This window comes from Scyliorhinus torazame, chromosome 5 (assembly GCF_047496885.1).
Source record: "Scyliorhinus torazame isolate Kashiwa2021f chromosome 5, sScyTor2.1, whole genome shotgun sequence".
Classification (NCBI taxonomy): Eukaryota; Metazoa; Chordata; class Chondrichthyes; order Carcharhiniformes; family Scyliorhinidae; genus Scyliorhinus; species Scyliorhinus torazame.
Genome location: NC_092711.1, coordinates 212,665,727 through 213,242,442, shown reverse-complemented (window position 1 = coordinate 213,242,442; position 576,716 = coordinate 212,665,727). Strand labels below are relative to the sequence as shown.

General features: G+C 49.1%; 2 protein-coding genes and 1 pseudogene across 2 annotated transcripts; all 3 read right to left on the bottom strand.

Annotated features, from left to right (window-relative positions):
- Positions 1–121,692: 121,692 nt before the first annotated feature.
- On the bottom strand, positions 121,693–179,369 carry LOC140420931 (sodium- and chloride-dependent neutral and basic amino acid transporter B(0+)-like). Its single transcript, XM_072505093.1, has 14 exons — positions 179,173–179,369; positions 178,792–178,945; positions 172,534–172,665; positions 168,765–168,932; positions 162,285–162,423; positions 151,783–151,915; positions 147,292–147,432; positions 144,882–145,110; positions 144,113–144,238; positions 139,477–139,595; positions 132,523–132,622; positions 128,142–128,251; positions 126,219–126,389; positions 121,693–122,826 (listed from the first exon to the last, which is right to left on the bottom strand). The coding sequence occupies exons 1-14, from the start codon at positions 179,233–179,235 to the stop codon at positions 122,698–122,700; spliced, it is 1,914 nt and encodes a 637-aa protein (XP_072361194.1). The 5' UTR covers positions 179,236–179,369; the 3' UTR covers positions 121,693–122,697.
- A 10,738-nt stretch (positions 179,370–190,107) lies between these two features.
- LOC140422838 (U2 spliceosomal RNA) lies at positions 190,108–190,310 on the bottom strand (annotated as a pseudogene).
- Positions 190,311–322,412: 132,102 nt separating this feature from the next.
- Positions 322,413–565,077, bottom strand: LOC140420930 (sodium- and chloride-dependent neutral and basic amino acid transporter B(0+)-like). Its single transcript, XM_072505092.1, has 14 exons — positions 564,983–565,077; positions 546,873–547,014; positions 534,903–535,034; positions 516,182–516,349; positions 474,614–474,752; positions 415,132–415,264; positions 409,626–409,766; positions 407,525–407,753; positions 401,885–402,010; positions 391,520–391,638; positions 365,632–365,731; positions 355,636–355,745; positions 354,415–354,585; positions 322,413–324,572 (listed from the first exon to the last, which is right to left on the bottom strand). The coding sequence occupies exons 1-14, from the start codon at positions 565,016–565,018 to the stop codon at positions 324,429–324,431; spliced, it is 1,890 nt and encodes a 629-aa protein (XP_072361193.1). The 5' UTR covers positions 565,019–565,077; the 3' UTR covers positions 322,413–324,428.
- Positions 565,078–576,716: the final 11,639 nt, after the last annotated feature.

The window sequence follows — 576,716 nt, the reverse complement described above, 5'->3', positions numbered from 1 at the left end:
AGGTCTTTAAAAGTTCACGTATTGACAATCACGGAAACTGAAAGAGAATGTACAAGCAATCTGCAGGGTATGATACAGGATGTCAGTATCACATGCGCAAGATACGCCAAAGACATCAGTGACAAAGATCTTGTGGCACAGAATTGCAACACCATGAATCTATGTGCTGTCATCCAAAACCTTAGCGAGTCATCACTGGAGTTATATAAACATATTAAAGGCACAAGATCAAATATCTCTTTCACTGCCACGAAATGATCAAAATAAAATCCCTAAACAAACAAAGCAAACCGACTCTGGACAGCGAAGGATTGGTACGGGATTGGGCGCACGAAGGCGGCGGTGGAGGGGGGGGGCAGAGAGAGGAAGGGGGGGCAGAGAGGGGGGCAGAGAGGGTGGGGGGGCAGAGGGGGTGGGGGGGGCAGAGAGGGTGGGTGGGCAGAGGGGGTGGGGGGAGGGGGGGTAGAGGGGGTGGGGGGGCAGAGAGGGTGGGGGGGCAGAGAGGGTGGGGGGGCAGAGAGGGTGGGTGGGCAGAGTGGGTGGGGGGGGCAGAGGGGGTGGGGGAGGCAGAGAGGGTGGGGGAGGCAGAGAGGGTGGGGGAGGCAGAGAGGGTGGGGGGGGCAGAGAGGGTAGGGAGGGTAGAGAGGGTGGGGGGGGCAGAGAGGGTAGGGAGGGTAGAGAGGGTGGGGGGGCAGAGAGGGTAGGGAGGGTAGAGACGGTAGGGGGGCAGAGATGGTGGGGGGGCAGAAAGGGTGGGGGGAAAGAGGGTGGATGGGCAGAGAGGGTGGGGGGAAGAGAGGGTAGGGGGCAGAGAGGGTGGGGGGCAGAGAGGGTGGGGAGGCAGAGGGGGTGGGGAGGCAGAGGGGTTGGGGGGGTCAGAGTAGGTGGGGGGTCAGAGGGGGTGGGGGGTCAGAGTGGGTGGGGGATCAGAGTAGGTGGGGGGTCGGTGGGGGGTCAGAGGGGGTGGGGGGTCAGAGGGGGTGGGGGGTCAGAGGGGGTGGGGGGCAGAGGTGGTGGGGGGGGCAGAGTGGGTGGGGGGTCAGAGGGGGTGGGGGGTCAGAGGGGGTGGGGGGTCAGAGGGGGTGGGGTGTCAGAGGGGGTGGGGTGTCAGAGGGGGTGGGGTGTCAGAGGGGGTGGGGGGCAGAAGGGGTGGGGCAGAGGGGGTAGAGGGAGTGGTGGGTGTGAGATGGTGGGGGGTGGTGTGAGGGGTGGGGTGGGGAGGGGGGTGGTGTGAGGGGGGAAGGACTGTGTGAGGGGGGAGGTGGGGAGAGGGGTGTGTGAGGGGGGGAGAGGGGTGTGTGAGGGGGGGAGAGTGCTGTGTGAGGGGGGAGACGGGTCTGTGAGGGGGAGAGGGGTGTGTGAGGGGGTGTGACGGGGAGAGGGAGGTGTGAAGGGGGAGAGGGTGTGAGGGGGAGGGGGGTGTGAGGGGGGGTGTGAGGGGAGGTGTGAAGGGGGAGAGGGTGTGAGGGGGAGGGGAGGTGTGAAGGGGGAGAGGGTGTGAGGGGGAGGGGGGTGTGAGGGGAGGGGGGTGTGAGGGGAGGGGGGTGTGAGGGGAGGGGGGTGTTAGGGGAGGGGATGGGGGTGGTGTGAGGGGACGGAAGGGGGGTGGTGTGAGGGGAGGGGAGGGGGGTGGTGAGGGGAGGGGGTGTGAGGGGAGGGGGGTGTGAGGGGAGGGGGGTGTTAGGGGAGGGGATGGGGGTGGTGTGAGGGGACGGAAGGGGGGTGGTGTGAGGGGAGGGGAGGGGGGGTGGTGTGGGGAGGGGAGGGGGTGTGAGGGGGCGTGGTGTAAGGGGAGGGGGGTGGTGAGAGGGGAGGAGGGTGGTGAGAGGGGAGGGGGGTGTGAGGAGAGGGGGTGTGTGAGGGGAGGGGGCGGTGTGAGGGGAGGGGGGCGGTGTGAGGGGAGGGGGCGGTGTGAGGGGAGGGGGCGGTGTGAGGGGAGGGGGCGGTGTGAGGGGAGGGGGCGGTGTGAGGGGAGGGGGTGGTGTGAGGGGAGGGGGGTGTGAGGGGAGGGGGGTGTGAGGGGGGTGAGGGGGGGGTGAGGCGGGGTGAGGGGGAGAGGGGAGTGTGAGGGGGGTGGGGGGGTTGATGGGCCATTAACACACACAGCACCCCTCCCCCAACCCTCCCACCCACGCGCCCTAACTAATGTTCGATGTTATCCAGTTCTTGAAAGTGCATAATGAATAATGCCCATGACTTGTAGAACCCCTCCATCCTTCCCCTCCGTTCAAACTTAACCTTCTCAAGAGTCAAGAATTCCAAGAATCAAGAGGTCCCCCTGCCATGCCAGGGCACTGGGTGGAGAGGCTGCTCTCCAACCTAGCAGGATCCGCCTTCAAGCGATCAATGAAGCGAAGGCTACAACATCTGTCTCCGCACCCATTCCCAACCCTTGCTGGTCCGACACCCCGAATATGGCCTCCCGGGGGCCTGGGTCCAGTTTCACGTGCACCACTTTAGAAATTACCCTGAAAATCTCCTTCCAGTAATCCTCTAGCTTTGGACAGGACCAAAACATATGAACGTGATTAGCGGGGACCCCCCCGCAACGTTCACACTCACCTTCTACTCCTTCAAAGAATCGGCTCATCCTCGCCCTCGTGAGGTGTGCTCTGTATACCAATTTCAGCTGTATCAGCCCCAACCTCGCGCATGAGGTGGAGGCATTCACTCTCCGGAGCACCCCACACCAGAACCCTCCTCCATATCCTCTCCCAACATTTCCTCCCATTTTGCTTTGATCCCTTCCAGTGGTGCCTTCTCCTCTTCCAAGATAGCTCCGTAAACCGCTGACACTACCCCATTCTCCAGTCCCCCTGTTGTCAGCACCTCCTCCAGCAATGTGGAGGCCGGATCGGTGGAAGCTCTGTATCTCCTTGCTGGCAAAATCACAAACCTGCATGTATCTAAGAACAAAGAACAAAGAACAAAGAAATGTACAGCACAGGAACAGGCCCTTCGGCCCTCCAAGCCCGTGCCGACCATACTGCCCGACTAAACTACAATCTTCTACACTTCCTGGGTCCGTATCCTTCTATTCCCATCCTATTCATATATTTGTCAAGATGCCCCTTAAATGTCCCTATCGTCCCTGCCTCCACTACCTCCTCCGGTAGTGAGTTCCAGGCATCCACTACCCTCTGCGTAATATTTCCCCCTGCTCCAGCCCATAATCCACTCCCAGCTTCTTCAATCCTGCAAACCGACCCCTAAGAAACAAATCTTTTAGTGTCTTAATCCCCTTCATTGTTTTGAATTTTAATCCGAACAGTTGAGGATAAATTTAGAGTACCCAATTATTTTTTCCAATTAAGGGGCAATTTAGTGTGGCCAATCCACCTAACTTGCACATCTTTGGGTTGTGGGGGTGAAACCCCCGCAGACACGGGGAGAATGTGCAAACTCCACACGGACAGTGACCCAGGGCCGGGATTCGAACCCAGTTCCTCAGCACCGTAGGCAGCAATGCTAACCACTGTGCCACCTTTCTTCCCCAGTTGAGGATATTTGGGCTTTGGGGAAAAGAGCAACTAGGAAGATACCACATTTTAGAGCTCTTAGTTTTGAAACTATGCCCCCACCTCCCCATCCCAAGAATTTAGGAACAATTATTTTGCAGAAACAGTGGATTACACGTAAAATGACTTGAGATTTTAAAATGATGGTTAGAGTTAAATTGAATGGGTATTTGAAATAGATCTGAATTATCGATCTCGGGGCCAGGCTTTTAAGTCTATAGGTAGAGAGTGAGCTTGGATGCCAGGTGCTATAACCCTGCATGGGGCTCATGCAGCTGGAGATGATTGTTCCATGCAGGGTTATAACACCAGGTATCATTTATTTTCACAGGCTTAGTGCCCTCGAGGACTGTTGAGATATATCAGGAGAAAATTTGACCTTGGCAACTTGCCAGCAACCTGGAGGGGCAGAACTGCTGGCCATTGTGGAATCCATCCCATTTTCACCTGATAGGTCTCATTGGGATGAAAATCCGGTGAGAGTTCCAACAGTCAGATAATCCACTCTGTAATATCAGTCCAGCAGTTTAGGTGAAAAGATGGTTACCAAGGCATATTTTACGAAGGCATAGAATATAAGAGCAGGAAGGCGATGATGGAGCTGCATTAAACGCTTGTTAGGCCACAGCTAGAGTACTGTGTGCAGTTCTGGTCGCCACACTGTACGAAGGATGTCATTGTGCTAGAAAGAGTGCAGAGAAGATATAATAATAATAATTGATTATTGTCACAAGTAGACTTCAATGAAGTTACTGTGAAAAGCCACTAGTCGCCACATTCCGGCGTCTGTTCGGGGAGGCCGGTACGGGAATTGGACCCGCGCTGCTGGCATTGTTCTGCATCACAAGCCAGCTGTTTAGCCCACTGTGCTAAACCAGCCCTTAATATCACCAGGACATTGCCTGGGCTGGAGCGTTTCAGGTACGAAGAGAGGCTGCTTAGGCTGGGGCTGTTCTCCTTAATGGAGAGAAGGCTGAGGGTGGACCTGATTGAGGAGTGCAAAATTATGAGGGACATAGATAGGAAGAAACTTTTCCCCTCAGTAGTGGGATCAATAACTAGGGGGCATAGATTTAAGGTAAAGGGCAGGAGATTTAGAGGGGATTTGAAGAAAACATTTTTCACCCAGCGGATAGTGGGAATCTTGAAGTCACAGCCTGAAAGGGTGGTAGAGGTGGAAACCCTCACAACATTTAAAAAGCATTTCTTGAAACACCATAGCATGCAAGGCTACAGACCAAGTGCTGGAACATGGGATTAGAATAGATAGATGTTGGTGGCCGGCGCAGGCATAATGGGTTCAAGGCCTCTTTCTGTGCTGTGAAACTCTATGACTAAACCTGTGAGCATTTGATTCAGTTACAAGGGGAAGTTTCAGCAAGGGTCTCGGTCACAGGGTACAAGGAGACACTTTGATTCCTACATTGGCTGTAGAGTGTTGTGGAACATCCCGAGGTTATAAAAGACACCCTATAAATGTAAGTCTTCCATTATTAATGTTGTATTTAGCAGGTCTAATTGGGATAAAGTGTTATGGTCAGAGGTAATGGTGAGAATCTTCTCAAACGTGCTCTTGTTTTTTATGTGCTAAAATCTCGCTTTTAACCAGATTTAACAGTGATGGAAAAATAAAGGTGTATGAATAGAAATTTCCACTAGACGGAGCTAATAATACACGCAGGGAAATTCAGTGTTCAAAGAGTGGCAGCAGTTCAACGCAGGCAGGAGTTTATCAATTAAATTATTTGTTGCTGGTGTGGCCAACCAAACACCTTCACCCTAAACCAGTACTTTGCAAACGTTTTCCTAGTGTGGCCCTGTTTACATTGGCAGACGGCGTGTGACCCCCCCCCCCCCGAGTGAACATTTGGGTGGTGGGGAAGCAGGAGGCTTCAGGCTTCAGATAGACGGTTTACACAATCATTATGCAGAGCTCTTGACGCAGTTAAATATTTGCATTAACCTCAACTGAAATTTGAGATAGCGTTAAATGCACATTGTAAATTGGACTCGTGCATAAGGAACCCTTTCTTATTCTCTTCAAAGGGCAGCACGGCGACGCAATGGTTAGCACCGCTGCCTCATGGAGCCGAGGTCCCAGGTTCGATTAGCCCCGTGTGGAGTTTGCATATTCTCCCCGTGTCTGCGTGGGTTTCGCTCCCACAACCCAAAAGATGTGCAGGGTAGGTGGATCGGCCACGCTAAAATTGACCCTTAATTGGAAAAAATGAATTAGGTACTCTAAATTTATAACAAACATAATAATTCTCCTCATAACTACTACATTGCTTAGCAACTTGTAATTCTGAAGATCTATTTCTTCGGGTACAGGACACGTGATACACATGTCTGCAAATTACACGCAGAACCAGATTTGATGTTTGTCACATGACAGAGTTTTGGTTGTACACGGCAGAAAATGGCGGTGCGATATACAGCCATAGAGGTTCTTCTTCCTCCACAAAAATATTATGGCTCACAAAACTTTTAGTAAGCACAAACATATATTTTATAATCGCACAGTGATTAGCACTGTTGCTCCACAGCGCCAGGGTCCCAGGTTCGATTCCCGGCTTGGGTCACACTGTCTGTGCGAAGTCTGCACGTTCTCCCCATGTCTGCGTGGGTTTCCTCCGGGTGCTCCGGTTTCCTCCCACAAGTCCCTTTCAGACGTGCTGTTAGGTGAATTGGACATTCTGAATTCCCCCTCTGTGTACCCGAACAGGCACCGGAATGTGGTGACTCGGGGCTTTTCACAGTAATTTCATTGCAGTGTTAATGTAAGCCTGCTTGGGACAATAATAAAGATTATTATTATTGTGCATTCAAACTTAGATTGATTTGCACAAGTTTTGGCTTTTGCAAAGACAAACAAGTTTGTTGGAGCTATCTTAATACTCAGGATGTGGGTTAGTTTTAGTTTGCAATGGTTAATGAGTTGGGGGAGTTGATGGAAAGGCAGGGTATCCATGTGGTAATATCAGGTATTGCAGTACCCGAGAGGCTGAAGACCATTGGTTAAACCTAGGAGTTTAGCATTGGCTGTTTTGTATGTAGCTCCGTCCTGACAAGTGGGGTGTAAGAACCGGTGACGTCCCAGCAGCCCTCATTCTGTACCGAAGCTGCTGGGGAACAGTTCTAGTCTATTAAAGCCTTCAGTTATGTTACTACCTCATTTTAATAGTAATTGATCGTGCATCAATTTAATAGACTACTACTTAAGCTGAAAGGATGGATCTCCGAATCAAGCCGGAGTGTCTGCAACTCAGCCCCCACGCGGAGAACTCAGCGGCGATTTGCAAGCACTGGCTGGCGTGCTTTAAAGGCTACCTCGAGACGGCCAGAGGCACACCCTCAGGGGAGCAGAAAGTGCATCTCCTGCACTCAAGGGTAAGCCCTGGGATGTACACCCTCATCGAGGAGGCGGAGGACTTCGATGCAGCGATCGAACTGTTAAAAGGACATTATATCCGCCCTGTAAATCAGGTCTACGCATGTCACCTGCTTGCAACAAGAAGGCAAAGCCCCGGGGAATCGTTGGAGGAGTTCTACCGCGTGCTACTGGTGCTGGGCAGAAACTGTGGCTGCCCGCAAGTTTTGGGGAGCGAGCACACGGAACTCCTAATCCAGGATGCCTTTGTAGCATGTATGAGCTCCTCAGAGATCCGCCAGCGGCTCTTAGAAAAAGACACCCTGGGACTTAGAGAGGCACGGGCCCTGGCAGGGTCCATGGACGTTGCCTCCAGAAAAGCGCAATCCTATGTCCACGACCGCGCGGCGGCCCTCTGGGCAGCGTGGCATCCCGCAGCGGCATCTCCACAGACTTTCCCCGTGTCCCCGCAGGCCTGTGCTGTAAGAAGGCCCGCTAACTCCGTCAGGCCCCACTGTTTCTTCTGCGGGCAGGCGAAGCACCCCCGCCAGCGCTGCCCAGCCCGCAACTCCACCTGCAAAGGGTGTGGCAAGAAGGGCCATTTTGTGGTGGTCTGCCAGGCACGAGCGGTGTCTCCAGCTGCGACTCCGGGCCGCCGCAGCAATCTTCTCTTCGGGCCCCAGGCGGCCAGCATTCACCGCCACCCCCCTATCCTAGGGCCACGCACGGCCCACGGACGCGGCCATCTTGTTCCTCGGACACCATGCTGGACGGATGGGCGCTGCCATTTTGTTCATCCCCGACCACCATGTGCGACCCATGGGAGACGCCATCTTGGATGGGGCACCAGGGCCCCAGCACGGCCGACTGCACGCTGCCAGATCAAAACCCGCAACTATTTAATCTGGCCTCGGTGACTCTGGACCAAAATCGACCTCGGACACTCTCAACAGCAATGACGAAGGTCTTCATCAACAGCCACGAGATATCCTGCCTGATCGACTCTGGGAGCATGGAGAGCTTTATACATCCTGACACGGTAAGGCGCTGTTCACTTGTTACCCACCCTGTAAACCAAAGAATCTCCCTGGCCTCCGGGTCACACTCAGTGGAGATAAAGGGGTTCTGCCGAGCAAACCTCACGGTCTAAGGCAGGAAATTCAACAATTTCCGCCTTTATGTCCTGCCGCACCTCTGCGCGGCTACACTCCTGGGGTTGGATTTCCAATGTAACTTGCAAAGCCTGACCTTCAAATTCAGCGGCCCTATACCCCCCCTTACTGTCTGCGGCCTCGCGACCCTAAAGGCCGACCCGCCTTCCCTGTTTGCGAACCTCACCCCGGGGTGGGGGAGTGAGGGGGGGAGGGGTGGGGGAGTGAGGGGGAGGGGTGGGGGGGAGTGAGGGGGAGGGGTGGGGGGGAATGAGGGGTGGGGGGGAGTGAGGGGAAGGGGTGGGGGGAGAGATGGGGGGGAGTGAAGGGGGAGGGATGGGGGAGTGAGGGGGAGGGGTGGGGGAGTGAGGGGGGAGGGGTGAGGGGGAGGGGTGGGGGAGTGAGGGGAGGGGTGAGGGGGAGGGGTGGGGGAGGAGGGAAATTCTTTGGTTTACAGGGTGGGTAACAAGTGAACAGCGCCTTTCCGTGTCAGGATGTATAAAGCTCTCCATGCTCCCAGAGTCGATCAGGCAGGATATCTCGTGGCTGTTGATGATGACAGCTTTGGCTTGGGTTTTCCTGTAAACAATACGGTCACAATGACGTGGCAAGTAAATGAGAGTCAAAAATCTGATTGTAAAATAATCGTGACGGGAAATGTGCTTCATGTTGATTTCAAGTACTCAATATACAGTTTAATTTGGCCTTTACATTTTTCTGTGCAACAAATAATTTGCTTAAATAACAACTGCTACTTTCAACTTCAGTGGAATTATAGAACAGGCGATACCTGATCAGCTGCTTGTTATACACCTCATCCCATTTCCCTTCAATGTAAAACAACATCAGACCTGGTGACCATCCAATTTTGACCATTTTACATTCCTGCCAAAGTTGAATCTTCCACTCATTGTCTGAAAGTGGGTTACATGTATGCTGTGCCCTCTCTCCCTCTGCATTACTCTTTCCATCTCGGTATCTCTCTCTTCCATCTCTACTGCAATCTCTCGCTTAATTTATTATCTCTTTTTAAATCACTCTATCTTTCTTTGCTGATCTCTGTATCGATGTATCTTACGTCTAGCTTGCACTCATCACACTCCTCTTGACACACTTCCAAGAAATAGGAAGAAAGTTGGTCATTTCGCAGATTTAAAGTGATTGGTAGAAGGATTGGAGGGTGTGGTGGTATGTATTAGGGGTAGTACGGTACCTGTGAAGCCGAGAGGCTATTGGCTGACAGGTCCCGGGTCCTGGTTGGATCTGCCGCCTGCTGGCTCCGCCCAGAAAGGCGGAGTATAAGAGCACCGGGTTCTCCCAGCAGCCGCATTCTGTAACTGAGCTGCTGGGGAACAAGTCTTGCTTAATAAAGCCTCGATTGACTTCATCACTTCTCGACTTGAGTGAGTAATTGTTGCGCTGCAAAGGGGATATTAGGACAATCATTTTCACCCAGAGGGTGGTGGGGGTTTGGAATTCATTGCTCTGATTGGTGGTTGAGGCAGAAGCACTCAACTCATTTAAAAGGTACCTAGATTTACACCTGAAATGCTGTAATCTGCAAGGCAGCAAACCGGGTACTGGGAAGTGGGATTAGAATGAGCGGCTAGATTTTTTTTTTTCAGATGCCACTGAATGGCTTCTTTCTATGCCATAACCTTTCTATGGTCCTATTTCCTGCTGTTTCTATGCTGACTGGAGTGACCTTACCTGCCCAATAACCGAAACTGTGGATTTATGAGCAGCGTTTTGTCAGCACTGAATAACCTTTCCCCCCTTGGGAGCCATGGTATTTAAGGGGCAGGCCGGATTTGACATGCCACAGTCTTTTTTTTTCTCAGTAGTCAGTTTAAGAGTGGGATTGACAACAATTTTGTAATACATTGCAGGCCATCTATTCATCTGCGAACCTGCAGAGTGGTTGGAAAATAAAGTACAGGGTACAATCAAAACAGGGGCACAAACATAGAGAACACATTGCTTCATAGCAAAAACTTGACACTTAATTCCTCCAACTAAATTGAAAGCAAATTTACATTTTGGTAAATTGGTGACAAAGTACGCACAGATTTAATCAGTCAAGGTCCTCTTGAACTTTAAGTAATTAAATATATTTTTTTACATAAGAGCCTATTGTTTTCTGGGCAGAACATATCACAGGATGATGCCACTTATAAATGAGGTGTGTTGGACTTCCGGTTGCGGCTATGCCTGGGTAGGTCGCACGTCCGGCTGCTCCCGCCGGGAACGGACTTTTGGGCTCTTCAGAGGGGCCACAACGGCAATTGTTCGATGGCTCCCAGTGTGGGAAGGTGACAGCAAGGTTCCCCCGACATTATATGGATTGGACCAGGAGTGGAGCGGTCAAAAAAGTGATCCTGGTGCAGCGGAAAGTGCGAGGGAGGAAAAGCAAGATGGCGGCGGGTTGGAGACCAAGCAGCGTGGGCGCAGTGGTCGCAGGAGCAGCAAGAATTCTTTAAACGCTGCTTTGCGGAGCTGAAGACAGAAATGCTGGCGCCAATGAAGGCGGCGATTGAGAAGCTTGTGGAGACCCAGAAGGCCCAAGGCGCGGCGATCCAGGAGGTGCGGCAAAAAGCCTCGGAGAATGAGGACGAGATCTTGGGCCTGGCGGTGAAGGTGGAGGCGCACGAGGCGCTGCACAAGAGGTGGCAGGAAAAATTTGAGGACCTGGAGAATAGGTCGAAGAGGAAGAATCTTCAGATTCTGAGTCTCCCTGAAGGAGTGGAGGGGCCCGATGCCGGGGCATATATGAGCATGATGCTCAATTCGCTGATGGGCGCGGGAGCTTTCCCGAGGCCCCTGGAGCTGGATGGGGCTCATCGGGTCCTGGCAAGGAGACCCAAAGCCAACGAGCTGCCAAGGGCTGTAGTGGTGAGGTTCCACCGCTTTATGGACAGAGAGTGTGTCCTGAGATGGGCCAAAAAAGAACGGAGCAGCAGGTGGGAGAACACGGAGATCTGTATTTACCAGACTGGAGTGTGGAGGTGGCTAAGAAGAGAGCTGGTTTTAACCGGGCTAAGGCGGTTCTCCATCGGAAGGGGGTGAAGTTCGGGATGTTGCAGCCAGCGCGATTGTGGGTCACGTTCCAGGATCGGCACCACTATTTTGAAACGCCTGATGAGGCATGGAACTTTATCCAGGCTGAAAAGTTGGACTCAATCTGAGGGTTTGTCGTGGGGGAATGTTTACTGTGTTTACTGCGTTTGGGGAATGTTCTTTTTGTTTTGGTGCTGGGTGGGGATGGGTGAATGAATTTGATGTGGGGGCTGTGGGAGAGTGTGGGCGTCGGTGTTGGAGGGGCAGGGCCCCGCGGAGGAAGAGGGGGGGTGGAGGCCCGGGGATGGGGAGTTGGGGTAAGGCCGCAAAAAGGGGCTGCGCCAGAGGGGGCGGGGCCGGCTCAGACGGAAAGCGCGGGCTTTTTCCCGCGCTTGGGAAGGATGGGGGCAGGGCCGGGGGGGAAGGGCAGTGCTGGAGAGGAGCGCACACTGACTGCCAAGGGGTGGGGGGATTCTCACACTGGGGAGGCGATAGAATGGCGGGAGAGGCCGGGGTCAGCAGGAGTCAGCTGACATGAGTGTCATGAGGGCGCAAAATGGCTAGATGAGGATCTAGCGGGGAGGAGGGGGGGAGGGGTGGAGGAGGGGGAAGGGGGGAACTGGGTTGCTGCTGCATTGGCCAAAGGGGAGCTGGAAGTAGGAGAGGTGGGCGGGGTGGGGGTCCGCTGCCTGGGGGACTGGAGAGTGCGGGAGGCGTGGGCACGTGGCTGGCCTAGAAAAGGAGATGGCTAGTCGGCAGGTGGTTAGGAGGGGGGGGAGGGGGGGAGTAGTCCCCCAATCTGGCTGATAACTTGGAATGTGAGGGGCCTGAACGGGCCGGTCAAGAGAGCCCGGGTGTTCGCGCACTTAAAGGGACTGAAGGCAGACATGGTTATGCTCCAGGAGACACATCTGAAGGTGGCAGATCAGGTTAGGCTGAGAAAGGGATGGGTAGGGCAGGTTTTTCATTCATGGCTGGATGCGAAGAACAGAGGGGTTGCAATACTGGTGGAGAAGCGGGTGTCGTTCGAGGATAATGGAGATTGATATGTAATGGTGAGTGGTAGGTTGCAGGGGGTGCGGGTGGTACTGGTGAACGTATCTGCCCCGAATTGGGATGATGCCGGATTTATGAAACGCATGTTGGGTCGGATTCCGGATCTGGAGGCAGGAAGCTTGATAATGTGGGGGTGGGGGGACTTTAACACGGTGATGGACCCAGCACTGGACCGTTCTAGGTCCAGGATGGGTAAGAGGCTGGCTGCGGCCAGGGTGCTCAGGGGGTTTATGGACCAGATGGGGGGAGTGGATCCATGGAGGTTTGCCAGGCCAGGGAATTTTCCTTTTCCCACGACATTAGAGTCTACTCCCGGATAGACTTTTTCATTTTGAGTAGGGCGCTAATCCTGAAAGTGGAGGGAACGGAATATTCGGCCATAGCCATCTCGGACCACGTCCTGCATTGGGTGGAGCTGGAGTTGGGGGAGGAGAGGGACCAGTGCCCTTGATGTAGGACTGTTGGCGGATGAGGGGGTGTGCGGGCGGGTGCGGGGGTGTATTGAAAGATACTTGGAGGCCAATGACAACGGGGAGGTGCAGGTGGGGGTAGTCTGGGAGGCGTTGAAGGCGGTGGTCAGGGAGAGCTAATCTCCATTAGGGCCCACAGGGAGAAGAGAGAGAGGAGGGCGAGGAAGAGGTTGGTGGGGGAGATTTTAAGGGTGGACAGGAATTCTGCAGAGGCCCCCGAGGAAGGGCTACTTAGGGAGCGACGGAACTTCCAGACTGAATTTGACCTGACGAACACGGGGAATGCGGAGGCACAGTGGAGGAAAGCGCAAGGGGCGGTTTATGAGTATGGGAAGAAGGCGAGTCGGATGCTGGCACATCAGCTTCTTAAGAGGGAGGCAGCGAGGGAGATTGGTGGTGTTAAGGATAGAGGGGGGAATACGGTGTGGAGTGCGGTGAGAATAAACAAGGTATTTAGGGACTTCTATGGGGATAATTTTTCATAGTTTTCATAGAATTTACAGTGCAGAAGGAGGCCATTCGGCCCATTGAGTCTGCACAGGCTATTGGAAAGAGCACCCTACCCAAGGTCAACACCTCCATCCTATCCCCATAACCCAGTAACCCAACCCAACACTAAGGGCAATTTTGGACACTAAGGGCAATTTATCATGGCCAATCCACCTAACCTGCACACCTTTGGACTGTGGGAGGAAACTGGAGCACCCGGAGGAAATCCACGCACACACGGGGAGGATGTGCAGACTCCGCACAGACAGTGACCCAAGCCGGAATCGAACCTGGGACCCTGGAGCTGTGAAGCAATTGTGCTATCCACAATGCTACCGTGCTGGGGATCTGTACAGGTCTGAGCCCTCAGCGGGGGAGGAGGGGATACGATGATTCCTAGATCAACTGATGTTCCCAAGGGTGGAGGAGGAGCAGGTGGCTGGTTTGGGGGCGCCGATTGGGCTGGAGGAGCTGGTTAAAGGATTGGGGAACATGCAGGCGGGGAAGGCCCCAGGGCCGGATGAGTTCCCGGTTGAATTTTCTAGGAAATACGTGGACCTGCTGGGCCCGTTGCTAGTGAGGACTTTTAATAAGGCGAGGGAGGAGGGGACCTTGCACCTGACAATGTCCAGGCTGCTGATTTCTTTGATCTTGAAGCGGGACAAGGATCCATTGCAATGTGGGTCGTATAGACCGATCTCGCTCCTCAATGTTGACGCTAAGTTGCTGGCGAAGGTGCTGGCTACGAGAATTGAGGATTGTGTCCCGGGGTTGATTCATGAGGACCAGACGGGATTTGTGAAGGGTAGGCAGCTAAATACAAATGTGCGGAGGCTCCTCAATACGATTATGATGCCCTCGGTGGAGCGGGAAGCGGAGGTAGTGGCAGCTATGGACACGGAGAAAGCCTTTGATCGGGTGGTGTGGGAGTATCTTTGGGAAGTGTTGCGGAGGTTTGGGTTCGGGGAGGGGTTCATCAGTTGGGTCAGACTGCTATATAGAGCCCCGGTGGCGAGTGTGGCTACGAACCGGCGGAGGTCGGAGTACTTTCGGCTGTACTGGGGGACGAGACAGGGGTGCCCCTTATCCCCCTTGTTGTTTGCACTGGCAATTGAGCCACTGGCCATGGCACTGAGGGAGTCCAGGAAATGGAGGGGATTGGTTCGGGGGGGGAGAGGAACACCGGGTGTCGTTGTATGCCGATGACCTGTGTTGTATGTTGCAGATCCAGTGGAGGGGATGGCGAATGTCGTGCGGATCCTTAGGGAGTTTGGGGACTTTTCGGGGTTTAAAGTCAACGTAGGGAAGAATGAACTCTTTGTGGTGCACTCAGGGGACCAGGGAAGGGGGATAGACTAGTTACCGCTGAAGAAGGCGGAAAGGAGCTTTCGGTACCTGGGGATCCAAGTAGCTAGGAGTTGGGGGGGCTCTGCACAAGCTTAATTTGATGCGGTTGGTGGAGCAGATGGAGGAGGATTTTAAAAGATGGGATATGCTGCCACTCTCAATAGCGGGTAGGGTTCAGTCGGTAAAAATGACGGTCCTTCCGAGGTTTCTCTTTGTGTTCCAGTGCCTTCCCATTTTGATCCCCAAGGCTCTTTTCAAACGGGTAAGCAGGAGCATCATGGGATTTGTGTGGGCGAATAAGACCCGGAGGGTGAAGAGAGTGTTTCTGGAGCGTAGCAGGGACAGGGGGGGGCTGGCACTGCTGAATTTGTGTGGCTATTATTGGGCAGCCAATGTGGCGATGATCCGTAAGTGGATAATGGAGGGAGAGGGGGCGGCGTGGAAGAGGTTAGAGATGGCGTCCTGTGTGGGCAAGAGCCTGAGGGCGCTGGTGACGGCACCGCTGCCGCTCTCGCCGACAAGGTACACCACGAGTCCGGTGGTGGTGGCGACGCTGAAGATCTGGGGGCAGTGGAGGCGACACAGGGGCGAGGTAGGGGCCTCGGTTTGGTCCCCGATTCGGGAGAACCATCGGTTTGTTATGGGAAGGATGGATGGGGGGTTTCAGAGCTGGCATCGGGCAGGGATTAGAAGAATGGGGGACCTGTTCATTGATGGGACGTTTGCGAGCCTCGGGGCGCTGGACGAGAAGTTTGGGCTACCCCCGGGAAACACTTTCAGGTACATGCAAGTGAGGCCGTTTGTGAGGCGGCAGGTGAGGGAATTCCCGCTCCTTCCAGCACGTGGGATTCAGGACAGGGTGATTTCGGGTGTATGGGTTGGAGAAGGCAAGGTTTTGGCGATTTATCAGGAGCTGCAGGAAGAGGAGGTGGCCTCGGTGGAGGAGTTAAAGGGCAAGTGGGAAGAGGAGCTTGGGGAGGAGGTAGATGAGGGTCTGTGGGATGATGCCCTGAGTAGGGTTAATTCTTCCTCCTCTTGCGCCAGGCTCAGCCTAATACAGTTCAAGGTTACTCACAGAGCGCATATGACAGGGGCGAGGTTGAGTAGGTTCTTTGGAGAAGAGGACAGATGTGGGAGGTGCTCGGGGAGCCCGGCAAATCACGTCCATATGTTCTGGTCGTGCCCGGCACTGGATGGGCTTTGGAGGGGTTTTGCAAGGACTATGTCCAAGGTGGTGAATGCCCGGGTCAAGCCGAGCTGGGGATTAGCATTATTTGGGGTATCGGACGAGCCGGGAGTGCAGGAGGCGAAAGAGGCCGGTATTCTGGCCTTTGCGTCCCTGGTAGCCCGGCGGAGGATTTTGCTGTTATGGAAAGATGCGAAGCCCCCTAGTGTGGAAGCTTGGATCAATGACATGGCAGGGCTCATCAAGCTGGAGAGGGTGACGTTTGCCTTGCGAGGGTCTGTGCAAGGGTTCCTCAGGCGGTGGCAACTGTTCCTAGACTATCTCGCGGAGCGTTAGGAGGAGGTCAGCAGCAGCAGCCCAGGGGCGGAGGAGAGGGGAGAGGGGGTGGAGGGGGAGGGAGGGGGGGGTTCTCTTGGGTTGGTGTTTGGGTTAAGGTGTTTTTTTCCCCCTTATTTGTGCTTTTTACTGTTATATGTGCGGTTACTGTATATGGGGGCAACCCAATGTATAATTTCTACTTGTTGTGTTCTTGTTGCTTTCTTTTTGTTGGGTGGGGGGGTGCTTTGTTGAAAATTTGTTGAAAAACTTGAAAAAATATATTTTTAAAAAAATAAATAAATGCGGTGTGTTCCTTATCCATAGGACCCATTCGCGCCAAAATCATGAGTGTGTTATGTTCAGCCAAGTGACTTTCTTTGCACACAGAAACTTTTTTTTGAGGAAGCAATTAGTTTCTTCTTTTTTAATTGTTCCAATAAAGGAAATATAAATGCATGCACTGAATGGAAATCTATCAGATCTCTGTTGTCCTCAGGTAATTGATGGAGAATTATAGCTTTAGGGTAATAGGTAGCAGATTTGAATAATAGGATGCTTAAAAGGAGATTTTTGTTACAAACATTATTGTTTTGAAAGATTTTTGAACATATGTCTTTTTCTACTTCCTCTTGAGCCAGAGTTTCATAAGTTGTGGGTTGCAAGATGAGATGTAAGGGTCCCAGGCTCCGAGGCAGTAATAGCTGCCATGGAGTTCAGATTGATTTCTGATCGCTGTGATTCCCCTTTCAAATCCTAACTTTTAGTTGTTGTTGGTGGGCATGGTCTAATGGACTGCTCTCCGAGACCCCATTGCTGCTGCAAAATAAATTGTGATCTCTTCTGACCATTCTCCTGGGTAGGTCTCCCCACAGGTTGCAGTAAAGATAGGGTTGTGGAGGTGTCCACGCTATTGGGCTGTGACTTTCACCTTTCCATCAGTTCCATGCCTGTCCGTAACAGACGGTGGACCCTTTCAGATCTCAGAATATCCCAAAGTGCTTGAGGTTCTGTCGAAGGGCAGCCACTGCAGACAGATCCCATTTCCACCAAGTTCCCGACTTGAGACTCAGTTCATGGGGCATTCTGATCACAAAGCGCTCCTTGCTGGCATTTCAAGAGAAATAGAAGTCCTCTGCGACGATCTGGAATACTGGGGACATTTCTAGACAGATCCAGCTGTTAAGAACCGCGCATTAGATGCTGATCATTCCCTCGGATTAGGCACAGAAGTCTGTCAGTGTAATTTGGATGCAGTGCTGGATATTATTCGACATACCTCAGTCTTAAGCATGAAGCATTACGAGGGAGAATTTCCATGGGGTACCCCACCATAATGAAACTTTAAACAGTTTGTGCCTTTCTCTGGGGGTTCCATCACAGCTATGTTGTGCCACACAAAAGCTTGCTGCATAAACTAAAGATGCATGGCATTGAGGGTAAAGTGATAGCATGGGTAGAGTATTGGTTAACTAACAGAAAGCAGAGAGTGGGGATAAATGGGTGTTTCTCTGGTTGGCAACCTGTGACTAGTGGGGTCCCTCAAGGATCAGTGTTGGGCCCGCAGTTGTTCACAATTTACATAGATGATTTGGAGTTGGGGACCAAGTGCAATGTGTCAAGGTTTGCAGACAACACTAAGATGAGTGGTAAAGCAAAACGTGCAGAGGATACCGGAAGTCTGCAGAAGGATTTGGATAGGTTAGGTGAATGGGCTAGGGTCTGGCAGATGGAATTCAATGTTGCCAAGTGTGAGGCTATCCATTTTGGGAGGAATAACAGCAGAATGGATTATTATTTAAACGGTAAGATGTTAAAACATGCTGCTGTGCAGAGGGACCTGGGTGTGTTGGTGCACGAGTCGCAAAGAGTTGGTGTGCAGGTGCAACAGGTGATTAAGAAGGCTAATCGAGTTTTGTCTTTCGTTGCTAGAGGGATGGAGTTCAAGACTAGGGAGGTTATGCTGCAATTGTATAGGGTGTTGGTGGGGCCACATCTGGAGTATTGTGTTCAGTTTTGGTCTCCTTACCTGAGAAAGGACAGATGGGCACTGGAGGGAGTGCAGAGGAGATTCACTAGGTTGACCCCAGAGTTGAGGGGATTAGATTATAACGAGAGGTTGAGTAGACTGGGACTGTACTCATTGGAGTTTAGAAGGATGCGGAGGGATCTTATTGAAACATATAAAATTATGAAGGGAATAGATAGGATAGATGCGGGCAGGTTGTTTCCACTGGTCGGGGAAAGCAGAACTAGGGGGCATAGCCTCAAAATAAGGGGAAGTAGATTTAAGACCGAGTTTAGGAGGAACTTCTTCACCCAAAGGGTTGTGAATCTCTGGAATTCCTTGCCCAGTGAAGCAGATGAGGCTCCTTCTTTAAACGTTTTTAAGAAAAAGATAGATACCTTTCTAAAGAATAAAGGGATTCGGGGATATGGTGTACGGGCCGGAGAGTGGAGCTGAGTCCACAAAGATCAGCCATGATCTCATTAAATGGCAGAGCAGGCTCAAGGGGCCAGATGGCCTACTCCTGTTCCTAGTTCTTATGTTCTTATGTTCTTATGAATCCCATGTGGAAATTCCAGGCGAACGTCCAGTCCAGGTACAACAATATCCGGGAGCAATCCCAGCCAGATCAGGTCACTGTGATATAGAGGCAGCCAGCTGCATTGTGCAACACTCATATAACATACAGTGTAGAAGGAGGCCATTCGGCCCATCGAGTCTGCACCGACCCACTTAAGCCCTCACTTCCACCCTATCCTCGTAACCCAATAATCCTTCCTAACCTTTTGGTCACTAAGGGCAATTTATCATGGCCAATCCACCCTAACCTGCACATCTTTGGACTGTGGGAGGAAACCGCAGCACCTGGACTACGCAGACACGGGGAAATGTGCAGTCTCCGCACAGACAGTGACCCAGCGGGAAATCGAACCTGGGACCCTGGTGCTGTGAAGCCACAGTCCTAGCCACTTGTGCTACCGTGCTGCCCGAAAAGAATATAGATATCTCGAACCATTGATGATGGGGATTTGTTAACATAGTCCTGGAGTTCACAAACCAAAAGAAAAACTAATAAAGCTTCCTGTTTATTGCAGGGTATTATTAAAAGGATCAAAAACATCTCATGGTTAGAAGTGGGCGTCTGTTCTGTATAAACAGTTGGAAAAATGAATTCTTTAGAATTTTTTCCAATTAAGGGGCAATTTAGCAGGGCCAATCCACCTACCTTGAACATCTTTTGGGTTGTGGGGGTGAGACCCGGGTCCTTGGCGCCGTGAGGAGTTGGAAAAATTCATGAAGCAGGCACGCACATCTCGGTGAAATAGCTGGAGGGTGTTTATTTTTAGAGATTATTGGAATACACTTGATTGTACAGAGCAGTAATTTTCAAGTCATTTTAAGAGGAATCCAGACAAATACCCACACAGGTTGGGTTTTCACAGGGTCAGCAATCATTTTACATCCCTAATCTAACTCACTGCCTGAAAGTGTAGTATAAGGGCGGCACGTGGCGCAGTGGTTAGCACTAGGACTACGGCGCTGAGGACCCGGGTTCGAATCCGGGCCCTGGGTCACTGTCCGTGTTTGGACATTCTCCCTGTGTCTGCGTGGGTTTCACCCCCACAACCCAAAGATGTGTAGGGCAGGTGGATTAGCCACGTTGAATTTCCCCTTAATTGGAAAAAAAATAATTGGGTACTCTAAATAAAAATAAAAAGAAAGTGCAATACAGACAGGAACCGTCACAACATTTAAGAAGCATTTAGATGAGCACTTGAAATGCCGTAGTACACAAGGCATAGTATACCGTCTAAGTGCAGGAAAATGGGATTAGGATAGGTGCTTGATGGCCGGCACAGACATGATGGGTTGAAGGGCCTCTTTTGAAATGAAATGAATGAAAATGAAAATCGATTATTGTCACAAGTAGGCTTCAAATGAAGTTACTGTGAAAAGCCCCTAGTCGCCACATGCCAGTGCCTGTTCGGGGAGGCTGGTACCGGAATTGAACCGTGCTGCTGGCCTGCCTTGGTCTGCTTTAAAAGCCAGCTCTTTAGCCCTGTGCTAAACCAGCCCATGTGCTGTAAAACTGAATGACTCTATTATTACCCTTCGGGACAGTGGTTAGTGCTGCTGCCTCACAGCACCAGGTACCCGGGTTCGAATCCAGCCTTGGGTGACTGTCTGTGTGGAGCTCACATGTTCTGCCCATGCGTAGGTTTCCTCCGGGTGTTCTGATTTCCTCCCACAGACCATCGATTAGGTGGATTGGCCTTGCTAAAATTTGCTCCTTAAGTGTCCAAAGATGTGAAGGTTAGGTGAATTGGCCATGTTATATTGCCCCTTAGTGTTCAAAAATGTGCAGGTTAGGTAGGGTTACAGGGATAGTGTGGGGCGAATGGGCCTGGGTGGGGTGCTTTTTCAGAGGGTCGGTGCAGACCGGATGGGCCGAATGGCCTCCTTCTGCACTGTAGGTGCTCTATGAATTCTTTTTTTCAACAAACATTTTATTAAGGCATTTATGGTTTTATAACAACAAAAGATACAAAGACAAATGTAAACATAATTCAGTACGTAACAACCCCCTAACCAACAACACACACAATTCCCAAGTCCCTCCATCTCCTCTCGCTGATCCCGCTCAAACTAAACTATGCTAACTCCCCCTACCTCCCTCATTCCATAACACTCCCCCCCCCCCCTTTATTGTACCTGCTAACAGTTTAGTTTTCCCCGAAGAAGTCGATGAACGGCTGCCACCTCCGGACGAACCCTAACGTTGATCCTCTCAGGACGAACATAATTTTCTCAGAAGCCCGGACATGTCGCTAACCCATACTCCCGATTTCGGGGGCTCCGAGTCCCTCCATGCTAATAAGATCCGTCTCCGGGCTACCAAGGAGACAAAGGCCGAAAAGCCAGCCTCTCTTGCCCCCTGGACTCCCGGGTCTTCCGGGTGCTGTATGGATTCTGAGGAGTCAACCGAGTGGCTGCTGAATCTGGAGCGATATCTAGGCCAGATTGGATAAGGCTGTACGTTTCCTTCCGCGAATTAATGAAATGGATTATGAGAGTTTCTAATCCGTACTAGCTTTATCATTTGAGATTTGATTTAATACTCTGAATTTAAAATTTCCGGCTGCTGTGGTGGGGATTTGAACTCAGTCACCTGAGAATTAGTCGAGGCTTCTGGATTGCTAGCCCAGTAACATAACCATGCTGCCACCATGCTGTACTTCGGACAGGTTGTATCAATTATCGAAAGAAAAATATTGCGTTTGGAACAATACAGTACAATAACAGAACAACATTCAAGCAATGGGAATATTTTTAAAAATCAGCTGTTCTCTGGGACTCTCAAGAATCTTCTCTCATGGTCTTTCTAGAGAAACGTGGTTGAATACAAATCCGTCAGTTGCCACATGTATGGCTATGGTAACCCATGACATGCAGCTTAATAGTGATATTGCCCATTGTTTATATTGGTCGGCTCTTCAATATGTCTTGTGATTGGGCCCTGCAGCATAATAACCTATTTTTCCCCATCTGAATAAACTGTTTTCATTTGTATCCAACTGTGTCCGATGCTTCATTCATCAACAGAGGCTTCAGGTTCTGGCCTTGATAGCTGCTACTGCATCGCAACAACAAAATACTTCTGTGTCTTAATATATATGTTTTAAAAATCCAAGGCATTTCAGATAAAGGGGCAATTGGAAAAGGGAGATTTGGAGGAGTGACAGGACTGCTTTGGCAGAGACAAGGTGAAATCAGGGAGACAGTTCCAGAGAGGCAGACCGAAAGCTCTGCTACCAAAGAGGGGTGAAGTTGGTGGAGGGAGGATAAATACAACGCCAGCAAGGCGAGAATGAAGAGTTAAGGATGGGATTTAGTGTTGGACAAGACTGTAGAGTTAGAGTGGGGGAGAGTATGGAGGAGTTTGTAGAGGAAGGCCAAAATTTTCGATTCAACACACTCGGGGGGAAGGGGAGGGGGGGGGGGGGGAATGAAGAGACAATGTAGGCCATTGAGGATAGGCTGATTGGCAATTGGGATTTAATTGGTTGGGAGGAGGGGGAGCAGGATACAGGTGGCATAATGTTTATGGGAAGAGGTACGTGGTAGCCATAAGTTGTCTCCTGGTAATTATACTTATTGAAAATTGCATTGAGCATTTTGTCCACTGATGGCTACCATGTACCCATATAGCTCTACCAGCAGAGGGAGTGAGGAAGGAGAATTAAGGAACCCATGGCTAGAATTTTACGCTCCCTGGGTTCTGAGGTGAGAGGGTGACGTGCTGGTGGTGGAGCATAAAATTAAATGAATGGGATTCCCTCTGGGATCCTTCCCTCCCCAACTTGGTTACAGTTTTAGGCTTGTGGCCACTTAAGGGTCTTTTCCCGCAAAAGCCTTCCCTACCCACCCACCTCACAACCTCTGCCACTTGCCTTTCCTCCTGTTCCTGACATTTGGCACCAGCCAGCTAGCTGTAGTGCTTCTTCTGGCCACAGCAGGACTGTTCTGTGAATGATTGGAGAGCTGCTGGCCAATCTGATTGGTTCTTCTCAAGAACTTCACAGTAGTCAATGACAAACGATTGCTTATAAAACATACAAGATTAGCAATCGCTCAATCTGGATGTCAAACGTACAGCACAACCTGGAGGTTCCCTTACGAACCACTCACCGTCCTGACATAATAATAATAATTGTAAATATATCGACTTGTAAATATATCACCACTCCTTCAATGTCACTGGGTCAAAATCCTGGAATGCCTTCCCTTACAGCATTGTGGGTGTACCGACACCACATCAGCGGTTCAAGAAGTGTAGCCATCTGACATGGCCATTTCCAACTAAGCACAGAGCAACTAGCAAAGACTGATGGGTAAAATGGACAAGCCAAGAGTCAGGCAGGTTCTGAGCCTGAAATGCATATTCATCAGCAAGGTCCAGACGGTATTGAAACCCCGTCCCATTAGCGTGTTAATCAGGCCGATATCCCCTAACACAAAGGACTGGTACTCCAGCTACCGGGACAGTCCCAGACATTTCGGCGCCACTCCCTGTCCAAGGGAAACACAAACAATGGGGTCGATGACCGCTTGAGACACGCCCAGTCATCCAGATCCCCGCCCACTTATTGGCTAAAGAATCGAATGGAGTGATCAGGGATCACCCAATTAGTAAGGTCCAAATTGAAGGACCGCCGAAAAGAGCGTGAAAACCCCCAAGTATAAAGGAAGAGTTCGCCATATGCTCGCTCTCTTTTGGCCTTGGTACCCCGGTCACGGCCATTGCCAACTGCAGCAACATCAGAACCAAGTTCGAGTTCAATGTCCTCTACCAGAAGGACGAGCCCAGCCGAGCAGCAGTTACCACTTCGAACCCAAGAGATCCTGAACAGCGGCTACTGTATCCTGACCTAAACCGGGTGCCTGAAGTTAAGTACAGGTTGTCTTAATAAAAGGTGTAGTTAACTAGTAGTGTTTATGTTGCATGATTGATTGTCTGTAAATAAAGTACCCTTGACCTTGAACTAACTAACTGGTGTTTGGCTCTTTGATCGATAGCCGGTTGAAACTTGTGGTGGTATCGTTCGATACCTGGCGACTCTAAGCATTCGGACATAGACAATAGAGAAAGAAGGCAAATTCACTGATTGCCCTAATTGGGACAGAGCCAGAGTAAAGAGCATAGTGAAGAAGAATCGGCAACAGAAGGCAGCTCACCGCCACCTTCTCAAGGCCAATCAGGGATGGGCAGTAAATGCTGGGCTAGTCAGTGATGCTTACATCCCATGAATGAATAGAAGAAAATCCCAGGCTTTAAGTCATGATGCTTGCTGGCAATAAAATGTCTAAAACATGGTCCACAGTTCACTCTAGCAGCTCTAAATATGCACTCATGACTCATAGTGCAACATCAGTTGTATTCAACTACAATCTTTAACCGCATGTACCTCATTCCATTTCCATTAAGCGAGGAGACCAACCTTTGTTCAATGAGGAGTAGAGGAGCGATGCCAGGAACAGCACCAAACATTCAGAAAAATTTGTTCAACCTGGTGAAGTTACAACACAGGAATATATGCAGGCTAAACAGCGGAATCAGCATGCGATAGATAGAGCAAGGCAATCCCACAACCAATGAATCAGATCAAAGCTCTGCAGTCCTGCCACATCCAGTTGTAAGTAGTGTGGGCAATTAAACAACTAACAAGAGGAGGTGGCTCCACAAATATCCCCACCCTCAATCATGGGACAGCCAAGCATGCCAGTGCACAAAACCAGGCTGAAGTATTTGAAATGAAATGAAAGTGAAAATGAAATGAAAATCGCTTATTGTCACAAGTAGGCTTCAAATGAAGTTACTGTGAAAAGCCCCTAGTCGCCACATTCCGGCACCTGTTCGGGGAGGCTGGTGCGGGAATTGAACCGTGCTGCTGGCCTGCCTTGGTCTGCTTTAAAAGCCAGCTATTTAGCCCTGAATTATCTTCAGCGAGAAGTGCTGGGCGGATGGTTCATCTCGGCCTCCTCCTGAGGTCTCCATTGTCACAGATGCAAGTGTTCAGCTAATTAAATTTGCACCATGTGGGATTGTTGAAGATAATGGCTACAACAAAGGTGATGGCTGTGACAACATCCTGGCTTTAGTATTGAAGACTTGTGCTCCAGAACTAGCCATGTCCCCGGCTAAATTGTTTCAGTACAGCTACAAAACTAATAGCTACCCGATAATGGGGAAGGTTGTTCGGTACGCTCTCTTAAAAAAGCAGGACAAATCAATTCCAGCCAGTTTATTCTCAATCATCAGCATAGTGATGGAAAGTGTCATTGACAATCCTATCAACCGACATTTAAACAGCAATAACCTTGTTCATTGATGCTCCATTTTGATTCTGTTAGGGCCATCCAGTCCCCCAACTCATTGCAGCCTTAGGCCAGAAATTAACAAAATAAACTGAATTTCAGAGGAAAGATGAGAGTGACTACCTTTGGCATCAAAACAGCACTTGACTGAGTATCAAGGAGCCCTAGCAAAATTGGAATCAATGGGAATCAGAGGGAAAATGCTCCAGTGGTTGGAGTCATACCTAGCACAAAGGAAGATGGTTGTAGTTGTTGGAGGCCAATCATTTCAGCCTATGGGCATCACTGTAGGATTTCCTCAGGGTAGTCTCCTAGGATCTTCAGCAGCTTTGTCAATTGCCTTCCCACCATCATAAGGTCAGAAGGTGGGGATGTTCACTGATGATTGCACAATGTTCATAACTCCTTGAACATTGAAGCAGTCCAATGCATATGCAGCAAGACCTGGACTTGGGCTGACAAGTGGCAAGCAGCATTGGTGCCACACAAGTGCCAGGCAATGACCACTTTCCCTTGACATTTAAAGACATTACCATCGCTGAATCCCCACTTTCAACTTCCCGGGGATTACCATTTAACAGAAACTGAACGAGACTAGCCATAGAAATACTGTGGCTACCAGAGCAGGTCAGAGGCTAGGAATTTTGCAGAGAGCTACTCCTCTTCTGACTCCCCAAAGCCTGCCCACCATCTACAAGGCACAAGGTGGGTAGTGTCTTGAGACGGATAGAAAACTGGGGCCAAGTTCAAGGCCTGCCCAAAAGCACGCGAAGCCCCTTTGGGTATAAGAAGGATCCCCCAAGAGAGAATCATTCTCTTGGCTCCGGCTCTCACCGAGGAGAGACCTGCCCAACAGCTGCACCAGAACAAGTAAGTCCAAGGTCAATGCAGGCTACCAGACAGACGACCTTAGCTGTTATCCTGTACCAGTTCCACCCCAGCAGCCTCAGAACCGAACGGCCATTGTTCCTCTGACTGAGTGGGCACCCGAAGCTAAGTATAGGCTTTAGCAGTAGTGATAGTATAGTCTGTAGTATTTGTGCATGAGTATATTTAACTGTGTGTGTAAATAAATCAGCATTTGACTTTGAACTAACTAACTGGTGTATTAAGTCTTTGATCAGTATTCGGTTTGAACCTTGTGGCGGTATTGAAAGATACCTGGCAACTCTAGAGCAAAACGTAATTAGAATTAAGGAAGGCGACCATATTGGCCGCCATATCCAGAGCCAAATAAAGAGAAACACAATTAGCAACACTGGTTAGCAGATAAAAGGTTGGAATAAATGGGTCTTTTACCGATTGGCAGGCAGTGACTAGTGGGGCACCACTAGGACCCCAACTTTTCATGTCATAAATTAATGATTTGGACAAGGGAACTAAATGTATTATCTCCAAATTTTTCAGATGATACAAAGTTGGGTGGGAAGGTGAGCTGTGAGGAGGATGCAGAGATACGTCAGCGGGATTTGGACAGGCTGAGTGAGTGGGCATATGCAGCATAATGTGGATAAATGCGGCTATCTGCTTTGGTAGCAAAAATAGGAAGTCAGATTATTATTTGAATGGGTGTAAATTGAGAGAGGTGGGTACTCAGAGAGACCTTGGTGTCCTCGTGCATCAGTCGCTGAAAGTAAGCATGCAGGTACAGCAGGCAGTAAAGAAGGCAAATGCTCTGTTGGCCTTCATAGTGAGAGGATTTGAGTATAGGAATAGGGATGTTTACTGCAATTGTACAGGGCATTGGTGAGACCATACCTGGAGCACTGTGTGCAGTACTTATCTGAGGAAGGATGATCTTTCTATGGAGGGAGCACAGCAAAGATTTACCAGGCTGATTCCTGGGATGCCGGGACTGTTATATATGAGGAGGGACTGTCACAGAGCGGAGATTAAGTTGGTTAGTGTTATATTCATTGGAAGAGGGCGAGGGGATCTCATAGAAACTTAGAAAATTATAACAAGATTAGCGAGGGTTTCCGATGTTCCCAATGGTGGGCGGGTCCAGAATTAGGGTCACAGTTTGAAGATAAGGGGTATATATTTTAGGACTGAGGTGAGGAGAGATTTCTTCACCCAGGGAGTGGTGAATCTGTGGATTCACTACCACAGAAAGTAGTTGAGGCCAAAACATTGTGTAATTTCAAGGAGTTAGATAGTGCACTTGGGGCTAAAGGGATCAAGGGGTATGGGGGGGAAGGCGGGATCAGGGTTTTGAACTTGAGGATCAGCCATGACCATAATGAATGGTGGAGCAGGCTCGAAGGGCTGAATGGCCTCCTCCTGCATATATTTCTTCTGTATGTTTCGATGTTTGGGGCTGGTTTAGCACAGTGGGCTAAACAGCTGGCTTGCAATGCAGAACAAGGCAGCAGCGGGGGTTCAATTCCCGTACCGGCCTCTCCGAACAGGCGGCGGAATGTGGCGAGTAGGGGCTCTTCACACTAACTTCATTGAAGCCAACTTGTGACAATAAGTGATTATTATTATGTTAGTCAGAAACGTGTTCAAATACTGCACTTCTCCAACAAGCCTCAGAATGCACAACATGATCTAGGTCAAAGCAGCCCATTTTATCAGCACCCCATGCAACCACCGTAAACACCAACTGCCCTGCCACCACCCCACAGTGGCGACAGTGTTCCACCCCAAGAGGCAGTAACTCACCACGGCACCTTGATAGCATCTTCCAAACCTGTGTCCTCCACCACTATGAAGAACAAGGGCAGCAGTCACATGGGAACACCACCTCCTGCACACTACACCCCTTCTCCACCATCCCAAGTGATGACTTGGAATTATTTTTTAAAAAATTAATTTTTTTTCTTTTCTTTTTTTTATTTAAACGCATCTTATTCAAACTTGCATCAAAGTAGGTTACAGCAAATAAACACCCCAGGAAACAATCTTCCCAACAATCGAATATACAGTTGGTACAGATTTTTCTCCTTTTTCACCCCCCCACCCCCCTGCGATGAACAGCTCCTCAAACACGGTCACAAACATCCCCCACCTTTCCTCAAACTCCCCTGCTGAGCCCCTTAACTCATACTTTATCTTCTCTAACTGCAGGAAGTCAGACAGGTCACCCAACCAAGCTGCTACCCCCGGTGGCGATGCCGACCGCCACTCCAGCAAAATTTGCCGCCGTGCAATCAGAGAGGCGAAGGTCAAGACATCGGCCTTCCTCCCCTCCATGAGCTCTGGCTTCTCTGAAAACCCAAATATCTCCACCAAAGGGTCCGGGTTCACTCCCTCCTCCACTACCCTGGCTAAGACCGCAAACACTCCCGCCCAGAATCTTCCCAATTTTTCACAACCCCAAAACATGTGCACATGATTCGCTGGCCCCTGCCCACACCTCACACTCATCTGCTACCCCCTGAAAGAACCCACTCATTCTCGCTCGAGTCATATTCTCCCTGTTCACCATCTTAAACTGTATCAGCCTCATCCTTGCACAAGAGGAGGTCCCGTTTACAGCAGTGCCTCACTCCATACTCCCCAATTGATCTCCATTCCCAACTCTGCTTCCCATTTCTCCTTGACCTTCACCACCCGCTCGCCTCCTTGCTCCCCCAGCCACTTATATATATCCCCAATTCTTCCCTCCCCTTCCACATCCGGAAGCAGCAGTCGCTCCAGCAGGGTGTATCCCTGCAATCCAGACCTTTTGTGCAAAGTCCCTAACCTGTAGATATTTGAACTCACTACCCCTCGGCAGCTCTACCTTCTCCCTTAGCTCCTCCAGACTGGCGAACCGTTCCTCCAAATACAAATCCCTCACCTTGACCAGCCCCACTTCCCTCCACCTCCTGTACATGACTTGGAATTATAGCACCATTCTTTGTCACTGGGTTAAAGTCCCCGAACTCCCTCCCTCAAGCATTGCATGCGCACTTGCACCACATCAACGACTGAGGTTTAAGAAGGTGGATCACCTTCACCTTCTCGAGGGCAAGTAGGGATGGACAATAAATGCTGGCCTCGCCAACGACGCTCACATCTCAAAAATGAATTTTAAGAAATTGTATGGTGAGCGGTTAAATTTGGCGAAGGAACACAAAGTAGAGCACAATGGTGAGTCCTGTTTCTCAGAGTGGAGGGAGGGGTTATCTGAAAAGGTAGAATATGCAGGGTTACGGGGAGACAGCAGAGGAATGACACAAGGGGGAAATTTTCTGACCCCACTCGGTGAAGGTACAAACCCCATTCTGGCCGGAAATTCTTGTGAAAGGGCCAAAACGGGATTTGCGATGGGGAGATTTTGGAATGAGATCTTCCCCGCCCATTCGTCGGTGAGGTAACTAGGATCATGCCCAGTGAGAGTGTGAACCTAATTGATGCACGATCAATGACTACTAAAGCGAGGTTGTAGTCCAACTGAAGGCTTTATTAAGCTAGATGTTTCCCCCAGCAGCTCCGGTACAGAAAAAAGGCTGCAGGGGCGGCATGGGCTCTTATACCCCGCCTTGCAGGGCGGAGCTACCATACAGCTTGACCAATGGGAAACATACAATATCTACCAATGGTGTTCCAGCATTACTAGGTACCGTAATACCTGTACACAGACTACCACACTAATTACCATTAATTTAAATATATTTGAGTAAAATCGGTTTACTGCCAAATCTGTTAAAAAGGAATATAGAATCCCCGGTTTTATTCATAAGGGCACAGAGTCTAAAAGCAAAGTAGTTATGCTGAACTTTCAGAAAACACTGATTAGGCTCCAGTTGGTGCATTCTGTTCAATTCTGGGCACCACATTTGAAAAATGCTTGTCAAAGTCTTCGGGAAGATGCAGAAGATATTGATAAACAGGGAAGAAAGACTGATGTTAAGTGGAATGACTGGAGAAACTGGAGTTTTTCTGTTTGGAGCGGGCGGCACGGTGACACAGTGGTTAGACTGTTGACTCACAGCGTCAGTGACCCGGGTTTGACTCCGGCCTTGGGTGACTGCCTGTGTGGAGTTTGCAAACTCTCCCCCGTGTCTTCGTAGGTTTCCTCCCACAGTCCAGAGATATGCAGGTTAGATGGATTGGCCATGCTAAATTGCCCCTTTGCATCCAATGATGTGCAGGTTAGGTGGGGTTGCAGTGGAAAGGGTCGAGGTAGGGTACTCTTTCATAGGGTTGGTGCAGACTCGATGGGCTAAATGGCTTCCTTCTCCACTGTTGGGATTCTATGATTCTGTGAGGGAAGACATAGCAGAGAATTGATAGACGCGAGAGTAAATAAGGACAAACTGTGTGGCTGGGTTGGTAACTGCAGAGCCTGTACGTTCGCTGTGTGTGTGTGGGTTTCCTCCGGGTGCTCCAGTTTCCTCCCACAAGTCCCGAAAGACGTGCTGTTAGGTAGTTTGGACATTCTGAATTCCCTCTCTGTGTTCCCAAACAGGCGCCGGAATGTGGCGACTAGGGGCTATTCACAGTAACCTCGTTGCAGCGTTAATGTAAGCCCACTTGTGACAATAAAGATTATTATCACTATGAGTGCAAACGTTCGCGATACAGTGCGGAGGGATTGCTGCATCATCAGGGATGCCACTTTTTGGATGAAACTTCAAAATAAGGCCTTGTCCTCTCTCTCTCAGGCCCAGAGAAATGATCTAATGGCAAGCATTTTTTTTCTCCCAAACAAGCAACAGGTTATCGCCAAGGTCCTGGCCAATATCTACCCCTGAACCAGCATTACTTAAAAAAACCCCAAATCGGGTCAGAGATCAAAAGAGTTGTTTGTGGGGTCGTGCTGTGTAAGACTGGCTGACCTGATTAAAGTCATTACAACAGTTTCAAAGTATTTCATTGCCTGTGAAACACTTCTGGCATATAAAGGGCCGGTATGTAAACGAAACTTTCTTGCTATCTTTGTTCACTGATCCTTGACTAACTTGTTTACAGGGGTGGTACAGGGGCAGACAGGGGTGGTAACCCAGACACATTCTTGATCCAGTTTAATTAACAAGACAATTAAACTGTCAGTCTCTCCGCTGGTTTCGCAATACCCTGGATGATATCAGTCAGACCTTCTTACATTCCCATCTAGATGCTGCAGATTGAGGTTGTCACTGGGAGGCATTTCTGTTTTGCAAATGCCTCCATTATTTTCAAATATCTTACTCATTGGAGGGTAATGCAATTTCACTTAAAAGGGAATGGCTGTTTAGTATTAGTTCGCAGCAACGGAAATAACCGGATGAAACAAACACTTGTCAGTCAGTCTTCAACCAAAGCTTGTGGCCAGCACCTGAAGATGACCTGACCTCAATGACATTTTAGTGACATTAATTATTGTGCAGCTTCACCACTTGTGACGTTGCGTGTCTGAAGCCCAGTTTAACACGGGCCCCTGGCTTTAGCTACTTGCCCCAGCGATACAGGCTTGACCGGTCCACTTTGTTCAGTGTGGAGATGGATCTCACTTTTAATATAAGTAATGAGTTGGTTAAATCTCCATACTGCTCGCCAAGTGTCTTCGAGCAAAACTCAACGATCGAAAACCATCGTTCTCCAGAATTCTTGCCTGGCCGAGTTATGCTGTTAACTGGCATGGGTCTGTTAGTTTTTTTCCTCTTCCTGATTCGAAGGCAGGTGAAGACGGTGGAGGTAAGTGGGGTTTCCGGGGGAGGCGTGGAACTGCTCACACGTTCTATGATAAGACAGGAGATCAAGCTATCAAACCCCTTACAGTGCCAAATGATACTAACTAGGGCAGTAAGGGGCATCAACAGAAGTAGGTCCCAAGTCAATGCCTTGAGGAGGGGGAGGGGGGAGCAGTTTGCAAACCACTTATGTCCCCACATTAGATACTTCGAAGTCCTTCCAAATTATTTTGCCCTTTCTAGATGAAGGATTCGACACTACAATATACTCTTCCTTTTCGGGACTGGAGGCTGATTTGCTGTATATTTCCAACATTTCATTTTAGGTTTGTTGGGCCTACAGATTTTTTTTCTTCTCTCTAAGTTAGCAAAACTAGTCTTGTGTTGACCCAACATATTTTAAAACGGACTGAAGTTCCTTCCTCCTGACGAGTAATGTGATACCATGTTTATTTGTGGGGGATGATAAGGTCAAGCGTTGGATGGCTGCCTAATTAGCTCGTGATTTTTATAAGGCGTGATGTTGGGATGACCTAACATTTCACCTACTGTGCTGAAGACAACCGAAACCCATGACCAAGCCCCTGCCTGTTTTACCACAAAGTGTCTTCCCACAAAGGTACCTCCCTGTTTTTTTTGGGGGGGAGGGGGAGAGCTAGACAGCAACCTAAACTTTCTGCTTTGATCATTGTCTCCTTTTGTGTTCCCGACCTCTTCCTGTCTGAGTCAGAGAGGACACTGCCCTGTGTGTCGAAATCTCAGTGCTTGTGGGGATGCTAGCCTTTCTTTGTGAATTGCAGTATAATGATGTGAGTCCACCAGAGCAGGAATACCATACAAGAGTTAGTAAAAAGCAAAATAAATGTGGGAATACTATTCAAAATAGAGTGAACTGCACTCATTTGATGAAGTGAAGGGTCTGAGCCAGGAAACATACTATCTGATCTTTATGAAGGAACAAACAACACTGCCAAACAACCAATGGTGTTTATAATGTTTGACAGTCATTTTAGTTAAAGTATTTTAAGCCAGTTAATTTGGTTTTTTTTTGGACGGCGAATTTAGGTCTATGCTAATACTTCTAAGACTTATTTTTAAGTCTCATAGCGCAGACATAGTGCCCTAGAATTTCTAACCCTCTATTTAGTTGGTAGAAAGTTTAGTCACGTTTTACTGTCTGTTGCTTACTATCCTTTGCTTCACTCGCCCTGTTAATGTTGCACTGGAATTTGGCACAATTCCTCCCAAATGAATGGGGAATAAAGTTTTTTTTGTTAAGTTTTCATTTAGCTATAGACCGATGTTACGGCACGTTATTTTCATGCTAAACTGCCGCATCATTTTTAAGTGTCATCATTGGGCTGTGGAAACAAGTGCCATTGTTTGACCATATAATTGTTACAAGTATTACTTATATTGAGCTCTCTCAAATGTATAGTCGACTTCTCACCCTGCTAACATTAGATGTCAAATTTGAATATCTAAACAAATAATTGTAATTGCTCTGTGATGTCACGTTTGCATTGTGATGTTATGGTTACATAGCTACCAGTGAACCGATGGCCAATAAAGATGTTTCCTCATCGTCCTTGCAGTCGCCCAAAAAACAGGGAACAGCAGTTACTGTACATATGCTTATTGTGATAGAACAATAGAACATTACAGCGCAGTACAGGCCCTTCGGCCCTCGATGTTGTGCTTAACTGTGAAACTAATCTAAAGCCCATCTACACTATTCCATTATCATCCATATGTTTATCCAATGACCATTTAAATGCCCTTAATGTTGGCAAGTCCACTACTGTTGCAGCAGGGCATTCCATGCCCTTACTACTCTCTGAGTAAGAACCTACCTCTGACATCTGTCCTATATCTATCGCTCCTCAATTTATGTCCCCTCATGCTAACCATCATCATCCGAGGAAAAAGGCTCACACTGCCCACACTATCTAATCCTCTGATCATCTTGTATGCCTCTATTAAGTCACCTCTTAATCTTCTCTAACAAAAACAGCCTCCAGTCCCTCAGCCTTTCCTCACAAGATCTTCTCTCCATACCAGGCAACATCCTGGTAAATCTCCTCTGCACCCTTTCCAATGCTTCCACATCCTTCGCCATGCGGCGACCAGAACTGCATGCAATGCTCCAAATGCGGCCGCACCAGAGTTTTGTACAGCTGCAACATGACCTCATTGCTCCGAAACTCAATCCCTCTACCAATAAAAGCTAACACACCGCACGCCTTCTTAACAACCTTATCAACCTTAAGGGTAGCACGGTAGCATAGCGGTTAGCGCAATTGCTTCACAGCTCCAGGGTCCCAGGTTCGATTCCCGGCTGGGTCACTGTCTGTGCGGAGTCTGCACGTTCTCCCCGTGTGTGCGTGGGTTTCCTCCGGGTGCTCCGGTTTCCTCCCACAGTCCAAAGATGTGCAGGTTAGGTGGATTGGCCATGCTAAATTGCCCTTGGTGTCCAAAATTGCCCTTAGTGTTGGTTGAATGGGGTTACTGGGTTATGGGGATAGGGTGGTGTGGGCTTGGGTAGGGTGCTCTTTCCAAGAGCCGGTGCAGACTCGATGGGCCGAATGGCCTCCTTCTGCACTGTAAATTCTATGAAACCTGGGTGGCAACTTTTCGGGATCTATGTACATGGACACCGAAATCTCGCTGCTCATCCACACTACCAAGAATCTTACCATTAGCCCAGTACTCTTCCGTATTCCTGTTACTCCTTCCAAAATTAATCTCCTCACTTTTCTGCATTAAACTCCATTTGCCACTTCTCAGCCCAGCTCTGCAGCTTATCTACGATCCTCTGTAACCTGCAACATCCTTCCGCATTGTCCACAGCTCCACCGACTTTAGTGTCATCTACAAATTTACTCACCCATCCTTCTACGCCCTCCTCCAGGTCATTTATAAAAATAACAAACAGCAGTGGCCCCAAAACAGATCCTTGTGGTACACCACTAGTAACTGAACTCCAGTCTGAACATTTCCCATCAACCACCACCCTCTGTCTTCCTACAGGTAGCCAATTTCTGATCCATGCCTCCATATTTTCTGCAATAGCCTACCGTGGGGAACCTTATCAAATGTTTTACTGCAATCCATATACCGCATCAACTGCTTCACCCTCGTCCACCTGTTTGGTCACCTTCTCAAAGAACTCAATAAGATTTGTGAGGCACGACCTACCCTTCACAAAACCATGTTGCCTATTCCTAATCAAATTATTCCTTTCTAGATGTTTATAAATCACATCACTTATAATCCTTTCCAAGACTTTGCCCACAACAGAAGTAAATTTCATTGGTCTATAGTTACCGGGGTTATCTCTGCTCCCCTTCTTGAACATTTGCTGACCTCCAGATTTCTGGCACTATTCCTGTGGACAATGATGACAGAAAGATCAAAACCAAAGGCTCTGTAATCTCCACCCTATCTTCCCAAAGAATCCTAGGATAAATCCCACCCGACCCAGCGACTTATCTATTTTCACACTTTCCAGAATTGCAAACACCTCCTTATGAACCTCAATCCCGTCTAGTCTAGTAGCCTGTGATGATATGTATAATAAGTTTGTACATAATGTTGTGCACAGCCTCCGACCACTAGGTGGTATTGCAAACCCATCACGTCCCCATGTGACCTGGGAGTTGGTCATGCTGGGGGATAGACGTATTTGCAGTAGTTCCACGAGAGTTGTTTAGTGTTAGTTGTTTGTTTGTTAATTTAGCCTAGTTATCTTACCACACAGTTTGTTCTAAAATAATTTATTTTAAACTACATGTTCTGTAGTTTATCATTAATTTCGGCCAAGCTACAGAACATGACATGGTACCAGGTTTGATAATTTAACCAGAACTTAAAGATTCTGTACAAGAAAATTCAAACCATTGACGATAAGAAAGGAAACAAATCTTTGCGACTAACCTTGCAAACTACTGGCATCTTGTGCTCAACGCGCGGTAAAACTTCGAAGACTGGAATGGAAGGTATCAAGGCACATCAACAGCTTTGGGTTACTGCTAATATAGACGAAAATTGTAGGGTATTTAAGCAGCAGTTTAAACTGTTTGTTGCAGCCCTTGGTCTGCAGGCACAGCCCGATGAGAGGCGAATCGCATTGTTGCTCACTAGCAGGTCCCCAATTGAGACCTTCAATACTTCTCCATTTGAAGACGAGGCTGATGGCAAAAAACTTCGAAGAAGTGCTTAAAAGATTCGATCAGCATTGGTCCCCTAAAAAAAACCGAATCTTTTGAGTGCTGTAAATGCCGTATGAGCACCCAGAATGCGCAGTCGTGCATCTTTGGCATACTCCAGTCATCTAAGATACGAGACCAGATAGTTTTTGGAATCTACAATAATAAAATGCGCGAGTGGCTACTGTGAGAAACCGATCTGAAACTTGAAAGTGCCGTTCAAATATGTCATGCCAGTGAGCTTGCTGCAAAGTAGCTCGACACGTTGAATCTCCGTAGTTTTGGCATAACGGCAGAAGAGGTGGCAGACGCCATTAGTGTGGTGACGCAGCTGAATAAGAAACGAGCTCCCAGTGCGGGTGGCCATTTTGAGCGGCTGACCCGATCCTCCATGATATGCCAGCGATGCGGCACTCAAGATTTGCATGAAGTTGTCCAGCTTTTGGACTAATCTCTTCCAAATATGGCAAAGCAAACCACTTTGCCTGGCAATGTTACTCCCGTTGGACACTGGATCGACCAAGACTTGCTCACTTGGTGGAGGAGACAGACAGAGAAGTCCTTTCTGTTGATACGATTTTCAGTGAAAGCACATCAACTGGAAACTGAAAAAATAATCCCCATTTTGAAGAAATTGGATCCAGAGAAGCATGATGATTTATCCTATGCCCATGGAATTGTTCTTGCAATGGATTCACAAGTACTCGAGGCCAGTTCATCAAAAATAGGTGGATACATCTTCATGCAGTTCTCCAGCAAAAGACAAAGCATGTATCGTTATATCAGATGAGGATGAACTGTGAAGGATTTAGGTTATTTCGGACCTGATAATACTTGATTAATAACCTATGCTCTAGGTTAACCCGCCAACAGATGGAAACCTGTTTTCCTGCTAAGACTCAAAATAGATCTCACGAAGGGAGAATGCTTTTCCGTGTCTCAGACAGTTAAACAGGATCTCAGTTACTTTTTATGGGGAAAGTTCAGATGCGTCACTCATAACTAAATCTTTACCTCTATCGTCGTGGGTCCTAGCCATTTAAGGCTTCCTAAATGAGTGTCAAGGACCTTTAGCTGAAGTGGTTTTATTCCACATTGAATTAAAATGCTGTTTGTATTAATGCCTGATTTTAAACCAAATTCTGCGGCGAACATGATATTCATCACAGAACCACTAAGTGAGGCTAAACCACAAAGTGACAAAGAAATGCCTAATGTTGAGGACATTGATTTAGCTCAGATACCGGAATGCGAGGGTTAACAGATTATTCCTGAAGTCGCACACTTGCCTGCAACTTCGAACGCGTCCAAAAGTATGCTGACATTGGCTGCATCACCAGTTGATGGGTGTACAGTATAGCGTTTGAGCGCAAGCATCATGGATCAACCAAAACTCCTCAATCCAGCAAAATATCCAGAAACAACTAATCCCATGGCTGTGACCAGTAGCCAGAAAGATGCTCTGGGTGTCCAGGCAGATGTGAGTGTGGCCGTACCAATGTCACAGATGATGGTACTAAAGCCAGGAAGAAAAGGAGAAGAAAAAAGCGTCATTTCAAAAAGCTGAAGGAGTTGGTGACTCAAAGACCAGAAAGAAAACTGTTTTTTTCGGAAAAAGGAACAAGAACACGTATTCGGTCAATGCTCAGGAGACCAACGAGAAGATGGCGTTAACCTGACAGACCGACGTGTTTACAGAGTCATATGAATATATTTATGCATTTGTTGAAATGTAAAAAGTCACTTCATGCTTGCAAATAATTTTCTTTTTACAAAGGAAAGGAGATGTGATGATATGCATAATGTAAGTTTGTACATAATGTTATGCACAACCTCGGACCACTGGATGGCATTGCAAACCCATCACGTCACCTGTGATCTGGGGGTTGGGAGTTGGTCGTGCTGGGGGATAGGCGTATTTGCAGTAGCCCCACGAGAGTTGATTAATGTTGTTGTCCGTTAATTAACTTATCCTAGTTATCTTACCACGCAGTTTGTTTTTATAATAAACATGTTCTGTAATTTATCATTAACTTCGGCCAGTCTACAGAACATAACCCAAATCGCACCTTTTGCCACATTGCTGGGGCTGTGCCTTCTGCTGAGTAGGCCCTATGCATATCCCTCCGCCTTCCTCTCTTTTAAAACCATTCCTGGCTAGTAATCCCGAGGCCCAGGCCAATCCTCTGGGGATGGGGGATCAAATCCCACTGCACCAGCTAGTGCCATTTGAGTTCAATTAATTAAATCTGGAATTAAAAGCTAGTCTCCGTAATGGTAACCATGAAACTATCATCGACCGTTGTTATCTGGTTCACGTCCTTACCTGGTCTGGCCTACTTGTGATATCAGATCCACAGAAATGTGAACTTTTAACTGGCATCTGAAATGGTCTAGCAAGCCGCTAAGCTCAAAGGCAATTGGGGGATAGAGAACAAATGCTGGCCTTGCCACTGACACTCCCACCCCATGAAATAATGAAAAATCAAAATTCTTTGGCCAACATTTTGACCATGCCTCCTAATCCCTCCTCCTTGGGGTCTGTGAACCACCTTAGGATGTTTTCTATATCAATAATGCTACATAATTTTCTAAAAATGTGTTCATGGGATGTGGGCGTTGCTGGGGGATGTTGACCTCACTGGCTGGGACAACATTTATTGCCCATCCCTGAGGGCATTTAAGAGTCAACCACATTGCTGTGGATCCGGAGTCCCATGTAGGCCAGACCAGGTAAGGATGGCAGATTTCCTTCCCAAAAGGATATTAGTGAACCAGATGGGTTTTTATGACAATCGACAATAGTTTCATGGTCACCTTTTAATTCCAGATTTTTATTGAATTCAAATTTCACCATCTGCCATGGCAGGATTCAAACCTGTTGCTAATAGGGGATTTGCAATCGTGGTTAAGTGCGCACTTCACACAACCCAAGTAGACACCCCTGGGCGGCCAATAGCATGTGGGAGTCATTGCCTAGCATCTCAAAATGGCCGTGATGCCTGGACACTGCCTGAACACCCAGGGGGGTGGGACACAGCTCCAGGGACATGAGATTAGGTGAGTCGAACAGAGATAGCGGGTTGAGGGGGCGGGGGGAGGGGGAGGGGGGTGATAACCTGCAGAGAGCTGAGTGCAGGTGCTCCTCAATCTATGCCATAGTCTGACCCGTGCCTGTCTGCTGAGTGCTCACTTACACCCATCACCTGCAGTTTGTGTGCCCAGGGAGGGTGGGGGAGACGCCTGGAGAGATGGGCCAAAGGTTTGGTGGTCTGCTCGTATCATGGAAGAAATTACATAGGCGAAACATTGATTTGTGGTTCAAGGTTTTTAAGGTGTAATAGGTGTCCAACAATGCCCCACTCTTCCGAAGGACATTCTGCCGAGGCCCTCAGTCATGGCCGTCACCGACTGCGCGATGCCTTGGACACCTTCACTCATTCTGACGCCGTGCACCAGGCTCTCCACTGCGGTCGCCACCCTAGCAGTGTTGGCCTCGGTGCAACACATTTTTGGCGACATCTCCTGAACGCGTAGCCTGCGAAACACCTCCAATCGGCTATGGACCTGCTGGAGTGTCACTGACATCTCCCTCTGAATGTCCCGGCCACTCCCCAACGTTGAATGTCCCGGCCACTCCCTAACGTCTCCATCAGCTCGGACTTCATATTCCAAGGGCTCAGCATCTGGCCAGGACCCAGCTGGGTCCTGGGATCCAGCGGACCTCTGACTGCTGTCTCGCCTGGGGGTTCCTGCCACCACCTGATGTGCAGCAGCGTGGCGCTCATCCAGTTTGTCCGCCAGATGCCTGTCCACTTATGTTGCCTATTGGGGTGTGTGTATCTGCACTGGTGGAGGGTAGGGATGGCAGTTGTGACGTGTCGATTGTGGCGTCCTTGGAGCTCTCCTCTGAGGTAGGCTGGAGGACCTGTGGGAGAATGATGTGTGGTCAGTGGGAGCGATGGGTCAGTTTGTAAGGCAATAACCACTTGCGTGTGACAGGTCGTCCAGGTGCATCCTCACCTTTGCAGCATGCGCCAACCTCTGCATTAGTGACCGCTCTGACCTCGGCCACCCTCGTCCTCTCCAGGGCCAAATCCTCGAAGGTCATGAGGATTCTTATGTCTGGCGCAGCTCCTCCAGTCTGGACCCTCTCCTGGCGATTGTGGGAGAGCTTCTTCTGCGGAGACACAGAGGGCATCGTTAGCCGCACGCATGGTCCACTGGTTGGGGGGGGGGGTTGAAGGGAGGAGGTGAAGGAATGGTTGGAAGCCGCATGGAGGTTTGGGGGGGTTTGGATGCTCACGTGGGGGCAAGGAGTAGCATTGGTGTCAACTCACCTGCGCTGCCCGGTGTAGGTCATCGACCTTCTTATGACACTGGAGGTCAGTCCTTCTGGTCATGCTTCCTGAGCTGATGGCCGCTGCCACTTCAGCTCAGGTGGCACTGGCTGCTCTGTGGCTCACCCTCTGGGACCCTCGGGGGAACAGGACATCACTGCTGGCCTTCACATCTAGGACCTCCCCAGGTCCCTGTCTCCAAATCTTAGAGCCGGTGTTCTCCGCACCATGGATGCGAGTTGAGTGGGGTTGGCTGTGCAAGAGCTGTTTTAAGTGCTGAACGTCCTTGTTAGCTGGGGGGGGGGCGAGGAGCGGCGAGCGCAGTCTCAGCAAATCGGCTGGCAAGCCTTCGTCTGTGGCGTGAAGCCCGTGGGATCTCTAAGTGGAGCAATTGATATTGAATAGCGTTCCTGGCCTCGCCGGGCCAAATGCCAGGACGCTCATGGCAGTTCCGGCTCGCTGCTATACTTGGGAATCTTCCTGGAGAATCACACCCAGAGGTGATTATCTGAGTTTATTTAAGCTCGGAATCATTCCTTGCCTCTGGGTATGTCACAAGGTGATTGCATCTTTCACCAAAACTGGGAACAGCATTCTAGATGCAGTCAATGATGCAAATCAATGATCTGTATTGTGTCCAAATTGGTTCTATTAATAGGATCCAATATCCTGTTGTCTTACGCTGCGGTCTCCTACATTTACGATGTTTCTTCACCAATGCCCAGATTTTTAAATCTTTCTTGCCCTCTTTCAGTATTGTCCCTTGAAAGTAATGCATGCGTTCTGTGGTCAATCATTACATATATTACAAGTAATATCATTTGACAGTGTTTGATCCACTCACCTAGTACATCTAAACCTTATTGCATTTGACTGCACTCCTTTGCTGTTTAACTCCGGACAGATTTTGAATTTATTTTGCTATTCTCCCAATACAGCAGTCAAGGATTAATAAAGGCCACTATGAGCGGGGGGTCTAGGACTGATCCCTGGGGGCACCATTTCTGGCATTTCTCCAAACTTAGCCAAATCTATTCAGGACCAGGGGTAGAGAAACAGGAGAGGATCTCTTGTTTCGGGGGCCCATATTCTGATCCCCAAACCCATTTTAATGCTCCTGCCCAATTATTCTCTCGCTCAATCATTCACGTTTCCGCCCTCCCCCTTTCAAGATTCACCAATCAATTTTCTTTTAAGCGGTTCATGCTTAATCAACCCCTGTGTTTCAGATGTACTCAATGGGGTTTCCCATTGTGGGGCAGCCCCTCGCCGTCGGGAAACCCCAGGGCTGTCGGCAAAATGGAGCATCCCGCCGGTGGATAATCCAGCCCATTTTGTTCTTTTCCACAGATGTTGCTGGAACAACTGGACGTAATTAGTCTCAAAGCCTGGTGTTTCAGTTGGAGTAAAAATATGCAAATGGTCAAAATTCTAGCGAACATTCAATTCATCTAAATGACCTCTAATTGCTGTGGAGAATGCTAGTGGTAGCTGTGCACTCTGATACCATTGCTGAGGACAAGAATATTGAACACCAAAGCCTGAGATAGTATGAATGGTTGCTTTAAGTTCAGGACCTCCAATCTTACTGTTCGGAAATGTGTTTTTAAAAAGGCTCAGCCAAGAATTGAATTAATTTCACATTAGTTATCAGTTTCATTCCAAGACAATTAATCAAATCTATTTTTGTGTTATTGATTATATTGCCCTCCCTAATTGCCCTTGAACTGAGTGGTTTGCTAGGCCATTTCAGAGGACATTTAAGAGTCAATCACATTACAGTTGATCTGGAGTCATCTGTCGGCCAGGCCAGGTGAGGATAGCAAATTTCCTTCATTAGTGAACCCAGATGGTTTTTGTTTACAACAATTGACAATGATTTCATGGTCGTCATCGTTTTAATTCTAGAATTAATTTATTTGAAATGAATTTTCACCACCTGCCAATGTGGCATTTGAATCTAAATCCCCAGGGCATTAGCCGGTGACAATACCACTGCTCCACCACTTCCCCATAATCATTAGCCATCTTCATACAGCAGCAACATGGAGTACATGGATAAGCAGCTTCTAGCAAATATAGACCTGAAACTCAATAACAACCTCCTGGGTCTCATTGTTCCCCATGGAACTTGCTTTAATCTCAACAAGGTTTTGATGTTTGTAAACTGCTGTGACATTACACTGATTGTTATCAAAGTCCACACCTCGAAAGGAGGTCACTGCACAAAGAACAAAGAACAGTACAGCACAGGAACAGGCTCTTCCACCCTCCAAGCCTGCGCCGATCTGTTCAAACTAAAACCTTTGCATTTCCGGGGTCCGTATCCCTCTATTCCCATCCTATTCATGTATTTGTCAAGATGCCTCTTAAACATCGCTATTGTACCTGCCTCCCTGACATCAAATTCCAGGCACTCACCATCCTTTGTGTAATAAAAAAACTTGCCTTGCACATCTCCTCACAACTTTATGACCCTTAAACTTATGACCCCTAGTAATTGGCTTTTCCACCCTGGGGGAAAAAACTTCTTGCTATCCACTGCCTTATTTTTATTTCGTTCCAGCAATTAATTTTCATACCTGTCCCCATGAACGCCATTTTCCGTTTTTAGAAATAATTCTTCCACAGTAAGATACTGCATACAGTAAGCTAATTTTCAATCCTCCCTCCTTCTGATTATAGTGGGAATAACCTTTGCTTTTCCTTCTGACATCTTCAATCATGCACCTTCCTGATACGCTTTTTCCTGTTGATTCCCTTATTTCCACTTTCTTTATTTTTGCTGTTATTATTTTGATGCATGGATGCTTGTTGGACATATATCTTTAAGTCAAGCAGATGACGTGAGGATCTCAAAAGTTAGGACAGAACACACGCCTAGCTTTGAACAGCAGAACTCCGACTTTGTGGCACCTGAGAGAAATCGGAGGGACTCTGTTCGAATGGTTTGCTGGTGGCCAATGAATTGGCCAAAAGTCCACATTCTGCCCGGTAACAGGCAGTGATTGGATTGACCCGAGTGGAATGGCTTTTCAAGAGAACAAGGGAAAGGACAATCAGGTCCCGGACACTCTGAGGAAAGGAGCTCTCTATCTCTCGTTCTTGTTTTCTACACAAAAGCTGTTTTATTTCTGAAACTGCAGAGACCTAACTGAATCAATTACACAGTGGAAACAGAAAACCTTGAAATGAAAGCCTAGATTGAAAAGGTGCGAGAAACAACCACCTGAAACAAAGACTCTTAACTTTTCACTGTCATTATTTTTACGCCTCTCTTCGCCCCTCTGTGCTTGTCTGTCTTGTGTATATAGAGCATGGGATGGGTTTAAGTGGGCCGGGGGGGGGGGGGTTAGGAATTAGATAATAGTTAATCTGTTGTATTTGTTGCATATTTAATTATAGTTACTGTTATTAACAATATTAATTGTGTTTAAATTTACAAACCTGGTGACTACTAGTTATTGGACAGCTAAGGGCTACTCACTTCAGGTGTTTTACTGAGAACGATTTATTAATTTCAATTATGTTGCAACTCCGGGTCAAGTGGAGCTGGAATTTACCGTGCACAGGAGCAGGAGATGGTGCCACCCAGGCCAAAGCCACACGGGTGGTGCCTGCAGTGGAGGCCTTGGCGGCGAAGGTTTTGGCCATGGGTCAGGATTTCCAAGGCCTGGGCCAAATTGTGCATGTGGTGGCCGAGGCCCAGAACAAGGCTGCCCTAACACAGGCAGCCATGTACCTGGACCACCTGGATATTGCAGCAGCGGTCCAGAGTGTGGCCCAGTCACAGCGGGCCATGATTGAGGGCATTGGCGGCATTGCCCGGCTCTAACTGACATGACGCAGACCAAGAGGGAGGTGGTGTCATCACTGGCTGGTGTGGCACAGTCCCAGAGGGATATGGTCCACATGTTGTGTTCCATGGCTGCGAGCACAGAAACCCTGGTCGGGGTGGGGCTCCAGGACTGGCAGCGCCAGGTTGCAGGGAAGTCTGAGGGGGTAGCTCCGCTGGCATCCCCATCTTGTGGAGTAGCTCAGGGGCCATCAGGCACCCCAAGGGAGGAGGCGGTGATGGGGCCTGTGCCGGTGACTCCTGCAGGGGTGATGCCAGAACAGCACAGCGCCTTGGACTCTGCAGAACAGGGTTGCACCACGCCATCTGGGCCACCCAAGCACCAGCGGGCTCATCCAGGCCCGGTCGCCCCAGAAGACGGCCGCCAAAGGGGACCTAGGTCACAGGGTGGAAATCGCAGCAGGCAGCCTCCTGATGTACCACCTGGGGATCCGCCTAGGCGTAGCGTTACGGCCTGTAAGGCCAGAAAGATAGACACCAGCTAAGTTGGCACAGCTGCAGGGCACAGTATAGGGCAGCACGGTAGCATTGTGGATAGCACAATTGCTTCACAGCTCCAGGGTCCCACGTTCGATTCCCGGCTTGGGTCACTGTCTGTGCGGAGTCTGCACATCCTCCCCGTGTGTGCGTGGGTTTCCTCCGGGTGCTCAGGTCTCCTCCCACAGTCCAAAGATGTGCAGGTTAGGTGGATTGGCCATGCTAAAATTGCCCTTAATGCTGGGTGGAGTTACTGGGTTATGGGGATAGGGTGGAGGTGTGGACCTTGGGTAGGGTGCTCTTTCCAAGAGCCGGTGCAGACTCGATGGGCCGAATGGTCTTCTGCACTGTAAATTCTATGATAATTCTATAGCGATAGGGACTAGGGCACAAAGCTGTATATATTTGTTCACATTAAACATCTATGCACAATGTTACAACCTGCCTCGGTGTTTTCTCAAAAGGCTGTGGGGGATGCGATGTCTAGCTGGCTGCAGAGGGGGCAGGGGTTGGGTGGAGACATTGGGGGTGGGCTTTTGGGCCAGGTGCCCTAGTTCAGCCAGCGCTCCCAGCAACGTGTCCTACCCCCACCCCCCTCTCTTCCGCCACCCCAAGGCTTCGCTGAAACCGTGATGGAATGGCCATCTTGCATGCAGAGGTCACCCAGGTGGACGGTGGAAAGTGTTACCGTAGGCAGGAGTGGGATGTTGTCAAATGATCTGGAACATCGGAGCTCACCCCGGAGCGGGTTGTCACCATCCGTCATCCTATGGTCCAGATCGGCTTTGCTGGCAAACCAGGTCCTGCATCCCGTGGTGAGGCAAGTAGGAATCCAGGATGGGGTTGCACATGGAGGGTATTCACGGGAGGGGTGGCCGGTCTAGGGGGTGGAGGGGAGGGGGGGGGGGGGGGTTATGGGATATCCATGCCGTTGGCCAAATCTCCTAGTCGGTGAACATGGAGGCGATTAGAGTGTCCAGTGTGCGTTGGTCCAGGCGCACAGGTTGTGCGTCCTCCCGGGCCCCATGCCCTGCTCTCCCCAGCATCTCCTCATTGGACGAGGCCTGCCGTTCATCTCCCTCCAGCATGTTGCCCCTCTGCTGTGCGATATTGTGGAGGACGCAGCAGGTGGCCACAATATGGGAGACTCTCCTAACGCTACACTGGATGCTGAAGCACCGCTCGGTCACGCCACTGGTCACTGCATGGGCATCATTGTAGCGGGTCTCCAGCCAAGGATGCAGTGAACAACACCTGTCACCCAGGAGCCAACCCCTCAGCTGGGAGTTCCACCTCGAAGAGGTCAGGAGCCATCGAGTGTGCCAGAATGAAGGCGTTGTGCATACTGCCCGGGTATTGGCCGCAGACGTGCATGATGCGCAGCTCATGGGCACAAACCAGCCGCGCGTCCATAGGGTGGAACCCATTTCGATTTGTGAAGACCAGCCTGACATGGGCCGGGCGACATGAATCCCGTTGATCACTCCGTGGACCTGGGCATCTTGGCAATGACAGCGAACCCCGCTGCACGGGCATCCTGGTTAGCTCGGTCCACATTGAATTTGATGTATTGTGGCGACTGAGCATATAGGGCCTCCGTGACAGCACTGAGCTCAGAGATTCTGGACAGGTCCACGCTCGGCGCCTGGAAGGACCCATTGACGTAAATGTTCTGGAGCGGGTGTCTTTCCCCCATTCCCTCACGATGCCTGGTGTGCCATGATCTGGCAGCTATGTTGCACTGCCCCACTGCTCAGCTGGAGTCTTTGGCATGCCCGGTCCGGCAAGTCCTCGAATGTCAGGTGCTGCACCTACATGCAAGGTGTCATGTGGTGCCTCCCTTGCACCTACCCCCTCCTCGTCTTGTTGGGTGGCTGGCGCTCTATCCTCACTATCTGCCTCGAGTTTCTCTGGGACCGGCTCTGCCGCTGTAGGATCCTCCCAGAGCAGCTCCATCTCGTACAGCCTGTTTATCCCCCAGGACTGCAGCAACTAGGCTGAAGACCACTATTGCTGGTTGAATTCCGAAGTCCATTATCTGCGGGGGGGGTGAAAGTCAGACATGTTAACCTAGTGCACACCACCCCCGTGCCCAACCAGGTCTATCGGGCTACATGGTGGCCCCAGTCTGCACTGCAGCCCCTGTCCCGCATTTCCTCTTTCTTCCCCTTCACCCTGGCCATTCCCCTAGCATCCAGCCCATTGCACCCTTTGCCCCGTCGGTGCCTGGTACCATGGGGTCATCTGGCCCTGGCGCCCATCCCTGCTACCAGGTGTACTGGTGACTGGCACTACCCATGCCAACAGTACGCTCTGTGGTCCCCGTCCGGCACCCTTCTGCAGGGGCTACTTTGGTCGCTGCCCTAGGGTGTGCTGGCCGCTGCCCCACCGGCAGGTGGTGGCCGGATTTGCAGGGGGGTGGATTTGGTGGGTTGCGGGCTGGGATGAGGTTGGTGGTGGAGCGGGGGCATTCATACGGCCGCTGGCACGGCGCACAACCAGGGGCCATGGTGGGTGGTCAGTGGGATGCGCAACACGTTGGCTGCCTTGCAGGCCGCGGCCTGGACGACCTGGTCCCATGAAGGGGGTTCTGAACCCATACCCTGGTCTACCCCCCCCCCTCCCTCCCCGGACCGGTAGCCCACGGTCGCGCCTCTGCATGTCCCCTCTCCACCCCCCTCTCCCCCTCCCTCACCAGCCACGGGGCCCATTCCTCAATTTCTAAAAACAGTGAACCATGTCATCGGGAATTCCCCCGGTGGAGGTGGAGCAGCGCCCCAGAGAATACCAGATTGGGTCTGCTAATGATGTGCAAACGGCAATTACTGTACCTGCAGAGTAGAACGCATTGACAGTGCTGTCAAGGCACCGGAGCATGGCAAATCTGGTGTGTGGCAGGCAAGTTTGGCCTCACTGCCGATTCCCCCCCCCCCCCCCCCCCCCCCCAAAATTTGGATTTCTGATTTTGGCGTCGGCCCACGGAGAATCCTGTCCATCAGGTTTGTTGCAAGAACAGGAAGACTCTGGAAGCTGCTCGGATTTTTCTTCAAGTGGTCGACTTGCCTTTAGTTCACTTCAAAGGGCTTCAAAAAGACAAGCGAGTCGAATTGGCTGGTGAATCAAAAATGGTGGCAGCTAAGGCTAGTAAGGCAGAGATATATATAGTACATTGGTTGAAAGCTTGGGTCTGCGAGAAACACAGGAGAGCCCACAAAGTAGTGTGGCATCAAAGACATGTTCTGGGGCGGGGGGGGGGGGGGGGAATTGAGCTGCAGTGAATTTGGTTGCAGTTCGAGCATGAGAGGGAATTACAAAGAAGAGAAAGAAATGGAAATTGCAGCAAATAGGAAAAACTTTTCAAATGGAAATTTAAAAAATGAGGAGGTTGGCATTTGGAGAGAGAAGAAAAAGTAAAAGAGAGAGAATTCCAGCTTAAGGGGCTGGATATTAAAAGGAAGTTGCCAGGAGCTAGAGGGCAGCTTAATCCTCTAACAGAGCCCAGTGGCCTTGTGTTTAAATTTATACAGGCCCTCCCAAAGTTTGAAGAGAGGGGAGTAGAAATCTTTTTTTTGGTTAATCATCATCACCGTCATCGACTGTGACAATGATATTGTGTTCAACATGTAGCGAGGCAAAGGGCAATTGAGAAAATAGTATTGCTAACTTTCTCCTTGGTTCAATCGCTCTGTTTTATTACTTTTGCTCTCGAGTCGCCAGGTATCTTTATGATACCGCCACGAGGTTCAAGTCTGAGTAATGATCAATAATCCAATACACCGATTTGTAAGATTCAAATCAAAGCACATTTATTATGCACAGTAATCGCTACTCATGCACAAATTCTATGTCTAAGCTACTTCTACAACTAACAGGCCTATACTTAACTTCGGACTGGTCAGGGGAACAAATGGCCTTTCATTCGGGTTCTGAGTCTGCGGGATTCGAAGTTGGTATGGATTGGTAGCTAGGAGCGCCTAACTCATAGCAAGCGTTGAATTAAGACTTACTTCATTCGGTGGTCACTGCACCGGTCACGGTCAATGTTGGTTCGTGTTGCTGGGTGACCCGGGCAGGACGAAGAGGTGAAGAGAGCGATTTGAACTTGGGGCCTAACTCTTATAGTCCCCAGGGGCTTCCCGCCTTTCGGGGCGGACCCTGTACCTGGTCCCAAGTGATTGGACTTTGTCCCAATTGCTTGGTTCGATTTCTCCAATACTGGAGCGGTTCCCTGATCGATGGGCGGTCTTGAGGTGCTCGTTCACCTCCTTTGTGTTGGCTCCTGCTGGCGCCGGGGAGTCTGGCTTTGCTTTGTGTGTCCCAAATGTTACTTATTGTTCCCGGGGATTGCTCATCAGTATGTAGATGGCTGCTACATTGTTATGGTGATGGTCGCTGGTATCGATGTTGTCTGGCCTTTTGCAGAGTTTTAATACACAGCAAACCTGCACCTGCCGGTTTCTGTCTTGTTGGCTGACTCTCCCATCAGCCTTTGCCGTTCGCCATTTTTAATCGGGAGTTGGCCAATTTAGGTGGCTACAATAGCAGCCCAGATGGAGTGGCCAAAGTGAATTGAAGGGGCATGCAAAGGAAGTTTATGCTTCCTGTCCGAGGAGTCATCAATGAATTATGGTGAGGTAAAAAATGCTATTCTGGGTGCATATGAATTAGTTCTCGAGGCATATAGGCAGGAAGTTTTGGAATTTAACGAGACAGCCGGGACAGATGTATGCTAAATTTGAAAGGGTTAAGCAGAACAATTTTAATGGATGGGTACGAATATTGGGAGTTAAAACTACTCATGAGGCTGAGAGAGATCATTCTTCCAGAAGAATTTGAGAATTCCATACCTTCTCTGATGGGAACCCATGTTGAAGACCAGAGGGTGAAGAACTCTAGACAAGCAGCAATAATGGCTGACGAGTATAGAACAAGAACAAAGAAATGTACAGCACAGGAACAGGCCCTTCGGCCCTCCAAGCCCGTGCCGACCATGCTGCCCGACTAAACTACAATCTTCTACACTTCCTGGGTCCGTATCCCTCTATTCCCATCCTATTCATGTATTTGTCAAGATGCCCCTTAAATGTCACTATCGTCCCTGCTTCCACCACCTCCTCCGGTAGCGAGTTCCAGGCACCCACTACCCTCTGCGTAAAAAACCTGCCTCGTACATCTACTCTAAACCTTGCCCCTCTCACCTTAAACCTATGCCCCCTAGTAATTGACCCCTCTACCCCGGGGAAAAGCCTCTGACTATCCACTCTGTCTATGCCCCTCAATTTTGTAGACCTCTATCAGGTTGCCCCTCAACCTCCTTCGTTCCAGTGAGAACAAACGGAGTTTATTCAACCGTTCCTCATAGCTAATGCCCTCCATACCAGGTAACATTCTGGTAAATCTCTTCTGCACCCTCTCTAAAGCCTCCAAATCCTTCTGGTAGTGTGGCGACCAGAATTGAACACTATACTCCAAGTGTGGCCTAACTAAGGTTCTATACAGCTGCAACATGACTTGCCAATTCTTATACTCAATGCCCCGGCCAATGAAGGCAAGCATGCCGTATGCCTTCTTGACTACCTTCTCCACCGGTGTTGCCCCTTTCAGTGACCTGTGGACCTGTACTCCTAGATCTCTTTGACTTTCAATACTCTTGAGGGTTCTACCATTCACTGTATATTCCCTACCTGCATTAGACCTTCCAAAATGCATTACCTCACATTTGTCCGGACTAAACTCCATCTGCCATCTCTCCGCCCAAGTCTCCAAACAATCTAAATCCTGCTGTATCCTCTGACAGTCCTCATCGTTATCCGCAATTCCACCAACCTTTGTGTCATCTGCAAACTTACTAATCAGACCAGTTACATTTTCCTCCAAATCATTTGTATATACTACAAACAGCAAAGGTCCCAGCACTGATCCCTGTGGAACACCACTGGTCACAGCCCTCCAATTAGAAAAGCATCCTTCCATTGCTACTCTCTTGACCTTGTCAAAGGCCTTATTGAAGTCCATATAGACAACATCCACTGCCCTACCTGCATCAATCATCTTAGTGACCTCCTCGAAAAACTCTATCAAGTTAGTGAGACACGACCTCCCCTTCAGAAAACCATGCTGCCTCTCACTAATACGTCCATTTGCTTCCAAATGGGAGTAGATCCTGTCTCGAAGAATTCTCTCCAGTAATTTCCCGACCACTGAAGTAAGGCTCACCGGCCTGTAGTTCCCTGTAGTATGAGTTGATTCATATATTTAAACCTTTGTTCCATCAACCCATAATTTGGAAAAGCATAGGAAGTGGGAGAGTGAAAGGAAAGCAGGTAGCCAAGGTAAGGAATGGATATCCGGGAACGCTCCGCGATCACCTTGGACCAGGAAGGGTGAAGTTGAGGGTGAAGTTGAGGCTTGAAAGCCTAGGTGTTACCATTGTAATAAGATGGGACACATTCTTTCAGCATGTTGCAAGTTGCAAGGAAAGCACATGGGACTTGTTGGAGTTCATAAGGAGGATTCTGAAAAGGAAACAAAAGTGAATAATATTACAGGGCAAACTAGCTCTAACTGAACTTTGGCGACCTGAGTTCAACACTGCTGTGGGAGTAGGTATGATGAACTAGGTCGATGAGATATATGCAGCATTTTTGTCTAAGGGAAAGATCACCCCATTTTTCTCAACTTTAGGAGCCAAACCCATAACTATTTTAAGGGACACGGGCGAGGATTCACCGATATCGCGGCCAAGTGTTGACGCTGTGGTCAAAACCGGCGCGAGCGACGCCGGCGCCTCCAGGCCCAGTAATTCTCCTGTTCTTCGGGGGCTAGAATGGCGGCGGAGTGCTGTGTGCTGCTCCAGCGGCGAAAGCCGGCCCTACACGGCCGGCGCGGTTCCGCGCTTGCGGGTGGTTGCCGTCTCCGCACCGGCGTGGCGCAACATGTCGCCGACCGAACAGCGGGCCCGTGGGAAGGAGGTAGACCCTCTTCAGATCGCAGCCGCCCACCGATTGGAAGGCCCCGATCGTGGGCCCGAACCACGTGGAGCCCCCCCCGAGTCAGATTCCCCCTGCTCCCCCACCAGAATCGGCCACGTGCCGGGGTTCTCTCGTTCCCCCGGTGATTCTCCGACCCGGAGCGGGCTTGGAGAATCCCGGCCACGTGCTCTCTTATACTGGAGAAGGATTTGGTTTGCCCTCCCGAGAGTTCAATGAAAGCTAAGATATCAGGAGATAAGTGGAGATCAGATTATACGAAGTACAATTGGAGTGTGATTTATTGTCCGGTCCAGTAGTTGTTGGAATGGTTAAAGAGTACCAGTGGACGGAGTAGACTTACTTTTGGGGATGGATGTGGCAGGAGTGAAGGTTGTCGCTTCACCCATGATTCCAGAGAGTCCGACGGAAGTACTGTGTGGGAATTGGGAACGCTCATTGGTCATTAAATGACTCTAAAGAGAGAAATGTTGAAAGACATTAATCATACATCAAATGACTGCGGTTGCCACCCTTGGCGCAATGCAGTGTCCATGACATCTCCTGCACCCGTAGCCTCTCGGACTCCTCCAATCGGCTATGGACCTGCTGGAGTGTCGTTGACGTCTCCCTCTGAATGTCCCGGCCGCAGCCTAACATCTCCATCAGCTCCGGTACCAGAGGCTCACCATCAGGCTGGGACACCTGGGTTTCCGCAGACCTCTGACTGCTGTCTCGCTTGGGGGTTTCTGCCTCCACCTGATGTGGTCACCAGATTGTGCCCCAGAAGCCTGATCACTAACGTTTCCCACCGAGCTGTGTTTATCTGCGCTGGTGGAGGGTGGGGATGACTGCAGTGACACGTTGATCGTGGCATCCTCGGAGCTCTGCTCTGAGGTGGTCTCATGGGAGGCAGGGGAGAGGGCCACCCTGAGAATGAGCCAGCACCGTTGGCTGGAGGACCTGTGGGAGAATGGACATGTGGTCAGTGGGAAAGATGGGTCAGTCTGTATGGCAGTAGCAACTCACGTGTAACAGGTTCGCCGGGAGGGGCCCGGTGGATCCCCACCTCTGCAGTGTCTACTAATCTCAGCATTGGTGGCTGCTCTGTCCTCGTCCACCTCTGTCACCTCCGTGGCCCGTTCCTCGAAGGTGGTGAGGATTCGTATGTCTGGCACACCTCCGCCAGTCTGGGCCCTCTCCTGGCGATTGTGGGAGAGCTTCTGCGGAAACGCACAGAAAGCATTCGTTGGCCGCACGCATGGTTCACAGTGATGGCTTGTGGGGGGAGGATTGAAAGAAGAAGGGGGGAGATGAAGGGAGGTTTGATGGGGTGGGGGTGCAAATGTTTTCAACGTTAATCGGCCCACTTAACGAGGCCTCACAGGCATCTCGTCACAAATGTATGCTTGGCCAGCCGATTCGTCGGGACCACGATCGCCAGCCGGCGTCGCTAACAAGGTCGAGCAGCACTTGCACAGTTGCACAGCAGCCAGCCCCACTCAGCTTGTAGCCGTGGCCCCAAAATTAATGGATGCGGACCTGGGAAGGCTCCTCGATGCAGTGGAAGCCAGGAGGGATGCCCTGTTCCCCCGAGAGTCCAGAAGGGTGAACCAGAGGGCGACCAATGCCTCCTGGGATGAGGTGCCAGTGGCCATCAGCTCGGGAAGTCTGACTAGGAGGATGCCTGTTGGGCCTCAAGTGGGCCGATTATAATGTTAAATACTTTTGCCAGGCCACGCGCTGAAAGCTTGCCGCAGTTCCCATTCAATAGCACATGTAAGAGTTCTAAGTGTGGGCTAGACCTGTGAGAAACTCCCCAAGGATCAAAAAAATGAGCCGTGTGGGTGAATCAAGGTCTGGAACTCACCCAAAAAGCCGCAGGAAACATCCTGCTAAACTTGCCCAAAATGAGATGTTTTGGGAGAAATGCGCCCATACATTCTGCAGAGTTGTAAACCAGTAGCCTTTTTTGGAAAACATGTAACTTAAATCAATTTTCTTGGTAGATCTCTCCCAGGATTATTTGCCTTGAAATTCAATCCTATCCACTTGTAGAGCTGCTTTGTTTTCCTTCGCTTCTGGCACCTCTTTCTGCACTAAAGCGTCTAAAATGTCATGCTTTTTCCTGTTAGTGCAACGACTTGCATTAATGCTTTGTTTCTTGTACTTTATGGGGTGTGATTGAATCAGGATATTTAAAAGAATGATGGGGGGATTTGAAAGCGGAGATACAGAGAACCTATTTCCTGTGGTAGTAAATGCAGAACAAGGTGCATAACCTTTGACATTGGAGCCAGGAAACACATATTTTCAGACAAATGATGGTGGGAATTTGAACTCTGCAAAATCTGTGTCCGAATACAAGATAGTGCTGTTGTGTGTCACTGGCATCTGTTTAATCTTTTGCCCCATGCTTCTGAGTAGTGTCATCTAGTGGTAATGTGGGATGGAGCTCTGCTGTGAGGTACTCGCGTGTGCTGAGAGGGAGAAACCGAAGTGAGGCACTCAAATTAGGAATGGTGGGAATATGGAGGACCCTAGTTGCAAGGTAAAAATGTTTGGCTGGATTTCAGAGGATGGAAGGGTATGAGATGGGGTTGTGGTCAGCCAATGCGTCGTGGAATTTATTTCTTAAGGAGGGAAGTGAAACTGGATGGGCAAGGTGCGGACAAAAGAAAATAGTTGGCAATGGTAAAAAGTGATGTTAATGTTGAGCTGCAATAGGAGGGGGAGGATCAAGACTTGAGGATGGTTATGTGGCAGGCTTAATGGATGAGAAGTGGTAAAGTTGGAATCATCAGGATTTTTCTTTCTATTGTGGACTCTTTTGAGGGTGAGATTTTTCACAAGTTGAAGTGTCATTCATTCCAGTTTGCTTAGTTGTTTTATCTTCATTTTGTCACCTTTCAGATAAGAGTGGCTAATGCTTTATGAACTTAAAGTGCAGACCCAGACAGTTTCATGGTTGAAGGTCACAGTAGTGCATCTTGTAGGTGGTATATGTGGCGGAGGAAGTGAATTTTCTGGGTGGCGGATATGGGGTGCCAACCAAATGAACTGCTTTGTCCTGGAATGTGTTGAGCTTTTTGAGTGTTGTGGATCTACATTCACCCAGGCAAGTGGAGAGTATTCCATCACGCTCCTGACTTATAGATGCTGGATAAGCTTTGGGAAGTCTGGAGGTGAGTTAATCATCACAGAATTCTCAGCATCTGACAAGATCTTGTAACCATAGTATTTATATGGTTGGTCCAGTTCAGTTTCTGGTCAATGGTATAACCCTCAGGATGTTTTGAAGGATTCAGTGATGGCAATGTCATTTCATGTCAAAGAGAGATGGTTAGATATCCCTTGTTGTTGATGATCATTGCTGAGCACTTGAGTGATGGGATTGCCACTTATTAACTCTAGCCCGAATGTTGTCTAGCTGTGCATGTAGACATGGACTGTTGCAGTATCAGAGGAGTTGTGAATGGTACTGGACATTGAACAATCACCAGCAAACATAAGGTCACTTCTGACCTTGCGCTGGAGGGGGGAGGTCACTGATGAAGCAACTGAAGATGGTTGAGTGTAGTAGGATACCACCCTGACAATCTCCTGCGACAGATGATTCACCTACAACAACCACAAGCCTCTTCCTTTCTACTAGATATGAGTCCAATCAGTTCTGCTTGGTATACTTTTTGCTACACTCAGTTAAATGTTGCCTTGATGTTAAGGGCAGTTACATACACCCCCCAAATCTGGAATTCACCCCTTTGTCCATGTTTGGACTAAGGTTATAATAAGGCCAGGAGCTGATTAGTCACGGCAGAATCCAAACTTGGCATCAGTGAGCTATTACCACTTGATAGCACTGTCGATGACAACTACCATCACTTTGATTGGGAGTAGGCGGATAGTTTGGATTTGACATGCTTTCAGTGTACAGAACATACATGGGCAATTTTCTACATTGCTGGATAGATGCCAATGTACTGGAACAGATTGTCTAGGGGCTTGCATGCATGGCCAGTTTTGAGGTTCAAGACCTGCTCTCAATCTACTCCAATTAGCAAGGTGATAGGGCCTTACAACATGATGGAGAGTAACCTTATTATGAACATGGGATTTTATCTTAACAAGGGTATGTATGTGGTGGTCATGCTTACCAATACAGACATGGACAGATGTGTTTGCGACAGGTAGGTGAGGATGAGGTCAAGTAAATTTTATTCCTCTTGTTCATTTGCTCACCATGTGCCTTTGACCCAGTCCAGCAACTATGTCCTTCAGAACTCCGCCACTCTGGTGGGAGACTTGTGTATCCATGCGCAAAGTACATTTCTGTGCCCTAGCCACTGCCTGTGCATCTTCCATGTGATGTTCAATATGGAAAAGTACTGAATCATCGGGCGGGGTGGGGGGGTACTTTGCAGGTTTGACATGGCTGGATGTGCTGTTGTTGATTCTGGTGCCAAGATCAACGACAGGTGGCCTGTCTGGTTTCATTTCTTTGTATCTTCATATAACTGAGTGGCTTGCTAGAATGCATTTAAGAGTCAACCCCATCGCTGAATGTCTGGCGTAATGTGGGCCAGAATAGGTCAGGGGGAGGCAGATTTCCTTCTCCAAGTGAATCAGATGGGTTTTTCGTGCAGTGACATTATGCCACCACCTTCCCGCTGGTAAGGTTGGTAACATTAGCAGAAGAACCAAAGGAAAATTGGCATTTTATTTTCTCATCCAGGTGCTATGATATGAAATGCATTGTCTGGAGGGGGTGGTGGAAGCAGATTCAGCCATTACTTTCAAGTGGGAAGATGTGCTCCCTTTGGTATCTTGCCCTTGTTTCTCTAAGGTGACAGAGGCTGCTGGTCAAACAAAAAGTGGCAAGTTTTTGTAGCGTGACGTGTGCAGTCTGTAACATAGTGTGCCACTGGTGGGGGAAATTAATGGTAGGTGGGTTGGTAATCAGGCTACTTTGCCCTTGATGGTGTTGGCAGAAGGCCACCAACTGAATCACCAAATGACTGGTCAGACTCATTGAGTGAGCTGGGCATGTATAAGTTCTAACAACAATCTAAATATAACTTGATGTGTGACTATTGCACCCTTACTTGTGAAAATATGGAACACATTCCACCCTCATCAGCTAAGGAATCTGAGTTTAATAAGTCAAACAAAGGAGGCACTCACTAAGTTCAATGACATATTGGTGACTGAGCAGAAAGTAAATGAGGTTAGAATGGATCCTAAATATAGACCTGAACATCCAGACATACTGAATGAATTGAATCATATGTTAGTTAATCTTTGTGGAATGGGTGGATGCATACCATACAGGGTGGAACTTTCAACTTTGGCAGGGGCCTCAGTATGGATGGTATTGGATCAGCTGTCTATTATACCACCTGCCCAGTCTTCTTTGTATCGTCATGAATGCAAAGAAAAATGAGGCAGGATACATTACAGTCCCCAAGCCCTCGATTTACATCCACACTGAAATTGAACACTTCACCTACATCTTTTTGTTCCCCTTATCATAGAATCATAAAATCGCGACAGTACAAAAGGAGGCCATTCAGTCCACCGAGTCTGCACTGGACCTCCAAAAGAGCACTCCACCTAGGCCCACGCCGCCACCCTATCCCCCTAATGCCAGCTAACCTTTTTGACTTTTAATGGACAATTTAGCATGGACAATCGTAGGCAACTTAGCATGGACAATCCACCTAACCTGCACATCTTTGGACGGGGAGGAAACCGGAGCACCCGGAGGAAGCCCACATGGACACTGTCCTCAGTCACCCAAGGTCAAAACTGAACCCGGGTCCCTGGAGGTGAGGCAGTAGTGCTAGCCACTGTGCTGTCCACGTTAGTTTGCATATATTTGAAACTGCAAAAACGAATGATTCTCAGTGCTCTGATCTACACATTTTCTACTGGGGAGGCTATTGAGTGTCAAGAGGAAGTGTCTAGACCTTCTTGTTGGAGATGATTATTGCGTAGCATAAATGTTGCTTGCCATTTATCAACCTGAGCCTGAATATTGTCCAGGTCTTTCTGCATATGTTCTATACCAGGATGCCAAGTGGTAAATGATAGATCTGGACCCCAATCTGTGCATAGTTTTATATGCTGGCTAGACAATACAAACATGCATCCATACACTATTACCTCAACCTCCACAGTCTGTTCCTAATCATGAAAGATAAGTGAATCCCCATGTAGTGTCTATCATCAGCATACAGACTTGAATTGCTGCATTGACTGAGGAGTTATGAATAGCAATAAACACTACAAACATCAGTAAGTACCCCACTTGTAGGGGAGGCCATTAATGAAGACACTGGAAGATGGAGGCACTCTCACAAGAGTATCATGGGGCTGTGATAGTTAGTGTACACAACAACAATGATCTTCCTTTGTACTATTTGATGGTCTAATTCTCAAAGCTATATAGAAAGTACTGACAAATGCACAGTCCTAGAGGGAGCTCATTGACTGCAATCACACATCAGGGTTCACACTACCCATTCATCTAAATGTTTATTTAGATAAGCACATTCATTTTTAAAAGTTTTTTTGGAATGTGAGCATTTATTGCCCATTCCTAATTGCCTTTGCGAAGGTGTTGAGCACTTTCATGAATTGCTGCAGTCCATCTAATTTAGGTGCGCCCACAATGCTATTAGGAAGGGAATTCCAGGATTTTGATCATGAAGGAACAGCAAAATAGTTTCAAGTCAGGATGTTGTGTGACTTGGAGAGGAGTTCGAAGGGAGTGGTGTTCCCCTGCGTGTCTGTAGCCCTTGTTTTTCTAGGTGGTAGAAGCCAGGGGCTCAGAAGGTGCTGTTGAGGGAGCCTTGATGAATTGCAGTAGTGCATCCTGTTATGTTGCATGCTGCTGCCACTGTGCATTGGTGGTGGAGGAGTGAATGTTTAATGTGGTAGATGGAGTGCTGAGCTAATGGTTTTCTTTTGGATGGATGGAATGGATTGGATGGATGAATGAATGAAATGAATCGACTAATTCCCCCCCCCCCCCAATCACCCTCGGAAGGCAAATCTCCAACCTCAATGGCAGCACCTTTGCCAATATCTTGGCATCCACATTCAGCAGACATATGGGCCTGTATGACCCACACTTCACCGGATCCTTGTCCTTCTTAATCAACAATGAGATTGAGGCCTGCCCCATCCTTTGTGGCAAGACCCCCCTGCACATCACGCTCTCGGAACATTTGCACCATCACGGCGCCAGCCGATCCTTAAACCTTTTACAGAATTCGACCGGGAACCCATCTGGCCCCTCCGCCTTCCTTGCCTGCATCCTCCCGATTGCCTCCTCCCTCCTCCACCCTCCATTGACTCCTTCAGCCCTGCCCTCTTCACCTCACCCTACCTTGGGCACTCCAACCTACCCGCCTCATCTCCCGCTCATCCTCTTGTGGCTCCGGCAAGTCCCGATCAATTTGTTAATTTGTTCCGGAGCCACCACCAGCTCCGCCATTTTGTCCCGAACCCGAACTATCTCCCTCGCCGCGGCCTCCCTGTGGAGCTGGCCTGCCAACATACACTCTGCCTTCTCCCCATACGCATAGACAGCCCCCCTTCGCCCTTCTCAACTGATGCACCGCTTTCACCGTGGACAATAGGTCGACCCTCACCATGTACTTTCTCTTTGCTAGGTGGCCCGGATCAGCATCTCACGCGTACTTCCCATTCACCTCCAAAATCTCCCCTCCCAACCGTTGCCGTTTCTCCCTCCCTTCCTCATCTTGGCCTTAAGTAAGATTCCCACCCGCCCCCCCCCACCACCACCACCACCACCACCACCTCACCACTGCTGTCGGAGCCTCCCAAACCACCAACAGCGAGACCTTCCCCCTGCAATTGAATCCCACGTACGCCTCGACCACGATCCCTATCTTGTCACAGAAGCTCCGGTCCACCAATATCCCGATATCCATCCTCCACCCCTGCTTCTGGGCTGCCCCCTTCTCCAGCACCGCATCCATGAGATCACAATTGCAGAATACTCTTTCCTTTTAACTCTGGCCAACAGTGCCTTCCCCACCACAAAAAAGGTCAATCCTGGAGAACAACCTGTGCACCTGGGGAGAAAAATGAATACTCCCGATCTCCACGGATCAACTGTCCCCCATCTCCCTCATGAGCTTGGCCAATAACTCTTTTCCCCCCCTCCCTCCTGTAAGGGGGTCAGCATGCACGGCTGGGACCTGTCCACTCGGTTCCTGCACTGTGTTCGCACCCCCCTCCCCCTTCCTTCCACTATCAACTCATGGGTATCCAGATTCGGAATGGCAGCCAGCATTCTCTTCACAAGCCCCGCACCATCGCCACACATACGCTAACCTCAAAATGTATCCTTAACCAACATTTAAAAAAAAAACTTATTTTGGGATGTGATCATTACTCAAGTTCAGTGGGTGGGATTCCCCGAAATGGAGCCGAGTGTCCGCGCTGTCGTGAACGGCACGAAACGGGCACTACCGATTCTGGCCCCCCACAGGGGGCCAGCACGGCGCTGGAGCGGTTCACGCCGCTCCAGCCTCCCTTCCCGGCACCAACTGGGCGCCGCGCCAACACGCGCATGCGCAGTGGTGCCTCGCCACGCCAACCCGTGCGGGGGACCTCCTCAACGCGCCAGCCCTGACGCAACATGGCGTGGTGGTTCAGGGGCCGGCCGGGTAACAATATAGAGCCGGGGCTGGAGAGGCCGGCCCGCCGATCAGTGGGCCCGATCGCGGGCTAGACCCCATCGGAGGCCCCTTTCCCCCCCCCCCCCCCCCCACAGCCACGCAGAGTTCCCGCCGGCTGCGAACAGGTGTGGCCGGCCCCGGCGGGACTCTGCCGTTTCCGTGCGGGCGCTCGGCCCATCAAGGCCGGAGAATCGGCGGCCCGGACGCGGACAGCGCCGCGCCAAATGCAACGGCGCAAATGGCGGCGATTCTCCGCTCCTTGGAGAACCGCGTGCCGCCGTTGGCGTGGCGTGGTTGGGGCTATTCTCTGGCCCAGCGCGGGGTTCATTTCTTGTCCATTGTAAAGTTGATGGCAAATTGCCTTCTTGAACCACTGCGGTTTGGGAACATCAACAGTGATATTAAGGAGGGCAGTGATATCACAGATGTCAGTCTTCAACCAATACGATTCACTCCAAACAAAACAAGAAAGGGCTAAAGGCACTGGATACTACAAAGGCTATTGCCCCGACAATAACCCGGAAATAGACTTGTGCTCCAGAACTTGCCGCACCCTTAGTCAAGCTGTTCCAGTACAGCTACAGCACTGGCATCTACCTGACAATGTGGAAAATTGTCCAGGGTGTGGCCCTTACACAAGAAACAGGACAAATCCAACCCAGCCACTTACCATTCTATCAGTCTACTCTCCATCGATGGAAGGAGTCATCAACAGTGCTATCAAGTGGCACTTACCTGCTCACAGACGCACAGTTTGGGTTCCGCCAGAGTCACTCCGCTCCTGGCCTTGTATCAAACATAGACAAAAGAGCTGAATGCCAAAGGTGTGATGAGAGTGATTGCCCTGGACATCAAGGCAGCATTTCACCGAGTATGGCATCTTGGAGCCCTAGCTAAACTGGAGTCAATGGGAATAGGGGGAAAACTCTCTGTTGGTTGGAGTCATACTTGACACAAAGTAAGATTGTTGTGGTGATTGGAGGTCAATCATCTCAACTCCAGGACATTCACTGCAGGTTACATTTGTACCACACAAGTGCCAGGTAATGACCATCTCCTACAAGAGTGGCTAGAACTGCTGCCCGTTGATATTCAATGGCGTTATCATCACTGAATCCTCCATAATCAACATCCTGGAGGTTACCATTGATCAGAAACTGAACTGGACTATCCATGTTAATACTGTGGCTACCAGGGCAGATCAAAGGTTAGGAGCAACTTGTCTCCTGACCCCTCCCTCCCCCACCACCACCATCCCAAAGCCTGTCCACCATCTACAAGGCTCAGGAGTGTAATGGAATACTCTCCACTTGCCTGGATGAGTGCAGCTCCAATGACATTCAAGAAGCTCAACACAATCCAGGACAAAGCAGCCCACTTGATTGCTCCCCCTTCCACAAACATTCAAACCCTCCACCACTGATGAACAGTGGCAGCCGTGTGTACCATCTACAAGGTGCACTGCAGTAATTCACCAAGCTTCCTTAGACAACACCTTCCAAACCCACTACCATCTAAAAGGACAAGAGCTTCAGATACCTGGAAGTTCCCCTCCAAGTCACTCACCGCTCTGACTTGGAAATATATCGCTGCTCCTTCACTGTCGCAGGGGCAACATCCTGGAACTCCCTCCCTAAAAGCACAGTGGGTGAACCTACACCTCGAGGACTGCTGTGGTTCAAGAAGGCAGCTCATTACCACCTTCTGAAGGGCAACGAGGGATGGACAATAAATGCTGGCTTAACCCAGTTCCCCAGAATGTGATAGTGTGATTTTTCTCCTATAATTGTGGTATCTCTTCAAATATCACTTGCAGGTAACTTTTTTCCCCCAACACTTGTGTGTTCCCCAAATCTGTCCAAAATCCACACCTGAAGCGATCCCAGTGAACTGACATTGACTGCAAACAACAGTTTCACTTTTTTCTGTCTAAAACTCACCTCTACCTATTAGTCTGGAAATATTTCTGTTGGGAAATTCTGGGTCTCGGTTCTTAGACTGATATTGTCTGAGCTTCAGTACTGCACACAATGCATTTTGATTACTTCTAACATTGTGTTTTTTAACCTCTGATTAGATTCTCTCCCAGGCATGTGACATTAATTTGCATTGCCCACAATTGCCATCTTTTGTGACCTCCCTTTGTGAATTAGTGTTGAATTTGATGGGGCAGTTTTTCCATGTCAGAAAGTGGGTTGACAATCGAAATGAAGGCACTGGAGAGATGTAAAATGCACTGCTGTCATCAATTTACAACCATCGCAAAAAGTCAAGATCTACCCCATTGCCGATCTTGTCCTCGTAGCTGGGTCATATTCATAGATCCCAGAAATTAAAGTGTGTGAACCTTCTGCATCAGCTTCCTTACATGGCTTCTAGTTTTTTGAAACTGATAAACGTTAGAGGACAGCATTCTCTGAAGGGTACTTCTTTTCTTTTTAATTTCCAGTACCCAATTCTTTTTTTCCAATTGAGGGGCAATTTGGCGTGGGCAATTCACCTGCACATCTTTGGGTTTATGGGGGTGAGACCCACCCAGACTCGCGGAGAAATTCTACACGGACAGTGTCCCAGGGTCGGGATTGAACCCGGGTTCATAGCGCCGTGAGGCAACAGTGCTGACCACTGACCACTGTGCTGCCCCATGAAGGGTACTTTGAAGTGTATCTGACACCATGGAACATGGGCCAGTGATATAGGACACAATTATGGATATGATTAAATGGATGGTCAAAGCATACTTTTCTAATGTTGTTAGACTTTTTATTGTAAAAGTTTAAAAAAAAAATAGCACAGTAAACATACCCTACTGAATGAAGACTATATTGACTTTTTAATGTCGAAACATGTATATATTGCACGTATTACAACTTTGTAATGAATATTTTGCATTTATTCCATTTATAGTAAAAACAAATGTGTAGTTGAGTTCCAATTCCGATAAGTCAGCTGACAGCTTAATCACGGAAAGAAAATGATCATGTTGAGAACTGCCGATCTTTCACTGGGTGGGGACCCTGCCATTCTTCTTTGGACTGACATTCAACTGATTTATATACATAATTTGCACAGTGTCTTTGTGGGGGTGGGGGTAACTAGGATGTAAAGCAAACGTGGCTTGCCACGTAGAAAGTAAAGACCCAAAGCATCAGAATAATGTTGATCATCTGTGACATTCTTCTTGAAGAAAATGTATTTCAGTGTTACAATTGTATGTGTTTCTGTTGACAGAATCAACATTCCATTCTCTTTACATCCAGTAACCTTATGAATTTTGAGCCAATTCTTAACTACGTAATGGAATTAAATCTGCTAGCGTGTATTTGGTGGAAGGTGCCAATTAATACTCCTTAGCTTGTGTTTTTGGCTTGGGTTCAGAAAATGAGCTTACTGTAAATCTTGTTTAACTGGAAAGGTGGGAGAGCAGGCACATGCAGTTCTTCCCAGTATCTCATCCTGTTGCAAAGTACATCACTTAACCCTTCTAGAATCGGAGCAAATGCTCAGTTTGTGTTCCAACATATAGAGCAACTGAGATTTAAAAAGCATGTTCTTGCAGAATGCTGTGCACTGCAATCTGTCATGTCATGTTTTGTGTGTTGGTTCCATTTGTAAGTTCTATTCTTGTGGAAAAAAGTGATGTGGGCTTTCTTTTTTTAGATATTCTGCCAAGCCTGTTTCATTAGATGGGGCCTGGATTATATGAGTTTTACTGTCCGCTTCATAGCAACCTCATTATGTGCTATGGAATTTGTTTTTCTAGTTTGCTGAACATGTTGTTCCAGCACAACAAGGCAAATCAGACACTAAATGTAATCTCTAGTAATGATTTGCAAATAAGTATTGCTCAGTCCTCGCACGCAAAAGCATATGCGTCCCTGTGTGCACCTCCCCACCCCCGCGACTGATTTTCTGCTCCCTCTCTGTATTTCCAAGTCTACTCTAGTAGCTGCTCCAGTCATCAGTTGAGCCTCATTTTTTTCTTCAGGTGACTCCGTGCCTTTCGCCACTTGCTCAACATGGAAGGATGTTAGAAGCACTAATTCCCAAGGGGCCCACAGGACTGTTCCCACCGATTCCATGTTCTTTGACAGATGCGGTGGTAAAGTGGATGGATGGAGGAGGAAGTCTGCTGGGGATGCAGGCCATGCCCTATGTCATGGTAGCACAGTGGTTAGCACTGTTGCTTCACAGTTCCAGGGACCGGGGTTTGATTCCCGGCTTGGGTCACTGTCCGTTCCGGAGTCTGCACGTTCTCCCTGTGTCTGCGTGGGTTTCCTCCGGGTGCTCTGCTTTCCGTGCTGTTCGGTGAATTGGACATTCCTTTCTTTTTAAATTTAAGAGTACCCAATTATTTTTTTCCAATTAAGGGGCAATTTAGCGTGGCCAATCCACCTAACCTGCACATCTTTGGGTTGTGGGGGTGAAACCCATGCAGACATGGGGAGAAGGTGCAAACTCCACATGGACAGTGACCCAGGACCGGGATTCGAACCCAGGTTTTCAGCACCGAAGTCCCAGTGCTAACCACTGTGCCACATGCCGCCCTGTGAATTGGACATTCTGAATTCTCCCTTTGTGTACCCGAGCAGGCACCAGAGTGTGGAAAATCGGGGATTTTCACAGTAACCACATTGCATTGCGAATGTAAGACTACTTGTGACACTAATAAAGATTATTATTATGCATGCTCATGAAGATAGATCCACACCATCTAGGGTTAAGCTTCCCGTTTGATCGGCACCTCATCTACACCGTAAACTATTCAAACCCTCTATTGACACAGCAGTGTGTACCATCTATCTTTATTTTTTAGAACATTTTTTATTGATGCATTTATAGTTTTAACATTTTTAACATTCTAAACAGAGCTCCAACACAAGCAAAAGCCCCACAATAACACCCCCGTCTCCCCCCAGCCCCTAAACCCTAACTACCCATACATTAGATTCCCTGCCCTTAGTCGTCACTTCCATGCCTCCCCCCCCCCCCCTCCCCCAAACCCCGCTGAGGTCAATTTTTCTTGAAGAAGTCGATGAATGGCTGCCACCTTCGAGTGAACCCCTGTAGTGAACTCCTTAAGGCGAACTTAATTTTCTCTAGCCTAAGAAACTCTGCCATGTCACTGACCCAAACCCCTGACTTTGTAGTCTCCGAGTTCCTCCATCCCAGCAAAAGCCACCAGGAAGGCAAAGGCCAAAACGTCAACCCCCCACGGGCTCCCGGATCTTCCGACACTCCCAAGTGTTGCCACCTCTGGACTTGGAGTCACCATCCCTTCCAGGGCCTCTGACATGACCTCTGAAAATCCTTGCCAAAATCCTCTCCGCCTTAGACACGCCCAAAACATATGTACATGGTTCGCAGGACTTCTCCCACACCACTTATACCCTGTCCTCCACCTCCTCAAAAAATCTACTCATCCGGGCCACAGTCATATGAACCCTGTGGACTACCTTGAACTGGATCAGGCTGAGCCTGGCACACGATGAGGATGCATAGACTCTCCTCAGGGCCTTCTCCCATAACCCGACTTCCAACTCCCCTCACATCTTCCCCCCCCCCCCCCCGAGCGAATCGGTGATTGTCACAGATCGGTGACTACACCGACGACCTTCAGTCTCATGTGCTGCCTCCATTGCCACACACTCTCGGGGCTGCCACTACCACTGGGCTTGTGGAATACCGAGCTGGCGAGAATGGCAGAGGTGCCGTTAACAAAAGCCTTCAGACTCGTGTCCTTGCAAGATGCCGCCAGCACTCGCTCCCACATCGACCCCTCCCCCGCTAACCATTTCCTAACCATCGACATATTAGCCGCCCAGTCGTAATTAATAAAGTTTGGAAGGGACAAACCCACCCCTCCCCACGCTCCCGCTCAAGAAGGACCTTCTTCACGCTCGGGGCTCTCCCGGCGCTCCGAATGTTCTGCCTCCGCGAACGCTTCTCCAGGTTCTCCATCAGTCGCTTCTGCTGATCACACATCAGCCCAATCTCTGCTGCCAGCGAGGTGGACTGGTCCTCCTACTCCCCCCGCCTGCTCCTCCAGCCTCTGGATCGCCTGTCCCTGGGCCTCCAGTCTCGTCTCCACATGGTCAACCACCGCCGTGATCGAGTCCACCGCCTGGGCCAGGTCCTCCGCACTTTCCTTCCGCAGTTGGGTGAACTTCTCATTCAGGAAGCTCACTGGTCCGTCAACCACTGAGCCGACCAGGCCGGACCCTGCCCGTCTGCCATCTCCGCGTGCGCTGTCTGCTTCTTGCTTGCCTCAACCAACTGGTTCGCTTTTTTACAGGCACTTCTGGGCCGTAGCTCCATAAACTAGGGGTCACTCTCTTCTGCTCTCACTCCTGCACCTTTCTGCGACATACCGGCATAAAGACCAGAGAAAGACCACCATGAGTGGGAGCTGCCAAATATGCGACCACTCACTCCATGGCTCGCACCAGACGTCTCCAGTGTGTACCATCTACGAGATGTAGTGTAACAAGTTAGCAAGTCACCTTCAACAGCACTTTCCAAATCTGTGACCTCTGCCATGCAGAAGGACAAGAGCAGCGAACGCATGGGAACTCAACGAGCACAGGTTTTACTCGTAAACCAGGCACAATCCTGACTTGGAACTATATCGCCCGTTGTTCACTATCGTTGAGTTAAAATCCTAATCTTACTGTGTGTATTTTCACCACATGAACTGCAGTGATTCAAGCAGGTGGCTCGCCACCACTTTCCTGAGGACAATTCGGGGTGGCCTTGCCAGCGCTGCCCACATCAAATGAATAGATTTTTTAAAAGATGGAAACAGCCTCAGTGGGCAGTCATGAAGAAACATGTTACATTACCCAGCCTGCATGAAATATTCCATCATCACAGGCACAGCATTGAATGCGGGAAAAGTCGATAAGTACAAATGGTGACACTAGGAGTATCTATTGCTGGGTCTTCTTGCATTGTTCGTTCGCAGCTAAGATTCAGGAAAATAGCTTAATCACCCTCCTGACTTGTGCCTTTTGTAGACCGTGAACAGGCTTTGAGGCAGGTGAGGGACATGATGCAGAATTACACAATAATAAGAACACTAAGAACTGTGAGCAAGATGTTAGGCCATTTGGCCCCTCAAGCCTACTCTGCCACTTCATACAACCATGGCTCATTTGTCTGGGGCCTCGACTCTGTCTCCTTAACTCTTGACTCCCTTGTGGATTTAAATATAGATCTAACTCCATCTTGAATGCATTCAATGACCCAGCCTCCACTGCTTTCTGTAGAAGGTATTTCCACAGACTAATGACGCTCTGGAGAGAAAAAGATTGTCCTCATCTATTTTAAATGGGAGATCCCTAATTTCAAACTCTGCCTCAGATTCCCCCACAAGGGGAAGGATCCTCTCAGCACCACCCTATTAATACCCCTCAGGATCTTCTACGTTTCAATAAGATCAGCTCTTATTCTTCTAAATTCCAGTGGGTATCGGCCCAACTTTTCCTTATAAGATAACCCATTCATCCCAGGAATCAGTGAAGTCAATCTGTCCAACTACTTCTCATGCAATTATGTCCTTTCCTGAGTAAGGAGTCAAACACTGTACACAGCACTCCAGATGCAGGCTAACTAAGCCCTGTACAGCCGTAGCAACATTGTTTCTGACTTTTATATCCTATTCTCTTGCAATTGGTTAGCACAGTGGTTAGCACTGCGGCTTCACAGCGCCAGGGTCTCGGGTTCGATTCCCGGCTGGGCCACTGTCTGTGCGGAGTCTACACATTCTCCCCGTGTCTGCGGTGTCCTCCGGGTGCTCCGGTTTCCTCCCACTAGTCCCGAAAGACGTGCTGTTAGGTAATTTGGACATTCTGAACTCTCCCTCCGTGTACCCGAACAGGTGGCGACTGGGGGCTTTTCACAGTAACTTCATTGCAATGTAAGCCTACTTGTGACAATAAAGATTATTATTATTAAATTATTAATAAATGTTAACTCCTGCGGCGAAGTCTTGTGACTGAGACTTGCCTGCCTGATCACTTGCATACTAACTTCTTACATTCCATATACCCGCTAAACTGTAGAGGTATGTAGTCTCTCTCCATTCAAATAATGTCCTGCCTTTCCATTGCTTTCCCAGTTTCTGACCGACTCTCCTTGTTTATATGGCTGTTCAAGTTCAGTTTCTGGCCAGTTGGTATCCTCCAGGATACTCACGATGGGGGGGATTCACTACAGGATATTGACCATGGGGGATTCCGTGATAATGCTTTGAATGTCAAAGGGACTTGGTTAGATTCTCTGCGCGGGATTGTCTGTACCCCCAGCCCCCTCCTCCACGGCATGTTTCTCGGCACGATGGCGTCCCACCATTGTCGGGCAGCGGGATCTTCTGGTTCTGCTGCTATCAATGGGGTTTCCATTATATGCCTCTCCTGCAGCCGGGGAGCCTGCAACAGGGGCTTGACTGAAGATCCCACTGGTGAGAATGGCTGAAAGATTTTGGCCTTTTTTGAAGGTGGTTCTTGCCCAGCAGTTGTATGGAATGGCCACTTAATGGCTCAAGCTTGAACGTTGTCTAGGTCTTACCGTATGCTGTCACAGACTACCTCAGTATCTGAGGATTTCTGATTGGTGCTGAACACAGCAATTATCAGAGTATTCTGACCTGATGCTCCACATTGCAGGAGGAGGCTATTCGGTCTATCAAGTCTGCACCGACCCTCTGAAATAGCAACCCCCCCCCCCTATCTCTGTCATCCCACCTAATCTGCACATCTTTGGACTGTGGAAGGTAACTAGAGCACCCAGAGGAAACCCACGCAGAACTGGGAGAAAGTTGTTACGACACCCTGGGCAAGTGTACAGTCCGTTCCAACCCCACTCGTGTTAGAGTCACAACACAAGTTAATTAACCAGTAATTATTACAAAATTTCCCAAAGTCTTTGGCCCTTGGCTGCCCAATAGTTACAGTGACCAGGCTTGTAAGTTTAAATACGGTTACTGTTTATTTATACCAAGAACTATCATGAAATATGCAGAGTATATACAACTGAATAACAACAAGCTAATACCTACTACCCACTTTAAATGTCCCAACCTCTATCCACTGTGGACGACTGAGCACCTGCCCTGCTCTTTAGCGTTGCTGCCAAATGTAGAGGGTGAGCTAAACCGATTAGCAAGCCTAGTTATTATCCGGCCTGTACAATTTGCTGATTGGGCAGCACCTGTAGCCCCGGTACTGAAACCAGACAAAACCATCCGCTATGTGATTATAAGTTGACAGTAAACAAGGCCTCTCATCTGGGCAGATGCCCAATGCCACGAATAGAAGACATCTATGCAAAGTTAGCTGGGGGGGTCACTCTTTTTCTAAGCACATTATGAGTCATGCGTATCTCCAGTGGAGCTGGATGCTGATTCCAGGTGATATGTGACCATTAATACCCACAGGAGCCTCTATGAATATACAAGGTTGCCATTTGGAGTATCATTGGCATGCGCAATTTTCCAGTAAGTCATGGAGAACATCCTCAAAGGGCTACTGCGAGTGATGGTCTTCTTGGATGACGTCCTGTCACCGGAGTAATCAGGAGGAAGTTCTCCACGACGGGTATCCACCTTGAGAGGAAAGTGTTTTCTATGCTGAGGAGGTCACATATTTGGGGTATCATGTTGGATGGCCTACGCCCAGCAAAGGAGAACTAGAGAGCAATCAAACGAGCCCACACACCAGAAAAGGCAATGGAGTTGCGGTTGTTCCTGAGAGTTGTCAACTATTACGACGGCATGGTAGCACTGTTGCTTCACAGCGCCAGAGTCCCAGGTTCGATTTGCGGCTTGGGTCACTGTCTGTGCGGAGTCTGCACGTTCTCCCCGTGTCTATGTGGGTTTCCTGCGGGTGCTCCGGTTTCCTCCCACAAGTCCCGAAAGACGTACTGTTAGGTAATTTGGACATTCTGAATTCTCCCTCCGTATATCCGAACAGGGGCCTGAATATTGCGACTAGGGAATTTTCACAGTAACTTCATTGCAGTGTTAATGTAAGCCTACTTGTGACAATAAAGATTATTTTTAAAAAAAAAATTATAAAGTGCAGCATGATAACCAGCACTTTATCTCCAAAATAAAAACACACTCAAAATTTTCTTCTTTAGATGTCTCATACATTAATGTGATCTAACTGGAAAAGGTGGGAGCTGCAAATGAGGAGCCACATGACCTAATAGGAGAGGTAGTGGTGAGGTGGTATTGTCACTGACTGAACTGGTAATCCGGAGACCCAGAGACTCTGGGGACCGGGGTTTGAATCCCACCAAGCAGATGCTGGAATTTGAGTTCAATAAACTGCAATTAAAGTCTGACCATGAAAAAGCTCATCCGGTTCACTCGTGTTCTAATGTGACTCCAGACCCACATCAATGTAGTTGACTCTTAAACACCTCTGAAGTAGCATTCAACTCCTGGGCAAATTGGAATGAGTAATAAATGTTGTCCAAGCCAGTGACGCCCACATCCTACGAATTCATTAAAAAAAAACATTGTGATGCCTTCTTGCCTTTTGATAAATGCGATCCAAATGCTGGTTGTTCAGTCTGGCCTCTTGCATAAAATGTTCTCTGTGTGTTGGGGGAGGTGCTGGGGAGGTGATGGGTTGGTAGTGATTCAACCAGAAGCATGTTCTGAGTCTGTGCCAGGTGCACTGTCGTCAATGGGACCAGTACCAAAAAAATAACTGAATCTTCATTGTGATTAATTTAATGGAAATGCTTTTTGAACAGCAGACAAGTTATGCCACTCAGTGACGGTGATATGGCTGTTGTATTGGGGGGGGAGAGATGGGTCCTTCTTTTGGCCTTTTTCTGACATGTGAACGCATCGTCCTCCAAATATTATAATCATGAGTAAGAAAGAGTCTTTGCCAAAAAGTATTACTGCTCAACATTCTCCGGTATTTTACACTGCAGCATTCTGCAGACACATTATTGTTAGACATAGTGGAACTCAGCTATTTGTTACTGCCTGTTTGAAAAATCTTTTCCTTTCCCTTTATGCCCCCAGTGACCAGGTGGCTCAGTATTAAGGTAAGGGATGAAAGTTTAGAGAGGATGCGAAGAAAAAGTTTACCCATAGGGAGGGTGGTGGGAGTTTGGAACTCAACGGGCCTTTTCTGTGCTGTATGACTCTTGATGTATGATTCTATGACTCTATGGTAGAACTCCAGATCAATTGCATCAATTCGTGGAATAATGTGCTTAGATATGCTGATACCAGTGAGTCACTGCAGCTATTATTGTGAGAGAGCAGTGTATCAATATCTTCATTAATGTTCTGATTGTATTTCGTACAGGAAACCTATCAGGTGCAAGGATCTGGAACAATTCCCAAGAAATCCGAGTCACAGAGTGAATATTTGGTTTCTGTACATTCATCTTACAGTGGGGACAACATAGAATCTATGAAAAAGAAGATTGCCATTCAGGATGAAATGTTAAAGAAACTAATCACTCTGGAGATTAAACTCACCGAGTTAGAGAAGATTTTGATCTCCAAATATGGGAATAAAACACCTGTTTCATGTTAAACATTCTATCCATTTGATGCTACAAATGCCACATAATTGTAGTTGTGCTAACCTGTACTGAAGGGGAATAAAGTAGCGACAAAGCAAGAATCCAATCAGCAAAGTACTTTGTTATGTAATGATTTTACTGTGTTCACAATTAAATGAGACTAATTGCATTACACTTAAAGAAAAGGGCGCAATCCTAAGACCACGCTGCGCTGGGAAAGCAGCTTGCTGAGGTGCAGCCTGGCCGTCGAAAGCTGGGAGAGACCCCGCGATCTACCCAGCATGGAATTTCTCACAGGATTCGATGCAATCTCACGAGACGTTGCAATGTGAATTTCCCCCCACAATGGGCGGGATCACTTTTTAGCAAATCAGCATATTAGAACGAGGATGCCAGCCTCGCTCTATAATGTGCAGATTCCCGAGTTACCTGAGGCTTTGGGATTCAATCCCTTTGCCTTAGATACTGCGGGAGAGCGCAGTTTGGTACTGGTCCCCACAAATGGAGAGCGAGTGCAACGAGGCCTGAGAATCGCGGCACTATCTTTTAGAACAACGAAGAGGGTGGTAACCGCGGAAGCATGGTCAGCTCCTTCCTCACAAAACTCCTAATCTGCAGGTACTGGAACCCATTTCCCCTCCCCGGAAGCTGAACCATTTCTTCCAGTTCCCCCAACTCTACCCTCCACAAACAAGTCCCTGAATCTCTCTACCAACTCCCATTCCCAAACCTTGTATGTAATCCAGCCCTGCTGGAATAAATCTACGATATCTACATAACGGAGCGTACAGCGACATGCCCTCCAACTTAAAATGTTGTACATCTTAAAATGATTCCAACCTCTTAACGAGGCAATCCACCGGACCCGTAGAGTATATGGCCGGCAAGAATGGAAGTGGAGCCATCTCCAGTGCCCTCTTGACCCGATGCATGAAGCCTTCTCCATCTGCCCCCAAACCGACCCTTCCTCCACAACCCTATTCTGAAGCTTCTCAACTTTCGCCGGCCAATAATAGTTAATCAAATTCGGCAACGCCAACCCCTTCTGCCCCCCGACCACCTGTCCCTCTGCAAAAAGGCTCTCCGAATCTGAGGCACCTTACCTGCCCATACAAATTACCCTATTTACCCTCTGGAAAAAAAGATTTGGGCAGAAAAATCGGGAGATTCTGGAAAATAAATCACAATTTTGACAGGATTGTCATTTTCACGGTTTGAACCTGCCCTGCCAGTGCTAGCGGGAGACTGTCCCACCTCTTTAAATCCTCTTTTACCCCTCTACCAAATTGGCTGCATTCAACTTTTGCAATAGATCCCGGCTATGTGCCACCGGTATTCGCAGACCGAAAACTCAACCTGACCAACCATAACAGCAATTTCTCCAGGCCGCGAGCTTGCATCTGGGAACTCACCGGGAACACTTTTTTCCCCCTATTTCTAGTTTGTACTTTGAAAAAAAAAAACCAAACTTTATCAACATCTCCATAATCCTGCTCATACTAGAGATCAGGGCCGTCACATATATCAACAGGCCGTCTGCGGGTAGGGACACTGTGTTCCATACCCGCCCCCCACCCCTCTCTATTATCCGCCACTCTGCCGATGCGCTAAGCATCATCGTGAATGCTCAATCGCCAGCGCGAAAGATAGGGAAGGCGGACATCCCTGGCTTGTATCACTGTAAACGAAAATACCACAAATTCCTTGTGTGAGTGCTTGGGGGCCCTGTCCAACAATCAAATCCAGTCAATGAACCCCGGTTCAAACCCAAACCACCCCAATACCTCTAAGATACTCCCACTCAAACCTGCCAAAACCATGGAAATTATTGCCTCCCATGTCGTGACTCGTCGGTGGCGTCATCTCCACATTCAATAACCTTATATTGGTCGACTATTGTTGCCCATTCACAAACCCCGTCTGGTCCTCCGCTATCACCCCTGTTGCACAACCCTCCCAAGGGTGTTGCCACCACCTTAGCCAACAACTTTGCATCTGCATTTGACAATGATATCAGTCGATAAGAACCACACTTGTCTGGATCTTTATCCTTTTTCAAAATGAGCAAAATGGAAGCTTGTACCATTGTGGGTGGAAGCTCTCCCCTGGCTAACGAATCGTTGAACATTTCCATTGGATGAGGCCCCCACTCCATTGCAAACTTTTAATAAAATTTCGCTGGGAATCCATCTGGACCCGGAGCCTTCCCATACTACATTGAACCAATGCACCTCATCACCTCCTCCAACCCAAGTGGGGCCTCCAGCCCCCACACATTCCCTCCTCCACTACCGGGAAACCAAAACCATCCAAGAACTGTTTCATGTCTGAATTCTCTCCCCCTCCCCCATTGGCTCCAACCAGTATACCTCCTGGTAAAAGGCCTCAAACACCCCATTCACCTTTCCTGGGTCAGAAATCCCCCTTCCCCTAGGGTCCTTTATTTGCCCAATCTCCCTCGAAGCCACCTGCCACCTCGGCTGGTGTGCCAGCAACTTGCTGGCCTTCTCCCCAAGATTATAAAATGCTCCCCCCCCCCCCCCCCCCCCACCCCTTCCCTGATGCACCTTCCCCGTTGACAACAGTTCCAACTTCATCTGGAGCTTTTCCTCTCAGTTGGCATAATACTGCCGGTCCTCCATCAAAATTGCCTCCACTAACCTCTGTCTTTCCATCCTCTCCACTTTCTCGCTATGTGCCTTAATCAAGATTAGCTCGCCCCTAAATGCCCCCTTCAACGCCTCCCAAAGCATAGAGGGAGAGACCTCCATGTTCTTATTGAACTTGACACACGTGCCTATAGTTGCCCAATCCTCTCAAATGCTCCCCTATCTGCCAACAATGCCACATCTAACCTCCACGGCGGTTACTGGGTGCCTCCTTTCTCCATGCAAAGATCCACAAAGTGCGGCGCTTGATTGCATATTCCGATCCTACCACCCCTGGAAGTAGTGCCTTATCCATAACAAAAGAGTCGATACGGGAGTACACTTGGGTGTATATGCGAAACAAAAATTCCTTTGCCTTCGGGCACCCAAACCTTCGCGGATCCACACCCCCATCCGCTCCATGAACCTGAGCAACTCTTTCGCCATCCTCGACACCTTCAGGGATTTGGGGCTCAATCGGTCCAGCCTCGGGTCATGCACACAATTAAAATCCCCTCCCAAAATCAACCCATTCATATCCAAATCCGGAAGCCTCGCCCAGACCTTCTTGATAAATTCCACATCATCCCATTTAGGAGCATCCATTCACTAACATTACAGGAACCACATCCAACCTTCCACTCACCACAAAGTATCTTCTCCCCCGGATCCTCCATTATGTCACTCATCGAAAAAGCCTCCCTCTTATTCATAAGCACTGTGGCCCCCCTCGTCTTCCTATCCAAACCCGAATGGAACACTTGTCCTGCCTACCCTTTCCTCAACCTCGTTTGACCCTTGACCCTCCGATGAGTCTCCTGCAGAAAGACTACATCTGCCTTCAAACTTTTTAAATGGGCAAACACCCGAGACCTTTTAATGGGCTCATTCAGTTCCCTCACATTCCATGAGACCAATTGAAATGGACACACTGGGCCTCACTGAGGCACGGGCCCTGGCAGGGTCCATGGACGTTGCGTACAAAAACGCACTGGCTTTTGCTCCCGGACGCGCGGCGCCCCCCTGGGCTGCGTGGCACCCCGTTGCGGCGGCCCCCCCAGACTTTCCCGCTAACCCCGCAGACCTGTGCCGCTAGACGGCCCGTTTTCACCGCCGGCCAACGCTGCTTCTTCTGCGGCCAAGCGAATCATCCCCGCGTGCGCTGCCCGGCCCGCACCGCCACCTGCAAAGGGTGCGGCAAGAAAGGCCACTATGTCGTGGTCTGCCAGGGCCGTGCCGCGGCAGCGGTCTCCAGCGACTATTGGCAGCCTTTGTTCCAGGTCCCGGTCGTCCAAGGCCCACTGCCGCCCTTCTAACCCCAGGCAACGTGCGACCCACGGGCGCGGCCATTTTGCCCCCCAGCCACCACGCTGGATGGGTGGGTGGCGCCATTTTGTCCCTCGCCGACGCCATCTTCTGCATCCCCGGGAGCACGGAAAGCTTTGTCCACCCCGACACGGTAAGGCGCTGTTCTCTTGTCACCCATCCCGTAAACCAACGGATCTCCCTGGCCTCCGGGTCACATGTAGTGGAGATAAAGGGGTTCTGCCTAGCGAACCTCACTGTCCAAGGCAAGGAATTCCCCAATTTCCGCTTGTACATTCTGCCGCACCTCTGCGCAGCCACCCTTCTTGGGCTGGATTTCCTCCAAAGCCTGACCTTTAAATTTGGTGGCCCTATACCCCCCTTACTGTCTGCGGCCTTGCGACCCTTAAGGTAGACCCGCCTTTCCTGTTTGCGAACCTCACCCCGGATTGCAAACCCGTCGCCACCAGGTCCGAGGTCCAACGACTGCTGAAGGAAGGGGTCATCAAAGCAAGCAACAGCCCATGGAGGGCTCAAGTAGTGGTGGTAAAGACCGGGGAGAAACATAGGATGGTCATCGACTATAGCCAGACCATCAACCGGTTTACGCAACTGGACGCGTACCCTCTCCCCCGTATAGCCGACCTGGTAAACAGGATTGCGCAGTATAAAGTTTTCTCCACGGTGGATCTCAAGTCTGCCTACCACCAGCTGCCCCTCCGTCATGGGGACCACCAGTACACTGCCTTCGAAGCAGATGGGCCGTTCTATCACTTTTTAAGGGTTCCCTTCGGTGTCACGAACGGGGTCTCGGTCTCCCAGCGTGAGATGGACCGAATGGTTGACCGGTACGGCTTACGCGCAGCGTTCCCGTATCTTGATAACGTCACCATCTGCGGCCATGACCAGCAGGACCGCGACACCAAACTCCGAAAATTTCTCCAGACTGCGAAAATCCTTAATCTGACAGACAATAAGGATAAATGCGTGTTTAGCACCGACCGTCTCGCCATCCTAGGCTACGTAGTACGAAATGGAGTCATTGGCCCCGACCCTGAACGCATGCGCCCCCTCATGGAGTTCACCCTCCCTCGCTGCCCCAAGGCCCTAAAGCGCTGCCTCGGCTTCTTTAGCTATTATGCACAGTGGGTCCCTAATTACGCAGACAATGCTTGACCCCTGATCCAGTCCACAACCTTCCCACTGTCGACGGAGGCCCGCCAGGCCTTCTGCCGCATCAAAGCGGACATCGCATTGGCCACGATGAACGCCATTGACGAGTCTCTCCCCTTCCAGGTCGAGAACGACGCGTCCGACGTAGCTGTGGCGGCCACCCTCAACCAAGCGGGCAGGCCCGTGGCTTTCTTCTCCCGCACCCTCCATGCTTCCGAAATTCGCCACTCCTCGGTCGAAAAGGAGGCCCAGGCCATAGTAGAAGCTGTGCGACACTGGAGGCATTACCTGGCCGGCAGGAGATTCACTCTCCTCACGGACCAACGGTCGGTGGCCTTAATGTTCGATAATGCACAGCGGGGTAAGATTAAGAACGACAAGGTCTTGCGGTGGAGGGTAGAACTCTCCACCTACAATTACGAGATCTTGTACCGTCCCGGGAAGCTGAATGAGCCTCCTGATGCCCTGTCCTGCGGCACTCGCGCCACTGCGCAAGTGGACCGCCTCCGAGCCCTCCACGAGGACCTCTGCCACCCGGGGGTCACTCGTTTTTTCCATTTCGTTAAGACCCGCAACCTGTCCTACTCCATCGAGGAGGTCAGGACAGTCACCAGGGACTGCCAAATCTGCGCGGAGTGCAAACCGCACTTCTACCAGTCAGAGCGAGCACATCTGATAAAGGCCTCCCGTCCCTTTGAATGCCTCAGCATGGATTTCAAGGGCCCCCTCCCCTCCACCGACCGCAACACATATTTCCTGAACGTGATTGATGAACACTCCCGGTTCCCATTCGCCATCCCCTGCCCGGACATGACCACGACCACCGTCATCAAGGCCCTCCAGGGTATTATTACACTTCGGTTTCCCCGCCTACATACACAGTGATAGGGGGTCCTCCTTTATGAGCGACGAACCGCGTCAATTCCTGCTCAGCAAAGGCATCGCCTCCAACAGGACGACCAGCTACAACTCCCGGGGAAACGGGCAGGTAGAAAGGGAGAACGGAACGGTCTGGAAGACCGTCCTGCTGGCCCTTCGGTCCAGGAATCCCCCAGTCTCCCGCTGGCAAGAAGTCCTCCCAGTGGCCCTTCACTCCATTCGGTCGCTGCTCTGTTATACCACAAACCAGACACCTCACGAACGTCTCCTTGTTTTCCCCAGGAAGTCCTCCGGGACCTCGCTCCCAACCTGGCTAGCGACACCCGGACCCGTCCTGATGCGGAAACATGTGAGGGAGCACAAGTCGGACCCGTTGGTCGAGAGGGTCCACCTGCTGCACGCCAACCCCCAGTACGCCTACGTGGCGTTCCCCGACGGCTGCCAGGACACGGTCTCCCTTCGGGACCTGGCGCCCGCCGGAGCCCCATGCGCACCCGCACCATTGCCCCCACTCTCACCCTCCCCGCAGCACCTGACCGGAGGGTCAGTACTGCTGCCGCCCCTACCCAGCGCCCACTACAGGCGCCCCTCCCATGCCCACTTTTCGCCCCAACAGCGCCGCCTAGGGGTGACGAAGTTGCCAGGGAGGAAGACACCATGTTCCCGGAGCCACAACCGCCGGGGCCCCCACCAGGATCATCGCCGAAGCCCAGACTCTCCAGAAGGACGACCAGGCCACCCGATCGTCTGATTGCTGCAGCATTAAAACAATAAAAACTTTCTCTGTTACCCTCAACATCACGGTACCTCCATACCTGGTCCTACCATGCAAAAGGCGACAGCAACACTGGCCATCACCCCACTGGGTTCTTTTTTAACGGGGGGGGGGAATGTGGTAATACCAGGTATTGCAGTACCTGAGAGGTGGATGCCCATTGGCTAGACCTAGGAGTCTACCATTGGCTAACGTACATAGCTCCGCCCTGAGAGGCGGGGTATAAGAACCAATGCCATCCCAGCAGCCTTCACTTTCTGTATCGAAGCTGCTGGGTACAGTTGTAGCTGATTAAAGCCGATTAGTTATGACTCATCTTGTCTCGAGAGTAATTGATTGTGCATCATGTACATAATTGCACTATTTGTATATAGTTTCACATCACCCCCGCCGGACTCATTTTTAACAGGGGGTGAATGTGTTGAATCACTGTATTATAGGATGTAAGGTAGGACCTGCACTACAGGTTTGCCGGTAGACCCGGCCGGCTGGCTCCGCCCTCTAAGATCTGTATAAATATGCGTGACCTCCAGTGCCCTGCCATTTCGCCAGCTGCAGCAGGAGGCCACGCATCTGACTGCAATAAAGCCACAGTTGTACCCAATCTGTGTCTTTGTGCAATTGATTGCGCATCATGTGGGGAGAGTGTTTTACGCAGTGGGTGCCTGGAATCTGTTGCCAGTGCAGGTGGTGGAGGCAGGCAGGTTAGCAACATTTAAGATATATCTTGATAGACACATGAACAGACGGGGAATGGAGGGATATAGATCATTTGGGCAATAAGCAGTAGGTTTAAATAAGGAATCTGGGCCGAAGGGCCTGTTCCTGTTGGGTAATATTCTTTGTTCTTTGTTCTAACAATGATTTAACAGTCATCACCTATAATTCCGTATTTTTTACTGCATTCAAATTCACCACCTGCCATGGTGGGCTTTGCTCCTGGGTCCCAAGAACATGACCCTCGGTCTCTAGATTACTACATTAAAATACAGTGAGCTGGCATTTCTGCTGTTGTCTTCTGACTAGTCCCCAGCCGAGGCTCCCCCATTTTGTTAAATTGCAGATGGGATACCCTCAAATTATTGTGCCTTCGGTGAGGCGGGATGAACAGGCTCCCTTTCTTTATCCAAATCCCTCGGTCGGATGCAACAAGATTAATTTAAGAAAGTTCCCTTACCATGTGGATTTCTTTTCCCAAGGTTTGAGGTGCCATTGTTCTGCTGTTTAGCTGGGAAGCTGTCCAGCTTGCTTTGTGGCTATGGCTTTGCTGACATGGCTTGCTTCAAGCATCGAGAGAGAGACTTTTTTTTTAACCTGCCGAAGCAGGGGTGACTGTTGTTGTCTTTTCCTGCTTTTGTGTCACACACACACTGACACACCCAGCAAGCACTAGTCCACAGGTCAGGTTTTGCAGCTGGCCTTTTATCCCAGGTCCTTGTGTATTCCTGGGAGAAGGGCTTCGGAAATCTGAAGCACAAAGAGACTTAGGAGAAAACTGAACTAGGACTCCTAAGGTTAACATGCAAGTTCAGTTAACAGGACAAGTGCAATGTTACCATTCATTTCGAGAGGGCTAGAATACAAGAGCAGGTGTGTTCTGCTGAGGCTGTATAAGGGTCTGGTCAGATCTCATTTGGAACATTGTGAACAGTTTGGGTCCGGTATCTGAGGAAAAGTGTGCTGGCCTAGGAGGGGGTCCAGAGGAAGTTCACGAGAATGATTCCGGGAATGAAGGGCTTGTCATATGAGAAGCGGTTGAGGACTCTGGGTCTGTACTTGATGGAGTTCAGAAGGATGAAGGTGGATCTCATTGAAACTTGCGTAATACTGAGATGCCTGGATAGAGTGGACATGGAGAAGATGTTTCCACTAGTATCAAAATCTAGAACCCGAGGGCACAGCCTCAGACTAAAGGGACGATGCTTCAAAACTCAGATGAGGAGGCATTTCTTCAGTTAGAAGGTGGTGAATCTGTGGAACTCATTGCCCCAGAAGGCTGTGGAGACCAAGTCACTTGAGTGTCTTTAAGACAGAGATAGATAGGTTTTTGATTAATAAGGGGATCAGAGGTTATGGGGAAAAGGCAAGAGAATGGGGATGAGAAACATATTCGCCATGATCGAATGGCAGAGCACTCAATGGACTGAATGGCTTAATTCTGCTCCTATATCTTACGGTCTTATGAGAAACCCATAGAACCGGTTTGGGGCATATCTTGCAGGATATAATTCTGTTGTGACAATCAGCTTCTATTATCTCCACACGAAATGACAGTTCAGAACTAACAGCAGAGATTGGCCAGGATGTAGTTTTTCGGAGGCTTGATATTTCAAATCTTTCCATTTGAGCAGAGAAGGCGAAGAGGAAGCATTGACACAGTTTCTCGCTCCACAGCTGCTGTGCCAGCCAGTGAGTATTTCCAGCATTGTCCTTTTTATTTTGGATTTATTCAAATTAGAAAGAAAGGTTTCATAGAATTTACAGTGCAGAAGGAGGCCATTCGGCCCATCGAGTCTGCACCGGCTCTTAGAAAGAGCAGCCTACCCAAGGTCAACACCTCCACCCTATCCCCATAACCCAGTAACCCCACCCAACACTAAGGGCAATTTTGGACACTAAGGGCAATTTAGCTTGGCCAATCCACCTAACCTGCACATCTTTGGACTGTGGGAGGAAACCGGAGCACCCGGAGGAAACCCACGCACACACGGGGAGGATGTGCAGACTCCGCACAGACAGTGACCCAAGCCGGAATCGAACCTGGGACCCTGGAGCTGTGAAGCAATTGTGCTATCCACAATGCTACCGTGGTGACAGGGGACAGGAAACTCCTTAAAGCTGACCCTGCTGCGTCAATCATAACTTCAGTGCAAGTATGGTGGAAACTCCAGCGATGGAGCAGGTTTAACTGAGAAGACTCCTGGTTGGGGTGAATGGGGAAGGGATTTAACCATCAATTAAAGAGGCAATAATTAGGGATTATCAATTTAAGATTGAGTGGGGAGAACGATTCAATAACATTAGCTTTAGAAGTCATTGCTCTTTCAACTGTTTATGTTACGTTCATGCCTCAAATGAAGAAAATGGGAAGGGACGGGTAGCTTCCCCTGATGGACTGGGATAAGGAAATGGTGGTGAGAATCTTGTGCAGTCCCTCAGCGGAGTTAATCTGCGGTTACTGATTAGTCTGATCCTGGATCCGCAGACTCTGCCACAGGTTTGGCAGGTAGTGCTTGATGAGGTGGGTGGGACGTTCTGGATTCTGTATTCTCCTTCTGCTGTTTATGCTTGGCCTCCGCATGCTCCACGTTACGATGCTGGAGGTGATTGGTGCCTTTGTGGATGGGTTTTCTCCAGTTTGTGTGAGGAGGGAGATAGAGAACCTAGTGGAGTGATGCAACGACAACAATCTCTCCCTCAAGCCCAGCAAAACTAAAGAGCCGGTCATTGACTTCAGGAAGCAAAGTACTGTACACACCCCTGTCAGCATCAACAGGGCCAAGGTGGAGATCGTTGACAGCTTCAAGTTCCTAGGGTGCACATCACCAAAAATCTGTCCTGGTCCACCCATGTCGACGCTACCACCAAGAAAGCACAGCAGCGCCTATACTTCCTCAGGAAACTAAGGAAATTCGGTATGTCCACATTAACTCTTACCAACTTTTACAGATGAACCATAGAAAGTCTCCTAACTAGCTGCATCACAGTCCGGTATGGCAACTGCTCGGCCCAAGACTGCGAGAAACTACAGAGAATCGTAAACACGGCCCAGTTCATTACGCAAATCTGCCTTCCATCCATTGACTCCATCTACACCTCCCGCTGCCTGGCGAAAGTGGGCAGAATAATCAAAGAACCCTCCCACCCGGCTTACTCACTCTTTCAACTTCTTCCATCGGGCAGGAGATACAAAATCCTGAGAACACGCACAAACAGACTCAAAAACAGCTTCTTCCCCGCTGTTACCAGACTCCTAAACGACCCTTTTATGGACTGACCTGATTAATACTATATTCCTGCATGCTTCACCCGATACCGGTGTTTATGTATTTACATTGTGTACCTTGTGTTGCCCTATTATGTATTTTCTTTTCATTTTCTTCTCATGTACTTAATGATCTGTTTAAGCTGCTCGCAGAAAAATACTTTTCACTGTACCTCGGTACACGTGACAATAAACAAACAAATCCAAATCCTAAGGCAAGCGATTCCCAAGTGTCGGTGGGGATGTTGCATTTATTTAGGGAGGCTTTCAGAGTGGCCTTGGAGCATTTCTTCTGACCTCCCGGTAATCGCTTGCCATCACGAAGCTCTTGAGCCTCTTGATGGGCAGAAGCCACACAGAGACTCCATGAGGAGCTTTTCACCCACTGGGAGGAGGCAGTTGAATACGATTCTCACAATGATCTTGCCCGTAGCAGAGAGTAGGAAAATCCCTTTGTAATTTCTGCAGTCGAACCTGTCTCCTTTCTTGAAGCTGGTCAAAATTAAGCGTCTGTGAGATCATCTGCAATGCCCTCTTCCTTCCAGCCAAGGGTGATGAGGTTGTGGATTCTTGTCAAGAGTGCCTCTCCGCTGCATTTTAGTACTCCTGCAGGGATTTCATGTGCTCCGGAGGCCTTGTTGTTCTTCAACTGTTGATTGGCTTTTTGACCTCACAGCAAGCTAAGGTTGCTTTGAAATAGTGGCGGGTAGCGTGTTGCAAGATGGTGTCAAGAACATTTGTGTCGAAGGCTGTGTCTTGGTTGAGGAAGTCCTCAAAGTGCACTTTCAGCGGGCATTGACTGCCTCTCTGTCTTTGATGGGTGCCTCTCTGATTTGGCACTCAGTGGGGTGGGTCCCTGGGTATTCGGACCGTACATGGTCTTGATTGTGCTGATGACGCCGCGCACATCATGATTGTCAACGAGTTGCTGATTCCCCTGCGCTCTTTCCATTCACCATCTGTTCTTTAGGTTGTAAGTTCTTTATTGCACCTCAGCCTTCAGTTGCCCATAGGCATGTTTCCTCTCACTCGAGTTTTGGTGGAGCTGCCAGTTTAGAAACACCTTGCGGTCAAGAAGATCCTGTATCTCCTGATCATTCTCGGCGAACCAGTCTTGGTGTTTCCTGGTCGAGAGCCTGAGCGGCTCCTCGCACGTACTGACTATGATGGCTTTTAAGGCGGACTAGGCGCTGTGGACATTTTGCGGATCTGGATCGTTGGTTGTGGCCAGGTTAGCTGTGAAGCGCCGACTGAGTAGCTCTTCTCAGAGTCTTTGAGCCCAGCGACATTGCGTCTCCTGCAGCAGAGTTTCTTCTGCCTGTGTCAGTTTGGGCCCAGGGTGATGGAGATGGTAGAGCGGATTAGTCAGTGGTCAGCCCAGAAGTCCTCGGTTCCGGTTGTGGCGTGGGTGATGCGGACGTATTTGCGGTCCCTTGACCGGACTGGGATGAGGAAATGGCTACCTGTCTCAGACCAAACTCAGGGAGTACCTTACATTGATCCAGTAAAATGGGAATCCGAGCACCTCAGTCCAGGGAATGGTCAGGGTGCTGAAACCAGCTCCTCTGAAGACCAGAGGCTAGGCAATGGGTGAGGATATCGTGATGGAAGCAAATGCCAACTAGTGCCAGCTGTGATGGGTTATCAGAAACCTGCCTGCTGCCTGAATATAACCAGAACAACACCTGGGCCTACCTGTCCTGGAGGGGCAGGGGGAATTCGAAAGTCAATCTTGATACCCTTTTAGCTGAGAAATGTGGAGGTGTGAATGACAGGTGGGAATTGGGCTCAGACTAGAAAATTCCTCAAATAAACGATTCGGGAGATGGTTTTGTGAATCATCTGCATGAAGTAAAAACATCAAATGAGAAAGCACACATCTGGTAACTGAATTTGTAAGTTGCGTTGTCTAACTTTAAGAAGCCAAGAGTGCAAACCCAGCTCCCAACCTGAACAATCCTAACCACTAACCTGAAACACTAACCAACATCCTAAATAATGATCACCAACCCTAAATCCACCAGTATCAATAGCGTGATGCAGGACCCTGTTGTGTCAATAGTCATTGCGATGTCATCAGTAATTCAGGCTGGTCTTGTTGGCCACTCTACCTGAGTGGGAATGAAAACGATCCAAAAGAAAACCTCATTAAAGATGTGAAGGGGTTTGTGGCTGCGTTACAGATCACAATTGCAGCAAGTCGATCAAGACAGCAAAATTCCTGACCAGAAAGGTAAGTGGCTCAGATTAATTTTGATTTTGTGTGTTTCCGTTTGCACTCATCTTTCTCACACTCACAACTTGCCAAGGCTCCTTCAACACCACATCCTAAATCCGCATCCTCCTGCCCCAGGAAGTCAAGGGCTGCGGATGCATGTGAGCAACACCACCTACAGGTTCCCCTCCAAGCCACGCACCATCCTGACCCAGAACTATATTGTCATTCCTTCACTGTACCTGGATCTAAATCTGGAACTCGCTCCCTGTGACTGTACCTGAACCCTTGAACTGCAACAGTTCAAGAAGGCGGTTTCACAATGAAAATTAGAGATAGGCAACAAATGCTGGCTGAGCTAGCGACACGTAAATCACATCAAAGAATGAAACAAAATTCATCACATATTCTGTGGCAACATACAGAAATATTTAATCTAACGAAAGATGGAATTCTACAGACGGCAGCTTCTAGGCTTTGAATGATCAAGATGAAGAGCCATAGATACAAGATTAATCGAAAGAGATTTATAACAGTGATTAGGGGAAACCCCACACCGCTGTGAGACTGGAATTCACTTCAGGGCCAATCAGGGTTGGGGAACAAAGTTTCTGGGTGACAACTGATCCTCATGCCTTTATCCAGGTAAAATTTCAGTCTAATTATTTCTCTGAATTTTGATTCATGATTTATGGAAATAGGTTGCAGGTATCAAGGAGTAGCCGTGAATGCAATCTAAAGGCAGTAAATCATAAACCAGTTTATCTTCATGTATTTTTTCACTTAATATCTTTTGCTGACTGTGACTCAAGTCAAGTGCCAAGTTATTAGATTATCGCACAATAAAAAATTAGTTTCATCATAGAATTTACAGTGCAGAAGGAGGCCATTCGGCTCATCGAGTCTGCACTGGCTCCTGGAAAGAGCACCCTACCCAAGGTCAACACCTCCACCCTATCCCCATAACCCAGTAACCCCACCCAACACTAAGGGCAATTTTGGACACTAAGGGCAATTTAGCATGGCCAATCCACCTAACCTGCACATCTTTGGACTGTGGGAGGAAACCGGAGCACCCGGAGGAAACCCACGCACACACGGGAAGGATGTGCAGACTCCGCACAGACAGTGACCCAAGCTGGAATCGAACCTGGGACCCTGGAGCTGTGAAGCAATTGTGCTATCCACAATGCTACCGTGCTGCCCTTAATAGCTTTGGTCCGGTCCATGCAGAAGTAAACCGAGCTGAAAATGTGAGTCCTTCTCACTTCCCTAAAACTTAGAAGCCAATTCCATCCACCAAAATTGTCCAAACAGCAATTGGACCCTTAGTGACACTGAACTGTGTTTACTTTTAACAATTGGCTAATTTGGACTCAAAAGGATAGATCATTTTAAGCACAGTGGCCGGTAATAATAATAATCTTTATTGTCACAAATTGGTTTACATTAACACTGCAATGAAGTTACTGTGAAAAGCCCCTAGTCGCCACATTCTGGAACCTGTTCTGGTACACAGACTGAGAATTCAGAATGTCCAAATTACCGAACACCTCCACTTTCGGGACTTGTGGGAGGAAACCGGAGTAGCCGGAGGAAACACATACAGACACGGGGAGAACGTGCAGACTCCGCACGGACAGTGACCCAAGCCGGGAATTGAACCTGGGACCCTGGAGCTGTGAAGCAACAGTGATACAAACACCCGTTCGGAGGGGTGGGGGATGTCATAAAATGGGAACGGACCATGATTGGCTGATTGTCGTTCCAGAAACCGTGGAGGGCAAACTTTTAACATCGAAGTAGCGGGACAACAGTCAAGTTTTGCGGGGCCATTTGGATATTTTCAGGGGCGTATAGGGTCCATGTGGTTTTGGAACCCCACCTGTAAAACAAGACAACACCAAAACTGAGGAAGCAAAGAAGCAGAGGATAAATGCTGGGTCTCGAACAAAGCTATTGGTGTAGGATGGCGGGGGGGGGGGGGGGGGGGGGGTGGGGGGGGGCAACATGCGGTGGCAGAAAGCGGGTTGCACAAAAAGCACTGGCAGATGTTGGCAGAGGATGGAATGAGTGTGGATGGTGGGAAGTTGTAATGAGTTTGGGAATCTGTGGCAAGGGTCATATAAGGGCATTGACACCTGCTCCAATGAGAAATCTCAGGGCACGTTTGGAGGGCGAGGTAGCCAACCTGATAAAAGGCCTAGCATTCAGAGAGAGACAACCTGCAATAGGTGTATTCTACCATGCCTCATGTCCCGCATTGTGGAGGTGGGGGCAGCACAGAGGTAGGGAAATGCAGGCATCAGCTAGAGCACATCACCAAGGTCAAGACTGGCAAAAGGGTCAGCCTCTAGGGTGGACATGGCACATAAAGATGCGGAGGGACATGGCAACAGTCATGTGGTGTGCTTTTCCCCAGGAGAGAGAATACTGCCAGAGGCTGAACCTTTTCCGAATATACAAACCGCAGTGTCAACAAGAACTGGGACTTTCCAAAGAGACCATTGCTGATCTCTGCACCATGCAGCTGGGTGGACCAGGAGACCTGTGGGGCTGGTGGTCACCCAAGGTCTTGAAGATACTCATGGCTTTCAGCTCTACACCTCAGACTCTTTCCAGATGACAAATATGTGGGATCTCTCAGTCTGCAGACCATTGGTGCATCAAGAAGGTGACCAATGACATGTCAAGAGGACCAGTAACTATGTGCAATACCACCCCAACCCAGTCAGATGGAGACATGCGTCAGGTTTGTGGCCATTGCTGAATTCCGCTGGGTGCAGGGTACCATGAATTACATGCAGGTTATTCTCAAGACTCCCCAGTTCAACCAGTGACCTTGATCAACAGGAAAGTCTTCCATGCCATCAATACTCAATTGGTCTGCGACATGGGAAGTGGGTCCTTCAGGTGTATGCACATTTCCCAGGAATAACGCACAGCACCTGTATACAGAGGCATTTCCTGGTGCTACAACCTTGCCGTTACCCAAATTTCTTCCTCTGCCTTCATGGATGGGCTACCATAAAGTGATGGCAACTTACACCTGTGAGGAACACGCATACAGATGAAGAGAGGAAAGGTATAGCATCTGCCATGCGTCAACTGGATAGAGGAGTGACCTTTGGCATTTGTCCATTTGAAGGTGCAACTCAGGTGCCTTGATCGATGGTGAGCCCGTCAGTGTGTCCCCACAAGGATCTCACATACTGTGGTCGTCTGCAGTCCATTGCACAACCTGATACTGCAGATGTGGAGGTACGTTTTAACACTAAGGAGATTGTTGATTATGATGGCTCTTCTGAGGGTGTGGGCTGTCATAATATCCACTCATGTATATAATGAGATGCAGACAGGCAGTGATTGACATACAGGATAACCAATGAACACACACAACACAGAACAACCAATCACCAGACAGGACACCACCACTATAAAATCCACAGGGCATTAAGACTCTCCCTCTCTTCCATGATCCGGGATCAGATCGTTTTCGGGGTCCAGTCCGACTCCCTGTGGGAGCAGCTCCTCAAAATCAAACAGTTGACCCTCTCCGTTGCCATCAAAACGTGTGTTGTCCATGAGCATGCCAGAAATCGTTACTCCCGCATCAGGGCGGCGGAAACTGCAAATCTGGCCTCCCACGAGGCAGAAAGAGTGCAGGCCATCGCAAAAATGCAAGGCCTGAGCATCGATGGGGAGTGGCCATTTCGCGCACTTTTCCCGGGTCCCTACGCATGCGCGCCACGACCGGGTGGACGATGAGGCCGAAGACCCTAATGCGTATGTGCGAACATCGGCTGACCGCACTGCGCATGCGCGATGGCGCACAGAAAGCGCTGATGTCAGCGTCATGATGTGTCCAAATTGTGGCTCCGCCCATTTAAAGCAGCAATGTCCAGCCAATGGAAGGCGATGTCCACAGTGTGGAACGCCTGGGCATTATGTGGCCTTTTGCAGGTCCGCTCCACCGAGCAACAGCCAGCGATCCCAGCTGCAGCGCAGACGTGTCCGCTGCAGACAACAAGGCATGCAGGATTCTGATCCCGACAGCCCAATGGACCCGATGCTGACTGCCTCGAGTCTCCATATCGGGTGGTCATCATCACCACACGCGATCTGGTCTCCACCGTGCCTGCAAACGGCCTTTCAATCCTGCGTGTGGATCCTGGCGATGAGTGGTGTGCTGTCATCACGGTCAACCAGTCTCGCATACGATTTAAATTGGACACTGGTGCGTCTGCGAACCTCATATCACAGTCGGACCTCGACAGCATCCGAGACCAACCTAGCATTCTTCCACCAGCCTGCCAGCTCCTTGACTACAATGGTAATGCCATAGCTGCCAGTGGACCGTGTCAGCTAGGTGTATCTCACAAGGCAATCAAGGCGACGTTAAGATTTGACAAGGCATCCCTGCTCGGTGCTCGCGCATGCAAACTCCTAAATCTGGTCCAGCGAGTCCATGCCATGTCCTCGACACCGGCGACTGCCTCGCCTAATGCGAATCTTCAGGCTGAGTTAGACAACATCCTCATGCAATACCACAGTGTGTTTGATGGGATGGGCACGCTCCCGTATTGCTACAAGATATTGCTCAAGCCGAATGCCACCGCAGTCATCCTGCACCATGCCGGGCGCCGTCTCCCCTCAAGGATCGTCTGAAAATGCAGCTACGAGAGCTCCAAGACCAGGGCATCATCTCAAAGGTCACGAAACATAATGCGAGAGCACTACCCGATCCTGAAGCATGAAGAATTAACCTGTGAGATGGCTCATGCCAAATTCTTTACCAAGCTGGATGCCTCCCGTGGTTTCTGGCAGATACAGCTGGACGAGTTCAGTCAGAAGCTGTGCACGTTTAACACTCCGTTCGGCAGGTATTGCTACAACCGCATGCCTTTCGGTATCATTTCAGCTTCCGAAGTATTTCATCGCATAATGGAGCAAATGATGGAGGGCATCAAGGGGGTGCGAGTCTATGTGGACGACATGATCATCTGGTCCACGACGCCCGAGGATCACATCGCTCCCCTCAAACAGGCCTTCCAGAGGATTCCTGAAAATGGCCTCCAGCTCAACAGGGCCAAATGCTCATTTGGTCGGTCCGCTATCAAGTTTCTGGGTGAACACATTTCACAGCAGGGTGTGCAACCTGACGCTGACAAGGTGCTGGCAATCAATGCCATGAAGACCCCAGAGAACAAAAGGCGGTCCTCCGTTTCCTCAGGGTGGTAGATTTTCTCAGAAAATTCATTCCCAACATGGCATCCAATACCACGGCCTCCGGCATCTCGTTTAAAAAGTCGACAGTGTTCCAGTGGCTTCCCGCACATCAAGCGGAGTGGCTTGAGCTGAAGGCGAAGCTCACCACAGCCACAGTACTGGCGTTCTTTGACCCAACCAAGAATACCAAGCCAGGACAGCATTGGGGCGGTGGTCCTCCAGCGAGACGACTCCTCGTCCTGGGCTCCAGTGGCATATGCATCCAGGGCCATGACTCCGACCGAACAACGGTATGCCCAGATCGAAAAGGAGTGCTTGGGTCTCCTGACAGGAATAGTCAAGTTTAATGACTACGTATACGGTCTGCCGAAGTTCACGGTGGAAACAGACCACAGGCCTTTAGTCCACATAATCCAGAAGGATTTAAATGACATGACACCTCGGCTGCAGCAAATTCTTCTTCGTCTCCGCCGATATGACTTCGAACTCATCTACACACCGGGTAAGGAGCTGATCGTGGCGGATGCCCTATCCCGATCCATCACCACGCCGTGTGAACAGGGTGACTTCATTCACCACATTGAGGCACAGGTGCAGTTGTGTGCCAGTAATCTCCCAGCCACTGATGAACGAGTTGTTCAGATACGCGAAGAAACTGCCAAAGATCCTCTACTGCAGCGTGTGATGCAACACCTCGCCCATGGCTGGCAAAAAGGGCAGTGCCCCCAGTTCTTCAATGTTAAGGATGAGTTAACGGTTGTTGAGGGGATCCTTCTTAAACTAGATAGAATCGTCATTCCCCAAAGCATGCAAACCATGGTGCTCAGACAGATCCTTGAGGATCACCTTGGGGTCGGGAAATGTTGACGCAGAGCTCGGCAGGCAGTTTACTGGCCTGGCATCAGCCAGGACATTGCCAACACGGTCCTCAACTGCACAACATGCCAGAAATTTAAACCGGCTCAGCCCAAGGAAACACTGCAACAGCACGAGATCGTGACTTCGCCGTGGTCCAAGGTGGGGATAAACCTCTTTCACGCAAATGAACGTGCTCTTGGTCGACGACTTCCCCAGCTACCCGGAAGTGGTGAAACTGTCGGACCTCATGTCTAAGTCAATCATCAAAGCCTGCAAAGAGACGTTTGCCAGGCACGGGATACCACTCACAGTAATGTGTGACAACGGTCCATGTTTCTACAGCCAAGCGTGGTTCCTCCCACTTCAGGCATATCACATCCAGCCCCCATTACCCGCAATCAAACGGGAAGGCTGAAAAAGGGGTCCATATTGTCAAGTGGTTGCTGTGCAAGGCTGCAGACTCAGCCTCGGATTTCAACCTGGCGCTGTTGGCATACAGGGCAACCCCTCTGTCAACTGGTTTGTCTCCGGCACAGCTGCTCATGAACCGCAACCTGAGGACGACTGTCCCAGCCATCCATGTTCCAGACCTTGACCGCCTCACGGTGCTGCAGAAAGTGCAGCGATCCAGGGACCAGCAGAAGATCACGTATGATGCTCATGCCACGGATCTGCCTGCGCTGGCTCCAGAAGATGTTGTTCGCGTCCAGTTGCCTGAGGAAGGCTGGTCACCCCAGCTATTGTCGTCAGGCAGGCTGCCCCCAGGTCTTTGATTGTTCAAATGGCTGATGGCTCCATTCTACGGCACAACAGGAGGGCGCTGCGCAAAGTTCCCTGCCCACCACCTGACCACACTTCTCCGCATGTCATCATGCCGCCTCAGGACATCTCGCCCCACGTGGCCACCGAAATGGCAGCAATCCCGCCTGTCCAGGTGCCGGCGTCCCCCCCCTCCACCTCTGAGGCGATCGACAAGAATTTGTCGCCCGCCACAAAGACTGAATCTATAGAAATAAATCTTGTAAATTTTGTTCAGTTTGCTCTGTATCTGCATGATAGACACCTTCCCATGTACATGTTCATTCATTCACCACTTGTACATAGTCATGCATGTATATACCGCCACGTTCCTAAATTTATTTTAAAAAGGGGAGATGTCATAATATCCACTCATGTATATAATGAGATGCAGACAGGCAGTGATTGACACACAGGATAACCAATGAACACGCATGACACAGAACGACCAATCATCAGACAGGACACCACCACTACAAAGCCCTCAGGGCCTTAAGACTCTCCTGCTCTCACAGGACACAGCTACTGAGATAGTTAGAGTGCACAAGCCAGTGAGCACCATCTCCATGTGGTAGAGAGCTAGTCTGGTCAAGCCAGTAGGAGGTTATCAGTTGGATTAATAGAGTGTCAACCCACAGCAGATTGTGTATAGCAGCAATCAGCAAGTTCAATAAAACAGTGTTGGACCATCTCCTGTGTCGGAAGCCTGTTTCTAGTTTCACCGCCTCCAGTTGCAGTCAACGTTGAACCAACTCAACTAACACATCATGGGCTGCCCAGTAAATGCAAAGTGAGGGATCCTTTGGACCACAGGGAAGACAAAATATGATACACGCAAAGGAGGTACATTTCCTGCGAGTACCTTTCTGCTACTGAGTAGCTCGCTGTTGCTGCATATCTCCAATTCAGAATAGTTAGTCCACATTTGCAGCCACAGTCTTACTTGCTTCACATTGGACTATCACTGCCTAGGCCCCCTGCTACGCCCCAGGAACCTCTGGAATGTAACCTAACCCATGGCACACAACTGGCCCAGCGTTCACTATCAAACACTCAGGAAGCACAAAGAACGTGATGACAACTTAATGAGTGAGCCTTTTCCTCTCGTGCAGTATTCTAACTAATAGCTACCTCTCTCAAAAATTATAATCTGCCCTTCAATGAGCTGATAATTAGTTATTTTGCTTGCCAAATCATAGACCTTTAAGACATTGCTGTGGGTCTGGAGTCACGCAGGCCCAGACCAGGTGAAGACAGCAGATTTCCTTCCATAAGGGGGCGTGAGTGAACTAAATTGGTATTTACACCAATTGATCATCAACACCATTACTTTCCATTATATGTCTCTCAATTCCAAATTTTTAACTATTTGAATTTAAATTCCACCAGTTTCTGTGGTGTAATTTGAACCTATGTCTCCAGCACATTAGCCTGAGCCTCTGCATTACTAGTCCAGTGGCATTGCCACGATGCCAATGCCTCCCCTTATTTAGAAGGTGCAATTCAATTGTGTGGAGCAAAGAAGCTTGTATTATTTCCCTTTGAAAAGCATGGTGACCGGAGCATTTTTGCACAAGTGGTTTGGACCTGGAAGACACCACCTGAGAGTGTGATGGAGGCTGATAGAATAGAGACTTTCAAAGGGAAATTGGATAAGCTCTCTTGAGGAGAAAAAATCTGCAGGAAGAACATGGGAATATGACTAACATGGACATGATTGCCATTTGGCCTCCTTTGTGTTATAATGCTTTGCAGTGTCCTGGGGATGCATTGCCCTCTCGGAATTGGTGTTAGGCCCATTACTATTCAGAAATCTTATTAATGACCTGGAAATATGATGATGGGAGCATGAACAGTAAATTAACAGGTGATACTGAAATTTGTGCAAGGTTTAAGACAGTAGAAGAGTACAATCTTCTTCAAAATGGTGAGAGGCACAGAAGGAATGGACCAAACAATGCAAAATGGGACTAAAAGAAAAAATGCTGGAAAATTTCAGCAGGTCTGGCAGCATCTGTAGGGAGAGAAAAGAGCTAACATTTCGAGTCCAGTCCTGCTGAAATTTTTCAGCTTTTTCTCTTTTGCTTTTAGATTCCAGCATCCGCAGTAATTTGCTTTTATCTAATGGAAAATTAGATTTAATCTTGCGAAATACAATGGCATGCATGGTGGCCTACCACCACTTTCTGTCATGCAGTTAGGGTTGGGCAATACATGCTGACCTTTCCAGCACTTAGATCCCAAGAGCGATTGGAAAAAAAAAATTGGCACTATCGTTGGTCCTAACAGAACGTCTTTCAAACCTGTCTGTCAGGTTTTACGCCAATGAAACAAATCAATCTGATTGGGAGAGTGATAGCATTTTTAGTTTGTTCATTTGATAACTGCTGACAGCTGTGATGTTTTGTCTATCAATTGACCTAATCAAGGACAGATAGTGCTTCTTAAAGTGACATTGATGTTCAAGATTAGCATTTTCCCTGAGCTGAGCAAGTTACTTAAGTGGACCATATTGGATTGGATTTGTTTGTCACGTGTACTAAGGTACAGTGAAGTCTTTTTCTGTGAGCAGCTCAACAGATCATCAAGTACATGAAAAGAAAAGGAAAAAAGAAAATACATAACGATTGGAAGTTAGCGATTGTATAAAGTGGATCTGTTAGGGAGAGCTCGCAGAGAGACGCCATGCTCCGGCGCCATCTTTGGGCTGAGTTGGACTGAGGCTGCATATACTTCCATCTATAAATTCCCATACAGAATTGTTAAACATATCGACTCAGAATTTGTTGCGGTGAGGTCTCATTATTTAGACTATTCTCTTCACCTTAAAAGTTTAAAATCTTTTGCTCTCTAAATTTCTGGAACTGTGAGCTTTAAATTACATATCAAGGAGACTGGTATTAGTATTAGTCTGGGACTAATACATAAAAAAAATATAGATGTTTATTAAAAATGTTCATATTAAACAAAACCACCTCAAATGACCAACCATAAATACACTATAGAATAGAGAAAGAAGAAAACAAAAACACATATTAACTACAAGACAAAAACTAAACTAAACTAAACCCTAAAAAAGGAATAAATGGTTACCATCTTAGGTAAGACCCCTCCACTGACTCCCTGATGATGTATTTGGCCTTATCCAAATGTAGAAACGACATGAGGTCACCCAATCAAGCTGAGGCACTAGGCGAAGTAGGAGACCTCCACCCATTCAAAATTTGCCTTTGGGGTACCAACAACATCGGCCTTCACCCCAGACTGAAGGGCCGGTGAATCCAACACCCCAAATATGGCCACCAGCAGACATGGATCCAAATCTACATGGAGCATCTCCGACATGTTTTAAAGTCAGAGGCCCAAAATCTTATCAACTTGGGACAAGACCAGAACATATGTGTATGATTAGCCGGCAAGAACAGCGATCACACTTATCCTCAACCCTGAATTGAATCAAACTCGGCCAAGTACATGAAGATCTGGAGTTGACCCTATGAAGGGCCTCATTCCACACCTCACCATTAAGAATGGGACCCAATTCACCCTCCCATTTCGTCCCCACCACTTTCAGCGGAGCAGGATCTGTTGAAAGGATATCGTTATATATGTCTGAAATAGATACCCCTTCCAGCCTAGCCAGAGACACAATCTTCTCCAACAGGGAAAAGGTTGGCGCCAAAGTAAAGGAGGGGAAAATTGTGAATCTGAAAATACCTGAAAAGGTTGGAACCTGGCAGTTGGAATTTCTCAGCCAACTCAGTAACTTCATTGAATGTTAATGTCAGCCTACTTGTGACAATATAGATTATTATTATATAACTCATTAAAACCAGCAAACCTCCCCTCCATGAACAGGTCCTCAAATCTCTCCAGACTCTTACCCTTCACGACTTAAACATCGTCCAAACCAGCTGGTAGGAAAAGGTGCAGATTGGGGCCAGCGCAAAACAGGAACCGAAGCTTCAAATGTTGCCTGAGCTGCTTTCACACCCTTCGGGTGGAAACCACCACTTCATTCAAGGAACATATCACCGAGGAAAAAGGCAATGGCGCAATAACTATTGCATGAAGGCTAGAAGCAGTGCAGGAGCTCACTTCAATTTCTCCCTATAAGAACCAGGGATAGCTGTTGCTAAACCAGAGCAATAGCTTCTGAATATTGGCTGCCCAATAGTAAAACAATAAATTGGGTAGGGCCAGGCCCCCAATTGTCTGTCTCTTTGGAATAAAACCCCATGGATCTTGGAGCCTTACCCGCCCAAATAAAAGAGGACATTAATTTGTTGACTTTAACAAGAAAAGACTTGGGGAGGAAAATAGGAAGACGTTGAAAGAGAAATAAAAATCTCAGGAACACATTCATTTTAATAGTTTTTAACCCTAACCACTAAGGATGGGGGGAAATTAAACAACCTCAGCAAGTATGTTTTGATACTGTCCACCTGATTAGTATAATTTAATTTATGAAGTGAGTCCCAGTTGTGGGGATAATGAAAGCCAGTCTTGGAAGGCAAAAGGTAACGCCCCCAGTTGGGATCACCTCCCAGCGGGGTTGACTGGAAAATGTTCACTCTTGCGCAGGTTCAACTTGTACCTCAAGAAGAAACCAAAAATATGAAGCAGTTTCATTATCTCATCCCTGGAGGGGACTTGGCCCATAATATATAGAAGTAGGTCATTATAGAAGGGATACCTGATGCTTCATTCCTCCCTAGTTTCTCCGCCTCCACTTAACAGCTAGAGCAAGCACCTCTAATACCAAAGCAAGCAGGAGCGGAGACCGTGTACATCCCTGTCTCGTGCCCCTATTCAACAAAAGTAATCATAGAATCCTTAAAGTGCAGAAGGAAGCCATTCGGCCCATCAAGTCTGCACCGACCCTCCGAAAGAACACAGCTAGGCCCAATCCCGCACTCTAGCCCCGTCACTCCACTTAACCTTTGGACACTAGGGGGCAATTTAGCATGGCCAATCCACCTAACTTGCGCATATTTTGCCTGCGGGAGGAAACCAGAGCACCCGGAGGAAACCCACGCAGACAAGGGGAGAAAGTGCAAACTCCACACAGGCCGGAATTGAACCCGTACCCTGGCTCTGTGAGGCAGCAGTGCTAACCACTGTGCCACTGTGCGATCAATTCCAGCCCCTCCCCTTAACCCGGAGTCACAACATAATTAAATTGACCCATGACTTTTTCAAAAATACCCAAAGTCATTGGCACTTGGCTGCCCAATAACTAATGGTGCTAGGTTTGTAAAGTTATGCACAATTAAGTTCATTAATAACAATAACTATAATTAAATATGCAGAAAATACAACAGGTTAACTATTACCTAATTCTTCAACCCCCCCCAACTCCATAGAATCATAGAATTTACAGTGCAGAAGGAGGCCATTTGGCCCATCGAGTCTGCACCGGCCTTGGAAAGAGAACCCTACTTAAGCTCACGCCTCCACCCTATCCCCGTAACCCAGTAACCCCACTTAACCTTTTTGGACACGAAGGGCAATTAAGCATGGCCAATCCACCTAACCTGCACATCCATGGACTGTGGGAGGAAACTGGAGCACCCGGAGGAAACCCACGCAGACATGGGGAGAACATGCAGACTCCACACAGACAGTGACCCAAGCTGGGAATCAAACCTGGGACCCTGGAGCTGTGAAGCAACTGTGCTAACCAATGTGCTGCCGTGGTTTAACTCGCCCCACTCTCTACACACACATACAAGACAACCAAACATAGAGGGGAGAAGAGGGGGTAAAATAATAAGCAAAAATAAAAGATAGAGTCTTTATTTCAGATGTTTGCTTCTCGTTTACTTTTCTTCAAAATAGGCTTTCAGGCCGAGATTGCTACTTTCCAGTCTGTAATGGTTTTCACTGTAGATTCATTCAGCTCTCTGCGGTTTCAGAAATAAAGCAGAAAACACGGGGGAGAGAGAGAGAAGATCCTTCCCCTTGAGTGCTCAGGGACCCAACTCTACTTTCTGAGGTCTCTGGAAATCATCCCACTCAGGCAGGACTCAATCTATCTGTTACCGGGCAGAATACGGCCTTTTGGCCAATTCATTGGCCACCAGCCAACCAATCGTACCAAGTCCCACCTCATCTCTCGGGTGCCACTAAGTCTGATTTTTGTTGCTCTAAAACTAGCACCATATACTATGTTGCAACTTTCCTCATTCTTTCTGCTGCTTGACTTAAAGATACATGCCCATTAAGCATCCATGGATCAAAAATGATGACCGCAAAAAAATAAAGGGGAAATAAGGGAATCAACAGGAAGGACCCTTACAACATTCGTAAGAACATTGCCGAATCTAGGAAATAGGTTTGTGGCCAAAATCAAACTTTCCGAGAATCTCAAACAGACTTTCCCACTCCACTCTATCAAATGCCTTCTTGGCACCCAGGCAAACAATCACCTCCGGGCACCAAGGAGAGGGAGAGGACAACATTTAACAGGCGGCGTATATTGGTCAACAATTGTTGACCCTTCACGAAACCCGTCTGATCCTCTGAGATTACATTTGGGAGGGGGAACTCCAGCCAAAGCACTAACACCTTGGTAAGTAACTTAACATCTGCGTTCAACAGCAAGATAGGTTGGTACGACCTGCACTTTGTTGGGTCTTTGTCCTTCTTAAGAATCAATAAGATAGAGGCCTGTGTGAGTGTGGAGAGCAATGAACCCCGAGATAAGGAATCATTAAACATGTCCAGAATTAAAGGCACCAGCTGCTCCGAGAACTTCTTCTAGAATTCAATCAGAAGCCACCCGGACTAGGGACTTTATGAGTCTGCATCAAACTGATGCATTTTAAAAGTTCATCACAGTTTAATGGGAATTCCAACTCGGCGTTCCTCTCCACCTCCACGGTTGGATGGATAAAAGTCAGGCATGGCCAGTCCAACCGCCGGAGGTTCTGATCTATAAAGATCACGGTAAACTCTACTTCGTATTGCGCCTCGCCGAGTCTGATACAATTTAAAGTATTACATAGGGCACACGTGATTGGAACGCGCATGAGTGAGTTCTTCCCCGAAGTAGAGGATAGGTGTGAACGGTGTCCAGGATGGCCGGCAAACCACTCACACATGTCCTGGTGCTGCCCAAAATTGGTTGTGTTCTGGGCTCTGGTTCTTTCAGACCATGTCGGAGAACATAGAACATAGAAAATACAGCACAGAACAGGCCCTTCGGCCCACGATGTTGTGCCGAACCTTTGTCCTAGATTAATCATAGATTATCATTGAATTTACAGTGCAGAAGGAGGCCATTCGGCCCTTTGAGTCTGCACCGGCTCCTGGAAAGAGCACCCTACCCAAACTCAACACCTCCACCCAACACCAAGGGCAAGAACGTGGTGGTTAGGCTGGAGCCATGTCTACTGGTGGCGATCTTTGGGGTTTCGGACATGCTGGAGCTTCTGAAGGGGAGGAGGGCTGACATCTTGGCCTTCACCTCTCAGATTGCCTGGCGACGAGTCCTGCTTGGATGGAGGTCGGTGGTGCCACCTAGTGCCTCGGCAGGGTCGGGGGACCTTGCAGGATTTTTGAGACTGGAAAAAATTCAATAGTCCTTGAAGGAGCGGAGGAAGGGTTTAATTCCAGGTGGAATTCCGTTCATTGCAATCTTCAAAGATCTGTTTGTGGCCATCAACCAAGGCAGGAGGCGAGGGGGCGAGGGATGGTGGTGGATGGAGGGGGGGATTGATCGGGGGGGGGGGGGTGGGGGGGGGTGACTACAGGGTCTTGGGGTTTTGAATTTACTCTAGTTAGTTTGTAGAAACAAAAATTACATTTGAATGTTTATATGTGTTTGTGTAAATTATTGAAGTGTTTGCAATAAACATATTTTTAAACAAAGATCACGATAGAATGATTCAAAAGCCACAATAACCCGAGGAGGGGTAAAAACAAGGTTACTGCCGAATTGCATTTTTATGTGATCTCCCGGGAGGCTGCCTGCTGTTTAAGCTGGTGAGCCAGAATCACAGAAAAGTACAGTGCAGAAAAGGCCCTTCGGCCCATCGAGCCTGCACCACTACGTGAAAGGCACCTGATCTGCCAATCCTAATCCCATTTGCCAGCACTTGGCCCATAGCCTTGAATGTTAAAATGTGCCAAGTGTTCATCCAGGTACTTTTTAAAGGATGTGAGACAACCCTCCCAGGCAGTGCGTTCCAGACCGTCATCACCCTCTGGGTAAAAAAAGTTTTTCCTCAAATCCCCTCTGAACCACCCGCCCCTTCACCTTGAACTTGTGACCCCTTGTAACCGACCCTTCAACTAAGGGGAACAGCTGTTCCCTATCCACCATGTCCATGCCCCTCATAATATTGTACACCTCGATCAGGTTGCCCCTCAGTCTTCTCTGCTCCAGCGAAAACAACCCAAACCTATCCAACCTCTCTTCATAACTAAAATGTCCCATCCCAGGCAACATCCTGGTGAAACGCCTCTGCACCTACTCCCCATATTCGTAAAATATGCCCTTTAAATGTCATATCTGGCTCACCGCCTTGCCAGTCGACAATAGTTCCAAATGTGTTTGCAGATTTTTACTACTTGCCAGCAACTCTGGGGCAAGTGAGCATTGGTGGTCCACCTCAAGAATGAAGTCCACCAGCCTCTGCTGTTCTACCCTCGCTGTCCTAACCAAATTCACTTTATAGGAGAAAATGTCCCCCCTAAGGACCACCTTAAAGGCCTCCCCCATCATGGAATGTGAGATTGGCTCAGTTTTATGAAATTTATATATGGCAGTGGGCATGCACTCACAAATTCTCTTATCGGCTAATAGTGTTGTGTCTAACCTCCATGGCGGACATTGGGTGAGGCCAGATTCTAGCACCAAATCAACAAAATGCGACGCATGGCCCAAGATAAAATCACTGAGTGTTCAGCCACCATCACTGGAGGGAGGAGAGACCACAAAAAAAATCAATCTGCGAATATACCTGATGAACATGCGAAAAAAATGAAAAATCTTTTATCGCCTGGGTGCAAGAAGCGCCAAGGATTTACCCTCCCCACCATGTGCTCCATGAAAGACAACAAAACCCTGGCCACCCCCGATGGAGTACGAGATTTGGGCTGGGAATGATCCAATCAATGTTCCAATACACAGTTCTGGTCCCCACCCAAAATGAGCTGATGTGAGTCTGAATCGGGGAGGAAGGCCAGTGGGACATTAATAAAATTTGTATCGAGACTTCCAGTGGTGGCCATGAGCTGATCGGACACATACAAGTGGCTCCTGCTTGGAGGCTTTGGTTTTGACCCTTTCTACCTGGTTAATGGGCGTTTTGTTTGTACCAAGTGCAAAATAATTGGAGGGAATTGGTTTCTCCTCCAAAGTGGACTGTCGGTGGGTTACAACACCCAGCAAGAGTCAACTAAGGCCTTGGCTCAAGAGGTGGAGGATCCACATGCCGCAGTAACTGAGAGCATGGCAGAGTCATCGCCTACCCCATTGTCTGTGGAGCAGTTGATGGGATTTATCAAGGGGGCGTTTAGGCACCATCAGCAAGAGATGCAAGAGGTATGGTTCCAAGGCGATTCAGGCAGCAGTAGCCCCTCTTCTCGTGACTTTGGAACAGGTTGAATTTGCACATGAGTTTGCACATTCTCCCCGTGTCTGCTTTCCAACTTCTTTCCCTGGATTTTCTGGGGCATTTCTGTAATACTCATTACATTAACGCTGTGTTTTTTTAAGCAAAACTAAAAAGGGACAAAAGTACAGAACTTTAGCGGGAACCACTCGTGTTTGTCTTCCCCTACATTACGCCACCTGATGTCTGTCTGGGACTAATACAGACAACAAGATGAATGGTTAACCACTGGGATTCAAGCATTGCTTCTTGTATGATCAAAAGAAGGTAACACATGTACATATGAATAAGAAGGAGGAGTCGATGCCTCGTGCCTGTTCTACCATTCAAGAAGATCATGGCTGATCTGATTGTTAACCTCAACCCCATGTTCCTGCCTATCCCCAATAACCTTTCACCCTCGTGTTAATCAAGAATCTATCTGGCTCTGCCTTAAAAATATTCAAAGCCTGCTCCCACTACCCTTTGCGGAAGAGAGTTCAGAGACTCACGACCCTCCGAGAGAAAATATTCCTTCTCATCTCTGTCTTAAACGAGTGACCCTGGGCGGGTTTCTCCGTCCCGCTGCACCAGATGTCTGGTGTAGCACGCCGTTGGGATTCTCCATTTCATCGGCTAATCAGGGGAGTTTCCCATTGTGGGGCAGCCCCAGGCAGTCAGGAATCCCCCGGGGTGACGGCAAAACAGAATCCCGATGGCCGAGAATTCAGCTCCCTTTATTTTTCAACAGTCACCCTTAGTTCTTCATTCTCTGACAAGAGAATGCATCCTCTCCACATCCCCCCTGTCAATACCCCTCCGGATCTTAAAGGTTTTGATCAAGTTGCCTCTTACTCTTCTAACTCTTGTGGATACAAACATGACCTCTCCAATCTTTCCTCATAAGAGAACCTGCCCATCTCTGAACTGCTTCTAAAGTATTTACATCTTTCCTTAAATAAGGAGACCAGGACTATGTAGATGTGGTCTCACCAATGCCCTGGACAATAGAGCCTCCCTACTTTTGTATTCAATTCCCTTCACAATAAACAAGAACATTCTATTAGCTTTTCTGTTACTTCCTGTGCCTGCATATGAACCTTTTGTGATTCATGCATTAGGGCCCCCAGATCCCACTGCATCTCAGAGCTCTGCAATCTCTCATCATTTAGATAATAAGCTCTTTTACCCTTCCTACCAAAAGATCCCACCAACTGTCCTGGCTTGAGACAATTCACACCTCTTTAACCTGTGATTATCCCTCTCTCCAGTCACATCTGGACCTGTAAAGACTTAATTACCGGCATTCAAAGTATCATCTTGCATCATTGAATTTGTCTATATATGTGGTTGTGGAACTCACCTCTTCATTCACCTGAGGAAGGAGCTGCGCTCTGAAAGCTAGTGATTCGAAACAAACCTGTTGGACTTTAACCTGGCGTTGTAAGACTTCTTACTCTGCCCACCCCAGTCCAATGCCGGCATCTCCATATCTTCCTCCCGAAATAAACCATTTCACATTATACTCCGATTGCCAGGTTTATGCCCACTCACTTAACCTATCTGTATCCCTTTGTAGCCTCCTCACGCCCCTTCACAATTTACATTCTTACCTAGCTTTGTGTCATCTACAAAAAATACCTTCAGTCCCTTCATCCAAGTCATTTATATATATTGGCCAGAATTCTCAGTTTGGGAGACTAAGAGTTGCCGCCAGGGCTGAACTGCGTGCACTTCGCATTCCCGTTGGGCCACTCTTCGGAAAGCGAATCAGGACATGCAAATGAGCCAGCAATCTGCCCACGTGAATTTAGAACAATTCCCATTCTTCCTGGTGTCCGATTCGCTGGGGCCTGAATTGGTGCTGAAGAGCGTAACAAGCTGGAGCTGCTTATAAGCACTCCACTCCTCACACGCCCACATTCCAGCCTGGAAGATTGCTCCAAGAAGACCTGTGCCAAGATTTGTGGAGAGTAAGCTGGAGAGAATGGTGGACACAGTGGAGGAGAGGAGGGACACACTCTTCCCCAGGGTGGGCAGGAGACTCACACCTGGCGTCGCCAACAGGGCCTTGGAGGATGTGGCAGAGGAAGTCAGTGCTGCCAGCCTCAGCAGGAGGACTGGGACCCATGCTGAAAAAAGATGAATGCCCTCCTTAGGGCAACTTGGGTGAGTCGCCAACTCTGTGCCCCTGTACCTCAATACTCACATCACCCCCTTCTCCCCTAGAAATCAACCAAATCCACCTGCCTGCATCTCCCTTACAACATACTCTCCACCAGACCTCAACACCTGTATTGTCCTCTTTGGCCAGGTGCCTTGCACACATATGCCATTAGCTACACATCCCCCATAAAACTCGTCTCCATGTGTCACACCATGTCCTTTATGTGTCCCCATAATGGGCAGCATGGTAGCACAAGTGGTTAGCACTGTGGCTTCACTGTAGGTTTCCTCCGGGTGCTCCGGTTTCCTCCCACAGTGCAAAGGTGTGCAGGTTAGGTGGATTGACCATGCTAAGTTGCCCTTAGTGTCCAAAAAGGTTAGGAGGGGTTATTGGGTTACGGGTATAGGGTGGAAGTGCGGGATTAAGTGGGTCGGTACAGACTTGATGGGCCGAATGGCCTTCCTCTGCACTCATGTTCTATGTTCTATATAATCTAAGGGAGTGGCAGAAAACTGGTGGGGGCATCCCAGACCTGCGAATGCAGACACCCATAGGGCAGAGGGCGATGGAGCTCGAGGAGGGCGAGGCGGATGAGAGGGCAGTCTCGGAAGCAGAAGTCGGCACGAGGCAACCAACTGAGCTCCAAATGCAAAATGATGTCCCTGTAGCAAGTGAGTCACCTCTCTCCCACAGACCACTCCTTCTCAAGATCTCACCATGTCTCTAGTCTTTCGTATTGTAGGATCACCATCAGACGAGACCGGGATGCCTGGGGTCGCTGCCTCCAAGCCATATCCCCAGCATACTTCAGAGCAACAGTCCAGGGAAGACACTGACCTCTTAGAGGCATGGTGCAATGACAACAATCTCTTCCTCAATGTCAACAAAACAAAGGAGTTGGTCATCAACTTCAGGGAGTGAAGTGTCGTCCACAAACCTGTCTTATCAATGGTGCTGAGGTGGAGATGGTTGATAACTTCAAATTCCTAAATGCGCACATCAGCAACAATCTGTCCGCGATGACCAAGAAAGCACAACAGCGCCTATACTTCCTCAAAAAATTAAGGAAATTCAGCATGTCCATAACAACTCTTAACAAATTCTATAGATATACCATAGAAAGCATCCTATCTGGCTGCATCACAGCCTGAAATGGCACTGCTCGTCCCAAGATTAGCAGTGGCACAGTGATTAGCACTGTTGCTTCACAGCTCCAGGGTCCCCGGTTCGATTCCTGGCTTGGGTCACTGTCTGTGCGGAACCTCCACATTCTCCCTAGTGTCTGCGTGGGTTTGCTCCGGGTGCTCTGGTTTCCTCCCACAGTCCAAAGATGTGCAGGTTAGGTGGATTCTCCATGCTAAATTGCCCTTAGTGTCTAAAAATGTTAGGAGGGGGTTACTGGGTTGCAGGGATAGGGTGGAGGTGTGGACTTACGAAGGGTGCTCTTTCAACGGGCCAGTGCAGACTTGATGGGCCGAATGGCCTCCTTCTGCACCGTAAATTCTAAGTTAAGACCGTAAACAACTACAGTGAGTCATGAACACAGCGCAGTCCATCACGTGAACCTGCCTCCCACTCATTGACTCTGCCTACACCTCCTGCTGCCTTGGGAAAGCGGGCAGCATAATGAAAGACCCCTCCCTGTTGGGCTATTCTCTCTTCCAACCTCTTCCATTGGGCAGAAGATACAAAAGTTTGAAAACATGCACTAACAGATTCAAGAACAGCTTCTTCCCTGCTGTTACCAGCCTCCTGAGTTACCCTCTTAGGGTCTGAACTGATCTTATGGACCGAACTGATCTTTCTACACATCTTCACTACAGTTGTAGCACTATAAACCGTATACTGCACCCGCCATCTATATTTATGTATTTTCATTATGTATCCTCATATCGTATGTTTTATGTTTCCATGTATGGAGCGATCTGCCTGGACGCAGAACAATACTTTTCACTATACCTCCGTACTCGTGACAATAAATCTAAATCTAAATCTTGTCACTGCTGTCATCTGCACCCTCCACCGTCGCAGAGACTATCACCTCGGTGGGGCATTTTAGTGAAGAGACTGCGCCCATCAGGTGGAGGTACGGACTCCCGAGGGAGCGGGCAATCAGAAGGCTACCCTATCCCAGGAAACAGCTGTAGTTTGGACAGGCCTCATGATGGGATCATGCCTTCCAGGTGGTACAGATGCCGACACAGAGCCAGGATTTGTAGGAGGGAGTGTCAATGACTTTCCAGCGCCTACAAGTGCAGAGCAGGAGATGGTGCTGACAATGTGTGGTACCCAGGCCAACACTAACTGGGTGGCGCCCACGGTGGAAAGCCATAAAGTCAAGGTTTGAGTCAGTCTGTATGGTCGATGCTGAGGCACAGGACAGGGGTGCCCAGTCACAGGCAGAGCCGGGCCCACATGGACATTGTTGCGGTACTCCAGAGCTTGGCCCAGGCACAAAGGGCCATGGCTGAGGGCATTGTGAGCATTGTCTGGGTGCTGACCGACCTTGTCCAGTCACAGAGGGACATGTCACAGTCTCAGAGGGATACTGCACTGTGTCAGAGGGGCATGGCTGAGGCAGTGAGGGACATGCCTCACTTGCTGAGGGACGTGTCCCAGTCTCAGTGCTCCACGTTTGAGGGCATCACAACCATTGCCCAGACGAGAGTGTGCCTCCAGGACCGGCAGCGTCAGGTGATGGTGGAGCCTCTGCAGCTCATTCTGGCCTCAACTCCGTTACAAACAGTAGCCTGGGGGCCATTGAGCACCCGAGCTAAGGGGAATTGAAGGGGTCCATGCTGGTGCCTTCCACAGGGAACACCTCAGCACTTCTGAATCCTCCCCACCTGACACTGATGCATCTGATGGATAGTGGGTAGAACAGGGTGGCACATTGTCACCTGTGACACCTGAAGGTCAGCCGGCCCATGCAGGTACAGGCCCTCCAGTAGACGGCTGTCCAATACATCTCAGGTCAGAGGGCAAGAGACACAACAGGCTGCCTGTGTCTGATGTGCTCTCTTGGTAACACCTAGAAGGAGCGTTAGAGCACATAAAATTAAAAGATAGCCACCTCTTAAGTTTGACAGGCATAGCACATAGGTAATAATAATGATCTTTATTAGTGCCACAAGTAAGCTTACATTAACACTGAAATGAAGGGCAGCACGGTAGCATAGTGGTTAGCACAATTGCTTCACAGCTCCAGGGTCCCAGGTTCGGTTCCCGGCTGGGGCACTGTCTGTGCGGAGTCTGCACGTTCTCCCCGTGTCTGTGTGGGTTTCCTCCGGGTGCTCCGGTTTCCTCCCACAGTCCAAAGATGTGTGGGCTAGGTGGATTGACCATGCTAAATTGTCCTTAGTGTCCAAAAAATGTTAAGTGGGGGTTATTGGGTTACGGGCACTGGGTAGATACGTGGGCTTCAGTAGGGTGCTCTTTGTAAGGGCCGGTGCAGACTCGATGGACCAAACGGCCTCCTTCTGCACTGTAAATTCTATGACTCTATGACTCTATAAGTTACTGTGAAAATCCTCTAGTTCAGAATGCCCAAATTACCTAACTAGCACATCTTTCGGGACTTGTGGGAGAAAAGTGGAGCACCCGGAGGAAACCCATGCAGACACGGGGGGATGATGTGGGACTCTGCGGGGAGGGGTTTTGAGGTGGGGGTGTTGGAGGATGGCATGGGGCAGAGCCCTCAGGACACTTGGACATGTCAGCTGAGGTCTCCTTCAGTGAGAGATGGCAGGGAATGGGGCCAAAGGTATGAGGCAGCCATGCATGACAGCTTAACCAGTAAGTGTCCCGTCACCGCTCACCATCTCCAAATTCTACCCCCCTCCCCCCAAAAGATATAGAGGCCCATGAGGTGGATTGGCCAGCACACATTAAGGGATTTCCCGGGCGGACAGTGGAAGGTGATCCTAAAGGCAGTAGTAAGACTTTGCCAAATGATGAGTATCAGAGCTCATCTCACAGCCAGTCGTAATCATCCTCCGTCCCATGGACAAGGCCCTCTGATAATGTCAACTCAGGGTCAACACCTGCACAGGCCTCATGATGAGATCATACCTTCCAGGTGGTACAGATGCCGACACAGAGCCAGGATTTCCAGGAGGGGGTGTCAATTACTTTCCTACAAGTCAACAACTTGGTGATGCTGGTAGGACCCTCAGAGGGGGGAAGGAGAGCTGGGATGGTTCGATAGAGTGAAGTGTTGTGGGACACGGAAGATGGAGTGAAGGGAGGAGGGACAGAGAAGGTGCAGTGAAGGGAGGGGGAGAGGGAAGGACTTAGGGACAGGGAAGGTGTGAGCGGCTATAGGGAATGGGTACCATTTGGAAAGGGGGGCATGCATGGTGGGAGAGGGTGGTGGAGCTGCTGGTGGGTAGGCCTCTTAGTCGGTAAGTCGGGAGTTGATGAGGTTATGCCGTGTGCAGCGGTTCTGGAGCACAAGTTGGGGAGCCTGCACTGCCAGTCAGGGCTCCTGGCCCGGTTCTTCCTGGATATCCTTCTCATCAGATGAGGCCTGGCTCTCTTCCTGCTCCTCCTCCAGCATGTCTCCCCTCTGCTGCATGATGTTGTGCAGGAAGCAGCAGGCCAGCGCGATGTTTGAGATCCTCCCGGGGCTACTTTGGAGAGCCCCACCGGAGCGGCCCAGGCACCGGAAGCGCATCTTGAGCATGCCTATGTATCGCTTAGAGACGCTCCTGGTTGCTGCCTGGATGTTGTTATAATGGGTCCTTGTACAGGCATCATTAGCCATGACCTCAACAGGGAACCCTTGTTGGCCAAGCACCAACCCCTCACTTGAGGGAGCGCCTCGAAGGTGCCGGGAACTTCTGAGTGCCCCAAGATGTAAGCATTGTGCATGCTGCCTAGGTATTGGGCACAGACATGGTCACACACCAACTGCACATTCAGGGAGTGGAACCTCTTCCTATTGATGAAGGGCACATCCTGATGAGCCGATGCTCGTAGGGGGACATGTCTACCATTGATCACCCCCTAGATCTAGAACATGCCAGTGATGGTGGCAAATCCTGTTGCCTGGACATCCAGACCGAAGGTTATATAGTCCAGTATCCGGGCTCACAGGACATCCATGACTGCATGGATGTACCTTTGTGCGCATGTCAGCGCTATTCCAGACAGATCTTCACTTGGCCCTGGAAAGGCCCAGAGGCATAAAGGTTCAGGGCCACCGTCACTTAAACGGCCACTGGGAGCAGGTGTCCTTCTCCAATTACCCAGCGGGCCAGGTGTGCCACCATCTGGCATGGGCGGCGCACGGTCTTACTGGTTGAGCAGGCATTTTAAGTTGGAGAAGATGTTGATGCTGATGCCAGTGTGGGAACCACAGGTTCAAGCTGGGAAAGATGGATGTGATGTCTGGGAAATGGTGCGAAATGGGACTGGAGCAGGTTGGGACTAGTTCTCGGAAGGGAGGTTTTCGGGACTGGATGAACTGCGGGAGTAGTTTGAGCTGCCGAGGGGCAGTGAGTTTAGGTATATGAAGGTGCAGGATTTCGCGTGGAAAGAGTGGCGGGCATTCCTAAGCTGCCGGCGTACACACTTGAAGCAACTGCTGCACCCGGATGAATTGGGTGAGGGCAGGATTGGAGATATACACGGGTGGTTGGGGAGCAGGGCTTAAGTGGTGAGGATCAAGAGTAAGTGAGGGGAGGAGTTGGGGAAGGAAATAGATTGGGAACTGTGGTGTGAGGCAATGTGACGGGTGAACGCAACCCCCATTGCATGAGGATGAGCTTGATTCGGTTCAAGTCATAGGGTACACATGACTCGGACGAGGATGAGTGGGTTATTTCAAGGGATGGCTGATGAGTGTGAGAAGTGTGGGCGGGGGCCGGCAAATCATGCTCATTGTTCCGGGGTTGCGAGAAGCTGGAGATGTACTGGGAGGCAGTGTTTGGGATGCTATCTAAGGTAGTGTGGGTGGACGTCAAGTCGGATCCAATAGTGGCGATTTGGGGGTATTGGAAGTTGTCAGAGCTTCTGGAGGGGAAGGGGGCCGAAGTTGTGGCCTTCGCCTCTCTAATTGCCCAGCGAAGGATTCCGTTAAATTCAAGGTCAGATACGCCGCTGGGGAGGTGGCAGCCTGGCTGGGGGACTTGCACAACTCTCCGGTTGGAGAAGATTAAGTTCGAGTTGAGGGGGGTCAGTGGAGGGCTTCGAGTTGTGGTGGGGGTTGTTCATGACACTATTTGAGGAGTTGTTCATCGTGGTGGGGGGGGGGGGGGGGGAGGTTCGAGGAGGGGAGGGTAGAAAAGGAGAAAAATTATGCAAACCGTGCGCTCTGTTTTTATGGACCGTGTAGGCTATTTTTTGCTGTTGTTACATGTCTTTGGAATCAAGTACCTTGTAAAAAAATGTAATAGTTCTTTGAAGACTACCATTGCCTATGCGCAGTCATGCCTTTAAATTCATTTTCCAAAATCCACCTCAGCCAATTTATACCTCATGCCTTCATAATATTCTTTATTTAACTCTCACGCCTTGGCTTCGGATTGAACTTCCTCACTTCTCTTTCCCGCAGCATCTCACTGCCACCCGCGGGTTTATTGGCGGCGTGGGGTGGCTTCAATGGGGTAGCCCATTGACAAGCAACAGGAGTAGAGAATTCTGCAGCCCTTGAACGGCGCACTGCCAAGAAATACACGCTGGAGCACCAGCCCATAAATTCAATCACATTGTAGTCACCATCATAAAGGTAACTTTACAACTAGATTAGCTCATTTTCATTACATAATGCGGGACCTAGAATAACCTGTCCTCTGGTTAGCTCCTCAACATGCTACTGTAGAAACCCATCCCTACCACACTCCAGAAACTCATCTTCCTCAGCATTAGTTTACCTTGTTTAACGGTCTATGGGCAGATTGATGTCACCCCTGTTTACAGTATTGCCCACGCTACATACTTCTCCCAACTCCTGATTAATATTATGCACCACATTAGCATTGCTATTTAGTGACCTATAAACAACTCCAACTAATGTCTGCTACCCTTTGTTCTTTCTTCGCTCCATCCAAACTTAGAAACTAGGAGCAGGAGTAGGGCATTCGGCCCTTTGAACCTGTTCCGCCATTTAATTTGGTCATGGCTGATTCTCAATGCTATATTCCTGCTTTCTCCCCATACCTCTTGATGCCATTACAATCTAAAGAATCTCTTTCTTGATCACATTCAGTCATTTGGCCTCCACAGATTCTTATGATCCACCCCAGCAACACTAGCAAATCTCCCTGCAAGTGGATCAGTGCCTGTCCTGTTGGGGTGTGAACCATCTATCTTGTACATGTTTTAGATGCCCCAGAACAGGTCCTATTGCGTCAGAAATCTGATGCCCTCCCTCCCACATCATTTCTTCAGCTATGTGTTTAATCGACTGCCAACAAACTGGATTGTAACTGACAGCAAAATTATTTAATGCATGCCAAAGTATTTATCAGTACAATGGCTAGGGATAACTAGGGGTTTAACTTGTTTTGCATCAAACAATGAGCTCATTGTTTGCCCTTAATTTTCAACATTCTCCAAGTTCCAGAAACATGGATTAAATAATCAATCAAAAACAAACAACCAACAGGAAATAATTCTTCATCCAGTCATGTACACATAATACAGGTCACCTACTAATTCTTTGAGTGTTTTAATTGAGGTTTCCAACGTGGGGCGGCACGGTGGCACAGTGGTTAGCACTGCTGCCTCATAGCACCAGAGACCCGAGTTCAATTCTGGCCTTGGGTGACCATGTGGAGTTTGCACATTCTCCCCGTGTCTGTGTGGGTTTTCTCCGGGTGCTTCAATTTCCTCCCACAGTCCAAAGATGTGCAGGTCAGGTGGATTGGCCATGCTAAAATTACCCCTGAGTGTCCAAAATGTTAGGTGGGGTTATGGGGATATGGCGGGGGCCTGTGCTCTATCAATGGGTCGGTGCAGACACGGTGGGCTGAATGGCCTCCTTCTGCACTGCTGGGTTTCAATGCTAGGATTCTATGATTCAATTTCTGAGGCGCCTTTTAAAAATGCAACAGGATGAATTCACACAATCGGGCCCCTTGTGCTCCGGTTAGCTTCATCCTATGAATTGAAATGCTATGCAGCCTGAAGTCATAGATGTGTAAAAATCTGCATTCTGATGGTTTAATTGTTGTCTGCATTTCAATGGAAACAATATGCCAACACTCTTGGGCTCCGAGGAACATAGAAATTACAGTGAGAAGTCTTACAACACCAGGTTAAAGTCCAACAGGTTTGTTTCGATGTCACTAGCTTTCGGAGCGCTGCTCCTTCCTCAGGTGACTGAAGAGGTAGGTTCCAGAAACATATATACAGACAGATTCAAAGATGCAAGACAATGCTTAGAAAGCGAGCATTAGCAGGTGATTAAATCTTTCCAGATCCAGAGATGGGGTAACCCCAGGTTAAAGAGGTGTGAATTACATCAGGCCAGGACAGTTGGTAGGATTTCGCAGGCCAGATGGTGGGGGATGAATGTAATGCGACATGAATCCCAGGTTCCGGTTGAGGCCGCTCTCGTGTGCGGAACTTGGCTATGTGTTTCTGCTCGGCTATTCTGCGTTGTCGCGCGTCCTGAAGGCCGCTTTGGAGAACTCTTACCCGGAGATCAGAGGCTGAATGCCCTTGACTGCTGAAGTGTTCCCCGACTGGAAGGGAACATTCCTGCCTGGTGATTGTCGCGTGATGTCCGTTCATTCGTTGTCGCAGCGTCTGCATGGTCTCGCCAATGTACCATGCTTCGGGACATCCTTTCCTGCAGCGTATGAGGTAGACAACGTTGGCCGAGTTGCACGAGTATGTACCGCGTACCTGGTGGGTGGTGTTCTCACGTGTAATGGTGGTATCCATGTCGATGACCTGGCACGTCTTGCAGAGATTGCCATGGCAGGGTTGTGTGGTGTCGTGGTCACTGTTCTGAAGACTGGTTAGTTTGCTGCAAACAATGGTTTGTTTGAGGTTGCGCGGTTGTTTGAAGGCAAGTAGTGGGGGTGTGGGGATTACCTTGGCAAGATATTCATCTTCATCGATGACGCGTTGAAGGCTGTGAAGACGATGTCGTAGTTTCTTCGCTCCGGGGAAGTACTGGACGACAAAGGGTATTCTGTCGGTTGTGTCCCATGTTTGTCTTCTGAGCAGGTCGGAGCGGTTTTTTGCTGTGGCGTGTTGGAACTGTCGATCGATGAGTCGAGCGCCATATCCCGTTCGTACGAGGGCATCTTTCAACGTCTGTAGATGTCTATTACGCTCTTCCTCGTCTGAGCAGATCCTGTGTATACGGAGAGCTTGTCAGTTGCATTCTTGGACACACTCGTCTCCATCAAGGACGGTCACCTCAGCACTTCGCTTTACTGCAAACCCACGGATAATCTCACGATGCTCCACTTCTCCAGCTTCCACCCTAAACACATTAAAGAAGCCATCCCCTATGGACCAGAGACATCGCACACACACAATCAACTAATACATCAGTTAGATAGGACACGACCAATGGACATTCACAATACACACAGAGGTGACACGACCACAGGAGGGCATTACACCAACCCATATATAAAGGACACCACACACATGATCTGCCTCTTTCCAGTGGAGACAGTCAGTGAGTAGAGACACAGGGTTGATTCAATATTACACCCACCATGTGGATTGTAGCAGACTGGTTAGTCAGTCTGGGTAGCTATAGTAGGATTAGCAGTAGTGTTGAACCCGAGTAATAGAAGTGTAAATAGTTAAATAAACGTGTTGAAGGATATTGTTTCTCCTATAGTCCCTGGGATAGTTCCTGTGACAGCCTTCGCAGACTTTTCCGATGCTGAGGTTCCTTTTGTTTATTTTTACGTGTTTGGTTTTTCCTCACTCGCTATTGATCTACACCCGCATCCTGCTCACTCGCTTTTCCTGTCTGAGCTAACCCGGTGCTGGTCCTCTTGATGGCAGGCCTGATTCCCCAAGAGGGATCTGCCTGCATCGCGGCTCTTTATTTAATAATAATAATAATAATAATCTTTATTAGTGTCACAAGTAGGCTTAAATTAACACAGCAATGAAGTTGCTGTGAAAAGCCCTAGTCGCCACACTCCGGCGCCTGTTCGGGTACACGGAGGGAGAATTCAGAATATTAAATTCACCTAACAGCACATCTTTCGGGACTTGTGGAAGGAAACAGGAGCAGCCGGAGGAAGCCCACGCAGCCTCGGGGAGAACGTGCAGCCTCCACACAGACAGTGACCCAAGCCAGGAATCGAACCCGCGTCCCTGGCATTGCAAAACAACAATGTTAACCACTTTGAGCACTATCCTGTCACTGTGTCTTCAGAGCTTTTCTGTGCAGTGGCCATGTTGTGATTTCAACCACCTTGACACTTTTTTTGACTCGATTGAGGTATGAGCAAAATGTTGTGTTGCTCCATGGCATGCAGCATGATCACTGTGTCGTCCCACACTTGCTGTCAGGCTGAGCACCAAGTTATTTGAAAAGAACCACTGCTGCACACTACGTCATGTGCATTGTGTTTTGTTATGCTCTTGATATAGCATAAGCTGCTTCCTTGATGTGCACTCTGACAAAGGAAGGTTCAGACTTGGAGATAGCTTTAACACATTTATTAAACTGTTAACAATTCTCCTACTTGGATTCAACGCTACTGTTAATCCTGCTATAGTTACTCAGACTGATGAACCAGTCTGCTACAATCCATGTGGTGCGCGTGATGTTCAATCAAACCTGTGTCTGTACTCACTGAATGTCTCCACTGGAAAGAGACTGAGCATGTGTGATGTGTCCTTTTATATGGGTTGGTGTAATGCCCTCCTGTGGCAGTGTCACCTCTGTGTGTATCTTGAATGCCCATTGGTCGTGTCCTATCTGACTGACCTATTGGTTGACTGTCTGTGTGTCATGTCTCTGGTGCTCCCTCTAGTGTCTAGCTAGGTGTAGTGTATGTACATTAACCCTTTGTGTACTTACAGTGATGCACATCACCACACATTGTTAATGATTTAAAGACACCAATCAGTTGTATGGGATTGTGCAACACTCTGTGGATTTAATTGTTAAGAACAGACACATGTGAACATGTATAGTGTAGGTTAGTGTAGGTTAGATGGCTTTTGTTTCGGTGCAACATTGTGGGCCGAAGGGCCTGTACTGCGCTGTATCGTTCTATGTTCTATGTTCTATGTATTCTTGGATAGAAAGCTCGAGGGCATCAGGAGCAGAGATGTGTGCCCTGTGTTCTACTCCAGTCTGAAATGTAACTCAGGCTGGGCCACAGGACACACCTCCCTTAAAGTGATGCCATGTTAATGTCCTTTACAGGCATGATATGGAGATGCCGGCGTTGGACTGGGGTGAGCACAGTAAGAAGTCTTACAACACCAGGTTAAAGTCCACCAGGTTTGTTTCGAATCACTAGCTCTGAATGCTAGTGATTCGAAACAAACCTGTTGGACTTTAACCTGGTGTTGTAAGGCTTCTTACTTTAAAGGCATAGCAGCACAACAACCACCCTAGATCTCTGCAGTCCATCAGTTCTGATATCTTGTGCATTCCTGATTTTAGTTGCTCCACAATTGGTGGCCATGTTTACAGCTGCCTAGACCCTATAGCTCTGGAATTCCATACCATTAATTCTACCCACCATCTATACCTCCAATTGACATGTGTTTTTGGTCCACAGCTTAGTAATCATGGATACCTGTTTATTATGAGCAAAATTTACAAAGAGGGTATTTTGCAGGGCCTGTACAAAAAAAGTGTGTTGACACCCAAATGATGACACAGGTATATTACACATTACAGTAAAGTTGTGCTCTATATTTAAGGGGATCTTCTCTGGCCCAATATCTACCCAATTGGAAATGGACATTGTAGCTGCAAATCCATTTTATGAATATTGACCCTTGATTCAAGTCAGATGCAATATGTTTAATTCTATTTATGAAATGTAACTGATAAAACATTCTACCATATGGAGTTAATGTCAGTTCTGAGAATGTTAATCCCTGCATTGTTGCAACATTGTTTTTCTCTGGCTCAACGGACTTTGCCATTATGTAAACGTGGCTGCCTCTCAAATTTGAATGAGCTCTTTTTGGATATTCAGTGGGAGGTTTGAAGCGTTTAGAAGTAATTTTACCTTAAAATAATATTTGAACTTGTGAAAATATTAATGTAATCCCTATCCTAACAAAATTGGAGCCGGGTTGGGTGGTCATGGTTGGGTGAAGCCATTTCTTAATGCTTGCTGAGGTACTTAAAATGTCTCCTTAACCCCAGCAGCACTCCCTAAGTGAAGTTCTTTGCAGTCCTTAATCATTCAAAACTCTTCACAAGGATGACTGAGCAACTTTTGTGTTTGTTAACCTGTCCCTTAATGTGTTTGCAGTCTTACAAAGAGCATGTAGGTCAGAGTTGCTGTTGAGTAATGACCCAGGACTGACTTATTTACAGTTTCAGCATTCCCTGCCAATTGAGTTGGAAAAGTTATGAGAAGGTACTGGGTAACCACGTCGATCAGACATTGTTCATACTTGGCAAACCCCCAGTTTCTTCCTATTGAATTGCAGATCGACCTACAGAGAAATATTCAAAATAGCACCAGTACCTGATGCAATGCTGGGCAGGTTCATGGGGTTGAATAATTGATTTATACTTTTTTAGCAGGAATTTAATGTTCTGACAAAAAGGATGGTTCCGGTTTTAATTCCAGGCTGATTTGGGGCATTTGGAATCTTGCCTGCTGTTCCAGGAATTAGGCCTCACCTATTTTCACTCCTGGGCAGGTTGGGGTCTGAGTTTAAACCTAAACTATCTGGCAAGAAACAAATGGGATTTTACCATCCAGCTGTTACACCCCACAATATTTTACATTAAGTCTCTGCTGTAGGAAATAGGCAGGGAATCTAATTTGAGCATTATCCCATCAGTGGGTTAGGTTAAAATTACTCCACCCTCACAAAAATCTGTCAACCAGCTTCCTAATAGTAATGATCTTTATTATTGTCACAAGTAGGCTTACATTAACACTGCAATGAAGGTACTGTGAAAAGACCCTCGTTGCCACATTCCGGCGCCTGTTCGGGCACACAGAGGGAGAATTCAGAATGTCCAATTCACCTAACAATTAACGCAACCTGTGTTCTGGATGAAAGTTTCTCAGCAACAGGTGACTGTGTGATCTGGAGACCAGCCAAGACACAAGATGGGGGTTAGGTTTGGGTTCAAGGGTTGTTTTGTAGGGATTTTGGAAGCAGAAAGGCTATTGTTGGGGCCAGAGGAGCAGTTCAGGCCCCAGAAAGGAGATAAAAACAACTGACCATTGAGAACACCTGTTCTCCCTGATGGATCCTGGAGGTTTCCCAATAAGCTGTGATCTAAAATTGCAGTCAGCTCTTAATGTTCATCAGACTGGATATGTACATGTAGAGGAAAGACTCATGTGGCTTTGAGCTGGTGTCCTTGCCATATCCAGGAAAGCAGGGATCTGAGGATAAAGTAACCTGGGAATTTAAATGTTCACCCATCTGGTTTCTGTTTCAAAATAAAGAAGGGAGGACAGGTGTCAGAAATATTTGAGACCAATTTTGGTCTTTTTGGGTCTTGGCTTTGATGTTGGCGTCAAATGGATGTCACAATCCTGTACTATGTGTGAAATAGTCACCGGCAGTGACCTTCCTTGAATTAACCAATTCATCACCAGAGGACAGGCTCGGACGGCCTCTGAGAAACTGGAGGGACAATGGGAGACCTTCCACCTTGGAAAAAGCAACAAGCTGCAGCCCGACTTGATCCGCGATGCAGCTAGTAAGGATCCTGCGAGGTGTCGTGATCTGTTCACAATGGGCGGGATCTATATTTGCATATTCAAGTGAGTGTTAGCCTTACTTGAATATGTCTATGCCAGATCTACCCAGCGACGGGGACCAAATCCCCTGACTTTGGAGACCCCAGCCAGGGGCCATTTAGCACTCGTTTCCACAGACGTGGACCAGGCATACTGGTACTTGGGAGGGCTCTCCCAGGGTCTCCCGGGTGATAGGGCTCCAGGCAAGCAGGTCCCTGGTACTGTTCCACCAGGGCCAAGGTGGCATCATGCCAGGGATCGGGCCTGGTGGTGCCCTGTCTTTATGAGGTAGTATGCAGGGGGCTCGAGGATCCCCTTATTTGGGCATTGGAGGGGGGGTGGAGGGCGGAGGGCACCGTGAGTGGTCCAGAGATCAATGGCACCCCGATGTCTCATCTGCACTGGCCAGCAGAGCTCGTTAATGTAGGACATGGGACTAAGTGCAACCTCAGCTGGCCGTTCCTTGCCGAGGCCCCGAAATGAAGCTAAGTCCCACTTAATAGCAGGGTCGTTCACGGCACTGCCAGCGCCGGGAAACACACTGCTAAACGCGCTCGACATGAGGCTGTTTCCTTTCCATTAAATCCCCTCCCTTACACTTCCATACTAAGAAAAAAACTATGAAAAAGGCTGACTTGAATTTATTTATTTTGAAATTTGATTACATAAAATACAATGCAGAATAAACCTTTTTGTCCAACAGATCTATGCCAGTGTTTATGCTTTACTTGAACTTAATTCTCAGAGTATATCTTGGGAATCACTATGAACAATATTGTTACGAATACTCATCTCGATTGAAGTTTATAGCTCAATTGGTGTCCATGTGGCCCATCTTGTCAGTACTGGCTCTATGCTAAAGAAATCTAAAGTAACCTCATTCTAAATTCCAATCTTTGTGCCACTTTTTCAGTTGAATTGTTACCATGGTTTCAACATATTGCCACACAGCAAGCACCACTACATTGTTTTACAGTGATCGAAGACATCAAATTATGTTTTGATTATAGGGGATTTTGTTTGCCCCATTGGGATGACAGTCCATCACGCTTTCTTCTGCAAGGAATTCTTGGATATTTACTGGTTCTAGGAATTATTTGAAGTGCATTATAGTGACTGAAAAAAAGTTACATTGTGTCATCATTCGTTAGGAACCTTTTCACAAGTAAAAATTGCATTATTTGGTGTTCAAAAAGATATAACAATAACTGCTTTCTACCAGGATCCAGTCTTGGAAGAAGCAGAGCACTATGTACAAACATGAAATAATTTACTTCATTCGGATACAAAAAAACCTTCGATTCATATGGGAATGCACTTACTCGAATCAGCCTGACAGGGTGCCAACTTGACCTGATCAATTGGAAAGTGGAAAGCCACCAGGTTGTGAAACATGTGGCCCATCCAATCGTGTCAGTTTCCTACCAAGCAGAGCAGGTTAAGGTCACCCACATAATACAATGAACAAAGAAAATTACAGCACAGGAACAGGCCCTTCGGTCCTCCCAGCCTGCGCCGATCCAGATCATTTATCTAAACCTGTCTTCTATTTTCCAAAGATCTACTTCCCTCTGTTCCCTGCCCATTCATATATCTGTCTAGATGCATCTTAAATAGTGCTATCGTGCCCGCCTCTACCACCTCCGCTGGCAAAGCGTTCCAGGCACCCACCACCCTCTGCGTAAAAAAGTTTCCACGTACATCTCCCTTAAACTTTCCCCCTCTCACCTTGAAATCGTGACCCCTTATAATTGACACCCCCACTCTTGGAAAAAGTTTGTTGCTATCCACCCTGTCCATAGCTCTCATAATTTTGTAGACTTCGATCAACCTCCGTCTTTCCTACAAAAACAATCCTAATCTACTCAACCTTTCTTCATAGCTAGCACCCTCCATACCAGGCAACATCCTGGTGAACCTCCTCTGCACCCTCTCTAAAGCATCCACATCCTTCTGGTAATGTGGCGACCAGAACTGCATGCAGTATTCCAAATGTGGCCTAACCAAAGTCCTATACAACTGTAACATGACCTGCTGACTCTTGTACTCAATATCCCGTCCGATGAAGGCAAGCATGCTGTATGCCTTCTTGACCACTCTATCGACCTGCGTTGCCACCTTCAGGGTACAATGGACCTGAACTCCCAGATCTCTCTGTACATCAATTTTCCCCAGGACTCTTCCATTGACTGTATAGTCTGCTCTTGAATTGGATCTTCCAAAATGCATCACCTCGCATTTGCCTGGATTGAACTCCACCTGCCATTTCTCTGCCCAACTCTCCAATCTATCTATATTTTGCTGTATTCTCTGACAGTCCTCCTCGCTATCTGCAACTCCACCAACCTTAGTATCATCTGCAAACTTGCTAATCAGACCACCTATACCTTCGTCCAGATCATTTATGTATATCACAAACAATAGTGGTCCGAGCACGGATCCCTGTGAAACACCACTAGTCACCTTTCTCCATTTTGAGATACTCCCTTCCACCACTACTCTCTGTCTCCTGTTGCCCAGCCAGTTCTTTATACATCTAGCTAGTACACCCTGCACCCCATACGACTTCACTTTTTCCATCAACCTGCCATGATGGTGATATGATCTGTATTCATCAGTCCATGGACTGAATAGTTCCAAGCTGTACTGCAGTAACTCCCACACTTGCTGCCCCATCATTTATCAACACACTGTCCAGTACTTGGAGAATTAATTTGGAAGGAAGCAATACTGGGTCTTCAAAGAGCCTTTGTGTAATTTATGTCAAAAGGAATCTTGTGGGATCAACAGACAATGAAATGAGCTATCAGGGTGAGACCCCAACTCTGTAATGCCCCCCCACTGGAGTTGACCAAAATACAGAAAAATAACGAGATGAGACTAGCAGTTGAATGCTTTTCATATTGAGAATGGAAAAGATCATTTAGAAAATGATGTGCCATCAATTATAACAAAGACGAGTTGTGGAACGAAACTGTGGCTTTAATAAGCTAAACGAGAACCCGCTGGCAACTGATCCCAAACTGGGGCAGGGCCAGAGGTCGGCCACCTTTATACAGAGCCTGAGGGGAGGAGCCACAGGTGCAGCCAGCAGAGACAACAAACAATATTTGCAATACAGTAACAGTGGTTTACCACAATATATATAATACAGTAAGTGATTTCCCACAATATATATAATACAGTAACAGTATTTACCACAGAAAAGCAACCTCATTAGACAATATCAGAATTTAACAACACAGTCACAGTCAATTTGCAAAAAGAGGAAAAACATAAAATGTGTCAGTTGTGTTTCTGTTCCTTTCACATGTCCTGAACTTGCTTGCACAAATAGCATTTATACACCGGTATGTCGGCGTCTGTCGCTCCAAGACCGGAAAGATTTAGTTCCTTCACTAATTTACTGCTGCTCTGCAGGATTGGGTCACTTTGTCCCTCACTGAGTCACTGCTGCTCCCAGGACTAGGAGGATGTCCCCAACCTGTTGACTTTGTTGCACCCTCAGTGAATTGGACAGTGTATTGTGATATTGGAGGAATGTCCTTACTAGATTGCAAGCAAAATCAGAAATGAAGATTATTGTTCAGCTAAGGGTGGCACAGTATTAGCACTGCTGCCTCACAGCACCAGGGACCCGGGTTCAATTCCATCCTTGGCCCACTGTGTGAACCCATGTTCCCCCTGGGTTTGCGTGGTTTCCTCCGGGTGCTCCGGTTTTCTCCAACAGTCCAAAGATGTGCGGGTTAGGTGGATTGACCATGATAGGGGCTGGTTTAGCACAGGGCTAAATCGCTGGCTTTGAAAGCAGACCAAGGCAGGCCAACAGCACGGTTCAATTCCCGTACCAGCCTCCCCGAACAGGCGCCGGAATGTGGCGACTAGGGGCTTTTCACAGTAACTTCATTTGAAGCCTACTTGTGACAATTTTCTTTTCATTTCATTTCATAAGTTGTCCAGGGATGTGCAGGTTAGGTTATGGGATCATGGGGATAGGGCAAGGTGAATGGGGGAGTGGACATGGGTAGAGTGCTCATTCGAAGGGTCAGTGTAGACATAATGAGCCGAATAGCCTCCTTCTGCACTGTAGGGATTCTATGATTCTGAGTAGACGGTCAATTAAGCAGCTCCATAAAAAAGTGACCTCAGCATCTTAATGAATTAATTTATCTCCATTGCATGAATTTTTTTACATTTGGAGTGGTGGATCTTGTGCTTTCACCCCCAAAGAATTATCAGTGTTAAATAAGAGCTTTTGAGATGTATGTGATACTTAAAATATTAATATTTGACAGAAACATAGGGCGCGATACAGGAGACTTAAAACTAAGTCCGCTGTCAGGCACTTTTGGCAGTTGTTTCATGGTGGCTGCAGTATCGGGAAAAGCCCTGTTATTCAACATTTTTTTGGCCTCGGAGAGTTTCTCCTCGCCAAGGCAACACTTAGAGTGACTTCCTACTGACAAGCCGATCTCCCCAGCAGGAATGGCTGTTCGCAGACCGGCACACCATTTTGATCGGCAGCCTCAATCTTTCTCCCCCACTTTTATCGACCCCTCCCTCAGCCCCTCCCCCCCCCCAACTTTGGCGAGGCCCCTGGGAACTCCCACTCCTCCCCCATCATCCACCTCCTCCGAAATGGCGAGGCACCCCTCCCCACGGGCCGGACCCTTGACAGTGGCAATCTGGCACACGGGCACTCTGGCATTGTGAGTTTGGCCCCCTGGCAATGCATTTGGCAGTCCGGCAGTGCCACTCAGTCAGTTCCAGGTTGGCACTGCCAGGTTGCCTGGATAGTACTTCCATGGTGCCAGGCTGGCAGTGCCAGGTGCAAGGGTAGAACCCTGCCCTTTCCCCAACCACTCATGAGTGTCCAATAGCCTGAGAGTCCCCCCTCCACAGATGCCGTTACACCTGGTCCATGTTTGTGTGGACCAGTACTAACAGCACCCTGGCGTGTTCTCCCGGGCACAGTGTTGAGTCCTGGGCACTGTATGAATCTGGCGTCCGGGTATTTAAATGAGACTAATGGCTCATTTAAATATTCAGATCTGGATCTCGCCTAGTGAGGGAGAGATCCAAATCGTACCAGGACGTGCGATCGGACCGGCTCCCGGAGCCCGGTATGGGGATCTCGCACAATTTACCTGTTGCACCGGACTCCGCGCTGATTTGTGCCCATAACCATGAGTATGGGCGGCACAGTGGTTAGCACACACAGAATGACTCTGAGGTAGTATCAGGCAGTCTTTTTAAATTTCACCAATTCCCCTGAAGTGTTTTTTTATTGGCAAATGTTTTTAAGAGTAAAGCTGAAAAGAAATAATTTTATGAATATATAATCCCTGTATAGAACCTTGCTGATTGGGAATGTGCAATAGGAATTCAGCTAAGTGGCTCCATCTGATTCACCATTGGAACACACGATACAATTACTGTTAAATGCTCCGCCTTGGCAAAGCAGAGCAATTATGCATTTTTAAAATTATCCCGTGCCTTGAAAGATTTGCTGAGAGAAAAATTTCCAGTTATTTTAAAACAACACATTTTCGTTTAAAATTCTTTCACTTTGAAGTTAATGTTTAGAAATTGAACTGGAATTGTCCCCTAATGTTTTGCCACTTCAGGGATACCAGCTTGTGCAAAATCTTGATTTGTCTTGTCGTATCTTCCCCCTCTGTGTTGTTTCAGGTATGGGCCCCAGTCTGGGGTTGGCCTGGAGGCTGCAACAATTTTCTGTGAAAAGAAAATTTACATTATTAACAACTTTTTTATTTTTAGCAATCACTATGCTGAGCTAGAAAAATAACTTTTATCCTAATCAGACTGATAACAGATCTACAGTTAAATTATGAGGGAAGGTTGCATAAACTGGGCGTGCATTTTCCTCAGCTAAAGAAGTGATCTAATTTATGTGCTTAAGGTGAATAAAAGATAGGGGGCGGGATTCTCTGATCCTGAGGCTAAGTGTTGACGCCGTCGTAAACACCGTCGCATTTCTCGATGGTGTCAACATGGCCTCAGGAGCAGCGATCTGACCCCTACAGGGGGCCAGCACGCCACTGGAGTGACCCACGCCTCTCCAGCTGCCGATCCCCGGCGTCAGATGGGCGCCGCGGGTCTGCGCATGCATAGTGGCTCCCTTCTCCGCGCTGGATCCGACGCAACATGGCGTTGGGATATAGGGGCCGGCGTGGAACAAAAAAGACCCCCAGCCCAAGAGGCCGGCCCGCTGATCGTTGGGCTCCGATCGCGGGACAGGCCACAGCCGAGGCCCCCCCAGGGTCGGACCACCCTCACTTCCCACCAGGCCGCCCCCGATGGATCCACGCCGAGGTCCCGCCGGGTTAGAGCAGGTGTGAATGGCGCCGGTGGGACTCGGCTTTTTTTGCGTGGCCGCTGGGCCCATCCCGGGCGGAGAATCACCGGGGGGGGGGCCGCATAGAGCGGCCCCCAAGCGATGCCGTGCCAACTGCACCAGCGGCAACGGCATCGATTCTCCGGCGCCGGGGCGACATGACGCAATTCGCGCCCGTCCCGGCGATTCTCTGACCGGCCCCCGGGATGAGAGAATCCCGCCCATGGTATGGTAGACAGAGAACAACTATATCTTCTGGTAAGGAAGTCCTGAACAAGTAGGCTTATCTAAAAAGAATAGAGCAAGGCCATTCAGGGGCGATATCAAGGAGTAGCTTTTCACACTAAAGGTAGTTGAAATCAGTAACTTTCTCATCCAAAACTCTGTTCAAGCTGTGTCAGTTGAAAAGTTCCAAAGTAAGATGATCAATATTTGTTAAGTAAGGGTGTTGAACCAAGGTGGGTAAATGGAGTTGAAATGCAAGGCTGCCATGATTTAATTGAATTGTAGAACAGACTTGAGGGGCTGAATGGCCTGTGTCTGTTTTTTATGTTCTTGTATCACTACAAAGACTGCAATTTATTCCAGTACATTAATACAAGGCCTGTTGCTTTTCTCGATACACTCACTCCCCTTCACCCATTTATCACACCAACTTCCATTTATATTGTAGATTTGAGAGAAAAGGTTTCAAAACATTCCACAGAAGATGCATAGAAAATGGGTGTTGGGCCTGGAAGGGAGAAATTTGCTGATCAAAAGCTTGGTCTGTTGAGTTTTTCTTAAATATAGATGTTTCGGGAGTGATTGCCACAGAGCAGTATCCAAATGGCTAAATGCTGTGCTGACGATGGGGGGCAAACAATGAGAAAAATGCTCAGAATTGAGTCAGGAATGGAGAGATCAAAATCCATCTAGTTCGCCTTCAAGGGCAAAGTTAGGTGATGTTATAGAAGTGGAAAGAGGCAGTCACTTTGATGTAAGGCAAGCAGTCGTGCAGTTTAGAGGAAGTGGAGGAATGAAATGATGTGGGTGTTGGTAGGGATGGCCAAAATCCACATTAATTTGGAAACAGTAAGAAGTCTTACAACACCAGGTTAAAGTCCAACAGGTTTGTTTGGAGTCACGAGCGTTCGGAGCGCAGCTAGTGATACCAAAACTTTTTACTGTGTCCACCCCAGTCCAACGCCGGCATCTCCACATCATGGCTATCATTAATTTAGAAAGCAATGCTGTTTGTTTTCAGTGATGTTGTGCGAGTGGGCGCGTAAATTAGATATGGTGGTGAGTGGGGAATAATGGTGTCGGACTGGGAAGAGAAATCACTGCAAGTGTCCTGGTTGTGACTAATCATGTAAAGGAGGGAACCGAGAGAGTGCAGTTCCACCTAGCTGCATGAAAGCACACAGGCTCTGCAGCACAATGTCATGGTCAAGCTTTCAAAGGCTACCTGCATGCAGATTGAGAAGGACTCTTCCTTTAGAATAGTGTGGATTGTCTCAGTTTATGTGGTGGAATTTATCACAGCTGTCTAAATGTGGGGCAGAGCTTTTAGAACAGGTTGTTGGATATGGATTAGCCTGAAGCCTCCTCAGTGAGAGAAAATTTTTTACTGAAAATATTTATTTTTCCAGTAGCTAGAGAGCATAATGCAGGGAAAAGCCTCAGAGAAAAGCTGCAGAAGTATGTGCGCTAGCGAATGCCCTCTTCACTTGTTTACCTATGTCACAATCAACCAGGGTGCCATTTTGATTTTGCTAAGAGCTATAAATATTGAATTAAAATTAAAAAATATGTAAAATTAATTTCCAAATATATGACTATAAAATAGGGACTGAACCATATTTGTTTGCTGTGCCTAATTATTTCCTGTCTTTGTAACCTTTTATCATCTGAAGACAGCTCTTGATTTTGACGCCCCAGATACAACGCTGTGGGCGATGACCTAACACATTTAAATGCTTTCAGAATTTACTGAATCTGAACTATGTTTAATGAACTGAAAGATTTGGTGGCAACATGCTGCATCCATGCAACTAATAGCCATGGGTCAGTGGTAGTACTATCCCTTCTGAACTTGAAGGTCAGGAGTTCAAGTCTCAGTCTACAGACTTAAGTATTTCTTGCATTTCTTGCATATAGCTTGCATTTCAGTACAGTTCCAAAGGATTATGGCATTGTCAAAACTGCTGCCTGTTTGATGGGACAGAACACTGAGCGCCCGTGTCGCCACGTACATGGGTGTAAAAGATCTCAAGGAATCACCCTTCTGGTGTACTGACCAATGTCACTAAAAAATTGATTATTGGTTCATTTATTCCATTGCTGTTTGTGGGACCTTGCTGTATGTAAATTGGCTACCAGATTTCTCTCCATTGCATTCTTCAATGTGACTTCATTAGCTGCAGGAAATGCTTTGGAACATTTTGAAGTTCTGAGAGGCACTATAAAAATGAAAAAGTGCCCCAGTCAACTCGCTTAGGACTGATAGGATGTAATAATGTTATTTCTGATAGGTACAAAGATAAAAACAGGTAGATTTTCTAGTAACTATTGCTTGTGCGCATACAACACCATTGTCCAAAATTAGTGCCCAATTTTAAATTCCGTTAACCAAAAGCACAAGGATGGGTGGTCGTGTGTATGTGAATGAATGAGTGAGAGAATGTTAGAAAATGCTCTTCTGAAGCTGTAACTAAAGCACACTTTTTCTCAGGCTGATTTTCATGTATGCCACACTGACGTCAGCACATCAAAAGTGTTTTCTTACCTGCCACAAGTTCGAACCCTTAGCCAGGACAATTTTCTTGATGGCTATAATAGGGATCCACATAATACAGAAGATTATCATACACCAGCCAAGTGCTGTTGCCCAGCCAGGATACTGAATAGATCCATATGTTGGAGGAGTGAATGTCACTAAGGACCAGATTAAGATCGCCTAAGTGAAAAGATTGCATAAAATGAGATCAGAAACAGAATGAGAAGCTATCTGCAGCTTGATTATTTTCAGTTTAAATCACTGTTTAAAAGATTGAAGGCCAGGATTCTCCATACCCCACTGGATGATCGGGTAACCTGATCGGGCAGAGACCCCTGCGTCGGTGCAAAAACGGGATTGGTGCTGGGCAGCAGGTCCATCCGCAATCGTCGTTCCCACGCCGCTGGCGGTAGCGAGTTTGCCGACCCGTGTGCCGGCAGGAACATGCAAAATGCAACGTTTATAAGCAAGCATGTTATGATTGACAGCTGTTGACCACTTCAACAATGCTAAGTGCTCCCTGCGATTGGAAAAGAGGATGTGAAACCACTTCTAATTCTGAAGTGGTCATCAGCTGTCAATCATAAGAAGAATGTTGATAAACATTTAGATGGAATAATGGCAGGTACTTCAGATGCAATCAAATGCTGCTTCCTCATAGCACCAGGGACCCAGGCTCAATCCTGACCTTGGGATTGCTGCGTCTGTTTCCTGTAGGTGCTCTGGTTTCCTTCCAAAATCCAAAGATGTGCAGGTTAGGTGGATTGGCCATGCTAAATTGCCCCTTAGTGTCCAATGGTTGGATGGGGTTACGGGGAGTGGGCCTCCCTAGGGTGCTTTTTTGGCAGATCAGTGCAGACTCAATGGGCCAAATGGCCTCCTTCTGCACTGTAGAGATTCTATGAATCTATGAAGAGAAAGGTAATTAAACAAACCTGCTGGCACCTGTGTGTAAACTATTAAGCTACAATCAATTTCTGTGAAATTGAATGAAGTCATTTCAAAGAATATTAGGGGCTTTCAAGCCTTTTGAAGTGTTGTGGGCTTTCTAGGGAGGCTCTGACACTTCAGAAAAGCAGCAGTTTTAAAATCATTGAGCTGAGTGAGTAGGTGTGAAAGAAAGGGAAATTCTTCTTGGCTTGAATCGTCAATGAACTCTCTGATCTGCTCTGTACCTGTCAGGCAGGCAGTTCAGAGTGAGAAAGCCCCTTCAGAGTTTAAACAGATGAGACCAGGGTGAAGAATATGAGCAGGAGGCTGCCTGAGTCTACCGTGCCAATAGTGTTCTTCAGGTTGTGCAGAGCTGGAAGGGGCAGACCTGACACTGGACCCCCATCCCAGGGGAGGGTCCCAGGGTCAACACCTTAAGTACACCTGAGCCCTCCCATCAACCAGGCCTCTTGGGGACCCTCCTCTGCAGCCTGACAGTGGCAGAGGGCACATGATCAATGGGCTAAACACTTTGATCCCCCTCGGAGTCCATCATGCCAGGCTAGGGTGTCACTGCCAGGGAATTAGAACCATATTGCCAGGGAATTAGAGCCAATGCTAGGGGGCAGTGATGGCCTTGAGAGGAGGGATGGTTGTAGGGGCGGGTGGCTCTTGGGGGGGGTGGGGGGGGGGGAAGGGGGGAGGGGCTGAAGGGGTCTGGTGGGGAAGGACCGGGTCAGCCTCATGTGTGTGGGGGTGATGGGCACCCTGCTTCCTACTGATGGATGTTGGGATCAGGGTGCCCGTTCAAGATGACGGCCCGAGACCTGGAGGGGAAAGGGAAACCAGCGTGCATTGCCGCCACGCACAAATTTGCATGCATTGGTATATGAATAGTACCTGGGTCGTGCTCTTGGAGCCAGCAGGGACTAGTGCCGATTCTCGGCTGGCAGGAGCACTTTAATTCAAGAACAGAGAATATCACCTGTAATATCACCTTACCAGCAGCAAAACTGGAGAGATGAAAGCCCAACACGCCCTCCACCACAACCAGAAGAGCCAATGCTTTTCCCCAATCATCATCTCAATGTCCTTGATGAATCTGTTTACCCCTGTGAACAACAAGAAAGCAGAGACACAATCACTTGGTTTGTGCAGACTTCAGAACAGCTTGTTTACTGTAGAACAAACGGGTTTATGATTCAAGAGTAAAAATAGGCCATTCAGCCCCTCGAGCCTGCTCTGACATTCACTAAGGTTATGGTTGATCTGACTGTGGCCACCAATGTCCTTTGGCTCTCTTGTTCGTCAAGAATTTGTCCACCTCTGTCTTAAAAAATAATCTATTTCCCAGCCACCATTGCTCCCTGAGGAAGAAAGTTCCAAAGACTAATGACCCTCAAAGAAAATAAATACGCCTCATCCCACCCAGTCTTGCGTGCAAAACTCCTTTGGCGGGATCCTCCATTTGAGAGACTGGTGGCTGGCACTACCCATACCAGCGGTATGCGCTGCAGCAGCCATCTGGCGACTTTCTGTAAGGGCGACTGCGGGTGTTCCCCTTCGGTGGGCTGCGGCATCCGGTTGTGGATAGGGAGTGGGGTTGGTGGGGTGGAGGGTGGGTTTGGGTTCATCCATCCGGCTGGTCACTCGGGCCACGGTGGGCATTCAGTGGGGTGTGCAACCCCTGTAAGAGGGAGATCCTCCTCCCCCAGGGATCCCTGAAATTAGCTCCCCCAGGATCTCCTGTAATAGGTGGATCCCGCCATAGGAACCCCCTGCTTGAAGAAACTCCCTCCATAGACAATACACAGGCCATGCCCCACCCCTGAAAAGGGATGCCTGCCTGGAAGCTAGAGAGCAATCCAGACAGGGGCATTATAGCTGTAATATGTACCTTGCAGCTCCACATGTCCATTCCTCACAGGAATCCTGCCCTGTGAACTGGGTGCCCTTTGGCAGCCGTCCTCTGGAGCGACCTGGCCTGGATGGGCCACACAGCTGTACCTGCCTCTGGACTCCACAGATCCACTATCTGCAGGTCATTCATAGCTTTCAAGAAGTGCTCTGTGATTGACAGCTCATAAAAAACATCTGCAGCTTTGATCCATTCATATCCTTTCACGCTTCAGTGGCCTAAGTGGTGAAATCTCAATGCTTATCAACATTGACCACATCAAAGAGAGGTAAGTGCAGTGAAATCACAAGCTTGAGTGATTGGAATGCACTTAGTGCAGGACAGCACGCCATGCCACAGGTAGCCATGTACCCGGGCCACATGGACATAGCTATAATCACTCCAAAATGTGGCCCAGTCACAACGGGCCACAGCTGTGAATGTCATGAGCATTGGCCTGGAGCTGGCTGACCTGAACCAGTCACAGAGGGACCTGGCACGGTCACTGAGTGATGTGGCACCGTCCCAGAGGGGTGTGGCACAGTCCCTGTGTCCGAGGCCATGAGCATTGAGACCCTGGTCGAGACAAGAGCGGACCTTCAGGATTGGCAGTGCCAGGTGACAGCAGAGCCCCTGTCCCAAGGAATAGCTCTGGGTCCATTGGGCACCTTGAAGCAGGAGGAAGTGATGGAGACCGTGCTGGTGGCTACCGCAGGGAAGGTGCCGGAGCACTGCAGTACCTCGGAGTTCACCCCAGCTGTCCCTGGTACATCTGATGCGTAACGGACAGAGCAGGGTGGTACCACACCACCTGTGACACCTGGACGAGTGCCGTGCCCATCCAGGCTAGGTCACTCCAGAGGATGGCTGCCAAAGGGTACCCAGGTCACAGGGCAGGATACGTAGCTGGCCACCTCCACATCTGATGCATCACCTGAGGACCCTCCTAGACGGAGCATTAGGACATGTCAGATTAGAAAGATAGACAGCAGTTAAGTTGGCAAGGTTTCATTCATAGTTTCATAGAACTTACAGTGCAGAAGGAGGCCATTCGGCCCATCGAGTCTGCACCTGCCACCCTACCCAAGCCCACATCTCCACCCTATCCCCATAGCCCAGTAACCCCACCCAACACGAAGGGCAATTTTGGACACTATGGGCAATTTAGCATGGCCAACGACCTAACCTGCGCATCTTTGGACTGTGGGAGGGAACCGGAGCACCCGGAGGAAACCCACGCACACACGGAGAGAACGTGCAGACTCCGCACAGACAGTGACCCAAGCCGGGAATCGAACCTGGGACCCTGGAGCTGTGAAGCAATTGTGCTAACCACTATGCTACCGTGCTGCCCAGTAGCAGTACATAGGACAGCATTAGAGGCTACGGGACAGTTATTGTACATAGCACTGTCACAAATAAACATCTATTCACTGACGTTCTGAACTGCCTCGGTCACCTATTTGAAGGGTGTGAGGGATAGGCTGGGCGCAGAGGGTGTGCTGGGGGGAGAGCGTCTGGGCGGCCAGTGATGTGGGGTGCGGGAAAAGGCCAGTGCCCCCCGCGACAGTCAGGAGTTCCTCGCCCTTGGAGATGACAGGGCCAGAGTGCCATGTGGTAGGCCTACCCGGTGAGTGACCCATCATCGCTCAGCAGCCCTAGGACCACCCCCTCCTCATTCCCGACCTTGGAATCAACCCCCACCCCACCTCCCCTGAAGGTCTGTGGGCTTGTGTGATGGACTGGCTAGCACACATGCTTCATGTTCTGCCAATCCTAACCTTCCTCCGCACTCTCCTCTTCAAACAAGGCCTGGCGTTCATTGTCTTATTCCTCCAGCAGGTTCCCCCCTCTATTGTGCGATGGTGTGGAGGACAGAGCAGGCCAACACGATGTGAGAGACCCTCCTAGGGCTATAATGGAGGGTCCCACCAAAGTGATGCAGGCTATTGAACCACACCTTCAGGAATCCAGGCAACTGAACCACAACTTCAGGACACCGATACACTACACGAAGACTTGCTGCAAGGGTGTCATTGTAACAGTTCTCCGTGTTGGTCTGGGGCTTCCGGAGAGGCGTCATTAGCTACGCCTGCAGCGGATAACCCCTGTCGCCCAAGAGCCAACCCCTCACTTGAGAGGACACCGACGAGTGTACCAGGACGAATGCATCATGCACACTGCCTGGGTATTGGGCACAGACGTGCTTGATGTGCAGCCGGTGGTCACACACCATGTTCATGGAGTGGATGTCCTTCCGGTTATTGAACCGGTGCTCGTAGAGGTTCATGAGTCCCACCGATCATCCCCCTGGACATGGGGCATGCCTACAATGGCCGCAAACCCAGGCAGCCTGGTGGGCTCGGTCCACATTAGAGTTTACATATAGGGCATCCGTGACAGCGCGGGTGTATGCGATATCCCAGCCAGGTCCCCACTCGGTGCCTGGAAGGACCCAGTGCCGTAGAGGATCAGGGTGACCGTCACCTTGATGGCCATGGGGAGTGGGTGTCCCCCCCTATAGCTCTGCAGTTCCAGGTGTGCCATAATCCGGCAGAAATGTCGCACGGTCTCCCTGCTCAGCCATAGTTGGCGGTGACATGCTCGGTCTGGCAGGCCCTGCAATGGTAGGCGCTGCAGAAAGACATGAGGCCTGATGCGATGCCTGCTGCCCAACTCCTCTGCGGCCTGTTGGACGGCTGGCTTTCTATCCTCACCGGTTGGCCCCTGCTTCTCCTGGGCAGACTCTTGTATTGTAGGGCCCTCCCGGAGCAACTTCTCAGTGCATCCGCAAGGGCCTCCGTGGCCAGGCAAATGCCAACCATTCCTGGCTGTACTACGAAATCCATTGTCTGCAATGGGTAAAGGGCAGATTAGAGCATGGTGATTACTCCCGTGGCCATTCAGATCCAATGGGCTACACGGTGGGCCTCGTCTGCACTGCAGCCCCTGCATGTCCGTTCATATTTCAAACCTGAGATGGGTCCCTGTTATCAGAATGGAGCAGGGTGTACAACCAAAATGAACGCCCTCTTCTGTGCTGAAGAATAGAAAATGGATTCCACAAACATCAGGAGCAAACTGAAGCAGTAACTGAGATGTTGTTCCACTTACTTGACGGTTGGGAGAAATTGGTAACAGGCCGTGTTACGCAAATTAGATTTGAACAACGTTCCAAACAGCCAAAAAACGGATACAGCAAAATTTACCCCAACAACCAGCAAAATTTACCCCAACAACAACCAATTGTCAACTAGGGAAAGAGAACTTTTCGATTGAAGGATGCAGAAGACACTCCCTACCTCAACATGTCATTTGAATCTAAATGGGAAGGACTTGACAGGTAATGCGAGTAACTTAATTGTCAGTGAACATCGAAGATGAAATCTATATCATTGTGCCCTATTAATTTGTCTTGTTTCTTTTTAAAAGATATGAACCCAATGAAGTTTTTAAAAACTAATTTTGTTTCCCTCCTGTACTTACCATAGACCCAGCTTAGGGCTATAAGTTCCGCGACAGCAGCTACAAGAATTCCCCAGCCGGCTGTGAAATGGTCAATTAAATTGATCCAGTAAATCCCAGCCTGAAAAGAAGTGAAATATTAGAAAGTAGCCTGAAAGAGTAAACTACAAAACTCTTCAAAATAAGATTTCTCTGGACAAAGGAAACCTACACTTTTCTCAACCCATAACCAGCCAGCCCAATAATATTTTGCTTTTGAGACATTGGGGTAGAATTTCCACTTGCATAAGGGGGAGGGATCGGAGACAGGCAGACGTGCAAATTCCTACTACTGTCTGGCGCATTGATCCTGGGCCATTTTCATTCAGGCAGGATTGGGACGTGGTGACAGCTCACTGCCTGCGAGGAGAAAGTAACCTGTCAGACCAATTAAAGGGCCTAATAAGGCATCTCTCTAGAACTTTCTATTTGTCGCATGGGTCACCCATTGAGACTGAAACTTGACCAAAAATTGGAGGTGGTCCTGCCAGCAGAATGCTGTGAGGATGGCAGCACACCATTCTGCTATAAGACAACACAACCCCACTCGCTCACCACTGCCATACGGTCTCAGCCGCAGCTGTTGGCTGTCCAGTTGCCTCTCCAGAATGACAGCCTGGCTGCGATGGTATCTTTGAATTTAAAAATGTATAAAACGTATTCAGAGGGCACACCCATGTTGCGGGGCACTCTCTATTATCTACATTGGTCACACTTATCTGAACATGGGGCCACCAAACTTCCATTGCTATTGGACATTGACCAGCCGCAGGAACCTGCCTGCCAACCTAATTGGATGATGAGCACACACTTGACCACTAATTAACCTGCTGATTAAAAATTGCTTCGGGTGTCAGGTGCCAAAGCAATGCAAAGGCCCGAATAAAAACACAGCCAGTTCTGTCAGACACAGTGCTTTCCATGTCTCCTTTACTAGTATTGTCACAAGTAGGCTTACATTAACAATGAAGTTACTGTGAAATCCCCCAGTCGCCAAACTCCGGCACTTGTTCAGGTACACAGACGGAGAATTCAGAATATCCAATTCACCTAACAGCACGTCATTCAGGACTTGTGGGAGAAAACCGGAGCACCCGGAGGAACCCCACGCAGACATGGGGAGAACATGCAGACGCCGCACAGACAGTGACCTAAGCCGGGAATTGAACCTGGGACCCTGGGCGCTGTGAAGCAACTGTGTTTTTTTTTCTTTTTAAAAATAAATTTAGCATACCCAATTCATTTTTTTTTCCAATTAAGGGGCAATTTAGGGTGGCCAATCCACCTACCCTGCACATCTTTTGGGGTGTGGGGGCGGATCCTACGCAAACACGGGGTGAATGTGCAAACTGCCCAGCAACAGCGTTAACCACTGTGCTCCCGTGATGCCACAGTTGCAAACAAGTTTGACCAAACGAGATTGCCTATCTCTTCAGATATATAATGCAAAATTAACCTTTTGATTTGTCTGCTTCAGTTATCTCCACCCATGTCTGTCACCAAGTGAAATTATTTGCATCAACTCCCAGACAAGGTCCTTCTGGACAAACGTTGGAATAAAAGTATGCAGAAATTATCAAAAATGTCAGTTATGGTTTGTGATAGACACAAATGTAATGGCTCAACGAATCTGTCCAGGGTTTTGAAATCGAATGCTAATAATTTACTTTGAGCTGTACCTTATGAAATTGGTCGCTAATAATTTACTTTGTGCTGTACTTTGTGGGCGGCACGGGTGCTCCGGTTTCCTCCCACAAGCCCCGAAAGACGTGCTGCTTGGTAATTTGGACATTCTGAATTCTCCCTCTATGTACCCGAACAGGTGCCGGAATGTGGCGACTAGGGGCTTTTCACAGTAACTTCATGGCCCCTCAAACCCACCATGCCAACATAAGCACCCTCTTCTCCCATCAAGGCCTCTCTTCCCCCTACACCAACCCATGCCCTTCATGCCACTATTACGATCCCAGACCAGACCCCAACAATGGCTAGGATATTGGACTAATACCCCAATATTTTATTTTGTGAGACTGTGCGGAAAGAACTTTGCTCCAGGAGTGAATGCATTAAGAAAGAAGGATTTGGCATATTAAAACAAAACTTTATTATCAACACAATATTAAACTCTTTAACATCACACCAGAAAATAGCTTACAATTACTCCTTAAACAATATTACTCAATACAGTAAATACAATACCCTTAATTACTATCTCTACTCCCAATTAAACAACAAAAAAGGAAAAACATACCGCTCTCAATCCTGCCTACATTCCAATGGTACAGAGCAAAAAATACTTGCTTTCCAGAACAGATTTGGCTCCTGTCAGAACCATTGCAGACTCTGGCTGGATGTCTTCAAAAAGCTGTTTCAACTGGTTTATTTCAGCTTCCCCCTTGTCCTCAGACAAGTCTTTATTGCTTTAAATACTATTACTCTTTTTTTTATAACTATCCTACTGTGAGACCAAAAGACCTTACTTATGGTCAAAAGGGTGAGCAAAATCAGAACACAAGTAAAAATGCTTTCTCAAAATGTCTGAATACGTTAGCCCCAGCCAGCAATGACATCATCTCTCCAAGCTGAAAACAAGTTAACTCCCCAGGGACTCCCCCTAGTCAAACAACATTGCATTAGCCCAGGCAATTTTTACTCTGCTGAGTTTTACCTCTGGCCGGACTCTGAAGAGCTTTCTGGTCTTGTAAAATAAGATTATTTTTAAAAAATGACTACTGGAGTCAAACACACTCTAACTCTAAAGCTTTCAACCCTCAAATTGCCAAATGTCTAGAATCCAATATATCAAAAATTCTGCATTCATCACACGACCCATCCATGACCCTCATACCCGCGATGTTCCCACATTCCTAAGTCCCATTATAGCCCCCATGCCAACTTAATGCCCACTCATGCCAAAAAAAGTGCCCCCCACATTGGCCTTCCCCCTTCCATGCCAGTTCACCTGGCATCTACCATGGCCAAACCTCAGGAACCATGCTGGCGTAAAATATAATTGTGTCTGTGACAAAATCACTATTTAAAAAAATTAATACATTCAAATTCCTTTAACTAATCTCTTTTGAAATCAAACTATTATTCAGCCACTCAGAGCTGTCAATCACACTGCTCACTTAACTGGCACCCCGTGATGATGTTAGGTGATAAAATAAGTCATGCAGCAAATCATATGATGATTACCCTCAGATTTCTGCCAACAGGATGAAATATCATACACTGATTATTTTTTAAGCCAACTTGTTTTTTCTTTTAATTTAAAATCCAGCAGAGTTAAATCCATTGACAGCTTTGAAATTTCCAATGAGGTCTGACAGCTCCAATGAGTTCATGCACTTTTTACTCACAACCTCTTAACAATTCCAAATGGTGCATTACATTTCCCAAAGGGATCCCAGGATCATGCCCAAAAGGGTGCTATCCAAATGAGTCCATCAGGTTCAAACCAGCTCTTACTGGCCCAGTCTGCACAGGTTCGATTTCATACTCCTGACCTACCAAAACTCCATTTATGTGGAGGCATCTGATCATTTAAACAGCCAGCTGCCTCCATAAACAGCATGCTTAAGACCTTAAGACATCGGAGCAGAATTAGGCCGCTGGGCCCATCGAGTCTGCTCCGCCATTCAATCATGGCTGATATTGTTCTCTTCCCCATTCTCCTGCCTTCTCCCCATAACCCCTGATCCCCTTATTAATCAAGAACCTATCTATCTCTGTCTTAAAGTCACTCAGTGATTTGGCCTCCACAGCCTTCTGCGGTAAAGAGTGCCACAGATTCACCACCCTCTGTCTGAAGAAATCCCTCCTTATCTCTGTTTTAAAGGATCGTCCTTTAGTGTGAGATGGTGTCCACTGGTTCTAGTTTTTCCTACAAGTGGAAACATCCTCTCCATGTCCACTCTATCCAGGCCTCGCAGTATCCTGTAAGTTTCAATACGATCCCCCTTCATCCTTCTAAACTCCAACGAGTACTGACCCAGAGTCCTCAACCATTCCTCAAACAACAAGCTGTTCATTCCAGGGATCATTCTTGTGAACCTCCTCTGGACCCTTTCCAAGGCCAGCACATTTTCCTTAGATACGGGGCCCAAACCTGCTCACAATACTTCAAATGGGGTCTGACCAGAACCTGAAACGGCCTCAGAAGTACATCCCTGCTCTGGTATTCTAGCCCTCTTGATATGAATGCAAACATTGCATTTGCCTTCCTAACTGCCGACTGAACCTTGGGAGAATCATGAACAAGGACTCACAAGTCCCTTTGTCCTTCTGATTCCTAAGCATTTCCCCATTTAGAAAATAGTCTATGCCTAAATTCTTCCTTCCAAAGTGCATAACCTCACACTTTTCCAAATTGTATTTCATCTGCCACTTCATTGCCCACTCTCGTAGCCTTTTCAAATCCTTCTGCAGCCCCATTACTTTCTCAATACTTCCTGTCCTTCTACAGACCTTTGTATCATCTGCAAACTTAGCAACAGTGCCTTTAGTTCCTTCTCCCAGATCGTTAATGTATATTGTGAAAAGTTGTGATCCCAGCACCGACCCCTGAGGCACACCACTAGTCACCGGCTGCCATCCTGAAAAAGGCGTCTTTATCCCCACTCTCTGCCTTCTGCCAGTCAGCCAATACTCTATCCATGCCAGGATCTTACCCTTAATACCAGGGGCTCTTAACTTATTTAACAATCTCTTATGCTGCACCTTGTCAAAGGCCTTCTGGAAATCTAAATAAATCACGTCCACTGGTTCTCCTTTGTCTAACGTCCTTGTTACCTCCTCAAAGAACTCTGACAGGTTTGTCAAACATGAGCTCTCTTTGACAAAGCAGTGCTGACTCAGTCCTATTTTATCATACACTTCCAAGTACTCCGCAATCTCATCTTTAATAATGGGCTCTTAAATTTTACCAATGACTGAAGTCGGGCTAACCAGCCTATAATTTCCCGTGTTCTGCGTCACTCCCTTCTAATATAACAGTGGTGTTACATTAGCCACTTTCCAGTCCTCTGGGACCCTTCCTGCCTCCAGTGATTCCTGAAAGATCCACCAATGCCTCCATAACCTCCTCAGCTATCTCTTTTAGACCCTGGGGTGTAGTCCATCTGGTCCAGGTGGCTTATCCACCTTCAGACCTTTCAATTTCCCCAGAACCTTCTCCTTAGTGATAGCCACTGCTCTCACCTCTGCCCCCTGATTCTCCTGCAGCTCTGGCATCCCACTGGTGTCTTCCACCCCGAAGACGACTGATGCAAAGTAACTATTCAGTTTGTCTGCCATTTCTTTGTTTCCTATTATTACTTCTCCAGCCACATTTTCCAGTGGTCCAATGTCTATTTTTGCCTCTCTCTTACCTTTTATATATATTGAAAAAAACTCTTCCTGTCTTCTTTTATATTACTAGCTAGCCTGCATTCATATTTCATCTTCTCTCCCCTTATTGCTATTTTAGGTGCCCTCTGCTCGCTTTAGAAGGCTTCCCAATCCTCTGGCTTACCACTAATCCTCGCTATTTTGTATGCTTTTTCTTTTGCTTTTATGCTGTCCTTGACTTCCCTCGTCAACCATGGATGCCTTGTCCTGCCCTTAGCATGTTTCCTCCTCCTTGGGATGAATTTCTGTTGTGCGTCCTAAATAACCTCCAAAAATCCCTGACATTGCTGTTCCACTATCTTCCCTGCTAAGCTCCATTTCCAATCAACTCTGGCCAGCTCCTCCCTCATGTCTTTGTAGTTCCCCTTATTTAATTGTAATACTGTTACATCTCATTCCAGCTTCTCTCTCAAACTGCAGGGTAAATTCTATCATATTGTGGTCACTGCTCCCTAAGGGTTCCTTCACCTTAAGATCCCCAATCATGTCTGCCTCATTACACATCACCAAATCCAGAATTGTTTGTTCCCCAGTGGGCTCTACCACAAACTGCTCCAAAAACCATCTCTCAAACATTCCACAAATTCCTTTTCTTGGGATCCACTATCAACTGATTTTCCCTATCCACCTGCATATTGAAGTCCCCCATGATTATGGCGATATTGCCTTTTTTACATGCTTTCTCTAACTCCTGATTTATTTTCTGCCCCACATCCTGACTACTGCTAGGGGGCCTGTACATCACTCCCATCGGGGTCTTTTCCGCTTTGCGATTCCTCAACGCTACCCACAGAGATTCTATGCCTTCTGATCCTATATTGCTCCTTGCTATCGATTTAACTTCCTTACTAACAATGCAACCCCCTTTGCCCAACTGCCTGTCCTTTCGATAGGACATATATCCTTGTATATTTAGATCCCAGCCCTGATCCCCTTGCAGCCACGTCTCTGCGATGCCCACAACATCGTACCAGCCAATTTCAATGTGCGCAACAAGCTCATTTACCTTGTTCCGTATACTGCGTGCATTAAGGTACAATACCCTCAGTCCTGCATTGACCTTCTCACACTTGTCACCTTTTTTGCTCTGCCTGAGGGTGATGTTGTTCTCTTACTTTTTTTCTCTATTTCCCCTTCAGTTATGGCACCTTCTAAGCTAACGCTCTGGTTCCACCCCCCTGCCATACTAGTTTATATCCTCCTGAACCCCAGCCAGACTCCATTCCTGGCTGTGTAGAGGTAGGAAGTGCCGTGATCATGGACAGGATTTCAAGACTAATCTGCCATTTTTGCCAGGATAAGGAGGCTCTCCGTCATGGTGAAAACCTGGGCCTATGTAAGTTTGATTCACCGGGTGATTTCAAAGGCAACTTTCCGGACTTTGGATTGAGTAACAGCAGAGAGGAAGGGTCAGTCAGTCCCACACCATCCCTGCACAATACTAAATCGCTGGAAAAAACAGGACCAATACACAAGATCCTTCCTAATCACAGAATAAGCAGCACTATATGTGGAAACAATACACACTATTAAAAGGCGACATACCTGTGTTACACATACGAGGCCCAATAAAAAAAACAACAAGCAAGCACCAGATGTCACAAAAATACGCTTTGATCGTAGATAATTAGGGAACTTGTCCAGCAACGTAGTTACAATTGTTTCTGATGAAAAAAATGTGAAATAAGTTCAGTGATCAAATAATAATTCATACAGCCCAGTAAAACCCACCAATAGAGAACAGGAGTTGATGAGGAAATTGTCCCCTGACTATAAGTCCATTTTCTGAAGAAATGAAGAGATTGAATCAGGTTGCCAGCCCGAAGAGGCAGAATATCAGCACAAGACATGTGTGTGCTTAAGTTGCCGTTGCACCAGAAGCACAGTGAGAGTCGGATGCAACACAAATGTCGCTATCGCAAGTGAGTTACCCCTCTCACACAGAGCAGCCCTTCCCAAGATCTCACCCCATGTCTTTTGTCTTTCAGTATCACCATCAGACAAGGCTGGGCTGTCTGGGGTCACTGCCTCCATCCCAGGCCCTCAAAACACCCTACTACTCCGGGAAAGACACCGCCATCTCACCACCTCTTTTACCTGCGCCATCCATTATCGCAGAGACTATCACCTCAGTAGCTAATGGTAGTGATCAGGCTCCTGGGTCACCCTCTGGTGAGCATCACACACATACTGCAGCACATCAGGTGGAGGCTGGGATCCCCGAGGGAGCAGATGGTCGGAAGAGTTCGGAGGGAACAGTTGTTGCCTAGAATAATGTTACACTTCTGGAAAAGATGATCCTATCACTAGTGCAGATGCAGAATTAGAATCCAAAGCAGAGGGTGTCAATAACTTTCCAATGCTTGCAGGTTCAGCTGGAGGAGCCCAGGGTGGCACCCACCTGGGGTAATACGTCAGAGCCATGTGTCAGGACGTCCAAGGCTTTGGGCATACTGCGTGATCCCTGGCTGAGGAGCAGGTCAAGATGGCCCAGTCACAGGCGGACATGTCCCAGGCGCAGATGGACATTGCTGCAGTGCTCCAGAGCTTGGTCCATTCACAAAGGGCATTGAGAGCATTGGATTGGCCCTGACTGGTCGTAGCCAGTCACAGAGGGACTTGTCACAGGCCCAGAAAGACCTGACACAGTCCCGAGGGACATGACCCAATCTCAGTGCTCCACGGCTGAGGGCATCGAGACCACGGTTCAGACAAGGCAGGGCAAGATGATGGTGGCGCATCCGGCCTCCCCTCGTCCCACATTGGGTAGTGCTGGAAAACTTCAGCGCTGCCGAATCCCCTTACTAGATACAGGTTCATCTCATGGACAGCGGGAAGAACAGGCTGACATGTCGTCAACTGTGACACCCCAAAGTCGGCAGGACCCATCAAGGCCCATACCCTCCAGAGAACGCCTGCCAAGGGCATCACAGAGCAGAGGGCAAGACAAGCAGCAGGCTACCCCCATGTCTGATGTGCCGTCTGGGGTAACACCTAGAAGAAACGGTAGGCCACGAAAGAGTAGAAAGATAGATAACACTTAAGTTGGCACGGTGTAGTATAGAATAGATAGTAAGGGGGAAGGGCACACATATTGTGAATGGTCACCATTATACACTTTTGCCTCATCAGCCCGATCTGCCTCCAACCACTGCTTCACCAGTTTGAAGGATGGGCTCGGGCCTGGTGTTGTGCAGCGGCCTCTGGACCAGCATGGTTACACCTTCACTGAGAAGTGGCAGGCCATGAGGGCAGCAGTGTGAGCCCGCCTTATAGGACTGCTTCGCCAGTGAGTGAACTCTCACCATTCACCATCTCCTGCTACGCCCCCAGTGAGAAGGAATTGCCAGCACACATCATGCCGGACAGTGGTATGATATCTTAGAGACAGGAGTCAAACTTTGTCAGACAATGAGGAGCAGCAGAGCTCATCTCACAGAGTCGTCATCATCCTCCATCCCATGGACAAGACCCGCTGATACTGCCAACTCAGGGTAATGTTGTTATAACCCTCAGAGGCAGAGCTGTGGTCGTGGGATGGATTGGAAGGCTAGGGGGAAGGTGGAGTGAAGGACTAAGGGGGAAGAAAGGGATGGATTGATGGAGGGAAAGGGACAGGATGGATGGAGGGAGGGAGAGGGACAGGTTGGATGGACAAAGGGAGAGGGAAGGAATGGATGGACTGAGGGGCGGCACAGTGGTTAGCACTGTGGCTTCACAGCACCAGGGACCCGGGTTGGATTCCTGGCTTGGGTCACTGTCTGTCTGGAGTCTAACACGGTATCCCCATGTCTGATTGGGTTTCCTCCGGGTGCTCCGGTTTCCTCCCACACGTCCCGAAAGACGTGCTTGTTAGATGAATTGGACATTCTGAATTCTCCCTCTTTGTACCCAAACAGGCGCCGGAATGTGGCGACTAGGGGATTTTCACAGTAACTTAATTGTAGTGTTAATGTAAGCCTACTTGTGACAATAAAGGTGATTAAAGTTATTAAGATTAAGGGAAGGGTTGGGAATCTCAGGGGAGATTCAGATTTCCAGCCCCTGAATGAGATGCAAATAGTTACATATCGCCAATTTGCAAGGTGGCGCATGAGCGGGGCATGTAGCCCACTGCTGCCACCAGCAACAAACCAGAGCATCAGAACAGGTTTGGCGCTGATCCCATTTTTCGGCCAGTGCTCTATTCTCTGTCAGATCGGGAAACCCGCTCCCAGTGCCCGGCAATGGAGAATCCAACCCTTCATACCTGTACCAAAAATTGCGAACAGAGATGATGAAAGAGTATGATGAATGATACTTGAGTTGGCACAGTGTAAGGGAGACCAAAATAAAATTTTAAAAATGCATAATCAAAAACACTGATCCTGGAGTTGGGAAACGTACAAAGAACAAATTCGATAGTGAATGCTACAAAAAGAGCGCATGAAGCATAGTGGGGGGGGTGAGCAGATGTTAGGCTTATCAAAGGGGTTGATTTATTTTGTGCTGTTACCAGGGGGGGAGGGGGTAAATGTTCTGCTGACAAGGGAGGGACTTTTGCTGAGGGACAGAGAGGAGGTCGGGGGCGGAGGCAGCTTGGGGGCGGGCCGGAGGAGGCGTGGGGCGCGGGCTGGCGACTGGCCCAAGAGAGGGGATGGCTGATTGGCAAAGGGGATGAGAGCAATGAGCCCCCCAATTAGACTGATCACCTGGAATGTAAGAGGGTGAAATGGGCCAGTCAAGAGGGCACGCGTGTTCGCGCATTTGAGAGGACTGAAGGCGGACGTGGTAATGCTGCAGGAGACGCACCTTAGAGTAGCTGATCAGATTAGATTAAGGAAAGTTTGGGTCAGACAAGTTTTTCACTCGGGACTGGACTCGAAGACTAGAGGGGTCGCGATCCTGATCAACAAGCGAGTGGTGTTTGAGGCGGGAAGAATAGTTTCGGATGTGGGAGGCCGGTACATTATGGTCAGTGGGAAATTGGAGGGGGTGCAGGTTGTACGAGTAAATGTGTGTGCGCCAAATTGCGATGATGTGGAGTTTACAAAGAGGATGCTGGGGAAGATACGGCAGGGTGCCAGAAATGGCAAAGGAACTAAAAGGGTTCATGGAGCATATTGGTGGGGGGGGGGGGGGGGGTGGACCCATGGGGATTTGGGCAGCTGAGAGTGAAGGAGTTCTCCTTCTACTCACATGTGCATAAAGTGTACTCCTGGATTGATTTCTTTATTCTGGGCAGGGCTCTACTGACGGGGGTGGTGGACACGGGGTACTCGGCGATCACAATCTCAGACCATGCCCCGCACTGGGTTGACCTACAGGTTAGTAAAGACAGTAACCAGCGCCCGCACTGGAGGTTAGACATGGGTAGAGTAGAGTTGAGTAGCGTTGAGTAGAGTCAACGTGGCCACAACATGCACCAGGCTCAGCCTGATACAGTTTAAGGTCATTCACCTGGCTCACATGACAGTGGCCTGGATGAGCAGGTTCTTTGGGGTAGCAAGGTGTGTGGGGGGGTCAGCGAGCCATGTACACATATTCTGGACATGTCCGAAGCTTAGGGGATTTTGTCAGGGGTTTGCAGATGTCATGTCCACAGTGTTAAAAACAAGGGTGGCACCGAGTCTGGAGGTGGTGATTTTCGGGGTGTTGGAAGATCCGGGTATCCAGGAGGAGAAAGAGGCAGACATTTTGGCCTTTGCTTCCCTGGTAGCCAGGAGACGGATACTATTAGCTTGGAGGGACTCAAAGCCCTCAAAGTCGGAGACCTGGCTATCCAACATGGCTAGCTTTCTCTGTTTGGAGAAAATCAAGTTCGCCTTGAGAGGGTCACTGTTAGGGTTCGCCCGGAGGTGGCAACCGTTCGTCGACTTCTTTGCGGAAAATTAATCGTCAGCAGAAGGGGGTGGGGGTGGGGGGTGGGGGGGGTGTAGTTTAGCTTAGAGTATGGGGTTAATAAAGGTGGGACCTGTAAGGGAGGAAGCAGGCATTTGCACTATGTTTATAGACTCATGTACATTGTTTATTTATTTAACATCAATAAAATGTTAAAATAATGAGGTTCCAAGTCTAGAATTTGTGCAGGATCCTCCCATTCTGCCCAGTGGGAAATGTCCTGCTGGAGCCCACCAACCACCACACTTAGTCTCAAAATTGGAGAATTTGCCGTGTGAATTAAAAGTAATGTCATTCTTACCTATAATTGCAAACTGACTGTCGAGTCCCAGCGTGACCAGCATGAAGAAAAATAAAATGGACCATAAAGGTGCCACTGGCAACTGTGCAAGGGCCTCTGGGTAGGCAATGAAAGCCAAACCGAAACCTACAATGGATTGAAATGGTGCAATTAATGACGCTTAATAGAAAGATACTGTAAACTTATGTCATTTATTTAAAACCTATTAAGTACTTTAGAATCCAGACTGTCAGAAAAGTATCTAATTTGTGTGTTCAGCCTCAGAACTTTCCATCAGGGTCAATGATGTCAGTGATGCAGATTGGAGAAAACTCCAGTATTTATCACAGTTACCTGCAGAGTTATCCCTCTATTCTATCCCACCAATGTGCCTCAATGCCACCCTCAGAAGAGCTTGCAGCAGCGGGATATTTTCTCATTGCTCAGCTGTCCTGGAGTCCCTCCAATTAATGTGACAAATTCAATGCTGGTTTTGTTCTTTATGATGTTTTTCCACAAGGACAAGGACGGAGAATAGATAAACTTTTTCCAAGTAGGACTCTCGCCGTTAACAGTGAGGGAATGTCAGTCCCACCATTGTGAAGTACAAGCAGTTTGACAGTTTGCGCTGTGGTTATTTGTTTAAACTAGCACATTTATGTTCAAATATCTCCAGTTCAAAACCACCGGATGCAGATTGTGTCAACAGAGTGGAATGGCTGAGATTGTTGAGCAAGAAAAGTTTTATACTTCTGGAAACATTTTAACAGAAGTTTGACTTTGCTGTTACCTGACTTTGCAACCTCTGGAACAAGCTTGTTTTGTATATGGGCCATGTGTCCAAGGATGGAGAAGATGGCAAATCCAGCAAACACACTCGTAGCACAGTTAACAACACAGACAATGATGGCATCTGTATAACAGTTATTGTGGAACTTGTTGTAGGATGACAGGGCTGTTAAACCTCCCCAAGCGACTGACAGTGAAAAAAAAATCTGTGTTGCAGCATCTTTCCAGACCTGGGAAATAGAAGGTAGCATTAATCCGTTGTAAGAACTTTAACATGAGTTTGCTAAATTGGGACAGATAAAACTGCAATAAGCATGAGAAAGATATGGGAATCAGCACAAGAGCTCAATGCAATGGTGAGCTGACTGAATGAAACTCCCTTTAGCCAATGGAGTCTTCCTTAATTAGTCAGACATTCATTCCGTCTCCCTATCTACTGAGGAGCTCAAATGCTTTGTGCTGCTAAGTTTTGAAGCAACTTATGGTTTGATTTAATTAAGGTCAACTTTGGTGAAAGCAGCATAAATTTAAGGTGCATCAGAAGTCCATCAGAGTTTTATTAATGTTAACAATCAAATCTCAATGCCAATAAATTAGAAACATAATAGAATAGAAAATTGGTTACATGAATAGGCCATTTGGTTCTTAGAGCCTGCTCCATCATTCCATATGCTCATGGCTGATCCTCTGAGCATCATTCTCCTGTGCTCTCCTCATACCTCGTGACACCTTTAGAGCCCAGAAGTCTATCTGTTGCCTTCTTAAATTTAGTGACTTGGCATCCATAGCCTTCTGTGGTTCATCACCCTCTGATTGAAGAGGTTTCTTCTCATCTCAGTTCTAAATGCCTTATCCTATTTTCTGAGACTGTGACTGCTTGTTCTAGATCCCTCAGCCACAGGAAACAACATCCCTGCATCGAGTTTGTCCAGCCCCGTCAGCGTTTTAAATCTTTCAACTGGATCCCCTCTCAGTGAATACAGGCCCAACCTACTCAATCTTTCCCTGTATGACAATCTTGCCATCTCAGGAATCAGTCTGGTGATCGTTCGCTGTACTCCCGCTATGGCAAATGGATCTTTTCTTTGATAAGCAATCCAAAACTGTACTCAATACTCTATATCTGGTTGAATCAAGGCCTTGTACAGCTGCAAAAAGACATCCTTGCTCTTGTACTCAAGTCCTCTTGTAATGAAAACCAACATGCCATTCGCCTGCTTGCCGTACCTACATGCTTGTTTTCAGTGACTGGTAGGAGGATCGTATGTATGTCAACATTTCCTGACCTATCCGCTTTCACAAAGAGTCATCCAGACTCGAAACATTAGCTCCCTTCTAACTCCACACACCTGCTGAGATTGTCCAGTATTTTCTGTTTTTGTTTCCCAAGCCATCGCTATTTAAATAAAACTCTGCCATTCTGCTTTGGTTATGTGGGACTTTCACAAAAGCTTTTTGACAATCCAAATACATCACATCCACTAGTTCACCCTTTCTATTCCACTATGTCCTCAAAAAACTTCAGTCAGTTTGTCAAACATGACTTCCCTTTTATAAATCCATGTTGATTTTGCCTAATCCGACTGATATTTTCCAAGTGCCCTGTTATCACACATTTTTATGGGCAGCACTGTAGCACAGTGCTTAGCAATGTTGCTTCACAGAGCCCGGGACTCAGGTTCGATTCTTGGCTTGGGTCACTGTCTGTGCGGAGTCTGCATGTTCTCCCCGTGTCTGCGTGTGTTTCCTCCGGGTGCTCCGGTTTCCTCCCACAAGTCCCGAAAGACGTGCTTGTTAGATGAATTGGATATTCTGAATTCTCCCTCAGTGTACCCGACCGGGCGCTGGAGTGTGGCAACTAGGGGATTTTCACAGTAACTTCTTTGCAGTGTTACTGTAAACCTACTTGTGCCACTAATAAAAGATTAGATTTATTATAATCGCATGCCAAAATATTTATTGCGGACTTAATTGTTACTCTGTGACAATATTTACATATTTAGCCAACAATTTTATCAGTGGATTGTTTACCAGCTGCTAAAAAGAAATGGGTGACATTGTATGGTGTTATATTCTGCCCAGTCCCTATTATCTCCCATTTCAGCCCATCACTATTTCATCCAATTTCAGTCCATTTCTGCTTTCTTATTCCATTCTATCTGCAAACATCTAAATGTTAAATAGCATAAATTAAAATAATTAACTTTTATTGCTAGGTTTCAGTTGTAACTTCCTTCTCCCTCCATCTACTGCAATGACTGAAATTAGTTTCCCCTCAGGTTAACAATGCAAAACAACACAGCTTTTACCTTGAATTTGCCATAAACGAGAAATATAAATAAAAGTGAAACGTGAAACAAATTGACTGAAGGATACAGTTGGAATTCTATGGATTATCCTGGTGTTTTTACCTCAGAATCTCTCAATTTAGTGATGTTTGACTGGCTTCCAATGTAATATTCAATTCCTTTATAAGCTCCCTCCAGAGTAGCACCTCGGATTAGAAGTATGATGAGAACCAAATAAGGGAATGTCGCAGTGAAATAAACCACCTGAAATGGAGAGTAAATTGTTAGATTTTCCTGCATTACTGATACAACATTAACTGAATCCAACTGAATGACAAACTAATAAAGCAGAGAATCAACCATAAATAATTGGAGGAATAATAACTGTTCTGAAGGCACAGTTAACATTGAATTAGATACTTAAGTTGAATTTAAATAGCATGATATTTGGCTGGATCTTGCTGTAAAAATGACGGGCGGGTTTCTCTGTCCCGCCAGCCACGTTTTCCGGTGCGACGCACCCCCGCCGGCTGCGGGATCCTCCATTCCGGCAGCTGGCCAATACGGTTTCCCAATGTGGCTTCCCACGCCATCGGGAAACCCGCGGACGAGGGTGCGCTACCGGCAAAGCGGAGGATCCTGCCGACGGAGAATCCCGCAGTATATGTTAATGACAGACACTGTTATATGTGTGCAAATCAAACAGAAAATTCCAGGATAAATATAGAAACGTAATAACTGGGAGCATGAGAAGGTCATTCAGCCCTTCGAGCCTGCTCTGCCATCCAATGCGGTCATGGCTCATCCTATATCTCAATGTCATATTCCCATGTTCTACCCATAGCCCTTGATGCCACTAAAATCTAAAACATTGTCTGTCTCTTTATTGAATATATTCAGTGACTTGACCTCCACAGCCTTCTGTGCTAGTGAATTCTAAGAGTTCACTACCCTTCGAGTGATGAAATGTTTGTTAATCTCAATCCTAAATGGTCTACCCCGTATACTGAGACTGTGACCCTTGATTCTAGACTCCACAAACAGGGAAAACTTCCTCCCTGCATCCAGCCTGCCCAGCCTTGTTAGAATTTTATATGTTTCAATGAGATCTCTCATCCTTCTAAATGCAAGTGAGTCCAGGCCCCGTCGAACGAACCTCTCCTCTTAGGACAGTTCCCCCCCAACTCCATTAGCAACCTAGTCAACCCCCGCTACACTCCCTCTATTGCAAGTATATCTTTTCTTAGGTGGGGAGATCAAAACTGCATGCAGTACTCTAGGTGTGGTCTCACCAAGGCCCTGCATAATTGCAGTAAGATAACCCTCCTTCTGAACAAATCCTCTTGCAATGAAGGCCAACATATAATCTGCCTTCTTAATTGCTTGTCGCACCTCCTTCTCCACTTTCATTGACTGGTGTACAATCGACTGGTTCGGGCAGCACGGTAGCACAAGTGGATAGCACTGTGGCTGCACAGCACCAGGGTCCCAGGTTCGATACCCCGCTGGGTCACTGTCTGTGCGGAGTTTGCACGTTCTTCCCATCACTGCGTGGGTTTCCTCCAGGCGCTCTGGTTTCCTCCACAGTCCAAAGATGTGCAGGTTAGGTGGATTGGGCATGATAAATTGCCCTTAGTGACCAAAAAATGTTTGGAGGCGTTATTGGGTTACGGGGATAGGGTGGGAGTGAGGGCTTAAATGGGTCGGTGCAGACTCGATGGGTCGAATGGCCTCCTTCTGTACTGTATGTTCTAATACATAGATCCCTATGTATATCCACACTTCTCATTATATCACCATTTAATTAACACTCTTCCCTGGGGTGGGGCTCCTTTGGCTGATCTTCCCATTTGCAGCCTTTAAAACCAGAGCCACTCAGTATGTAAAAGCTAAAGCTTTCCCATCATAAAGTCAAAATATGCTCATCTGTACCTCAATGCCATTTAAACAGTCACTCATTATCTCATAAATACATGTTGCTCATAATAAAGTGAAAGTGTTTTTATCTGTGTGTTTAAGTATGTGTTCAATTCTTCTGCTGTTTCTTTGTTCCCCATTATAATTTCCCAGGCTTCTGACTGTAAGGACATTTGTCTTTACTAATCTTTTTCTCTTCAAATATTTACAGGAGCCTTACAGTCAGTTTCTATGTTCCCTACAATTTTACTCTCATACTCTATTTTCCCTCTCTTGATCAAATTGTTGGATCCCAGGTTGGATTGGTTGTGTCCCAAGTCTCCGAGGGCGTCGGCGATGGCTGGGGTTTAAGGAGCAGGTGGGCAGGGTGGATCCGCACTACAAAATAGAATTCAATCCGAGGATAAGATAGGGGAGGATAAAGTTTCAAACATATATGGGGTGTTACATAGATATATAGATGATAGGAGGAGGCCTTTTGGCCCTTCGAACCTGCTCCGACATTCAACACGATCATGGCTGATCATCCAACTCAATAGCCTAATCCTGCTTTCTCTCCATAGCCTTTGATCCCATTCTCCCCAAGTACTCAACGCAGCCGCCTCTTGAATATGGTCAAAGTTTTAGTACCAACTACTTCCTGTGGTAATGAATTCCACAGGCTCACCATTCTTTGTGTGAAGAAGTGTCTCCTTATCTCTGTCTGAAATGGTTTACCCTGAATCCTCAGGCTGTGACCCCTGGTTCTGGACACACCCATCATTGGTAACATCTTCCCTGCATCTACCCTGTCTAGTCCTGTGAGAATTTTATAAGTCTGTATAAGATCCCCCCTCATTCTTCTGAACTCCAGTCTAAAGTGGTTATGGTAGGGTTAGGGTTAGTGTTAGGGTTAGTCACATGGCGGTCTCTAGGATGAGTCGGTTCTTTCCCAGAGTAGAGGGTAGATGTGGCAGGTGTGCAGGAGGGTGCCAGTGAACCATATCCACATGTTCTGGGCATGTCCGAAGGTGAAGGGGTTTTGGAAAACTTTCACAGAAACAATGTCAAAGATTCTAGTGGTAAAGGTGGCTCCAAGCCTGTGGGTGGCAATATTTGGAGTTTTGGAGGATCTGGGAGGGCAGGTGGGAAGAGAGCCTGATGTGTTGGCCCTTGCCTCCCTGATATCCCGGAGGCGGATATTGCTTGAGTGACGGGACGCGGAGCCATCTAAAGCGGGGTTTGGGTGAGCGACCTGGCGGAGTTTCTGCACCTAGAGAAAATCGTCAGGGGTCACTCACCCCTCCTCCCCCTCCAGTCAGCCATCAGGTCCATAGTGCAATATTCCCACCACAATTCCTGGGTCCAGGCCAACCTTAGATGGCCAACAGCCCCACCCCTCGGGTGAGACAAAGAAAAGCCCCTGGTCACTGTTAGTACGACCCTCCCCCCATCCTTCCAGGCCCACAGACCGTCTGCCGCCATTTCCTGCCCTGTCCCTCATCACACAAGTAAACAGCAAGGCCTATTGCGCCCTGCCCAACTTGGCCCATCAGACCACAGCTTCTCCCCCCACTCCATTCCCGTTTGCTAGCCACCCATCCCTCCCTCGCTAGCAAAGTGGTCCCTACCCATGGTTCCCCTCCAATGTCCCCACAAGCAACAGCTATCACTTCCCTTCTCCCACCACTGTGTCCAAGTCCCCGCCAAATCAAAACTCCTCCCTCCCCTCCAAATATGCTGTAACAGTCCCCTTTTTATTATCGCTCCCCACTCCCGCAACAGAGCAGAAATACCACAACAGAACACACAGCAGCATTCGTACTAATAATAAACACCCCTCCTTCATACACAGATTCCCACGTAATCCTCCCCCACAGTCCCAACTTCTTCTCCCTGATGAAGGTCTCTGCCTCCTCCGGTCTGTCGAAGAACTGAGCGAGTCTCCGCTAGCGGGAGCACTTAATCTGCAGAATGGAGAATCCAACCACTATGTGGGTGGATTGTGATGAGAATCACGCCGGGGCAGCTGGCGGAATTCCCACCGGTTTCCGGCCCGAAATTAGGGAAAATCGCCCACTTTATCTTATAATTAAGCACCTTTGTAACAATGTGACAATTTGTTAATCCAGTGCCAGTGAACCTCTCTGACCCAATTTAAACTATGGAGTCTTTCCCTTGGTAATAAATTGTTCTCAGAAATTAGAAAATGTAATTTCTTTATTTGTCTTAGTTTCTTACTTTTCCTTTCTTCTTTTTGTCTCAATACAGTCTTTCTTTCCCTCTCTTTATTTGTTTCTTTATCTGATTTGATTGTAATTGACTGTAATCCAGTCTCCATTTTAGTTAACCCCTAGATGCTTTCTCAATCCTTAAATCTTATTGGTTCCAGAGACGCACTGCCGACCCCAAAATTTGCAAAGATGTCCCATTGCCTTTGGAATGCTGTTACCAGCTCACATTTCCCACAAGTTATGGCACAAAATTGCGTTCAAGGCTTAGGGTGCATTAAAATATTGAATCAGCTGTTGTTCCGTCACTCAGGAGAAAAATCTTCACATTCCATTCAGGCCTCCAGGGCTCATGAATTATGGATCTCCCCACTCCCAGTCACTGTTAACATCGCCAATGTGATAAACCTGGCAATTTGGGTTTAACTATTACAGAGATTATTATTTTGTCATTAGGTTTGACTCCAATCATCGCCAATTATGTTACCTTTCCTGAAGATTTGATTCCTTTAGATAACGCAATGCCAACTATTATCCAGGCCAGAAGCAGGCTGAGAGCCAAATACCAGACAACGTCCCCAGTCTCACCGATTGAGTTTGTACGCCGCAAAGCCACGTGACTAAATAAAATTTTAAAAAACATCTCATGTCAGGATACTGTTCATTGCACAAAGTTCGGGTTTTTGACAATTATACATGATCTGAAAGATTATGGGCCCAATTTAACCACTGCGTTGTGGCCGGTGCAGAAGTGGGCCACCGGTTAAACAGTGGGAAAAGCCAAAATCGGGATTTGTGCCGGGTGCAAATTAGTTTGCCATCTGTCATGAGAATGTCACTTTAAGAAATGTTTGGCTGCTCATGTGGGTGGAGCTGAGCTCTAGCTCTGTTTTTTAGTTTCACTTTGAGAAAAGCTTGGGTGTGTCTGTGTCTTTTTGGTTTCGTTTTCAGTGTGGGAGCTGAAGCCAGACAAAGCAGGTGTACTGCTGTTCTCTCTGCCATAAAAAGACTATCTCTTGATCATTTAGTGAATTCAGAATTATAAATGTTCTCAGTATTGAATGTAAACCTGATGTGCTTTTGTTAAAAGGGGTTTCTTTTGTCTTCTGGATGTTGTTTGGGAAGTTATTAAGGATTACTTAGTGTTATATACTTTGGGGTTATATTTGAATTGATGGTTGCTAAGATGTTCATTGTATGTTCTGAAAAGGTTAACTTGAGTTCATGGAATAAATATGGTTTTGCTTTCAAAAATACTTTTCCATTTCCACACCTGTAGAGTGGGCCGTGTGCTCCCCATATCACAATCTATTAAAAGTTGTGGGTCAGGTGAACTCCATGATACACTTTGGGGTTCTCTACACCCTGGCCCATAACACATCTAAATGGCCTTCTCCCGATGGCGAGTTCTGGAGCTCGCCCAAATATAGCGAGCATATCATTAATCCCAATTTGCATTAATTTCCATCTCATTAGTGGGATAGAAGTCGAATGTAACGGCCTCCCAGGATTTAACCTGCTCTGCAGCGAAAATCACACAGGCGTTGTTTAGTATACCTTTTGAAACATGTGAAGCTGGAGCAATGGCTGCTGAGGGGAACTGAGGAGGTGAGGAGCTATTTCCATTTTTTTCGGGCATGCAGCCCAAGGGCACTGGAATTGCTGCCCCAATACTCGAGGGGGCTGTGGGGAATCCCTCGGGGGGTTTAGGCTTGGTTGTGGAACTGAAGCTTTCCAGGTCGGGGATCGCTCCTGGGGGAGAGGGTGGGGACTTTCGTCTGTGAGGCCTTCAAGCCATCTTTAAATATTATGGATACCCATAACATGGGCAACTACAGCTGCTGCCTGTCTGTCTACCAAACACTTCCAGGACAGAGCCTGTTCTTGGTTATATGCTGAAGGTCACTTCAACTCACTTGGTCTGTGAGCAGCCTCTAGCTTCACAGCTGAAGGCTATTGCTAATAAGGAATTGGCCTTGTTAGTTGTGAGAGCACTTCCCGGCTGCAGGTTCTGTTTGCTGCTTGCTCCTACTGGTGGCTGCAGATTCCTGGAGTTTGCTGTAGCCGAGAGTTAGTTTGCTTGCTGCTGATTCCCTTCCTTCACTGCGATTGCTGCTTAGGGGAGAGGAAAGGAAAAGGGAAAGAGAGGGGCAAGTCTACAGGTGAGGCCCTGGGACTGGGCTTAGCCTGGGACTGGATTTGAGAACTGTCTGATTGTGCCTGCTGACTGCAACGCTAAGGGAGGAGGCAGAAGCTGGGACTGCAAATTACAATCTACAGAGGCATAGGGCCTGCAGACTGGAGGCTTCCCTGCCTACAGAAAGAGAATGAGGCAGGAGGGCTGGGACTCCAGCAACACCACGAGAAGAATTTATTTCTCAGGGCCCTTCCTGGGCTGAAGACCCTGCCTGGAGTGTACATGACCTTGGGTGAGAACAAGACTTGGAGGACTGGGCTGTGTTTGCTGGGCCCCTCCCAGGCTGAAGAGTTCGGGTCCCTATCCTCTCACCCTCCAACTGCACAGGCGTTTCTGTTCCACTGGCACCAGCCCACTCATGGTGCCCTATCCTCCTGTGCCCCTTCCTCCTCCTGCTCCCTTTACATTCCTCTCTCCCTCTTCCCATTCCACAGCTCCTCCATTCACCTTTCCCGTGGGGGAGCACTTAGAACATAGAACATAGAACATTACAGCGCAGTACAGGCCCTTCGGCCCTCGATGTTGCGCCGACCTGTGAAACCACTCTAAAGCCCATCTGCACTATTCCCTTATCATCCATATGTCTATCCAATGACCATTTGAATGACCTTAGTGTTGGCGAGTCCACTACTGTTGCAGGCAGGGCATTCCACGCCCTTACTACTCTCTGAGTAAAGAACCTACCTCTGACATCTGTCTTATATCTATCTCCCCTCAATTTAAAGATATGTCCCCTCGTGCTAGACATCACCATCCGAGGAAGAAGGCTCTCACTGTCCACCCTATCCAATCCTCTGATCATCTTGTATGCCTCAATTAAATCACCTTTGGGTTATGTGCAGCGATTGCCCTGATGACATCGCCATCTAAGCCGGCAGGGGGCTCTCCAAGACCACCTATGCGGGGTGGCAGCTTCCAAGCCCACCACCGCTCTTGTGGCCCATCACCCTTCTGGCTGTTCACCAGACAGCTAGGAGTCAAGTGTTATACCCACCCATCGATATCCAGTGAGCCGTGTGTATGTGCAAGGTTGAGCTCGTCGGCTCCTCGGCCATTGTGGCCGTCTCCCGGATGTTATGGGAGGGCTGTGTTTTTCCACTGGACTTACTCTTGTCCGGGCACCTTTACTCCCTTGGTGTGAAGCTATTCCTACACCTCCTCCTGAAGAGGCTGCCGGGACTGACTCCAAGCAGGCCGGGCATCAGGGTGGCCCTTTCGGCTTACGCTGATGATGTGCTCCTCTTGTTCACAGACTCCTTGGACCTGCAGAGCATGCGAGAGTGCCAGGATGTCTACTCTGCCGTGTCCTCTGCCAGGATCAACTGGGCCAAGTGTTCTGGACTCCTGGTACCCGGTCCGTGGCAGATGGAGTCCCTCCCGAGGGCTGACCAGGATCGGGGATGTGCTGGGTGGCAGAGGAATGGGCTGGATAACACCCCACGAGTTGGCTCATCACGCAGGGGCGAGTGTCCGGCACGCGGCCGATGCCATCCGAGACCTCAAAATGGTCCTGCTCGGACCCGGCGGCTCTCGCAGTCTTGAGGCGGCACAGGTGAGCGGACCCCTGCTCGGGCGGAAGTCTACATTGGCCCTGAACCCTCCCTTGGGAACCTGGTGCCCCACAATCCTAGCCGCCTGGCGGAAATACCCTCTGTGCCTATTCGCACTGCGCGGAGGGGTTTCCTGTACGGGCTGCTGCTTCACACCCCTCAGCTTCTTGCCCTCGGCCGTCGCCTGGAGGTGGTGGGGGTCCCCACTGGGGGGGTCCCTCTAATGAGGTGTCCTCCTCAATCTTGGGGACCTGGGATGGAGGGTGATGCATGCAGCAGTCCCATGCAATCACCTTTTGCACCGGTTCACGGGCTTCCCTGGTGCCCTCCCGTTTTGCGTCTCATGGAGTCGCCGTGTGTACGTTGACTGATTTAGGCTGTGCCTCATCTTCAGTATTTTAAGTAATCTTTCTTTGAAATTTTCCTTGCACTTCTACCCCACGCTCCTCACATACAAGCACTCGGTGCAGAGAGGGACGGGCAAGGGAGAGGGCCTCCCCATGAACCTGCTCCTGGGCCTGGCACAACTCGCCATTAACAGATCCAGTCAGCGGGCGACCGAGGAGGTCGTCCGGCCGGACTGTGTGCCCTTCCTCTGCAGCTATCTTTGCGCCGGGTGTCCCTGGAGAGGGAGCTTGCGGCATCCATGGGCACCATCGCAGCTTTCACGCTCAGTGGGCACCAGGATTGCTTTCTCAACCCTCTTGACCACATTGTGATTTGATGTGTGTAAGTGTCCGCTGATCTTTGCTCTGTTTGGGCAGTGCCCCTATCAGGATTTAATTTGTCCCTGAATTTATTTGCTTTAGTTTAATTGTTTGACCTTGAAAGACTGCAGGTGATGTTTGCTGCTGCTAGGGTTGCTGACCCGCAGAAATTCACCGCATGCAAATGTGCCAGCGCGCAACCAAAGTGCATCCTGCCCATTTCCCGGCCCCACTGGCGTCTGATTCGCTGTAGTGGGGATTCACGTTCAAAGCCTGATAATCTGGAGCAGTGTTTAAAGAACCACACAGCGCAGACTGCCATTCCAGCCAAGAAAATAGCAGCGAGAAGATCAGCACCAAGGTTACCGGAGTCGGTCGGAGATTGACTGAATGCTGGACACCTTTGAGGAGAGGAGGGACATCCTCTTCCCCAGGGTGGGGCAGAGACTCAAGCATGTCATATGGAACAAGGCCTGGGATGAGGTGGCACAGGTTCTGAGGGCTGTCAGCCTCGTTAAGAGGACCACCACGCAATGCAGTAAGAAGATGAACGACCTCCTTAAAGCAGTTCGGGTGAGTAACCACCTCTATGTCCATGACATCCCTCCTGTCCTTCATTCCTCACATCTGCCCCAATCCCATAGAGACCAACAACACCCCACCTACCTGCATCTTCCTTACAACCCAGTCTCCACGAAACCCGAACACATGTATTGTCTTCTTTGGCCAGGAACCTCGCAGACATATGTCACCAGCTACAAAACCCACATAAAACATGCGTCCCGGTGTCTCACTATGTCCTTTCTGTGTCCTCAAGGATAAAGTGAACCATAAACACCAGGAGCACCAGACGACAGGAGGGGGGCACCCCAGATATTCGGATCCAAACCCACTCTGAGGAAAAAGCCCTGAAACTTGCTGGGAGGCCGAGGAGAGGGAAGTGGCTGCAATGGAGTACGGCATGCGCCAAACAAGTGAGAGTCCAATGCAACGCAGATGACCCTAAAGCAAATGAGTCAGCCATCTCCAACAGACTAGTCCTTCCCAAAATCTCACCCCATGGGCGTCATTCTCCGACCCCCCCACCGGGTCGGAGAATGGCCGTTGGCCGCCGTGAATCCCGCCCCCGCCGAAGTCTCCGGTACCGGAGATTGGGCGGGGGCGGGAATCGGGCCACGCTGGTTGGCGGGACCCCCCGCTCAATTCTCCGGCACGGATGGGCCGAAGTCCCGCCCAGAAATTGCCTATCCCGCTGGCGTAAATCAAAGCTGGTATTTACCGGTGGGACCAGGCGGCGTGGGCGGGCTCCGGGGTCCTGGGGGGGGCGCGGGACGATCTGACCCCGGGGGGTGCCCCCACGATGGCCTGGCCCGCGATCGGGGCCCACCGATCCGCGGGCGGGCCTGTGCCTTGGGGGCACTCTTTCCCTTCCGCCTCCGTCACGGCCTCCACCATGGCGGAGGCGGAAGAGACTCTCCCCACTGTGCATGCGCGGGAAACTGTCGGCGGCCGCTGACGCTCCCGCGCATGCGCCGCATTTCCGCGCCAGCTGGCGGGGCAACAAACGCCATTTCCGCCAGCTGGCGGGGCGGAAATCCCTCCGGCGCCGGCCTAGCCCCTCAATGTCGGGGCTCGGCCCCCAAAGGTGCGGAGCATTCCGCACCTTTGGGACGGCGCGATGCCCGTCTGATTGGCGCCAGTCGGCGGACATCGCGCCGTTGGGGGAGAATTTCGCCCCATGTCTTTTGTTTCACAGGATCATCTTCAGATGAGGCCAGGCCATCTGGGATTGCTGGGCCCCATCCACACCCTGGAGCACTACTCCGAGTAGATAGCAAGGGGGAAGGGCACGTATATTGTGAATCCTCATCATTATACACTTTTGCACCCCCAGTCTGATCTGCCTCGAAGCTCTGTCTCGCGGGTGTGAAGGATGGGCTGGGGCTAGGTGGGCCCACATGGTTACACCTTCACCGAAATGTGGCAAGCCGTGGGGGCAGCAGTGCGAGCCTGCCTTGTATGACAGCATCCCCAGTGAGTGAGCCCTAACCATTCACCATCTCCTGCTACCCCTCCAACATATTTGGGCCCTTGAGAAGGAATTGCCAGCACAAATGCAGGGATCATCATGCCGGACAGTGGTATGTTATCTTAGAGCCAAGAGTCAGACTTTGTCAAACAATGAGGAGTAGCAGAGCTCATCTCACAGCGAGCGGTCATTATCCTCCTCTGTCCCATGAACAAGACCCACTGATACTGCCAACTCAGGGCGAACACCCTATGGTGATGCTGGTATGACCCGCGGAGGGGGAAGTGAAGCTGTGGCAGTGGGACGCAGTGGAAGGCTAGGGGGAAGGTGGAGTGAAGGACTAAGAGAGAGGGAAGGGGTGGATGTACTTGGCAAGAAGGAAGTGGTGGATGGACTGATGGAGAGGGAAGGGGTGGATGGACTGATGGAGAAGGAAGGGTGGATGGACTGATGGAGAGGGAAGGGGTGGATGGTCTAAGGGAGAGGGAAAGGGTGGATGGACTAAGGGGAGAGGGAAGGGGTGGATGGTCTAAGGGAGAGGGAAAGGGTGGATGGACTAAGGGGAGAGGGAAGGGGTGGATGGTCTAAGGGAGAGGGAAAGGGTTCATGGACTAAGGGGAGAGGGAAGGGGTGGATGGTCTAAGGGAGAGGAAAAGGGTGGATGGACTAAGGGGAGAGGGAAGGGGTGGATGGTCTAAGGGAGAGGGAAAGGATAGATGGACTAAGCGGAGAGGGAAGGGGTGGATGGTCTAAGGGAGAGGGAAAGGGTGGATGGACTAAGGGGAGAGGGAAGGGGTGGATGGTCTCAGGGAGAGGGAAAGGGTGGATGGACTAAGGGGAGAGGGAAGGGGTGGATGGTCTCAGGGAGAGGGAAAGGGTGGGTGGACTAAGGGGAGAGTGAAGGGGTGGATGGTCTGAGGGAGAGGGAAAGGATGGATGGACTAAGCGGAGAGGGAAGGGGTGGATGGTCTAAGGGAGAGGAAAAGGGTGGATGGACTAAGGGGAGAGGGAAGGGGTGGATGTTCTCAGGGAGAGGGACAGGGTGGATGGACTAAGCGGAGAGGGAAGGGGTGGATGGTCTCAGGGAGAGGGAAGGGGTGGATGGTCTCAGGGAGAGGGAAGGGGTGGATGGTCTCAGGGAGAGGGAAGGGGTGGATGGACTAAGGGGAGAGGGAAGGGGTGGATGGACTAAGGGGAGAGGGAAGGGGTGGATGGTCTCAGGGAGAGGGAAAGGGTGGATGGACTAAGCGGAGAGGGAAGGGGTGGATGGTCTCAGGGAGAGGGAAGGGGTGGATGGACTAAGGGGAGAGGGAAGGGGTGGATGGTCTCAGGGAGAGGGAAAGGGTGGATGGACTAAGGGGAGAGGGAAGGGGTGGATGGACTAAGGGGAGAGGGAAGGGGTGGATGGTCTCAGGGAGAGGGAAGGGGTGGATGGTCTAAGGGAGAGGGAAAGGGTTCATGGACTAAGGGGAGAGGGAAGGGGTGGATGGTCTCAGGGAGAGGGAAAGGGTGGATGGACTAAGCGGAGAGGGAAGGGGTGGATGGTCTCAGGGAGAGGAAAAGGGTGGATGGACTAAGGGGAGAGGGAAGGGGTGGATGGACTAAGGGGAGAGGGAAGGGGTGGATGGTCTAAGGGGAGAGTGAAGGGGTGGATGGTCTGAGGGAGAGGGAAAGGATGGATGGACTAAGCGGAGAGGGAAAGGGTGGATGGACTAAGGGAGAGGGAAGGGGTGGATGGTCTGAGGGAGAGGGAAAGGATGGATGGACTAAGGGGAGAGGGAAAGGGTGGATGGACTAAGGGAGAGGGAAGGGGTGGATGGTCTCAGGGAGAGGGAAGGGGTGGATGGTCTCAGGGAGAGGGAAAGGGTGGATGGACTAAGCGGAGAGGGAAGGGGTGGATGGTCTCAGGGAGAGGGAAGGGGTGGATGGTCTCAGGGAGAGGGAAGGGGTGGATGGACTAAGGGGAGAGGGAAAGGGTGGATGGTCTCAGGGAGAGGGAAAGGGTGGATGGACTAAGGGGAGAGGGAAGGGGTGGATGGTCTAAGGGAGAGGGAAAGGGTGGATGGACTAAGGGGAGAGGGAAGGGGTGGATGGACTAAGGGGAGAGGGAAGGGGTGGATGGTCTAAGGGAGAGGGAAAGGATGGATGGTCTAAGGGAGAGGGAAAGGGTTCATGGACTAAGGGGAGAGGGAAGGGGTGGATGGACTAAGGGGAGAGGGAAGGGGTGGATGGTCTCAGGGAGAGGGAAGGGGTGGATGGTCTAAGGGAGAGGGAAAGGGTGGATGGACTAAGGGGAGAGGGAAGGGGTGGATGGACTAAGGGGAGAGGGAAGGGGTGGATGGTCTCAGGGAGAGGGAAGGGGTGGATGGTCTAAGGGAGAGGGAAAGGGTTCATGGACTAAGGGGAGAGGGAAGGGGTGGATGGACTAAGGGGAGAGGGAAGGGGTGGATGGTCTAAGGGAGAGGGAAGGGGTGGATGGTCTGAGGGAGAGGGAAAGGATGGATGGACTAAGCGGAGAGGGAAAGGGTGGATGGACTAAGGGAGAGGGAAGGGGTGGATGGTCTCAGGGAGAGGGAAAGGGTGGATGGACTAAGGGGAGAGGGAAGGGGTGGATGGACTAAGGGGAGAGGGAAGGGGTGGATGGTCTCAGGGAGAGGGAAAGGGTGGATGGACTAAGGGGAGAGGGAAGGGGTGGATGGACTAAGGGGAGAGGGAAGGGGTGGATGGTCTCAGGGAGAGGGAAAGGGTGGATGGACTAAGGGGAGAGGGAAGGGGTGGATGGTCTCAGGGAGAGGGAAAGGGTGGATGGACTAAGGGGAGAGGGAAGGGGTGGATGGTCTCAGGGAGAGGGAAAGGGTGGATGGACTAAGGGGAGAGGGAAGGGGTGGATGGTCTCAGGGAGAGGGAAAGGGTGGATGGACTAAGGGGAGAGGGAAGGGGTGGATGGTCTAAGGGAGAGGGAAAGGGTGGATGGTCTAAGGGAGAGGGAAGGGGTGGATGGTCTAAGGGAGAGGGAAGGGTTTGGAGTCTCTGGGGAAAGTGGATTTTGTGTGGGTTGAAGCAGGGTTGAAGAAGGGGGAAAGGAGGTGGGACAGGGTGTCAGAGCTGCCACTGGGCTGGCCTCATTGGCAAATTGAGAGAGAATGAGGTTCCATGTGCGGCGGTCTACCTATACATTGGGTAGTCTGCCGTGCCAGAGCAGTGGGACGCAGTGAAAGGCTAGGGGGAAGGTGACGTGAAGGACTAAGGGAGAGGGAAGGGGTGCTAGAGCCTTTCTGGAAAGCATCATCATCCACTTTGTCAGCTGAAGCTTGTCATTCTTCCTCCTCGTTCAGCATGTCACCCCGCTGCTGCGCAATGTTATGACATACGTGGCAGGCCATCAAGATGCTCGAGACCCTCTGGGGGCTATATTGGAACACCCCACCAGAGCGAACCAGGAATTGGAAGCGCACCGCACGATGTTATCCCGGTTGCTGTGTGAGCGTCGGCATAACGGTTCTCCGCCCGATCCGGGACCTCTGCACAAGCATAATTAGCCATGAGTTCGGAGGGGAAGCCTTGCAACCCTAATCCCCTGCTCTCCTCATCCCCTGTTTCCTCTGCTACGTCACTGCGCCTCTGAAGGGTGCACTTAGTAGTGCCTCTGGTGGACCGGCGATTGAGATTGGCCACGCCCATCCCCTTCATGATATTGCTGGGTATGAGGGTTTCCAGATTACCAGAAGACCTCAGAGCATTTGCAAGTACTGTCTCAACAGCTAGGATCTTGTAAGTTGCAGCTAGGGGGTGGTTTAAATAGTTTTATGCAGCAATTAAGGTCTCAGCCTGATCCCGAGAGGGACGCCCCGAGTCCATGCACCTGCCACCAAGTCGTTCCCTGAGGTCCAGGCACACACCGCCTCCCAGCAAGCTGGAAAAGTTTGTTTATCTCGTTGCTCCTCCTCAGTGTCCATGGCGCTTGGGCCCTGCTTGTAAATACTTGCACCAATTCACGCCCACGTGACTCCCGGCTGAGAGGGCTGGAGGATCACAGGTGGAGGGGATTCGGACTTCCAGCCCACTAATCATATTGAAATGCATGCAAAACATGGTTTGCATGGTGCCGCCGGCGTGGAGCGTGTAGCTTGCAGCTGCTGGGGTCCAGAGCATCAGGACGCTGCAGGAACCTTCCGGTCTGAAGAACAACACATTTGCTCTTATATATCTTTGGTTCCAATATGGACTATGACCTCTGGTTATTTCCATTCTAGTCACAGAATATCCTGCATCTGGTCAGTGATATGCTTTCTCCTGTCACTATGGAGGCAATATGCCATTTGGGAATCACAGTTAGTGATATGCCTGTCTCTGCCCCAAAACTATCAAATTCCCTGTGACTGCTGCATTTTTACTCTTTCTTTTCACTCATTAAATGACACATTCATTCAATTAACATTCCCAAGAGGAAGCTGCGAGTAAAGCTCTTCATACTATAAGTGTAGCTAACTGCAGCAATTTACTTACTCCCAGTATTGCTCACTTGGGCCCAGGTGAGGAAAAGTGATTTCCGATCCATTTGGACAAGTTTCATTGTTTACATGCAGCCATGTTGTATTCACAATTTCAAAGTATCCATTATCCAGAGTGAGATTGCAGAGTGGATCTAGAAAATGGGGAATTTGAAACACAGAAAGATTTGCATTTATATAATGGCTGGTATCCCAGAGTGCTCTCCAATTAAGTACCTTTGGAGTTTGGTCACTGTTGTGATGTAGGACACGACTGCCAATTTGTGCACTGGAAGATTCCAGAAGCAGGTTCCAGCAATATGATAATCAGTTTTATTAGTGATGTTGTTTCGTGAAAATACTGGTCAAGGGAGCAGGAAATAGTGTTTTTCTTTGAAATAGTGTCATGGAGTCTTTAATAACAACCTGAAGGATCTCATTTTCGTGTTTTACCTAAAAGTAAATGCTCCTTTTACAATCCAGCTGTTATAACCTGCCTGCTTACCATTGGCTGGGGACTAATGACAATCCCACAATCCTGTGGGAGTATGAGCTTCCTCAATGAGGGGGGGGGGGCAGAGAAATCATTAGCAGACTCCCTGTATAAATAAAGCTGACCAGTTTGGAACCAGTAGGAAGGAGTGAGCAGCAAGCGAAGTTGCTGCTGCTGTATATATATATATATATATATATATATATATATGTGTTATTGTAAATAAATGTTATTTCTTTGTATCCTTAAACTCGTGCTGGATTCTTCGTGGCCCTCACAAAACCAGCACTCCCTCTGCACTGCGCTGAAGTGTCCGCCTTAATTATGAGCTCATGACTTTACAGTGAGACTGGAATCAAGACCGTAAAACTGAGCATGTTGCCACAGGTAGCAGTATTTAGAGGTACCTTGTAATCGGCTGTCTTTTATCATCATACAATCAAGTCTGAGATCAGCTTTGACTGAGAAAATCAAATCTATTTTATTCCATGGGATTTTTGGTCGCATTGTGATACTGTTTGCAGTTCAGCTTACACTGATTATTATTTTGCTGTGACTGATTCTATAACCTTTTAAACCAGGATTTTGATTCTAATTAAACTTTATGAAACCGTCAGCTTTGTCATAATAAACAGAAAACAGGTAAAATTCAGAAGTAATTTGTAAATTAATTTTGTCAGCCAACTGATTTGTGAAGCCATCAGCTTTGTTTTAATAAACAAAAAGCAGATAAAATTCAGAAGTATTTTGTCAAGATAATTTTTGGCAGGCAAACTATACTTTTATTCTTTCACGGGATGTGGGTGTTGCTGGCTAGGCAAGCATTTACCTCCCATCCCTAATTATCGTTGAGAAGTTGGCGGTGAGCTTTCCTTCTTGAACCGACACAATCCATATTGAGTAGGTACACCCACAGTGCTGTTAGGGAGGGCATTCCAACATTTTGACCTAGAAACAGTGAAGGAATGGTGATATATTTCCAAATCAGAATGGTGAGTGGCTTGGAGGCAAACTTGCAGGAGGTGGTATTCCCATGCATCTGCTCCCCTTGTCCTTCTAGGTATAGAGGTGACAGGTTTGGAAGGCGTTATCAAGGAGCCTTGTTAACTCACTGCAGTTTTGTACATGGTGCACACTGCTGTCATAGTGCACCAACCAATTGTGGAGGGGGTGAGTGTTGAAATTGCTGGATAGGGTGTCATTCAAGCAGACTGTTTTATCCTGGATGATGTTGACCTGATGTTATTGGAGCTGTGACCAACCTGGTAAATGGGGAGTATTTCATTCTACTCCTGATTTGTGCCTTGTGGATAGTGGACAGGCTTTGGGAAGTCAGGAGGTGAATTATTTGTTGCAGAATTTCTAGCCTCTGATCTGCTCTTGTAGCCACAATATTTATATGACTGCTCCAGTTTAGATTTGGGTCAAATTAAACCCCAGGATGTTGATAGTGGGTGATTCAGCGATATAATGCCATTGAATGCCATGGGAAGATGGTTGGATTATCTCTTATTGGAGATGGTCATTGCCTGGCACTTGTGTGGCATGAATGTTACTTGCTACTTATCAATCCAAGCCTGATTATTGTCAAAGGTCTTGTTGCATATGTAGCCACAGTATTTATCTGACAGATCCCATTCAGTTTCTGGTCAACAGTAACTCCCAGTATGTTGATAATGGGCGGATTGTTGTTTTAGACCATTGCACGTGAATACAACACTAAGTAATTCTTAATGACTTCCCAAACAACATCCAGAAGACAAAAGAACCACCTTTTAACAAAAGCACATCAGGTTTATATTCACTACTGAAAACATTTATAATTCTGAATTCACCAAATGATCAAGAGATAGTCTTTTCATGGCAGAGAGATCAACAGTACACCTGCTTTCTCTGGCTCCCACACTGAAAAATGAAACAAAAAAACCTCACCCTGCAGCCAACAACCTAAAATGAAAGTAAAAAAGCTGACAGACAGCCCAGCTCCACCAACACTCTGACATCACTGATAAACACCCATTTCTTAAAGGTACATTTCCCAAACACCCATTTCTCAAAGGTACTCTCACATGACACCACTAACATTTGCCACTGAGGTGTGTATCAAGCACCCAACTGTAAGACTATGGTCAATGCCCCTGCAATTCCATTCTCAATTCCTTCAATACGTATAGATGCATCACATCTGGTCCTGGTGCATTGTCAACTTTCAGTACTGATAGTCTATTCAACACTTGCTCCTTATCAATTTTGAACACTTCTAGGGACAGTATTTCCTTGTCTGTTACCATGTCTTGGGTAGCATTTACCTCCTTGGTAAAGAGGGATGCAAAGTATTTGGTTAATTCCTCAGCCATGCCACCTGCCTCCATGAATAAATTCCCTTTTAGGTCCCTAATCGGCTCTACTCATCCTGTTTATCTGCCTCTAAGAGACTTTGGGATTCCCCGTTATGTTGGTTTCCAGTCTTTTCTCATAGTGCCCTTTCGATTCTCTAATTTGCTTTTTCTCCTTCTCCCCACACTTTTTCTTCCTTATGTTATTTTCCATCTCCTTTTCATCCAGGGGCCTCCGGATCTGTTTGCCCTACTTTTCCCTTTTAAGGGAATATACCTTGACTGTGTTCAGATCATTTCTGCTTTGAAGTTAGCCCATTGTTTTTCCTGCCAACCTTTTTGTTCCAGTTTATCCAGCTGAGCTCCGTCTTGCCCTGTTCAAGTCAGCTGTCCCGCAGTTAATTATTTTTACTCTGAATTCCCTATTTTCTTTTTCTATCATCATTTTAAACCTTACAGTACAATGATCGCTGTCTCCTAAAAGGTCCCCCCAAATATTCTTCTGTGTGCAATTCATGAAACACACTTGTGGTTAGGTTGAAGTGGTGTGAGGAACGAATAGTTTAATGTAGAGTACAGAAAGAAATGAAATAGGTTTCTCTGCACTCAGTAGCTTAACCAATTAGTTTCTTAAAAGTATAAGTGGTTGTTCTGTTCTACATTGTAATTCTGTATACCAGGAGTCAACTGGGCATACTTGGTGCCCCAGTGTTAATGACAGAGAATATGACTGATGATGCACTTTCAACATTAGCAAACCATTTCAACATGGCAGCACTTGCTTGAATGGTCTTCAGAAGCAGACAACAGCCAATATGCTAATCCTGCAGAACTGGGGTCACACTTCACAGTCCCAGTCAGCATGGTAAGGTCAGATATCAGCCATAGTCCCATTCTGCACATTAAAAGTCAGATATCACCCCAAGTCTATCCGTTCAATGCTATTGTACTCGAAAAAGGGCAATCCACAATTCCAAAATTACGCAATTTTCAGATAGTAATTATAGAAGATTATCTACATGGTGTGAGTCACAGGGAGTGCTAAGGGGACTATAAATAGAGCACTATTCATCTATGTATCAGGTTGGATGAATTTCTATTTATTTCAACATTTTTGTGAGGCAGGAAGAAGGAGGAGAGATAATGTTTAGAGAGGGGAGTGAGGTGGAGATGCCTTGGCTGAGAAAGCTGTTGGAGATGATTATCTGGGTGAAATTGGGAGATATTAAAATCCAATTGTTGAGTTTTCAAAAATTAATTTGTGGGATGTGGGCATCGCTAGCTAGGCCAATATTCATTGCCCTTCCCTAGTTGCCCTTTAGAAGGTGGTGGTGAGCGGTCTTCTTGAATAACTACAGTCCCTAATGTGTAGGTACAGCCACAGTGCTGTTAGGGAGGTGAAGCGAGCTGATGAGCGATGAAAACCTTGTTGAAAGGTTGCCTACTGGGTACCTAGTCAATTTTGAATAATGCAATAGTTCGTTGACTTGGCATTTTGCCAACTCGTGGGAGAACCCTGTTTTGCGACCAACCAAAGTGGAGAAAATTCATTACGGAAGAAACCAAACGCATGGAGAGAAATTGTTGGGAACATGTACAGGTGAATTAGAGCTGGTGGAGGGAACACTCCAAACAACCCACCTACCCAACCCTTCAAGCACCACCTGCCTTGCATGTGGCAAAGTTTACAGATTTTGCATTGGACTTAGCAACCATCTCAAAACCCCATTGAACTAGAGTGGAGCCAATCACCCTCCACCCTGAGGGACTGCTAAGAAGAATATAAGAACAAAGAACAAACAAAGAACAAAGAAAAGTACAGCACAGGAACAGGCCCTTCGGCCCTCCAAGCCCGTGCTGATCATGCTGCCTGTCTAAATTAAAATCTTCTCCACTTCCTGGGTCCGTATCCCTCTATTCCCATCCTATTAATGTGTTTGTCGAGATGCCCCTTAAATGTCACTATCGTCCCTGCTTCCACCACCTCCTCCGGCAGCAAGTTCCAGGCACCCACTACCCTCTGTGTAAAAAAATGTCCCTCGCACATCTCCTCTAAACCTTGCCCCTTGCACTTTAAACCTATGCCCCCTAGTAATTGACCCCTCTATCCTGGGGAAAAGCCTCTGACTATCCACTCTGTCTATGCCCCTCATAATTTTGTAGGCCTCTATCATGTCGCCCCACAACCTCTGTCGTTCCAGTGAGAACAAACCAAGTTTATTCAACCGCTCCTCATAGCTAATGCCCTCCATACCAGGCAACATCCTGGTAAATCTCTTCTTCACCCTCTCTAAAGCCTCCACATCCTTCTGGTAGTGCGGCAACCAGAATTGAACACTATACTCCAAGTGCGACCTAACTAAGGTTCTATACAGATGCAACATGACTTACCAATTCCTATACTTAATGCCCCGGCCAATAAAGGCAAGCATGCCGTATGCCTTCTTGACTTCCTTCTCCACCTGTGTTGCCCCTTTCAGCGACCTGTGGGCCTGTACACCTAGAGCTCTCTGACTTTCAATACTCTTGAGTGTTCTACCATTTACTGTATATTCCCTACCTGCATTAGACCTTCCAAAATACATTACCTCACATTTGTCCGGATTAAACTCCATCTGCCATCTCTCTGCCCAAGTCTCCAAACGATCTAAATCCTGCTGTATCCTCTGACAGTCCTCATCGCTATCTGCAATTCCACCAATCTTTATGTCGTCTGCAAACTTACTAATCAGACCAGTTACATTTTCCTCCAAATCATTTATATAGGCTAGGAACAGCAAAAGTCCCAGCACTGATCCCTGCGGAACTATAAAAACGCTTCCCTCTCAGTTGCCCACTGTGTCCCACACAACAGACCAATCTGCTGACCACGATTTTTAATACATTGTTGTGCACAAGATAAGCAGTAACCACTCAGAATCGAGCTTCTAAACCAAACCCCTGTCTCCCGGCTCGCACTAATAGTAAGCCCATCCATCCCCCAAAATCAGCACAAGAAGAATACAACTTACGCTAACAATCTTGGGTCTGCTCCCACCTTCTGAGTGTAAATGATATTGTCTTTCATACAGACGCACACCAACTCCTCATATTTTTGCAAGTGTCTATCCTTAACTTGAGATTTCGGCAAATGTTCAGTAATACATGTGTAAAATTAGTAGAAAACTCTATCTGGCAGTAGTTTGAGTAGTACAAATGTGAAGCTTCCATAAGATCTTATTCAGCCTCTGAAAGTGATAAATGTCATATTAAATCAAAAATATTGCTATTTTATGTTATGAAATGACAACAAAACAAGTAACAGTCATTCTAATAGGTTCATATGTATATTTTCCAAGAACATATTCAGCAATAGCTGAATTGGTACAAGCTGTTTCCTGGAAATTCACAGTGACAGTGAGATTTTCAAATTGATTTGTCCACTTTCATATCTCAGCAAATATTTATCGAGACAAGCAGGCTTTACATAGTCCAAAAGTCAGATTTAAAAGGTTACTGTCAGTTACAACACTATTTCTATCCTCTGCAGCTTGAGATGCCTGCTATACAGTTACAATGAAGATAGCTATTGAAACTTATTGTCCATTTCTCTCTCTCATTCAGACCAAAAGAATGAAGAATGTACAGTCGGTCTCCATACTTTACCCGATAGATGCTCAGACAGTACCTTTGGGACTCCTGCTGCATGTATCATCTGCGCCCCACCAGCTGAAGCAGTCTGCCCACGGCAGGGGGGATTGGAAAGAGGCGAACAGGTAGTACAGGCTGTAGCCGATGATGCAGTTGTAGTAAATGGTCACAAGTGTTGACACAAGGACCATAGTGATACCCACACCTTTAAATGGATTGAGAAAGCAATGTAAATTAGAAGGTATTCATTTGAATTAATTGTATGGTTTCATGTATGGAGCTGGTCATAGAATCCCTACAGTGCAGAAGGAGGCCATTCGGCCCGCCGGGTTCTGCATTGACCCACTGAAAGAACACCCTATCTCGACCCATTCTCCCACCCTATTCCTGGAGCACCATCTCAGCTGCACATCTTTTGACACTAAGGGGCAATTTAGCATGGCCAATCCACCTAACCTGCATATCTTTGGACTGTGGGAGGAAAGCAGCACACCCGGAGGAAACGCACGCAGACACGGGGAGAACGTGCAGATTCCGCACAGACAGTGACCCAAGGCCGGTATCGAGCCTGGCTCCCTTGTGCTGTGAGGCAGCAGTGCTAACCACTGCAACACCGTGCCGTCCCTGTTCCAGAGTTTTTAATTCAAATTTCACCATCTGCCATGGTGGGATTCAAGCATGTGTCGCCAACGTTTACCCTGGGTCTCCAGATTGCTAGTCCAGTGACACTACCACAGCGTCACTGCCTCCCGGGAAAGAGTGTGGAGGAGACAGGGGAGGGGTTTAACAAGCCAGCTTGCATTGGAAAAGTGTAGCAAGGCATTATCTGTTCATTCCATGACAATTAAGGAATAGGGAACAGCTTTTGAAGTGAAGAGCTGGAACCGTAAGTGTTTTTTTAGTCCAGAGTGATCTGATGATAAATGGCTAAACTTTCTGCCTGTCATAAACATTCAAGAAGTCTTACAACACCAGGTTAAAGTCCAACAGGTTTGTTTCGAATCACTAGCTTTCGGAGCACGGCTCCTTCCTCAGATTCACCTGAGGAAGGAACTGTGCTCCAAAAGCTAGTTGAACTTTAACCTGCTGTTGTAAGACTGTGCTCACCCCAGTCCACATCATGATAAACATTCAAGATTGCATTCTTTGGACTGAAGGGAACAGAAATTGGGACTCTCCTGGGAAATTAACCAGTGTGGGAGAGAGAGAGAGAGAGAGTAATAGTTTCAATAGGGTCAATAGGGTCAAGAGAATTAAAAGGGGACATATTGTTGATTACAGATATGTCATGGTGAATGGAGAACCAATGGCCATATAGTTGGAAATTTGGAAGTGCAGTTAGTCAATTGGAAGATAATTCTTTACAGTAGGAAGTAGGTTTGGAAGGAGGAAGGCAGATGTCAGCAGAGAGGGACACAAGGAAGAGTAATGAGTTGGCCTTATCTATGATGGGCACAATGATAGTGGAGTGACCACCTGAGATAACGGACACAATTTACTGCCTGCCTCGTGCCTGGAAGGGAGTGCGACGATGCCCAGAGAAGCCTCCCATGGGCTTCCAGGCAGCCAGTATGCCTCGTAAGATCTACCCAGAACTCGGCAGGCGTCTTGATCAGGATTCCCCCTTGAATATTTGGCACTGCAACCCTTACAATGCCAAAGTGCCCACGTGACAATACAAAGCCGACAGGAGTACTGCCAGGGTGGTACTGTCAAGGGTCAGGGCCTGAGGGAGGGCCTCTCCCGGACATCGGGTGGTCAGGGACAGGGCAGGGTGGCCCCCTGGCCCTCCCCCTGGAACATTGGCAAGTTGGCACTGCAATGTTGGCACTGCCAAAGTGCCCAGGTTGCAATACAAAGCCGACAGGAGTACTGCCAGGGTGGCACTGTCAAAGATCAGAGCCTGGAGGGGGCCATTCCCATGAAATGATGGTGGAGGGGGATATGATGGGTAGGGGGTTGCAGGGTGGGTTTGAAGGTGCCTCTGGGAGGTTGGGGGTTAACAGGTGGAGGCCCTGGAAAGGGGGGGGGTTCCAAAAGAAGGCATGGGAAGGCCTGAAAAGAGGGGACCCTCAGCGATCCCATAGCAGGGTGTCATCACTTGGGGGGGCTGTGAAGTAATGCCCATATGTGAGTTGGGGGTGATATTGCCCATGGGTGTGGAGTGTAGGGGACCCACAAGCTCACTTAGAAATCAGGGCACCCTTTCAAAATGCTGGCCTGATCTCTGAGAAGCCAGTCTGACTAGCAAGTTCAGGTCTCCAGTGATGGAAATAATTCGAAGCGTAGGCTTGACTGGGGAGGAACTCCCCAGGGTGCGAAAAAGTGACTAAGGACGCGATTTTATGAAAAAGTGTGGTAGTGAGCTGGAATTGTCACGAACATCCCAACTCTCAGCCCAGCGAGGCTGCCACTGCTATAAAATGTTAATTGGTCTACTTAACAAGACCCCATGGGCATCACGCCACAAATCATGGTCCTGCCAACTGATTCATGGTTCATGGTACTCGCCAGCTCCCTGCTAACAATAAAGAGCAGCAGTTAAACCGCTCCTGTACAGGCAACCCCACTCAGCTGGCAGCCATGCCACCGAGACGCCCAGCCCCACGATTTGGCGATGCAAACCTTGGCAAACTGCAGGAAGCGGTCGTGACCAGATGGGATGCCCTGTTACCCCGAGGGTCTTGGAGGGTCAGCTAGAGTGCAGGCAGTGCCGCCTGGGAGGAAGTGGCTGTGGCCATCAGCTCAGAGAGCGTGACCAGCAGGACCGGCACCGTAAGAAGGTCAACGACCTCCGCCAGGCCGCATGATTGATTTGGCACCAGGACCCCTCCTCCTCCTCAAGAGAATGCGGCTGCCACAGCCCCTACCCACTCTCCATCAGCATAGAGACAAACACCTCGGTGGGCAATGGTAGTGGTCAACCCACCTATCCTGCACATCTAATTGCCACCGAAATGAGTGGCATTTTTAAGAGACAACCACATTGCTGTGGATCTGGAGTCACATGTCGGCCAGACCAGGTAAGGACGGCAGATTTCCTTCGTTAAAGGACATTAGTGAACGAGATGGGTTTTTACGACAATCGACAATGGTTTCATGGTCATCCTTAGACTTTTAATTCCAGATTTTCTATTGAATTCAAATTCACCATCTGCCATGGCGGGGTTCGAACCTGGGTCCCCAGAGCATTACCTGGGTTTCTGGATTATCAGTCCAGTGACAATATTATCATGCCACCGCCTTCCCCTAATGGAGGAGGAGGGGCCTCTGATGCATACAGATGACTAAACAGGAGGCAACCTCAACCCGCCTGGTCAGGATGCCATTAGGTTTCACTGAGCTGGCAACCTGGACACATGGCACTGCCCAGCCTTGCTGTGCGAAAAATCCCAATGGACATTAGGAAAAGTCCCATAAGTGCCCATTAATTGGAGCGAGCAAGCCACCGAATGCCCCACCTACTGCAAGTTAAATACCCGTGGGGGTGGGTAGGCAATGGACACACTGCCCTGCCATGGTGCTAAATATTAGATTCCCCATATCTCCCAAACCACTCCTAGGCAAAATTAAAATCCTGGCTGGATGACAGATAGTTTTACAGGTATTGCGTCTAAAATCTGACTATATTTGAAATATGGAAAGCATTTGTTTTGCTTTGTCTACATCATTTCACTGTGTCTGCCATTAAAAGGTTCTTCAGTAAGGCTCACTTAAATCTCCATGTAATGAGTAAAATATAACAAAAGTACAAATGTGAATTAAATGACTATTATTTAAACTTGTGTTGCTAAAAATGCATTAACCTTGGAAGATTGGCACGGCTTTCCACACTGCAACAGGTCCCAGGCTGGCAAACTGCCCGAAAGAACATTCCAGGAAAAACAGGGGCATCCCAGCAAGTGCCAACATGATTACGTAGGGAATAAGAAATGCACCTGGAAAATATAGTAAAGTTTAAAAACAGTGTATGGATGATCAGGTTCATTGATACAGTTTGAGACTGAACATTAAACAACTAAATGGACTTTTCCATTTTAACACAGGAACTAATTATTGTCATTGACAGAAAATACTTTCTGCAGACTGTATTCGGTATCTGAATATAAAACAACTACAATGAACATTCAAGCTCTTATCATATTGCTATACACCCCAGATTTTCAACTTGAGAGCAAGTGGCACCAAGCTGACACAGTGAATGCTTTATTTCAGAACAAGAAGGTGATTAACATGGGATTTATTGCAGAATCATTCCTGGCGATGAAAATACAATCTGTGCTCCTTGAGAAACTTCTTGCCATAATTTTCCACCATGACACCAAGAATTTGAAGTGGAGATCCTGGCGTTGGACTGGGGTGGGTACAGTAAGAAGTCTTATAATACGATACAAAAGTTCAAGTCCAACAGGTTTGTTTGAAATCACTAGCTTGCGAAGCGCCATCACTTGATGATGGAGCTGTGGTGATATGCATCACTGTATATACACAAGGGGTTAATGTAAATACACTACAACCAAGTAAACACTAGAGGGAGCACCGGAGATGCCATGACATGCAGACATACAGCTAATGAACACTTAGAATAGGACCAATGAGCAGTCAAGACACCCAGAGATGACACTACCACAAGGGGGCATTACAGAACCCATATATAAGGACAGGGCACACATGCTCGTGCTCTTTCCACTGGCGAGAGTAGGACAGGGGCAGATCAGAAGCATTACACCCACCACGTGGCTTGGAGCAGACTGGTTAGTTAGACTGAGGTACTATAGCAAGATTAGCAGGAGAGTCAAACTCATAGAGAACTGTGCTAATGGTTCAATAAATCACATTGAACTTACTTCAAAGTCTGGAGTATCTTTTGGTTAAAGCTGCATCGAGTTGCAGCCTGTGTTATCCCAGAGTACATAACACAACAGGAGCTAGGCTCCGAAAACTGGTAATTCCAAACAAACCTGTTGGACTTTACCCTGGTGTTCGAAGACTTCTTATTGTGCCAAGAATTTGAAAGCATTTATGAGATTATTATTACAATAACAAAATTAACCAGTCACGCAAGTTCGAGAGTGGGATTCTCTGTTCTGGGATGTGCGGAATGCATTCCCTGATGAGTCAGAGAATTGAGGCCGACCCAATCGTGATGCTCCGACCCAATCGTGATGCTTCGATGGAATGAGGTACTTTGCCTCGTGCCATTGGGGGGATGTAAATGAATGACAATGGGACCAGCGGAGGCCAGATCCCGGAGGGAGACCGTGTCTTGTCGGCCGTCGGGGTATGCCACATAGGCGTACTGAGGGTTAGCATGGAGGAGATGTACCCTCTCGACCAGTGGGTCCGACTGTTGGGCCCGTACGTGTTTTACAAACCCAGGCAGGTTAATAGGACGGGTCCGGGGTCGGCTAGCCATGTTGGGAGCGAGGTCCCCGAGGCGGACTTCCTAGGAAAGGAAAGGAGACGTTCATGTGGTGTTTCGTTGGTAGTAGTGCACAGTAGTGATCGGATGGAGTGATGTGTATCGGGGAGGACCTCCTGCCATCAGGACACTGGGAGATTCTTGGACCGTAGGGCCAGTAGGACGGCCTTCCAGACCGTCCCGTTCTCCCTCTCTACCTGCCCGTTTCACCGGGGGTTGTAACTGGTCGCCCTGCTGGAGGCAATGCCCTTGCCGAGCAGGAATTGACGCAGCTCGTCACTCATGAAGGATGAGCCCCTATCGCTATGGATGGAGGCGGGGAAACCGAACAGGGTAAAGATGCTGTGGAGGGCTTTAATGATGGTGGCAGCTGTCATGTCGGGACAGGGGATGATGAAAGGGAACCGGGAGTACTCATCAATCACGTTTATGAAATACGCCACCGTGCTGCACCTTCCTTGCATATCTTTAGCAAATTCAAGAAGTTGGACGCAGAACCTTGATCTGAATGAATGTAGGCAAACAGCTTGCTTTCTTTAAGTAGTGATATAGTTAAAAACACCCTGTAATGTAATTCCAAAGGGCGGGTCTTGGTTCTAATGTTGGAGGAGTTTATCAGCAATGCTGGCCTCAATCTTCCGTCCACGCTGCGCCGGGAAGGCATCTCACTGCGGCGCAACGTGGACGGTGAAAGCCGGGAGACACCGCTCCCGGGATCCACCCGGCTCGCAACGCCTCGCGAGATTCAACGCAATCTCGCGTGACGTTGCAAGGAGAATCCCGCCCGCAATGGGCAGATTCACGTTTTAACATATCTGCATATTAGAGCGAGGTAGGTAGCGCTACTCTAATGTGCAGATTTCCAAGGTACCTGAGACTTTGGGATTCAATCCCTTTGCCCCGGGGACCGCGGGCGAGTGCCGGTTGGTGCTGGTATTCACAAACAGTAACCAGATGGAACAGCACTCGTGGGGGTCTCCAAGGGGATTGGAGGCCCCCAGCTGCATGCCCTTTGGCAAGGGTGGTGACCTGGCACTGCTGGTGCCACCTGGGTACCCTGGCAGTGTCAACTTTGCACCTTGGCAGTGCCAGCCTGACACACTAGCAGTGCCAACTGGGTGCCATCCTGCACTGCCATGGTGCCAGGTTGGCATTTCTTGTGCATGTGTGATTGGGTCGGGATTGCCCACTGTGGGTTTTGGGGGGTGCGAGGGGGGCCTCCCATGTTGCGTTCAGGCTGGGAGGACGTCCGCTTTTTTTTTGCGGGCCTCGGAAATCGGGACGCCATTTCAAACTTTGTTCCTTTTTGGGAAGATCGCGCCCTATTTCTTGTTACAAATAATATGGAGACATGAACTAAAACCAATTAGAATGATCTGGTGAATAAAAGAAATGGTAGAAAGTACTGCGCGCCATCTCCGAAGTGATTAAGTTGTCCTGGAGATAGTGCATGGACTCACCAACCTCTGCCAAGCTGACAGAAGTTGATACCTCCTCTAATTTCCAAGAAAATTGAGTTCATGAATGAAGTTAGACAGGGAATTGCCCCCTTGTAAAATTCACTAGCTAACTGAATCTAATTAATGGGCGCCCGGAGCTCAGTGCAGCCGAGAGAAGCCGGGAGATCCCGCTCCTGGCACCTACGTGCCTTGCAATGCCTCGTGGGATCGAAGGCTCGATTCTCCGGAAACATTTCTTAGTTTGTTTGTGGCAGGTTTTTCAGGGAGGAGCCGACGAGATCCCCACCGCTATTCAATGACACTTCGTCATTTTTGGGGGGCCCTGAGGAGATTCTCACTTGTTTAGCCCACACTAAAGATGCGATCTTCCCAAAAGGGAACAACATTCCCGAGCGAACGCCTTCACCCACGTGTTTTCCAGCACCCGCAGTGCCGAGAGACACATGGCTATTCAACACAACTCGTTTTGAATAGGGGCCTAAACGAGGAACACGCGGCCGAGGCTGCACATATCCCTGTTGTTTACAAATGGCACCCTGATTTGCTAGGCCCACAAGAAAATCCCTGACCTCCCCCCATCCCAAATGCAATAAAGGAGGGTCCCCCGCTCCCCCAGGTGGCACTGCTAGGGTGGAAGACTGGCAGTGCCAGGGTACCAGGGTGGCACTGCCCAGGTGGCACCAGCAGTACCAGGGCACCATCCTACCCAAAGGGCATGCAGCTGGGACCTCCGATCTCCGCGGAGACCCCCGCGAGTGCCGTTCCATCTGCTCCCCATTTGTGGGGACCAGCACCAAACAGCGCTCGCCCGCGGTCCCTTAAGGGAAGAGATTGAATCCCGAAGTCTCAGATACCTCGGGAATCTGCAGATTAGAGTAAGGGTTACTCCCTCACAGTAATATGCAGATTTGCAAAAAACTGATCCCACTCATTGTGGGCGGGATTCCCCTTGCAACGTCTCACGAAATTGCACTGAACTTTGCGAGGCGTTGCGAGCTGGGTAGATCCCAGGAACAGAGTCTCCCGGCTTTCACCGGCCACCACGGCGAGCTACTTTTCTGTCACAGCGTGGCTGGAAGATCAGGCTGTTAGGATTATTTTTAGCACTGGGTAGCTGAAGTCAGAGATCAGGGGCGAAATTCTTCGGAAACGGCGTGATTTCCGCCGACTGGCGCCCAAAATGGCGCAAATCATACGGGCATCGCGCCGCCCCAAAGGTGCGGAAAGCTCCGCATCTTTGGGGGCCGAGCCCCAACCTTGAGGGGCCTAGGTCGGCGCCGGACGAATTTCCGCCCCGCCAGCTGGCGGAAAAGGCCTCTGGTGCCCCACCAGCTGGCGCGGAAATGACATCTCCGGGCGGCGCATGGGCGGGAGCGTCAGCAGCCGCTGACGGCATTCCCACGCATGCGCAGTGAAGGGAGTCTCTTCCGCCTCCGCCATGGTGGAGACCGTGGCGGAGGCGGAAGGGAAAGAGTGCCCCCACGGCATAGGCCCGCCCGCGGATCGGTGGGCCCCGATCGTGGGCCAGGCACCGTGGGGGCACCCCCCCGGGGCCAGATCGCCCCACGCCCCCCCAGGACCCCGGAGCCCGCCCGCGCCGCCTTGTCCCGCCGGTAAGGTAGGTGGTTTAATTTACAGCGGCGGGACATGCATTTTAGCGGCGGGACTTTGGCCCATCCGGGCCGGAGAATCGAGCGGGGAAGCCCGCCAACCGGTGCGCTGCGATTCCCGCCCCCGCCGAATATCCAGTGCCGGAGACTTCGGCAACCGGTGGGGACGGGATTCACGCCAGCCCCCGGCGATTCTCCGACCCTGCGGAGGGGGGGGGGGGGTCGGAGAATCTCACCCCAGGTCCCCATTTTGAAAGGCTGCCCCAATCTCTAACTGAGCTTGTGAGTCCCCCACAGCCCCCCCCATGGGAAATGTCAGCCCCCCCCCCCCCCCCCCGCCGCACACATTGGCACTACCCCACATCCTGCTATGGGGTTCCTGGGGGCACCCCTCTTCAGCCCCCCCCCAGGTCCCCCTACAGCACACCCTCCCTTCCACGTTCCCCACCCATCACCACCCCCCCCCAAACTCCCGGAGACCCCTACTTGCACACCGCCACCCTTCAAATCCCCTCCACCCTCCTTTCATGGGTTGGCCCCCCTGGGCCTCTCACCCTCAGCTGTGCCACCCTGGCACCTGGGCACCCTTGCACTGGCACACTGGCACCCAAAAAAAGCACCAGCTAGCTTGGCAGTGCCACCCGGCACCTTGGCAGTGCCAAGGTGCCAGCTGGTCAGTGCCAAGGTGCGTGCATTCCAGGGGGAGTGCTAGAGGGCCACCCTGCACCTACCCTGACCACCTAGGGGTCTCTGATTGCCCGGGAGGCCCCCCGGATGCCGTTCCGCCTGGTCCACGTTTATAACCGGATTAGACTCGCACCATTTGGTCCCGCCCGCAAGGAAGGGATTCGGACTCTGACGCCTAGCCAGATCTGAGTAAATCCCGCGAGGTGTGAAGACTGTCCAGAGTCATGCGAAAGGGCTCTCCCGGAATTCACTGGATGCACCGCGCTCAAGGGAGTGTGCAACGCGGATGTCGGACAGCGCCCTAATGTGATCTCGCGAGACATTGCGATATGAATCCTGCCCGTTGTGGCCGGGATCACTTTTTAGCAAATCTGCATATTAGAGCGAGTGCTGGTGCCATGGTGTCTAGATGGCACTGTCAGCTGGCAGGGTCAATTTCAGGGTGCCAAGTTTTGTAAAAGTTATTCCGAAGTAATCATCAATTCTAGCAGGGCTCATTGATTTGGGGTTTAAATACCATCTATTTGACATATCAAACTTTTGACTATAAACACTTTAATTTCTTAAAGTGTTTGTGACCTATCAATCGTTTTTGGAAATTTAAATCTCACTCTTCACATTCTCTGGCTTTCGGTATAACACAGGAAGGGACCGATGGGTTACTTTCTTTATTCATTTTCTCTTTACTTCATGAGGATGCTTCTTAAACCCTCACCAGAATTCAAGGTTGCAATTCCTTATACCAACATTGTTGAAACCTATATTATTTATCGAGTACAATAAAGGGTTTCCTGGTTCATTGAATTTAATGTCTTTCATAATTCAGTGAATTGTTCCCCTTAATTTCTGTCTTTTTCTCCCCTGCACTTTGAATTCACTAAGTACCTCCTCCATTTTTGTAAGCCAGGTAAGGGAATCTCCAGACGTTGCCAAGACCCACAGCATAGCCGATCATTGAGAGCAAGTAGTCAGCCTTTGAGGACCAGTTGCCTCGCTCCACATTCTCGTCACTTTCATCCACATGTTCCTCTGTGACTGCCTGGGAGCAAGAGAGAAATTGACTGACTCAGAAATGAGACTTTCTCAGACTAGAACTCAAACATAAAAGTGTTTACCCACTACAGAAACATTCTCCATTCAGCAGTCATTGGTTTGCAGTTTGAATCACCCTGAACACCACAGAGAGACCAATGTGATTCACAACAACCAAAATCTGCAAATCGTCAAAACGTCTCAGGATTTTATGTAAGTTTACTATTTACTCACTGTGTCCTCTGGAAGGTGATTATTCTTTGAGAATCCAGGTAACTCTATCTCTTTCTTGTCCATTTTTGGACAATTGGTGAATGATTCTTCTGTTTATTGCGGGTCAAGAAGGAAAACCTAGGAGTGTTGTTGTCCGACGATCTTCTAGCTTTATATTGCTCAAGATTGTTATGAATGAATCAACTCCACAACAGGTAATGACTCTTGCAGCCAAATCCCAGTTCCTTACGTGCAATTTAAAAGGGGAGTATCTCTATTTACTCAGCTCATGATGACATCAAGTTCCCAGGGTATTTCTATTATTAATAGATTAATCTGCCAGCTCAACATTTTTAATTGTAGGGTATATGTATTAGTTCCAGAAAGACAGTAGTTATTCTGCATCTACAAGTTTTGCAAAGCTAACATTTTGAAGGGAAAGTACCTGCTGCAATTACAGCGCAGCTAAAGCAGAACTGTGTTTGCTTTAAAAAAGGGCAGTAGAAACTTAAAGGAAATCCACTGCTGCCTTGTACACTTTTAGTTTTAAACCCCAGTTGTGCTCCAGTTATTTTGAATCTCCTGACTTCACTTTCGAGTGATCTCACATCTACCACAGGGTGATACCATTTCAGTTGTACTTGTGGGATTTATGTTGTGTCGCAGGATGAGTACTGTTAACTCCAAAGAGCTTGGAGCCAATTGTCCTTAAAATTATGTCAGTCACATTGGTGAACAGAAGATTTTTAAATTAATTTGAGGTACCTCAAATTAATTCATTTATGGCAAGACAAAATAGAAAACAGTTCACCAAATGCTTCAGATGTTTCATCGCAAATATCATCAACCGTAATTGTTAACGGATTTGTATTTTGTGTTTAATATAAAGATTTAATAGGGATTAACAGAGATCCAGAAAAGTGGCCTTTTGTAGCCATCTGGGATGGTCACTTCCTGATTACAGAATGGACACTTTGCAAAGATTGCAGGGAAAATGGACAGTACTGAGAAAGCAAGCAGGTGTAGGGTTTGGCTGTTGATTGGAGCCATAGCTCCCAGACAAGACCGATACTGCAAACCATTTCCATACTAATGAGCCATCACCGGGAACAAAAAAAGGCAACATTTAAATAAACAATACCAAGACAGACACCCCGGCGCCAGAGGAGACCAGAACAAAGCAGGCCAACGGCCACCTAGGACATGCACAGCAATCAGGGCACCCACCCCTTTATTGGAGGAAATCTATGAGAACGATTGGGAAATGGCCCAATTAATTGGGGCCAAGTTCAAGGCCCGCCCAAAAGCGCGCAAAGCCCCTTTTGGGTATAAGAAGAATCTCCCAAGAGAGAATCGCTCTCTTACGGCCCCGGCTCTCACCAAGAAGAGATCTGCCCAACAGCAACATCAGAACAAGTAAGTCCAAGGTCAACGCACGCTACAAGACTGATGCTCTTAGCTGTTATTCTGTACCAACTCGACCCCAGCAGCCTCAGAACTGAACAATGGCCATTGTTCCTCTGACAGAGTGGGCGCCCGAAGCTAAGTATAGGCTTTAGCAGTAGTGATAGTTTAGTTTGTAGAGTTTTATGCATGAGTATATTTGACTGTGTGTGTAAATAAATGAGCATTGATATTGAACTAACTGACTGGTGTATCGAGTCTTTGATCAGTATTCAGTTTTGAACCTTGTGGCGGTATCAAAAGATACCTGGCGACTCTAGAGCAAACGTAATTAGAATTAAGGAAGGCGACCATATTGGCCGCCATCTTCAGAGCCAAATTAAGAGAAACACAATTAGCAACACTTTGAAGTTGCTTTTTAACTGCTCAAATGATACTTTCAAAGTGAATCCCGTCTCCAAAATCTTTATAATGAGTGAAATGATTGAAGAAACAAGCTGTATCATTTTAATCATTAACAAAGAATGTTATATATATTGGATTAGTATCATATTACTTGATAATTCTGTGTCTTTAGTAGTTTTATAATTCTGGTGATTTGTGCCGATTTGTCCCTTTAAGGGCAACACAGCCGAGTAAGGGTCACCTGGATTGGGGGACCAATCTGGGTGAAGAGTGGGTAATCACCACAGGCGGTTGTGTCCTCTCTTAGGCATGTAGTGGACTGGGTTCAGCCGTGTGGAAGTTGTCCGACTGTACAATTCTTCTTTTAAGAAATACCTTTTGAAGTCTGTGGAAATGCATCAATACAATAATGTACCAGTCCGACATTAGTGTTTGAACAGAAACTCGCAAAAGCAATATATCCAGTGAAGCAGGAGTTTCCCTCGATCTTTTCCAGAATATATTTTCTCATTCTATGACAGCATTTTATGGGTGATAAAGGTGGGATCCTGCTTCTCTCCTCAATAAGGCCACAGAAATTGTTATGTATGCGTGTGAAGTGTTTAGTAAAAGAAGATGATTATCATCTGGAGTGGTATGAAGCACAGTACGAATTCCATGAATTATTCCTGAATCTGATTAAAATGCTAATAGTTAAAACAAGACCACAATTTCAAGGGTAGGAAATAGGCATTCCCAGTTGGCCTGAACTTTCACGGGAGAACAGCAACAAGGCCATGGAAGGATTTGAAAACAGGAATGAAGATTTCAAAATCAAGACATTGCTTGACTGGGAGTAAAATTAGCACCGGGGTGAACGAGACTTTACAGAATTCATAGAATTCATAGAATTTACAGTGCAGAAGGAGGCCATTCGGCCCATCGAGTCTGCACCGGCTCTTGGAAAGAGCACCCTGACCAAGGTCAACACCTCCACCCTATCCCCATAACCCAGTAACCCCACCCAACACTAAGGGCAATTTTGGACGCTAAGGGCAATTTATCATGGCCAATCCACCTAACCCGCACATCTTTGGACTGTGGGAGGAAACCGGAGCACCCGGAGGAAACCCACGCACACACGGGGAGGATGTGCAGACTCTGCACAGACAGTGACCCAAGCCGGAATCGAACCTGGGACCCTGGAGCTGTGAAGCAATTGTGCTATCCACAATGCTACCGTGCTACCGTTTAAAGAAGTTTAAAGATGGGCAGCAGAGTGCTCAATTACCTCAAGTTTAAGTAAATAGAATGTGGGAGACCAGCCAGTATTGGAATCGTCAAGCCTAAAGGTAATGGAGGAGTGAATGAGGATTTCAGCAACAGGTGAACTGAGACAGGAGCAAAGTTGGGTGATGTTATGGAGGTGAAAATAGCTGATCTTAGCGATGACATGATTGAGGTTGGATTTTCATCTTGGGGTAAATTTGACACCAAGGTTGTGAACAGACTGGTTTCAGTACAGTCTGTTGCCAGAGAATTTCTGCACATTATAATGATCCTGGAGTTATTTGTCAGGTTTACTCAGATATAATTGCCCTCCAGTAATCACTTCCAGTCTGGTTTCACCCACTGGTTAAATTATATGACTCAGGACTTCCAGGGCAGAACTTAGTGAGATGGGAAAACATTCAGATACAGAGGTCAGCACCCAAATCATATTCCGTTTCTGAAAATTATTGAATTGAAGATCATGCGAGTCACAGATCACAGACTTTCACATTTGTATTCTTATATCCGCCTCATGGCTCCGGGGACCCGTGTTCGATCCCGGCCCCGAGTCACTGTCCGTGTGGAGTCTGCACATTCTCCCCGTGTCCGTGTGGGTCTCATCCCACAACCAAAAAAGATGTGCAGGGTAGGTGAATTGGCATGCTAAATTGCCCCATAATTGGAAAAAGGTAATTGGGTATTCTAACTTTATTTAAAAACAAATGAATTCTTATATCCACTCCAGTTGTTTCAGTCTCATAGGAACAGGACTAGGCCATTCAGCCCCTCGAGCCTGTTCCACCATTCAATGAGATCAAGTCTGATCTGTGACCTAGCTCCATATACAAAGAAAAGTACAGCACAGGAACAGGCCCTTCGGCCCTCCAAGCCTGCACCGACCATGCTGCCCATCTAAACTAAAACCTTTTACACTTACGGGATCCATATCCCTCTATTCCCATCCTATTCATCTATTTATCAAGATGCCCCTTAAATGTCACCATCGTACCAGCTTCCACCATCTTCTCCGGCAGCGAGTTCCAGGCACTCCCTACCCTCTGTGTAAAAAACCTGCCTCGTACATCTACTCTAAACTTTGCCCCTCGCACCTTAAACCTATGTCCCCTCGTAATTGATCTTTCCACCCAGCGAAAAAGCTTCTCACTATCCACTCTGTCCATGCCCCTCATAATTTTGTAGACTTCTATCAGATCACCCCTCAACCTCCGTCATTCCAGTGAGAACAAACCGAGTTTATCCAACCTCTCCTCATAGCTAATGTCCTCCATACCAGGCAACATCCTCGTAAACCTCTTTGGTACCCTCTCCAAAACCTCCTTCTGGTAGTGTGACGACCAGAATTGAAAACTATGGGCGCGATTCTCTGGCCTCATTACGCTCTCCCTCAAGCGTAACAAGGCCAGTGAATAGTGGAAGAGGTCAAAAACGATATCCGCGCCAGGCGGCAAACAGAAATCGGGGTCTCGCCACAGCGTGGTGAGAAACCAATTATCACCACTTAATCCCCATTTCCATACAATTAATGAGAGTGACCCCATAACCAACGTCTTCCTGTCAGTCAGCGGCCTCCCCAGCACGTGATCATGCGGGTGCCGATTAGAACTCCTTTTGAAAAATGTGAACCTGGCGGAAGGGCTTCTGCGGGAAGCTGAGGCGGTGAGTAGCCATCTTTGCTCACAGGCAAGCGGCTGTGTATCTGCTGGAGTGATTTTGACATCTCCCTCTGGATGCCCAGGTTGGTCCCTATCGTCTCCATCAGCTCCGGGTAACTCTGAACCACAGGCTCAGCATCAGGCTGGGACCCAGCTGGGTCCCAGCAGACCTCTGCCTGCTGTCTCGCCTGGGGGTTCCTGCCTCCACCAGATGTACATCAGCAGCAGTGTTGTGTTCACCAGATTGTGCCCTCTAAGCCTGACCACTAACATGTCCCACCGAGGAGCGCGTATCTGTGCTGGTGGAGGGTGGGGATGACAGCTGTGCCGCGACTACAGTTGCATCCTCGGAGTCAGGAGAGGGGCCGCCCAGAGGCCGGCGTCGTTGGCTGGAGGACCTGTGGGGAAATGGATATGTAGTTAATGGGAGGGGTGGATATTCCAAGTGTGGCATAACTAAGGTTCTATACAGCTGCAACGTGACTTGCCAATTTTTATACTCAATGCCCCGGTCGATGAAGGCAAGCATGCCATATGCCTTCTTGATTACATTCTCCACCTGCGTTGTCACTTTCAGTGACCTGTGGACCCGAACATACAGATTCCTCTGCCTGTCAATTGTCTTAAGGGTTCTGCCATTTACTGAATATTTCCCACCTGTATTAGACCTTCCAAAATGCATTTGTCTGGATTAAACTCCATCTGCCATCTCTCCGCCCAAGTCTTCAACTGATCTACATCCTATTGTATCCTGACAGTCCTCATCGCTATCCGCAATTCCACCAACCTTAGTGTCATCCACAAATTTACTACTCAGACCAGTTACATTTCCTCCAAATCATTATATATATTACAAACAGCAAAGGTCCCAGCACATTACCACTTGTCAGAGCCCTCCACTCAGTAAAGCATCCTTCCACTGCTACCCTCTGTCTTCTATGACCGAGCTAGTTCTGTAGCCAGCTTTCCAGCTTACCTCTGATCCCATGTGAATTCACCTTCTGCCATGAGAGACCTTGTCAAAGGCCTTACTGAAGTCCATATCGAAAACATCTGTTGTGTTTGGTCCCTTGTACTTTATGAAGAACTCACCAAAAACTTTGATCTGTACACCTTGTGCTGACCAACTGCATGTATTTCTTATTACCCTCTATCTCTTGTTTTACCGATGGTCGGATGCGCCTCTCTTTATATACAGGTCCCAGTCACATGATCTTAGTCTTGAGACCGCATGGTGTGTCTGTACCGCCACCTGCGGGTTGGAGGTCTCACACCATCCAACTATGATATGGAACATAGGCACATCACCACATCACCCTTCCTCACAAAACATTAATATAAAATTGTTTTTACAGGCAACATTACATATTACATTTTATGCATATATGGCATATCACTGATACAGTGAGCAAGTAAAAAAGTGTCCATTTGCATCCTGTGCAGAAATCAATGTTTCAAATTGGTGTCTACGTCTGGCAGAGTCTGGCTCACTTGCCGGCTTCTTACTTGTCTTCTGCTTTGCCCTGTGTTGTTGGAAGGCCTGTGTCCAAGACCGCCACATCTACATCAGCAATCGCTTTCGCTTTTGTTTTCTGGCATGTTGTTGCTTGTTACCTGCAAGTGCTTTCAATACTGGTTGGCTGGCGGGATGTGGTATTTCTCCCAACCTTTTCTTCTTTTTTTTTTGGATGCGGTGAAATACTCTTGGTTGTCTTCTTTGTAGCAACCGGTTTAGGTGTCTCCTCCTCTCTGGTCGGTGTGAGAACGCCCATTTCTGTGGCCTCACCAGCATGCTGGATCACCACGGTTTCTAGTGCCAGGACGGGGGATGAAATCATGTTTGGCGGTCTCACCTCATCTCAGCTTGCTGGAGCATCAGTAGTTTGCTCGTCATCACTGGAGATGACTATGGCTTCTGGTTTTGCTGATCCAAGCCCTGGGTCTTCTCGATCAAACTCGTGGTCCGTGGAGCTGCATAATGATATGGTCATTAGGTGGCCTTCTGGGTTACTCCCGGGGTCGCCAATTACCTCAACGTTCGTACTGCCATCTTCATAGTCCTCATCGATGTCTTCCCAGTCAGCGTCAGTGCCCTCAAGGATCTCCACTGGTTCAGCATTGGAGTCATTAGACCCTCCCACCAGCAGAGTCTCAGTCATTGCCTTCAGCATTGATGTCTTCCCATGCACCGTCAGGGTCATTGATGATCTGGGAATAGATTACCGGAATTGTTTCAAAGTATGAGAAGGAGTCATCACGTACCTCTTGTGTCAACTTTTCTAATTTTGGGATGATGTCCCCTGCTTCCAGCTTTGACTGTGGCTCGTCCGCAGAATCAGCAGCTACGATTAAAGCATCTATGATTGAGTGCACCACCCTGAACTCCCACTCTTCTCAGTGTCCAGCGCGGTCCGGGTGTCCCCCGTGACCACCTCGTCATTTCGTCCAGACACCTGGAGTAGCACTTCTCAAAATCTTTCATTGAGCTCGTCTTCGCTCATGTGAAAAAAAATCTGCAAGCAGTTCATACTTGTCTTCATTCGTCTCGCCTTCCGCACCATTACTTTCGGTATCTTCTGCGAGACCTTCAAACATATTCGTAGTAGTCATCATCTTCAGACATATATTCGTAGCAGTCATCAGCGGATTCAGCATCATCTGCAGTGATTTCACTTGTAAAATATGACCGTAGACACGGAATTTCTTGTTCATGCAGCAGGCTGCCAAGTTCAAAGTCAGCCATGAGTTTGGCTGCCGAACTTGGGCTTAACAGGCCATGCCGGGGAATTTCAGGATTGAAGAACGATTCATATGGTGCAGTTTTCGTAAATGTTCTGCAAGCGCATCGACCTCAGTGCATTGGCTCTGTTTGAATTGTTTTCACCGTTACGTTTTTGCCCTCCTTTCAGTCAATCTTACAGCCTGTGCACCCTGAGATTCCTAGTTCATCAGAACCCGATTGGGATCAAGTTAGTGGGACACGACCGCCCCTTCACAAAACTATGCTGCCTCTCACTAATGCGTCCAAATGGGAGTAAACCTTGTCTCAAAGAAACCTCTCCAATGATTTCCCTACCACTGACATAAAGCTCACCGGCTATGTTCAGTAACATCTCCCTGACTGCTCTTCTTCTAAGTCTTACTGGCCCTATTCTCTAGTTCCCCTCAGTTATTTCACCTTTTGACATATTGATCCAGTTCCCACCCCGCCTTCCACACTAGTTTAAACCTCCCGTGTGACACGAGCAAACCTCGTGGCCAGGATATTTATGCCCCTCCAGTTTAGATGCAACTTGTCCTTTTTCTTGTACAGATTTCACCTGCCCCAGAAGAGACCCCAATGGCCCAGATATCGGAAACCCTCCTTTCTACACCAGCTGTTTAGCCACGTGATTAGCTGTACTATTTTCATATTTCTAGCCTCACTGGCACGTGGCACAGGGAGTAATCCCGAGATTACAATCCTAGGTCCTGTTTTTTAACTTTGCACCTAACTCCCACTGCAAGAACTTGTCACTCTTCCTGCTTATGTCGTGAGTACCAGTATGTATCAGGATCTCTGTCTGTTCACCATGCCCCTTCAGAATGCTACATTCAGAGACATCCTGGATGCTGGCATCAGGGTGGCAACGCACTGTCCTGGAGTATCTTTCAGATCCACATAAGTGCCTAACTGTGCACCTGACAATAGAGTCCCTTCTAACTATAGCTCGTCTGCACTTTGTCCCTTGCTGCTTAACAACTGAGCCAGTTGTGGTGCCACTGTTCTGGCTGCTGTTGTTTTCTCCTGGTAGGCCATTCCCCACAACAGTATCCAAAATGGTGTACTTGTTAGAGAGAGAGACAGCCACAGGGGGTTTCTGCACTGACTGCCTGCCCCTTCTAGCGGTCACCCATCGATTCTCCTGAACCTTGGGTGTAGCCACGTCTCTAAAACTCCTGCCAATGACATTTCCGCCTCCTGCATGCTCCTGAGTGCATCCAACTGCTGCTCTACTCAATCCATGCAATCTGTGAGGAGCTGCAATTGGGTGAACTTCCTCCAAATGTAGTTGTCCGGATTGCTGGAAGTTTCATGGAACTCCCACATCTGACGAGTGAAGCATTTTACCACTCTCACTGTCATTTCTAGAATTAAGTAATAAATTAATTTAAAAATAAATACTTATTCAATTAAAATAAGTTAGTGAACTACATGTTTCCAGTGCTAGATTTTTACTATAAATATAAAATGCTAAATACAGTAATCTCTTGCCTTTGGTTTAGATACCGCCTTACTATTATGATTAAGTAATTTATTAATTCATTAATTAGTTTAACAATGTTTTATTTTCAAATTGAGTGCAGATTCTCTACCAGCCAATCAGGTCATAGCTTTCCTGTGATGTTACTTTTTCAGTTTTTTTTACCTGGGGTCAGTCACTCTATTTATCCCCGGCTGGAATTCTGCCCTCCGACTCTGCTCCCAGTCACCTGCACTCTTTGAAAACTCCCCGCTCCCCACACACTCTTTGAGTAAATGTAGGAAATGAAAGGAGCACCTTGCTCCCTCCTCACCGAACTCCCTCAGTCACCTGGTTTCGGCCCATATCCTTTAATATCTTTGCTTCACAAACGTCCATCTTCCTCAGATTTGAAATTATCAACTGGCCTGGCTTTAATTGCTGTTCCTGGGAGAGAGTTCCAAACATCTACTACCTTTGACTGAAGAGGTTCTTCCTAACACCTCTCCTGAATGGTCTAGCCCAAATCCTTAGGCAAGAGTTTTAGAATCTCCACCCAGTGGAAATCATAGAATTTACAGTGTAGAAGGAGGCCATTCGGCCCATCAAATCTGCACCGGCCCTTGGAAAGAGCACCCCACATCTCCACCTCATCCCCATTACACAGTAACCCCACCTAACCTTTTTGGACACTAAGGGGCAATTTAGCATGGCAAATCCAACTAACCTGCACATCTTTGGACTGTGGGAGGAAACCAGAGCACCTGGAGGAAACCCACGCAAATCGGGGAGAACATGCAGACTCCGCACAGACAGTTACCCCAAGCTGGGAATCGAACCTGGGACCCTGGAGCTGTGAAGCAATAGTGCTAACCACTGTGCTACCGTGCTGCCCCTGTCTTGAAGCTAGGAGCAATAAATTACAAAAAGTCAATGTCATCAAAGAACCATTAATAGAATTATCTTGCTCAGCAATGCTTTTACATACTTAATTTTGTTGCCAACCCAATTGATGTTATAACTGGACAGGAAGATCCCAGAATGGTTTGCATTTGAAATCCAGTCCATGCTTTATAAATGACTCCTTAAAACAAAGCTTCCATTCCACCTTTAACAGTGAATCCAGTCCAGGGCCTACCACCCCTTTTGGATTTATTTATCTTGACTATTGTGCAAACTTCTCATAATTGCTTTAACTCGCAATTCCCAGACTGTACTAGAAAGACAAAATGTTTCATCTACCTCAGATGTCTGATGTCACATTTTAAATCTAGTTACTGCAATTGTCTGTCTAACCCAGAACACTGCCTACTCTTCCTTGAATTCCTCTGAACAATACTTTGGTCTCCGTTCTCTTAACTATACATGTCTTAAATATTCTTTTTGCCCCAATCCCCAGGTTATCTGGATTGTATCTTGTTGCTTCGGATGCTTGCATATTTGCAACTCCCTTGTTGTGTCCTGCTTCTCCTGGCAGAGATGAGAAAGGTTCATTCCTCATTGTTCTAACTCCAACTGTCCACAAATACAGCCAAAACTAAAACTTAAAAACGTCTCTACTTTATAAAGCCCCAGTTGCTAAGCAACACCCACATGCTTGCCTTTTATTTATTCTTCACACTTTAGCACTCTCTAAGCATGACAGAAACACAGTTGGAACTTAACCAGCCCCATTTATACAAACACCTTTGTCCAGCATGGATCTAACTAAAAGTTTTACCCTTCCAGGCACAGAAACATTAAATTAAACCCACTTAAAACTATTCCTTATTTTTAATGTTTACCAAAATAAATATAAATCCCTTGAAGCTACCTTTGTTTTCCTAACAATTTACACAATGTATTTAAATCGAATCGCATGTTTACCCCAATGAATGCAGAGTTGGACGTACCTTGAACGACTGGAAATGCTTTGATGATGGCAGGGGCCACATTAAAAGCATTAAGTCCTTTCTGCAGAGAAGAAGATGTGTCCAAGAGCTGTCAATCATGGCGAGATATTTGTTTTGATACTTTTTCTGAGTTACAAAGCCAGGGATCAGAGTGTGGACAGGGGTGAACCCCTAATCCAGCTCCTTGCCTGCTCCAAAAACCAATTCAAATTGAATCCAATTTGTGGTCCCACAAGAGAGACATACCAGATCTGAGCCAAAAGGCCAAGCAGATACTACACTTGATCTTAGCCAAAGGGCCGAGAAGCGATCATGGCGAGATATTTAAACACATTGTGGTTAGTTTCACAGCTGGGTACTTGAGATCCATTCAAGTGTGAAGGGAAATTAAATTAAACAATCCAGACAGCTGGCTTTGTGCAAGTTGTCATTCACAGCCTAGTAAAACCAATTTCACAGTGATGTAACTGAAAGTCTTGCAGTGAGGGTGATGTAGGAGTGGGGGTGAGGATGGTGTGGTGGGTGGGAGGGTGGGCTGAGGGTGGTGTGGAGTGAGGGTGGTGTGGGGGTGAGGATGGTGTGGTGGGTGGGAGGGTGGGCTGAGGGTGGTGTGGAGTGAGGGTGGTGTGGGGTGAGGATGGTGTGGGGGTGAGGGTGGGGTGGAGGTAAGGGGGGGTATTTCGACACACGGTCAGGGGGAACCGCTACTCAGCGTGGTCTGACTGCCTCGCCCGTGGCCGAGGCCGCACTCCACCCCGGTTTTTCGGCGGGGGCGGGAATCGCGTTGCGCCGGTCGGGGGCCATTGGCAGCCCCCCCCAGCCCCCCCCCCCCAGCGATTCTCTGCCCTGCGATGGGCCGAGTGGCTGCCCGTTTTCAGCCAGTCCCGCCGGCGCATATTACACCAGGTGTGTACCGGCGGGACCTGGCTCTAATGAGTCCTCGGGGGGGGGGGGCGGGGGCACGGGGGGATCTGGCCCTTGGGGGGGGCCATGGTGGCCTAGTCCGCGATCGAGGCCCACCGACCTGCGGGCGGGTCTGTGCCGTGAGGGCACTCTTTCCCTCTGTGCCAGCCGCTGTAACGGCCCGCCATGGCCGGTGCGGAGAAGAACCTCCCTGAACCCCCCGGGATGATGCCATACATGCTGGCGCTCCTGCTCATGCGCCAACTCGCGCCGGCCGGCACCGGCCTAGCTCCTGAAGGTGCGGAGGATTCTGCACATTCTGGGCGGCCCGACGGCAGGGTGGTTCACTCCACTTCTCAGCGCCGGTACGTTCCCGTCCCGCCGGATAGCGGAGAAACCCGCCCCAGGTTAAAGTCCAGCAGGTTTATTTGGGATCACTAGCTTTCGGAGCATAGCTCCTTCATCAGGTGAATGTCTCGACTCATAGTAAGACTTCTGACTGTACCTGACAACAGTCAGTGATTAGTTCCTGGGTAATGCTTTCAGAGAGAACTGGACAGAAGCATTTAGACCTTGGAAGTGAAAGGAATGCTCTCTCTGTCTGTCTGCCTGTCTGTCTCTCACTCCCCCCTCTTGCTGGTGAAAGAACTGCTGTATTGTTCTAAAAGCAGAGAGTGCCTGGCACAATCTTTGCTGTGAACCTGAAATGATGTGGAGTCTGCAGAGAATGGAGTCAACCTTGCCAGAGAAAACCATCTCAAGCCTAGAAGGAAGAAGTATCAAAACGAAACTGAACTTCAGAAAGCACAAACTGGAAATCATTCCAGTGAATCAAAAGATCCTTATCCTTTTATTTTTATTGCTATTTTCTTTCTCTTTCCATCACCCTTTCCCCTCTGTGTTGTTTGGCTCTATGTGTGGTACGTAAAGGGAGTGCAGGTAGTTAGGAAGGGGGTTGGGAAAGGGGCATTAGATAGTTAATTACATTTTCTGTCTGTTTACTTATAATACTGTACACATAAAAGGTTAATGTTATGTTACTTGGAGTAATATATGTTACTCATTTGCTGATGCTAAGATGCTCTTAAACTTGATGTTGATAACCACTCGTCGTCGTCCAATGAAAGCAAATAATTTATTGAGTAACTAAATAGTTAACTTGTTAGTTCGATTCTTTAATACTTTTACTAGCTATTAAAATAATTAAGATAGAATAAGAATAAACTATGATTAACTATACTTGCACTCTGAGATAACTCACTACACCTCTGGTCCCTAGTCACAATACAAGGGGGGAAAACAGATTGAATCTGTTTTTATACCCCTTAGTGGTGATGCCCTCTAGAGATTATTCAACTGTAATGACTATACATTAACCCCTTATGTATATACAGATACACAGATCACTACAGTTACTTGTGTTCAGGTATCAAACCTGGTGACTAGTTTATCGAGTTCAACCAAGGACCTCGGGAATTTTAAATAAAATCTTATTTCACCTGTGTTGTGACTCTGGGTCAAGTAAGGCTGGAATTGACTGCGCAGAAACCCTGGGTGTCGTGACGGCAGGGATGGGCACAGAAGGAAGTGAGATTGGAAAACCATTCTTGTCTCTTTCAACTGATATTGGAGTCCATTATAATCGAGAATGACAAAGTTCATTGACAGAAATCTTTGGATCCTCACTGTCTTCAGGTGATGTGCCGGAGGACTGGAGAATAGCCAATGTTGTTCCTTTGTTTAAGAAGGGTAGCAGGGATAATCCAGGGAATTACAGGCCGGATGAGCCTTACGTCAGTGGTAGGGAATTTACTGGAGAGAATTCTTCGCGACAGGATCTACTCCCATTTGGAAGCAAATGGACGTATTAGCGAGAGGCAGCACGGTTTTGTGAAGGGGAGGTCGTGTCTCACTAACTTGACAGAGTTTTTCGAAGAGATCACAAAGATGATTAATGCAGGTAGGGCAGTGGATGTTGTCTATATGGACTTCAGTAAGGCCTTTGACAAGCTCCCTCATGGCAGACTGGTACAAAAGGTGAAGTCACACGGGATCAGGGGTGAGCTGGCAAGATGGATACAGAACTGGCTAGGTCATAGAAGGCAAAGAGTAGCAATGGAAGGGGGCTTTTCTGATTGGAGGGCTGTGACTAGTGGTGTTCCGCAGGGATTAGTGCTGGGACCTTTGCTGTTCATAGTATGTATAAATGAGTTGGAGGATAATGTAACTGGTCTGATTAGTAAGTTTGCAGACGACACAAAGGTTGGTGGAATTGCGGATAGCGATGAGGACTGTCAGAGGATACAGCAGAATTTAGATCGTTTGGAGTCTTGGGCGGAGAGATGGCAGTTGGAGTTTAATCCGGACAAATGTGAGGTAATGCATTTTTGGAAGGTCTAATGCAGGTAGGGAATATAAGTGAATGGTAGAACCCTCAAGAGTATTGACAGTCAGAGAGATCTAGGTGTACAGGTCCACTGGTCACTGAAAGGGGCAACACAGGTGGAGAAGGTAGTCAAGAAGGCATGCGGCATTCTTGCCTTCATTGGCCGGGGCATTGAGTATAAGAATTGGCAAGTCATGTTGCAGCTGTATAGAACCTTAGTAAGGCCATACTTGGAGTACAGTGTTCAATTCTGGTTGCCACACTACCAGAAGAATGTGGAGGCTTTAGAGAGGGTGCAGAAGAGATTTACCAGGATGTTGCCTGGTATGAAGGACATTAGCTATGAGGAGCGGTTGAATAAACTCGGTTTGTTCTCACTGGAACGACGGAGGTTGAGGGGCGACCTGATAGAAGTCTACAAAATTATGAGGGGCATAGACAGAGTGGATAGTCAGAGGCTTTTTCCCAGGGCACAGGGGTCAATTACTAGGGGGCATAGGTTTAAGGTGCGAGGGGCAAGGTTTTGAGGAGATGTATGAGGCAAGTTCTTTACACAGAGGGTAGTGGGTGCTTGGAACTCGCTACCGGAGGAGGTGGTGGAAGCAGGGACGATAGTGACATTTAAGGGGCATCTTGACAAATACATGAATAGGATGGGAATTGAGGGATACGGACCCAGGAAATGTAGAAGATTTTAGTTTAGACGGGCAGCATGGTCGGCATAGGCTTGGAGGGCCGAAGGGCCTGTTCCTGTGCTGTACTTTTCTTTGTTCTCTGTTCTTAATTTGCTTCTCCTGCCTTTAGTTACCTGTTTGTTGACCTCCCTCCCAGACTGGTTTTATACTCTTTGTGCCATTGAACAATAACATGGTAGAATTTGGCATTCAAATTGAAAGTGAGAAAACTGGGTCAGAAATAACTCTGCTGTACTTAACTAAGGGTAATTATAAGGAATGAGAGCAGAGTTGGCTGGAATGGACTGGGAAAGCGGTTCAGCAGGAAAGACAGTGAATCTGCAAGGCAGACATTTCTGAAAATATTTCATGACTCACAACAAAAATATTTCCCAATCAGGAAGAAGGATGCTAGGAAGGGGATACATAAACCATGATTAACCAAGAAAGTGAAGAATAGTATTAAACGCAAAGAAAAAATATACAATGTGGCAATGGTGGTGATAAGCCAAAGGATTGGAAAAGTTTTAAAAACTAACCAAAGACTACCAAAAATACAATGCAGAGAAGATAAGCGAGAAGGTAAACTAGCAAGTAATATAAAAAACGGACAGCAAGAGTTTCTTTCGATATGTAAAAAGGAAGAGAGAGACCCAAGTAGACATAGGCCCCTTAGAGAATGAGACTGGGGAAATAATAATGGGGAACCAGGAAATAGCAAAGGTGTTGAACAAATACTTTGCATCATTCTCCCCGGTGAAGCTCACTAACAACATTTGAAATATAAATAATCAAGGAGCGGGCCGGGGGGTGGGAAAGGGGTGGGGGGGAGAGGAAGGAATCAAATAAATACAATCATCAAGGAAAAAGTACTAGGGAAATTAATGGGTCTAAAGGCCGATACGTCCCCTGAACCTGAATGGGTTGCATCCCTTCCCAGGATATTAAATGAATTAGCTACAAAGATAGTGGATGCACTGTTAGTAATCTTCCAAAAATCCTTAAATTCTGGAAAAATCACAAAGGATTGGAAAACTGCCAATAACAATAATAACCTTTATTGTCCCAAGTAGGCTTACATTAACACTGCAATTAAGTTACTGTGAAAAGCCCCTAGTCGCTACATCCCGGCATCTGTTCGGGTACACAGAGGGAGAATTCAGAATTTCCAATTCACATAACAGCACGTCTTTCGGGACTTGTGGGAGGAAACCAGAGCACCCGGAGGAAACCCACACAGACACGGGGAGAACGTGCAGACTCCGCACAGACAGTGACCCAAGCTAGGAATTGAACCTGGGACCCTGGAGCTGTTAAGCAACAGTGCTAACCACTGTGCTACCGTGCCAACAATGTAACCAGGCACGGTGGCACAGTGGTTAGCACTGCTGTCTCCAGGTTCAATTCCGGTTTCGGGTGACTGTGTGTGTGGAGTTTGCACATTCTCCCCGTGTCTGCCTCCGGGTACTCCGGTTTCCTCCCACAGTCCAAAGATGTGCAGATTAGGTGGATTGGCCATGATAAATTGCCCCTGAGTGTCCAAAGGTTAGGTGGAGTTTCTGGGTTACGGGGATAAGGTGGAGGCATGGGCTTAAGTAGGGTGCTCGTTCCAAGGGCTGGTGCAGACCCGATGGGCCGAATGGCCTCTTCTGCACTGTAAATTCTATGATTTATTCAAAATAGGTGGGGGAGGGAAGACAAAAAACAAGTAAACTACAGGGCAGTTAGCTTAATTTCTGTCATTGTAAATTTATGAACTTGGGCAGGTAGAATAAAGGAGCTGAATATTATTTAAATGGAGAAAGATTGCAGAAAACTGCAGCACAGAGGGATTTGGATGTCACAAAAAACTAGCATGCAAGTTTTGCTTGTAATTGGGAAGGCAAATGGAATGTTGGCCTTTATTTCAAAGATGTGGAGATGCCGGCGTTGGACTGGGGTGAGCACAGTAAGAAGTCTTACAACACCAGGTTAAAGTCCAACAGGTTTGTTTCGATGTCACTAGCTTTCGGAGAGCTGCTCCTTCCTCAGGTGAACCCACAGCTCACCTGAGTAAGGAGCAGCGCTCTGAAAGCAAGTGACATTGAAACAAACCTGTTGGACTTTAACCTGGTGTTGTAAGACTTTTTACTTTATTTCAAAGGGAATAGAATATAAAAATAGGGGAGTCCTGAAATAGCTGTACATGGCACTAATTAAACCGCACCTAGAATACTTGAACAGTTTTGTTCCGTTTATCTAAGGACATATATACTGGCATTGGAGACAGTCCAGAGAAGGTTTACCTGGTTGATCCCAGGTTTTCTTATGAGGAGAGGTTGAGTAGATTGGGCCTGTTACTCACTGGAGGTTAGAAGAATGACAGATGACCTTATTGAAACATGCAGGATCCTTTGGGGTTTGACAGGGGAGATGCTGAGAGGATTTTTCCTCTGTGGAAGAGTCTTGGACCACAGAGCATAATCTCAGAGTAAGTGTTTGCCTATTTAAGACAAAGATGAGGAGAAACTTCCCTCACAGCGTAGTGAATCTATGAAATTCTTCACCAGAGAACTGTAACTGGGTTGTTAAGTCTGTTCAAGGCTGAGATAGATAGATTTTTAATCAGTAAGGGAGTCCAGGGTTATGGGGAAAAGGCGGGAAAGTGGAGTTGAGGATTATATCAGATCAGCCATGATTATTGAATGGCAGAGCAGACTTGATGAGCGCAGTGGCCTACTTGTTCCTCCTCCGTCTTGTAATGGAATGAAAGAATGATGCATGACTAAAAGAGGCTATTTGGCCCATAGTGTCTTTTCCAGGTCTTCGAAAATAATCCCAGTTTCCTGCTCTATTTGCAAGCCCTGTGAATGTTTTCCTTTCAAATATTTATTCGTCGCCGATTTGAATGTTACTGCTGAACATGTTTCCATCACCCTTTCAGAAACTGCATTCCAGATCATAACTCACTGCATGAAATTAATTCCTCATATTGTCTGTTTCTTTTACCAATTGTTTCAAATTTATCTTTCCTGTTTACTGACCGTTCTGCCATTGGGAACTGTTTCTTTTTATTTACTCCATCAAACCCTTACTATTTTTAAGATTGTGATAAAATCTCCTCTAAATTTTCTCTGTTCGAAGGAGAGCGGCCCAGCTTCCTCCAGCCTCTCCACCAAACTCAAATCTCTCACCCTGATATCATTATACTACTCTTCCAAACCTCCTTCAAAGCCTGAACGTCTTCCTTAAGTGTGGTGTCCAGTATTGCTGTTCTACACTATGGCCTGAATTCTTCAGGTGAAAAATGATATGAAATGAGTGTTGATTCGCAGCAGGTGGGACTTCCATCTGCACTTGGAAGAAAGTGCCACCTTGGAGAGCAATCAACTAGTGAGAGTGATCGACATCACATCCAACGCATGCAGGCACAGCACTGCAGTGGCCAGAATAGGCACAGAAGTGATGTACCTGAGACTAAGTGCAGGGAGCCGGTAAACGACATGGGTCAAGGGGAGGGAAGGGAATGTCCAGGCGGGGAGGGAGGAGGCTAAAAGTGGGCGCTGGTGGGTAATTGAGTGATAGGTCGAAGGGTGGGGGCGGAGGTTAGGAGGTGTCAGGTCCATGAAGTGAGGGCACCTCCAGCCAGAAGGCGGCTTCTGATGGAGGTGCCCTCCCCTTCCCGTCTGAGATTGAGGCTAACAAAATGTTCTATTTCTCATCCTTAGTTAACCAGTGCCTCCCAGCCTAAGACTCTGGCGGGGTATAATACCCTGAAGTGGCCATGCAATTTTCAAGCTCCTCCTGCCTCAAAGCCCATTGGGAAAGAGTAAAGTTCAGGCCTATTCCACTATTGACAAAGCCAAGGTTCCATGTGCTTTTTTTTCAAACAGCCTTCTCAGTGTGTCCTGATATCTCTCAGGATTTATATACATTTTTATTCAGGTCTCGATATTCCAGAACCATTTGCTTCTCCTTATTCTTGCATAAATCTCTTGCTTCAATGTTGTATCACATCTTGCAGGTGGAGAAGGTTAGTTCCAAAGGCAGTTACATTAAAATTGTTTGGAACCGTTTTAATGTATTCGTACTGTGTGAAACCATTCGCTTATTTCAGTGTAATCCTATTCTATTTTTCCTATTTCTAAATAAACATTTACTTGACTATATAATCATCACAAGTAGTCAGGGACATCTTTCAATACGTCGCCTTAAATTGCACAAATTGCAAACCTAAATGTGACGGCAGTTGTTTCGAATTCTGGGGTTTGGATAGCTCAGCATTTGCCATTAGCCGTGCCCGAAACATGAGAGAAGCTGAATGTAAAATTTAGCACCTCTCGCTACAAGGGAGACCAGCAGTGAGCTGGAACGATGGAGTCGCTGTGTGGGAAGAGTGTCCACCTGATTCTCAAAGGAGTTCCGAGATAACATGCTGTGGGTTCCTAACCAATGGATGGAGAGGCCAGCCTCTAAAAACAAGCAGTTAGTGGTTCAGCAGACCAGCAGCAGGAGTGGATACCTCACACATGGATACAATGCCAAAAGAGATTCGATAGGCTCATTGGGGCAGGAAAGGTGAGAGGTATTCTACATTCATGTGCCAGCCCCCACACTCTGGCTTCCCCAACATTCTCCTGCACAGCACTTCTCAGACCAACACTGTCATGATATTCAGGTAAACATCATGGTGCAAACGGACATACATACTGATGGACAGATCAACGGACCAATCAACACACACACAACACCGCAGCCAATCACAGGCAAGAGCATACACACTACAAAACAGGGAACACGACACTTCCCGCTCATTCCAGCAGGAGACAGCTCAGGGCACAGAGCTCACAGCAAGCCACTCAGACATCCACCATGTGCTGAGTGCCACTCAAAGGTAGTGTTAGGAATAGGTCCACAGATTCAAGGGTTATGATCGAATCTCACTAACCTGGGGCGTCCGACCCCCAGAGGGTCGGATAATGGCCGTTGGCCGCCGTGAATCCCGCCAGTTGCCGAAGTCTCCGAAGGGAGAAAAGTCGGCGGGGCGTTAATGTCGCCGCTGCCGTCGGAGAATGTCACGGGTCTGCGCAAGACAGCCGATTTTCGGCCTGCCGATATTCTCCCTTCCGGATGGGCCGAAGTCCCGTCGAAGTGATGACCGTTCACGTCGACGTAAATTAAACCTCCTTTTCATCGGCGTGACCCTGTGCTCCAGGTTCACGCCGACCAGCGTGGAGGTGAGTGACGGCCTGGGGGGTTGGCTCTGGGCAGGCGATGGCGTGGCCGCAGTCTGAATGCGTGAGGAGAGGTGTGTCTCGGGTTGTGTGTGTGTGTGTGCGGCGGGGGGGGGGGGGGGTGGTGGTTAGAGTAGGCTGGGCTCCGGGGGAGTGCCGGGAGGGGGTCCGTGCCGGGGAGGGGGATGGGGGGGGTCCGTGCCGGGGAGGGGGATGGGGGGTCCGTGCCGGGGTGGAGGTTGGGGGGGGGTCCGTGCCGGGGTGGAGGTTGGGGGGGTCCGTGCCGGCGTGGAGGTTGGGGGGGGGGTGCGTGCCGGGGTGGAGGTTGGGGGGTGGGGGGGTCCGTGCCGGGGTGGAGGTTGGGGGGTCCGTGCCGGGGTGGAGGTTGGGGGGGGGTCCGTGCCGGGGTGGAGGTTGGGGGGGGTCCGTGCCGGGGTGGAGGTTGGGGGGTCCGTGCCGGGGTGGAGGTTGGGGGTGGGGTCCGTGCCAGGGTGGAGGTTGGGGGGAGTGGTCCATGCCGGGGAGGGGGATGCGAGGGCAAGTGAGTTGGTCCACCTGGCCAGGTGCCAGCGTCAAACAGTTGGACCCATGCGGTCCATGCCACCTGGCTGGGGGGAGGAGGGGATATGGGCAATGATGACATGTCGTCGTTCCCCTCCCCCCACCAGGCCGTCATGTTTTCCGATCATCCAGCGATGTTGGCCGCCATGGCGGCAGCCGGTTCATGTCTATGTTGCCCTGTATGAGGAGGAGAAGGAGGAGGAGGAGCGTGCCAGAGAGGCGGCGCAGGCTGCCGCAGAGGGACAGGCGGCAGCTGCCCAGGCTGGAGGGACACCTGACCGACAGGACGAGGAAGGGGAGGAGGACGTCGCGGCCCCACGGCAACGGAGGCACCCGAGGGCGCCCCGTGTGTACCGGCCCCGGCAGTCATACCAGGACCTCACGGACCGGGAATGCAGGAGGAGACTCCGGATGAGGCGGGAAACCGTGGCACACATCTGCCACCTGCTGGCACACCTGTCACCGCGTGGCACTGGCGGGGGACACCCTCTCCCCGTGTCCGTCAAAGTTACGGTGGCCCTGAACATTTATGCAACGGGGTCATTCCAGGCACCGAGTGGGGACCTGTCCGGCATATCGCAGACATCGGTGCATCGGAGCATCCGGGCAGTGACAGATGCCCTATATGCCATGGCACACCGCTACATCCGCTTCCCCGTGGACCGGGCCAGCCAAGATGCCCGGGCCGTGGGCTTCTCTGCCGTGGCCGGGTTCCCCATGGTCCAGGGCGCGATCGATGGGATGCACGTCGCCGTGCGGCCACCTGCAGATAACAGGGCCATGTTCACCAATAGGAAGGGGACCTACTCGATGAACATACAGGTGGTCTGCGACCACCGCATGATGATCCTGCACGTCTGTGCCCGTTACCCAGGCAGTGTACACGACTCATACGTGTTGTCGCGGTCATCCATCCCCAGTATGTACGAGGGACGCCATCCCCGGCTGAGGGGCTGGTTGCTGGGCGACAGGGGCTACCCATTGCGATCGTGGCTGATGACGCATGTACGGAGGCCACGCAATGAGGCGGAGAACCGCTACAATGCTGCCCATGTAGCGACAAGGGGAGTGATAGAGAGGTGCTTTGGCGTGCTGAAGATGCGTTTCAGGTGCCTGGACCTCGCTGGGGGCGCCCTCCAGTATCGGTCAGATAGGGTCGGCCGCATCATTGTGGTGTGCTGCGTCCTGCACAACATAGCCCAGCAGAGGGGCGATGTGCCGCAGGCAGAGGAGGGCGGAGTGGAGGAGCAGCAGGAAGTGGCGCAGTCCTCCCCAGATGAGGGGGATGGGGGTAATGGTCAGGGCAGACGGGGTAGACACAGGCGGGTGGCTGTCCACCATTACCGGCTGGCCCAGCGGGCACGGGACAGACTGATAGACGCCCGCTTCACTGACTAGATGGGCGTGGGAATCGGGTAGTATGGCCACAGACCGCGCACCATGGCAACAGCCGACCACCCACACCCCCCACCCATCCACCCACCCAGCACCCTCACCCCCCTCCCCAACCCCACCCGCCCCACCCGCATGCACACCACCCCCCCCATTGCCGATCCACCTGAGGCACAACGGGCCGGGCTCACACAGTTGCGGGTGGACGCGTGTCTATTGCAGGTCATGGAGGATGATGACAACCCGCCCTGCGGTGAGCTCCTGGCTCTACATCGTTGGACTATGTCTGACCCATGGCCACAGTACCACCATCCACCCGGACCATCCCTGCATGCGGCTGTGACACTGCAGCGCACGGTCCCGTCCTCTGCCCGGGGGATGTTGATGGCGGCCCAGGGGGAAGGGGGCAGACTCACCTGGGGCTGAGGTAAGACCACTCCTCACACACACACTTGCGCTCAACGTACATGACACCCCCGCACGCTTTGGACAGAGCACAAAGGCAGCTTCTGTAGATGTAACATTGACTTTAATAACCAAAGGAGTTCATGCACGTGCCCTAGCCCCTAAAACTCATCTGTGCCCTGCACCCGTGCCAACTTACTCAGTGTTTAATTGTTTGGCCTTACGGGCCCTTTGACTACGTCTACGTGGTTCCCCAGACGGTACAGCAGAACTGGAGGTGGACTCCTGTGATTCCTGCCCTCTGACACTGGATCCCTTTGGCGGCCGTTTCCTGGGGCGTCCTGGCCTAGATGGGCCAGGCTGCGGCCCGGGCGACTGGGATGGCGAGCTGCCAGCCTGTCCTGCCCGTTGCCCACCCGATGCACCTGGGACGGAAGGGGGGGAGTCCGAGGTGTCGCGGTGTACCGGGACCTCCCCTACAGGGGGAGCCGGGACGGACCACACCACCTCCTCCTCCCTCGGGGTGCCCGATGGCCCCCAGGCCTCTACATGGGTGGGGGATGCGAACGGACTGGCCATCCGATACCCTCCCGACATCTGGCGCTGCCAGTCCTGGAGGCCCGTGCTGGTATCGACAGGGGTTTGCAGGTTTGCAGCCATGGAGCCCAGGGGGTTGGCAAACCCTGTCTGTGACAGTGCGACTCCGGCTCGCACATGGCCACTGGCGCCGATGCCCTCAGCGATGGCCTGCAGAGACTGGGCCATGGCCTGCTGAGACTGGGCCATGGCCTGCAGAGACTGGGCTATGGCGTTGAGCGCCTCTGCCATCTGGCGCTGGCACTGGCTCATGGCTTCCTGTGAGAGGGCAGCCATTTCCTGGGCCACAGACACCGCCTGCACGGAAAGCCCCAGGCCTCGCAAACCGTTCCCCATGTCTGACACCGTAGCACCTATTGCCTCCACCGCGGACGCCACCCGTGCGGTGTCGGCCTGGGTGGCACGCATGACCGGCACCACTCCCAGCTCCTGGACATGGGTGGACTCCTCCACCTGCGACCGCAGCCGCCGCAAGCCGCCCGTCACCCTCTTCGCTCGTCTCCGGGTCGGTGGTTGCATCGGATCTATGTGTGGGTGTGGTAACTCCAGGAACCCGGGATCCATCTGGGCGGCAGATGTTCGCTTGGGCTGGGCTGCCCTCCGACTGCCCGGCCCCTCTGCTGCTCCTACCTCCACCTGCTATACCGGGACAGCTGTGTTGTGCGCACCAGTGAGTGTACCAGACGCCTTATCACTAAAGTGCCCAACCGAGGTAAGTGTTTCTGCGATGCTGGAGGGTGTTGGTGACAGCAGTGGAGTTGTGTCGTGCTCTTCGTCCCACTCTGAGTCCATGGCACTTTGGGGTGGGGGTTCGTCTCCACCCATCCACTCTGAGTCACTGTCCGGTATTTTGTCTTCCTGGGTAGTGCTGTCCCGGGTAGGGGTGTCCTGGGCAGTGCTGTCCCGGGCAGTGCTGTCCTGGGTAGTGCTGTCCCGGGTAGTGCTGTCCCGGGTAGTGGTGTCCCGGGTAGTGGTGTCCCGGGTAGTGGTGTCCTGGGTAGTGGTGTCCTGGGTAGTGGTGTCCTGGCTCGGATGTGACGGGGGCCTGTGGCTGCCCTCCTCGTCGCTGGGTGGTCGCTCCCGCACGTGACGGGGGTGTCGTCTCCCTGTTGCTCCAGGTCTCTCCGTCTCCCGTGGTGTGCGAGGGGCATTCTGCGGGCGTCACATGCCGGAGGGTCCGGGTATCTCCGTCTCCCATGGCCTCCGAGGGGCATCCTGCGGGCGTCGCATGCTGGAGGGTTCGTGTCGCTCCGTCTCCCGTGGCCTCCGAGGGGCATCCTGCGGGCGGTCTGCATCTGCGGGGATGGGTGCCTGGACGTTTGGTCCTGCGATACACAATGAAGCATGCATGGTTAGACATCAGGCAGTGATCAGGTGATATGGGGGAGGGGGATATAGGGGAGGGGGGATATAGGGATGGGCTGTCGGTGGCTCACTTGCTACTACGCCCCCGACCTCTGCATCAGCAACCTACTGGTCGTCAGTTCCGCCAGCCAGTTCCAGGGCCCTTTCCTCGTGTTCGGTCAGTGGCCTCTCATCAGCGGGCCCTCCTCCAGTCCTCACATGCTCCCTATTGTTGTGTGCGCGCTTATCCTGTGTGGGGGTGGGGAGGGTGGCAGGGATAAAAGGCAACACTGTTAGGCAGGTATGTGAATGCACGCCATCGGTTGCGCGCGCATTGCAGAGGTTAAGGTTAGGGCTGGATTCACTTGGGGATATGGGGGATATGGGGGAGGGGGGATATGGGGGAGGGGGGATATGTGGGATATGGGGGAGGGGGGATATGGGGGAGCGGGTGATATGGGGATATGGGGGATATGGGGAGGGGGGATATGGGGGAGGGGGGATATGGGGAGGGGGGATATGAGGGAGGGGGATATGGGGAGGGGGGATATGAGGGATATGGGGGAGGGGGGATATGGGGGATATGGGGGGGATATGTGGGATATGGGGGAGGGGGGATATGGGGGAGGGGGGATATGGGGGAGGGGGGATATGGGGAGGGGGGATATGGGGGAGGGGGAATATGGGGGAGGGGGGATATGGGGAGGGGGGATATGGGGAGGGGGGATATGGGGGATATGGGGGAGGGGGGATATGGGGAGGGGGGGATATGGGGGAGGGGGGATATGGGGGAGGGGGATATGGGGGATATGGGGGAGGGGGGATATGGGGGAGGGGGATATGGGGGCTATGGGGGAGGGGGGATATGGGGGATATGGGGGAGGGGGTTATAGGGGATATGGGGGAGGGGGGATATGGGGGAGGGGGGATATGGGGGATATGGGGGAGGGGGGATATGGGGAGGGGGGATATGGGGGAGGGGGGATATGGGGGATATGGGGAGGGGGGATATGGGGTAGGGGGGATATGGGGGAGGGGGGATATGGGGAGGGGGGATATGGGGGAGGGGGTGATATGGGGGATGGAGGATATGGGAGAGGCTCACCCTGCCTGCTCTGACGAGGTCGTTCACCTTCTTGTGGCACTGGGTGCCTGTCCGTGGTGTTAGGGCCACAGCGGTGACGGCCTCTGCCACTTCCCTCCACAGACGCCGGCTGTGGCGTGGGGCAACTCTGCGGCTGTGCCCGGGATACAGGGCGTCCCTCCTCTGTTCCACCGCGTCCAGGAGCGCCTCCACATCGCGTGACTCGAACCTCGGGGCTGAGCGACGGCCAGCCATCCAGTCGGGTGTTGCAGTCGGGTGTTCCGGTCGGGTGGGGGGGGAGCAGCGGGGCCTTATGAGCCGTCACGGACTTTCCGCCGATAACGGAGAATTTCGCCCCAGTTTACCACTGTAAATATATGTTAGTAATAAAACTGAGTTGTACCATTCGCAACCATGTTGGTTCGTCTGTGTAGCAGAGCACACAACACATCAAACACATCCTTCAGATGCACTAATTTCCCTCTCTCAACGTTTGTTTAGAGGGTTAATAACTATTCTGATAATAGCTAATGTACATCATCAGTGACCACTTGTCTCTAGAACTCAAAGATATACCTCTGAAAGGAGCCTTGTGCTTATTTATCCCTGTATAATTGCACATAATTGATAAATGTTTGGACGATCCTGGAGGCCTTGTTTCCAGTAGTTTCTGTGAAACCATTTTGGATGATGCTGGTCTCTCCACAAAATGTCATCAAAGTTTTACCATTGACACACATCTTCCTCTATTTGTCACTTCAATTGTTCATGATTGCATCTGTGAGGATTTTGGTCAGTTCAAACTATGCTTCTATTGCGCTTCGAGCAGAGGCTCCCAAACTGGGGTCCAGACACTAGGGGAGTCTGCAAAGGTGCCCGAGGAGATCCACAAGGCTAGCTCTTGCCAGGTGCCTCCATAACTAATTATACCATTTCGAACGTGCACATTTAAAAAATATTTTGAGAAATCCAATAGGCGAATTACAGCAAGGCCTCTTGGAGTGTTGGATGCTGATTGGCTAATTAGTCAGCCAGGTAAAATTGGATTTGTTTATTGTCACGTTGATGCACGATCAATGACCACTAAAGCGAGGTTATAGTCCAACTGAAGGCTTTAATAAGCTAGATGTTTCCCCCAGCAGCTCAGGTACAGAATGAGGGCTGCCTCGGCGGCACGGGTTCTTATACCCCGCCTATCAGGGTGGAGCTATCATACACTCTAACCAATAGAAAACATACAGTTTCCACCAATGGTGCTTTAGCCTATGAGGTACAGTAATACCTATAATACCACATTCACCCCCTGTTAGAAAAAAGAGTCCGGCGGGGGTGGTGGCCAGAAACTACAAAACATACCGACATGGTAGAATTAGTTATGGAGGTACCGTAATACCTCCGCACAGTGTTTAGTAACTATTTACAAGTCTGGTAGCTATGTACATTTGATGGTTGATATTTACAGATTACAATTAAAATGAAACAATCAGTCGATCGGGGGCCCTGGTCGTCCTCTGTGATCGTCGGAGCTTCGGTGGGGACTCCGGTGGAGGCTCGGGCGTCTGTGACTCCGGGAGCGTGGCTTCGATCTCCATGGCAGCTTCGTTAGCCCAGACGGCGCTGGTGAGAAAATCGGCTGACCTGGGAAGGGAGCTCCTGCGGGGGACGTCGATGGGTGGGGGTGCCTAGGCGGGGGCGGCGGAAGGATTGATCCTCCTGTAAGGTGCTGCGGTGGAGGGGAGGATGGGACTGGTGGTTAGAATGCGCGTGGGGTTCCGGCGGGCGCCAGGTCCTGTAAGGAGACCGTATCTTGTCAGCCGTCGGGGTACGCCATGTAGGCGTACTGGGGGTTAGCATGGAGCAGATGGACCCTCTCGACCAACGGGTCCGACTTGTGCGCCCGCATGTGTTTTCGGAGCAGGATGGGTCCGGGAGCTGCCAGCCAGGTCGGGAGCGAGGTCCCTGAGGAGGACTTCCTAGGGAAGACAAGGAGACGTTCGTGAGGTGTCTGATTTGTGGTCGTACAAAGCAGTAACCGGATGGAGTGGAGGGCATCCAGGAGGACCTCTTGCCAGCGGGATACTGGGAGGTTTCTGGACCATAGGGCCAGTAGGACGGTCTTCCAGACCGTTCCGTTCTCCCTCTCTACCTGTCCGTTACCCCGGGGGTTGTAACTGGTCGTCCTGCTCGAGGCGATGCCCTTGCTGAGCAGGAATTGACGCAGTTCGTCGCTCATAAAGGAGGACCCCGTACCACTGTGTATGTAAGCGGGGAACCCGAATAGTGCAAAGATGCTATGGAGGGCCTTGATGACGGTGGTTGCGGTCATGTCGGGGTAGGGGATGGCGAATGGGAACCGGGAGTACTCGTCAATCACGTTCAGGAAGTACGTGTTGTGGTCGGTGGAGGGGAGGGGGCCTTTGAAGTCCATGCTGCGGCGTTCAAAGGGACGGGAAGCCTTCATCAGGTGCGCTTTCTCTGGCCGGCAGAAGTGCGGTTTGCACTCCGCGCAGATTTGGCAGTTCCTGGTGGCTGTCCTGACCTCCTCGATGGTGTAGGGCAGATTGCGGGTCTTGATTAATTGGAAAAATCGAGTGATCCCCTGGGTGGCAGAGGTCCTCGTGGAGGGCTCGGAGGCGGTCCACTTGTGCGGTGGCACATGTGCCGCGGGACAGGGCGTCAGGAGGCTCGTTTAGCTTCCCGGGACGATACAAGATCTGGTAGTTGTAGGTGGAGAGTTCGATCCTCCACCGCAAGATCTTGTCATTTTTTATCTTGCCCCGCTGTGCATTATCAAACATGAAAGCCACCGACCGTTGGTCAGTGAGGAGAGTGAATCTCCTGCTGGCCAGGTAATGCCTCCAAGTCGCACAGCTTCTACTGTGGCCTGGGCCTCCTTTTCGACTGAGGAGTGGCGGATTTCGGAAGCATGGAGGGTACGGGAGAAGAAGGCCACGGGTCTGCCCGCTTGGTTGAGGGTGGCCGCCAGAGCGACGTCGGACGCATCGCTCGCGACCTGGAAGGGGAGGGACTCGTCGATGGCGTGCATCGTGGTCTTTGCAATGTCTGTTTTGATGCGGCTGAAGGAAAAACTGTGGATTGGATCAGGGGACGGGCCTTGTCCGCATAGTTGGGGACCCACTGAGCGTAGTAGCTAAAAGATCCTAGGCAGCGTTTCAGGGTCTTGGAGCAGTGAGGGAGGGGGAACTCCATAAGGGGGCGCATGCGTTCAGGGTCGGGGCCTATAACTCCATTTCGCACTATGTAGCCGAGGATGGTTAGACGGTCGGTGCTAAACACGGATTTATCCTTGTTGTATGTAAGGTTAAGGATTTTAGCGGTCTGGAGAAATTTTCGGAGGTTGGTGTCGTGGTCCTGCTGGTCGTGGCCGCAGATGGTGACATTATCGAGATACGGGAATGTTGCCCGTAAACCGTACCGGTCAACTATATCTCACGCTGGAAGACCGAGACCCCATTGGTGACACCGAAGGGAATCCTTATGGAGTGATAGAGCCGCCCATCTGCCTCGAAGGCAGTGTATTTGCGGTCACTAGTACGGATGGGGAGCTGGTGGTAGGCGGACTTGAGATGCACCATGGAGAAAACTTTATAATGCGCGATCCTGTTTACCAGGTCGGCTATGCGGGGGAGAGGGTACGCGTCCAGCTGCGTAAACCTGTTGATGGTCTGACTGTAGTCGATGACCATCCTATGCTTCTCCCAGGTCTTTACCACCACTACTTGAGCTCTCCAGGGGCTGTTACTGGCTTCAATGACTCCTCCTCTCAGTAGCCTCTGGACCTCCGACCTGATAAAGGTCCGGTCCTGGGCACTGTAGCGTCTGCTCCTGGTGGCGACGGGTTTGCAATCCGGGGTGAGGTTCGTAATCAGGGAAGGCGGGTCGACCTTAAAGGTCGCGAGGCCGCAGACAATAAGGGGGGGTATAGGGCCGCCGAATTGGAAGGTCAGACTTTGAAGGTTACACTGGAAGTCTAAACCCAGGAGTGTAGCCGCGCAGAGGTGGGGAAGGACGTGGGGAAGTTTTTGAACTCCCTTCCCTGGACTGTGAGGTTTGCTACACAAAACCCCTTTATCTCCACTGAGTGTGAACCGGAGGCCAGGGAGATTTTTTGATTAATGGGGTTGATGAGGAGAGAACAGCGCCTTACCGTGTCGGGGTGTATGAAGCTCTCGGTGCTCCCAGAGTCGATTAGGCAGGACGTCTCGTGCCCGTTGATGAATACGGTCGTCGTAGCGGTTGAAAGCGTTCGAGGCCGAGACTGATCCAGAGTCACCGAGGCTAGTCGCAGCAGTTGAGGGTTCTGTTCGGGCAGCGTGTGGTCAGCCGAGCTGGGGTCCTGGGGGTTCATCCAAGATGGCGTCTCCCATTGGTCGCACATGGCTGGGGGTGCACAAAATGGCGGCGCCCATCCCTCCAACATGGCATCCGCGGAACAAGATGGCGGCGCCCGGGGTCCGCACGTGGCCCTGGGATATGGAGGTGGTGGCGACCGCTGGCCGCACGGGGCCCGTAGAGAAGTTTGTGGTTGCGGTCCACCTTCGCCGCTGGATACCGCGACAACCGCCCGGGCCTGGCATACCCCCACGAAATGGCACTTTTTGCCACATCCCTTGCAGGTGGATGCGCGGGCCGGGCAGCGCTGGCGAGGGTGCTTGGCCTGCCCGCAAAAGTAGCAACGGGGCCCCTCGGGGTTGCCAGGCCGCCTTGCAGCGCAGGCCTGTGGGGGAATTGGGGAAGTCTCGGGGTCGGCCGCGGAGGGTTCCATGCTGTCCAGGGGGCTGCCGCACGGTCAGGAACGTAAGCGCGGGCGTTCCTGGAGGCCACATCCAGGGAGCCTGCAAGGGGTCGTGTCTCCATGAGACCCAGGGTGCCCTTTTGTAACAGGCGCTGGCGGTTTTGTGACAATAGCATACCTGCCACGAAAGCGTCCCAGACTAAGAGCTCCGTGTGTTCGATCGCCGAAACCTGCGGGCAGCCGCAGCTTCTGCCCAACACCAGGAGTGCACGGTAGAATTCCTCCAGTGATTCCCCAGGGGTTTGTCGCCTTGTTGCAAGCAGGTGCCGGGCGTAGACCTGGTTTACCGGGCGAATATAGTGTCCTTTTAGCAGCTCTATTGCTGCATCGAAGTCTTCCGCTTCCTCGATGAGGGTGTAAATCTCCGGGCTCACCCTTGAGTGCAGGACGTGCAATTTCTGCTCTCCCGTGGGTGCGTTTTTGGCCGTCTCCTTTAAAGCACGCCAGCCAGTGCTTAAAGATTGCCGCTGAGTTCGCCGCATGGGGGCTAAGTTGCAGACACTCGGGCTTGATTCGGAGCTCCATCCTTTCTTCTTAAAAAAAAGCTAGCTTATTAAATTGATCAATGACCACTAAAGCGAGATTGTAGTCCAACTGAAGGCTTTAATAAGCTAGATGTTTCCCTCAGCAGCTCAGGTACAGAATGAGGGCTGCTAGGGCGGCACGGGCTCTTATACCCCGTCTATCAGGGCGGAGCTATCATACACTCTAACCAATAGAAAGCATACAGTTTCCACCAATGGTGCTTTAGCCTATCAGGTACCGTAATACCTATAATACCACACACGTGTACAGTGAAAAGTATTGTTCTGCGTACAGTTCAGACAGATCATTCGATACATGAATAAAAACATAGGGCAAACATAAATACACAATGTAAATACATAGACACTGGCATCGGGCGAAGCATACAGGAGTGTAGTACTACTCAGTCGAGAAGATGTGTGAAGAGATCAGATCAGTCGATAAGAAGGTCGTTTAGGAGTCTGGTAACAGTGGGGAAGAAGCTGTTTTTGAATCTGTTCGTGCTTGTTCTCAGGCGTTTGTATCTCCTGCCCGATGGAAGAAGTTGGAAGAGTGAATGACGCAGGTGGGAGGGGTCTTTGATTATGCTGCCCGCTTTCCCCAGGCAGTGGGAGGTGTATAGACAGAGTCAATGGATGGGAGGCGGGTTCATGTGATGGACGGGGCTGTGTTCACGACTCTCTAGTTTCTTACGGCCTTGGGCTGAGCAGTTGCCATGCGAGGCTGTGATACAGCCATTTAGGATGTAAAAGTTGTTAATTTCTTAGTTTCCTGAGAAAGTACAGGCGCTGTTGTGCTTTCTTGGTTATAGCGTCGACGTGGGTGGACCAGGACAGATTGTTGCTGATGTGCACATTTCGGAATTAGAAGCTGTCAACCATCACCACCTCGGCACCATTGATAATTCCAGCGCTCCTTGCTCTGATTGGTCCATTTGATTTCTTTTGGCTATTGCCGGGCAGAAAACCCAGGGCCAACAGCGAAGATCGCATGGAAGAGAGGCAGTGTGATGTGGCCTTGGAGAGAGCGGGCGGGTGGCCCTCAGAGGGAGCGGGCCGGCCTCGGAGAGAGCGGGTGGGCCTTAGACTGGGGTGAATGTGTGTATGCGAGAGGGGGTGGGTGCGAGTATGCGAGAGAGGTTGGGGGGGGGGGGCGGGAGTGGGTGTGTGGATGTGAGGGAGGTGTTGAGTGTGTGAGGGGTGTTTGTGGCTGTGAGAGGGAGATGTCCAATAAGAGTATCAGCCTTCCAGCATCACTCCTCGCATCAAAAATGACAAGAGACTTAAAACATTTCCAGAAAAGAAGCCTTTAGGTTACCCGTGCCTAAACTGGTCAATCTGGTAAGGAAACAGCTGTCATTACTTCAAGGCTTTTCAACCTGTCAGTTTCACCGCCCTGCCTTTCCCCAAGGTGTTCTGGTCCTGTTGTTCCAGGTAAACCCCAAAAGCTGGGTGTCGGCAGTTAAAGCCAGAATACGAGGTAAATCTTCAAAGAATCGGCAGTTTATGTCCGATCATCGTGGTCCCACCTGTCTCATCTTGAAATACTCAGTGTTAAATCTTGAATTCTGCAGTATCATGTCGGGTTTTCAAAGCACCATTATTCATTGAACACTTAAGCCCCACACGCACCAACGCCCATTCCCACTATAGCCCCTCCTCCCCTTGCAGGTTGAAATTTCCCCTGACATTTCCGGTGACATATCATCAGAACTGTGAAAAGTTAGGGTAGTAACAGGTTTTAATAAAGTGCAGAGGCAGGGAAAGGGCAGTGGGTGGGTAGAATGATAGGGTTGAAAGCGGTGGAGATTAAATGACCAAAGGGGTGATGGTGCAAGGCAAAATAAGGGGGCAATTATCATTATCATAGAATTTACAGTGCAGAAGGAGGCCATTCGGCCCATCGAGTCTGCACCGGCACTTGGAAAGAGCACCCTACCCATGGTCAACACCAACACCCTATCCCCATAACCCAGTAACCCCACCCAACACTAAGGGCAATTTTGGACACTAAGGGCAATTTATCATGGCCAATCCACCTAACCTGCACATCTTTGGACTGTGGGAGGAAACCGGAGCACCCGGAGGAAACCCACGCACACACGGGGAGGATGTGCAGACTCCGCACAGACAGTGACCAAAGGCGGAATCGAACCTGGGACTCTGGAGCTGTGAAGCAATTGTGCTATCCACAATGCTACCGTGCTGCCCTATGGGATTAGTAAAGAAACAAAGATAGGTCCAGAGGCGGGTAAGTGCGGATAACAGAATTACAAATCAGCCGCTCTCTGGAAACAATGGAAGAAGTGTTTGATATTAAATTGTTCAATTCACGGAAGGTTGCAAAATGCTTAATTAAAAGATGAGGTGCTGTTCCTGGAGCTTATGTTGAGCTCCATTGGAACAGTGTCGAGAGTTGAGAACTGAGAGGTCAGAGTTAAAATGGGACTGCTTCTTTTGAACAGAGGCTGCACCCGACTCCATCTAGCTCCACACCTTTGTATGACTGCACTTGTTCAGCATTGAACAACTTATCGTTTGACTCTAATCACTTCGTCCAACTAAAAGGTCTAACTATGGGAACCCTGTGGTTCCCAGCTCTGCATGCCTTCCGTGGGAAATGTGAAACATTGTTTGTTCCAGTCTTACTCGGGTCTTCTCCCACACCGAAGGAGGTACCTCATGAGGAGGGAATGATGGAGAGGAGGAGAAAAGGAATAGTCATTGGAGACAGCAGCTGTGAGACTGTTGGCTCTGCAAGTACTCCTCTGGAGCTGGCTATAACTTCCAGACTGGAAAGAACAGGCTTAAAATTCTGCAAAGGCCCTCTGCACAAGTTGGACCCAATCTCTTCTGTGACTCTAAGGAGTGACAGCAGGCTCTAGCAATGTAGCAAGTATTTCTGTGTGACACCCATCACTATTTTTCTGACTGCCACCACAATGAAGTCTTCATCTGAGTCATCTGCAGCAAAGTTCACGTTTGAACACTCAGGGGACCTTATCCTTTGCATAAACCTCTCCCCTGGCTGATTTCAACATGTTCATGCCAAGCAACTCACCATGTGTAGTCTCCACTTGTATAATACTCTGGTAAGTACACATGGTGCCAATACCTGAGCTGGATATTGTGAATGTTAGAGCGAGTGATCATGGTCAATCCTCCTAACCTGTACATCTTTGGACATTTGAATAGCGGTCAGTGAATGCAAGCTGAAATGTGGTGGAGGTTCGGGGCAATGGTAAATGAGTGGAGTGTAAGGGGGAACATATGATTATGCAAGTGATGGGTGTCATGATATTCAGATGAACATCACAGCACATACATACACACAATAATGGACAGATCAATGGACCAATCAACACACAAAACACAACAGCCAATCAGGGACAAGAGCATACACAGTACAAAGCAGGGAACACGACACTTCCTGGGCACTCGAGCAGGAGAGGGCTCAGGGCACAGACCTCATTGCCAGCTACTCAGAGGTTCACCATGTGCTGAATACCAGAGTTTAATATGTTAATAGTTCATTGAAATAAAACTGGTTGTACCATTCGCAACCGTGTTGGTTCGTCTGTGTATCAGAGTACCCAACACTTCATGATACCAGGAGTGATTTGACACCTACCCACAAATCTGCCATCCTGTGCCATGGACCGTTAACACACCGCAGCCACTGCAATCGCTGGGAACCTCGGCGTCAATTGGAAGCTGTTCAAGCAGCGCTTCCAGCTCTTTCTGGAAGCCAACGAAAGAGAGAGCGCCTCGGACACCAGGAAGATCGCCATCCTCCTCACCACCGCAGGGCAGCACGCCATCCATGTCTACAACTCCCTGGTGTTCGCCGAAGGCGAGGACAAATCCAAATACAAGACGGTCCTTCTCAAGCTCGACCAACACTTCAACGTCGAGGTCAACAAAAGCTTCGAGAGATATGTCTTCCAGCAGCACCTGCAAGGTAAGGATGAGCTCTTTCAGTCATTCCTTACGCATCTCCGCATCCTCGCGCAGTCCTGCGGTTACGACACCACCTCAGACTCCATGATTCGGGACCAGATTGTTTTTGGGGTCGCCTCGGGCACCTTACGCCAGCAGCTTTTAAAAATAAAAGGCCTCACCTTAGCCTCCGCAATCGAAGCCTGTGTCCTGCACGAAAACGCGACTAGCCGCTATGCACAATTTCAGGCGGCCGAATCGGCGCAGCGGGGGTCCTACGCGGCCGGATAGGCGAGCCAGGTGCCCCACGAGGCCGAACGGGTCCAGGCGATTGAGTTCCTCCCGGCCCATGGCCCGGACGACGTCAGCCATTTCGCGCGCTTTTCGGGGCCTCCCGCGCTTCTGCGCGCCAAAACCTACGGCAACACTGAGGGACGTGATGCGCAGGTGCGCCCGATGCAAGACCGAACTGCGCATGCGCAGTGGTGCAACGAACGTCATGACGTCACGACGTGCGGCAACTGTGGAGCTGCGCATTTAAAGCGGCAATGTCCCGCAGGAACCCGACAATGCCTCCGCTGTGGCAAGGTGGGCCACTACGCTGCTTGCTGTCGAGCAGCTCAACCTGTCGATCTTCCACAACTCCGACAACCTCGCAGGGACGTGCAGACCATTCAGCCTCCCCATTACGAATCTTGCCCAGACGACATCCAGGCCAGTGACACAGATGACCGAGACGCCTTCCGTGTTGAGGTCATTGATGGGAACCGAGTCAACACGATCAATCCGGGTGATGAATGGCGTGCCAGCCTGACGGTCAACCGATCGCCGATCACTTTCCGCCTGGACACTGGTGCCTCCGCCAACCTCATAGCATGGTCAGCCTTCTACGCCATGAAGGTCAGACCACCAATTCGGCCGTCCCGGTGCAGGATGGTCGACGACAACGGGAATGTTATCCCGGCTATGGGATCCTGCCAGCTCCAGGTGACACACAACACACACATGGCCACACTCTCATTTGAGATAGTCGGCTCATCGAAGGACTCGCTGCTAGGCGCACAGGCATGCAAGGCTCTCCACCTTGTGCAACAAGTCCACTCTCTCTCTCCAGACGGAACGTCTGACTTCCCGGATGCGAGTTTGACTTACAGCTCCAATCGCCCCTCGCCCACAACCAGGAGGCATTCGAGCGCATGGGAACACTGCCATACACCTATAGAATTCGGCTCAAACCAGACGCTACCCCCGGTCATTCACGCACCTCGCACGGTCCCTGCGCCACTCAAAGACCGCCTCAAGCAGCAGCTGCAGGATCTCCAGGACCAAGGGGTCCTATCCAGGGTCACGGAACCCACGCCATGGGTCAGCTCCATGGTGTGTGTCAAGAAGCCCTCCGGCGAGCTCCGGATCCGTATTGATCCTAAAGACCTCAATAACAATATTATGAGGGAACATAACCCCATACCCAAACGGGAAGAGATCACGAGTGAAATGGCCCAGGCGAAAATATTTACCAAACTGGATGCCTCTAAAGGCTTTTGGCAGATCCAACTGGATCCGTCCAGCCAAAAGCTGTGCACTTTCAACACCCCTTTCGGCAGGTTCTGCTACAACCGGATGCCATTTGGCATCATCTCGGCATCCAAGGTCTTTCATAGGCTCATGGAGCAGATGATGGAAGGCATCGAAGGGGTGCGCGTATATGTGGACGACCTCATCACCTGGTCCACCACACCACAGGTGCACATCTATCGTCTCCAACGCGTCTTTGCGCGGATACGGGAAAACGGCCTGCGCCTCAACCGAGCCAAGTGTTCTTTCGGCCAAACCGAGCTGAAGTTCCTGGGGGACTACATATCCCGGTCAGGGGTCCGTACGGATGCAGACAAGGTGAGCGCCATTACAGCCATGCCGCAGCCGGCAGACAAGAAAGCAGTACTACGCTTCCTAGGCATGGTCAACTTCCTGGGGAAGTTCATTCCCAACCTTGCCTCCCACACGACGGCTCTGCGCCACCAAGTCAAGAAGTCCACGGAGTTCCAGTGGCTGCCCGCACACCAGAAGGAATGGGAGGAGCTCATAATTAAGCTCACCACAGCCCCGGTATTGGAGTTCTTCGACACATTTCGTGCCACTAAAATCTCGACTGATGCCAGCCAGTCCGGCATTGGGGCGGTACTCCTGCAACGGGATGACACTGCGTTATGGGCCCCGGTCGCCTATACCTCGCGGGCCATGACCCCCACAGAACAGCGCTACGCGCAGATCGAAAAGGAGTGCCTGGGCTTGCTAACCGGTTTAGACAAGTTCCATGATTATGTGTATGGTCTTCCCCGGTTCACTGTCGAAACTGACCACCGCTCCCTGGTCAGCATCATAAACAAGGACCTGAACGAGATGACCCCTCGCCTCCAGCGCATCCTACTTAAACTCAGGAGGTATGACTTCCAACTGGTCTACACCCCGGGAAAGGACCTTATCATTGCGAATGCCCTATCTAGAGCAGTGAGCACACCGCCCGATTCGGAGGGGTTCGTCTGTCAGGTCAAAGCGCAGGTGGCCTTCACATTGGCAAATCTGCCAGCTGACGACTCCAGTCTGGCCCGTATTCGCCGAGAGACTGCGGCCGACCCCCTTCTACAACGGGTGATGCGCCACATGACGGGAGGGTGGCTCAAAGGGCAGTGCCGGCAGTTCTACAATGTCCGAGATGACTTGGCCGTCATTGATGGTGTCCTTCTGAAGCTGGACCGGATTGTGATTCCGCACAGCATGCACAAGCTGGTTCTCGACCAACTACACGAAGGCCACCTTGGGGTCGAGAAGTGCAGACGGAGGGCCAGAGAGGCGGCATACTGGCCGGGCATCAATGATGATATTGCCAATATGGTGCTCAACTGCCCAACTTGCCAAAGGTTTCAGCCGGCGCAACCTCCTGAAACGCTTCTGCCCCATGAGCTTGTGACGTCCCCCTGGGCGAAGGTGGGTGTGGACCTCTTTCACGCGCTCGGCAGGGACTATGTCATCATCGTTGACTACTTCTCCAACTACCCGGAGGTCATACGCCTGCACGATTTGACGTCGTCCGCTGTCATAAGGGCCTGCAAAGACACCTTCGCTCGCCACAGCATTCCGATGACGGTCATGTCGGACAATGGGCCCTGTTTCGCCAGCCAGGAATGGTCACCGTTTGCTGCCTTGTATGGCTTCACACACGTGACGTCTAGCCCTCTGCACCCCCAGTCCAAGGGAAAGGCAGAGAAGGGCGTTCACATTGTCAAGCGGCTCCTCTGTAAGGCTGCTGCTGCCGGATCGGATTTCTGCCTCGCCCTGCTGGCCTATCGCTCGGCCCCACTAGCCACTGTCTCTCAATAGCCCAGCTGTTGATGGGTCGCGCCCTCAGGACTACTGTGCATTCCATTCTGGCGCCCACAATCGACCATGCTCCGGTACTGCACAGGATGCAACTGCAGCGCGGTCGCCAGAAGACGTCATATGACACACGGGCAACTGATCTTCCCGCCCTGGCCCCTGGAGACGAAGTCCGCATCCACCTACCAGAAGGTGGCTGGTCAGCACCTGCCGAAGTTCTCCGACGCGTGGCTCCCCGCTCGTTCCTGGATCGCATGCCTGATGGATCTGTTCGTAGGCGCAATCACCGGGCTCTTCGCCTGCTTCCACGCTCACGAGATCTTACACCGACACCGTGCCGGCCTGTTATTTCGACTTCGTGGAGCTGCCTGCTACCATGCCCCTTCTGTCGTCGCCCGTGGCCAGGCCCGTTCCTCAGCCGATGGTTCCAGAACTACCATGGAGGCGGTCAACCCAAATTCGTCGCCCACCTACTAGACTTGACTTATGAGACTGTTTACACGTTGAACTCATGCAACCACTTTGTTAATATGTTTATGTTCTTATCGTTACAGGAATTTGTTTTATCGTTCCACGTTTCCCCGTTCTTTGTTATGGTCCAACCTCGTTATTATGTCACACCCGTTTTCGCCCCTTGTATGTAGTTAAGCCCCATGTACATGCTGTAGATATTGCACACACACACATTTAGCTACACTCAGTACACATTTCTATTTATAAACGCTAGGCACATAATCCTGTAAAAAAGGGGGATGTCATGATATTCAGGTGAACATCACAGCACATACATACACACATAATGATGGACAGATCAACGGACCAATCAACACACAAAACACGACAGCCAATCAGGGACAAGAGCATACACAGTACAAAGCAGGGAACACAACACTTCCTGGGCACTCAAGGAGGAGAGGGCTCAGGGCACAGACCTCATTGCCAGCCACTCAGAGGTTCACCATGTGCTGAATACCAGAGTTTAATATGTTAATAGTTCATTGAAATAAAACTGCGTTGTACCATTCGCAACCGTGTTGGTTCGTCTGTGTATCAGAGTACCCAACACTTCAATGGGGATGTAGTTTATGGAGAATTGTGTGGGGTTGGTGGAGCAGTTACTGGGATATCGCATTTGTCGATGCATCCAGTGATCTTCAATACTTGTGTGAGATTATTCAGCTTCTTCCAGTACTGTATCCATGCTCTTAGAGCTGGAATTCTGCCTTTGGTCCCTATGGCTATCTGCTCCCTCAATATCTGTTGGAGGGCCTTTGGGCAGTTGTGGATAATGAACATCTCTCTTCCTTTCAACATTGTGAAGCAATCCTGCACTGCATCAGAGGACATGGAGCTATCTCTCTGTTCTGCTGCATTGTTACTCAGATTTTGTTCTGCTCCTAACATGCTTCCCAGCCAATTGAACAAACTGTTGTAACCTGAATGCACCTCCTCTTTAACAGATGCAGGCTGGGTGTAACTGGTATTTGGGACCCCTGGTGAGCTTGTAGCCACTCCGCATTAGAATTAACAGGTAACACATAATTTAATGTTGCTTGCATTTCAAATCGTACATTGCATACCCATTATTGGACCTCATTGAATATTTTAGCCCCTTAATCTAATTTAGCTGCTAGGTTTTTTAAAATATTGAATGGTACTGCAGGCAAATATTATCATTTATATAAAACATTTTCCATTGACACAGCCAGACATCAGTGTGCATACTTATAAAAACAGCAAATGCTGAATAAACTCAGCTGCATCTGAGGAAAGAGGAATAGAGTTTTGAGGCCATATGACTTTGTTATAACCCGCACAAGACCTATGGGGTTGTAGCGATCAACCTCCCCTGGCCGAATACGACTTCCCCTGCGAAAGGGGCGGGGACACTAAATCGTCCATAGTTAAGTTCTGTACAAAATCAGCCGGACCCGACTGCTCAGACCTGGTTGGAATCTGGTGTATATTGTAAATACTAGTGTGTGTTAATAAACTGTTTTTTAAAACTACTCGGTCCGGACTTGTTTGTGGTCTACAAGACTTTTTCAGGCTCTGTAACGTTAACTCTGTTTTACTCTCCATAGATGCTGCCAGACCTGCGGAATTTATCCCGGGCTGGATTCTCCGAGCCTCCGTGCTGAAATCGCGTTCAGTGTGGAGCTGGAGAATGGGCATCAAACCCAAAATTTTGACCGGCGCCGCTCCCATGATTCTCCGTTCCCCGGGGAATTGCTCAGGGGTCTCTCGGACGTGAACTACGTGGCACGTGTAGGGGGCCATTGACAGAGGCCCCCCCCCCCGCAATTCTCCGCGCGAAATCGGCCGAGTTCCTGACTGCGTGGTTCTAACCACCTATCGGCCGTCGACCTCAGACCGTGCCTGTCCTGGTGGGGGGGCTGGGGGATTATTCCCCAGGGGGGGCCTCATGGACGGCCAGGGGAGCATTCAGGCATTACAGATCTGCGAGCATGCGCGATCTCGGGTGGGCCTACATTTGTGGTGACTCTACGCGGTCTGAGTCCGCCATGCCCCACAGGGCGGCCGCTGCAGGTTGCCGCCTTCCGCGTGCGCGGACTCCCGAGCGGAACTGCGGGCCTCTGTATCTGCAGCCAGAGCTGCGTGAACCACTCTGGGGCCCTGCCAGCCCCCTGCAGATGGGAGAATCGCTTAGGACTTTCTTCAGGAAAATCCAGAGTAAACACTGGCATGGAGACATAGCCCCATTATTGGAGAATCCAGCCCGCAGTATTTTATTTTATTTTCAATTTCCAGCATTCGCAGTATTTTGCTTTGTTATGGGCCAGGGTTTAGAGAACCCCAAAGTGTATCATGGAGTTCACCTGACCCACAACTTTTAATAGATTGTGGTATGGGGAGCACACGGCCCACTCTACAGGTGTGGGACAGCAGAAATGGAAAAGGACTTTTTAAAGCAAAACAATGTTTATTCTATGAACTCAAGTTAAACTTTTTAAACAAACAGTGAATATCTTAGCAACCATTAATTCAAAGATAACCCCCAAAGATTACAGCACTAAGTAACCTGTATACTGTCCTTTTAACATCCAAAAGACTGAACAAACCTTTAAACAGAAGCACATCAGAGTTTACATTCAATACTGAAAACATTTAAATTTCTGAATTCACCAAATGATCAAGAGATAGTCCTTCATGGCAGAGAGATCCCGTCCCCGCCCACCCGAGGACCGCACCAGCCGGCCTACCAGCCAGGTCCCGCCGTGTGGGACGATGTCCATTTCACGCCGGCAGGACTGGCCAGAAACCGACGGCCGCTCAGCCCATCGGGGCTCGGAGAATTGCCGGGGGGGGCCGCTGCCAATGGCCCCGACCGGCGCGGCGTGACCCCCGCCCGAAAACCGGCACCGGAGAATACGGCAGCCGGTGTCGGAGTGGCGGGGCGGGATTCACGCCGCCCCCCGGGGTATCTCCGACCCGGCGGGGGGTCGGAGAATCCCGCCGGTTTGAAAGTGAATCCGTGGAAAGCGACGGGCCCCAATGGAGTCCCAGGGTGAGCACTCAGAGCCAGCGCAGACCAGCTGGCGAGTGTATTCACAGATATCTTCACCACCTCACTCCTCCACTCTGAGGTCCCCACCTCCTTCAAGAAGGCCACCATAATACCAGTACCAAAGAAGAACAAGGTAGCCAGTCTCAACGACTACCGACCGGTAGCCCTAACGTCTGTTATCATGAAATGCTTCGAGCGGCTCGTCATGAGACGGATCACTTCCAGCCTCCCTGGCGGTCTCGATCCACTGCAGTTTGCCTATTACCGCAACCGGTCCACAGCGGATGCTATCTCCCAGGCTATGGCCAATCAACATTCGATCACCTCGACAACAAGGACACCTATGTAAGACTGCTGTTCATAGACTACAGTTCTGCCTTCAACACCATTATCCCAACAAGACATAACCAAACTCCGCAATTGTGGTGAATGTATAATTACTGATAATTCACCAGTGCACTGTGTTATGTTATTAACTCTGTGGGCTCTACCTATGGGCCATTGTGTGGCTTCACCCACAGGGGATATGTTGGGGCATGTACGGGCTCCGCCCATGGCTCCACCCCCCTTTACAGGAAGTATAAGAGCTGCTGACTTGCGGGGCCGCCTTCAGTGTTGAACCGGTCACGGCAGGCTCAGTTCTAAGCTGATTTACTTCTCCACGTGTCTTCGATTGAATTGATGGTCGCATCAGCAATCTTGCACTTGACCCCTCCCTGTGCAGCTGGATCCTCGATTTCCTCACCAACAGACCGCAATCTGTCAGAATAGGCAACAGCACCTCCTCCACAATAGTCCACAACACTGGAGCCCCGCAGGGATGTGTACTCAGTCCTCTACAGTCCCTATACGCCCATGACTGTGTGGCAAGGTTTAAATCCAACTCAATCTATAAGTTTGCGAATGATACGACTGTGGTGGGCCGCATCTCAAATAACGATGAATCAGACTACAGGAGGGAGATAAATCACTTGGTTGCATGGTGCACCGAAAACAACCTCTCTAAATGTTGGAAAGACCAAGGAACTGATCATCGACTACAGGAAGTGCAGCACGACACACTCCCATCTGCATCAATGGCTCTGAAGTGCAGATGGGTGATAACTTTAAGTTCCTGGGGATCACCATCACCAACAGTCTGTCCTGGTCCACTCACATTGATGCAACGGTCAAGAAAGTCCAACAACGTCTCTACTTCCTGCGGAAGCGAAAGAAATTTGGCATGTCTGCAACGACTCTCACAAACTTCTACAGATGTGCGATAGAGAGCATCCTATCCGGCTGCATCACAGCCTGGTATGGCAACTGCTCGGTCCAAGATCGCAAGAAACTGCAGACTGGTGAACTCAGCCCAACACATCACACAAGCTTGCCACCTCCACATTGATTCTGTATACACCTCTCGCTGCCTCAGGAAGGCAGACACCATTATGAGACCCCTCCCACCCAGGCATTGCCTTCTTCCAGACCCTTCCATCAGGCAGAAGGTACAGAAGTCTGAAGACCCGTAGACCCACACTTAGGAACAGCTTCTTCCCCACAGCTACAAGACTCCTCAACGACTCCCCCTCGGACTGATCTGTTCCCTGTAAGAACACTGTTCACAACACCTTAAATTGCTCTTGCTCATGTATTGCTTTGCTTGGCCCCTTGTTCCACACTGTAACCAATCACTGTTTTGTCGATGTACCATTTGTCAATGTTCCCTGTTGATTATTCTTGTGTCTGCTATGTACATACTGTGTACGTTCCTCGGCCGCAGAAAAATACTTTTCACTGTACTTAGGTACATGTGACAATAAATCAAATCAAATCAAAATCAAATCAAACATGAAACGTGAGAGGGCTGAATGGGCCGGTTAAACGGTCGCGTATTTTCGTGCACTTAAGCTTGAACGTGGACGTGGCCATTTTACAAGAAATGCATTTGAAGATTGGGGATCAGACAAGGCTAAGGAAAAGGTGGGTAGGGCAAGTCTTCCATTCGGGATTAGACATGAGGACGCGGGGGGGTTGCGGTGCTGGTAAATAAATGGGTGGCGTTTGAGATGGGGCATATAGTAGCAGATTCGAATGTTCATGACTGAGTGGGAAGCTGGAGGGGATGACATTGGTCCTGGAAATGTTTATGCCCCAAATTGGGACAATGTGGAGTTCATGAGGTGAGTGCTGGGGAAGATCTCGGACCTGGACTTGCACCGGTTGATTATGGGGGGGGGAGACGACGACTTTAACACGGTCACAGATCCAGGGTCGAGCCCAAGGTCAGGGAGTGTCGGAAGTGGCAAAGGAGCTGAAGAGGTTCATGGAGCACATTGGGGGGGAGGGGGGGGGGGGGGTGGAGGTTTGGAGTTTTCGAGGGCGAAGGAGTTTTTATACTCCTCCATGTGCGCAGGGTGTACTCGGATTGATTTTTTTGTGGTGGGTAAAACATAGGCGGAGGTGGTCGACTCTGGGTACTCAGCGTAAGAGCATGGAAGGTTTCATCAATTAAATTACATGGGCCAGTGACCCTTGGCTCAGGGAGCTAATACACTGGAGAGTGATCCAAGATCTGGCAGCAGAGGGATTATCTTGGGTTCAGCGACACTTAGTTGGTTCCAGGACACTGAACTCTGGGATCTCTTTATTCCAAGGACTAAGGCAGTGGGTACTGGAATTTACAATGCCGGAATATGAATTCTATATGGGGTGAAAATGTGAAGGAATGCATCACATTTGATATAATAATTCTGGGTCAAGGAATCCTGTTTAGGGGATAATGAAGGAGAGGAGTCCTCAGACCAGGAGTAGGGAAATCTGGAGAGAGGAACCTTCGAGGGAATGAGCGGGAAGTGGGGCGAGGGTGGGTGGGAGCTGAAGAACAGATTTTGACACATTGGTGGAACCAGGGTCCAGCATCAGGAGTGGATGGGGTCAGGAGGTATTAGGAATTGCTGAGATCTAACAATATTGACAGCATCTGTGGAGAGAGAAGGGAGCTAACGTTTTGAGTCTCGATGACTCTTCGTCACAGGGGCAGTCATGAACAGCTGAGATTGTCCAGTAGTTTCTAATTTTGTTCCGATTCCAGCATCTGCAGTAATTTGGTTTTATTATCCAGTAGTATTGAGGTTGCTGGGATGCAGCAATATTGGGGTTGCTGGGATCCAGCAGTATTGAGGTTGCTGCGATGCAGCAGTATTGAGGTTGCTGGGATCCAGCAGTATTGAGGTTGCTGGGATGCAGCAGTATTGAGGTTGCTGGGATGCAGCAATATTGAGGTTGCTGGGATCCTGGAGTATTCAGGTTGCTGGGATCCAGCAATATTGAGGTTGCTGGGATCCAGCAGTATTGAGGTTGCTGGGATGCAACAGTATTGAGGTTGCTGGGATGCAGCAGTATTGAGGTTGCTGCGATGTGGCAGTATTGAGGTTGCTGGGATCCAGCAGTATTGAGGTTGCTGGGATGCAGCAGTATTGAGGTTGCTGGGATCCAGCAGTATTGAGGTTGCTGGGATGCAGCAATATTGAGGTTGCTGGGATCCAGCAGTATTGAGGTTGCTGGGATCCAGCAGTATTGAGGTTGCTGGGATCCAGCAGTATTGAGGTTGCTGGGATCCAGCAGTATTGAGGTTGCTGGGATCCTGGAGTATTGAGGTTGCTGGGATGCAGCAGTATTGAGGTTGCTGGGATCCAGCAGTATTGAGGTTGCTGGGATGCAGCAGTATTAAGGTTTTTGGATGCAGCAGTATTGAGGTTGCTGGGATCCAGCAGTATTGAGGTTGCTGGGATGTAGCAGTATTGAGGTTGCTGGGATTCAGCAGTATTGAGGTTGCTGGGATGCAGCAGTATTGAGGTTGCTGGGATCCAGCAGTATTGAGGTTGCTGGGATGCAGCAGTATTGAGGTTGCTGGGATCCAGCAGTATTGAGGTTGCTGGGATGCAGCAGTATTGAGGTTGCTGGGATGCAGCAGTATTGAGGTTGCTGGGATCCAGCAATATTGGGGTTGCTGGGATGCAGCAGTATTGAGGTTGCTGGGATCCAGCAGTATTGAGGTTGCTGGGATCCAGCAATATTGGGGTTGCTGGGATGCAGCAGTATTGAGGTTGCTGGGATCCTGGAGTATTGAGGTTGCTGGGATCCAGCAGTATTGAGGTTGCTGGGATGCAGCAGTATTGAGGTTGCTGGGATCCAGCAGTATTGAGGTTGCTGGGATGCAGCAGTATTGAGGTTGCTGGGATCCAGCAGTATTGAGGTTGCTGGGATCCAGCAGTATTGAGGTTGCTGGGATCCAGCAGTATTGAGGTTGCTGGGATCCAGCAGTATTGAGGTTGCTGGGATCCAGCAGTATTGAGGTTGCTGGGATCCAGCAATATTGGGGTTGCTGGGATGCAGCAGTATTGAGGTTGCTGCGATGTAGCAGTATTGAGGTTGCTGGGATCCAGCAGTATCGAGGATGCTGGGATGCAGCAGTATTGAGGTTGCTGGGATGCAGCAGTATTGAGGTTGCTGGGATCCAGCAGTATTGAGGTTGCTGGGATCCAGCAGTATTGAGGTTGCTGGGATCCAGCAGTATTGAGGTTGCTGGGATCCAGCAGTATTGAGGTTGCTGGGATGCAGCAGTATTGAGGTTGCTGGGATGCAGCAGTATTGAGGTTGCTGGGATCCAGCAATATTGGGGTTGCTGGGATCCAGCAGTATTGAGGTTGCTGGGATCCAGCAGTATCGAGGATGCTGGGATGCAGCAGTATTGAGGTTGCTGGGATCCAGCAGTATTGAGGTTGCTGGGATCCAGCAGTATTGAGGTTGCTGGGATGCAGCTGTATTGAGGTTGCTGGGATCCAGCAGTATTGAGGTTGCTGGGATCCAGTAGTATTGAGGTTGCTGGGATCCAGCAGTATTGAGGTTGCTGGGATGCAGCAGTATTGAGGTTGCTGGGATGCAGCAGTATTGAGGTTGCTGGGATGCAGCAGTATTGAGGTTGCTGGGATCCAGCAATATTGGGGTTGCTGGGATCCTGGAGTATTGAGGTTGCTGGGATCCAGCAGTATTGACGTTGCTGGGATGCAGCAGTATTGAGGTTGCTGGGATCCTGGAGTATTGAGGTTGCTGGGATCCAGCAGTATTGAGGTTGCTGGGATGCAGCAGTATTGAGGTTGCTGGGATGCAGCAGTATTGAGGTTGCTGGGATGCAGCAGTATTGAGGTTGCTGGGATCCAGCAGTATTGAGGTTGCTGGGATCCTGGAGTATTGAGGTTGCTGGGATGCAGCAGTATTGAGGTTGCTGGGATCCAGCAGTATTGAGGTTGCTGGGATCCTGGAGTATTGAGGTTGCTGGGATCCAGCAGTATTGAGGTTGCTGGGATGCAGCAGTATTGAGGTTGCTGGGATCCTGGAGTATTGAGGTTGCTGGGATCCAGCAGTATTGAGGTTGCTGGGATCCTGGAGTATTGAGGTTGCTGGGATGCAGCAGTATTGAGGTTGCTGGGATCCAGCAGTATTGAGGTTGCTGGGATCCAGCAGTATTGAGGTTGCTGGGATCCAGCTGTATTGAGGTTGCTGGGATCCAGCAGTATTGAGGTTGCTGGGATCCAGCAGTATTGAGGTTGCTGGGATCCAGCAGTATTGAGGTTGCTGGGATCCTGGAGTATTGAGGTTGCTGGGATGCAGCAGTATTGAGGTTGCTGGGATCCAGCAGTATTGAGGTTGCTAGGATCCAGCAGTATTGAGGTTGCTGGGATCCAGCAATATTGAGGTTGCTGGGATCCAGCAGTATTGAGGTTGCTGGGATCCTGGAGTATTGAGGTTGCTGGGATCCAGCAGTATTGAGGTTGCTGGGATCCAGCAGTATTGAGGTTGCTGGGATCCAGCAGTATTGAGGTTGCTGGGATCCACCAGTATTGAGGTTGCTCGGATCCTGGAGTATTGAGGTTGCTGGGATCCAGCAGTATTGAGGTTGCTGGGATCCAGCTGTATTGAGGTTGCTGGGATCCAGCTGTATTGAGGTTGCTGGGATCCAGCTGTATTGAGGTTGCTGGGATCCAGCAGTATTGAGGTTGCTGGGATCCTGGAGTATTGAGGTTGCTGGGATCCTGGAGTATTGAGGTTGCTGGGATGCAGCAGTATTGAGGTTGCTGGGATCCAGCAGTATTGAGGTTGCTAGGATCCAGCAGTATTGAGGTTGCTGGGATCCACCAGTATTGAGGTTGCTGGGATCCAGCAGTATTGAGGTTGCTAGGATCCAGCAGTATTGAGGTTGCTGGGATCCAGCAGTATTGAGGTTGCTGGGATCCTGGAGTATTGAGGTTGCTGGGATCCTGGAGTATTGAGGTTGCTGGGATCCAGCAGTATTGAGGTTGCTGGGATCCAGCAGTATTGAGGTTGCTGGGATCCAGCAGTATTGAGGTTGCTGGGATGCAGCAATATTGAGGTTGCTGGGATCCAGCAGTATTGAGGTTGCTGGGATGCAGCAGTATTGAGGTTGCTGGGATCCAGCAGTATTGAGGTCGCTGGGATGCAGCAGTATTGAGGTTGCTGGGATCCAGCAGTATTGAGATTGCTGGGATCCAGCAGTATTGAGGTTGCTGGGATGCAGCAGTATTGAGGTTGCCGGGATCCAGCAATATTGAGGTTGCTGGGATCCAGCAGTATTGAGGTTGCTGGGATCCTGGAGTATTGAGGTTGCTGGGATCCAGCAGTATTGAGGTTGCTGGGATGCAGCTGTATTGGGGTTGCTGGGATCCAGCAGTATTGAGGTTGCTGGGATGCAGCAGTATTGAGGTTGCTGGGATGCAGCAGTATTGAGGTTGCTGGGATGCAGCAGTATTGAGGTTGCTGGGATGCAGCAGTATTGAGGTTGCTGGGATGCAGCAGTATTGAGGTTGCTGGGATGCAGCAGTATTGAGGTTGCTGGGATGCAGCAGTATTGAGGTTGCTGGGATCCTGGAGCATTGAGGTTGCTGGGATGCAGCAGTATTGAGGTTGCTGGGATCCAGCAGTATTGAGGTTGCTGGGATCCAGCAGTATTGAGGTTGCTGGGATCCAGCAGTATTGAGGTTGCTGGGATGCAGCAGTATTGAGGTTGCTGGGATCCAGCAGTATTGAGGTTGCTGGGATCCAGCAGTATTGAGGTTGCTAAGATGCAGCAGTATTGAGATTGCTGGGATGCAGCAGTATTGAGGTTGCTGGGATCCAGCAGTATTGAGGTTGCTGGGATGCAGCAGTATTGAGGTTGCTGGGATCCAGCAGTATTGAGGTTGCTGGGATCCAGCAGTATTGAGGTTGCTGGGATCCAGCAGTATTGAGGTTGCTGGGATGCAGCAGTATTGAGGTTGCTGGGATCCAGCAGTATTGAGGTTGCTGGGATCCAGCAGTATTGAGGTTGCTGGGATGCAGCAGTATTGAGGTTGCTGGGATGCAGCAGTATTGAGGTTGCTGGGATGCAGCAGTATTGAGGTTGCTGGGATCCAGCAGTATTGAGGTTGCTGGGATGCAGCAGTATTGCAGTTGCTGGGATCCAGCAGTATTGAGGTTGCTGGGATCCAGCAGTATTGAGGTTGCTGGGATCCAGCAGTATTGAGGTTGCTGGGATGCAGCAGTATTGAGGTTGCTGGGATCCTGCAGTATTGAGGTTGCTGGGATCCAGCAGTATTGAGGTTGCTGGGATGCAGCAGTATTGAGGTTGCTGGGATGCAGCAGTATTGAGGTTGCTGGGATGCAGCAGTATTGCGGTTGCTGGGATCCTGGAGTATTGAGGTTGCTGGGATGCAGCTATATTGATGTTGCTGCGATCCAGCAGTATTGAGGTTGCTGGGATCCAGCAGTATTGAGGTTGCTGGGATCCAGCAGTATTGAGGTTGCTGCGATGTAGCAGTATTGAGGTTGCTGGGATGCAGCAGTATTGAGGTTGCTGGGATCCAGCAGTATTGAGGTTGTTGGGATCCAGCAGTATTGAGGTTGCTGGGATCCAGCAGTATTGAGGTTGCTGGGATCCTGGAGTATTGAGGTTGCTGGGATCCAGCAGTATTGAGGTTGCTGGGATCCTGGAGTATTGAGGTTGTTGGGATGCAGCTGTATTGAGGTTGCTGGGATCCAGCAGTATTGAGGTTGCTGGGATCCTGGAGTATTGAGGTTGCTGGGATCCAGCAGTATTGAGGTTGTTGGGATCCAGCAGTATTGAGGTTGCTGGGATGCAGCAGTATTGGGGTTGCTGGGATCCAGCAGTATTGAGGTTGCTGGGATCCAGCAGTATTGAGGTTGTTGGGATCCAGCAGTATTGAGGTTGTTGGGATGCAGCAGCATTGAGGTTGCTGGGATCCAGCAGTATTGAGGTTGTTGGGATCCAGCAGTATTGAGGTTGCTGGGATCCAGCAGTATTGAGGTTGCTGGGATCCAGCAGTATTGAGGTTGCTGGGATCCAGCAGTATTGAGGTTGCTGGGGTCCTGGAGTATTGAGGTTGCTGGGATCCAGCAGTATTGAGGTTGCTGGGATCCTGGAGTATTGAGGTTGCTGGGATGCAGCTGTATTGAGGTTGTTGGGATGCAGCTGTATTGAGGTTGCTGGGATCCAGCAGTATTGAGGTTGCTGGGATGTGGCAGTATTGAGGTTGCTGGGATCCTGGAGTATTGAGGTTGCTGGGATGCAGCAGTATTGGGGTTGCTGGGATCCAGCAGTATTGAGGTTGTTGGGATGCAGCAGTATTGAGGTTGCTGGGATGCAGCAGTATTGGGATTGCTGGGATCCTGGAGTATTGGGGTTGCTGGGATCCTGGTGTATTGAGGTTGCTGGGATCCAGCAGTATTGAGGTTGCTGGGATGCAGCAGTATTGAGGTTGCTGGGATCCAGCAGTATTGGGGTTGCTGGGATCCTGGAGTATTGGGGTTGCTGGGATCCTGGAGTATTGAGGTTGCTGGGATCCAGCAGTATTGAGGTTGCTGGGATGCAGCAGTATTGAGGTTGCTGGGATCCAGCAGTATTGAGGTTGCTGCGATGTAGCAGTATTGAGGTTGCTGGGATGCAGCAGTATTGAGGTTGCTGAGATCCTGGAGTATTGGGGTTGCTGGGATGCAGCAGTATTGAGGTTGCTGGGATGCAGCAGTATTGAGGTTGCTGGGATGCAGCAGTATTGAGGTTGCTGGGATCCTGGAGTATTGAGGTTGCTGGGATCCTGGAGTATTGAGGTTGTTGGGATCCAGCAGTATTGAGGTTGCTGGGATCCAGCAGTATTGAGGTTGCTGGGATCCAGCAGTATTGAGGTTGCTGGGATGCAGCATTATTGAGGTTGCTGGGATCCAGCAGTATTGAGGTTGCTGGGATCCAGCAGTATTGAGGTTGCTGGGATCCAGCAGTATTGAAGTTGTTGGGATCCAGCAGTATTGAGGTTGCTGGGATGCAGCAGTATTGAGGTTGCTGGGATGCAGCAGTATTGAGGTTGCTGGGATGCAGCAGTATTGAGGTTGCTGGGATGCAGCAGTATTGAGGTTGCTGGGATCCTGGAGTATTGAGGTTGCTGGGATCCTGGAGTATTGAGGTTGTTGGGATCCAGCAGTATTGAGGTTGCTGGGATCCAGCAGTATTGAGGTTGCTGGGATGCAGCAGTATTGAGGTTGCTGGGATCCAGCAGTATTGAGGTTGCTGGGATCCAGCAGTATTGAGGTTGCTGGGATCCAGCAGTATTGAGGTTGCTGGGATCCAGCAGTATTGAGGTTGCTGGGATGCAGCAGTATTGAGGTTGCTGGGATCCAGCAGTATTGAGGTTGCTGGGATCCAGCAGTATTGAGGTTGCTGGGATCCAGCAGTATTGGGGTTGCTGGGATCCAGCAGTATTGAGGTTGCTGGGATCCAGCAGTATTGAGGTTGCTGGGATCCAGCAGTATTGAGGTTGCTGGGATCCAGCAGTATTGAGGTTGCTGGGATCCAGCAGTATTGAGGATGCTGTGATCCAGCAGTATTGAAGTTGTTGGGATGCAGAGGTTGCTGGGATCCAGCAGTATTGGGGTTGCTGGGATCCAGCAGTATTGAGGTTGCTGGGATCCAGCAGTATTGAGGTTGCTGGGATCCAGCAGTATTGAGGCTGCTGGGATGCAGCAGTATTGAGGTTGCTGGGATCCAGCAGTATTGAGGTTGCTGGGATCCAGCAGTATTGAGGTTGCTGGGATCCAGCAGTATTGAGGTTGCTGGGATCCAGCAGTATTGAGGTTGCTGGGATCCTGGAGTATTGAGGTCGTTGGGATGCAGCAGTATTGAGGTTGCTGGGATGCAGCAGTATTGAGGTTGCTGGGATGCAGCAGTATTGAGGTTGCTGAGATCCTGGAGTATTGAGGTTGTTGGGATCCAGCAGTATTGAGGTTGCTGGGATCCAGCAGTATTGGGGTTGCTGGGATGCATCAGTATTGAGGTTGCTGGGATCCAGCAGTATTGAGGTTGCTGGGATCCAGCAGTATTGAGGTTGCTGGGATCCAGCAGTATTGAAGTTGTTGGGATGCAGCAGTATTGAGGTTGCTGGGATCCAGCAGTATGGAGGTTGCTGGGATGCAGCAGTATTGAGGTTGCTGGGATCCAGCAGTATTGAGGTTGCTGGGATCCAGCAGTATTGAGTTTGCTGGGATCCTGGAGTATTGAGGTCGTTGGGATGCAGCAGTATTGAGGTTGCTGGGATGCAGCAGTATTGAGGTTGTTGGGATGCAGCAATATTGGGGTTGCTGCGATGTGGCAGTATTGAGGTTGCTGGGATCCTGCAGTATTGAGGTTGTTGGGATGCAGCTGTATTGAGGTTGCTGGGATCCAGCAGTATTGAGGTTGCTGGGATGCAGCAGTATTGAGGTTGCTGGGATGCAGCAGTATTGAGGTTGCTGGGATGCAGCAGTATTGAGGTTGCTGGGATCTAGCAGTATTGAGGTTGCTGGGATCCAGCAGTATTGAGGTTGCTGCGATGTGGCAGTATTGAGGTTGCTGGGATCCTGGAGTATTGAGGTTGCTGGGATCCAGCAGTATTGAGGTTGCTGGGATCCAGCAGTATCGAGGATGCTGGGATCCAGCAGTATTGAGGTTGCTGGGATCCAGCAGTATTGAGGTTGCTGCGATGTGGCAGTATTGAGGTTGCTGGGATGCAGCAGTATTGAGGTTGCTGGGAACCAGCAGTATTGAGGTTGCTGGGATCCAGCATTATTGAGGTTGCTGGGATGCAGCAGTATTGAGGTTGCAGGGATGCAGCAGTATTGAGGTTGCTGGGATCCAGCGGTATTGAGGTTGCTGGGATCCAGCAGTATTGAGCTTGCTGGGATGCAGCAGTATTGAGGTTGCTGGGATCCAGCAGTATTGAGGTTGCTGCGATGTGGCAGTATTGAGGTTGCTGGGATCCAGCAGTATTGAGGTTGCTGGGATCCAGCAGTATTGAGGTTGCTGGGATCCAGCAGTATTGAGGTTGCTGGGATCCAGCAGTATCGAGGATGCTGGGATCCAGCAGTATTGAGGTTGCTGGGATCCAGCTGTATTGAGGTTGCTGGGATCCTGGAGTATTGAGGTCGTTGGGATGCAGCAGTATTGAGGTTCCTGCGATGTGGCAGTATTGAGGTTGCTGGGATCCAGCAGTATTGAGGTTGCTGGGATCCTGGAGTATTGAGGTTGCTGGGATGCAGCAATATTGGGGTTGCTGCGATCCTGGAGTATTGAGGTTGCTGGGATGCAGCAGTATTGAGGTTGCTGCGATGTAGCAGTGTTGAGGTTGCTGGGATCCAGCAGTATTGAGGTTGCTGCGATGCAGCAGTATTGAGGTTGTTGGGATGCAGCAGTATTGAGGTTGCTGGGATCCTGGAGTATTGAGGTTGCTGGGATGCAGCAGTATTGAGGTTGCTGCGATGTAGCAGTGTTGAGGTTGCTGGGATCCAGCAGTATTGAGGTTGCTGCGATGCAGCAGTATTGAGGTTGTTGGGATGCAGCAGTATTGAGGTTGCTAGGATCCAGCAGTATTGAGGTTGCTGCGATGCAGCAGTATTGAGGTTGCTGGGATGCAGCAGTATTGAGGTTGCTGGGATGCAGCAGTATTGAGGTTGCTGCGATGTAGCATTATTGAGGTTGCTGGGATCCAGCAGTATTGAGGTTGCTGCGATGCAGCAGTATTGAGGTTGCTGCGATGCAGCAGTATTGAGGTTGCTGGGATCCAGCAGTATTGAGGTTGCTGGTATCCAGCAGTATTGAGGTTGCTGGGATGCAGCAGTATTGAGGTTGCTGGGATGCAGCAGTATTGAGGTTGCTGGGATCCAGCAGTATTGAGGTTGCTGGGATCCTGGAGTATTGAGGTTGCTGGGATGCAGCAGTATTGAGGTTGCTGCGATGTGGCAGTATTGAGGTTGCTGGGATTCTGGAGTATTGAGGTTGCTGGGAACCAGCAGTATTGAGGTTGCTGGGATCCAGCAGTATCGAGGATGCTGGGATCCAGCAGTATTGAGGTTGCTGGGATCCTGGAGTATTGAGGTTGCTGGGATCCTGGAGTATTGAGGTTGTTGGGATGCAGCAGTATTGAGGTTGCTGGGATCCAGCAATATTGAGGTTGCTGGGATCCTGGAGTATTGAGGTTGTTGGGATGCAGCTGTATTGAGGTTGCTGGGATCCAGCAGTATTGAGGTTGCTGGGATCCAGCAGTATTGAGGTTGCTGCGATGCAGCAGTATTGAGGTTGCTGCGATGTAGCAGTATTGAGGTTGCTGGGTCCAGCAGTATTGAGGTTGCTGGGATGCAGCAGTACTGAGGTTGCTGGGATCCTGGAGTATTGAGGTTGCTGGGATGCAGCAGTATTAAGGTTGCTGGGATCCTGGAGTATTGAGGTTTCTGGGATCCAGCAGTATTGAGGTTGCTGGGATGTAGCAGTATTGAGGTTGCTGGGATCCAGCAATATTGAGGTTGCTGGGATCCAGCAGTATTGAGGTTGCTGGGATGCAGCAGTATTGAGGTTGCTGCGATGTAGCAGTATTGAGGTTGCTGGGATCCAGCAGTATTGAGGTTGTTGGGATGCAGCAGTATTGAGGTTGCTGGGATCCAGCAGTATTGAGGTTGCTGGGATCCTGGAATATTGAGGTTGTTGGGATGCAGCAGTATTGAGGTTGCTGCGATGTAGCAGTATTGAGGTTGCTGGGATCCAGCAGTATTGAGGTTGTTGGGATCCAGCAGTATTGAGGTTGTTGGGATCCAGCAGTATTGAGGTTGCTGGGATCCAGCAGTATTGAGGTTGCTGCGATGCAGCAGTATTGAGGTTGCTGGGATCCTGGAGTATTGAGGTTGCTGGGATCCTGGAGTATTGAGGTTGTTGGGATGCAGCAGTATTGAGGTTGCTGGGATCCAGCAGTATTGAGGTTGCTGGGATCCTGCAGTATTGAGGTTGCTGGGATCCAGCAGTATTGAGGTTGCTGCGATGCAGCAGTATTGAGGTTGCTGCGATGCAGCAGTATTGAGGTTGCTGGGATGCAGCAGTATTGAGGTTGCTGGGATCCAGCAGTATTGAGGTTGCTGCGATGTAGCAGTATTGAGGTTGCTGGGATCCAGCAGTATTGAGGTTGCTGCGATGCAGCAGTATTGAGGTTGCTGGGATGCAGCAGTATTGAGGTTGCTGCGATGTAGCAGTATTGAGGTTGCTGCGATGCAGCAGTATTGAGGTTGCTGTGCTGGGATGCAGCAGTATTGAGGTTGCTGCGATGTAGCAGTATTGAGGTTGCTGGGATCCAGCAGTATTGAGGTTGCTGGGATCCTGGAGTATTGAGGTTGTTGGGATGCAGCTGTATTGAGGTTGCTGGGATCGAGCAGTATTGAGGTTGCTGGGATCCAGCAGTATTGAGGTTGCTGGGATGCAGCAGTATTGACGTTGCTGGGATGCAGCAGTATTGAGGTTGCTGGGATGCAGCAGTATTGAGGTTGTTGGGATGCAGCAATATTGGGGTTGTTGGGATGCAGCAATATTGAGGTTGCTGGGATGCAGCAATATTGAGGTTGCTGGGATCCAGCAGTATTGAGATTGCTGGGATGCAGCAGTATTGAGGTTGCTGGGATGCAGCAGTATTGAGGTTGTTGGGATGCAGCTGTATTGAGGTTGCTGGGATCCAGCAGTATTGAGGTTGCTGGGATCCTGGAGTATTGAGGTTGTTGGGATGCAGCAGTATTGAGCTTGCTGAGATCCAGCAGTATTGAGGTTGCTGGGATCCTGGAGTATTGAGGTTGCTGGGATGCAGCAGTATTGAGGTTGCTGGGATGCAGCAGTATTGAGGTTGCTGGGATCCAGCAGTATTGAGGTTGCTGCGATCCAGCAGTATTGAGATTGCTGGGATCCAGCAGTATTGAGGTTGCTGGGATGCAGCAGTATTGAGGTTGCTGGGATGCAGCAGTATTGAGGTTGTTGGGATGCAGCTGTATTGAGGTTGCTGGGATCCAGCAGTATTGAGGTTGCTGGGATCCAGCAGTATTGAGGTTGCTGGGATCCAGCAATATTGAGGTTGCTGGGATGCAGCAGTATTGAGGTTGTTGGGATCCAGCAATATTGAGGTTGCTGGGATCCAGCAGTATTGAGGTTGCTGGGATCCAGCAGTATTGAGGTTGCTGGGATCCAGCAGTATTGAGGTTGCTGGGATCCAGCAGTATTGAGGTTGCTGGTATCCAGCAGTATTGAGGTTGCTGGGATCCAGCAGTATTGAGGTTGCTGGGATCCAGCAGTATTGAGGTTGCTGGGATCCAGTTGTATTGAGGTTGCTGGGATCCAGCAGTATTGAGGTTGCTGGGATGCAGCAGTATTGAGGTTGTTGGGATGCAGCTGTATTGAGGTTGCTGGGATCCAGCAGTATTGAGGTTGCTGGGATCCAGCAGTATTGAGGTTGCTGGGATCCAGCAATATTGAGGTTGCTGGGATGCAGCAGTATTGAGGTTGTTGGGATCCAGCAATATTGAGGTTGCTGGGATCCAGCAGTATTGAGGTTGCTGGGATCCAGCAGTATTGAGGTTGCTGGGATCCAGCAGTATTGAGGTTGCTGGGATCCAGCAGTATTGAGGTTGCTGGTATCCAGCAGTATTGAGGTTGCTGGGATCCAGCAGTATTGAGGTTGCTGGGATCCAGCAGTATTGAGGTTGCTGGGATCCAGTTGTATTGAGGTTGCTGGGATCCAGCAGTATTGAGGTTGCTGGGATGCAGCAGTATTGAGGTTGCTGGGATCCAGCAGTATTGAGGTTGCTGGGATGCAGCAGTATTGAGGTTGCTGGGATCCTGGAGTATTGACGTTGCTGGGATGCAGCAGCATTGAGGTTGCTGGGATCCAGCAGTATTGAGGTTGCTGGGATCCAGCAGTATTGAGGTTGCTGGGATCCAGCAGTATTGAGGTTGCTGGGATGCAGCACTATTGAGGTTGCTGGGATCCAGCAGTATTGAGGTTGCTGGTATCCAGCAGTATTGAGGTTGCTGGGATCCAGCAGTATTGAGGTTGCTGGGATCCAGCAGTATTGAGGTTGCTGGGATCCAGCAGTATTGAGGTTGCTGGGATGCAGCAGTATTGAGGTTGCTGGGATCCAGCAGTATTGAGGTTGCTGGGATGCAGCAGTATTGAGGTTGCTGGGATCCTGGAGTATTGAGGTTGCTGGGATGCAGCAGTATTGAGGTTGCTGGGATCCAGCAGTATTGAGGTTGCTGGGATCCAGCAGTATTGAGGTTGCTGGGATCCAGCAGTATTGAGGTTGCTGGGATGCAGCATTATTGAGGTTGCTGGGATCCAGCAGTATTGAGGTTGCTGGGATCCAGCAGTATTGAGGTTGTTGGGATCCAGCAGTATTGAGGTTGCTGAGATCCAGCAGTATTGAGGTTGCTGGGATCCAGCAGTATTGAGGTTGCTGGGATCCAGCAGTATTGAGGTTGCTGGGATGCAGCAGTATTGAGGTTGCTGGGATCCAGCAGTATTGAGGTTGCTGGGATCCAGCAGTATTGAGGTTGCTGGGATGCAGCAGTATTGAGGTTGCTGGGATCCAGCAGTATTGAGGTTGCTGGGATCCAGCAGTATTGAGGTTGTTGGGATCCAGCAGTATTGAGGTTGCTGGGATCCAGCAGTATTGAGGTTGCTGGGATCCAGCAGTATTGAGGTTGCTGGGATCCAGCAGTATTGAGGTTGCTGGGATGCAGCAGTATTGAGGTTGCTGGGATCCAGCAGTATTGAGGTTGCTGGGATCCAGCAGTATTGGGGTTGCTGGGATCCAGCAGTATTGAGGTTGCTGGGATCCAGCAGTATTGAGGTTGCTGGGATCCTGGAGTATTGAGGGTGCTGGGATGCAGCAGTATTGAGGTTGTTGGGATCCAGCAGTATTGAGGTTGCTGGGATCCAGCAGTATTGAGGTTGCTGGGATCCAGCAGTATTGAGGTTGCTGGGATCCTGGAGTATTGAGGTTGCTGGGATCCAGCAGTATTGAGGTTGCTGGGATCCAGCAGTATTGAGGTTGCTGGGATCCAGCAGTATTGAGGTTGCTGGGATCCAGCAGTATTGAGGTTGCTGGGATCCAGCAGTATTGAGGTTGCTGGGATCCAGTTGTATTGAGGTTGCTGGGATCCAGCAGTATTGAGGTTGCTGGGATGCAGCAGTATTGAGGTTGCTGGGATCCAGCAGTATTGAGGTTGCTGGGATGCAGCAGTATTGAGGTTGCTGGGATCCTGGAGTATTGACGTTGCTGGGATGCAGCAGTATTGAGGTTGCTGGGATCCAGCAGTATTGAGGTTGCTGGGATCCAGCAGTATTGAGGTTGCTGGGATCCAGCAGTATTGAGGTTGCTGGGATGCAGCACTATTGAGGTTGCTGGGATCCAGCAGTATTGAGGTTGCTGGTATCCAGCAGTATTGAGGTTGCTGGGATCCAGCAGTATTGAGGTTGCTGGGATCCAGCAGTATTGAGGTTGCTGGGATCCAGCAGTATTGAGGTTGCTGGGATGCAGCAGTATTGAGGTTGCTGGGATCCAGCAGTATTGAGGTTGCTGGGATGCAGCAGTATTGAGGTTGCTGGGATCCTGGAGTATTGAGGTTGCTGGGATGCAGCAGTATTGAGGTTGCTGGGATCCAGCAGTATTGAGGTTGCTGGGATCCAGCAGTATTGAGGTTGCTGGGATCCAGCAGTATTGAGGTTGCTGGGATGCAGCATTATTGAGGTTGCTGGGATCCAGCAGTATTGAGGTTGCTGGGATCCAGCAGTATTGAGGTTGTTGGGATCCAGCAGTATTGAGGTTGCTGAGATCCAGCAGTATTGAGGTTGCTGGGATGCAGCAGTATTGAGGTTGCTGGGATCCAGCATTATTGAGGTTGCTGGGATGCAGCAGTATTGAGGTTGCTGGGATCCAGCAGTATTGAGGTTGCTGGGATCCAGCAGTATTGAGGTTGCTGGGATCCAGCAGTATTGAGGTTGCTGGGATGCAGCAGTATTGAGGTTGTTGGGATCTAGCAGTATTGAGGTTGCTGGGATCCAGCAGTATTGAGGTTGCTGGGATCCAGCAGTATTGAGGTTGCTGGGATCCAGCAGTATTGAGGTTGCTGGGATGCAGCAGTATTGAGGTTGCTGGGATCCAGCAGTATTGAGGTTGCTGGGATCCAGCAGTATTGGGGTTGCTGGGATCCAGCAGTATTGAGGTTGCTGGGATCCAGCAGTATTGAGGTTGCTGGGATCCTGGAGTATTGAGGGTGCTGGGATGCTGCAGTATTGAGGTTGTTGGGATCCAGCAGTATTGAGGTTGCTGGGATCCAGCAGTATTGAGGTTGCTGGGATCCAGCAGTATTGAGGTTGCTGGGATCCTGGAGTATTGAGGTTGCTGGGATCCAGCAGTATTGAGGTTGCTGGGATCCAGCAGTATTGAGGTTGCTGGGATCCAGCAGTATTGAGGTTGCTGGGATCCAGCAGTATTAAGGTTGCTGGGATGCAGCAGTATTGAGGTTGCTGCGATCCTGGAGTATTGAGGTTGTTGGGATGCAGCAGTATTGAGGTTGCTGGGATCCAGCAGTATTGAGGTTGCTGGGATCCTGGAGTATTGAGGTTGCTGGGATCCAGCAGTATTGAGGTTGCTGGGATCCAGCAGTATTGAGGATGCTGGGATCCTGGAGTATTGAGGTTGCTGGGATCCTGGAGTATTGAGGTTGCTGGGATCCAGCAGTATTGAGGTTGCTGGGATGCAGCAGTATTGAGGTTGCTGGGATCCAGCAGTATTGAGGTTGCTGGGATCCAGCAGTATTGAGGTTGCTGGGATGTAGCAGTATTGAGGTTGCTGGGATCCAGCAGTATTGAGGTTGCTGGGATCCTGGAGTATGGAGGTTGCTGGGATCCAGCAGTATTGAGGTTTCTGGGATGTAGCAGTATTGAGGTTGCTGGGATCCAGCAGTATTGAGGTTGCTGGGATCCAGCAGTATTGAGGTTGCTGGGATCCTGGAGTATTGAGGTTGTTGGGATGCAGCAGTATTGAGGTTGCTGGGATCCAGCAGTATTGAGGTTGCTGGGATCCAGCAGTATTGAGGTTGCTGGGATGCAGCAGTATTGAGGTTGCTGGGATCCAGCAGTATTGAGGTTGCTGGGATCCAGCAGTATTGAGGTTGCTGGGATCCTGGAGTATTGAGGTTGCTGGGATCCAGCAGTATTGAGGTTGCTGGGATCCAGCAGTATTGAGGTTGCTGGGATCCTGGAGTATTGAGGTTGTTGGGATGCAGCAGTATTGAGGTTGCTGGGATCCAGCAGTATTGAGGTTGCTGGGATCCAGCAGTACTGAGGTTGCTGGGATGCAGCAGTATTGAGGTTGCTGGGATCCAGCAGTATTGAGGTTGCTGGGATCCTGGAGTATTGAGGTTGCTGGGAACCAGCAGTATTGAGGTTGCTGGGATCCAGCAGTATTGAGGTTGCTGGCATCCAGCAGTATTGAGGTTGCTGGGATGCAGCAGTATTGAGGTTGCTGGGATCCAGCAGTATTGAGGTTGCTGGGATGCAGCAGTATTGAGGTTGCTGGGATCCAGCAGTATTGAGGTTGTTGGGATGCAGCAGTATTGAGGTTGCTGCGATGCAGCAGTATTGAGGTTGCTGGGATCCAGCAGTATTGAGGTTGCTGGGATCCAGCAGTATCGAGGTTGCTGGGATGCAGCAGTATTGAGGTTGCTGGGATGCAGCAGTATTGAGGTTGCTGGGATGCAGCTGTATTGAGGTTGCTGGGATGCAGCAGTATTGAGGTTGTTGGGATGCAGCAGTATTGAGGTTGCTGGGATCCAGCAGTATTGAGGTTGATGGGATGCAGCAGTATTGAGGTTGCTGGGATCCAGCAGTATTGAGGTTGCTGGGATGCAGCAGTATTGAGGTTGCTGGGATGCAGCAGTATTGAGGTTGCTGGGATCCAGCAGTATTGAGGTTGCTGGGATGCAGCAATATTGGGGTTGCTGGGATGTGGCAGTATTGAGGTTGCTGCGATCCTGGAGTATTGAGATTGCTGGGATGCAGCAGTATTGAGGTTGTTGGGATGCAGCAGTATTGAGGTTGCTGGGATCCAGCAGTATTGAGGTTGCTGGGATCCAGCAGTATCGAGGATGCTGGGATCCAGCAGTATTGAGGTTGCTGGGATGCAGCAGTATTGAGGTTGCTGGGATCCAGCAGTATTGAGGTTGCTGGGATCCAGCAGTATTGAGGTTGCTGGGATCCAGCAATATTGGGGTTGCTGGGATGTGGCAGTATTGAGGTTGCTGCGATCCTGGAGTATTGAGATTGCTGGGATGCAGCAGTATTGAGGTTGTTGGGATGCAGCAGTATTGAGGTTGCTGGGATCCAGCAGTATTGAGGTTGCTGGGATCCAGCAGTATCGAGGATGCTGGGATCCAGCAGTATTGAGGTTGCTGGGATGCAGCAGTATTGAGGTTGCTGGGATCCAGCAGTATTGAGGTTGCTGGGATGCAGCAGTATTGAGGTTGCTGGGATCCAGCAGTATTGAGGTTGCTGGGATCCAGCAGTATTGAGGTTGCTGGGATCCAGCAGTATTGAGGTTGCTGCGATCCTGGAGTATTGAGGTTGCTGGGATCCAGCAGTATTGAGGTTGCTGGGATCCAGCAGTATTGAGGTTGCTGGGATGCAGCAGTATTGAGGTTGCTGGGATCCAGCAGTATTGAGGTTGCTGGGATCCAGCAGTATTGAGGTTGCAGGGATGCAGCAGTATTGAGGTTGCTGCGATCCTGGAGTATTGAGGTTGCTGGGATCCAGCAGTATTGAGGTTGCTGGGATGCAGCAGTATTGAGGTTGCTGGGATGCAGCAGTATTGAGGTTGCTGGGATGCAGCAGTATTGAGGATGCTGGGATCCAGCAGTATTGAGGTTGTTGGGATGCAGCAGTATTGAGGTTGCTGGGATGCAGCAGTATTGAGGTTGCTGCGATCCTGGAGTATTGAGGTTGCTGGGATGCAGCAGTATTGAGGTTGCTGGGATCCTGGAGTATTGAGGTTGCTGGGATGCAGCAGTATTGAGGTTGTTGGGATGCAGCAGTATTGAGGTTGCTGGGATGCAGCAGTATTGAGGTTGCTGCGATCCTGGAGTATTGAGGTTGCTGGGATGCAGCAGTATTGAGGTTGCTGGGATGCAGCAGTATTGAGGATGCTGGGATCCAGCAGTATTGAGGTTGCTGGGATGCAGCAGTATTGAGGTTGTTGGGATGCAGCAGTATTGAGGTTGCTGGGATGCAGCAGTATTGAGGTTGCTGCGATCCTGGAGTATTGAGGTTGCTGGGATCCAGCAGTATTGAGGTTGCTGGGATGCAGCAGTATTGAGGTTGCTGGGATGCAGCAGTATTGAGGTTGCTGGGATCTAGCAGTATTGAGGTTGCTGGGATCCAGCAGTATTCAGGTTGCTGGGATCCAGCAGTATTGAGGTTGCTGGGATCCTGGATTATTGAGGTTGCTGGGATGCAGCAGTATTGAGGTTGCTGGGATGCAGCAGTATTGAGGTTGCTGGGATCCTGGAGTATTGAGGTTGCTGGGATCCAGCAGTATTGAGGTTGCTGGGATCCAGCAGTATTGAGGTTGCTGGGATCCAGCAGTATTGAGGTTGCTGGGATCCAGCAGTATTGAGGTTGCTGGGATCCAGCAGTATTGAGGTTGCTGGGATCCAGCAGTATTGAGGTTGCTGCGATGTAGCAGTATTGAGGTTGCTGGGATGCAGCCGTATTGAGGTTGCTGGGATCCAGCAGTATTGAGGTTGCTGGGATCCAGCAGTATTGAGGTTGCTGGGATCCAGCAGTATTGAGGTTGCTGGGATCCAGCAGTATTGAGGTTGCTGGGATCCTTGAGTATTGAGGTTGCTGGGATCCAGCAGTATTGAGATTGCTGGGATCCAGCAGTATTGAGGTTGCTGGGATCCAGCAGTATTGAGGTTGCTGCGATCCAGCAGTATTGAGATTGCTGGGATCCAGCAGTATTGAGGTTGCTGGGATCCAGCAGCATTGAGGTTGCTGGGATCCAGCAGTATTGAGGTTGCTGGGATCCAGCAGTATTGAGGTTGCTGGGATCCTTGAGTATTGAGGTTGCTGGGATCCAGCAGTATTGTGATTGCTGGGATCCAGCAGTATTGAGGTTGCTGGGATCCAGCAGTATTGAGGTTGCTGGGATCCTGGAGTATTGATGTTGCTGGGATCCAGCAGTATTGAGATTGCTGGGATCCAGCAGTATTGAGGTTGCTGGGATCCTGGAGTATTGAGGTTGCTGGGATGCAGCAGTATTGAGATTGCTGGGATCCAGCAGTATTGAGGTTGCTGGGATCCAGCAGTATTGAGGTTGCTGGGATCCAGCAGTATTGAGGTTGCTGGGATCCAGCAGTATTGAGGTTGCTGGGATCCAGCAGTATTGAGGTTGCTGGGATCCAGCAGTATTGAGGTTGCTGGGATCCTGGAGTATTGAGGTTGTTGGAATGCAGCAGTATTGAGGTTGCTGGGATCCAGCAGTATTGAGGTTGCTGGGATCCAGCCGTATTGAGGTTGCTGGGATGCAGCTGTATTGAGGTTGCTGGGATCCAGCCGTATTGAGGGTGCTGGGATGCAGCAGTATTGAGGTTGCTGGGATGCAGCCGTATTGAGGTTGCTGGGATGCAGCAGTATTGAGGTTGCTGGGATGCAGCTGTATTGAGGTTGCTGGGATGCAGCAGTATTGAGGTTGTTGGGATGCAGCAGTATTGAGGTTGCTGGGATCCAGCAGTATTGAGGTTGCTGGGATGCAGCAGTATTGAGGTTGCTGGGATCCAGCAGTATTGAGGTTGCTGGGATGCAGCAGTATTGAGGTTGCTGGGATCCAGCAGTATTGAGGTTGCTGGGATGCAGCAGTATTGAGGTTGCTGGGATCCAGCAGTATTGAGGTTGCTGGGATCCAGCAGTATTGAGATTGCTGGGATCCAGCAGTATTGAGGTTGCTGGGATGCAGCAGTATTGAGGTTGCTGGGATGCAGCAGTATTGAGGTTGTTGGGATGCAGCTGTATTGAGGTTGCTGGGATCCAGCAGTATTGAGGTTGCTGGGATCCTGGAGTATTGAGGTTGTTGGGATGCAGCAGTATTGAGCTTGCTGGGATCCAGCAGTATTGAGGTTGCTGGGATCCTGGAGTATTGAGGTTGCTGGGATGCAGCAGTATTGAGGTTGCTGGGATGCAGCAGTATTGAGGTTGCTGGGATCCAGCAGTATTGAGGTTGCTGGGATCCAGCAGTATTGAGATTGCTGGGATCCAGCAGTATTGAGGTTGCTGGGATGCAGCAGTATTGAGGTTGCTGGGATGCAGCAGTATTGAGGTTGTTGGGATGCAGCTGTATTGAGGTTGCTGGGATCCAGCAGTATTGAGGTTGCTGGGATCCAGCAGTATTGAGGTTGCTGGGATCCAGCAATATTGAGGTTGCTGGGATGCAGCAGTATTGAGGTTGTTGGGATCCAGCAATATTGAGGTTGCTGGGATCCAGCAGTATTGAGGTTGCTGCGATCCAGCAGTATTGAGGTTGCTGGGATCCAGCAGTATTGAGGTTGCTGGGATCCAGCAGTATTGAGGTTGCTGGTATCCAGCAGTATTGAGGTTGCTGGGATCCAGCAGTATTGAGGTTGCTGGGATCCAGCAGTATTGAGGTTGCTGGGATCCAGTTGTATTGAGGTTGCTGGGATCCAGCAGTATTGAGGTTGCTGGGATGCAGCAGTATTGAGGTTGTTGGGATGCAGCTGTATTGAGGTTGCTGGGATCCAGCAGTATTGAGGTTGCTGGGATCCAGCAGTATTGAGGTTGCTGGGATCCAGCAATATTGAGGTTGCTGGGATGCAGCAGTATTGAGGTTGTTGGGATCCAGCAATATTGAGGTTGCTGGGATCCAGCAGTATTGAGGTTGCTGGGATCCAGCAGTATTGAGGTTGCTGGGATCCAGCAGTATTGAGGTTGCTGGGATCCAGCAGTATTGAGGTTGCTGGTATCCAGCAGTATTGAGGTTGCTGGGATCCAGCAGTATTGAGGTTGCTGGGATCCAGCAGTATTGAGGTTGCTGGGATCCAGTTGTATTGAGGTTGCTGGGATCCAGCAGTATTGAGGTTGCTGGGATGCAGCAGTATTGAGGTTGCTGGGATCCAGCAGTATTGAGGTTGCTGGGATGCAGCAGTATTGAGGTTGCTGGGATCCTGGAGTATTGAGGTTGCTGGGATGCAGCAGTATTGAGGTTGCTGGGATCCAGCAGTATTGAGGTTGCTGGGATCCAGCAGTATTGAGGTTGCTGGGATCCAGCAGTATTGAGGTTGCTGGGATGCAGCACTATTGAGGTTGCTGGGATCCAGCAGTATTGAGGTTGCTGGTATCCAGCAGTATTGAGGTTGCTGGGATCCAGCAGTATTGAGGTTGCTGGGATCCAGCAGTATTGAGGTTGCTGGGATCCAGCAGTATTGAGGTTGCTGGGATGCAGCAGTATTGAGGTTGCTGGGATCCAGCAGTATTGAGGTTGCTGGGATGCAGCAGTATTGAGGTTGCTGGGATCCTGGAGTATTGAGGTTGCTGGGATGCAGCAGTATTGAGGTTGCTGGGATCCAGCAGTATTGAGGTTGCTGGGATCCAGCAGTATTGAGGTTGCTGGGATCCAGCAGTATTGAGGTTGCTGGGATCCAGCAGTATTGAGGTTGCTGGGATCCAGCAGTATTGAGGTTGTTGGGATCCATCAGTATTGAGGTTGCTGAGATCCAGCAGTATTGAGGTTGCTGGGATCCAGCAGTATTGAGGTTGCTGGGATCCAGCAGTATTGAGGTTGCTGGGATGCAGCAGTATTGAGGTTGCTGGGATCCAGCAGTATTGAGGTTGCTGGGATCCAGCAGTATTGAGGTTGCTGGGATGCAGCAGTATTGAGGTTGCTGGGATCCAGCAGTATTGAGGTTGCTGGGATCCAGCAGTATTGAGGTTGTTGGGATCCAGCAGTATTGAGGTTGCTGGGATCCAGCAGTATTGAGGTTGCTGGGATCCAGCAGTATTGAGGTTGCTGGGATCCAGCAGTATTGAGGTTGCTGGGATGCAGCAGTATTGAGGTTGCTGGGATCCAGCAGTATTGAGGTTGCTGGGATCCAGCAGTATTGGGGTTGCTGGGATCCAGCAGTATTGAGGTTGCTGGGATCCAGCAGTATTGAGGTTGCTGGGATCCTGGAGTATTGAGGGTGCTGGGATGCAGCAGTATTGAGGTTGTTGGGATCCAGCAGTATTGAGGTTGCTGGGATCCAGCAGTATTGAGGTTGCTGGGATCCTGGAGTATTGAGGTTGCTGGGATCCAGCAGTATTGAGGTTGCTGGGATCCAGCAGTATTGAGGTTGCTGGGATCCAGCAGTATTGAGGTTGCTGGGATCCAGCAGTATTGAGGTTGCTGGGATGCAGCAGTATTGAGGTTGCTGCGATCCTGGAGTATTGAGGTTGTTGGGATGCAGCAGTATTGAGGTTGCTGGGATCCAGCAGTATTGAGGTTGCTGGGATCCTGGAGTATTGAGGTTGCTGGGATCCAGCAGTATTGAGGTTGCTGGGATCCAGCAGTATTGAGGATGCTGGGATCCTGGAGTATTGAGGTTGCTGGGATCCTGGAGTATTGAGGTTGCTGGGATCCAGCAGTATTGAGGTTGCTGGGATGCAGCAGTATTGAGGTTGCTGGGATCCAGCAGTATTGAGGTTGCTGGGATCCAGCAGTATTGAGGTTGCTGGGATGTAGCAGTATTGAGGTTGCTGGGATCCAGCAGTATTGAGGTTGCTGGGATCCTGGAGTATGGAGGTTGCTGGGATCCAGCAGTATTGAGGTTGCTGGGATGTAGCAGTATTGAGGTTGCTGGGATCCAGCAGTATTGAGGTTGCTGGGATCCAGCAGTATTGAGGTTGCTGGGATCCTGGAGTATTGAGGTTGTTGGGATGCAGCAGTATTGAGGTTGCTGGGTTCCAGCAGTATTGAGGTTGCTGGGATCCAGCAGTATTGAGGTTGCTGGGATGCAGCAGTATTGAGGTTGCTGGGATCCAGCAGTATTGAGGTTGCTGGGATCCAGCAGTATTGAGGTTGCTGGGATCCTGGAGTATTGAGGTTGCTGGGATCCAGCAGTATTGAGGTTGCTGGGATCCAGCAGTATTGAGGTTGCTGGGATCCAGCAGTATTGAGGTTGTTGGGATGCAGCAGTATTGAGGTTGCTGGGATCCAGCAGTATTGAGGATGCTGGGATCCAGCAGTACTGAGGTTGCTGGGATGCAGCAGTATTGAGGTTGCTGGGATCCAGCAGTATTGAGGTTGCTGGGATCCTGGAGTATTGAGGTTGCTGGGAACCAGCAGTATTGAGGTTGCTGGGATCCAGCAGTATTGAGGTTGCTGGCATCCAGCAGTATTGAGGTTGCTGGGATGCAGCAGTATTGAGGTTGCTGGGATCCAGCAGTATTGAGGTTGCTGGGATGCAGCAGTATTGAGGTTGCTGGGATCCAGCAGTATTGAGGTTGTTGGGATGCAGCAGTATTGAGGTTGCTGCGATGCAGCAGTATTGAGGTTGCTGGGATCCAGCAGTATTGAGGTTGCTGGGATCCAGCAGTATCGAGGTTGCTGGGATGCAGCAGTATTGAGGTTGCTGGGATGCATCAGTATTGAGGTTGCTGGGATGCAGCTGTATTGAGGTTGCTGGGATGCAGCAGTATTGAGGTTGTTGGGATGCAGCAGTATTGAGGTTGCTGGGATCCAGCAGTATTGAGGTTGCTGGGATGCAGCAGTATTGAGGTTGCTGGGATCCAGCAGTATTGAGGTTGCTGGGATGCAGCAGTATTGAGGTTGCTGGGATGCAGCAGTATTGAGGTTGCTGGGATCCAGCAGTATTGAGGTTGCTGGGATGCAGCAATATTGGGGTTGCTGGGATGTGGCAGTATTGAGGTTGCTGCGATCCTGGAGTATTGAGATTGCTGGGATGCAGCAGTATTGAGGTTGTTGGGATGCAGCAGTATTGAGGTTGCTGGGATCCAGCAGTATTGAGGTTGCTGGGATCCAGCAGTATCGAGGATGCTGGGATCCAGCAGTATTGAGGTTGCTGGGATGCAGCAGTATTGAGGTTGCTGGGATCCAGCAGTATTGAGGTTGCTGGGATCCAGCAGTATTGAGGTTGCTGGGATCCAGCAATATTGGGGTTGCTGGGATGTGGCAGTATTGAGGTTGCTGCGATCCTGGAGTATTGAGATTGCTGGGATGCAGCAGTATTGAGGTTGTTGGGATGCAGCAGTATTGAGGTTGCTGGGATCCAGCAGTATTGAGGTTGCTGGGATCCAGCAGTATCGAGGATGCTGGGATCCAGCAGTATTGAGGTTGCTGGGATGCAGCAGTATTGAGGTTGCTGGGATCCAGCAGTATTGAGGTTGCTGGGATGCAGCAGTATTGAGGTTGCTGGGATCCAGCAGTATTGAGGTTGCTGGGATCCAGCAGTATTGAGGTTGCTGGGATCCAGCAGTATTGAGGTTGCTGCGATCCTGGAGTATTGAGGTTGCTGGGATCCAGCAGTATTGAGGTTGCTGGGATCCAGCAGTATTGAGGTTGCTGGGATGCAGCAGTATTGAGGTTGCTGGGATCCAGCAGTATTGAGGTTGCTGGGATCCAGCAGTATTGAGGTTGCTGGGATCCAGCAGTATTGAGGTTGCTGCGATCCTGGAGTATTGAGGTTGCTGGGATCCAGCAGTATTGAGGTTGCTGGGATGCAGCAGTATTGATGTTGCTGGGATGCAGCAGTATTGAGGTTGCTGGGATGCAGCAGTATTGAGGATGCTGGGATCCAGCAGTATTGAGGTTGTTGGGATGCAGCAGTATTGAGGTTGCTGGGATGCAGCAGTATTGAGGTTGCTGCGATCCTGGAGTATTGAGGTTGCTGGGATGCAGCAGTATTGAGGTTGCTGGGATCCTGGAGTATTGAGGTTGCTGGGATGCAGCAGTATTGAGGTTGTTGGGATGCAGCAGTATTGAGGTTGCTGGGATGCAGCAGTATTGAGGTTGCTGCGATCCTGGAGTATTGAGGTTGCTGGGATGCAGCAGTATTGAGGTTGCTGGGATGCAGCAGTATTGAGGATGCTGGGATCCAGCAGTATTGAGGTTGCTGGGATGCAGCAGTATTGAGGTTGTTGGGATGCAGCAGTATTGAGGTTGCTGGGATGCAGCAGTATTGAGGTTGCTGCGATCCTGGAGTATTGAGGTTGCTGGGATCCAGCAGTATTGAGGTTGCTGGGATGCAGCAGTATTGAGGTTGCTGGGATGCAGCAGTATTGAGGTTGCTGGGATCCAGCAGTATTGAGGTTGCTGGGATCCAGCAGTATTCAGGTTGCTGGGATCCAGCAGTATTGAGGTTGCTGGGATCCTGGATTATTGAGGTTGCTGGGATGCAGCAGTATTGAGGTTGCTGGGATGCAGCAGTATTGAGGTTGCTGGGATCCTGGAGTATTGAGGTTGCTGGGATCCAGCAGTATTGAGGTTGCTGGGATCCAGCAGTATTGAGGTTGCTGGGATCCAGCAGTATTGAGGTTGCTGGGATCCAGCAGTATTGAGGTTGCTGGGATCCAGCAGTATTGAGGTTGCTGGGATCCAGCAGTATTGAGGTTGCTGGGATCCAGCAGTATTGAGGTTGCTGCGATGTAGCAGTATTGAGGTTGCTGGGATGCAGCAGTATTGAGGTTGCTGGGATCCAGCAGTATTGAGGTTGCTGGGATCCAGCAGTATTGAGGTTGCTGGGATCCAGCAGTATTGAGGTTGCTGGGATCCAGCAGTATTGAGGTTGCTGGGATCCTTGAGTATTGAGGTTGCTGGGATCCAGCAGTATTGAGATTGCTGGGATCCAGCAGTATTGAGGTTGCTGGGATCCAGCAGTATTGAGGTTGCTGCGATCCAGCAGTATTGAGATTGCTGGGATCCAGCAGTATTGAGGTTGCTGGGATCCAGCAGCATTGAGGTTGCTGGGATCCAGCAGTATTGAGGTTGCTGGGATCCAGCAGTATTGAGGTTGCTGGGATCCTGGAGTATTGAGGTTGCTGGGATCCAGCAGTATTGTGATTGCTGGGATCCAGCAGTATTGAGGTTGCTGGGATCCAGCAGTATTGAAGTTGCTGGGATCCTGGAGTATTGATGTTGCTGGGATCCAGCAGTATTGAGATTGCTGGGATCCAGCAGTATTGAGGTTGCTGGGATCCTGGAGTATTGAGGTTGCTGGGATGCAGCAGTATTGAGATTGCTGGGATCCAGCAGTATTGAGGTTGCTGGGATCCAGCAGTATTGAGGTTGCTGGGATCCAGCAGTATTGAGGTTGCTGGGATCCAGCAGTATTGAGGTTGCTGGGATCCAGCAGTATTGAGGTTGCTGGGATCCAGCAGTATTGAGGTTGCTGGGATCCTGGAGTATTGAGGTTGTTGGAATGCAGCAGTATTGAGGTTGCTGGGATCCAGCAGTATTGAGGTTGCTGGGATCCAGCCGTATTGAGGTTGCTGGGATCCAGCAGTATCGAGGATGCTGGGATCCAGCAGTATTGAGGTTGCTGGGATGCAGCAGTATTGAGGTTGCTGGGATCCAGCAGTATTGAGGTTGCTGGGATCCAGCAGTATTGAGGTTGCTGGGATCCAGCAATATTGGGGTTGCTGGGATGTGGCAGTATTGAGGTTGCTGGGATCCAGCAGTATCGAGGATGCTGGGATCCAGCAGTATTGAGGTTGCTGGGATGCAGCAGTATTGAGGTTGCTGGGATCCAGCAGTATTGAGGTTGCTGGGATGCAGCAGTATTGAGGTTGCTGGGATGCAGCAGTATTGAGGTTGCTGGGATCCAGCAGTATTGAGGTTGCTGGGATGCAGCAGTATTGAGGTTGCTGGGATCCAGCAGTATTGAGGTTGCTGGGATCCAGCAGTATTGAGGTTGCTGGGATCCAGCAGTATTGAGGTTGCTGGGATCCAGCAGTATTGAGGTTGCTGCGATCCTGGAGTATTGAGGTTGCTGGGATCCAGCAGTATTGAGGTTGCTGGTATCCAGCAGTATTGAGGTTGCTGGGATGCAGCAGTATTGAGGTTGCTGGGATCCAGCAGTATTGAGGTTGCTGGGATCCAGCAGTATTGAGGTTGCTGGGATCCAGCAGTATTGAGGTTGCTGCGATCCTGGAGTATTGAGGTTGCTGGGATCCAGCAGTATTGAGGTTGCTGGGATGCAGCAGTATTGAGGTTGCTGGGATGCAGCAGTATTGAGGTTGCTGGGATGCAGCAGTATTGAGGATGCTGGGATCCAGCAGTATTGAGGTTGTTGGGATGCAGCAGTATTGAGGTTGCTGGGATGCAGCAGTATTGAGGTTGCTGCGATCCTGGAGTATTGAGGTTGCTGGGATGCAGCAGTATTGAGGTTGCTGGGACCCTGGAGTATTGAGGTTGCTGGGATGCAGCAGTATTGAGGTTGTTGGGATGCAGCAGTATTGAGGTTGCTGGGATGCAGCAGTATTGAGGTTGCTGCGATCCTGGAGTATTGAGGTTGCTGGGATGCAGCAGTATTGAGGTTGCTGGGATGCAGCAGTATTGAGGATGCTGGGATCCAGCAGTATTGAGGTTGCTGGGATGCAGCAGTATTGAGGTTGTTGGGATGCAGCAGTATTGAGGTTGCTGGGATGCAGCAGTATTGAGGTTGCTGCGATCCTGGAGTATTGAGGTTGCTGGGATCCAGCAGTATTGAGGTTGCTGGGATGCAGCAGTATTGAGGTTGCTGGGATGCAGCAGTATTGAGGTTGCTGGGATCCAGCAGTATTGAGGTTGCTGGGATCCAGCAGTATTCAGGTTGCTGGGATCCAGCAGTATTGAGGTTGCTGGGATCCTGGATTATTGAGGTTGCTGGGATGCAGCAGTATTGAGGTTGCTGGGATGCAGCAGTATTGAGGTTGCTGGGATCCTGGAGTATTGAGGTTGCTGGGATCCAGCAGTATTGAGGTTGCTGGGATCCAGCAGTATTGAGGTTGCTGGGATCCAGCAGTATTGAGGTTGCTGGGATCCAGCAGTATTGAGGTTGCTGGGATCCAGCAGTATTGAGGTTGCTGGGATCCAGCAGTATTGAGGTTGCTGGGATCCAGCAGTATTGAGGTTGCTGCGATGTAGCAGTATTGAGGTTGCTGGGATGCAGCAGTATTGAGGTTGCTGGGATCCAGCAGTATTGAGGTTGCTGGGATCCAGCAGTATTGAGGTTGCTGGGATCCAGCAGTATTGAGGTTGCTGGGATCCAGCAGTATTGAGGTTGCTGGATCCTTGAGTATTGAGGTTGCTGGGATCCAGCAGTATTGAGATTGCTGGGATCCAGCAGTATTGAGGTTGCTGGGATCCAGCAGTATTGAGGTTGCTGCGATCCAGCAGTATTGAGATTGCTGGGATCCAGTAGTATTGAGGTTGCTGGGATCCAGCAGCATTGAGGTTGCTGGGATCCAGCAGTATTGAGGTTGCTGGGATCCAGCAGTATTGAGGTTGCTGGGATCCTGGAGTATTGAGGTTGCTGGGATCCAGCAGTATTGTGATTGCTGGGATCCAGCAGTATTGAGGTTGCTGGGATCCAGCAGTATTGAAGTTGCTGGGATCCTGGAGTATTGATGTTGCTGGGATCCAGCAGTATTGAGATTGCTGGGATCCAGCAGTATTGAGGTTGCTGGGATCCTGGAGTATTGAGGTTGCTGGGATGCAGCAGTATTGAGATTGCTGGGATCCAGCAGTATTGAGGTTGCTGGGATCCAGCAGTATTGAGGTTGCTGGGATCCAGCAGTATTGAGGTTGCTGGGATCCAGCAGTATTGAGGTTGCTGGGATCCAGCAGTATTGAGGTTGCTGGGATCCAGCAGTATTGAGGTTGCTGGGATCCTGGAGTATTGAGGTTGTTGGAATGCAGCAGTATTGAGGTTGCTGGGATCCAGCAGTATTGAGGTTGCTGGGATCCAGCCGTATTGAGGTTGCTGGGATGCAGCTGTATTGAGGTTGCTGGGATCCAGCCGTATTGAGGGTGCTGGGATGCAGCAGTATTGAGGTTGCTGGGATGCAGCCGTATTGAGGGTGCTGGGATCCAGCAGTTTTCAGGTTGCTGGGATTGCAGCAATATTGAGGTTGCTGGGATGCAGCAGTATTGAGGTTGCTGGGATGCAGCAGTATTGAGGTTGCTGGGATGCAGCTGTATTGAAGTTGCTGGGATGCAGCAGTATTGAGGTTGCTGGGATCCAGCAGTATTGAGGTTGCTGGGATCCAGCAGTATTGAGGTTGCTGGGATCCAGCAGTATTGAGGTTGCTGGGATGCAGCAGTATTGAGGTTGCTGGGATCCAGCAGTATTGAGGTTGCTGGGATGCAGCAGTATTGAGGTTGCTGGGATCCAGCAGTATTGAGGTTGCTGGGATCCAGCAGTATTGAGGTTGCTGGGATGCAGCAGTATTGAGGTTGCTGGGATCCAGCAGTATTGAGGTTGCCGGGATCCTGGAGTATTGAGGTTGTTGGGATGCAGCTGTATTGAGGTTGCTGGGATCCAGCCGTATTGAGGTTGCTGGGATCCAGCAGTATTGAGGTTGCTGGGATGCAGCCGTATTGAGGGTGCTGGGATCCAGCAGTATTGAGGTTGCTGGGATGCAGCAATATTGAGGTTGCTGGGATGCAGCAGTATTGAGGTTGCTGGGATGCAGCAGTATTGAGGTTGCTGGGATGCAGCAGTATTGAGGTTGTTGGGATCCAGCAGTATTGAGGTTGCTGAGATCCAGCAGTATTGAGGTTGCTGGGATCCAGCAGTATTGAGGTTGCTGGGATCCAGCAGTATTGAGGTTGCTGGGATGCAGCAGTATTGAGGTTGCTGGGATCCAGCAGTATTGAGGTTGCTGGGATCCAGCAGTATTGAGGTTGCTGGGATGCAGCAGTATTGAGGTTGCTGGATCCAGCAGTATTGAGGTTGCTGGGATCCAGCAGTATTGAGGTTGTTGGGATCCAGCAGTATTGAGGTTGCTGGGATCCAGCAGTATTGAGGTTGCTGGGATCCAGCAGTATTGAGGTTGCTGGGATCCAGCAGTATTGAGGTTGCTTGGGATGCAGCAGTATTGAGGTTGCTGGGATCCAGCAGTATTGAGGTTGCTGGGATCCAGCAGTATTGGGGTTGCTGGGATCCAGCAGTATTGAGGTTGCTGGGATCCAGCAGTATTGAGGTTGCTGGGATCCTGGAGTATTGAGGGTGCTGGGATGCAGCAGTATTGAGGTTGTTGGGATCCAGCAGTATTGAGGTTGCTGGGATCCAGCAGTATTGAGGTTGCTGGGATCCAGCAGTATTGAGGTTGCTGGGATCCTGGAGTATTGAGGTTGCTGGGATCCAGCAGTATTGAGGTTGCTGGGATCCAGCAGTATTGAGGTTGCTGGGATCCAGCAGTATTGAGGTTGCTGGGATCCAGCAGTATTGAGGTTGCTGGGATCCAGCAGTATTGAGGTTGCTGGATCCAGTTGTATTGAGGTTGCTGGGATCCAGCAGTATTGAGGTTGCTGGGATGCAGCAGTATTGAGGTTGCTGGGATCCAGCAGTATTGAGGTTGCTGGGATGCAGCAGTATTGAGGTTGCTGGGATCCTGGAGTATTGACGTTGCTGGGATGCAGCAGTATTGAGGTTGCTGGGATCCAGCAGTATTGAGGTTGCTGGGATCCAGCAGTATTGAGGTTGCTGGATCCAGCAGTATTGAGGTTGCTGGGATGCAGCAGTATTGAGGTTGCTGGGATCCAGCAGTATTGAGGTTGCTGGTATCCAGCAGTATTGAGGTTGCTGGGATCCAGCAGGTATTGAGGTTGCTGGGATCCAGCAGTATTGAGGGTTGCTGGGATCCAGCAGTATTGAGGTTGCTGGGATGCAGCAGTATTGAGGTTGCTGGGATCCAGCAGTATTGAGGTTGCTGGGATGCAGCAGTATTGAGGTTGCTGGGATCCTGGAGTATTGAGGTTGCTGGGATGCAGCAGTATTGAGGTTGCTGGGATCCAGCAGTATTGAGGTTGCTGGGATCCAGCAGTGTTGCTGGGATCCAGCAGTATTGAGGTTGCTGGGATCCAGCAGTATTGAGGTTGCTGGGATCCAGCAGTATTGAGGTTGCTGGGATGCAGCATTATTGAGGTTGCTGGGATCCAGCAGTATTGAGGTTGCTGGGATCCAGCAGTATTGAGGTTGTTGGGATCCAGCAGTATTGAGGTTGCTGAGATCCAGCAGTATTGAGGTTGCTGGGATCCAGCAGTATTGAGGTTGCTGGGATCCAGCAGTATTGAGGTTGCTGGGATGCAGCAGTATTGAGGTTGCTGGGATCCAGCAGTATTGAGGTTGCTGGGATCCAGCAGTATTGAGGTTGCTGGGATGCAGCAGTATTGAGGTTGCTGGGATCCAGCAGTATTGAGGTTGCTGGGATGCAGCAGTATTGAGGTTGTTGGGATCTAGCAGTATTGAGGTTGCTGGGATCCAGCAGTATTGAGGTTGCTGGGATCCAGCAGTATTGAGGTTGCTGGGATCCAGCAGTATTGAGGTTGCTGGGATGCAGCAGTATTGAGGTTGCTGGGATCCAGCAGTATTGAGGTTGCTGGGATCCAGCAGTATTGGGGTTGCTGGGATCCAGCAGTATTGAGGTTGCTGGGATCCAGCAGTATTGAGGTTGCTGGGATCCTGGAGTATTGAGGGTGCTGGGATGCAGCAGTATTGAGGTTGTTGGGATCCAGCAGTATTGAGGTTGCTGGGATCCAGCAGTATTGAGGTTGCTGGGATCCAGCAGTATTGAGGTTGCTGGGATCCTGGAGTATTGAGGTTGCTGGGATCCAGCAGTATTGAGGTTGCTGGGATCCAGCAGTATTGAGGTTGCTGGGATCCAGCAGTATTGAGGTTGCTGGGATCCAGCAGTATTGAGGTTGCTGGGATGCAGCAGTATTGAGGTTGCTGCGATCCTGGAGTATTGAGGTTGTTGGGATGCAGCAGTATTGAGGTTGCTGGGATCCAGCAGTATTGAGGTTGCTGGGATCCTGGAGTATTGAGGTTGCTGGGATCCAGCAGTATTGAGGTTGCTGGGATCCAGCAGTATTGAGGATGCTGGGATCCTGGAGTATTGAGGTTGCTGGGATCCTGGAGTATTGAGGTTGCTGGGATCCAGCAGTATTGAGGTTGCTGGGATGCAGCAGTATTGAGGTTGCTGGGATCCAGCAGTATTGAGGTTGCTGGGATCCAGCAGTATTGAGGTTGCTGGGATGTAGCAGTATTGAGGTTGCTGGGATCCAGCAGTATTGAGGTTGCTGGGATCCTGGAGTATGGAGGTTGCTGGGATCCAGCAGTATTGAGGTTTCTGGGATGTAGCAGTATTGAGGTTGCTGGGATCCAGCAGTATTGAGGTTGCTGGGATCCAGCAGTATTGAGGTTGCTGGGATCCTGGAGTATTGAGGTTGTTGGGATGCAGCAGTATTGAGGTTGCTGGGATCCAGCAGTATTGAGGTTGCTGGGATCCAGCAGTATTGAGGTTGCTGGGATGCAGCAGTATTGAGGTTGCTGGGATCCAGCAGTATTGAGGTTGCTGGGATCCAGCAGTATTGAGGTTGCTGGGATCCTGGAGTATTGAGGTTGCTGGGATCCAGCAGTATTGAGGTTGCTGGGATCCAGCAGTATTGAGGTTGCTGGGATCCTGGAGTATTGAGGTTGTTGGGATGCAGCAGTATTGAGGTTGCTGGGATCCAGCAGTATTGAGGTTGCTGGGATCCAGCAGTACTGAGGTTGCTGGGATGCAGCAGTATTGAGGTTGCTGGGATCCAGCAGTATTGAGGTTGCTGGGATCCTGGAGTATTGAGGTTGCTGGGAACCAGCAGTATTGAGGTTGCTGGGATCCAGCAGTATTGAGGTTGCTGGCATCCAGCAGTATTGAGGTTGCTGGGATGCAGCAGTATTGAGGTTGCTGGGATCCAGCAGTATTGAGGTTGCTGGGATGCAGCAGTATTGAGGTTGCTGGGATCCAGCAGTATTGAGGTTGTTGGGATGCAGCAGTATTGAGGTTGCTGCGATGCAGCAGTATTGAGGTTGCTGGGATCCAGCAGTATTGAGGTTGCTGGGATCCAGCAGTATCGAGGTTGCTGGGATGCAGCAGTATTGAGGTTGCTGGGATGCAGCAGTATTGAGGTTGCTGGGATGCAGCTGTATTGAGGTTGCTGGGATGCAGCAGTATTGAGGTTGTTGGGATGCAGCAGTATTGAGGTTGCTGGGATCCAGCAGTATTGAGGTTGCTGGGATGCAGCAGTATTGAGGTTGCTGGGATCCAGCAGTATTGAGGTTGCTGGGATGCAGCAGTATTGAGGTTGCTGGGATGCAGCAGTATTGAGGTTGCTGGGATCCAGCAGTATTGAGGTTGCTGGGATGCAGCAATATTGGGGTTGCTGGGATGTGGCAGTATTGAGGTTGCTGCGATCCTGGAGTATTGAGATTGCTGGGATGCAGCAGTATTGAGGTTGTTGGGATGCAGCAGTATTGAGGTTGCTGGGATCCAGCAGTATTGAGGTTGCTGGGATCCAGCAGTATCGAGGATGCTGGGATCCAGCAGTATTGAGGTTGCTGGGATGCAGCAGTATTGAGGTTGCTGGGATCCAGCAGTATTGAGGTTGCTGGGATCCAGCAGTATTGAGGTTGCTGGGATCCAGCAATATTGGGGTTGCTGGGATGTGGCAGTATTGAGGTTGCTGCGATCCTGGAGTATTGAGATTGCTGGGATGCAGCAGTATTGAGGTTGTTGGGATGCAGCAGTATTGAGGTTGCTGGGATCCAGCAGTATTGAGGTTGCTGGGATCCAGCAGTATCGAGGATGCTGGGATCCAGCAGTATTGAGGTTGCTGGGATGCAGCAGTATTGAGGTTGCTGGGATCCAGCAGTATTGAGGTTGCTGGGATGCAGCAGTATTGAGGTTGCTGGGCTCCAGCAGTATTGAGGTTGCTGGGATCCAGCAGTATTGAGGTTGCTGGGATCCAGCAGTATTGAGGTTGCTGCGATCCTGGAGTATTGAGGTTGCTGGGATCCAGCAGTATTGAGGTTGCTGGGATCCAGCAGTATTGAGGTTGCTGGGATGCAGCAGTATTGAGGTTGCTGGGATCCAGCAGTATTGAGGTTGCTGGGATCCAGCAGTATTGAGGTTGCTGGGATGCAGCAGTATTGAGGTTGCTGCGATCCTGGAGTATTGAGGTTGCTGGGATCCAGCAGTATTGAGGTTGCTGGGATGCAGCAGTATTGAGGTTGCTGGGATGCAGCAGTATTGAGGTTGCTGGGATGCAGCAGTATTGAGGATGCTGGGATCCAGCAGTATTGAGGTTGTTGGGATGCAGCAGTATTGAGGTTGCTGGGATGCAGCAGTATTGAGGTTGCTGCGATCCTGGAGTATTGAGGTTGCTGGGATGCAGCAGTATTGAGGTTGCTGGGATCCTGGAGTATTGAGGTTGCTGGGATGCAGCAGTATTGAGGTTGTTGGGATGCAGCAGTATTGAGGTTGCTGGGATGCAGCAGTATTGAGGTTGCTGCGATCCTGGAGTATTGAGGTTGCTGGGATGCAGCAGTATTGAGGTTGCTGGGATGCAGCAGTATTGAGGATGCTGGGATCCAGCAGTACTGAGGTTGCTGGGATGCAGCAGTATTGAGGTTGCTGCGATCCTGGAGTATTGAGGTTGCTGGGATCCAGCAGTATTGAGGTTGCTGGGATGCAGCAGTATTGAGGTTGCTGGGATGCAGCAGTATTGAGGTTGCTGGGATCTAGCAGTATTGAGGTTGCTGGGATCCAGCAGTATTCAGGTTGCTGGGATCCAGCAGTATTGAGGTTGCTGGGATCCTGGATTATTGAGGTTGCTGGGATGCAGCAGTATTGAGGTTGCTGGGATGCAGCAGTATTGAGGTTGCTGGGATCCTGGAGTATTGAGGTTGCTGGGATCCAGCAGTATTGAGGTTGCTGGGATCCAGCAGTATTGAGGTTGCTGGGATCCAGCAGTATTGAGGTTGCTGGGATCCTGCAGTATTGAGGTTGCTGGGATCCAGCAGTATTGAGGTTGCTGGGATCCAGCAGTATTGAGGTTGCTGGGATCCAGCAGTATTGAGGTTGCTGCGATGTAGCAGTATTGAGGTTGCTGGGATGCAGCCGTATTGAGGTTGCTGGGATCCAGCAGTATTGAGGTTGCTGGGATCCAGCAGTATTGAGGTTGCTGGGATCCAGCAGTATTGAGGTTGCTGGGATCCAGCAGTATTGAGGTTGCTGGGATCCTTGAGTATTGAGGTTGCTGGGATCCAGCAGTATTGAGATTGCTGGGATCCAGCAGTATTGAGGTTGCTGGGATCCAGCAGTATTGAGGTTGCTGCGATCCAGCAGTATTGAGATTGCTGGGATCCAGCAGTATTGAGGTTGCTGGGATCCAGCAGCATTGAGGTTGCTGGGATCCAGCAGTATTGAGGTTGCTGGGATCCAGCAGTATTGAGGTTGCTGGGATCCTGGAGTATTGAGGTTGCTGGGATCCAGCAGTATTGTGATTGCTGGGATCCAGCAGTATTGAGGTTGCTGGGATCCAGCAGTATTGAGGTTGCTGGGATCCTGGAGTATTGATGTTGCTGGGATCCAGCAGTATTGAGATTGCTGGGATCCAGCAGTATTGAGGTTGCTGGGATCCTGGAGTATTGAGGTTGCTGGGATGCAGCAGTATTGAGATTGCTGGGATCCAGCAGTATTGAGGTTGCTGGGATCCAGCAGTATTGAGGTTGCTGGGATCCAGCAGTATTGAGGTTGCTGGGATCCAGCAGTATTGAGGTTGCTGGGATCCAGCAGTATTGAGGTTGCTGGGATCCAGCAGTATTGAGGTTGCTGGGATCCTGGAGTATTGAGGTTGTTGGAATGCAGCAGTATTGAGGTTGCTGGGATCCAGCAGTATTGAGGTTGCTGGGATCCAGCCGTATTGAGGTTGCTGGGATGCAGCTGTATTGAGGTTGCTGGGATCCAGCCGTATTGAGGGTGCTGGGATGCAGCAGTATTGAGGTTGCTGGGATGCAGCCGTATTGAGGTTGCTGGGATGCAGCAGTATTGAGGTTGCTGGGATGCAGCTGTATTGAGGTTGCTGGGATGCAGCAGTATTGAGGTTGTTGGGATGCAGCAGTATTGAGGTTGCTGGGATCCAGCAGTATTGAGGTTGCTGGGATGCAGCAGTATTGAGGTTGCTGGGATCCAGCAGTATTGAGGTTGCTGGGATGCAGCAGTATTGAGGTTGCTGGGATCCAGCAGTATTGAGGTTGCTGGGATGCAGCAGTATTGAGGTTGCTGGGATCCAGCAGTATTGAGGTTGCTGGGATCCAGCAGTATTGAGATTGCTGGGATCCAGCAGTATTGAGGTTGCTGGGATGCAGCAGTATTGAGGTTGCTGGGATGCAGCAGTATTGAGGTTGTTGGGATGCAGCTGTATTGAGGTTGCTGGGATCCAGCAGTATTGAGGTTGCTGGGATCCTGGAGTATTGAGGTTGTTGGGATGCAGCAGTATTGAGCTTGCTGGGATCCAGCAGTATTGAGGTTGCTGGGATCCTGGAGTATTGAGGTTGCTGGGATGCAGCAGTATTGAGGTTGCTGGGATGCAGCAGTATTGAGGTTGCTGGGATCCAGCAGTATTGAGGTTGCTGGGATCCAGCAGTATTGAGATTGCTGGGATCCAGCAGTATTGAGGTTGCTGGGATGCAGCAGTATTGAGGTTGCTGGGATGCAGCAGTATTGAGGTTGTTGGGATGCAGCTGTATTGAGGTTGCTGGGATCCAGCAGTATTGAGGTTGCTGGGATCCAGCAGTATTGAGGTTGCTGGGATCCAGCAATATTGAGGTTGCTGGGATGCAGCAGTATTGAGGTTGTTGGGATCCAGCAATATTGAGGTTGCTGGGATCCAGCAGTATTGAGGTTGCTGCGATCCAGCAGTATTGAGGTTGCTGGGATCCAGCAGTATTGAGGTTGCTGGGATCCAGCAGTATTGAGGTTGCTGGTATCCAGCAGTATTGAGGTTGCTGGGATCCAGCAGTATTGAGGTTGCTGGGATCCAGCAGTATTGAGGTTGCTGGGATCCAGTTGTATTGAGGTTGCTGGGATCCAGCAGTATTGAGGTTGCTGGGATGCAGCAGTATTGAGGTTGTTGGGATGCAGCTGTATTGAGGTTGCTGGGATCCAGCAGTATTGAGGTTGCTGGGATCCAGCAGTATTGAGGTTGCTGGGATCCAGCAATATTGAGGTTGCTGGGATGCAGCAGTATTGAGGTTGTTGGGATCCAGCAATATTGAGGTTGCTGGGATCCAGCAGTATTGAGGTTGCTGGGATCCAGCAGTATTGAGGTTGCTGGGATCCAGCAGTATTGAGGTTGCTGGGATCCAGCAGTATTGAGGTTGCTGGTATCCAGCATTATTGAGGTTGCTGGGATCCAGCAGTATTGAGGTTGCTGGGATCCAGCAGTATTGAGGTTGCTGGGATCCAGTTGTATTGAGGTTGCTGGGATCCAGCAGTATTGAGGTTGCTGGGATGCAGCAGTATTGAGGTTGCTGGGATCCAGCAGTATTGAGGTTGCTGGGATGCAGCAGTATTGAGGTTGCTGGGATCCTGGAGTATTGAGGTTGCTGGGATGCAGCAGTATTGAGGTTGCTGGGATCCAGCAGTATTGAGGTTGCTGGGATCCAGCAGTATTGAGGTTGCTGGGATCCAGCAGTATTGAGGTTGCTGGGATGCAGCACTATTGAGGTTGCTGGGATCCAGCAGTATTGAGGTTGCTGGTATCCAGCAGTATTGAGGTTGCTGGGATCCAGAAGTATTGTGGTTGCTGGGATCCAGCAGTATTGAGGTTGCTGGGATCCAGCAGTATTGAGGTTGCTGGGATGCAGCAGTATTGAGGTTGCTGGGATCCAGCAGTATTGAGGTTGCTGGGATGCAGCAGTATTGAGGTTGCTGGGATCCTGGAGTATTGAGGTTGCTGGGATGCAGCAGTATTGAGGTTGCTGGGATCCAGCAGTATTGAGGTTGCTGGGATCCAGCAGTATTGAGGTTGCTGGGATCCAGCAGTATTGAGGTTGCTGGGATGCAGCATTATTGAGGTTGCTGGGATCCAGCAGTATTGAGGTTGCTGGGATCCAGCAGTATTGAGGTTGTTGGGATCCAGCAGTATTGAGGTTGCTGAGATCCAGCAGTATTGAGGTTGCTGGGATCCAGCAGTATTGAGGTTGCTGGGATCCAGCAGTATTGAGGTTGCTGGGATGCAGCAGTATTGAGGTTGCTGGGATCCAGCAGTATTGAGGTTGCTGGGATCCAGCAGTATTGAGGTTGCTGGGATGCAGCAGTATTGAGGTTGCTGGGATCCAGCAGTATTGAGGTTGCTGGGATCCAGCAGTATTGAGGTTGTTGGGATCCAGCAGTATTGAGGTTGCTGGGATCCAGCAGTATTGAGGTTGCTGGGATCCAGCAGTATTGAGGTTGCTGGGATCCAGCAGTATTGAGGTTGCTGGGATGCAGCAGTATTGAGGTTGCTGGGATCCAGCAGTATTGAGGTTGCTGGGATCCAGCAGTATTGGGGTTGCTGGGATCCAGCAGTATTGAGGTTGCTGGGATCCAGCAGTATTGAGGTTGCTGGGATCCTGGAGTATTGAGGGTGCTGGGATGCAGCAGTATTGAGGTTGTTGGGATCCAGCAGTATTGAGGTTGCTGGGATCCAGCAGTATTGAGGTTGCTGGGATCCTGGAGTATTGAGGTTGCTGGGATCCAGCAGTATTGAGGTTGCTGGGATCCAGCAGTATTGAGGTTGCTGGGATCCAGCAGTATTGAGGTTGCTGGGATCCAGCAGTATTGAGGTTGCTGGGATGCAGCAGTATTGAGGTTGCTGCGATCCTGGAGTATTGAGGTTGTTGGGATGCAGCAGTATTGAGGTTGCTGGGATCCAGCAGTATTGAGGTTGCTGGTATCCTGGAGTATTGAGGTTGCTGGGATCCAGCAGTATTGAGGTTGCTGGGATCCAGCAGTATTGAGGATGCTGGGATCCTGGAGTATTGAGGTTGCTGGGATCCTGGAGTATTGAGGTTGCTGGGATCCAGCAGTATTGAGGTTGCTGGGATGCAGCAGTATTGAGGTTGCTGGGATCCAGCATTATTGAGGTTGCTGGGATCCAGCAGTATTGAGGTTGCTGGGATGTAGCAGTATTGAGGTTGCTGGGATCCAGCAGTATTGAGGTTGCTGGGATCCTGGAGTATGGAGGTTGCTGGGATCCAGCAGTATTGAGGTTGCTGGGATGTAGCAGTATTGAGGTTGCTGGGATCCAGCAGTATTGAGGTTGCTGGGATCCAGCAGTATTGAGGTTGCTGGGATCCTGGAGTATTGAGGTTGTTGGGATGCAGCAGTATTGAGGTTGCTGGGTTCCAGCAGTATTGAGGTTGCTGGGATCCAGCAGTATTGAGGTTGCTGGGATGCAGCAGTATTGAGGTTGCTGGGATCCAGCAGTATTGAGGTTGCTGGGATCCAGCAGTATTGAGGTTGCTGGGATCCTGGAGTATTGAGGTTGCTGGGATCCAGCAGTATTGAGGTTGCTGGGATCCAGCAGTATTGAGGTTGCTGGGATCCAGCAGTATTGAGGTTGTTGGGATGCAGCAGTATTGAGGTTGCTGGGATCCAGCAGTATTGAGGTTGCTGGGATCCAGCAGTACTGAGGTTGCTGGGATGCAGCAGTATTGAGGTTGCTGGGATCCAGCAGTATTGAGGTTGCTGGGATCCTGGAGTATTGAGGTTGCTGGGAACCAGCAGTATTGAGGTTGCTGGGATCCAGCAGTATTGAGGTTGCTGGCATCCAGCAGTATTGAGGTTGCTGGGATGCAGCAGTATTGAGGTTGCTGGGATCCAGCAGTATTGAGGTTGCTGGGATGCAGCAGTATTGAGGTTGCTGGGATCCAGCAGTATTGAGGTTGTTGGGATGCAGCAGTATTGAGGTTGCTGCGATGCAACAGTATTGAGGTTGCTGGGATCCAGCAGTATTGAGGTTGCTGGGATCCAGCAGTATCGAGGTTGCTGGGATGCAGCAGTATTGAGGTTGCTGGGATGCATCAGTATTGAGGTTGCTGGGATGCAGCTGTATTGAGGTTGCTGGGATGCAGCAGTATTGAGGTTGTTGGGATGCAGCAGTATTGAGGTTGCTGGGATCCAGCAGTATTGAGGTTGCTGGGATGCAGCAGTATTGAGGTTGCTGGGATCCAGCAGTATTGAGGTTGCTGGGATGCAGCAGTATTGAGGTTGCTGGGATGCAGCAGTATTGAGGTTGCTGGGATCCAGCAGTATTGAGGTTGCTGGGATGCAGCAATATTGGGGTTGCTGGGATGTGGCAGTATTGAGGTTGCTGCGATCCTGGAGTATTGAGATTGCTGGGATGCAGCAGTATTGAGGTTGTTGGGATGCAGCAGTATTGAGGTTGCTGGGATCCAGCAGTATTGAGGTTGCTGGGATCCAGCAGTATCGAGGATGCTGGGATCCAGCAGTATTGAGGTTGCTGGGATGCAGCAGTATTGAGGTTGCTGGGATCCAGCAGTATTGAGGTTGCTGGGATCCAGCAGTATTGAGGTTGCTGGGATCCAGCAATATTGGGGTTGCTGGGATGTGGCAGTATTGAGGTTGCTGCGATCCTGGAGTATTGAGATTGCTGGGATGCAGCAGTCTTGAGGTTGTTGGGATGCAGCAGTATTGAGGTTGCTGGGATCCAGCAGTATTGAGGTTGCTGGGATCCAGCAGTATCGAGGATGCTGGGATCCAGCAGTATTGAGGTTGCTGGGATGCAGCAGTATTGAGGTTGCTGGGATCCAGCAGTATTGAGGTTGCTGGGATGCAGCAGTATTGAGGTTGCTGGGATCCAGCAGTATTGAGGTTGCTGGGATCCAGCAGTATTGAGGTTGCTGGGATCCAGCAGTATTGAGGTTGCTGCGATCCTGGAGTATTGAGGTTGCTGGGATCCAGCAGTATTGAGGTTGCTGGGATCCAGCAGTATTGAGGTTGCTGGGATGCAGCAGTATTGAGGTTGCTGGGATCCAGCAGTATTGAGGTTGCTGGGATCCAGCAGTATTGAGGTTGCTGGGATCCAGCAGTATTGAGGTTGCTGCGATCCTGGAGTATTGAGGTTGCTGGGATCCAGCAGTATTGAGGTTGCTGGGATGCAGCAGTATTGAGGTTGCTGGGATGCAGCAGTATTGAGGTTGCTGGGATGCAGCAGTATTGAGGATGCTGGGATCCAGCAGTATTGAGGTTGTTGGGATGCAGCAGTATTGAGGTTGCTGGGATGCAGCAGTATTGAGGTTGCTGCGATCCTGGAGTATTGAGGTTGCTGGGATGCAGCAGTATTGAGGTTGCTGGGATCCTGGAGTATTGAGGTTGCTGGGATGCAGCAGTATTGAGGTTGTTGGGATGCAGCAGTATTGAGGTTGCTGGGATGCAGCAGTATTGAGGTTGCTGCGATCCTGGAGTATTGAGGTTGCTGGGATGCAGCTGTATTGAGGTTGCTGGGATGCAGCAGTATTGAGGATGCTGGGATCCAGCAGTATTGAGGTTGCTGGGATGCAGCAGTATTGAGGTTGTTGGGATGCAGCAGTATTGAGGTTGCTGGGATGCAGCAGTATTGAGGTTGCTGCGATCCTGGAGTATTGAGGTTGCTGGGATCCAGCAGTATTGAGGTTGCTGGGATGCAGCAGTATTGAGGTTGCTGGGATGCAGCAGTATTGAGGTTGCTGGGATCCAGCAGTATTGAGGTTGCTGGGATCCAGCAGTATTCAGGTTGCTGGGATCCAGCAGTATTGAGGTTGCTGGGATCCTGGATTATTGAGGTTGCTGGGATGCAGCAGTATTGAGGTTGCTGGGATGCAGCAGTATTGAGGTTGCTGGGATCCTGGAGTATTGAGGTTGCTGGGATCCAGCAGTATTGAGGTTGCTGGGATCCAGCAGTATTGAGGTTGCTGGGATCCAGCAGTATTGAGGTTGCTGGGATCCAGCAGTATTGAGGTTGCTGGGATCCAGCAGTATTGAGGTTGCTGGGATCCAGCAGTATTGAGGTTGCTGGGATCCAGCAGTATTGAGGTTGCTGCGATGTAGCAGTATTGAGGTTGCTGGGATGCAGCAGTATTGAGGTTGCTGGGATCCAGCAGTATTGAGGTTGCTGGGATCCAGCAGTATTGAGGTTGCTGGGATCCAGCAGTATTGAGGTTGCTGGGATCCAGCAGTATTGAGGTTGCTGGGATCCTTGAGTATTGAGGTTGCTGGGATCCAGCAGTATTGAGATTGCTGGGATCCAGCAGTATTGAGGTTGCTGGGATCCAGCAGTATTGAGGTTGCTGCGATCCAGCAGTATTGAGATTGCTGGGATCCAGCAGTATTGAGGTTGCTGGGATCCAGCAGCATTGAGGTTGCTGGGATCCAGCAGTATTGAGGTTGCTGGGATCCAGCAGTATTGAGGTTGCTGGGATCCTGGAGTATTGAGGTTGCTGGGATCCAGCAGTATTGTGATTGCTGGGATCCAGCAGTATTGAGGTTGCTGGGATCCAGCAGTATTGAAGTTGCTGGGATCCTGGAGTATTGATGTTGCTGGGATCCAGCAGTATTGAGATTGCTGGGATCCAGCAGTATTGAGGTTGCTGGGATCCTGGAGTATTGAGGTTGCTGGGATGCAGCAGTATTGAGATTGCTGGGATCCAGCAGTATTGAGGTTGCTGGGATCCAGCAGTATTGAGGTTGCTGGGATCCAGCAGTATTGAGGTTGCTGGGATCCAGCAGTATTGAGGTTGCTGGGATCCAGCAGTATTGAGGTTGCTGGGATCCAGCAGTATTGAGGTTGCTGGGATCCTGGAGTATTGAGGTTGTTGGAATGCAGCAGTATTGAGGTTGCTGGGATCCAGCAGTATTGAGGTTGCTGGGATCCAGCCGTATTGAGGTTGCTGGGATCCAGCAGTATCGAGGATGCTGGGATCCAGCAGTATTGAGGTTGCTGGGATGCAGCAGTATTGAGGTTGCTGGGATCCAGCAGTATTGAGGTTGCTGGGATCCAGCAGTATTGAGGTTGCTGGGATCCAGCAATATTGGGGTTGCTGGGATGTGGCAGTATTGAGGTTGCTGCGATCCTGGAGTATTGAGATTGCTGGGATGCAGCAGTATTGAGGTTGTTGGGATGCAGCAGTATTGAGGTTGCTGGGATCCAGCAGTATTGAGGTTGCTGGGATCCAGCAGTATCGAGGATGCTGGGATCCAGCAGTATTGAGGTTGCTGGGATGCAGCAGTATTGAGGTTGCTGGGATCCAGCAGTATTGAGGTTGCTGGGATGCAGCAGTATTGAGGTTGCTGGGATCCAGCAGTATTGAGGTTGCTGGGATCCAGCAGTATTGAGGTTGCTGGGATCCAGCAGTATTGAGGTTGCTGCGATCCTGGAGTATTGAGGTTGCTGGGATCCAGCAGTATTGAGGTTGCTGGGATCCAGCAGTATTGAGGTTGCTGGGATGCAGCAGTATTGAGGTTGCTGGGATCCAGCAGTATTGAGGTTGCTGGGATCCAGCAGTATTGAGGTTGCTGGGATCCAGCAGTATTGAGGTTGCTGCGATCCTGGAGTATTGAGGTTGCTGGGATCCAGCAGTATTGAGGTTGCTGGGATGCAGCAGTATTGAGGTTGCTGGGATGCAGCAGTATTGAGGTTGCTGGGATGCAGCAGTATTGAGGATGCTGGGATCCAGCAGTATTGAGGTTGTTGGGATGCAGCAGTATTGAGGTTGCTGGGATGCAGCAGTATTGAGGTTGCTGCGATCCTGGAGTATTGAGGTTGCTGGGATGCAGCAGTATTGAGGTTGCTGGGATCCTGGAGTATTGAGGTTGCTGGGATGCAGCAGTATTGAGGTTGTTGGGATGCAGCAGTATTGAGGTTGCTGGGATGCAGCAGTATTGAGGTTGCTGCGATCCTGGAGTATTGAGGTTGCTGGGATGCAGCAGTATTGAGGTTGCTGGGATGCAGCAGTATTGAGGATGCTGGGATCCAGCAGTATTGAGGTTGCTGGGATGCAGCAGTATTGAGGTTGTTGGGATGCAGCAGTATTGAGGTTGCTGGGATGCAGCAGTATTGAGGTTGCTGCGATCCTGGAGTATTGAGGTTGCTGGGATCCAGCAGTATTGAGGTTGCTGGGATGCAGCAGTATTGAGGTTGCTGGGATGCAGCAGTATTGAGGTTGCTGGGATCCAGCAGTATTGAGGTTGCTGGGATCCAGCAGTATTCAGGTTGCTGGGATCCAGCAGTATTGAGGTTGCTGGGATCCTGGATTATTGAGGTTGCTGGGATGCAGCAGTATTGAGGTTGCTGGGATGCAGCAGTATTGAGGTTGCTGGGATCCTGGAGTATTGAGGTTGCTGGGATCCAGCAGTATTGAGGTTGCTGGGATCCAGCAGTATTGAGGTTGCTGGGATCCAGCAGTATTGAGGTTGCTGGGATCCAGCAGTATTGAGGTTGCTGGGATCCAGCAGTATTGAGGTTGCTGGGATCCAGCAGTATTGAGGTTGCTGGGATCCAGCAGTATTGAGGTTGCTGCGATGTAGCAGTATTGAGGTTGCTGGGATGCAGCAGTATTGAGGTTGCTGGGATCCAGCAGTATTGAGGTTGCTGGGATCCAGCAGTATTGAGGTTGCTGGGATCCAGCAGTATTGAGGTTGCTGGGATCCAGCAGTATTGAGGTTGCTGGGATCCTTGAGTATTGAGGTTGCTGGGATCCAGCAGTATTGAGATTGCTGGGATCCAGCAGTATTGAGGTTGCTGGGATCCAGCAGTATTGAGGTTGCTGCGATCCAGCAGTATTGAGATTGCTGGGATCCAGCAGTATTGAGGTTGCTGGGATCCAGCAGCATTGAGGTTGCTGGGATCCAGCAGTATTGAGGTTGCTGGGATCCAGCAGTATTGAGGTTGCTGGGATCCTGGAGTATTGAGGTTGCTGGGATCCAGCAGTATTGTGATTGCTGGGATCCAGCAGTATTGAGGTTGCTGGGATCCAGCAGTATTGAAGTTGCTGGGATCCTGGAGTATTGATGTTGCTGGGATCCAGCAGTATTGAGATTGCTGGGATCCAGCAGTATTGAGGTTGCTGGGATCCTGGAGTATTGAGGTTGCTGGGATGCAGCAGTATTGAGATTGCTGGGATCCAGCAGTATTGAGGTTGCTGGGATCCAGCAGTATTGAGGTTGCTGGGATCCAGCAGTATTGAGGTTGCTGGGATCCAGCAGTATTGAGGTTGCTGGGATCCAGCAGTATTGAGGTTGCTGGGATCCAGCAGTATTGAGGTTGCTGGGATCCTGGAGTATTGAGGTTGTTGGAATGCAGCAGTATTGAGGTTGCTGGGATCCAGCAGTATTGAGGTTGCTGGGATCCAGCCGTATTGAGGTTGCTGGGATCCAGCAGTATCGAGGATGCTGGGATCCAGCAGTATTGAGGTTGCTGGGATGCAGCAGTATTGAGGTTGCTGGGATCCAGCAGTATTGAGGTTGCTGGGATCCAGCAGTATTGAGGTTGCTGGGATCCAGCAATATTGGGGTTGCTGGGATGTGGCAGTATTGAGGTTGCTGCGATCCTGGAGTATTGAGATTGCTGGGATGCAGCAGTATTGAGGTTGTTGGGATGCAGCAGTATTGAGGTTGCTGGGATCCAGCAGTATTGAGGTTGCTGGGATCCAGCAGTATCGAGGATGCTGGGATCCAGCAGTATTGAGGTTGCTGGGATGCAGCAGTATTGAGGTTGCTGGGATCCAGCAGTATTGAGGTTGCTGGGATGCAGCAGTATTGAGGTTGCTGGGATCCAGCAGTATTGAGGTTGCTGGGATCCAGCAGTATTGAGGTTGCTGGGATCCAGCAGTATTGAGGTTGCTGCGATCCTGGAGTATTGAGGTTGCTGGGATCCAGCAGTATTGAGGTTGCTGGGATCCAGCAGTATTGAGGTTGCTGGGATGCAGCAGTATTGAGGTTGCTGGGATCCAGCAGTATTGAGGTTGCTGGGATCCAGCAGTATTGAGGTTGCTGGGATCCAGCAGTATTGAGGTTGCTGCGATCCTGGAGTATTGAGGTTGCTGGGATCCAGCAGTATTGAGGTTGCTGGGATGCAGCAGTATTGAGGTTGCTGGGATGCAGCAGTATTGAGGTTGCTGGGATGCAGCAGTATTGAGGATGCTGGGATCCAGCAGTATTGAGGTTGTTGGGATGCAGCAGTATTGAGGTTGCTGGGATGCAGCAGTATTGAGGTTGCTGCGATCCTGGAGTATTGAGGTTGCTGGGATGCAGCAGTATTGAGGTTGCTGGGATCCTGGAGTATTGAGGTTGCTGGGATGCAGCAGTATTGAGGTTGTTGGGATGCAGCAGTATTGAGGTTGCTGGGATGCAGCAGTATTGAGGTTGCTGCGATCCTGGAGTATTGAGGTTGCTGGGATGCAGCAGTATTGAGGTTGCTGGGATGCAGCAGTATTGAGGATGCTGGGATCCAGCAGTATTGAGGTTGCTGGGATGCAGCAGTATTGAGGTTGTTGGGATGCAGCAGTATTGAGGTTGCTGGGATGCAGCAGTATTGAGGTTGCTGCGATCCTGGAGTATTGAGGTTGCTGGGATCCAGCAGTATTGAGGTTGCTGGGATGCAGCAGTATTGAGGTTGCTGGGATGCAGCAGTATTGAGGTTGCTGGGATCCAGCAGTATTGAGGTTGCTGGGATCCAGCAGTATTCAGGTTGCTGGGATCCAGCAGTATTGAGGTTGCTGGGATCCTGGATTATTGAGGTTGCTGGGATGCAGCAGTATTGAGGTTGCTGGGATGCAGCAGTATTGAGGTTGCTGGGATCCTGGAGTATTGAGGTTGCTGGGATCCAGCAGTATTGAGGTTGCTGGGATCCAGCAGTATTGAGGTTGCTGGGATCCAGCAGTATTGAGGTTGCTGGGATCCAGCAGTATTGAGGTTGCTGGGATCCAGCAGTATTGAGGTTGCTGGGATCCAGCAGTATTGAGGTTGCTGGGATCCAGCAGTATTGAGGTTGCTGCGATGTAGCAGTATTGAGGTTGCTGGGATGCAGCAGTATTGAGGTTGCTGGGATCCAGCAGTATTGAGGTTGCTGGGATCCAGCAGTATTGAGGTTGCTGGGATCCAGCAGTATTGAGGTTGCTGGGATCCAGCAGTATTGAGGTTGCTGGGATCCTTGAGTATTGAGGTTGCTGGGATCCAGCAGTATTGAGATTGCTGGGATCCAGCAGTATTGAGGTTGCTGGGATCCAGCAGTATTGAGGTTGCTGCGATCCAGCAGTATTGAGATTGCTGGGATCCAGCAGTATTGAGGTTGCTGGGATCCAGCAGCATTGAGGTTGCTGGGATCCAGCAGTATTGAGGTTGCTGGGATCCAGCAGTATTGAGGTTGCTGGGATCCTGGAGTATTGAGGTTGCTGGGATCCAGCAGTATTGTGATTGCTGGGATCCAGCAGTATTGAGGTTGCTGGGATCCAGCAGTATTGAAGTTGCTGGGATCCTGGAGTATTGATGTTGCTGGGATCCAGCAGTATTGAGATTGCTGGGATCCAGCAGTATTGAGGTTGCTGGGATCCTGGAGTATTGAGGTTGCTGGGATGCAGCAGTATTGAGATTGCTGGGATCCAGCAGTATTGAGGTTGCTGGGATCCAGCAGTATTGAGGTTGCTGGGATCCAGCAGTATTGAGGTTGCTGGGATCCAGCAGTATTGAGGTTGCTGGGATCCAGCAGTATTGAGGTTGCTGGGATCCAGCAGTATTGAGGTTGCTGGGATCCTGGAGTATTGAGGTTGTTGGAATGCAGCAGTATTGAGGTTGCTGGGATCCAGCAGTATTGAGGTTGCTGGGATCCAGCCGTATTGAGGTTGCTGGGATGCAGCTGTATTGTGGTTGCTGGGATCCAGCCGTATTGAGGGTGCTGGGATGCAGCAGTATTGAGGTTGCTGGGATGCAGCCGTATTGAGGGTGCTGGGATCCAGCAGTTTTCAGGTTGCTGGGATGCAGCAATATTGAGGTTGCTGGGATGCAGCAGTATTGAGGTTGCTGGGATGCAGCAGTATTGAGGTTGCTGGGATGCAGCTGTATTGAAGTTGCTGGGATGCAGCAGTATTGAGGTTGCTGGGATCCAGCAGTATTGAGGTTGCTGGGATCCAGCAGTATTGAGGTTGCTGGGATCCAGCAGTATTGAGGTTGCTGGGATGCAGCAGTATTGAGGTTGCTGGGATCCAGCAGTATTGAGGTTGCTGGGATGCAGCAGTATTGAGGTTGCTGGGATCCAGCAGTATTGAGGTTGCTGGGATCCAGCAGTATTGAGGTTGCTGGGATGCAGCAGTATTGAGGTTGCTGGGATCCAGCAGTATTGAGGTTGCCGGGATCCTGGAGTATTGAGGTTGTTGGGATGCAGCTGTATTGAGGTTGCTGGGATCCAGCCGTATTGAGGTTGCTGGGATCCAGCAGTATTGAGGTTGCTGGGATGCAGCCGTATTGAGGGTGCTGGGATCCAGCAGTATTGAGGTTGCTGGGATGCAGCAATATTGAGGTTGCTGGGATGCAGCAGTATTGAGGTTGCTGGGATGCAGCAGTATTGAGGTTGCTGGGATGCAGCAGTATTCAGGTTGCTGGGATGCAGCAGTATTGAGGTTGTTGGGATCCATCAGTATTGAGGTCATCAAGAACTTGCTTATATCAATATGATTCAAACATTAATTTAAACTGTTGCCGAGCATGTATTATTCAATAAAAATTCACATTGTAACAATGGCATGGATTTCCACACTGCAACAAACCCGAGGCTGGCAAACTGACCAAAGGAAATTTCCAAGAAAATCATTGGTATCCCAGTCAGCATGAAAAACACACCTGGGAAATATAGTAAGAGAAAGTGAAGTCCATTGTCTGGGTGTTAGAGTGACCACGTTTAATTCTTTCGTCTTTCTCTTTCATGGGTTGTGGACTTTACTAAGGCTCGGGGAGTTCAAAGTAAACTACATTTATTTTACAACAAACATGAGTACCAGTAGACCCTCACCGGGTACTCTCTCCTATCGGTCGATTCCAGACTGGCCGACCTTTTATACCAATGTGGGTAAGCTACACTGCCCCGAGCGGGGGAGCTGGTATTCTTCAAGGAACACAGTGAAAACAATCATCGCCACACCATGGGCGTGATTCTCCACTCCCACGCCGAAGTGGCCGCGCCGTCGTGAACGCCGTCGTACAGCCCCGGTCCCGACCGATTCAGGCCCTGACAATGGGCCAGGATCGAGGCCGCGTCATCTACACGCGCCAGGCCTTGTCGCCCGCGTAAAAGCGGCGCCGCATAGATGACGCGGCCGGCGCCGCATAACGGGCGTCATCCGCGCATGCGCGGGTTGGCCGGCGCCAACCCACGCATGCGTGGTTGCCGTCCTCTCTAAGTCCGCCCCGCAAGAAGATGTCTGACGGATCTTGCGGGGCCGCGGAAGGAAGGAGGTCCTCCTTCAAAGAGGACGGCCCGACGATCGGTGGGCACCGATCGCGGGCCACCCCACATTTCAGGTAAAGCACGGTGCAGGATCCCCCCTTGCCCCCCCGCAGGCCGCCCCCCCAGCATTCACGCACCGCTCACGACTGCAGCGAGCAGGTGTGGACGGCGTCGGGGGGAACCCACCGTTCTGGCCTGGCCGCTCGGCCCATCCGGGCCTCAGAGTAGCGGGGGTGCCGGAGAATCGCCATTTTCGGTGTCTCCGGCCCGCGAAACTCGACCGGGCCGTTCCCGCCGCTTGGGAGAATCGCGGGAGTGCGTCGGACCAGCGTACCCGGAAATTTTGACGGCGCAGGCGATTCTCCCAACCGGCGTGGGAGTGGAGAATTGCGCCCATGTCCCGTGCTGGTTATTACATTCTACCCCTGGGGCAGCATGGTGGTGCATTGGTTAGCACACAACCCAAAGATGTGGAGGGTAGGTGGCTTGGCCACGCTAAATTGCCCCTTAATTGGGAAAAAAAAATAATTGGGTACTCTAAATTTATTTTTAAAAATGAATATCCAAGGTCAAGGGATTAGATTTTTTATTATTTGCCACCAGGTTATCTCCGAACAAATCTACTAGGTTTAGCACATTGGAATTAATTTATGGCCATAAAATACAGGGTTTATTCAAATTGTTGAAAGAGGGAGAGAACTGCCGGTGATGTCATGTGAATGAAGGCCGCACATGCGGAAGCTCCTACCCAAAGTTTTAGTTTATCGACGTCTGTCGCCCATTCCCAGAGGTGACTTTTCTGTTAATCAGTTTCGGAAGACTGTACGTAGGGGTGCGATGTCCAAGGCTCAAAAGAAGAACGGCGGCAAGAAGGTGGCGGCCGATAATTCATTGCTGATTGAGTCGACACTTCAGGCAGAAAAAAAAGATGACGGGAAAAGAGCACAAAGTGACTCCGCTCCCATCATGGCACATTCTTTGATTGAAATGATGTCTGGTGAATTTGAAACGCTGTTCACCAGACATATCGAGGTTATGCAAAGACAAATGATGGCTATGATGAGAACGTGGGTGGAGGAGGCGATGGCTCTGGTAAAGGCAGCTGTATCGACAATTTTGGCCAACATAAGTGAGCACGGGAGATAGGTTGAAAGGGGATGGAGGAGACTATGTCGTAGCAGAGCGCCCAGATTACTTCGATGGGCGAGGAATTGCAGAGAGTGGCGGAGGCGAATAAAGGACTTTTTCTAAGATGGAGAACCTGGAGAACAGTTCAAGGAGGCAAAAACTCTGCCGGAGGGGATGGAGGGCCCGAGGCCGACCGAATACTTTGCAAAGATCTTGGCGGAGTTGATGGAGGAAGGAGAACCATCCCATTTCGCGGCGGACAGGGCACATCAGTCGCTAAGACCGAAGTTGAAAGCGAATGAGCTGCCAAGAGCAGTGATTCTTCGCTTCCACAAATATCATACCAAGGAAAAGGTCCTAAACTGGGCGAAGCAAAGGTGAGAGGTGAAATGGGAGGGTGCTGATATACGAATCTAACAAGATTTGACGGTGGATCTGACACAAGGGCGGGCAGGTTTTGGCTCCGGTGGGGTGCGTGTACCTTCCCAGCGAACAACGTTTACAGCAGGAATGCCTGGGCGGATCATCGGGCGGCGGAACCACAATGTCGGCGATCCCAGATGTCGACTCCCATGTCGGAGTCTGAGGACAGGACATCAGGCACGCTGTGCCGCGGGAAAACAAAGGTGTCGCAACAGGCCGCACTGGCAATGGAGCCGGAGGATCCGGGAAAGAGCTCTTTCGTAGTACCTCACGAAGCAGAGACTGCCGGGAGCTGATATGATCCAGGTGCCACCACATGGACTGTCCATGAACACGACCCTAGTAAGACACAGCGCCTGATAACTTGGGAGGAAAATGCCTTCAATTCCCCTGGAAACTGTTGCCACTGCTCACTGTCCAACACCAGATAACGCACCTTAGCCAGCACCGAGTCGGTCTGCGCCCACCCACGAACACAGGAAGCAGTCACAGGCAAACAGTCCATAAAGTTAAGGACCGCAATGACTTTGTCTGCCATGGGTGCTGTCAGCTGTCATGACCGGCAGGGGAAGACGACTCAATGTGTTCGCATTCGCAATTTGTGACCCTGGACGGTGCTCAAAAGAGTACTCATATGTGGCTAACAACAAAGCCCAGCTCTGGATCTGTGGGGACGCAAGCGGCGGAGCTACCGCTGCTCATCCTCACGAAAGAGGACAGTTATGATGACAAAATGGTGACCGGAGACCTGTTGGTGAAAATGTATAACTGCAAAAACAATGACCAGGCCCTCCTTCTCAATATGGGCATAGTTCCTCTCAGCTGCCGTCAGTCCAGGAGACAAACACAATTGGATGGTCATGGCGGGCACCCATACAATGGGACAGGACAGCTCCTATGCCATGTGGCGAGGTGTCACATATCACATACAAAGGTTTTGACAAGTCAAAATGAGTCAGCAGTTTCAAAAGTAGAAGTGTCTCTAGCTCGTTAAAAGTAATTGCCTGGGCTGCACCCCAAACCCAGGGGTGGAGCTTCATCAGCAGAAAACGAAGGGGGGGGACCAGGACTGTAGCCAGGTACGGAATGAAGTGTCCATAATAATTTATGAGCCCAGAAAATGAATGGAGCGCAGTGGTGACTCATGGTGCAGGGGCCATCTTTATCACTTGAACCTTATCGCTACCGTAGCCCTTCGCGATCGACCAGTGATGCGACCATCAATTCACACGATTAGTAGAAGTGAACAGTGGTTTTAATAAGCTAGATCTGTGCCTGCCTGCGACTGCTCTATACTGAGTGCCGCCTACAGGCTGCAGATCTATATACCTCCCCTGAGGGGGCGGAGCCACAGGCGGAGCCCACACGGGCATCAACATAATACAATACAATACAGTGGTGAATTGTAGCAGCAATACGTTCACCACAACCAGTAACCCAAATACACAATCGCCTTGGCTTGAAAGATGCATTTCTCCCTGCGCAGGCGGGCTCCATACTTGGAGAATCTCTGTAGCACCATCTCGAGGTTCCACAGATGCTCCTCCTCCATGGCCCCCGTGACAAAAATGTCATCCAAACAGAAGGGAAGCCACGTAAAATGCCTTCCATCACACACTGAAACACAGCTTATGCTGAGGATATGCCAAACAGAAGCCAGGTGTATTCGTACAGATGTTTGGGTGTGTTGATCGGTACATATTTCCACGAGGCATTATCCAAACTTAGCTGCAAATGAGCGTTGCTCATGTCGGGTTTAGCGAACGTCTATCCACCAGCCAACGTAGCATTTAGATTCTCTATCCTGGGCAGCGGATAATGGTCTAACCAAGAAGCTGTGTTCACTGTTAAGTTGTAATCGGCACAAAGGCGAACTGTTCGATTCGGCTTCAGCACCGGGACCACCGGTGCCACCAAGTCAGTGAAGCTCGCTGGCCGGATGACTCTCCAATCTCAACTCGGTCTGACCTTCCAGACGATGGCATAAGGGACTGGGAAGGCCCGAAAATATCGGGGTTGGGCATTCGGATCCACCTGGATAGTAGCTATGGCTCTCTTAATGGTACCAAGGCCAGGCCAGAAAACTTCGGGGAACTTGCCCTGTAAGCCCCCCGTCCCCACTAAAAGGGCATATTACTAATCAATCTTCAAGTGACACAGCCAATCACGGCCAACAAGCTAGGGCCATCGCTGAGGGGAAGGTGCAGTGACAGACTGCTGTAAACTATTGGAGTGAGTGTTGAACCCATTATATTCAAACATTGACCTGTATACTTGGCCAAACGAGCTGCTGTGTCTGCTAACGACAAGGTACTCACTCCCTGCTTGATCTGGTCAAAGGTGTGTTCCACCACTACTGAAACAGCAGCCCCTGTGTCCAACTCCAACCAGAGTAAATGTCCATTGACTTGCGCCGAAAGCGGACCACACCGTCGGGAACTGGACCCAGTGGAGGAGGAGAATCGCAGAGGCCTGGAGAATACCGGGTGGGGCCCGCTAATGGCATGCAAACAATGTTTACTGTACATACTGTACTCATTGACACCGCTGTTGAGTCACGATAGTCACGATTTGGTGTCAAATCGGCGCCCGCTGCAATTTTGTTGTCTGAATGTATTCTCCGCCCAATCGCGTTTCCTGAATTTGGTGTCGGCAAACAGAGAATCCCGCCCTATTTGTTTTATCTGTCGAATTGTTAAATTGTTAAAATTGGAAAATTCTAAAAGAAATAAATAAGAAACCAGCAGAGTGCTCTCTCCTGTAACCTCTGACATCCTCACTCTCTCTGCTGCTTCACTTAAAGATACAAGTCCATTAATTATCCATGGTTCAAAAATGATAATGGCAAAATAAAAGAAAGGGGGAATAAGGAAATAAACAAGAAGGACCCTTACATACCTTACTTCCGAAAAGAATGAAACAGCATGCACAGACGTTTCACTGTCATGCATGCAAGACACAAATCACAAACACACATCCATCCCCACTATACAAGCTCCCCTCCAAGTCTCTACATTGGTAACTAGTCAGCCCTTAAACAAGTGACAAACCATCCGCAATCACATTATCCATCCAGGCAATATACACAATTTTAACATTGAACTGTTGTAATAATTAACTCCAATGGAATAATCTGGCGTCCCGGGTTTTAAACTTCTCTATAAATGCAAGTGGATTATGGTTTGTATAAACTAAGCTTTGTTTATTGTCATGTCAGACATGGGCTTCAAAGTGCTGAAGGGCTAGTAGCAATGCTAAAGCTTCCTTTACAATAGTGGAATACGTTTCTTGGCATGGAGTTAGTTTTTAAAAAATATCCCACTGGCCTCCCTATTACTGCATTGTCGCCTTGTAGTAGCACAGCCCTCACCCCAGGTCGCTGGCATCCATGGTCATTGTAAAAGGTCTGGAAAAGCCCAGGGCGGCTAGTACCATTCACTTATTAATATGGCCCTCAACTTCTCAAATGCTGCTTGGCAGTATTTGGACGATACCATTTTTTGCTTGTTTTCTCACATATTGCTTAAAGGTACTGCTACAATAAAGTTAGTGTAAGGAACCTCTTTCCAACTCTTGATTTCCTTTTTAATACCTGGCCTGCTGGCTGGTTTTAAACTATAGTCTTTTGGTTTTGAACTGAACCCCCACCCCCTCCCTCCTCGCTGCAAGTTGCTAGTTGGACTGACCCAAGGGGGAGTCCCCTCCATGCAGTGTACTCTGTGGCATAGCTCGTGATGTCATTTTGATGGACTTGGCTAGCAGCCAATCCCCCCTTGGGGGAACTGGAGAGAACTGTAACTGACCAATGTGACTGGTTCGCCTCACTAGAAACGGAGGTGGCAAGGTTAGTGGCGGCCCAGGGAGCAATCAAAGGAGAGGACCAGGAGAACAGATGCCGCTGCCAGAATCTGGGGATGGTTGGGCTGCCTGAGGGTACGGAGGGCAGGAACCCAAAGGGAGAATGTAGCGTGGATGCTGGGGAAATTGGTTGGAGGGCGAAAGCTTCCCCAAACTCCCAGAAGTGGACCGAGCCCACAGATCACTCTGGCAGAGGCCCAAATCAGTGGAACCACCAAGAACGATCATCACAAAACTTCACAGAAACCAGGACAAGGAGAGGATCCTAAACTGAGCGAGGAACACGAGGTCCTGTAAATGGGATGACCACACGATCCGTATAAAGCAGGACATTGGGGCCAACCTGGCTAAACGCCAGATCGACTTCAATGGAGCCAAGGCGACCCTATTTAAGAACAAAGTATGGTTCGGGATGCTTTGCCTGGCAAAACCATGTGTAACTTATAACAACAGGGAGTTCTACTTCAACACGCCAGGCAAGGTGGAGGAATTCATCAGGAGAAACGGGCTGGCAAGACAGCAGTAATGGACACAAAGAGACCATTTATTTTCCCATGCCTGGCCTATCTCAACGTATATGTCAATTGGATCGAACACCCACGTGCCCCGGAAGAGGCCGGAGGGGTGGTGGTGGTGTGGGGGGGGGGGGGGGGGAAGACATTGATGCGGGGAGGAGAGAGGGGGGAGAGGAACAAAATGGGCCAGATTGGACAAAACGCTCCAGGAGGGGAGCAACCGGGGGAGCAGGCATGCGAGCACACTGAGATAAGAGGAGAGGGAGGGCTGCGGCGCAGATCCCGAGAAGGAGGGAGGGAGCACCTGGCAGGAGGGCGAGTAAAAGAACAGGGTGGGGTGGAAGGGGGTTTAGAGAGCAAGGGGAGGGAGAGCAGGGGAAGGGAAATCCACAGAACTGCTGGTGACTTGGCTAGAATGATGATTTATTGATGTACACATGGTAAAGTAACAATCAGAATGCCATACAGACTAAGTTACTACTTGAATTACATAGACTCTCCTGGAACTACCGTTATGTGCGACTGCCCTGTTGTATGCGCTACAACCTTCTGACGATAGCTGGATGTCACGTGACTGATATCTGATGCTACGTGCTGGTGGGAGGTTGCATTTGGGCAGCACGGTAGCACAGTGGTTAGCACAGTTGCATCACAGCTCCAGAGTCCCATGTTCAATTCCCGGCTCGGGTCACTGTCTGTGCGGAGTCGGCACGTTCTCCCCGTGTCTGCGTGGGTTTCCTCCGACTGCTCCGGTTTCCTCCCACAGTCCAAAGATATGCAGGCTACGTTGATTGGCCATGGCAAATTGCCCTAAATGTCCAAAAAGGATCGGTGGAGTTACTGGGTTACGGGGATAAGGTGGCGGCATGGGCTTAAGTAGGATGCTCTTTCCAAGGGCCGGTGCAGACTCGATGGGCCGAATGGCCTCCTTCTGCAATGTAAATTCCATGATTCTATGCTGAGTGTATGCAATATTATTCACCGGCATATCACCACATCCCCCTTCCTATGGAGATATTGATCTTTATAGACAAACATGATTAGACATGTGGTTCATTAATAAACAGGTTTAACCAATGCATCCGTAGACAAGATGTGCCTACTAGGTGTGTGCCCCTTGTGCACCCCGCTGATCGTCTGGGCTCTTGTCAGCTTTTTTGAAGACTGGTTTCCTTGTCGGTCTCTTGCTCCTTGTCTTTTCGACGTGATGCTTTTTGAAGGCATGTATCCTTGTTGGCCACATCTGTGTCATCAGTTTTTTATTTTTTCGTGTCCTTTGCTGCTGCTGCATCGTTGTGTATTCTCTGGCTCTTACTTATCGGCTGGAACATCAATGTCTTCTCTCTTGGTGTCAACAGTGGGACTCACCATCTCCCACTCTCCTTCTGTTCCTCTTTTTTGCTTTGATTATCATTTTGTGAGTGCTTGTCTTTTTGCATTTGGGTTTGCAACCCCTGTCTTTCTACTGGTCTGCCCCATGTGAGCAGAAGTGTGCGGCTCCTCAGTTGGGACTTCTTGTGCCAGCGTACCTCCGAGGGACTTCCAGTGGGTAGTGGCAGAGCCTTGCATTCTAGTGCCTGGGTTGGAGCTACATCTATAGCGTTGGGTGCTGTCCCTTCCTCGCTTGTTGGAGCACCTATTGATGGCTCCTCATCACTCGAGATCATTATACAGTTGGTCTCTGGTCCTGATGATCCAGGGGATGGGTCATCCTGGTCTTAGAATCATGGAATCATAGAATCACAGAGTTTACAGTGCAGAAGGTGGCCATTTGGCCCATTGAGTCTCCACCGGCCCTTGGAAAGAGCACCCTACTTAAGTCTTGCACTATTATTTACATGTCATCCACATCATAGAGCTACATACAGATATAGCCATCAGATCCTCTGACTCATCTTTCAGTGGAGTAGCCTCGAGCATCAGGAAGTCAACAACCGGAACCATTTCAGAGGCCTGAGACGATTCAGCATCTGCCTCTTGAGCCAGTTTCTTAAGATTGTTATTATGTCTTCTGTTATTCGTTTATTCGAGTCCTGTTCCTCCGAGGTTTCGGCTACCTAAATCTCACTTTCCAACTTGGAGTGTGCCGTTTCAGAGATTTTGCACTTCTCGGTGCCCTGCGCGGTCCCTTGTCATTCCCGCAACCCACCGGAGCAACACTTCACAAGCTTCTTCATCTAGATTGCCATCACTCCCACGAACGAGCTTACCGGCATTTCATAGCCGTTTTCATCTGGCTCACCCTCGACTTTACTTTCTGCATTGTGTTCGTGGTCTTCATATATGTCATCGTAGTCTTCATCATCGGAGTCAGTGTCATCTGCAATGACTTCTCCTGTAAAATACAACATTGCACACGGAATTATGTGTTCACGCAGGAGGCGACCAATTTCAAAGTCAGCAGCAAGTCTTGCTGCAGAACCTTTATTTAACACTCTGTGCTGTGGAACCTCAGGAGGACTGAAGAAATTGAAGACTGAGTCATTTGGTACAGTTTTCATAACTGTTGTACGAGTACTCCGACCCTTATCCTTCTGTTTTGTTTTAATGGTTTTCTTGAGCACATACATCTTCTTGAAGACAGTCAACCAGAAGTCTGGAATACCCTTTGGCTCTTCCGTCTCTTTATCTGATTCGTCGTCCTCTGTCTGGACTTCTGCTTTTACCTCATCGAATGATTGCACAGAATATCTCGTTGAGATTTGTAGAATTCAGCTATCTGAAAGGTACAGACGCTCAACTAGGTTCAGGGCCTCACATGCATCCGCCCCTATGATGGACTCAGTTTTCATGTCCACAATGAAAAATGGTAACATATACGTTGTGTCGTACACTCTCAACTCAATCTCACCCAGAGTCTCAATCTTTTTTTCTACTGCAGTGTATCGGCAATCCCGGTCGATCAACAACTTTCGGCTGTGCGTTCAGCCTGTGCAAAGTGAACTGGCTGAGGAGGTTGGCCCTCGTTCCCATGGCAAGGTTGCAGTGTACTAATGAGTCGTTCATCAACACTAAAGTTTTCCATCTGGTTTTGATGGTGTCGGGTTTGCTCTTACTCACGTTGTGATTTTTTGAAATGACACCTTAATTTTTATGGGACGGACTCTTCTGGTCCTTGGTTGAAATGAGATCAATGAAGAACTGTTCGTCCAGAGGCATCTCATCAACTGCGTTGACTGAACTGATTTTGTCCACTGGAGGTTGCAAAAAACATTGTTTTGCAAAATGATTTACACAGCCACATCTGGAACATACTTTTTCAAAGGCCGGACACTGCCTTGGGTCATGTCAGTTGCCACAGTTCGGGCACAAGATGGTGGCTCCTGTCGGCGTCTTAAAATGGCCACCCACACTGAGACCACATTTTTTTATTGACCTGTGTTACAGTGCTGATAAAAATAATAATCTTTATTATTGTCACAAGTAGTCTTACATTAACACCGCAATGAAGTTACTGTGAAAATCCCCTCGTCGCCACACTCCGACGCCTGTTCAGGTACACAGAGGAAGAATTCAGAATGTTCAATTCACCTGCCAGCCTGTCTTTCGAGATGTTTGGGAGGAAACCCGAGCACCCGGAGGAAACTCACGCAGACACGGGGAGAACGTTGTAGCCACCTGGGATGCCCACGTCCCGATTACAAAATGGACACTTGCAAAGAATGCAGGGAAAATTGGACAATACCGAAAAAGCAAGCAGGTGCAAGGTCTGTCTGTTGATTAGAGCCTTAGCTCTCAGACAGGACCGATACTGCAGAACCATCGACATACTAATGAGCCATTCCCGGGAATAAAAGGCAACATTTAGGTAAACAATGCTAAGCCAGACATCCCGGCAGCAGAGGAGACTAAAACAAAGCAGTCCAACGGCCACCTAGGACACGCCCAGCAACCAGGGAATCCACCCCTCTATTGGAGGAAAATCGATAAGGACAATTGCGAAACGGCCCAATTAATTGGGGCCAAGTTCAAGGCCCGCCCAAAAGCGCGTGAAGCCCTTTTGGGGTATAAAAAGGATTCCTCAAGAGAGGATCTATCTCATGGCCTTGGCTCTCAGTGAGGAGAGACCCGCCAAAGCTACACCAGACCAAGTAAGTTCCAAGTTGTGGTAGTATGCATTAGGGGTCATGTGGGACTGTGAAGCCGTGATGTCATTGGCTAACAGATCCCGGGTCCTGGTTGGCTGTTGATCTCTAGCGGAGTATAAGAACCAGGAGTTCTCCCCCGCAGGCCAGTCTGTTGCTGAACTGCGGGGAACAAGTCACGCTTAATAAAGCCTCATCGACTTCATCTCTATTCGTCTCTCGTGAGTCTTTGTGCGCTACAATTTATTAAGCGTGCTTAAAGGACTATGGAGCTCAGGATCATCCCAGAATGCCTGAGGATCAGCCCCCACGCAGTGAACTCAGCAGCAGTTTTTAAACACTGGCAGACTTGTTTCAAAGCATACCTCCGAACGGCCCCCGGCCGGGTCACAGAAGACCAGAAACTACAGGTCCTGCACTCGAGGGTAAGCCTGGAAATTTTCCCTCTCATAGAAGATGCAGAGGAATTCCAGACGGCGTTCGCAGCACTAAAAAGCATCTATGTTCGCCCAGTGAACCAGATCTACGCACGCTACCAACTCGCAACGAGACGGCAAAGTCCCGGAGAATCGCTAGACGAATTCTACGCCGCGCTGCTAATTTTGGGACGGGCCTGCAGCTGCCCGCCGGTAAACGCGATTGAACACACGGACATGTTAATTCGCGATGCGTTCGTGGCTGGTATGAACTCTCCCCAAATCCGCCAAGGACTTTTAGAAAAAGAGTCGCTAGGACTCTCAGAGGCACGGGCCCTTGCAGCCTCACTAGATGTGGCCTCGCGAAACGCCCGCGCGGTCATATATACAGCTGCAACTGTGCCTCACGCAACATGATATGCCAATGAACGTGTTCCTGGTGCACAGCTTATTGGACATTTACGACGGCATCGCCCCGTTGGCCTTCTGAACTTTTATCGGTTGCTCAATGTCGCTTTAACTTCCGGAAGACCAGTTTTTTGGCAGGTCTTTTTTGCCTTATCACCTTGTTGGACAGGGGCAAACCCCTAATCCAGCTCCTTGCCTGCTCCAAAAACCAATTCAAATTGAGTCCACACCTGACCTCACGCTCGTCTTAACCAAAAGGCCGAGCAGCGATCTATCTCTGTCTTAATGACACTCAGTGATTTGACCACAGCCTTCTGCGGCAAAGAGTTCCACTGATTCCCCACCCACTGGCTGAAGAGATTCCTCCTCATCTCTGTTTTAAAGGATCGTCCCTTTACTCTGAGATGATGTCCTCTGGTTCTAGCTTTTGCGACAAGTGGAAACATCCTCTCCACGTCCACTCTATCCAGGCCTCAGAGTATTCTGTAAGTTTCAATAAGGTCCCCCTCATCCTTCTAGGTCAGCACATCCTTCCTTCAATATGGGGCCCACAACTGCTCACAATATTCCAAATGGGGTCTGACCAGAACCTCAGAAGTACATCCCTGCTCTTGTATTCTAGCCCTCTTGACATGAATGCTAACATTACCTTTGCCTTCCTAACTGCCGACTGAACCTGCACGTTAACCTTAAGAGAATCTTGAACAAGGACTCCCAAGTCCCTTTGTGCTTCTGATTTCCTAAGCATCTTCCCATTTCGAAAATAGTCTGTGCCTCCATTCCACCTTCCAAAGTGCATAACCTCACACTTTTCCACATTGTATTCCATCTGCCACTTCTTTGCCCACTCTCCTGGCCTGTCCAAGCCCTTCTGCAGCCCCCCTGCTTCCTCAATACTACCTGTCCCTCTACAGATCTTTGTATCATCTGCAAACTTAGCAACAGTGCCTTCAGTTCCTTCTTCCAGATCGTTAATGTATATTGTGAAAAGTTATGATCCCAGCACCGACCCCTGAGGCACACCACTAGTCACCGGCTGCCATCCTGAAAAAGACCCCTTTATCCCCACTCTCTGCCTTCTGCCAGTCAGCCAATCCTCTATCCATGCCAGGATCTTACCCTTAACACCATGGCTCTTAGCTTATTTAACAGTCTCCCATGCAACACCTTGTCAAAGACCTTCTGGAAATCTAAATAAATCACGTCCACTGGTTCTCCTTTGTCTAACTTCCTTGTTACCTCGTCAAAGAACTCTAACAGATTTGTGAAACATGACCTCACCTTGACAAAGCCACGCTGACTCAGTCCTATTTTATCATGCTCTTCCAAGTACTCTGCAATCTCATCTTTAATAATGGACTCTTAAAAATCTTACCAATGACTGAAGTCAAGCTAACCGGCCTATAATTTCCCGTCCTCTGCCTCCCTGCCTCCTTAAACAGCGGTGTTACATTAGCCACTTTCCAGTCCTCTGGGACCCTCCATACCTCCAGTGATTCCTGAAAGATCATCACCAATGCCTGCACAGTCTCCTCAGCTATCTCTTTTAGAACTCTGGGATGTAGTCCATCCAGTCCAGGTGACTTATCCACCTTCAGACCTTTCAGTTTCCCCAGAACCTTCTCCTTAATGACGGCCACTACACTGACCTCTGCCTCCTGGTTCTCCTGCAGCTCTGGCGTCCCACTGGTGTCTTCCACCGTGAAGACTGATGCCAAGTAACTATTCAGTTCCTCTGCCATTTTTTGGTTTCCTATTATTACTTCTCCAGCCTCATTATCCAGTGGTCCAATGTGTATTTTTTCACTCTCTTACTTTTATATATATATATAGAAAAAACTCTTCCTATCTTTTTTATATTACTAGCTAACTTACACTTATATTTCATCTTCTCCCCCCTTATTGCTTTTTTAGTTGTCCGCTGCTCGCTTTTGAAGGCTTCCCAATCCTCCAGCTTCCCACTAATATTGACCACTTTGTATACTTTTTCATTTGCTTTTATGCTGTCCTTGACTTCTCTCGTCGAGGCCATAGATACCTCGTCCTCCCCGAAACATGTTTCCTCCTCCTTGGGATGAATTTCTGTTGTGCCTCCCGAATAACCCCCCAAAACTCCTGCCATTGCTGTTCCACTGACTTCCCTGCTCGGCTCCTTTTCCAATCAACTCTGGCCAGCTACCCCCTCATGTCTTTGTAGTTACCCTTATTTAATTGCAATACCGTTACTTCTCATTCCAAATTCTCCCTCTCAAACTGCAGGGTAAATTTTAAGGGTTCCTTCACCTTAAGTTCCCTAATCAAGTCTGCATCATTACACATCACCAAGTCCAGTACATAGAACATAGAACATACAGTGCAGAAGGAGGCCATTCGGCCCATCGAGTCTGCACCGACGCACTTAAGCCCTCACTCCCACCCTATGCCCATAACCCAATAACCCCATCTAATCTTTTTGGCCACTAAGGGCAATTTATCATGGCCAATCCACCTAACCTGCACGTCTTTGGACTGTGGGAGGAAACCGGAGCACCCGGAGGAAACCCACGCAGACACGGGAAGAACGTGCAGACTCCACACAGACAGTGACCCAGCGGGGAATCGAACCTGGGACCCTGGCGCTGTGAAGCCACGGTGCTAGCCACTTGTGCTACCGTGCTGCCTGTTCCCCAGTAGGTTCTATCGCAAGCTGCTCCAAAAAAACATCTCTTATATATTCCACAAATTCCTTTTTTGGGATCCACTACCAACCTGATTTTCCCAGTCCACCTGCATATTGAAGTCCCCCATGATTATTGTAATATTGCCTTTTTTACATGCGTTTTCTATCTCCTGATTTATTTTCTGCCCCACCTCCTGACTACTGCTAGGGGGCCTGCATATAACTCCCATCAGACTCTTCTTAACTTTGCGATTCCTCAACTCTACACACAGAGATTCTATGCCTTCTGATCCCATATCACCCCTTGCTCTTGATTTAACTTCATCCCTTACTAACAATGTGTGGTAGTATGCATTAGGGGTCATGTGGGACTGTGAAGCCGTGATGTCATTGGCTGACAGATCCCGGGTCCTGGTTGGCTGTTGACCTCTAGCTCCGCCCTGAAGGCGGAGTATAAGAACCAGGAGTTCTCCCCCGCAGGCCAGTCTGTTACTGAACTGCGGGGAACAAGTCACGCTTAATAAAGCCTCATCGACTTCATCTCTATTCGTCTCTCGTGAGTCTTTGTGCGCTACACAATGCAACCCTGCCCCCTTTGCCCATCTGCCTGTTCTTTCGATAGGATACATATCCTTGGATATTTAGATCCCAGCTCTGATCCCCTTTCAGCCTTGTCTCTGTGATGCCCACATCGTACCGGTCAATGTGCACAACAATCCTATTTACCTTGTTCCGTATGCTGCGCGCAATTAGGTACAACACACTCAGCCCTACATTGACCACTCCCCTTCTCATACTTGTCACCTTTTTTGCTGTGCCTGAGGGTGATGTTGTTCTCTTATTTTTGTTTTCTATTTCCCCTTCAGTTATTACACCTTATAAGCTAACGCTCTGGATCCCAACCTCTACCATATTAGTTTAAATCCTCCCGAGTGACTCCAGCAAACCTCCCAGCCAGGATATTAGAGTCCCTCCAGTTTAGATGTAACCCTGCCTTCTTGTACAGGTCCCGCCTGCCCCGGAAGAGATTCCAATGGTCCAGAAATCTGAAACCTCCCTCCTGTACCACCAGTTTAGCCACTTATTTAGCTGCACTATCCTCCTATTTCTAGCCTCACTGGCACGTGGCACAGGGAGTAATCCTGAGATTACAACCCCAGAGGTCCTGCTTTTTGGCTTACTGCCTACAGGACCTCATTACTCTTCCTGCCTATGTTGTTAGTACCCATGTGTACTACGACCTCTGGCAGTTCACCCTCCCCCTTCAGGATGTCCTGTGTTCGTTCAGAGACATCCTTGACCCTGGCACCAGGGAGGCAACATACCAACCTGGAATCTCTTTCACGTCCACAGAAGTGCCCCTTACTGTAGAGGTCCCTAAACTATTGCTCTCCTGCACTTTGCCCTCCCCTGTTGAGCAACAGAGCCAGTTATGGTGCCACTGTTCTGGCTGTTGTTGTTTTCCCCTGATAGGCTATCCCCCCAGTAGTATCCAAAATGGTATATTTGTTAGAGGGGGGGACAGCCTCGGGGGGTTCCTGCACTGAGTGCCTGCCCTTTCTAGTGGTCACCCATCTATCTGCCTGCACCTTGGGTGAGACCACTCTCCTTCTCTTCCTCTTCCTTTTTATGGGAGGGAACCTGTGACTGTACCTCTTTTTCTCTTTTGCTTTGCTGGACTGCGCCGTGAGCCTAGTTACTTGTGGATCGTCTGCAGTGCAGGCTGACCCTGGCTCTTCTGCCACCATAGCTGATGCCGGAGCTTTAGCTGGACTGCTGAGTCTAGGTTGATCCACGGCTGTGCCATTACTCTGAATTGCATGCTCATCACCTGGTGAAATGTCCATTGTGCAGTCGCGGTCAAGTCTGCACCCCTTCAGGAGAAGTCTGCAAAGCCTCGCACTCTGGTGTCCGGGCTGGATCCTCGTCTGGTAGGATGATATATGTCTGTCATTGTAGAACTGCATATAGATACATCCATCTGCTCTTCCAGCACGTCTTTTGGTGGACTGGCCTCAAGTCTTAAGGAGTCCGCCAACGGAACCATTTTGTGGGCCTGAGATGATTCACCGCCTCTGGAGCCAGTTTCACCCAAATGGGGATGATTTCTTCCGTCATGTACCTGTTTGCAGCCGAGTTGCTCTCATCTGATGTATCTGCTACTGCAATCCCACTTTCAGCCTCTACATACGCCATCTTAGAGCTTTCACACTTATCGTTGTCCTGTGCAGACTGGGCGCCCCTTGTGATCACCTCGTCATTCCCACCAAACCACCTGAATAGCATTTCATAGTCGCCCTCATCTAGCTCACCAGCTGAGTCTCCACTTTCTTCATCGTACTCCTGGGGCGGGATTCTCCCCTACCCGGCGAGGCGAGGGGTCCCGGCGGGATGGAGCGGCGTGAACTACTCTGGCGTCGGGCCTCCCCAAAGGTGTGGATTTCTCCACACCTTTAGGGGCCAAGCTCTCACCTTTAGGGGCTAAGCCCGCGCCGGAGTGATTGCCATCACGCTGGCAGGCGTGGAAGGCCTTTGGCGCCACGCCAGCCGGTGCCGAAGGGACTCCACTGGCCGGTGGAAGTCCGCGCGTGCGCGGGAGTGTCAGCGGCTGCTGATGTCATCCCCGCGCATGCACAGGGGGGGGGTCACCTCCGCGTCGGCCATTGCGGAGACCTACACGGTCGATGCGTAGTAAAAGAGTGCCCCCACTGCACAGGCCCGCCCGCGGATCGGTGGGCCCCGATCGCGGGCCAGGCTACCCTGGGGGCAGCCCCTGGGGCCAGATCGCCCCTTGCCCCCCCAGGACCCCGGAGCCCGCTCGCGCCGCCTGGTCCTGCCAGTAAGGGAGGTGGTTTAAATCACGGCGGCGGGACCGGCATTACATCATGGCCGGAGAATCGCCGGGGGGTCGGGTGCCCACCGACCGGCACGGCTCGAATTCCCGCCCCCGCCGAATCTCCGGTGCCGGAGAATTCGGCGGGGGCGGGATTCACGCCGTCCTCTGGCGATTCTCCGACCCGGCAGGGGGTCGGAGAATCCCGCCCCCGGTCTTGGTCTTCGTAATTATCAGCGTAGTCTTCATCATCGGAGTCAGTATCATCTGCAATGGCTTCGCCTGTAAAGTACAACATTGCACACGGAATTTTGTGTTCACGCAGGAGGCGCCCAATTTCAAAGTCAGCAGCAAGTCTTGCTGCTGAACTTTCATCCAACACTCCGTACTCTGGAGCTTCAGGAGGATTGAAGAAATTGAAGAATGAGTCACTTGGTACAGTTTTCATTACTGTTGTACGAGTACCCCAACCCTTATCCTTCTGCTTTGTTTTAATGGTTTTCAGTGAGACATTTTTTCCTTTCTTCCAGCCGACATGGCATCCTGTGCATCCAGTGATTTCTGGATCACCAAAGAATAAAAAAATCAAACTTGACGGGCCGTGACTCCATCTGGTATATTTCCACGACTACCTCATTTGTGAAATACTCCTTTGGCTTAAACAACTTAAACTTTAGAGTGAAGCTCATTGGCTGTAGACGCTCTGAATATTTAACGTTCACACCCTGTAGATGCTTTAATATAGGCTCATCATACTCCTGTATCTTTCCACTGAGCAAATTCACATTCTTGAAGACTGTTAACAGGAGGTCTGGTAGCACGGTGGCCCAATGGTTAGTACTGCAGCGTTACGGCACCGAGCTCCCATGTTCGATCCCGGTGCTGGGTCACTGTCCGTGTGGAGTTTGCACATTCGCCCCGTGTCTGCGTGCGTTTCACCCCCACAACCCAAAGATGTGCAGGGTAAGTGGATTGGCCACGCTAAATTGCCCCTTAATTGGAAAAAATGAATTGGGCACTCTAAATTTATTTAAAAAAAACAGAGGTCTGGAATTCCCTTTGGATCTTCCATCTTTTCATCTGGCTTGTCGTCCTCCACGTTGACGTTCACTTATATCTCATTGGATAACCGCCATTATATCTCGTTGCCAGTCACATGTGGGTGGTTTGGGCTCCCCCCTCCCCTGCCCGCCACTCCCCCGCCCCCCCCAACCATCCCACCATCGTTGCCTGGAATGTACAACCACTCAACTAGGTTCAGGGCCTCACACGCATTCGCCCCTATGATGGACTCGCATTTCGTGTCCACAATGTGAAATGGTATGATGTGATGTCCATTGTGTCCCCATGCTTCAAGTTCACATACACCCAGCATCTCAATCTCATTCCCACTGCAGTCTGTCAGCAGTCTTGTTTGATTGATGAATTTCGGTTCAACCTGAAGCCCATGTAAATTGGCCCTCGCTCCCATGTTGAGTTGCATTTTATCAAAGTGTCCTTCAGCAACACTGGAGTTGTCCATCTGTCATCAACGGTATAAGCTTCATCATCACTATTGTCACAACTGGTCAGTAAGACTTCTTCCCTTTTCATATTTTGTGTCCTTGGTTGAAATCAGATCAACAAAAAATAATTCTTCAAGGGGCATCTCATCAATTGCATTGACTGACCCATGTATCACAAAGCTACAAAAGATTTGCCTGCTTTTTGGGTACGCATACAAAATAAGTAACATAGAACATACAGCGCAGAAGTAGGCCTTTCGGCCCATCGAGTCTGCACCGACCCACTTAAACCCTCACTTCCACCCTATCCCCATAACCCCTCCTAACCTTTTTGGTCACTAAGGGCAATTTAGCATGGCCAATCCACCTAACCTGCACGTCTTTGGACTGTGGGAGGAAACCGGAGCACCCGGAGGAAACCCACGCAGACACGGGGAGAACGCGCAGACTCCGCACAGACAGTAACCCAGCGGGGAATCAAACCTGGGACCCTGGCGCTGTGAAGCCACAGTGCTAGCCATGTGTGCTACCGTGCTGCCCAATGTTCAAATATTTAATTTTTCTTCAGAGAGCAATGCTGATCAAATTACTTTATCACCGCATTTTGGCTCTTGCTTTCCTCTGCTGTCGAAGGCAAAGGTATTGTATATTTCTAATGATTGAGGACCTGCTACTGTGAGCAGCAACGCAATGTGCCTCTCATCAGGCTGTGCCTGCAGGCCAAGGGGTGCAACATAGGGTCTAAATTGTTGTTTGAAAACTCGCCAATTTTCATCAAGATTACCTGAGACTTGAAACCCGTTGGGTGCTTTCAAACCTTCCATCTCTAACTTCACCGTCTTTCGTTGTATTGAGTTGCAGATAGTTCACCAGGTCAGCGGAAGAATCTTCTTGTTTCGTTCTTCACCCTATTTCGCCTGTCGTCTCCTCGTTATCTTTAAATGGTCTGCATACCTGGTACCATGTTGTGTCTGTGATATAACTGTTGTAATGATGTGCACAGAACATCTAGTTGATTGATTAGAAAGACGATTTATTAACAAGCATGTGAACATAAAACATATAGTGCAGGAGAAGGCCATTCGGCCCATCAAGTACGCACCTACTGTAGCCACCTAAAGTGGCCAACTCCCGATTTAAAATGGCGAACTGCAAAGGCTGATGGGAAAGTCAGCCAACAGGACAAAAATCAGCAGCTGCAGGTTTGCTGTCTATTTACCTCTGCAAAACCCAGACAACATCGATACCAGCGACCATCAGCATAACAAAGTAAACAGCCATCTGCCTACTGATGAGCAATCCCCGGGAACAAGAAGTAACAGTTTGACACACAAAGCAAAGCCAGACTCCTCGGCACCAGCAGGGGTCAAAACAAATGAGGTGAACGAGCACCTCAAGACCACCCATCGATCAGGGAACCGTTCCAGTATTGGAGAAAATCAGACCAAGCGATTGGGACAAAGTCCAATCACTTGGGACCAGGTACAGGGTCCGCCCTAAAAGGCGGGAAGCCCCTGGGGATTATAAGAGTTGAGCCCCAAGTTCAAATCGCTCTCTCTCTTCTTCACTCTTCACCTCTCTTCACCGCTCTCTTCTTCCTGCCCGGGTCACCCAGAAAAAGGAACCACCATTGACCGTGACTCCAGTGATCATTGAAATCGTAAGTCTTAATTCAACGCTCGCTACGAGATAGGCGCTCCTAGCTACCAATCCGTACCAACTTCGAATCCCGCAGACTCAGAACCCGAACGAAAAGCCATTTGTTCCCCTGACCTGGTGGGCCAGACCAAAGTTAAGTATAGGCCTGTTAGTTGTAGAAGTAGCTTAGATGTAGAATTTGTGCATGAGTAGCGATTACTGTGTATAATAAATGTGCATTGATTTAAATCTTACTAATTAGTGTATTGGATTATTGATCACTACTCGGACTTGAACCTCGTGGCATTCGGATTAATACCCCTGTCCCAAAATTTGAAGAGCAGCATTCGGATAGGAAAGATGACAATGCAGGCAATGCAGTGCCTAATGAGGAATTTGCGGTCGCAGCGACCAGCAGCAGTAGAGTGGGACAATGTCCCATTTGGGAGGAAGAGATCAGGAAATATCTCAAAGAGAAAGGATGGCCCCTTTGGAATGAATTCTGTGATAACGAGGAATCATGTCCCGGGAGTATAGGACATACTTGGTGGGAGAACCTGAGCGAGATCCACAAAAATAGCTCAGGGAAAGCTCGCAAGCCGATGGCAATCGTGTCCTGCTTGGCACAATTGCGAGGCACAGAGGAGGTCGTTAGGACACTCCGGAAAGAAGTTGAGTGCATTATTCGAATGAGTAAGGTCGATATAAGCGAGGTAGAAAAGGAGAATTTGGAATTGAGAAGGAAGTTGGCAGCAAAAGATGGAGAGGTGGAGGATGCCAAAAGGGCACACCAGTCTTGTCTGGCGCACTTAAGCAGCTTCCAGTCACAATATGAAAAGGTCTATCAGGACACGCAACGTGCAGTCCTGGTACGTGAAGAAACAGAAAAACAGGTAGAGGCATTACAGAGACAGTGTAGTGACCTAAAGGCAGCATTAAGAGCACTCCATGTGCCACCAACGAACAAAGACAAAGCATGCTAGATCACACAAAGTGCCGGAAGCAGATTGCAGAGCTGCAATCGCTGCTTTCAGTTCAGAAATGATTCCAGGAAACCTTTGGAGCGAAATGAGATCAAGAAGACGGCCCTGATTGGGAAGAATTGAATGAAACAGCGCAGAGATATGTTCAGGGAACATGTGCACAGGGAAAGCCACAAAAGAGGAAAGCGCCCCAACCCCCCACAGAGCAGATAGTTCAGCCTCCAATGAACCCAGTCACCACCCGCCGCACAGCCATAGTGGACGACGTGGAATTTCTATACTACACCCCCTTAACAGTGACCCAATTACAGGACACGTGCGATAAGATCACACCGTTCTTCCCCACCTCAGACCCCCACCATTTCTTTGCCAGAGTAAAGCAGCAGGCGACCATGTACGGCCTGGATGAGCGAGAGCATGTAAAGCTCACAGTATTAAGTTTAGATCCTTCAGTAGCAGCAGCCCTTCCCGACCCACAGAATGTAGGAGGAGGCACCCTTGCAGAAATGTATACCGCGATCCTGGATGCGATCGGATATAACCGGGGTGACTCCGTAGACGGCCTCAACAAATGTAGGCAAAAGAAATCCGAGCACCTCACAGCGTTTGCTGGATGCCTGTGGATCCACTTTGCAGCAGTCTTTGGAGACTTAGACCGTGCCCATTTGTCCCCAGACAACATGGCCAAATGGACCCGCACCCTTATCTCCCATGCCACAGAAACAGGACAGAAAGCTTGCGAGTTATGATCCCTCAGAGGAGGCCCATAACGAAAAGTGGGTAGTGAAAAGATTGTCCCGCGCTTGGGAGCAATCTATACAAAGCAAACCCGCAGTCAAGAATCCCGAGGAAAAGCAGGCCGACGCAGATATGCAGACAGTAAAAACACACCAGAACCCCGCATGGGTGAATGAAGGAAAGAACAGCCCCCCACCCAAGTCACAGGAGTGTTACAACTGCGGGCAGTTGGGACACTTCGCAAGAGAGTGCAATGCCCCTAGAAAGCCACAGAGAGCCCAGCAGACGGGCACTCTGAGTAAGAAAAAGACAGAGCCCATTCATAGCGTTAGCGGCCGTACAGATCAGACGGACTTGACCAGAACGGACTGACGGTGTACGGGCTCCCCCAGTTGGGTCTGCGACACCCTTTGGGATAGGTCCGGACAACCGGTAGTTGCAGCGAAAATTCGGGGACAGCCCATCGATTTTCTCTGGGACACAGGAGGGTCCCGCACCACAATAAATTCCTCCACCCTGTTTCAATTAAGACACGTGGCCCACTACAGCCACCATCACCCTCAGCGGCTTTACAGGCCACTCACAGCAGGGACACATCACAGCCCGTGTACTCATTCAAATCGGCACCATCACCACCAAGCACCCTGTAGTTTTAGTTGACCTGCCCCGCACAGCAGAACACATTCTGGGAATCGATTTCATGAATTCCCATAATCTTTCATTCGATCCAGTCAACCAGTGTCAACACTCAACATAGGAGAGTACGCGAACAAAATTAGCGCAGTAGGCGAATTTTGGTTCAACCCGACCACGCTAAGTACGGACAAGCAGGTTAGGGCAGTTCTGCAAAAGAACAGGGCAGCATTCGCGACCCACAAGGACGACTGTGGACGGATGACTGGCTCCGTACAGATCACAGGTCCCTGACCCTAGACCCCAAAAACAGTATGGATTTCCCCAAGAGGCAGAGGGAGAAATCTCAAAGGTAATAGAAAGCTTATTAGAGCAGGGCGTACTTAGATCAGTAGCCTCCACTAATAATGCCCCAATTTTGCCAGTGAGAAAGCCCGATGGATCATGGCGACTGACCATCGATTACCGGGAACTCAACAAAGTCACCCCAGCAGCAGCCCCCACAGTAGCAACAAGACCCGAGACCATGCTCAAACAGGGACTCAATTCCTGATTCTTTACAGTTTTGGATGTCAGTAATGGATTCTGGTCCATTCCATTGGCAAAGGCGTGCCAGTACAAATTTGCCTTCACCTTTAAAGCGCAGCAGTACACGTGGACATGCCTTCCACAAGGATTCCACAACTCCCCCTCCATTTTCCACCGACAGCTGGCAAATGGTTTAGCAAAATTCTCTCGCCCCGAATGTCTGGTCCAGTATGTAGACGACCTACTACTGCAGATAGACACCAAGGAAGAGCACATTGAGCTTCTGTCCGAACTCCTGGAACTATTACACTCAATCGGTTGTAAAGTCAACCCCAAAAAGGCCCAGATTTTGCAAGAAAAAGTGATATATTTGGGAACAATTATCACGCACGGTAAACGCGAGATCGAGCATAAAAGGTATTGACTCGATTGCTAAATTGCCCCTTCCCCAGAACATTTCAGCCCTCCGGTCGTTTTTAGGACTGGTTGGCTACTGCCGAAACCACATTGACGGTTTCGCCAGCAAGGCAGCACCCCTCTCAGACCACCTAAAGAAAGGAGCCCCCTGGGAATGGCTTCCGCAGCATACGGATGCTGTGGACTCTTTAAAACAGGCACTCATAGCAGCTCCCGCACTATAAGTTCCAGACCCGCTTTCCCCTTACGCCATAGAGGTAGCGACCACAGACCGCACCCTTTCGGCCGTGCTCCTCCAGGAACGGCACGACCAGTTAAGGCCCGGAGCGTACACCTCCAGAAGTCTAGATGCTGTGGAGCAGGGATTTTCAGCTTGTGAGAGGCACCTGCTCGCAGTATTTTGGGCAGTGCAGTATTCTTCATATATTACCGAACTGAACCCCATTACAATTCTCACCGAACACACCCCCACCCAACTTTTACTGGACGGACGACTCAAGGACGGTACAGTCAGCCAGATTAGAGCAGCTAGATGGACCCTTCTCTTGGAGGGACGGGACATCAATGTTAAAAGGACAAAGACGCACACCTTTTTAGCCGACAACTTACAATACCCCGGAACCCCCATGAATGCGAAATTATCTCTCCACACCACAACACAGGCCCCTTTATTGCTAAGACACCCCCCAGAAAGATAGGTAGTTCAACCCAGAGCCCCCAGCACACGGACACATGTGTGCCCATAAAGATCTATGTGGATGGATCTTCCACAGTCTTGGATGGGAAGCGCATAACAGGTTGCGGTATCTATGTCGAGGATGCGCAGGGACGTGCCCTCGAGGAAATATCGATAAAACTGCCAGGCCACTTAGGTACGCAGGCAGCAGAGCACGCGGCCGTCGCATATATAGTGGAACACCCAGCCCAGCAGACATATACTCGGACAGCCTCTATGTCTGCAACAGCCTCACGGAATTCCTGCCCCTGTGGAAAGCAAGAGGATTTGTTTCCGCAGACGGAAAACCCCTCCCCTCAGCCCCATTGCTCCGCCACATTTTAGAGAGAGCCCAGAACAGGACTTTTGGGATAATCAAAGTTCGCAGTCACCATCATTCCTCCCCCCTGGAAATGTAAAAGCCGACGCACTGGCTAAAGCAGGTTCCAGGCATGGATATTTTTGGACCCCCCCTGAAAGCACACCAGTGAGTGCAGTTCAGGTCTCACAGACAAAGATCGAGGATCTAGTGGAGGCCCAGAAGCAGGACAGCAATCTCAGGGAGATTGTAAAAGGAAAATATCCAGCTCCTTATGAGAGGTTCAAAAATGCACTGACCACACATGACGGTGTGGTGTTAAAAGACACCCTTTATGTGGTTCCTGAACAGGGCAGGAATCAACTGATTTGTTTGTTCCATGACGGTCATGGACATCAGGGAATCGATCCCACTGCAGCCCATCTCAGGCAGCTTTGTTGGTGGCCGAATTTAAAGGACGATGTAAATCACTACATCGAGAATTGTCTTATCTGTGCCCAGAATAACCCGGACAGATATGCCAAAAAGGCTCAACTCAGCCACACCCGACCTGTTAATGGCGCCTGGACTAACCTCCAGATCGATTTTATAGGACCATTGCCCCCTTGCAGGAATGGCTATAAGTATGTACTTGTGGTAATTGACACATTTACGAAATGGGTGGAAGCATTCCCAGCCCGCACAAACACTGCAAAAACCACAGCCAAGATTTTAGCCCAGCACATCTTTACAAGATGGGGACTCCCCCGTAGCATTGAATCAGACCAAGGCTCCCATTTTACGGGACGTGTCATGCAGAACGATATTTGGCCTCACCCAAAAATTCCACAGAGCATACCACCCACAGTCGAGTAGTATCGTGGAGCGCATGAATCGGACCCTAAAATCCACCCTCAGGAAAATGGTCCAGCAGAACAACACCACTTGGGACTCAGTCCTCCCCTTTCGCGCCGATGTTTTTGGGTAACACAATTTCTACTTCCACAGGTTACACCCCACACACCCTCATGACCGGACGCCCCATGAAAGGCACAGAATATTTGTTAGGTTTGGACTTGACCAGCCCCGAAGTGACGGCCCTCACACACGAGAAAGCAGTAGAGCAATTAGTGGAAAATGTTAAAACGGCTCAGCTAGCAGCCGCAGTAAAATTGGGCACCAGAAAGAAACAGAGCAAGGCTTGTTTCGACAAGACAGTGCATGCGACTGAGTACAGTACAGGACAGCAAGTTATGCTCTCCGTATATAACCCCAGCACATTCCTGTCACCAAAATACTCGGGTCTGTACTCCATTGCGGATAAAGTAAGCCCTTCCGTATATAAAATAAAGTATCCCAACGGTAAGACTGCGTGGTTCCATATCAACCAGCTGAAGGCATATGGAACACAGTCTAACCACGCACACCACGTCATGCTCGACACAGCACACCACGCCCCGCCCACAGCCAACGTAACCCTACCATCCCCCAACACGTCCAGCCCAGCCACGGACACGGCCTCGACTCCACCCCCGAAATATACACTCTGCCCCGGTACGCCCACAGACTGCAGCAGCAGAGACAGCGACTGTGACTCTGACGATAGCCACAGTACGCCTCCCTACTATCCCCATGCAACAGGACCCACACCCAGCGATTCCGACTACGATCCAAGTGATCCCATCATGATCACTTTCCTGAACAAACTCCACCGCCGACCACCGAACCACACTGACGACCCCGATTCTGTCCCCACACAACTAGACACCAACTATTGGCACCGAGATAACTCGTTCCGACTCGTCCGCAACGATGAGAGCGACCCCACCTCATACCATGCAGCCCTTTCAGCCCTCATACACTCAAGAGTTTGGCACCTGGGAGAAGATGACGACCTTGGGTCTGACTCCCAAACCAAGAACCCCTTTGCGACCCTGTTCGCAACCAAGAACTGAGGTGTCCAGATGATGTTTTAAAAGGAACCGCTTGGGAGAAGTGGTGTCCTTTCTGATGGAACCTGCAGCATGTTTTATGTTGTTTGTAAGTTTGTTAAATGTTGTATGTCAGACAGGAAAAAAAAAAATTCACGGCCCCAAGCCTTTTCGGCCGAAACCTCTGAGGACTTGCTCACAGAGACTCACTATTGCCAGACACTAGTTCAGCGGAACTAGCTTGTCTGCAGAGACTTGTTCAGGTACCAGACGCCCGTTCATAAGTGCTCTGCTGGTTCGAGGAAGGAACCAATACGGCAGCCCCCCACGATGACTACATTTCTTGCCCGCCCTGCCTGGGAACCCCCCCTCTGGTCAACTACGCTCGTGTAGGGGAGACACGGCATTGGTAGCCGTCCTACCCGGGCACTCCATCCAACTCTTACCCGTCGTGGCCCATACGAACCTCATTTTGGAAATTTTAGTTCAAAAATTTTTTTGTTTCAGGTAACCCTTAGGTTGCCAACCACATGCTATTTACATCCTGAAACATTTGGATGGTAAATTGCACAGTCTGCGAGACGGCTCGCACTGGTTCATTAGTTGGAAGTGTGTCTTGTCCTAAAATTTGGTTATTGAAAAAAAAAATGAGGGAGTCACACATAGTGACCAATTACAAAGGGAGTAATTGGCACTAAAGGACAGACAGACTATCGTACGAGATGTTAAACCAAGATAGTTACAGACACTATGCTTGTTTCCACAGAAAACTCCAAAAGCTCCAGGACCGGAGAAGAAAAGAAAAGAAGAAGCACCATGAGGACATCCTCCGGATGGCTTATCTTTTGGACATTTGGTTGCGCGTGAACGCGAACCCCATGACTTCAAGCCCCCCAGCCATTAATGAATCACTTCCCCGCAGTACCCAGAGCCCAGTCACCAACGACACCACATCATCTTGGTGTGCCAGGTTTATAACCTGGTACTCTCTGTTATATGTAATAGAAACCTTACTAGTATTAGCGATACTCTGCTGCATCGTGCAGAGTATGCGTCTAAGAAAATGGAGAAGGAGAGCCTACCGCGCTCGAACCCCGATGTATAGGATCAGAGCCCCTATTTTCGGATACGACCAGACCCCCGACCCCCGTGATCTATAATAAAGAGCATTCATTTGCGGTTTTATTGTAAATAAAGAAATGTAAAGAACTGTTCATGAGCAAATTGTTCGATCCTGAGCTTGACTGCCAAGCCAGGAAAAATGTGTATAAATTGCTATGATTTTGTTTGTATGGTTGAGGAAGTTAGAATAATGAAATGTTTAAGTGTATTAAGAATAGTTAGAGGTTCCCAGTTTATTGTTTTGTAATGCATGTCCCTGTTTGACATAGCGCACATTAGAACTGTCAGTTAAAATTTTTTTGCATAGTTATGGTCAGTGTAGAAGCCATGAAAGAAGTGCCCCCCAGGTCAGGGAATGGAAAGCAACATAGTTATGTGATCCTTCACGCTTCGCGTTAGGATCACAAGGAGGGTGTGTAGCCACCTAAATTGGCCAACTCCCGATTTAAAATGGCGAACGGCAAAGGCTGATGGGAACGTCAGCCAACAAGACAAAAACCAGTAGCTGCAGGTTTGCTGTGTATTTACCTCTGCAAAACCCAGACAACATCGATACCAGCGACCATCAGCATAACAAAGTAAACAGCCATCTGCATACTGATGAGCAATCCCAGGGAACAATAAGTAACATTTTGACACGCAAAGCAAAGTCAGACTCCTCGGCACCAGCAAGGGCCAAAACAAAGGAGGTGAACGAGCACCTCAAGACCACCCATCGATCATAGAACCGCTCCAGTATTGGAGAAAATCGAACCAAGCGATTGGGACAAAGTCCAATCACTTGGGACCAAGTACAGGGTCCGCCCCGAAAGGCGGGAAGCCCCTGGGAACTATAAAAGTTGAGCCCCAAGTTCAAATCGCTCTCTCTCTTCTTCACTCTTCACCTCTCTCTTCTTCCTGCCCGGGTCACCCAGCAAAAGGAACCAACATTGACCGTGACCGGCGCAGTGACTCCAGTGATCATCGAAGCCAGTAAGTCTTAATTCAACGCTCGCTATGAGATAGGCGCTCCTAGCTACCAATCCGTACCAACTTCGAATCCCGCGGACTCAGAACCCGAACGAAAGGCCATTTGTTTCCCTGACCTGGGGGGGCCAGATCAAAGTTAAGTATAGGCCTGTTAGTTGTAGAAGTAGCTTAGACGTAGAATTTGTGCATGAGTAGTGATTACTGTGTATAATAAATGTGCTCTGATTTAAATCTTACTAATCGGTGTGTTGGATTATTGATCAATACTCGCACTTGAATCTTGTGGCGGTATCATAAAGATACCTGGCGACTCGAGAGCAAAGGTAATAAAACAGAGCAATTGAACCAAGGAGAAAATTAGCAACACTACCCACTTAAGCCCTCACTTCCACCCTATCCCCGTAACCCAATAACCCCTCCTAACCGTTTTGGTCACTAAGGGCAATTTAGCATGGCCAATCCACCTAACCTGCACATCTTTGGACTGTGGGAGGAAACCGGAGCAACCGGAGGAAACACTAGCAGAGGGTGGAATGATAACTAACAAACTATGATACAGACGATGGCTACTAAATGAATTCAGTGAATTCTCCTGGAGCTACTCTATGTGTGATTTCTTGTACGTCTTACTACCAACTGGCGGGTAACTCAAGATATGTGATAGATGCCTGACGCCACCAGCTGGCTGGAGGTCACATTGCTAACTTTATACAGAACAGGCATATCACCACAGCGCCAGGTGGTGGGGGGGAGTCTCATGGTATAGCTCCCCTCGCTCCCTCACCCTGTGAGGTAGCCTGTGGGCCATTGGGCATCCTGAGGGAGGAGGAGATGATGAGGCTGGTAACTCCCGCAGGAGGGTTGCTGGAACACCGCAGCCTCGGACTACCCCCTCCTGTCCCTGGTGCATTTGGTGGGCAGGAGGCAGAACTGGGAGGCACTACGCCACCCGGGACATTCGAGCAGCAACCATCCGGGTCCGGTCATCCCAGAAGATACCCCCAAACGGGGAACCAGGTGGCAGGGCAGGAATCATAGCAGGCAGCCTCCACTCCTGATGTCATAGATGTACTTTCTGGGGAACCACCTTGGCGTAGCTTTAGGGCTCGTAAGGCCAGAAAGTTAGACAACAATTAAGTTGGCACGGGCGCAGGGCACAGTTTAGGTATAGGAGCCAGGGTACAAATCTGTAAATATTTGTTCACATTAAACACCTGTTACCACTGTTACAACCTGTCTCGGTGCTCTGCCAGATGGGTGTGAGGGGTGGGCTGAGTGGAGGGCTGGTCTGGGCTGGACGAGGGGGACGGGGGGGGAAATGGGCAGATGTAGTGGGTGGCCTGGGCTCCCCCCTACCCTCTCCTCCGACTGTCCCCATTACCGTCACCCCAGGGGTTCAGTGGTACCAGGTGATGGAATGGCCGGTTCGCATATACGGATCACCCATTGGACGGTGGGAAGTGCTACCGTGGGCAGGAGTCAGACATTGTCATACGATGTGGAGCACCAGAGCTCATCATAGAGTGGGTTGCTATCACCCTCTGGACCAGACCCAACGTTACTGCCAACCCAGGACCCACATCCTGTAGTGCAGCAGGTATGTATCACGGAGGGGGTTGCAGGCAGTGGGAGGGAGGCCAGGGGGATGGGGGGGGGGGGAGTGAGGGGGTGTGGGGGTTGTCATAATATACACCAGTATATCATGATGCAGACACACACACACACACACTGATGGACATGCAGTGGGACCAATCAGCATACACAACACCTCAGCCAATCACCAGTGAGAGCACACGCACTATAAAGACAGGGGACAGGAGAGTTCCCGCTCATTCTTGAGCAGCACAGAGCTCGCAGCCTGCAACACAGACATTCACCATGTGCTGAGTGCATCACCTGGTTAGGACTAGGCAAGGGTCAACAGTTAAAGCTGGTATTGCATTTACCCACAGTTCAAGTATGTTAATATAGTTAACCTTATAATAAAATAGAGTTGCACCACTTCCAGTGTTGGTGACCTGTTTGTGATCCAGAAGACCCAACACATCATGGTACAAGGAGTGGTTGCATACTAGCACTTCTGAAACCCACCTGCAACTAATCAGCATTCCTGCACCCTGAAGTATGGAGAACATCAACCCGCCGCCTCCGCACCGCCGGCACCTCAGCGTACAGTGACAACCAGCAATGATACCCAGGCAAGATGTTCAAGATCCGGGTTCCGCAGCAGCTCCAGTGCCACGGCGATCTCCGCGAAAACTGGCGGGTATTCCGGCAAAAGTTTGAAATCTTCCTTCGGGCAGCCGAACTAGAAGACCTGGCCGATCCTGAACAAACAGAGCTTCTCCTCACCATCGCCGGTGCCAGAGCAGAAGAAATCTAAAAAAAATTCAAGTTCTCCAAGGGGCAAAAGAGGAGCGACTTCCAGGCAGTCCTGGACAAATTCGGCAAATACTGTGAGGAAAACACACTCCAACCAGCAAGAAAAGGTAAGAGAAGCGGCAGTACTCACCTCGAGGCCGAAATCCTGGAGCAGAGAACGATTTTGGTCGACGGCCATCTTTCTAAAGGGACTGCACTTGCGCAGTTGCGCGGCGGCACGCATGCGCAATCACGAAAACGGCCATCAGTAAAGGAACCGCGATCTGCGCATGTGCAAACACCTCCTACATGCTATGTCACGTGCGTAATAATGGCAGAGGCCCCGGACCATGCCTATTTAAGGAAACGTCCCAAATCAAAGAAAAAATCTTTTAAAGCTGTAAAACAACCTTCCTTCACCTAGAATGACAGCACAATGCCTCAAATTGAACCAGGAAATGAAATAAACCTCAGAAGAACCCTGCAACAAGCAGTTACCTACCCCCAAACCGAGTCCGATTCCGACTTCCCGCAGACCAGTGATACTGAGGACCCGAGGGAGCCTTTTCGAGTCGCTGTTATAACAAAGAACAGGCTGCCCCCGAATCAAAACCACCAGCCGCTGTCAGTGCACAGCATTGATCCAGACGACGAGTGGTGTGCCACCCTGACGGTCAACCGATCCCAGATACGATTCCGCCTGGATACTGGTGCTTCCGCTGATCTAGAGGGGTCAGCCTTTCAGACCCTTGGGGTTAAAACCAATCATTCTTCCGTCGACCTGCCAATAGTGGACTACAATGGCAACGTCATTCCTACTACCGGTTCATGTCAACTTGAAGTGACGCACAACTCGCGAAAAGCCATCCTTCCCTTCGAGATCGTGGGCTCCTCGAAGGACTCTGTGCTAGGCGCACAGGCGTGCAAACTCCTAAACCTCGTTCAACAAGTACACTCTCTCTCTCCAGAGGACACGTCTGCCTTCCAGGATGCGGACTTCAGGGCGCAACTCAATGCTATCATCGACCAGCACCGCGACGTTTTCGAAGGCATGGGCACACTTCCATACACTTACAAAATCCTGCTCAAACAAGACGCCACGCCTGTGGTTCATGCACCTCGCAGAGTTCCAGCACCCCTCAAGGACCGCCTCAAGCAGCAGGTGCAGGACCTCGAGGACCAAGGAGTGCTCTCCAGACTGACGGAACCAACCTACTGGGTCAGTTCCATGGTGTGCGTAAAGAAGCCTTCCGGCGAGCTCTGGATCTGCATTGACCCAAAGGATCTGAATCGCAACATAATGAGGGAGCATTACCCTATCCCCAAGCGCGAGGAGATCACGTGCGAGATGTCTCGGGCCAATATCTTCACCAAACTTGATGCCTCGAAAGGATTCTGGCAAATTCAACTGGACAGGTCCAGCAGAAAGCTGTGTACCTTTAAGACCCCGTTTGGCAGATACTGCAACAACAGGATGCCGTTTGGGAATATATCGGCATCAGAAGTATTCCACCGGATCATGGAGCAAATGATGGAGGGCATTGAGGGTGTGCGCGTCTATGTTGACGACATCATCATTTGGTCCACCACCCCGCAGGAGCATATCAGTCGCCTCCAGCGCGTTTTCAAACGAATACGGGACCAATGCCTTCGCCTCAACAGAGCCAAATGTTCCTTCGGCCAGACGGAACTCAAGTTCCTAGGGGCCCACATCTCCCGGTTGGGTGTGCGGCCGGATGCGGACAAGGTGGCAGCCATCACGGCCATGCAGAAGCTAGCGGATAAGAAGGCGGTCCTCCGATTTTTTGGCATGGTCAACTTCCTGGGGAAGTTCATCCCCAACCTCGCCTCCCATACCACAGCTCTCTGGAACCTGGTCAGGAAAACGACAGACTTCCAATGGCTTCCCGCCCACGAGCGCGAATGGGAGGAGCTTAAGACCAAGCTTACCACGGCCCCGGTATTGGCATTTTTTGATCCCACGAAGGAAACAAAAATTTCAACGGATGCCAGCCAATCCGGCATTGGGGCGGTGCTCCTGCAACGCGATGAGGCCTCATCATGGGCCCCCGTTGCATATGCGTCACGTGCCATGACCCGCACGGAACAGCGTTATGCGCAGATCGAAAAGGAGTGCCCGGGCCTGTTGACTGGGGTCGACAAATTTCATGATTACGTGTGCGGCCTCCCCCAATTCACTGTCGAGACCGACCATCGCCCGCTGGTCAACATTATACAAAAAGACCTGAATGATATGACCCCCTCGCCTCCAGCGCATTCTGCTGAAACTCCGGCGGTACGATTTCCAGCTCCTATACACCCCAGGCAAGGACCTGATCATAGCCGACGCTCTGTCCAGGGCAGTCAACACCCCGTGTGACCCAGAGGGGTTCGTCTGCCAGGTTGACACCCATGTGGCCTTCACGGCCTCCAATTTGCCGGCCACGGATGAACGCCTTATCCACATTCGCCACGAGACTGCGGCTGACCCCCTACTACAGCGTGTCATGCGCCACATGACGGACGGGTGGCTCAAGGGCCAATGCCCGCAGTTCTACAATATCAGAGACGATCTGGCAGTAGTCGATGGTGTCCTCCTGAAGCTGGACCGCATCATGATCCCGCACAGCATGCGCCAGCTCGTTTTGGAACAGCTACACGAGGGCCATCTTGGCGTGCAGAAGTGCCGCCGACGGGCCCGAGAGCCAGTGTACTGGCCCGGCATCAATGAGGACATCACCACCACAGTGCTCAACTGCCCCACTTGTCAGCGGTTCCAGCCGTCCCAACCACGTGAGACCCTACATCCCCATGAGTTAGTCACGTCCCCTTGGTCTAAGGTAGGCGTTGACCTGTTCCATGCGCTCGGCAGGGACTATGTTCTGATCGGAGACTATTTTTCGAACTACCCGGAGGTCGTATGCCTGCACGACATCGCATCATCGGTGGTTATCCGTGCCTGCAAGGAGACCTTTGCTTGTCACGGCATTCCACTCACTGTGATGTCGGACAATGGCCAGCAGGTACAACTTTGTGCATGTGACATCCAGTCCCCTGCACCCCCAATCCAATGGTAAAGTGGAAAAGGGCATCCACATCGTCAAATGGCTCCTCTGCAAGGCTGCCGTGCAGGATCCGACTTCTACCTCACCTTGCTAGCCTATCGTTCGGCCCCACTCTCCACGGGCCTGTCGCCAGCCCAGCTGCTCATGGGTCGCACCCTCAGGACCACGGTGTCGTCCATTCACATCCCAGACCTCGACCACGTTCCGGTCCTTCAGCGGATGCAACAGTCTCGTGCACAACACAAGGCGGCGCATGCCGCTCGGGCGACTGATCTCCCTGCTCTGGCGCCGGATGACAACGTCCGCATCCATCTTCCGGAGGGTGGCTGGTCTGCAACTGCTGTGGTTCTTCGGCAGGTGGCTCCCCGCTCGTTCCTGCTTCGTCTGCCAGATGGTTCCATTCGCCGCCGCAATCGGCGTGCCCTTCGTCTCGTTCCACGCTCGCTACGTGATCCTCCACCGGTGCCACGCCCTCCTGTTGTCCCCAACCTGGACTATGTGGAGATTCCGAATACTCTGCATCCTCCTCACTCTGCCGTGGCCCAGCCCGTTCCTCAGCCGGTGACTCCTGACCCACCCTTGAGGCGGTCAACCAGAATTCATCGCCCACCTCAGAGACTTGACTTATGAGTTTTACAAATGTTGGACTCTTTGATCTTTTCTGTTATCCTGTTTCATCGTTCCAGTAGTTTGTGTATAATGTTCATTTCGTTGTTGGTGTGACACCCTATTTCTCTGCACCAGGCTCCTTCCCGTGTAAATAGATTAGCCTCATGTACATAGTCATGTAAATAACACGCACACACATAGTCAGGTACATTCACTACACGATATTTATTGTCACGCAGGCACATATTCTTTATATAAAAGGGGGGGTGTCATAATATACACCAGACACACACACACACACACACTGATGAACATGCAGTGGGACCAATCAGCATACACAACACCGCAGCCAATCACCAGTGAAAGCACACGCACTATAAAGACAGGGGGCAGGAGAGTTCTCGCTCATTCTAGTAGCAGCCCGCTCGGAGCACAGAGCTCACAGCCTGCAACACAGACATTCACCGTGTGCTGAGTGCATCACCTGGTTAGGACTAGGCAAGAGTCAACAGTTAAAGCTGGTATTGCATTTACCCACAGTTCAAGTATGTTAATATAGTTAACCTTATAATAAAATAGAGTTGCACCACTTCCAGTGTTGGTGACCTGTTTGTGATCCAGAACATCAGGGGTGAAATGCGGTGTCCGTGCCCCTGGTCAGTCCCCCCCCCTAGTTGGTTAACCTGGAGGCAATCGGAGTGCCCAGTGCGTTGGCCCTGCCGCATACGTCGTGCAGCTTTCCTTGCCTGCCAGCACTCCACGTCCTGCCCATCCTCACCCTCCTCTGCATCCTCCTCATTGGACGAGGTCTGCTGTTCTCCCTGCTCCTCCGCCACATCGCCTCTCTGCTGCGCAATGTTGTGGAGGGCACAGCAGGCTGCTTCGATGCGGGCGACCATCTCAGCATCATACTGGAGGGCCCCTCCAGAGCCATCCAGGCACCTGAACCAAATCTTCAGGAGCCCAAGGCACAGCTCGAGCATCGACCTGGTCGCTGTACGGGCATTGTTGCAGCGGGTCTCCGTGTCGGCCAGTGGCCTCCAGATAGGCATTATCAGCCACGGATAACTCCTGTCACGCAGGAGCCAATCCCCCAACCATGGGGGGGTGGACATCTCGAATATGTCAGGAATTGTCGAGTGTGCCAGGAATAAGGTGCCGTGCACACTGCCCGGGTCTCGGGCGCAGACGTTTATGATGCGCAGCTCTTGGTCACATATCAGCTGTACGTTCATTGAGTGGTACCCCTTTTGGTTCGTGCAGAGCGGCCTATCATCTGCAGGTGTCCGTAGGGGGACATGTATCCCCTCGATCATCTCCTGGATCCGGGCATGTTGGCGATGTTGGCGAACCCTGTTGCTTGGACATTCTGGTGGGCTCAGTACACATTGAAGTGAATGTATTGTGGTGCCCGGGCATATTGGGCCTCCGAGATGGCGCAGATGCACCTAGCATCGAGGTCTGTGAGATCCCGGCAGGTCCCCAGTCTTCGCCTGGAAGATCTTGTCGCCTAGAGGTTCAGGGCAACCGTTAAGTTGGCGACCACTGGGAGCGGGTGCCCTACCTCATACCCTCATAGCTGTGATGCCAGATGTTCCATCACTTGGCAGATAAGTCGCACAGCCTCTCTGCTCAGCCGGAGTCTTCAACAACAGGTCCTCGAATGACAGGCGCTGCCGGTACACATGAGGTCTCATGCGATGCCTCATTGGCACCTCCTCCTCCTCGGCCTGTTGGGCATCCTGGGCAGATTCCCCTGTTCCTCTGCGGCATGCTCTGCTGCTGCAGGTTCCGCTGCTGCAGTGTCCTCCTCCTCGAGCAGCTCCAGCTTGTCCAGCCACAGGGCATCCTCCTGGGCTGCAGCGACTAGCAGGAAGGCCACCATTGCTGGTTGTGTTCCAATATCCATTGTCTGCAACGGGTGAAAGGCCAACATGTTAGCATGGTGCATGCCCCCCCAGTCCAACCAGGTTCACTGGGCTACATGGTGTCCCCGATTAGCATTGCGGACTCTGCCCCCACATGTCACACCCCGCCCATCCCTGCACCCCTGGTCCCATCGGTAGCTGGCACGTGGGGGCCTCTGGCTCTGGTGCAAGTACCTGATGCCAGGGGTACCATCAGCTGGCACTGGTCTTGCCAGGGGTAATCACCACGGCTCCTGTAGAGGCTACTGTGGGTGTTGCCCTGGGTTGGCTGCCAGCGGATGGAGGCCAGGTAGGTGGGGGTAGGGTGTGGTGTAGGTGTGGGAATGGGCGGTGGGGCAGCCATACAGCCAGTGTCACTCTGCAGAACCAGGGGCCAAGGTGGGCGGTCAGTGGTGTGCGCAGCAAGGTGGCCGCAGCAATGGTGGTCCATACCTGGACACCACAAAGTCCAGTGGAGAGTAACTCCGGCCACTCGGCGTGTTCCCCTGTCAACCCCCCCTCCCCCCCGCAATCTTCCCTGGCCCGCAGGGCACCTCCCCCCCCCCCCACCCCCCCCCCACACCAACCTGCCCGGCCAGTGTCTAGCACTACAGCCCACAGCTGCTCCTTTCCGTGTCCTACCTCCTCCCTCTCTCCTTCAACAGCCACGATGCCGGTTTCACGATGTTTAAAAGCACAAGTGAACCGCACCGTCAGGAACTCGGCCCATCAGAGGAGGAGAATCGCGGAGGCCCTGGAGAATACCGGGTCGGGCCCGCTAATGATATGCATAACTGTACGTGCATAGGGGTACGCTTTAATGCCTCTGCCGAGGTGACGGAGAATTGCGATTTAGTGTCAAATCAGCACCCATCGTGATTTTGGCATTGGCCAATTGAGAATCCTGCCCCAGATGTTACAAGGACAGTGACAGCAAAAAGCCCAGGGGCGTTTCGAAACCTTATGACCATAATCTAAAATGAAACATTTTTTAAAAATGCTCAATTCTTATTTAGCCAATCCACCTAACCTGTATATCTTCGGGTTTGTGGGGGTGAGACCCACGCAGATGCGGGGAGAATGTGTGAACTCCACACGGACAGTGACCCAGATCGAACCCGGCTCCTCGGCACCGTGGGACAATATCGCTAACCACTGCGCCATTATGCCGCCCTTTTTAAATTAAAACTTCCGAACATTTTTAAGCATGTCACATGTAAAGTTATATAATATTGTGCAGATTTAAATAGTTTCACAGATTTAAAACAAATAACCAAACCTATGTTCACTTATAAATAATAACATTTAATCATAAATAAATTACTTGAAGAGAATCAACAACAGTAATACCTGTTTAAAAGAGCAACAAAATGTGTTAAAAAAACTTCCACATAACTTTAAACCAATTGTTTAAAAAGTTGCCTGTTGTTTTCTATCTAAATCTGCCCTCAATGGGCGTTCCCAAGCTGGCCTCTGCGCTGGAGGCCCAAGGCTGCCACAGGGAAAGGAAGGTTTGATGTTTGAAGTTCTGGGCCATTATTCTTCTTTTTAAAAAACATTTTATTAGGGTATTTATAGTTTTTATAACAATAACAACAACATGAACATAGTATATAAGACATTTCTATCCCTGACACGTTCCTCACGCTGGGCCATTATTCTAACACTATTTTAATACCCTCTTGACCAAGTCTTGCATCTTTCACTCTCCATTATCTTGAGATTCACCAAAACTCTGCTACCTGCAGCATAATTCGCATCAAGACCTATTCACCCATCACTCCTGTGTTCGTTGCTACACCTTTGTTTCCATATCTGACGATGCTTGAATTTTATAATCCTGTTTTCAGATCCCTCCATGGTCTTCACCTATTTCTACATCTATAATAATTTCCATCCCAACAACTGCCATGTGTATTGATAATGATATAAAAGTATTAATTAAAATGTCATAAGGGACTGTGCAAACATGTTGTGGATCTATTTATTAAGAATAGACACATGTAAACATATATACATGGATAGAAAGCTTGAGGATATCAGGAACAGAACTGTGTCTGCCGCATTCTGCTCCAGGCCAAAGTGAGGCCTGGATCATGTGACAAGCTTCCCTGAAAGTGATGGTATGCTGCTATCCCTTTAAGGGATATTATCACTCCTACTTTCTTTTTAACACATACTTTTCCCCTTTTCAAACTATATATAGCCATTTAAAATACATGTTCATATTCAGTTGCCATCACATGTGTATGTTGAACATATGACTCTATGAGGCTCAAATGTAGAGAGGTAATCTGCTGGTACGCTCAGACCTTGTAACAGTGACTGTCATAACCTGGGGTTCAGTAGGTCATGGAACACTAAGGAGACTGGCCAATTGGTTACACACTCTTTCACTGAGGGGCGTGGAGCCCCTCTTCTACATCCTGTATAAAACCCGAGGGCTATGAACTGAGGGCTACGACCCCCTGTCGTAAAGTACCTGCTTTGTACTTCTGTTCTGTTGCATTAAACCTTTTTCCTTTTGATTCAACCTGTTTGGCTCGGTGTGAACTCCTTTCCGGACCTTCCAATAGTAACCTTGGCTGGAGGTTTCTTCAATTGCATATCTTGATCAGTGAGATTGTTATCTTGGGTGTTGTTGCCTGTTGCATTTTCGATCTTGACACAGATGCGGTAGGACTGCCCATTGGTTGAGGAGAAGGAAGGGATTCGGTTTGTCCTTGGTTCATGTCGTTGTTTGTGCCTGGCTAATGGACTGTCTCATGTGAGCTTTCTCATCCAATCTACGCCCATGTGTGAGTGATAAAGTTGTTGAAGAACATCAGGTTGCATGATTCCAGTCTAATGAGGACTTCCCTGCCTTTAAAAAATGACTCCCCATCTGATGCCTAGCTCATCCTGTAAGGCAAAAATAATCTCACGTGCATCGCACCATTCTTCGATCATGGTTTTCTAGTTTCTCCAGTGCAGAATCTATATTTTTTGCAAATGTATTTATTGAAATTTTATAAACAAACATTAACCATATTATAAATAATCAAACAGCAAAGATATAGGATTCTTTGTTTCTTCGTTTCTTGACATCAATGCAGAATTCGGGAATTTTCACGACAGCAAAACTGGCGCCAAACCTGGATCGATTCAGCGACCGTTAAGGGGCTAGCACCAGTGCCACGTGGAACACGATTCCAAAGAAAAGCGGTGCGGAAATCGCTGGGTCCATGATTGACATTCGTGAACCTGACAAGCTGCATCCACATATACATATTACACTCCCCACACACACTCATCCCAGCCAACAAGATGATACTGGTTGTGTTGGAACACGTCCTTACAGCTGATGGGTTGGCTGGGGCCAGAGAGCACCAAGGGGTTGGCCTGGGGGAACACCTATATGACCCGTGTTCACAGTGGGCTGTCTTGCCGGCTGCGGCAATAGTGTTGTGTGTCCGTCCACCCCGCCCCCTCAGCCCACCTCCTAGCCACCCCCCGGTATTCCCCCTGGCCAGCGGCACAACTCTCAGCAAACTATTGCGATGTTGCACACTTTCTGTACACCCTCTCTCTCCCACTCTGATGCCGGTTTCACGATTTTTAAAAGCAAAACCATCGGGAACAGGGAGGAGCATCACAGAGGCCCGAAGAATACCATGTCGGGCCTACTAATGACATGCAAATGGTGTTTACTGTACGTGTGTTCCAGACCACATTGACGCCATTGTCGAGGTGACGGAGAATAGCGATTTGGCGTCAAATTGGCGCTGGCCGTGATTTTAGCGTCGCAACCTATACGCCGTCCAATTACGTTTCGCGATTTCAGCGTCAGCCAACGGAGAATCCGCCCATAAAAGCACAAAGTCAAAAGGTTATATGCAAATCTTTCATCAAAATTGCAACATTAAACTTAACCCCGTCACAGCTGACGGTGTCTTAATCTTTAAAAAAGGAGATAAATGGTTGTCACCTCAGGTTCAATCTCCCCACCGATCCCCTTATGGAGGACTTGAGATTTTCCAATTGCAGAAATGACATCAACTTGCAAAACCAGGCAGATGCACTAGGTGGGGTGGGAGATCTCCAGCCAAGCAATATTCACCTCCTGGTCACCAAAAAGGCAAAGGTGAGAACATCTATTCCCATCCCAGAGTGAAATGCTGGTGAGTCTGAGACCCTAAATATGGCTGTTGGTGGACATGGGTCTCGAACCACCTGAAGAATCTTTGATATAGTATTAAAATTAGATTAGAAACCAAAAAGCTAGCAATTTTGGGACAAGATCAAATCATCTGGTTAGCTGGAGCAAGCGAGCAACAATCACACTTGTCTTCCACATCCTGGAAAAACCCCCTTATGCTTGGACCAATGCGTTCTGTGCAATTCTTTAAACTGAATTAGACTTAGTTTTGCATAGGAAGAAGTAGCATTCATCCTGTAGAGGGCTCTCCTCCAAGCCTCATCGCAGACTCGCTCTCTGCCACCAACACTGGAATAAGCCTCTATATCGCTGATACCCAAAAAAGATAAGGATCCGACAGAGTGGTGGGTCCTACAGACATCTTGCTGCTCAATGTAGATGCGATGAACCTGGCAAAAACCATGGCTAGGCAGCTGGGGAGGACCAGACGGGCTTTGTCAAAGGCAGGCAGCTAACCTTGAACATCAGGCACCTTAACCCCATCTGGGGAGCGAACACCAAAAGTGGTCATCTGGCGCAGAAAAGGCCTTCGACAGAGTCAAGCGGAAATACCTTTAGAGTTACTGGGGCGGTTTGGGCTCGGGCCAGGGTTCACCTCTTGGGTAAAACTACTGTACAGCGCTCCCATGGACTAATACCACCAGCTCTAATTTGATACACTGATTTGGATTTGGATTTTGTTTATTGTCACGTGTACCAACCGCACAGAGGCACGAGGCAGGGAAACCCATTGAGTCTACTGCTGTTCAGCCTGACGATTGCCCTCAGACCAGTGAAAGGCTAGAGTGGTATCCAGAGGAAAGCAAAGAGCATAGAGTCTCATTCTATGCAGATGACCTGCTCCTCTCGGACCCAATAAGGAAGGAATCATAAAGCTCTTAAAGGAGTTTAGAGCTTTCTCGAGCTCCAAACCCAACCTGAGCAAAAGTGAAATCTGCCTGGTAAACCAGCAAGGGGGAGGAACAGAGCTGGTAGGACAAGCGTTTAGACAAGCCCAAAACAAACTCTTCTACCTGGGGATCCAAGTAGTCCACAATGGAAATGGACCCACAAATGGAATCTGACAAGTCTGGTGAAGGAAGTTAAAAAGGACATGCAGAGGTCGGACACACTCCCAATCTCACTGGCATGGAGAGTGCAGATGATCAAAATGAATGTACTGCCCAGGTTTCTCTTCCTGTTCAGATCCTTCCCGATCTATATCCCCAAGGCCTTCTTTAATATGGTGGACAAATTAAATCATGGCGTTTGTGTGTATATGGGGGGTAAACACACGAGGATCCAAAAAAGGGTCTTACAAAGGAAATGAAGCATGGGAAGCCAAGCCCTACCAAACCTACAGTTCTACCACTGGGCGGCCACGGCAGAAAGAGCGAGGGGATGGATGAAGGAACTGGAGGTGGAATGGGTGAGAATGGAGTAGAGGTCCTGCATAGGGACGTCCCTCTGAGCACTGGTCACGACCGCACTCCTTTGTGAAAATAATAATGTCATCCCGATCCTATCAACACTGGAGCCGGGTTGGGTGGTCATGGTTGGGTGAAGCCATTTCTTAATGTTTGCTGAGGTACTTAATATTTCTCCCCAATCCCATCGGCACTGCCTGCCGAAGTGAAGTTCTTTGTAGTCCGTAATCATTCAAAATTCTTTACAAGGATGAGGTGAGCAACCTTTGTGCTTGTGGGCAGCACGGTAGCATTGTGGATAGCACAATTGCTTCACAGCTCCAGGGTCCCAGGTTCGATTCCGGCTTGGGTCACTGTCTGTGCGGAGTCTGCACATCCTCCCCATGTGTGTGTGGGTTTCCTCCGGGTGCTCCGGTTCCCTCCCACAGTCCAAAGATGTGCAGGTTAGGTGGATTGGCCATGATAAATTGCCCTTAGTGTCCAAAATTGCACTTAGTGTTGGGTGGGGTTACTGGGTTACGGGGATAGGGTGGAGGTGTTGACCTTGGGTGGGGTGCTCTTTCCAAGAGCCGGTGCAGACTCGATGGGCCGAATGGCCTCCTTCTGCACTGTAAATTCTATGATTAACCTGTCCTTTAACGTGTTTGCAGTCTTACAAAGAGCATGTAAGTGAGAGTTACTGTTGACTAATGAACCAAGACTGTTATTTACAGTTTCAGCATTCCCTGCCAATTGAGTTGGAAATGGTATGAGAAGGTGTTGGGTAACCGCGTCGATCAGGCATTGTTAATACATTGTTAATACCAGTTTCTTACTCTTGAATTGCAGATACACTGATTTGGATTTGGATTTTGTTTATTGTCACGTGTACCTAGCTACAGTGAAAAGTATTTTTCTACGAGCAGCTCAACAGATCATTAAGTACATTAAAATAAAATAAAATAAATACATAATAGGGCAATACAAGGTGTGGTGGTATGTATTAGGGGTAATACGGTACACCACGTGTCGACAGGCTATTGGTGGAGGGATGCCAGGTCCTGATAGGATCTGCCACCTACTGGACTCCACCCAGAAATGCCGGTATAAGAACCCAGTTTTTCCCTCCATTTCCCTCAGCAGTTGCATTCTGTAACCACGCTGCTGGGGATAAAGTTCTGCTTAATAAAGCCTTCAATTGACATTACCTCAACCTGCCTCGCGTCATATTGACAGTGCTACACAAGGTACACAATGTAAATACCTAGACACCAGCAGCGAGTGAAGCATAGTTTTAATCTAGTCAGTCCATAAGAGGGTCGTTTAGGAGCCTGGTAACAGCTGTTTTTTAGTCTGTTCGTGCATGTTCTCAGACATTTATATCTCCTGCCCGATGGAAGAAGTTGGAAGAGTGAGTACGCCAGGTGGGAGGGGTCTTTGATTCTGCTGCCCGTTTTCCCCAGGCAGCCGGAGGTGTAGATGGAGTCAATGGATGAATAGATAAATATTCAAAATAGCACCAGTACCTGATGCAATGCTGGGCAGGTTCATGGGGTTGAATAATTGATTTATTCTTTTTCAGCAGGAATTTAATGTTCTGACAAAAAGGATGGTTCCGGTTTTAATTCCAGGCTGATTTGGGGCATTTGGAATCTTGCCTGCTGTTCCAGGAATTAGGCCTCACCTATTTTCACTCCTGGGCAGGTTGGGGTCTGAGTTTAAACCTAAACTATCTGGCAAGAAACTAATGGGATTTTACCATCCAGCTGTTTTACACCCCACAATATTTTATATTAAAACTCTGCTGTATGACATCTGCAGTCGATCTGATTTCAGCATTATCCCATCAAGGGGTTAGATTAAGATTACTCCACCCTCACATAAATCTGTCAACCAGCTTCCTGTGTTCTGGATGAAAGTTGCTCAGCAACAGGTGATTGTGTGTTCTGGAGACTAGCCAAGACACAAGATGGGGGCTAGGTTGGGCTCAAGGGGCATTTTGTAGGGATTATGGACGCAGAGAGGTCTACTGTTGGGGCCAGAGGAGCAGTTCAGGCCCCAGAAATAAGAATAAACATTTGTTGCCTGTTCTCCTTGATGGATCCTGTAGGTTTCTCACTTAGCTGTGAGTTAAAGTTGCAGTCAGTTCATGATGATTCCATCAGACTGGATACATATATGTAGAGAAAAGACTCCTGTGGCTTTGAGCAGGTGTCCTTGCCATATCCTCAGGAAAGCAGGGATCTAAGGGCGAAGTAACTTGGACATTTAAATAACCACCCACCTGGTTTCTGTTTCAAAATAAAGAAGGTAGGAGAGGAATTAGAAACTTTTGTGCTCGAACTTGGCCTTTTTGGGTCTTGACTTTGATGTTGATGTCAAATGGATGTCAGAACCCTATACTACGTGTGAAATAGTCACCTGGCAGTGGCCTTCCTTGAATTAACCAATCAATCACTAGAGGGCAGCTCAGAAGGCCACTTAAAAATTGGAGAGACAATGGGAGGTTGTCCTACTTGGAAGAAGCAACAGCCTGCAATTCACGCAAGAGATAGAGGACTCCTCTTGAGGTGCTCGTGCTGGCCATTTAACATTTTTCAAATTATAAAATGTCCTCATTTCTAGAGGGGCTCTCTCTCCACAGGGCAGCGTGCTACAGTTGGTGCGGCCAACTAGGTGGGGAGAGTCTCAAAGCCTGTCTTAAACATTGGCCCCACTTTGTTGTTTGATGTGAAAGTGTTTCCTTCTGCATTACATGGAACATACAGCGCAGAAGGAGGCCATTCGTCCCATCGAGTCTGCACCGACCCACTTAAGCCCTCACTTCCACCCCATCCCCTTAACACAATAACCCCTCCAACCTTTTTGGTCACTAAGGGCAATTTATCATGGCCAATCTACCTAACCTGCGCGTCTTTGGACTGTGGGAGGAAACTGGAAAACCCGGAGGAAACCCACGCAGACACGGGGAGAACGAGCAGACTCCGCACAGACAGTGACCCAGCCGGGAATCGAACCAGGGACCCTGGCGCTGTGAAGCCACAGTGCTATCCACTTGTGCTACCGTGTTGGGAGGCAACCTTCAGGCCCAACACTTCGGGGAATGTCACTTAGTTTCTGACAATAGATCTGAATAAACACCAATCCTGCCTCCCAGAAAATAGCTCAGGATCTAGATTGTGCTGGCAAGTTGGCATGCCAACCAACATGTTCATCCCCATAATGGAGAAAAATCTTACCCTCTAATATATAGAATAAAACACTGAAAAAGGCTGACTTGAATTTATTTATTTAAAAATTTGATTACATAAAATATAATGCAGAAACAGGCCATTCAGCCCAACAGATCTATGCCAGTGTTTATGCTTTACTTGAGCTTAATTCTAGTAGTGTATCTTGGGAATCACAGTGAACAATGTTGTTACGGACACCATTGAGGTTTATAGGTGAATTTTGTGGCCATGTGGCCCATCTTGTTGGTACTGGCTCTATACTAAAGAAATCTAAACTCATCTCATTCCAACTTCCAATCTTTGCACCATTTTCTCAGTTGAATTGTTAATGTGGTTTCAATATATTGCCACACAGCAAGAACCACTGCATTGTGTTACAGTGACTGAAGACATCAATTGTGTACTGATTATAAGAGATTTTTTTGCTCCATGGAATGGCAGTTCACCACGCTTTCTTCTGCAAGGAATTCTTGGTTCCTGGTTCTAGGAATTATTTGAAGTCATCCATTTGTTTTTAGGCCACATGCTTTATAGTGACTGAAAATCATGGAATTCCGTCTTCATTACTTGGAAACTTTTGGCACTTCTTAAAATTATTTTTGGGGTGTGTTTCACTTCTGTTTATTTTTAATGAAAAAATTGTGAACTAGTTGCCTCTGACATTTACAGGCTATTAATGAACAATTGCATCCAGTAAGTGAGGTCAGTTACATTGTCAAGTGTCCAAATACAAATTGTATTGTTTGGCGTTCAAAAAGATATAGGGCGGGACTCTCCATCCCAGGACACCTGAAATGCGTTCTATGATGGGATGGAGATTCGGGTAGCGGGAGAAAATTGGGATCACCGTCGAATGCAATACTCCCCCACTGGCTGCGCATCGTGGACCTCGTTCACACCGCCAATGGGGGTATGCAAATAAATACAAATCAGTCTTAATGACCCATTTGCATCTACTTAAATGGCCTGGCACCCTATGCTCCAGTCTCCTGTGATTATCCGGTTCCCACGGCCTGGAATCATTCGGATGCAAATCACTTGTGGTCTCAGCAATTGTGAACTTGATGTTGTGGACCTGTTGGTGGATTGAGGTTGCCCCCATGCCCATCGTGAGGTCCAGCACATCAGGGCCACGCTAGTAGAGACCATCTGACCGCCCTCAACAATGCACTGCCTGCCTTTGCCTCCTCTACCAATCCTCCCACAGGGGCCCCTGTAATTGGGGGACATCCTCACACAGATACCCCTCGTATCCCCCTCCCCCAGAAAAGAGACCCCCATCTGGAAGCTATAGAGCAGTCCAGACAGGTGCTGTGGGAAGCATTATAGCTGTAATACGCACCTTGCAGCTCCACGTATTCTATCCTCGAAGGAGAGCATCTGTGCCTGCATCTAGTTCCTAAAGATCCATTATCTGCAAGCCATTCATAGCTTTTGTGTAGTGATCTGAGAATGACAGCTCATAAAAACCACCTGCAGCTTTGATCCATTCATATCCCTTAATGCTTCAGTGGCCTAAGTGGTGAATCTCCAATGTTTGCAAACATTGACCTCACCAAAGAAATGTAGTGCATTCCAAGCACTAAGTATATTCCAAACACGCAACCGTGTGATTTCATTGCACCTATGTCTCTTTGATGTGGTCAATGTTTACAATCAATGGGGTTTCACTACTTAGGCCACTGACGTGTGAAAGGATATGAAGGATCCAAATTGCAGGTGAATTTTTACAAGCTGTCAATCACAGACCACTACTCGAAAGCTATGAATGGATTACAGAAAGTGGATTTGTGGGAACCAGATGCAGGCACAGCTCTTCTCCTTCGAGTAATGGTTGCATGGAGCTGCAAGGTAAGTATTACAGCTATAATGCTTCCCATTTCTCGTGCTTGGGCTGCCCTCTAGATTTCAGACAGGGATCCCTTTTCTGGGGTGGGGGGTGGCTGTGGAGAGGAAAATTGAGGCCCGATAGCGGGTTTCCCTGGGAATCCCTTGTATTCCATCCATGCGAATGTTTGCATGGCATGGAACACTGAATTGCATCCTCCTTTACGACCACAAGGGATCGTAAAACTAGTGTAATTCAGCTCCGACGGGAGAACATAGTCTCCAAACTGAGAATCCTGCCCATAAAAATAACTGCTTTCTACAAGGATCCACTCTTGGAAGAAGTAGAGGGAACACATCATGAACAAACATGAATAAAATTTACTTAATTTAGATACAAAAGAACCTTCTGATTCATAAGAGAATGCACTTAACTAAACCAGCCTGACAGGATGCCAACTTGATTTGATCAATTGGAAAGTGGAAACCACCAGGTTGTGAAACATGTGGCCCATCCAATCGTGTTAGTATCCTGCCAAGCAGAGCAGGTTAAGATCACCCATATCACCTGTGTTCATCAGTCCATGGACTGAATAGTTCCAAACTGTACTGCAGTAACTCCCACACTTGCTGCCTCATCATTTATCAACACACTGTCCAGTACTTGGGGAATTAACTTGGAAGGGAGCAATACTTGGTCTTCAAAGAGTCTGTGTAATTTATGACAAAAAGGAATCTTGTGGGATCAACAAGCGGACAATGAAATGAGCTATCAGGGTGAGACCCCAACTCTGTAATGCTCCCCACTGGAGTTGACCAAAACACAGAAAAATAACCAGTTGCGACTCACGGCTCAATGCTTCTCATACTGAGAATTGGAATGAACATGTGAAAAATCAACCTCATATTAGGGCTAGATTTAATAACCCAGGCACAGTCAATTTGTTAAATGTGTGTGTGCCCTTCCCTTCTATATAGATATATATATCATATCCTGTGTACATAACGGCAAATATATTTTGTTCAAAAATCCAATAAAAAACATTTATTAAAAAAAAGGAAAGAATATATAAAATGTGTCAGTTATGTTTCTGGTCATTTCACAAGTCCTTGCACAAACATCATTTATACACTGGCATGTAGGCATCTGTCACTCCAAGACCAGAAGGATTTAATTCCTTCAGTAATTTACTGTCACTCTGCATAAGTAGATCACTTTGTCCCTCGCTGAGTGACTGTTACTCCCAGAACTAGGAGGATGCTCCCAAATTGATGATTTTGTTGCACCCCTCACAAATTGGAGATTGCATTGTGACATTGGAGCAATGTCCTGACTGAATTGCAAGCAAAATCAGGGATGAAGGAGATTATTGTTCAGCCAAGTAGGCAGTCAGTTAAGCAGCTCTATAAAAAAGGAATCCCAACAACTTAATTAATTAATTAATCTCCATTGCATGAATTCTTTTACATTTAGAGTGGGGGATTTTGTGTTTTCACCCCCGCGTTAAATAGGAGCTTTTGATATATATGTGCAACTCAAAATATGAATATCTGAGACAGAAATATCGGGCGGGATTCTCCATTGCGAGTCTGCCCTGCCACTGCTGTTAGCGTGGACGGAGAATTTGACATTCAGCTAAATTTCCCTTTCACTGCAGCAGGCCCAGAGATTCCTGCTGCCGTGAACAGATGGAAAATCTAGCCCCCAATCTGTAACTCTTAAACAGTGTTGAAATTAAAGGGAATAATTTTAACTCTTCAAAATGGGTGTGTTTGGTTCAGGTGGAAGGATAAAATCTGAAATATTTTGAGCCCATCCATTTCTAGTTTCTATGGAGGTGGGACAAGGGACTGGTGACTAATATGCTCTGAAGAGGAGCTGGCTACTTAATTACTTTCATGAGGCCATATGTGCCTTCATTTCAAGTGATTCTATTTTTAACCACAGTTTGGATATGTTTCACTGACCTCAGCAAATGTCCTTTACAGTACTGTTTTTGGGCCATGAGGAACTGAAGCATTTACTCAGGGTGAACAAGTTTACCAGAAAACCACCCTATAATTGCTCTAACCTTTTCCTCTCACATAATTCGACCTGCCACCAACAGTTGGAACCCACCCCCTCCCTGGGCTATCACCTGTCCCATGATCTCTCCTAATGCCCGCACTAATTTTGCTGGCTCTTGCCATGGCTGATGTTTTGTGCTGAAGGCGTTCCCATCTGACAGGCAGTCAGCCTGTAACTGAAGCTATGTGTGTGCAGAAAAATATTTTAAGATATCTTGCCGTTAGAAACTGCATGACTTTCAGGAAATACATGCTTATGGGCATTGTGTTCCTTAATTGGCCCCACCACTAATCCCCACTCCACCCCTTTAAACCCCACACACAATGAATCTCTACTGTAATATCAGGATCACAGGTTGTTTAAATTTCCCCATTATTTATTTTTCTAGGCAAAGGGCAAAATGCTAATGTAATGGCCTTTTCAAAAAGGGAGGCAGGCTGAATTTAGGAAATTACAGACCAGATGGTTTAACATTGGGAAATTATTAGAATCCATTACTAAGGAAGCAATATCAGGAATTAATCCATTAATTTGAAAAGTTAAAACGCAACCCATCAGAGTGAGCATGGTTTTATGAAGGGTAAATCGTGTTTGACTAATTTGAAATGAAATGAAATGAAATGAAAATCGCTTATTGTCACAAGTAGGCTTCAATGAAGTTACTGTGAAAAGCCCCTAGTCGCCACATTCCGGCGCCTGTTCGGGGAGGCTGTTACGGGAATTTGCTAGAGTTCTATGAAGCTGTAACAAGCCAAGTGGATAATGGGGATCCAGTAGATGTAGTGGGCGGGATTCTCTGACTCCGCGCCAGGTCGGAGAATCGCCGGCGGGCCGCACGAATCGCGCCACGCCGCCCTGACGCTCTACGCGGCCAGCCCACCAATTCTCCGGCCCGGATGGGCCAAGCGGCCGTAAGAAAAGAGCCGAGTCCCGCCGGCGCCGTTCTAACCTGCTCTATGCCAGCGGGACCTCGGCGTGTAAGGGTCGGGTGGCGGCCTTTGGTGGGAGAGGGGTGGTCAAACCTTGGGGGGGTCTCCAATGTGGCCTGGCCTGCGATCGGGGCCCACCGTTCGGCGGGCCGGCCTCTGTGGCGGGGGGCCTCCTTTCCTACGCGCCTGTAGTCCTGCACCATGTTGCGTCGGGGCCGGCGCGTTGAAGGAGACCACTGCGTATGTGTGCGTTGGCGCCGGTGCCACTGCACATGTCCTCATTGGCACCAGCACTACTGCACAAGTGCAGATCCCGCGGCGCACAGTTCACGCTGGATTCTGCAGCTGGAGCGGCACGAACCGCTCCAGCACCGTGCTGGCCCCCTGGAGGGGCCAGAATTAGTCGTGGGAGCACCCTGTCCACGCCGTCGTAAAATGTGTGGACATTCTGCCGCGGGATTGGAGAATCCCGCCCAGTATATCTGGATTTTCAGAAGGCCACAGATCTGGTGCTACACAGAAGGTTAGATCACATGAGGTTAGGGTAATTTATTAGCTTGGATAAAAGACTGGCTGACGGTCAGAAGACGGAGAGTCGAGACAAATGAATGGCAAAATGTAACTAGTGGGGTGGCACAGAGTTCGATCCTTGGACCCTAACTATTTGTAATCTATATTAATGACTTGCATACAGGGTTAGAAGGTTCTGTAGCCAAATTTGCAGATTAGATTAAAATAGGTGGGACAGTAAATTGGAATGACGAACTAAGAACTTTATGCATTGCTTTAGATAGATTAGGTGAGTGGACCAAATATGGTAGATGGAGTTCAACATGGATATGTGTGAGGGCTTCCATTTTGGTCAGAAAAATGGAAAGGCAACTTATTATTTAAATGGGGAGAGACTTCAGGGTGCTCCAATGCAGAGAGATGTGGGTGTCCTCGTGGATGAGTCGCAGAAAACTAGCATACAGGTACAGCAGGTAATAAAGAAAGTGAATGGAATTTGGCATTTATGGCTGAAGGAATAGAGTATAAAAGGAAGGAACTGTCGTTGCAACTGTACAAGGCATTGGAGAGACCGTACCTTGTGTTTTGTGCACAGTTTTGGTCCCCTTATTTAAGGAACGATATAGTGGCATTGGAGAGGTTTAGAGAAAGTTCACTAGATTGATTCCAGAGATGAGGGGTTTGTCTTATGAAGAGAGATTGAACAGTTTAGGCATATACTGAGGGGAGATCAAATTGAGATATACAAGATGATAAAAGGTATGGATAATGTAGACGTGCAGCGGATGCTTCCTCTTGAGAGGCAGTCTGGAACGAGAGGTCATTGTCTCAGGATAAGGGGCAGCAAATTTAAAACAGAGGTGGGGAGAAATTACTTCTCCCAAAGGGTCTTGGATCCGTGGAATTCGCTACCTAGAGTGTAATGGATGCTAGGGCAGTGAGTAAATTTAAAGAGGACAGATTTGTAATTAATAATGCGTTGAGGGGTTCCAGAGAATGGGCAGGACGGTGGAATTGAGGCCATGGTGAGATCAGCTATGATTGTATTGAATGGTGGAGCAGACTCGAGATGGTAAATTGCCTACTCCTCCTGCTAGTTCTTATTACTAAGAAATAACTTTTCTGTCTAATTCCACCTTCCATCTCTTGGCTTGTAGCTCTGTAGGTAACCATACCTCAAATACAAATCTGGAGTTCTTGATTAATAAAGGGATTGCTTGATGGATATCAGGGCTTGTGGGAAGAAGAATGGGGATGAGGAACATATCAGCCATGATCGAATGGTGAAGCAGACTCGATGGACCTATTGGCCTGATTTTGCTCCTATGTCTTATGGAGATCTTTCAGCTGTTAACACTGGTAGGATCTTCCTGTCCCACGGCACACCTAACGCTGTGAGTTTTCGGCAGCGTGGGGTGGGTTCAATGGGAAATCACATTGACAGGGGCGGGATCAGAAGATCTGCCGTTGGCCACTTTGGCCTTTGGGATGCCTCCAGCTGCTGAGAAACACAACGTTGGGGGCCAGAAAAAATGTTTTAGAGTAAAGCTGAAAAGAGATAATTTTATGAATATAAACTCCCAGTATACAACCTTGCTGATTGGGAGTGTACAATGGGAATTCAGCCAAGTGGCTCCCTATGATTTGCCATTGGAACACATGGTTCAATTCCTATTAAATGCTCCGCATTGGCAAAGCAGAACAATTATGCATTTTTAAAATTATCGCTGTGTTTTGAAAAAGTAGCTGAAACACATTTCTAGTTATTTTAAAACAACACATTTTCTTTTAAAATTATTTGACTCTGAAGTTGATGTTTATATATTGAACTGAAAATGTCCTCTAACTATCTTCCATTTCAGGGGCATCAGCTTGCGGAGTATTTTCATTTGGCTTGTCGTATCTTGTCTTGTCGTATCTTTCCCCTCTGTTTTCAATCAGGTATGGGCCCCAGTCTGGGGTTGACTTCGTGGCTGCAATAATTTTCTGTGAAAAGAAAATTTACATTACTGTTTTTGAAAAACATTTTATTAAGGCATTTATAATTTTATAATAATAACAGTACAAATACAAATATAAACATAGTGCAAAGACCACCTTCCCTCCCTCACAAGTCCCACCTCTTCTAAACAATAATCTAACTCCCTCCCCCCCCCCCCCCCCCCCCCCCACACACACACACACATCTGCTGACAGTTAGTTTTCTCTAAAGAAGTCGACAAACGGCTGCCACCTCCGGACGAACTCTAGCATTGACCCTCTTTAGGGCGAACTTTATTTTCTCCAGTCTGATGTGTTAGGCAGGTCGGTTGGGTGTGGACTGCACTTGATGCAGCGATGCGAGAAACAGACCTCTAACACTGTAGAAGATCCAACACGGTTTTATTGAACGATAGAACTAACATACATATTTAACTGTGGGTCGACACTATACTGAACTGACTGGAGACCTTGTACTAGCCTGAACAGACTTACTATGGTGTTTGCACTGTGCTAGCTCGTGGACTCAGACTGTTCTCTTGGACCCGGCTCTCACCGAGGAGAGACCTGTCCACCAGCTGCACCAGAAGCAACTAAGTCCAAGGTCAATGAACGCTACCAGACAGAAGACCTTAGCTGTTCTCCTTCACCACTTCGACCCCAGCAGCCTCAGAACCGAACAAAGGCCATTGTTCCGCTGACTGAGTGGGCGCCCGAAGCTAAGTATAGGCTTTAGCAGTTGTGATAGTTTAGTCTGTAGAGTTTCGTGGATGAGTATATTTAACTGTGTGTGTAAATAAATAAGCATTGACTTTGAACTAACTACCTGGTGTATCGAGTCTTTGATCAGTATTCGGTTTTGAACCTTGTGGCGGTATCAAAAGATACCTGGCGACTCTAGAGCAAACGTAATTAGAATTAAGGAAGGCGACCATATTGACCGCCATATTCAGAGCCAACCAAAGAGAGCAACATTTACTGGCGACTCTGGTGGGACTCGACCTAGAAGTGGCCTAGTCACTCCGAGAGAACCCAAATTTGAATTGGAGTCCGATTGGAAACAGAAAAACCACAAGTATGAGAACGATGCTGACCAAACCTCCGAGATTCGGAAGTGTGTTAATGCATGAGTACTAACAGGGATATAAGGTAAACCTGAGAGATTTTGTTGCGTAAAACTGTCGGGAGTTTTGTAGGCCGGAAATTAGCGTAAGCCGTACCCGTGTTTACATCACCGCTTTATCACCCCCTGTTCCAAATTCAGCAGAGAACCCAGAGATAGAGAGAAAATGGCAAAGAAGGCAATGGAACGCCATATGAATCCCCAAGAATTTGAGGTCGCAGCGACCAGTAGAGTAGGAAAGAGTCCCGTATGGGAAGAAGAGATCAGAAAATATCTCAAAGGGAAAGGATGGCCCCTTTGGAGTGCATTCTGCGCCAATGATGAAACAGGTCCAGGGAGTATAGGACATACTTGGTGGGAGAACCTGTCAGAGATTCATAAGAAGAGCTTGGGGAAAGCTCGCAAGCCGATGGCAATCGTGTCCTGCTTGGCACAATTGCGAGGCACAGAGGAGGTCGTTAGGACGCTCCATAGAGAGATTGAGGAGAGAGACAGAAATAGTGAGGAAGATCAGGGGTGAGGGATCAGGGGTGAGCTGGCAAGGTGGATACAGAACTGGCTAGGTCATAGAAGGCAGAGAGTAGCAATGGAAGGATGCTTTTCTAATTGGAGGGCTGTGACCAGTGGTATTCCACAGGGATCAGTGCTGGGACCTTTGCTGTTTGTAGTATATATAAATGATTTGGAGGAAAATGTAACTGGTCTGATTAGTAAGTTTGCAGACGACACAAAGGTTGGTGGAATTGCGGATAGCAATGAGGTCTGTCAGAGGGTACAGCAGGATTTAGATTGTTTGGAGACTTGGGCGGAGAGATGGCAGATGGAGTTTAATCCGGACAAATGTGAGGTAATGCATTTTGGAAGGTCTAATGCAGGTAGGGACTATACAGTGAATGGTAGAACCCTCAAGAGTATTGAAAGTCAAAGAGATCTAGGAGTACAGGTCCACAGGTCACTGAAAGGGGCAACACGGGTGGAGAAGGTAGTCAAGAAGGCATACGGCCTGCTTGCCTTCATTGGCCGGGGCATTGAGTATAAGAATTGGCAAGTCATGTTGCAGCTGTATAGAACCTTAGTTAGGCCACACTTGGAGTATAGTGTTCAATTCTGGTCGCCACACTACCAGAAGGATGTGAAGGCTTTAGAGAGGGTGCAGAAGAAATTTACCAAAATTTTGCCTGGTATGGAGGGCATTAGCTATGAGGAGCGGTTGAATAAACTCGGTTTGTTCTCACTGGAACGAAGGAGGTTGAGGGGCGACCTGATAGAGGTCTACAAAATTATGAGGGGCATAGACAGAGTGGATAGTCAGAGGCTTTTCCCCGGGGTAGAGGGGTCAATTACCAGGGGGCATAGGTTTAAGGTGAGAGGGGCAAGGTTTAGAGTAGATGTACGAGGCAAGTTTTTTGCGCAGAGGGTAGTGGGTGCCTGGAACTCGCTACCGGAGGAGGTGCTAGAAGCAGGGACGATAGTGACATTTAAGGGGCATTTTGACAAATACATGAATAGGATGGGAATAGAGGGATATGGACCCAGGAAGTGTAGAAGATTGTAGTTTAGTCGGGCAGCATGGTCGGCACGGGCTTAGAGGGCTGAAGGGCCTGTTCCTGTGCTGTACATTTCTTTGTTCTTTGAGATGTGAGCGAATTTGAGAAGGAGAATAAGGAGTTAAGAGAACAGTTAGCAGTGAGGGACAGAGAGGTGGATGATGCCAAGTGGGCACACCTGTCTTGTCTCGCCCATTTGAGTAGTTTTCAGACCCAGTACGATAAGGCCTACCAGGACATGCAACGCGCGGTCTTGTTAAGACAAGAAACCGAGCAACAGGAAGAGCAATTGCAGAAACAGTGCAATGATTTAAAAGCAGCCCTACGAGTGCTCCACAGTTCCACGACGGAACAAAGGCAGAGCTCCGTAGATCACGCAAAGTGCCGGAAGCAAATTGCAGAATTGCAATCTCTACGTTCTGTCCAGAATGGGTTTCAAAGTACATTTGGACCCCAGTTAGACCAGGGCAATGGCCCCGACTGGCAGGAGTTAAATGAAACTGCCCACAGATACATACATGGGACATGTACGCAAGAAAACCCCCAAAAAAGGAAAGCACCCCAACCCCCATGAACCCTATAACCACACACCGCATGGCCGCAGCAGAAGGAAACGCAGATTTCCTATATACAACCCCGTTAACCATGGCCCAATTACGGGACGCATGTGGAAAAATTACACCGTTCCTTCCCACATGACCCCCACCAGTTTTTCGCTAGAGTTAAACAGCAGGCTACCATGTACGGCCTGGGCGAAAAGGAGCAAGTGAAGCTCACAGTTTTAAGCCTTGACCCTTCAGTCGTGGCAGCCCTTCCCGACCCATAGAATGTAGGAGGAGGGACACTCCAAGAAATGCACACAGTGATCCTGGATGCGATCGGCTATAACAGAGGAGACCCCGTAGATAGCCTAAACAAGTGTAGGCAAAAGAAGACAGAGCACCCCACAGCATTTGCTGGACGCTTGTGGATACATTTCACAGCAGTATTTGGAGAGTTAGCCCGCGCCCATTTGTCCGCGGATAATATGGCCAAATGGACTCGCATCCTAGTCTCTCATACGACAGAGGCAGGACAGAGAGCTTGCGCAAATTACAACCCCTCAGACAAGGCCCACAACGAGAAATGGGTTTTGAAAAGATTATCCCGCACTTGGGAACAATCCGTCCAAGGCAAAAGCGCGTTTGCAAAACCACAGGAAGAGCAGGCAGACATGAATCCAGTTAGGACGCACCAGAACCCCGCCTGGGTAAATGAGGGCAGGAACAGCCCACTGCAACCCAAACCCCAGGAATGCTACAACTGTGGACAATTAGGACACTATGCACGAGAGTGCAACGCGCCCCAAAAGCAGCAGAAAAACCAACAGACAGCATCCTAAATAAGAATAGGGCAAAGCCAATCCATAGTGTTAGCGCCCATTCAGAGAACGTAGACATGAACGGCACCGACTGACGGTGTTCGGGCTCCCCAACTTGCATCTGCGACACCCTTTGGGACAAGTCCGGTAGACCGGTAGTAGCAGGCAAAGTCCGGGGACACCCCGTAGAATTTCTTTGGGACACAGGAGGGTCCCGCACCACGCTCAATTCCTCCATGATGTTTCAACGAGACACGTGGCCCACAACAGACACCATCACACTCAGCGGTTTCACAGGTCATTTTGAACAAGGACACATCACAGCCCCTGTAGCGATACAAATAGGGAACATTACGATAAAACACCCCGTAGTTTTGGTCGATCTACCCCAGACAGCTGAACACATCCTAGGAATCGACTTTATGAGCTCCCACAACCTCTCATTTGATCCGGTAAATAAATGTGTATGGAGAATGGCAAAGGCAGCACGAGCCCCCGCCACGCTCACAGTTGGAGAGTATGCAAACATAATCAGCGCAGTAGGAGACTTCTGGTTCGACCCTTGAGCCATTAGTCAGAATAAAGAAGTTAGGGAAGTCGTGCAGCAACACAAAGCAGCATTTGCACAACACAAGCACGACTGTGACAAGATAGCTGGCTTAGTGAATATTACAGGTCCCGACCCTAGACCCCAAAAGCAGTACGGTTTTCCCTAAGAAGCAGAGGGAGAGATCTCCAAAGTAATAGAGAGTCTGCTTGATCAAGGCGTACTCCGATCAGTAGCCTCCACAAATAACGCACCAATTTGGCCCATCAGGAAAGCCGATGGATCATGGCAACTGACCATTGATTACCGGGAACTGAACAAAGTAACCCCAGTAGCAGCCCCCACCGTAACCATGAGTCCCGAGGCCATGCTCAAACAGGGACTCCAGTCAAAATCTTTTTCTGTTTTGGACATCAGCAACGGCTTTTGGTCCATTCCATTGGATAAAGCGTGCCAGTACAAATTCGCCTTTACATTCCAGGGACAACAATATACGTGGACATGCCTTCCACAAGGTTTCCACAACTCCCCCTCCATTTCCCACCGACAGCGGGCAAATGGACTAGCAAAATTTCCCGACCCGATTGTCTGGTCCAGTATGTAGATGATTTGCTACAACAGACAGACACAAAGGGAGAGCACATTTCGCTTCTCGCCGAACTCCTAAAACAGATTGGATGTAAAGTCAACCCCAAGAAGGTCCAGATTTTGCAGACAAAAGTGATTTACTTGGGTACAGTAATCACTCATGGGAAACGCGAGATCGAGCAAGAGAATTGACTCGATCGTCAAATTGCCCCTTCCCCATAATGTCTCAGCCCTCTGGTCATTTCTAGGACTGGTTGGCTACTGCCGAAACCATATCGACGGTTTCGCCACACAAACAGCGCCCCTATCCGACCTTCTCAAAGAAACAGGCACCTTGGAAATGGCTTCCACAGCACATGGATGCCGTGGATGCTTTAAAGAGAGCCCTCAGCACAGCCCCCACATTACAGGTCCTAGATCCACTTTCCCCGTACGCAACCGAAGTAGCAATCACCGACCGAACCCTTTCGGCCGTGCTCCTCCAGGAACGGAATGACCTATTAGGCCCCGTGGCATATGCCTCATGTGTGTTAGATCCTGTCGAGCAAGGATTTTCTGCCTGCGAAAGGCACCTGCTCGCAGTTTTTTGGGCAGTACAGTACTTCGCCTACATTACAGGACTCAACCCCATCACCATTCTCACTGAACACACCCCAACACAGCTATTATTAGACGGTCGACTTAAAGATGGCACAGTCGACCAAATCCGCGCAGCCCGTTGGACCCTTCTTTTACAGGGACGGGACATCACAGTTAAAAGTACCAAGACCAACACTTTCCTAGCCGACAATTTGCAATATGCAGGTACCCCACATGAGTGTGAGATCATCACCACAAACCATAATTCAGGCCCATTTAAGTCAAATCCCAGGAAAGCAGGTGATACACCCCAGAGACCCCAGCCCACAGACACGTGCACACCCCTGAAAATTTATGTGGATGGCTCCTCCACAGTTTTGAATGGAAAGAGAATCACCGGTTACGGCATTTATGTAGCGGACGCGCAGGGACGCGCCCTTGAAGAGATTTCATTCAAGCTGCCAGGACATCTAGGCTCGCAGGCATCAGAACTGGCAGCCATAGCTTACAATGTCGATCACCCTGACTCGTTCCCGACCCCAGCAGACATATATTCAGACAGTTTATATGTCTGTAACAGTTTAACGGAATTCCTACTCCTGTGGGAAACTAGGGAATTTGTTTCCGCAGGGAAAGCCCCTACCCTCAGCCCCATTACTCCGGCATTCATAGTGACAGCTAAAGGTAGGAAATATGGTATCATTAAGGTTCGCAGTCATCACCGTTCTTCCCCCCCGGTAACGTTAAAACAGACGACCTAGCAAAGGCAGGTTCCAGACATGGTTACTTTTGCAACCCCCTCCCCCCCCAAAGAGCATCCCAGTACACGCGGTTCAGGTCTCACAGATCAACATTCAGGATCTAGCGAAAGCCCAAAAGGAAGATGAAAAGCTCAGAGAAGTTTAAAAAAAAAACTTCCCAGCCCCGTACGATAAGTTTAAGACACAATAACCACACATGACGGTGCGATTTTGAAAGACGGCATTTATGTAGTTCCCAGCCAGGACAGGAACCAGATTATTTGTCAATTCCATGACAATCATGGACACCAAGGCATTGAACCCACCCTAACCCACCTCAGACCGCTCTGCTGGTGGCCTGATTTAAAAGCCGATGTAACACATTACATTGAAAATTGCTGGATCTGTGCCCAGAACAATCCGGACTGATTTGCAGGAAAAGCTCAGCTTAGTTACACCCGCCCAGTTAATGGCCCCTGGACGAATTTACATATAGATTATATAGGACCCCTACCCCCCTGCAGAAATGGTTTTAAGTATGTGTTGGTGGCCATCGACACCTTCATAAAATGGGTAGAAGCTTTTCCATCCAGAACGAACACGGCCAAAACAACAGCTAAAATCCTAACACAGCACATCTAAACAAGATGGGGCCTCCCACTCAGTATAGAGTCTGATCAAGGCTCTCATTTTACAGGACGAATAATGAAAAACGTCCTCACAATTTTCGGAATTAGGCAGAAGTTTCACATAGCATACCACCCCCAGTCAAGCGGCATTTTAGAGAGAATGAACAGAACTCTAAAAGCCACTCTCAGGAAAATGGTGCAACAGAAAAACAGCATCTAGGATTAAGTTCTCCCACTTGCTTTCATGTTCTTACGAAACACGGTATCCACATCCACAGGATACACCCCCCACATCCTCATGACCGGACGCCCCATGAAAGGGACAGAGTATTTATTAGGACTGGATTTGGCCCGCCCCGCAGTAACCACCCTCACTCATGAAAATGCTGTACAGCAGCTTATTGAGAATATAAAGGCAGCCCAGCTCGCAGCAGCTGTGAGGCTTGGGACCAGGAGGAAACAAAGCAAGTCTTGTTTCGATAAAACGGTACACGCCACCGAGTTTGTAGTAGGGCAGCCAGTGATGCTTTCCCTATACAACACAGTTCATTCCTTTCCCCCCAATTTTCCAGACCATACTCCACTTCAGACAAAGTCAGCCCCTCAGTATACAAGATCACATATCCCAATGGCAAGTCTGTGTGGTTTCACATAAACCAGCTTAAGGCTTATGGCTTGCAGAATAACCATGCACACCACATCTCGCTCGCAGCAGCAGACGAGCATGCCTCGCCCACAGATGACGCATTCCTACCCTCCCCCAGCCAGTCCGGCCCGTCCTCAGACACATCTTCAACTCCACCCCAGAGGCACGACTCCGCCTCTCCCTTCCTTCAACCAGCAGGGACAGTGATAGCGATAGCAATAACGACAGCCACAGCACACCACGTTATGATTACACCCCTGCAGAAGGCCCCACTCCCAGTGAATCCGAGCATGATTCCAGTGACCCCTTCGAGATCACAGACATCAAAGCCCCTGACCCAGATCCCCCGCCCGACGAATACAGATTGAAACCTAGTAGCTCCAACCTCGACACACGATTCTGGCATCGAGACAATTCGTTCAGGCTCATCCGGAATGATGAGATGGACCTCAATTCGTCCCAAGCAGCTTTAGCCAAACTACTCCAGTCAAGAGTATGGCAGCCGGGAGAAGATGATGACATGGAGTCTGATTCCCACCAAACGAATCCCTTTGCGACCCTGTTCGCTACTGAGCAATGAGGTGTCCACATGATGGTAAAAAGGAATCAATGGAGAGATACGGTGTCCTTTCTGATGGAACCTGCACCATGTTTATCGTATGTTTGTTCGTTTAATGTACATGTTAAATGTTGTTTGTGAATTTAAAAGTCTTCATGGCCCCACGCCACCACTCTTTTAACGCCCACTGGCAGTTAATGGAACAAGTTTGTCAACAGACAACCGTTCAGAGGAACTGGTTTGTCGGCAGACACCAATCATAACTACTCTCCTGATTTGAAGGTAATCACGAGAGACAGCCCCCACGACGACCACATTCTTACCCGTTCTTGCTGGTCGCTCAGGCAGTGGAGAAACGGCACTGGTCCCTGCCCTGCCTGAGGACCCCCCCTCTGGTCAGCTACTCTTGGGTAGAGCACAAACGGCACTGATCACCGTCCTACCCGGGAATTCCACCCATTCTTACCCGTGGCGGTCCATACGCACCCCATTTTGGCTCGTTACGTTCGAAAATCTTTTGTTTGTTTCTGGCGACTCTTACGTTGCTTCCGTATACTATTTACATCCTCAAACACTAGGATGGTAGATCACACACGATGCGAGATGGCTCGCACTGTGTCAGTATTGTTCTCGGATGTCTTGTCCAAATATTCGGTTTAAAAAAAAAATGAGGGAGTCACAGATGGTGACCAATTATAATGGGTAACTGGCAACAAAGGACAGACAGACAGACATACGAGACCTTAAGCAAGATAATAACAGATATTATGCTTGTGTCCACAGAAGTCCGGAACCTCAGGAACCCAAGAGGAAGAAAAAGAAGAAGACAGAAAGACGGAAAGTTGAAGACAACCTTCATGTTTTTCACCTGGATCTTAGCGGGGGCCCTTCAGTTGCGCGTGGACGCTACCCCCCTGACCCATACCACATAGGCCGTGAATGATTCCCACCCTTGCCATACACGGTACCCCTTGATAGTTAACCCCGAGGTAATTACCCCTGAGACAGTTACCGACACCCCTGGTGTGACAAGTTTATCACCTGGTATTCACTATCTTACATAGTAGAAGCACTCTTAGTACTGGCGATACTCTGCAGTGTCGTGCAGCCACTTAGACTCAGGAAATGGCGAAGGAGAGCGCACCCCGGTATACACGTTTAGTTCCCCTATTTTCGGACTCCAACAAACCCCCCAAACCCTATAAGTGAATTAAAGTGCATCAGTTTTTTTGCGTGTGTTTTGTTCGTTTAATAAAGAAATGTAAAACTCTGTGCTTGACTGCCAAGCCAGAGACTTGTGTTGCTGCTATTTTTACAGTTTGCAGTGTTGTAGATTATTTTTGATTGTTTGAGTGAGAATAGTTTATTGAGAATAGTTAGAGGTTCCAGTTTTTTTATTTTGTAATGCATGCCTGAATGTCATAGCGCCCCGTAGAGTTTTATAATGATGTATGTATGTAAAATGATTTTAGGTAAAAATTGTGATTCATAGGATAGGGAAGTATAGAGCCAGTGAAGTGCTTATGGGTACCCAGCTTGGTCAGATAACGAAGATGACGCGGTAATGTGATCCTTCACGCTTCGCGTTGAGGATCACAAGGAGGGTGTGTAGCCACCTGGGATGGCCACTTCCCGATTACAAAATGGACACTTTGCAAAGATTGCAGGGAAAATGGACAATACTGAGAAAACAAGCAAGTTCGGGGTTTGTCTGTATATTGGAGCCGCAGCTCCCAGACAAGACCAAAACTGTCGGCCCATTAGCATACTAATGGCCCATCTCCGGGAACAAAAGAGTAACATTTGAGTAACCGATACTAAGGCAGACACCCCGGCGCCAGAGGAGACCCAAACAAAGCAGGCCAACGGCCACCTAGGACATCAGGGCACCCACCCCTTTATTGGACGAGATCAATATGAATGATCAAGAAACGGCCCAATTGATTGGGGCCAAGTTCAAGGCCCGCCCAAAAGAGCGCAAAGCCCTTTTGGGTATAAGAAGGAGCCCCCAAGAGAGAATCGTTCTCTTAGACCCGGCTCGCCACGAGGAGAAACCTGTCCACCAGCTGCACCAGAAGCAAGTAAGTCCAAGGTCAACGCACGCTACCAGACAGCCGACCTTAGCTGTTCCCCTTCACCACTTCGACCCCAGCAGCCTCAGAACTGAACAACGTCCATTGTTCCTCTGACTGAGTGGGCGCCCGAAGCTAACTATAGGCTTTAGCAGTAGTGTTAGTTTAGTCTGTAGAGTTTCGTGCATGAGGATATTTAACTGTGTGTGTAAATAAATAAACATTGACTTTGAACTAACTAACTGGTGTATTGAATTTTTGATCAGTATTCGGTTTTGAACCTTGTGGCGGTATCGAAAGATACCTGGCGACTCTAGAGCAAACGTAATTAGAATTAAGGAAGGCGACCATATTGACAGCCATATTCAGAGCCAACCAAAGAGAGCAACAGTTTGCTGGCCCTCCCGCACATCTCGCACACCTGTCCTCTATCCCAAAAAATGTGCTCATCCGGGCCACCGTCATGTGTGCCCGGCGAAGGTCTATAAACTGAATATAATGAGGGCAGCACGGTAGCATTGTGGATAGCACAATTGCTTCACAGCTCCAGGGTCCCAGGTTTGATTCCCGGCTTGGGGCACTGTCTGTGCGGAGTCTGCACATCCTCCCCGTGTGTGCGTGGGTTTCCTCCGGGTGCTCCGGTTTCCTCCCACAGTCCAAAGGTGTGCAGGTTAGGTGGATTGGCCATGATAAATTGCCCTTAGTGTCCAAAATTGCCCTTAGTGTTGGGTGGGGTTACTGGGTTATGGGGATAGGGTGGAGGTGTTGACCTTGGGTAGGGTGCTCTTTCCAAGAGCCGGTGCAGACTCGATGGGCCGAATGGCCTCCTTCTGCACTATAAATGCTATGCTATGAATCAGGCCGAGCCTGGCACATGATGAGGACGTGTTGACTATGCTCAATGCATTCGCCCAAAGACTTGCCTCTATCTCCCCCCCCCAGCTTATCTTCCCATTTGCGTTTTAGCTCCTCTGTCTGTGTTGCCTCTGACTCCATGAGTTCTTTACAAATATCCCAAACCTTCCCCTCTCCCACCACTGTTCTGGAAAATACCTTGTCTTGTATCCCCCATGGTGGTAGGAGCGGAAAGGTCAAAATCTGCCTTCGCAAAAAATCCAGTACCTGCAGATATCTGAATCCATTTCCTGCTGGCAGTTCAAATATCCTCTAAATCCTTCAAACAAGGGAAGCTCCCATCGATAAATAAATCTCCCATCCTCTCACTCCCTGCTCTCTACCATCTCCGAAACCCCCCATCCAGCCTTCCCGGTACAAACTGATGGTTATTGCCGATTGGAGCCCAGACTGATGCTCCCTCCACTGCCTCCAGACTCTCAGGGCTGCCACTACAACCGGGCTTGTGCAGTACTGGGCCGGCGGGAACGGCAGATGTGCCGTTACCAATGCCCCCAAACTTGTGTCCTTGCAAGATGCCGCCTCTACTCGCTCCCAGACCGAACCCCCTCCCCATTGCCCACTTCCTAATCATGGCTATATTTGCCACCCAGTAATAGTTGCTAAAGTTTGGCAGCGCCAACCCACCCTCCCCTCGGCCCGCTCCAGCAGCACTTTCTTCACTCGTGGGGTTTTACCCACCCACACAAAACCCCAAATCACCTTGTTTACTTGTTTAAAAAAAGCTTGTGGGATAAAGATGGGGCGGCACTGAAAAACAAACAGACACCCCGGGAGGACCGTCATGGTCTGTACTCTCCCTGCCAGTGACAACGGGAGCATGTCCCACCTTCGAAAGTCCTCCTTCATCTGTTCTACTAGCCGGGTCAAATTTAGCTTGTGTAACAGTCCCCAGTCCCGTGCCACCTGGATTCCCAAATAAAGGAAGCTCCCTCCCACCACTCTGAACGGCAGCTCTCCCAATCTCCTCTCCTGCCCCCTTGCCTGGATCGCAAACATCTCGCTTTTCCCTATATTCAAATTGTACCCAGAAAACAGGCCAAATTCCCTAAAATCCTCATAATCTCTCCCATGCCCCCTAACGGGTCAGAAATATGTAGCAGCAGGTCGTCGGCGTAAGCGAGACCCTGTGTTCTACCCCACCTCGGACCACCCCATTGCAGTCCCTTGAAGCTCTCAGCGCCATCGCCAGTGACTCTATGGCCAAAGTGAACAGCAGTGGGGAGAGGGGGCATCCCTGCCTAGTCCCCCGGTGAAATTTAAAATAGTCCGACATCAACCGATTCATTTGGACACTCGCCAACGGTGCCTGGTACAATAACCGGACCAATCAATAAAGCCCCGCCCAAACCCGAACCGCCCCAACACCTCTCACAAATAGTTCCATTCCATCCGGTCGAAGGCCTTTTCTGCGTCCATCGCGACCACTACTTCCACCTCCCTCCCCTCTGCGGGATCATGATCACGTTTAAGAGCCTTCTAACATTGGCTGTTTGCTGCCTGCCCTTAACAAATCCCATCTGGTCCACCTCTATCACCTCTGGGACCTTGAGGCCAAAGTTTTAGCCAGCAGTTTGGAATCAACATTCAATAAGGAGATTGGCCTGTAGGACCCGCATAGCTCAGGGGCCTCCCGCTTCAGGATCAGTGTGATGGAGGCCTGTGACATTGTCGGGGGAAGAGTCCACCGTTTCCTTGCCTCATTAAATGCCCTCACCAGCAGAGGGCCCAGCATCTCAGACAACCTGCAGATATCTGAATCCATTTCCTGCTGGCAGTTCAAATTTCTCCTCTAAATCCTTCAAACATTCCACTGTTGTGGTAAACCACTGTTGCACCTGTACTAGGACCTGTACTACAGGTTCGCCGGTAGTCCCTGCCTGCTGGCTCCGCCCAGTAGGCGGAGTGTAAATATGCATGTCCTCCATTCAGCAGCCATTTCGCCAGCTGCTGTGGGAAGCCACACATCTTAGAGCAATAAAGCCTCAGTTGTATCCAACTCTAGTCGTTGTTCAATTGATCATGACTCAATTTGTTGCTCTAAGATTTTCTAAGAGATGGACATCCGAATCAAACCAGATCGCCTGCAGCTGGATCCGTACTCAAGCGATGCCAAAAAGGGCTTTAAATCACTGGCTAGCTTGCTTCGAGGCGTACATCAACTCAGCGACCACCCCTGTTCCGGTGGCTCAGAAGATAAAGATCCTGTACTCAAGGTTGAGTTCCAACATGTTTGCGCTGATCCAGGATGCCCCGAACTACGCCGACACCATGGCGCTTCTCAAAGAAAACTACGCACAGACTGTTCGCCAGGCACGTACTCGCCACTCACTCTCAACTCCCTGGTGAGCCCATAGAAGACTTCTGGCGGGCCCTAATCCCACTCGTCCGGGACTGTGACTGTCAGGCCGTTACGGCTACCGAACATTTCAACCTTCTTATGTGGGACGCGTTCGTAACGGGGATTGGGTCGGACCTCATACGCCAAAGACAGTTAGAAGGGGCCACGCTCGACCTAGCTGAAACAAAGAAGCTAGCGCTCTCCATGACGGTTGCCTCACGTACCATTCAGGCCTAACCCACCAGCAGCACGGCCCACCCCTCCTACCCCTCATGGACCCCACAGACGGCCACCCCAGCGGGGGCCTTACCCAGCCAGTACGCCTGCGCCACACGCCAGCCCACGCATTCGGGGGTCCTCGATGTTACTTCTGCGGCCAGCAGAAGCACCCTCGCCAATGCTGCCCGGCCCACGCTGCCCTTTGCAAGGCTTGCGGCAAAAAGGGGCACCTCGCCGCAGTGTGCCAGGCCCGTGCAGTTGCCACTATCGCCCCCACTCCCCTAGCCTACTCACAATGGGCACTGCCATCTTCATCTCCCCGGACCACGCGTGGCCAGTGTGCGCCGCCATTTTCACCTCACTGGACCACGCGTGGCCAGTGGGCGCCGCCATCTTCATCTCCCGGGGCCAGGCACGGCCAGTGGGCACCACCATCTTCTCCCCCTCAGTCTAAATGCGGCCTATGGGTGCCGCCATCTTGTCCAACCCCCGCAACGTGCGGCCCATGGGTGCCGCCATATTGTCCCCCGCAGGATCTTCAGGCGGCGCCATCTTGTCTCCCCCACGGGACATGGACACCGACAGCATTCCAGGTCCTGGGCCCCCCAGGCTCCCATCCACCGACATCAGCGATGACCGACCACGACTCGCCTCAGTGACGATCGACCAGTCACGTCCACACTACCTGGCCACCGCATCGACCAGTATGAAAATCAACGGCCACGTGACTTCTTGCCTGCTGGACTCCGGGAGCACCGAAAGCTTCATATACCCGGATACAGTAAGGCGCTGCTCCCTCGCGGTACGCCCCACCAACCAAAGAATTTGCCTGGCCTCCGGATCCCATTCCGTCACGATCCGGAGGTTCTGCACGGTCACACTCACGGTCCAGGGCGTAGAATTCAGCGGCTTCTGCCTCTACGTCCTCCCTAACCTCTGCGCTGCCCTACTACTCGGCCTGGACTTCCAGTGTAACCTCGAGAGCCTAACCCTCAAATTTGGCGGGTCCCTACCACCCCTCACTGTGTGCGGCCTCGCGACCCTAAAAGTCGATCCGTCTCTCCTCTTTGCGAGTCTAACCCCGGATTGCAAACCCGTCGCCACCAGGAGCAGACGGTAAGCACCCAGGACAGGACCTTCATCAGGTCCGAGGTCCAGCGGCTGCTTCGGGAGGGCATTATCGAGGCCAGCAACAGGCCCTGGAGAGCCCAAGTAGTAGTCGTTAAAACTGGGGAGAAACACAGAATGGTCGTGGACTACAGCCAGACCATCAATCGGTACACGCAGCTCGACGCGTACCCACTCCCACGCATATCTGATATGGTCAATCAGATTGCACAGTACCGGGTCTTCTCAACGGTAGACCTCAAATCCACCTACCACCAGCTCCCCAGTAAATCAGACCGTCCATACACCGCTTTCAAGGTGGAAGGTCGTCTCTATCACTTCCTCAGGGTTCCCTTCGGCATCACTAACGGGGTCTCGGTCTTCCAAAGGGAGATGGACCAAATGGTCGACCGGTACGGTTTGCGGGCCACCTTCCCGTACCTAGATAACGTCACCATCTGCGGCCATGACCAGCAGGACCACGATGCCAATCTTGCCAAATTTCTCCACACCGCCACTCTCCTCAACCTCACCTACAACAAGGAGAAGTGTGTGTTTAGCACGACCCGCTTAGCCATACTCGGCTATGTGCTCCAGAACGGAGTTCTGGGGCCCGATTCCGACCGTATGCGCCCCTCATGGAGCTTCCCCTCCCCCACTGCCCCAAGGCCCTCAAACGCTGCCTGGGGTTCTACTCGTACTACGCCCACTTGTTAGACGTTTTAGTTGCTGTGATATGAAGAGTCTAAAGTTCTGTTCCTTTTTCACAAACACACATTTATTTCATTCCAATTGCCTTTGCACAAAACTCTAACTATACATCACCTGACAGAGGCCACCTGAAGCACCTTTACACAATGGACACTTGACATAAATGAGACAACTAATTGCAATGTCTCTTGACCCATTACTTAACAGTCTCCCCTTCCTTGGAGAAAAAAATAATAATTCGGTGAAAACAAAACTTCAAGAAACTCAAAAACACACACATGATTTCCCCCCCTTTTTTTTGTTTGGACGAGAAAGAAAAAAAAACAGTCACAGAAACAAGCGCCCTTCAGTAACAATATCCAAAAGTATCTGTGAGCTCGCCCCTCTTTTCGTAAAACAGTCTGACAGTTGATAGCTCCTGTCGACCCCTTTAATTTTTGTTATTTCCCCTCTGTCCAACATCCGCTTCAAACTTGCAATGCCTATCCGTAACCTCTTTTCATTGACACTTTTTCCCACAGGGATTTATTGTCAATGTGACAGTCAATAGGTATATTACCCAAATCCCCTAATCCCAAAATTTCTGTCAATATCATATTTATATAAAAGGCCATATCCACCGCCTCTACAAGGCTTAACGTCTCAGCAGCCAAAGTGCTTTTTACCACTCACCTTACTTTCTTTGTTTCCCACACAAGCGGGCAACGTTTACCATTGTTCCCCAAAAGGAAAGTTATAAAACCTTCTGCGCTTGAAACCCCATCACATAAATTTGCATGGGACGCATCACTATAAACTATGAGTTTCAAGTGCCTAAGGTCACCTAAAACCGGGAACTTCAAAACACACTCATGCATTTTTAGTTTGGCCAACGCTTTATTTGCTCTTATTATGTCTTCCACTTTGGGATCATTCATTTCTTTACTCAACTCTAAGACATCAAAACTCACGTCCGGTCTAGTCTGTCTACCTAACCAGTTTGGTTGCCCAATTAAACTTCGCAGTTGCTCTTTTTCTATCTTTGAAACCATTGCGTCTTTTTGTGAAACTCGGCCACGACTAATTGCTATTGGGCTGATGCTTTCCATATAAGATTGCTGACGTAAAGTTGCCCCTAACTTAGTCTGTCCAATTTCCAGTCCAATGTATTTAAATGCACCGGAAGCCTGACTTCCAACCCCGAATTCTTTCCTCAAACCAGAGATTACAGTAGCTTCAAAATCACTAGTCCCACCCCACAAAACATCATCGACATGCATCATAAAAATGCCAGAAAGATTTCCTTTATAGTGCCAGTAAAACATTGCAGGATCTGCTTTCAACTGGCAACAGCCTAACTTTAACAAAACTGACCTTACCGAAAAATACCAGACTCTAGATGCATCATTTAATCCATATACACATTTGTTCAACTGCCAGAGTATCCCTTCTGTGTTAGCTGCTTCTTTAGGACGGAAAAAAATGTCTCTCTGGAGCTGATGTCCCTGCAAAAAGGCAGCTTTTATATCTATAGATTTGCATTCCCATGCCTTTGTGGTTAATAGAGCCAAGACGATCTTGAAAATAACCTTTCCTGCTGTAGGTGAATCTATCCTTAAATCCTGATCTTCTAAGTTTTCTTCAAATCCCCTTGCCACAAGCCGGGCCTTTGCCTTATAAGTTCCATCCGGAAGAACCTTTTCCGTGCAAATCCATCTGTGGGATAGAGCTCTTTGTCCGCTATCCGGTACTTCTGTGTATACCCAAATTCACTCCAACTATGCAATTTTTGCTGTTTAGCTTCTTTGATAACTTTTTCATCTAATGTATTTGAAGCCACCAAAATCTCACGTGCATGTGGGCTTCTACTCCTATTAGTATTCGTAGTCTTACTTATGTTCCATGATCTTGATAAACTACGTCCCCTCTCCCGCCTGGTATCTCGTTCTGTACTGCTACTGCTTGATCTTTCCCTTCTGCTGTGGGATGTCCTTTCAATAGTTCTCGACCTTTTCCTGCGGACCTGTTCACTATCCGATGTACTATCTGAACTGGCACTGCGTTTCTGTGCCCTCCATTTTTGAACTTCGTTTTCCCAATCCATTGTCTTGACTCCTTCCCCTGAATGCTGTACATTCAACCAATGTTTATACTTTCCAGTGGCCTTCCCTGCTCTACTAATAACAGTTGCATCCTTCCATTGACTAGACCCTTCAGGCAAGTATGTCACTTTTGTACCAACTTTTGGCAATTGCTCTTTTGGAAAAATGGCCTGTTCTAATTCATCAGAAGTGTTGTGTTCCTCCATAGAAACCCTGTCTATGTCAGTTAATTGGTCCTCATAGTTCTGTACCACATGCGTACCAGATGACTCTGGTTCCTCATCATGTCTGCCTGCTCTGTCTAAATTTGAAAATTTGTGATCTGTACCCATTATCCTTGATGAATGTACCCTAACAGTTTGATTACCATGTTGCAAAATAGTTGTTTTGCCATCTATGCCTATGATCCTCCCTGGGCCTTTCCATTCATTAGAATTGTCTCTCTTATCGTATACCATGCCACCTTGCTGAAAAACAGCATCTGATGGCCGTACGTTATGTCTTAAAGCTCTGCGAATTCTTTCAGAGACTTCTGCTTCCAAAAAAGCTTTTCTACTGCTATGCAATGCATTTAAATGTTCAGCAAAACCAGAGCTAATTGTAGTCCCCTCCCAAGCTGGAGGCTGGTCATCCAAAATGGACGGAATTTTAGGATTTCTTCCAAACACTAATTATAAGGACTATAGCCCCCAACCATCTGCAATGAATTCTTTGCATGTACTGCCCATGCTAAAGATGAATTTAGCCTGCAATTTGGTCGATCTGCCAAAACTTTCCGAAGCATGTCATCGATGACAGCATGATTTCTTTCACAGACACCATTAACTAAATGGGTTTTCTGCAGCCCTATTCATAACTCTGATGTTCATGTTTTAACACATATCCCTAAACTCATCATTAGCAAATTCTCCCACATTGTCCCTCAGGAATTTTGCCGGTGGACCCAGTCCTGTCCCTATCCATTTTTCCACGATTTGATCCAGAATTACTCTCTTTTCTTTACTTTGTACAATCGTTGATTGACTAAATCTGGTTGCTAAATCTACAAAATGCAAAATAAATATATTATTTGCTTTATCCCAGATATTAAGGTCCATGGCCACAATGTCGTTAAAACCCCTGGCCAAAGGTAGGGTTACTATCGGTAGTGCTGGTGACCTTCTGTACTTCCTACAAACTTCACAGCGGTCACTAACCTGTTCTATCAGTTTAGTATAGTCGTCATCCCTTACCCTGCATCCTTTAATACATTTTTCAGCCTCCGAGGAGACGGATGTGCAAATTGCCTATGCAGTTTTAATACCACAAGCTTTTTATCAGCTAAAGTCCCATTTTCAACTGCCATTAACACATGCTTAACCACTCTACTTGAAATATTATTTGTCAGTAATGGAATACAATAGTGTCCCGACTGTGTAAATTGTAAGTCCACCATCTTTCCAAAAACTGTTGCCTTATCCATGGGCAGCATGGTAGCATTGTGGATAGCACAATTGCTTCACAGCTCCAGGGTCCCAGGTTCGATTCCGGCTTGGGTCACTGTCTGTGCGGAGTCTGCACATCCTCCCCGTGTGTGCGTGAGTTTCCTCCGGGTGCTCCGATTTCCCCGCACAGTCCAAAGATGTGCAGGTTAGGTGGATTGGCCAAGATAAATTGCCCTTAGTGTCCAAAATTGCCCTTAGTGTTGGGTGGGGTTACTGGGTTACGGGGATAGGGTGGAGGTGTTGACCTTGGGTAGGGTGCTCTTTCCAAGAGCTGGTGCAGACTCGATGGGCCGAATGGCCTCCTTCGGCACTGTAAATTCTATGAAATTCTATAATTCTATGCTGTTCCATATCCAGTTTCATGTGTGCTTTCTTCATCGACGGTCTGCTCAGAAGCAAAGGTATCTCACTTGATACAACATCCGTGCTAAAGAAATGATTCACTCCGGCAACCTTGCAAGGGATCACCACTCTTTTCAGCAACTTCAGAGTATTATCATTCCCAAACCTGAAACTTGTGGAACTTTCAAATTCCTTAACCTTGTTATGATTTTCAGCATTCAAAGAGTCCAGGTAACATTTTAACCAGTCAATTCCACACACAGATGTGCAGCCACTGTCCAATTTAGCACAGTTGAAGGATTCTGCAACCAACACCCTCATTACCGGCGTAAAACTGCTTGTCAATAGGACAATGCCTTCTTTCTGGTCACTATCTTTTTCCTCCTCTGACTCTTCCGTGTCATGTGACGCTTCAAACACTCTAGCATAACGAGTTGGACAGTTGAAAGCATTTAGAGTCACATCAAAAACATTGATTTATCATGCCCCGTGCATTTCTGGGGTTCATCTTTCTATTGTAGGTTCTAACTGGGTTTCTGTCTTCATGATTTCCTTGTCTCGCTCTCCTTCTGTAGTCTTGAGCCCTGTTCGTAGCCATACGATTTCACCATCCTGTTAGTAGTGTATCTTCCATATTCTGTCTTATTGCAGGCTGACCTATTTGGGGTCATCAGAGCCATCGGAATCGAATGTTTCCCCAGGAACTTTTGTAAAGCTTTTGTCATCTGTTCGAATAAGGTATCCTTATCAGTAAACTGAACTCCTGTCAAAACTAGGAGCCTATCCATATTGCTGACTCTAGCACAGTCAAGTAATTTAAAGGCCAACACAGACTGTGGAAATTCCAGGTTGCGTTTCTGCAGCCTTTTATATAGTCTGCCAAATTCTATTCTATAGTCTTCCATGGAGATATCCTCCATTTTCCGGAACTTATCAAAATCCGACCATGCTTCATACGCACTTAACAAGTCAACTTTCTTATAAATCTTATCCATATAATGTAATTAAGTCTCCAGACCTTCTCTGAGTCTAACTCTTCCAATTCCAGCACAGACACCACTTTGTTTCGTATTTTATTGCCATATGGTAGAGAAAGAGCCAATGCCATACCTTGTTTTCTCTTTCACAAAGCAGTTACCTTAGTCCACATAACTACTGCACTTCTCCATTGGTCGTACGATTCCCTTTCAGAAAATAAGGGAGGATAGTCAAATCCAGCCATCTTTATCCTCAGTTCAGCCATATATCCCTTTTTTTTTTCTTTTCTCACTCACTCCTTGGTTTGATCTGGAAAAGTTGTATCTTTCAACCCTTCACATTTACACAGCAACATCCTCTGCTGCTAATTGTTAGATGTTTTAGTTGCTGTGATATGAAGAGTCTAAAGTTCTGTTCCTTTTTCACAAACACACATTTATTTCATTCCAACAGCCTTTGCACAAAAATCTTCCAAGATGGTGCCGGAGCGAGGCGACTCTCTGAGAGCTCTCCCCAACAGATCCACTTTTTACTTAACTTATACTCGTTCTAATCTTTTAAAAATTACTTCTAAAACTAATATTATTACTAACCTCTCTCTTTTATCTTCTCTTGCAGGCTTGCACATCCTCTGAGGCCCTTGGAGACCTTTTGACCCGACCCGACCTGACCTCCGCGACCTGGAAGAAGATCCGGCCCAAACCGGAAGTGAAGCCCCGACCTCGATTTGGAGCCGACTCGGACCTTGGAGCTCCCAACCCGGCCTAATTACCGACGCCAGCCCCCGGATCGCCTTCCCCAGTCCCCAGAGCACCCGACCGGACCCCCGACGGCCCCGCCCAGCGACCCGACCTGGAGAGGCCCGCCCAACAACCCGACGTAACTGGTGATGGAAGAAAGAAAAATCCACGTGGAGGCCCGACGGGGCCGACTTCAAGATCCGACCCCAGGAGTGCCCAGGGAGGGAACAGACCACGGGACCCGTGCGAGGTCCCAAACGCGCTGCAAGGTATTCCCGTGCCTGCAGAACACCGGGACCCATCTGGATCGCAAGCATGCCCCCCTCGCAACCCCTCTACCTCAACCAGTGCCCGGGACCCTGCCAGACACGACACCAGATACGTAAACAGCGCCCATGTGGACTAAGGATCCCGCCAGCGTCCTGGACCCCGGCAGACGCAACCCACCTACCTTCCACAAGAGCTGACATCTCCCATCGGATCTCAGGATCATCCAGCAGCAGCCGCCGACCGAAGAAGCGAAGAAAACGTGGCGGTCTGCAGGTTAGACTGAAGCAACACGGTTTCAAGACCCCTCTCCCCAGCATACTCCTGGCAAATGTCCAAGCGATCGAAAACAAGCTGGATGAAATTAACGCCAGACTTACCTCTCAGAGGGAAGTAAGAGACTGCTGTGTGCTCTGTTTCACAGAGACATGGCTCACCCTCGCCTCACCAGACTGTGGCCATACAACCTGAAGGCTTCTCAATTCACCGGGCGGACCGCACGGCATCATCAGGCAAAGCTAAGGGTGGAGGGGTTTGCCTCCTCATCAACTCCTCCTGGTGCTTGAATATGACGACCCTGGCGACCTACTGCTCCCAGACCTGGAATACCTGACCGTGAAGTGCCGCCCATATTATCTTCCACGTGAGTTCACTTCAGCCATTATCACAGCGGTCTACATCCCACCCCAGGCAGAAGTGAGGAAGGCGCTGGACGAACTATACACAGTTATAAACAACTACAAAACAGAACACCCGGAGGCCTTGTTCATCGTGGCCGGAGACTTCAACAAGGCCAACCTCAAGAGTGTACTGCCAAAATTCCACCAGCACATCTCCTGTCCCAACAGGGGCGACAACTGCTACTCAAAAATCAAGGGCGCCTACTGTTCCATCTCCCGACTGCACTTTGGGAAATCAGACCATAAGACGGTGCTCCTTCTCCCGGCGTACAAGCAGAAACTCAAGCGGGAGAATCCAGCTAAGAAGGTTGTGCAGTGCTGGTCCGAGGAGACAGAAGAGCTATTACATGACTGCTTAGAGACAGTGGACTGGTCCATATTTAAGAACTCAGCGACCAACTTAAATGAGTATGCCACCACCGTCACAGACTTTATCAGCAAATGTGTGGACGACTGCGTGCCAAAGAAAGCAGTACGTGCATTCCCCAACCGGAAACCATGGCTCAATCGCGAGATTGATTCCCTACTGAAGGACAGATCCGAGGCGTTCAAGTTAGACGACCCTGACCTACACAAGAAATCCAGGTACGACCTCCGCAAAGCCATCCGAGATGCCAAGAGAGAATATTAAACCAAGCTAGAATCACAGACAGACTCTCCGCGGTTGTGGCAAGGACTAAACAACATAACAGGCTACAAAGCGAAGCCGAACAGTATCTCTGGCAGCAGCGCACCCCTCCCCGATGAACTCAATGCATTCTATGCTCGGTTCGAGCAGGTAACCAACAATCTGCTGTCGAGTGCCCCAGCAGCCCATAATTCACCCATACTCACCATCACAGCTTCCGAAGTCAGATCGGCCTTCCTGAAAGTGAACCCTCGGAAGGCGACGGGCCCGGACGGGATTTCTGGTCGTGCACTCAGAGCCTGCGCGGATCAGCTGGCAGAAGTATTCGCGGACATCTTTAACCTGTCCCTCCTCCACTCCGAGGTCCCCACCTGCTTCAAGAAGACCACCATCATACCGGTACCAAAGAAGAACCAGGCAACATGCCTCAATGACTACCGTCCAGTGGCCCTGACTTCAGTCGTAATGAAGTGCTTCGAGAGGTTGATCATGAAGCGCATCACCTCCATACTCCCAGAATGCCTTGATCCACTGCAATTCGCATACCGCTGCAACCGGTCCACATCAGACGCCATTTCCCTGGCCCTACACTCATCCCTAGAACATCTCGAAAACAAGGACTCCTACATCAGACTCCTATTTATTGACTACAGCTCCGCCTTCAACATCATAATCCCAGCCAAGCTCATATCAAAGCTCCAAAACCTAGGACTTGGCTCCCCACTCTGCAACTGGATCCTCGATTTTCTGACCAACAGACCACAATCAGTAAGAATGAACAACAACACCTCCTTCACAATAGTCCTCAACAACGGGGCCACGCAAGGCTGCGTACTTAGCCCTCTACTCTACTCCCTGTACACACACGACTGCGTGGCAAAACTTGGTTCCAACTCCATCTACAAGTTTGCTGACGATATGACCATAGTGGGCCGGATGTCGAATAACGACGAGTCCGAATACAGGCGGGAGATAGGGTACATTCACTACATGATATTTATTGTCACGCAGACACATATTCTTTATATAAAAGGGGGGATGTCATAATATACACCAGTATATCATGGTGCAGACACACACACACACACTGATGGACATGCAGTGGGACCAATCAGCATACACCACTGCAGCCAATCACCAGTGAGAGCACACGCACTATAAAGACAGGGGACAGGAGAGTTCCCGCTCATTCTAGTGGCAGCCAGCTCGGAGCACAGAGCTCACAGCCTGCAACACAGACATTCACCATGTGCTGAGTGCATCACCTGGTTAGGACTAGGCACGGGTCAACAGTTAAAGCTTGGTATTGCATTTACCCACAGTTCAAGTATGTTAATATAGTTAACCTTATAATAAAATAGAGTTGCACCACTTCCAGTGTTGGTGACCTGTTTGTGATCCAGAACACCCAACACATCAGAACCTAGTGGAGTGGTGTAGCGACAACAATCTCTCCCTCCATGCCAGCAAAACTAAAGAGCTGGTCATTGACTTTATGAAGCAAAGTACTGTACACACCCCTGTCAGCATCAATGGGGCCGAGGTGGAGATGGTTAGCAGTTTCAAATTCATAGGGGTGCACATCTCCAAAAATCTGTCCTGGTCCACCCACGTCGACGCTACCACCAAGAAAGCACAACAGTGCCCATACTTCCTCAGGAAACTAAGAAAATTCGGCATGTCCACATTAACCCTTACCAACATTTACAGATGCACCATAGAAAGCATCCTATCGGGCTGCATCACAGCCTGGTATGGCAACTGCTCGGCCCAGGACCGCAAGAAACTTCAGAGAGTCGTGAACACCGCCCAGTCCATCACACGAACCTGCCTCCCATCCATTGACTCCATCTACACCTCCCGCTGCCTGGGGAAAGCAGGTAGCATAATCAAAGATCCCTCCCACCCGGCTTACTCACTCTTCCAACTTCTTCCATCGGGCAGGAGATACAGAAGTCTGGGAACACGCACGAACAGACTCAAAAACAGCTTCTTCCCCACTATCAGCAGACTCCTAAATGACCCTCTTATGGACTGACCTCATTAACACTACACCCTGTATGCTTCACCCGATGCCGGTGCTTATGTAGTTACATTGTATATGTTGTGTTGCCCTATTATGTATTTTCTTTTATTCCCTTTTCTTCCCATGTACTTAATGATCTGTTGAGCTGCTCGCAGAAAAATACTTTTCACTGTACCTCGGTACATGTGACAATAAACAAATCCAATCCAATCCAATCTAACTATACATCACCTGACAGAGGCCACCTGAAGCCCCTTTACATATCAGTGTCAATTAATGGATACTTAACATAAATGAGACAACTAATTGCAATGTCTCTTAACCCATTACTTAACACCAGTGGGTCCCAAACTATGCGGACAAGGCCAGCCATTCAGTCCACCCATTTTCCCCTGACGGCCGAGGCACAGCAGGTCTTCGCCCGTATCAGAGCCAATATCACCAAGACCGGGATGCACGCAGTGGACGAGACACTGCCCTTTCAAGTAGCGAGTGACGCATCGGATGTCGCCCTAGCTGCCACCCTCAATCAGGCAGGCAGATCCGTGGCATTCTTTTCCCGCACACTTCATGCGTCAGAAATTCGGCACTCATCTGTCGAAAAAGTGGCCCAAGCTATCGTTGAAGCTGTGCGGCATTGGAGGCATTACCTGACCGGCAGGAGATTCACTCTCCTCACTGACCAACGGTCGGTAGCCTTCATGTTCAATAACACACCAATAACACACCGTGCAAGATCAAAAACGATAAAATCTTGCGGTGGAGGATCGAGCTCTCCACCTATAATTACGAGATTTTGTATCGCCCCGGCAAACTCAACGAGCCCCCAGACGCCCTATCCCGAGGTACATGTGCCAGCGCACAAGTAGACCGACTCCGGACCCTGCATGACAGCCTTTGTCACTCGGGGGTCACACGGCTGTACCATTTCATAAAGGCCCACAGGGGCCTACTCCCCGACTGCCCTACTCCGTTGAGGAAGTACGGACAATCAGGGACTGCCAGGTCTATGCGGAGTGCAAGCCGCGCTTCTACCGGCCGGACAGTGCGCGCCTGGTGAAGGCCTCCCACCCCTTTGAACGCCTCAGCGTGGATTTCAAAGGGCCCCTCCCCTCCACCGACCAAAACACGTATATTCTCAGTGTGGTCGATGAGTACTCCAGGTTCCCCTTCGTTATCCCATGCCCCGACATGACGTCTGCCACCGTCATCAAAGCCCTAAACACTATCTTCGCTCTGTTCGGTTTCCCCACCTATATCCACAGTAACAGGGGATCCTCATTCATGAGCGATGAGCTGCTTCAGTTCCTGCTCAGCAGGGGTATCGCCTCCAGCAGGACGACCAGCTATAACCCCCGGGGAAACGGGCAGGTAGAGAGGGAAAACGGGACGGTATGGAGGGCCCTTCCAACTGGCCCTACGGTCCAGGGACCACCCAGCCTCTCGTTGGCAGGAGGTCCTCCTTGATGCACTCCACTCCATTCAGTCACAGCTGTGCACCGCTACTAACAACATACCCCATGAATGTCTTTTTGCTTACTCCAGGAAGTCCACATCCGGGGTGTCGCTCCCGACTTGGCTCGCAGCTCCAGGACCAGTCCTGCTCTGTAGGCACGTCCACGTCCACAAGGCGGACCCGTTGGTGGAAAGTGTGCAATTGCTCCATGCCAACCCCCTGTATGCCAGTACCCCGACGGCCGGCAAGATACTGTCTCCCTCAGGTACCTGGCACCAGCAGGTTCCACACACACACACCTCTCCGGCCTGGCGCCACCCTCCCCTTCCCTGGTGCTCCCAGCATTAACCCCACCAGGACCATCCGTCCTTCCCCTGCCCACGCCCGAGGATGAAGAGATTACTGCGCTTCTGTGAGCTGGCCCTCCCAGCTAACCTGGTAGCCCCCCTCTATGGCGCCAAACATCCTTCACAATATTGTTCGCCCTCTCCCCCGCTCGGACATACATATTCAAAAAGCACAGTCCCAACAAACACAAAGAAAAGACACGGAAGATCCCCCACCAGCACCAGGTAACATACTAAACTGAGCAACAGCCCAAGAATCAATAAAAAAAACATTTCACAGAAAATAACTTTAGCAAAATCGATACAGCATTACCCGTCCCAAGAATTCAGTGTCCTCAGTCATTTGCCAACCCTTTAATTTTAATAAAGTCCATAGCCTTGTCCGGCGACTCAAAATAGAGTTCCTGATCTTCAAAAGTGACCCACAAATGAGCTGGATGTAGCAGCCAAAACTTCACATTCTTCTGAAAAGGGCCAATTTTACTTGGTTGAATCCTTCTCTTCTTTTGGCCAGATCCGCACCCAGGTCCTGGTAGATGCACAGCATGCTGCTCTCCCACTTGCAGCTCCGTGTCTGCTTGGCCCACTGCAAAATCTGTTCCTTATCCAGGAATCGGTGGCGGCTCGTTCACACGCAGTCTCCTCGCAAGCGTTCTGTGCGTTCTATCCACTTCCAAGGGTCGAGCAAACGCTCCATCACCCATTAACTTCTCGAGCATATTCGCCACATAGGCCCTTGCGTCTGTTCCCTCGCAGCCCGCAGGGAGGCCGACGATCCTCAAGTTCTGTTCTGAAGGTCCTCCACCTTTTCTTGCAGCCTTTTCTGCTGATCCCTCATCAGTCCCACCTGTAACTCCAGCGCAGTTAGGTGTTCCTCGTGCTCGACCACCTTCTCCTCAACCTTCTGGGTCGCCCGACCTTGGGCTTCCAGCCCCTGCTCCACCCGGTCGATCGATGCGTTGATTGGGTCTAGACCTTTCTCCTTCTGCTTGCCGAAACCCTCCTGAATAAATTTCACCAGCTGCTCCGTTGACCACTGGGTCACTGAGCTAGTACCCTGCACCTCTGCCATGTTTTTCTGTGCTGTGCATTTTACACGTGCCTTCTCTGCTCGATTTTCCTTCTTATAAGGCCACTTTTGGTCCATGTCTCCATATATTGGGCTGGGATTCCTCCTCACTGTCCCATCCACTCCCTATTTTCCAAATAAAATTCGAAAAAAGTCGGGAAAAAAGGTCCAAATGGTCCGTCACGAGCGGGAGCTACCAAATGTGCGACCTCCTACTCCATGGCCCCCACCAGAAGTCGGAAATTTACATTATTAACAACTTCTGTTTTATTTTTAGCAATCACTAATGCCGAGCTAGAAAAATAACTAATCAGACTGATAACAGGTCTACAGAGATTAAATTATGAGGGCAGGCTGCATAAACTGGGCGTGCAGTCTCCTCAGCTAAAGAGGTGACCGAATTTATTTGCTTAGGATGATGCAAGGATAGGGTATTGTAGATGGTTTCCTCCCACAAGTCCCGAAAGATGTGCTCTTAGGTGAATTCGGCATTCTGAATTCTCCCTCAGTGTACCCGAACAGGCGCCAGAGTGTGGCGGCTAGGGTTTTTCACAGTAACTTCATTGCAGTGTTAATGTAAGCCTACTTGTGACACAAAGATTATTATTATTATAACAATTAGATCTTCTAAGGAAGTCCTGAACAAGTGAGCTTATCTAAAACAATAGAGCTAAGCCATTCAGGGGTGATATCAAGGAGTAGCTTTTCACACTAAAGGTAGTTGACATTTTTAAATGGTGTCCTGATCTCTTTCTGCACTGACGTAGGGGTTCCTCAGTGCAGGAAATGAAGGTAAGTGCGGCCGAGGCAGGCCTTCGCCTCTGAGGCCCGAAGAAAATAACAGAATCCCGTTCGATAGCGGGTCGCTTCCAGCGCTTAATCGGACTCTTGTTTTTTGTTAAATCACGCGTGTAATCTCTTAATGAAAAGATTTATTTTTTAAGGTTTGTAGTTCCAGAGCATAATGAAGGCAGGGAAATGCTTCAGAGAAAAGCTACATACTTGTCATGATGTTGAGTCTGTCAGAGGTATGTGCGCTAATGACTGCCCTCTTCACTTATTTACCTATGTCACAATCAATTAGGGTGCCATTTTGATTTTGCTAATAGCTATAAATATTGAACTATTAATAATAAAAATTATGTAAAATTAATTTCAGAATATCGGACTTTAAAATAGGGACTGGACCATATTTGTTTGCTGTGTCTAGTAATTTCCTGTCCTCTAACCTTTTATCATCTGAGGGCAGCTCTTGATTTTAACGCCCCAGATGCAACACCATCAGATCAACTAACACATTTAAATGCTTACTGAATTTGAATTTACTGAATCTGAACAATGTTTAATGAACTGAAAGACTTGGTGGCAACATGCTGCATCCATGCAACTAACAGCCATTACTCGATGGTAGTGCTATCAGCTCAGAGCCTGAGGTCAGGAGTTCAAGTCTCCGTCTACAGATTTTAGTATACACCTAGCTTGCATTTCAGTACAATCGCAAAGTTTGATGTGGCAGCGCACTGTGCGCCCGTGTCCCCAAGTACATGGATGTGAAAGATCTCATGGAATCGTCCTTCTGGTGTACTGGCCAATGTCACTAAAAATTTTGATTATTAGCTCATTGCTGTTTCTGGGGCCTCGCTATATGTAAATTGGCTACCAGATTTCTCTACATGACATTCTTCAATGTGACTTCATTAGCTGTAGGAAATGCTTTGGAACATCATGAAGTTCTGAGAGGCACTATAAAAATGAAACGTGCCCCAGTCAGCTTGCACACTGCTTGGGATTGGTAATAATGTTATTCCTGACAGATACAAGGGTGAAATCAGGTAGATTTTCAATACATATTGCTTGTGGGCCTACAACGACATTGTCCAAAATTGGTGCTCAATTTTAAATTCCATTAACTAAAAGCACAAGGATGGTTGGTAGTGTGTATGTGAATGAATGAGTGGGAGACTATTAGAAGATGCTCTTCACAAATTGTAACAAAGGCACAATTTTTCTCAGGATGATTTTCATGTATGCCACACTGACTTTGGCACCTCAAAAGTGTTTACATACCTGCCACACGTTGGAACCATTAGCCTGGACAATTTTCATGACGGCTATAACAGGGATCCACATAATACAGAAGATTATCATACACCAGCCAAGTCCTATTGCCCAGCCAGGATACTGAATAGGTCCATATGTTGGAGCAGTGAATGTTGTCAAGGACCAGATTAAGATTGCCTGAATGAAATGATTGCATAAAATGAGATCAGAATGCGAGGCTATCTGCAGCTTCATTATTTTCAGTTTAAATCACTATTTAAAAGATTTAGGCCAGGATTCTCCATACCCCACAGGATGATCGGGTAACCTGATAGGGCAGAGAATCCCACATTGGGGCAAAAACTGGATTGGCGCTGGGCGGCAGACCCGTCCCCACTCTCCGTTCCCACTCCTCTGGCGATCGCGGGATTCCTGCCACATGCCGTCAGGAACATGCAAAACTGCACAGTTTGTAATAAGCATTCATGTTATGATTGACAGTTGCTGACCACTTCAAATTACAAAGTGCTTCCCACGGTTAGAAAAGAGGCAGTGAAACCATTTAGCATTATTGAAGTGGTCAGCAGCTGTCAATCCTAACAAGGATGTTTAGAAACATTTAGTTAGAATAATGGCGGGGACTTCAGATGCATTCAAGCATAAAGGGAAAAATAAATAAACAAACCTTCTGGTACCTGCGTTTAAACCATTAAGCTGCCAATCAAAGGCTAATAAAAGATATTGTTCTGTGAAATTGAATGAAAGCCATCTTCAAGGATCTCAGGGGATTTTAAGTCTTTTGAAGTGTTCTGGGCATTCTAATAAGGCTCTGATACTTCAAAAAGCAGCAGTTTTAAAATCTTGATCTGAGTGAGATGCTGTGAGGAAAGGGAAAGTCTTCTTGGCTTGAACCTTCAATGAACTGTCTGATCTGCTCTGTACCTGTTAGGCAGAGCAGTTCAGAATGAAAAGGCCCCTTCAGAGTTTAAACAGATGAGACTAGAGTGAAGAATATGAGCAGAAGGCTGGCTGAGTCTACCATTCCAATAGTGATCTTCAGGTTGTGCAGGGCTCGAAGGGGCCCAGGGTCTACCCCTTAAGTATGCCTGAGCGCCCTCCATCAACCAGTCCCCATCTTGGAGACTCTCCTTCTGCGGCCTGACAGCAGCAGAGAGTACATGATCAGTGGGCTAAACCCTTTGACCCCCTTGAACAGAACAGCAAATCTTGCCCGTTATATCACCTTACCAGCAGTAACACTGGGGAGACAAAAGACCAACATCCTCTCCACCACAGCCAGAAGAGCCAACTCCTTTCCCCAATCATCATCTCAATGTCCTCGATGAATCTGTTTACCCCTGTAAACAACAAGAAAGCAGAGAGACACAATCATTTGGTTTGTCCAGTCTTCAGGACAACTTGTTTACTGTAGAACATATGAGTCTATGAATTAGGAGTAGAAATAGGCTATTTAGCCCCTTGACCCTGCTCTGCCATTCAATAAGATTATGGTTCATCAGATTGTGGCCTCAACTCCATATTCCTGCCGTCTCCAATGTCCTTTGACTCCCTTGTTACTGAACAGTCTGCTTCAAAAATAATCTGGCGGGATCCTCCTTCCACGCAGCCGGCCGATGGGGTTTCCCATTGTGGACACCTACACACTGCCAGGACATCCGCGGGCATGAGAGCACTGACACCATCACTTTCTGAGGAAGAAAATTGCAAAGACGAATGACCCTCAGAGAAAATAATTTCTCATCACCCCAGTCTTGCATGCAGACATCTTGGGCAGGGTTCTCCGTTTCAGAAACAAATGTTGAAGCCGGGACTGAATCGGTAGACTTCTACGATAGCAAAATTGGCACCGCTCCCGGACCAATTCATCTACTGTTAATGGGCTAGCACCAAATCCACGATTGATTCCAATGAAAAATGGTGTCGGATTCACCGGGGTCAAGATTGACACCCATTCGGCTGACAAGCTGCAGCTGCATATAAGCAGTCCAATCCACTCCCCCCCTCCCCCACCCCCCTCACACACACACACACACACACAGACATAAACACACTCTCATCACAGCCAACAAGATGGCAACACTGTGAGCGGCACCCCACTTTGCAGATTTGGAGCTGGAAACACTGTTAGACACCATGGGGGAGAGGCAGGCTACCCTGAGCCCCGGGGTGGGAACGAGGTTGCCACCCATCACGTACAGAGGGCCAGGGCGCAGGTGGCGAAGGTCGTGAGCGCTGTAGGTCCCATCGCCAGGACCGGACACCCCAACCTGCGATCCAATCATGCGACATGTCTTGAGTCTTGCAGGATCACGTGTCGATGAGGCGGGCCCTATCCCTGCTCCTGAGTCCAACTACACCCCAAGCCCAAGTGAACAGCAACGAGGAAAAGGGCTTTGACAGTGACAGGAGCCCTTGACCCGCAGTCCGAAACACCCCGGAGCACCAGTCCGGGTATGACACTGACTTCTAGACACAGATGTCACCAACATTCTTCACAATCTCAGAGCCACTCACCTTGGTTGGGCACTTTAGCGAAGAGGTTCCTTGGACACTATCTGGTGCGCATCACACAACTGCTACAGTACATCAGGTGGAGGTAGGAGCCAATGAGTGGGCGGACGGTCTGGGGCAGCCCGACCCTAGGGACTAGCTGCCATCTAGATGGGTTTTGGGCTTGAAAGGGCAGGTCCATCGATAGTGGAGATGTGGGAGACTCTTAGCGCTATACTGGAGCGCCCCTCCAGAGCGGTCCAGGTACCTGAACCGCATCTTCAGAATGCCAAAGCACCACTTGATCACATCCCTGGTCGCAGCATGGGTGTCGTTGTAGCAGGCCTTCATGTCGATCTGTGGCCTCCGGATAGGTGTCATCAGCCATGACCGCAGTGGATAACTCCTGCTGTCCAGGAGCCAACCCCTCACCCGAGGGTACGCCTTGAAGAGGTCAGGAAACATCGAGTGTGTCGTGCACGCTGCCCGGGTATCTCACTAGTTTAGCACACTGGAGGGCTGGTTTAGCACACTGGGCTAAATCGCTGGCTTTTAAAGCAGACCAAGGCAGGCCAGCAGCACGGTTCAATTCCCGTACTAGCCACCCCGAACAGGCGCCAGAATGTGGTGACTAGGGGCTTTTCACAGTAATTTTATTTGAAGCCTACTTGTGACAATAAGCGATTTTCGCTTTTCATTTCATTTCTTGGTCACACACCAGCTGCACATTTATCGAGTGGAATCCCTTTCGGTTTGTGAAGACCGGCCCGTCATGGGCCGGTGCTCGTCGGATGTCATTCATCCCATCGATCACCCCCCTGTACGGATGGCGCCGAACCCCACTTCCTGGGCATCCTGGTGGGCTCGGGCCACATTGAATTTGATGTATTGTGTCGAACGGGCACATTGGGCCTCCGTGACCGTGCAGACGAACCTGTTGCCTGAGGTCTGTGAGATCCCCACTCGGGACTGCGTTCGCGCTCTCCCCTGATTTACGAAACAAAAATAGATTGATCCTTTGGGGGCAGCACGGTAGCATTGTGGATAGCGCAAATGCTTCACAGCTCCAGGGTCCCAGGTTCGATTCCGGCTTGGGTCACTGTCTGTGCGGAGTCTGCACATCCTCCCCGTGTGTGCGTGGGTTTCCTCCGGGTGCTCCGGTTTCCTCCCACAGTCCAAAGATGTGCAGGTTAGGTGGATTGGCCATGCTAAATTGCCCATAGTGTCCAAAATTGCCCTTAGTGTTGGGTGGGGTTACTGGGTTATGGGGATAGGGTGGAGGTGTGGAACTTGGGTAGGGTGCTCTTTCCAAGAGCCGGTGCAGACTCGATGGGCCGAATGGCCTCCTTCTGCACTGTAAATTCTATGATTCTATGATTCTATGATTCTATGATTCTGGAAGGATCCTGAAAGGTTTAGGGCAACCATCACCTTGATGGCCCCCGGGAGCAGGTATCGTTCCCCCATACCCCCGCTGTGCCAGGTGCGCCATGATATGGCAGATATGTCGCACTGTCCCCCTGTTCAGCCGCAGTCTTCACCGGCATGCCCAGTCCGACAGGTCCTTGAATAGCAGGTGCTGCCGGTACACATGAGGCCTGTTGCGGTGCCTCCTTCCCACCTCCTCCTTGTCCTGTTGGGCGGCCAGCCAACCATCCTCACAACTAGCTGCCTCCTGTTCCTCTGGTGCAGGCTCGGCAGGTTCCCCCAGGGCTGTTCCAGCTCGTACAGCCTCAGTGCATCCCCTAGGGCTGCGCAACTAATGTGAAGGCCACCATTCCTGGTTGAATTGCAAAGTCCATTTTCTGCAGGGGGTGCAAGTCGGATATGTTAGCAAGGTTCCCAACCAGGTTCAACAGGCTACAAGGTCTGCAGTGGTGTGCACTGCAGACCCTGCCCTCACATGCCCACAACCCCCCCCCCCCCCCCAACCACCCATCACCCCCTCCTTCCCCATATCCACACCGACACCCAGCCATTTCCCTGGCACTCTGTGCTTCACACCCTGGTCCTGGTGGTGGCCGGCAATGTGGTGGCCTGTCCTCTGGCTCTACCGATGCCAGTGGTACGCTCCCCGAGAAAATCACTTTTTTTCCAAAATGAATGATTGGCAAAAATTAGTCAATTTTGATGCAAGCCGCTCTGAAACCAAACGGCCAACGACTCAAAATGCTTAACTCGCCGAGAAAATCACTTTTTTTCCAAAATGAATATTTGGCAAAAATTAATAAATTTTGATGCAAGCTGCTCCGAAAACAAACTGCAAATTATTCGAAATGCATAACTCGCTGAGAAAATCACTTTTTTTCCAAATTGAATGTTTGGGAAAAAATAGTACATTTTGATGCAAGCTGCTCTGAAACCAAACAGTAAATTACTCAAAATGTTTAACTCGCCGAGAAAATCACTTTTTTTCCAAAATTAATATTTGGCAAAAATTAGTCAATTTTGATGCAAGCCATTCTGGAACCAAACGGCAAACGACTCAAAATTCTTAACTCGCCCTGTGGCTCACCCTCCGGTACCCTCGGGGGAACAGGACATCCCTCCAGGCCTTCACCGCATCTAGGAGCTTCCTCACGTCTGCATCTCCAAACCTTGGGGCCGGCCGTCTTGACACCATGGCTGCGAGCTGAGTGGGGTTGGTTGTGCAAGTGCTGTTTAAGTGTTGCTCAACCTTAGCGGGGTGTGGGGGGGGGGGGGGGGGGAGGGGAGAGTGTGGGGGGGGGAGGGGAGGGGGGGAAGATTGGCTGGCGAGTGCAGTCCCGCGAATCAGCTGGCGAGCCTTCATTTGCAGCGTGAAGCCCGTGGGGCCTCGTTAAGTAGACCAATTAACATTGCATAGCGTTGCCAGCCCCGCTGGGCCGAGCGCCGGGAAGCTTGTGCAGTTCCTCCTTGCTACCACACTTTGAAATCATTCCGGGAATCACAACCTCGATCAATGTGCCCTATTAATTTGTCTTGCATCTTTTAAAGAGACAAGGACCTGTTACAACCCAACCAGGGCCACGGGGTCTGCAACATCAGAGTCCCTGTGCCCCACCTGAATATGATCTCCCTAGGCAAGGAGGCGGCAAGATGGCACAGTGGTTAGCACTGTTGCCTCACAGCTCCAGGGTCCTGGCTTTAATTCTGGCCTCGGGTGACTGTCTGTGTGGAATTTATACTTTCTCCTCATGTCTGTGTGGGTTTCATCCATGCGCTCCTGTTTCCTCCCATAGTCCAAAGAAGTGCAGGTTAGATTGATTGGCCAAGCTAATTCACCTCGAGTGTCCAAAACGTTCAGTGGGGTTATTGCTTTACGGATGGAGTGTGGGCTTAAGTATGGTCCTCTTTCCAAGGGCTTGTGCAGATGCGATGGGCCGAATGGCCTCCATCTGCACTGTAGAGACTCTACGATTCGATGATTAACCATGAATACCCCGGCCCAGGCCGGGCGGGGGAGACCCTTCGGGTAGTAGGAGTTGTATTATAGTTGGCAGAATAAATAGAGCTTTCTTAAATAGAGAAATTGATTGCGGATTGGGAACTGGTTAGGGAATAGGAGGGTGGATTGGGATGGGAGAGTGAATTGGGAATGGGGGAGTGGATTGGGATTGTGGGAGTGGATTGGGAATGGGTGAGTGGATTGGGAATGGGGGGGTGTTGTCATGTGAGAGTACCTTTAAGAAATGGGTGTTTAAGAAATGTATCTTTAAGAAATGGAGCTGCTCATGTTACTGGAGTGATGTCAGAGTGTGTTGCAGCTGAAGTCAGCCAAAGCAGCTGCATTGTTGAGCTCTCTGCCGTGAAGGACTATCGCTTAATCATTTGGTGAATTCAGAAGAATTATAAATGTAGTGAGTGTAAACTCTGATGTGCTTATGTTTAAAGGTTTGTTAAGTCTTCTGGGTGTAAAAGGACAGCATACAGGTTACTTAATGTTGTATTCTTTGGGGGGTGTATTTGATTTACTGGTTGCTAAGATGTTCACTGTTTGTTTTAAAAAGGTTAACTTGAGTTCATAGAATAAACATTGTTTTGCTTTAAAAAATAACTTTTCCCTTTCTGAAGTACCACACTTGTAGAGTGAGCCGTGTGCTCCCCATATCACAATCTATTAAAAGTTGTGGGTCAGGTGAACTCCATGACACATTTTGGGATTCTCTAAACCCTGACCCATAACAGAAGGAACTCCGGCTGGATTGGCAGCTAGTGTGCTGCATGTACTCCGATGGGCTGGATGCTGTACTGGCACGTTTCCTGGGCGTTTTTCAAGATGGATTAGGGACGATCCGAGGGCCTCACCAAGATTTATTTAGACACCGAGGCCTAACAAAGATATTTTCGGGCCCGCCCCATCCTCTTAATGTAGAGTTGGATTGCCTGGAACGATTAGGGATCATCAACCTCGTACAGTTCGCAGATTGGGCTGTGCCTGTTATGCCAGTCATGAAGCCTGATGGCTCTGTCCGTCTCTGCAGGGATTATAAGATGAGGATAATCAGGCGTCCCGTTTGGACTGTTACCCGGTGCCCAGAATTGAAGACCTGTACACTCAGCTCAGTGGAGGGCATACTTTCACCAAGCTCGAAATGACCCATGCTTATCTGCAGTTAGTTTTGGACCTGGCCTCGCAGACGTACGTGACAATCAACACTCACTGGGTTGCCCTTCGGAGTCTCCTCTGCATATGCCATTTTTCAGCGGTGATGGAGAATATTAACCAAGAATTCCCGCAGGTCGTGGTTTACCTCAATGACGAACTGATCACCGGTTCATCCGACCTGGACCATATGAAGAACGTCGGTTTGAAGCAGTCAGGGTCCGCTTCAGTGGGAGAGTATGTATTTCACACAAAAGAAGTGATCTACTTTGCTTACAGGGTGGGACTGGAATGGCTTGCACCCGGTTGGACGATAAGATGCAAGCAATCCGGCAGGCCCCCGGGCCAAAGGATCCTACAGAGTTCCGCTCTTTCATGGGCCTAATCAACTATTATGGTAAGTTCATTTCAAATTTGGCCACTGTGATGGCCTCACTGCATCTGATAAAGAATGGGCAGTGATGGTTTGGGATCCACTGCAACAAATAGCGTTCGAGAAGTGGAGCAGTGGCTTTCGTCCTTGCGTCAACTGACTCATTTTGATCGATCCAAGCCCTTGTTGTTTACCTGAGATGCTTCGCCTTATGGCACGGGGTTGTTCTGGCGCAGTAAATGGATCATGGAACAGAACGGAACTACATTCAAATCGAAAAGGAAGGTTTGCTGTTGGTCTTCGTGGTTAAGCAATTCCACCAGTACATGTACGGGCATACATTTACGACCTAATCGACCACAAGCCCCTTTTGGGGTTGTTTTAGAAGGCTAGCATAACCGCCCCCCTTGGCGTCTGCCTGCTTTCAGCATGGCTGCTGCTCCTGGTGGTGCACGAATATGTGTTTGAACATCATCCGGGAGCGAAGATTCCGCACGCGGATGCCCTCAGCCGACACCCGTTGCCAACCAGCATGCCGATGCCTGCCTCTTCAGATGAGGTGTTAGAAACTTTGCATTGACTCCTTGCCAGTTATTCTGGCCCAGGTAATGGCATGGACACAGACGGACCCGCTATTGGCGGAAGACGGCCACATAGTACTGTACGGGGCCTGACATCGCGCTCTCCTGGAGGAACTACGCACGTTTCACCACGAAGGTGGCTGAACTCATTGTGGTAGAGGCATCCTTCTGTGGGGCTCCCAGGTGGTCGTGCCTGAGCGAGGCCAGGGGGCAATCCTACAAGACCTCCACAGCGGACACCTGGGGGTCTCGAAGATGAACATGTTGTGATGTATGGTGGCCCAGGATAGACACGGACATTGAAATATTTGCGAAACAATGTACACAGTGCCAGGACTACCAGAAGTCCCCCCTGCAGCTCTCCACTCCACCTGTGGGAGTGGCTGGGCCGACTGTGTCCCGGCTCCACGTGGATTTCACGGGACCGTTTCAAGGAGCAATGTATTTACTTATCATGGACTCCCATTCGAAGTGGATTGATGTCCACTGCATGTACAAGACAATGTCGTGAGCCACTACTGAGAAGCTCCGACAAACATTCAGTATCCATGGGCTTCCCGAGGTGTTAGTGTCAGACAATAGCACAGCTTTCACAAGTGCAGAATTTGCCTATTTTCTGAAGCTAAATGGGGTCCGCCATGTACGGACTGCACCTTACCACCTGTCATCTAATGGATTGGCCGAATGGTTGGTACAGACATTTAAGTTCGGCCTGTGAAAACAGACCGCTGGTTCCCTGGAGACCTGCCTGGCTCGTTTCCCTTTCTATTACCGACCACGCCTCACGTCACTACCGGACTGGTGCCTTCGGAGTTGTTACTGGTCTCCGGCTGTGCCTGTGGTTGAGCCTCATCCTATAAGGTATTGGGGAAAGGTCCGCAGCCAGCAGGAACGCTCTGAAGCACGACAACCCAGACCCATTAGGGAATTTTCCATGGGCGACGCGGTCTATGTCCGGAATTTCGCCGACGGGGCATTGTGGACTCCGGGGACAGTGATTTTTTTAAAATGTTGATTTAAAAAAAATAAATTTAGAGTACCCTGTTTTGTTATGCTCTTGACGTAGCATAAGCTGCTTCCTTGATGTGCACTCTGACAAAGGAAGGTTCCGACTTGGAGATAGCTTTAACACGTTTATTAAACTATTAATAATTCTCCTACTTGGATTCGATGCTACTGTTAATTCTGCTATAGCTTCTCAGACTGACGAACCAGTCTGCTACAATCCACGTGGTGGGCGTGATGTTCAATCAACCCCTGTGTCTGTACTCACTGAGTGTCTCCACTGGAAAGAGGAAGATCATGTGTGCAGTATCCTTATATATGGGTTGGTGTAATGTCCCCCTGTGGTAGTGTCACCTCTGTGTGTATCTTGAATGCCCATTGGTTGTGTCCTATCTGACCTATTGGTTGACTGTCTGTGTGTCATGTCTCTGGTGCTCCCTCTAGTGTCTAGCTAGGTGTAGAGTATGTACATTAACCCTTTGTGTACTTACAGTGATGTATATCACCACATACCCAATTCATTTTTTCCAATTAAGGGGCAATTTAGCATTGCTAATCCACCTAGCTTGCACATGTTTTTGGGTTGTGGGGGCGAAACTCATGCAAACATGGGGAGAATGTGCAAACTCCACATGGACAGTGACCCAGAGCCAGGATCGAACCTGGGACCTCGGCGCGGTGAGGCAGCAGTGCTACTCACTGCGCCACCTTGCTGCCCCTCTGGGGACAGTGATAAAGTGATCTGGGCCAGTGTCATGATAGTGTCCCTTTAAGAAATGTTTTGTCTTATCTTATGGCTTCAGTGATGTCTTTATGTGGGTGGAGCTGGTCTGTGGCCCTGGGAGTTGGTTTTACTTTTGCTTTGGTTTGGGGCTTGTTTATGGCTCTGAGTTTTTGCTTTCATTTTCACATTTGTCTGCTGTACTCAGAAAGAGAAGTACCTTGGCCTGTCTCTCTATCTTCATTTTAAAAGCTATTTCCAAATTACTTGATAACTTCGAAGTGATAACTGTTTTTTGGATGGAATTCAAACCTGCTGTTTTGGAAATGAAACAAGAGTATCCATACCAGGTGTTGGTGCTGTGTGCTGGGCCACACCTTCAAAAAGGGGGTACTGGTTTAGGGGTCTTGTTATTAAATTGGAACAGTTAAAGGGGGAATTCATTCAGGGTTATACATAGAGTACTATAGCTGTGTGTGGTATTTATGTTGATAGTTGATAAAAATGCTGACTGTGTGTGTTTATAAAAATGTTAACTAAATTCGTAGAATAAAACTTATTTTTGATTACAAGCGCTTAAGGCCTCTGTTGATTAACACCTGAAAGGCAGACCCTTGTGCTCATCGTAACCAAAATCGATAAACAGTTGTAGGTCAGGTGAACTTCATGATATACTTTGGAGTTTTCTAAACCCTGGCCTGTAACACCAGTCTCATATTCTATATGAGTATCGGGAAGAGAATCAAATAGGCATGTGGACTGCCTCCACAGCCGAATCCTACAGGTGCTTGCAGGAAAATCAAAGCCCCCACTGCCGGTGGTTCCCCTTCCTCCGGAGAAGCCTCTTTTGATACGCAGTGCGGCGGATGAGCCTCTCGACTTGGAAATGCGGGAGGTTGACTCATCCGACCGCGATTCGGACCTGGAGACTTTGTCAACAGCAGTCGAAACGGGTCCGGTGACGGCTGCCGGGCCAGGCATGATGGAACCACCCAGGTGTTTGGCCCGCAAACGTCACTCCCTGGCTCGTTACACCAATCCGGGCCCAAAGCTGCGAACTTTAGAGAGACAGCCTCGAGCAAGGCAAGCAAAGGATCCTAACCCACCTGCCATCGAGATGGAAGACGTGTTGGACTTGGGAGGTGGGCGGGGGGAGGAGGTGTATTAGAACCCGACTAAAGGCCACGGGGTCTGCGACATCAGAGTCCCTGTGGCTTCACCTGAATATGATCTCTCTGGATCAGGTGGCGGAGCTACACCCTTGAGCCAAGGGCCTCATGGGACTTAAATACCTTGGCCCAAGTGTCGGCTGGGTGCGGCAGACCCTTTGGGAAGTAGTTGTGTTATAGTAGGTAAAATAAACTTTGAGTTTTCTTCCATGTGGCTGGTCACCTGGAACTTTCCAGAACCCAGTAAAATTTTGTTTAACTATTAAATTTTGTTTCACTGCTTTCCGTACTATACTTACCATAGACCCAGCTGAGAACAATGAGTTCTATGACAGCAGCTACAAGAATTCCCCAGCCGGCTGTGAAATGGTCCATTAAATTGATCCAGTAAATCCCAGCCTGAAACGAAGTGAAATATTAGAAAGTAGCCTGTAAGAGAAAACAACAAAACTCTTCAAAATAAGATTTCTCTGGACAAGAAAAAGCGACACTTTTCTCAACCCATAACCAGCCAGCCCAGTAATATTTTGCTTTTGAGACATTGGGTAGAATTTTCACTTGCATAAGGGGGAGGGACATGCAAATTCCTACTCCTGGCTGCCGAGTTGGTCCTGGGCCATTTTCATTCAGGCAGGATTGGGAGGTGGTGATAGCTCACTGCCTGCGAGGAGAAAGTAACCTATTAGACCAATTAAAGGGCCTAATAAGGCATCTCTCTGGAATTTTCTATTTGTCACGTGGGTCACCCATTGTGACTGAAACATGACCAAAAAATGGAGGGAGCACTCCATTCTGCTATTAGACAACCCCACATGCTCACCACTGCCAGAGGGTCTCAGCCACAGCTGCTGGCTGTCCAGTTGCGGCAATGCCTCTCCAGAATGACCACCTGGCTGCTATGGTCTCTTTGAATTTAAAAAGGTATGAAACATCTTCACAGGGCACACCCATGTTGAAGGACACTCTATTATCTACATCGGTCACACTTACCACCCAACTTCCAGTGCTATTGGGCATCTTATTGACCAGCCTCAGGAACCTGCCTGCCATCCTAATTGGATGACGAGCACACACTTGACCATTAATTAGCCCGCTGATTAAAAATAGCTGCGGGTGTCAGGTGATGAAGCAATGCAAAGGCAGGACACCAGAATAAAAATTCAGCCAATTCTGTTAGACTCATTATTGTCTATGTCTCCCAGTTCCAAAGAAGTGTTTTATTGTCCACCTCAGATATAGAATGTAAACATAACATTTTGATTTTGCCTGCTTTAATATCTACAACCATGTCCATCACCAAATGAGATTATTTGCATTAGCTCCGATCGAGGTCCATCATTCCAGGGGGCGCGATACCAGGGGCCGGAATTCATTCTCAGTGTAGTAGCGAGTGGGAAATGCTGGGAATGTCCTGATAGCTGACCCGGAAAGGCCGGATTAATTAGGACACTTAATGGAGCTTCATGGGCTTCACGTCACAAATGGCTATTCCACTGGATGATTCGCTGGGACTGCTCTCGGCAGCTCCCCACGAATGAGGGGGAGCAACACTTCAACTAATCCCGCACAGCAAACTCCAGACAGCACTCAGCCATGCCACTGCACCGCCCAACTCCATGATTTGAAGATGCTGACCTGGCTAGACTAATGGACGTGGTGGGGTCAAAACAGTACAACCTGTCCCCCGGTGGGTTCAGGGGATCAGCCACAGGGCAGCCTGTGACGCCTGGGAGGCTATGGCAGCAGCCTTCAGCTTGGGGAGTGTCAACAGGAGGACTGCCACCCAGTGCCTCAAGAAGCTCAATGACCTTCTCCAGACTGCATGGGTAAATTGGTATTGGCCCCATGGCACCAGTCCCACCAGCTAACCCTCGGGGCTCCTCCCCAACGGCCCTGTGCCTGCCGCATGCAGCACAATACTGCCACGTGCCCCAGCACACCCGGGCAACCACCAGCACACTCCAGGCCTGGTGCCCATGCCTGTTTCTTGCCATGCCCCACCCTCCCGCGGTGCATGAAGCGTGAGATTCACAATGTTCACTCTGTGGGAGAAGTTGTCCCACAACAGATAGCGGAGGTATGCGTTGGTGTGCCTTCCTCAGGGTCCACAACCCCCATGAGCAACAGATCCTGGACGTTGTGGAGGTGGCCGAGGATAGATCGCTCACAGACGTCGATACTGGCCTGTGCCGCAGAGCTGAGGATCCACCCACCCCCATCCAAGTGACCTGTCGCACGTGAGCTGTTCATGCAAGAATGATGATCGTCCTCGTCTCCCCCCCCCCCCCCCCCCCCCCCCCCCCCCCCCCCCCCCCCCCCACCACTGACCACACGACAGTTCTCGAGCAAGATCACAACCCGGCGGAATTGGCCCACTCCCCTGCTTCCCAAGAGAACACTTTGGAGGAGAGCTCCGAGGATGCCACCATCATCATGTCACGGCTGTCATCACCACCCTCCACCAGCACAGAGACTATCTGTTCATAAGCAATGTCTGTACAATGGCTGACGCCAACCTCCCCCATGGGTCCTCCCCGTCCTAATAGGCGGGTGGGTCCTCGGGGTGTGGTGTGGGGTCCTACATTGGGCCGCCGCCTCGAGCCACCATCGACACTCCTGTCACTGCTTTCTCCGGCATCTGACCACCTGGCCTGCCACCAGCACCACAATGGCAGCTATCGCAGGGTTCACAATATCATCCATAATGTGATATCTGTAAGGAAGTGGAGAGGGGGAGAGACTGACAATCAGCTCTGGCTTCAGTCCCGGGACACTCGGATTTTCCAGAAGTATCCCACCCTCACATTCCCTGTCAACCCTTAGGGTGCCATCCAACTGGACCTTCACATGCAACCCCGGCAGCAGCAGCGTCCCCTGGGTACCGGATCCCAGACACGCACTTGGAACCTGGACCAGGCGCTGGTTCCCAGCCCGATTCACACACCCACGTGGTCGCGGGGATGTCCCCAGTGCTGTGGCCAGTACCAGGATGTTGGAATGTTGGCCTCTGTGGTGTTGATGCCTCCGGAGTTCAGGCAAAGTATTCACAGTCTGATTGCGATGCTAGGCAGTAACAACTGGGTGGCTTTGTTAGTCAAGGACAGTATTACGGTGGCAGAAAGGACGTTTGATGAGGACTCATCTACTGAGGTAGTATGGGCTGAGGTTAGAAACAGGAAAGGAGAGGTCACCCTGTTAGGGGTTTTCTATAGGCCTCCAAAAAGTTCCAGAGATGTAAAGGAAAGGATTGCCAAGATGATTCTGGATAGGAGCGAAAGCAGCAGGGTAGTTGTGATGGGGGACTTTAACTTTCCAAATATTGACTGGAAACGCTATAGTTCGAGTACTTTAGATGGGTCCATTTTTGTCCAATGTGTGCAGGAGGGTTTCCTGACACAGTATGTAGATAGGCCAACGAGAGGCGAGGCCATATTGGATTTGGTACTGGGTAATGAACCAGGACAGGTGTTAGATTTGGAGGTAGTTGAGCACTTTGGTGATAGTGACCACAATTCGATTACGTTTACTTTAGTGATGGAAAGGGATAGGTATATACCGCAGTGCAAGAGTTATATCTGGGGGAAAGACAATTATGATGCGATGCGGCAAGACTTAGGATGCATCGGATGGAGAGGAAAACTGCAGGGGATGGGCACAATGGAAATGTGGAGCTTGTTCAAGGAACAGCTTCTGTGTGTCCTTGATAAGAATGTACCTGTCAGGCAGGGAGGAAGTGGTCGAGCAAGGGTACCGTGGTTTACTAAAGCAGTCGAAACACTTGTCAAGAGGAAGGAGGAGGCTTATGTAAAGGTGAGACATGATGGTTCAGTTAGGGCGCTCGAGAGTTACAAGTTAGTTAGGAAGGACCTAAAGAGAGAGCTAAGAAGAGCCAGGAGGGGACATGAGAAGTCTTTGGCAGGTAAGATCAAGGATAACCCCAAAGCTTTCTATAGATATGTCAGGAATAAAAGAATGACTAGGGTAAGAGTTGGGCCAGTCAAGGACAGTAGTGGGAAGTTGTGCGTGGAGTCCGAGGAGATAGGAGAGGTGCTAAATGAATATTTTTCGTCAGTATTCACACAGGAAAAAGACAATGTTGTCGAGGAGAATACTGGGATTCAGGCTACTAGACTAGAAGGGCTTGAGGTTCATAAGGAGGAGGTGTTAGCAATTCTGGAAAGTATGAAAATAGATAAGTCCCCTGGGCCGGATGGGATTTATCCTAGGATTCTCTGGGAAGCTAGGGAGGAGATTGCTGAGCCTTTGGCTTTGATCTTTAAGTCATCTTTGTCTACAGGAATAGTGCCAGAAGACTGGAGGATAGCAAATGTTGTCCCCTTGTTCAAAAAGGGAAGTAGAGACAACCCCGATAACTATAGACCAGTGAGCCTTACTTCTGTTGTGGGCAAAATCTTGGAAAGGTTTATAAGAGACAGGATGTATAATCATCTGGAAAGGAATAATTTGATTAGAGATAGTCAACACGGTTTTGTGAAGGGTAGGTCGTGCCTCACAAACCTTATTGAGTTCTTTGTGAAGGTGACCAAACAGGTGGATGAGGGTAAAGCAGTTGATGTGGTGTATAGGATTTCAGTAAAGCGTTTGGTAAGGTTCCCCATGGTAGGCTACTGCAGAAAATACGGAGGCATGGGATTCAGGGTGATTTAGCAGTTTGGATCAGAAATTGACTAGCTGGAAGAAGACAAAGGGTGGTGGTTGATGGGAAATGTTCAGACTGGAGTCCAGTTACTAGTGGTGTACCACAAGGATCTGTTTTGGGGCCACTGCTGTTTGTCATTTTTATAAATGACCTGAAGGAGTGCGTAGAAGGATGGGTGAGTAAATTTGCAAATGACACTAAAGTCGGTGGAGTTGTGGACAGTGCGGAAGGATGTTACAAGTTACAGAGGGACATTGATAAGCTGCAGCGCTGGGCTGAGAGATGGCAAATGGAGTTTAATGCAGAAAAGTGTGAGGTGATTCATTTTGGAAGGAATAACAGGAACACAGAGTCCTGGGCGAATGGTAAGATTCTTGGCAGTGTGGATGAGCAGAGAGATCTCGGTGTCCATGTACATAGATCCCTGAAAGTTGCCACCCAGGTTGAGAGGGTTGTTAAGAAGGCGTATGGTGTGTTAGCTTTTATTCGTAGAGGGATTGAGTTTCGGAGCCATGAGGTCATGTCGCAGCTGTACAAAACACTGGTGCGGCCGCATTTGGGGTATTGCGTGCAATTCTGGTCACCGCAATACAGGAAGGATGTGGAAGCATTGGAAAGGGTGCAGAGGAGATTTACCAGAATGTTGCCTGGTATGGAGGGAAGATCTTATGAGGAAAGGCTGAGGGACTTGAGGCTGTTTTCGTTAGCGAGAAGAAGGTTCAAAGGTGACTTAATTGAGGCAGTCAAGATGATCAGAGGATTGGATAGGGTGGACAGTGAGAGCCTTTTTCCTCGGATGGTGATGTCTAGCACGAGGGGACATAGCTTTAAATTGAGGGGAGATAGATATAAGACAAATGTCAGAGGTAGGGGGCGAAATTCTCCGACCCCCCGCCGGGTCGGAGAATCGCCGGGGGCTGGCGTGAATCCCGCCCCCGCCGGTTGCCGAAGTCTCCGGCACCGGAGATTCGGCAGGGGCGGGAATCGCGCCAGGGCCCCCCCGCACGATTCTCCGGCCCGAATGGGCCGAAGTCCCGCCGCTAAAATGCCTGTCCCGCCGGCGTAAATTGAGCCATCTACCTTACCGGCGGGACAAGGCGGCGCGGGCGGGCTCCGGGGTCCTGGGGGGGGCGCGGGGCGATCTGGCCCCGGGGGGGGTGCCCCCACGGTGGCCTGGCCCGCGATCGGGGCCCACGGATCCGCGGGCGGGCCTGTGCCGTGGGGGCACTCTTTCCCTTCTGCCTCCGCCACGGTCTCCACCATGGCGGAGGCGGAAGAGACTCCCTCCACTGCGCATGCGTGGGAAACTGTCAGCGGCCGCTGACGCTCCCGCGCATGCGCCGCCCGGAGATGTCATTTCCGCGCCAGCTGGCGGGGCACCAAAGTCCTTTTCCGCCAGCTGGCGGGGCGGAAATTCCTCCGGCGCCGACCTAGCCCCTCAATGTTGGGGCTCGGCCCCCAAAGATGCGGAGCATTCCGCACCTTTGGGGCGGCGCAATGCCCGTCTGATTTGCGCCGTTCTGGGCGCCAGTCGCCGGACATCGCGCCGTTTCCGGAGAATTTCGCCCAGGTTCTTTACTCAGAGAGTAGTAAGGGTGTGGAACGCCCAACAGTAGTGGACTCGCCAACACTAAGGGCATTCAAATGGTCATTGGATAGATATATGGACAATAAGGGAATAGTGTAGATGGGCTTTAGAGTGGTTTCACAGGTCGGTGCAACATTGAGGGCCGAAGGGCCTGTACTGCGTTGTAATGTTCTATGTTCTTTGTTCTAAGTGCAAAATGGCATGTCTACCTACGGTGACCCACTTGAGAGCTGGTGAGATGCTCACATTACTAGAATTGCCAATTCCCCACTTTCAACAGCCTTCGGCTGTGCAGCCAGAGGCCACTACGGTCAATCAGAGTTAAAGTGACCATTATCATATTACAAGAGCTCTGTCCTGGGTGTGTTCGGTGGGATGGACAGGCAGCAGTTGGAGCTGCCCCGTTATGGATATACACTGTCCGGGGGAGGGGGGGGGTCGGCATGCCGGGCCTGGGCACTGGACCACCTGCCCCCAGAGCCCAGGGGCGAACTCCCACTAATGGAGGCTGCCTCCCATCATCCTCCCCATCCACGGATGAGCCCTTCGGTCCCCCAGAGGCTGCCCCACCCCCCTCACTGGGGCAGCGGCCCAAGTGCCCACTGGCTGAATTACAATTTTCGAAGATGCTCACCTGCCCGGTCCCCTTCGCAGCTATCCGCCAGCTTCACTGGTACTAAATGGTGCCCACATGTTGCTGGCTGGGTGGGGGTTAAGTCACGGTTGGCCATTCAATAGGGGGTACTTCCCGTTAATGGGATGGCGATTGGTTGCAATTGCTGAATATTGGTTTTGTGGCGCACAAAGACTCCGTGAGACAAATAGAGTGAAGTCGATGAGGCTTTATTAAGCGTGTCTGTTCCCCAGCAGCCCGATAGTAAACTGGCATGCGGGGGAAGGCACCGGCTTCTTATACTTCGCCTTCAGGGCGGAGTATGAGGTCAACGGCCAACCAGAACCCGGGATCTGTCAGCCAATGACATTAGGGCTTCCAGTCCCACATGACCCCCAATACATACTACCACAGGTTTCTTGCCACGCTGTGGTGGTATCCTGATCTCGACAACGGGAGCGGGCCGGGTAGACCGGAAACCAATTTACACCCGGCATGGTTCATGATTTTGGCCTCTCCCGTGTAGCCACCTAAAATGGTGTCCGGCAAAGGATGCTGGGAAACGTGGCCAGTAAGGGAACGGTAGCAAAGTGGTTAGCACTGTTGCTTCACAGCGCAGGGTCCCAGGTTCGATTTCCAGCTTGGGTCACTGTCTGTGCGCTCTCCCGTGTCTGCGTGAGTTTCCTCCGGGTGCTCAGGTTTCCTCACACAATCCAAAGATATGCAAATTCAGTGGATTGCCCTTAAGGTCCAAAATGATTAGGTGGGGTTACTAGGTTACGGGGATAGGGTGGAGGTGTGGGCTTAAGTTGTGTGTTCTTTCCAAGGGCTGGTGCAGACTTGGTGGGCCAAGTAGCCTTCTTCTGCACTGTAAATTCTAAGTAAATTCTACGTAAATCGAGGACAAGCAGGCTGCAGCTCAGAATATACACTCATGCTGCAGTCCAGACTCTTGCAAATACACAGGAAAAAGGCCATCTCCAGGCCATCCCGGGACAATAGGACTTCCATGTTAATTTAATCCAACTAGCAGATTCAACGGCACGTACGGCCATGGCCGGTAAGGGTACGCCCCAGATGAAGGTGGCAGACCTTGATTGGACTTTATCAATCAGGGTGATCGAACCCTGGTCGATTGTTTGGTGGCCCACCTGGGAGCACCCAAAAGAATGCAAAATCTCCAGGGATAAAAGATGCTGCGCAGCCCCACGTCTCTCTCTGTACAGCAGCAACCAAACAACAGTGACCTTGACCGGCCAACGAGGAAAGCCAGAGCCAGGAACAGACCGGATCAAGGACGAACATCAAGGACTACAAGACATCACAGATAAAGGCCAATATCTGTCCGGTACTTGTTGGTCACTCCAAAGTTAAGTCAAGGTCTTGTATGAACTTGTTCTGTCATATAACTTTTGCTGTGTGGTGTGATTGTATAACATTAACATTGTGTGCACATGAATAAATGTTGATTGGATTATGAAACAGACTTGCAGTAATTTGTCCACTATATAGGGGTTAAGACACACTGTGGTTTAGAGACAACAAATTGGTGAGTCTGGTGGGATAGCGACTGGAAGTAACTTTGTTGCTCTGAAATCGAATCTCACAAACCTAATATTCCTGGGGATTGAGCCTGAGTCCGAATTAAGACAGCAAATGCCCGTGACGGCCAGGTTTTCAAGTAAATTGAAGGGAGTGGAAGGTCTCTATTGAAAAATTATATAAAAATCAGAACCCACAGGTGTGTACTCCACATTGGACAAATCACTGATTTCGAAAGTGTGCACTAATTGCAGCGCAACTAACGGGGATGATAGGGTATAATCTGAAAGTTTGCATTTAAACTCAGAGAATTAGGAATAGCCCACAAGCCTTGCCCGCAGTTCAATTGACCCCCTACCCCTTGTATCCAAAACAAATGTTGGCACAAAGTTCAGAGGTAGAAGAGAAGTGTCCCATGTGGGAGAAAAAGATTCGAGAATATGTCAAGAGGAAAGTGTGGCCCCTATGGGCAGAATTTTGTCCGAGTACAGAGACAGGTCCCAGAGCGATAGGACAAATCTATTGGGAGGATCTGAACAAAGCGCAGGGAAAGCGAGCAGCAAAATATGATAAAGCGATAGCTTTAGTGTGCTGCTTGGCGCAACTAGTAGGAACCGAGCTGGTCCTAAAGACCGTCCGTGAGGAATTGGAAAAATCAAGGCAGGAGAGGGAGGAAGAGATTAAACAGTTAAAGGCAGTACAGGAGGAGGAGATAAAGAAACTAAAGGAACAATAGCAGGAGAAATTAGCCGATAAGGACAGGGAAATAAACGATCTGAAGCACATGAAACAGACTAACCTAGTACAATTAGATAGCTTCCATACCCAATGTGAGAAAGCCTACCATGACACCCAACGTTCTCTTGGTAAGAGATGAAGCAGAACACAAAGTCACACGCTTAGAAGCTAAGTGCACTGACTTGCAGGCAGCATTAAAAGCACTCCATCAGGCTAGTAAGGAGCAGCGACAAACAACCGCTGACCACTCCAAGTGTCAGCGAGAAATTATTAAGCTAAAATTATTACTCTTGGTTCAAAACGATTTTATGTGTACCTTTGGGACAGTTGAGGAAGAGAGGGCAGATTGGGCAGAGCTGCAAGAGAATGCAAAAATGTATGTTAAGAGAACTTAGTTTTGGGACCCGCCACCATCACCCCACAGAAAGCCATACCTGCTGCGCCACCACCCTCCACAGAGCGAGACATATCCATTGCACCCCCAGATCCACCCCCCAGTACCGATGCACCTAGTCTCCACCGAGCGACGGGTAGGGAGCTCCTCAGGTTAGGCCATCATCTATACAACCTCGCTTACAGTGACCCAACTGAGGGACGCTTGCAAAAAAATCACTACCTTTGAGCCATCTACTGACCCACATTGCTTCTTCGAAGACATCAGGCAGCAGAAAATAATGTCTGCTGGACGAAAGGGTGGAAGTCAAACTTACAGTTATGTGCTTTAGCCAGTCGGTCAGATCAGCCTTGCCAGCTCCCCAAAACATGGGAGAGGGAAGTTTGGACAAAATGAAGGTGGCAATATTGACTGCGGTAGGCTACAATAAAGGAGATCCCATAGACGGCCTAAACAAATGTAGGCAGAGGAAGGGGGAACACTCGACCGCCTTTGCTGGTCGATTATGGATCCACTTTAAGGGGGTATATGGAGAATTAGTACGCTCCAGATTAGACAAGGCAGACTCCTCTAAATGGCCCAGAACTTTAGTCTCCCTCACCACAGAGCAAGGCAGGGACCCTGCATAGATTTCGACCCTGCAGAACCCACACATAATGAGGCATGGGTTCTCTGGCGATTGGCTAGAGTGTGGGAACAGTCAGTCCAGACCCGCCAACATGTGCTGGCAGGGTAGCCCCGATGCACCCAATGAAGGCTGCCCAGGGTCCCGTATGGACAAATAAGAGTAGAGCGGAACCCCAATACCCAAGGGATCCAGCTCCACCATATGCACCCCCGGGAAGAGATGGAGGATGTGTTATAACTGTGGGCAATCAGGACACTTCGCTAGAGACTGTAGGAGACCCTCACCACCATTGTAGCCACCTGGGTTGGCCACTTGTGGGCAGCATGGTAGCATTGTGGATAGCACAATTGCTTCACAGCTCCAGGGTCCCAGGTTCGATTCCGGCTTGGGTCACTGTCTGTGCGGAGTCTGCACATCCTCCCCGTGTGTCCGTGGGTTTCCTCCGGGTGCTCCGGTTTCCTCCCACAGTCCAAAGATGTGCAGGTTAGGTGGATTGGCCATGATAAATTTGCCCTTAGTGTCCAAAATTGCCCTTAGTGTTGGGTGGGGTTACTGGGTTATGGGGATAGGGTGAAGGTGTTGACCTTGGGTAGGGTGCTCTTTCCAAGAGCCGGTGCAGACTCGATGGGCCGAATGGCCTCCTTCTGCACTGTAAATTCTATGATTACTTCCCGACTTTAAAATGGAGATCCACGAAGAATGCAGGGAAATTCAGTCAAACGCAGGACAAACAAGCAGGTGCAAAGTTTCCTGTATATCAGAACTTGCAGGAACCCAGACAGCACTGAAACTAACAACCATCTACATATTCATGAGCGATCCCTGGGAACAATTGGAAACAGTTAAGATAAACAAGGCCAAGCCAGACACCTCAGCGCCAGCAGGAGCCAAGACAAAGGAAAGCCAACAGACACTTAGGAACCGCCCAGCGATCAGGGAACAGCTCCAGTATTGGAGAAATCGATCCAAGTGATCAGAACTTAGTCCAATCACTTGGAACCAGGTTCGGGGTCCACCCAAAAGGGCGCAAAGCCCCTGGGGACTATAAAATAGAGTCCCCAAGTTCAATTCGTCCTTCTTGGCAGGGCCCCTCAGCAGCTCGAAACAACCCTTGACCGTGACCTGCCATGCAGCTGCACCAATCAAGTAAGTCTCCAGTCAACGCATGCTATGGGATAGGTGCTCCTAGCTACCAGTCTATACCAGCTTTGAAGCCTGCGGACTCAGAATCGAACAAAAGGCCATTTGTTCCCCTGACCTGGTGGGCCAGTTCCAAAGCTAGGTATAGGCCTCTTAGTGTTAGAGATAGTCTAGTAAGTAGAGTTTTATACATGAGTAGTGATTGACTGTGTATAATAAATGTGTTTTCATTTGAAACTTACTAACTGGTGTATTGAGTTATTGATCAGCACTTGAACTTGAACCTCGTGGTGGTATCATAAAGATACCTGGCGACTCTAGAGCATAGGTAATAAAACAGAGCAAATAAAGTAAAGACACAATGAGCAACATTTACTGGCGACTCTGGTGGGAGGTGATTAAAAATTAAGAGCCACCAAAAGTTAGCAACATTTACTGGTATCTCCGCCGGGACCTATTCATAATTAAGATTAAGAAAGGCAACCTTATTAACCGCCATATTTATAGCCATTAAAGATAGCAACATTTACTGGCGACATCTGATGAGACCCGACTTAGAAGTGGCCCAACCACTCCGGGAGAACACAAAATTTCACGTGGGGCAGCACGGTAGCATAGTGGTTAGCACAATTGCTTCACAGCTCCAGGGTCCCAGGTTCGATTCCGGCTTGGGTCACTGTCTGTGCGGAGTCTGCACATCCTCCCCGTGTGTGCGTGGGTTTCCTCCGGGTGCTCCGGTTTCCTCCCACAGTCCAAACATGTGCAGGTTAGGTGGATTGGCCATGATAAATTGCCCTTAGTGTTCAAAATTGCCCTTAGTGTTGGGTGGGGTTACTGGGTTATGGGGATAGGGTGGAGGTGTTAACCGTGGGTAGGGTGCTCTTTCCAAGAGCCGGTGCAGACTCGATGGGCCGAATGGCCTCCTTCTGCACTGTAAATTCTACGATAAAATTTGGATTGAGAGTCCAATTGGGAACAGAAACATTCACAAGTGTTCAAGCAGTTCTGATCAATCCTCATAATTCGGAAGCGTGTCAATGCATGCGTAACTAACAGGGCTATCAGGTAAAACTGATAAATTTGTTGCAAAAAACTGTCTGGAGTTTGTATTCTGGAAAATAGCGAACGCCGTACGCGTGTTTACAGCACCGCCTGAGTACCCCTCGTTCCAAATTTTAAAAGAGAGCATTCAGACAGGAAAAATGGCAATGAAGGCAATGGAACGCCTCATGAACCCTCAAGAATTTGTGGTCGCAGCGACCAGCAGCAGAGGAGGTCAGTGTCCCGTTTGGGAAGTTGAGATTAGAAGGTACCTCAAAGGGAAGGGATGGCCCCTTTGGTGTGACTTTTGTTCCAATGAGGAAACAGGTCCCGGGAGTATAGGACATACTTGGTGGGAGAACCTGGGTGAAATCCATAAGAAGAGCTTAGGGAAAGCTCGCAAGCCGATGGCAATCGTGTCCTGTCTGGCACAATTGCGAGGCACAGAGGAGGTCGTTCGGACGCTCCGCAAAGAGATAGAAGAGAGACATCGAATGAGCAAAGTCGATGTTAGTGAGATCGAGAGAGAGAATGTAGAATTGAGAAGGAAGTTGGCAGCAAAGGACGGAGAGGTGGATGATGCCAAGTGGGCACGCTAGTCGTGTCTAGCGCATCTGAGCAGCTTCCAAACCCAATACGATAAGGCCTATCAGGACACGCAACGTGCAGTCCTGGTAAGAGAAGAGACAGAGAAACTGGTAGAGGCATTGCAAAGGCAGTGCAGCGATCTAAAAGCAGCGTTAACAGCACTCCATGCTGCCACCACGGAGCACAGACAAAGCTCAGTGGATCATGCAAAATGCCGGAAGCAGATTGCGGAACTGCAGTCTTTGCTTTCAGTGCAAAATGGGTTTCAAAGCACCTTTGGATCCCAATTAGATGAAGAAGACGGCCCAGATTGGCAAGAACTAAACAAAACCGCGCATAGATATGTACAGGGAACATGTGCGCAAGGAAAGCCCAAAAGAAAAGCACCCCAACCCCCCACAGAGCAGATAGATCAGGCACCCATGAATCCAGTAACTACCCACCGCACAGTCACATCGGACGGAGACGCGGAATTCCTTTACACCGCCCCCTTAACCATGACCCAATTATGGGACGCATGCGAAAAGATCACACCGTTCCTCCCCACCTCAGACCCCCACCACTTCTTTGCTAGAGTGAAGCAGCAGGCGACCATGTATGGCCTGGATGAGCGTGAGCAAGTGAAGCTCACAGTTTTAAGCTTAGACCCTTCTGTTGTAGCAGCCCTTCCCGACCAACAGAATGTAGGAGGAGGCACCCTTGCAGAGATGCACACGGCGATCCTAGATGCGATCGGTTATAATAGAGGTGACCCAGTAGAAGGCCTGAATAAGTGCAGGCAGAAGAAAACAGAACACCTCACAGCGTTTGCTGGACGCCTGTGGATCCATTTTACAGCCATTTTCGGAAACTTAGACCGCGCCCATTTGTCCCCAGACAACACGGCCAAATGGACCCGCACCCTTATCTCCCATGCCACAGAGGCAGGACAAAATGCTTGTACCAATTATGACCCCTCGGATGAAACGCACAACGAAAAATGGGTTTTAAAAAGGTTGTCCCGCACCCGGGAGAAATCTGTCCACAACAAGCCCGCGATTAGAAAACCCGAAGGACAGCAGGCAGAGGCAGATATTCAAGCAGTTAAAGTGCACCAGAACCCCACATGGGTGAACGAAGGCATGAACAGCCCCCCACAGAAACCACAGGAGTGTTACAACTGTGGACAATTAGGTCACTTTGCACAAGAGTGCAATGCCCCACGAAAGCCACAGAGAGCCCAGCAGGCAGGCACTCTGAATAGAAACAGGACAAAGCCCATACATAGTGTAAGCACCCATTCAGACCAGACAGACATGAACGGAACTGACTGATGGTGTTCGGGCTCCCCCACCTGGGTCTGCGACACCCTTTGGGATAGGTACGGCCAACCAGTCGTTGCAGCGAAAATACGGGGACAGCCCATCGAATTTCTCTGGGACACAGGAGGGTCCCGCACCACAATTAATTCCTCCACCATATTCCAAAAAGATACGTGGCCCACTACAGCCACAATCACCCTCAGCGGCTTCACAGCCCACTCACAACAGGAACACATCACAGCCCCTGTACCCATTCAAATTGGCAACATTACAACAAAACACCCCCTAGTTTTGGTCAATCAATGTGTCTGGCAAATGACAAAGTCAGCAAGAGCCCCCGCAACGCTCACAGTAGGTGAGTATGCTAATAAGATTAGCGCAGTCGGCGATTTTTGGTTTGACCCGACCACGATTAGCGCAGACAGACAGGTCAGGGCAGTTCTCCAGAAAAACAGGATCGCATTTGCAAGTCATTTACATGACTGTGGCAGGATGGCTGGTGCGGTTCAAATAACAGGACCTGACCTTAGACCCCAGAAGCAATATGGATTTCCCCAAAAGGCAGAGGGAGAAATCTCAAAAGTTATTGATAGTTTATTAGAACAAGGCATACTTAGATCAGTAGCCTCTACTAATAATGCTCCGATTTGGCCAGTGAGAAAACCCGATGGATCATGGCGACTGACCATCGATTACCGGGAACTCAACTAAGTCACCCCCGCAGCAGACCCCACGGTAGCCACAAGTCCCGAGACCATGCTCAAACAGGGACTCAATTCACGATATTTTACGGTTTTGGACATCAGTAACGGATTCTGGTCCATTCCATTGGCAAAAGCATGCCAGTACAAATTTACCTTCACTTTTAAAGGTCAGCAGTACATGTGGACATGCCTTCCACAAGGATTCCACAACTCCCCCTCCATTTTCCAACGACAGCTGGCCAATGGTTTATCAACATTTTCTCGCCCCGAATGTCTGGTCCAGTATGTAGACGACCTATTACTGCAGACAGACACCAAGGCAGAGCACATCGCGCTTCTGTCCGAACTCCTGGAACTCCTACAGCGAACTGGATGTAAAGTGAACCCCAAGAAAGCCCAAATTTTGGAAAACGAAGTGGTATATTTGGGAACGATTATCACTCATGGTAAACGCGAGATCGAGCATAAAAGAGTGGACTCGATTGTCAAATTGCCCCTTCCCCAGAATGTTTCCGCCCTCCGGTCGTTTTTAGGACTGGTTGGCTACTGCCGAAACCATATTGACGGTTTCGCCACCAAAGCAGCACCCCTCTTGGAACTCCTAAAGAAAGGAGCCCCTGGGGAATGGCTTCCGCGGCACACTGATGCTGTAGATGGTTTAAAGCGCGCACTCATTGCAGCCCCCGCACTACAGGTTCCAGACCCACTTTCCCCCTATGCTATAGAGATAGCTAGCACAGATCGTGCTCCTCCAGGAACGGCACGAACAGTTAAGACCCGTGGCTTACGCCTCCAGAGTTTTAGATCCTGTGGAGCAGGGATTTTCACCCTGTGAAAGGCACCTGCTCGCAGTTTTCTGGGCAGTTCAATACTTTTCATATATCACCGGACTAAACCCCATCACAATCCTCACGGAACACACCCCCACCCAACTTTTACTAGACGGACGACTTAAGGACGGCACAGTAAGCCAGATCAGAGCAGCCAGATGGACCCTTCTTTTGCAGGGACGGGACATCACTGTTAAAAGGACCAAGAACCACACTTTCCTAGCCGACAACCTTCAGTACCCAGGCACCCCCCACGAATGTGAAATCATCTCACCGTACCACAACACAGGCCCCTTTATCGCAAAAACACCCCCCAAAAAGATAGGTAGTTCACCCCAGAGCCCCCAGCACACAGGCACGTGCGCACCCTTGCGAATATATGTGGATGGTTCTTCCACTATATTAAACGAGAAGCACATTACAGGATGTGGCATCTATGTTGAGGACGCGCAGGGACGCGCCCTAGAAGAAATCTCGTTAAAACTGCCAGGACACTTAGGCGCGCAGGTGGCAGAACTAGCAGCCATTGCATACATTGTAGACCATCCAGATTCCTTTCCCAGCCCAGCAGACATATACTCGGACAGCCTCTATGTCTGTAACAGCCTCACAGAATTCCTACCCCTGTGGAAAGCAAGAGGATTTGTTTCCGCGGACGGAAAACCCCTCCCTTCAGCCCCATTGCTCCGGCACATTTTGGACAAAGCACAGGACAGGATATTTGGTATTACTAAAGTACTAAGTCACCACCGTTCCTCCCCATCTGGAAATGTAAAAGCCGACGCACTGGCTAAAGCAGGCTCCAGACATGGATATTTTTGGAACCCCCCCCCGAAAGCGCCCCAGTGAATGCAGTTCAGGTCTCACAGACAAATATCGAAGATTTAGTGCAGGCCCAGAAGCAAGATAGTAATCTCAGGGAGATTTTAAAAGGAAAATTTCCAGCCCCATACGATAGGTTTAAAAATGCACTGACCACACATGACGGTGTGGTCCTAAAAGACACCCTTTATGTAGTTCCTGAACAGGACAGGAATCAGCTTAGTGGTTTGTTCCATGATAGTCATGGGCATCAGGGAATTGACCCCACTACAGCCCACCTCAGGCAGCTCTGTTGGTGGCCGAATTTAAAGGAAGACGTCACGCACTATGTAGAAAATTGCCTTATCTGTGCCCAAAACAATCCGGACAGATATGCGAAAAAAGCTCAGCTTAGCCACACCCGCCCCGTTAACGGCCCCTGGACTAACCTCCAGATTGATTTTATCGGACCATTGCCCCCTTGCAGGAATGGTCACAAGTATGTGTTAGTTGTTATAGACACGTTTACGAAATGGGTAGAAGCATTCCCATCTAGAACAAACACGGCAAAGACGACAGCTAAGATTATAACCCACCACATCTTTATGAGATGGGGACTCCCCCGCACCATTGAATCCGACCAAGGTTCCCATTTTACGGGACGTGTCATGAAGAACGTCCTCACGATATTTGGCATTACCCAAAAATTCAACATCGCATACCACCCCCAGTCAAGTGGTATTGTGGAGCGAATGAATCAGACCCTAAAAGCATCCCTCAGGACAATGGTCCAACAAAACAGCACCACTTGGGATTCAGTCCTCCCTTTTGCCCTAATGTTTTTGCGTAACACTGTTTCGACATCCACAGGATACACCCACACACTCTCATGACTGGACGCCCCATGAAAGGCACAACATTTTTATTTGGACTTGACTTGACCTTCCCGAAGTAATGGCCCTCACACACGAGAATGCAGTGAAACAATTAGTAGAGAATGTAAAAACGGCTCAGCTAGCAGCCGCAGTAAAATTAGGCACCAGGACGAAACAGAGCAAGGCCTGTTTCGACAAGAGAGTGCATACGACTGAGTTTGATGTAGGACAGCAGGTCATGCTCTCCATTTACAACCCCAGCACGTTCCTGTCACCTACGTATTCGGGTCCGTACTCCATTGCGGACAAAGTAAAGCCCCTCCGTTTATAAGATTAAGTACCCAACCGGAAGACCGCGTGGTTTCATATTAACCAGCTCAAGGCATATGGCTCACAGTCTAACCACGCAGACCACGTCATGCTCGACACAGCAGACCACGCCCCGCCCACAGACAACATATCCGTACCCTCCCCCAACACATCCACCCCATCCACGGACTCGACCTCGACTCCACCCCCGAACTTTAGACTCCGCCCCAGAACTCCCTCAGATAGCAGCAGCAGCGACAGCGACTGTGACACAGACAATAGCTACAGCACGCCTCCCTCCTCTCCCCATGCAACAGGCCCCACACCCAGCGAATCTGAACACGATTCGAGTGATCCCTTCCTGATCACATTCCTTAACAAACCTCACCAAAGACCACCGCCCTACGATGAGGACCCCGACTACATCTCCACAGAATTAGACACGACTATTTGGCACCGTGATAATTCGTACAGGCTCGTCCGAAACGACGAGATGGACCCTAAGTCACACCATGCAGCTTTAGCAACCCTCGTCCATTCAAGAGTATGGCATCCGGGAGAAGGTGATGACATTGAGTCTGACTCCCAAAACGAGAACCCCTTTGCGACCCTGTTCGCAACTGATAACTGTGGTGTCCAGATGATGTTTTAAATGGAACCGCTTGGGAGAAACGGTGTCCTTTCTGATGGAACGTGCACCATGTTTGTTGAATGTTTGTTCGTTAGTGTTATCGTTAAGTGTTGTGTGTAAACTCGGAAAGTTTTTTCACGGCCCCACGTCACCACCCCCTTTGCCGGCCAATGGCTGTTAGAGGATCTAGTTTGTCCCCAGAAACTAATTAATGGAACAAGTTTGTCCCAGCCAATAGTTCAGAGGAACTAGTCTGTCGACAGAACCTTGTTAAAGGTACAAGTTTGTCTCAGACAAAAGTTCAGAGGAACTAGTCTGTCGACAGAACCTGACTCATAGTTGCTCTCCTAATTCGAGAGGCAGCCCCCACGACGACCACATTCTAACCCGTCTTGCCAGTTGCTCAGGCAGTGGAGAAATGGCATTGGTCCCCGCCCTGCCTGAGGACCCTCTCTGGTCAGCTACGCTCAGGTCGAGCACATACAGCATTTATCACCGTCCTACCCGAGGATTCCATCCACATCTTACCCGCCGCGGCCCATACGCACCCTATTTTGGCTCGTTACGTTCAAAATTCTTTTGTTTGATTTTGGCAATCCTAAGGTTGCTTCCCTATGCAATTTACATCCTCAAACACTGGGATGGTAAATTACACAGGCTGCGAGACGGCTCGCAGTACGGCAGTATTTTCTTAGATGTCTAGTCCAAATATTCGTTTTTTTTTAAAATGAGGGGGTCACACATAGTGACAAATTATAAAGGGAAATTGGCACTAAAAGACAGACATGCTAACGTTCAAGATATTAAACAAGATGGTAACAGAAACTATGCTTGAACCACAGAATCCCCGAAGCTCCAGGAAGCGAGAAGAGACGAAAAGGAAGAGAAGAGAAGAAAGAAGAGAACAATGAAGAAACATACGTGTTTTTCGTTATCTTATAATTTGTATTCGGTTACGCGCGAACGCGAACCCCTTGACCCCAACCCCCCCTGCTGTCAATGATTCACTTCCCCATAGCACCCAGAGCCCAGTGACAAGTAATAACACACCATCATGGTGTGATAGGTTTATAACGTGGTACTCCCTTTCATATGTAATTGAATCCCTTTTAGCATTGGCGATATTCTGCAGCATCGTGCAGACTATCCGCATGAGAAAATGGCGAAGGAGAGCCTACCGCTCTCGCACCCCGGTATGCAGGATAAGATCCCCTACTTTCGGTTTTCACCAGGCCCCCGAATCCCTTGATCTACAATAAAGGACATTCGTTTTGCGTCATTTGTGAATAAAGAAATATGTCTCATTTGCAACTGAAAGACTGTACAACTCTGTGCTTGACCGCCAAGCCAGAGGACAACGTGAATGCTGCCATTATTTTTGTATTGTTAGGAAGTTAGTATGATTGGATGTTTAAGTGAGTGTAGTTTATGGAAGATAGTTAGAGGTCCTGTTTTTTCATATGTTGTACTCCATGTCCCTGTTGTGACATAGCGCAACTTAGAATTGTCAGTTAAAATTTTCTTGCATAGTTATGGTCATTGTAGAGGCTATGGAAGAGTGATCGTTGGGTCAGTGAGTGAAGACGACGCAGTTATGTGATCCTTCACGCTTCGCGTGAGGGATCACAAGGAGGGGGTGTAGCCACCTGGGTTGGCCACTTCCCGACTTTAAAATGGAGATCCGCTAAGAATGCAGGGAAATTCAGTCAAACGCAGGAAAAACAAGCAGGTGCAAAGTTTCCTGTATATCAGAACTTGCAGGAACCCAGACAGCACTGAAGCTATCAACCATCTACATATTAATGAGCGATCACCGGGAACAATTGGAAACAGTTAAGATAAACAAGGCCAAGCCAGACTCCTCGGCGGCAGCAGGAGCCAATACAAAGGAAGGCCAACGGACACTTAGGAACCACCCAGCGATCAGGGAACAGCTCCAGTATTGGAGAAATCGATCCAAGTGATCAGAACTTAGTCCAATCACTTGGAACCAGGTACGGGGTCCGCCCAAAAGGGTGCGAAGCCCCTGGGGACTATAAAATAAAGTCCCCAAATTCAATTCGTCCTTCTTGGCAGGGCCCCTCAGCAGCTCGAAACTACCCTTGACCGTGACCTGCCTATCAGCTGCACCAACCAAGTAAGTCTCCAGTCAACGCTCGCTACGAGATAGGCACTTCTAGCTACCAGTCTATACCAGCTTTGAAGCCTGCGGACTCAGAATCGAACAAAAGGCCATTTGTTCCCCTGACCTGGTGGGCCAGTTCCAAAGCTAAGTATAGGCCTCTTAGTGTTAGAGATAGTCTAGTAAGTAGTTTTATACATGAGTAGTGATTGACTGTGTATAAATGTGTTTTGATTTGAAACTTACTAACTGGTGTATTGAGTTATTGATTAGCACTTGAATGTGAACCTCGTGGTGGTATGATAAAGATACCTGCCGACTCTAGAGCCAAGGTTATAAAACAGAGCAAATTAAGTAAAGACACAACGCGCAACATTTACTGGCGACTCTGGTGGGACGTGATTAAACAGAACCAAATTAAGAGCCACCAAAAGTTAGCAACATCATACACACAATCCCGAGACAACTTGAATCATCGGCTCCACTAGCTAAATAAGACTCCAGGTACAAATGGGAACGCCGCCCACATCAGCTGGAAGGACCCAGCCGCTCCATGCACAATGTGGGTTTGCAACACCAGGTGGGATAGTGTAGGGAGACCCCTGGTAGATGGCGAGGTACGAGGCCACCTCGTTGAATTCCTTTGGGATACTGGAGAATCCAGAACTACCCTCAACTCATCCACATTACACATAAATATCTCTCCTCTAACACTAGCTTAAACTGCACCACAGAAGCTCACAGCCCAGACACAGATATCACTCGGGTAGCTTACAAGGGAGCAGGAGAATACTGCCTTACCACCTCCCTGAAACAGTAACAGTATGGCTCAACACATTGCAACATTACCAACAGCACATTCTGTATCAAACCAGACATACCGGCCAGGGTAGGCCTTAATCAGCTGATAGACATACAGAAGAGGGAAAGGGTGCATGTAAATGCCACTGATGAGCTCCGACAGAACTTGGAGGAATATTATGAAAAGTACGATAAAACCCTTACCAGAGGAATTACACCAGATTCGGCAGTCTCTCGCATTGAGGCTCTGTATGTCAAACTCAGTAGAGGCCGATCATTTTCAAAACTAGACATGATCCACGCATAACTCCAGCTTTTTTGATTTGATTTGATTTATTTTTGTCATGTGTATTAGTATACAGTGAAAAGTATTGTTTCTTGCATGCTGTACAAACAATGCATACCGTACATAGGGAAGGAAGGAGAGACTGCAGAATATAATGTTACAGTTATGGCAAGGTGTAGAGAAAAGATCAACTTAATACGAGGTAGGTCCATTCAAAAGTCTGATGGTAGTAGGGAAGAAGCTGTTCTTGAATTGGTTGGTATGTGACCTCAAACTTTGGTATCTTTTTCCTGACGGAAGAAGGTGGAAGAGAGTATGTCCGGGGTGCGTGGGGGTCCTTAATTATGCTGGCTGCCTTTCTGAGGCAGCGGGAATTATAGATAGAGTCAATGGATGGGAGGCTGGTTTGCGTGATGGACTGGGCTACATTCACAATCTTTTGTAGTTTCCTGCGGTCTTGGGCAGAGCAGGCTCCATACCGAGCTGTGATACAACCAGAAAGAATGCTTTCTATGGTGCATCTGTAGAAGTTGGTGAGGGTCGTAGCTGACATGCCAAATTTCCTTAGTCTTCTGAGAAAGTAGAGTCATTGGTGAGCTTTCTTAACTATAGTGTCGGCATGGGGGGACCAGGACAGGCTGTTGGTGATCTGTACACCTAAAAACTTGAAGCTCTCGATCCTTTCTACTTCGTTCCCATTGATGTAGACAGGGGCATGTTCTCTACTACGCTTCCTGAAGTCGATGACAATCTCCTTCGTTTTGTTCACAGTGAGGGAGAGATGATTGTTGTCGCGCCAGTTCATCGGGTTCTCTATCTCATTCCTGTACTCTGTCTCGTCATTGTTTGAAATCCGACCCACTACGGTGGTGTCATCAGCAAATTTGAAAATCGAGTTGGAGGGGAATTTGGCTACACAGTCATAGGTGTATAAGGAGTATAGTAGGGGCTGAGGACACAACCTTGTGGGGCACCGGTGTTGAGGATAATCGTGGAGGAGGTGTTGTTGCCTATCTTTACTGATTGTGGCCTGTGGGTTAGAAAGTTCAGGGTCCAGTCGCAGAGGGAGGAGCCGAGGCCAAGGCCACGGAGCTTGGAGATGAGTTTCGTAGGAATGATGGTGTTGAAGGCTGAGCTGTAGTCGATAAATAGGAGTCTGACATAGGTGTCTTTGTTATCTAGGTGTTCCAGGGTAGAGTGCAGGTCCATGAAGATGGCGTCTGCTGTGGACCTGTTGCAGTGGTAGGCGAACTGTAGTGGATCAAGGCACTTCGGGAGGCTGGAGTTGATTCGTGCCATGACTAACCTTTCAAAGCACTTCATGATGATGGATGTCAGAGCCACTGGACGATAGTCATTAAGGCACGCTGCTTGAGTTTTCTTTGGTACAGGGATGATGGTCGTCTTCTTGAAGCAGATAGGGACCTCAGATTGTTGTAAAGCGAGGTTGAAGATGTCTGCGCCTGGCTCCAGATTCCAGATGGTTCGTGACCATCAACATGCACCATGGGCTATATGAACATACCCGTCTGCCCTTTAGATTTTCTTCTATTTGCACCATCTTCCAAACAGATGCTGGAGAACATCCTGCATGGACTTTCACGCACAGTGGTGTACCTTGACAATGTCCTTTTAATGGGGTCGACCGGGAGCACCTGGAGAACTTGGCAGATGTCCTCCATTTTGAGGAGACTGGATCCACCTCCAGAGAGAGACGTGCGTATATAACGCAGCCGAGATTACCTACTGGGGTTATTGCATGGATTGCACCCAATGGAAGAGAAGGTACAAGAGATCCGCTAGGCCCAAGTGCCCAATGGCCTAATGGAGCTGCATCTGTTTTTGGGCCTTGTCAAGTATTTTGGCAAATTTATACCAAACCTCGCCACGATATTGGCTGTTAAATAAAGGACAGTGTTGGGACTGGTCACTTCTGTCAGTCAAGAAGCATCTGTCATTATCCCATCTGCTGACCCACTTCGACCCATCCAAACCATTTCATTGACATGCAATGCGTCCCCCACGAGGTCGGGGCTGTCCTCGCCCATCGAATAGACGACGAATCAGAACGCCCCATTGCTTTTGCATCTCGGACATTGGTGGATGCCGTGAAAAACTACCCGCAATTCGAGAACGAAGGGTTGGCCGTTGTATTTGATGTAAAAATATTCCATCCCTATGTCTACGGACATCTATTCACTATTTTCATGGAACACAAGCCCTTATTGGGCTTTTTTTAAGGAGAACCGGTTGATTCCCCCTATCGCCTCCCCCAGGGTCCAACGATGGGCATTGATTTTAGCCACTATGAGTACATGTCGTGACACCATTCCGGAGCGAAGATTCCACACGCCGATGCGTTGAGCCACCTCCGTCTCCCCACCAGGTCCCCCGCACCAGCATCAGTTGACAAAGTCATTGCCGCCCTCCATTTTATGGACTCCCTGCCAATCACAGCGTCCCGCATCTGCGGCTCAACTCAAACAGACCCGTTTGATCGTAGTCAGTCACAGGTGCAAAAAGACATGACACATTTCCAGAGAGACATGACCGAGGCAGTAAAGGCATGGCTCAGTCGCCGAGGGACATAACCCAGTCTCAGTGTGCCACGGCTGAGGGCATTGAGACCATGGTTCAGACATGAAGGCATAGACCAACAAGGTGCCCGAATTAAGCATTGAGGACGGGGGGGCATCCTGTGGGGGACGCAAGCGGTAGTTTCCGAGCGCGTACGTGAGTCACGTTTGCAGGACCTCCACAACAGCCACCGGGCGCATCCAAAATGAAGATACTAGCCCACAGCTGTGTCTGGTAGCCAGGGATTGATGTGGACATAGAGAAGTTGGTCCAGCATTGTGTGCAGTGCCAAGAACACTAGAAGCTTCCGCAGGCGGTGCCGCTCCACCCATGGGAATGATTGGACCATTCTTTGTCCCGCCTCCATCTTGATTTGTGGGACAATTCCAGGGAGCGATGTGTCTCATCATTGTGGACGCCTACTCACAGTGAATGGAGGTCCATAAGAAGCAGGTAACAACAGCTTGGGCCACCATAGGAAAATGGCGACAATCGCTCAGCAAACATATGAAAATGGAGGTTCTGGTTTTGGACAACGGAACATGTGGAGCTCAAGATATTCATGGCCATGAGAGGCATTCGACACATGCCCCATACCACACACAGTGAAATGGATTGGCAGAGCGGGCGGTCCAGATTTTTAAACTCAGAATGAAGAAACAGACCTTGGGAGGCTCAGCTGGCAGATTTCTCTTCTGGTACTGGATGGCACCACATGCTCTGACGGGGGTTGCTCTGGCTAAATTATTGATGGGTCACCGCCTCCATACCCAGTTGACTTTAGTTATCCCAGACTTTGTCGGGAAGGTCCGCCAGGGCCAGTACAAGACAGAGGCTGACAAAGGGCGACAAAGCTTTTGCACACATTTGCCCTCCGGGATCTGGTACCCGTGAGGAACTTTTGCAAAAGAGCCCCATGTTGGCCCAAACTGGGCCAGTCTCGGATCAGTTGTGGACCCAAGGACGTGGGTCAAATCGACATGTGGATCAGCACCATAGCCGAATTTCCGACGTCCCTGAACACGTCCTGGAAGTCCCTGTCTGGGCCAGTCCACCGCTTGGATTGCCACCTCTGCAACAGTGGCCCCCGGTTGTGCCAGCCGTGAAGAGTCCTGATTTGGACGTCGAGGATGCCAACATTCCAGAAGATGGTCAGAAAATAAATCTGCCAGCTGAGTCTACCAGGAGCCCAAGGTCTGTTTCTTCATTCTGAGTTTAAAAGTCTGGACCGCCCGCTCTGCTAATCCATTTGACTCTGGGTGGGATGGGCATGTGCCATCTCCTGGGAGGAAAACAAGGGTTTCCTCAGACCCATCCAAGGAAATGGACATTTCCCTGAACTGGGGGCGGTTGGGTGGAGGACTGTTATAACTCCTGTAGAGGTCACAGTATAAGGACTATCAGATTCCTCATTACCTCCACAGAACTTTCACGGTAACCAGTATATAAAGCTTGGGTGCAGGTTGGGGAGGGAGATCCTTTTGGGATGGAGGTTACTGTACATCTAAATAAACCCAGTCTTTGTTTTCTACCTGCTTGACTATGCATGCTACTTTGGTGGATTCTACACTAGCCTACCAAAATCCCATTTATGTGAAGGCAGCTGATGATTTAAATGGTCAGTTGCCTCCATGAACAGCATGCACAAATCCCAGCCTGACTCCAGTCCTGGCTGTGCAAAGGTAGGAAATGCCATCATCATGGAGGGGATTTCAAAGCTAATCTGCCATTTTTGGCATGACAAGGAGGCTCTCCGTTGTTGTGAAAACCTGGGCCTACGTAAGTTTGATTCACCGGGTGGTATCTAAAGGCAGTTTCCAGGCTTTGGATTGAGTAACAGCAGAGAGGAAGGGTCAGTCAGTCCCACACCATTCCTAAACAATACTAAATAGCTGGAAAAAACAGGACCAATGCACAAGATCCTTCCTAAACACAGAATCCTGTGAAATTTCACATTGCATCAAGTTATAAACAGCACTACATGTGGAAACAATGCATACTATAAAAAGTCAACATACCTCTGTTATACATAAAAGGCCAATTAAAAAAAAAAAGAAGCAAGTCACAGATGTCAGAAGAATGCGTTTTGATCGTAGATATTTAGGGAACTGGTCCATCAAAGTCGTTAACGCCGTTTCTGATGAAGAAAATGTGACATGATATCAATGATCAATTAATAATTCATACAGCTCAGTAAAACCCACCAATAGAGAAAAAGAGTTGATGAGGAAATTGTCCCCTGAGTATAAGTCCATTTTCTGAAGAATTGAAGAGATTGAATCAGGTTGCCAGCCCGAAGAGGGAGAATATCAGCACAAGACATGTGTGTGCTTAAGTTGTCTTTGCACCAAGAGCAGAGTAATCATTCTCTGTCCCTGGAGGAGGTTGAGAACTCTACTGCTTACATTTCCATGCCCGTGCCTTGAGACCATTTACAGCGAGCTCCTCTGAGAGGTTCATGTCATCATAATGGTCAGAATGCCAAATGTTCAAGAATAGCTTCAGTGTACGGCATTGGAGCCTTCTCTCCTGGTCACCAATGTCAATGGGACTAGCTTTCCCGCCCACAGGTACCCCTCATAATTCAGCCCAATATGTCCAAAACCCCATCAGAAGCAAGTCATATTCGATTATTTAGTAATTAATGAGCCTGATTTAGTTAACAATCTAATGGCATGCGAAGCATCTATCTTACTGTGATCATAACATGATTGAGTCCAATATTGTGCTTGAATGGAAGAAATATGGAACACTTTCCTGAGGTTCTAAATTTAGTTAAAGGTGATCTCAATGAAGTGAGATGGTGACTCTGCAACAAATTGTACAAATCTGTTAATGCATAGGAGGGACGAAAATCAACGAGAGCATCACTCCTGTCCCTCACTCCTCACATCAGCCCCCAATCCCATGGAAATCAACAACACCCTACCTGCCTGCATCTCCTTTACAAGCCACCCTCCATGAAACCCCACACATGTATTGTCCTCTTTGGCCAGGAGCCTTGCACACAAATGCCACCAACTACAATCACCCCCATAAAACCCACGTCCCAGCCCCCCACCAGGATGGCCCCAGCCAGAATGCCGAGGTCCTGCCGGGTGGGACCACATGTGAACCACGCCGGCGGGACTCGGCGGGCACGTCGATTGCGCGTGCGTGACTGGCGGCGATTCTCCGGTCGCCGGAGAATCGCGTGCCGGCATGGGAGCATATGTTGGGTAATTCTCCGCCCCCGCGCAATGTCGGCACGGAGGGTCGGAGAATCCCGCTCCATGTCTTTTGACTTTCAGTGTTACCATCAGACAAGACTGGGCTGTCTGGGTTTGCTTTGCCCCATCCAGACCCTTAAAACATCCCGTGGCATGACTCTAGGGAAGACACCGACGTCTCGCTTTCAGCTGCACCATCTATTATCGCAGAGACTATCACCTTGGTGGGTAATGTTAATCTGGTTCCTGGGTCAACTCATGGTGAGCACCATATACACATGCTGCAGCACATCATGGGGATTCCTGAGGGAGGGTTTTGGACAGAACCACTGTTGCTCAGACAGGTGTTGCACTTCTGGAAAAGATGATTCCATCACTAGTGTAGATTCCAGAAGCAGAGCTAGAATCTACAGCAGGAGATGTCAGTAACATTCCAGCTCCTGTAGATCCAGCTGAGGAGATCAACCACTTTAAGGCGCAGATGGAAATGACAATGCGTGGTACCCAAGCCAACACTGAAAGTGTGGCATCCGCCTGGAAGGCCTGGGGAAAGATGTCAGTGCCATGTGTCATGATGTCCAAACTTGGGCACACTCTGCTGTCCATAGTTGAGGCGCAGGACAAGAGGGTGCAGTCATAGGCAGACATGTCACATGGGCGCAGATGGACATTTCTGTGGTAATCCAAAGCTTGGTCTATTTAGAAAGGGTCATGGTTGTGGATGTTGAGAGCATTGGCCAGGTGCTGACTGATCGTAGTCAGTCACAAGAGGGATATATCACAGGCGCAAAAAGACATGACACATTCACAGAGGGACATGTCCGAGGCAGTAAAGGCATGGCTCAGTCGCCGAGGGACATGACCCTGTCTCAGTGTGCCAAGGCTGAGGGCATCGAGACCATGGTTCAGACAAGGGTTGACCTCCAGGACTGGCAGCACCAGATGATGGTGGCGTCTCCGGAGCTCACTCTGGTCTCCCCTCCATCCCCAGGGGTGGCAGTGGAACACCTCAGCCCCTCCCTCCGACACTGGCGCATCTTATAGACAGCAGGGAGAACTGGCTGACATATTATCACCTGTGATACCCAAAGGTCGGCAGGGTCCATCAAGGCCTATACCCTCCAGAGGATACATGCCAATTGCATCACAGGGCAGAAGGCGAGACAAGCAGCAGGCCACCTCCCCGTCTGATGTACTGTCTGGGGTAACACCTAGAAGAAGCAGTCGGCACACGAAAGAATACAAAGATAGATGACACTGAAGTTGGTACAGGTGTCGTATAGCATAGGTAGCAAGGGCACAAATATTATGAATACTCATCATTAAACACTTGTGCACCACCGGTCCGATCTGCCTCAAACCTCTGTCTCCCCGATGTGAAGGATGGACTGGGGCTGGGTGTTGTGTGGCAGCCGGATGGGTCCACGTGGTTACACCGTCACAGAGAATTGGCAAGCCATGGGGACAGCATTGTGAGCCAGTCTTGTATGACAGCATCCCCAGTGAGTGAGTCCTAACCATTTACCATTTCCTGCTGCTACTCAATCCCCCTAACATAAAAGGGCCCGTGAGAAGGAATTGCCGACACACATGCAGGAATCATCCTGTCGGACAGTGGTATGTCATCTTAGAGTGTCATGTGAGAGTACCTTTAAGAAATGGATGTTTATCAAATAGTTGTAGTGGATGTACCTTTAATAAAGGGGTGTTTATCAAATAGCTGTAGTGGATGAACTTTTAAGAAATGGGTATTTATCAAATAGCTGCAGTGATGTCAGAGTGTGAGTGGAGCTGGGCTGTCTGTCTGTTTTTACTTTACTAAGTTTTTGAGCTGGCAGGTACAGTGTGTGTTTAGTTTTGTTTTCAGAGTTGGATAACTGCAGGCAAAGCAAGCAGCTGTATAATGATCGCTCTCTCTACAAGCTCCAGATTATCTTCAGCTCATTTGAGGATTTCAAGGTAATACCTGTTTCTGTAGATAATTTAAACCTGCTGTCTTTCTTTGAAAAGGGTTTACCATATGGATGTTGCTAGGAAAGATTAAGGGTTACTTATAGAGTCCTGTATTCTTTGGGGGGAGTATTTGAGTTGATAGTTGCTAAAATGTTTACTGTGTGTTTATAAAATGTTAACTGGATTCATATAATAAAGATTGTTTTGTTTTAAAAGTACTTTAAAAGTACATGTTGCATCACACATGTAGAGTGGGCCCTTGTGCTCCCCGTAACCAAAATCTATTAAAAGTTGTGGGTCAGGTGAACTTCATGATATACTTTGGGGTCTCTAAACCCTGGCCCATAATAAGAGACAGGAGTTAAACATTGTCAGACAATGAGGAGCAGCAGAGCTCATCTCACAATGAGTTGTCATCATCCTCCTCCAGCCCATGGACAAGACCCTATGGTGATGTTGGTATGACCATCTTAGCAGGGAAGGGAGCTGTAGCAGTGGGAGGGCGTGGAAGGGTAAGGGGAAGGTGGAGTGAAGGACTAAGCGAGAAGGAAGAGGTGGATGGAATCAGAGACTCAGGGAGAAGGAAGGGTAGGGAGTCTCAGGGGAAGGTGACTTTTGTGTCTGTGGGGGGGGGCGGGGTGTGAAGTGCAGTGGGATGGGGGGAAGAGTTGAGACAGGGCGGCAGAGCTGCCACTGTCCATGTCTCGTAGTTTGTAAATCGGTAGGTGATGAGGTTGTCCCGTCTGCGGCAGCCCTGGATCACATGTTGGGCATGACTCTGGAGCAGACTCCAAAGTCTCGCCACTGCTTTCATCTGCACCATCCATTATCATAGTTCTGAAGTACGCAGTAGGCCACCCTGATGCTCAAAGACCTCTGGTGACTATATTGGAGTGCCGCACCAGAGCGTTCCAGGCATCAGAAATTCATCTTGGGCATGCTGATGCATCGATCAATGACGCTCCTGAGTGAGCGTCGTTATAACGGTTCTCCACCTTGACCAGGGCCTCCACACAAGCGTCATTGGCCGTGAGCTCAGCGAGTAACCCTTGTTACCAACAAATCACCTGCTCTGCAAATCCCCTGGTTCCTCTGCTGTGGGACTGCCCTTTCTGAAGAGTGCACTGAGGAGTGCCAACACCTGGTAGGCTGGCGATTGATCATGCCACCCCCACCCCTTGATGATGTTTCTGGGGTATCAGGGTTTCCAGATGGGCAGGCTGGTTAGGTTTCCACATGAGCAGTAGCTCTAAGAGCATTTGCTGGGTTTGTGAGCAGTAAGAAATCTCAACAACCCGTAAATTGCAGCTAGGGTGTGGGTTTAAATGAATTTATGGCAGTAATGGTGGTGTCAGCCATGGCACTCTAATCCTGAGTGGGCACCGTGAGTGCATCCACTACTCCCTGAGGCCCAGGCATAAGCTCCCCAGCAAGCCCTAAAAGTCTAAAAAGTGTGTTTCCTTCCATGCCCCCCCAACGGCAGTGGCGCCTGGGCCCCGCTTGTAAATACTTACCAATTCCCGCATGACTCCCGGCCAAGGGGGCTGAAGGATCACGGGGTGGCGGGGTGCGCATGGTTGAGATTCAGGATTTCAGCCTGTTAATGAGATGTAAATGAGTGCAAATCACTGATTTTTATGGTGACACCGGCGCAGGGCATGTAGCTTGCTTGTTGCTGCCTAAGTGGGACTGGAGCACCTGAACAGGATTGGTGACTGGCGCTGATCCCGTTTTCGGCCAACGCTCCATTCTCTGCTGGATCGGGAGACCCGTTCTGGGCGTTGGGCAATGGGGAGTCCAGCCCTAAATGCATGTGTCAAAAATTGTGAACAGAGATAATGGAAGAGGTAAGGGAGACCAAAATGAAATGCAAAAATAAACACAGATCCTGGAATTGGGAAACATACAAAGGACAACAAAACTGTTAGTGAATGCTGCAAAGAGAGTTAACTGCCATTAACTTTAGCTTTGCATCAGATACAGGTAAAATGTCTGCGACAAATGTGACATGTGCTTCCACATTTAGTGCTACTTCTGATACTTTCTCATCATTTTAGCTTGTAGTTCATCCATGACAATAGTTCTTTGCCCTCAGTTTCATGCTGAGATGTGTTGGCAGTCTGATTTATTTGCACCAAATTTAAGTTAATGCATGCCTCTTCCCCAATTAGTCATGACTTCGTATCACCCACAATTTCAAAGTCCAATGGCTTACAGAGGCCACCGTTCTGTATCGTGAGGCAGCAGGAACCTTTCATCAATGTTGCGTTCCCATTATAGTCTGTCAAACTACAGTTTGAATTTTGAATTCTTGGTATCTCGTGTACTGGTTTGAGATCTGCTTCTGTGATTAGATTTGCATGTGCACCCATATCCAGCTTTAATGGAACATCAGAGTGTTTAGTGTTACATTCCAATCTTTAATTAAATCGGGGAGTCAAAATATTTTTTTATCATCAGTGTCCAGTGCCTTAACTCTTCTACCATGAAGTCATCTTGCAGAGTAAACTTAAGAGGAATCATGATATGAAGTGAGAAATTTTTCTTTATGTCCTTCACATGTAGATGCTCCATCCACCCACTGCTCCAGAATCTAGGGTTGTCAGTAACCTCCAACCTGGACTCTGGATGCATCCCTGGGCATTGTTCGGGTGACTACCGACATCTGCATGCCACATTGTTCCATTGTTTGCACAGGCGTGTTTTCTCGCAGAGAGTTGTGCATGGGTGGTTGAGCATTCATCTGCATCTTATTAGCGAGGTGGAATTCAGTTTCACATTGGCCTCCAGCGGGTTTCTTGATCCACCATGACATGCACCAGCAGAAGATCCCACAGGAAATTTATGCTGGTGTACCGATTTTTGCATCCCTTGCAGAACTCTCCCCTCAAAACCTACCATTGATCCTACCAGCGTGAGCAAGGGAGCATTCCATCCTGTGTCTCTGTTATTTAAGAAAGGGGAGATATGGAAATCAGGGTGTTACAGACTAGTTATCCGAACATCTGTTGTTGGGAAATTACGATATTGAAGGCTAGGGCAACTCAACAGATCAAATATTTTCAGCTGATCAGTGAAAACCAGCAAGGAACAATCTCACATGATTTTTTTTGAAGGGATGACTAAAATAATGATCAGCTAATGTCTATAGATTTTGGGCAGGATTCTGTGTTGGTCACGCCGAAATCACGAAATGCGATTGGGCAGAGAATCGTTTCCGACGCCAAAATTGCGGCAAGCGCAGATTTAAGCCAAATCGCAATTCACCGTCACCTCAACAGCAGTGTCAATGCATATCCGAACGCATGTATAGCAAACACCGTTTGCATATCATTAGTGGGTCCGGCCCGTTATTCTCTGGGGCCTCCGCGATTTCCTAGTCTGATGAGCTGAGGAGGTCCCGACGGGCAGTTAACCTGTGCTTTTAGAAATCATGAAACCGGCGTTGTGGCTGATGAAAGTGGAAGTAGGACAGAGAGCAGTGACTGTTGGCTGCCGGGCTGACACAGGCTGGGCTGGCAGGAGTGGCGGGTCATGTCAGTGCTGGGGGAGGGGGGTTGGATGACGGATGAACTGGCCAAGTGGCCTGGGTGACCCCCCATGGGACTGGGGCGATGTACGCCCTTCCTCCAGCTGTCTTGCTTCCACCCACTGACAACCCTACCTGGCCCTGGGTTCTGCAGATTGACACCAGCTGTATGGGCGCCCCTATTCCCCCTTCCTCTACAATCCCTCCAGCCCGCTCCAACCCGCTGGTGGCCCACCAAGGCAACACCCACAGTAGCCCCTACAGGGGTCGCCGAGCATACCGCTGGCGAGAGCAGTGCCAGCCAACGGTGCCCTTGGCACCAGGGATGGACACCAGGACCAGAAGCCCCCACGGTGTCGGCCACCAATGGGCCATGGAAGCGGGGATAGGAGGACACATGGGGGCAGAGTCCGCGGTGTCAACTGGGGCCACCATGTAGCCCAGTGGACATGGTCAGGGGGGGGGGGGGGAGGGGGGGGGTGTGGAGGAAGGGAGGGGAAAGGGGGGGAGGGGGTAGGCATCATGCTAACATATCGGCATTTCATCCCCTGAAGACAATGGATATTGGAAGTCAACCAGCAATGGTGGCCTTGCTGCTAGCCACTGCAGCCCTGGTGGAGGCCCTGTGGCTGTGCGAGCTAGAGCTGTTCGAACAGGAGGAAGCTGCATCAGTGGAGCGTGCAGCAGCAGAGTGCGCCGCAGAAGTACAGGTGGGAGCCGCCCAGGATGGACTGCCGGCTGCCCTACAAGCCCATGTGACAAGGAGCTGCCAAGGAGGCGCCGCATGAGGCCTCGTGTGTACCGGCAGCACCTCTCACTCGAGTCCCTGATGGACTCGGCATGCCGTCGAAGATTCCGGCTGAGTAGGGAGACAGTGCAACATATCTGCCAGATGATGGCACACCTGACAGCGCGGGGGTATGGGGAAGGACACCTGCTCCCGCTGGACATCAAGGTGGCGGTTGACATGAACCTTTATGCGATAGGCTCCTTCCATTGGGGTCCTGTCCAGATCTCAAGATGTCAGAGCACAGGTGCATCCGCACCGTCATTGTTGCCCTATATACCCAGACCAAGCCCACCAGGCTGCCTGGGCGGCGGGGCTTGCCGCCATTGCCAGGTTAACCCGGATCCAGAGGATGAATGATGGGATGTGTGTCTCCCTATGGGCACCTGCAGACAACAGGCCGCTCTACACAAACCGAAAGGGCTACCACTCGATGAATGTGCAGCTAATATGTGACCATCACTACGTATCATTCACCTCTACACCCGATGCCCAGACAGTGTGCACGGCACCTTCATTCTGGCAGACTCGACAATTCCTGACATGTTCAAGACGCCTCCCCACATTGGGGTGGGTTGACTCCTGGGTGGCAGTGTTATCCACTGTGGTTGTGGCTGATGAAGCCTATCTGGAGGCCACAGGTCGACGCAGAAAACCATTCCAATGACGCCCATACAGCAACCAGGTCAGTGGTCGAACGGTGCTTCGGGCTCCTGAAGATGCGGTTCAAGTGCCTGGAATGCCCTGGAGGGGCCCTCCAGTGTGATGAACCACACCACCCTGGATACCTGAGCAGCAGCCACGCCCTCCATGCCTGGTCGCCCCAGAAGACGACCGCCAACGAGGACCCAGGTCGCAGGGCTGGAATCACAGCAGGTCGCCTCCACTCTTGCTGTACCGTCTGGGGAACCACCTAGAAGTAGCATTAGGGCTCGTAAGGCCAGAAAGTTAGACACCAGTTAAGTTGGCTGAGGTGCTGGGCACAAATCTGTAAATATTTGTTCATATTAAACTTCTGTTACCACTGTTAAAACTGCTTCAGTGCCCTCGTGATTCGGGCGTTGCTGGAAAGAGAATTCCGCCCATAGAATTTTAAATTATTGGCCTGGCTAAGAAATGGATTGAGTGGTAGAGGAGCATAGGTATTATGGGATGATCCCTAATTGGCAGCGTGTGACTGCTGATGCGTCTTATGATTCTGTGCTGGGATCTCAACTATCCATCATATTTATTAATGACCTGGAAAGAAAGCCGCATATACAAGTTTGTCAATGACACAAAGGTAGGGGACATTACTTAAAATGCTACATATCTTTGTGTGGTTTTCAGTAATGTAAATGGAAGCATAAAAGTAAGAAGCAATTAAGTGGCCAACCTGTGGCAAACAGCCTTCAATGTCAGCAAGTGTGAGGTCATTCACTTTGGACCCAAAAGGGGTAAAACAGTGTGCTTTCAATTGGTGAAAAACTAGAAACAATGGCAGTCAAAGGAAATTAAGGGGCCCATGTACATAGATCAGTAAAATGTCAGGGACAGGTACAGAAAGAAATGTGGGCTGGAATTCTCCCAGCTTGTCCCCAATAGGCTTAGTAGCGGGCAGATGTGGAGAATCTAGCCGGAGGCAAACATTCGGAAACCCGCTGGTGTAAAATCACATTGCAATTCTCCCAATGACGGTTCATGGCACGTCTGTCTTCCTGCTGCGTGGTGGTGTGATTTCCATTTGCATCTCATGAATGCTCATTAAAGTAGTTGCCCATTGGCATCCCTTCAGGGTTCTAATCTTGGGTCACATCAGAGTGAAATTATGATGGTCTAAAACCAGACTGATAAAGAGTGACATGTACAAGCGTTCCTCAGTTCACAACAGACTTTGAGTTGAGCGCAACATTTCTGCCATTGTGTTGTGCTGCTTCTGATGCACTGTTCATCACTCTGCTGGGGCAGACTGGTTATTGACCTCCATCCTTATACCAAGCTCGTCTTCATGGACAGAACCGTGATGCTGGACCTATGGACCCTCCTGAGTCACTGAGTCGTTCACACAGCACCTGGAGTTGGGGTGCGCAAGGGTTTCCTTTCCCCTGCTGGCACACACTAGTATAGATCTGGAATCTAGCTGGACAGCACTGTGCTGTGGGACTTCAGTGGTGGGGGGCGAGGAGGCGGGGGGGGGGGGGGGGGGGGGTGGGGGGGGGGGGGGGGGGAGAGTGATTTGAGGGGGGGAGGTGCTTGGCCTGACAAAATCAAGTGGGCAATGTGGCAAGGAAACCTGTGCAAGAGGGTGAGGAGGTGCAAGGACTCATGATAGTAGGCAGATAGGCAACGAGGTGGGTGAAGAAGACAGAACAATGGATGGCAGGATGAAGCCTGAGGGGAGGGAAGCTTGACCCCGACAAGTTGCATGAAAAGTTCAAAACAAGGGGTCAAGGGGACATTGTTTACTGGAAGGTGATGGATGAAGAGTCCAGATGCAATGGGTAGAGGTCTAAGTTTGGCATCGACGCCTCATGAGTGATTGGTTCAGCTGGAGGATGGTTAAATTGAGGAACAGATTTCTTGAGAATGCTCGTCTCTTTAATCTGGGTTGTTGACAGCTGGCAAGGTCTGGTGAGGTCAGCTGGGCTGGAAAGAGTAATATGACTGTGCTGGACTGATATTTAGATATGGTTCTGGGACCTTTAAGCCGGTCAGCTGATGGCAGGTAGATAAATCAGTAGCCGCCCCACCAGGACATTTGGAGGGAACCGGCCTATGCATAGTTAATGCGGTTCCAAGCGCAGAATCTGGCGCGCGATCCTGAAATTCTGGCCAGTGGGAAATGTGTCACTGGAGCCGCCCACCACCACACAGTCTCAAAAATGAAAAATTTGCCCATGTTAGTTAGAAGTAATGGCATTCTTACCTGTTAATGCAAACTGACTGTCGATTCCCAGAGTGATCAGCATGAAGAAAAATAAAATGGACCAGAAAGGTGCCGCTGGCAACTGTGTAAGAGCCTCTGGGTAGGCAATGAAAGCCAAACCAAAACCTACAATGGATTAAAATGGTGCAATTAATTACGCTGAAGAGGAAGATACTGTAAACTAATGTCATTTATTTAAAACTTATTAATTACTTTAGAATTCAGACTGTCAGAAAAGTATCTAATTTGTGTGTTCATCCTGAGACCTTATGGTTTCTTTCCATCAGGGTGAGTGATGTCAGTGATGCAGATTGGAGAAAACTCCAGTATTTATCACAGTTATCTGCAGAGTTATCCCTCTATCCTATCCCAACAATGTGCCTCTGTCCCACCCCCAGAAGAGCTTGCAGTAGTGGAACATTTTCGCATTGTCCACCTGTCCTGGAGTCCCTCCGATTAATGTTACTAATTCAATGCTGTTGTCATGGGAATGTCCCTTGAAGAAATGTTTTGTCTTATCACATGACCTTTTAACATGCAGAGAGAGAGAGAGAGAGAGAAGACAAGATGTCTCTGTCTGAATCCAGCTTCCAAATGTGAAAACGGAAGCAGGAAAACACAGAGCCACACAACAGCTCAAAAGTGGAAGTAAAACTCAGAGCCATTGCCCAGCTCCACCCACACAATGACATAACTGAAGCCATTTGATAAGACAAAACATTTCTTAAAGGGACACTCCCATGACATAGTTTTGTGCTTGACGACCTTTGCCCACAAGGACCAGGATGGAGAATAGCTAAATTCTTTTCAAGTAGGACTCTTACAGTCAGCAGTGAGGGAATGTCAGTCCCATTATTGTGAAGTACAAATAGATTGACAGTTAGTGCTGTGATTGTTTCAAATTTAGCACCTTTGTGTTAAAATATCTCCAGTTCAAAACCAGCTCAAAACCAGTGGATGCAGATTGTGTCAACAGAGTGGGATGGTTAAAACTGTTGAGCAAGGAAAGATTTATTTTAAAATTTTGGAAATATTTGAACAGAAGATAGTTTCCGCGATCTCCCGGCCCCATTGGATTGGGCGCGAATACAGGCAGGCCAGTTAGATCGCGGGAGAGGCCGAAATTGGGAAACACGCAGGACGCTAATCGCTCCTGTTGGTGAGATCTGGTTCCCACCGTGACGTGGTGAGAAACCAATAATTACCAATTAAGGTCAAACACTGTACCACTAACGGGATGTACCCCCTATCGAATGGCCTCCCATGATCTAACCACCTCTCCAGCGAGCGGTCACGCGGGCGTGAGCGGTCACGCGGTACACTTATTTAAAAACATGAAGCTGCAGCAATGGCTGCTGTGGGGTTACGAGGAGGTGAGTAGACATTTTCAAAATGGGGCGGTCATCCCAGAGGCACTGGGCTGCGGCCCCATCGGTTGAGGGGGGGGGGGAGGCAACTCGGTTAGGGGGATGGGTCACCATTGGTGAGCAATTCCGGAACCATTAATGAGCTAGCATCGGAGCCATGTGCAACACGAGCGATGACAATGAAAAATGGTGTTGGATTCGCAGGGGAAGGGATTGGCACTCAAGAGGCTGACAAGCTGCAGACGCATATTAGCACTCCACTCCTCAAACACACTCATCATAGCAAACAAAATGGCACTGGTTGCGCTGGAGCACTCCCATCCCATTGATGGGTTGGTTAGGGTAGAGGGTACCTAGGGGGGTGGCCTGGGGGGACATCCATATGACCCCGACCCCAAGGCCCACCTCCTGGCCCCCCCGCTACTTCCACCAGCCAGTGGGGCCGGTGGAGAGGTGAAAAGGGTGAGCAAGCACTGGCTTAGATGTAGGAGGTTTAATTTTCTTACTGTTTGTTCTGAATTTTGCTTTGTCTTTTGTCTGATGGAACTGTTATTGAACTAAAATGTACCCAATTGGATTCCTATGGGTCGGTGTGCCATAAAGCAGGCAATTGTTCCTGTCCAGCATCTCAATCAGGTTGTGAGGCCTGGACACTTTGCCTGAACTCCGGAGCCTTCAACACCACAGAGAGAGCAACCAACATTCAAACAGCCAAGAGCTGGGCCACAGAACTGGTGACATGCGGGCAGAGGGTGGGTGTGTGGACCGGGGTCTGATCCAGGTAATGATTCTAGTGGATGTCTGGGGAATAGAGTCTGGGGTTTAGTGCCTAGGAGCTCCTTCTGTGGCTGCGGGTGCATGTGCAGGACATCTCGGATGGCATCCTGAGGCACGGCAGGGGATGTGAGGGTCGGGGGGGCATGGGGGACCTGAGGGCACCGAAGTGGAAGCCTTAGCTGATTGTCATTCACCTGTCCAATTCCTTACAGATATTTCATTATGGGTGATATTGTGTGCCCCACAGAGGCTGCCCTTGCGGTGCTGGTGGCAGACTAGACGACCAGATGTCAGAGAAGGTGGTGACAAGAATGTCGGCAGAGGCTCTAGATAGTGGCCCATGTGTAGGGCCCCGCCCCACAGTGTGGGGGCTCACCCATCAGGCCAGGGAGGGACACAGAGGAGGAAGGCCAGCGATGCCCCAAGATGCACAGCCATCACTGATCTTTCGAAAGATGACAGACAGCATGTGCTGCAGACGGCAACGCCTCCGCAAGGAGACGGTGTGGCACCTGTGCCACCCACCAACCCATTATCCACCTCCCCCCTCGTGATCGCCCAGTTCCACCCTCCCAGGATCTGTGTCACATTACTCCAGGGTGATGGGCCTGTGTCGGCACTGTCAGCGGGTCCACAAGGCAGAAGGGTGATGATAACCTGTTGTGAGTGGAGCTTTGGTGTTCCTCTAGCTATGGCATAATCTGACTCCAGTTTGTCTGCTGACCGCGAGTTCACACCCACCACGTGCACCAAGGTATGCCTTGGGGTGGGGGCGGGGGGGATGTGGGTGGGCAAGTCTAGTTGTCAGGAGCCCAGGTGGCTGGGCCGGGGAGAGTGCCACTGGGGGTGGGGTGGGGGGGGGGGGGGGGGGGTTCAGGCTGGCCCGCGGTGTGGAATAACCTGGCAAAAACTTCACATGTCTCAGGTGGTTTAATGGTGGACTATCGTGGCCCCCAACTGTCCCTAGCTACCAATAATTGTGTCCTCCCTGTCCCCCAGTGCCCTCGCAGTGATTTTCAATGTGTTTAGCCCACTGTGCACCACCCCTACATTTACCTGTTTCCCCAGCTTTCACCTGAAAGGTTGGGGTAGCCTGCTGCTTAATGCATCCTGTGGCTTTTGATGCACACGCCTTGCCGTACCACCCTATTCCGCACACTGACCCCGAGACGCGCCATTGTCAGGGGGTGTGGAGACGGGAGTGCTGGTGCCCACTGTCGTCACTCGGTCGGGAGGCTTCGGGTCAGCCTCCAACTCTCCCTCCTTCTGAACGGACCCTGGGGTCACTTTGGGATGGAGGGGCCGCTGGATTGAGCTCTGGATGCCCAAGTCATCTGACTCTGTCAGCCCTGGCGGCTCCCCAATGTCTGCACCATGATGCTCTCAGCGATGCCCCTTTATGAGTGGGAAATGCTCTGCAGTGTGTCATGTGGGTGTCCCTTTAATAAATGGGTTCTCTTATCACATGGCTTCAGTGATGTCATTGTGTGGGTGGAGCTGGGCTGTGGCTCTGGGTTTTCGTTTTATTTTTGAGCTGTGAGCTGTTTGTGGCTCTGGGTTTTACTTTTGTTTGCACATTTGGAAGCTGGATAAAGACTGAGAAGTCTTGTGTATGTGTCTCTCTCTCTCTGCATGTTAAAAGGTGTCTCCAGATAACTTGATAATTTATAAGTAATAACTGCTTTCTGGAAGGAATGAAAACCTACTGTTTTATGGTAAAAGGCTGGTCTGGTTTATGGATGTTGTTACTTGATTGAACCAGTAAAGGGAAGTTATTAAGGGTTAAATATAGACTAATGTAGCTGTGTGGGATGTTTATGTTTGTCGTTGATAAAATGCTTACTGTGTGTGTTTATAAAATGTTAACTGAATTCGTAGAATAAACTTCATTTTGTTTAAAAGTGCTCAAGGCCTCTGTTGAATAACACCTGAAAAGTAGGCCCTTGTGCTCCTCGTCACCAAAATTAATGAACAGTTGCAGGTCAGGTGAATTCCATGATATACTTTGGAGTTTTCTAAACCCTGGCCCATAACAAGTGCCTGGCCAATGTTCACCTGCCGCTGGGATGCAGTTCTCAGCGACCTGGACATGCTCTGGAGTGTCTCCCGCTGCCCAGCTGAGAGTGGGACATGACCTGCAGTGCCCCGGCAAGGACTATCTGAGAGAGGGACATGCCCCCCAGTGGCTGGGATATTCTCCACAGCACCTTGGAAAGGTCCACCTGCATGAGGGGCACATCCCCCAGCGATTCGGTCATGCTGCTTTGGCATTTAGCCATGGCTGTCACTGATTGAGCAACGTCTTGGACACCATCACTTATGCTGCTGACGTCCTATTCCAGGCTCGCCAATGTGACTGTCACCTTGGCCGTGTTGGCCTTGGTGCCACGCATTGTTGCCACAACCTCCTGTGCCCGTAGCCTTTGGGACTCCTCCAATTGGTTATGGACCCGCTGGTGTGTCGCTGACATCCCTATCAACTGCATCAGCTCCGGGATAGCCTGGCCCAGAAGCTCAGCATCTGCCTCAGGTGCATCCTGGGATCTTGCAGACCTCTGACTGCTGTCTCCCCTCGCCGTTCTTGCCGCCACCTGATATGCATCTGCTCCCGTATGGTATTCATCAGATTGTGCCCCGGAAGCCTGTCCAGTACTTTCTCCCATGGAGGTGTGTGTGTCTCTGTGCTGGTGGAGGGTGAGGATGCCAGCCGTGATGCATCGATAGTGCCAGCCATGATGCATCGATGGTGTCATCCACGGAGTTTTCCTCCAAGGTATTCTCTAGGGGAAACTTAGGGAGGGGGGCACCGGATGGGCCAGCAATGCTGGATTGCGATCTTGCATGAGAATGGACATGTGGTCAGTGAGAGGGAAGGATCATCATCCTGATATGAACAACTCATCTGTCACATGACATCTGGATGGGGGCCGGTGGATTCTCACCTCTGCGGCATAGGCCAATCTCAATATTAGTGACCGATCTGTCCTCGGCCACCCCCTCTCCCGTCTGTTGTGGGCCAGCCTCTCCTGTGCCAATATACCTGTGCGGCCTCTGTCGTTGACCTTCTTGCGGCACTGGGTGGCAGTCCTCCTTGTCACACTCCAGACGCTGTCGGTTGCTGCCACTTTATCCCAGGCTGCACTGGCTGACCCTACGAGCCACTCGAGGGATGGATTCTATTGCGTCCATTAGTCTTGCAAGGGCGGCATCCCCGAATTGTGGAGCTGGTATGCATGGTGGCATGGCTGAATGCTGTCTGGGCTTTGCCCTGTGGGATCAGTTAAATTGCTGTTCCTCCACGTTAGCGGGGAGCTGCCAGGCGGGGTCTCAGTGAATCAGCCAGCACAACAGTCATTTGCGGTATGAAGCCCGTAGGACAGTGAGGTAATGGCCTCACTGAGTTGGCCTTCGAGAAACACCCGGCATTTCCCGCTCGCTACCACACTTAGAAATTTTTCCTTTAGATCATGCTCAATAAGATTGACTTTGCTTTTACCTGACTGTGCAATCTCTGGAACAAGCTTGTTTTGTACATGAGCCATGTGTCCCAGGATGGAGAAGATGGCAAATCCAGCAAACACACTCGTAGCACAATTAATAACACAGACAATGATGGTATCTGCATAACAGTTATTGTGGAACCTGTTGTAGGATGACAGGGCTGCTATACCTCCCCAACCGACTGACAGTGAAAAAAAAATCTGTGTTGCAGCATCTTTCCAGACCTGGGAAATAGAAGGTGGCATTAATCCGTTGTAAGAACTTTAACATGAGTTTGCTAAATTGGGACAGATAAAACTGCAATAAGTATGAGAAACATATGGGAATCATCACAAAAGCTCAATGCTGACTGAATGAAACTCCCTTTAGCCAATGGAGTCTTCCTTCAATAGTTAGACATTCATTCTGTCTCCCTGTCTACTGAGGAGCTCAAATGCTTTGTGCTGCTAAATTTTTAAGCCACTTATGGTTTGATTTAATTAGGATCACCTTTCGTGAAAGCAGCATAAATTTAAGGTGCAGCAGAAGTCCATCAGAGTTTTATTAATGTTAACAATGCCAATAAATTAGAAACATAGCAGCATAGAAAATTGGTTACATGAATAGGCCATTTGGTTCTTAGAGCCTGCTCCATCATTCCATATGCTCATGGCTGATCCTCTGAGTATCATACTCCTGTGCTCTCCCCATACCTCTTGACACATTTAGTATCTAGAAATATATTTCCTTCTTAAATATACTCAGTGACTTGGCCTCCACACCCTTCTGTGGTAGAGAATTCCACAGGTTCACACCCTCTGAGAGAAGAGGTTTCTTCTCATTTCAGTCCTAATGGCTTATCCCATTTTCTGAGACTGTGACTGCTTGTTCTAGACCCCTCAGCCTCAGGAAACAACATCCCTGCATCAAGTTTGCCCAGCCCTGTCAGAGTTTTAAATGTTTCAATTAGATCCCCTCTCATTCTTCTAATTTACAGTGAATACGGGCCCAGCCTACTCAATTTTTCCCTGTATGACAATCTTGCCATCTCAGGAATCAGTCTGGTGATCCTTTGCTGTACTCCTCTGTAGCAAATATATCCTTTCGTTGAGTCGGAGACCAAAACAGCACATACTCCATGTGTGGTCATATCAAGGCCTTGTACAGCTGCAATAAGACATTCTTGCTCCTGTACTCGTCCTCTTGCATGAAAACCAACATGCCATTTGCCTGCCAAACTGCTTGCCATACCTGCATGCTTGTTTTCAGTGACTGGTACGAGGACCGTTTGTATGCCAACCTATCGGCTTTAACAAAAAGTAATCTAGACTCGAAACGTTAGCTCCTTTCTAACTCCACAGACCTGCTGTCCAGTATTTTCTGTTTTTGTTTCACTATTTAAATAAAACTCTGCCAATCTGCTTCAGTTATGTGGGACTTTTGAAAATCCAAATGCACCACATCCACAAGTTCACCCATGTCTATTCTACTAATTATGTCCTCAAAAAACTTCAATCGGTTTGTCAAACATGACTTCCCTTTTATAAATCCATGTTGATTTTGTCTAATCCCGCTGATATTTTCTAAGTGCCTGTTATCACATCTTTTATAATTGTTTGTAAAATATTTATTGGGGACTTATTTGTTACTTTGTGACCTCCCACATGGATTGATAAGATATTTACATATTTATCCAACAATTTTATTAGTGGATTGTTTACAAGCTGCTAAAAAGAAATGGGAGACATTGTATGTTGTTATATTCTGCCCTGTCCCTTCCAATTCTATTATCTCCCATGAAATATCATCCCGTCATTTCATCCAATTTCAGTCCATTTCTGCTTTCTTATTCCATTCCATCTGCAAATATCCAAATGCTAAGCAGTACAAATTAAAATAATGAACTTTTATTGCTAGGTTTCAGGTTTAACTTCCTTCTCACTCCATCTAATAATATGCAATGACTGAAATTAGTTTCCCCTCAGGTTAACAATGCAAAACAACACAGCTTTTACCTTGAACCTGTCATAAATGAGGAACATAAATAAAAGTGAAACGTGAAGCAAAATGACTGAAGGATGCAGTTGGAGTTCTATGGATTATCCTGGTGTGCTTACCTCCGCATCTCCCAACTTAGTGATGTTTGACTGGTTTCCAATGTAGTATTGAATTCCTTTAAAGGCTCCCTCCAGAGTAATTCCTCGGATCAGGAGGATGATCAGAACCAAATAAGGGAATGTCGCAGTGAAATAAACCACCTGACATGGAGAGTAAATTGTTAGATTTTCCTGCATTGCTGATACAACATTAACTGTATTGAATCCAACTGAATGACAAACTAATAAAGCAGAGAATCTATCATAAATAATTGGAGGAACAATAACTTCTGAAGGCACGTTGGCACAGTAGTTAGCACTGCTGCCTCACGGTGCCAGGGACCCGGGTTCAATTCCTGCTTTGGATGATTGTGTGGAGTTTGTACGTTCTCCCCATATCTGCGTGGGTGTCCTCCGGATGCTCCAGTTTCCTCCCACAGTCCAAAGATGTGCAGGTTAGGTGGATTGGGGCCATGTTAAATTACCCCTAGTGTCCAAAGGATTAGGTGGGGGTACAGGGATAGGGTGGAAGCATGGGCCTAGGTAGAGTGCTGTTTCAGAGAGTTGGTGCAGACCCGATGGGCCAAATGGCCTCCTTCTGCGCTGTAGGAATTCCATGAAACTTTCCTTGAAAGCATATTTAACATTGAATTACATACATAACTTGAATTTAAAACTAGGAGCATGTGTAAGTCAATCGGCCCTTTGAGCCTGCTCTGCCATTCAATATGATCATGGCTAATCCTATATCTTATTGCCATATTTCTGCTTTCTCTCCATAGCCCTTGATGTCATTAAAATCTAAAATATTGGGGTGAATTCTCCGTCTCACCAGCCAAGTATTTCTCGCTGGCACTGGAATTTTCCGTTCGCCGCTCTCCAATGGAATTTCCCAGTGTAGCCACCCCTCACCAGTGGGATACCGCTGGTGGGGGTGTGCTGCCAGCAGAACTAAAAACTCAGCCAGTAGAAAATTTACCCCATTATCTATCTCTTTATTGAATACATTCAGTAAATTGACCTGCACAGCCTTCTGTGATAGTGAATTTCATGGGTTCATGATAGAAATTGGCTATCTAGTTAGCTGTAGATGATATAGATAAAATAACTCATTAAAAGTAATTAACTACATCATATTAACCATGAGAGTGAGGAAAGCCGAATAGCTGGGAACATTTTGCAATTTGCTTGAGATTTACTAGAGACTGGAGGAAAAGTGACGTCAGCTGGCTGAAAGGCCTCATTGTATGAAAGAATGGGCAGTTCCATTTCTATGGAAACAGCCAGGCTAGAGTGATACTTTCTGAGCAAAAAATGTATTTCTCCAATCATGTCTAGATGCATTTGTGGATAAGTTGGAAAATTGGCAGGCGATGGAATGAAAAATTCACACCAACTTATTTCAATACATATCTCTCTCAAAATTGACAGATAGACACTTCGGTTGAATTGAGTGAATTATAAATTAGGTAAAACCAATCAGAGATGAAAAGAAGGCGGGACTTTAAGATAATAATCTCCTTAAAAATCACTTGGTGGGGTGGAAAAATCCATTCCGGAATCAATCTATCACTTTCTGAAACCTATTTCTTTGCTGCTTGCTTTTGCTAAATCGCCATTTTGCTTTTGTTTAAATCAATCAGTAATTTTGTACTGTGTATCATGATTTGAAGAAATAACCAACATTGGTAATTGTATTTTAAACTCAACCACTGTATTCGCTAAAGACAATCAATCTGACCTAAGCTTACCAGCAGACACTAAAGCAGACAAATAACGATCAACGAAACTTTGCCAAAAAGCACAGCCTTAATCTCTGTTATTTGGGAACTAAGAAGGGATACTGCATATCCACGGTTCTGAATAGACACAGAGATCAATCAACTGGCTCTGCGAACAGACGACCACGCCAACTGACGCTGTGGGATGAAAGGAGGGAGGAGTGGACCGAAGCTGCCCAGCCTGTTCCCCCCCTACCCCAGCCCTGGCAGGGCCCACCCTCACACCGCAGCCTGCATGCCATTTCCTACCACCTCTTTCTCTCGCTCAGCAGCTACAATGCCAGGTTCACAACTTTTGAGAGCACAAATGAACCACCTCGTCAGGAGCTCGACCCATCAGAGTCGGTAAATCTCGGAGATCCTGGAGAATAGGGTGTCAGGCCCGCTACTGTACTTTTACCCCGCGCGGCAAGCGAAGCATTAAGCCATTTTCGGGGTGCCGAAGCATCCCGATTCGGTGTTAAACTGGTGCCTACCGCGATTTTGGTGTTGGAAGCTATTCTCCGCCCAATTGTGTTTTGCGATTTCGCAGTCGGCAAATGGAGAATCCCGCCCATGAACTGTTACTTAATTACTGTCGAACCTTTTGGTAAGATTCCTCAATCTGTCCTTTCCTATTTGTACCTCATGCATTCATTGTTGCCTTTATTTAGATCCAGGACCAGAGTTTCGGAGTCGACTTCTTCCCTCTCCACCATAATGAAGAATTTTGTCATATTATGGTAGCAGAGTATGAACCAAACTCACATATGTAAATATGCTCAGCCTGTTCAAAGCCAGAATCAGCCTGCCACATGCTGGTGGGAGGATGCAAATCACCAATTTGTATCCATTTCAATTTGATTAATGGGCTGAAAGCCTAATTCACCTCCCCTCTGTTATGTATCGACCACGACAGTGGGAAATCATCTGGGCGGGCTTTGGTGCATGGCCCTTATGCGGTAGACTCCGAAGTGGGTCGGGGAGGGGGGTGGGGGGAGTGGGGGGGCTAGTGTATAACTGAGGTGCTCCCCAAAGTCCATGGGACGGGCCCTCCAAAATGCAAATTGTGCCACCCCCACAGTGACAGGAAGGGGCAACTTCCCTCCTCAGCACAGGAATAACTCCCCATTAGGCACTCCCATCAGACCCCCTCATCAATCACTCCCACCAGACCCCATCATCAATCACTCCCATCAGACCCCCTCATCAGTCACTCCCATTAGACTCCCACTTCAATCACTCCCATCAGACCCCCCATTAGTCACTCCCATCAGACCCGTTCATCAGTCACCTCCATCAAACCCCCTCATCAGTCACTCCCATCAGACCCCTCATCAGTGACTCCCATCAGACTCCCGTATCAATCACTCCCATCAGACCCCCGCATCAATCACTGCCATCAGACCCCCTCCTCAAACCCCCTCATCAGTCACTCCCATCAGACCCCCTCATCAGTCACTCCCATCAGACCCCCGCATCAATCACCTCCATCAGACCCCCTCATCAGTCACTCCCATCAGACCCCTGCATCAATCACTCCCATCAGACCCCCACATCAATCACTCCCATCAGACCCCCGCATCAATCACTGCCATCAGACCCCCTCCTCAAACCCCCTCATCAGTCACTCCCATCAGACCCCCTCATCAGTCACTCCCATCAAACACCCTCATCAGTCACTCCCATCAAACCCCCTCATCTGTCACTCCCATCAGACCCCCGCATCAATCACTGCCATCAGACCCCCTCCTCAAACCCCCTCATCAATCACCTCCATCAGACCCCCTCATCAGTCACTCCCATCAGACCCCTGCATCAATCACACCCATCAGACCCCCTCATCAATCACTCCCATCAGACCCCCGATTAGTCACTCCCATCAGATCCCCTCATCAGTCACCCGCATCAGACCCCCGCATCAATCACTCCCATCAGACCCCCACATCAATCACTCCCATCAGACCCCCTCATCAGTCTCTCCCATTCGACCTCCTCATCATATCCATTAGTCCCACCATCAGAGATGCCTGACTCAAAGCTGAAGAACGCTGCATTTTCACTTACCCTTCACTAACATGTGCTGCCTTAGATAAATGAGTTTAAAGCAGCAGCTGTACAAGTGTCACCGGATTCGATCCTGGCCAGGGTCAATGTCCATGTGGAGTTTGCACAAATTCCCCGTGTCTCACCCCCACAACCCAAAAACATTTGCAGGGCAGGTGGATTGGTCACATTAAATTGCCCCTTAATTGGTAAATAAAATTGGGTACTCTAAATTGAAATCCTTTGAAATGCAAAACTCCCATTCAATTTCACACAGCAATACATTGCACTAGCCAATGATTGACAGTTTCATTAGTTCAGAGACAGGTACTTGGTCGATTACTTATCAATCTTTCCCTTCATATTTAATAATAATAATCGCTTATTGTCACAAGTAGGCTTCAATAAAGTTACTATGAAAAGCCCCTAGTCGCCACATTCCGGTGCCTGTTCGGGGAGGCTGGTACGGGAATTGAACCCACGCTGCTGGCATTGTTCTGCATTACAAGCAAGCTGTTTAGCCCACTGTGCTAAACCAGCCCCTATTTGGATGCATCTCCATTACCCTGCTTTGATACTAACCACAATTTTATCAACACTCTTGCTGTGATTGACAGTTCCTGCCACATCAAAAGCAGCTAAGTGCTTTCTACTGTGAAAAAGAGGAAGCCATTTTGAGCAGGCGCTTCGACACAGGAATTTTGAAGGAATTTGTCTATGTCTCCTCCATACATACATTAGCATGATAAAGGAGAGGGAAGCGCACCTGGGTGCTGTTCCTAGCGCCAACAAAGCAGGTTTCTGATGGCGGGAGAACTTACTCTCCAGAACAGAGAATCCAACCCTAAATGTGGGTGGGTAGATTGTGATGGGAATTACACCGGATCAACCAACAGGATTCTCACTGGTTTTCCCACCCAAAATGAGGGGATATTTTCCTCATTATCATTTCATTAAACACCTTCATAACAATGTGACTAATTTGTTAAAAAGGCCAATGAACCTTTCTGACCCTGATATCAAACAATTTTAACTGTGGAGTCTCTCCCTTCGTCATAAATTGTTCTCAGAAATTTAAAAATCTAATTTTTAACTTTTCTTGTTTTCTTACTTTTCTTTTCTTCTTTTTCTCTTCATATAATATTTCTCTCCCTTTCTTTATTTCTGTTTCTCTATCTGATTTGTTTCTGATTTATCACTCTTCAGAACGGAGAATCCAACCCTAAACGTGGGTGGGTAGATTGTGATGGGAATTACACCGGATCAACCGATGGGATTTTCACTGGGTCCCCCGTCCAAAGTGAGGGGAAATTGTCACTCTCCATCTTAATTGACCCCCAGATGTTTTCTTAATCCTTAAATCTTACTGGCTCTAGAGGTGCATTGTTACCCCAAAATTCACAAAGATGTCCCATTGCCTTTGGAATGCTGTTATCAGCTCAAATCCCCCACAAGTTATGGTACAACATTGCATTCAAGATTTAGGGTGCAGAAAAATATCTAATCAGCTGTTGTTCCGTCACTCAGGAGAAAAATCTTCACATTCAATTCAGGCCTCCAGGGCTCATGAATTATGGATCTCCCCACTCCCAGTCACTGTTAACATCGCCTATGAAATATACCAGGCCACTTTACAAATGGCTTCTCAATTTGGGTTTTGCTGTTACAGAGATTATTATTTTGTCATTAGGTTTGACTCCAATCATCGCCAATCATGTTACCTTTCCTGAAGATTTGATTCCTTTAGCTAATGCTACCCCAACAATAATCCAGGACAGAAGCAGGCAGAGAGCTAAATACCAGACAATGCCCCCAGTCTCATCGATTGAACTTGAACGCCGCAAAGCCACGTGACTAAATAAAATTAAAAAAAACATCTCATGTCAGGATACTGTTCATTACTCAAAGTTCAGGTTTTAATCAATTATACATGATCTGAAAGATGATGAGAATTATTCAGCATTGGTCGCCACAAATGGGACCAGGTATAACAGCACTTGGGAGTCTCCCAGGTGATCGGAGGCCCCTGGGCAGTTGGCCACTGGGCACTGCCATCCTGGTTGGCTGGCAGTGACAAGGTGCCCAGGTGACATTTTGTCCGCACCAGGGGGACATTCTGCCTCCCCAAAAGGTGAGCTGCGGCATTGGGTAGATCGGGGAGTCGGGGGGTCAGGAGATTGGGGCACTATTTAAAAATGGCATCCCGATCTCTTCTGTAAGGAATGTGACTGAGTGCAGCGTTGGCAGGGCGTTCCCATTGAGGCCCGGAAAAAAAAAGAATGCTGCTAGTGAGGTGTTCTAGCCACTCAAGCCCTCTAATACTGCCCATAACAGGCTCTGTCTTTTTTTCGTTAGATCACACCCAAGCAAAAAACAATACAAAAGCAAAATATTGTAGATGGAAATCTGAAATAAAAAGAGAAAACAATTGAAACACTCAGCAGGTCAGTCAGCATCTGTGGAGAGAGGAGCAGTATTACTGGGAGGATTTATGATTCTCTGATCCCGCGGCCAAGTTCTGACGTCGGCATCAAAAGCGATGCGAGCCACTCCGGCGTCAACGGGCTGCCAGGCCCAGGTATTCACCCCTTCCTGGGGGGCTAGTACGGTGCCGGAGTGGCGTCTGCTGCTCGATAGCCGGTGCACCACGGCAGGTGCGGGTCCGCACATGCGTGCCATGGCCGGCTCGAGTCCGCGTATGCGTGTGGGTTCACGTCTCTGTGCCGGCCCCCAGGCAATATGGCGGAGCCCTATAGAGGCCCAGCGTGGAGGAACATAGGCCCCCCCACGGAATTAGCCCGCCCGCCGATCAGTAGGCCCCGATCGCGGGTCAGGCCACCCTGGAGGCCCCCCTGGAGTCCGATCCCCCCCCCGTCCGTACCCCCACCAGGACGGCACCCGCAGCCAGAACTTCGAGGTCCCGACGGGTAAGACCATACATAACCTACGCCGGCGGGACTCGGCCGAACTCGGCAGGCACTCGGCCCGTCGAGGCGCGGAGAATCGCCGGGGGTGGGAGGGGGCGCTTTCAACGGCCCCCAACCGGCGTGGCGGTGACCCCACGGCCATGGAGAATCGGAGGGACGGCGTCGGAGCGGCGTGGCGCGATTCTCCGATCCGGCGTGGGATCAGCGAATTCCGGCCTATATGTCCACCAATGACAGCGGCAGAATGGCACAGTGGTTAGCACTGCTCCCCCAGAGTGCCAGGGATCCAGGTTCAATTCCAGCATTGGGTACCTCGGTGGAGTTTTCATGGTCTCTTCATAATTGCATGGATTTCCTTTGGGTGCTCCAATATCCTCCCACCCCAAAGGTGGGGTTGCGAGGATAGGATGGGGAATGGGCCTTGGTAGGGTGTTCTTTCAGAGGGCTATTCCAGACCCAATGGGCTGAATGGCCTCCTTCGGCACTGTAGGGATTCTATGGACACTTAAGTTAATTATTACTTAGAGGTCTTGACTTGCCACCACTGTTGGTGAAACTATCATCATGTGGAGAACACGAAAAGTGAACTTCTGTGAGTTACATGTCGTCTCCAGTGGAGTGGTCATGATACAGGGGTGGTGGGACCTCCAAAAAAGCACTCAGTGTCTGATTGATGATCCTAGCATCAGGAAGGGGTCTCCCTTGAGAGACACATCATGGGCTGGATTCTCAGATTCTGAGACTAAGTACTGACGCCGGCGTGGGAACAGTGATGTTTTACGACGGGAAAAACGATGCAAAGCTGCATCGATTCAGCAACTCTAAATGAGCTAGCACCATCGCCACGTGAAATGCAACCGGTTCTATTCAAAACGGCGCTGGCTTCACCTGGCCCATGATAGGCGCACATGAGGCTCACACGTCACAGCTGCACTTAAACAGTCTATTCCCCCACCCATACACAACACAGTCCCAGCCAACAAGATGGCTGGTTGGAGAGCAGCACCACGGTTCAGGGAAGCTGAGCTGGAGACCCTCCTGGATGCGGTGGAGGAGAGGCGGATGACTCTGTACCTTGGCCCGGGAGGAAGGCTACCAGGTGCCGCCATTCGCCCTGCCAGGGCGCAGGTGGCAGAGACGGTCAGCACTGTGGTCAACGTTGTCTGGACTGGCCAGCAGTGCAGGAAGAAACTTCACAACCTCCTCAGGACGGCCAGGGTGATAGACAGTGCTGTGCCCCTGGCACTAACCCCGCCCCCCACCACACGCCCAGAACCCAGCCCCTTCCTCTCCTGCCCCACATTCCAGATGTTTCATTCGGGTTTTGACAATAGGGCATGGGTGGGTTGAGGTCCTGGTGAATGAAAGAGTGAGGTTCCAAATGGAGAAAGTTGTGGCAGATCAGGGTGGTAGGTATGTAACAGTGACAGGGGCATTGGAGGGGAGGTTGATGGCGTTGGTAAGCGTGTATGGTCCCAACTGGGATGATGCAGCATTTGTAAAGAAGGTTTGTGGGGCCATCCCCGAGTTGGATTCACATGAATTGATAGTGGGTGGAGACTGGAACATGGGTGCAGAAGCCAAAATTGCGATCACTTACCCAGTAGGGGGAGCGAAGGCACTGGCTGGGCGGTGGAAATGGGAGGAGTAGGCCCTTGGAGGTTCTTGCACCTGGGGAAGCAGGAGCATTCTTTCTTCTCTTCAGTTCATGAGGCCTATTCGTGGATAGATTTTTTTGTGGTGGGGAAGTCGCTGTTGGCCGGGATCGAGGGTTCGGAATATTTGGCAATTGCGACATCGAGGTCACACAGGGTTGATATGATGTTGGAGAAGAGAACAGTGCAGAGATTGGATGTGGGGCTGTTGGGGGACCGAGGGTTTTGTGATAAGACTGGAAAAGAGATTGAAGAATATGTGCGGTTTAATTGTAAGGTGAGGTCTTGCAGGAGGTGGGATAGGAAACTTTGAAGGGAGTGGTGAGAGGGGAGGTGATATTGTTTAAGGCAAGGGTGGATAAGGAGGAGAGGATAGAGCAACAAAGATTAATATATGAGATGTTGGAAGTTGCCAGGAGGTTTGCAGAGGATGTGGATTCAACACTGTTGGAAAAGAGGAAGGAGTTGCAGGTGAGTTTTGACCGGCCATCCACAAAGCGGTGCGCCAATTGAGGCAAGCAAGGGGAAGTCGACATGTATGGAGAGAAGGCATGCTGGCAGGCCAAGTTCGGAGGGAGGCAGCGGTGAAGAAAATTGTTCAGTTTCGGGATGGAACACGGAAGTTGGTGGTGGCTCCGAATTTTTGAGGAGTTCAATGAGAGGTCGGAACCACCAGTAGAGGATCGGCGAATGCAGGAGTTCCTGGATGGTTTTGAATATACGAGGTTGGGAGAGGAGGATAGGACCACATTGGAGGGGGTGATAGGTGAGCAGAGATAAAGGATGCGATTGGGAGGATGCAGTCGGGGAAAGTAGCAGGGCCAGATTGGTTTCTAGTGGAGTGTCATAAAAATCTACGGATAAGCTGGCGCCACTGATGGTGGGGATGTTTGAGGAGGCGACAGGGAAGGGGATGCTGCCACAAGCTTTGAGGCAGGCATCGATCTCCTTGTTGCTCAAGAAGGACAAGGATCCAACAGAGCGTGGGTCTTATAGGCCCATATCACTTAAGATGCAAAGGTGTTGGCGGGTAGGTTGGAGGAGTGCCTCCCGAAGGTGATTGGGGAAGATCAGACGGAGTTTGTAAGAGGAAGGCAGTTTTCTTCAAACATTAGGAGGGTTCTGAAGGTAGTTATAACACCAGCGGAGGGGAGGGAGACAGAGGTAGTAGTGGCGCTGGACGCCGAGAAGGCATTTGACTGGATAGAGTGGAGATATTTAATGGCGGTTTTGGAGCGGTTTGGGATTGGGCCGTGATTTGTGGATGGGGAAAAATTACTTTACAGGGAGCCAAGGGCAAGTGTCTGCACGAATAGTATGAATTCTGAGTATTTTGCTCTACATCGAGGGGACAGGCAGGGGTGTCCTATGTCCCGCCTGTTGCTTGCGCTTGCGATCGAGCCTTTGGGCATCACGTTGAGAAGTTCTGAGGTGTGGAGGGGGATAGTGCGGAGGGTGGGGGGGGGGGGTTAAGGGTGGAGCATAGGGTATCTTTGTCTGCAGACGAATTGCTCTTGTATGTGTCGGAACCAAGTGCGCAATGGGTGGTACATTGCACCTGCTTCGAGTGTTTGGGTTTTCCTCGGGGAATAAACTAAATTTGGACAAAAGCAAATATTTTGTGGTGTCCTGGTCGAGGATGGGAGCAGGGGGGGGGGGGCGCCATTCTGTAGGGCGGTAACCCACTTTAGATATTGGGGGTGCAGGTGGCACGAGATTGGGGGGATATTCGTAGATATAACATCACTAGTTTGGTGGGGAGGGTTAAAGCGAATTTGGCAAGTTGGGATTGTCTTCCTCTTATCACTGGCAAGTCGGGTGCAAGCAATTAAGTGTATTGCCACCGTTTTGGTTCATTTTTCAGGGCCTGCCGATCATTTTATCAAAGGCGTTTTTAATGAAGTAGAAAAGATGATTACCTAGTTTATTTGGTGAAGTGGGGGGGGGTAAGGTGGCTAGGATTAAGAAGGTGCTGTTGCAGAGAGGGCGGCAGTCAAGGGGGTTGAGTCTCCCAAATTTATTGTATTATTACCGAGTGGTGAATGCTGAGAAGGTGCAGGGCTGGGTTAGAGGGAGGGGCTCCCTCTCGGTTAGAATGGAGGAGTTCACGCAGGAGGTCGGGGTTGAGGGTGTTGGCAACAGCGCCGCTCCCTATGGCCCCAGGGAAATACTCAGGGAGACCGGTGGTAGTGGCGACACTCAAGATCTGGAGGCAGTTGCGCCAGCACTTTAGGTTGTGGGCGGGGTCAAGGGAAATGCTGATTTGAGGGAATCATAGATTTGAACCAGGGAGGTGGGATGGGAATTTCTCGGAGATGGAAGGAGAAGGGAGTTAGGGTATTAAAGGATTTGTTTCTGCGAGGCCGGTTTGCGAAGTTGGAGGAGCTAGGAAAGGATGTGTGTTGGGGCAGGAGGTGAAATTTAGATATATGCACGTCCAAAATTTTGCCAGGAAGGAGGAACAGTTCCGATTGGAAGAGATATTGACGGTGGGGGAATTAGAGAAAGGGGTGGTGTCTGCAATTTATGGTGTTATTCTGGGAGAAGATAAGGTATCACTGGATGGGATTAAGGCAAAGTGGGATGAAGAGGGCATGGAGGAGGGGTTGTGGTGCGAGGTGCTATGGAGGGTGAATGCGTAAACTTCATGCACGAGGTTGGGGCTGATACAATTGAAGGCGGTGTATAGGGAGCACCTCACAAGGGCGAGGGTGAACCTACTTTTTGAGGGGGTGGAGGATGTTTGTGAACGCTGTGGGGGTGGGGGCTCCGGCAAATATCGTCAATATGTTTTGGTCCTGCCCAAAACTGGAGGGGTATTGGTGGGAGGTCTTTCGTGTAATCGCAAAGGTGGTGCACGAGAGACTCAAATCAGGTTTCCTGGAACCATATTCGGGGTGTTGGATTGGCCGGGGCTGGAAGCGGGTGCAGAGGCAGTTGTCTTAGCCTTCTCCTCGCTGCTTGCATGAAGGCAGATTCTGTTGGGGTGGAGGTCGGCTTCTCCGCCCTGCACCTCGGCATGGCGGGGGGAACCCACTGGAGCTCTTAACACTCAAGAAAGTAAAGTTCGAGTTGAGGGGGAGGGTAGAAGGGTTCTACAACTTATGGGTCTTGTTCATCATGCATTTTCATGAGTGGACGACATCGAACATTAGGTGGGGGGGGGGGGGTGGTTTGGAATGTATAAGTTAATGATGATTTTTCATTGGTGTTTTGTATTAGAAATGTTGGAAGCTGTTTGAGGGTGGATGGGATGAGGGGATTGTTGGCTAGGGGATTGCCATTGTATTTGTTGTTAATTGTTCATTATTTGTTGTTGTAAATATGATGAAAATGGTAGGATGGATGGATGGATTTGTTTATTGTCACCGAGGTACAGTGAAAAATATTTTTCATGCGAGCAGCTCAAACAGGCCATTTAGTACATGAAAATAAAATAAAATAAAATAAAAAGAAAATACATAATAGGATAACACAAGGTACACAATGTTAATACATTGACACCTGCATCGGGTGAAGTATACAGGAGTGTCGTATTAAACAGGTCTTCCATATGAGGGTCGTTTAGGAGTCTAGTAACAGCGGAGAAGCTGTTTTTGAATCTGTTTGTGCGTGTTCTCAGACTTTTGTATCTCCTGCCCAATGGAAGAAGTTGGGAGTGAGTAAACCGGGTGGGAGGGGTCTTTGATTGTGCTACCCGCTTTTCCCAGGCAGCGGGAAGTGTAGACAGTCAATGGATGGGAGGCAGGTTTGTGTGATGGACTGGGCTGTGTTCATGACTCTCTGAAGTTTCTTGCGGTCTTGAGCCGAGCATTTGCCATACCAGGCTGTGATAATAGGATCTATTATCCATCACGACTTTTAATGGAATGCCATGTCAAGCAAATACAGGCTTCGCCGCTCTTATGGCAGAGTGAGCAGTTGAATCTGACAACGTTATGGCTTCAGGGTAATTGGAAAAGTAATCAATGATGATTAAATAATCATTCCCTCTGATATAGAACAGGTCCATCCCAACCTTTGACCATAGGTTTGTGACTATTTCACTTGCTACAAAGATTTCTTTACACTGGGATGTTGATGTGTTTGACACTCTTGCACGTTGTTGTCAACATCTCTATTGATGCCTGGCCAATATACTGACTGCCTGGCACATCTTCGATACTTTTCTATCCCTTGATGCCCTTCATGTATCTTTTCCCGAATACTTCTTCTTGGCAGGACGTTATTACAATTCTGTCTCCTTTCATAATACATTTATAACAGTCAGCTCATCCTTGATACCTTGAAAACTGTTGCAACTGCCATTAGGTCATCCTTCTCTTAGGTTTAAAAAATATATATTTTATTAAGGTATTTGCAAAATTTTTATAATAACAAAAACAATAACATTGACATGATAAAATAAACATTTCCCCACCTGACCCAATCTTCACACACCTCAACCACCTAACACCTATCCGCCTGCAACCCCCCCCCCCCCCCCCCCCCCCCCCGCCTTCAGAGTTCAGAGTGCTGCTTCTGCCGACATTTTAATTTTCTCAGAGAAAGTCCAAGTTTTTGATCACCCGTTGAAGTATTGTATCTTTTTCAGTTTCATCCCATATTAACTTTAGCTTTGCATCAGATACAGATCACATTTCTGCGACAAATGTGGCATGTGCTTCCACATTGAGTACGACTTCCGATGCTTTCTCAACATTGTAACTCGTAGTTCTTGACAATGCATCTGCTACAACTAGTTCTTTGCCCGGGGTACAGACTAACGTAAAGTCGTATGTACATAGTTTCATCATCATACGCTGAAGTCTCAGCAGCATGTCATTGCGATCTTTCTTCATTATGTTGACCAGAGGACGATGATCTGTTTCCACAATGAAGTGCGGTAGGCCATTGTGGTAGTATGTATTGGGGGTCATGTGGGACTGGAAGCCCTAATGTCATTGGCTGGCAGATCCCGGGTCCTGGTTGGCCGTTGACCTCATACTCCGCCCTGAAGGCGAAGTATAAGACAGCCATATACATAGTAATGCCCGTTAACAGATCTAGGCATTCTTTCCTTATCTATGCATATCTCTGCTCCATCGGAGTCATAGCACGAGATGCAAGTGGTTTCTATAGACCATTTTCTGCTTTCTGTAATAAAACTGCACCAATGCCATTCTGACTGGCATCAATTGATATTTTTGTTTCCTTCGTGAAATCAAACAATGCGAAGACCGGAGCTGTAGTTGGTGACGATTTCATGTCTTACCACTCAGCTGTACGCTGAGGTGTCCACAGAAATTGAACTTTTTAAAAAATCAGATTTCTTCAAGCTGTTGTTCTGCTGAACAAATTGGGAATAAACTTGCCCATAAAATTAACTATACCCAACATCCGTAGAATTACCTTCTTATCCGTCGGTATTGGCATCTGACCAATGGCATGTATCTTAGCTTGATCTGGTTGTACACCTTCTTTTGATATGACGTCTCCAAGGAATTTTAGTTTTTGGATGCCAAATTGGCACTTTTCTCTGTTCAGCTTTAAACAATAGGAATTAACTCTTGATAGGACTTTCTTAAGCCTTTCAGTGTTCTTCCGGAGTGTTGGGCCATATGATCATTATAATGTCCATCGCACGGTGGAAGATCTCTGAAGCTGATATTATGCCGAAAGATAATCGGTTAAAACAATATAGGCCAAAGGGAGTGTTAAAGGTCCAAACTTTTCTGCTTCCACTGTCCAGAGTAGTTGCCAGAATTCTTGGAAGTTTCCAATTTTGTGAAATACTTGGAATGCACCATTTCTGCTGTTATTTCTTTTTTAGGTCTGGGATAGTGTTCTCTTCTTTTGTTAATATTTAAATCTTTCAGATCGCTACATACTCTTAAGGCCCCATTTGGTTTGTTCATACATACATCCAGTCTGCCGTTCAGTCACCTTCAGTATGATATTGCATTGTAGCGTTCTATTCAGCTCGTCCTTGAGACGGTCTCTTAATGGCGTTGGCACTCTTCTGGCTGAGCATAATTTTTTAGTTTATTGCTGCACGTGAATGGTAAGGTGCCCATTCCACTAAAGACATGCTTGAAGTTGCTCAATATTATCTTTGAGTGAGCCATTTAAATTTCTGGCTGTGTGTATTCTTTATACCAAATTCAATATAATGCATGCATCTACCCCATGACTTGGTATCATCCACAATTTCAAATTCCAATGGCATACAGATGTCACTATTCTGAATCGTGAGGCAGCAGGAACCTTTGGTCACTACTGCGTTCCTGTTGTAGTCTGTCAACCTACAGTTTGATTTTTCAGTGCTTGGAATCTTGTTCACTTGTTTTAGATCTGCCTCTGTGATAAAATTTGCATGTGCACCCATATCCAGCTTGAATGGAACATCAGCCCTATTAATATTAAGTGTTACAGTCCAATCGTTAATTAAATAAGAGAGTTGAAATATTGTTCTATCATCAGTGACCAGTGCATGAACTCTGGTTATCACTTCTACCATGAAATTATCCTGCAGAGTAAACCTAGAGGAATCATTATTTGAGGTTAACATTTCTTCTTCATGTCCTTCATTTTGTATACTCTGTACCTTTTTATATGGAAGATTTTTCAGAGTTGTTTGCTGGTATTGCTCAAGTAAAACGGCATTGTGAGGCAAAATGATTGAACTTGCATCGGGAGCAGGACAATTTGTTCTAGTGGGCGTGGCCACTAGAACATGTGCATGTCATCACGCTGGTGATGTCACTTTAAAATTGGCTGCCATCAGTGGCGCGCTGCCTTCTGAATTGCGCCACACGTTTTCCGCGTTCGTGCCTTTTTCTTCAGCCCTGAACTCTGCATATTCGTTTGCGGCTTTCTCACTGGCCTTGCAAAGATTTATGGCTTTTTCTAACGGCAAAATTGGTCTTCTTAGTAATCTTTCTCAGATCATTATGTATACCAAACACTATTTGATCCCACAACATCGAATCCGCAACGGAAGACAAATCACAGGACTGCTCTCTCATTCATAAATCAGTTATAAACGTATCTAGCGATTCTCCTTTCAGCTGCAGCCTTTTTCTAAACATACGTTTGCTTCATTCACATGCGCATTCAATGAACATCCAAATTGTCAAATTTTTTCTTATCCTCACTGTCTGCGAATTCAAAGGAATTAAATAATTCAAATGCCTGCGGTCCAGTGAAATTGAGGAGGAGCGCGATCCTACGATGATCGGGAGCCGATTCTAACGCGGAGGCAGATAAAAAAAAACATCAAATTGCTGTTTGAAATTTTTCCAGTTTAGATTTAGTTTACCGGTCATCCTAAAGTGTTCTGGCTTTTTCAGACTTTCCACCTTACGATCAGTAGCTTGGTACTGTCTCCGAGATCTGTGATTATTCTTTTCTTCTCAGAAGTTAAACTCATTTTCTAAACTCACTGCTTACTTTTAGGAACACACCCCTGATACCATGTGGTGTTCTTTGTGATCCGGTCATCAGGACGGATGTTGTAGTGTTCACAAAGACCACAGAAGCTAAGGTCACTGACAAAGCTAATTTTTATTTACACTTCTTATTAAAGCTCGACCACTTACTCCTTTAGTAAACAATAATCCAGTAATCTACAATCTACACTCTAACACTAGTCTCTACACTCTATGTATAAACTGTACTCTACACTCTCTCACTGCTCCTCTCCAGCCTTCTCCCTGAAGCCTGTGAGTCAGTGCTTTATACAGTTCTGCATCTAGAGTGAAGGTGTCCAAGGCATTGCGCAGTTGGTGACGGCCATGGCCAAGGAGCTCGGCAGAATGTCCGACTCGCTGGATGTCACCCAGCACCAGGCCGATCTTGATGAGTTTCTGCAGGACATGTCCCGTTCTCAATTGGGCATGGCCGAGGCGCTGTGGAGCTTTTCCCAGTCGCAGGTGGACATTGGGCGGCACGATAGCACAGAGGTTAGCATTGTTGCTTCACAGCGGCAGAGTACCGGCTTCGATTCCCAGCTTGGGTCAATGTGTGGAGTCTGCGCGTTCTCCCCGTGTCTATTCCCTAGCTCCTCATAGCTAATGCCCTCCACACCAGGCAACATTCTGGTAAATCTCTTCTGCACCCTCTTTAAAGCCTCCACATCCTTCTGGTGGTGTGGCGACCAGAATTGAACACTATACTCCAAGTGTGGCCTAACTAAGGTTCTATACAGCTGCAACATGACTTGCCAATTCTTATACTCAATGCCCTGGCCAATGAAGGCAAGCATGCCGTATGCTTTCTTGACTACCTTCTCTATCTGTGTTGCCCCTTTCAGTGACCTGTGGACCTGTACACCTAGAGCTCTCTGACTTGCAATACTCTTGAGGGTTCTACCATTCACTGTATATTCCCTACCTGCATTAGACCTTCCAAAATGCATTACTTCACATTTGTCCGGATTAAACTCCATCTGCCATGTCTCCGCCCAAGTCTCCAAACAATCTAAATCCTGCTGTATCCTCTGACAGTCCTCATCGCTATCCGCAATTCCACCAACCTTTGTGTCGTCTGCAAACTTACTAATCAGCCCAGTTACATTTTCCTCCAAATCATTTACATATACTATGAACAGCAAAGGTCCCAGCACTGATCCCTGCGGAACACCACTAGTCACAGCCCTCCAATTAGAAAAGCATCCTTCCATTGCTACTCTCTGCCTTCTATGACCTAGCCAGTTCTGTATCCACCTTGCCAGCTCACCCCTGATCCCGTGTGACTTCACCTTTTGTACTAGTCTACCATGAGGGACCTTGTCAAAGGCCTTACTGAAGTCCATATAGACAACATCCACTGCCCTACCTGCATCAATCATCTTTGTGACCTCCTCGAAAAACTCTATCAAGTTAGTGAGACACGACTTCCCCTTCACAAAACCATGCTGCCTCTCACAATACGTCCCTTTGCTTCCAAATTGGAGTAGATCCTGTCTCGAAGAATTCTCTCCAGTAATTTCCCTACCACTGACGTAAGGCTCACTGGCCTGTAGTTCCCTGAATTATCCTTGCTACCCTTCTTAAACAGAGGAACAACATTGGCTATTCTCCAGTCCTCCGGGACATCACCTGAAGACAGTGAGGATCCAAAGATTTCTGTCAAGGCCTCAGCAATTTCCTCTCTAGCCTCCTTCAGTATTCTGGGGTAGATCCCATCAGGCCCTGGGGACGTATCTCCCTGAAAATTTTTCAAGACTCCCAACACCTCGTCTTTTTGGATCTCAATGTGACCCAAGCTATCTACACACCCTTCTCCAGACTCAACATCTACCAATTCCTTCTCTTTGGTGAATACTGATGCAAAGTATTCATTTAGTACCTCGCCCATTTCCTCTGACTCCACACATAGATTCCCTTGCCTATCCTTCAGTGGGCCAACCCTTTCCCTGGCTACCCTCTTGCTTTACGTGTAAAAAGCCTTGGGATTTTCCTTAACCCTATTTTCCAATGACTTTTCATGACCCCTTCTAGCCCTCCTGACTCTTTGCTTAAGTACCTTCCTACTTTCCTTATATTCCACACAGGCTTCGTCTGTTCCCAGCCTTTTAGCCCTGACAAATGCCTCCTTTTTCTTTTTGACGAGGCCTACGATATCTCTCATTATCCAAGGTTCCAGAAAATTGCGGTATTTATCCTTCTTCCACATAGGAACATGCCGGTCCTGAATTCCTTTCAACTGACACTTGAAAGCCTCCCACATGTCAGATGTTGATTTACCATCAAACATCCGCCCCCAATCTAGGTTCTTCAGTTCCCACCTAATATTGTTATAATTAGCCTTCCCCCAATTTAGCATATTCACCCTAGGACCACTCTTATCCTTGTCCACCGGCACTTTAAGACCAAAATCGTAATTGTGGTCACTGTTCCCAAAATGTTCCCCTACTGAAACTTCTACCACCTGGCTGGGCTCATTCCCCAATACCAGGTCCAGTACAGCCCCTTCCCTAGTTGGACTGTCTACATATTAGAACATAGAACATAGAACAATACAGCGCAGTACAGGCCCTTCGGCCCACGATGATGCACCGAAACAAAAGCCATCCAACCTACACTATGCCATTATCATCCATATGTTTATCCAATAAACTTTTAAATGCCCTCAATGTTGGCGAGTTCACCACTGTAGCAGGTAGGGCATTCCACGGCCTCACTACTCTTTGCGTAAAGAACCTACCTCTGACCTCTGTCCTATATCTATTACCCCTCAGTTTAAAGTTATGTCCCCTCGTGCCAGCCATATCCAACCGCGGGAGAAGGCTCTCACTGTCCACCCTATCCAACCCCCTGATCATTTTGTATGCCTCTATTAAGTCTCCTCTTAACCTTCTTCTCTCCAACGAAAACAACCTCAAGTCCATCAGCCTTTCCTCATAAGATTTTCCCTCCATACCAGGCAACATCCTGGTAAATCTCCTCTGCACCCGCTGCAAAGCCTCCACGTCCTTCCTATAATGCGGTGACCAGAACTGTACGCAATACTCCAAATGCGGCCGTACCAGAGTTCTGTACAGCTGCAACATGACCTCCCGACTCCGGAACTCAATCCCTCTACCAATAAAGGCCAACACTCCATAGGCCTTCTTCGCAACCCTATCAACCTGGGTGGCAACTTTCAGGGATCTATATTGTTTTAAGAAGCGCTCCTGGATGCTCCTTACAAATTCTGCCCCGTCTAAGCCCCTGGCACTAAGTGAGTCCCAGTCAATATTGGGGAAGTTGAAGTCCCCCATCACCACAACACTGTTGTTTTTACTCGTTTCCAAAATCTGTCTACCTATCTGCTCCTCTATATCCCGCTGGCTGTTGGGAGGCCTGTAGTAAACCTCCAACATTGTGACTGCACCCTTCTTATTCCTGATCTCTACCCATATAGCCTCACTGCCCTCTGAAGTGTCCTCCCGCAGTACAGCTGTGATATTCTCCCGAACCAGTAGCGCAACTCCGCCACCCCTTTTACATCCCCCTCTCTCCTGCCTGAAACATCTAAATCCTGGAACGTTTAGCTGCCAATCCTGCCCTTCCTTCAACCAGGTCTCTGTAATGGCAACAACATCATAGTTCCAAGTGCTAATCCAAGCTCTAAGTTCATCTGCCTTACCCGTAATACTTCTTGCATTAAAACATAAGCACTTCAGGCCACCAGACCCGCTGTTCAGCAACTTCACCCTGTCTGCTCTGCCTCAGAGGCATACTGTCCCTATTCCCTAGTTCTCCCTCAATGCTCTCACCTTCTGACCTATTGCTCCCGTGCCCACCCCCCTGCCATACTAGTTTAAACCCTCCCGTGTGACACTAGCAAACCTCGGGCCAGGATATTTATGCCTCTCCAGTTTAGATGCAACCCGTCCTTCTTATATAGGTCACACCTGCCCCGGAAGAGCTCCCAGTGGTCCAGATAACCGAAACCCTCCCTCCTACACCAGCTGTTTAGCCACGTGTTTAGCTGCTCTATCTTCCGATTTCTAGCCTCACTGGCACGTGGCACAGGGAGTAATCCCGAGATTACCCCCAACCCTAGAGGTCCTGTCTTTTAACTTTTTGCCTAGCTCCCTGAACTCCTGCTGCAGGACCTCATGCCCCTTCCTGCCTATGTCGTTAGTACCAATATGTACAACGACCTCTGCCTGTTTGCCCTTCCCCTTCAGGATGCCCTATACCCGTTCGGAGACATCCTGGACCCTGATACCAGAGAGGCAACATACCATTCTGGAGTCTCTTTCACGTCCACAGAAGAGCCTATCTGTGCCCCTGACTAGAGAGTCCCCTATGACTATTGCTCTTCTGCGCTTTGACCCTCCCCACTGCACTGGCTGCTGCATTTTCCCCTGATAGGCTATACCCCTGCAGACAGTATCCAAAGGGGTATACCTGTTCGAGAGGGCGACAACCACAGGGGATTCCTGCACTGACTGCCTGCCCTTTCTGGTGGTCACCCGTTTCTCTGCCTGCACCTGTGAAGACAAGCATCCAGCAGAGGGCAGAAGACCAGAGCTGCTGGTTGGCTGTTGCAGGGCAATTTGCATACGTCTGTTGTGCTCACCCTAACTTGAAGGTGTACCTGAGCAAGAGACCCTCGCTGTTCAAGTGAAGACAAGCATTCACCAGAGGGCTGTAAAGCGGAGCTGTTGATTGGCAGTTGCGGGGGCAATTTGCATACGTCTGTTGTGCTCACCCTAACTTGAAGGTGTAGCTGAGCAAGAGACCCTCGCTGTTCAAGTGAAGACAAGCATTCACCAGAGGGCTGTAAAGAGGAGCTGTTGATTGGCAGTTGCGGGGGCAATTTGCATACGTCTGTTGTGCTCACCCTAACTTGAAGGTGTACCTGAGCAAGAGACCGTAGCTGTTCAAGTGAAGACAAGCATCCAGCAGAGGGCCGTAGAGCGGACATGCTGGTTGGCTGTTGCGGGGGCATTTTGCATATGTCTGTTGTGCACATCCGAACTTGAAGGTGTACTTGAGCAAGAGACCCTAGCTGTTCAAGTGAAGACAAGCATCCAGCAGAGTTGCTGATTGGCTGTTGCGGGGTCTGTTGTGCTCACCCAAACTTGAAGGTGTACCTGAGCAAGAGAACCTCGCTGTTCAAGTGAAGACAAGCATCCTGCAGAGGGCAGAAAAGCGGAGCTGCTGATTGGCTGTTGCGGGGGCAAAATGCATACGGCTGCTGTACTCACTAATTTGAAGGTGTACCTGAGCAAGAGACCCTAGCTGTTCAAGTGAAGACAAGCATCCAGCAGAGGACAGTAGAGCGGAGCTGCTGATTCGTTGTTGCAGGGGCAATTTGCATACGTCTGTTGTGCTCACACTAACTTGAAGGTGTACCTGAGCAAGAGACCCTAGCTGTTCAAGTGAAGACAAGCATCCAGCAGAGGGCAGTAGAGCAGAGCTGCTGATTGGCTGTTGCGGGGCAATTTGCATATGTCTGTTGTGCTCACCCTAACTTCAAGGTGCACTTGAGCAAGAGACCCTAGCTGTTCAAGTGAAGACAAGCATCCAGCACAGGGCAGTAGAGCGGAGCTGCTGATTGGCTGTTGCAGAGTCTGTTGTGCTCACCCTAACTTGAAGGTGTACCTGAGCAAGAGACCCTAGCTGTTCAAGCAAAGACAAGCATCCAGCAGAGGGCAGTAGAGCGGAGCTGCTGATTGACTGTTGCAGGGGCGATTTGCATACATCTGTTGTGCTCACCTTAACTTGAAGGTGTACACTTCCGGGTGCGGCTATGCAGAGCTAGGTCGCATATTCGGCAGCTCCTGCTTGGAACGGACTTTTGGGCTCTTTTACAGGGCCCCCACGGCATTTGTTTGACATTTCCCGGTGTGGAAAGAAGGCTGCAATATTCCCCCGACAGTGTCCCCCAGGAAGGGTATGTCTCTTGGTTGCCAGACACACGCAGAAACAGTAAAAGATTTGGCTGCAACTGCAGGATAAACAGGGCCTCTTCCAGCATGCAGGCGGGGGAAGGGCAAGCTTAAAGCTGCAAGCTGACCTGAGGGCCTGTATCAAAAGTGAATTCTAGCAGCAGAGGGAACAACTGTGAAAAGACCTCATCAAGGCCACTGAAGGGACTTCCGGTTGCGGTGATGCCTAGCTAGCCGCACGCTTCGGCGGCTCCAGCTCCGACGGACCTTCGGGCTCTTTTAAGAGCCCCAACGGGGAATTTTTCGACGACGCAACCTGGTGTGGGGCGTGTGAGAAGGGAGTCCCCCCCAAACGAAGGAGGAAAAAACCGGTGGCGGCGGCTGCAGCGCGAGGAATCGTCGACCAAAGGGTCAGAAAGAGAGAAGTACAAGATGGCGGCGGAGAAAGCGCAGGCGACATGGGGGCCTGAGCATGAAATTGTGAGACGGTGCGTGGAGCTGCTGAAGAGGGAGGTGCTGACCCCGTTGCTACAGGCAATTGAGGGGCTCAAGGAGACATTAAAGACCCAGGAGACAGAGCTCCGCGTGGTGGAGCAGAAGGTGACAGATATTGAGGACGAGATCCTGGGCCTGGCGGTTAAGACACAGACGCACGAGGCACTTCATAAAAAGTGTACTGAAAGGATCGAAGCCCTAGAAAATGGAGCGCGAAGGAAGAACCTTCGGATACTGGGTCTCCCTGAGGGTGTGGAAGGAGTGGACTGTGGAGCGTACGCAAGTACGATGCTGAGCTCACTGATGGGTGCTGAGGCCCCTACGGGCCCCTTGGAGGTGGAGTGGGCAAATCGGATTCCGGCGAGAAGACCAAAAGCGGGAGAACCACCCAGGGCGATAATCGTGCGATTTTACCGCCTTAAGGATAGAGAAGAGGTCCTGAGATGGGCTAAAAAGGTGCGGAGTAGCAGATGGGAGAATGCAGTGGTACGGGTATACCAGGATTGGAGTGTGGAGGTGGCGAGAAGGAGGGCGAGCTTCAACCGAGCCAAAGAGGTGTTGCATAAAAGGAAGGTGAAGTTCGGGATGCTGCAGCCGGCAAGACTATGGGTCACGTATCAGGAGAGACACCATTATTTCGAGACGGCGGAGGAAGCATGGACCTTCATCAAAGAAGAGAAATTGGGTCGGAACTGAGGGACTGATGCTGCAGGAAATGTTATTGTTAATGTTACGGTGGAAGTTAATTGAGAAGTAAACAGGGAAGGGGGGAGACATTGGGGAAATGTGGGCGCCGGTGAGGGGGGAAAGACGGGACATAGTTGGAGAATGGGGAAGGGGAGGAGGAGGGGAAAGGGAGCTGCGCCATAAGAGGCGGGTCAGGTAAAGGGATGTTCCCGCACCAGAAAGAATAAGGCGGGAAGACAGGCGCAAGGCGGATGGGAGTTCCCCACATGGGGGGGGTCGAGGAGTGAGCAGGAGTAGCCGGGGTCAGTTGAAGTCAGCTGACTTACGGAAGTAATATGGGGGGAGCAATCATGCTAGAAAGAGATCTAGCGGGGAGGGGGGGAGGGAGGGGGGGGCGGATGGGGGACAACTGGGTTGCTGCTGCGGAAATCCAAAAGGAAATGGCTAAAGAGTGGGTGGGCGGGGATGGTGTGCGACGCTGGGGGAGCGAGCGGGAGCGCGGAGGCGGGATATGGGACTGGCCTAGAGAAGGTAATGGCTAGTCGACACGGGAGGGGGGCAGGTAGCCCCCTAGTGAGGCTGATCACGTGGAACGTGAGAGGCCTGAACGGACCGATAAAAAGGGCCAGAGTGCTCGCGCATTTGAAAGGACTAAGGGCAGACGTGGTTATGCTCCAAGAGACGCACCTAAAGGTGGCGGACCAAGTTAGGCTAAGGAAAGGATGGGTGGGACAGGTGTTCCACTCAGGACTGGACGCAAAGAATAGAGGGGTGGCCATTTTGGTGGGGAAACAGGTCGCATTTGAAGCAAAGAACATCGTAGCAGATAGCGGAGGTAGATATGTAATGGTGAGTGGCAGGCTGGAGGGAATGGAGGTCGTGTTGGTTAACGTGTATGCCCCAAACTGGGACGATGCGGGATTTATGAGACGGATGCTGGGGCGTATACCGGACCTGGAGGTAGGAAACTTGATTTTAGGAGGGGACTTTAATACGGTGCTGGACCCGGGGCTAGATAGATCCAGCTCAAGGACCGGAAGAAGGCCGGCAGCGGCCAAGGTACTTAAGGGGTTTATGGACCAAATGGGGGGAGTGGATCCATGGCGATTTCTTAGACCTAGGGCTAGGGAGTTTTCCTTCTTCTCCCATGTCCATAAAGTGTACTCCCGGATAGATTTTTTTGTTTTGGGAAGGTCGTTGATCTCTAGGGTGGAAGAAGCTGAGTACTCAGCCATAGCGGTTTCGGATCATGCCCCACATTGGGTGGACCTGGAATTAGGAGAGGAAAGGGAGCAGAGAACACTCTGGCGATTAGATGTGGGACTGATGGCGGATGAGGGAGTGTGTGCAAGAGTGCGGGGGTGTATTGAGAGATATCTGGAGGTCAATGACGACGGCGAGGTCCCTGTGGGAGTGGTATGGGAAGCACTAAAAGCGGTGGTCAGAGGAGAGCTGATCTCCATTGGGGCCCACAAAAGGAAAACAGAGGCCAAGGAAAGGGAAAGATTACTGGGGGAGATTTTAAGGGTGGATAGGGAATTTGCAGAGACCCCGGAGGAGGAATTGTACAGGGAGAGGAGACGACTCCAGACGGAATTTGACCTTCTGACCACCAGAAAGGCGGAGGTACTGTGGAGGAAGGCACAGGGGAGGAGTTATGAATATGGGGAAAAGGCTAGTCGCCTGTTGGCTCATCAATTGCGAAAGAGGGCAGCAGCGAGGGAGATAGGAGGAATTAGAGACGAAAGGGGAGACACGGTGCGAAGGGCAGGAAAGATAAATGAGGTGTTCAAGACCTTCTATGAGGAACTGTATAGGTCTCAACCCCCAGAGGGAGAGGAGGGGATGCGGCAGTTCCTGGACCAATTGAGGTTCCCGAAAGTGGAGGAGCGGGGGGTGGTAGGCCTGGGGGCACCGATTGGGGTGGACGAGGTTATTAAGGGACTGGGAAGCATGCAAGCAGGGAAGGCCCCAGGACCAGACGGGTTCCCGGTGGAGTATTACAGAAAATATGTGGACTTGTTGGCCCCGTTGATGGTGAGGACGTTCAATGAGGCCAGGAAAGGGGGGACTCTACCCCCGACGATGTCGGAGGCGACGATATCGTTAATTTTGAAGAGGGATAAAGATCCGTTGCAGTGCGGGTCCTATAGACCCATTTCATTGTTGAACGTGGACGCCAAATTGTTGGCAAAGGTACTGGCATCGAGGATAGAGGACTGTGTCCCGGGGGTGGTGCACGAAGATCAGACAGGGTTCGTAAAAGGGAGACAACTGAATGTTAACGTGCGACGACTATTAGGGGTGATAATGATGCCCCCAGTGGAGGGGGAGGCAGAGATAGTGGCGGCAATGGACGCAGAGAAGGCATTTGATAGGGTGGAGTGGGAGTATTTATGGGAAGTGTTAAAGAGGTTTGGGTTTGGGAACGGGTTTATTAGCTGGGTTAGACTTCTTTATGGGGCTCCAACGGCAAGCGTAGTTACAGGTCGACATAGATCGGAGTATTTCCGACTCTATAGGGGAACAAGACAGGGATGCCCGCTGTCTCCATTGTTGTTCGCGTTGGCAATTGAACCTCTGGCCATGGCGTTGAGAGACTCCAGGAAATGGAGAGGGGTGATTAGAGGGGGAGAAGAACACCGAGTCTCGTTATATGCGGATGACCTATTGTTATACGTGTCGGACCCAGCGGGGGGAATGATAGAGGTTATGCGAATTTTGAGGGGGTTCGGGGATTTCTCGGGGTATAGGCTAAACATGGGGAAGAGTGAATTATTTGTGATACATCCAGAGAACCAGAGTAGAGAGATAGAAGGCTTGCCTCTAAGGAAAGTGGAAAGAAACTTCCGATACCTGGGGATTCAGATCGCTAGGAGTTGGGGAACCTTGCACAGACTTAATCTGACACGGTTGGTAGAACAAATGGAGGAGGACTTCAAGAGGTGGGACATGCAGCCTCTATCGCTGGCGGGCAGGGTGCAAGCAATTAAGATGATGGTCCTCCCGAGGTTCTTATTTGTATTTCAATGTCTCCCTATACTAATCACTAAGACCTTTTTTAATAAAATAGACAGGAGCATCACGAGCTTCGTGTGGGCAGGGAAAGTTCCGAGAGTAAGGAGGGGGTTCCTTCAGCGTAGTAGGGACAGAGGAGGATTGGCACTACCGAACTTGGGCGATTACTATTGGGCCGCCAATGTGGCAATGATACGTAAATGGATGATGGAGGGTGAGGGAGCGGCGTGGGAAAGACTGGAGAGAAAGTCCTGTAAAGGGACGAGTTTAGAGGCGCTGGTGACGGCGCCGCTACCGATCTCACCTAAACAGTTTACCACAAACCCGGTGGTGGCGGCAACATTGAATATCTGGGGACAGTGGAGGCGACAGAGAGGGGTGCGGGGAGCCCTGGTGGGGTCCCCAATCAGGAACAACCATAGGTTCGCCCCAGGAAGAATGGATGGAGGATTTCAGAGCTGGTTCCAGTTGGGAATTAGGAGGGTGGGAGATTTATTTATAGATGGGACTTTTGCGAGCTTGGGAGCATTGGAGGAAAAGTATAAGTTGCCCCGGGGAAATTTCTTGAGATATATGCAGGTGAGGGCATTTACTTGACAACAGGTGAGGGAATTTCCGTTGCTCCCGACACAGGGGATACAGGACAGGGTGCTTTCAGGGGTGTGGGTCGGAGAGGGCAAGGTGTCAGAGATTTACCGAGAGATGAGGGAAGAGGGGGAGGAGTCGGTGGGCGAACTAAAAGGAAAGTGGGAAGAAGAACTAGGGGAGGAGATAGAGGAGGGTATGTGGGCTGATGCCCTAAGCAGGGTAAATTCCTCTTCCTCATGCGTCAGGCTTAGCCTGATTCAATTTAAGGTGCTACATAGAGCACACATAACGGGAGCAAGATTGAGCAGGTTCTTTGGAGTGGAGGACAAATGTGGGAGGTGTGGCGGGAGCCCGGCAAACCACGCACATATGTTTTGGGCATGCCCGGCACTGGAAGGGTATTGGAAGGGAGTGACGGGAGTGATTTCGCGGGTGGTGAAGGCCCGGGTCAAACCAGGCTGGGGGTTAGCTCTATTTGGAGTTGCGGAAGAGCCGGGAGTGCAGGAGGCGAAAGAGGCCGACGTTGTGGCCTTTGCGTCCCTAGTAGCCCGGCGCAGGATCCTACTCATGTGGAAGGAGGCGAAACCCCCCGGACTGGAGGCCTGGGTAAATGATATGGCGGGGTTCATTAAACTGGAGCAGATAAAGTTTGCCCTGAGAGGATCGGCTCAAGGGTTCACCAGGCGGTGGCAGCCATTTCTCGACTACCTAGGGGAACGTTAGAGGGAAGACAGATGACCAGCAGCAGCAACCCAGGGGGGGGGGGTTAGTTTAGGTCAAAGATAAAGGGGTTTTGTTACTTGTGTATTGTTTAAAATTTCTGTATTGTTATTGTTGCGTTTGCTTTGTAAGAGGGGAAAAATTGTTGTTTGGGAAAAAATTTTCAATAAAACATTTATAAAAAAAAAAAACTTGAAGGTGTACCTGAGCAAGAGACCCGAGCAGGTCAAGTGAAGACAAGCATCCAGCAGCGGGCATCAGAGCGGAGATGCTAATTGGCTGTCGCGGGGGCAATTTGCCTACGTCTGTTATGCTGACCCTAACTTGAAGGTGTACCTGAGCAAGAGACCCTAGCAGTTCAAGTGAAGCCACGCATCCAGCAGAGGGCAGTAGAGCAGAGCTGCTGATTGACTGTTGCGGGGGCAATTTGCATATGTCTGTTGTGCTCACCCTAACTTGAAGGTGTACTTGAGCAAGAGACCCTAGCTGTTCAAGTGAAGACAAGCATCCAGCAGAGGGCAATAGAGCAGAGCTGCTGATTGGCTGTTGCGGGGTCTTTTGTGCCCACCCAAACTTGAAGGTGTACCTGAGCAAGAGACCCTAGCTGTTCAAGCGAAGACAAGCATCCAGCAGCGGGCAGTAGAGAGGAGCTGCTGGTTGGCTGTTGCAGGGGCGATTTGCATACATCTGTTGTGCTCAATCTAACTTGAAGGTGTACTTGAGCAAGAGACCCTAGCAGTTCAAGTGAAGACAAGCATCCAGCAGAGGATAGTAGAGCGGAGCTGCTAATTGGCTATTGCGGGGGCAAATTGCATACGTCTGTTGTGCTCACACTAACTTGAAGGTGTACCTGAGCAAGAAACCCTAGCTGTTGAAGTGAAGACACGCATCCAGCAGAGGGCAGTAGAGCAGAGCTGCTGATTGGCTGTTGCGGGGGCAATTTGCAGTAGAGCAGAGCTGCTGATTGGCTGTTGCGGGGGCAATTTGCATACGTCTGTTGTGCTCACACTAACTTGAAGGTGTACTTGAGCAAGAGACCCTAGCTGTTCAAGTGAAGACAAGCATCCATCAGAGGGCAGTAGAGTGGAGCTGCTGATTGGCTGTTGCGGGGTCTATTGTGTTGACCCTAACTTGAAGGTGTACCTGAGCAAGAGACCCTAGCTGTTCAAGTGAAGCCACGCATCCAGCAGAGGGCAGTAGAGCAGAGCTGCTGATTGGCTGTTGCGGGGGCAATTTGCATATGTCTGTTGTGCTCACCCTAACTTGAAGGTGGTTTGTGGAGGAGCTGTTGTCAAGTGACACTTAAACCCGAAACACTTCTTCAGTGTTTCCCTCCCTACCCCCTCCCCGAACCAAAAAAACCCAACTGTTGTAAAGATCAAGAGGAAGGCTCGAGGGCAGGTAGAAGTCGAAAGAAGTTGAACCGTGAAGTCACAGCCTGCAGGTAAGGGATTGGCTGGTGACTGGTAAGTAATTTTTCTTTTATTTTCCCTCAGGTGTTATCGTGCAGGGCGCAGAGTTTGCTGAGTGGGTGCTTGCTGAGAAGGGGAGTGAATAACAGGTAAGCTCTTTCTTTTTTTTTCTTTTTTTATGTAGAGGGGATGGCAGGAAAGGTAGTGCAATGTTCCTCCTGCAGAATGTTTGAGGTGAGGGACGCCGTCAGTGTCCCTGCTGATTTCATCTGTGGGAGGTGCACCCATCTCCAGCTCCTCAGAAACCGCGTCATGGAGCTGGAGCTGGATGAACTTCGGATCATTCGGGAGGCAGATGTGGTCATAGATAGAAGCTTCAGGAATGTAGATAATCCGAAGAATAAAGATAGATGGGTGACAGTGAGAGGGGCTGGGAGGAAGCAGTCAGTACAGGGGTCCCCTGTGGTCGTTCCCCTTAGTAAAAAGTATACTACTTTGGATACTGTTGGGGGGGGGGGACTTACCAGGGGTAAGCCATGGGGTACAGAGTCTGTCCCTGTTGCTCAGAAGGGAAGGGGAAAGATGAGTAGAGCATTTGTCATTGGAGACTCCATAGTTAGGGGGATAGATAGGAGATTCTGTGGGAACGAGAGAGACTTGTGGTTGGTGTGTTGCCTCCCAGGTGCCAGGGTGCGTGATGTCTCGGATCGTGTTTTCGGGATTCTTAAGTGGGAGGGGGAGCAGCCCCAAGTCGTGTTCCACATAGGTACCAACGACATACGTAGGAAAAGGGATAGGGATGTAAGGCAGGAATTCAGGGAGCTAGGGTGGAAACTTAGATCTAGGACAGAGTTATTATCTCGTAGTTACCCGTGCCACGTGATAGCGAGACGAGGAATGGGGAGCGAGAGGAGTTGAACACGTGGCTACAGGGATGGTGCAGGAGGGAGGGTTTCAGATTTCGGGATAATTGGGGCTCATTCTGGGGTCGGTGGGACCTCTACAAATGGGATGGTCTACACCTGGACCAGAGGGGTACCAATATCCTGGGGGGGAAATTTGCTAATGCTCTTCGGGAGGGTTTAAACTAGTTCAGCAGGGGCTTGGGAACCTGAATTGTAGCTCCAGTATACAGGAGGTTGAGAGTAGAGAGGTCATGAGTAAGGTTTCAAAGTTGCAGAAGTGAACCGGCAGGCAGGAAGGTGGTTTAAAGTGTGTCTTCTTCAATGCCAGGAGCATCCGGAATAACGTGGGTGAACTTGCGGCATGGGTTGGTACCTGGAACTTCGATGTTGTGGCCATTTCGAAGACATGGATAGAGCAGGGACAGGAATGGTTGTTGCAGGTGCCGGAGTTTAAGATATTTCAGTAAGCTCAGGGAAGGTGGTAAAAGAGGGGGAGGGGTGGCATTATTAGTCAAGGACAGTATTACGGTGGCAGAAAGGACGTTTGATGAGGACTCATCTACTGAGGTAGTATGGGCTGAGGTTAGAAACAGGAAAGGAGAGGTCACCCTGTTAGGGGTTTTCTATATGCCTCCAAAAAGTTCCAGAGATGTAGAGGAAAGGATTGGAAAGATGATTCTGGATAGGAGCGAAAGCAACAGGGTAGTTGTTATCCTGGACTTTAACTTCCCAAATTTTGACTGGAAATGCTATAGTTCGAGTACTTTAGATGGGTCCGTTTTTGTTCATGTGTGCAGGAGGGTTTCCTGACACAGTATGAAGATAGGCCAACGAGCGGCGAGGCCATTTTGGATTTGGTACTGGGTAATGAACCAGGACAGGTGTTAGATTTGGAGGTAGTTGAGCACTTTGGTGATAGTGACCACAATTCGATTACGTTTATTTTAGTGATGGAAAGGGATAGGTATATCCCGCATGGCAAGAGTTATATCTGGGGGAAAGGCAATTATGATGCGATGAGGCAAGACTTAGGATGCATCGGGTGGAGAAGAAAACTGCAGGGGATGGGCACAACGGAAATGTGGAGCTTGTTCAAGGAACAGCTGCTGCGTGTCCTTGATAAGAATGTACCTGTCAGGCAGGGAGGAAGTGGTCGAGCAAGGGAACCGTGGTTTACTAAAGCAGTCGAAACACTTGTCAAGAGGAAGGAGGAGGCTTATGTAAAGATGAGACATGAAGGTTCAGTTAGGGCGCTCGAGAGTTACAAGTTAGCTAGGAAGGACCTAAAGAGAGAGCTAAGAAGAGCCAGGAGGGGACATGAGAAGTCTTTGGCAGGTAGGATCAAGGATAACCCTAAAGATTTCTATCGATATGTTAGGAATAAACAAATGACTAGGGTAAGAGTTGGGCCAGTCATGGACAGGAGTGGGAAGTTGTGCTTGGAGTCCGAGGAGATTGGAGAAGTGCTAAATGAATATTTTTCGTCAGTATTCACACAGGAAAAAGACAATATTGTCAAGGAGAATACTGAGATTAAGGCTACTAGACTAGAAGGGCTTGAGGTTTATAAGGAGGAGGTGTTAGCAATTCTGAAAAGTGTGAAAATAGATAAGTCCCCTGGGCCGGATAGGATTTATCCTAGGATTCTCTGGGAAGCTAGGGAGGAGATTGCTGAGCCTTTGGCTTTGATCTTTAAGTCATCTTTGGCTACAGGAATAGTGCCAGAAGACTGGAGGATAGCAAATGTTGTCCCCTTGTTCAAGAAGGGGAGTAGAGACAACCCAGGTAACTATAGACCAGTGAGCCTTACTTCTGTTGTGGGCAAAATCTTGGAAAGATTTACAAGAGATAGGATGTAAATCATCTGGAAAGGAATAATTTGATTAGAGATAGTCAAAACGGTTTTGTGAAGGGTAGGTCGTGCCTCACAAACCTTATTGAGTTCTTTGAGAAGGTGACCAAACAGGTGGATGCGGGTAAAGCAGTTGATGTGGTGTATATTTCAGTAAAGCGTTTGATAAGGTTCCCCACGGTAGGCTATTGCATAAAATACGGAGGCATGTGATTGAGGGTGATTTAGTGGTTTGGATCAGAAATTGGCTAGCTGTAAGAAGACTGAGGGTGGTGGCTGATGGGAAATGTTCAGCCTGGAGTTCAGTTACTAGTGGTGTACCACAAGGATCTATTTTGGGGCCACTGCTGTTTGTTATTTTTATAAATGACCTGGAGGAGGGCGTAGAAGGATGAGTGAGTAAATTTGTAGATGACACTAAAGTCGGTGGAGTTGTGGACAGTGCGGAAGGATGTTGCACGTTACAGAGGGACATAGATAAGCTGCAGAGCTGGGCTGAGAGGTGGCAAATGGAGTTAATGCAGAAAAGTGTGAGGTGATTCATTTTGGAAGGAGTAACAGGAAGACAGAGTACTGGGCTAATGGTAAGATTCTTGATAGTGTGGATGAGCAGAGATCTCGGTGTCCATGTACATAGATCCCTGAAAGTTGCCACCAGGTTGATAGGGTTGTTAAGAAGGCGTACGGTGTGTTAGCTTTTATTGGTAGAGGGATTGAGTTTCGGAGCCATGAGGTCATGTTGTAGGTGTACAAAACTCTGGTGCAGCCGCATTTGGAGTATTGTGTGCAGTTTTGGTCGCCGCATTATACGAAGGATGTGGAAGCATTGGAAAGGGTGCAGAGATTTACCAGACGTTGCCTGGTATGGAGGGAAGATCTTATGAGGAAAGGCTGAGGGACTTGAGGCTGTTTTCGTTAGAGAGAACAAGGTTAAGTGGTGACTTAATAGAGGCATACAAGATGATCAGAGGAATAGATAGGGTAGACAATGAGAGCCTTTTTCCTCAGATAGTGATAGCTAGCACGAGGGGACATAGCTTTGAACTGAGGGGAGATAGATATAGGATAGATGTCAGAGGTAGATTCTTTACTCAGAGAGTAGTAAGGGCATGGCATGCCCTGCCTGCAACAGTAGTGGACTTGTCAACATTAAGGGCATTTAAATGGTCATTGGATAAGCATATGGATGATAATGGAATAGTGTAGATGGGCTTTAGATTGGTTTCACAGGTCGGCGCAACATCGAGGGCCGAAGGGCCTGTACTGCGCTGTAATGTTCTATTGTTCTATTAAGTTGGCATGGATGTAGTGTAGAGTAGATAGTAAAGGGGAAGGGCACACATATTGTGTATCCTCACATTAAACACTTTTGCACCACCAGTCTAATCTGCCCCGAACCTCTGTCTCTGAAGGATAGAGGCACGGTGACACAGTGGTTTGCACTGTTGCCTCACAGCGCCAGGGACCTGGGTTTGATTCCGACCTTGGGTGACTGTCTATGTGGACTTTGCACTTTCTCCATGTGTCTGCCTGGGTTTTCTCCGGCTGATCTGGTTTCCTCCCACACACCAAAGATGTGCAAGTTAGTTGGATTGGTCATGCCAAATTGCCCCTTTGTGTCCAAAAGTTAGGTGGAGTATTGGGATAAGGCCTAGGTAGGGTGCTCTTTTGGAGGGATGGTGCAGACTCGGTGAGCCGAATGGCCTCCTTCTGCACTGAAGGATTCTACTCATAAGAACATAAGAACTAGGAGCAGGAGTCGGCCATCTGGCCCCTCGAGCCTGCTCCACCATTCAATGAGATCATGGCTGATCTTTTGTGGACTCAGCTCCACTTTCCGGCCCGAACACCATAACCCTTAATCCCTTTATTCTTCAAAAAACTATCTATCTTTATCTTAAAAACATTTAATGAAGGAGCCTCTATTGCTTCACTGGGCAAGGAATTCCATAGATTCACAACCCTTTGGGTGAAGAAGTTCCTCCTAAACTCAGTCCTAAATCTACTTCCCCTTATTTTGAGGCTATGCCCCCTAGTTCTGCTTTCACCCGCCAGTGGAAACAACCTGCCCGCATCTATCCTATCTATTCCCTTCATAATCTTAGATGTTTCTATTAGATCCCTCCTCATCCTTCTAAATTCCAACGAGTACAGTCCCAGTCTACTCAACCTCTCCTCGTAATCCAACCCATTCAGCTCTGGGATTAACCTAGTGAATCTCCTCTGCACACCTTCCAGCACCAGTACGTCCTTTCTCAAGTAAGGAGACCAAAACTGAACACAATACTCCAGGTGTGGCCTCACTAACACCTTATACAATTGCAGCATAACCTCCCTAGTCTTAAACTCCATCCCTCTAGCGATGAAGGACAAAATTCCATTTGCCTTCTTAATCACCTGTTGCACCTGTAAACCAACTTTTTACGACTCATGCACTAGTACACCCAGGTCTCTCTGCACAGCAGCATGTTTTAATATTTTATCATTTAAATAATAATCCCTTTTGCTGTTATTCCTACCAAAATGTATAACCTCACAATTGTCAACATTGTATTCCATCTGCCAGACCCTAGCCCATTCACTTAGCCTATCCAAATTCCTCTGCAGACTTCCAGTATCCTCTGCACTTTTTGCTTTACCACTTATCTTAGTGTCGTCTGCAAACTTGGACACATTGCCCTTGGTCCCTAACTCCAAATCATCTATGTAAATTGTGAACAGTCATTAATCCCCACTCTTTGCTTTCTGTTAATTAACCAATCCTCTATCCATGTTACTACTTTTCCCTTAATGCCATGCATCTTTATCTTATGCAACAACCTTTTGTGTGGCACTTTGTCAAAGGCTTTCTGGAAATCCAGATATACCACATCCATTGGTTCCCCGTTAACTACCACACTGTTAATGTCCTCAAAAAATTCCACTAAATTAGTTAGGCACGACCTGCCCTTTATGAACCCATGCAGCGTCTGCCCAATGGGGCAATTTCCATCCAGATGCCTCGCTATTTCTTCCTTGATGATAGATTCCAGCATCTTCCCTACTACCGAAGGTAAGCTCACTGGCCTAGAATTACCCGCTTTCTGCCTACCTCCTTTTTTAAACAGTGGTGTCACGTTTGCTAATTTCCAATCCGCCGGGACCACCCCAGAGTCTAGTGAATTTTGGTAAATTATCACTAATGCATTTGCAATTTCCCTAGCCATCTCTTTTAGCACTCTGGGATGCATTCCATCAGGTCCAGGAGACTTGTCTACCTTCAGCCCCATTAGCTTGCCCATCACTACCTCCTTGGTGATAACAATCCTCTCAAGGTCCTCACCTGTCATAGCCTCATTTCCATCAGTCACTGGCATGTTATTTGTGTCTTCCACTGTGAAGACCGACCCAAAAAACCTGTTCAGTTCCTCAGCCATTTCCTCATCTCCCATTATTAAATCTCCCTTCTCATCCTCTAAAGGACCAATATTTACCTTAGCCACTCTTTTTTGTTTTATGTATTTGTAGAAACTTTTACTATCTGTTTTTATATTCTGAGCAAGTTTACTCTCATAATCTATTTTACTCTTCTTTATAGCTTTTTTAGTAGCTTTCTGTTGCCCCCTAAAGATTTCCCGGTCCTCTAGTCTCCCACTGATCTTTGCTACTTTGTATGTTTTTTCCTTCAATTTGATACTCTCCCTTATTTCCTTAGATATCCACTGTCGATTTTCCCTCTTTTTACCGTCCTTCCTTTTTGTTGGTATAAACCTTTGCTGAGCACTGTGAAAAATCACTTGGACGGTTCTCCACTGTTCTGCAACTGTTTCACTATAAAGTCTTTGCTCCCAGTCTACCTTAGCTAGTTCTTCTCTCATCCCATTGTAATCTCCTTTGTTTAAGCACAAAACACTAGTGCTTGATTTTACTTTCTCACCCTCCATCTGTATTTTTAATTCCACCATATTGTGATCGCTCCTTCCGAGAGGATCCCCAACTATGAGATCCTGAATCAATCCTGTCTCATTACACAGGACCAGGTCTAGGACCGCTTGTTCCCTCGTAGGTTCCATTACATACTGTTCTAGGAAACTATCGCGGATACATTCTATAAACTCCTCCTCAAGGCTGCCTTGACCGACCTGGTTAAACCAATCAACATGTAGATTAAAATCCCCCATGATAACTGTTGTACCATTTCTACATGCATCTGTTATTTCTTTGTTTATTGCCTGCCCCATCATAATGTTACTATTTGGTGGCCTATAGATTACTCCTATCAGTGACTTTTTCGCCTTACTATTCCTGATTTCCACCCAAATGGATTCAACCTTATCCTCCATAGCACCGATGTCATCCCTGACTGTTGCCCGGATGTCATCCTTAAATAACAGATCTACACCACCTCCCTTACCATCCACTCTGTCCTTCCGAAAGGTTTGATACCCTCGGATATTTAACTCCCAGTCTTGACCAACCTTTAACCATGTTTCAGTAATGGCCACTAAATCATAGTCATTCACGATATTTGTGCCACCAACTCATTTACCTTATTCCGAATACTACGAGCATTCAGGTAAAGTACACTTATGTTGGCTTTTTTTTACCTCTGTTCTGAATCTTAACACCTCGATCAGTAACCTCTCCTACGTTATATTTCCTCTTAACCTTTCTCCTAATTTTCCTTGTCGTCGAACCCATATCTTCCTGTAACAACCTGCCGCGTCGCTTACCATTAATGTTTTCACTTCCCGTTTTATTTCTTTTAGTATTCCTGGTCCTATTCACTGAGCTCCCCTCAGTCACTGTACCTTGTACTGTCGCCCTTTTTGATTTTTGACTATGGCTTCTCTGCCTTAAACTTTCCCCCTTACTGCCTTTTATTTCTGTCCTTGTTTTACTCCCTTCCAACTTCCTGCATCGGTTCCCATCCCCCTGCCACATTAGTTTAAACTCTCCCCAACAGCTCTAGCAAACACCCCCCCAGGACATCGGTTCCAGTCCTGCCCAGGTGCAGGCCGTCCGGTTTGTACTGGTCCCACCCCCCCCAGAACCGGTTCCAATGTCCCAGGAATTTGAATCCCTCCCTCTTGCACCATCTCTCGAGCCACGCATTCATCCTCTCTACCCTGACATTTCTACTCTGACTAACTCGTGGCACTGGTAGCAATCCTGAGATTACTACCTTTGAGGTCCTACTTTTTAGTTTAACTCCTAGCTCCCTAAATTCATCTTGTAGGACCGCGTCCCGTTTTTTACCTATATCGTTGGTGCCTATGTGCACCACGACAGCTGGCTGTTCACCCCCCCCCCCCCCCCAGAATGTCCTGCAGCCGCTCCGAGACATCCTTGACCCTTGCACCAGGGAGGAAACATACCATCCTGGAGTCTCGATTGCGTCCGCAGAACCCCCTGTCTATTCCCCTTACAATTGAGTCCCCTATCACTATAGCCCTGCCATTCTTCTTCCTGCCCAGCTGCGCAGCAGAGCCAGCCACGGTGCCATGAACCTGGCTGCTGTTGCCTTCCCCTGGTGAGCCATCTCCCTCAACAGTATCCAAAGCGGTATCTCTGTTTTGCAGGGAGATGACCGCAGAGGACACCTGCACTGCCTTCCTATTCTTGCTCTGTCTTTTGGTCACCCATTTTCTATCTCCCTCAGTACCTTTCACCTGCGGTGACCAACTCGCTAAACGTGCTATCCACGACGTCCTCAGCATCGCGGATGCTCCAAAGTGAGTCCATCCGCAGCTTCAATTCGATAATGGGTTGGGGTTGGGTGTTGTGCGGTGACCGGGTGAGCCCACTCCCTTCACTGAGATTTGGCAGGCCATGGGGGCAGCAGTGTGCGCCAGCCTTGTATGACAGCATCCACAGCGAGTGAGCCCTAACTGTTCACCATCTTCTACTAGCAGACCCCCCCCCCCCCACCCCCACCCTACCGCCCCTGAACATATTTGGACCCGCGAGAAGGAATCGTCGGCATACATGCAGGACTCATGTGTCTGGCCGGACAGTGGTATGACTGACTTTGTCAGAAAATGAGGAGCACCAGAGCATATCTCACAGCAAGTCGTCATAGCCATCCTCCATCCCATGGACAAGACCTGCTGATGCTGTCAATTCAGAACCAATGCTGTGTGGTGATGCTGGTATGTCACTTGGATGGGGGAGTGGAGTTGTGGCAGTGGGACATTGTGTAAAGCTAGGGGGAAGGTGAAGTGAAAGACTAAGGGAAAAGGACAGGGTGGATGGACTAAGGGACAGAGACTGCTTGGGAGTCCCAGAAGAAGGTGGATTTTGTGTCTGGGAGGCGGGTGAGGGGGGACAGGGCGATGGAACTAACCCTTGCCTGGCCTCCTAATTGGTAAATCGGGAGTGTCATGAGAATGTCGCTTTCAGAAATGTTTGGCTGCTCATGTTACTGCAGTGATGTCAGAGTGTGGGTGGAGCTGAGATCTGGCTCTGCTTTTTAGTTTCACTTTGAGAACAGCTTGGGTGTGTCTGTGTTTTTTTTGTTTTGTTTTTCAGTGTTGGAGCTGAAGCCAGACAAAGCAGGTGTACTGTTGTTCTCTCTGCCATGAAAATACTATATTTTGATCATTTGGTGAATTCAGAATTATAAATGTTCTCAATAGTGAATGTAAACCTGATGTGCTTCTGTTAAAAGGTGTTTCTTTTGTCTTCTGGATGTTGTTTGGGATTACTTAGTGTTGTATTCTTTGGGGGTTGTATTTGAATTGATGGTTGCTAAGATGTTCACTGTATGTTTGAAAAAGGTTAACTTGAGTTCATAGAGTAAACATTGTTTTGCTTTAAAAAATACTTTTCGATTTCTGCTGTACCACATTTATAGAATGGGCCGTGTGCTCCCGATACCACAATCTATTAAAAGTTGTGGGTCAGGTGAATTCCATGATACACTATGGGGTTCTCTGAACCCTGGCCCATAACAAATTGGGGGCTCGAGGGGGCTAAAAGTCTATCTATTGGATTGGCTTAGTGAACTTAAAGACCGTGAGGGGTGAGCATTTTGTGGTTGCCTTTCAGGTGTGGTATTTTAGTTTAAGTGGGGAGTGTGTTGTGGACAATGGCTCTTTCAGAGGTTCTGAAGTTTTTTGGGGTGGAGACGCTTGCACGCAGTACCTTATGGACAGAGACTAAAAGCAGATTGTTCGATTTGGCAAAAACATAGCAGTTAACATTGCCTGCCAAAATGCGAAAAGATGAGGTAATTATGGTGGGGCTAAGCATTTAAAGTTGCTTGAGATACAGTTTGACTCATTGCAAATGGCAAAAATTCAGTTACAACTTAAACAAATGGAACATGAGAAAGAATTAAAGCAGCTTGAATACAAAAGAGATAGAGAGGAAAAAGAAAGAGAGAGAGAAGAAAGAAGAAAAGAATAGCCCTAGCAGAACAAAAAGAAAGAGAAAGGGTGATACAGATCAGGGAAAAAGATAAAGAGAGAGAGTTTGAACTTCAGAAAATGGCCATGAAACATGACAGTCAGTTAAAATTGGTTGACGTAAAGGGAAACGTACAGTTGGATGATAGTGATGAGGATAGTGAGAAAGAGCATCATAGTCGAAGGCTTGGTGGGGATCTATTTAAATATGTCCAAGCATTACCAAGGTTTGACGAGAAGGAGGTGGAAGACTTTTTCATTTCATTTGAGAAAGTAGCTAAACAAATGAAATGGCCACAGGACAGGTGGGTATTACTGATTCAAACAAAGCTGATAGGTAGGGATAGTGAAGTGTTTGCATCACTACCGGAGGAGGTATCTGGGATGTATGAGGAGGTGAAAAATCCATCTTAGGTGCATATGAACTAGTGCCTGAGGCCTACAGACAAAGGTTTAGAAATGTAAGGAAAGAATTTGGTCAAACATACGTGGTGTTTGAAAGGCTCAAACAGAGTAATTTTGATAGGTGGATAAGCGCTCAGAGAAGTTATACTTTTGGAACAGTTTAAAAATTCAATCCCGGATGTAGTGAGAACTCATGTGGAAAAGAAGAGGGTTAAAACTGCGAGGTTGACTTCCGGTTGCGGCTATGCGGAGCTAAGCCGCACGATTCGGCAGCTCCCACGATTACGGACTTTCGGGCTCGCTCGAGGAGCCCCAACGGAATTTTTTTTTACAGACAACCCGTGGGGAAGAGAAGAGAGAGGTCCCCTACCGACTTTTATGGACCGAACCCGAAGTGCAACGGCCAAAAAAGTGGCATTGGGCGCTGGAGCTGGACGGGGCGCACCGGGTGCTGGCGAGGAAGCCCAAGGCAACTGAGCCGCCAAGGGCGATGGTGGTGAGATTTCACCGGTTTACGGACAGAGAGAGGGTCCTGAAATGGGCCAAGAAGGAGCGGAGCAGCAAGTGGGACAATGCAGAGATCCGAATATACCCGGACTGGAGCACGGAGGTTGCCAAGCGGAGAGCGGGTTTCAACCAGGAGCTGCGCCAGAGGGGGCGGGACAGGCTTTGGAAAGTGCGGTTTTTTTCCCCCGCGTGCGGGAAGAAAGGCGGGAAGGGGAACGAAGGATTGATTGGGAGACTCCCACACGGGGGGGGGGGGGGCGGTCAAACGGACAGCGGGGGAAGCCAGGGTCAGCTGCCTTACGGGAGTGATATGGGGGAGCAAAAAAGCTAGACAGGGGTCTAGCCGGGGGGGGGGGGGGGGGGGGGGGGGGGGGGTGCGGGGGGGAAAAAGGGTTGCTGCTGCACTGGCCGAAAGAGAACGGGACACAGAAGAGGTGGTCGGGTCGGAGGTCCCCCGGCTGGGGGACTGGAGGGCGAGGGAGACGCGGACACGGGACTGGCACAGAAAAGGAGATGGCTAGTCGGCGGGGGGGGGGGGGGGGGGAGCCCCTCCTATCCGGCTGATAACGTGGAACGTGAGGGGCCTGGATGGGCCGGTGAAGAGGGCTCGAGTGTTCGCGCACTTGAAGGCAGACGTGGCTATGCTCCAAGAGACACACCTGAAGGTGGCGGACCAGGTCAGGTTAAGAAGGGGATGGGTAGGACATGTTTTTCACTCGGGACTGGGCGCGAGGGGCCAGAGGGGGGGCAATTTTGGTGGGAAAGCATGTGTCATTTGAGGCCAAGACTATCGTAGTGGATAATGGAGGGAGATATGTGATGGTGAGTGGTAGGTTGCAAGGGACATGGGTGGTGTTGGTAAACGCATACGCCCCAAACTGGGATGATGCTGGATTCATGAAGCGCATGTTGGGGCGCATTCCGAACCTGGAGGTAGGAGGCCTGATAATGGGAGGGGACTTCAATACAGTGCTGGACCCGGCACTGGACTGCTCCAGATCAAGGACGGGAAAGAGGCCGGCGGCGGCCAAGGTGCTCAGGGGGTTTATGGATCAGATGGGGGGAGTGGACCCATGGAGGTTTGCAAGTCCGCAGGCCAGGGAATTTTCTTTCTTCTCCCACGTGCACGAAGCCTACTCCCGGATAGATTTCTTTGTTCTGGGCAGGGTGCTCATCCCGAGGGTGGAGGGGACGGAGTATTCGGCCATAGCCGCTTTGGACCACGCCCCGCACCGGGTGGAAATGGGGCTGGGAGAGGAGTGGGACCAACGCCCGCTGTGGCGGCTGGATGTGGGACTGCTAGCAGATGAGGTGGTGTGTGGGAAGGTGAGGGGGTGTATCGAAAGGTACTTGGAGGCCAACGACAGCGGGGAGGTGCGAGTGGGGGTGGTATGGGAGTCGTTGAAGGCGGTGATCAGGGGAGAGCTAATCTCCATCAGGGTTCATAGGGAGAAGCAGAGGGCATGGAAAGGGAGAGGTTAGTGGGGGAGATTTTGAGAGTGGACAGTAGATACGCAGAGGCCCCGGAGGAAAGATTACTTGGGGAAAGACGACGGCTCCAGACAGAGTTTGACCTGTTGACCATGGGGAAGGCGGAGGCACAGTGGAGGAAGGCGCAGGGGGCAACCTATGAGTACAGGGAAAAGGCTAGTCGGATGCTGGCACACCAGCTCCGTAAGAGGACGGCAGCGAGGGAAATAGGGGGAATCAAAGATGGAAGGGGAGCCACGGTTCGGAGTGTAACGAAAATAAACAAGGTACTCAAGGCCTTCTATCAAGAGCTGTACAGATCCCAGCCCCCGGGGGGGAAGAGGGGATGAGACGATTCCTAGACCAACTGAGGTCCCCGAGGGTGGAGGAGCAAGAGGTGGCTGGTTTGGGGGCACCAATCGGGTTGGAGGAGCTGAGCAAAGGTTTGGGGAGTATGCAGGCGGGGAAGGCCCCGGGGCCGGATGGGTTCCCGGTGGAGTTCTACAGAAAGTACGTAGACCTGTTGGCCCCGCTACTAGTGAGGACCTTTAACGAGGCAAGAGAGGAGGGGACCCTGCCCCCGACAATGTCGGAGGCGACAATTTCCTTGATTCTAATGCGAGACAAGGACCCACTGCAATGTGGATCGTACCGGCCGATCTCGCTCCTCAATGTGGACGCTAAGTTATTGGCAAAAGTGCTGGCCACGAGGATTGTGTCCTGGGGGTGATACATGAGGACCAGACGGGATTCGTAAAGGGCAGGCAATTAAACACTAATGTGCGGCGGCTCTTAAACGTGATAATGATGCCATCGAAGGAGGGAGAGGCGGAGATAGTGGCAGCTATGGACGCGGAAAAGGCCTTTGACCGAGTAGAGTGGGAGTACCTCTGGGAGGTGTTGCGTAGGTTTGGGCTCAGGGGAGGGTTTATCAGCTGGGTTAAGCTCCTTTACAGAGCCCCGGGGGCGAGTGTAGTTACGAACCGGCAGAGGTCGGAGTACTTTCGGCTGTACCGAGGAACGAGGCAGGGGTGCCCCCTGTTGGTTGCATTGGCGATTGAACCCTTGGCCATATCACTGAGGGAGTCTAATAAATGGAGGGGGGTGGTCCGAGGGGAAGAAGAGCATCGGGTGTGACTATACGCGGATGACTGTTGCTGTACGTGGCGGACCCAATGGAGGGGATGGTGGAGGTAATACAGACTCTTAGGGAGTTTGGGGAGTTCTCGGGCTATAAGCTCAATGTAGGGAAGAGTGAGCTTTTTGTATTATAGGCAGGGGACCAAGAAAGAGGGATAGGGGACCTACCGCTGAGGAGGGCGGTGGGGAGTTTTCGGTATCTGGGGATCCAGATAACCAGGAGTTGGGGGGCCCTGCATAAACTGAATCTGACGAGGTTGGTGGACCAAATGGAGGAGGACTTCAAAAGATGGGACATGTTACTGCTCTCGCTGGCGGGTAGAGTGCGGTCGGTCAAAATGGTGGTCCTTCCGAGGTTTTGTTTGTGTTTCAGTGCCTTCCCATCGTGATCACCAAGGGCTTTTTCAAGAGAGTAAGTAGGAGTATTATGGGGTTTGTGTGGGCAAATAAGACCCCGAGGGTAAGGAGAGGGTTCCTGGAACGCAGTAGGGACCGAGGATGGTTGGCGCTGCCAAACCTAGGGAGCTACTACTGGGCAGAAAATGTGGCGATGATCCGCAAGTGGGTTATGGAGGGAGAGGGGGCGGCATGGAAGAGGATGGAGATGGCATCCTGTAAAGGAACGAGCTTGGGGGCGTTGGTGACGGCACCGCTGCCGTTCTCGCCAGCAAAGGATACCACGAGTCCGATGGTGGCGGCAACGTTAAGGATCTGGGGCCAGTGGAGACGGCACAGGGTGCAGTGGGAGCCTCGGTGTGGTCCCCGATCAGGGGTAACCACCGGTTCACCCCGGGGAAGATGGACGGGGGGTTCCAGGGCTGGCATCGGGCGGCGATTAGAAGAATGGAATTAGAAGACCTGTTCATTGACGGGACATTTGCGAGCCTAGGGGCACTGGAGGAGAAGTTTGAGTTACCCCCGGGAAATGCATTTAGATATATGCAGGTGAGGGCTTTTGTGAGGCGACAGGTCAGGGAATTCCCGTTGCTCCCGGCACAAGAAATTCAAGACAGGGTGATCTCGGGGGTATGAGTCGGGGAGGGCAAGGTTTCGGCAATACACCAAGAGATGAAAGAGGGGGAAGCGCTAGAAGAGTTGAAGGGTAAATGGGAGGAGGAGCTGGGGGAGGAGATCGAGGAAGGTTTGTGGGCTGATGCCCTGGGTAGGGTTAATTCCTCCTCCTCATGTGCCAGACTCAGCCTGATACAATTTAAGGTGGTTCACAGAGCGCACTTGACGGGGGCGAGGTTGAGCAGGTTCTTTGGGGTAGAGGACAGATGCGGAAGGTGTACAGGGAGTCCGGCGAACCATGTCCATATGTTTTGATCATGCCCGGCACTGGAGGGGTTCTGGAGAGGAGTGGAGGGAGCAATATCTCAGGTGGTGAAAGTCCGGGTCAAGCCAAGCTGGGGGCTAGCAATATTTGGAGTAGTGGACGAGCCGGGAGTGCAGGAGGCGAAAGAGGCCGGCATTCTGGCCTTTGCGTCCCTAGTAGCCTGGCGAAGGATCGTGCTAATGTGGAAGGAGGCGAAGCCCCCCAGCGTGGAGGCCTGGATAAACGACATGGCTGGGTTCATAAAGCTCGAGAGGATTAAGTTTGCCTTGAGAGGGTCTGCACAGGGGTTCTACAGGCGGTGGCAACCGTTCCTAGACTATCTCGCGGAGCGTTAGAGGAAGGTCGGTTAGCAACAGCAGCAACCCTGGGGGGGGGGGCGGGGAGAGGGGGGGTGGATGGGGGATTGCTTGGGGGGATGGAGGAGCAGGAGATAACATGAAGGGTTGGGGAAACTGGCACGTGCGGGAGAGAGCCAGTGTACAAAGCTATGTAAATATACCATTTTGCCATGTATATATCTTGCTCAGTGCGACTTCGCGTTATTTTGTTACGGGGGGGGGTTATTGTTTGTAAGGGGAAAAAATTGTGTTGGTAAAAAACTTTAATAAATGTTTTTTTTTTTAAACTGCGAGGTTAACAGCAGAAATGGCAGATGATTATGAATTAGTTCATAAGTCAAAGCTTGGTTTCTGACATCAGTTTCAGTCTGTGAAGGACAGAAACTGGGGACATGAGAAATACTCAAGTGGTAGAGGCAAAGGTGATCTGGTGAGAGATGATAAGGGGAGTGTACCTCAGATTAAAAAAGAAATCCAGGAGGGTAGAAAAGAAATGAAAAGTTTCAAATGTTTTCACTGTAATAAACTAGTGTCATGTGAGAGTACCTTTAAGAAATGGGTGCTTATGAAATGTACCTTGAAGAAATGGGTGTTTATCAGAGATGTCAGAGTGTGGGTGGAGCTGGTCTGTCTGTCCGCTTTTTACTTTCATTTTAGGTTGTTTGCTGTTAGGGCGTGTTTTAGTTTTGTTTTCAGTGTTGGAGCTGAAGCCAGACACAGCAGTTGTACTGTTGATCTCTCAGCCATAAAAGACTACCTCTTGGTCATTTGGTAAATTCCGAATTATGAATGTTCTTAGTAGTGCATGTAAACCGAATGTGCTTCGGTTAAAAGGTGTTTCTTTTGTCTTCTGGATGTTGTTTGGGAAGTTATTAAGGATTACTTGGTGTTGTATTCTTTGGGGGTTGTATTTGAATTGATGGTTGCTAAGATGTTCACTGTTTGTTTTAAAAAGGTTAACTTGAGTTCATAGAATAAACATTGTTTTGCTTTAAAAAATACTTTTCCATTTCTGCTGTACCACACCTGTAGAGTGGGCCGTGTGCTCCCCAAACCACAATCTATTAAAAGTTGTGGGTCAGGTGAACTCCATGCTACACTTTGGGGTTCTCTAAACCCTGGCCCCTAACATTTCAAAGTCACAGTGTTGGTGGTTGAAGAAAAGCACTGGGAAGGCTGATGTGGTAAAACAGGATAAGACAGTGGGGTTTGTTAAAGTGGTAAAGGAAAGCCCAATGGAAGTGAAGGAGATGCAAAAGATTGTACAGCCTGGTCAAAAGGTGATTGATAAGAAGGTGCCAGATCTCTTTAAAGAATTTACTTGTGTGGGTAACGTTTACTCATATGTATCAGGAGGAGCAGGTAAAGAAGTCACAATTTTAAGAGATATAGGAGCCAGTCAATCTTTAATAGTAAGAGATGAGGAGTTATGTAGTTTAGGAAGAATGTTGCCAGAAAAGGTAGTAATATGTGGAATTCAGGGTGAGAGGAGTAGTGTTCAATTATATAAGGTAAGGTTGGAAAGTCCAGTGAAGAGTGGTGAAGTGGCAGCAGGAGTAATAGAGAAACTATCTTGTCCGGGAATACAGTTTATCTTGGGTAATAATATAACTGGATCGCAGGTGGGAGTGATGCCTACTGTGGTTGATAAGCCAGTGGAAAATCACACAACTGAAGTGTTGAAGGACGAATATCCTGGGATTTTTCCGGATTGCGTAGTAACAAGGTCGCAAAGTCACAGGTTAAGACAAGAGGAGAAATCAAAGAGTGAAGATGAAGTTGAAGTGCAATTATCAGAAATGATTTTTGATCAGATGGTTGAAAAAGAAGAACAGGTGGAGGATGTGGCGGATACTTTTAGTTCAGGAAAATTGGCAACAGAAAGATGTAGAAATAAAACAAATGTATCAGAAAGCATATATGGAAGAGGAATCTGAGTGTATACCAGAGTGTTATTAGCGTAAAAGTGATGTCTTGATGTGAAAATGGAGACCTTTATACATGCAGGTGGATGAAAAGTGGGCAGAAGCTCATCAAGTAGTATTGCCGGTAGGGTATAGAAAGGAGGTGTTATGAGTTGCACATGAGGTACCAGTGGGCGGTCATTTGGGAATAAGGAAAACTCAAGCTAAAATACAAAAGCATTTTTATTGGCCTGGACTACATTAGGATGGAGTTAAATTTTGTCAATCATGTCACACATGTCAAGTGATAGGAAAAGCTCATGCAGCGATAAAACCAGCGCCTTTAATACCCATTCCACCAATTGAGGAACCTTTTACAAGGCTCCTAATTGATTGCATAGGACCACTTCCTAAAACGAAAAGTGGGAATCAATATTTTTTGACTATAATGGATGTGTCTACTAGGTTTCCAGAGGCCATTTCAGTCCATAATATTACAGCTAAAAATATTCTGGAGGAGTTACTTAAATTCTTTGCTAGATATGGACTACCCACAGAAATACAGTTGGATCAAGGATCAAATTTTACCTCAAGGTTATTCAAAGAAGTTATGGATAGCTTAGGAATAAAACAATTTATATCAACTGCGTATCATCCAGAATCGCAGGGAGCGTTAGAAAGGTGGCATCAGACATTAAAGACAATATTGTCACGATTATCAAGAGGATTGGGATAAAGGAATTCCATTCGTACTGTTTGCAACTAAGGATGCACCAAATGAGTCAACCAAATTCAGTCCTTTTGAACTAATTTTTGGTCATGAGGTAAGAGGACCACTTAAATTGATTAAGGAAAAATTGGTGAGTAAGAAATTGGGAATTACATTATTGGATTACGTGTCAAATTTTAGGGAACGATTAAATAGAGCAGGTGAATTGGCTAGACAACATTTAAAAGTTGCACAAAATGTGATGAAATGGGTAGCGGACAAGAAATCCAAAGGTCGTAGTTTTGCCAGTGGATATAAAGTTTAGTATTGTTCCCAGTGGGAGGTGAACCTTTAAAAGCAAGGTTTTGTGGACCTTATCAGATTGAAAGGAAATTAAGTTAGGTGAATTATGTGGTTAAAACGCCAGATAGAAGGAAAACTCACCAAGTGTGTCATGTGAATATGCTTAAAAGGTACTTTGAAAGGGAAGGGGAGAAAAAGGAGGAACGTTCAGTGATTCTAACTCAAAGTGATGAATCAAATCCAGATGACTGTGAATTTGACATACCTCAAATTAAATTGGAAAACGAGGATGTTCTTAAAAATTGGGGTAAATTGTTGAGTTACCTTCCAGAGGAAAAACGGACTGAACTGAAAGAGTTATTGATATCACGTGGGCAAGTTTGTTGAGATAAATTGGGAAGTACTAAAATGGCTATGCATGATGTAGATGTGGTTATTGCTGTTCCAATCATACAACATCCATATAGACTGAACCCTTTAAAATTGGCACAGGTTAACAAAGAGATTTAGAGTATGCTTAAAAATGGCATAATTGAAGTGGGTTGCAGCCAATGGAGCTCACCCATAGTGATGGTACATAAACCAGACCGTACCCAATGATTGTGTGTGGACTATAGAAAGGTTAATGCAGTTACAAGAACGGACTCTTATCCTTTCCCACGCTTGGAGGATTGCATTGAGAAAGTGGGATAATCAGCTTTTATTTCCAAACTGGTTTTACTTTAAGGTTACTGGCAGGTACCTTTACCCGAAAGGACGAAGGATGGTATATACCAATTCAAAGTTATGCCATTTGGCGTGAAAAACGCTCCAGCGCATTTCAGTGGTTAACTAACAAAGTTGTTTCAGGATTACCCAATTGTGCAGTATACATCGACGATCTGGTAATTTTCAGCCAGACATGGAAAGAACATTTAAAACATCTGATGGAGTTATTCGATTGACTTCAGGAGGCGGGTTTGGTGATAAACCTAGCCAAATGTGAATTTGGAAAAGCCCAAGTCACTTTCCTTGAGGAGTTTCCGATACCCTCAAGACGAAGGGAAAAATGTGATTTCTTGGCATGAGTGGATTTGATCGAACATTTGTGCAAATGTTTTGTAGCATGGTTGCTCCACTGATGGACATGCTGAAGAAATGTCAAAAACTTCAGTGGACAGCAGACTTTCAACAGGCATCTGACTGCCTGGAAGCTGTGATAGCCAATGCTCCTGTGTTGGAGAATTACAAGGGACTCTGATCAGATTGAACGAAAGTATCTGACTTTGAAGAGACATGCCGAGGCGTAGAGAAATGGATGGATCATGCAGAGACCTTCTTGTTCAAAGAGACTGCCACTCGAGAAGGATTCCAGTTGGAGGAAGAAGGAAAACAACTATATTATTGTACCTGTTTGCGTGTGTATCTTTTTAAATGAAAAAGTACTGAGTGCATTTCTTAAAGGATAGTGAAAAGGTGAAGAATGAAAACATCTTGAAGTTGATGGGTTTTTTTTTCTTGGGGGGAGGTGTTATGAGAATGTCGCTTTAAGAAATGTTTGGCTGCAGTGATGTCAGAGTGTGGGTGGAGCTGAGCTCTGGCTCTGCTTTTTAGTTTCACTTTGAGAAAAGCTTGGGTGTGCCTGTGTTTTTTTGGTTTCGTTTTTCAGTGTTGGAGCTGAAGCCAGACAAAGCAGGTGTACTGCTGTTCTCTCTGCCATGAAAAGACTATCTTTTGATCATTTGGTGAATTCAGAATTATAAATGTTCTCAATAGTGAATGTGAACCTGATGTGCTTCTGTTACTAGGTGTTTCTTTTGTCTTCTCGACAAAAGAAGTTATTAAGGATTTGGGAAGTTATTAAGGATTACTTCGTGTTGTATTCTTTGGGGGTTGTATTTGAATTGATGGTTGCTAAGATGTTCACTGTATGTTTTAAAAAGGTTACCTAGAGTTCATAGAATAAACATTGTTTTGCTTAAAAAATACGTTTTGATTTCTGCTGTACCACACCTGTAGAGTGGGCCGTGTGCTCCCCATGCCACAATCTATTAAAAGTTGTGGGTCAGCTGAATTCCATGATACACTTTGGGGTTCTCTAAGCCCTGGCCCATAACAGGAGGTGATGAGGTTTTCCCGTATGCGGCGGTCCAAGATCGCACGTTGGGCCGCCTGTCGTGCCAGCTTAGGCTCCACGCACGGGACTTTCTGGGAAGCATCGTCTTTCGCTTTGTCAGCTGAGGCCTGCTGTTCTTCCTCTTCATCCAACATGTCACCCCGCTGCTGCGCGGTGTTATGAAGTACGCAGCAGGCCACCATGATGCTCAAGATCATCTAGGGCTATATTGGAGTGCTCCACCAGAGTGACCCAGGCATTAGAAGCGCATCTTGAGCACACTGATGCACTGGTCCATGATGCTCCTGGTTGCTGAGTGAGTCTCATTATAACGGTTCTCCGTCTCGATCTGAGGCCTTTGCACGTGTCATTAGCCATGACCTTAGCCAGTTACCCTTGTCACTCAGTAATCCTCTGCTCTGTTAATCCTCTAGTTCCTCTGCTGAGGCACTAAATACTACCAATACCTGGTGGGCCAGCGATTGAGCTTGGCCAAGCCCATCCCATTGATGACACTGCTGGGGTGTCGGGGTTTCCTGATATGAAGGCTGGGTGGATTACCACATGACCAGAAGGCCTTAAAGCATTTTCAGGATAGTGTCAACATTTAGTGGGTCTCAACCAGGAGCATGTAAGTTGCAACGGGGGTTTTTTATGCACAATGGGAGTCTCAGGCGTGGCATCACAATCCCGAGAGTGAGACCTCGGGCGGGATTCTCCAATCCCCCCGCCGGGTCGGAGAATCCCCGGGAGGTGGCGCGAATCCCGCCCCTCCGATGCCAGCTACTGTATTCTCCGGCCCGTGAAAAAGCCCGCCGATGGGAATCGTGCCGCATGCCTTGCAGAATGGCGAGAATCGGCGCGACGCGACGGTGCCCGGGGCTGCTGCAGGTCTCCGGCTCGGATGGGCTAAAGTCCTGCCGATGTGACCACAGGTCACGCTGGCGTAAATCAAAGTAGGTTTTAAATGGCGTCAATCGTTAAACGCCGGCGAGCGAGGAGGTAGGGGTCAGCTTAGGGCGGCCGTCGGAGAGGAGACGGCATGGCCGTGGCTGTGGGGGGGGGGGGTTGCGGGTGCTGGTGGAGGATGCCCCCCAGGCCCGGGGGTGCATGCCGGTGATCAGGATCGGTGCTGAGGGGGGGGGGGGCTGGTTGAGGTTGGGGTGCAGTAGGGATCGGGGGTGCCGGGAATTGGAGTGCTGAGGAGGGGATCGGAAGTGTCGGGGATCGGAGTGCCGGACCTGGGATCGGGGTTGCCGGGCATGGGATCGGGGGTGCCGGGCAGGGGATCGGGAGTGACGGGGATGGGATTGGGAGTGCCGGGGATCGGAGTGTCGGTCGTGGGATCAGGGGTGCCGGACCTGGAATCCAGGGTGCCGGGGAGGGGATTGGGGGTTCCGGGGAGGGGATCGGGAGTGCCGGAGATGTGATCGGGGGTGCAGGGGATCGGGGTCCCGGGGGCGCGGATTTCCCTGGCCAGGTGCCAGCTGGCAACAGTGGCGACCATGCAGCCCATGGCACCTGGTTGCGGAGGGAAGTATGTGCAATGATGATATGTCGTCCACCTCCACCCCCTGCAGACCGTTATGTTTGGACAGCGATGTTGGCCACCATAGCTCTTCTACATGTTGCCCAATGGGAGCTGGAGCAGGAGCGTGCCAGAGAGGCGGTGGAGGCTGCCGCAGAGGAGCGTGCTGCAGAGGGGCAGGTGGCAGCCGCCCAGGCTGGAGGGCCTTCCGCCCCGACAGGATGATGAGGAAGAGGAGGAGGAGGAGGCGGTGGTGGTGCCATGGCGACAGAGGCGCTCGATGAAGCCCCGTTTGTACCGGCACCGCTCGTCATACCAGGACATCACGGACCGGCCATGCCGAAGGAGACTCCGGATGAGTCGAGAAACCGTCGCACATATATGTCACCTGATGGCACAAAAGGCACCGCGTGGGACTGGCGGAGGACACCCTCTACCTGTGGACGTCAAGGTGACGGTGGCCATGAACATCTGTCACGGGGTCGTTACAGTCGCCGAGTGGGGACCTATCCGGCATCTCCCAGGCATTGATGCACAGGTGCATCCGTGCAGTGACGGATGCCCTGTGCGACATCACGGACCGCTATATTCAGTTCCCTGTGGACCGCGCCCGCCAGGATGCCTGGGCAGCGGGCTTTGTTGCCGTGGCCAGGATCCCGGTGGTACAGGGGGCGATCGATGGGGTGCACGTCGCCATGCGGCCACAAGCGGATAACAGGGCCGTGTTCATGAACAGGAAAGGGTACTACTCCATGAACATTCAGGTGGTCTGTGACCACCGCATGAAGATCCTGCACATCTGCGCCCGGTACCCGGTCAGTGTACATGACTCGTTCATATTGGCCCAATTGTTCATCCTCGCCATGTTCGAGGGACACCTCCCCGGCTGAGGGGCAGAGTGCTTGGCAACAAGGGCGGTCGTGGCTGATGACGCCTACACAGAGGCCACAGACTGACGCAGAGACCCGCCACAATGATGCCCATGCAACGACCAGGGGTGTGGTCGAGAGGTGCTTTAGGCCGCTAAAGATGCGCTTTAGGTGCCTGGACCGCTCTGGAAGGGCCCTCCAGTACCCATCGGATAGGGTTGGCCGCATCGTTGTGGTCTGCAGCAGAGGGGCGATGTGCTGGAGGGTTCACAGACTGGGAGGGGGGGGGGGGGAATTGCCGAGTATGTGCAAGGACAGCACAGTACGGCACCAGCCCACTTCCCGCACCCCGCCGACCAACCACACTCACTCCGCCCACCACCCACACCCCGTCTACCACCCACACCCTGCCCACAACCGCATCACCCACATACACACCAGCCCTCCATTGCAAATCCACCTGCGGCACAATGGGCAGGGCTCACAAGCTCGCCCGTGGAAGCGGGTCTATTTCATGGCATGAAGGATGATGACAACCCGCTCTGCGATGACCTCCGGGCTCTATATTGTTAGACACTGTCTGACTCATGGCCACAGTAACACCCTCCACCTGGACCGTCCCTGCATGAGGCCTGGACACTGCAGCGCACGGTCCCGTCATCTGCCCGGGGGCGGGATGTCGAGTGTGACCTGGGGAGGGAGGGGGGGGGGGGGCACATTCACCTGAGCTCGACGTTCTATCACCCCTCACACACATACTACCGCTCAGCTCGCACCCCACCCCTGCACGCATCGGGCAGAGCACAGAGGCAGCTTCTGTAGATGTGAAAGTGATTTCAATGACAAACAGTTCATACATGTGCCCTAGCCCCTATAACTAAACTGTGCCCTGCACCCGTGCCATCTTACTCAGTGTCTAACTTTCTGGCCTTACGGGCCCGATGACTACGCCTTTGTGGTTCCCCAGACGGTACAGCAGAACTGGAGGCGGACTCCTGTGATTCCTGCCCTGTGACTAGGGTCCCCTTTGGCATCGTTTCCTGGGGCAGCCCAGCCTGGATGGGCCAGGCTGCACCTCGGGTGAGCGGGATGGTGTGCTGCCAGCCTGTTCTGCCCGTTGCCCACCAAATGCACCTGGGACGGAAGGGCGGGGGAGAAAGGGGGGAAGTCCGAGGTATCGCGGTGTTCTGGGACCTCCCCTACAGGGGGACCCGGAACGGGCCCCAGCATCTCCTCCTCCCTCGGGATGCCCGATGGCCCCCGGGCCTCTACATGGATCGGAGATGCGAACGGATCCAGCACCCAATGCACCCCTGGCACTTGACGCTGCCAGTCCTGGAGGCCCACCCTGGTATCAACAAGGGTCTGCAAGTTTGCAGCCATGGAGCTTAGGGAGTTGCCCATCCCTGCCTGCGTCTGGGCGATGCCGGCCAGCACCTGGGCAATTGCGCCGATGCCCTCAGCAATGGCCTGCTGAGTCTGGGCCAAGGCATTGAGTGCCGCTGCAATCTGCAGCTGGCTCATGGCTGCCTGTGAGAGAGCAGCCATGTCCTGGGCCACGGACGCTGCCTGCATGAAATGTCCCACACCTTGCATACTGCTCCCCAAGTCTGACACCGTCGCATCCATTACCTCCACGCAGACGGCACCCATGCGGTTTCGGCCTGGGTGGCACACGTGATCGGCACCACTCCCTGTTCCTGCACGCGGGTGGACTCCTCCACCTGCGTCTGCAGGTGCCGCAAGCCGGCTGTCACCCCTTCCTTCAATCGTCCCTGGGTCCGTGACTGCATCGGGTCTATGGGTGGGTGTGGCAACTCCAGGAACCCGGGACCCATCTGGGCGGCAGCTGGTAGCTGGGGCTGGTCTGCCCTCCGACCGTCCGGCCCCTTGGCTCCTACCTCCACCTGCTGTACCAGTGAGTGTCCCAGAAGCCTCATCGCTAAAGTGACCAACCGAGGTGAGTGTCTCTGCGATGGTGGTAGATGTAGCAGATAGCAGTGGCGTCATGTCAAGGTCCTCATCGGACCCGAAGTCCGGGGTCCCCTGGGATGGTGTTTCCTGTCCGTCCGTCCCCTGTCTTTGGGTGTCCTGGATGGGTGTGTCTTTTGTGTAGGTGTCCTGGGTCAACTGGGACGGGGGCCTGTTGGTGTGGATGCCCTCCCCGTCACTGGGTCTGGCCCTACGGCGTCACCGCACTGGCACAAGATGGGGGCGGCGTACGCCTGATGGTCTGGGTCTATCCCTGGCTCGTGGCCACCCCGGCACTGGGTGGGTGCGCCGTATGCCTGACGGCCCAGGTCGGTCCCTGTCTTGTGGGTGCCCCAGCACTGGGTGGGGTCGTAGTATGCCTGACACCCCGGGTCGATCCCTGTCTTGTGGGCGCCCTGACACGTCCTGGGGGCTGTCAGCATCTACAGGGATAGGTGGATCGACGTTTGATCCTACAATACACAATACAGCATGCATGGTTAGACATGCATAAGGGGGAGGGGGGGTGAAGGAGGGATGGGGGGCGAGGGGAAGGGGAACGGTGGGGAGGAGGGGAGGCAGTGGGGGGTCACACTTGGTGCTGTGCCCCTGTCCTCTGCTTCTGCAAACTCTCTTCATGAACGGTGAGGGGGCGCAATTCAGGTGACCCTCTCCGGTCCTCTCACTCTCATGGTTGTTATGGGTGCGCCTCTCCTGTGGGGAGGCGGGTGGAGAGAGGGGTGACAGAGATAAAGGGCAACAGTGTTAGGCGGACATATACTTGCAGACCAGCGGTTGTGTGTATTTGGCATAGGTTCACAGCCCAATCTGCCAATGCAGCCTGCATGGGTGGGTGCAGCCATGTCTATTTCAGCTAGGACTGTGCCACCCATATTGTGGGCAGGGGGGAATTGGGGGGGGGGGTACTCACCCTGGTTGCCCTGACTAGGTCATCGACCTTCTTGGGGCACTGGCTGCCTGTCCTGGCTGTTACGGCCACGGGGCTGACGGCCTCTGCCACCCTCCCTCCACAGGCGCCGGCTGATGTTTGGTGCGACCCTGTGGCCATGACCGGGGTACAGGGCCTCCCTAATCTGCTCCACTGCGTCCAGGAGTGCCTCGATGTCCCGCTCCTGGAACCTCGGCGCTGCGCAGCGGGCGGTCATTTTGCCGTCTCTCCGGCATCCGGTGGCATCTTGTGTGAAGCGACGCCGCGCGCCGTCAATAACGGTGTTAGTCCCTTATGGGGCGGAGGATTCCGCAACTTCTGGCCGGACCGACGCCAGAGTGGTTCATGCCGTTTATGACGCCGGCGTTGGGCCATCGTGCCGATTTCGGAGAATCCCACCTCTCGATTCCAGGCACCTGTCTCCAAATCATCCTGCGCCACTCCGAGGTCCAGGCACGCATCCCATCAAGCCTCAAAAGGTTGCTTACTTCGGTGCTCCCCCTCAACGGCCATGGCTTGCACTAATTCATGCCCTGTGACTCCCGGCTGAGAGGGCTGGAGCATCACGGGGGGAAGATTCGGTTTTCCAGTCTGTCATATGAGAGTACCTTTAAGAAATGGGTGTTTAAGAAATGTACCTTTAAGAAATGGGTGTTTATCAGTGATGTCAGAGTGTGGGTGGAGCTGGGCTGTCTGTCAGCTTTTTACTTTTGTTTTAGGCTGTTTGCTGCAGGGTGTGTTTTAGTTTCGTTTTCAGAGCTGGATAGCTGCAGTCACAGCCAGGTGTAGGAGTCTCTCTCTCTGTATTCTAAAGACTGTAAATAATCCTTTGGTGATTTAAACTTAATAACTGCTCTCAGTAGTGACTTTAACCTGATGTGCTTCTGTTTAAAGGTTTTTTTAAAGTCTTCTGGATGTTTAAAGGACAGCTTAAGGATTACTTAGTGTTGTATTCTTTGGGGGTTGTGTTGCTGATTGTGTTTCTCTTAACTTGGCTCTGAAGATGGCAGCCAATATGGTCGCCTTCCTTAATTCTAATTATGTTTTGCTCTAGAGTCGCCAGGTATCTCTCGATACTGCCACAAGGTTCAAAACCGAATACTGATCAAAGACTTGATACACCAGTTAGTAAGTTCAAACTCAATGCTCATTTATTTACACACAGTCAAATATACTCATGCATAAAACTCTACAAACTAAACTATCACTACTGCTAAAGCCTGTACATAGCTTCAGGCGCCCACTCAGTCAGCAGAACAATGGCCGTTGTTCGGTTCTGAAGCTGCTGGGGTCGAACTGGTATGGAATAACAGCTAAGAGCGCCTGTCTCGTAGCGTGCATTGACCTTGGACTTACTTGTTCTGATGTTGCTGTTGGGCAGGTCTCTCCTTGGTGAGAGCCGGAGCCAAGAGAGCGATTCTCTCTCTTGGGGGATCCTTCTTATACCCATAAGGGGTGGCGCGCACTTTTGGGTGGACCTTGAACTTGGCCCCAGTTAATTGGGCTGTTTCCCAATCGTTCCTATCGATTTCCTCCAATAGAGGGGGTGGGTGCCCTGATGGCTGGGCGTGTCCTAGGTGGCCGTTGGCCTGCTTTGTTCTGGTCTCCTCTGGCACCGGGTTTCTGCCTTGGTATCGTTTACTGAAATGTTACTTTTTTGTCCCCGGGGATGGCTCATTAGTATGGTAATGGTTTTGCAGTTTCGGTCTTGTCTGGGAGCTGCGGCCCCAATCAACAGACAAACCCTGCACCTGCTTGCTTTCTCAGTATTGTCCATTTTCCCTGCAATCTTTGCAAAGTGTCCCTTTTGTAATCTGGAAGTGGCCATCCCAGATGGCTACACTCCCTCCTTGTGATCCTCAACGCGAAGCATGATGGGTCACATTACTGCGGCGTCTTCATTCTCTGACCAAGCGGGGCACCCATAAGCACTTCACGGGCTCTACACTGCCCTATCCTATGAAACGCAATTTTTACCTAAAATCATTTTACTTGCATACATCAGTATAAAACTCTACGGGGCGCTATGACATTCAGGCATGCATTACAAAATAAAAAAACTGGAACCTCTAACTATCCTCAATAACTATCCTCACTCAAACAATCAACAATAATTCTACAACATTTTAAATGTACAAATAGCAGCAACACAAGTTTCTCTGGCTTGGCAGTCAGGCACAGAGGTTTACATTTCTTTATTGAACAAAACACACAAAGAGAAGCGGATGCACTTTAATTCATGTCAAGGGGTTCGGGGCTTTGGTGAAGTCCGAAAATAGGGGACCTAAATGTGGACACCGGGGTGCGGGAGTGGTAGGTTCTCCTTCGCCATTTTCTGATTCTAAGTGTCTGGACAACACTGCAAAGTATTGCCAGTACTAAGAGGGCTTCTACTATGTACGATAGTGAATACCAGGTGATAAACGTATCACACCAGGTCGGGGTATCATTAACTGTCTTAGGGCTAACTATCTCGGGGTTCTGTGTATGGTAGGGGTGGGAATCATTCACGGCCTGTGTGGTAGGGGTCAGGGGGGTAGCGTCCGTGCACAATTGATGGGATCCCACTAAGATCCAGGTGAACATGAAGGTTGTCTTCATCTTTTCCGTCTTCCTGTCTTCTTTTTCTTCCTCTGGGGTTCCTGAGGTTCTGGAGTTCTAGGACACAAGCATAATATCTGTAATTATCTTGCTTAAGATCTCGTATGTCTGTCTGTCTGTCCTTTGTTGCCAATTTCCCATTATGATTGGTCACCATCTGTGACTCCCTCATTTTTTTTTTTAAACCAAATATTTGGGACAAGACATTCGAGAAAATACTGACATAGTGCGAGCTGTCTCGCAGCCTGTGCGATCTACCATCCTAGTGTTTGAGGATGTAAATAGCATACGGAAGCAACCTACGGGTCACCAAAAACAAACAAAAGAATTTCGAACGTAACGAGCCAAATTGGGGTGCGTATGGGCCGCGGCGGGTAAGAAATGGGTGGAATCCCTGGGTAGGACGGTGATCAGTGCCGTTTGTGCTCAACCCAAGCGTAGCTGACCAGAGGGGGTCCTCAGGCAGGGCGGGGACCAGTGCCGTTTCTCCACTGCCTGAGCGACCGGCAAGAACGGGTAACAATGTGGTCGTCGTGGGGGGCTGCCTCTCGTGATCGAATCAGGAGAGTAGCTATGAGTGGTGTCTGTCAACAAACTAGTTCCTCTAACGATTGTCTGTCGACAAACTTGTTCCTCTGAACGGTTGTCTGTCGACAAACTAGTTCCTCTGAACGGTTGTCTGGGGACAAACTTGTTCCATTAACAGTCATTGGACGTCAAAGGGGTGGTGGCGTGGGGACATGAAAAACTTTCAAATTTACAAACGACAAACATGTACATTAAACAAACAAACATACAACAAACATGGTTCAGGTTCCATCAGAAAGGACACCATATCTCTCCATCGGTTCCATTTTTCAATCATCTGGACACCTCATTGCTCAGTAGCGAACAGGGTCGCAAAGGGATTTGGTTTGTGGGAGTCAGATTCTATGTCATCATCTTCTCCCGGCTGCCATAATCTTGACTGGAGTAGTTTGGCTAAAGCAGCTTGGGGTGAATTGGGGTCCATCTCATCATTCCGGATGAGCCTGAACGAATTGTCGCGGTGCCAGAATCGTGTGTCAAGGTTGGAGCTGCGAGGTTGTAATCCGTAATCGTCGGGCGGTGGGTCTGGGTCAGGGGCTTTGATGTACGTGATCTCGAAGGGGTCACTGGAATCATGGTCGGATTCGCTGGGAGTGGGGCCTGGTGCAGGGGTGTAATCATAACGTGGTGTGCTGTGGCTGTCACTATCACTGTCGCTGCTTGATGAAGGAAGGGAGAGGCGGAGTCGTGCCTCTGGGGGTGGAGTTGAAGATGTGTCTGAGGACATGCTGGACTGGCTGGGGGAGGGTAGGAATACGTCATCTGTGGGCAGGGCATGCTCGTCTGCTGCTGCGAGCAAGATGTGGTGTGAATGGTTGTTCTGCAAGCCATAAGCCTTAACCTGGTTTATGTGAAACCACGCAGACTTGCCATTGGGATATGTGATTTTGTATACCGAGGGGCTTACTTTGTCCGAAATGGAATACGGTCCAGAAAATTTGGGGGAAAGGAATGAACTGGGGTTGTAGAGGGAAAGCATCACTTGCTGCCCTACTACAAACTCGGTGGTGTGTACCTTTTTGTCGAAACAAGCCTTGCTTTGTTTCTTCCTGGTCCCAAGTCTCACAGCTGCTGCGAGTTGGGCTGCCTTTATGTTCTCAAGGAACTGTTGTTGTACAGCATTTTCATGCGTGAGGGCGGTGACTGCAGGGCTGGCCAAATCCAGTCCTAATAAATACTCTGTCCCTTTCATGGGGCGTCCGGTCATGAGAGTGTGGGGGGGGTGTATCCTGTGGACGTGGATACCGTGTTTCTTAAGAACATTAAAGCAAATGGGAGAACAGAATCCCAGGTGCTGTTGTTCTATTGTACCATTTTCCTGAGAGTGGCTTTTAAAGTCCTATTCATCCTCTCTACAATGCCGCTTGACTGGGGTTGGTAGGCTATGTGAAACTTTTGCCTGATTCCGAAAATTGTGAGGACGTTTTTCATTACTCGTCCTGTAAAATGGGAGCCTTGATTGGACTCTATACTGCGTGGGAGGCCCCATCTTAAAGATGTGCTGTGCTAGTATTTTAGCTGTTGACTTGACTGTATTTGTTCTTGATGGAAAAGCTTCCACCCATTTTGTGAAGGTGTCGATGACCACCAGCACGTACGTATAACCATTTCTGCAGGGGGGGCGGGGGGTAGGGGTCCTATGTAGTCTATCTGCAAATTCGTCCAGGGGCCATTAACGGGGCGGGTGTGACTAAGCTGAGCCTTTCTTGCATATCTGTCCGGATTGTTCTGGGCACAGATCAAGCAATTTTCAATGTAATGGGTTAGATTGGCTTTTAAATCAGGCAACCAGCAGAGTGGTCTGAGGTGGGCTAGGGTGGGTTCAATGCCTTGGTGTCCATGATTGTCATGGAACTGACAAATAATCTGGTTCCTGTCCTGGCTGGGAACTGCATAAATGCCTTCTTTTAAAATCACAACGTCGTGTGTGGTGATTGCGTTTTTAAACTTGTCGTACGGGGCTGGGAAGGTTCCTTTTAAAACTTCCCTGAGTTTTTCATCTTCCTTCTGGGTCTTTGCTAGATCCTGAATGTTGGTCTGTGAGACCTGAACCACGTGTACTGGGGTGCTCTCGGGGGTTCCAAAAGTAACCATGCCTGGAACCTGCCTTTGCTAGGGCATCTGCTTTAACGTTACCAAGGGGGAAAGAACAGTGATGAATGCGAACCTCAATTAAGCCATATTTCCTATTTTTGTCTGTCTCTAGGATATGTCGGAGTAATGGGGCTGAGGGTAGGGGCTTACTGTCTGCGGAAACGAATCCTCTAGTTTCCCACCAGGATAGGAATTCCGTTAAGCTATTACAGACATATAAGCTGTCCGAATAGATGTCTGCTGAGGTCGGAGGGAAACGGGTCAGGGTGGTCTACAATGTAAGCTATGGCTGCCAGTTCTGCTGCCTGCGAGCCTAGATGTCCTGGCAACTTAGTGAAATCTCATCTAGGGCGGGTCCCTGCGCATCCTCTACGTAAATGCCGCAACCGGTAATTCTCGTTCTGTTCAAAACTGTGGAGGAGCCACCCACATAGATTTTCAGGGGTGCGCACGTGTCTGTGGGCTGGGGTTTCTGGGGTGTATTACCTGCTTTCCTGGGAGCTGACTTAGGTATAAATGGGCCTGTGTTGTGTTTTGTGGTGATGATCTCACACTCATGTGGGGTACCTGCATATTGCAAATTATCGGCTAGGAAAGTGTGGGTCGTGGTTCTTTTAACTATAATGTTCCGTCCCTGTAAAAGAAGGGTCCAACGGGCTGCGCGGATTTGGCTGAGTGTGCCATCTTTAAGTCAACCGTCTAATAAACGCTGTGTTGGGGTGTGTTCAGTGAGAATGGTGATGGGGTTGAGTCCTGTAATGTAGGCGAAGTACTGTACTGCCCAAAAAACTGCGAGCCGGTGCCTTTCGCAGGCAGAAAATCCTTGCTTGACAGGATCTAACACGCGTGAAGCGTATGCCACGGGGCGTAATTGGTTATGGCGTTCCTGGAGGAGTACGGCCGAAAGGGTTCGGTCGGTGCTTGCAACTTCAATTGCGTACGGGGAAAGTGGATCTGGGACCTGTAATGCGGGGGCTGTGCTGAGGGCTCTTTTTAAAGCATCCACGCCATCTGTGTGCTGTGGAGCCATTCCCAAGGTGCCCTTTTCTTGAGAAGGTCGGATAGGGGCGCTGCTTTTGTGGCGAAACCATCGATATGATTTCGGCAGTAACCAACCAGTCCTAAAAATGACCGGAGGGCTGAGACATTATGGTGAAGGGCAATTTGATGATCGAGTCAATTCTCTTTTGCTCGATCTCGCGTTTACCATGTGTGATTACTGTACCCAAGTAAATTACTTTTTCCTGCAAAATCTGGGCCTTCTTGGGGTTGATTTTACATCCAATTGCTTTTAGGAGTGCTAGGAATTTGGCAAGAAGCGAAATGTGCTCTCCCTTTGTGTTTGTCTGTAGTAGCAAGCCATCTACATGCTGGACCAGACAATAGGGGCGGGAATATTTTGCTAGTCCATTTGCCAGCTGTCGGTGGAAAATGGAGGGGGAGTTGTGGAAGCCTTGTGGAAGGCACGTCCACGTATATTGTTGTCCCTGGAATGTAAAGGCGAATTTGTACTGGCACGCTTTATCCAATGGGATGGACCAAAGGCTGTTGCTAATGTCCATAACCGAAATTTGTTTTGACTGGAGTCCCTGTTTGAGCATGGTCTCGGGACTCGTGGCTACGGTGGGAGCTGCTACTGGGGTTACTTTGTTCAGTTCCTGGTAATCAATGGTCAGTCGCCATGATCCATCGGGTTTCCTGTCGGGCCAAATTGGTGCGTTGTTTGTGGAGGCTACTGATCTGAGTACGCCTTGATCAAGCAAACTCTCTATTACTTTGGAGATTTCTCCCTCTGCCTCTTGGGGAAAACCTTACTGCTTTTGGGATCTGGGGTCGGGACCTGTAATATTTACCAAGCCGGCTATTTTGCCAGTCGTGCTTGTGCTGTGCAAATGCTGCTTTGTGTTGATGCAGGACTTCCCTAACCTGTCTGTCCTGACTAATGGCTCGAGGGTCGAACCAGAAGTCTCCTACTGAGCTAATCCTGTTTTCATAGTCTCCAACTGTGAGCGTGGCGGGGGCTCGTGCTGCCTTTGCCATTCTCCATACACATTTATTAACTGGATCATAAAATCGATTCCTAGGATGTGTTCTGGGGTAGATCGACCAAAACTACGGGGTGTTTAGTTGTAACATATCGCTACAGGGGCTGTGATGTGTCCTTATTGCAAATGACCTGTAAAGCCGCTGAGTGTGATGGTGTCTTTTGTGGTCCACGTGTCTCGCTGAAACATCGTGGAGGAATTGAATGTGGTGCGAGACCCTCCTGTGTTCCAAAGAAATTCTACGGGGTGTCCCCGGACTTTGCCTGCTACGACCGGTCTCCTGGACTTGTCCCAAAGGGTGTCGCAGGCCCAAGTTGGGGAGCCCGAACACCGTCAGTCGGTGCCGTTCATGTCTATGTTCTCTGAACGGGCGCTAACGATATGGATTGGCTTTGCCCTATTCTTATTTAGGGTGCCTGTCTGTTGGTTTCTCTGCTGCTTTAGGGGCGCATTGTACTCTCGTGCAAAGTGTCCTAACTGTCCACAATTGTTACATTCCTGGGTTTTGGCTGTGGTGGGCTGTTCCCGCCCTCATTTACCCATGCGGGGTTCTGGTGCGCTTTAACTGGATTCATGTTTACCGGCTCTTCCTCGGGTTTTGCAAATGTGGTTCTGCCTTGGACTGATTGCTCCCAAGCGCGGGACAATCTCTTCAAAACCATTTCTCATTGTGGGCCTCGTTTGAGGGGTGGTAATTTGCGCAAGCTCTCTGTCCTGCGTCTGTCGCAAGAGACTAGGATTCAAGTCCATTTGGCCATGTTATCTGGGGGCAAATGGGTGCGGGCTAATTCTCCGAAAACTGCTGTGAAATGTATACACAAGCGTCCAGCAAACGGTGTAGAGTGCTCTGTTTTCTTTTCCCTACACTTGTTTCGGCCTTTTATGGGGTCGCCTCTGTTATAGCCGATCGCATCTGGGATCGCTGTGTGCATCTCTTGGAGTGTGCCTCCTCCTACATTCTGTGGGTCGGGAAGGGCTGCCACGACTGAAAGGTCAAGGCTTAAAACTGTGAGCTTCACTTGCTCCTTTTCGTCCAGGCCATACATGGATGCCTGCTGTTTAACTCTAGCGAAAAATTGGTGGGGGTCTGATGTGGGAAGGAACGGTGTAATTTTTCCACACGCGTCCCGTAATTGGGTCACGGTTAATGGGGTTGTATACAGGAAATCTGTGTTTCCTTCTGCTGCGACCCTGTGGTGTGTAGTTACAGGGTTCATGGGGGTGTGTTCTGCCTGTTCAGTCGGGGGTTGGGGTGCTTTTCTCTTTTGGGGTTTTTCTTGCGTACATGTCCCATATACGTATCTGTGGGCAGTCTCATTTAACTCCTGCCAATCGGGGCCGTTTTCCTGGTCTGATTGGGGTCCAAACGTACTTTGAAACCCATTCTGGACAGAAAGCAGAGATTGCAATTCTGCAATTTGCTCCCGGCACTTTGCGTGATCTACTGAGCTCTGCCTTTATTCCGTCGTGGAAGTGTGGAGCGCTTGTATGGCTGCTTTCAAATCATTGCACTGTTTCTGCAATTTCTCTACCTGTTGCTCGGTTTCTTGTCTTACCAAGACCGCACGTTGCGTGTCCTGGTAGGCCTTATCATATTGGGTCTGAAAACTACTCAAATGGATGAGGCAAGACTGGTGTGCCCGCTTGACATCATCCACCTCTCTGTCCCTCGCTGCTAACTGAACTATGGCAGCCAATATGGTCGCCTTCCTTAATTCTAATTTTGCTCTAGAGTCACCAGGTATCTCTCGATACCGCCACAAGATTCAAAACCGAATACTGATCAGGAACTCGATACACCAGTTAGCAAGTTCAAACTCAATGCTCATTTATTTACACACACAGTCAAATATACTCATGCTTAAAACCCACAAACTAAATTATCACTACTGCTAAAGCCTGTACTTAGCTTCAGGCGGCCACTCAGTCAGAGGAACAATGGCCGTTGTTCGGTTCTGAGGCTGCTGGGGTCGAACTGGTATGGAATAACAGCTAAGAGCGTCTGTCTCGTAGCGTGCGTTGACCTTGGACTTACTTGTTCTGATGTTGCTGTTGGGCAGGTCTCTCCTTGGTGAGAGCCGGAGCCAAGAGAGCAATTCTCTCTCTTGGGGGATCCTTCTTATACCCATAAGGGGCTGCGCGCACTTTTGGGTGGACCTTGAACTTGGCCCCAGTTAATTGGGCCGTTTCCCAATCGTTCCTATCGATTTCCTCCAATAGAGGGGGTGGGTGCCCTGATGGCTGAGCGTGTCCTAGGTGGCCGTTGGCCTCCTTTGTTCTGGTCTCCTCTGGCCCTGGGGTGTCTGCCTTGGTATCGTTTACCTAAATGTTACTCTTTTGTCCCCGGGGATGGCTCATTAGTATGGTTATGGTTTTGCAGTTTTGGTCTTGTCTGGGAGCTGCAGCCCCAATCAACAGACAAACCCTGCACCTGCTTGCTTTCTCAGTATTGTCCATTTTCCCTGCAATCTTTGCAAAGTGTCCATTTTGTAATCGTGAAGTGGCCATCCCAGATGGCTACAGTTGTATTTGAATTAATGGTTGCTCAGATGTTCACTGTTTGTTTTAAAAAGGTTAACTTGAGTTAATAGAATAAACATTGTTTCGCTTTAAAAAATAATTTTCCATTTCTGCTGTACCACACCTGTAGAGTGGGCCGTGTGCTCCCCATACCACAATCTATTAAAAGTTGTGGGTCAGGTGAACTCCATGTTACACTGTGGGGTTCTCTAAACCCTGGCACATAACAAGTCCATTAATCATATTGAAATGCATGCAAATCGAAGTTTTGCATGGTGCCGCCAGCTTAGGGCATGAAGCTCGCAGCCACCAGGGGACTGGACCATCGGTAAGCGATTGGCGCACCGCCATCGATCATGATGTTTTTGGCCTGTGGTCCATTCTTCGTTAAATTACAAAACTTGCCACCTTCAGGCAATGGAGAATCTGTTCTTTGAGGTCCCTTTTACTAATCTCTTTACTTGCACTTGAAACATTGCAGGAACGTTATCTGAATAACAACTATACATATACTCTTGTACATCTCTGGTTCCAATATTGAGTACGAGCTCTCGCTGTTTCCGTTCTACTCTCAGAATATCCTGCGGTCAGTGATATGCTTTCTCCTGTCACTATGGAGGCAATATGCCATTTGGGAATCAGTTAGTGAAATGCCTGTCTATGCCCCAAACTATCAAATTCCCTGTGACTACTGCATTTTCACTTTTTCTTTTCACTCATTAAATGGAACAGTCATTCAATTAACATTCCCAAGAGGAAGCTGCGAGTAAAGCTTTGCATATTATAAGTGTAGCTAACTTCAGCAATTTACTTACTCCCAGTATTGCTCACTTGGACCCTGTTGTGGAACACTGATTATTGATCCAGCTGGACAAGTTACATTGTTTGCATTTAGCCATGTTGTATTCACGACTTCAAAGTGTCCACCAGCCATACTGAGATTGCAGAGTGGATCTAGAAAAAGTGGAATTTAAAACACAGAAAGACTTGAATTTGTATACCAGCTGGTATCCCAGAATGCTCTCCAATTAAGTACGTTTGGAGTGTGGTCACTGTTGTAGCTGTCATGATATTCAAACACACACATCATGATGGACACACCAACAGACAAATCAGAACACACAACACCACAACCAATCACACACAAAGACAGGAACCATATAAAAGCACAAACACGACACCTGGTGGGTCTGGGGACAAGGACACGGACACGGACACGACCTGTTTTAACATCACAAACAGGGAATCCCCACGTGCAGAGTATCAAGACAAAACTGTACATAGAAAGTTTAAATAAAATAGCGTTGTACCATATACAACTGTGTTGGCTCATCTGTGTGTCAGAACGCCCAACACTACAGTAGCGACCACAGCAATCTTGCACATCAAGATTCCAGACACAAGTTCCAGCAATATGATAATCAGTTTTATTTGTGATGGTGTTTAGAGGTGGCACGTGGCGCAGTGGTCAGCACTGGGACAGCGGCGTTGAGGACCCGGGTTTGAATCCCATCCTTGGGTCACTGTCCATGTGGAGTTTGCACATTCTCCCCATGTCTGCGTGGGTTTCACCCCCACAACCCAAAGATGTGCAGGTTAGGTGACTGGCCACACATAATTGCCCCTTAATTCGAAAAAAAAACATAATTGGGTACTCTAAATTTGTTTAAAAAGTGATGTTGTTTAGGGAAAATACTGGACAAAGTAGCAGGAAATATTTCCTGTTTTTCTTTGAAATAGTGGCATGAAGTCTTTATTGACAATATGAAGGATCTCATTTTAGTGTTTAATCAAAAAAAAGCTCCTTTAGCATGCCCTCAGCATTGCGCTGAAGTGTCCACCTTAATTATGAGCTCATGACTTTACAGTGAAACTTGAATCTACACCGTTCTGATTCAAAGCGAACATGTTGCCACAGGTAGTAGTATTTAGCGGTACCTTGTAATCGGCTGTCTTTTATCATCATACAATCACGTCTGAGTTCAGCTTTGACTGAGAAAATCAAATCGATTTTATTCCATGGGTTTTTGCTAGCATTTGTGATTCTGTTTGTAGTTCAGTCATTGGTTTACACTGATTATTATTTTGCTGTGACTAATTCTATGATCTTTTAAACCAGGATTTTGCTTCTAATGAATCTTTATGAAACCTTCAGCTTTGTTAGAAGAAACAAAAAAACGATAAAATTCAGAAATATTTCGTAAAATTAATTTTGTCAGCCAACTTTTTATGAAATCAACAGCTTTGTTATAAGAAACAAAAAGTGGATAAAATTCAGAAGTATTTTGTAAAATTAGTTTGTCAGGCAAACCTTTTGTGAAATCATCAGCTTTGTTACAATAAATAAAAAGAGGATTACATTCAGAAGTACTTTGTAAAATTAATTTTGTCAGCAAAACTATATGTTTTTTCTTTCACGGGATGTGGGTGTTGCTGGCTAGGCCAGCTCTAATTATCGTTGAGAAGTTGGCGGTGAGCTTTCCTTCTTGAACCGCTACAATCCATGTTGAGCAGGTACACCCATAGTGCTGTTAGGGAGGGCATTCCAGGATTTTGACCCATTAACAGTAAATATATCAACGGTGATACATTTCCAAATCAGGATGGTGAGTGGCTTGGAGGCACACTTGCGGGTGGTGTTGTTCCCATAAATCTGCTCCCCTTGTCCTTCTAGATATAGAGGTGACAGGTTTGGAAGGTGTTATTAAGGAGCCTTGTTACGTTACTGCAGTGAATTCTGTACATGGTGCACACTGCTGTCACAGTGCACCAATTGTGGAGGGAGTGAGTGTTGAAATTGCTGGATAGGGTGTCATTCAAGCAGACTGTTTTATCCTGGATGATGTTGACCTGATGTTATTGGAGCTGTGACCAACCTGGTAAATGGAGAGTATTTCATTCCACTCCTGATTTGTGCCTTGTGGATAGTGGACAGGCTTTGGGGAGTCAGGAGGTGAATTATTCATTGCAGAATTTCTAGCCTCTGAACAGCTCTTGTAGCCACAATATTTATATGACTGCTCCAGTTTAGTTTCAGGTCAAATTAAACCGCAGCATGTTGATAGTGGGTGATTCAGTGGTATAATGCCATTGAATTTCATGGTAAGGTGATTGGATTATCTCTTATTGGAGATGGTCATTGCCTGGCACTTGTGTGGCATGAATGTTACTTACTACTTATCAATCCAAGCTTGATTATTGTCAAAAGTCTTGTTGCATATGTAGCCACAGTATTTATGTGACAGATTCCGTTCAGTATCTCAAATTAGCATGGCCGATCTCACTAACGAAAATGAAATGAAATGAAAATCGGTTATTGTCACAAGTCGGCTTCAAATAAAGTTACTGTGAAAAGCCCCTAGTCACCACATTCCGGCGGTTGTTCGGGGAGGCTGGTACAGGAATTGAACCCGCGCTGATGGCCTTGTTCTGCTTTACAAGCCAGCTGTTCAGCCCACTGTGCTAAACCAGCCCCTGCACATTTTGGGGAGATTTTATTCGATATATTGCATAAAACTAACTGCAATACTCGATGAAGGAATTAAAGCATTAACTATTCATTTAATGAGGCACAGCAAAGTCAATGGAAATAATGAGAAACTTTAGGGCTTACATGCATTACAACTGAAAGTTCAGAATTTTGACTCACTTCTACTACACAGAGGAACAGAGCATGATTCCCAAAACAATCTCATTGTAACGTATGACTCCCATGGTGACTTCATGGAATACACCATCCCATGATGACCCCATGGGAACATATGACCCCACAACAAACCAAAAAGATGTTTTTATTATATACTTTTTCTCACTTTCATGTGGAACATGGCTAATAATATTAACTGGTCCACATAATCTACCGTTCCAATAATGGGGTGGATTCTCCATTATCTGACGCCGGTATCGGGATTCCTGATCGGCTGGAGAATGGCGGGTTGTCTGAAAAATGGGATCGACGCCGGGCACCAAACCGTTGCAATACTCCAGTGGTAAGATGCAAATGGGTGATTATAATGACATTTACAATATAAATAACAGGCTGGAGGCCTGATCCACCACCAGCCACTCCCCCCAATCCACTGATATGCATCGACCCTCACAGCGGGAAATCTACTGGGTGGGCTTTGGTGCACGTTTCCTCAAGCGTGGACCCCGACGTGGGTCAAGGGAGTCTGTGCATAACCGAGGTGTCCCCCAAAGTCCATCAGAAGGCCCCCTCCCCCAGCAATACAAATCCTGCCGCCCCCTGCTGACAAGTAGGGACATTACAGGTATAATGGGTCAGCCACCCATAGCATGCACGTATGAGGGTGACCTGATCCCCTCCTGTACTGATGCACCCTAGCCTCTAATCAGTCACCCCCGTTAGATCCTCCATCTGACCAACCCCCATCCTACCCATCAAACTCCCCCCATCAGAGATCCCTGCCTGAAATCTAAAAAGCAGTCCAGGCAGTACAGTGAAAGATCAATGCAGTTTCACTTGCCCTTCCCGAATATGTGCTGTCTCAGACAAAAGTATTTAAAACAGCAGTTGTTATAGGTGTCAGAGGCTTCCTCCAAAGCCAAGTACACTTGAAAGGGCTTTAAATTGTTGGATGCACTTAGGAGCATGCAGGTGGCGAAAAGCGTCATAGATAGGAGTTATACAGAGTTATAGAGACGTGGTCACACCCAAGGGGGAGAATGGCTGGTGATAACCGCTAGAAAGGGCAGGCAGTCAGCGCAGAAATTCTCTGTGGCTGTCCCCCTCTCTAACAGGTGTACCGTTTTGGATACTATTGAGGGGGATAGCCTATCAGGGAAAAAAACAGCAGCCAGAACAGTAGCACCACAACTGGCTTTGTTGCTCAGCAGGGGAGGGTAAAGTGCAGGAGTGTAATAGTTGTAGGGGACTCCATAGTAAGGGGCACAGATAGGCACTTCTGTGGACGTGAGAGACACCAGGATGGTATGTTGCCTCCCTGGTGCCTGGGTCAAGGACTGAACAAAAATAGGAACTCCTGAAGGGGGAGGGTGAACAGCCAGAGGTTGTAGTACCGACATAGGCAGGAAGAGTGATGAAGTCTTGCCGAAGGAGTTCAGGGAGTGAGACAGTAAGCTAAAAAGCAGGACCTCTAGGGTTGTAATCTCAGGATTACTCCCTGTGTCACGTGCCAGTGAGGCTAGAAATAGGAGAATAGTACAGCTAAACACGTGGCTAAACTGGTGGTGTAGGAGGGAGGGTTTCAGATTTTTGGACCATTGGGATCCCTTCCGGGGCAGGTAGGATTTGTACGGGAAAGTTGCATCTAAACTGGATGGGTACCGATATCCTGGCTGGGACGTTTGCTAGATGATTCACTCGGGAGGATTTAAACTAGTATGGCAGGGGGCGGGGGGGGGGGGGGGGGGGGGATCACCCTCAGGCAGAGCTAAAAAGGTGAAAAGTGTGAAAAGGGAGGTGGTCAATGCAGGATTGAGGGCGTTGTACCAAAATGCAAATGGATGATTATAATGAAATTTACATCCATTTCAATATAAATAACAAGGTAAATAAGCTTCTTGTGCACATTGAAATTGGCCGGTACGATGTTGTGGGCATCACAGAGACGTGACTGCAAGGGGATCAGGTCTGGGATCTAAATATCCCAGGGTATGTGTCCTATCAAATGGACAAACAGATGGGCAAAGGGGGCGGGGTTGCATTGTTAGTAAGGAATGAAGTTAAATCGACAGCAAGGAGTGATATAGGTTCAGAAGACATAGAATCTCTGCGGGTAGAGTTAAGGAATCGCAAAAGTAAAAAGACCCCAATGGGAGTTATGTACAGGCAACCTAGCAGTATTCAGGATGTGGGGCAGAAAATAAATCAGGAGATAGAAAAGGCATGTAAAAAAGGCAATATTACAATAATCATAGGGTACTTCAATATGCATGTGGACTGGGAAAATCAGGTTGGTAGTGGATCCCAAGAAAAAGAATTTGTGGAAAGTCTGAGAGATTTTTTTTGGAGCAGCTTGTGACAGAGCCTACTAGGGAACAGGCAATTTTGGATTTGGCGAAGTGTAATGAGGCAAATATGATTAGGGAACTTAAGGTGAAGGAACCCTTAGGGAGCAATAACCACAATATGATAGAATTTACCCTGCAGTTTGAGAGGGAGAAGCTGCAATCAGATTTAACAGTATTTCAATTAAGTAAGCGTAACTTCAAAGACATGAAAGAGGAGCTTGCCAGAGTTGATTGGAAAAGGAGCCGAGCAAGGAAGACAGTGGAATAGCAATGGCAGGAGTTTTAGGGGGGCTAAAGAAAAAGCATACAAAGTGGCGAGTATAAGTGGGAAGCCAACGGGTTGGGATGCCTGTAATAGCGAGCCGAGGACAATTAAAAAAGCAATAAAGGGGAAGAAGATGAAGTATGAGTGCAAGCTAGCTAGTAATATAAAGGAAGATAGGAAGAGTTTTTTTCAATATATAAAAGGTAAGAGAGAGGCAAAAGTAGACATTGGACCACAGGAAAATGTGGCTGGAGAAGTAATAATAGGAAACAAAAAAATGGCAGACGAACTGAATAGTTACTTTGCATCAGTCTTCACGATGGAAGACACCAGTGGGTTGCCGGGGCTCCAGGAGAACCAGGGGGCAGAGGTGAGTGTAGTGACCATTACTAAGGAGAAGGTTCTGGGGAAACTGAAAGGTCTGAAGGTGGATAAATCACCTGGACTGGATGGACTACACCCTAAGGTTCTAAAAGAGATAGGTCAGGAGATCTTTCAGGAATCACTGGAGGCAGGAAGGGTCCCAGAGGACTGTAAAGTGGCTAATGTAACACCCCCGTTTAAGAAGGGAGTGAGGCAGAAGACGGGAAATTATAGGCCGGTTAGCCTGACTTCGGTGATTGGTACGATTTTAAGAGTCCATTATTAAACATGAGATCGCGGAGTACTTGGAAGTGCATGATAAAATAGGACTGAGTCAGCAAGGCACCGTCAAGAGGAGGTCACGTCTGACAGATTTGTTAGAGTTCTTTGAGGGGGTAACAAGGAAGTTAGACAATGGAGAACCAGTGGACGTGATTTATTTAGATTTCTAGAAGGCCTTTGACAAGGTGCCGCATAGGAGACTGTTAAATAAGCTAAGAGCCCATGGTGTTCAGGGTAAGCTCCTGGCAGGGATAGAGGATTGGCTGACTGGCAGAAGGCAGAGTGGGGATAAAGTGGACTTTTTCAGGATGTCAGCCGATGACTAGTGGTATGCCTCATGGGTCAGTGCTAGGGCCACAACTTTTCATAATGTACATTAATGATCTGGAAGAAGGAACTGAAGGCACAATCTCAGAATAAGGGGATGATCCTTTAAAAATGAGATGAGGAAGAATTTCTTCAGCCAGAGGCTGGTGAATCTGTGGAACTCTTTGCTGAAGAAGGCTGTGGAGGCCAAATCACTGAGTGTTTTTGAGACAGATAGATAGGTTTTTGATCAATAAGAGGATCGGGGTTATGGGGATAAGGCAGGAGAATGGGGATGAGAGAAAAATATCAGCCATGATTGAATGGCGGAGTTGACCCGATGGGCTGAGTGGCCTAATTCTGCTCCTATGTCTTATGGTCTTAAGGAACTGAAGGCACTGTTGCTAAGTTTGCAGATGATACAAAGATCTGTAGAGGGGCAGGTTGTATTGAGGAATCAGGTGGGCTGCAGAAGGACTTGGACAGGCTAAGAGAGTGGGCAAAAAAGTGGCAGATTGAATAAAATGTAGAAAAGTGTGAGGTTATGCACTTTGGAAGGCGAAATGGAGGCAAAGACTATTTTCTGAATGGAGAGATGCTTAGGAAATCAGAAGCACAAAGGGACTTGGGAGTCCTTGTTTACGATTCTCTTAAGGTTAACATGCAGGTTTAGCTGGCAGTTAGGAAGGCAAATGCAATGTTAGTATTCATGTTGAGAGGGTTAGAATACAAGACCAGGGATGTACTTCTGAGGCTATATAAGGCTCTGGTCAGATCCCATTTAGAGTATTGTGAGCAGTTTTGCGCCCCGTATCTAAGGAAGGACGTGCTGGCTTTGGAAAGGATTCAGAGGAGGTTTAAAAGAATGATCCCTGGAATGAAGAGCTTGTCGTATGAGGAACGGTTGAGGACTCTGGGTCTGTACTCATTGGAGTTTAGAAGGATGAGGGGGGATCTTATTGAAACTTACAGGATACTGCGAGGCCTGGATAGAGCGGACGTGGAGAAGATGTTTCCACTAGTAGGAAAAACTAGAACAAGAGGGCACAATCTCAGAATAAAGGGATGATCCTTTAAAAATGAGATGATGAAGAATTTCTTCAGCCAGAGGCTGGTGAATCTGTGGAACTCTTTGCTGCAGAAGGCTGTGGAGGCCAAATCACTGAGTGTTTTTAAGACAGATAGATAGGTTTTTGATCAATAAGAGGATCGGGGTTATGGGGATAAGGCAGGAGAATGGGGATGAGAAAAATATCAGCCATGATTGAATGGCGGAGCTGACTCGATGGGCTGAATGGCCTAATTCTGCTCCTATGTCTTATGGTCTTAAATCCTCTGAAAACCTTTGAAATGCAATTGCAAATAGCAATACATTGTACAAGATAGTGATTGACAGGTTTATTAGTCCAGAGACAGGTGCTTGGTGGATTGTTAATCTATCTTTCTCTTCACCTTTGAATGCATCTCCATTACCTGCTTTGATGCTAACAACAATGTTTATAAACACTCTTGTTTTGATTGACAGTTCCTGGCTACATCATAAGTAGTTACGTGGTTTCTGTGGTAAAGTGGTAAAAAGCAGAAGTGAAACCACTTAGCTTTTTTTGATGTGGTCAGGACATGTCAATCATAGCAAGAGTATTAATACACATTGTGATTAGCATTATGGCAGGGTAATGGAGATTTGCTTCCTTTGCAATCTCTTTAAATCTGTGTCCTCTTGTTCCTGATCCTTTTTCGAGTGGGAACAGTTTCTCCCTATCAATCTCTCCAGCCCTCTCATGATTTTGAATATTTCTATCAGATATCCTATTAGCCTTCTTCTCTCCAAGGAAATCAATCCCAACCTCGCCAATCTATCCTCATTACTGAAGTTTCTCATCCTTGGAACCATTTTTGTAAACTTCTTCTGCACTCTTCACTGCATTCAATATCCTTTCTATCGGGAACTGTACGCAATATACAAGCTGAGGTCTAACTAGTAGCATGTATAAGTTCAGGAAAACCTCTTTGCGTTTATATTCTAAGCCAATATAAAGCCAAGAATTCGATATGCTTTATTAACTGATCACTCTGCCTGTCCTACTACTTTCAATGATCTATGCACATATAGACCCAGGTCCCTCTGCTCCTGCACCCCTTTTAAGTTTTATTGTCATTATTTTATATTGTCTCTCCCTGTTCTTCTTACCAAAATGCACCACCTCACACTTCTCCACACTGACCTTCATCTGCCACCTATCTTCCCAGTCCACCAACTTGCTTGTGTGCATTTGAAGATCTTTTCTACCCTCACCACAGTTTTAATATATTTCCAAGTTTTGTATCATCTGCAAACTTCGAAACTGCCCCTTGCATACCAAGATTTAGATTGTCTATATATATCAGGAAAAGCAAAGGTCACAATTGTAATGTGAGAGTACCTTTAAGAAATGGGTGCTTAAGAAATTTACCTTTAAGAAATGGGTGTTTATCAGTGATGTCAGAGTGTGGGTGGAGCTGGGCTGTCTGTCAGCTTTTTACTTTTGTTTTAGGCAAAGACAAAGCACGCTAGATCACGCAAAGTGCCGGAAGCAGATTGCAGAGTTGCAATCGCTGCTTTCAGTTCAGAAAGGCTTCCAGGAAACCTTTGGAGCAAAGTTAGATCAGGAAGACTGCCCTGATTGGGAAGAATTAAACGAGACAGCGCAGAGATATGTTCAGGGAACATGTGCGCAGGGAAAGCCTCAAAAGAGGAAAGTGCCCCAACCCCCCACAGAGCAGATAGTTCAGGCTCCAATGAACCCAGTCACCACCCACCGCACAGCCACATCGGACGATGCAGAATTTCAATACTCCACCCCCTTAACAGTGACCCAATTACGGGACGCATGCGATATGATCACACCGTTCCTCCCCACCTCAGATCCCCACCATTTCTTTGCCACAGTAAAGCATCAGGCGACCATGTACGGCCTGGATGAGCGAGAGCATGTAAAGCTCACAGTTTTAAGTTTAGACCCTTCAGTAGCAGCAGCCCTTCCCGACCCACAGAATGTAAGAGGAGGCACCCTTGCAGAAATGCATACCACGATCCTGGAGGCGGTCGGGTATAACCGGGGTGACCCTGTAGATGGCCTCAACAAATGCAGGCAAACGAAAGCCGAGCACCCCACAGCGTTTGCTGGACGCCTGTGGATCCACTTTGCAGCAGTCTTTGGAGACTTAGACCGCCCCCATTTGTCCCCAGACAACATGGCCAAATGGACCCGCACCCTTATCTCCCATGCCACAGAAACAGGACAGAAAGCTTGCACGAGTTATGATCCCTCAGAGGAGGCCCATAATGAGAAGTGAGTAGTGAAAAGATTGTCCCGCCGCTTGGGAGCAATCTGTACAAAGCAAACCCGCAGTCAAAAGTCCCGAGGAAAAGCAGGCCGACGCAGATATACAGGCAGTTACAACACACCAGAACCCCGCATGGGTAAATAAAGGAAAGAACAGCCCCCCACCCAAGTCACAGGAGTGTTACAACTGTGGACAGTTGGGACACTTTGCAAGAGAGTGTAATGCCCCTAGAAAGCCACAGAGAGCCCAGCAGACGGGCACTCTGAGTAAGAAGAAGACAGAGCCCATTCATAGTGTTAGCGCCCGTTCAGATCAGACGGAGCTGACCGGAACAGTTGGGTCTGCGACACCCTTTGGGATAGGTCCAGACGACCGGTAGTTGCAGTGAAAATTCGGGGACAGCCCATCGAGTTTCTATGGGACACTGGAGGGTCCCACACCACAATAAATTCCTCCACCATGTTTCAAAAAGACACATGGCCCACTACAGCCACTATCACCCTCAGCGGCTTTACAGGCCACTCATAGCAGGGACACATCACAGCCCCTGTACCCATTCAAATCGATAACATCACCACCAAGCACCCCGTAGTTTTAGTTGATCTGCCCCACACAGCAGAACACATTCTGGGAATAGACTTCATGAATTCCCACAACTTACCATTTGATCCAGTCAACCAGTGTGTCTGGAAAATGGCAAAATCCGCAAGAGCCCCCGCAACGCTCAACATAGGAGAATACACGAACAAAATTAGCGCAGTAGGTGAATTTTGGTTCAACCCGACCATGCTTAGTACGGACAAGCAGGTTAGGGCAGTTCTGCAAAAGAACAGGGCAGCATTCGCGACCCACAAGCACGACTGTGGACGGATGACTGGCTCCGTACAGATCACAGGACCTGACCCCAAAAACAATATGGATTTCCCCAAGAGGCAGAGGGAGCAATCTCAAAGGTAATAGAAAGCTTATTAGAGCAGGGTGTACTCAGATCAGTAGCCTCCACTAATAATGCCCCGATTTGGCCAGTGAGAAAGCCCGATGAATCATGGCGACTGACCATCGATTGCCCGGAACTCAACAAAATCACCCCCGCAGCAGCCCCCACAGTAGCAACAAGTCCCAAGACCATGCTCAAGCAGAGACTCAATTCCCAATTCTTTACGGTTTTGGATGTCAGTAATGGATTCTGATCCATTCCATTGGCAAAGGCGTGCCAGTACAAATTTGCCTTCACTTTTAAAAATCAGCAGTACACGTGGACATGCCTGCCACAAGGCTTCCACAACTCCCTCTCCATTTTCCACCGACAGCTGGCAAATGGTTTAGCCAAATTCTCTCGCCCCGAATGTCTGGTCCAGTACGTAGACGATCTACTACTGCAGATAGACACCAAGGAAGAGCACATTGAGCTTCTGTCCGAACTCCTGGAACTTCTACACTCAATCGGTTGTAAAGTCAACCCTAAAAAGGCCCAGATTTTGGAAGATAAGGTGATATATTTGGGAACAATTATCACACATGGTAAACGCGTGGTCGAGCATAAAAGGATTGACTCGATTGCTAAATTGCCCCTTCCCCAGAACGTTTCAGCCCTCCGGTCGTTTTTAGGACTGGTTGGCTACTGCCGAAACCACATTGACGCTTTCGCCAGCAAGGCAGCACCCCTCTCAGACCTCCTAAAGAAAGGAGCCCTCTGAGAATGGCTTCCGCAGCATAATGGATGCTGTGGATGCGTTGAAGCAATCACTCATAGCAGCCCCTGCACTACAAGTTCCAGACCCGCTTTCCCCTTACGCTATAGAGGTAGCAACCACAGACCGCACCCTTTCAGCCGTGCTCCTCCAGGAACGGCACGACCTGTTAAGGCCCGTAGCTTATTCCTCCAGAATTTTAAATGCTGTGGAGCAGGGATTTTCAGCCTGTGAGAGGCACCTGCTCGCAGTATTTTGGGCAGTTCAGTATTTTTCGTCTATTACCGGACTGAACCCCATCACAATTCTCACTGAATTCACCCCCACCCAACTTTTACCGGACGGACAACTCAAGGACGGTACAGTAAGCCAGATTAGAGAAGTTAGATGGACCCTTCTCTTGCAGGGACGGGACATCCCTGTTAAACGGACAAAGACGCACACCTTTTTAGCCGACAACTTACAGTACCCCGGAACCCCCCATGAATGTGAAATTATCTCTCCACACCACAACACAGGCCCCTTTATCGCGAAAACACCCAGGAGAAAGATAGGTAGTTCAACCCAGAGCCCCCAGCACACAGACACGTGCGAGCCCATAAAGATTATGTGGATGGATCTTCCACAGTCTTGGATGGGAAGCGCATAACAGGTTGCGGTATTTTTGTCGAGGACGCGCAGGGACGCGCCCTAGAAGAAATGGCAATAAAACTTCCAGGCCACTTAGGCGCGCAGGCAGCAGAGTCCATGGCTAATCACGTATAGTGGAACACCTAGATTCATTCCCCAACCCAGCAGACATATACTCGGATAGCCTCTATGTCTGCAATAGCCTCACGGAATTCCTGCCCCTGTGGAAAGCAAGAGGATTTGTTTTCGCAGACGGAAAACCCCTCCCCTCAGCCCCATTGCTCCGTCACATCTTAGAGAGAGCACAGAACAGGACTTTTGGGATAGTCAAAGTTCAAGGTCACCATCGTTCCTCCCCCCCCTGGAAATGTAAAAGCCGACGCACTGGCTAAAGCAGGTTCCAGGCAAGGATATTTTTGGACACCCCGCGAAAGCGCACCAGTGAATGCAGTTCAGGTCTCGCAGACAAAGATCAAGGATCTAGTGGAGGCCCAGAAGCAGGACAGCAATCTCAGGCAGATTTTAAAAGGAAACTATCCAGCACACTATGAGAGATTTAAAAATGCACTGACCACACATGACGGTGTGGTGTTAAAAGACGCCCCTGTTCCGGGTGCGGCTATGCGGAGCTGAGCCGCACGATTCGGCAGCTCCCGCTACCACGGACTGTCGGGCTCGCTAGAAGAGCCCCAACGGAACTTTTTTTGATACTAACCCGTGGGGAAGGTAAGAGGGAGGTCCCCCTCCAACTTTTATGAAACGGACTCGAAGCGTAACGGCCACAAAAGTGGCATTGGAGCAACGGGGAAAACCGGGGGAAAAAGACAAAATGGCGGCGGCCAGAGACAAAGTGGAGCTGCAGGAGTTTATCAAGCACTGCTTCGAGGAGCAGCGCAAGGAGATGCGTAAGGAAATGCTGGCGCCTATGCTTTCGGCAATCGAAGGACTAGGGATCACCCAGAAGGCCCACGAGGTTCAGATCCAGGAGGTACAAAAAAGAGTTGGTCAGAATGAGGACGAGATCTCGGGCCTGGTGGCGAGAGTGGAGCAGAACGAGGCGCTACACAGGAGGTGGGCGGGAAGACTCGAAGACCTGGAGAACAGGTCGAGGAGAAAGAATCTGCGGATCCTGGGTCTCCCTGAAGGAGCGGAGGGGGCCGATGCCGGGGCAAACGCGAGCACGATGCTCGGGGCGATGATAGCAAGGAGGCCCCTTTGAGGCCGCTGGAGTTGGACGGGGCACACCGGGTGCTGGCGAGGAGGCCCCGGGCAAATGAGCCGCCAAGGGCGATGGTGGTGAGGTTCCACCGGTTCACTGACAGAGAGTGGGTCCTGAAATGTGCCAAGAAGGAGCGGAGCAGTAATTGGGACAATGCAGAGATCCGAATATACCCGGACTGGAGCACGGAGGTTGCAAAGCGGGCAGTGGGTTTCAACCGGGCCAAAGCGGTGTTGCACCGGAAAGAAGTGAAATTCGGAATGCTGCAGCCAGCGCGACTGTGGGTCACATACAAGGGCCAACACTACTACTTTTAAACGCCTGAAGAGGCGTGGACATTTATACAAACCAAAAAGTTGGACTCTAATTGAGGGTTTGTGAGGGTGGGGGGGGATATTTGAGGTTTGATGTGTGATGGTTGTTGTATCTAGGGGGTCAATCACAATCACGCGCAGGAAATGTTACATGGGCTGGGGGAGAGAGACAAGGCCGCAACAGGAGCTGCACCAGAGGGGGCGGAGCAGGCTTTGGAAAGCGCGGGGTTTCTTGTTTTTCCCGCGTGCAGGAAGAAAGGTGGGAGGGGGAACTCCCACACGGGGAGGTCAATGGGATAGCGGGGGTTGCCGGGGTCAGCAGGTGTCAGCTGACTTACGGGAGTGACATGGGGGGAGCAAAAAAGCTAGACAGGGGTCTAGCAGGGGGAGGGGGGGGGGGAGGGAAGGGGGGGGGGGGGGGGAAGGGTTGCTGCTGCACTGGCCGAAAGGGAATGGGACATAGAAGAGGTAGTCGGGACGGGGGTCCCCCGTCTGGGGGACTGGAGGGTGAGGGAGGCGTGGACATGCGACTGCCCCAGAAAAGGAGATGGCTAGTCGGCAGCGGGGGGACTGAAGGCAGACGTGGTCATGCTCCAAGAGACACACCTGAAGGTGGCGGACCAGGTCAGGTTAAGAAAGGGATGGGTAGGACAGATATTCCACTCGGGACTGGACGCGAAGAATAGAGGGGTGGCAATATTGGTGGGAAAACGGGTGTTATTTGAGACCAAGACTATTGTAGTGGGCAATGGAGGGCGATATGTAATGGTGAGCGGTAGGCTGCAAGGGATGTGGGTGGTGTTGGTAAACGTATACGCCCCGAACTGGGATGATGCAGGATTCATGAAGCGCATGTTGGGGCGCATTCCGGACCTGGAGATAGGAGGCCTGATAATGGGAGGGGACTTCAATACAGTGTTGGATCCAGCACTGGACCGCTCCAAAGGACTGGAAAGAGGCCGGCGGCGGCCAAGGTGCTCAGGGGGTTTATGGATCAGATGGGGGGAGTGGACCCATGGCGGTTTGCAAGACCGCAGGCCAGGGAATTTTCTTTCTTCTCCCATGTACATACAGCCTACTCCCGGGTAGATTTTTTTGTTCTGGGCCGGGCACTCATCCCGAGGGTGGAGGGGACGGAGGATTCGGCCATAGCCGTTTCGGACCATGCCCCGCACTGGGTGGAACTGGCGCGGGACCAACGCCCGCTGTGGCGGCTGGATGTGGGACTGCTGGCGGACGAGGTGGTGTGTGGGAAGGTGAGGGGGTGCATCGAAAGGTACTTGGAGGCCAATGACAACGTGGAGGTGCGGGTGGGGGTGGTATGGGAGGCGTTGAAGGCGGTGATCAGGGGAGAGCTAATCTCCATTAGGGCTCATAGGGAGAAGACAGAGGGCATGGAAAGGGAGAGGTTAGTGGGGGAGATTTTGAGAGTGGACAGGAGATACGCAGAGGCCCCGGAGGAAAGATTACTTGGGGAAAGACGACGGCTCCAGACGGAGTTTGACCCGTTGACCACAGGGAAGGCGGAGGCACAGTGGAGGAAAGCGCAGGGGGCGATCTACGAGCATGGGGAAAAGGCTAATAGGATGCTGGCACACCAGCTCCGTAAGAGGATGGCAGCGAGGAAAATAGGGGGAGTCAAGGATGGAAGGAGAGCCACGGTTCGGAGTGCGACGAAAATAAACAAGGTATTTAAGGCCTTCTATGAACAGCTGTACAGATCCCAGCCCCCAGTGGGGGAAGAGGGGATGAGACGATTCTTGGACTAACTGAGATTCCCGAGGGTGGAAGAGCAGGAGGTGGCTGGCTTGGGGGCACCAATTGGGTTGGAGGAGCTGAGCAAGGGTTTGGGGAGTATGCAGGCGGGGAAGGCCCCGGGACCGGACGGGTTCCCGGTGGAGTTCTACAGGAAGTATGTAGACCTGTTGGCCCCGTTACTAGTGAGGACCTTTAACGAGGCAAGAGAGGAGGGGACCCTGCCCCTGACAATGTCGGAAGCGACAATTTCATTGATCTTAAAGCGGGACAAGGACCCACCGCAGTGTGGATCGTACAGGCCGATCTTGCTCCTCAATGTGGATGCAAAGTTGCTGGCAAAAGTGCTGGCCGCGAGGATCGAGGACTGTGTCCCGGGGGTGATCCATGAAGACCAGACAGGATTTGTAAGGGGCAGGCAATTAAACACAAACGTGCGGCGGCTTTTAAACGTGATGATGATGCCATCGGAGGAGGGAGGCAGATATAGTGGCAGCTATGGACGCGGAGATGACCTTTGACCGAGTAGAGTGGGAGTACCTCTGGGAGGCGCTGCGTAGGTTTGGGTTCGGGGGAGGGTTTATTAATTGGGTTAAGCTCCTTTACAGAGCCCCGGTGGCGAGTGTAGTGACGAACCAGCGGAGGACGGAGTACTTTCGACTGTACCGAGGGACGAGACAGGGGTGCCCCCTGTCCCCCCTGCTGTTCGCATTGGCGATCGAACCATTGGCCATGTCATTGAGGGAGTCTAATAAATGGAGGGGGGTGGTCCGAGGGGGAGAAGAGCATCGGGTGTCACTATATGCGGATGACCTGTTGCTGTACGTGGCGGACCCAATGAAGGGGATGGTGGAGGTCATGCAGACTCTGAGGGAGTTTGGGGAGTTTTCGGGCTATAAGCTCAATGTAGGGAAGAGTGAGCTCTTTGTATTACAGGCAGGGGACCAGGAAAGAGGGATAGGGGACCTACCGCTGAGGAGGGCGGAGGGGAGCTTTCGGTACCTGGGAATCCAGATAGCCAGGAGTTGGGGAGCCCGACATAAACTGAACCTGACGAGATTGGTGGAGCAAATGGTGGGGGACTTCAAAGGATGGGACATGTTACCGCTATCGCTGGCGGGTAGAGTGCAGTCGGTCAAAATGGTGGTCCTCCCGAGGTTTCTGTTTGTGTTTCAGTGCCTCCCCATCGTGATCACCAAGGCCTTTTTTTAAGAGAGTAGGTATTATGTGGTTTGTGTGGGCGAATAAGACCCCAAGGGTAAGGAGAGGGTTCCTGGAACGTAGTAGGGACCGAGGAGGGCTGGCGCTGCCAAATCTAGGGAGCTACTACTGGGCAGCAAATGTGGCGATGATCCGCAAGTGGGTTATGGAGGGAGAGGGGGCGGCATGGAAGAGGATGGAGATGGCGTCCTGCAAAGGAACGAGCCTGGGGGCGTTGGTGACGGCACCGCTGCCGCTCTCGCCGACAAAGTATACCACGAGCCCGGTGGTGGCGGCAACGTTAAGAATCTGGGGCCAGTGGAGACGGCACCGGGGCGCAATGGGAGCCTCGGTGTGGTCCCCGAGCAGAGGTAACCACCGGTTTGTTCTGGGGAAGGTGGACGGGGGGGTTCCAGAGCTGGCATCAGGCGGGGATTAGAAGAATGGGGGACCTGTTCATTGACGGGACGTTTGCGAGCTTAGGGGCACTGGAGGAGAAGTTCGAGTTACTCCCGGGAAATGCCTTTAGATATATGCAGGTGAGGGCTTTTGTGAGGAGACAGGTGAGGGAATTCCCGTTCCTCCCGGCACAAGAAATTCAAGACAGGGTGATCTCGGGTGCATGGGTCGGGGAGGGCAAGGTGTCGGCAATACACCAGGAGATGAAAGAGGGGGAAGCGCTGGTAGAAGAGTTGAAGGGTAAATGGGAGGAGGAGCTGGGGGAGGAGATCGAGGAAGGTCTGTGGGCTGATGCCCTGGGTAGGGTTAATTCTTCCTCCTCGTGTGCCAGGCTCAGCCTGATACAATTTAAGGTGGCTCACAGTGCTCACTTGATGGGGGCGAGGTTGAGCAGGTTCTTTGGGGTAGAGCACAGATGTGGAAGGTGCTCAGGGAGCCCGGCGAACCATGTCCATATGTTTTGGTCATGCCCGGCACTGGAGGGGTTCTGGAGAGGAGTGGCGGGAGCAATGTCTCAGGTGGTGAAAGTCCGGGTCAAGCCAAGCTGGGGGCTAGCAATATTCAGAGTAGTGGACGAACCGGGAGTACAGGAGGCGAAAGAGGCCGGTATTCTGGCCTTTGCGTCCCTGGTAGCCCGACGAAGGACCTTGCTAATGTGGAAGGAGGCGAAGTCCCCCAGCGTGGAGGCCTGGATAAACGATATGGCAGGGTTCATAAAGTTGGAGAGGATTAAGTTCGCCTTGAGAGGGTCTGCGCAGGTGTTCTTACAGGCGGTGGCAACCGTTCCTAGACTATCTCGCGGAGCATTAGAGGAAAGTCGGTCAGCAGCAGCAACAACCTGGGGCGGGGGGGGAGAGACACACGTCCGGGGGGGGAGCTGCCAGGGGTTGGAAGAGCAAGAGAGAACATGAAGAGTCGGGGAAACTGACACGTACGGGAGAAAGCCAGTGTACAAAGCTATGTAAATATACTATTTTGCCATGTATATATCTTGCTCCGCGCGCTTTCTCGTTTCTTTTTGTTACGGGGGGGGGGGGTATTGTTTGTAAGGGAGAAAAACTGTGTTAAAAACTTTATAAATATATATATTTTTTAAAAGACGCCCTTTATGTGGTTCCTGAACAGGACAGGAATCAACTGATTTGTTTGTTCCATGACGGTCATGGACATCAGGGAATCGATCCCACTACAGCACACCTCAAGCAGCTTTGTTGGTGGCCGAATTTAAAGGACGATGTAAGTCACTACATCGAGAATTGTCTGACCTGCGCCCAGAATAATCTGGACAGATATGCCAAAAAGGCTGAGCTTAGTCACACCCGACCCGTTAATGGCCCCTGGACTAACCTCCAGATTGATTTTATAGGACCATTGCCCCCTTGCAGGAATGGTTATAAATATGTACTCGTGGTGATAGACACGTTTACGAAATGGGTGGAAGCATTCCCATCCAGGACAAACACGGCAAAGACCACAGCCAAGATTTTGACCCACCACATCTTTAGAAGATGGGGACTCCCCTGCAGCATTGAATCCGACCAAGGTTCCCATTTTACGGGACGTGTCATGCAGAACGTCCTCACAATATTTGGCATCACCCAAAAATTCCACATAGCATACCACCCACAGTTGAGCGGTATCGTGGAGCGCATGAATCGGACCCTAAAATCCACCCTCAGAAAAATGGTCCAGCAAAACAACACCACTTGGGACTCAGTCGTCCCTTTTGCGCTGATGTTTTTGCGTAATACAGTTTCAACTTCCACAGGTTACACCCCACACACCTTCATGACCGGATGCCCCATGAAAGGCACAGAATTTTTATTAGGTTTAGACTTGACCAGCCCCGAGGTGACGGACCACACACACGAGAAAGCAGTACAGCAACTACTGAATAATGTTAAAACGGCTCAGCTAGCAGCCGCAGTGAAATTGGGCACAAGGAAGAAACAGAGCAAGGCTTGTTTCGACAAGGCAGTGCATGCGACTGAGTACAGTATAGGACAGCAAGTCATGCTCTCCGTATACAACCCCAGCACATTCCTGTCTCCGAAGTACTTGGGCCCGTACTCCATTGCCGTCAAAGTAAGCCCTTCCGTATACAAGATAAAGTATCCCAACGGAAAGACTGCTTGGTTCCATATCAACCAGCTGAAGGCATATGGAACACAGTCTAACCACTCACACCACGTCATGCTCGACGCAGCACACCACACCCTGCCTACAGCCAACGTAACGCTACCATCCCCCCACACGTCCAGCCCAGCCACGGACTCGACCTCGACTCCACCCCGAAATAGACACTCCGCCCCAGAACGCCCAGACTGCAGCAGCAGAGACAGCGACTGTGACTCGGACGACAACCACAGCACGCCTTCCTACTATCCCCATGCAAGAGGACCCACACCCAGAGAATCCGACTACGATTTGAGTGATCCCTTCATGATCACTTTCCTAAACAAACCCCACCACCGACCACCAACCTACCATGACGACCCCGATTCCGTCCCCACACAACTAGACACCACCTATTGGCACAGAGACGACTCATACAATCGTCCGAAATGACGAGAGCGACCCCAATCACACCATGCAGCCCCATCAACCTTAATACATTCAAGAGTTTGGCATCCGGCATCTGGCATCTGACTCCCAAAACGAGAACCCCTTTGCGACCCTGTTCGCAACCGATAACTGAGGTGTCCAGATGATGTTTTAAAAGGAACCGCTTGGGAGAAAACGGTGTCCTTTCTGATGGAACCTGCAGCATGTTTTACGTTGTTTGTCAGTTTGTTAAATGTTGTTTGTCAGACCGCAACATTTTTTTTCACGGCCCCACGCCTTTTCGGCCAAATCCTCTGAGGACTTGCCCACAGAGACTTGCTACTGTCCCAGACCCCAGTTTAGCGGAACTCGTCTGTCGACAGATACCACACGCCCGTTCAGAACTGCCCTTCTGGTTCGAGGGAAGAACCACTACGGCAGCCCCCCACGCTGACTACATTTCTTGCCCGTTCTTGTCGGTTGCTCAGGCAGTGGAGAAACAGCTTGGGACCCGCCCTGCCTGGGAACTCTGGTCAACTATGCTCGGCGAGGGGAGATATGGCATTGGTCGCCGTCCTACCCGGGGACTCCATCCAACTCTTACCCGTCGCGGCCCATACGCACCTCATTTTGGAAATTTTAGTTCAAAAGTTTTGTTTTGTTTCAGGTAACCCTTAGGTTGCCAACCACATGCTATTTACATCCTGAAACATATGGATCGTAAACCGCACAGTCTGCGAGACGGCTTGCACTGGTTCATTATTTGTAAGTGTGTTTTGTCCTAAAATTCGGATTTTGGAAAAAGAAATGAGGGAGTTACACATAGTGACCAATTATAAAGGGAGCAATTTGCGCTAAAGGACAGACAGACTATCATACGAGATGTTAAACCAAGATAGTTACAGACACTATGCTTGATTCCACAGAACTCAAGAAGCTCCAGGACTGGAGAAGAGAAGAGAAGGGAAAGGAGAAGCACCATGAGGACTTCCTTCGGATGGTTCATCGTAATAATGGACATTTGGTTGCGCGTGAACGCGAACCCCATGACCTCAAGCCCCCCAGCCGTTAATGTTTCACTTCCCCACAGTCCCCAGAGCCCAGTCACCAGTGACACCGCACCATCTTGGTGTGCCAGGTTTATAATCTGGTACTCCCTGTCCTACGTAATAGAATCCTTGCTGGTATTAGCGATACTCTGCTACATCGTGCCTACTATGCGTATGAGGAAATGGAGGAGAGCCTACCGCGCTCAAACCCCGGTTTTCGGATCAGATCCCCTATTTTCGGATACAACCAGACCCCCGACCCCCGCGATCTATAATAAAGAGCATTCATTTGCGGTTTTATTGTATATAGTAGAAATGTAAAGAAACATTCATGAGCAATTGTACGATCCTGAGCTTGACTGCCAAGCCAGGAAAATGTGAAGAACTGCTATGATTTTGTTTGTATGGTTGAGGAAGTTAGAGTGATGAAATGTTTAAGTGAGAGTAGTGTATTAAGGATAGTTAGAGGTTCCCAATGTTTTTGTTTTGTAAGGCATGTCCCTGTTTGACATAGCGCCCGTTAGAACTGTCAGTTAAAAATAATTGGCATAGTTATGGTCAGTGTAGAGGCCATGAAAGAAGTGCTCCCCAGGTCAGGGAATGGAAAGCAACGTAGTTATGTGATCCTTCACGCTTCACGTTTGGATCACAAGGAGGGTGTGTAGCCACCTAAATTGGCCAACTCCCGATTTAAAATGGCGAACGGCAAAGGCTGATGGGAAAGTCAGCCAACACAGACAGAAACCAGCATAGAACATAGAACATAGAAAATACAGCACAGAACAGGCCCTTCAGCCCACGATGTTGTGCCGAACCTTTGTCCTAGATTAATCATAGATTATCATTGAATTTACAGTGCAGAAGGAGGCCATTCGGCCCTTTGAGTCTGCACCGGCTCTTGGAAAGAGCACCCTACCCAAACTCAACACCTCCACCCAACACCAAGGGCAATTTGGACATTAAGGGCAATTTATCATTGGCCAATTCACCTAACCCGCACATCTTTGGGCTGTGGGAGGAAACCGGAGCACCCGGAGGAAACCCACGCAGACACGGGGAGGACGTGCAGACTCCGCACAGACAGTGACCCAAGCCGGAATCGAACCTGGGACCCTGGAGCTGTGAAGCAATTGTGCTATCCACAATGCTACCGTGCTGCCCTTGAGAACAAATAAATCTACACTATATCATTTTACCGTAATCCATGTACCTATCCAATAGCTGCTTGAAGGTCCCTAATGTTTCCGACTCAACTACTTCCACAGGCAGTGCATTCCATGCCCCCACTACTCTCTGGGTAAAGAACCTACCTCTGATATCCCTCCTATATCTTCCACCTTTCACCTTAAATTTATGTCCCCTTGTAATGGTTTGTTCCACCCGGGGAAAAAGTCTCTGACTGTCTACTCTATCTATTCCCCTGATCATCTTATAAACCTCTATCAAGTCGCCCCTCATCCTTCTCCGTTCTAATGAGAAAAGGCCTAGCACCCTCAACCTTTCCTCGTAAGACCTACTCTCCATTCCAGGCAACATCCTGGTAAATCTTCTTTGCACCTTTTCCAAAGCTTCCACATCCTTCCTAAAATGAGGCGACCAAAACTGTACACAATACTCCAAATGTGGCCTTACCAAAGTTTTGTACAGCTGCATCATCACCTCACGGCTCTTAAATTCAATCCCTCTGTTAATGAACGCGAGCACACCATAGGCCTTCTTCACAGCTCTATCCACTTGAGTGGCAACTTTCAAAGATGTATGAACATAGACCCCAAGATCTCTCTGCTCCTCCACATTGCCAAGAACTCTACCATTAACCCTATATTCCGCATTCATATTTGTCCTTCCAAAATGGACAACCTCACACTTTTCAGGGTTAAACTCCATCTGCCACTTCTCAGCCCAGCTCTGCATCCTATCTATGTCTCTTTGCAGCCGACAACAGCCCTCCTTACTATCCACAACTCCACCAATCTTCGTATCGTCTGCAAATTTACTGACCCACCCTTCAACTCCCTCATCCAAGTCATTAATGAAAATCACAAACAGCAGAGGACCCAGAACTGATCCCTGAGGTACCCCACTGGTAACTGGGATCCAGGCTGAATATTTGCCATCCACCACCACTCTCTGACTTCTATCGGTTAGCCAGTTTGTTATCCAACTGGCCAAATTTCCCACTATCCCATGCCTCCTTACTTTCTGCATAAGCCTACCATGGGGAACTTTATCAAATGCCTTACTAAAATCCATGTACACTACATCCACTGCTTTACCTTCATCCACATGCTCGGTCACTTCCTCAAAGAATTCAATAAGATTTGTAAGGCAAGACCTACCCCTCACAAATCCGTGCTGACTATCCCTAATCAAGCAGTGTCTTTCCAGATGATCAGAAATCCTATCCTTCAGTACCCTTTCCATTACTTTGCCTACCACCGAAGTAAGACTAACTGGCCTGTAATTCCCAGGGTTATCCCTAGTCCCTTTTTTGAACAGGGGCACAACATTCGCCACTCTCCAATCCCCTGGTACCACCCCTGTTGACAGTGAGGACGAAAAGATAATTGCCAACGGCTCTGAAATTTCATCTCTTGCTTCCCATAGAATCCTTGGATATAACCCGTCAGGCCCGGGGGACTTGTCTATCCTCAAGTTTTTCAAAATGCCCAACACATCTTCCTTCCTAACAAGTATTTCCTCGAGCTTACCAATCTGTTTCACACTGTCCTCTCCAACAATATCGCCCCTCTCATTTGTAAATACAGAAGAAAAGTACTCGTTCAAGACCTCTCCTATCTCTTCAGACTCAATACACAATCTCCCGCTACTGTCCTTGATCGGACCTACCCTCGCTCTCGTCATTCTCATATTCCTCACATATGTGTAAAAGGCCTTGGGGTTTTCCTTGATCCTACCCGCCAAAGATTGTTCATGCCCTCTCTTAGCTCTCCTAATCCCTTTCTTCAGTTCCCTCCTGGCTATCTTGTATCCCTCCAATGCCCTGTCTGAACCTTGTTTCCTCAGCCTTACATAAGTCACCTTTTTCCTCTTAACAAGTCATTCAACCTCTCTTGTCAACCATGGTTCCCTCACTCGACCATCTCTTCCCTGCCTGACAGGGACATACATATCAAGGACATGTAGCACCTGTTCCTTGAACAAGTTCCACATTTCACTTGTGTCCTTCCCTGCCAGCCTATGTTCCCAACTTATGCACTTCAATTCTTGTCTGACAACATCGTATTTACCCTTCCCCCAATTGTAAACCTTGCCCTGTTGCACGTACCTATCCCTCTCCATTACTAAAGTGAAAGTCACAGAATTGTGGTCACTATCTCCAAAATGCTCCCCCACTAACAAATCTATCACTTGCCCTGGTTCATTACCCAGTACTAAATCCAATATTGCCCCTCCTCTGGTCGGACAATCTACATACTGTGTTAGAAAAGCTTCCTGGACACACTGCACAAACACCACCCCATCCAAACTATTTGATCTAAAGAGTTTCCACTCAATATTTGGGAAGTTAAAGTCGCCCATGACTACTACCCTATGACTTCTGCACCTTTCCAAAATCTGTTTCCCAATCTGTTCCTCCACATCTCTGCTACTATTGGGGGGCCTATAGAAAACTCCTAACAAGGTGACTGCTCCTTTCCTATTTCTGACTTCAACCCATACTACCTCAATAGGGTGATACTCCTCGAACTGCCTTTCTGCAGCTGTTATACTATCTCTAATTAATAATGCCACCCCCCCACCTCTTTTACCACCCTCCCTAATCTTATTGAAACATCTATAACCAGGGACCTCCAACAACCATTTCTGCCCCTCTTCTATCCAAGTTTCCGTGATGGCCACCACATCGTAGTCCCAAGTACTGATCCATGCCTTAAGTTCACCCACCTTATTCCTGATGCTTGCGTTGAAGTATACACACTTCAACCCATCTCCGTGCCTGCAAGTACTCTCCTTTGTCAGTGTTCCCTTCCCCACTGCCTCATTACACGCTTTGGCGTCCTGAATATCGGCTACCTTAGTTGTTGGACTACAAATCCGGTTCCCATTCCCCTGCCAAATTAGTTTAAACCCTCCCGAAGAGTACTAGAAAACCTCCCTCCCAGCATATTGGTGCCCCTCTGGTTCAGATGCAACCCGTCCTGCTTGTACAGGTCCCACCTTCCCCAGGATGCGCTCCAATTATCCAAATACCTGAAGCCCTCCCTCCTACACCATTCCTGCAGCCACGTGTTCAACTGCACTCTCTCCCTATTCCTCGCCTCGCTATCACGTGGCACCGGCAACAAACCAGAGATGACAACTCTGTCTGTCCTGGCTTTTAACTTCCAGCCTAACTCCCTAAACTTGTTTATTACCTCCACATCCCTTTTCCTACCTATGTCGTTGGTACCAATGTGCACCACGACTTCTGGCTGCTCACCCTCCCCCTTAAGGATCCTGAAGACACGATCCGAGACATCCCTGGCCCTGGCACCCGGGAGGCAACATACCTTCCGGGAGTCTCGCTCGCGACCACAGAATCTCCTATCTATTCCCCTAACCATTGAATCTCCTACAACTATTGCTTTTCTATTCTCCCCCCTTCCCTTCTGAGCCCCAGAGCCAGACTCAGTGCCAGAGACCCGGCCGCTAGGGCCTTCCCCCGGTAGGTCATCCCCCCCAACAGCATCCAAAACGGTATACTTGTTTTGAAGGGGAACGGCCACGAGGGATCCCTGCACTTTCTGCCTGTTTGTTTTTTTCCCCCTGACTGTAACCCAGCTATTCTTGTCCTGTACCTTGGGTGTGGTTACCTCCTTGTAACTCTTCTCAATCACCCCCTCTGCCTCCCGGATGATCCGAAGTTCATCCAGCTTCAGCTCCAGTTCCCTAACACGGTCTTTGAGGAGCTGAAGTTGGGTGCACTTCCCGCAGGTATAGTCAGTGGGGACACCGGTGGTATCCCTCACCACCCACATCCTACAGGAGGAGCATGTAACTGGCCTAGCCTCCATCCCCTCTTACCTGACAGAATATAGCTGCCCTGTGGACTAACTAGATCTCTCCGCCCTCCGACCCTGCTCCCAGTCAGCTACACTTTCTGTAAACTCCTGACTCTCTTTGCACTCTTTGCGGAAATGTCGTAAACAAAATGAAGGGAGCACCTTACTCCCTCCTCACCTAACTCCCTCGGTCACCAAACTCTCACTATCGCACTCAAATGCACCAAATTCAGCACTCTGTGCAAATTCAGCAGGTGCAGGTTTGCTGTGTATATAACTCAGCGAAAGGCCAGACAACATCGATACCAGTGACCATCAGCATAACAATGTAGCAGCCATCTACATACTGATGAGCAATCCCCAGGAATAATAAGTAACATTTTGGACACACAAAGCAAAGCCAGACTCCTCGGCGCCAGCGGGAGCCAATACAAAGGAGGTGAACGAGCACCTCAAGACCGCCCATCGATCAGGGAACCGCTCCAGTATTGGAGAAATCGAACCAAGCGATTGGGACAAAGTCCAATCACTTGGGACCAGGTAAAGGGTCCGCCCCGAAAGGCAGGAAGTCCCTGGGGACTATAAGAGTTAAGCCCCAAGTTCAAATCGCTCTCTCTTCAGCTCTCTTCACCCCTGTGTCCTGCCCGGGTCACCCAGCAACACAAACCAACATTGACCGTGACCGGTGCAGTGACTCCTGACAGAAGTAAGTCTTAATTCAACGCTCGCTACGAGATAGGCGCTCCTAGCTACCAATCCGTACCAACTTCGAATCCCGCAGACTCAGAACCAGAACGAAAGGCCATTTGCTCCGCTGACCTGGTGGGCCAGTCCAAAGTTAAGTATAGGCCTGTTAGTTGTAGAAGTAGCTTAGACGTAGAATTTGTGCATGAGTAGTGATTACTGTGTATAATAAATGTGCTTGATTTGAATCTTACTAATCGGTGTATTGGGTTATTGATCATTACTCGGACTTGAACCTCGCGGCGGTATCATAAAGATACTGGCGACTCGAGAGCAAAGGTAATAAAACAGAGCAATTGAACCAAGGAGAAAGTTAGCAACAATGGATAAGGGCTTTGAAAATAGACCAAACGTACGAAACTCTCAGATAAATTATGCTTTTGGAGGAGTTTAAAAATTCAATTCCTGATGTAGTGAGAACTCATGTGGAAGAGCAGAGGGTTAAAACTGCAAGGATAGCAGCAGAAATGGCAGATGATTATTAATTAGTTCATAAATCAAAGCTTGGTTTCCGACATCAGTTTCAGTGTGTGAAGGATAGAAACTGGGGACATAAGAAATACACAAGTGGTAAAAGTAAAGGTGATCTGATGGGAGATAATAAGGACAGTGTACCTCAGATTAAAAAAGAAATCCAGGAGGGTGGAAGAAACATGAAAAGTTTCAAATGTTTTCACTGTAATAAACTAGGCCACGTAAAGTCACAGTGTTGGTGGTGAAAGAAAAACACTGGGAAGGCTGATGTGGTAAAACAGGATAAGACAGTGGGGTTTGTTAAAGTGGTAAAGGAAAGCCCAAGTGAAGCGAAAGAGGTGCAAAAGATTGTACAGCCTGATCAAGAGGTGATTGATAAGAAGGTGCCAGATCTCTTTAAATAATTTACGTGTGTACTCATGTGTATCAAGAGGAGCAGGTAAAGAAGTCACAATTTTAAGAGATACAGGAGCTAGTCAATCTTTAATGGTAAGAGATGAGGAGTTAAGTAGTTTGGGAAAAATGTTGCCAGAAAAGGTGGTAATATGTGGAATTCAGGGTGAGAGGAGTAGTGTTAAATTATATGAGGTAAGGTTGGAAAGTTCAGTGAAGAGTGGTGAAGTGGTAGTAGGAGTAATAGAGAAACTATCTGGTCCAGGAATACGGTTTATCTTGGGTAATGATACAGCTGGATCACAGGTGGGAGTGATGCCTACTGTGGAAGGTAAGCCAGTGGAAAATCACACAACTGAAGTGTTGAAGGAATATCCTGGGGTTTTTCCGGATTGTGTAGTAACAAGGTCGCAAAGTCACAGGTAAGACAAGAGGAGAAATCAAAGAGTAAGATGAAGTTGAAGTGCAATTATCAGAAACGATTTTTGATCAGGTGGTTAAAAAAGAACAAGAACAGGTGGAGGATGAGGTGGATATTTTTAGTTCAGGAAATTTGGCAGAGTTACACCAGAAAGATGTAGAAATAAAACGGATGTATCACAAAGCATACACGGAAGAGGAATCTGAGTGGATACCAGAGTGTTATTACTGTAAAAGTGATGGCTTGATGAGAAAATGGAGACCTTTACATACGCAGGCGGATGAAAAGTGGGCAGAAGTTCATCAAGTAGCATTGCCGGTAGGATATAGAAAGGAGGTGTTGCGAGATGCACATGAGGTACCAGTGGGAGGTCATTTGGGAATAAGGAAAACTCAAGCTAAAATACAAAAGCATTTTTATTGGCCTGGACTACATAAAGATGTAGTTAAATTTTGACAATCATGTCACACATGTCAAGAACATAAGAACATAAGAACTAGGAGCAGGAGTAGGCCATCTGGCCCCTCGGGCCTGCTCCACCATTCAATGAGATCATGGCTGATCTTTTGTGGACTCAGCTCCACTTTCCGGCCCGAACACCATAACCCTTAATCCCTTTATTCTTCAAAAAACTATCTATCTTTATCTTAAAAACATGTAATGAATGAGCCTCTACTGCTTCACTGGGCAAGGAATTCCATAGATTCACAACCCTTTGGGTGAAGAAGTTCCTCCTAAACTCAGTCCTAAATCTACTTCCCCTTATTTTGAGGCTATGCCCCCTAGTTCTGCTTTCACCCGCCAGTGGAAACAACCTGTCCGCATCTATCCTATCTATTCCCTTCATAATCTTATATGTTTCTATAAGATCCCCCCTCATCCTTCTAAATTCCAACGAGTACAGTCCCAGTCTACTCAACCTCTCCTCGTAATCCAACCCCTTCAGCTCTGGGATTAACCTAGTAAATCTCCTCTGCACACCCTCCAGTGCCAGTATGTCCTTTCTCAAGTAAGGAGACCAAAAATGAACACAATACTCCAGGTGTGGCCTCACTAACACCTTATACAATTGCAGCAGAACCTCCCTAGTCTTAAACTCCATCCCTCTAGCAATGAAGGACAAAATTCCATTTGCCTTCTTAATCACCTGTTGCACCTGAAAACCAACTTTTTGCGACTCATGCACTAGCACACCCAGGTCTCTCTGCACAGCAGCATGTTTTAATATTTTATCATTTAAATACTAATCCCTTTTGCTGTTATTCCTACCAAAATGGATAACCTCACATTTGTCAACATTGTATTGTTGTCAGACAAGAATTGAAGTGCATAAGTTGGGAACATAGGCTGTCAGGGAAGGACACAAGTGAAATGTGGAACTTGTTCAAGGAACAGGTACTACGTGTCCTTGATATGTATGTCCCTGTCAGGCAGGGAAGAGATGGTCGAGTGAGGGAACCATGGTTGACAAGAGAGGTTGAATGTCTTGTTAAGAGGAAAAAGGAGACTTATGTAAGGCTGAGGAAACAAGGTTCAGACAGGGCATTGGAGGGATACAAGATAGCCAGGAGGGAACTGAAGAAAGGGATTAGGAGAGCTAAGAGAGGGCATGAACAATCTTTGGCGGGTAGGATCAAGGAAAACCCCAAGGCCTTTTACACATATGTGAGGAATATGAGAATGACTAGAGCGAGGGTAGGTCCGATCAAGGACAGTAGCGGAAGATTGTGTATTGAGTCTGAAGAGATAGGAGAGGTCTTGAACGAGTACTTTTCTTCTGTATTTACAAATGAGAGGGGCGATATTGTTGGAGAGGACAGTGTGAAACAGATTGGTAAGCTCGAGGAAATACTTGTTAGGAAGGAAGATGTGTTGGGCATTTTGAAAAACTTGAGGATAGACAAGTCCCCTGGGCCTGACGGGATATATCCAAGGATTCTATGGGAAGCAAGAGATGAAATTGCAGAACCGTTGGCAATTATCTTTTCGTCCTCACTGTCAACAGGGGTGGTACCAGGGGATTGGAGAGTGGCGAATGTCGTGCCCCTGTTCAAAAAAGGGACTAGGGATAACCCTGGGAATTACAGGCCAGTTAGTCTTACTTCGGTGGTAGGCAAAGTAATGGAAAGGGTACTGAAGGATAGGATTTCTGAGCATCTGGAAAGACACTGCTTGATTAGGGATAGTCAGCACGGATTTGTGAGGGGTAGGTCTTGCCTTACAAATCTTATTGAATTCTTTGAGGAGGTGACCAAGCATGTGGATGAAGGTAAAGCAGTGGATGTAGTGTACATGGATTTTAGTAAGGCTTTGATAAGGTTCCCCATGGTAGGCTTCTGCAGAAAGTAAGGAGGCATGGGATAGTGGGAAATTTGGCCAGTTGGATAACGAACTGGCTAACCGATAGAAGTCAGAGAGTGGTGGTGGATGGCAAATATTCAGCCTGGATCTCAGTTACCAGTGGCATACCGCAGGGATCATTTCTGGGTCCTCTGCTGTTTGTGATTTTCATTAATGACTTGGATGAGGGAGTTGAAGGGTGGGTCAGTAAATTTGCAGACGATACGAAGATTGGTGGAGTTGTGGATAGTGAGGAGGGCTGTTGTCAGCTGCAAAGAGACATAGATAGGATGCAGAGCTGGGCTGAGAAGTGGCAGATGGAGTTTAACCCTGAAAAGTGTGAGGTTGTACATTTTGGAAGGACAAATATGAATGCGGAATACAGGGTTAACGGTAGAGTTCTTGGCAATGTGGAGGAGCAGAGAGATCTTGGGGTCTATGTTCATACATCTTTGAAAGTTGCCACTCAAGTGGATAGAGCTGTGAAGAAGGCCTATGGTGTGCTCGCGTTCATTAACAGAGGGATTGAATTTAAGAGCCGTGAGGTGATGATGCCGCTGTACAAAACTTTGGTAAGGCCACATTTGGAGTACTGTGTACAGTTCTGGTCGCCTCATTTTAGGAAGGATGTGGAAGCTTTGGAAAAGATGCAAAGAAGATTTACCAGGATGTTACCTGGAATGGAGAGTAGGTCTTACGAGGATAGGTTGAGGGTGCTAGGCCTTTTCTCATTAGAACGGGGAAGGATGAGGGGCGACTTGATAGAGGTTTATAAGATGATCAGGGGAATAGATAGAGTAGACAGTCAGAGACTTTTTCCCCGGGTGGAACAAACCATTACAAGGGGACATAAATTTAAGGTGAAAGGTGGAAGATATAGGAGGGATATCAGAGGTAGGTTCTTTACCCAGAGAGTAATGGGGGCATGGAATGCACTGCCTGTGGAAGTAGTTGAATCGGAAACATTAGGGACCTTCAAGCAGCTATTGGATAGGTACACGGATTACGGTAAAATGATATAGTGTAGATTTATTTGTTCTTAAGGGCAGCACGGTAGCATTGTGGATAGCAAAATTGCTTCACAGCTCCAGGGTCCCAGGTTCGATTCCGGCTTGGGACACCGTCTGTGCGGAGTCTGCACGTCCTCCCCGTGTCTGCGTGGGTTTCCTCCGGGTGCTCCGGTTTCCTCCCACAGTCCAAAGATGTGCAGGGTAGGTGGATTGGCCATGATAAATTGCCCTTAGTGTCCAAAATTGCCCTTGGTGTTGGGTGGAGGTGTTGAGTTTGGGTGGGGTGCTCTTTCCAAAAGCCGGTGCAGACTCAGGGGGCCGAATGGCCTCCTTCTGCACTGTAAATTCAATGATAATCTATGATTAATCTAGGACAAAGGTTCGGCACAACATCGTGGGCCGAAGGGCCTGTTCTGTGCTGTATTTTCTATGTTCTATGTTCTATGTATTCCATCTGCCAGACCCTAGCCCATTCACTTAGCCTATCCAAATCCCTCTGCAGACTTCCAGTATCCTCTGGACTTTTTGCTTTACCACTTATCTTAGTGTCGTCTGCAAACTTGGACACATTGCCCTTGGTCCCCAACTCCAAATCAGCTATGTAAATTGTGAACAGTTGGGGGCCCAACACTGTGATAGGGAAACCTCAAGCAGTGATAAAACCAGCGCCCTTAATACCCATTCGAGCATTTGAGGAACCTTTTACACTGGTCCTAATTGATTGCGTAGGGTCGCTTCCTAAAACGAAACGTGGGAATCAATATCTTTTGACGATAATGGATGTGTCTACTAGGTTTCCAGAGGCCATTGCAGTACGTAATATTACAGCTAAAAAGATTGTGGAGGTGTTACTTAAATTGTTTACTAGATATGGACAACCCACAAAAATACAATCGGATCAATGATCAAATTTTACCTCCAGGTTATTCAAAGAAGTTATGGCTATCTTAGGAATAAAACAATTTATATCAACTGCATACCATCCGGAATCGCAGTGAGCGTTGGAAAGGTGACATCAGACATTAAAGACAATGTTGACGGCTTATTGTCAAGATTATCCAGAGGATTGGGATAAAGGAATTCCATTCGTACTGTGTGCAATTCGGGATGCATCTAATGAGTCAACCAAATTTAGTCCTTTTGAACTAATTTTTGGTCATGAGGTAAGAGGACCACTTAAATTGATTGAGGAAAAATTGGTGAGTGAGAAATCGGAAATTACATTATTGGATTAAATGTCAAATTTTAGGGAACAATTAAATAGAGCAGGTGAATTGACTAGACATTTAAAGGTTGCACAAAATGTGATGACAAGGGTAGCGGACAAGAAATCCAAAGTTCATAATTTTGCCTGTGGAGATAAACTTCTGGTATTGTTACAAGTGGTAAGTGAACCTTTAAAAGCTAGGTTTTGTGGACCTTATCAGATTGAAAGGAAATTAAGTGAGGTGAATTATGTGGTAAAAACACCGGATAGAAGGAAAACTCACCAAGTGTGTCATGTGAATATGCTTTCAAGGTACTTTGAAAGGGAAGGAGAGAAAAAGGAGGTTTTAATGATTCTAACGCAAAGTGATGAACCAAATCCAGATGACTTGGAACTTGACATACCTTAAATTAAATTGGAAATCGAGGATGTTCTTACAAATTGGGATAAATTGTTGAGTTACCTTCCAGAGGAAAAACAAACTGACCTGAAAGAGTTATTGATATCACATGGGTAAGTTTGTAGAGCTAAATTGGGAAGTACTAAAATGGCTATACATGATGTAGATGTGGGAAATGCTGTTCCAATCAAACAACATCCATATAGACTTAACCCTTTAAAATTGGCACAGGTTAACAAAGAGATTGAGAGTACGCTTAAAAATGGCATAATTCAAGTGGGTTGCAGCCAATGGAGCTCACCCATAGTAATGGTACCAAAACCAGACGGTATCCAACGGATGTGTGTGGACTATAGAAAGGTTAATGCAATTACAAGAACGGCACTACATCCAATGCTTTCTGAAAATCCGTGTACACCACATCAACAGCATCATCCTCAATGACACTTTCTGTTACCTTCACAAAAATCTCCAGCAAATTAGTTAAGCGTGATTTCCCCTTCAGAACTCCGCACTGATTCTTCCTAAACAATCCACATGTTTCTATGCGACTCCTAATTCTATCTCAATTAATTATTTCGAGACACTTGCCCACTGATGTTAAGCTGACTGGACAGTAATTGCTGTGGCGATCCTTACAATTTTTTTTGAACAAGCGTTTAACACATGCACTTCTCCAGTCCTCTGTCACCTTCCCTGAGTCTAGAGAAGACTGGAAGATTATGGCCAGCGCCACTGCAATTTTCATTCTCAATTCCTTCAATATCTTGGGATGCATTTCAGCCAGTCCTGGTGCATTGTCAACTTTCGTTACTGACAGTCTATTCAACACTAGGGTGAGAATTTCCTTGTCTATCATCACTTCCTGGTAGCAGAGGGATGCAAAGTATTCAGTTAATTCATCAGCTGTGAATAAATTCACTTATAGGTCCCTAATCAGCCCTACTCATTCTGTTACCACCCATTTACTGTTTATATGCCTCTTAAAGAGTTTGTGATTCCCCTTTATGTTGGTTGCCAGTCTTTTCTCATAGTCCCTTTACACTTCTCTAATTTGCTTTTTCACTTCCCCTCCACATTTTCCCCCTTATCTTATTTTCTATCTCCATTTAACCAGGGAGCTCTTTGCTTGCTCTACGTTTCCTTTTTAAGGGAATATACCTTTTTTAAAATGTAGAATGCCCAATTCTTTTCTTCCAATTCAGGAGCAATTTAGCGTGACCAATCCACTTACCCCGCACATCTTTGGGTTGTGGGGGTGAGATCCACACAGACACAGGGAGAATGTGCAAACTCTACACGGACAGTGACCCGGGGCCGGGATCGAACCCGGGTCTCAGCGCCATGAGGTAGCAGTGTTAATCTCTGCGCCACCGTGATGCCCTTAAGAGAATATACCTTGACTGTGTTCAGATCACTTCTATTTTGAAGGACGTACATTTTTCAGTTGAAAAAAAATGAAATTAAAATTGCTTATTGTCACAAGTAGGATTCAAATGAAGTTACTGTGAAAAGCCCCTAGTCGCCACATTCCGGCGCCTGTTCGGGGAGGCTGTTACGGGAAATGAACCGTGCTGCTGGCCTGCCTTGGTCTGCTTTCAAAGCCAGCAATTTAGCCCTGTGCTAAACAGCCCCTAGTTGCAGGTTTTCCTGCCAACCTTTTGTTCTATCTATCCAGTTGAGCTCCGTTCTTGACTCGTTGAAGTCAGCTCTCCACCAGTTTATTATTTTTAGTCTGGATTGCCTATTTTCTTTTTGTATCATCGTCTTAAACCCTACAATGATCGCTGTATCCTAAAAATTCCCCCAAATGTTCTCTGTGCCATTTATTAAACACACTTGTGGTCAGGTTGGAGTGGATGTGAGGAATGAATATTTTAATGAAGGTACAGAAGGAAATGAAATAGGTCTCTCTGCACTTAATAGGTTAACTAATTAGGTTCTTTAAAGTGTAAGTGGCATATTGTAATTCTGTACACCAGGGTCAACTGGGCATACTTGGTGCCCCAGTGTTAATGACAGAGAATATGACTGATGATGCATTTTCAACATTAGCAAACCATTTCAACATGGCAGCACTTGCTTGAATGGTCTTCAGAAGCAGACAACAGCCAATATGCTAATCCTGCAGAACTGGCATCACACTTCACAGTCCCAGCCAATATGAAAAGCTCATATAACTCCCACATCCTTATTCTGTATATTAAAAGTCAGATATCACCCCAGTCTGTCTGTTCGATATTACTGTACTCCAGAAATGAATAGGGCAATCCACAATTCAAAAATTCCACATTAATTTTCAGATAGTAATTATTGACAGTTATGTGCATGGTATGAGTTACAGGTAGTGCTAAGGGAAATATAAACAGAACACTTTCAAACATGTATCAGCTTGAATGAAGGAGGAAGGATAATAAATAATTGGAGAGGGGAGTGAGATAGAGATGTCTTGGCTGAGAAGATATTGAAGATAATTGTCTGGATAAAATTGGGAGGTATTGAATTCCAATTGTTGAGTTTTTCAAAATTAATTTATGGGATGTGGATGTCGCTGACTAGTGCCCATCCCTAGTTGCCTTTTGGAAGGTGGTGGTATACTGCCTTCTTGAACTGCTGCAGTCCCTGAGGTATAGGTACACCCACTGTGCTGCTAGCAGGATGAAGAGAGAAGCTGATGAGGGAAGAAAACCTTGATGAAGGGGTGCCTCCTGGGTATCTAGGTAATTTTGAATACCGCAATACTTCATTGGCTTGGTATTTTGCCAACTCATGGGAAATCTTGGCCGAAAAGCAGCTCGGCGTAGCACAACGTGGCCGATAGAAGCGGGGAGTCCCCGCTCCGGGATCTACCCAGCTGCAACGCCTTGCGAGATCTAACGCGATCTCACGAGACGTTGCAAGGAAATCATTTTTAGCAAATCTGCATATTAAAGCGAGACAGCTAGTCTCACTTTAATGTGCAGTCTCGATCAATCACCCTTACCTCAGAGTCCTTGAGCGAGAAATGGGGACCAGATGGAACGGCATTTGTGTGGGTCTCCCAGGGGATCAGAGGCTTCCAGGCTAATGTTATTTGTGCATTGCTGGTGCCACCCATACACCCTGGCACTGCCACCCTAGCACGTCTGTGTACAAAGCGGGGCCATGTACGGCCTTGGCTGCGGGTTCCCTATTGAGGCCCCTCATCAAATGCAAGTCCCGTTTTATAGTCTTATGTTTCTCGGCGCTGAGATTGCCGGGAAACACGCACCTAAATGCGTTCGCGATGGGACTTCATTTCCATTTAGTTAAATCACAACCCCTGTTTTGTGGCCAACCAAAGTGGCGAAAGTTTAGTACTGAAGAAACCAAACTCATTGAGATAAATTGTTGGGAACATGTGTAGGTGACGTCGAGCTGTTGGAGGGAACACTCCAAACAATCAATCGACTCAACCCTTCAAGCGTCACCTGCCAAGCATCTTCAGTCCTGAAGCACTGCCAAAAAGAATATAAAAAAGCTTCCTCTCAATTGTCCACTTTGACCCACAAGTCTGTGCTAACCGCATGATTGTTCAGACATTGTCGAGCACACAGTAAGCAGGAACTAGTCATCGAGCTTCCAAACCAACAATCACTCTAGGTGGAATAGGTGGAAATCCCTAGGCTGGATACTATGCAGCTCCTCGTCGAAATCGCGAATGGCGATTGGCCGGAGAAACGGCTCCCACACCAAAATCAGCAATTTCGGATTCTCCAGACCCCTCAACATGACGGAATCTTGGGGCCCACATTAGATGCCCCAAGGACCGATTCTCCGGGGCCTGGGTGATTCTGCGGTCCGATTGGGCTGAAGTCCCGACGGCATAGTTCTAACCACCCATAAAAAAATCGTGATTGCAGCATGTTGGCTGAGGCGGCTGCGAGAGGAGGTAGGAGTTGGCATGGGGGGACTGCGGGCTCCTGAAACAGACACCGGCCTTGCTTTCTGCAGGGGCTGCCAGGGTCGGGTGAGGGGAAGTGGGGCGGAGAGCAGGCCGAACAGCCAGGGAGCCCCCGACATGACAAAGCAGTGCTCACGCATCGAACGCCATTACGGCAGCCATCTTGTTGGCCACCCACCCCAGCCCCTGGGTGAACACAGGTTTTTGGCCGTATGGGTGGGTTCCGACCCCCTCTCTGGCCACCCCGCTCAACTGGCGACACCCACTGGGGGAACACCCAGCACCACACCAATGTCTATCCTTAACTTGATATTTAGGTAAATGTTCAGCAATACATGTATAAAATGAGCAAAAACGTTATCTGGTACTAGTTCGAGCTACTGCACAAATGCGGTGCTTCCATAGGACCAGAACACATAGGTGCAGAATTAGGCCATTCAGCCCATCAGGTTTGCTCCGCCATTCTCAGCCCCATTCTTCTGCTTTCTCCACATAACCCCTGATCCCCTTATTAACTGAGAAACTGTCTATCTCTGTCTTAAAGACACTCAGTGATTTGGCCTCCACAGCCTTCTGCAGCAAAGAGTTCCACAGATTCACCACCCTCTGGCTGAACAAATTCCTCCTCATCTCTGTTTTAAAGGATCATCCCTTCAGTCTGAGGCTGTGCCCTCGGATTTTAGTTTTTCCAACTAGTGGAAACATTGGGTGGGATTCTCCGCCCCCCTGCCGGGTCGGAGAATCGCCGGGGGGCGGCGCGAATCCCGCCCCGCCGCTCTGATACCGGCTGCCGAATTCTCCAGCGCTGGTTTTCAGGCGGGATCATGCGGCGCCGGTCGGGGGATGTTGGCAGCGGCCCCCCCGGCAATTCTCCGGACCCCAATGGGTCAAGCGGCCGCCCATTTTTGGCCAGTCCCACCGGCATGAAATGTACATGATCCATCCCGGCGGCTAGCGGAGTCCTCAGGGAGGCGCGGGGGGATCCGGCCCCAGAGGGCACCCCCCACGGTGGCCTGGCCCATGATCTGGACCCACCCATCTGCGGGCGGCCCTGTGCCATGGGGGCACTCTTTCCCTCCGCGCCGGCCTCTGTAGGGCTCCGCCATGGCTGGTGCGGAGAAGAAACCCCCTGCGCACGCGCAGGAAGCACGCCGGCGGTTGCTGTGGCGCCAACCCCACCGGCGCAGCCTAGCCCCCGGAAGTGTGGAGGATTCCACAACATCCGGACGGCCCGACGCTGGAGTGGTTCGCGCCATTCTTGGCACCGGCGTCAGGCCGTCCCGCCAATTGTGGGAGAATCCCGGCCATTGTCTCCACGCCCACTCTATCTAGGCCTCAGTATCCTGTAAGTTTCAATAAGATCCCCCCTCATTCTTCTAAAGTCCAATGAGTACAGACCCAGAGTCCTCAACAGTTCCTTATAAGACAAGCTCTTCATTCCAGGGATCATTCTTGTGAACCTCCTGTGGACCCTTTCCAAGGCCAGCACATCCTTTCTTAGGCTCAAAACTGCTCACAATAGTCCAAATGGGGTTTGACCAGAGCCTTATACAGCCTCAGAAGTACATCCCTGCTCTTGTACTTTTAGCCCTCTCAACATGAATGCTAACATTGCATTTGCCTTCCTAACTGTTGACTGAAGCTGCACATTAACCTTAAGAGAATCTCAAAATAGGACTCATAAGTTCCTTTGTGCTTCTGATTTCCGAAGCCTTTTCCATTTAGAAAATGGTCTATGCTCCATTCTTCCTCCAAAAGTTCATAAACTGACATTTTTCCACGTTGTATTCCATCTGCCACTTCTTTACCCTAGACTGTCCAAGTCCTTCTGCAGCCCGCCTGCTTCCTCAGTACTACCTGTCCCTCTATATCTTTGTATCATCTGCAAACATAGCAACAGTGCCCTCAATTCCTTCTTCCAGATTGTTAATGTATATTGTGAAAAGTTGTGGTCCCAATACAGCCCCCTGAGGCACACCACTAGTCACTGGCTGCGATCCTAAAAAAGACCCCTTTATCCCCACTCTCTGCCTTCTGCCAGTCAGCCAATCCTCTATCTGTGCCAGTATTTTACCCTCAATGCTTTGTCGCAAGCCGGGAATCGAACTTGGGTCCCTGGTGCTGTGAAGTAACAGTGCTAACCACTATGCTACCGTTTGAGAGGGAGAAGCTGGAATCAGATACCGTGCCACTTCCCAATTATCTTCTCCACCTTGTATGCTTTTTGTTTTGCTTTTATGCTTCTCTTGACTTCCCTCGTTAGCCTTGGATGTCTTGTTCTCCCCTTAGCATGTTTCCTCCTCCTTCGCATGAATTTCTGTTGTTCCTCCCGAATAGCCCGCAAAAACTCCTGCCATCGCTGTTCCACTATCTTCCCTGCTAGACTCCCCTTCTAATCAACTCTCGCAAGCTCTTCCCTCATGTCTTTGTAGTTATCTTTATTCAATTGCAATACCGTTACATCTGATTCCAGCTTCGCCCTCTCAAACTGCAGGGTAAATTCTATCATATTGTGGTCACTGCTCCCTAAAGGTTCCTTCACTTTAAGTTCCCTAATCAAGTCTGCCTCATTACACATCACCAAATCCAGAATTGCTTGCTCCCTAGTGGGCTCCACCACAAGCTGCTCTAAAAAAAACATCTTGGAGACATTCCACAAATTCCTTTTCTTGGAATACGTTACCAACCTGATTCTCCCAGTCCACCTGCATGGTGAAGTCATCCATGATTATTGTAATGTTGCCTTTCTTAAATGCTTTTTCTATCTCCTGATTTATTCTCTGCCACACATCCTAACTACTGCTAAAGGGCCTGTACAAAACTCCCATCAGGGTCTTTTGTCCTTTGTGATTCCTACACAGAGTCTATTCCTTCCAAACCTATATCGCTTCTTGCTAGCGATTTAATTTAATTCCTTACGAACAATGTGACCCCCCACCCCACCCCCCACTCTGCCCATCTGCCTCTCCTTTTGATGGGAAACAAATCCTTGGATATTTAGATTCCAGCCCTGATCACCTTGCAGCCACCTCTGTGATGCCCACAGCATCGTACCGGCCAATTTCAATGTGCACAACAAGCTCATTTACCTTGATTCGTATACTGCGTGCATTTATCAATCCTACAGTGACCGCCCTTTTTCATATTTCTCTATATTGCTCTGCCTTAAGTTAGATTACTGCCATTCTGCACTCTCATTGTCGTAGATTCTAAAATGCTTACAGCATGGAAACAGGCCCTTCGGCCCAGCTTGTCAATGCCACCCAGTTTCTATCACTAAGCTAGTCCCACTTGCCCGTATTTGCCCCATATCCCTTTATACCCACCCTGCCCATGTAACCGGCTAACTGCTTTTTAAAGGACAAAATTGCACCTGCCTCTACCACTGCCTTTGGCTGCCCACTCCAGATACTCACCACCCTCTGTGCGAAGAAATTTCCCCACTGGTCTCTTTTGTATCTCTCCCCTCTCACCTTAAACCTATGCCCTCTAGTTCTAGACTCCTCCACCTTTGGGTAAAGATGTTGACTATCTACCTTATCTATGCTCATTATTTTAAAGCCCACGATAACACCACCCCGAAACCTCCTAGGCCCCAGGGAAAAAAGTTCCAGCCTATCCAGCCTCTCCTTATAACTCAGACCACCAAGTCCTGGTAGCATCCACGTAAATCTCTTCTGCACTCTTTATAGTTTAACAATATCCTTCCTGTAATAGGGTGACCTAACTGAACAGAGTATTCCATGTGTGGTCTTACCAATGTCTTGTACAACATCAACAAGACGTCCCAACTCCTGTGTTCAATATTCTGACCAATAAAACACAGTATGCTGAATGCCTTCTTCCCCACCTTCGACTCCACCTTCAAGGGGCTATGAACCTGTACTCCTAGCTCTCTTTGTTCTGTAACTCTGCCCAACTCCCTACCATTAACTGAGTAGGTCCTGTCCTGATCTGATCTACCAAAATGCATCGCCTCACATTTATCCAAGTTAAACTCAATCTGCCATTCATCGGCCCACTGGTCCAATTGGACAAGATCCTGTTGCAATCTTATAATAATAATCTTTATTGTCACAAGTAGGCTTACATTAATATTGCAATGAAGTTACTGTGAAAAGCTCCTAGTCGCCACATTCTGGCGCCTGTTCGGGTACACAGCGGGAGAATTCAGAATGTCCAAATTACCTAACAGCACGTCTTTCGGGACTTGTGGGTGGAAACTAGAGCACCCGGTGGAAACGCAGACATGGAGAGAACTCTACACAGACAGTGACCCAAGCTGGGAATCAAATCTGGGACCACGGAGCTGTGAAGCAACCCAGTGTGCTACCATGCTGCCCCTTCTTAATATAACCTTCTCAAGATAACCTTCTTCACTATCCAATCTTGGTGTCATCTGTAAACTTACTAACCATGCTTCCTACATTCTCATCCAAATCATTTATATATATAACAAATAACAGTGGACCCAGCACCAATCTGTGTTCTATTACGTGTTCTGAAAACTTTACTAACCTCTCCTAAGCTCTCGGCTCCTTTAAGTAGTTCAAAGTCCTCACCATTAACCTGCACTTCTACATTCTCCTTTAACTTTGATTTTTTAATTCTCCATACAACTGAACCCTCTCCCAGTCTCTGGAAGTGATAAATGCCATATTAAATAAAAAATATTGCTATTTTATGCTATGAAATAACAGCTAAAGAATAGTCATTCTATTAGGCTTATATGTATATTTTCCATGCAATAGCTTAATTGGTCCAAGCTGATGTCCAGAAATTCACAGGTACCAGTGACAGTGAGATTTTCAAATTGATCTGTCCACTTCCACAGCACAGAAAATATTTATCAAGGCAAGCAGGTTTTACATAGCCCAACACTCAGATTTAATTGGTTATTGCCAGTCACAACACTATTTTATCTTTTACAACTTGAGATGCCTTCTATGCAGTTAAAATGAAGATAACTATTGAAAATATTGTCCATTTATCTCTCTGCATCTGACCAAAAGAATGGAAATTGAACAGTCAGTCTCTATACTTTACCCAATCAACATTTAAACAGTACCTCTGGGAGTCCTGCTGCATGTTTCATCTGCACCCCACCAACTGAAGCAGTCTGCCCACGGCAGGGGGGATTGGAAAGAGGCGAACAAGTAGAACAGGCTGTAGGCGATGATGACATTGTAGTAAATGGATACAATTGATGACACAAGGACCATGGTGATGCCCACACCTTGAAATGGATGGAGAAATCAATGTAAATTAGAAGGTATTCACTTGAATTAATTGTATGTTTTCATGTATTCAGTTGGTCAGACAAGCATATTTTATTTCTTTACAATTGTTCTTCTTGTCTAGAACCGAGAGAGAAGGAAAAGAGTGACAAACTGAATTGAGATGATGTGGAGATGCCGGCGTTGGACTGGGGTGAGCACAGTAAGAGGTTTTACAACACCAGGTTAAAGTCCAACAGGTTTGTTTCGATGTCACTAGCTTTCGGAGGGCTGCTCCTTCCTCGGGTGAATGAAGAGGTATGTTCCAGAAACATATATATAGACAGATTCAAAGATGCCAGACAATGCTTGGAATGCAAGCATTAGCAGGTGATTAAATCTTTACAGATCCAGAGATGGGGTAACCCCAGGTTAAAGAGGTGTGAATTGTGTCAAGCCAGGACAGTCGGTAGGATTTTGCAGGCCAGATGGTGGGGGATGAATGTAATGCGACATGAATCCCAGGTCCCGGTTGAGGCCGCACTCATGTGTGTGGAACTTGGCTATAAGCTTCTGCTCGGCGATTCTGCGTTGTCGCGCGTCCTGAAGGCCGCCTTGGAGAACACTTACCCGGAGATCAGAGGCTGAATGCCCTTGACTGCTGAAGTGTTCCCCGACTGGAAGGGAACATTCCTGCCTGGTGATTGTCGCACAATGTCCGTTCATTCATTGTCGCAGCGTCTGCATGGTCTCGCCAATGTACCACGCTTCGGGATGTCCTTTCCTGCAGCGTATGAGGTAGACAACTTTGGCCGAGTCGCACAAGTATGTACCGCGTATCTGGTGGGTGGTGTTCTCACGTGTAATGGTGGTATCCATGTCGATGATCTGGCACGTCTTGCAGAGATTGCCATGGCAGGGTTGTGTGGTGTCGTGGTCACTGTTCTGAAGGTTGGGTAGTTTGCTGCAAACAATGGTTTGTTTGAGGTTGCGCGGTTGTTTGAAGGCAAGTAGTGGGGGTGTGGGGATGACCTTGGCAAGATGTTCATCTTCATCAATGCCGTGTTGAAGGCTGTGAAGAAGATGTCGTAGTTTCTCCGCTCCGGGAAAGTACTGGACGACGAAGGGTATTCTGTCGGTTGTGTCCCATGTTTGTCTTCCACAACCGGGTAAGCGTTCTCCAAGGCGGCCTTCAGGACGCGTGACAACGCAGAATAGTCGAGCAGAAGCTTATAGCCAAGTTCCGCACACATGAGTGCGGCCTCAACCGGGACCTGGGATTCATGTCGCATTACATTCATCCCCCACCATCTGGCCTGCAAAATCATAACAACTGTCCTGGCTTGACACAATTCACACCTCTTTAACCTGAGGTTACCCCATCTCTGGATCTGTAAAGATTTAATCACCTGCTAATGCTCGCATTCCAAGCATTGTCTGGCATCTTTGATTTGTCTATATATATGTTTCTGGAACATACCTCTTCATTCACCTGAGGAAGGAGCAACGCTCCGAAAGCTAGTGACATCGAAACAAACCTGTTTGACTTTAACCTGGTGTTGTAAAACTTCTTACTGAATTGAGGATAAGGGTGGGGAGCCAGTATGAACTGAGAGAGCAGGAGGAGAGCATCTCAGTAAAAGAGTGGAAAGCTGGATGGTATATGGAGTCTTTGTGATTTATGGGGAGGGAGTTGGATGGTTTACAGAACTTGGGCTGTTTTCTGCATTTAAATAATACACCAGATTATCTCACAGTTTTACTTAATTGTAAAGCAACATAGTTTAAATTTTAGTTTAATTTTAACTGAGTCTCAGTTCACAGCACTACCGCCTCGGAATGAGTAAGTTGTGGTTCAAACACATGAGCATAAAAAAAGCTAGACTTTCCGATGCAGTGGCAAGAGATTGCTGCAATATTGGAGGTCTGTTTTTTGGATAAGACATTAAACTGAGGCCTATCTGTTCTCTCAGTTGGATGGAAAAGATCTTATGGCACTACTTCAGATATCAGGAGAGTTATCCCTGATACCCTTGCCAATATTTATCACGCAATCATTGACACAAAAAAAATCAAATTATCACATTGCTGTTTGTGGGAGCTGGTTCTATGCAAACTGACTGCTGTGTTTCCAACATTACACTTCACAAGTACTTCAATCGCTGTAATATGATTTGGTGCATAGGAACAGGAGTAGAACATTCAGCCCGTCAACCCTGCTCCACCATTAAAATGATTACAGGTGATCAGACATTTCGCGGTGAATTCTCCGCCAGCGGGATTTTCCGTTCCGCCGGCAGTGCACCCTGCCCGTGGGTTTCCCTGTGGTGTGGGGTGGACACAATGGAAAATCACATTGGTCGGAGTTGGGAATGGAGAATCATACTGCCGGTGACACCACGGGCGATATTCTCCGGAAACGGAGCGATGTCCGCCGACTGGCGCCCAAAACAGCGCAAATCAGACGGGCATCGCGCCGCCCCAAAGGTGCGGAAAGCTCCGCACCTTTGGGGGCCGAGCCCCAACCTTAAGGGGCTAGGCCGGCGGCGGACAAATTTCCGCCCCGCCAGCTGGTGGAAAAGGCCTTTGGTGCCCCGCCAGCCGGCGCGGGAATGACATCTCCGGGTGGCGCATGCGCAGGAGCGTCAGCGGCCGCTGACGGCATTCCCGCGCATGCGCAGTGGAGGGAGTCTCTTCTGCCTCCGCCATGGTGGAGACCGTGGCGGAGGCGGGAGGGAAAGAGTGCCCCCACGGCACAGGCCCGCCCGCGGATCGGTGAGCCCCGATCGCGGGCCAGGCCACCATGGGGGCACCCTCCGGGGCCAGATCGCCGGAACCCGGAGCCCGCCCGCGCCGCCTTGTCCCGCCGGTAAGGTAGGTGGTTTAATTTACGCCGGCGGGGCAGGCATTTTATCGGCGGGACTTCGGCCCATCCGGGCCGGAGAATCAAGCGGGGGGCCCGCCAATCGGCGTGGCGCGATACCTGCCCCCGGCGAATATCCGGTGCCGGAGACTTCGGCAACCGGCGGGGGCGGGATTCACGCCAGCCCCCGGCGATTCTCCGACCTGGCGGGGGGTCGGAGAATCTCGCCCCACATCACTGAGGAACACATGGCTGGTGAGCGAGGAGAAGTTACCCCTTGAATGCCATTTACATCCTCTGTTCCCTTAATCTTTTTGGGGTTATGAAAGTCACTACATAAATTCAAGTTTTTTTAATAAACATAATAATTTAGAGTCCAGCAAATTTGGAATTAGATGTTGCATTGTGTCAAAAATGCAAAGCAATCCAAACAAATATTATGTATAAAATAAGTGTAAAGAGAAACAGTCCACTGTTTTTCTGAACTTGGAGAGGAGACTGTGGAAATCAGCTTCCAATATAAATATAAATAATTATATAATTGATCTCAGGATGTTATTCAGAGGAATCAGTCGCTTATTGACCACATCATCTGCCTATTGATTGCACTTAGACCTCTTGACTGTAGAGGTATGACTGTATGCTGCGTGGTTTAATGTCTCCAGCCATCAAGCCCTCTCCAAAAGGAGGCAGTGGCGTAGTAATATTGTCGCTGGACTAGTAATCCAGAGACCCATGCTCTGGGGACGTGGGTTTGAATCCCATCATGGCAGATGGTGTACTTTGAATTCAATAAAAATATGGAATTGAAAGTCTAATGATGACCATGCAAAAATCCATCTGGTTCACTAATTCCCTTTAGGGAAAGAAATCTGCCATCCTTACCTGGCCTACATGAGACTCCAGATCCACAGCAATGTGGTTGACTCTTAAATGCCCTCAGGGATGGGCAATAAATACGGGCCCAGCCAGCGACACTCACATTCCATGAACAAAAAATAAGCAAGAAACGAGGGAATGGTTTGAGCTCAGAACGAAGACATCGTTGAACATAATGGAACATAGGGCTCGGTGGGCTCAGGCAAAAGAGAGGTACAGGAGACGCAGCTGATTGGCAAAGATGTCAATGAACTCTACGCACTTGTTTTTTAAAAAAATTCTTCAATGGGATATGTCAGCATTTATTATTTATCCCTAGTTGCCCTAATTTGCGACAATCAACAATGGTTTCATTGTCATCATTAGACATTTAGTTCCAGAGTTTTTCAATCAAATTTCACCACCTAACGTGGTGGCATTCTGGAAGAGTGTGGAGGAGTTATGGGAGGGGTTTAACAAGACAGTTTGTATTGGAAAAGTGCACCCAGGTGTTATCTTTACATTCCATGACAATTAAGGAATAGGGAGCAGTTTTAGAAGTGAAGAGCAGGAACCAAGTCCAAAGTGATCTGCTTGTCATAAACATGAAAGATGAGAGGACCTGATAAGGGAAGACAGTAAAGGGAGACTGTGGGAAAATATATGGACAGCTGCTGGACAGAGCCTGAACACCATTGGACAAGGCCAGACGGAAATGGGAGGACGAACTGGGGACAGAAGTGGGGTGGGGACTCTGGAGCGAAGCACTGAGCAGGGCCAACTCCACCTCCTCCTGCACAAGTTTAAGCCTCATGCAGCTCAAAGTGGTGCACAGAGCACACCTGACCAGAACCCGAATGAGCAGGTTCTTCCCAGAGGTGGAGGACAAGTGGGAATGGTGCCAGATGGCCCGACCAACCACACCCACATGTTCTGGGCTTGTTGCAAACTTGCGGGGTTCTGGACAGCCTTCTCCGAGGCAATGGCAATGTCCAAGGTTCTGGGGGTGAGGGTGAAGCCATGTCCAATTCTGGCAACCTTCTGGGTATCGGAGCAGCCAGAGCTACACATAGGGAAGAGGGCCGACGGCCTAGCTTTCGCTTCCCTAATTGCATGCCGAAGAATCCTGCTCGGCTGGCGATCGGCAGCACGGCCCACAGCTGCAGACTGACTTGCTGACTTTTTGGAATTTCTCCACCTGGAGAAGATTAAGTATGCCATCCGAGGGTCGGAGGAAGGCTTCCTAACAAGCATACCGCTTTGGATACTGTTGGGGGGGATGACTTACCAAGGGTAAGCCATGGGGTACAGGTCTCTGGCACAGAGTCTGTCCCTGTTGCTCAGAAGTGAAGGGGGGAGAGGAGTACAGCATCCATAGGAGACTCCATAGTTAGGGGGATAGATAGGAGATTCTGTGGGAACGAGAGAGACTCGCAGTTGGTGTGTTGCCTCCCAGGTGCCAGGGTGCGTGATGTCTCGGATCGTGTTTTCGGGATCCTTCAGGGGGAGGGGGAGCAGCCCCAAGTCGTGGTCCACATAGATACCAACAACATAGGTAGGAAAAGGGATAGGGATGTAAGGCAGGAATTCAGGGAGCTAGGGTGGAAACTTAGAACTAGGACAAAGAGAGTTATCATCTCTGGGTTGTTACCCGTGCCACGTGATAGCGAGATGAGGAATAGGGAGAGAGAGGAGTTGAACACGTGGCTACAGGGATGGTGCAGGAGGGAGGGTTTCAGATTTCGGGATAATTGGGGCTCATTCTGGGGTCGGTGGGACCTCTACAAACGGGATGGTCTGCATCTGGACCAGAGGAGTACCAATACCCTGGGGGGGGAAATTTGCTAATCTGTGCCCTGCACCCATGCCAACTTACTCAGTGTCTAATTGTTCGGCCTTACGGGCCCTTTGACTACGCCTAGGTGGTTCCCCAGACGGTACAGCAGAACTGGATCTGGACTCCTGCCCTCTGATTCGAGATCCTTTTGGCGGCCGTTTCCTGGGGCGCCCTGGCCTAGATGGGCCAGGCTGCGGCCCGGGCGACTGGGATGGTGAGCTGCCAGCCTGTCCTGCCCGTTGCCCACCCGATGCACCTGAGGCGGAAGGGGGGGGGGGTGGGGGGGATCCGAGGTGCTGCAGTGTTCCTGGACCTCCCCTACAGGGGGACCAGGGACGGACGCCAGCAACCCTTCCTCCCTCGGGGTGCCCATTGGCCCCCAGGCCTCTACATGGGTCGGGGGTGCGAACGGACCGGCCATCCGACGCCCCTCCGACACCTGGCGCTGCCAGTCCTGGAGGCCCATGCTGGTATCGACAATGGTCTGCAGGTTTGCAGCCATGGAACTCAGGGAGTTGGCCATCCCTGTCTCTGGCTGTGCAACGCCGGCTAGCAAATGGGCAATGGCGCCGATGCCCTCAGCGATGGCCTGCTGAGACTGGGCCATGGCCTGCAGGGATTGGGCCATTGCCTGCTGAGACAGGGCCACGTCGTTGAGTGCCTCTGCCATCTGCTGCTGGCGCTGGCTCATGGCCTCCTGTGAAAGGGCAGCCACGTCCTGGGCCACAGACGCCGCGTGCACGGAAAGCCCCAGGCCTCGCATACTGCTCCCCATGTCTGACACCGTCGCACCCATTGCCTCCACCGCGGACGCCACCCGTGCGGTGTCGACCTGGTTGGCACGCATGACCGGCACCACTCCCAGCTCCTGGACGCGGGTGCACTCCTCCACCTGCGACTGCAGCCGCTGCAAGCCGGCCGTCACCCTCTTCGCTCGTCCCAGGTTCGGTGGTTGCATCGGGGCTATGGGTGGGTGTAGTAACTCCAGGAACCCGGGATCCATCTGGGCGGCAGATGTTCGCTTGCACCAGGATGCCCTCCGATTTCCCGGCCCCTCTGCTGCTCCTACCTCCACCTGCTCTAACTGTACGGCTGTGTTGTGCGCACCAGTGAGTGTACCAGACGCCTCATCACTAAAGTGCCCAACCGAGGTGAGTGTCTCTGCGATGGTGGAGGGTGTTGGAGACAGCAGTGGTGCCCATCGTCCGACTCTGAGTCCATGGTACTTTGGGGTGGTGGTTCGTCTCCACCCATCCATTCTGTGTCACTGTCCTGTATTTCAGTTTCCTGGGTAGGGGTCTCCTGGGTAGGGGTGTTGTGGGTAGGGGTGTCGTGGGTAGGGGTGTCCTGGGTAGTGGTGTCCTGGGTAGTGGTTTCGTGGCTCGGCTGCGACGGGGGCCTGTGGCTGTCCCGCTCGTCGCTGGGTGGCACACAACTGCGTCGCCACAACCGCACGAGACGGGGGCGTCGTTTCCCTATTGCTCCAGGTCTCTCCGTCTCCCGTGGTCGCCCTAGGGCACCCTTCTGGCGTCGCGTGCCAGAGGGTCCGGGTCTCTCCGTATCCCGTGGTCGCCCTGGGGCATCCTGCGGGCGGTCGGCATCTGCGGGGATGGATGCCTCAACGTTTGCTCCTGCGACACACAATTAAGCATGCATGGTTAGACACGCAGGTGGTGATCAGGTGATACGGGGGAGGGGGGATATGGGGGGGGGGGATGTGGCGGATACGGGGGAGGGGGGACATGGGGGAGGGGGGATAGGGGGAGAGGGGATATGGGGACGGGCTGTCGGTGGTGGGCACCCGACCTCTGCATCGGCAACCTCCCGGTCCTCAGGTCCGCCAGCCAGTTCTAGGGCACCTTCCTCATGTACGGTGAGTGGCCTCCCATCAGCTGGGTCCCCTCCAGTCCTCTCATGCTCCCTATTGTTGTGTGCGCGCTTCTCCTGTGGGGGGCGGGTGGGTGGCAGGGGTAAAGGGCAAGTGTTAGACAGGCATATGAATGCACGCCATCGGTGGTGCGTATAGTGCAGAGGTTAGGGTTAGGATTGGTGTCACCTGGGCGTGTGCCGCACATCGGGCATGTTGGGGGGGGGGGGGGCACTCACCCTGACTGCCCTGACGAGGTCGTTCACCTCCTTGTGGCACTGGGTGCCTGTCCGTGGTGCAAGAGCCACAGCGCTGACGGCCTCTGCCACCTCCCTCCACAGACGCCGGCTGAGGCGTGGGGCGAGCCTGCGGCCGTGCCCGGGGTACAGGGACTCCCTCCTTTCCTCCACTGCGTCCAGGAGCGCCTCGATGTCGCGGTCCTGGAACCTTGGGGCTGTGCGGTGGACGCCCATCCTGTCGGGTCTGCCAGGGTGGGGGGACGCGTCTTTTGAGCCATCACGGCATGTGGCGTCAGTGACGCCACACGGCGTCACCGTCCATGTCGGATGACGCCATGGCGAATGGCGTCACGCCGTGCTAGCCCATTTGGGGCCGGAGAATTTCCGTTGTTTTGGGGGGCCCGGACGCCGGAGTGATCCGCGCCGTTTTTGGCGCCGGGTCCCGGACATCGCGCCAGTTTTCGGGAAATCCCGCCCCTGAATTGTAGCTCCAGTATACAGGAGGTTGAGAGTAGTGAGGTCATGAGTAAGGTTTCAAAGTTGCAGGAGTGTACCGGCAGGCAGGAAGGTGGTTTAAAGTGTGTCTTCTTCAATGCCAGGAGCATCCGGAATAAGGTGGGTGAGCTTGTGGCATGGGTTAGTACCTGGGACTTCGATGTTGTGGCCATTTCGGAGACATGGATAGAGCAGGGACAGGAATGGTTGTTGCAGGTGCCGGGGTTTAGATATTTCAGTAAGCTCAGGGAAGGTGGTAAAAGAGGGGGAGGGGTGGCATTGTTAGTCAAGGACAGTATTACGGTGGCAGAAAGGACGTTTGATGAGGACTCATCTACTGAGGGAGTATGGGCTGAGGTTAGAAACAGGAAAGGAGAGGTCACCCTGTTAGGGATTTTCTATAGGCCTCCGAAAAGTTCCAGAGATGTAGAAGAAAGGATTGCAAAGATGATTCTGGATAGGAGCGAAAGCAACAGGGTAGTTGTTATGGGGGACTTTAACTTTCCAAATATTGACTGGAAACGCTATAGTTCGAGTACTTTAGATGGGTCCGTTTTTGTCCAATGTGTGCAAGGGGTTTCCTGACACAGTATGTAGATAGGCCAACAAGAGGCGAGGCCATATTGGATTTGGTACTGGGTAATGAACCAGGACAGGTGTTAGATTTGGAGGTAGGTGAGCACTTTGGTGATAGTGACCACAATTTGATTACGTTTACTTTAGTGATGGAAAGGGATAGGTATATACCGCAGGGCAAGATCATTATGATGCGATGAGGCAAGTCTTAGGATGCATCGGATGGAGAGGAAAACTGCAGGGGATGGGCACAATGGAAATGTGGAGCTTGTTCAAGGAACAGCTGCTGCGTGTCCTTGATAAGCATGTACCTGTCAGGCAAGGAGGAAGTGGTTGAGCAAGGGTACCGTGGTTTACTAAAGCAGTCGAAACACTTGTCAAGAGGAAGAAGGAGGCTTACGTAAAGATGAGGCATGAAGATTCAGTTAGGGCACTCGAGAGTTACAAGTTAGCTGGGAAGGACCTAAAGAGAAAGCTAAGAAGAGCCAGTAGGCAACATGAGAAGTCTTTGGCAGGTAGGATCAAGGATAACCCTAAAGCTTTCTGTCGATATGTCAGGAATAAGCGAATGACTAGGGTAAGAGTAGGGCCAGTCAAGGACTGTAGTGGGAAGTTGTGCTTGGAGTCCGAGGAGATAGGAGAGGTGCTAAATGAATATTTTTCATCAGTATTCACACAGAAAAAAGACAATGTTGTCGAGGAGAATACTGAGATTCAGGCTACTAGACTAGAAGGGCTTGAGGTTCATAAGGAGGAGGTGTTAGCAATTCTGGAAAGTGTGAAAATAGATAAGTCCCCTGGGCCGGATAGGATTTATCCTAGGATTCTCTGGGAAGCTAGGGAGGAGATTGCTGAGCCTTTGGCTTTGATCTTTAAGTCATCTTTGTCTACAGGAATAGTGCCAAAAGACTGGAGGATAGCAAATGTTGTCCCCTTATTCAAGAAGGGGAGTAGAGACAGCCCCGGTAACTATAGACCAGTGAGTCTTACTTCTGTTGTGGGCAAAATCTTGGGAAGGTTTATAAGAGATAGGATGTATAATCATCTGGAAAGGTATAATTTGATTGGAGATAGTCAACACGGTTTTGTGAAGGGTAGGTCGTGCCTCATTACATAGATCCCTGAAAGTTGCCACCCAGGTTGAGAGGGTTGTTAAGAAGGCGTACAGTGTGTTAGCTTGTATTGGTAGAGGGATTGAGTTTCGGATCCATGAGGTCATGATGCAGCTGTACAAAACTCTGGTGCGCCGCATTTGGAGTATTGCGTGCAATTCTGGTCGCCGCATTATAGGAAGGATGTGGAAGCATTGGAAAGGGTGCAGAGGAGATTTACCTGAATGTTGCCTGGTATGAAGGGAAGATCTTATGAGGAAAGGCTGAGGGACTTGAGGCTGTTTTCGTTAGAGAGAAGGTTAAGAGGTGACTTAATTGAGGCATACAAGATGATCAGAGGATTGGATAGGATGGACAGTGAGGGCCTTTTTCCTCGAATGGTGATGTCTAGCCTGAGGGGACATAGCTTTAAATTGAGGGGAGATAGATATAAGACAGTTGTCAGAGGTAGGTTCTTTACTCAGAGAGTAGTAAGGGCGTGGAATGCCCTGCCTGCAACAGTAGTGGACTCGCCAACACTAAGGGTATTCAAATGGTCATTCGATAGACATATGGACGATAAGGGAATAGTGTAGATGGGCTTTAGAGTGGTTTCACAGGTCGGCGCAACATCGAGGGCCGAAGGGCCTGTACTGCGCTGTAATGTTCTATGTTCTATAAACGCATGGGGACAGTTTGGCAGCCTGTTCCAGAATCTGTTCGAGGCCAGCAACAATGAGTAAGATGGGGAAACGGGAAAGAAAGAAAGAAATGGGAGAGGAAAAAGAAAAATAAAGAAATAAAGACAGGGAGGGGTGACCACAGGATCGCACAACCCAGGGGGAGGGGGGAAGAGGAGAAAAGGCTGGAAAGACACAAAAGGGAAAATCGTGAGTGGGAGGGTGCAACCGTCCCTCCCCCAATCACAGGGGAAACACAGCTGAAGTTGACGGGGGAAGAAAGGGGGGGGGGAGGAAGGGGAGAGAAGGGGGAAAATCCCTCCCGGGGGGGGAGGAAGGGGAGAGCAGGGGGAAAATCCCCCCCGAAAAATCAACCGGAGGGACACAGGGGGGGGGGGGGGGGGGGGGGAGGGGCGGGCTGCGGGGGGAGTGGGTGGGACCATACGCCGAGCCAGAGGGTGGCAGAATGTAAATAGGATAAATAAGGGAAGGCCAAGACAAACCTTTCTGTATAATACATTAAATAAACACGGCCAACTATGTACATAACTGTTTATAAATTTTGAAAATGCCAGTAAAAAGATTTTTTAAAAAACATTGAGGATTGCATGCTTTGGACTGAAGGGAACAGAAATGGGGACTCTCCTGGGAAATTGACCAGTGTGGGAGAGAGTAATATTTTAAACAGGGTCAAAAGCATTAAAAGGTGATATATTGTTGGTTACAGATATGCCATGCTGGACTTCCGGTTGCGGCGATGACCAGCTAAGCCGCATGTTTCAGCGGCTCCAGCTCGAACGGACCTTCGGGCTCTTTTAAGAGCCCCAACGGGGAATCTTTTCGGGACAAAACCCGGTGTGGGGTGAAACAACAGGGAGTCCCCCCCAGCGATAAAGAAAAATATCGGTGGTGGTGGCCAGATCTCGAAGAATCCTCGAGGGCAGTGGCAGAAGGAAGAAAGGAGCAAGATGGCGGCGGAGGGAGTCCAGGAGACCTGGGGACCGGACCAGGATGAATCTTTAAGACGGTGTGTGGAGCTGCTAAAAAAGGAGGTGCTGGCCCCGATGCTACAAGCAATTGAGGGGCTTAAGGAGACACAAAAGACCCAGGAGATAGAGCTCCGCATGGTGGAGCAGAAGGTGACTGACAACGAGGACGAGATCTTGGGCCTGGCGGTCAAAATGCAGACGCACGAGGCGCCCCATAAAAAGTGCATCGAAAGGATTGAAGTCCTAGAAAACAGATCACGGAGAAAGAACCTCCGGATCCAGGGTCTCCCCGAGGGAGTGGAAGGAGCTGACGGCGGGGCTTACGTGAGTACGATGCTACGCTCGCTAATGTGAGCTGAGGCCCCCTCGGGCCCCTTGGAAGTGGAAGGAGGCCTGCGAGGAGACCAAAGGCGGCAGAATCATCTAGGGCGATGATCGTGCGATTTCACCACTTCAATGATAGAGAGGCGGTTCTGAGATGGGCCAAGAAGGTACGGAGTAGTAGATGGGAGAATGCGGAGGTACGAGTGTATCAGGATTGGAGTGCGGAGGTGGCGAGAAGGAGGGCGAGCTTCAATCGAGCCAAGGAGGTGCTGCACAAGAAGAAAGTGAAGTTCGGGATGTTGCAGCCGGCGCGACTGTGGGTCACGCACGAGGAGAAGCATTACTACTTCGAAACGGCGGAAGAAGCATGGGCTTTCATGAAAAACGAGAAACTGGATCAGAACTGAGGGACTGATGTTGGAGGGGAAACGACAATGCTGATGTATATAGAAATGTAAATTGGGGTGGGGGGGAAGAAGAGACTCAGGCGGGGGATGGGGAATGGGAGTGGGGCGGCAGAGGGAGCTGCGCCACGAGGGGCGGGACGGCTCTAGAGAACACGAGGTTTCTTTTTCCCGCGTCAGAAAGAGGATGGCGGGAAGATAGGCGCAAGGTGGATGGGAGTTCCTCACACGGGGGGGGGGGGGGGGGGGGGTCAAGGAGAGAGCGGGAGAAGCCGGGGTCAGTTGAAGTCAGCTGGCTTTCGGAAGCAATATGGGGGGAGTAACCATGCTAGATGGGGGTCTAGCCGGGGGGGGGGGGGGGGGGGGGGGGGGGTAGTAACTGGGTTGCTGCTGCGGAGATCGAGAAGGAACTGGTAAAAGAAAAGGTGGTCGGGGCGGGAATGCGCCTGGGGAACGAGTGGGTGCGCGGAACCGGGACGTGGGACTGGCCCAGAGAGGGTGATGGCTAGTCGACAGGAGAGGGGGGCGGGCAGCCCCCCAGTCCGGCTGATCACGTGGAACGTGAGAGGCCTAAATGGGCCGATTAAGAGGGCCCGAGTGTTCGCGCACTTAAAAGGACTGAAGGCAGACGTGGCCATGCTTCAGGAGACGCACCTGAAGTTGGCGGACCAGGTTAGGTTAAGGAAAGGATGGGTGGGACAGGTGTTCCACTCGGGGCTGGACGCAAAGAACAGGGGGGTGGCCATATTGGTGGGGAAACGGGTGTCATTCGAGGCTAGGAACATTGTAGCGTACAGCGGTGGCAGATATGTGATGGTGAGCGGCAGGCTGCAGGGAATGGAGGTCGTGTTGGTTAATGTATATGCCCCGAATTGGGATGATGCGGGATTTATGAAGCGGATGCTGGGACGTATCCAGACCTGGAGGTAGGAAACCTGATAATGGGCGGGGGGGGGGGGGGGGGGGGGGGACTTCAACACCATGCTGGACCCAGGGTTAGATAGATCTAGATCTAGGACCGGAAGGCCGGCAGCGGCCAAGGTGCTTAAGGGGTTTATGGATCAAATGGGGGGAGTGGACCGTGGAGATTTGCTAGGCCACTGGCCAAAGAGTTCTCCTTTTTCTCCCATGTCCATAAGGTATACTCCCGGATAGATTTCTTTGTTTTGGGTAGGTCACTGATTTCGAGGGTGGAAGGAACTGAGTACTCAGCCATAGCTGTTTCAGATCATGCCCCACACTGGGTGGACCTGGAACTAGGAGAGAGGGAGCAGCGTCCACTTTGGCGACTGGAAATGGGATTATTGGCGGATGAGGGAGTCTGCGGAAGGGTGCGGGGATGTATCGAAAGATACCTGGAGGCCAACGACGACGGGGAGGTCCGAGTAGGAGTAGTATGGGAAGCACTAAAAGTGGTGGTCAGGGGAGAGTTGATCTCCATCAGGGCCCACAAGGGGAAAACGGAGGCCAAAGAAAGGGAAAGACTACTGGGAGAGATTTTGAGGGTAGATAAAAAATATGTGGAGGCCCCGGATGAAGGATTATACAGGGAGAGGCGACAACTCCAGACAGAGTTTGATCTGCTCACCACAGGGAGGGCAGAGGCACAGTGGAGGAAGGCACAGGGGATGAGATATGAATATGGGGAAAAGGCGAGTCGCCTGTTGGCCCACCAGCTGCGAAAGAGGACAGCGGCGAAGGAGATAGGGGGAGTGAGGGATGAAACAGGAGCCACGGTGCGGAGAGCAGGGAAGATAAACGAGGTGTTTAAGACCTTTTACGAGAGGCTATATAGGTCCCATCCCCCGGAGGGAAAAGAAGGGATGCAGCAGGTTCTGGACCAATTAAGGTTCTCAAAGGTGGAGGAGCAGGAGGTGGCAGGCCTGGGGGCGCCAATTGGGGTGGACGAGGTGATCAAAGGGCTAGGGAACATGCAGGCAGGGAAGGCCACGGGACCAGATGGGTTCCCGGTGGAATTCTATAGAAAATATGCGGACTTGTTGGCCCCGCTGCTGGTAAGAACCTTTAATGAGGCCAGAGAAGGGGGGACATTATCGGAGGCGACGATATCACTAATCTTGAAGCGAGATAAAGATCCGCTGCAGTGCGGGTCCTATAGGCCTATCTCATTGCTAAATGTGGACGCCAAGTTGCTGGCAAAGGTGCTGGCAACGAGGATAGAGGATTGTGTCCGGGGGTGGTGCACGAAGACCAGACAGGGTTCGTAAAGGGGAGACAATTGAATGTCAACGTGCGACAGCTATTAGGGGTGATAATGATGCCCCCAGCAGAGGGGGAGGCAGAGATAGTGGCGGCAATGGATGCAGAAAAGGCATTTGATAGGGTGGAGTGGGAGTATCTATGGGAGGTGCTGAGGAGGTTCGTTCGGGGAGGGGTTTGTCAGCTGGGTTAAACTCCTCTATGGGGCCTGAAGGAATCTTTAATTTATAGGGATCTTAACCTGTCGAACTACGCCAAGTTTGGGGGAAGCTTAGTTGATGAATCACGTCCTGACGCAATACGACAAGTTGTAAGATTTGTACTATTTCTAGACTGTGTTAAGTTGTTCGATTCCTTGGATTATTCGACTGTGTATGGTTGAAGGAATTTATATCATCTCTGCTATTCGGTTATCAGTAGCACTTTGCGAATACTGGAACTCAGCAGAAATTTGCAGTATAAACTCCTCAGGTGCCAAAAAGAATTGTTTTATTTGTAGTCGCTTGATTACAATTTGAAAGTCATTTAAAAGGCAATTCGTAGACAATTCGAAGCTTTCAGAGAATTACAGACATTATCTTTCTTTGCTTAGGCAGACAGCTCGAAAGTAACTTTTAAAAGGTCAAAGTCTGGCAATGAAACATGAAGAGAGAGAGAAAGCTAATCTTCAGCTAAACTCAAACTCAAAGTCAAAAGTGGACTAACATCACTGACACAGACTGTTAAACTGACAACCCCCAAAAGACATCTCTAAAATGGAGACTATAAAGGACAAAACTGACTAAACACTAAAACCAAACCGGAGACTAGAATCACTGACAAAAAAAAACTAAACTAACAGAAAGACAACACAGCACAGACAACACACGAGACAACTCAGCACAACACACTTTCAAAGACAATAAAAACCTAAAATGGCGGGGGGAACTTTTCAGTTATACACTTTCATATCTGTCTTAAGTCATCTAATCACACCCCAATATAATCCGAATTGGTTTGGGTTAGACTCAAACACATTTGATTTGATGGCAAGCCGTCCATCTTCAATGTGCAACATCAGCTTTTCTGACCTAGCTGTTATCTGCATTGTGAACAATGGTGCCTTCATGTTGCTGTGTATTCAATTACTTGGCCTTGACAATTAGCACAAGCAGTGTCAAATTGTTTTGCAACTGTGCTGTTTTAATGTCACACTGTCTTTGAAAATATGCATTTGCCAGAACAACGGACCTCAGTAATAGTGAATTATGCTGTATAAATGGGTATTTAAAAACTGGGGCTCAACATTTATGCTTAAACAGCTATCTTTTACCTATACTAGTTGTATTTGAAATACTTGGCTTCTACAGGGCCCCAACGGCAAGTGTGGTCACAAATCGGCAAAGGTCGGAGTATTTTCGACTACACAGGGGAACAAGACAGGGATGCCCGCTGTCCCCATTACTGTTCGCGCTGGCAATTGAACCACTGGCCATAGCGCTGAGAGACTCCAGAAAATGGAGAGGGGTGATTAGAGGGGGAGAGGAACACCGACTGTCACTCTATGCGGATGACCTACTGCTGTATGTGACGGATCCAGTGGGGGGGATGACAGAAGTCATGCAGATATTGAGGGAGTTTGGAGATTTCTCAGGATATAGGCTTAACATGGGAAAGAGTGCACTTTTTGTGATACACCCGGGGGACCAGAGTAGAGGGATAGATGGCCTACCGCTAAGGAGAGTGGAAAGAAACTTCCGATACCTGGGGATTCAGATAGCCAGGAGCTGGGGAACCTTACACAGACTCAATCTGACACGGTTGGTGGAACAAATGGAAGAGGATTTCAAAAGGGGGGACATGCAGCCGCTGTCACTGGCGGGCAGAGTGCAGGCAATTAAGATGATGGTCCTCCCGAGGTTCCTATTTGTGTTCCAATGTCTCCCTATACTGATCACTAAGGCCTTCTTTAGAAAAATAGATAGGAGCATCACGAGCTTCATGTGGGCAGGTAAGGCCCCGAGGGTAAGGAGGGGGTTCCTACAACGTAGCAGAGACAGAGGGGGACTGGCGTTGCCAAATTTGGGCGACTACTATTGGGCCGCCAACGTGGCGATGATTCGTAAATGGATGATAGAGGGAGAGGGAGCGGCGTGGAAAAGGTTGGAGGTGAAGTCCTACAAAGGGACGAGCTTGAAGGCGCTGGTGACGGCACCATTACCGCTCTCCCCGAAAAAGTTTACCACAAACCCAGTGGTGGCGGCAACATTAAGTATCTGGGGGCAATGGAGGCGACAGAGGGGTGTGCTGGGAGCCTCGGTGTGGTCCCCGATCAGGAACAACCATAGGTTTGCCCCAGGGAGGCTGGATGGAGGATTCCAGAGCTGGTACCGGGCAGGAATCAGGAGAGTGGGAGACTTATTTATAGATGGGACGTTTGCGAGCACTTGAGGAAAAGTATGAGCTGCCCCTGGGAAATACCTTTAGGTATATGCAGGTGAGAGCGTTCACGAGACAACTGGTGAGGGAATAGTTTGTGTTCTAGATGGGGAGAGGGGGTGGGAGGAGCATTACTTTGTGTTATTTGGTTAGTTTACTATATTATTTAAACAATGTTATATAGCAGGTATCATGCTACCATTTTTGTTGATTTGTAAGGGAAAAAATTGTGTTTGAAAACTTTAATAAAATATATTTTTTTAAAAACAGTTATGCCATGCTGAATGGAGAACCAATGGTTATATTGTTGGAAATGTGAAAGTGCAGTTGTTAGTAAATTGGAAGATAATTCTTTGCATGGATGAACACAGAAGTAATTTTAGAGGAGGAAGGCAGATGTTAGTGGAGTGCAGCACAAGGAAGTGTCATGAAATGGCCTTATCTATGATGAGCACAATGATAGTTGAGTGATCACATGAGATAACAAGTTCAAGTCACGAGAGGCGAATATATGTAGGTGAGTTTACATGGAGGGAGAAATTAAAGGAAAGTAGGAGGGCATGACGTAGAGGAGAAAGGGCATAATGAGCTGAGATGGAGGACACAAGAAATCCGCTATAAATGACAAGGAAAAATTATACATTTAAAGGTAAAACTAATTTGCATATCATTTCTAATTCTGGAATTACATTCTTTTTGAATATAATTTATCTGAAATGCACAAAAAAAAACCTTGAATTACGTAAATTTCAAAAATTTTGTGTTTATCCCTCTCCCATTTCCTGACGGACCAATGACTTTGTTCATCCTCTGATCTCCTGTGCAAGTGAACACCCAGTAAAATAACAGTGAATGTCATTAACTATTAACTGGTAGGGACAAACCCGTTGCACCATGTCCTCCCCCCAAGTTTCATAACCCCACATATATTTAGCAGGAGTTTGTTCTCAGTGACAGAATGTTTGACTGATGTTTTCCTCCCTAGTCTGAAGACACAGGGACAGCTCTGAAGGCTGAGGCAAGCTGTACTGTTCAACTATAGATCTGTAGTTTTTGTTTAGAATTCCAACCAGATTAACTACAAAAGCCTTCACACAATGCGACACCAGGAGAAACTGACCCATTTTTTATGGATAACATTGATCGAAATTTTCTTCCGTCACCTGATAGGGAGGAGGGGCCTCTGATGCATACAGGTGATTAAACAGGAGGCAACCCCACCCGTCTGGTCAGCATACCATTAGGTTTCACCGAGCTGGCAACCTGGACACAAGGCACTGGCCACCCATGCTATCGGAAAAAATCTCAGTGGGAGTGGGAGAGTCCATTAAGTTCCCATTAATTGCAGAGAGCAGGCCACCGAATGCCCCATCCATTGCAGGTTAAATACCCGTGTGGGTGGGTTGGCAATGGGCATGGTGCACTGCCATGGTGCCATTAGATTCCCCATATCTCCCAAACCACTCCTGGGCGAGATTAAAATCCTGGCTGGATGACAGATAGTTTTATTGGTATTGAGTCTAAAATCTGACTGAATTTTAAATATGGAAAGAATAAGTTTTACTTTGTGTACATCACTTCACTGTGTCTGCCTTCAAAAGGTTCTTCAATAAGGCTCACTTAAATCTCCATGTAATGAGTAAAGTATAACAAAAGTATAAATGTGAATTAAATGACTATTACTTAAACTTGTGTTGCGAAAAATCATTAACCTTGAAAGAGTGGCACGGCTTTCCACACATCAACAGATCCGAGGCTGGCAAACTGCCCGAAAGAACATTCCAAGAAAAACAAGGGCATCCCAGCAAATGCCAGCATGATTAAATAGGGAATAAGAAATGCACCTGGAAAATATAGTAAAGTTTAAAAAGATTGTATGGATACAGTTTGAGACTGAACATTAAACAACTAAATGGACTTTTTCATTTTAACGCAGGAATTAATTATTGTCATTGACAGAAAACACTTACTGCAGACTGTATTCAGTATCTGAATATAAAACTACAATGAACATTCAGGCTCTTATCGTATTGCTTTACTCCAAACATCCGAGACCTTTCGACTTGAGAGTCTTAAATGACACAGTGAATGCTTTATTTCAAAACAAGAAGGTGATTAATGGGATTTATTGCAGAATCGTTCCTGGAGATGAAAATACAATCTGTGCTCCTTGCAGAAATTTCTTGCCTTAATTTTTCACCATAACACCAAGAATTTGAAAGAATTTAAGAGATTATTATAATAACAAAATTAACCATTACTTCAGGAAAACGATGTTATGGGCCAGGCTTTTAGAAGCCAAAAGTGTATCATGGAGTTCACCTGACCCACAACTTTTAATAGATGGTGGTATGGGGAGCACACGGCCCACTCTACAGGTGTGGTACAGCAGAAATGGAAATGTATTTTTCAAAGCAAAACAATGTTTATTGTATGAACTCAAGTTAACCTTTTTAAAACACACAGCAAACATCTTAGCAACCATTAATTCAAATACAACCCCCAAAGACTACAAAACTAAGTAATCCTTTAAGCTTTCTTTTTAACATCCATAAGACTTAAAAAAACATAACCTTTAACAGAAGCACATCAGGTTAAAGTCGCTACTGAGAACATTTATAATTCTGAATTCACCAAATGATCAAGAGATAGTCTTTTCATGGCAGAGAGAACAGCAGTGCACCTGCTTTGGCTGGCTTCAGCTCCAACACTGAAAAACAAAACCAAAAAAAGACACACCCAAACTTTTCTCAAAGTGAAACTAAAAAGCAGAGCCAGAGCTCAGCTCCACCCATACTCTGACATCACTGCAGTATCATGAGCAGCCAAATATTTCTTAAAGTGACATTCTCATGACACCACCCCTCAAGAAAAAAAATAATAAACCATCAACTTCAAGACGGTTTCATTTTTCACCTTTTCACTATCCTTTAAGAAATGCACACGGTAAATATACTTTTTTGTTTCAAAAAAACCACACACACAAACAGGTATAATAATATAGTCCATTTTTTTCTTCGCTCTTCTTCCTCCAACTGAAATCCTTTTCGATTGACAAGTCTCTTTGGACAAGAAGGTCTCTGCACGATCCGTCCATTTCTCTACGCCTCGGCATTTCTCTTTAAAGTCAGATACTTTAGTTCTATCTGATCACTTGTAATTCTACAACACAAGAGCATTGGTTCTCACAGCTTTCAGGCAGTCAAATGCCTGTTGAGAGTCCGCTGTCCACTGAACATTTTGGCGTTTCTTCATCAAGTCCATCAGTGGAGCAACCACGCTACAAAGAATTTTCACAAATGTTCGATCAAATCCACTCATGCCAAGAAATCACAACTCTGCAAGGACGACGGGGAAGATAATTATTCCCACCCTGTAGGTCCTGTGCGGGAGATGGTTCCCTTAATTTCCAAGAAAATTGAGGCTGTGAATCAAGTTAATCAGTGAATTTCCCATCTTGTAAAATTCACTCTCTAACTGAATCAATGATGTGGAGATGCCGGCGTTGGACTGGGGTGAGCACAGTAAGAAGTCTTACAACACCAGGTTAAAGTCCAAAAGGTTTGTTTCAAATCACTAACTTTCGGAGCACTGCTCCTTCCTCAGGTATCATTCACCTGTGTTGTAAGACTTCTAACTGAATCACATTACCAAGAAATGGTGTTATGTCATTTTTGCAGGTTTGTCAACAGTTTGGGGTTGTGAAGAACGCCTGATATGAGCAGATATCCTCAACTTACAAACCTGAATCCAGAGATAATTGAACATTTCAGATCGTGTACACTGAACATGTATTTTAACCAATCATATTTTTAAAAGGTAGTCAGAAGTAGTCATCATCAATTCTAAAATCCAACAAGACTTATTGACTTGGGTTTTAAATAGAGTCTATTTGAGATATCACACTTTTGACTATAAACACATTTCTTTTTTTTAATTAAGGGGTTTAGCATGGCCAATCCACCTACCCTGAACATCTTTGGGTTGTTGGGGTGAGAACCACGCAGGCATGTGGAGAGAACCGCGCAGGCATGTGGAGAATATGCAAACTCCACACGGACAGTGCCCGTGGCCAGGATCAAACCCGGATCCTCCGCGCTGTGAGGCAGCAGTGCTAACCATTCCATCACCATGCCCCCCAAAGACATTTCTGAAAGTGTTTATGAAATGTTAATCTTTTGTGGAAATTTTAATTTCACTCCTCAGGCACGATCTAACAGAAAAGTGCACGTGCCCCTGCATCCGTGGTGCTTGAAGTGTGTGGTTCACAATGTCCCCTCTGTGTCCCCGCAGAAAAAGATGGCCCACAACAGATGGGAGAGGGCCCAGATGGGCTGCGGGGTGCTGGACCTCAGGGTCCTCACCCCCTACGAGGAACGGGCCCTGGGGATCGCAGCAGTGGCCAAGGACAGATCGGTCACTGATGTCGGGATTGGCCTATGCCACAGATGTGTGGGTTCACTGGCCCTGAACCAGATGAGCTGTCATATGGGAGTTGTTCATGTCAGGATGATGATCCTTCTATCTCAGTGACCACATGTCCATCCTCATCGCAATCCGGCAGTGTCGGCCCATCCAGGATGGTCCCCCCTCACCCTGCTCCCCAAGAGAACACGTCAGAGAAGAGCTTCGAGGATGCCACCATCGCTGCATCATAGCTATCATCCCCACCCTCCGTCAGTGCAGAGACACACACCTCGGTATGCTTCTGGGGCACAATCTGGGCGAGCACCACACAGTTGCAGATGCACATCAGGTGGAGGCAGGAACTTCCAGGGGAGACAGCAGTCGGACGTCTGCTGGATCACAGGACCCAGCTGAGTCCCAGTCAGATGCTGAGCCTCTGGACCAATCTGTCCCGGAGCTGATGCAATCAATAGGGTGCGGCTATGAGATTTAGAGGGTGATGTCAGCATTACTCAGTAGGTCAATAGCCGATTGGAGGAGTCGCAAAGGCTACGAGTGCAGGAGATTGCACCGGCAGTGCATGTGACCGAGGCCAACACTGCTAGGGTGGCGACCGCAGTGGCGAGCCTGGGGCACGATGCCAGCACCATGAGTGATGGCGTCCAAGGGACATACACCTGAGACATGTGAAGCCTTTGTCACGGTATTCTGTGGGCCGGCCCCCATCCTCCACCAGCCCTAGCCCAGTGGGCTCCCTGCTACTAGACCTGCTCCTCCCACCACCCAAGGCATACCACGAGCAGGTAATGAGTCTGGGCGTGCTGTCAGCAGGCAGACAGGAGTCAGACTATGGCATAGGTTGAAGAGCACCAGAACTCACTTCCGGGTGCGACGATGACCAGCTGAGTCGCACGTTTCGGCAGCTCCCGGTGAAACGGACTTTTGGGCTCTTGATAGGAGCCCCAACGGCAATTTTGACGGCTAAAAACACTGTGCGGTAAACCAGAAGGGAATCCCCCCTGGATACGGATGAAAAAAGGAGAAAGTGGCTGGATTGCAGTGGATCCTTTAGAACAGCGGCAAGGAAGGCAAGCAAAAACCAAGATGGCGTCGGAAGGTGGCAGTTTAACATGGGGCCCTGAACAACAAGAGTTCTTGAAATGCTGTGTGGAAGAGCTCAAAAAGGAAATAAAGAAAGAGCTGTTGGCCCCGATACTACAGGCGATCGAAGGGCTAAAGGAGGAACAAAAGACCCAGGAGCGGGAGCTTCGGGTCGTGAAGGCAAAGGCAGCCGAGAATGAGGACGACATACAGGACCTGGTGGTGAAGACGGAGATGCATGAGGCACATCAGAAACGATGTGTGGAAATGTTGGAGGCACTGGAGAACAACGCAAGGAGGAACAACTTGAGGATTCTTGGTCTTCCTGAAGGTGCGGAGGGAGCGGACGTCGGGGCATATGTGAGCACGATGCTGCACTCGTTAATGGGAGCGGAGGCCCCGGCGGGTTCGTTGGAGGTGGAGGGAGCATGGCGCGAGGACCGAGAGCAGGAGAAATTCCCAGAGCCATAGTGGTGAGATTCCTCCGTTTTAAGGATAGAGAAATGGTCCTTAGATGGGCAAAGAAAACTCGGAGCAGTAAATGGGAGAACGCGGTGATCGCGTTTATCAAGACTGGAGTGCGGAGGTGGCGAGAAGGAGGACGAGCTTTAATCGGGCCAAGGCGGTGCTTCATAAAAAGAAGATAAAATTTGGAATGCTGCAACCGGCAAGACTGTGGGTCACATATCGAGGGAGGCACCACTACTTTGAGATGGCGGATGAAGCGTGGACTTTTATTGTGGAAGAAAAACTGGAATGAGCGGGTTATTAAAAAGAACGTTTGAACAAAGTGGTGGGGCGAATGTGGGGGGCGAAGAGGGGGGTTAAAAAGGGGGGAAAGAGGAGTTTTATGTACTAATCCTGCGATGTGGTAACTTTTCTCTCTTCCAGAGGTGGTGATGGGGGGAGGAGGGGCGGTGGAGGAGATGGGGCGTTGGCCATTTGGGGCGGGGCCAAGGGAGAAGCGCGGGCTTGGTTCCCGCGCTATGATAATCATGGCGGGAATAGAGAAGCAGGAAGGAGGGGGCGTCGCACGGTGCGAGCCGAGGTCACGGGGGGAAGCCGAGGTCGGCCAGAGTTTGCTGACTTCTGGGAGCAACATGGGGGGAGTAATTACACTAGCGGGGGGCGTGGGAGGGGGGAATTACTGGGTTGCTGCTGCTGGGGAGAGGGGGGAGCTGGTATGGGAGGGGATGGGCGGGGGGGGCACCGCCTGGGGGAGATACAGCTGCGTGGGAACCGGGTGAGAAGCTGGAAAAAGGGGATGGCTAATCGACAAGGGGGGGGGGGGGGGGGGGGTAGGAAGCCCCCCAACCCGGCTGATCACGTGGAACATGAGAGGGCTGAACGGGCCGATAAAGAGGGCATGGGTACTCGCACACCTTAAGAAACTTAAGGCAGATGTGGTTATGTTACAGGAAATGCACCTGAAACTGATAGACCAGGTTAGGCTACGCAAAGGATGGGTGGGGCAGGTGTTCCATTCGGGGCTAGATGCGAAAAATAGGGGGGTGGCTATATTAGTGGGGAAGCGGGTAATGTTCGAGGCAAAGACTATAGTGGCGGATAACGGGGGCAGATACGTGAAGGTGAGTGGCAAACTACAGGGGGAGACGGTGGTTTTGGTAAACGTATATGCCCCGAACTGGGATGATGCCAATTTTATGAGGCGGATGCTAGGACGCATTCCGGACCTAGAGATGGGAAAGCTGATAATGGGGGGGGATTTTAATACGGTGTTGGAACCAGGGCTGGATAGGTCGAAGTCCAGGACTGGAAGGAGGCCGGCAGCAGCCAAGGTATTTAACGATTTTATGGAGCAGATGGGAGGTGTAGACCCGTGGAGATTTAGCAGACCTAGGAGTAAGGAGTTCTCGTTTTTCTCCTATGTCCATAAAATCTACTCGCGAATAGACTTTTTTGTGCTGGGAAGGGCGTTGATCCCGAAGGTGAGGGGAACGGAGTATATGGCTATAGCCATTTCGGATCACGCTCCACACTGGGTAGACTTGGAGATAGGGGAGGAAACAGGAGGGCGCCCACCCTGGAGAATGGACATGGGGCTAATAGCAGATGAGGGGGTGTGTCTAAGGGTGAGGGGGTGCATTGAAAAGTACTTGGAACTCAATGATAATGGGGAGGTCCAGGTGGGAGTGGTCTGGGAGGCGCTGAAGGCGGTGGTTAGAGGGGAGCTGATATCAATAAGGGCACATAAAGGGAAGCAGGAGAGTAAGGAACGGGAGCGGTTGCTGCAAGAACTTTTGAGGGTGGACAGACAATATGCGGAAGCACCGGAGGAGGGACTGTACAGGGAAAGGCAAAATGTAGAATTTGACTTGCTGACTACGGGCACTGCAGAGGCACAATGGAGGAAGGCACAGGGTGTACAGTACGAATATGGGGAGAAGGCGAGCAGGTTGCTGGCACACCAATTGAGGAAAAGGGGAGCAGCGAGGGAAATAGGGGGAGTGAGGGATGAGGAAGGAGAGATGGAGCGGGGAGCGGAGAGAGTGAATGGAGTGTTCAAGACATTTTATAAAAAATTATATGAAGCTCAACCCCCGGATGGGAGGGAGAGAATGATGGGCTTTTTGGATCGGCTGGAATTTCCCAAGGTGGAAGAGCAGGAAAGGGTGGGACTGGGAGCACAGATCGAGGTAGAAGAAGTGGTGAAAGGAATTAGGAGCATGCAGGCGGGAAAGGCACCGGGACCGGATGGATTCCCAGTCGAATTCTATAGAAAATATGTGGACTTGCTCGCCCCGGTATTGACGAGGACCTTTAATGAGGCAAAGGAAAGGGGACAACTGCCCCCGACTATGTCTGAAGCAACGATATCGCTTCTCTTAAAGAAGGAAAAGGACCCGCTACAATGCGGGTCCTATAGACCTATTTCCCTCCTAAATGTAGATGCCAACATCCTGGCCAAGGTAATGGCAATGAGAATAGAGGAATGTGTCCCGGGGGTGGTCCACGAGGACCAAACTGGGTTTGTGAAGGGGAGACAGCTGAACACGAATATACGGAGGCTGTTAGGGGTAATGATGATGCCCCCACCAGAGGGGGAAATGGAGATAGTAGTGGCGATGGATGCCGAGAAAGCATTTGATAGAGTGGAGTGGGATTATCTGTGGGAGGTGCTGAGGAGATTTGGTTTTGGAGATGAGTATGTTGGATGGGTGCAGCTGTTGTATAGGGCCCCGATGGCGAGCGTGGTCACGAATGGACGGGGATCTGCATATTTTCGGCTCCATAGAGGGACAAGGCAGGGATGCCCTCTGTCCCCATTATTGTTTGCACTGGCGATTGAGCCCCTGGCGATAGCGTTGAGGGGTTCCAAGAAGTGGAGGGGAGTACTTAGAGGAGGAGAAGAACACCGGGTATCTTTGTATGCGGACGATTTGTTACTATATGTGGCAGACCCGGCAGAGGGGATGCCAGAAATAATGCGGATACTTGGGGAGTTTGGGGATTTTTCAGGGTATAAATTGAACATGGGGAAAAGTGAGTTGTTTGTGGTGCATCCAGGGGAGCAGAGTAGAGAATTAGAGGACCTACCGTTGAGGAAGGTAACAAGGGACTTTCGTTACCTGGGGATCCAGATAGCCAAGAATTGGGGCACATTGCATAGGTTAAATTTAACGCGGTTGGTGGAACAAATGGAGGAGGATTTCAAGAGATGGGATATGGTATCCCTGTCACTGGCAGGGAGGGTGCAGGCGGTTAAGATGGTGCTCCTCCCGAGATTCCTCTTTGTGTTTCAGTGCCTCCCGGTGGTGATCACGAAGGCTTTTTTAAAAAGGATTGAAAAGAGCATCATGGGTTTTGTGTGGGCCGGGAAGACCCCGAGAGTGAGGAAGGGATTCTTACAGCGTAGCAGGGATAGGGGGGGGCTGGCACTACCGAGCCTAAGTGAGTATTATTGGGCCGCTAATATTTCAATGGTGAGTAAGTGGATGGGAGAGGAGGAGGGAGCGGCGTGGAAGAGATTAGAGAGGGCGTCCTGTAGGGGGACTAGCCTACAGGCTATGGTGACAGCCCCATTGCCGTTCTCACCGAGGAACTACACCACAAGCCCGGTGGTGGTGGCTACACTGAAGATTTGGGGACAGTGGAGACGGCATAGGGGAAAGACTGGAGCCTTGGGGGGGTCCCCGATAAGAAACAACCATAGGTTTGCTCCGGGGGGAATGGATGGGGGATATGGAATGTGGCAAAGAGCAGGAATAACGCAACTGAAAGATCTGTTTGTGGATGGGAAGTTCGCGAGTCTGGGAGCGCTGACCGAGAAATATGGGTTGCCCCAAGGGAATGCATTCAGGTATATGCAACTGAGGGCTTTTGCGAGGCAACAGGTGAGGGAATTCCCGCAGCTCCCGACACAAGAGGTGCAGGACAGAGTGATCTCAAAGACATGGGTGGGGGATGGTAAGGTGTCAGATATATATAGGGAAATGAGGGCCGAAGGGGAGACTATGGTAGATGAACTAAAAGGGAAAAAGAGCTGGGGGAGGAGATCGAGGAGGGGCTGTGGGCAGATACCCTAAGCAGGGTAAACTCGTCGTCCTCGTGTGCCAGGCTAAGCCTGATTCAGTTTAAGGTATTACACAGGGCGCATATGACTGGAGCACGGCTCAGTAAATTTTTTGGGGTGGAGGATAGGTGTGCGAGGTGCTCGAGAAGCCCAGCGAATCATACCCATATGTTTTGGTCATGCCCGGCACTACAGGGGTTTTGGATGGGGGTGACAAAGGTGCTTTCAAAAGTAGTGGGGGTCCGGGTCGAACCAAGCTGGGGGTTGGCTATATTTGGGGTTGCACAAGAGCCGGGAGTGCAGGAGGCGAGGCCGATGTTTTGGCCTTTGCGTCCCTAGTAGCCCGGCGCAGGATATTGCTAATGTGGAAAGAAGCCAAGCCCCCGGGGGTGGAGACCTGGATAAATGACATGGCAGGGTTTATAAAGCTAGAGCGGATTAAGTTCGTTCTAAGGGGGTCTGCTCAAGGGTTCACCAGGCGGTGGCAACCGTTCGTCGAATACCTCGCAGAAAGATAGATGGAATGGAAAAAAGAAAGCAGCAGCAGCAGCCCAGGATCGAAGGGGGGGGGGGGGGGGGAAGAGGAGGAACCAGAAGGACTCTCAGGGTTGTTAATATATACTGTATAATATGTATAGGTCGTTGCTACAGATAATTATATATTGGACTGTTAAATTATATTTTTGGAGAGTGTTACTTGTGATAAGGCAGTTGCCAATTAGGGTTAGTTTTCATTTTTGTTATTTATTATTTATTCATTTTCTGTTTATAAAATAGGTCATTGTTATTTGTGTTGTTATAATATTGTGTAAAGGATGCACAATGTACTGTGTTGGTTGACCAAAAATTTTCAATAAAATATTTTATAAAAAAAAGAAGAGCACCAGAACTCAGCACAGTGGGTTACCATCACCCTCCAGCCTTGTATATTGACCCGCTGACAGTGCCGACACAGGCCCATCACCAGGAGTGATGCAATAAAGATCCTCAGAGGATAGAACAGGACAGGGCGAGCAGGTAGGGAGGAAGTGGGTAATGGGTGTGTGAGGGAGTCATCGGGAGGCCGGGGGGGAGAGGGGGGGGGGGAGAGAGAAGGTTAAAGGAAAGGGGAGTCATGTGAGGCAAACCGGGAGGGAGGAGGGGCACAAGTGTGGGGGACGGTGCGTGAGAAGGGGAGAGGAGAGATGATGGACAAAGCCACGTCCTATGATCAGCGAGCGAGGACGAGTCCTCCTGGCATGCCAGACCCTCGCCCCCGCCTGTCCGTCATCCTCCACCTGGTCCTGCGAGTCCTCCCCGGGCTCGTCCTCCAGCCCTTTCTGGTCAGGCATATCGCCGTATTCCTCCGACAACATAGCTGCATGTTCCTCCCCTTCACCTCCAGCACGTTGCCCACTTCTGTGCCAGGTTGTGCAGGGCACAGCAGAACACCACAAAGCAGATGACCCCTTCCTGTTGTGGAAGGACACTACCGGACCGCCTGGTGTATGCAAGCTGATATGCGTGCTATCTCTTACCCCCTGGACCTGGGGCCTCCTAGCGATGGAAGACATCTTGATGGGCTTGATTCGGGTCAAAGTTTATGTAGTCAGCTGCCGGGGAAAACAGGGCATCCGTGATTTCACGGATGCACTTGTGGGTCATTGGTTGGGAAATGCCACATAAGTCTTCGCTCAAGCCCTGAAATGAGGCGTGAAGGCTCAGGGCTGAGGTGGCCTAATAGGTCACCGGGATTGGGCATCCTCCTCCTCCACGTGGTACCAAGTCCGATAGGACATGGCACAGGTGCCACAACATCTCCTTGTTGAAGTAGAACCTCCTGCGGCACATGCTGTCCTGCATCTGTTTCGAAGGTCCAACAACACCTGTACACGTTGGGCCATCGTTGGCCTCCCCCCCTCTGGGTCTGTCCCGGCCTGATGGTGTGGTGGGCCGCGATGGGCCGCCGCCTTGAACCTCTGTCGATGCTGCTGCTGTCGGCTTCTCAGGCGTCTGGCCTGCTAATGCAAGCGCGAGGGCAGCTTCCACGGGGTCCACAATGTAATGTAATATCTGTAAGGAATTGGAAAGGGTGAGAGACTGACAATCAGCTATGGCTTCCACCCCGGGGCCCATGGGCTCCCTAGGTCTCCCCCACCATAACATCCCCTACTATCCCTCAGGATGACATACGAAATGCCCTGCACATTCATCACCAGCCGCAGCAATGGTCCCTGGGCATCGGACCCCAGACCCTGTACTCCACTCTCTAGAAACGCTGCCGGGACTGGGCACTGGTTTCCTTCCTGGCCCACACACATACCCTCTAGCCGCGGGATAGTCCCTTGTGCTGAAGCCCAGCTCTTGAGCGTTTGAATGTTGGCTGCTGCCTCTGTGTTGCTGATGCCTCCAGAGTTCAGGGCAGGTATCCAGGTCTCACAGCCCGATTGGGATGCAAGGCAGTAACAACCGCCTATGTCATGGCATGCCTACCCACAGGCATCCACTTGGAGCTGTGAAGTGCTCACATAAATAGAATTGCCAATTTCCCATGAGTAATAGCTTTCAGCTGTGCAGCCAGTGGCCGCCGCGATCAGCGGGGGATAAACTGACCTTCAGCATGTTGCCACGGATGGGGTTCTGTCACAGGGGTATTCGGTGGAACAGACAGCCAGCAGCTGGACCTGGCCCCGTTTTGGGAATACACGATCCAGGGTTTGCATGGTGGACCCGCGGTCGCTGGCCTCTCGTCCTGCACCCATCCAGGTGCGACCCCCCCCACCAATTCCGGTCCACTGACTCAACCGAGCCCCCACCCCCCCCTCCCCCGGGGGAACTGCTCGATTATCGATTGGCTACTCACCTCCTTGATCCCCACAGCAGCCTTTGCGGCAGCTTCATGTTTTTAAATAGGTGTACTAAACGGCGTCCAGATGAACACTCGCTGGGGAGGTGGTTAGATCACAGGAGGCCATTCGAAAGGAGGTCCATCCCGTTAACGGTATGGACATTTGTCTTAATTGGTGATTATCAGTTTCTCGCCACATTGCGGCGGGTTCCAGCTCCCGCCAAAGGGAGCGGGCCGCTTAGATCGGAAACTGATCTGCGCCCGGCGTGGTTCCCAAATTCAGCCTCTCCTACAATCTAACTGGTCTGCTCATATTCGCGCCCGCCATGATTCGGCCCGTAGATCGTGCCCCTCATATTTTCTGAGTTTGCCGGTAATTAGGACACTGGGCTAAACAGCTGGCTTGTAATGCAGAACAAGGCAGCAGCGCGGGTTCAATTCCCATACCGGCATCCCCGAACAGGCGCCGGAATGTGGCGACTAGGGGCTTTTCACAGTAACTTCAATGAAGCCTACGTGTGACAATGTGATTATTATTATTATTTTAACTCAGGAAGGGACTGATGGATTAATTTCTTTATTAATTTTCTCTTTACCTCAGTTGGATGCTTCTTAAACCCTCACTAGAATTTCAAGGTCGTGCACAGTCTAAAGCTGCAACTCCTTACACCAACATTGTTCAAACCAAGATTATTTATTGAAGACTATAAAGGGTTTCCTGGTTCATTGAATTTAATGTTCTTTCACAATTCAATAAATTGTTCCCTTTAATTTCTGTCTTTTTCTCCCCTGCACTTTGAATTCACTAAGTACCTCCTCCATTTTTGTAAGCCAGGTAAGGGAATCTCCAGACGTTGCCCAGGCCCACAGCATAACCGATCATTGACAGCAAATATTCAGCCTTTGAGGACCAGTAACCTCTCTCCACATGATCGTCAGTTTCATCCTGAACAGCCTGGGGGAAAGAAGAAATGGCTGACTCAGAAATGAGACTTTCACAGACTGGAACTCAAACATAAAACACTGTTCTCCATTTTGCAGTAATTGGTTTGTAGTTTGAAACACGCTGAACACCACAAAGCATTACAACCAAAATCTGTAAGTTTACTATTGACTCATGTGTCCTCTGGAAGGTGGTTATTCTTTGAGAACCCTGTGAAGCTATCCCTTTGTTACCTCCACCCTATCCCCGTAACCCCATTGTATCTTTTTTCGATACTGAGGGCAATTTATCTTGGCCAATCCACTAATTTACACATCTTTGGACTATGGGAGGAAACCGAAGCACCCGGAGGAAACTCCCGCAGGCACTGGGAGAATGTGCAGCCTCCGCACAGACAGTGACCCAAGCCGGGAATCGAACCCATGGCCCTGGCGCTGTGAAGCGACAGTGCTAACTACTGTGATACCGTCCCGCCCCTAAAATGTAACTTAAATTCCACCAGTGGGATTTTAACCCATATCCCCAGAATCTTAGCCTGAGACTCTGGATTGCTAATCCAGTGACATTACCGCTACCCCAGCATCATCTCGTTACACAGCTCATGATGACATTCAAGTTCCCAGAGCATTTCTAATGTTAATAGGTTGATCTGCCAACTCAAAATTTTTTAATTGTAGGGTATTGTATTAGTTCCAGAACAGTCAGGATCACGTGTAGTTATTCTGTATCTACAAGTTTCGCAAAACTAACTTTTTGAAGAGAAAGTACCTGCTGCAATCTCAGCGCAGTTAAAGCAGAACTGTGTTTGCTTTAACAAAGGCAGTTTATTCTGAGGTGGAATTTATAAAGGAAAGCCACAGGTGTCTGAGTTCTTTGTAAACTTTTAAGTTTTAAACTCCAATGTTGTGCTCCAGTTATTTTGAATCTCCTGACTTCACTCTCAAGTGATCTCACATCTACCAAAGGGTGAAAGCAGTTCAGTTGTACTTGTGCTGTTTATGGTGTGTCGCCAGATGAGAAGTATAGTTGCATTGTTAACTCTAAAGGGCTTGGAGTCAATTATTCTTACTATTCTGTTAGTCATATTAGTGGACAGAAGATTTTTCAGTTACTTTGAGGCAGCTCAAGTTAACCTATTGATGGCAGGACAAAATAGAAAACAGTTCAACAAATACGTCAGATGTTTCATTGCAAATATCAACAACCAAAATTGTTAACGGATTGTGTAAAGTATTTTGTGTTTAATGGAAAAATTTAATTGGGACTGGTGCATTTATTCTACTGATGACCATTCAAGGTTTTATGTCTGGAAGCCGTGTGTTTACTTGCTGCTGCCTCTTTTGCTTCTGTGTCTGGACAAGGCCGGGGTGGAGTTGGTGACCACGCAGGCACTACAGGAGGGGAAGGGTGGAAGTTTGCTTCAACTGAGCAACTTTTCTTTTTAAAAAATAAATAAATTTAGAGTACCCAATTTATTTTTTCCAATTAAGGGTCAATTTAGCATAGCCAATCCGCCTATCCTGCACATCTTGGGTCGTGGGAGTGAAAGCCACGCAAACACGGGAGAATGTGCAAACTCCACACGGACAGTGACCCAGAGCCAGGATCGAACCTCGGCTCCGTGAGGCAGCAATGCTACCACTGCGCCACCGTGCTGCCCCTGAGCAACTTGAAGATCATGAAGAAATGCCGTTGAAGGTTGTTGGTGGCTTTATTGTGCTGGTGACTGTTTATTGTTTCAGGATTGAAGGCCTTGCAAATTTCTGGTGCCTGTTCGTATTGTTGCTTCTTCTATTCAATGTTTGCAAGGCGTATCCTTGCTATTGTACCGTTGCTGTTTATTGTTTAATGCCTGGAATGTGTGGGCTTGTTTGCTGCAGCCCTTTTTGCTTTTGTGGCTTAGAGTGCAGAACCACTTCCAGTGCTGCAGAGGGGGAAGGGGTGCTCTCTTGCTCTTCTGCCATACTCTGTCAGTATGACTTTTCAACCCTGAGCGACTTTCCACTGATATGGGTCTACTGCTGGAGCTGCAGGGAGGGAATTTCATATGCTGTTGACCGTTTGATGTCTGGAGGCTGTGTGTCTGTCTGCTGCAGCCCCTTTTTGTCGGTGGGCTGGGTCTAGATGCTCTCTCGTTTTCCTCCATGCTCTGCATCAGTGTGGCTTTCCGGTGTATTGTTGTATTATTCACAGCTGACATTTAATTGATGCAAGTCTACTGCTGGGGGCTGCGGGAGTGGGAGAGAGCAGTGGGTTGATTCATATGCTGTAACCTCATTGTACAGTTGCCTGTTTATTCATTAATATCTGGAGGCCGTGTTGCTGGGAAAGGGGTGCTTTCTCGCTCCTTCACCATGCACTCCGTCAGTATGGTTTTCCGTTGTATTGGTGCACTACCCCCAAACGGCTTTCAACTGCTGCGAGTTTGCTGCTGGGAGCTGTGAGAGGGGGAGAGAGCGGCAGGTTGTTTCGAATGCTGGTAACTTCATTGTATTGTTGCTTGTTTGCTATTTACTGTCTGGAGGTATGTTTGTCTACTGCAGCCCCTTTTGTCTGTGGCAGGAGTCTGAAAAGGGGTGCTCTCACTGTTCCACCATACCCTGCGTCAGTGTGATCTCTGGCTAGTCTGCTGCTGAGAGTTGCAGGAGAGTGCAGTGGGTTGATTTGAACACTAGTACATTTTTTGTATTATTGACTGTTCATTTTTAATGTGTATTTGGTATCTTCGTGCAACTATATTGTGACTTTGTGTTTGTACTGATGTTTTGTAGTGAAAAGGTGCCTGTGTACATGGCAAAGTGCCTTTTCCCTGTCGATCAATGGTTAATGTGACATGTGGATTGTTAAGTAGCTTGTTTTTAAAAAAAATTATTTGTAAAAAGGTACCATTGAGCGTTTAATAAATAAAATATTCTCTAGTAGATACAGGTTGTGTGTGATGTGTGCTCCTGCTTTTGGCTGCAAAATGCCTGAAGGCCTAGTGTTTGTTTGCCACTGCCTCGTTTGCTTCTGTGGCCTGGACCAACTGGTGGAGTGGTGACTGAAGCCGGTACTACGGGAGGGGAAGGGTGGGAGTTTGCTTAAACTGAGCAACTTGAAGATCATGAAGAAATGCAGTTGAAATTTGTTGGTGGCTTTATTATGCTGGTGACTGTTTCCTGTTTCAGGTTTGGAGGCCATGCAAATTGCTGGTGCTTTTTCTTGGTATTGCTTGCTTCTGTTCAATGTTTGGGAGGTGTATGCTTGCTATTGTACCGTTGCTGTTCACTGTTTAATGCCTGGAGTCTGTGGGCTTGTTTGCTGCAACCCGTTATGCTTTTGTGGCCTGGAGTGCAGAACCACTGCCAGTGGGTGGGACAGTAGCACAGTGGTTAGCACAGTTGTTTCACAGCATCAAGGTCCCAGGTTCGATTTGCGGCTTGGGTCACTGTCTGTGCGGAGTCTGCACATTCTCCTCATGTCTGCGTGGGTTTCCTCTGGGTGCTCCAGTTTCCTCCCACAGTCCAAAGATGTGCAGGTTAGGTGGATTGGCTATGCTAAATTGTCCTTAGTGTCCAATAAGGTTAGGTTAGGTTGCTGGAGAGCAGCACGGTGGCGCAGTGGTAGCACTGCAGTCTCACGGCGCCGAGGTCCCAGGTTTGGTCCCGGCTCTGGGTCACTGTTCGCGTGGAGTTTGCACATTCTCCCCGTGTTTGCGTGGGTTTTGCCCCCACAACCCAAAGATGTGCAAGGTAGGTGGATTGAACACGCCAAATTGCCCCTTAATTGGAAAAAATGAATTGGGTACTCTAAATTTATTTTAAAAAGTTAGGTTGCTGGGTTACGGGGATAGGATGGAGGTCTGGGCTTGGGTAGGGTGGCCGGTCCAGACTCGATGGGCTGAATTGCTTCCTTCTGCACTGTAAATTCTGTTCTGCCTGCTGCAGAGGGGGAATGGGTGCTCTCTTGCTCTTCCTTCACACTCTGTCTCAGTGTGACTTTTCCAGTGTATTGCTTTGCTAATCCCGGAGAGATTTTCCACTGATGTGGGACTATTGCTGCAGCTGCAAGGGGAGGTGGGGTTGGGGGGGGTAAAATTTCTTATGCTATTGACTGATTGATGTCTGGAGGCCTTGTATCTGTCAGCTGCAGCCCCTTTTGTCTGTGGTGGACATCGGAAGAGGGTGCTCTCATGTTTTCTGCCATGCTCTGCATCAGTTTGGCTTTCCGGTGTATTGTTGCATTGTTTCCCAGCTGACTTTCCATTGATGAAAGTCTAGTATTGGGGCTGCAGGAGAGGAAGAGAGCAGCAGGTTGATTCGGATGCTAGTAACTTCATTGTAATGTTTGGCTGTTACAGCCCCTTTAGTCTCTGGCGGGAGTCCGCAAGGGATGCTTCCTCGCTCTTCCGCCATGCTCTGCGTCAGTATGGCTTTCCGGTGTATTGTTGCGCTACCCCCAAGTCGATCTGAATGCTGGTAACTTCATTGTGTTGTTGACTATTTGAAAAATGAAAAAATGTGTGTTTGGTTTCCTTTGTATAAATCCACTGTTGTAGCATTGTTTGTACCAATATTTTGTCGTGAAATGGGGACTGTGTGCATGACATGGTGCCTTTTTCTTGTCGGTTAATTTGTAATATATGTGGACTGGTAAGTAAGACCATAAGACCTAGGAGCAGAATTAGGCCACTTGGCCCATAGTCTGCTCTGCCATTCAACCATGGCTGATATTTTTCTCATCCCCGTTCTCCTGCCTTTTCTCGATTCCCTTATTAATCAAGAACCTATCTATCTCTGTCTTACACACTCAAGTGATTTGCCTCCACAGCCTTCTGTGGCAAAGAGTTCCACTGATTCACCACCCTCTGGCTGAAAAAATTCCTGATCATCTGTGTTTTAAAAGATCATCCCATTAGCCTGAGATTATGCGCTCTGGTTCCAGCTTTTCCTACTAGTGGAAACATCCTCTTCACATCCGCACTATCCAGGCCTCGCAGTATCTTGTAAGTTTCAATAAGATCCCGACTCATTCTTCTAAACTCCAACGAGTCCAGACCCAAAGACCTTAAATGTTCTTCATACGACAAGCTCTTCATTCCAGGGATTATTCTTGTGAACCTCCTCTGGACCCCTTCCAAGGCCAGCACATTTTTCCTTAGATACAGGGCCCAGAACTGCTCACAATACTCCAAATGGGTCTGACAAGAGCCTTATACAGCCTCAGAAGTACATCCCTGCTCTTGTATTCAGCCCTCTCGACATGAATGCTAATATTGCATTTATCTTCCTAACTGCTGACTGAACCTGCATGTTAACCTTCAGAGAATCTTGAACAAGGACTCCCAAGTTCCTTTGTGCTTCTGATTTCCTGAGCATTTCCCCATTTAGAAGTCTATGCCTCCATTCCTCCTCCCAAAGTGCATAGCCTCACTTTTCCACATTGTATTCCATCTGCCACTTCTTTGCCCACTCTCCTAGCCTGTCCAGGTCCTTCTGCAGCCTCCCTGCTTCCTCAATACTACCTGTCCCTTCTCATATCTTTGTATCATCTGCAAACTTAGCAACAGTGCCTTCAGTTCCTTCTTCCAAATTGTTAGCGTATATTGTGAAAAGTTGTGGTCCCAGCACCGAGCCCTGAGGCATTCCACTTGTCACAAGCTGCCATCTTGAAAAGGACCCCTTTATCCCCACTCTCCGCCTTCTGCCGGTCAGCCAATCCTCTATCCATGCCAGGATCTACCCTAAACATCATGGGCTCATAACTTATTTACAGTCTCCCATGCGGCACCTTGTCAAAGGCCTTCTGGAAATTGAAATAAATCTCGTCCGCTGGTTCTCCTTTGTCTAACTTCCTTGAAACCTCCTCAAAGAACTCTAACAGATTTGTCAGACATGATCTCCCCTTGACGAAGCCGTGCTAACTCAGTCCTACTGTATCATGCACTTTTAAGTACTCCGCAATCTCATCTTTAATAATGGACTCTAAAATCTTACTAATGACCGAAGTCAGGCGAACCGGCCTATAATTTCCCGTCTTCTGCCTCCTTCCCTTCTTAAACAGGGGTGTTACATTCACCACTTTGCAGTCTTCTGGGACCCTCCCTGCCTTCAGTGATTCCTGAACGATCACCACCAATGCCTCCACAATTTCAATTATCTCTTTTAGAACCGTGGCATCCATCCAGTCCAGGTGACTTATCCACCTTCAGACCTTTCAGTTTCCCCAGAACCTTCTCCTTAGTGATGGCCACTACTCACCTGTGCCCCCTGATTCTCCTGGAGCTTGGCATCCCACTGATGTCTTCCACCGTGAAGACTGATGCAAAGTTGCTATTCAGTTCCTCTGCCACTTCTCAGTTTCCTATTATTACTTCTCCAACCACATTTTCCAGTGGTCCAATGTCTATTTTTGCCTCTCTCTTACAATCATATATTGAAAAAAACTTTCCCGATCTTATTTTATATTACTAGCTAGCTTACACTCACATTTCATTTTCTCCCCCCTTATTTCTTTTTTTGTTGTCCTCTGCTCACTTTTAAAGGCTTCTCAATCTTCCGGCTTCCCACTAATCCTTGTCACTTTGTATGCTTTTTCTTTTGCTTTTATGCTGTCCTTGACTTCCCTCATCAACCATGGATGCCTCGTCCTCCCCTTAGCATGTTTTCTCCTCCTTGGGATGAATTTCTGTTGTGCCTCACGAATGATCCCAAAAAGCTCCTGCCATTGCTGTTCCACTGTCTTCGCTGCAATCAACTCTGGCCAGCTCCTCCCTCATGTCTTTGTAGTTATCCTCATTTAATTGTAACACCGTTACATCTGATTCCAGCTTCTCCCTCTCAAACTGCAGGGTACATTCTATCATATAGTTGTCACTGCTCCCTTAGGTTCCTTCACCTTAAGTTTCCTAAACAAGTTTGCCTCATTATAAATCACCAAATCCAGAATTGTCTGTTCCTTAGTAGGCTCTGTCACAAGCTGCTCCAAAAAAACCCATCTCTTAGAAATTCCACAAATTTCTTTCCTTGGGATCCACTGCCAATCTGATTTTCCCAGCCCACCTGCATTTTGAAGTTCCTCATGATTATTGTAATATTGCCTTTTTAAAAATAAATTTACAGTAACCAATTAATTTTTTCCAATTAAGGGACAATTTAGCATGGCCAATCCACCTAACCTCCCCATATTTGGGTTGTGGGGGCGAAACCCACGCAAACATGGGGAGAATGTGTAAACTCTACACGGACAGTGGCCCAGAGCCGGGATCGAACCTGGAACCTCGGCGCCGTGAGGCTGCATGGCTAACCCACTATTCCACCGTGCTGCCCAATATTGCCTTATTATATGCCTTTTCTATCTCGTAACTTATTTTCTGCCCCTCATCCCGACGATGAAATGAAAATTGTTTATTGTCACAAGTAGGCTTCAAATGAAATTATCGTGAAAAGGCCCTAGTCGCCATATTCTGGTCCCTGTTCGGGGAGGCTGGTACGGGAATTGAACCCGCACTGCTGACCTGCTTTAAAAGCCAGCTATTTAGCCACTGTACTAAACCAGCCCCTTCTGTTCGGGGGCCCATCAGGGTCTTTTTACTTTTGCGATTCTTCAACTCTATCCATCGAGATTCTATGCCTTCTGAACCTATATCGCTCCTTGCTGTCGATTTAACTTCATTCCTTACTAACAATGCAACCCCGCCCCCTTTGCCCATCTGCCTGCTGGTGCTGAAGGAAGGGTGGTTTGGTAGCCTTATTCAACTGAGCAGCTTGCTGAAGGTATTGAAGGACTGCTTTGCAGGTTGCTGGTGAGTTTATTGCAATTTGGACTGTTTAATGTTTAATAATTGGAAACCGTGTCCGTCTGCATGCTATCTCTTTTGCTTTGGTGCCCTGGAGGGCATGGAATAGAAGTAAGATGGCCCCTATCAGTACTGAAGAGGGGGAAGGGCTGGCAGGCTAATTCGACTGTGCCATTTGCTGAAGATACTGAGGACAGTGCTTTTGTAGATTGTTGGTGGCCTTATTGCATTGTTGACCGTTTCATGTTTGAACCGTGTGTCTGTCTGCTGCCGCCTCTTTCGTTTCTATTGCCTGAAATGCATGGAAAGGGAGGAAGATGACCCCGATCAGTGCTGTGGATGGGAAAGGGGTGGTTGGCTGATTCGACTACGCCATTCACTGAAGGTATTGAGGAAATGCTTTTGCAGATTGCTGGTGGCCTTATTGTACTGTTGACTTTTTAATGTTTACTGTCTGGAAGCCATGTGTCTGTCTGGTGCCACCTGTTTTGCTTCTGTGGCTTACGAGTGCAATGGAAAGGAAAGATGTAAGATGAATTCTACCAGAGCTGAAGAGGGGTGCGGGAGGGGGTGGGTAGAGAAAGAGGGGTGGCAGGTCATTTTGACTATGCCATTTACTGAAGATACTGAGGAAATGCTTTTGCAGATAGCTTTATTGTAGTTGACTGTTCAATATCCAGAAGATATGCACGGTTGTTTAATGCCTGGTGGCTGGGTATTTGTCTGTTGCAGCCCCTTTTGGCTTCTATGGCTTGGAGTACAGAACTAATGCCCGTGTTGGAGAGGGGCAAGGGGTCCTCTCTTGCTCTTCCACCATGCTCTGCATCAGTGTGATTTTCAATGTATTGTTACGCTACCCTTAAACAACTTTCCACTGATGGGAGTCTGCTACTGGTAGTTGCAGGAGAGTGGCGGGTTGATTCCGATATTGGTAACTTCATCGTACTTGATGTTTAACATACATTTAGTTGTCTTTGTATAAATACACTGTAGTAGCGCTGTGTTTGTACCCACATTCTGTATCGAAAAGGTGTCTATGTACACCACGGTGCCTTTTCTTGTCAGTTATTGTGATATGTGGACTGTTAAGTTGTTTGTTATTGTCTTTTTTTATAAAGGTATTGTTGACCGTTTAATATACAAAATATTCTCAAGTAGCTTCAGGTTATGTGTGCTGTTTGCTCCTACTCTTGGCTGCAAAAGGCCTAGTGTTTGTTTCCTGTTGCCTCTTCTGCTTCTATGCCTGGAATAAAGCAAATGGAGAATGTCAGCGGGTCTACCACCACTCTGAAGGGGAAGGGGAGCTATTTCACTCTTCTGCTGTGTTTTATGTTTGTGTGACTTTCTGGTATGATTATTCCTACCATTGAGAGTCTACTGCTGGGAGCTACAAGAGGGGAAAAGAGGCAGAGTGACGCAAATGCTGTTACAGGTGCCCGGAAGTTGTGTGTCTGCTTGCTGCAGCCTCTTTGCTTCTGTGGTCTGGAGTGAGGAACAAGAGGGAGTGAGATAAAACTACTGTCAATGTCAGTGCTGATGAAGAGGAAAGTTTGGTGGCCCGACTCAACTGAGCAACTTGCAAAGAGCAAGTTGCTGGTGACTTTATTGCACTGTTAAGTGTATAATGCCTGGAAACCATGTCTGTATGCCGCCACCTCTTTTGCTTCTGTGGCCTGGTGCCTGGAAAGGGAGGAAGTAAGATGATCCCTACCAGTGCTGAGAGGGGGAAGGGGCGGTGGGCCGATTCAACTACACCATTTGTTGAAGGTACCGAGGAAATGCTTTTGCAGATTGCTGGAGACTTTATTGTACTGTTCACCGTTTCATGTTTGTTGTCTAGAAACTGTGTCTGTCTGCTGTTGCCTCTTTTGCTTCTGTGGCCTGGAGTGAATGGAAAGGGAGGAAGTGCGATGATCACTACCAGTGCTGGAGAGGGGAAAGGAGTGGCGGGCCGATTTGACGATGCTATTTTCTGAAGGTATTGAGCAAATGCTTTTCCAGATTGGTGGCTTTATTGTGCTGTTGACCGTTTAAAATCCGGAAGCCTGCGTTTGCTATTGCACTGTCAATTGTTTAATGCCCGAAGGCCGTGTGTTTGCCTGCAGCAGCCTCTTTTGATTTGGAGGCCTGGAGTAGCCACTGCCAGTAAGGTGGAAGGGCTGCCCTCTTGCTCTTCTGCTGTGCTCTGCATGGTGTGACTTTCCGGTGTATTCTTTTTTTTAAAAATTGTTTTTGTTTTTTTTGTACACGGTAAATTTACAGGTATACGCAAAGAGAAACCAAAAAGAGATAACAAAAGCAAAAACTGCATAAATAAAAAAAACACATTAATTAAAAAAACAAGGGGTGGGAAAGTAAAACTGGGAAAGTGTGGATACATAGAAACAACGGAGAGACAATTACATTTTACATGTCTTGGTGCCTTTATTGTAGTGTTGACTTTTCAATGTTTAATGTCCGGAAGCAGTATATTTGCTTGCTGCCACACTCTTTCTGCTGCCAGTGCTTATGGAGGGGAAGGGTGGTAGCCACATTCAACTGAGGAACTTTCAGAAATGCTTTGGTGGATTGCTGGTGAGTTTGTTGTACAGTTGACTGTTCATATTTAATGTATGGAGGCTGTGCGTTTGCTGTTGTACAGTTGTGGATTGCTATATGCTTGGAGGCCGTGTACTTGTCTGATGCCTCCCCTCTTGCTTCTGTAGCTTGGGGCCAAGACAAAGGAGTTCTTTTGTCTGCTGCAGCCCTCTTGCTTATGTGGCCTGGAGTACGGAAGCTGTCACCACTGCTGGAGAGGGGGAAGGAGTGCTCTCGTTCTTCCACCATGCTTTGCGACGGTGTAACTTTCCGGTGTATTGTTACCCTATGTCCCAAGAGATTACTGCTGGGGTTGCGGGAGGGGAAGGGAGCGGCAGGTTTCTTTGGATTTGTTTACTTCGTTGTACTTTTTTTATTCGTTCATAGGATGTGGGCATCGCTGGCTGGAACAACATTTGTTGCCCATCCCTAATTGCCCTTGAACTCAGTGGCTTGCTGGGGCAGTTAAGAGTCGCTGTGTGGATCTGCAGTCACATGTAGGCCAGACCGGTAAGGATGGCAGATTTCCTTCTTTGAAGGACATTAGTAAACCAGATGGGTTTTACAATTGGCAAAAGTTTCATGGTCAGCATCAGGCTTTTCATTCCAGATTTTTATTGAATTCACATTTCACCATCTGCCATGGTGGGATTCAAAACCTGGAACCCAGAACATTACCCTGGTTCTCTGGATGACTAGTCCAGTGACAATACCACTACGCTACAACCTCCCCTGCTGTTGACTGTTTTAACGTGTATTTCATTTTCTGTATAAATTCACTTTTGTGGTTTTCTTCGTATAATCGTTGTAGCTTTGTGTTTGCACCGATACTCTGCAGCAAAAAGGTGCCTTGTATGGAATGGTGCTTTTTCCTTGTCAGTTGCTGGTTAATGTGATGTATCGAGTATTGTGTCGTCTGTTTTTACCTTTGTTTGTATAAAGGCATTGTTGACGGATTAACAAACAAAATATTCTCAAATGGTGGTATAGGTTGTGTTTGCTGCTTGTAGCTGCAACTACCTGGAGGCTGTGCATTTAAATGCTGCTGCTTCTTTCCTTCTGGAGACTGAAGAAAGGAAAGGAAGGAGACAACCTGCTGCCTGGGTGGGAGAAAAGGAGGGGAGCTCTCTTTCTCCCGTCTGGCTTGCTCTGGGCAAGGCCAATTTTTCTATTTCCCCACTACTGAGTCTACTGCGTGGAGCTGCTGGAGGGAGAGTGAGGCAAGCTTAGACTGCAGACGAGTCCCTGGACATAGACTGGAGCCTGGGACCAGCTGAACACTGACTGCATCAGCAGCAACATCTGCAGCCTAAGAAGAGGGAGGAAGGAAGGAGGAGCTGGGACTGTTTTGTTGCCTGATCAACTGCAAAGGCCTAGGGCCTAAAGGCCTTCCAACCTGCTTCAGAAAACAGGAAGCTGATGCAACATCTAGCTGGAGAGGAAGAACAATGGAAGGTTGGTATATTGGTTACTTCCATCTATCTTCAGTTCCCCCAATACGTATAGAGATCCTCACAGACATGGACCTCGACTCCCCCTTCTTCTACTCTCTGTAAAAAAGGCGTGGGATCGGTCAGCAGTTCCTAACACTACTGACTGATGGATCCCTCGTTTCGGATCTGGAGGGCAGCTTCTCGGGAATAGTCCAGTGACTTGTTTACCGATTTTGTGAGAGTACCTGATCGGTACCAGGATTCCTCAGCCAAGCAAAGGTGAACTCCCAAGTAGAGGATGCTGGTCCTTACAGCTGATCAGGCTGACTGTGGAGTTTTTCAGGGCTGCATGGGGGCCCTGGGGGAAAAGTCTCATGGCCAGCGAGATACCTCTTTCATGGCGCAGGATAACCATTACCCTGCTGCTCAAGGAGGATTTCGGTCTTCCGCCTACTTAAAAACTGGCAACCTGTCTCCCTCCGCATCATGGATTATAAAATCTTCACTAAAGACATACGTATCTTTAAGCCTTGGCACCGTGCTGGACGACATGATCCACCCTGACGAGTCCTACATGGTCCCGGCCAGACCATTCATGATAAAATTCACCTGACCTGATTCACTAGTCCCAGTAGAGTGCCTTCCTGTCACTTGATCAGGAAGTGTTTGTCAGGGTGGATCACGAATATTTATTCGGAGCGCTGCAAACACATGGGTTCAGGACGCACTTTTTGTCACCCGTACACTGCCAGTGTCTCATTATGGTAAATGGGTCCCTGACAGTACCCGTTCACTTTGCGAGTGGAGTGCGTCAGGGCTGTCCCTTGTCTGGCCAACTTTATTCAATCTGCATGGAGCCTTTCCTGCAAAGCAGGTTGGCGGGGCTACACGGGCCAGGCATCGGGGTGATGCTTTCAGCCTATGCTGATGAAGTGCTCCTAATGTTCACAGCTGACCTGCGTAGGAGGCGCGACTGCCAGGCTGTGTACACTGCCGCGACTCTGCCAGTATCAGCTGGGCAAGTGCTCCAGACTCCTAGTCAGTCTTTGCCAAATGGAGCCTCTACCAGAGTAACTCCACCCTTTCACAGAACAGGACCAGCATCCTCTACTTGGGAGTTCACCTTTGCTTGGCTGAGGGATCCTGGCCGGCGAACTGACAGTAGCTGGAGGCCAACGTCACCAATCGCTTGGGATGCTGGACAGGACTGATGTCTTAGAATGGAGATCTCGTCATAAGCCAGCTGGTTGCCTCAATGTTGTGGTACCGCTGGTTATTTTGACTCCTCCCCTGATGAAACTTCCAGAGAATTCTCATACACTTCTTGTGGGACAAGACTGTACTGGGTCGCTGCTGATGGTCTGAATCTCCTGCTTAAGGAGAGCAGTTAGGTGTTGGTGTACCTTCATAGATGTGACAACCTTCCACCTTCGGTCCCTTCATTGTGGAGGAGGCTCAAAGTAGAGGTACCGGCGGTGTGCCCTGGCGAGGTATTTCTTCCGCCAAGTGCACTGCCTGACCTACGACCCAAGGGGTCTTCGTTACACCCTGCAGGTGCCGCTCATCTTTTACCAGGACCTTCTCAAAGTCTGAAACATGGTCGTCTCGTGCCACAGCGCACTCAGTCAGGAGTAGGGCTGTTGTCAGGGAGCCGCAACTCAGAAATCTGCACATCCACCAGTACCATCAAATGACTGGCGGAGCAGAGGGCTGTGGCTGCCGGAGTGACCAGAATCGGGGACATGATTGATGGCGGAGTGGGCTGGATGACACCTGAGTTGGCACATCCAGCAGCAGCGAGTGTCCAGTTCATGGCAGATGCCATCTGTGACCTCAAAGTTAAACTTATTAGGCTAAACCCCTTTTCAGTTTATCAAACCTCTTCATGAAAGTTTTGTTTGCACTTCAGTCCCATGCTCCTGCTCTATGGGCACACGGTGTGGGTAGAGAGGGATAGGGAAGGATGAGGACTTCCTCATTAACACTGCTCCAGGGCTTGGCGAAACTTGCCATTAATTGGTCCAGGCAGCGAGCGATCGAGGGGGTCATCCAACCCAAATGTCTGCCCCTCTTCTGGGTTTTCATTTGCAACCAGGTGTCCCTGGAGAGGGTGCACGTGGTGTCCTTCCAAGGCATTGCAAGCCAGTGGACACCACTGGGTCTCAGTTGTTTTTCAGATCCGTTTGCTCACATTTTGGTTTGAGTATAAGTTTCAGTTGATCTATGTTTTAATTTGGACAGTGCCCCGATCAGGAGTGGCCCCTTTTGATTTGTCCCTTAATTTGTTTAATTGGTTGGACTTCAAGAGAGCTCGAGCATTCTCGTGGGTACATGTGCCATGTCTCAGATGAGTTTTATTGCAGAGCATTCTAAATAACATTGAGAAGTCTGGGCCTGAACCCTGGTGACGCCTACACAAGAGGCAAAAGCCAACAAACACCCAAAGGTTGGCTTCAGCACTTGGGATATCCCCGCAACCAAAGGGCCTGTGGTTCGGGGGAGGATATCGGAGCACAGTCCCAGAGTTTTCCCAGAAGAGGTCTGGGTCTAGGGGCTCCTGATGCGGCCGGGCATGAGTGTGCACGGCGGGATCCTCCAGCACAACTGGTTCGGTGGATGGCACTATGAGAGGAGGAGGGACACATAAGGGTGGAGGAGTCTCGAGGGATTTGAGGTCCTGGGGTGCAATCCCTTACTGATTGTCGGTCTCTCTCTAATTCCTTACACAACCAAATGGATGGTGTCGTCAATCCCCACGGCGGCAGCTCTCGTGGGGCTGGTGGCAGCCAGATGCCGGAGCATTGACGCAGGCTCACAGCGGCACCCCATGTGCAGGGAGCTGCTTACACCCTACAGACCCGGCCACTCAGGAGGTTGGGGAGGGCAGCAGTTGCGCCGCAGTTGGCCCAAGGTGGCCAGGCGTCACTGGCAACATGTGTCATAGGAGGCTCGATCTCAACAAGGAGACTATGCAGCACCTGTGTCATGGCCTTGCAGGCTTGGCACCCTGTGGAGTAGGACAACACCCATTCCCAGTGGTCATGAAGGTCACCACAGCTCTGCACGTTTATGCAACAGGTTAATTCCAGGACTCAAGCAGGGACCTGTGCGGCATTTCCCAAGCTATAGCCCACAAGTGCATCCACAATGACACTGGTGCCTGGTATGTCCAGGCGGCTGACTATATTAACTTTGAGCTGTACCAAGCCCATCACGATGCCTGGGCAGCAGAATTCTCCATCGCCAGAAATGCACCAGGTCCAAGGGGTAACTGATGGCATGCATGTCACCTTGAGCACACCGGGGCATGTGAGTGCCCTTCATTAACAGGAAGGGGTTCCATTCCCCGAATGTTAACTTGTGGGCGACCACCACCTCCTGCATGTGTGTGTACGCTTCCCAGGGAGCGTGCAGGACAGCTACACCCTGAGACATTTGGAGATCTCCGCTGTCTTCAGAGAACCACCTCAGAATGAAAGGGTTGACTCCTTGGGAATGAGGTACATACCGAGGTCCTGAATGATGCCAGTGTAGAGGCTGGGGACCGATGCAGAGACCCGATATACCATTGTGTGGTGCATTGAACTGCTTAAAATGTGGTTTGGATGCCTGGACCGCTCTGGTGGTGCACTACTGTACCCCCAGAGTCACCCGCTTTGTGGTGACCTGCTGTGTCCTCCACAACCTGGCACACCAGCGGGGTGACATGCTGGAGAAGAGACATGCAACCTCATGTGAGAAAGAGCTGGAGGACCAGTGGGGAGAGCCAGAGTAAGGAGGGTAAGCAGCGGCGAGGGTCCAGCATGCACCAGGGCCAGGAAGGCCCTCATCCTCGCCTATTTCTCATAGGGTGAGGCTTTGTCCGTCAGCTCATTCTTCTCTTACCTCCTCTAAATCGCTCCTTCTCCCACCCCCATTACACACAGACAGACACCGCTCCCGGCTACCCTGTTCCATTCTCCCAGCTCTGTGTAACATCATTCCAGGGTGATGGGACCTTGTCAGCACTGGCAGTGGGTCAATATATAAGGCAGGTGAGTGATGATAACTCGCTGAGAGGAAAGCACTGGTGCTCCTCAGCTTTATGCCAAAATCTGACTCCTGTCTTCTGCACACACGTTACCTGGACGTGGTCTACATTGGGGGCTTTTGCTTTGTGACCACTGTGCCAGGGAGGTGAAGTTTATAAGCAACTCCCCCTTGTTAGTGGGGAGCTGTTGGCACGGTTGAGGCGAAGACAGCCAGTTCCACCCTGAAGCTCATGGGGATCATTTCCAGCAGTAAGTGCCATTAAACATGGGCCGTGGTCTCACCAGCCTGGTCATCGGGAAGCACCTGTGAAGTCATGCCCAATACGATATTTAGTAATTTTCCAATTAAATCGCGCACTAAATGACAAAAAGGGTGATTGAGCAAGGAAAAATAAGGTAGCAATGGGACAAGTAAAGAAACCAAGATCGGTCTTGAGGTTAGGTCTGGAAAAAAATGCAAGGAAGTGTTTGGTATGAAATTGTTGAATTCACTGAAGGCTGCAAAATGCTCAATTAAAAGATAAGGTGCAATTCCTGGAGCTTATGTTGAGCTCCATTGGAACAGTGTAGAGGGTTGAGAACTGAGAGCTCAAGAGTTGAAATGGGGCTGCTTCTTTTGAACAGAGGCTGCACCCGACTCCATCTAGCACCACAACTTTGCATGACTGCACTTGTTCAACATTGAACAACTTATTCTTTGACTTATATGCACTTCCCCCAACTAATGTGTTGGAACCCTGTCGGTCCAGCTCTGCATGTTTTTTCTGGTAAGTGTGAAACATTATTTGTTCCAGTCTTACTCAGGTCTCCTCCCAAAACTAAGGAGGTGTCCCAGCTTGCGCAGTTCTTCAGCACCTTGCACAACTCCTCAATCATGAACATGCAACCCTTACCAACTCAGGAGGAAGAGGGGATGATATAGAGCAGGAGAAAAAAAAGTCATCGGAGACATCAGCCACGAGACGGTTGGCTCTGATTCTGGAGCTGGCCATCACTACCAGACTGAAAAGAATAGGCTTAAAACTCTGCAAAAGCCCTCTGCACAAGTTGGACCCAAAGTCTATGACTACGTGATCGTAGGCTCTAGCAATGTACCTAGTATTTCGATATGCATACCCATCACCATTTTTTGTATGCTACCCCATTGATGTTCACTGCAGCAGAGTTCACGTTTGACCACTCAAGGTATCTTATCCTTTCCATATACCTCTCCACTGGCTGATTTCAGCATGTGCATGGCAAGTAACTCACCATGTGTAGTCTCCACTTCGATACTATTCTATAAGTACACATGGTGCCAGTACCTGAGCTGGACATTGTGAATGTTAGAGCGAGTGATGCTGCTTCTTCTTCCTCAGTGTCTTGCTCCTCTGCCAGCTCTTGCTCTCCCAGCATTGTCTGTCTAAATGGCTTTTCTTGTGTATCTGAAAGGCATGATGGTGGCTTGTGTGCAGGGAAATGTGGGGGGGGGGGGGGGGGGGGGTGGGAAGCAAAACGTGCTTACTTACACAAATACCCTCTGCAGCTTGTAGATCTAGGGGCCGGAATGTGGCGACTAGGGGCTTTTCACAGTAACTTCATTTGAAGCCTACTTGTGATAATAAGCGATTTTCATTTCATTTCATCAGGGAGATTGTATTATCTATTTTAGTTGCTAATGCTATTTTTAATATTAAAACGGTACTGCAGGCAACATTTTTTAAAATAAAGCACTTTTCACCTTCACAGCCAAACATCTGATTTTATAATAAAATCAGAAAATTCTCAATAAACTCAGCAGGTCTGGCAGCATCAGAGGAAAGAGAAACAAGAGTTCTGAATCCATTTGACTTCTTCAGGCTGTGAATAACTTTTTCTCTCCATAATCTCCAGGAGGTTCCTCCTCAGTGAATATAAACAACAGTAAGTAGGTTTGAGGAATTGAAGTAAGCTGTGATGGTCGGGGAGGTGAGCATTTATTCGTTCTTTGGGCTCTCGCGTCAATTCACTGCTTCAACCGCCACCATTTTAAAATGCATCGCGAGGGGAGGGGCGGGGGGGGGGGGGGGCAAGTTAGAGACCGCCCCCGAAAGCCAGCCCGGCCGACTTCCAAGGCGAGCTCGGCCGGTGGGGAGCCAGGGGCCGGCCGATTCCGAAAGCGGGAGGGAAGAGGGCGCACTTACCTGCACTCGGAAAAAGCGGCGAAATTTCCACTCCATTCCTCAGCCGGGTGCCTCTGCAGCAGGAGTGTCTGCGCATGCGCGAGCGCGAGGGCGCGCGCTCGCGCGGCTTGCCACGCCCCCTTATGACGCGTCCAGTCTGGGACCGCCCATTGAGGGCAGGCATTTCAACTGCAAATTGATTTGGAAGGCAACACGCTTTTATTTGGAGCCATAGATGTTTACAGCATGGAAACAGGCTCTCTGGCCCAGCTTGTCCATGCCACCCAGTTTCTATCATTAAACTAGTCCCACTTGCCTTCATTTGGCCCATATCCCTCTATATCCACACTGCCCATGTGTTAAAATCATACCCGCCTCTACCACTGGCAGCCCGTTCCAGATGCTCACCACCCTCTGAAGAAATGTCCCCTCTGGTCTCTTGTATCTCTCCCCTCTCACCTTCAACCTATGCGCTCTAGTTCTAGACTCCTCTACCCTTGGGAAAAGATGTTGACTATCTACCTTATCTATTCTCATTATGTTTTGAGCAATGTTTGAAAACGCATGCAGAAGTTTTTTTATGTAGCAGGTTTTTTTTTGCTCTTTTACACAGCCATTGCTGATGTTATTGGTTCTTTTAAAATACTTTTGAAATGTTATTCTTTATGATTAAAGGTGATTATTTGATTTGCATTCATAGAATCATAGAATCACTGCAGTGCAGAACAAAGCTATTCAGAGTTGGATTTGTATTTGTTCATTGTCACGTGTACCGAGGTACAATGAAAAGTATTGTTCTGCGTACAGCTCAGACAGATCATTCGATACATGAACAAAAACATAGGGCAAGCTTTGACCCATCGAGTCTGCACCTGCGCACCGAAAAAGCACCTATCCAGGCCCATCACCCCCCACCCCCTGCCCGCCCCGCCCTATCCCCGTAATCCCACCTAACCTCTGGGCACTAAGGGGCAATTTAGCATGGCCAATCCACTAAGCTCCACATCTTTGGACTGTGGAAGGAAACCGGAGCACCTGAAGTAAATGGTGGTGTGGTTAGCACTGCTGCCTCACAACTCCAGGGAGGGTTCAATTCTGACCTTGGGTGAATTTGTGGAGTTTGCTCTTTCTCCCCATGTCTATGTGGGCTTCCTCCAGGTGCTCTGGTTTTCTCCCACAGTCCAAAGATGAGCGAGTTAGGTGGATTGGCCATGCTGAATTGCACCTTAGTGTAAAGGGATATACAGGTTAGGTACCGGGGATGCTGCCTGGTTTGCAGGATAGGTCTTATGAGGAAAGGTTGAGGGAGCTAGGGCTTTTCTCTTTGGAGCGGAGGAGGATGAGTGGCGACTTAATAGAGGTTTATAAGATAATGGGGGGGATAGATAGAATGGACGTTCAGAGACTATTTCCTCGGGTGGATGTAGCTGTTAGAAGGGGGCATAACTATAAGATTCAGGGTGGGAGATATAGGAGGGATGTCCGAGGTAGGATCATTACTCAGAGAGTGGTTAGGGTGTGGATTGGACTGCCTGCTGTGATCGTGGAGTTGGACACTTTAGGAACTTTCAAGCGGTTATTGGACAGGCACATGGAGCACACCAGAATGACAGGGAGTGGGATAGCTTGATCTTGGTTTCGGACAATGCTCGGCACAACATCGAGGGCCGAAGGGCCTGTTCTGTGCTGTACGGTTCTATGTTCTATGAGTGGGCTAAGGTGGGCTCTTTTGGAATGTTGGTTCAGACTCTATGGGCCAAATGGCCTCCTTCTGTACTATAGGAATTCTACGGTTCTATGCCAGGAAACCCATGCAGGTACGGGGAGAATGTTTAAAACGCCACACAGTCACCCAACGTCCCTGGTGTTCTGAGGCAGCAGTGCTAACCAGTGTGCCACCATGTTACCATCGTGTTTTTATGTTTCTGCCTTGTTTACTTCGATTATCTTATTCCTTTATAATTAACATTTAGTAAGGATATGGGGTGTCCATAGCGAGTAAAATTAAAAAATATTTATTTACACAGTTAGGATATACACAAGGCCCGGTTAAACCTCAATGGGTAATCTCTCTCTTACCACACTGGCCGACGTTTCATGCAAATACGGGTAAGCTACCGTGCCCCGAGCGGGGGAACTTGTACTCCACCAAGATCATGAAGGACGATGAGGAGGAGAAGACGACAAAACTGAAGAAGTCGAAGAAGAAACAGTCGGGGCAGCAGGACAACAAAGGCACTTCAGCTCTGTTTGGTTTCTGTTGAGCTGATGAGCAGGATCAGTTGTCATATATCTCACCGGGAAATTATTTCTCCAGCAGGAACATCTGGGCAGACGATCATCTGCGGCGAAGCCATGATGTCAGCATCAGAACATCTGAGGTCTGTGTCTCCATTTCGAAGTCTGAGGTCAGAACGCATGGCATATTGGTGCTGTGATAAACCATTGGAGTTACAGCAGGTTGCACAAGTAATGGAACCGGAGAATCCAAAGCAGGCTTCTTTCGGTGCTCTTTACGAAGGATTATCCGTCAGGGGCGGATATAATCCAACTGCATTAGTAGGCCACAAACACCAATTTGGTAAGAGACAGGTCCTGTTTGACGGACGACAATCCCAGAGAGCCAGCGAGCGCTGTCGTTGGAGTTACGAATTAACACGGCCCCATAAAGGGGCGAAGCATCGAAGGGGCCAACGTTGGGTCAGACAGCGCCTTTGTAATTCTTGGCTACGGAGCACTTTTGTGCCTATGTCTCCGAGGCCTATGACCCATTAACAACTTTGAGGGGATTACAGCGCGAGGCATGTTCCTGTATGAAAACAGGGTTCTTGCCAGTGGAGTATCCATCGAGCCAGAGGTCTGCTTCTTTAGCCCCCGTTTAACCGTCTGTGGCCATCTCATTCAAACCATTCGATGCCAGGAGATAAGGAGCAGAGAGGACATGGCAAATCCCATTGCCATTTGCAAAAGTAGCAAACTCTTTGCTCGTAAACGATTATCAGTGTCGAGCTCCTCAGGCTTTCTATGGTCGCTTGGGAAGTGATCAACGCCACCTTGTGGACCTTCAACCACCTTGAGTGGGCATCAACCAGAATAAGAAACATCGATCCCAAGAAAAGACTGGCAAAGTCAGCATGAAGGATGGCCTGGCCATTCCCAAGGGCATGGGGCACTGCTGTGGGAACCTCTAGTGCTCCTGACAGACAGGATATTGCTGGGCTAACATCTTGATACCTGCATCCAAGCTCAGCCACCAGATGTAGCCTCCGGCCAGCATCTTCATCTTGGACACTCCGGGATGTCCAGCTTGTAGATGCTTCAAAACCAGAGCCTGCCATTTTGCCGGGACGATGACCCTTGTGCTCCACAGGAGAATACCATCCTCCATGGTCAGTTCCAACAACTTGGAAGAGAAGGCCTTAATTCCCCTGGTAGTTGTCGCTGTGCAACACCAGATGACGCACTTTGGCCAGCCAGGGTCAGTCTGCATCTAAACACGGGCACAAGAGGCCATGAAATTAAGGACTCTGTCCGCTGTGGGTCGGTCCGCTGACATGACTGGCAGGGGAAGATGACTCAATGCGTCCACAGACACTATTTGTGACCCTGGGCAGTGCTTATGCGGGCAGTCATATACAGCTAATAATAATAATCTTTATTTGTGTCACAAGTAGGCTGACATAACACTGCAATGAAGTTACTGTGAAAATCAACTAGTCGACACACTCCAGCGCCTGTTCGGGTACACTGAGGCAGAATTCAGATTGTCCAATTCACCTAACAAAGCAAGTCTTTTGGGACACGTGGGAGGAAACCGGAGCAACCGGAAGAAACCCACGCAGACACGGGGAGAACATGCAGACTCCACACAGACAGTGAACCAAGCCGGGAATCGAACCTGGGACACTGGCGTTGTGAAGCAACAGTGCTAACCACTGTGCTACCAAAGCCAACGCTGGATCCACTCGGATACTGTTGGTAGGACCGCCGTGTCTTTGCGAAGGATGCTGAGCAGCGGTTATGGTCAGTTACGATGACAAACTGGTGGCCATAGACGTACTGATGGAAGCGTTTCATGCCAAAAATGACTGTCAAGCCTTCTTTTTCAATGTGTAGTTTCGTTCGGCTGCCGTCAGCGTCTGGGAGGCAAAAGCAATCGGATAGTCATGGCCGCCACCCACCCACATACAAGGAATTCACCGAGTCGAAATGGGTCAACATCCCCGAAGAGGATAATTGCCGCTTCACCTTCTTATAGACTGCCACCTGGGCCTCACGCCAAACCCCAGGCCAGCGTTTATTTCAAAGAACAAACAAAGAACAAAGAAATGTACAGCACAGGAACAGGCCCTTCGGCCCTCCAAGCCTGTGCCGACCATGCTGCCCGACTAAACTACAATCTTCTACACTTCCTGGGTCCGTATCCCTCTATTCCCATCCTATTCATGTATTTGTCAAGATGCCCCTTAAATGTCACTATCGTCCCTGCTTCCACCACCTCCTCCGGTAGCGAGTTCTAGGCACCCACTACCCTCTGTGTAAAAAACTTGCCTCGTACATCTATTCTAAACCTTGCCCCTCTCACCTTAAACCTATGCCCCCTAGTAATTGACCCCTCTACCCCGGGGAAAAGCCTCTGACTATCCACTCTGTCTATGCCCCTCATAATTTTGTAGACCTCTATCAGGTCGCCCCTCAACCTCCTTCGTTCCAGTGAGAACAAACCGAGTTTATTCAACCGCTCCTCATAGCTAATGCCCCCCATACCAGGCAACATTCTGGTAAATCTCTTCTGCACCCTCTCTAAAGCCTCCACATCCTTCTGGTAGTGTGGCGACCAGAATTGAACACTATACTCCAATACTTTCAAAGCAAGTGGATGGGGGCTAGACACTAGCCAGGTTCAGAATAAACTGCCCATAGTAATTTATCCACCCCTACAAGGAACGGAACTTTGTGGTGTCACGTGGGGCGGGGTCATCTTTATCGCTTGCAACGTTTCCGTGACCAGTTGTAGTCCATCGCGATCAACCCGGTAGCCCAAATATACCACCTCTTTTGCGTGAAAGATGCATTTCACCCAGCATTGGCAAACTCCATATTCCAAAATCCACTTTAGCACCACCTCGAGGTTCTGTAGATGCTTCTTCTCCATGGCTCTAGTGCTCAAAACATCATCTAAATAGAGAGCAACTGGCAACAAACCTCGCAAGATGCCATCCACCATGCACTGAAACACTGCACATGCTGAGGACACACCAAATGGAAGACAGGTGTATTCCTACAGTCACTTGTGTCTATTGATAGTCACATATTTCCACAAGGCCTTATCCAATTTAACCTGCAAATATGCATTGCTCGTGTCAAATTTTGTGAACATAGAACCACCAGCCAACGTAGCGTAAATATCCTCTATCCTGGACAGCGGGTAACATTCTAAGCAGGAAGATGTGTTCACCATAAACTTATAATCGCAACAAAGGCGGTCCGTTTGATCCGGTTTCATCTCCGGGATCATCGGCAACTGCCCAGTCGGTGAAGCGTACCGATTGGATGATTTCCAAACTTTCAAACCACCGAAGTGCGGTCTCAGCCTTCCCGACGATGCCATAAAAGACTAGACGGACACAAAAATATCAGGGATGGGCTGCCGGGACTACCTCGATTTTAGCCACGGATCCCTTAATTATACAGAGGCCCTGCTGGAAAATCTCTGCGAACTTGCTCAGCACTGTATATAAACCACCCATCGGCACCTGAAGAATATGTTTGCAATCGATTTTCAAGTGGTGCAGCCAATCATGGCCCAACAAGCTAAATCCATCTCCTTGCACAATGATGAGGGGAAGGCAAAGGGACTGACGCCGATAGACCATGGAGCGAGTGTGGACTTCACTAAAGTCAAACGTTCTCCTGTATACGTGGCTAGCTGATCTGCTGTGTCTGCCAAAAACAAGGTACTCACTCCCTGCTGGGCTGATCAAAAGTGTGCTGTGCCACCACAGTGACCTGCATCAGAACATGGATCGGGGCTACACTGGGTGCCGACAAATAAGTTAGTTGCACCTTGGCCTCATCCTTAGCCTCTTCTATGTCATCCAGATATAAAGCCCTACCTCAGGGCCGACGCCTATCGCAATAGAGCTGACTGGGGCACTGGCCCTCTTGCTGCTGGCGATTATGTCTGGGCTGGCATCCACAAGTTGCACACAGACTGGAGTCCCATCAGTCGAGTCTGGGGCCAGTGCGCAGCGTGGCAGTCAGCTCTTTGGCCAAAGACCCAAATTGCCACGGCGCTCTAACCAAGCCACAGGGGAACCATGTGAGGGCTGACACCGGATGACATTCACCTCCATTCCCTGTATCTCTTGAACTCCCATTTCGGCGCTGTCTTAGGAAAGGGAGATTTGCAGCGCCTGCCGAAATGTTAGCCCTCACCCGGAACGTTTTTTTGTGTATCCATGTTGTACACCCCGCAGATCAAGCGGTCGCGGAGCATGTCAGCCAATACTGTGCTGTACTCACAAAATTTGGTGATTTTCCAAAGTCTAGAAACGACCTTGGTATCGTACTTCCTGGTGGATCTCTCCGCTGTATTGAAGGTGTTCCGCTGAACGATGATTGACAGGGTTGGGTTGAAATGTTGTGGTGAGTTGGTCAAATGGTACCGTATCCAGCAGCGAGACTCCGGATCACCCTGAACATGTGCGCTTTACAGGCCTTCAGCATAATAACAGTCTCGCGCTCATCCTCTATGATATTGTTGGCACTGTAAAAGTATCGCATTCACTTTGTGTACTGGTTTCAATCCTCAACACCGGTGTTGAAAGCATCTAACTAACCAAACAGAGACATGACAAATCAACTAACTCCGTACCTTAGTCCAAAGATGTGTGGGGAGGTGGCTCAGCTGGATAGATTGCACGTTGACAGCATTAATTTTACCCTCGTCGCCAGTTTAGTAAGGATGCTGGGAATGCACAGCAAGTAAAATAAAGAATATTTATTTACACAACTACTACATACACAAGGCCTGGTTAAATGTCACCAGGTAATCGCTTTGTGGTCGGTACCACACAGGCCGAGCTTTTATACAAATACAGGTTAGCTACCCTGCCCCGAGTGGGGGAGCTCATACTCTATCAGGAGCATGGGGAAAACAAGCATCGCCCTCCATAGCCCCGTGCTGGTTACTAAAGATCTCACAATGTTGTGTTCTAATGTTTCAGTAAGACATTTGTAGAAGCTTGTAAAGTTTGATGTAAAACATTTATGAACAAAAATCAATAAGTGAATCGATGGTTAAGGGGATAAAACTGGAAAGTGAAGTTGAAGACTAACATAGTTAAATAAATACACAGAAAATAGAAGTAGGAGGAGGCCATTCAACCCTTCAAGCATGCTCCGTCATTCATTATGATCATGGCTGATCATCAAGTTCACTACACTGATCCCGCCTTCCCCCATACCCCTTGATCCCTTTAGCCCCAAGAACTATCTGATTCTTTCTTAAAATCACACATTTTGGCCTCAGCTGCTTTCTGTGGTAATTAATTCCACAGATTCACCACTCTGGGTGAAATTTCTCCTTGCCTCAGTCCTAAAAGGCTTACCCCTTTATCCTCAAACTATGACGTCTAGTTCTGTACTCCCTCAAAATCGGGAACATTCTTTTAGAATCTACCCTATCTAATCATGTTGGAATTTTATAAGTTTCTATCTTATAAACTCCAATTAATATAATCCTAACCGATTTAATCTCTCTCATATGACAGTTCAGCCATCCCAGGAATCAGTTTGGTAAACCTTTGCTGCACTTCCTCCATGACAAGAACATCCTTCCTCAAATAAGGACACCAAAACAGCACACTACACTCCACAGGGCGTCACCAGTGCCCTCTAGAATTGCAGGAAAACATCCCTATTCCTAAACTCAAATCCTCTCGTTATTAAGGCTGACATACCATTTGCCTCCTTTACTGCTGTAGCTGTACGCTTATTTCGGTGACTAATGCACAAGGACACCAAGGTCTCACTGAGTATCCACCTCTCTCAATTTACACCCATTCAAATAATAATGTCTTCTTATTTTTGCTACCGAAACGGATAACCTCACATTTATACACATTATACTGCATCTGCCATGCCCACTCACTCAGCCTATCCAAATTCACTGAAGCATCTCTGCATCCTCCTCACAGCTCATTCTTCCACCCAACTTTGTATCATCTGCAAATTTGGAGATGATACATTTAGTTCCCTCGTCTGAATCATTGATCTATAATGTGAATGGTTGGGGTCCTAGCACAGATCCCTACGATGTCCAACTAGTCACTGACTGCCAATCAGTAAAAGATCCATTTATTCCAACTTTTTGCTTCTTGTCTGCTAACCAGCTTTCTAACCATCACAGGACGCTCCCTGTAATCCCACATGCTTTAGGTTTAGATGGTAATCTGCTATGTGAGACCTTGTCAAAAGCCTTCTGAAAGTCTGAATAAACCACAACCACCGTTTCTCCCTGGTCAACTCCATTAGTTACATCTTCAAAGAATTCCGGTAGATTTGACACAAGCATGATTTCTCTTTTGTAACTCCATGCCGACTTTGTCTGATTATATCACTGCTCCCTCACAGACTCGCTCTTTAATCTCCTCGCGGCTCTCACATTGCTCGCTCTTCTGCTCGTTCTTTAATCCTCTCACACCGCTGCCTCTCAAATCTACCAAATCAGTAACATTGAATGGTGGAGCAGACTCGAAAGGTCAAATGACTTACCTCTGATCCTATGTTGAATGGTCTTATTGAGAGGGAGGGTGAGAAGATGAAAGATTGAGTCTGGGAGGAAGCAGTGTGAGAGTGGAAATAAGACTAAGGAGTGAATCTGAGAGGGATCAATCCGAAAACGCTAAGAGGATAAAAGGGTGAGCCTGAGAAGGAGCAGTGTGAGAGTGGAGAGAGGATCAAACAGTGAGTCTGAGAACGGGCAGTCTGAGAGCGGAGAGAGGATTAAAGGCCGAGTCTGAGAGGGAGCAGTCTGAGAGCGGAGAGAGGATTAAAGAATGAGTCTGAGAGGGAGCAGTGTGAGAATAGAGAGAAATTTATAGAGCGAGTCTGAGAGTGAGTAGTGTGAGAATGGGGTGAGGATTAAATAACAAGTCCGAGGAAGCAGTGTGAGAGCTTTGAGAGGATTAAGGTGCAAATCTGAGAGTGAACTGTGAGAGCAGTGAAAAGATTAAGGAGCGAATCTGAGAGTGAGCAGTGAGAGGGAGCAGTGTGAGAGCAGTGAGAGGGAGCAGTGTGAGAGAAGTGAGAGGGTGCAGTGTGAGAACAGTGAGAAGGAGCAGTGTGAGAGCAGCGAGAGGTTTAAAGTGCATGATTGAGATGGAGCAGTGTGAGATCAAAGAGAGTGTTTAAGAGTGAGTCAGACTGGGAGCAGTTTGTGAGCGGAGAGGATTAAAGAGCGAATCTTAGATGGAGTCTTGTGTGAGCACAGTGAAGATTAAAGAGTGATATTGAGAGAAAGCAATGTGAGAGCAGAGAAAGAATTAAAGATCAATGGGAGCGAAAAGTAGGAGAGACATATACTAGGTTCCCATTCTCAAGTCCAAGTCCAAGGAGTGCAGGTTAGGTGGATTGGCCATGCAAAATTGCCTCTTAGTGCTAAAGATGTGCAGGTTACGGGGATAGGGCCTCAGGAGTGGGCCTAGGTAGGGTGCTCTTTCTGAGGGTTGGTGCAGAATTGATGGGCTAAATGGCCATCTGCACTGTAGGGATTCTATGATTAACATTGAGGCAACTTCCTTAAAAACAGGAGGTTTTGTTAAATGAACAAACCACTGAGTTTAGGAATAAATCAATTTTTAATGGAGATGGTTAGAAAATTAATTCTTATCTTTTAGTCCAATGTTCACTCAATATTTCATTAAACAACAAACCAGATAGTAACTGACAGTAAGTTAATTTAATGCATGCCAAAGTATTATCGGCACAATGGCACTATTGTCGCCAGTAACTGGAGGTTTCACTTGTTCTACATCAATCAATGGGCTTGTTGTTTGCCTTTGATTTTTGACATTCTCCAGTCCGAAAACAATGATTTAGTAATCAATCAAAACCAAGGAACCAACAGGAAATAATTCCTCAGCCGGTCCTGTATCCTTATACATCATACAGGTAACCTAATAATTTTTTAAGCGTTTCAATTGAGGTTTCCAATTCCCTGGTACGTAAAGTTACTTCCTTTTAAAAATGCAAGAGGATGAATTCACACAATCGGCCCCTTGTTCTCAGGTATGCTTCATCAAGTGGACTGAAATGTGTGACAGCCTCAGGTCACAGTAATGTAAAGATCTGCATTCCGATGGGTTTAATTGTTTTCTGCATTTCAATGGCAACAACATACCAACACTCTTGGGCCCCAAGGAACTACAACAAAAAAAACAAGTTGCATATGGTTCACCTTCTGCCATTCATGTAGTCAAAGCTACACAATAATAGAGCTAATAGGCGGCACGGTGGCGCAAAGCTGCCTCACGGCGCCGAAGACCCAGGTTCGATCCCGGTCCCAGGTCACTGTCCATGTGGAGTTTGCACATTCTCCCTGTGTCTGTATGGGTTTCACCCCCACAACCCAAAGATGTGCAGGGTAGGTGGATTGGCCATGCTAAATTGCTTCTTAATTGGAAAAAAATAATTGGGTATTCTAAATTTTAAAATAGAGCTGATAAAAACAAAAATTGCTGGATAAGCTCAGCAGGTCTGGCAACATCTGTAGGGATAGAAACAGAGTTAATGGGCTGGAATCTCCGTCGTCGGGATGCTCTGTTTTGCTGGCAGCCCGGGGGTTTCCCGATGGCGTGGGGCTGACCCACAATGGGAAACGCCATTGACCAGCCGGTGAAACGGAGAATCCCGATGGCGTGCTGAACCAGAAATCTGAAGCAGCGGGACGGAGAAACTCAGCCAATGTTTCACGTCCATGGGGTGGCACGGTGGCGCAGTGGTTAGCACTGCTGACGACCCGGGTTCGATCTCGGCCCTGGTAATTGTCTGTTGGGAGTTTGCACATTCTCCCCACAACCCAAAGATGTGCAGTGCAGGTGGATTGGCCACGCTAAATTGCCCCTTAATTGGAAAAAAAAAATTGGGTACTCTAAATTTAAATATATATATATATAAATGTTTTGCGTGCATGTGACTGTTCTTCAGAGCTGAGTCCCAGTGCATTACCCAAATTCCCTGGATTACTAGTCCAGTGACAATGCCACTATGCCACCAGCTCCCCACTGACATCATTGTCATCAGTTGCCCCAAACCACAGTGTTCAAATATTTGTGCTTGACAACATCACTTACGCATTCGGACACCAAAAGCGATCACAGAGTTTATTTTCCATATTTCCGAGTTTCGGTAGCTTCAAACATCCTAAACCTGAACTAACTTCAGAAAAAGCATTTTGTTTTTAACATATATTTTAATAAGCTAGCTTTATGTTTTTCTTCATAACCAATAAGTAATGCAGCACAAACTCTGATCTTCCCAACCCCCTAGATTGCAGCAGTTTCCCCCCCCCACCATACCCTAACTGCAGCAATTTCCACCCCCCACCCCAGTCCCCGGAGCAATTTTCCTCCACTACCAAACACCCCAGATTTCAGGAATTCTCCTCCCCTCTCTCTCCCCCCATTCTGTCTCTCTCCTGCTTGCCCTCCCAACAGAACAGCTCAGGTTTCATGGCTGGCTGGGGCTGGAA

What these genes read in the sequence shown, in the direction of transcription:
- LOC140420931 (XM_072505093.1), bottom strand. Translation starts at nt 179,235, where the DNA reads ATGGACAAGAAAGAGATAGAGTTACCTGGATTCTCAAAGAATAATCAC. An exon ending in ATGCAGCAGGAGTCCCAAAG is followed by an intron (nt 162,424 to 168,764) that starts GTACTGTCTGAG and finishes CCCATTTTCTAG; the next exon opens with ATCCACTCTGCAATCTCACT. An exon ending in CCAAGTGAGCAATACTGGGA is followed by an intron (nt 151,916 to 162,284) that starts GTAAGTAAATTG and finishes AATTTTATTTAG; the next exon opens with TCACGTGGCTTTGCGGCGTA.
- LOC140420930 (XM_072505092.1), bottom strand. Translation starts at nt 565,018, where the DNA reads ATGGAGTGGAAATTTCGCCGCTTTTTCCGAGTGCAG. An exon ending in CCAAGTGAGCAATACTGGGA is followed by an intron (nt 415,265 to 474,613) that starts GTAAGTAAATTG and finishes AATTTTATTTAG; the next exon opens with TCACGTGGCTTTGCGGCGTT. An exon ending in TCCAGAGATTGCACAGTCAG is followed by an intron (nt 402,011 to 407,524) that starts GTAAAAGCAAAG and finishes AATCCATTGTAG; the next exon opens with GTTTTGGTTTGGCTTTCATT.